Here is a 576,716-nt window from a genome sequence, read left to right as displayed (position 1 = left end):
ATATGCTTAGAGGTATTTTTCTCCATCAACCTTTATACCTGTTGAAGATTTTGCCCCTAACCCCAGGTCTTGTAACATATCCCCATGTTCAACATCAAAATAAACAAACTGTTCTGTTTGGCTCAGGTTAAGTGGAACTAGTCTAGGATCAAAAATCCTGGGCAGGTTTCTAGATTGAAGAACCATTGAGATTTTATTCGGCAAGGTCACTTTTAAATTTCAGAAGTGAAACCATAAAAATCAAGATGAAACATTTCAAGTCTCGGCGTTACTATATATAGGACCACCTTTGGCTTGCATGCTTAATGATTTTTGTCTACTTAGTCGTGATATACATAAGGCTATGATTGGTACAACAATGAATGCTATCTCTTGCTCAAAAAAAAAAAAACAACAACTACATAGGTGCTGTTATTATTGTCTCCATTTTACAGATGAGGAAATGAAGGATGAGGCACAGAAGGCTTGAGAAACTTGCTGAAGCTTCCATAGCTCAGAAGCCTGGTGGATCCAGGATTCAAACCAGAGTCCAAGCTCTTATCCTCTACATTCTTCTGCCGTTCTCAACTCTGTAAGATTAAAAGAATAATCATGTTTGCTTCGAAGGCTTAAAATGTTTTAAAATTATTTTTATTTCAGCTTTATTGAAGTATAATTGACAAGTAAAATTGTAAGATATTTAATTGTATGTCATGGTGATTTGATACACGTACACATTGGGAAAGGATTCCCTCATCTAGCTAATTAACTCATCCATCACTTCACATATTTATCTTTTTTTTTTTTCAGTGAGAACATTTAAGTTCTAAGTTTTCTAGATTCTACTGTCTTAGCAAATTTCAATTATAAAATACAGTGTTATCAACAATGGTCACCATGGTTTTTTTTTCAAATTGAAGTATAGTTGATTTATAGTGTTGTGTTAATTTCTGCTGTACAGCAAAGTGATTCAGTTATACGTGTATATAAATTCTTTTTTATATTCTTCTCCGTTATGGCTTATCATAGGATGTTGAATATAGTTCCCTGTGCTGTACAGTAGGACCTTGTTGTGTATCCATTCTATATATAATAGTTTACATGTGCTAACCCCAAACTCCCACTCCATCCCTTCCCCACTCCCTCTCCCCCTTGGCAACCACAAGTCTGTTCTCTATGTCTGTGTACGGTCACCATGTTTTACATTAGATCCTCAGACCTCATTCATTGCATAGCTGAAAGTTCATAGGCTTTTTGTGATGGGTGAACCACACACATGGTTAGCACACTCCCATGGATCGTCAGAGTGTTGGTTCAAAGTGAAAAAGGAACAAAAACTTCAAGAGGGTTCAGAATCCCTGGTGAGGGGAGAGCTAAGGCCTGTAAGGTCTCAAATGAACACTAACACCCACTATTTACCAACTGTGGGACGGAAGGTTCAGGCGGCCACAGCCTGCTCTGGGCTGTTGTGTAGAACCGTTGCTTCCCTGGGGTCCCTTAGAGACCATCTCACATCCCCATGTGCCTTTCCCTGGAAAGGAGCAAGTGATGAAGAGTTGCAGCTTCCTCTTCCTTTCTGCTTTGCATGGAGCATGCCAGCTCTGCTCAGAGAAGCAGCTCAGGGAAGGCTCTTTAGTGTCCTTTGCTCTTTTTTGAGTCTCCAAAACAGCACACTTTTTTTGTTTAACGATATGGCCAAATCTCAAAAAGAAGCACACGTAGACATATTGAGCAAGTGATCCAGGGTACTCTGGCTTCTATAGTGTCCTTTGCTGAGGGGGGAAGGATAAATTGGGAGTTTGGTATTGACGTATACACACTACTATATTTAAAATAGATAACCAACAAGGACCTATTGTATAGCACAGGAAACTCTACTAAATATTCTGTAATAACCTAAATGGGAAAATAATTTCAAAAAGAATAGATATATGTATTGATATATGTATAACTGAATCACTGTGCTGTATACCTGAAACTAACACAAGATTGTAAATCAACTATACTCCGATATAAAATAAAAATTTTTTTAAAAAGTGTTCTTTGATGCATTTTGAAACACAATTTGATTTAATTTGTTCTGGATTAGGTCGACGGAACCTCAGTTTGAGCTCTGGTCAACTCTGCTTTTTCCTGTCCAGACCTATCCTTGGGACCAAATAATAGAGAAGAACACATCTCCAGTTCACCGTAGACATCACTGAACAGGTTGGAACTATTTTCTTTTATGAAACTATTTGTTTGCATAGATACTTCTGTAAATTTTTTTCAAAATTAGGTTAGTATGAATGATACATTTATTCCTTAAAAGTTCCATTTATTATTTCTTATTACAAAAATAATGCATGATCCCCAGAGAATATTTAGAAAATGTAAGTAAATAAAAAGAAGGAAACAAAAATTACCAGTAAGGCTGCCAGCACACTTTAAATTTTGATGTATAGTTTCCCAGCATTTAAAAAATGTCTAGGGACTTTGCTGGTGGTGCAGTGGTTAAGAATCCGCCTGCCAATGCAGGGGACATGGGTTTGAGCCCTGGTCCGGGAAGATCCCACATGCCGCGGAGCAACTAAGCCCGTGCATCACAACTACTGAGGCTGCGTGCTGCAACTACTGAAGCCCACGTGCCTAGAGCCCGTGCTCTGCAACAAGAGAAGACACTGCAATGAGAAGCCTGCACACTGCAAAGAAGAGTAGCCCCTGCTCACCGCAACTAGAGAAAGCCCGCGCGCCGCAACAAAGACCCAGTGCAGCCAAAAATAAATAAAAATAAATTAATTAATTAAAAAAATAATGTCCATCTGATGAAAATGGGGTCACACTTCTAAAAATTGATGTATCGTGGCTGTCTTGCTCAGCCGTTGCTTGTTCTTCTGTAACATAAATTTTTGTGTGGCTCCATAATAAATGTATAGTAGGTTACATTTAATGCAAATTTGAACTACACAGTTAGAAATAGTAGGATATAAAATATTAATTAAAATTTGCTTTATGTGCAAAATTTGAAAGAATGTAAATCTTAGAATGAAAGAATGTAAATGCTTTACATTTATTTTTGGTAGGGAATTTAATCTTGCATAATGTGAGTCTTGCATTCTGCAATATCTCCAGCAAAACAGTCCCTTGCATAAAATGTGACTGTCTTCTAATACTGTTTATTTAGCCAGCCCCCTGTTGATGGTCACTTATTATTTCAATGAGCTTTCTTGAAGATAAATCTTTGCGCACACCCATGATGATCTCTTTGGGAAAAATTCTTAGACGTGGAATTGGTGGGTCAAAGCTTTTGATGCACATTTTCAAAATCCCATCCTTAAAGGTGGTGTCGACATTTTTTCAACAAATATCTACGTAGTGCTTACTACGTGCCAGGCACTATTCTACGAACATCCTCATGATGATGATATGCAGTAGGTACTATTATTATCATCCCCATTTTACAGATGATGAAGCTGAGTCAGCAGCAGTTGCCCAGGTCACTGAGCTAGTAAGTGCTAGGGCTGGTTTTGGAGTCCTAGCTCCTAACCACTGTGCCATGCATGCTGCTTCTCCAGCATTTTGAGCAGTATAATATGAGGTGGTCCTTTTCCTGTACCCTTGCCCACAATGGGCAATATCTATCTGCTCAAAGGGATTGTGAATATTCAGAAATACTATTTATGCTGGAAATCAATCCACCTGTTAGGGAACCGTTGACTGAAATCACCTGCCTTGGCCAGGCATGATGATAACCACTTGCCTGAGTTGTCTCACAACAGGAGGTCTCGATAAGGAACACGGTGCTGCCACCAAAAACTAAGTGGGAGAATTCGGGAGGGGCCAAAGGAGGGAGGAGACACCAGCCCATATGTCTTCCCACCTCCCAGAATCCTTTGCACTGGAATCCATCTTGGCTGAGAGGTGATGCTTGCACCACCAGGAAGGACCCTGAGTCAGACTATGGGCCAAGCAAGATGCTTGGCTAGAGACAACCTGGAAACTAACCCCATTACCACAAAATCTGAGACTACAAGCCACGTGGCAGAGCAGTTCTCCTGGGTTCGCTCACCCTGCTGCTCTCTGCCTGGGTGCGCCTTCCCAATACAGTCTTTTGCTTTGTCAGCATGTGTGTCTCCTCGGACAGTTCATTACTGAGTGTTAGACAAGAACCCACTCTTGGGCCCTGGAAGGGGTCCCCCTTCCTGCAATATGGCCAAAGGTATTTCTGAACACTGGTACTATGAGAGAGAGAAAGGAAGCTCTAGTCCTTAGCTATCAGTGAATTGCTAGCCTGTTTGATTTCTTTTTTAAGAAACCCCATCAAAGTATTTTCAGAAGCTTCCCCCAGGCAGAAGAGACATCTCATCTTTGGTCTTCACCTAACAGGTGTTTCTGGGGTCCACCTATTCTCCCCAAGGCTCTGTTCACAGCACCAGTATTTTAGGAACCTCTCCTAAGCTATGTGGCCCTCTTCTCTGCTCTCTGCAACAGGTGCTGGTTCCATGCTTTAAGTACTGTGCAGCCTGCTCTAGTCCCTGATCCAGTGCTCACTGCAGTGAGCATTCAGGCTGAAAGACTAACAGAGAGGCATGAAACTCTGTACCTTTTCACTGGCGGTAAAGAGCTGACTTTATTTACCCTACCTGAGCTCACCTGTGGGATGACTAGACCCTTTTCTTAGGGTACACACACTAAGCTGCTATAACAAAAATATCCAACAATACATGGCTTGAAGACTAAAGCAGTTTATTCTCTCTTATGTAACAGTTTTGAGGTGAGCACTTTCCATTGCTGGGGTGGTTCTAACCTGCATGGTCTGTCAGGGACCAAGGTTCCTTCCATCGTGTCACTTTGCCTTATAGGCTAAGTCATAAACTTCATCTGCATGGTCAAGGGGAAAGGGAAAGAACACAGAGGAGCCACTCCCACTGTTTAAGTACTAGGTGCAGGACACTTCCACTTGAATTCCATTGGCAGGAACGGAATCACGTGACCACTTCCCAGCAAGGGAGGCTGGGAAGTGTAGTTTGGCCACATATCTGAAAAGAAGGAGAGAATGGATTTGTGGGCAAGCTAATGGCTTCCAGTAGACTCTCCAAGCAGGAGACAAACCCAGCTGGGCATCTGTCTGCACATAGTGAGATTTTCGTGATATTTCTCTTTCTTGACCTTTTCCTGTATTATAGCAGAGGGGGAATTTGAGAATAAGATATATAGTGGGAATGCCCTGGTGGTCCAGTGGTTAGGACTCCACGCTTTCACTGCTGAGGGCCTGCATTCAATCCCTGGTAGGGGAACTAAGATCCCTCAAGTCGTGCAGTGAGGCAAAAAAAAAAAAGAATAAGCTATGTAAGCATGTGAAATTATTTAGTCTGAGTACACCAACCTCATGGGCTCTGGAAACTTACTCTTAAAAGCATGAGTTCAGGGACTTCCCTGGTGGCGCATTGGTTAAGAAGCTGCCTGCCAATGGAGGGGACACATGTTCGAGCCCTGATCTGGGAAGATCCCACATGCCGTGGAGCAGCTAAGCCTATGTGCTACAACTACTGAGCCTGTGCTCTAGAGCCCGTGAGCCACAACTCCTGAGCCCACGTGCCACAACTACCGAAGCCCACGCTCCTAGAGCCTGAGCTCCTCAACAAGAGAAGCCATTGCAATGAGAAGCCTGCGCACCGCAATGAAGAGTAGCCCCTGCTCGCCGCAACTAGAGAAAGCCCGCGCGCAGCAACAAAGACCCAAGGCAGCCAAGATTTAATTAATTAATTAAAAAAAAATAAAGCATGAGTTCATCTTGCTGTTTGCTCTGACTCAAAAATTAGCTCATAGTTTAAAGTCAGAGCAGGGTAAACTTTGGAGACAAAAAATTCTGAATGAGAAGGCCTGGCTCCACCTCTGACCTACTCCTGTGTGACTGTAGCCATGTTCCATAAATTCTCTTGAGTTTTCGTTTGCTGTGAGGATTATAGAGGCATGCAAAGAGAACCAGGTGCAAATCCTGGCTTCTGTGACACTAGGGAATTCTCTTAATTTATCTGAGCCCTGGGTTTCCTGGAGAAAAGGGGTAATACCCTATTTCTCACTGGGTTGGGTAAATGAAATATGTCCTGTGCGGGGAGGTCAGTATAGGCTCACAGTACTAAGAAGTTCCAGAAGTATTCTATTGATACATTCAGGCTCAATCAGTGCAAATATCCTGATTCTGTCTTCCTCTCTATGTCAGCTTCATCGTTAGTCAGCCTCTGCATGTTGACGAGATGGCTGTGACATACTGAGAGGAAGAGCAAAAGTTGCTTCTCTCCTAGACACACACCTTCAAGTCTCATGGGCTCTGCTGGGTTATGTGCCTGTCTGAACTGCGGTTTGGGGGATGAAATTAGCTGATTGGTTTAAATCCATGGGGTCCTGGAGCTAGGGATGAGGTCACCCCCCAAACAAGTTGATGGAAGCCATATAGTTCCTCTGAAGAGAAACTGGGCTGTAATTACTAGAAAGGCAGCCAAAACAACAGATGTCCACTACAGAGAATGTGTTTGAAGGATGAGTTAATTGGGCCTCATTATGGTCCAATTTTTATTTGTTTTTTGAATTATGAGCTGATTTCTTCTGCTGATAGATGAACTATTCATGGTCTCTGGCAGTTTTCCTTCATGACCCTCTTAGTTGCCTTCTAGAGTTTCCTTTTATTGCTTTGCCCACACCCATGAATGCTTTTCCCCCCATGGCATCTTCAACTTCTTTCTGACCCCACAGTTTCATCAGACACCCCCAAACCAATGGATTGAAGAGGAACCCAGTCGGAATCCATATATATATATTTATATATATATTTTTAAATTAATTAGTTTATTTATTTTTGGCTGCATTGGGTCTTTGTTGCTGTGCACGGGCTTTCTATAGTTGGAGCGAGCGGGGGCTACTCTTCGTTGCGGTGCACGGGCTTCTCATTGCGGTGGCTTCTCTTGTTGTGGAGCATGGGCTCTAGGTGCGTGGGCTTCAGTATTTGTGGCACATGGGCTCAGTAGTTGTGGCACACAGGCTCTAGAGCACAGGCTCAGTAGTTGTGGCGCATGGGCTTGGTTGCTCTGCGGCATCTTTCTGGACCAGGGATCGAACCCGTGTCCCCTGCACTGGCAGGCAGATTCTTTTTTTTTTTTTTTAATTTTTATATAAATTTATTTATTTCTGGCTGCATTGAGTCTTTGTTGCTGTGCACGGGCTTTCTCTAGTTGCGGCAAGCGGGGGCTGCTCTTCATTGAGGTGCGCAGGCTTCTCATTGCGGTGGCTTCTCTTGTTGCAGAGCACGGGCTCTAGGCACACGGGCTTCAGCAGTTGTGTCACGCGGGCTTCGTAGTTGTGGCTCTCGGGCTCTAGAGCGCAGGCTCAGTAGTTGTGGCTCACGGGCTGAGTTGTTCCACGGCATGTGGGATCTTCCCGGGCCAGGGCTCGAACCTGTGACCCCTGCATTGGCAGGCAGATTCCTAACCACTGCACCACTAGGGAAGCCCGGCAGGCAGATTCTTAACCACTGCGCCGCCAGGGAAGCCCAGAATCCATATATTTTTGAACTTGTCTTTGAAGGAACAATGAACTTTTTGTCTCCAAAGGCTGTGATATACATATGTATCATAGGTTTTTGGAGACAAAGATTTTACATATATATATATAATTATATATATGTATATACACATATATATGTTAATATGGATAAGTAAATTTTAAGGTCTCAGTTTCTCATTTGCAAAATTTTTTGCAGTAGAAACAGGTTCTAAGTTCTTTTTAGTATGAGGGCCCTTGGGAGATGCAGTACTATAATATAACAAGAAGAATAATAGCCAAAATTAACTATGGAGTACTCCCTGCATGCTGCCCTAAACTCTAATGTATATGGTATTTTATCTCATCCGATCTTTACAACATCCATATGAGGTAGGAACCTTTTAGAGATGAGAAAATTGGGGATTAAGGTGGTTTCATGACTTGTTCAAGGGCACACAATAATTGTCCACTTGGAACTGGAATCCAGGTTGGTCAGATTCCAACTCTTAACCCTGCTATACTGTCACCGCAGCTTCCACTGGGGAGGAAAGGACTCAGATTTGGGAGTCAGAAGACTTGGACTTAAATTCTGAATTCAGCACTGTGTGACTTTGGGAAAGTTACTTAACCTCTCTGAGCTTTAGTAAGATGTAAGATGGAAATGATAATTACTACCTTATGGGTAAGGGGTTAGAATTAAGGGTGTTGAATTAAGAGATGTAAAATATTGGGTGCATAGTAGGTGCTCAATAAGGGACATCTATCATAATATCCCACTAAACTAAGCTAATTAATAGAATACATTGCTACCAGGCAGACAAGAACTATGTGAATGGGTCCCTGGCTCCTGAGTCACTGCTCTAAATGCTCATCATAAATAAGTACGTTTGTGAAAGTGATTGTCTTTAACAAAACTTTGCCTGTTTCAAACTGAAACACATGCATTTGACATAAACAATTGGTAAGTGATGGAGCAGGGATAATATTTTAAAAATACACATAGCAACAAATGCTGTTTTGCAAGCAGAAGTGTTTTTCCTCTTTCAGTGATCTGAGTCATTTCTCCTCTTAAGGGGAACAGTTTTCGCTATTAAGGTTCATTCATGAGATTCATGTTCCCAGGAAAGAGGAGGGATGAAAACCCCTGCTGGCACAAGGGAAGTCATAGGATAGGGGAGAAGGAGGATGTGATGCATGAGGAGTTCTGAACAGGTAGGGAGAGGAGGAGCAAATGCCTTCTTTCCAGTCTGGAGGGGTGGACCTAAAAGTAGCGGAAAAGAGAAAGGACATGGGGTTAGATAAGTGTGTTCCATCTCCCTCCCTCTGGATCAAGACTCCTGTGTGCGGGATGTGGATTAGAAACAGCTAGAAGGCACTTGGAGGAAATACTAGAGCAGTGGTGGTTGGGCCACAATCCCCACTTGGCACTCTGGGGTGAAAAGTCATAGGGAGCCCTGCACCACAGTGGGGAGGCTGTATTTATACCGTTGGGGGTTTGGTGTACCTATGCCATGAGGGCCTGTGCTGGTGTCTTGAGACTTTAGTCAATTCCCTGGCGCTTGGGAATACCCAGCCATCCCTTCCACCATCACCAATAAGGACAAAGAAAGCAAGTGAATTTTTTTTTTTCCCTTTGGCCATGCCGCAGATCATGCGGGATCTTAGTTCCCTGACCTGGGATCGAACCCATGCCCCCTGCAGTGGAAGCACGGAGTCTTAACCACTGGACCGCCAGGGGAGTCCCCCCGCCACTTTTTTTTCTGGTAGTGAATTTGAACCTTAAATTGGATTAACGATTTATCCAAAAGAAATTGAGCCAACTTGAGAGAGCCTGTTCTGAACTAGAAGTGATCAAGTTACCTTAACTGGAAGTTAAGATTTTTCCACTTCTGCCATATCTCAAGAGCAAGATATTTACAGACAAATGAGAAAGCTTATGTTTTGCACACCAGGTTGTAGTGTACAGCACACACTGCTGGTTGCCCTGAGTTTAGGTGTCCTTCTTTCTGGACAGTCATTTGTTCCAGGAAAGTAGTTCTCTCCCCCACAACTCAGAAGCAAGTACCGATTAGTCCAAACTGGTCACTGTGCCCCATTCCCTTGTCAGTGATTTGTTTCAGCATGGGCTTGTGCAACACCTCTGTCCATGATATGTTGGGACATCTCCTGGGGGGCATCTGGGAAGATTTTCCTCATTGAAAAGGAGAGACACACAGGGGAGAAAGTCTCTGTTCTAATGTAGGTAATAACTGGAACCGTGGCAGGCAACTTGGGACCTGGAGAGGTGGCTAACTGAGGACTAACAGACACACTGTGATGGTAGGGTAGGAAGCTAGAAGGAAACTGGGTTCTTTTTTTTTTTTTTTGGTCATGCCACATGGGCATGGATTGAACCCATGCCCCCTGCAGTGGAAGCACAGAGTCTTAACCACTGGACAGCCAGGGAAGTCCTGGAAACTGGGTTCTTGATGATGCTGTTGGACTCCTGAAATGACCACCCTACCTCCACATTTCTTGGTATGTGAGAGGAATTCCCTAAGTTAAAGCTATTTGAGGGCTTCCCTGGTGGTGCAGTGGTTAAGAATCTGCCTGCCAATGCAGGGAACACAAGTTCGAGCCCTGGTCCGCGAAGATCCCACATGCCACAGAACAACTAAGCCCGTGCACCACAACTACTGAAACCCACACGCCTATACCTGTGCTGTGCAACAAGAGAAGCCACTGCAATGAGAAGCCCGCACACCGCAACAAAGAGTAGCCTCGCTTGTGTCAACTAGAGAAAGTCTGCATGCAGCAATGAAGACCCAATGCAACCAAAAAAAAAAAAAAAAAAAAACCATACGAGATGAATATCTATTACTTGCAGCCAAAAGCATCCTAAATGAGGCAGAATGTGGATAAATTTTCGACCTTGCAACTCCTGCTTCTTAAATGTATCCATGTGATTGTAAATAAAAAGGAAAATGGTGTTAAGTCATTACCATTGAAAACTGCCTGGATTACTTCCTCCAGGCAAGCTTTATTCCCAGACTGTTGAACCCTCTGGGTTTGACAGCAGGATCTACTTCACATGGTAACACCTACTCTTACTTGCCTTCAAAAACTTTCCTAAGGGAAGAGATGAAGCCATACTTGTTAATTCTTCTTGAACATAAAAAAAATGGATCCTTTTTGCCCTTTTAAAATGTATTATTAAAATTAAAAAAAATATGTTCTTCTAGAGTTGTCTGGAAAGTGAACTGGGAGCAGTTAAACATCAAGCTCATTGCCAATTTTCAGCTTTAACTGGAATCACCTTTGCCTTTTCCTATGGAAGAAAGAAAGTCTTAGAACATCAAAGTATTTCAGGAAGAACTGGATTTTAACTGCTGAGCTGACCAGAGACAGAAGGCTCACACTGATGGGAGCTGTATAATTTGGCTCTGTTTCTAACATTCAGAGTTCTCTCTGACTCTCCAAAATTTTATCTACTTTGGTTGAGCTTGTTTTTTCCCCAATCAAATGACATTTCTTGGAATTCATCATCACACATGCCTACTTACTTTGTGCAGATTATTTCAGAATAATTTACTAGCTGGGGAGAAAGAGGGTGGGCAGGAAGGATGGAAGGAAAGAGAGAGGACTGGAGGGAGAGAGAAAGAGGGGGGGAACTAATCCTTTCAAGGACTGTTTCCATTACAAAATGTCCCTAATTTCATATTCAATGGACCTGCAATCCTCAAGCCATGTCTTCCTTTTTGGAAATGCTGTTATGTTTAAAGTAATTTCAAGAAGTGAGTTGACGGCTGGGATAGACAGAAGATGTAAAATTGTCACTAGTTCAACACTGTTTCAATTTGAACAAGCTCAGATATTATTTGATTTATACTGGGGGCTTTGAAAAGGGCTTATTGGAAAAAACATTCCCATTACAAAACAAATTTTAAAAACAACAGTGTTATATAAGTACAAACAAATGCATACAATTCAAATATTATTATGTCCTGACCTTTATTGTCATGTGGGTCTCTCATACAAAGTAGTAGATAAGAATCAAATTTAATAATATTGTAATAGTTGTTATTCAGTGTAGCATAAACCCCAAATATTTAATGGCTTAATGCTCTAGACATTATGTATCACTGATTCAATTCCTGCATTCCTAGTCAGTGGTAGTTCTTGTAATCATTCAGGGACCCAGTTGTATTAGTTATCTATTGCTGTGTAACAAATTACCCAATGGAAACATTTGTTATGTCACATAGTTTCACAGGGTCAGGAATTTGAAACTGCCTTAGATGAATGGTTACAGATAGAGTCTCTCATGAATACTGTATCTTGTATTCAAGATACTGGCCAGGGTTGCAGTCATCTGAAACCTTGACTGGGACTATAGGATCTGCTTCCAAGATGGTGCACTCACGTGACTGTCAAGTTGATGCTGGTTGTTGGTAAGAAGCTTTAGCTCCTTATCACATGGACCTCTCCACAGGGCTGCTTGAGTGTCCTTACAGCATGGCATTGGCTTACCCCAGAGGAGTGATCCAAGATAAAGCAAGACAGAAACTACAATGTCTTTTATGATTTAATCTCAGAAGTCATCATTTCCATTAAATCCTATGGATTACATAACTCAGTCCTATTCAATTGAAGAGGTGAATATATGGGTACGAATACCTGGAGGTGAGGATCACTGGGAACCATATTGGAGGTTGGCTACCACACTAAGATCCTTCTCTTGTGGCTACCATTCCCTTGGGTTTTAGCACTTTTTGCTTCAAGGAAGAGGAAGAAGAAAGAGAACAAACGAGCCCCTCCCAAAAGTGGGAAGCTTTTATGGACCAGGAAAAGAAAAGGTGCACATGGCTTCCACTCACACTCCATGGCTAGAACTTGATTATTTGGTGCCTCTAACTATAACGGTGACTGGGAGATGTCCTACTTTGTTGGGAACAGCAACAGCCTTTAACAATGGAATGGAGAGCGTGAACATTTGGTGGAGATATAATGGTCTCTGCCATAGGAAGGGTAAGAAGAAAATATAGGCAGATGCTTAACATAATGGCATAGAGCAAATGCTCAATGAATGCTAATCATTATATAGAGTTCTTCTGACAATCTAGTGCCTACCCAAAACCTGGCATGTATGTGGGTAAAATAAATGTTTATTGTTCGAATGGATGAGTTAAGGTAATGGATGTACAATGGATGTACAAAATAGTACAAATGGTAGGGATTGTAATGATATTTCTGAGTTAGTAAGTTGGACTGGCTATCCTATTGAGGTACAGATCTTCCTCTGGAGATGGCTATTACTGTCCCCATTTCAGCCGGTCAAATAGAGACAGCAAATACTTAAGGCTTTGTGGGCCATAGGGGCATTGTTGCAACTACTCAACTCTGCCATTGTAGTGTGTGAGCAGCCATGGACAATTCCAATAAAACTTTATTTACAAAACAGGTGGTGGCCCAGATTTGGCCCAGGGGTCCTAGTCTTCTGAACCTTGCTCTACAGCATTGAGAAAGGGCATGACCACAAGCAACATCATGGATAAATCTTTAAAAAGTATTGAATGAAAGAAGACAGACAAACAGGAGTTCCCTGGTGGCCTAGTGGTTAGGATACAGCGCTTTCACTGCAGAGGACTGGGTTAGATCCCTGATTGGGGAACCAGCCTGCATGCCGCGTAGCCGAAATACAAAAAAAAAAAAAAAAAAAAAGACAGACACAAAGGAATCTTCCATTTGTATACAGTTCAAAAGCAGTAAAAATGAAACTATATTGTTTAAGGGTACATACTGAGGTGGTGAAACTATAAAGCAAAATGAGGAATTTATTATTTAAAAAGCCAGGATGGTTGTTACCTCTGGAGAGTAGGGAGGGGTTGGAATCATCAGGAGGGGCATAGGAAGGATTTCTGGGAATGCTGGCAATAATCACATTTCCTGACATGATAATCACATTTCCTGACATAGCTGTTCACTTTATCCAATTCGTTAAATTGTATATTTGTGTTATATGTACAAAGCGTGCATTCTATTTCTTGATACGTGTTGAAGAAAAATGAAGATTAAGAATCATGTACCAGGGCTTCCCTGGTGGCGCAGTGGTTAAAAATCTACCAGCCAATGCCGGGGACACGGGTTCGAGCCCTGGTCCAGGAAGATCCCACATGCTGCAGAGCAACTAAGCCCGGGAGCCACAACTACTGAGCCTGCATTCTGGAGCCTGTGAGCCGCAACTACTGAAGCCCGCGTGCCTAGAGCCTGTGCTCCGAAACAAAGAGAAGCCACCGCAATGAGAAGCCCACGCACCACATTGAAGAGTAGCCCCTGCTCGCTGCAACTAGAGAAAGCCCACATGCAGCAATGAAGACCCAACGCAGCCAAAAGTAAACTAAATAAATTATAATTAAAGAAAAAAAGAATCATGCACCATGCTGTTATTCTCCATAAATGAACTGAAATCCCTTTTCTTTGGTTAACAAATATTAACCTTTGTTTCTATATCATTTTTATTGGTCAGCTCATTGGTATTCAGCCCTGGCTGTGCATCAGAATCTCCAGGGGAGGGTTTCTTCCTCCCAAACACAGCTGCCTGGAGCCCATGCTCTTAAGATTTTTGATTCAGCAGATCCAAGCGGGACTTAGGCCTTGGTAGTTTGCAGACACTCCCCAAGCGACAATGATAGGCAGCTGGGGTGGAGAGCCTCTGCTTTAAACTCTGCTATCTCATTGCAAGTTCTGCATAGTATTCCCCTTAGTCACACACTTCACCCCCAATATTCATCCAAGCTGACAAGCTGAGCATTTTATTTTTAATTGCATTTGCCTTGAAGTTAGTTTGCCTTTGAGTAAAAAAGACTGGTCCTGTGTAAGGTGTTATCTCATCTGGCATTTATTCTAGCTTCCCATTCACCCCTTCCTAAACTCCAACACCTTGAAACAGCCTTTTTGATACATTCATTTCCTTATTTTAAGCCAAGGGCACATTCTTGGCTCCTTACAGCCAGTCCCACCACTCCTCCTTTCTCCTCAGTGCTGCAGTGGGTTTGCCACCCACCCCAGCGTAGATAAGTGCCTGTTTATCCCTCGCCTTTGTTTCTGGGCTCTAAGTCAGTTTCCTATCAAGAGGAAACATTCCTTCCATCCTCTGCTGACTCATCTTTATCAACATTTACTGGAGAACTTTATCAATAGCCTTTTGAACAACTACATAAATTAAATTTATCCCTCTTATCCTCCCTTTTTATTTACCTTTCCAAACATCTCTAGCAATTGCAAAATATTCCAGATTGACTTCCTCTTGGAGAAAGCACTGCACTTCTTCCCTGTAGATTTAAAATAAATGTTTGATCATTTGTTCATTGGAAGGTAATCTCCACTTCTGTTAAAGCCAGGGTAACCATGAGTCCCTATTTGCCTTGGACAGTTCTGCCTTATGCCTGGTAATTGTTAATGGTGCCCCCTTTTACTTTAAAAAAAAAAAAAAACAGTCTGTTTGATGCATTTTATGATTACTTTATTAAAGTCAATGCAGTATACTTGAAAGATAACTAGAGGAAGAGTCAGGAGAACTGGATCCTTACCCCAAGAGGCACAAACTAGCTGTGTGGCTTTGATCATTATAAACCCTCACTCTCAAAGTGTGGTCCCCAGACCAGCAACATCAGCATCACCTGGGAGCTTGTGAGAAATGCAGAATTTCAGGCCCCAGCCCAGACCTACGGAACCAGCATTTGCATTTGAATAACACTCCCAGGTGATTTGGACGCACATTACAGCTTTTGAAGCACTGTCCTAAACCTCACCGGGCCTCTGCACAGCCTCTGCACAGAGTTAAAAATTATATCAATGCATTCAACTCATTGCATTTTAATAACAAACCCACAGGAACAACAGAGAAGTACATTAAAAACATGTACTTGCATGCTGGATGACTTGCTTTTTTTTAAAAAAAGTGAATGAATGGACTCTAGTATCAAATTAAAGTGCTACAAGCATCATTTAGTTGTCATCGATAAGAATTGTACCTGGTTAAGGTGACTCTCATTGGAGGAGAGTAATCTACATAACGGGGCAGACTGGGCAGCTAATACTCACAGGAGCTGGGCGTGATGTTCACTGTTCAGGTAGATACTGTCTGGGTAGGGCACCAACAGCATCACATGCATATTTTACTAAATTTGACACATTCTTCTCTGGTCTCTCTAATTAGTATTAGAAGTATTTACTAATTAATTTTTGATAATGGTAATGTTAAAAATTCTGTATGAATGCTTTTCAGACATTTTCATGGATGTATCTCTAATGTCATAAGGGTGGGAATGGATACTGTGAAGCAGCCAAACTGCTCTCTAAAAGTCTGGCATTTCCTTGAACTTACGTGTTATATCTCTAAAATTAAAATAAATGTCATCTACTACTAAAAAGATGAAAGAAAGAAAGAAGAAAGAAAGGAAGAGAAAGTGAAAGAGAGAGAAAGAGAAAGAAAGGAAGGAAGGAAGGGAGGAAGGAAGGAAGGAAGGAAGGAAGGAAAGGAGGAAGGAAGGAAGGTACCAGTCTTAAAAATCCAAATGCTGGCATGGTCTAGAAAATACTTAACTGGTTTGTTTGTTTACTTATTTATTTATTTATAATAAACATTAAAAAAAATTTATTTGGCTGCACCAGGTCTTCATTGCAGTGTGCAGGATCTTCAGTTGTGGCATGCGGGATCTAGTTCCCCGACCAGGGATCAAACTCGGGCCCCCTGCATTGGGAGCACAGAGTCTTAACCACTGGACCACCAGGGAAGTCACTTAACTGGTTTATTTATGATTACTATAGACTTGTTCACCAAATATTTTGACTTGCATGAATGTTTTATTTCCCTGTTTTGCATTAAAAATTCTTACACAAATGAAAATAGAAACAACAAAAAAATACATGTCAATACCTATTTTTGTCTCCTATTTTTCCATTCTTTTTTTTTTTTTTTTTTTTTCGGTACGCAGGCCTCTAACTGTTGTGGCCTCTCCCGTTGCGGAGCACAGGCACAGGATGCACAGGCTCAGCGGCCATGGCTCACGGGCCCAGCCGCTCCGCGGCATGTGGGATCTTCCCGGACCGGGGCACGAACCCGCATCCCCTGCATCGGCAGGCGGACTCTCAACCACTGTGCCACCAGGGAAGCCCTCCATTCTTAATCATACACTTAGGATCACTTTTAACCACTCAAAGAAAGTATGATATTCAGGTTTCCAATAACAGCAAAAAAGGAAAACATATTTTTATTAACTTGAGGAAGAAATTTTTTTATTTAATTTTTTTTTTTAAATTTAGTTTTGGCTGCTTTGGGTCTTCGTTGCTGCATGCAGGCTTTCTCTAGTTGGGGCGAGTGGCACTCTTCATTGCAGTGTGCGGGCTTCTCATTGTGGTAGCTTCTCTTGTTGCAGAGCACGGGCTCCAGGTGTGCGGGCTTCAGTAGTTGTGGCACGCAGGCTCAGTAGTTGTGACTCACAGGCTCAGTAGTTGTGGCTCACGGGCTTAGTTGCTCCGTGGCATGTGGGATCTTCCCAGACCAGGGCTCAAACCCATGTCCCCTGCATTGGCAGGTGGATTCTTAACCACTGCACCACCAGGGAAGTCCTGGAAATGTTTCTTTTTATACTGGAACTTAAGGAGCACATGCAGCTTGCTCTCTGGGTGTTTGGGGCATGATAATTACTGTTATAGACAGAATAGTTGTGTGTCCCCCCCACCCCCAGATTGACGTGTTGAAAGTCTAACCCCCAACGTGATGGTAGGAAGTGAGGCCTTTGGGAGATGATTAGGTCATGGAGGTGGAACCTTCATCAAAGGGATTAGAGCTCTTTAAAAGAAACCCCAGAGAGCTCCCTTGCCCCTTCTGCCATGTGAGGACACAGGGAGAAGACAGCAGTTGTCTATGAACCAGGAAGGGAGTCTTCGCCAGACACGGAATGTGCAGGTTCCTTGATCTTGGACTCCCCAACCTCCCGAACTGTGAGAAATAAACTTTAGTTGTTTGTAAGCCACCCAGTCCATGGTATTTTGTTATAGCAGCCCACATGAACTTAGACAGTTACTCATTCAGCACAGGTGGCAGGAGGTTGTAATCTTCCAGTGGTAAGCCTGTAGGCCTCACTTGCCTCCCACAAAACACCAGTGTCAACTTTCTGGAGGCCCAGATCTGGTGTAAGGTCCAGGGTGATTGCTGGCACCGGACGCAGAAAAGAATGTCCATGTGACTTCATGGAGTGCCACTGCACCAAGCTTGTAGCAATAAGGTTTCACTGCCCTATTTAAAAAGGATGCGCTCCAGACATAGAAAACACACTTATGGTTACCAAAGGGGAAGTGGGGGAGGAGGGATAAGTTAGGAGTTTAGGATTAACAGATGCACACGACTGTGTATAAAATAAACAACAAAGACCTACTGTATAGCACAGGGAACTATATTCAATATCTTATAATAACCTATAATGGAAAAGAATGTGAAAAAAATATATATGAAACTGATTCCCTTTGCTGTACACCTGAAACTTACACAACATTGTAAATCAGCTATACTTCAATTAAAAATAAAATTTTTTTTAAAAAAGGATGTGCCTTACAAGTGACTTCCGTAGGGACTTGTTCCCTGGGTGTTTTTCCCCTGGTTGATTGGCAGGCAATCGCTTTATGGTCACCCAACAGTGGAGGGAAAACCTATTACCCCCCACTCTGTTGCGGGAGCTTGGTGAGCATGGCTATTGGTGGTAGCTGAACACGATTTATGATCCCCACAGCATGACATTCTCAAGAGGATAATACGCAGAGATGTGAAGTTTCAATTTGGGGATGCTGAGTCTGGCCAATGTACCCATCCTGTGGGCCCCAGAAGCTTCCAGTGTTTCACTCCCTGTATCCCACTTCCCATGTGCAGACTGATGACATTTCATAGGGGCTGTACATAGGCTAGAACTTTCGCATACACTCTACAAACACTCTTTATGCACCATGCTTGGAGGATGTAGACACTTGGGGAGTTCACAGTCCAGTGGGGGAGACAGTCTCCAAGATCACAAGACAGTTTAATGAGAGAAAGAAAGAGACTGCACCCTGTTTGTGGGGATGTGATATACCTTGCTTACCTGGGAAGGTCAAAGAACAAGTTTAGGCAGAGGTAAGGCTTGACCCCAATCTCAGAAGATAAGTAAGCATGAAATAGGCAGGTGACATCCGTAGGGGGAAAGTCACTGTAGGATAGTGGTTCTCATCAGGGGACTAACTCCTCCATCCCCCCCCCTCCAAGCCCCCCAGACATTAGGCAACGTCTAGAGACATTTTTGGTTGTTGCAACTTGCCAGGGGAGTGGGTGCTACTACGGGCATCTAGTAAGTAGAGGCCAGGGATGCTGCTAACATCCTGCAGTGCTCCGGACAGCCCCTACACCTGTCTAGGCCCAAATGTCAGTTGTGCCAAGGCTGAGAAACCCTGCACTAGGGGGAAGGAAAAGCATCTTTAAAGGACTTGAAGTGTCAGGGAGCATAAGTAGGTCAGAAAATGGATGCAGACGTATCTAGATGTGAGAGAAGTAAGGAGGGACTTCTGATGTGTGTTTTTCCCAACACCACCAAGCAGTTCTTCAATCCTCAGCGGACATTGACTGGGTTTCCTACAAATTTGATTAAATTCTTACACTGTCTTCCTGGAGATAGCATCAAATCCCACAAGTTAAGAGCTTATTCCCATAAGATTGCCCCCACTTCACACATCTGTCACAAGTCCAGGTTGTCACTTGTGCTTCTGATTGGTTATAAATTGGAGGTTCCCAGACCCCTTCCTCAGGTTTGATTATTTGCTAGAGTGGCTCACAGGACTCAGGAAACATTTACTGTGGTTTACCAGTATACTTATTTATTTTTTATTGAGGTGTAGTTGATTTATGATGTCATTTAAGTTGCAGGTGTACAACATAATGACTCACAATTTTTCAAGTTTGTACTCCATTTACAGTTATCATAAAATATTGGCTATATTCCCTGTGCTGACAATATATCCTTGTAGCTTATTTTATTGTTTACCAGTTTATTATAAAGGATATTATAAATAATACAGATGAGCAGCCAGGTGAAGAAGTACACAGAGCAAGGTCTGGAAGAGTCCTGATCTTCCCACAGCCAAATGTGGACGCATTTGCCAACCAGGAAGCTCTTCAAATCTCATTGTCCAAGAGTTTTTATAGTGTTTAATTTGCAGCCCCCCTCCGGCTCCCTTCCCAGAGGTCAGTGGGTGGGGCTGAAAGTCCCAGCCATCTAATCACTTGGTCTTTCAGGTAACCAACCCCACCCTGAGGCTATCTAGGGGCCACACCCTAAATCACCTTGTCAGTATAAACCAAGGTGTGCTTAAACAGGCTCCTTATGAATGACAAAAGCCATTCCTATCACTCAGGAAGTTCCAGAAGTTTTAGGAGCTTTGTGCTGGGACTGGGGACCAAGACCAGCTATATTTATATTTCTTTTTTTTTTTGGCTACGCTGTGTGCTGCCCAGCATGCAGGATCTTACCCTGACCAGGGATCAAATCCATGCCCCCTGCAGTGGAAGTGCAGAGTCTTAATCAATGGACCGCCAGGGAAGTCCAAATATATTTCTTACACAGGACCAAACTGAAGAAGGGCTTTGTCTATCAAAATAAAAATGTTGAACATTGGGATTTCCCTGGAGGTTCAGTGGTTAGGACTCCTAGCTTCTACTGCAGGGGGCTGGTGTTCAATCCCTGGTTGGGGAACTAAGTTCCTGCAAGTCACGGGGCATAGCCCCAAAAATTAATTAATTAAAAAAAAAAAGAATATTGAACATTAACATGGGGCGTTAAGAAGCCCCAAATGGATTATTTTAAAAGTTAATAGGGCTTCCCTGGTGGCGCAGTGGTTGAGAGTCCGCCTGCCAATGCAGGGGACACGGGTTCGTGCCCCGGTCCGGGAAGATCCCACATGCCGCGGAGCCTGCACGTCTGGAGCCTGTGCTCCGCATACGGGAGAGGCCAAAACAGTGAGAGGCCCGCGTACCACAAAAAAAAAAAAAAAAAAAAAAAAAAAAGTTAATATATGCACTTTAATAGAAAATGCTAAAGGAGTGTTTGAATAACCTCATGATTGGGGTCATATGCCATTTATATCTTTCCTAAATATCATATAATAGATATATATTATGTCACAGATATTATTTTTGTAATAAAATGTTATTCATCTTAATTTATTCAAGAAAAATTAATCATAAAATGAAATCACAAAAGAACTATGAGAAAATGTGTGTGATTATTTTATCAGACCCTAGGGAGGAGGAAAGGCTTTTTTGAGCATAACAGCAAGAAGAAAACCCGTAAAGGAGAATGCCCTTGGGTTTTACTACATAAAAATTCAAAACAGAGTTTAGAAAAATTACAAGGAAACAAGGATAACCTTGATAAACATAAAAATAATGGAAGAAATTGGGAAGGAAATGGTTGATTTCATTACATTATTCTTCAAGTATCTGTGAATCAAATATGTGTTAAACAAAATGAAAAGGCAGAAGGCACTGTAGGAAAAACACTTTAATATCAAAAATAGTCTTCCAATTCAAAGAAAATCTCAGTTATATCCAAATATGAAAAATCAGCAAAGGACATAGATTTCGTGGTGTGCACATAAATAGGTAACAAACAATGAAATAGTTTAACCCTGTGATGAAAGAAAATTCATATTTTATGGCTAGATGAAAAATTTAAACATAAATGTTTCTTTGCCCTTTTGGGCCTCCTCTCTCCCCTTTAGTGTGTGTCTGTATTAACCAGACCTCCTTAGGAGATAACATTCCTTTTTTTTTTTTTTGCGGTACGCGGGTCTCTCACTGTTATGGCCTCTCCCGCTGCGGAGCACAGGCTCGGGACGCGCAGGCTCAGTGACCATGGCTCACGGGCCCAGCCGCTCCGCGGCACGTGGGATCTTCCCGGACCGGGGCACGAACCCGCGTCCCCTGCAGCGGCAGGCGGACTCTCAACCACTGCGCCACGAGGGAAGCCCCCTACATCTTTTTAAAATGCCCTTGAGTAAGATTCTTAATGTATTCTGTGTCTTCATCCATTGCCCCATCAGCAGATCAAACAATCAAAGAATCCTCCCCTCCTTGGAAAATGGGGGTGGGTGTGGGTGGGAGATGGTAAACATTCATGACATGATTTGCCCTCATCACACCTCTTGGTCTCCATCATCTTTCTATCCTCCCAGGGCTTTTGGTCTCCATCATCTTTCTATCCTCCCAGGGCTTTTGTTCCCATCCCTCCCACAACAGCTATTCTTCTACCTTGGAGTGACTTCTGGGGCCTCATTCTCTCCAGTCCACCGGCCCCCGTCTGATGTCTCTTCATCCCTTCTCAGCTCTGACCCATCTCGGGGGTGGTCATCTGAATGATTATTTCCCTTGTACTTATCCATGTCTATCTTTTTATCATACCTGTCAAGCCAAACTCAATTCAAATCCCTCAGTGAGGCATTTCTGCATCTCCTCTGGAGAAAATCACACAACTTGAACACTGATGCCTTGCAAATCCATGGCAACAGATGCTGGGCCCCCAGAGCCGCTCATAAGTCCTTTCACTTGTCTGCAACCAGTTTCTTCTCTGGTTCCCCTCAACCTGCATCCAGTGGGCCTGAAGCAAAGTCATGTTTGGACTTTGCGGTTGCAAGAACAAATAATTCCTCTCCTGCCTAATTTGAGTGTTTATTGAATCTGAATTCGGTTTCTGCCACTTGAAATCAAAAGACTCCTTACAAATAGAATTAATGACCCTGATCTCAGAGAAGGTGCTGGGGGAAAGGGAGGGGAAAAAAAAACCCCTTCTGAATGGATATTATGTTGGGAGTAGCTATTGATTCATCTTGGTGTCTAGTCTCTGGAAATTCTGAGGACAAGTCTGGTTGTCTGGGAAGCACAGGCAGATCTCATAGAGAATATTCTGGAAGACAACTGACAAGAGCAGCTCTGCCCTCTTCCTGTTTTTGCTCCAAATCCTCCTTAGAAAAGCAGAACTGCCTGAGGTTTGAAATGGACAATCAGACACTGCTAACAGCTGCAGCCCAAGAACTTCGGTTCTTGGCAAAAGGATCCTGACACAAAAGTATTTCTTTGTGGAAAATTATGCATTCATCGGGCTCATTTGAAACAAAATATGATTTGCATCTTAACTTCCTGTAACAAGCTCCAGTTCTTCTGTGGATTTCATAATGTCTGATTTCGTTGGACCAGATTGGTGGGGCACATGCTTTACCAAACAGTTTAAATTCAAGCCCAGGTTTTTCTTATTTTAAATAGCAACAGCTGCTAAGCATGATAATTATTGTATTTCATCAAAATAAACTCACTAAGTTGCTTCTGACTCTTCCTTGGAGCTGCTCTGCTGGGGGCTGGGGGTCCTCAGGGCTGTCAACGATGGTGCATAGTTTTGATCTGAAAAACACAGGAGATGAGGCTGCAGGCTGGGAGGTGGGGGGCGTGGGAGATGGATGGACAATTCCAGAAGCAGAGAAAGGAAAAATTCTCTAGCTGGAGGCAGAGCCAGTGAGAGTCTTCTCTCTCAGTATCTGGTTGGGCTTTCTCTCTGCAGAGTTCAGCAATTCCAAGTTTCTAAAAGATAGAAAGGATATGAGAGGGAAGGAAGAAAACATCAGAGCACTGTCATGGGAGCGTTATATATTCATAAGTCAGCCAGCGTGATCTCTCTTAAAGAGAATTCAGACCATGTTACTCTCTTACTTGAAACTTTCCCCCAGTGGCTTCTTCATCCAGCAGGCTCCACCTTGGCTGCCCATTAGAATCACTGGAGAGCTTTAAAAAAAACCCCAACTGCCCAGGCTGCACCCCAGACAGATTATATCAGAATTAGTGGGGTGGGGCTCAGACATCAGCATTAGTTAAATTTCCTCGGTGGTTCCAATGTATAGTCAATGTTAAGGACCACTGCATTCGATTCTGAATAAATTCAAATATCTGACCATAACCAGGGAGGCCCTGACTGATCTGGTCTCTGCTGTCTTAATCCAGCTTAAGTTACTGGTCTTTTAGTTCTTTGGTCTGTGTGGATCAAAGAATTTTCTGTACTTTTCATCATGGAAAGATCATACTTTCTATGTCCTGGATAACCCTGTGTGATCTGGCCTCTGGCCACCTCTCCAGGCTCTCCTGGACCTCCTCTCATTCCTCCTACTGCCCTTCCTTCTGTTCTTTTCTGTTCAATAAATGCATGTCTCTTTCCAGAACCCCTGCACCTGCAGTTCCCTTTGCAAGCCTTCTATGACATCACACCTCTAACCCACCTCTTGTTTAGTTTCCATCTCATTACTGCATTTGTTTCCTGTGTAGCACATCATCGTCTGAAGTCATCTTGTTTGTCTACTTGTTCTTTTATTTATTTATTTATTTGTTTATTTGGTTATGCTGGGTCTAGTTGTGGCATGCAAACTCTTAGTTGCAACATGGGGGATCCAGTTCCCTGACCAGGGATTGAACTCGGGCCCCCGGCATCAGGAGCGTGCAGTCTTAACCACTGCGGCACCAGGGAAGTCCCTGCCTACTTGTTCTTGATCTCTCTCTGAGAAGGTAAACTGCAGCCTTCTAGATATTATTCAGTTGATATGTAGCAGGCGTTCAGTAAATATTTGCTAAATGAAAGAATGAATGTACAGTAGGTCACTCAATAAATATCGGCTGAATTAATGACCTCTCAGGATCCTTCTAACAACAGGTGTTGTTAACACCATCTTGTATCGATAGATAATTCATCAGGATCAGAGGTTTGGTAACTTTTCCAAAATTACAAATCATGGCATAATGCCACTGAAGGAAAGTGCGTTGGGGAAGCAGGGGAGAGGGATTATGGATTTGGGGGGACTCTGCCGTCACTGGAAATGGCGCCTCCTTCACTAATTGGCAAAGATATATAATTAGGTTTTAATTGTGGGCTTCTGAAGGGACTATATTGAAACCACATCTGTGGCAGCCTTTGGTGAAATCTGACTTTCTGACCTTCTAGAGGGTGATGGGAGGGCAATCACAATGACTTGGAAACCGAGGGAGAACCTCATTATTTGGGGGGTGACATGCTCTCAGCAGCCGCAAAAGAGCTGGGGGCTGGGGAGTGGAGCAGGTCTCCAAATCTCAGGGATTTCCCTGCCGTTGACTCATAGCAATCATTAGCTGGTCTATAGAGATCTGCACCCTGCACAGAAACCAGAGAAGGCCTGAGTCATACCGTGGTGGTCTCTGCAGCTGGTCAGTCCACGTGACAGGGCTGGAAGGAGTGTGGATTTTGGCTTCCTCAGCACAATTGGCCTGGGAGCCTTTATCAGTATGGAAAACCAAGGGCACCTTGCTTCTCAGCATCTGGATTTTAAAATAATAACAATAGGGGATGTATTAGTCTGCTCAGGCTGCCATAACAACATACCACAGGCTGGGTGGTTTAAACAATAGAAACTTTATTTCTCACAGTTCTGGAGGTGAGTGGTCCAAGATCAAGGTGTCAGCAGGTTTGGTTTCTCCTGAGGCCTCTCTCCTTGACTTGTAGATGGATGCCTACTTGCTGTGTCTTCACGTGGCCTTTCCTCTGTGCACAGACAGTTCTGGTGTCTGTGTATCCAAATTTCCTCTTCTTATAAGGACGCTAGTGAGATTGGATTAGGGCCAACCTAATGGTCTCATGTTAGCCTAATTACTTCATCAAAGGCCCAAATATAGTCATGCTGAGGGACTGGTTTAGAGCTTCAACACATGGGTTTGGGTGGGGGGGACATAATTCAGCCCATAGTGGGTGACATTTATTGACTGTTTATTGCATGTTAACTTCATGCTAATTATTTTGCAAACATCAATCACCTCACATAATTTTCCTACCACCCCTTAAAGTCCATACTATTATAACTCAATTTATTTAAAAAAGGAGAAAAAAACTGAAATAGGGAGTTTAAGAAAATTGTCCAAGTTTTTTTTTTTTTAAGGGGGGTGGTTAGAATGCAAGTTTTATTTTTGAATCCCCTTTGAAATAAATATGTTAATCTTTGAAAAATATGTGGTTATATGCCACTAAAATTATCCTTAGAGCCCCTAGTGATAGTCATGCCCCATTCTGGAAAAAACTACCATAGGGAATTACTGGAGGTCCCCTGGGGAGGTAGGATGAGGCCACTGTTTGTTGAGCAAGGGTCATCTGTGTCCCAAGTAAGCTGCTTGTTACTGTTCATAATTCTCTGAACCCCAGACCTACCAGCATATTTGATCTCATCTTTCCTGGCTGGCAACACTTTGGTGGCTCCCTATTCTCTTCTAGATAGAAGAGTGAATGCCTTAACATAACCTACAAGGTCTTTGGGGATCCTGGGATAATAGGCCTACCATGGCCCCATCAGGCTGGTGAAGAGAGGGAGACAGGAGACAGGGAGGATCCCCTGGAGGAAGTGGAAAATTGTCCAAGTTTACACAGTTAAAAATACCAGAGCTCAGATTCAAGCCTGGGTATCTCTGATTTTGAAGTCTGTTCTCATAAAATCTGTGCTAAATTGCTGAATGCTGCAATTCTGGTTTTTCTGTTCTCTCCATCTGAAATAGCTATTACATACATTTTGTGAATATCAAATATCTAGCTTTCATATCTCTTAATCTGTCCTTGAATAGTTTTTATCTCTTTATTCTAAAAAAGAAAAAAAGAGAGCTCCTAGGAGATTTTCTTGCATAAAAAAATCCACAAATGAGGTTTTCTCGCTTCCAGGTCATTTCCTATTCAAGGTATCCCTTTGCCATGGTTGCCTCTTCTTGCTTTTGCAAGAACACTAAGGAAGTGAGTATCAGCTGGGCACTATATATGAAATAGACATAACAGTCTTGCAGCCATCTCTTCTGAGAGGAAAGGAAGGCCATCTGCTTTAGAAATCATCTCATGTAAATAAACACACAAATAAACCAGGAGCTGCCTGGGGAAGCTGCCTGCCCGCCCACAGAAAACTTACCCAATATTCCGGGCAGGGCAGTGTTGGCCAACGAGGCCATCCTTGCTTCACTGCGTTCTCTGTACTGTTCACGAGCTCTCTCACTTTTATCCGTCTCTGATTTTCAATCTCCTGATATGAGACCAGAAATCTCCTCTAACCTACAGGAAACCCGAAGGGCGGTGGGTTAGGAACACTGTAGGGTTTGGCAGCATGGAGGTGGAAGAGAAGTTGAGCATCACTGTAGGGTTTAAGCCCCAAGGTTGAGAACTTAAAGCTCTGAATTACCTTGAACTTGAAGCACCAGTACAACAGCAAGGACCACTAAATTTTCCCTTCCTCTAAATGATCTCACGTCCTGTCTGATTTACTACAGAAGGAGGGGTTGCAGGCTCTCCTCCTGGGTAAAGAGAGCTGTCCTGTAGGGAGCTTTATTTGGCCTTCTCTGGAGTCCCAGACAGAAAAAAAGAGTGGTTTGGCTTATTTCCCTGCTGGAGAAGCAGAGGGTGGCTTGTTGAAGGTCTTTTCTTTTTTTTTTTTGCGTTACACGGGCCTCTCACTGTTGTGGCCTCTCCCGTTGCGGAGCACAGGCTCCGGACGCGCAGGCTCAGCGGCCATGGCTCACGGGCCCAGTCGCTCCGCGGCATGTGGGATCTTCCCGGATCAGGGCACGAACCCGTGTCTCCTGCATCGGCAGGCGGGCTCTCAACCCCTGCGCCACCAGGGAAGCTCAGGTGAAGGTCTTTGAGCGCTCTGACCCTTGCCAGGATCCCTTTCCTCCTCTGGTCCAGATGTCTTCCCTGTCAACCAAGCTCCCCCGGGAGGCATTTCCATTGCCTCTGGCTTTTCCCCCCATTCCCTGTGTGTTTGTTTAGATTCTAAAAAGGGATTTATTGCAGCAGCCTCTGGGCATATGTTCAAAAACACCCAAACCAGGAGGAGAAATTTGCCCAAATTCACATTATAACCATCCACGCAGAGCTGCCCCCAGCTATACCGGGGTGGGGGTGGGTGGATGGGGACTCTTCACAACAGCCTGGAGGACAGTAGAGTCTTCCTTTGCCAAATCTGAGCAGTTCAGGCCTCAGATCACTTTCTGAATATTCAGTGAGATGGGTTCAGAGAAACAATGCCAACGACCTCCATCCAACGGTGTGCACATGGCTGATGATAACACCGGGATGACTAGGAGGGGGCACCTCCGTCACCCGCAGGGGAGGTAGCCCACCCTCCAATTCTCCTTGATATTCTTCATGCTGGTCCTTTGCTTTTCCTTTCAGTCCCCTTCTCTGCTGCCAAATTTTGAGTACTCTATCTCAGTTATAAATTTTAGAAATCATCTGTTTTTATGAAGCTTTCCCCGTCATTGGCATTGTTTGCCCTGTTCTCAGAATTAACCTCTTTCTCGTCTATGTTCTGTTAGCATTGTGTATACACCTTTCACTCCTACACTTTTTTTTTTTTTTGTGGTACGCGGGCCTCTCACTGCTGTGGCCTCTCCCATTGCGGAGCACAGGCTCCGGACGTGCAGGCTCAGCGGCCATGGCTCACGGGCCCAGCCACTCCGTGGCATGTGGGATCTTCCCGGACCGGGGCACGAACCCGCGTCCCCTGCATCGGCAGGCGGACTCTCAACCACTGCGCCACCAGGGAAGCCCACACTCCTACACTTGATACATATTTATTCACCAGTTATTGGGTGCTGGTCTTTTGTTAGGCAATGGAGATATAGTGGTGTGTGACAATATATGAGAGTTTAGCCTTCATGGAGCTTACTTTCTAGGTTGTAGAGACAGACCAAAAAACTCTCATTAAATATTTATCTCCCTCACTAGATTATGAACTGCATCACCATGGTAGTGGGCATCCTCATCATCTTACCAAACCCTGTATACCACTTGCTGTGTGCCTGGCTCTTCAGACACCACATATTAGCTCCCGTAAGGCAGGCACCACGCCTTACTCACTCTGTGTACTGTCCCGCACTCCTGCCACGGCCCATCATGCCCAGCATCATGCCTGCCACATGGTAGACACTCAGTTCATCTCTGTTGAATTTGTGATTCATCTATATTGTCATGTTGACTAATTATAAAGAAGCCTGGGCAGGTGATGTTTATAACAGAAACCTTCAAATCCAAGGGGAGCCCATTAGGAACAGATGTTTCCTGTTTTCCTTAACCCTTATCTTTCAAGCACATTCAAACATACACACCAAGTCTAACTAGGGAAACTATAATGACTTCCAGTACTTATCACAGAGGAAATTTATGCAGGGGCTTGGTTATACAGGTGATGGAGAAGGTAACGGTAAGGCGTGGTTGATTTCAAAAATGGTTTTTTCTCTCCCATTTAGAAATGGAGTCTATTTCTTTACGTATTGAATCGAGGCAGGTCTCGCGACTTGCTTTGGGAAAAAGCAACATTGTGTAAGTTCCAAGCTTGGGCCTCAAGAGGTCTTTCCTATTTCCCTTCTCTTTCTTGGAACCAGCTGCCAACTGAATATATCTGGGCTAGGCTGTTGGATGATGAGAGGCACGTGGACCCACCATTGCCCCAGATGACAGCCAGCCAGCTCCCAAAGTGGAGCCCGCTGTTGATTTGGGCCGTGTGAGTGTGCCCAGCCAAGACCGGCGGAAGAATTGCCCAGCTGATCCCAGTCTAAATTGCTACCTCATGCTTTGTGAGCTACAAATAATGGTGGTTGTTTTAGCCATTACTTTTCTTTAAAATTTTTGGCTGCGTTGGGTCTTCGTTGCTGCGCGTGGGCTTTCTTTTTTAGTTGCGGCGAGCGGGGGCTACTCTTCATTGCGGTGCATGGGCTTCTCATTGCGCTGGCTTCTCTTGCTGCAGAGCACAGTGTGCTCTAGGCGTGCGGGCTTCAGTAGCTGTGGCGCCCAGGCTTAGTTGCTCCGCGGCTGTGGGATCTCCCAGGACCAGGGATCAAACCCGTGTCCCCTGCGTTGGCAGGCGGATTCTTAACCACTGTACCACCAGGGAAGTCCAGCCATTAAGTTTTGAAGCAGTTTGTTTCAGAACAAAAGCAAACTGGTACATGGAGTAATCCAGAGATTAGCAACAGCAGGGAGTCACTACTATCAGAGGCTGTAGAGACAAAGGGAGGAGGCCGTATAAATGGGGCCCAGGGTAACCAGATCACCCAATGGAAGAGGAATAAGGGCAGCAGTGTCCCATGGAGGCTTAGAGGCACAGAGCAGCTGGAGTTGATTGAGGCAGAGAGGGGGGGAAATACCCTGGCTTCTCTCTTCTCTCTGCCCTCCAATCTCCCACTAGGGCTGGACATCAGCTGAGCTCAGCTGGCAGCCAGGAGGAACAAGAGCCTGGAGATGCAGGCTTCAGGGGTCAGCCCTTCTGCAACGCAGAGGAGAGGAAGGGAAGGGCTGGGAATGGATCCAAGTGCAAATAGTCCCAAGACTGATCTTACACATCCTTTGGGAGAAAGAAAAAGAAGTGGGATTACTTCTTTTTTATTTTATTCCCTATTCAGGAATTTATCCCAAATTAAAAATGAATTCTAGCTGTTGGAAAATTGTCATTGCAAGTGTCTCAACTTTTTTTTTTTTTTTTTTTGCGGTACGCGGGCCTCTCACTGTTGTGGCCTCTCCCGTTGCGGAGCACAGGCTCTGGATGCACAGGCCCAGCGGCCATGGCTCACGGGCCCAGCCGCCCCGCGGCATGTGGAATCCTCCCGGACCGGGGCACGAACCCGTGTCTCCTGCATTGGCAGGTGGACTCTCAACCACTGCGCCACCAGGGAAGCCCAAGTGTCTCAACTTTTGACAAAATATTCCATCAAACTGTATTAGCTTATTTATAAAATGTTGTACCCACATTGGCCCATCAAAAACACATCATTAAAACATAGCCTGAACGATGCTTTTGTTAGGTCAAAAAACACAGATGATATAAAACACTAATTTGATTAATTTCAATTCATTCAACAAGCATTAAAAACTTTTTGTATGCCAATCAAGCACAGTGAAGGATGACACAACATATATGCACACACATATAGACACAGACAATTGCAATAAAGTACAAATGTTGTCACTGAGGTACAAACAGAGTGGGGTGGGGTCATTTAAGCTGGGTCTTGAAGAATGAGTAAGAGTTCACCAGGTGGAAAAGATAAAGAATAGTTTTTCAGGAGGAGTGTGCAGAGGTTCAGAGATAAGACACAGATGTCATATTTAAGAAACTCTAAGTAGTTAGTGTATTGTAGTTTGGTGTGGCTGAAACATTGACTGTGGAAGGGATATGGAGGGAGATGACGCCAAAGAAGTGGCAGGGGTTAGACCATGGAGGCCTTATACGTCAAGTTGAAGAGTTTGCCCTTTCAGGGTAATTGGGAGACATTTTAAATTTTATTAGATTTTTAAGAATTCAAATGATACATGCTTATTTTAAAGAGTTAATGATGTAAAAGAAAAAAAAGGTCACGATTTCGGTTCTCTCCTATATGGGAGGTAGCCAGGGCTAGTAATCAGGAGGGTATCCTGACATACCTTTCTGTATTTGAGGGTTGGTTGGTTTGCTTATTTGAGCTCACCTGGATTGCAAAAAAGGTATACAGTCATCCCTTAGTATGGGGGAATTTGTTCTAGGGCTCCTGTGGATAGCAAAATCCAAGGGTGTTCAAGTTCCTTATGTAAAATAGTGTAGTATTTGCATATAACCTATGCATATTCTCCCATATACTTTAAATCATCTCTAGATTACTTATAATACCTAAAACAATGTAAATGCTATGTAAATAGTTGCTTGTGCGAGGCAAATTCAAGTTTTGCTTTTTGGAACTTTCTGAAATTTTTTTCCCCCAAATATCTTCAGTTCAGGGTTGGTTGAATCTGCCAATGCAGAGCGCAAGGCTGCAGAAGGCCAGCTGCAACTTATCCTGCAACTTGCTTTTTTCCCTTAACAATATATGGACATCCCTCCAGATGAGTTAGATTTAACTCATTTATTTATTCAACCATTCTGTTACTGGTGGACACGTTGTTTTCCGTTTTCAGCAATTACAAAAATATTGCAGTATGCGTCCTCAAGATGAGTCTGGGTATACTGGGGCTTTCATTTCAGTAAAACAGATTCTCAAAAGCAGGATATCTGGGTCAATGGATGTTTGCATTTTTACTTATAATGGATGTGTCCAGATTATTTTTCTAATAGGTTGTAGAAATTCCTATTCCTCAATGCTGTCAGCCGGAACTGGACATTATCACTCTTCCACTTGTAAATTTTGGTAAATATAATGAGTGAAAAAAAGGCTGCATTGGTTTAATTTGCATTTCCTGGACTTCTACAGACGTTGAGCATCTTATGTTTGTCGACAATTTGTACATTCCCATATGTGAATTGCCTGCTTATTTTTCTATTCAGTTGTCTTTTTTTAAATCACTTGGTAAGAGCTCTTTGAATATTAGTAATTGTTAATCTTTATATGTACGTTTTACAAAGGTTCCCTTTTATCCCAGATTATCATTTGTATTTTTTTAAAGAAAACATTTTATTTGGAAATATTTAGAGACTAACATGAAGTTGTGAAAGGGTACAGAGTCCTATGTACCCTTCACCCCACTTCTGCCAAGGGTAGCATCTTATGTAACTATAGTACACTATCAAAACTCCATTTGTCTTTTGATGTAGTGTATGGTGCTATTTTGCATTCAATAATTTTCTTATAAATTTTAGTATCTGTTAAGGTAATTCCCACCACTTCATGCTTTTTCTTGGCTATTCTCAGATTCTTATTTTTTCCATTCAAAATTTAAAATAATTTTAGCTACTTACTCCCCTTGTCTTCCACCTAAAATTCTGATTACAACTCAAAATTATATATTAGTTGGTGAAAGATTGACAATCCTGATTGCAACTCCCTTAAAGTAATATATTAGTTTGTGAAGGATGGACATTTTAAGATATCAATACCAAGTTTTCCTACCCAGGAATGTAATATTTCTCTCCAGCTATTCAGGTCTATTCCCTTCAATAAGAATTTAGTTCTCTTCATGTAGATCATGTACTTTCTTTTTTATTTATTTATTTATTTGGCTGCGTTGGGTCTTCGTTGCTGCGCGCGGGCTTTCTCTAGTTGCAGCAAGCAGGGGCTACTCTTTTTTACGGTGCTCAGGCTTCTCATTGTGGTGGCTTCTCTTGTTGTGGAGCACGGGCTCTAGACGTATGGGCTTCATTAGTTGCAGCATGCGGGCTCAGTAGTTGCAGTTCGCGGGCTCTAGAGCACAGGCTCAGTAGTTGTGGCGCACGGGCTTAGTTGCTTCGTGGCATGTGGGATCTTCCCAGACCAGGGCTCAAACCCGTGTCCCCTGCATTGGCAGGCATATTCTTAACCACTGTGCCACCAGGGAAGCCCTAGATCATGTACTTTCTATGGATAATTTGTTCATAGGCATTTTACAATTCTTGTCACTGGTATAAATGATGTATTAGTTTTCTATTGCTGCTGTAACAAATTACCACAAATTTAGTGGCTTAAAACAACACAAATGTATTATCTTACAGTTCTGGAGGTCAGAAGTCATAAAATCTGCTGTCAGCAGAGCTGTGTTCCTTCTGGAAGCTCTAGGAGGGGGTCCATTTCCTTCCCTTTACCTGCTGTCAGAGGCCACCTGCATTCCTTGGCTCATGGCCCCTCTCTTGAGTCATTCCTATGTCTGCTTTCATCTTCAGATCGCCTACTCTTCCCTAACTCTTCTTGCCTCTTATAAGGGGCCATGATTACATTGGGCTCACCTGGATAATTGAATAATCACTTCATTTCCAGGTCCTTAACTTAATCACATCTGCAATGTTCCTTCTGTCATTTAATGCAACATATTCACACGTTTTGAAGATTAGCATGTGGACATCTTTGGGGGAGGATGTTATTCTATTCACCACAATTGAGGTTATGTTTCATGTCTTACTGTTTATTGCTGGCATGAAGAAAATTTTATTTATTTTTGTATTTTTAACTACTATCATTCACCTTACCAAAGTTTAATTACTTCAAATAGTTTTGGTAGAATCCTTTAGATTTCCTAAATATATAATTATATCACATGAAAATAATGTAATTTTTGTCTCTTTTTTCAATATTTATTTAAGAATTAATAATTGGTGTATCACATTAGTTAAGGTCTCCAAAGTAATGCCAAGAATGATGATTATGACAGAAATGACTTCAGCTTTATATTATAGTTGCTACTAGTTTTGGGTAAATAATTTTTATCATTTTAAAATAGCTTTCCTTTTTGTGTGTTGGTGGGAAATGAGCTCATAAATGCTCTTTCCTCCATAGGGGGTTCAGGAGGTGGTGGCTAGACTCTCAAACCTCTGGGTCCAAATGTTGTTTTTTGTTTTTTTTTTAATCACTCAAACTGAGATAAAATCAGAACAACTAGATATTTTCATTTCAGTCTACTGGGATCAGCAAGATGGGGCAATCCCACTAAGGACCTCCCAGGGCACCCCAGAGTCTATCATACATCTCTTCTCAGGGAGCCATAAAATCTTTCCCTCAGCCCAGGAAGGAGAACTCTCAGAACAACTCCTGGCCTCACACACTGTCCAGTTTCCATCAGAACTCTTATTTTGGTATTTATGCTGCTGCAAAAACAGATCGCAAAGGGGAGGGACTGGGGATGTTCACCCAGTTTGTCATCTTCCTAGAATCTCCATAATTACGTCACACTGAAGTTTTGAAGCAGAGTAACATGATTAGATTTCTGTTTTAAAAAGTATTTCTGGAAGAAGCTTAAGTGATTGCTTTGAACAGGATCCCAGTTTTAAAAAAAATATGACAAGGGGAACTGTTACATAAAATATGGTATATCCACAGAGGAGATTATACCAGGCTGTGAATACAAGGAAACAGGTCATCTTAGAGGGAGCCTGTCACACCATGGAACACTATGTAGCAGTCCCAATAAGGTGGTTCTGAATATACTGACATGGCAAATCTCCAAGACATATTAAGTGGAAGAAGGAAATAGCAAAACCGTTTATGGCACCCTTAATGCTTTTTAAAAAAACATACAAAAAATAGTAAAAAAAAATTTTTCTGGGTTGATATGCATAGAAAATATACAGAACACTCCCAGCTGATTACCATGGTTAAATTTTGAAGTTTTGATTATCTGTATTGTTCACATTTTTAAAAAATGATAATATATTCATGTTGTGTGCAATTAAAAATGTTTCAAAGAATAAATAAAACAGACTATTGTGAGTGCAGAAGAGAAATGAAGTAATATGAAGCTGGAAGTAATATGGTGTTAAGGGAGATGCAGAAAAATGGAGAAGGGAGAGGTATTTAGGAAGCAATAACCAAAATATTTTAAAGCATCTGATAGAGGGAATTCCCTGGCGGTCCAGTGGTTAGGACTCCACGCTTTCACTGCCGAGGGCGTGGGTTTGATCCCTGGTCAGGGAACTAAGATCATGCAAGCTGCACAGCGTGGCCAAAAACCCCCAAAAAACAAACAAACAAAAAACAAAACACAGCATCTGATGGAAAGGGAGGCATCTAGGATGACTTAAGGTTTTGAGCTTAGGTGATGGGGCGGATGAGATTTTGGGGGAGCTGGTGTCGGGGTAAATGTCCAAACTCTTAATTTCCTTAACAATCCCTTCCAAGCTTAAGGCATATAAGGCCACGGATACCTGTTGGTTCTGTATCTGGGGAGATGATTAAGAGAAAGCTGAGAAATAAACCTTCACCTAAATTCTTGCCTACAGTGCTAGATTAACCTTGCCACTCCCTAGAGGAAAATGCCAGGGCAATTAGTTATTATTACAATGACAGCTCTGGCCAAAGACTCCAATGTCATCCCCTTGTCGAGTTAGGCTGGTGGGCACCTGAGCCTAGAACGCATGACTTGCCTTGAGTGGTAAAGCCTAAATAAACAACTTCAATCTTCCTTTTCCCCCATCGCCCTCTGAAACCCCCTTGGTTCTTTACCTAGAAGAAGGCTTGGACCCTTTCCTACCCCACAGTGACCTGGGATCAAAGAGAAATGAACCAAGATTGGAACCCGTAAATAAGAATCCAAACAGACAAGCACCATGAGAATGCTAGAGCTTCTCGCCTCTCTCAGCTTCACGCTAAAATACACACACACACACACACACACACACACACACACACACACACACACACACACACACACACACACACACACACACACCCCATCTCCAACACCCTGGGGCTTGCACTACCCAGGTCTTAGTGCATAAAACTAATCCTCTTTAGATGTGTGTGTGTCCAAATGTCTCTTTGGCATTGGCCCCAGAAGCTGCTGAAAAATGTCAGAAAGGAAGTTAATAAATGAACCTCAAGGCCACACTCCACTGGACCTAGGAGCCTCTCTGGGTTAATTATCATCTCAGTGGTGTTCGGTTATAGCGTCCAGTCAGGCCCCCAAGTGTTTAACATACGAAACAAAGTCCAAACCATGCACCACTTGTGATGTAAAATCCTTAGACATGCCACTACTTCACATTTTTCACACTCCAAATCTTTCTTTATCAACTTAATCCCTTGTTTCCACAGAGTAATTAAAGCTCCTTTTCCACTTTTTCCACTTAAAAAAGCCAGCAGGGAATCCCCCCCTCTCCCCCTACCCCAGGTTCACTGGCTGGAACTTGGATTCTTCTGCAGTCACAGCAGGGACTTTCAGTCCAGGCCACACACTGGAATCACCTGGGAGCTTAAGAAGCCCCATTCCTAGAGACTTAGACTTAATTGCTTCAGGTAGGGCCCAGGCACCAGGATTTTGAAAACTTATCAGGTGATTCTAATGGGCAGTCAGGGTTGAGAATGACTCACCTCCAGCCCGGACATGCTGCTCATGGACTAAGCAAGCTACAGCTCTTCCAAGTGGATTTTCTCTAATTCCAAATCTCTCTTGGTTCCACTTTTCTAAAATTCTAATCTGATTGATAGAACATTCTGTGGTGCTGGTGTTAACCTAAAACAAGAAAATAGCCACTTATTTTACCAGCAAAACAAGTTTATTTGGGAACAGCAAAGAAATGAAATTTGGGACATGCAAATATGGTGAACCACATGCAAGTCTAGTAAAGCAAAGGACGGGAAACTCTTTTATAGAAGAAGGGGAAGTTGAGAGGGGCTGTTATGTCCACTGGAGGAAGCTGGGGGCTTGAAGTATAGTGGTTTTCCATTGGCTGAGTTGTGACAGTCTCTCATTGGCTGACCTCTTGCCAGGCAAGGAGATCTTTCTTCCTCCTGCTGGTGGTAGTAAAGTAGTGTCACTTCCTGCAGGGGATGCAAGGTAAGTGTCTTCCTGTTGGGATCTGTATTGATGTGGAATGGTACATGCATGAGAGCTCCCCCTTTGGTCTCCTGACTCCATTGTAATAGGTTTCTATTATTTATTTATTTTTATTGGAGTATACAATGTTGTGTTAGTTTCTGCTGTACAGCAAAGTGAATCAGTTATACGTTTACATATATCCACTCTTTTTTAGATTCTTTCCTCATACAGGTCATTACAGAGTATTGAATAGAGTTCCCTGTGCTATACAGTAGGTTATTATTAGTTATCTATTTTACATATAGTTGTGTGTATATGTCAATCCCAATCTCCCAATTTGTCCCTCCCCCTCTTTTCCCTTTGGTAACCATAAGTTTGTTCTCTACATCTGTGACTATTTCCATTTTGTAAATAAGTTCATTTGTTCCATTTTATTTTTAGATTCCACATGTAAGTGGTATCATATGATATTTGTCTTTCTCTGTCAGACTTACTTCACTCAGTATGACAATCTCTAGGTCCATCCATGTCGCTGCAAAAGACATTATTTCATTCCTTTTTATGGCCGAGTAATATTCCATTGTATATATGTACCACATCTTTATCCATTCATCCATCAATGGACATTTAGGTTGCTTCCATGTCCTGGCTATTGTAAACAGTGCTGCAGTGAACATTGAGGTGCATGTATCTTTTTGAATTACAGTTTTCTCCGGATATATTCCCAGGAGTGGGATTGCTGGATCATATGGTAGCTCTATTTTTAGTTTTTTAAGGAACATTCATACTGTTCTCCATAGTAGCTGAGGTTTCTCTTTATTAATTTTCACAAGGGAAATGCTCATATCAGGACTGGAACTAGAATGAGACAAGTGAGGCATGTAGGGTGCATGCTTTAAGGAAGCTCTTACTTTCAGATGCTGACCCTTCACTTGCACAATCCTGGGAGTGAGTGCTTCCTTAAATTTTGAACATGAAAATGTGCCTCACATTAGGTGCACATTAGGTGCCTCACCCTAATCTTGGCCCTGCTTCATATAGTACGTGCATTCTTTTTTTTTTGGATCACATTTTTTTTTTATACAGCAGTTGTTATTAGTCATCAATTTAATACACATCAGTGTATACATGTCAATCCCAATCGCCCAATTCATCACCCCCCCACCCCCACTCCCCTGCTGCTTTCCCCCCTTGGTGTCCATACGTTTGTTCTCCACATCTGTGTCTCAATTTCTGCCCTGCAAACCAGTTCGTCTGTACCATTTTTCTAGGTTCCACATATATGCGTTAATAAGCGATATTTGTTTTTCTCTTTCTGACTTACTTCACTCTGATGACAGTCTCTAGATCCATCCATGTCTCAACAAATGACCCAATTTCATTCCTTTTTATGGCTGAGTAATATTCCATTGTATATATGTACCACGTCTTCTTTATCCATTCGTCTGTCGATGGGCATTTAGGTTGCTTCCATGACCTGGCTATTGTAAATAGTGCTGCAGTGAACATTGGGGTGCATGTATCTTTTGGAATTGTGGTTTTCTCAGGGTATATGCCCAGTAGTGGGATTGCTGGATCATATGGTAATTCTATTTCTAGTTTTTTAAGGAACCTCCATACTGTTCTCCATAGTGGCTGTATCAATTTACATTCCCCCTAACAGTGCAAGAGGGTTCCCTTTTCTCCACACCCTCTCCAACATTTGTTGTTGGTAGATTTTCTGATGATGCCCATTCTAACTGGTGCGAGGTGATAACCTCATTGTAGTTTTGATTTGCATTTCTCTAATAATTAGTGATGTTGAGCAGCTTTTCATGTAGCATGTGCATTCTTGATGAGGGTGTTACTGCCTCCAAGGGGACAAAAATTGGTTCCTGGTTTGGTGGGGGGGGCAAAAAAATCTTGCTGATTTTATATATGAAACACATATATACATATATGTATTTTAAATACATATAATACATCTGTGTTATTAAAATTTCATGGGGGTGGCAACTAGGCAAAAAAAGTCTAAAAAGGCTTTTAGAGGAAGCAATAGTGAAAAAAAGGTGGGGAAACACTGATATAGAACATTGAGCATAATGCTGTTAAGTGCTTGAAATGAAGCTAGTGAGACTGAGAAACTGAATTTTAAATTACATTTAATTTTAATTCATTTCAATTTAAATACCTACCTATGGTTGCTGATTACCATGCTACACAGCTCAGATTGAGAGAATGGACAAGACAAATAAGACTGTTACAATCCTGCTCTGGTCCAAAGCACAAGCATCCTGGAAGCAAACAGGATCTCCCTGGCAGTTCACAATATAAGCACTGATCCACTCACTCACATAATATCTCAGAACCCAACACATATTACCAGCCATGCACCAGGGAGGGGCAGACAAGAAGCAGAGCAGAGGAAAAAGAAAGATCAAACTCAACAGGGATAAATGCACTATAAGAGGATAATGGGGGCAGTGTTTGGGAGGAAATGATCTCCAAGCCACATGACCGACCTCATTGAGCGGTGCTTGAAACATACCCCTCACCCTCTCTTACAACCAGAACACCTTGCGTTTATACTTTTGGGGTTTTTTTTGGCTGTGCTTTGCAGCTTGTGGGATTTTAGTTCCCCAACCAGGGATCAAACCCGGGCCCACGGCAGTGAAAAAGCACCGAGTCCTAACCACTGGACCGCCAGGGGATTCCCACGCTTTGCATTTGTAAAAGGTAATTTTTCCATAAAATGTCCTGGCTTTGTCCCTCCCCAAAGTCCCAGTCTTAAATTTGTATCCCTTTACTTGTCCATTATCACCAGGATCCCCAGTATACCTGATGCATCTGTTTCTTATTCTAGAACTCCCTGGGCCCACGCATTCTGCTCCAAAGGTGTGTCCTGTTCCCATAGTTGTCCAAACTGGAGACACCCCTCGCCGATTCTCCAGCCTAAATCTGCTCTGCCCTCAGGAGCCCAGGAAGAACAGTTTATCTTCCAACCGTACTTTTCCTTAGCTTTTAAAAAAAATTAACAGTAAACATTTGTATCTCAAAAGTGTCCGTGAGTCAAGAGTTCGAGATCAGATTAGCTGTGAGGTTCTGGTGTGGGGTCTCTTGTGAGGTTGCAGTTGAGATGTCAGCCGGAGGTGTTGTCATCTGAAGGTTCGATGGGGCTGGAGGGTCCACTTCCAAGATGGGTCACCTCATTCACACGGCCAGCAAGTTGGCACTGGCTGTTTGCAAGAGGCCTCGATTCCTTGCCACATGGACCTCTACCTAGGGCTGCTTGAGGGTCCTTCAACTTTTAACTCTTCAGTAAACTTTATCTATTCTGAAAGTACTAAAAGTATTTTCTTTTACCCACCATTATTCCTGCAGCAGAACTAAATGCTACTTCCTCTGGATTTCTAGCCCCCTTCCCCTCGGGTGCTTCCCTATGCTTTTTCAAGTGGATTGGTGAGGTGCATTTGTTCCTTTCTCTTTTACCAGAGTAGGGCTGATACTCTGCAGATCCAGGTGCCGTCTTCCCACTTCCTCTTCCAAGCCCAGGATTCCTGTCCTGACTGCGAGATTAAAACCTGTTTGTCAAGCTAATTCCATTCATCCTTGAATTTCTGATGTTCTCCTTTCAAATCCCAAGCAATCATTTGTTCTCCAGATACCAAAGTCTGGAGCCATCTTTCCTCTTGATAGATGATCCTGAGAAAACCTGAATTTTAGAACAAAATGGTCTTTTAAATCCCTAAAAGAAACTCGTGGGTGTGCAACAATTTTATTGAGTTTTCCTTTCACTTCACCTGAAGGAAATAGCACATCTCTTGTAGAGTAAGATCTCTCTGCTTCCTTATCTGTCATTGATGTTTGAACCCAGTCCGAGGGCCCCTAACCCCATGCCCATTATCTAGGCTTAGGAACGGCCAGCTCTGGGTGAGAAATAGAATGGAAAGAATATGGATATTGCAGACCATACAATTTACCAACCTCCAAATCTGCACTGTGGCTCTTAGCCTGCTTTGAGGTGAGCCTGCACTGGTCCTATAAGTGCATAAGATCTGGAGGCTCTCACTGTGTGAATGGGGTTTCCATCCCAGCGTTGAATCTGTCTGGTGTGCACTGGAGCTCAGAAGAGATGATGGTTAAATGTTCAGGATTTTTGCAAGCTGACTGTTAAGTACAGCCTTTATTAAAAATGAAGTTATACAAAGCAGTGGTTACCAGAGGAGAAAGGGCAGGGGGCAGGGAAGAAGGAGGGCAAAATGGATAAAGGGGATCAACTGTATGGTGACAGATGGAAACTAAACTTTTATTTTGATGAACACATGATACGTCATACAGAAGTAGAAATATCATGTTGTACACATGAAACTTACATAATGTTATAAACAAACGTTACCTCAATAAAAATCTAAAAAATTCAGTCACATAAACTTATGAGGAACTAAATTACATATTTTTTTTTTTTTAGTGGTACGCAGGCCCCTCACTGTTGTGCCGTCTCCCCTCGCGGAGCACAGGCTCCGGACGCACAGGCTCAGCGGCCATGGCCCACGGGCCCAGCCGCTCCGCGGCATGTGGGATCCTCCTGGACCGGGGCACGAACCCGTGTCCCCTGCATCAGCAGGCGGACTCTCAACCACTGCACCACCAGGGAAGCCCTAAATTACATCTTAAAAGGTAATAAGTATTCAAAACTCATTGCTTCCAGATAATTTTACATTTTACTATTTTCTATACTCTTGAAGTATATAAATGCATACATACGTATATGTATATCTATCTATAAGATATATGCTATACAGTACTTGGCATACGGTCACAGAAATACTGTGAAAATACTACATAACAGGCATCTCTTTCCAACTCCCAACTCTGTTCAGTGACATCATACTGATAGCTCGAAATCAGCTGCAGTTGAGTATTTGTACCATGGAAATCATCCAGTGCTTCAAATCAAGTATTGATTTGTTTTGTTGATTAGATGTCCATACTTTAGAAAGTGATAAAAATTTTAATAATGCAGATTAAACATAAAAGTGTGTCACATCTACAGTGGTTACGTTGTGAATACTACAAAATATTGTGAAATCGTGATTGAACTGTAGCCGTAAGTTGACTATAGATAACAAGATTTCGGCAAAATTCAACAAAAGCATTCCATAAGAATTAATTGCACAGTAAAGGAATCAATCAATAGAGTGAAAAGGTAACCTATGGAATGGGAGAAAATATTTGCAATCCATATATCTTTTAAGGGGTTAATATCCAAAATATATAAGGAACTCTTACAACCCAATAGAAAATAACTAATAACCCAATTAAAAAATGGGTTAAGAATTTGAATATACATTTTTTTCCGAAGAAGGCATACAGATGGCCAATAGGTATACGAAAAGATGCTCAATATCAATAATCATCTCCCTAAATGCAAATCACAACCACAAAAAATATTACCTCACTCCTGTTAGGGTGGTTATTATCAAAAAATCAGAAGACAGTTAAGTGTTTGTGAGGATGTGGAAAAATTGCAACCCTCATACACTGTTGGTGGGAATATAAATGGTTCAGCTGCTATGGAAAACAGCATGAAAATACCACAAAAAATTAAAAATAGAACTACCATATGATCCAGCAATCCCATTTCTAGTATTTATCCCAAAGAACTGAAATCAGGATCTCAAAGGGAAGATCACCCATGTTCACTGCAGTATTAGTCACAATAGCCAAGATGTGGAAACAGCCTAAATGTGCATCAATGGATGAATGGATAAAGAAAATGTGGTCTGTGTATATAACGGAATATTATTCAGCCTTAAAAAGGAAGCAAATCCTACCATATGCAGTAACATGGATAAACCTGGAGGACATTATGCTAAGTGAAATAAACAAGTCACAGAAGGACAAATACTGCATGATCTCACTTATAGGAGGCACCTAAAATAGTTAAAGTCATGCAAGCAAAGAATAGAACTGTGGTTGCCAGGGCCAGTGGGAAAGGAGATGGAGAGTTTTGTTTTTTTGTTTTTTTCTTTCAGATGGAGAGTTTTTAATCAACAACTATAAAATTTCAGTTTTGCAAGAGGAGTAAGTTCTAGAGATCAGCTGTACAACAGTTGTGCCCAGAAATAACAATGCTGTGTTGTACACTGAAAAATTTAAGAGGATACATCTCATGTTACGTGTTTTTTTTGTTTTGTTTTGTTTTGGTTTTTTTTTGCGGTACGCGGGCCTCTCACTGTTGTGGCCTCTCCCGTTGAGGAGGACAGGCTCCGGATGCGCAGGCTCAGCGGCCATGGCTCACGGGCCTAGCCGCTCCGCGGCATGTGGGATCTTCCCGGACCGGGGCACGAACCCGTGTCCTCTGCATCGGCAGGTGGACTCTCAACCACTGTGCCACCAGGGAAGCCCTCATGTTACGTGTTTTTAACTGCAATAAAATTTTGAGAAAGAATTAATCAGCTATGTGTAATTTATAGCAGAGTATTTTATATTTCATTATTATTTGCAAATTGTGGGATGCCCCTTCTTTATATCTGCAAAATGTATAATAAACTTATGTTTGTATAGACACGCATGCATTTTTTTCCCCCTCAGAGCTTGTTGTTAAACATTTACCAGCACTGCTGAACCTGGCTGTCCACTCAGGACTTTGGGAAAAGGAGTGCTGCTGTGCAGTGCCAGCTCAGTACCTGCCAAGTTCAGATTCCCGCTTCCTGACGGCTCTGTCCCATGGCAGGAACCGTGCTTCCTCCACCTGGGACTTTGCCCAGAAGTGCAGTTTGGCTCTGACAGTAAGGCGTCCTCCAAGGAGCTGGCCACCCACATCTCTGCCTTCTGCACACACTCGCTTCACTCTGCCAAATCACCAGATGTGAGACGTGTCTCAGCACAGGAAAGAAACAGGAAAGATGGCGGGGATCCTGAGCCCCTCAGTCCTCAGCCTCCTGCTCTCTACCCAGATGTCAAGGGACTTGTATACAGACAAAAACCAAGGTTTTCTTTCTCTAAGAAATGTTGCTTCACATGTGGCCTACAACTATCTCCTTTAGAACCGCCCGGTACACATGTACTTTCCTGGACCCTATCCAGGCCTCCTGAGTTATCATCTCTAGGGTAGAGTCTGAACTTTGAACTGCTCTACTCATTCATTCATCTATTGAGGGCCTGCTGTCTGCCAGGCACTGTTCTAGGCTCTGGATATACCAGGGAACAAAACAGACAAAACCCCTGTTTGCATGGAGGTTACACTAATGAAGAAACACCAAATAGACAAGACATGTATGGAAAATATATAGTATATTAGTTAGTAATAAGTGCTAGGGAGAAGAATAAAGCCAGGATAGGGGGTAGGAAGTATGAAGGGGAAATTTGAGGAAAGATCTGAAAGAAGATAGTGAGACATGTGGCTATCTGGGAGGAACAGTGCTCCAGGCAGAGGGAACAGCAAATACAACAGCCCCAAGGAAGGAGTTTGCTTGTGTAACAGGGAAGAACAAAATCTGACTCCATGTTGAATCGTTTCTTTTATTTTTAACCTTTGCTCTCCATTGCTTTTTATTACTATAATCACTAAAAAGATGTTGTCTATAGGTATTGGCATACATAATGGCCTCCCTCTGGGAACCCTGCCCCTCTGTGTAAATGTTAAAGTGCCTTTGTTCAGCTCACAGGGAAGCATCCTGACCCTGTTCACCTGTGAATGGCTGCAAGAAAGAAGAAATTAACACATCCCCTCCCCGAGGCTGGCCAAACCAGGAGATGTTTTGCAAGACTTATGGTCTTATTACTTTACTTCCTCACCTCCTCCCCTTCTCTGTTCTATAAAAGAAACTAGCATCCAGACCCCGATAAGATGGTACTCTAGGACATTAGTCTGTTGTCTTCTCGGACACCCGGCTTTCTGAATAAAGTCATGATTCCTTGCCTCAACACCTCATCTCCTGATTTATTGGCCTGTCATTCAGCGAGCAGAGTGAGCTTGGACTCAGTAACACTTGGAGTGATCAAGGAAAGGGAGGAGACCAGTATGGTTGAAGAATTCCCAGAGATTCTTCTGCACACAGAAATGGAGAACTCCTAGCAGAGCAAACGCCACTAACTTTTTCACGTAAAGTCTGTCATCCTCTGCACACTTGTGTTTCCAGACTGTTCCTCCAGTTCATTTGTTTCTTTCACCAAACATTTATTGAGCACTTACAAAGTGCCTGTATTATGAGGCTGAAAGTCCTTCACTTGTAAACATTTTCTGGCATCTTTGTCTGTCAATCCAACACCCTCTGATCCCAGCTGGATTTCATTCTTCAGTTTCTTGAACCTTAAGTTACGAGCCTACTGCCATCCCCCAAACTCTCTGCAGTTACCCTTTATTCTCTGCTTGTGGCCACAGGATAACATTAGTTCCCCAAACCTGGGTCCACTTCCCAGAACCTCCCTGTCCCAGCAAAAGGTTCAGGTCCTTCATTGGCCTGCAAGGGGCGTCAGGAGATTGAGTTTAGTGTTGGACATTGAGCCTGAGGCACCTGGGATGCACATAGGAGGCCATGCACAGCAGGTCATTGGGTTGGTAGCTGTATGGCTCAGAAGAGAGGGCAAGGATGGAAGTAGTGATTGAAGTCACCATAATCATTTGTTGAACTGCTTTCCATGTGCTAAGCTGGTGGTTCTCAACCCTGACTGTACATTCAAAGTGTCTGGAGAGCTTTAAAAATATATAGATACAAGGGTCCAACTGCAGACCAATGAACACCAAATCTCTGGGGGTGGGGCCCAGGCATCTGTACATTGTAAAAGTGTTCCAGGTGATTCTAACATGCAAGCAGAGTTGAGAACCAGTGGGATCAGTGATTCTTAACCTTGGCTATGCATTGGAATAAACCAGGGAGCTTTAAAAAGTATTGCTGCCTTGGTCCCATCCACAGAGGTACTGCTGTGTTAAGTGGTCTGGGTGCAGCTGGGCTTGGGGAGTTTAAGAAGCTCCCCCGGTAATGAAGTCCAGGTTGAGATAAACCTTGGATACTCTCTTCCTCCATCCACTGAGCTAGGTGATGGACACCTGGGATGAGAGGATTACAAAGATGAAGCAGAAATCTTTCCAATCCTCAAGAATCTCACTCTGTCATAGAAGGCACCTTAAACCAAAAGTTAACCATGGTACTTGGAAAACTCCCATCACCCTTTTTCTATGCACCTTGTTCTAGCTCTGAAAGTTCAAACTCCAATTGTCTATTTTGATGACATCCTCTGTCCTGCCACCCATTCTACCCAATCAATCCCAATATACATGCTGTTTGACCTATTTGACCTTTCCATCCTTCAGTCTTTCCCAAACAACTTCGCTTCCTACCTGGATCCCACAATCAGTCACTTAATGACACTCTCACCAGTCCTCAAGTCTTTTGTCTCCTTGGCTTTCTGTCACTGTAATTCACCACATCCTATTGAGTCTGGCTTCTTGCACTTGGCCTATTGCATTTGACATTCATTCAAATTGTTGTGTGTATCAGTAGTTCATTACATTTTATTGAGTAGTATTCCATGGTATGGATGTACCACAGTTTATTTAGCCATTCAACAGCTGAAGGACATTGGGTTGTTTTCAATTTTGGTTATTATGAACACATCTGCTATAAACATTTGTATACAGGTTTTTGTGTGGATATAAGATTTCATTTCTCTTGGGTAAATATATAGGAGTGGGATTTCTGGGTCCTATGGTAAGTATATGTTTAACTTTATAAGAACTGCCAAACTGTTTTCCAAAGTGGCTCCACCATTTTGCATTTCAATGTATGACAATTCCAGTTGCTCCACATCCTTGCCAATACTCACTATTGTCTGTAGTTTTAATTTCAGGTGGTCCAATAGGTGTATCTCAGTAGTATCTCATTTGCATAAATCATATATTTGATCATGTTCCTCCCCTGCTTAAAACTGTCTTCAACCCCCCATTGCTTTTGGATGAAGCCCTAATTTGTTAGCGTGACTTGGAAGAGCCAGTTGCAGGGTCCCTGCTAACTTCTGAGCCCAGCTGTTGCCATCCTGTTGCCCTCTTTGCATTTCATGCTCTAGCCACGTTGCACTATTTTTCATAACCTCGATGCTCCTCGCTTTTGCATCTCCCTGTATGCAATCATCTCTTCCTAGAACATTCCCCCCTCTTCTTTTATGTGGTCAATTTCTACTTACTCTCCTATCTTTAACTTAGAGGTCAGTTACTCCAGATGTCACCGACCAGTTCTCTCCACTCCTAGTCTCAGTCTTAACTTCATTTCCCCCTCCTACCACGTTTCACCACCTGCAACCTGATGCACCCCATTCTAGCTGTTTCCAACTGTGGTAGATTTCAAAATCAGCCACCATACTTTGCAGCTCTTCCCATCAAGGGATGGAGTTTCTCTCAGATCCCTTGAATACTTACATATAAGGTAAGTATACTATGCCCGTTTTATAAGGAAACTGAACCCAAGATCACGTAGTTTGTAAATAATATAGCTGTGTTCAAACCCAGGAGTTCTGGCTCTAGATCCTAAGTTCCTACCACCATGCTGGGGAATCTGGCTGCCATGGACATGCCCATCTGTAGCTTTGCTTGCCCTGGACTCCTTTCTCACTGGCAACATCACCTTCCTTCTTTAGGGGAACTCCTTCTACATCCATTCCAACAATATGGTTTTTAATGGGCATTGCCAACCGTGACCTGCCCTGTTCCTTTGGCTACAGAGCTGAGCCAGGAAAATCAGAACCCTCCTTGCAGTTTTCTGAATTAAAACTATGGGAAGTGGGGTGAAGCTGAGGAGATACAAGCTTGGCAACCACTGATTGCCACGCTTTCAGCTTCATGGAGAAAACAGGTCTGAAAAAGAGAAAGTACCACGCACCCAAAAGGGAGTTGTGTGTGTGTGGCGGGGATGTGAGGGTCGGTGGGCAGATCGCGTGCTACACAGGAGCAGGGAGTACCTGAGTTCCCAGTTTTATTGTCAATGAAGGCAGTTGCTTCCTCATCTTCCCAAGATTTAGTTACCTTGGTCAATAAATTTCCCACTTCGCCTCAGTTAGTTGAAACTAGGTCACATGAAACAATTTAAAGAACCCTCACAACACACAAGCCTTGGAGGAATTAATCGAGAAGGATTAAGGCATTAGGTAAAACCAACCCCTTTGACCTCAGGGGTGGAGTTGGGGGAGGATCTGTTGATGACACAGGTGAGGGTGTAGCCTTGGGCCCCCATCTAAAATGAAAGCCCTCAGTCAAAACCTCAACTGGATTGCAAAGGCATTTAGGACTTGGGGGAGAAATGAAAAGGTATTCTTCTATATCAGAGGGAAAAAAGTGTCTAACAGGTTGTGAATAATTCAGATTTAATTACTAGGAAAATGCCTTCCTTTTTTTTTTTTTTTTTTTTTTTTAATCCTTTCTCCTGTCTGATGCTTAGGCAGCAGGTTTAGGAGATATTTTTGTTCCAGAAATTCTCCTTGAGAACTAGTGAGCCAAGTCCTCAGCTTTCTTCTTCTTGTGTGTGAAAGCCGGAGTGTTTGGATGTGGGCAGGAAGGAGCTGCAGGTATCTTGTAGCTCTTCCTACTGAATGCTGCCTGGCGTGGTACCCACTCTGGGGGTCCCACTCCAATGCCTGGGACCTCTGAGCTTGTGGCTTATAAACTAGACGGTACAGGTGTGAAATTCTCCCAGCCATGTACATGGGTGCCATTACAGTTCTGTGGTATTTCATCTAAGACACGGCCTCATCACTGCTCAGCAATCCTATTACATACCTACTGCCGTCGATTTCAAACCGCATTACTCACTTGGAGCCCTCAATACTCTCTATTCCACGCCCACTCTCCCCTCCTCTCCAGAAGATGAATTTTTAAAATAACAGTTTTATTGAGATTTAATTCATATGCCATAAAATTCACCCCTTTAGAGTATACAATTCAGTGATTTTTAGTATATTCACAAAGTTGCACAACCATCACCACTAATTTTAGAATATTTTTATAACTCCCAAAAGAAGCCCCATACCCTTTAGCAATTAATCCCCATTGCCCTCCTCCCCACAACCCCTGGCAACCACTAATCTACTTTCTGTATCTACTGTCGCGGTAGGATTGCCTAATCTGGACATTTCATGTAAATGGAATCATATAATATGTGGTCTTTGTGTGTAGCTTCTTTCACTAGCCTGATGTTTTCAAGGTTCATTCGTGCTGTAGCTTGTATCAGTACTTCATTCCTTCTCATGAGTGAATAATATTCCTTTGTATGAATACATATTTGGCTTTTCCATTCATCAGTTGATGGACATTTGGGTTGTTTCCAATTTGGGGCTATTATGAATAATGCTGCTATGCACATTTGTGTACAAGTTTTTGTGTGGACATACTTCCAACTCTTTTGGGTGTATTTCTAAGAGTACCCTTGCTAAGTCGTATGGTAACTCAAAGGGATAACTTTGCTAGGTCATATGGTAACTTTCGAGAAACTACCAGACTGTTTTCCAAAGTGGCTGCACTGTTTTACAATCCTATCAGCAATGTATAAGGGTTCCAGTTTCTCCACATGGTTGCTAACATTTGTGATTGTCTGTCTTTTATATTTTAGTCATCCTAGCAGGTGTGAAGTGGTATCTCACTGTGGTTTTGATTTGCAAAACCTAATGATTAATCTTTTCCTATCAAACTTACACACTTTGTCCATTGTAAAATTAGGTTATTTTTTATTACTATTAAATTGTAATGATTCTTTATATAATCTGGATACAAGTCCCTTATTATATATATGATTTCCAAATATTTTCTCCCAGTCTGAGGGTTGTCTTTTTGCTTTTTGTCCTTTGAAGCACAAAATTTTAAATTTTGATGATGTCCAATTTATTTATTTTTTTCTTATCACTTTTGCTTTTAGTGTCATATATCTAAGAAACCACTGCCTAATCCAAGGTCTTGAAGATTTACTCCAGTGTTTTCTTTTGGAGGTTTTATAGTTTTATCTCTTACATTTAGGTATGATTCATCTTGAGTTTATTTTTGTATGTGGTGTGAGGTAGGGTCCAAATTTGTTCTTTTGCATGTGGAAATCCAGTTGTCCCAGTATCATTTGTTGAAAAACTATTCTTTCCTCATTGAATTGTCTTGGTAACCTTGTTGAAAATCAGTTGACTACAAATGTAAGCGTTTATCTCTATAGTCTCTCAATTCTATTGCATTCATCTGTTCACCCTCTTGACAGTACCACACTGTCTTCATAGTGTAACTGTAGTAGGTTCGAAATCAGGAGGTACGAGTCTTCCAACTTTGTTCTTCTTTTTCAAGATTGTTTTGGCTATTCTGAGTTCCTTGAATTTCTATATGAATTTTTAAGGTCAGCCTGTCAATTTCTGCAAAAAGATTGCTGAGATTTTATAGGGATTGTGCTGAATCTGTAGATCAGTTTGGGGACTATTGCCATCTTAACAATATTAAGTCTTCTGATCCATGAATGTAGGATGTCTTTCCTTTTCTTTAGGTCTTCTTTAATTCTTCCAACAACGTTCTGCAATGTACAAGTCTTGTACTTCTTTTGTTGAATTTATTTCTAAGTACTTTATTCTTGTTGAGGCTATTATAAGGGGAATGACTTCTTAATTTCATTTTTGTATTGTTCATTACTACTGTATAGAAATACAATTAATTTTTGTATATTACTCTTACATTGTACAATGTTGATGTATCTGTTTGTTAGTTCTAATAGTTTTTGTTTGTGTGTGTGTGTGTGTGTGTGTGTGTGTGTGTGTATTCCTAAGAATTTTCTATGTTTTCTGCAAATAAAAATAGTTGCACTTCCTTTCCAGTCTGGGTTCCTTTTATTTTTCTCTTGTCTAATTGCCTTAGCAGAAGAGTTTTGGAATGGTTGAATATAGTAGTTCTAGTGTGGTTCATGGACTTTGAAATCAGTCAGATATGGTTATGAATTCTAACTCCACCACTCCACTCACCTTCTGTGTGATTGTAGGCTGGTATCTTGACTTATTTGAACCTTGATATATTTTTTTAAATTTTTATTAGAGCATAGTTGGTTTACAATGTTGTGTTAGTTTCAGGTGTACAGCAAAGTGAATCAGTTATACATATATCATATATCCACTCTTTTTTAGATTCTTTTCCCATATAGTCCATTACAGAGTATTGAGTAGAGTTCCCTGTGCTATACAGTAGGTCCTTATTAGTTATCTATTTTATATATAGCAGAGTGTATATGTTAATCCCAATCTCCTAATTTATCCCTCCCCCACCTCCCCTCATCCCTGGTAGCCATAAGTTTGTTTTCTACATCTGTAACTCTGTTTCTGTTTTGTAGGTAAGTTTGTTGTACCCTTTTCTAGATTCCACATATGAGTGATATCATATGATATTTGTCTTTGTCTGACTTACTTCACTCAGTATAACAATCTCTATGTCCATCCATGTGGCTGAAAATGACACTATTTTGTTCTTTTCTATGGCTAAGTAAAGAGCCTTGATATTTTACCTGTAAACCCAACTTGCAGGGTTTTTTAAATTTTTTTTTTTTTTTTTTTTTTTGCGGTACGCGTGCCTCTCACTGTTGTGGCCTCTCCCGTTGCAGAGCACAGGCTCCGGACGCGCAGGCTTAGCGGCCATGGCCCACGGGCCCAGCCGCTCCTCGGCATGTGGGATCCTCCTGGACCGGGGCACGAACCCGTGTCCCCTGCATCGGCAGGTGGACTCTCCACCACTGCGCCACCAGGGAAGTCCCTAAAAATGTATTTTTTTAAAAAAAAATTTTTTTATTTGGCTGTGTCAAGTCTTAGTTGCAGCATGTGAGATCTTCGTTTTGGCTCACGGGCTCTCTAGTTGTGGCGTGCATGCTCTAGAGTGCGCGGGCTCAGTAGCTGTGGTGCGCAGGTTAGTTGCCTGGCAGCATGTGGGATCTTAGCTCCCCGACCAGGGATCGAACCTGCGTCCCCTGCATTGGAAGGCCGATTCTTAACCACTGGACCACCCAGGAAGTTCCTAAAAATATATTTTTTAATTAAAACATTATATATATATGTGTATATATAATAAAATGTACAGGTCTTAACTGTTCAGTTTGATGAATTTTGACTATTGTATACATTTGTGTAACAACCATCTGAAAATAAGAAATGAAACATTTCCATCACCCCAGAAAGTTCACTTGTACCCCCTTCTAGTCCATCTATTTCTTCCATCATCATAGATTCGTTTAGCCTGTTTCATGTAAGTACAACCATATAGTATGTTCTCTTTTGTGACTACCTTCTTTTACTCAGCATAATGTTTTTGAGATTCATCCATGCTGTTATGGGTATCAATGGTTTATTTCTTTATATTGTTGAGTAATATTCCATCGTGTGGACACACTACAATTTGTAATACATCCTCCACTTGATGGACATTTTGAATTGTTCCCAGTTTGGGACACTATTATGAATCAGGTTGCTATGAACAATTGTGTGCATGCCTTTTAATAGATATATGTTTTCATTTGTCTTGGGTAAATACCTAGGCACGGAATTGCTAGGTCATACAGTAGATGTATCTTTAACTTTATAAGAAACTTCCAAATAATTCAAAATGGTTGTACCACTCTGCATTCTCACAGAAATGTACGAGAATTCCAGTTGCTCCATATTCTTGTTGACATCTGATTTTAACCACTCTGATAGGTTTGAAGTGGTATCTTGCTGTGGTTTTCATTGGCATTGCCCTGATGGCTAAAGATGCTGAGCACCGTTTCACGTGCTTGTTGGTTAATGTATGTTTCCTTTTGTGAATTTTGTTCATGACTTTTACTGACTTAAAAAAGAATTGAGTTGTTTGATTTTTATTGTTAATTCATAAGTGTTTAAAATATATTTTGGATACTCTTCCTTTGATATACGCACTATGGTTTTCCCCAGTCTGTGTATGTAGGTTCGTTTTTTTTGGTTTGTTTTTTTGTTTTTGTTTTTGTTTTTGTTTCTTGTGGTACGCGGGCCTCTCACTGTTGTGGTCTCTCCCGTTGCGGAGCACAGGCTCCGGACGTGCAGGCTCAGCGGCCTTGGCTTACGGGCCCAGCCGCTCCACGGCACGTGGGATCCCCCCGGACCGGGGCACGAACCCACGTCCCCTGCATCGGCAGGCGGTCTCTCAACCGCTGCGCCACCAGGGAAGCCCTATAGGTTCCTTTTGAGATTCAAATGAGGAATGATATGTTAAGGACAGTGATTGGCACATGGTAATTATTCAAAATAGAAAGAACAGAGGCTACCAGGGCATGATCTCCCTCAATTTTCTGACCATCTACCCTGAAACTCAGCTGCATCTCTACCCATCCTTAGCGTTTTCTCCCTTGTTTTAGTGGAAGAGAAGAATTTCTCAACCTAATCCACCTCAGCAGAGATCTTGCTATATGAATTATGCCCTCCTATAACTTTTATATCTTTACCCTGTACTCATACATATTCAAAATCTAAAGTTTCTTCCTTTAAAAATAAAAACAGGTGGGAGGAAGATAAGGAACAATGATCTAACGTGACCTTTTTCTTCTTTCTGGAAATTTTTAGGATTTTCTCTTTATTCTTGATGTTTTGCATCCACGTATGAGACTTTCAGAATTCATCTTACTTTTCAGCGTTCTTACCTGGTTAGCTTCTCACAGGCCTGGCGTAGTTGTTCTATCTCCCCAGTTAATCACCTTGACAAGTACTCCTGGGCCTGCCCTTCCTTCCTGTATCCCTTGACTCTGAGCTTGGAGTCCCTCTCCATACATTCCTACCTTCTCTGGAGATTCTCCTGCAAATTTTGGGGTGATGGTTCCTTCTAGTTTTGTTTGTCTGTAGTGTGTATGTTGTCTGCTTCCCAGCTTCAGCTTTGACTTAAAATTTCTGACCATCTGATGACACTTTCTTGCTTTCCCATGCCTTTGTGAGTTTGTTTCATGGGTTTGGGGGTAACAGAGATATAGGTGCTCATATTCAGTTTGTCATAATAGCCAATCTCCAAAGGAGCTTTCTAACATGCTACTTGTATATTGAGCATGGTATTGGTTTATTGTGGGCAGTCAGCAAGTTATTTGCAGAATGAATCAAGGGACAGGTGTGTGGGAGAGAATCTTCCAGACACTGTAAAGCCCACTAGCCTCCCACTCCTGACCTCCATATATAGTGTTCAGGAATATGTACTGTAGAAATAGATGGACTAGTTTGGGGACTCTGAGCAAGTTATTTTGCCTCTCTAGGCCTCTCATTCCTCATTCATAAAATGGGGATGATAATAATTCCTACCCTGTGGGATTGCCATGAGGATTAATGCAGCAATGCACATAAAGTGCTTAGAATGGCATCTGGTGCATATTAATCAATAAGGATTGAGTTTCTTTTAAATTAACAATGAAACATTTCAGGTCTGAAAACATTTCTGAGTCACGTGGTCTATATTACTTGTACTTTTACCAGCAGCCTCCCTTCCCTGAATCTGTGTCCTCATTCACCTTCACCTTCCTCTGCTTTACACCCATCCCACCCCCCCAGCATCTATGTGCAGTCTCTCCTTTCCAAGCAACCCAGAAGCTTGTCACACAGTCTTCCCTTTAATGGCCCTTAGTAAAAACCCTTAACAAAGCCTGTCATCACTGTCAGTAGGAGGTGAGTAAACCATTAGCCTTCCTTACTTAATGGACCAGTATTTCTTTTGGGGGTGCCAGTACCAATTAAGAGATGGAAATAAAGTTTTAATCTTGTTTCCTGATGGACATAGTACAATGTGCGGTAAAACGCCTTCTCTTCAAGGCACCACACAGGTGAGTTTGAGAACACCTTTGTCTGGGGTGTCATCGGAGCAGTGACATAGAGGTAATCATCTTAAAAGTCAGACTTTAGAAATACAAATGCTTCCTGGGCTCAAAGAGTGGCCATACGGATCCATCTGGGCTAGGTTGAAAGGCATGAAGATATGATTCTAGAGAAAGTGCTGGATAAAAAGGAACACAGGGGATGCATCTCTGACAATTAAGACAGTACCACATACCAAGAGATGCTTAGAAATGTAGAGGATGTATTTCTGGTTGGATAAAAAAAAGCGCTCATTCATCTGGTGACTGTTTATTGAGCACCTACTACGTGCCAGTCACTCTTCTAAATGCCAGGGTTACAACAGGAAAGAAAACAGACCCAAATCTCTTCCCTCATGTTACTTACATTCCTGTTTGAGCGTAACGGGAGACCACGAGGCCAGAGGAAAAGGAGTTTGGTTGGCAGATTGGAGACTTTTCGAGATGATTGATGAGCATGATTAGAATTCTTTGAGGTAGAAATGCAGGGACAGATGAAAGACCTTGGACCTCTGATCTTCCTGGGAAGGGGAGTTCAGAAATTCCGAGAGCTCATTCTCAGGGAACATGTGGGGAGGGGCCTGGACAGGTCTGTGGAGGGCTGAGAGACAGCAAGAGGACTTGTCAGCTGGTTTGGTGTTTGGAAATAGTTCTGGAAGGAGACACGATAAAGTGTTGGTGGGAGGGGGTGGTGTGAACTCACAAGCAAGCTTGCCTTGCTGGGTGCTGATGGTGAGAGGAATCCAGGGCTTTGGGAATGAGAAAGACATGGAATAATGTATTGGTTATGGGCATGTGCCTTGAGTCAGGGTCTGCCACCTGCTGTGTACATGACCTTGGAAAGTTTTCTACTTTCTCCTTCAGTGAAGACCTTAGTTTCTTCATCTTTAATGGGAACAATGCTGTAGCTTGTTGTGTGGATTTAGCAGGCTAATGCGTATATATGTATATTAATATGTGCCTGGCATTATTATCCTGTTTGTAAAGTTGTGTCTCCACGAGCTGATTCATAGCCACGTCTGGAGGGTGACTGGAGGAAACATGTCTCTTTTTCCTGAGACTGTCACAACCATCGTGCGGGGGTGAGGGGCTCAGCCATGTAGGGTTACTCGGGGTCTACTCCAGCCGGGCAGGGGCTCCTGGCTGCCTCTCTGTGTCCTTGCACGTTGAGGCCTCTTTTCACTTTGTTTTAAAATATTTCCCGAAGCTCTAATTGCTACACTTCCTCAAATGTTTTTAATACAGGCAATCAGCAACTACTGCAATTAGGAGGACCTAATTACCATTGGCATTCTTTCTCTTCCCTCAGAAACCACCATTGGAACAGTCACAAATAAACCTTAATGAAGACCAAAGATCTTTCTTCAGTCTAAAGCCATTTGTAATCATGGTCTGTTATTGTCAGAGCCAGCAGGCAGAGGAGTCCTTAGAAGGACTGTTGCATATTCAGCAGTGGCTGCAGCCGCCGCAGCAGTAGAGAGAGATGTGCTGGGGCCTGGGAGGAGGTGAGCAGGCAGGCGTGGGGCTGGGGGTCTGTGGTCCAGGCCTGAATGGGTTGGCACTCAGTGTATTGCTGTGCTTTCACTGAACCTTAAGAATAAGGTTTGAGGGACTTCCCTGGTGGTCCAGTGGTTAGGACTTCGCCTTCCAATGCAGGGGTGCAGGTTCGATCCCTGATCGGGGGAGCTAAGATCCCACATGCCTCGCGGCCAAACTACCAAAACGTAAAACAGAGCGATATTGTAACAAATTCAATAAAGACTTGAAAACGGTCCACATCCAAAAAATCTTTAAAAAGAATAAGGTTTAACTATACTCCAATTAAAAAAAAAAGGAAAAGAATAAGGTTTGATTAATTAAAAAAATATATACATATAGTCCCTGTGTAATCACGGCCCAGATCAAGATATAGAACATTTCCAACATCCTGGAAGGCTCCCTCCTGCCCTTCTGCGGTGTGTCCATCAGGGTAGGATCAGAAAAGCAGAACCATGATGAATGTTAGGTTATGAGGGATTAAAAGAATTTGACCATACCCAACTGTGAGAGGAACTGGGAAATTAAAAGTTCAAAAAAAGGGCATAGAGGGATCAGAAAAGGTGCTCACTTGAAGCAAGGACACAGGTGAATGAGTCAGAGAGTCAGGAAGCCCGGCAGCTGGCCACGTCCAGTTGTAGGAGTGAGACCACAGAGGAGCTGGCGTAGAAACCCATGGGAAGCTGTTGGTTCTTTAGCTGCTGCCTCTGGGCATTTGCAGTGAAGCATCCCGTGGTGATTGTGTCACTGTGGGTCAGCAGAGCCAGCACTCAGGAGGAGGGCTGAAGGCGGCGTGCAGAGAGCAGAGCCAGGGCACACTGGAACCTAGTAGCATCTGTTTCTCACCGCCATGAACATTCAAGGGGGCTGTTTCACTCTGGTCAGCTCTAACCTGGAGCCACTCAGGGAAGGTGATTCTGGGAAGCATGGACCCCTGTACAATCAGGCTAATAGAACAATCTGGCACAATGGGAAAATGTTCACGTCCACTAAGTGGCTGGTGAGGTTGTGTCCTCCAGCTGCGAGGTTACAGGGCTTTTGAGGAAGAGTCTGTATGTTCCAGCTGCACGACACCTAGAACAGTACCTTCCCCAGAGCTGGTGAGAGGAGGAGGTCTCTGGCCCTCTTCCTTCCTGTCCCCATCTCTCTCCAAGAGAAGGCAATGCTGTTGGAGTGGGGTCAGATTCTTGGACAGTGGCCGAGGTCACTGTGCTTTAATGTGTGGCTGTGGCCTATGGCTGTAGGGCTAAGAATAGTGGTTCTCAACCTTGGCTGCCCAGTGGAATCAACTGGGGAGCTTTACAAAATGCTCATGCCTGGGCCACCCCCAGAGAGTCTGGAGTGCAGCCTGAGCATTGGGATTTTTCAAAGCTCCCCAGATGATTCCACTGGGCAGCCAAGGTTGGGAATCACTGGAGAGGCAAGCCCTGCAGCTTGGTAGGCTGGTTTTTCTCTTTTCAGTGCCTTTCTTCTTTCCCACGCAACAGAAAGGTTAAATGCCTCTGAGGCTGGCTTCCTGGGGGTAGGTCTCATCTGCCTTCATTGCTTTGCCTAAATGATTAGATTTGAAACACAGAGGAGTGAGACACCCTCCTTAGGCATTAAGGCCAAGTCGCCGGCTTCAGTCCAGTAGACCAGATTCCTGCATGGGCCAAAATGCTCCCCCCCTTCTCCCCATGATTGTAAGCGTTCTCCACAGGGTCAGAGAAAATCTATCTGAGCATAGGCCGACTTATATGGGTCAGAATTGTCAAAGCAGGCTGTGTATAAAATCCTCTGGTGTAATGTACAGTATGTCACTATGGTTAACAATACTGTATTGTCTATTTGAAAGTTGCTAAGAGAAAAGATCTTAAAAGTTCTTAAACACATACACACATGTTACCGAGTCCAAGTACGTACTGCTCGCTGCGTGACAGGCCAATAAATCGAGAGACGAGTTGTTGGGACAAGGAATAGCAACTTTATTCAGAAAGCCAGCAGACTGAGAAGATGGTGGACTAGTGTCCCAAAGAACCATTTGGCTGAGTTAGAATTCAGGCTTCTTTTATACTAAAAGGGGAGGGAGTAAAGTCAAACTTTTCCTGGTTCCAGTCAACTTCCAGATGGGATGTGCTAATTTCTTCCTGCCTGTAGTTGTTCACAGGTGGGCCTGGTCAAGATGTTTCCTGTGAGGTAAACAAAGGTATTTTAGCATAATGCTCATTACCTGGGAAGCAGGGTTCCCAGAGATGGGCCATTATGTAAATTGCCCATAGCTTATGGGCAACAAGTTAGTGATTAACTTGTAATAGTATACAAAGGTTATTCCCTATTACACAATTGTAACTGTATGAGGTGTTGGTGAAAAATTAATCTGTCGATCTTAGAAAGAAATGGAAAATTTTATTCAAGCCAAATTGAGGATTATAACCTGGGAAGAGCATCGCAGAAAGCTCTTTTCTGCCTGTTAGAGGTCAAAGCATGGTTATATAAGTCTTTTGAGACAGAGGGCTACATTAAATGACGTATTATTGACAATTTACACAATCCAGATCTAAGTGTCATGTGACCCCTTACAAGATCGAGAAGGAACGTTATCTTTTAAGGAGTTATCTTGTTGGTGCTAGGAGAATGCTGGTCTTTATTGTTGAGCAGGTATTTCTGCTGGTGGGAAGGTCTGATTAATGCATGATGCAGATACACAATGCTCAGTAAGGGGGAGAGAGGAGGCCAAAGGGCAGAGAACATTTTTTATGTTTCAATTTTTTTGTCTTGCCGTAAAATATGAATTTTATTTCACAAGTTGATGGATGTGTTAATTAACCTTATTGTGGTAATCATTTTGCAACATATACGTATATCAAATCATTACGTTGTAAGCTTTAAACTTATACAATATATATGTCAATTATATCCCAATAAAGCTGGGAAAATGATCCCCATGAGACTCTTAAAACACCCCCTTGTCTGAGTCCCCTTCAAAGCCAATTGAATCAGACTCTCAGGGAAGGAGGGTCCTGGCTTAGGTATTTTGTGTTTTATAAAGTTTTGCTTATTTTATGAAAATTTGTAGTGAGCTATAGTATATTACAGGAGATTACACATATCTTAAGATTTCAGGAGAATGAAATTTTACATAAATCTATACCCATGTACCAACATCCTGATGAAGCTATAGAACTTTCCAGCCCCTCCAGAAAACTCCTTCGTGCCTCTCCGAGGCAGTAACTCCTCCCACCTCCCCATGATAGGGTACTTCTATCACCGGAGATTCATTTTGACTGTTCTTGAACTTCACAGATAGAAATGGGGCCAGGCAGCGCGTGGTCTTTTGGATCTTTGCTTCTTTCCCTAAACACAGTGTCCGTGAGATTCATCCACGTTGTGGGAGTCAGCAGTTATTCATTCCATCAGATGAATGTGCCACAATGCATGCATCCTTTCTATTTCTGATAGAAATGTGGTTGTTTCCAGTTTTTGGCTAGCATAACAAACCTCCTATAAACCTTTTTTATGTGTCTTTTGGTGTACACACACTTGTCAGTGCACTCATCTTTCTTAGGCATATCATTAGAAGTGGAATTGTTGGGATATAGGGCAAATGTATGCTTAGCGTTTCTATATAGGGAATAGGTTTTTTGCTTTTTTTTTTAAGCTCCTAAGGTAGTTTTAATGTTTAGCCAGCATTGAGAATAACCGATCTGGAGGGTAAGTAGAGGCACTTTCCATAAACGTGTGGCTTCACTGTAATAAAACCCAAGTCAAAAGAGGGCTTGCTGTGCCTTTAACATAATAAGGCCTGATTTGTTATTTCTCAAGGGATAAGGTCAAGGTCAATTCTTTTTTAAAAATTAATTAATTAATTTTTGGCGGCCTTGGGTCTTCGTTGCTGCGCGTGGGCTTTCTTTAATCACGGCCAGTGGGAGCTACTCTTAATTGCGGTGTGCGGGCTTCTCATGGCGGTGGCTTCTCTTGTTGTGGAGCACAGGCTCTAGACACGCAGGCTCCAGTAGTTGTGGCACATGGGCTCATTAGTTGTGGCTCGTGAGCGCTAGAGCGCAGGGTCAGTAGTTGTGGCACACGGGCTTAGCTGCTCCGCAGCATGTGGGATCTTCCTGGACCAGGGCTCGAACCCTTGTCCCCTGCATTGGCAGGCGGATTCTTAACCATTGCCCCACTAGGGAAGTCCAAGGTCAATTCTTAAGAGACAAACACATTCTTCAGGTAGCCTAAATGGGAGTGGTTTACAAAAGGGAAATTAACCTCACATCTGATTTCAATTACCTTAGGAGATAACAAGCCATTGCCTAGGGTGGAAATACCCACTGCCCCCATCTTTCCCTGCACCCCTCATCCATGGGACCAGGACTCTTCCTTCTTACCACCTGAAAAAACTAGAAGAAAGTATCAAAGCTCAGCCTTTCCACCAGCATACAGAGCCGGGGAGAAATCTCTTCATATTCAGAAGGCACTTGAGATGGCACATTTTGTAACACATGAGACCAGCCTGGGTCTCGTGGGGCTTTATTATCATGGGGTGGGGGTAAGCTATGCTTGAGGAAGGGGCATGTGGTATATTGGACAGGCTCCAGGAAGAGAAGGAAAATAATACTATATAGTATTATAGCTAATAACTAATATAATTACAATTAATATAAATATAATTAGTATATAATAATACATAATATAATAATAAAATAAAGGGAGGGGCTTCCCTAGTGGCTCAGTGGTTGAGAGTCCGCCTGCCGATGTAGGGCACATGGGTTCGTGCCCTGGTCCGGGAAGATCCCACATGCCGCGGAGCAGCCGGGCCCGTGAGCCATGGCCGTTGAGCCTGCGTGTCCGGAGCCTGTGCTCCGCAATGGGAGAGGCCACAACAGTGAGAGGCTCGCGTACCACAAAAAAGAAAAATAAAAAAAATAATAAAGGGAGTATTAGTGGACAAAGGAGAGGAATGCTTTCTTGAGACTTAAGCATTTGTGCTTGGCCTGAGAAAGCATATATCTGTTCTCCCCTCCCAGTCTGGTTTCCACAGTAGTTGTTATCTCCCACTGGCAAGTGAAAGACCTGGTTTCTATCCTGTTGGAAGGGCACAGAGAGGGTGAAACCTATGGGGTAAATTCCCTGCCAGGCAACTGAAATCCTAACACACCCAAGGCTGTCTCTGAAGAGAACTCAGCTTTGGTGTATGTGGCAGATGCCATGCCAGAAATTAGGGTCATTTTCTCTGCCCTAGTGGGAGAGGTAACAGAAGGTCATGCTATCACTCTTGGGCCTTTGTATTGTGATGCTCTGGGCCCCTCTGGAGGAAATCAAGCTCTATTCTCTGGGAAGTGGAAGTAATCACAGTGTTTAAGGAGAAGCTTCCAGGTGACTGTGGGACCTTCTAGGAATAATCCAGGTACCTTTAAAGGGTGAATCGCCCCATCTTCCTGGAAGAGTGAAAGAAGAGCTCTTAAGGGCTCAAAGGAGGTAAACAACTCTTGGGTAAATCCCTGGGATAAAAACACAGAACTTCCTGGGTGCCTGGTAACTTGGGGGATGGATTGAGGGGACTCTAAGTGGAAGATCTCCCTTGGAACTGTCACTGCTCGAAGGGCTGCCTTGACTTTCAATTGTGACAGCTGAGGTCGGTAATGGACAGCAATGTGGGCTGTCAAGGAAGGGTGTCAACAATAGGTGGGTGGTACACCAGGACATGGACATTGTCTGTCCCCTAATCTTCTCCTATTTTCCTCCCCACTCTGAAGCCTGCTAATGTCACCAAATGTCCTTTCCTTAAAATTTGCTATCCCTCTATTAGGGAACCATTCATTGACTGAAACTGCCTGGTCCTGGCCAGGCAGGATAATAACCACTTGCACCAGTCATCTCACAACAGGAGGTCCCAATAAGGAACATGGAACTGACAAGCTACTGTCAGCCAAAAGAATGTGGGAGGGGCCAAAAGGAGGGAGGGAGATGCCAGGCCATAATATATCCTGCCCACCTCCCAGAAACCCTTGCACTGGAAACTTGACTGACCAAGAGAGCCACGCGCCATCAGGAAAGGCCTTAAATCGGACCAAATACGGGCGTGGGTGATGCTGAAACTTGGCCTCTGTGCACCAGTGTTGAATCAAATCTCAGAGACAGAGTTTTGGGTCAAGTAGAAAACAATAGCTTTATTGCTTTGCCAGGCAAAGGGGGACACAGCTAATACCCTCAAAACTGTGTGTCCCAAACCAGGGGGATTTGGTGAGGAGTTTTATAGCAGTGGTTCAAGGGCAGGGTTGCTGATAAGGATCTGGGTGTGTGCAGGGCCTACAATCCTTTAATCCGGCCTCAGGTGGTCTCCTGATGAGCTTCTGTTGTTCTCAAGGTTATCAAACTGTGACCTTGTCTCTGGGATGAAGAATGCTTCATTAGGTAGTTAACATCTTCCATTTGTTGGGGGATTTATTTATTTATTTATTTACTAGTTATTGGCTGCACTGCACAACATGGGATCTTAGTTCCCAGACCAGGGATTGAACCCATGCCCCCTGCATTGGAACTACAGAGTCCTAAGCACTGGACTGCCTGAGAAATCCCTGTTGGGGATTTTAATTCTGCAGAAGAGCTCAAAGATACTGTTTATGTATGTTCCTTGAGGTGAACCAGGACACTGCCCCAAGGCTGCACTATTGTTTCTAGGCTACTCCTCCCTCGTCTCTACATTCCCTCCTTTCCCTGATTAGCAACTGTTTGAAACTGCCCTTTGGAACTCAGGGAAGGTCATGGAGGCTGAAGCCTATTTCCTACAAACAAGAAATGGGGGACACAGAAAGACTTCCATGCCCAGGAGCCCCACAGGGTCCTGCTCAGTTTCACAGGCAAGAGGATTGTCCAGAGACAACCTAGAAAGCTAGCCCCACCACCGTAAACCCTGAGACTACAAGCCGCATGGCAGAGAGGTTCTCCTGGGTTCCTGTATCCTGCTGCTCTCTGCCCGGGCGCCCCATCCTAATAAAGTCTTTTGCTTTGTCAGTACATATGTTTCCTGTGACAATTCCTTTCCAGTGTTAGACAAGAGCCCACTCTCAGACCCTGGAAGGGGTCCCCCTTCTGGTAACACGTCTGCTGTCCTCTGCTCTCTTCTGCTGATGGGAGGGATGAGCTCTGATCTCCATTTCTCCTGGTTTCTCCACATGGAGAGAAAGAAGAGTGCTGGTCCCATGGAGGAAGGATGCAAGGGTAGAGGGGATATTTTCCAATTCCACTGTGCCTTTGAAATGGAGCAGGACCCTGTGGTGCCCTCCTGGGTATATATCCTTTCAGTGTTCCCCATTTCTTGTTTGTAGGAAATAGGCTTCATTCGGCCTCCTTGACCTTCCCTGAGTTCCAAAAGGGCAGATTCAAACAGTTGCTTATCAGGGAAGGGAGGGAATGCAGAAACTAAGGAGGAGAAGTCAAGAACAGTAGTGCAGGGGCTTCCCTGGTGGTCCAGCGGTTAAGACTCTGTGCTTCCACTGCAGGGGATATGGGTTCGATCCCGGGTCAGAGAACTAAGATTCCTGCATCCTGCATAGCAAGGCCAAAAATAAAATTAAAAAAAAAAAAAGCAGGGTCCTGGTTCCTCTTCAAGGAATATACATAACAAAATACCTTTGAGTTCTGCAGGAACTAAGCCCCCACCTAGGTGGAGGATGGTGACTTCAGCTGAGCGCAAGATTCCTGGAACACCACCCTGTTACCTCATCACCAATCAGAAGAAAGTCTGTACACAGTGAAGGATGTCGAAGACTCTGTCCCACTCCCCAAATGATTCTCCTTTTAAAAGCTTTCATGGTTGGGGCTTCCCTAGTGGCGCAGTGGTTGGAGTCCGCCTGCCGATGCAGGGGACGCGGGTTCGTGCCCCGGTCCAGGAGGATCCCACATTGCCGCGGAGCGGCTGGGCCCGTGAGCCATGGCCGCTGAGCCTGCGCGTCCGGAGCCTGTGCTCCGCAGCGGGAGAGGCCACAGCAGTGAGAGGCCCGCGTACTGCAAAAAAAAAAAAAAAGCTTTCATGGTTGAGCAGAATTTTTGGAGATGGTTTTTGGACACAAGTCTACCTTCTCCCTAGGTTGCCAGCCTCCTGAAAAAAAGCAACTTTCTTTTCCAGCCAACACTCAATACTCAAGTATTGGCTTTTGAATGGTGCCCTGAGCTCAGTAACACCTTGCTTTCTCCTCCTAAAGTAACTGAAATCAGAGAATGGATTCCTATCGAAGATCCCCTCCCCCCCATTTAGTAGCCCTCAAAAGACTGTATAGGGGAAACCTACAAAAAAAGAAGAGAGGTATGGGCTCATGCCAGTTTGAGTTATTTTGTAGAAATAGAAGATTGATGACTGTACTGACTCCTGCCCAGTTTTGTGAAATATTTAGAATCTAATAGCGTGAATACTAACATCGTTGCCGGGGAATATGAAAGTGTTAAAGTGTCGGAGCCCTGACGCTGCACAGGCCTAATATTAATCATGAGGAAGCTTAATATTTGAACAGAATTGGAATGAACTGGGCTGCTTTAAAAGCCTTCCTTTGTGTTCAAAGGGGACATTATCTTCTGAGGGATGGAATGGCCTCCATTTGCATAATGTCTTTCCTTTTGTTCCTTCTGTTGTCCCAACTAATTGCTTTAGAATATCCCCCCTCTGCTATTTCCCCTATCTTTCTTACCAATAATGATTTCCTCTTCCCTCTTTTTTTTTTCTTTTTTGCTGTACTTGGGTCTCTCACTGTTGTGGCCTCTCCCGTTGTGGAGCACGGGCTCCGGACGTGCAGGCTCAGTGGCCATGGCTCACGGGCCCAGCCGCTCCGCGGCATGTGGGATCTTCCCGGACCGGGGCACGAACCCGTGTCCCCTGCATCGGCAGGCGGACTCTCAACCACTGCGCCACCAGGGAAGCCCTCCTCTTCCCTCTTGATATGTAAAATGTAGGTAAGCTGGGACACTTCAAAGCACAAGACTTCTTGTGAATCTCCTAGAGCTGGGATGGCAGTATGGACACATTGACCACGGGGTGCCCGAGGGTGGCTCAGGCTTGGGAAATAGAAGCCAGCTCCCTGGGACTCCCTGCTAAAAGGAAGTGTCTTGGGAATTCCCTGGTGGTCCAGCGGTTAAGACTCAGGCTTTCACTGCCGTAGACCCGAGTTCACTCCCTGGTTGCAGAACAAGATCCCACAAGCCGCGCGGTGTGGCCGAAAAATAAAAAAAATAAAAAATAAAAAAAAATAAAAGGAAGTGTCTCGTTACGTGATGGGAGAGGGTAGGTTTGAAGAAAAGATGATCAGATTTAGGTTGTAGAAGTTCCCCTTCTTGAGAGGTATCTGGAGTGGAGATTGCCAGTGTGAAATAAAATTCGTATTTTATGGCAAGACAAGAAAAATTTAAATATGAGAAGTTTTCTCCGCCCTTTGGCCTCCTCTCTCCCCCTACTGTGTGTTGTGTACCTACATTATGCACTGAGCAAACCTCCCCCATCGGCAGAAACACCTGCTCAACCCTAAGGAGTCGCATTCTCATAGCACCAACAAGACAAGTCCTTAAAAGATAACAGTCCTTGTGGATTTTATAAGGAGCCGTAATGATGCTTACGTCTGGATTGTGTAAACTGTCAATAATATGTCATTTAATGTACAGCATTTTGTCTCAAAAAACTTACATAACTGTGCCTTGACTTTCAATGGGCAGAACAGTTCTTGGAGATTTCTAAGATGCTCTTCCCAGGTTATAATCCTCAATTTGGCGTGAATAAAATTTTCCATTTCTTTCTTAGATCCACTGATTAATCTTTTGTCGATACCAGCTTCCTCGTGGTTAATAAAATTGGTTAAGTTTCTGTGACTCAGCTGTTTTCCCTTCTCAAAATTGTCCTGGGACCTTAAGAGGCAAAGATACCAGGGCTGGGGATGGAGGTGCAGAGGGCTGATGATGAAATAAAATTCATGTTTTTTGGCAAGGTGAGAAAAATTTAAACATAAAATGTTTCTTTGCCCATTTGGGCTTCCTCCCTCCTGTTTGGTGTGTATTGTGCATCTGCATTAACCAGACCTCCTAAGAAGATCACATTCCTTCTTAATTTCATCAAGGGTCACAACTCCTTAGGAGATAACCTTTCTTTACCTTTTAAGGGGCCATGATGACCCAAGACCCACTACTTGCTTTGTATTATACGTGTAGATCTAGATTGCGTAAACCGTCAATAATACATCATTTAATGTACAGCGATCCCTTTGTCTCAAAAAGTTACATGACTGAGCTTGGATCCTCAGTTTGGCTGGAATACAATGTTCTATTTCTTTCTAGATTGACTGATTGATTTTTCATCAACAGTAGTATTGGTAATTATCTAACAAGTTCTCACTTAAGCACTGACTGTGAGCTGGTCATGTGTTAAGTGCTACGCAAGCATTTGCCTCGTTTAGTCCTTACTGTACCCAGTAAGGTGGATTCTATTGTGATTCGCATTTTGCAGTATAGGGGAGGAAAAAACTTTTCCTCTACCCTATTCGATTGAGTGGATGGGGCTATGCAAATTAAACCAACAAAATACAGGTAACAGAAGAAGAGGCTGTCAAGGAGCAATACATTTTTCTCTTCCCTTCTAGGTTCTTCTGGCTGGTCTAAGAATTAAACTGACATGAGACAGATTAATAGGAGAAAACCAAACAAAGGGAGAGACCCAGGAAAACTGAGTAATTTACTAAAATGACTGAAACCCTCACCTTAAATACAATCTTCAGTTTAAGACAGAAGAGGATGTTAGGGGTAGGGATCTGGGCCTTCAAAGGTAAGGAAGGCAATTCACATGGAGATGGAGAAGCTAAAGTTTGGTAAATAAATGTTTGCTGGTCCAGACAGAGGCAGTGGGACACAGATGAATTTTATCAGATGCTGTTATGTTCCTCCCTGTCTACACACCTAAGGTCTTACTATACTTATCTATGGTGATAGCTCCCTTCCTAGAACAGGTCCTCTATCTACATTCTTTAGGCAGCTAAGGGGGAGGTCAAAGTTTCTTCCTGAGTCTTCTGTTTCTTACAAATAATCAACCTAGGGAATTCCCCTGCAATCCAGCGGTTAGGACTCCGAGCTTTCACTGTTGAGGGCCTTAGCTCAATCCCTGGTTGGGGAACTAAGATCCCACAAGCTGCGTGGTGCAGCAAAAAACCCAAAAAACTAACAATCAATCATTAATCCTCATGCTGAAGAGACACATTTTGGGGTGGCAAATTTTGCTCCCCTACAAGACATACAAATTTTATCTGATGTTAATATTTTATTTTTTTTACGTGTACAAGGGAATCTCGCAGAAAGGAAGTAAAAACTCAAAGAGGTGGGTCGGTCTTATATACCATTTTAACAAAGTGCAATACATTTGTAGAGAGGCGACAAGACAAAGGAAAAAGGTTTGGGCTTCTAGGGGCAGTAGATCGTGGGAAGGTAAATGTGTGTGGGGGAACAATGAAAGATAAGGGTTATTTCAGTTCAGTTTCTTTATGCAAATTCAAGTTGGTGCCATCACCAGTGACAAGAGTTGGTTCCTCTTCCTGGTACAGGATGGAGGAGGGGGAAGGGAATTTCCCTTTCCTCCCCCTTACCTTCAAAGGGAAATTTATGCCTTGCCTTTAGGCAGGAAGGGGGAGGATAAAGAGCTTTCCCTGCATCTGCGGTTTCTTGATTGCCTTCAGCTCAAAATAATCCTTATGCCAAAGTGGCATATTTCGAGATGGTATATCCTGATCCCCTTCAGCAGCTGAGTAAACTGAAGCATAGAAAGCAACTTGCCTAAAGTCACAGAGCCTGAACTTGAACTGGGTCTGCTTTAAAGATAGGGAAGGCGGGGCCAGGGCGCAGACAGAACTCCACCTGGCAAGGCGGTCATGGTCATTGTCAGGGAGGGGGAAATTTATCCCTCTCCCCTTCTTGAGTTCTTGTGGCTGGACTAATAAAATGGACACAAAGATGAACAGGAGAAAAAGAAACAAGTTTTAATTTATGTGCACAAATTAAAGAGGCCTGGTAGAAATGGGACCTAAGAAGTGGCCAAAGCAAGCAGCTTTTATACTTTGTAGACAAAGAAATGATAAATGTATGAGGAATTGACAGGACAAAGAAAATTAGGCTTTGGGTTCTTAATTAGTGAAGAGTCAAAACAGAGTTTGAGCTTGGGGTAGCAAATTAAAGAAGTAACAATGTTTGTTTAGACAGTTTTCTCGCCCCAATTCCCTTTCTCTGATGATAAGGGTGTCCTTTTATCTCCAGATGCAGGGAGTGAATTTTCACGTGGGAAATTTAATGATTGATTGCTTTGCTTTGACTTGGGGATTCTCTGCTCTCTTCTTTCTTTTTTTAAAAAAGCTTTTCTTTCTTTATTTTTATTGAAGTATAGTTGATTTACAATGTTGTGTTAGTTTCAGATGTACAGCAAAGTGATTCAGCTATACATACATATATATCTATTTTTTTTTCAGATTCTTTTCCCTTTTAGGTTATTACAAAATATTGAGTATAGTTCCCTGAGCTATACAGTAGGTCCTTGTTGGTTATCTGTTTTATATATAGTAGTGTGTATCACATGGGAAATTTATTTTCTGCTTCCAGAGAGACACAGAGGAGGGTCAAACGGTCCTTCTTACATCAGCTGTTTCTTAACTTTAATTCAAAAATAATCAATATACGATTGAGGCCTCTTTGCGGGGACAGCCTGCCCTGGGCCCCAACATCATGTGGTTCAAAATTTGTGCTCTTTAGCCTTCAAGACACCCAACACAGGGGAAGAAGCTGCTAGACCTCTAAGGAGGTAAGTGGTAGCAGGAGACAGAAAGAACCAGGGCGATGAGGACAAACCCAGAAACTTCCACCAGGGAGGCTGGGGAGTCAGGACAAAGGGGTCAGAGACCAGAGATGAGTCATCACAGAAGTGGGGAATAAAACCTAAGACTAATGTCTTTTAACAAGGTGGTAGAAGAGGAGGGGAGGCGGGAGTGGGAAGATATTGAGGGGAAGGCTGTAAAGAGATGGCAAGGAATTGGTTTATGTGATTGTGGGGCAGGCTGGGCAAATCTAAGCTCTGTAGCACACGCTGTTAGGAAGGGCAGCTTGGAAACTCTTGGGCAGGAAGTGGTGCTACTGCCCACAGGCAGAATTTCTTCTTCTTCTTTTTTTTTTGGCCACGCCATGTGGCTTGTGGGATCTTAGTTCCCCAATCAGGGACTGAACCCCGTGAACCTGGGCCCCGGCAGTGAAAGCGCTGAGTCCTAACCACTGGACCGCCAGGGAATTCCCCAGAATTTCTTCTTCTTTAGGGAAGCAGAACCCTTCTACTCTTAAGACCCTTCAACTGATTGCATCAGGTCACCCAGATTGTTGAGAACAATTCCTTTTATTTAACGTCTACTGTAGATGTTAATCACATCTGCAAAATTCCTTCACAGCAATACCTAGATGAGTGTTTGATGGGACTACTAGGATATTGTTACTGAAACTCAGATCTCTGTGCAACAGTGCTGAATCGAATCTCGGAGACAGAGTTTTGGGTGAAGTAGAAAAGGATAGTTTTATTACGTTGCCAGGCAAAGGGGACCACAGCAGCCTCCTGCCTTGAAAAACTGTGTGTCCCAACCCCAGAGGCTTTGATGAAGGGTTTTATAACAGTGGTTCAAGGGTGGGGTTGCTGACAAGATTAGGGTGTGTGCAGGGTCTCAGGTGGTTGTCTCCTAATTATGGTGGGCTTCTCTGGTCCCTTTAATCTTGCCTCAGGTGGTTTCTTGGCCGCTTCTCCCTTGATTAGCAACTGTTGGAATCGCCCTTTGGAACTCAGGGTAGGTCATGGAGGCTGGAGTCTTGCCTACAAGAAAGGGAAGACAAAAAAGGCCTTCTATGCCCGGGAGCCCCACAGGGGCTCGGTTTCAATATTCACATAAAACTGACCATCACCGTGCTCAGTAAACACTGGCTGAATTAATCAGTAATAATAAGCCAATATTTATTGAGTAGTTAATAGATGCCAGACACTGTTCTGAGAACTTTGTATGTATTAATTTGTTTACTCTTCCCAATAAATTTACAAGGTCAGTGTCCAGCATTAGTGCTGTTTATCAATCAATATTTCCTCTTCTCCTTTCTCTGGGCACGTGACAGGTTTTCACTTTGCCATCCCCTTTAAATTCAGTATAGCCACGTGACTTGTTTTGATCAATGAATTATGAGCAGGAATGATTTCTATCATTTCCAGGTAGAAATGTTTACGAGCCAGTTTATTGCCTCTTTCTTTTCTCCTTGTCATGTTGACCAGCAATGTCCAGATGGGGGGCTCTCTACCAGCTTGGGTCCCCCAAAGTGGGCAACATGAGTGAAATCCTAGCTGACCACATTGGACACAGAGCGTGTATTTTAAGCCACTGATATTTGGGAGTTATTTGTTTCCACCTTATAACCCAATTTATCCTGATTATCTCCCTTTACAGATGAGGAAACTGAGGCATGGAGAGATTAAGTAACTTGCCCAAAGTCACACAAATAAAAGTGGTGGAGCCAGGATTCAAACTCAACCATCTATTAGTCCTTGCTGTCTAGAACGTTACAACGTCTCAGACTGATGCCAAAAACTCAGCCTCTGTGCACTGGTGCTGAATCGAATTTCAGAGACAGAGTTTTGGGTGAAGTAGAAAAGAATAGCTTTATTTCTTTGCCAGGCAAAGGGGGACACAGCAGGCTTGTGCCCTGAAAACCTGTGTGTCCCAACCCAGGAGGATCTGGTGAGGAGTTTTATAGCAATGGTTCAAGGGTGGGGTTGCTGATAAGGATTAGGGCGTGGGGAGGGCCTGCACTCCTTTAATCTGGCCTCAGGTGGTCTTGTCTGGAATGAAGAATGCTAACATCTTCCATTTGTTGGGGGCTTTAGTTCTGTAAAGACCTCAAAGATATTGTTATGTGTATCCCTTGAGGTGGAACCAGGACCCTGCCCCAAGGCTGCACTATTGTTTCTTGACTGTTCCTCCCTTGTCTCCGCATCCCCTCCCTTCCCTGATTAGCAGCGATTCAAATCTGCCCTTCGGAACTCAGTGAAGGTCTTGGAGACTGGAGTCTGTTCCCTGCAAACAAGGAACGGGGGACACAGAAAGGCTTGGTCATGCTGGGTTTCAAGATTTCCATCTTTTCTAAGGCTTAGTTCTTCAGCTTTCCATTGAGAGTGGCTTTTAATCCCTCCTTCCCCCACCCCAAACCTCTGGCAATGTCTGGAGACATTTTTGGTTGTCACAACTTGGGGGGGCAGGGCAGTTGTGCTACTGGCATCTGGTGGGTAGAAGCCAGGGCTGCTGCTAAACATCCTACCACGCACAGGACAGCTCCACAGCAAAGAGTTATCCAACCCCCAATGTCAATCGCACCGCTGTTGAGAAGCTCTGACTTACACGAAATTCCTCTGGTAACCAAAGTTAGCTTCTGTTGCTTGCCACTGGAGACTTGGTTGGGTTGTTATGAGTTAGTTAATTAATTAATTGAAAGCAGAAGGGTGTCAGCGCCGGGCCTGGTCTTCGTTGACATTTGCCTGACTGATCTGGAGGAGTAACTGGTGAGAGCGCTGCATGTGCCCATGACACTTAGCTATGCCAGGGAGTGAAATGCCAAGCCGCTGGCGATACATCGCAGGAAGAGCTCACCAGGCTGCGTGAGTGGGCAGCGCAGTTGCCAAGGACGAACTTCAGTGTGGGCAACTGCAAGGTGCTGTGTTTGGCAAAAAATAATCCAGGCTATACTTAGAGGTTGGAAGAGGATGGAACAGGATAGAAGAAGATGAATAGAAATGGAAAGAATTCCAGAGAGCGATTCCCGAGCCTGATTTTAAGACTCACCTGAGCTCCAGCTAACGACACTGGTGCCGAGGCCCTTGCCCTGGATGTACTTGTTGAGAGGTCTGGGCGCTACTATCGGATCAACTTTTTATCTTCTGCGGGAACATAGACCCTGTTTCCCCAGATTTTCTGATTTTCAAGAGAAGCCCCAAATCCTGGCTTTTATATGTAAGTTCCCATCCCGTCCCCCCTTTCTGGTAACTTTTTGGATATAACGTCCAGCCTATAGAAAAAATGTCAAGAATGAAGAAAGAGCTCCTTCCCATACCCTTTATCCAGATTCCCCAGTTGCTATCTCTTTGTCCCATTTGCTTTATCACTCGAAGTTCCCAATTTTTATCAGCAACCTATGGATCGAGCTAAACAATACTGTGAATGGACTTTGTTCCTTAAACTGTCGTTGGTGACTTGTGAAGCTCAGCCTCCCTTCTGACGAATTAAGTAAGAATCTCTGCTGGGTCCCCTGGACATTTATATGTAAAAAAACCTCCTCCAGATGGTGCCAATGTGCATCCAGGGCTGAGAACCACTGGTCTGGGTCCCTCATGGTAATTTTATTCCCCTTATTGGTGACTGGCTTAGTGGTAGACATGGAGCCTAATTCTGGCTGAAGAGAATAAGGGGAAAAATCGAATGGAGTAACTTCTAAGAAAGGTTTCTTCCCTCTTAAATACACGCAAGAGGGACTTCCTCGGTGGTCCAGTGGTAAAGAATCTGCCTTCCAATGCAGGGGATGCGGGTTTGATCCCTGGTCGGGGAACTAAGATCCCACGTGCCACGGGGCAACTAAGCCCGCGTGCGCCACAACTACTGAGCTTGCGTGGCTCAATGAGAGAGCCCGTGTGCTGCAAAGTACAGAGCCCACATGCCCTGGAGCCTGCGAACCACAACTACAGAGCCCATGTGCCCTGGAGCCGGGTGCCACAACTAGAGAGAGAAAATCCACACGCCACAACTAGAGAGAAGCCTGAGCACCACAATGAAGAGCCCCCACACCACAACAAAAAAGATCCTGCACGCCTCAACGAAGATCCTGCGTGCCGCAACTAAGACCCAACGCAGGCAAGAAAATAAATTAAAAAAAAAAAAGACACACAGGAAAGAGGCAGCTTTTGTGCTGGATGTTGCATTGGACATGATGGGATATTTTATCTTGGTATGATGGATACTGGCCCGAGGATGGAAGCGTGGAAGGATGGAAAGGCTTTGGGTCCTTGGATTTATCTTTGAGCTGCTGAATTAACTAACCTGTGAGCCCCTTTATCTTGAGATTTCTTTTTACAGAGGAAACATTTTTTCATGCTTAAATTGAATGGCAGAGATGACTCGTCACTTGCCAAATCAATGACTATCTTATATTATGTAGAGATATTACTAGGAAACAACTCTTCAGCCATGGACGATGTTTTCAGCGTCACCTCCCCTGGAATCTAGATGGAACCACGTGACTGCTCTGACTAATGGAATGAATGGGTTACTTCTGGGTCAAGGTAATTAAGTTTAGGGCATGGTCCTTCACTTCCTCATCACCACCCCTCACCTGTCCTCCTCCCCCCATCTACCAAGGTGGGTGATATCAGGACCGCCCTGAAGCCACAAGATGGCAGAACTACAAGATAGAAGCAGCTTGGTTCCCTGAGTTACAGCTTGGAGCAGAGCCATCCAGGAGTGTTACTCAGCCAGAAACACCTACGCTGGACTCTGTGTGAGCAAGAAATAAAGGTTTATTCGGTTAAGCCCCAGAAATTTGGGGGTTTGTTATGATAGCTTAATTTACCTGATAAATACAATCTAGTTAAGTTAGAATTGGGTGTTACTTTCAGACAAAAGGTTCTTACTTAAAGCGGGAAAGAAGGGCCCATGAAGTCCAGACCACCATCTTAAAACTGTTTTTTGTTTCTTTGGGTTTTTTTTATATTTACAAAGAGGGAATCAGCGTTCCACAAATGTAATCTAACCTCCAGGAGTTGCTTGCTTTCAGCCTAGTGACTTGGCCTTGCCGTCGCCTTTATGGTAGCTTTCATTTTAGGCTGATGATTCACTAGCCCTCAGGCACTGCCACCTGGTTTCTGGTCCCTGGTTCTTTCTCAGTCTTGATTCTTTCTGAACTGAACTGGCTTTGAGGTTCTGATCTCCCTTCTATAAACATCCTGACTAAATACCATTCTGGTCCAGCTGTCCTGCTGTCCCTAAGAGGGACTCTCAGCTGCTCCCATATGGCTGGGTGTTCCCCAGTTCTGGAAGCTTCAGAGGTTCTAGTCAATGTTCATTTGGTAACTAGGAACAGAGACTCACTCAGGCTTGCTCAAGGCAAGGAGAGATTGTTGAAGGAATTCGGAAAAAGTCTCCCAGAGATCTGAGGACTGCACCTGCAGTACAGCTGGGCCTGGAGGAAATGGGATAGGGAAGCTATTAGAACCCAAGGAAGCCACTCTCTTCCTCTCTTTGTGATATTTGTTTTCCCCTAAATAGTACTTAATGCATTCTCCTTCTCTCTTTCCTTCCTTTGGATAGCTGAGCACTTACCAGAGAAGTAGCTAGAACGAGACAGTCAAGTACACCGCTCTCACAGAACTTATCTCCTAGTAAGTAAACAAACAAGCAAAAGATAAAATATTACACCTTCCAAGCTATCAAGAGAATAAGTATGGACTATACTAAAGAATAACAGGGGATTTGCTTTTGAGAGTTGGTAAATGAAGAGGTGACTTGTCAGCTCAGACCTGAAGAATGAGAAGGGGACAGCCACATAAAGAGAAGAGAATTCAGGCAGTGGGAACAGCAGGTGTAAAGGCCCTGAGGCAGAAATATGTTTGGCTGGATCAAGGAACTGAAAAGGGAGGACATGTGACTGAAGTGTAGGCCACGAGATAAAAGGTGGCATGGAATAAAGATGGATAGGTTAGTATGATTTTTATTTTTAATTTAATTTTTTGGCCTAGCCACATGGCATACGGGATCTCAGTTCCCTGATCAGGGATTGAACCCATGCCCTCGGCAGTGAAAGCATGGAGTCCTAACCACCGGACTGCCAGGGAATTCCCGTTAGTATAATCTATAATCTTTATAATGCAAGACCTTGGAGACCAGGGCAAAAATTTGGATTTTATTTAAGTATAATGGGAGGGCTTTGCAGGGTTGTCTTCTTATGACCAAACAGTTTTTTTTTTTTTAATAACTTCAACTTGCATTTGGCCTATTGTTGCTGCCCTAGTCCCAAGGCTTCCTTATATCTTTTCTGTTTTGCTCCCCCTAGCCAACTAGCAACCGATTTCTCTGTCTCTTAGTTAAAGTTCCCAGCAGAGATCATCTGATTGTCTCAGTTTACCTTTTTCTTTTCTCAGTTTACCCCTTTAAGTCAAGTCGCAAGTCCCAGGCCACTGGCCACGCTATGAATGGGTTGGCTAGCCTTAGATGAGGTGCAATCTATGATCTAATCAGCTGTGCCTGGGGGCAAGGTCATGTCCAATTCATGATCATGTCCACCTACCAGAGACTGTGGATAAAGCAGGCAATGTACAAGCTCTTAAAGAAGTACTTCTAAAGATAATATTTATGAAACTAGTATTTCACTGGGTACCTATCATATACAATTTCTGTATCCCTCATTAAAACTCTTAAATGGCTTCTGAATGTACTTAGGATCAAAATTCAAGACCTTTAACATGCCTGTAATTTGACATCCTCTGGATCCAGCTTTTCTTTTAGTCTCATCTGATGCTACTCTTCCTGTATGTGCTCCAGCTTTACTGACTTTTTTGGAGGAGAGGTCTTTCCAGTCTCAGGGCCTTTGCACACGCTTGGGTTTTTTCTCCCTCCATGTGTCCCTCTTTTATTTGGATAATGTTAGCTCTACCTTTAGGTATAACTGTAAATGCCAACTCCTGTTCCTTGACTCTCCATCAAAATTAGAGCCCTCTGTTTACATGCCTGTGTACTTTTTACTCTCTACCTTCCCTTTATGACACAGATCGTAGTTGTAAATGATGTTGATGTGTGTGTTTACTTGTTTAGGACTTTAGTACTTGTTTAGTGCTGGACTGGGAGTTCCATGAGGGCAGTGGTCATATCTGTGGGGATTATGGTTGTTTCTGACACATAGTAGGTACTCAGTAATAAGTGCTAGATGAATGAATGAATGAATGAGTGAGTGAGTGAATGAATGAATGCCACGAAGTGAGAGATTGTGTGGCCCGAGAAATCACTACAGACTTCGTGGAAGGGATGAGGCTTAATCTTGGCCTTGAAGAATGGACAAGAATTTGGAGAGGACAAGGGAAAACATTGCAGGCAGGGATAATACTCATTGACAAAGTTAGAGAATTGGGAATAAGTATGTGGACACTGGCTTGATTAGAGCAGAAGAGTGTCAACACAATCTGGAAAACAAGGGGGAAAGGGCCCAGGAGGAAAAACATAAATCTGTGAACAGTATTAAATAATAATAGCTAACATTTATATGGTGAGTATAGTGTTTCAAGTACAGTTCCAAATGCTTTATGAAAATAAGCTCATTGAATCCTCACCACCAACCTATGGAGTGAGGACTATTTTTGTGTCCATTTTACAGCTGGGGAAGTTGAGGCACAGGGAGATTATCTTGTGAAAGTTCTCATGGCTGATAAATGCAAAGTTGGGATTCAAATCTGGGCAGTGCAGCTGCAGAGTTTGCCTGCTTGAATGTTATGCCCTCTCGAAAGGTAGAGAAGAACCTGACTAAAGATCAGCTCTCGGGGCCGCAGAATAGAGAAGTATAAAAGAGAAACCCCAAGGTTCTGGTCTTGAGATTGGCCATAGGACGCTGCTGGTCCAGAAATGAGTGGGCTGGGAAAGGGAGCTGCATTGTGGGGAGAAGGAGGTTGGAAACTCAGCGAGGGAGCAAGAGATTTGAGAAGTGTGACCAGAGATGATTAGTGAGTGGCTATTGCGTAGGCTTTGGAATTAGGTTGGAGGACCTGCTTTGCTTTCTCTTTGCAAGTTTCAACATCTATCCAATGGGTTAACAATAGTACCTACCTCGAATTTTAGGATTAATGAGACAAAATAAGAGAAGTTCCTGGCACATTGCTTGGCACACCCAGTGGGAGCCTAGTGCATGTGAATACTCTTCACAGGGGTTTGGATGACCAGGGTTGCCCAGGGTCCTGGCTGTGAACCAGGAGTGTTGATATGAATATTTATTTGATGTCAGCTAGCTGGGTCCAGCTGATCAGTCTTCAAGCAAAGGCACTCTGACGGCCCATGCACCAAAACCTTGCAGGGAGCAGACCTAGAGGTGCGGGGGTCCTTCCAGGCGTCAGGTGCCTGCTTTCCTCCTCCTGCTCTCTGGCCTTTGCAGAAGGCTCTGTACTAGGTCTCCAGAGCAGACACCCAGCTAGTTAAGCCCCTGGGACCTTTCTCCCCATCCCCGATCAACTCCCCAGATGCCTTGTTTTTGACAAACTCGTAGTTCCCAGGGCTGCAGGTTGCTCCTTCTTCCCCTTCAGAGTATTCATCACCTATTTACTCCATCTCCCAGATCCTTCCCTCTCCAAGGGTGCCTGGAGCCACTTTTCCCAAAGTGTGGGGTGAGATAACTTGATGTGACACACAGATGCAATATTAGAGAGAAGTATTAGTGAGAAGGTTTTCCCCTCTCTGGTTCTCCTGATTAAGCCAAAGCAAGCATCTTTGGTGCCAGCGTATCTTAACTAATCTTTCTAACGTTTTGGTTATATCCTTTTTACAAAGAGCAGGCAGCTGGCCTTCGGCTTAGAACAGGCAGCAGCTAGAGTATGGTGTGATTGTGTTGTTTTTACTGTATTTATTTTCCCAGTTACCATTTGCTTACGGCAAGCAATTCCAGTTTTCTTTTTTACAGTAGTGATATAAAGTTCACTTTCGAGATGTATTTATTGAAGTAAAAAATGAGTCAATTTAAAGAGAAACATCAAATAAATAATGGTTAACGTGGTATGTGGATGTGAAACACTTCGCAACGGTTGAACTCAGATGACTGAGATTTGGGAAATGCTGGCAGAGGGAGGAAATCAGTCAAATTAGGAAGCAGAGGCTTGCCTCTAAACGCTGGCTCTGTTCACCAGCCCCTAAGATACTCTTCTTGAGCCTCTATTTCCTCACCTGCCAAAATACGGATAATAATTTCTACTACATGTGGGGTTGTCTTAAGGATTCAATGAGGTAATTTGATGTATGGGTGTAATTTGCATACAATGACTCTCAAGTGTCAAACAAAACAAATTGTTACTAGTCTGCGCTTTACAATAAAATTCACCGAGGGTGTGAGTGCAGGCATCTGACTGGCTTCCCAGGACTTCAAGGTTGTAGCAGGGATGAAGTGTGGGCAATCACATACCCTCTCTGGCCTCAGTTTCCTCCTTGGTAAAATGGGGATATTTCTAGAGGATTAAATGGTACAATATGTGTAAGGTTGTAGAACACAACCAGGTACCAACAGTGTCAGGTAAGCATGAGCTCCTATGACCATAACTCTGCCCCCTTGAGTGACTGAACCCCAGAAGTGGGAAGCTCCTTGGAGGTGTGACGAGCTGGCGTGCACCACAAGCACCCCAAGAGTCACTGTGGGCAGAGGTGACATCCATTTCTCATGCTTTTATTTATTTATTCATTCATTCATTCATTCATTTTTGGCTGTGTTGGGTCTTCGTTGCACTGCGCGGGCTTTCTCTAGTTGCAATGAGCAGGGGCTACTCTTTGTTGCGGTGCACGGGCTTCTCACTGTCATGGCTTCTCTTGTTGCGGAGCACGGGCTCTAGGCACGCGGGCTTCAGTAGTTGTGACACGTGGGCTCAGTAGTTGTGGCTTGTGGGCTCTAGAGCTCAGGCTCAGTAGTTGTGGTACATGGACTTAGTTGCTCTGCAGAATGTGGGATCTTCCCAGGCCAGGGCACGAACCCGTGTCCCTTGCATTGGCAGGCAGATTCTTAACCACTGTGCCACTAGGGAAGCCCTTCTCATGCTTTCTGATATCAATTTTTCAAACTATTCAAATGTCCTTCCACTTTCTACCCCCCTGCCCCTGTGCCTCTCAGAGCCTGTGCAAAGTACACCCTTCCCCCCAAAAAAGAATAGCTCCCATTTGGCTTCTATCTTCCTGCAGTCATGCTTGCTGTGGACTGAATGGGGTCCCTCCCCACCATCCAAATTCACTTATCGAAGCCCTAACCCTTGATGTGGTGATATTTGGAGATGGGGCCTTTGGGAGGTAATTAGGTTAGATGAGGTCATGAGGGTGGGGCCCTCGTGATGGAGTTAGTGGCTCTGCCAAGTGAGGACACAGTGAGAAGGCAGCTGTCTGCAAGCCAGGAAGAGAGCCCTCACCAAGAACCAACTCTGCTGGCACCCTGATCTTAAACTTCCCAGCCTCCAGAACTGTGAGAAATAAATATCTATTGTTTAAGCCACCCTGATCTATAGTATTTGTTATGGCAGCCCAAACTCAGATAATGCTCACTCTACCCAGAATTCATCCAAAAATTAAAAAATATACATATTGATTATTTGCAGTGTGCTAATCATTTTACACATGAAGTTTTGTTTAAGTCTCACAACTCTGTGGAGGAGAATACTGTACCATGCTCCATTTTACAGACGAGGAGTCTGAGGTTTGAAGGTCGGGTGGGTTTTCCCAAGATCCTAGAGCTACTGGGTGCCAGAGCCAGATTTTTGAACACATGCTTGCCCCCAGTAGCTTCCCGGGATTTAGGTGAGAGACACACAGACTCTGACATTGGTAGGAGCACCCTGCTGGCCTCCAGAGGTAAAGGAGGATCCTTCCTAGTGGCTAGGATGTGGATGAGCAAAGCTCAGCTTCCAACACATACATGAGGCAGTTTGAGGGCAGGGCAAATGAGTTTGTAAATTTGTGCAGGAATTACCCAGAAGAAACAAAGCACCCCAGCTCTGTTGGTTACGACAAGGCAAAACCTTTAATACGTGAGTGCTTATTACAGTAGCTGCTTCAGGGCTCTGACATCTTTGATTTCTGGGCATGTTTTTCTAACACAGAAAGGTGAATGCCTCCCTCAGGGCCACTTGGGCCGTTGGTGTCCTGAGGATTTGGAGTGGACAATGGGGACAACTATGCACAAGTCTGGGGATTCGGAGATCCCCCCCGCCCCCCCCCCCCACCAGCCACCACCCGTGACTTTGAGTAAAGTCCTCTTCCAAGGAGGGAAGAATGTGGAGGTCCTTCCAGTAAAGAAGGAAGAAAGGAAAACATCTGGCACAGATACACAGAGAGAGACGTCATGGGATTGGCTTGAAAAGTCGGGGAGGGACAGAGGGGTTAGGACCTGGAGGGAGAGGGGCAAACTGTGGGAGAGGGCTGAGTCCATTTGGTTTCAGTCTTTGTAAAAAGTAATACCATCACGAGGACCATGCCATGCAACCTCAGAGACACCTCTGTCCACTTCCCACCGGGCTGTGCTGGGGTGGAGGGCAGAGGGCAGAAGTCAGTTCAGACGGGCGTGGTGCGCCTGTTGGCCGGATTATTATGCAACGACTCTTTGAACTCTTTGGGCGTGGAATTGTGGAACTGTAGAAAAGCATGGTCCCGGTCGGAGTTGAGGAGGGTCCCCATGGTGATCTTTGAGGGGTCCCGGGAAAGGGTGAACATTGAGATGTCAGTGGAGGGGATGGTGTGGAAGCCTTTGCTGATGGGGGACAGGTCTCGGGATCTGGGCTCTGTGGAGCGGGAACTTGACCGCCTCCGGAATCTATACCTGTAGGGTGGAAGGCGAGCAAAGGTAGATTTCTTCAGGAGCTCCGAGTGGGATTTGGCACGTAACTGCTGATGTTTTTCTATATAGATGTGCACAGCGACTACTCCTACAATTTCCGCGATGATAAAAGAGAAGGCTCCGAAATAAAAGGACCAGCCATAGGAGTAGCTCTTTTTGGAGTCACGCTGCCCGGGGTCTCCAGCATTGGCTGATATATAAACTATGATGCCGATGATGTTGCTTAACCCTAAGAGAAGGGGAAAGAAAAATACATCCTTTATAAACCTCAGAGGTAACTGTCACTTTTAGGCTGGAAATATCTATTTAAAAAAAAAATGTGGAGTCAACAGGGAGAGAGGAGAATGGATTTATGGCCAGGAAATCCAGCTGCTGAGCTCTTCTTGCAGGGTCTGTCTCTCGGGAAATGAAGAATTCTGCCGCTCCATTCTGGGTGGGAAGCGTTCAGCTAAAGAATTCACCTTACTCTTTCAGCAAGTGCAGTAGAATTCAGAATGTATGTACTTTCCCTTAGAAGCAATTCATTCCCTCAAAGCTTAATCTTCAGCAATAAGTCATGATGATGGTAAAATGAATGAGATGCAGATCCCTGCCCTTGAGTTCCTCACCATTAGCAGAAGAAACTGACATGTAGATGCAATTATAGCAAAATATAGTAAGGGTTCTTCCAGAGACACATATGAAATGGTTCAGGAGCAAAGAGAGAAAGAGAGAATGATTAAACCTCCTTGTTCTGAAGACAAGGTGACATTTAAGCTGGGTCCTGAACAACAGGAGATGAAAGGTGATTGACAGCGGGGTTGAGAGTGACTTACTAGTAGGGTTCTAGCTTGGATGAAGGCGAGGTTGTTGGTATCTTGAGCTAAAATAAGAGGCAGCAGAGAGAATAGGCTTAGAGAAGAGGAGGTGGGCTGGAAGTGCTTATTGGGAGTCGGAATGTGGTTGCTGAGTGGACATACATGGGTCTGGAGCTGCAGTTTGGGGAACGAATGGGGAAGGTGCAGTAGCTAAGTCTTTTTATCTGCACGGGATACGATAATGCTTTAGATTATCTGTTGTTCAAGAATTGGGGAACATGAAGCTGTCGTCCCCAGCAGACAAGGTCTGCTGACTTAGAGTCCCCTTGTGCCAACGGAATAGCCCTGGAAAGAGCTGCCTAGTCGCTTGGAGAGAAATTGATTCTCTAGGGAGTAGTAAGAAGAAACAGTAGAAACTGAGGGCCTGGGGGTTGCCCTCATCTGTGACTACTTCTCTCACATTATTGCTCCAAAGGTAGAATGTCTCTTTGTGTCCTTTGCTTTAAGGGTCTCATCCGGGCTTTGATACCAATAATGACTCAGGGAGGTTGGTACATCACCTGGTGTCTCCTTGCCTCCAAATCCGGGCCACCTGTAGGGTGCTTCTAAATGGATGCTGTTCCTCATTACAGTTCCCAGTACCAGTTGGTAAATAACCATTTCCAATGGCCTCCTGAGTATCCTCTCCATTCCTTGAAGACCCCATACTCTTTCTGGGCGTCCCCAAGATCTCCCCGGAGTCCAGCAACCAAAGGGTTAAAGCTTGGCATAGCAAGGGCCACCCCCACTCTGCTCCAGTGCTACAGTTCTGATTGGCTGGTGCTCACGCATTAAGGGGAATTCATATTTTGAATACAGTCTCTGGCCATATTCCATCTAGGACTTACCCCTTAGAGGGCAGGGCCAAGGTCTGTTTCTTCCCTGTCTCCTCTTGGCCTTCCCCAGCGCAGGCCCTCAGCAGGTAGGCAGCGAGTTCTAATCACTGAGCTATTTCTTAATATGGGGGTTGATGCAGCCAGCCCTGTGTCAGGCTGCAGGAAGCCACAGATTGAAAAACGGCTTCTCTTTCTGGAGTGTCAATTTGGCTTGAAGATGAGTAGGGAAGACACATTCTTTTAGATTAAAATGAACATGAATATAATGAGGAGAGAGCAGAATTCACATGAATTTTTAAGTCTAAATGGGAGACAGTCTTCAGAGACATTTCAGCTCACGGAAGGTGGCTTCTGGTGATGCCCCCTGACTTCCCAGGGCCCCGTTTTCGCTCTCCTCTGCCCACAGGTAAATTTTGGTGGCAGAGTTTGAGAAGCCCGGAAAGGAAGTCTTGCTGGGAAAAAAACAAAAGAAGCTCAAGGAGAGGCTCGGATGTCAGCCCAGGTTAAAGCAAGCGGCCAAGCCAGGTGAGTTGCCACTTATTTCTAGGCACTGATGATGTGCCAGGCACTGTGCAAAGTCTCTATGTGCATGATCTCAATTAATCATTGCAACAGACCTGCTTAAAAAAAAAAACACCCCTCTTTTACAGATGAGGGAACTGGGACACAGAGAAGATAAATAACTTTCCAAGTCAACACAGCTGGGAGATGGCAGAGGTGGGATTTGAACCCAGGACTGTCTCTTGGCCATGGGTGGATTTAGATTTCAGTAAAAAAGCTTAGGAAGAACTAGATGTTAAGTGGGTAATCACTTTCTCCCAACCATTAGACCGTAAGCTCCCTAAGGGCAGACCTAGGCTAGGTTTGTCCACTACTATGGCCTCCTCTCCTTGCCCAGAGCCTGACCCAAACAAGAGCACTGTGCATACTTGTTGAATTGCATCAGCATGAGAATTAAATTGTACAATGTATATAGTAGCAGTTATTATGCATCCAGCAGTTACTGCGGACTAGATGCAGTTCTAGGCTCTTTCCATATACCAACTATTTAATTCTCTGAACAGCCTTAAATGGTAGAGCCATTATTATCCCCATTTTTCAGATGAGGAAACTGGGGCACAGAGTGGTTAAGAGACTTGCCCGAGGTTACCCAGCTGGGAAGTGGTAGAGCCATGATTTTCACCAGGCAGCCTGGCTTCAGAGCCCATGGTCTTGAGCATAATGCCTAGTGCCTGGCACATAATAGGTACTCAATAAAGGGTTGTTGGCTGCTTGCCTGAAACCACAGAACCTTAGCATAACTGAGCATAAAAGAGCCTTAGGGAGTGCTGAATCCTCCCAAATTTTTACTTTGTAGGTGGAGAAACTGAGGCTCTTCAGGGTCCTCAGGAAGACCAGTGGTGGGGGGATAGCTAGGATGAGACCCCCAGCTTCTGGCTTCCCCTCAGGGCTTTGCTGCCGCCCCTCATGTTCCCCGGTTCCCATGTGTCTAATCTACCTGCCATCTCTCACAACACCCCTTGTGAGAAGAAGGTTGCTGGTGACACACTCTCCCTCAACAATCCCCTTGAGGGACAAAATAATGATCTTCTCCTGTTTAGGAAACCCTCATCCTCTGGGTCAGTCAGAGCTGGAGGTCTGGAGGGGGCCACCAGCAACTAGAACGTGCCTCAAAGCAACACAGGTCCCTGGGTTTACCAGCTGTTACCATCTGTCCACAACAGAGCATCGCCTTTGGGCTAATCTTATTCTCCTGACAAGATGGCGGCTTTCCCCCGGTCTGTTGCTTGAGTTGGTTCCCAGAGACTCAGAGCTGGATGCCATCCACTTTTCCCATTCCAAAGAAGGGAAAACAGTAGGGAAGAAACTTGAGCAATATCTTGGAGGAGGCCGGGATGCTGGGCTTCCAACTTTGGAACTATATTGTGTTGCTTTTCCAATGCTAGAAAATAATATTGTGATTTTTATGTTCAACCTCCTTCCAACAACCCTATAAAATAGGTACTATTATTATTTCCCATTTTACAGTCAAGGAAACCAAGTTATAGGGATTTGGTAACATTCCCAAGGCTCCACAGGTAGAGCCAGAATTCAAATCCAGGAGGGTAAGCCCCTCTCACCCACCATTTTATACTCTTCCCCACTGTTTCTACCCCAGTAAATATTCTGCCGTTATGGGTCAAAGTTTGGAGGTCATCACCAAAGAGTCAAGCTCCCCTCCCTCCCACCCCCACCTTGTTCTTTGCGTCTCTAAAGCACTTCATCCAGATGGCATTGATTGGGGGTTGGGGTGGGAAGAGATTGTAAAGCGATGGTGGAGTGGAAACCCAGAGGGAAGAGAGGACGATGAGGAGGGTGGAGGAGGGATGGAGATGAAGGGAGGAGAGAGGGTGCAGAAATAGGACCTCTTCCTGGGGACTGCCTCGTCCTCCTTGCCACCCTGTGCCACCTTCCGGTCAAGGCTACTATTGATGATAAGGTCTTCCCCGAGAGCATCTGGGGCTGCTGACTTTTACCTTGTTCCCAGAGATGCTTTGAGCAGTCTGAGGATTTGTGCGCTTGAAGAGCTGTGAGCAGCATTTAAACCAGCAAACACAGGTCTCAAAGGGCCAGGGATAGTGTATGACGATGTCCAAGCGAACAGAAAGATGGACCCCTTTAAAACACACTGAAGCCATCTCTCAGGTCACACATTACACACACCATGCTGCCTCCTGCCCACTATGTGCAGACGTATACCTGCACACTCTCATTAGCCATTCTCCGCCTCTCCAAGCTGACCTTCTCCTCATCTCCCCTCCGTGCATTCTCAGCTAGAATGTCAGCATCTTTGGTTCTAATTAAAGTCTTTGGTTCTCATTCTTAACACACAAGTTGAACGTTTTCTTGTTCCTTCCCTGGAGGGAACCCTGAATAGCATTGCTTTGTCCTGGTGGCCCTGCCTTGGGTCTGGTGTCTGTGATGCCCTCAGGACTGAGACCAGATGCTCACCTGCAGAGACAAAAAAGATGCCCGCACTGAGGATGACATTGTGTCTGCTGCGGTGGAACTCGCTGGCTGCCACACAGAGCCCGCCAAAGAACAGCAGCGTGACACTGAGGATGGGGAAGACGCTGGAGGCCCTCACAGCCCCTGCGGAGAGAAAGAGAGAGGGTTCCCCCTGCACCCGGTCAGCCCCGGGATCCCCCCCCTTCACAGGCATGGGGGTGCCTGGTTGGAGGACAGCCCGTGAGCAGAAGGACAGAGCCTGCGTCTAACGTGGGTGCGAGACCAGTTCGGTCGCTCAGGGCCCTGTGCTTGAGGTTAATGTTCTTTAGTCACCATCCTGAAATTCTTAATAGCTTTACCTTGAATGTGTGTTTTATAAGTAACTCTGATGGGTCGATGGAGCATGTGCCCTGGGCTTGGAGTCTCTACTCACGTGGCATCCCACCCCCCATCACCTCCCCACCTCCCGTTCTCCTTGGGATGGGTCCTCAGCTGCTCACTCCCCCACCCCAGCCAGAGACCACTGCTGGGCATGGACGCTGGGAGAACCAGTGTTGGCTGAAAGCCCTAGGCACCTGCGAGGGTATGCACTCACCCCTTGAGTGTTCCCGTGCCGGAGGGAGTGTGACATTTCATAGCAAATAAAAGACACCATGACAGATGGAGAGAGAGATGGCAGAAGAAAGGAGATAGCTTTTTTTGCCTGCGTTTTGAACCAGGAGCCCGGGATTTTCATTTTGCACTGGCCCCTGCAAATCATATAGCCGACAGGGCATCCTGGGACTCCCATTAGATCACAAGCTGTTCACCGAAACGCAGAGTCTGTCCCAGCACACGCCTACATTTGCATAGTACTGAGTCTGGCAATGCCCATTTGATACCCATTTAGTCACTGAATAAACAAATGAATTTAGTTATTCATCCAACAATATTTTTGGGCACCTACCAAATGCCAGGTGCTGTGCTGTGTCCTGGGGTACTGGTGGAAATGTTTAACCACCCCAAGGGTGCAGAGGCTGCCCTTCTAAGGGGAGGCAGGGGACGCTGGCTGAGGGCTGGAGCAGCAGTGTCCTAGAGACCCATGTGTTAACTCTTCAGCTGCTGGATCACAGAGAGGCCCTAAGGTTCTGGGGCAGAGGGACCTTCAGGTGGGGATCCCAGTATTTACCCAGCCAGCATAAGAGTATTTCCTGGAACACCTGGGCCGGAATAACAGTTGGATAAATTCTGCGTCCATTGAGGTACAAAAGAGCTAAAGTCCTGCCCTTATGGAGCTTACATTCTAATAGAGATGACGGGCAGGACCCACTACCTAATTTGCAGGGCCCTGTGCAGAATGAAAATGCAAGGCCTCTTGTTCCAAAAGTATTAAGAATTTCAAGATGGCATGGTAACTAGACTTATCCTGGTGATCATTTTGAAATGTAGAGAGGTACCAAATCACTATGTTGTGTAATGGAAACCAACGTAGTAGTGTTGTACATCAGATATACATCAAAAACAAACAAACAGACTCATAGAAAAAGAGATCAGATTTGCGGTTACCAGAGGTGGGGCTGTGGGGAGGGGGAATTAGAGGAAGGTGGTCAAAAGGCACAAACTTCCAGTTATAAGATGAATAAGTACTAGGGATATAATGTACCACATGATAAATATAATTAACACAGCTGGATGTTATATATGAAAATTAAGAGAGTAAATCCTGGGTCCTCATCACAAGGAAAAAACATTTTTTTCTATATCTTTAATGTTGTATCTGTACGAGGTGATGGATGTTCACTAAACTTACTGTGGTCATCATTTCATGATCTATGGACGTCAAACCATTATGCTGTACACCTTAAACTTATACAGTGCTGTATGTCACTTACATATCAATAAAACTGGAAGAAAAAATAAAATAAAGGGTGACCGTCAAAAGCAAATTAAAAAAAGAAGAAGAATTTTAAGCTAGTGAGAGCAGAGCATGGAGCCAGGTGTGGGGCTCTTGAAGGATGGTAAGAACCCAGGCCTGAGCTGACTGTGCCTTGGACTGGGGTGGCAGACAGGTGGGGAGAGGTGTCGGACTCAGGATAGATCTTGAAGGTAAAGCCAACAGAATTGGGGGTGGGATGTGAGAGAAAGCGTTGTTGAGCGCCATGCCTGGTCTTAGCCAGTGAGCCAGCAGTGGCGTCTTTATAATCCCGGCACGCCTGCAGGGTGAGCAGTGGGGCAGCAGGAAGGTGGTTGGTTCATCGTTGGTGTGGAAGTTCAAAGCTCAGTGTTCAGAGCTTTATGTCCCTGCATTTAGTGTGTGTTTTCCTGTGGGTTCAGCTGCAGCCCTTCCTATTGCTACTGCGTGGCGGTGCTCACGCTCTGAATGCAGAGGACTGGTTTCCACAACACCAGGACTGTTTTTGTCTGTTTGTTTGTTTTTCATTTTTATTTATTTATTTATATATATTTTTTTGGCTGCGTTGGGTCTTCGTTGCTGTGCGTGGGCTTTCTCTGGTTGTGGTGAGCGGGGGCTACTCTTCCTCGCGGTGCGTGGGCTTCTTATTGCAGTGGCTTCTCTTGTTGTGGAGCACGGGCTCTAGGCACGCGGGCCCTGTAGTTGTGGCACGTGGGCTCAGTAGTTGTGGCGCACGGGCTTAGTTGCTCCGAGGCGTGCGGGATCTTCCCAGACCAGGGCTCAAACCCGTGTCCTCTGCATTGGCAGGTGGATTCTTAACCACTGCACCACCAGGGAAGTCCTGTTTGTTTGTTTTTATGGGAAGAGTTTTCTGCAATTTTGGTAGCTGACTTAGCCTACTGGGATTGCCTGGGAGGGCCGATGGAGAACGGGGGTGAGGGGTTGACGAAAGCAGACAGGGGTGAGGTTCTCTTCATGAGGAGAAGAAAATGAAAGAGTTCTAGCTTTTGCTTAAGGATGGCCACCTCAAGTCCCCCACCATTGGGGCTGGGCAGACCGGGGTCCCAGTAACTGTCCCTGCTGCAATGGGGAAGTTTTGGAAGGGACTTCAAACTGCCTAGAAACCTTGATGGGAGAAGTGAGGTGTAGGGGGAGGGATCCTGGCTGCCCTGACCCCTCGGAGCGTGATCAAATCAGTCCCCATCCTAGCTTCAGGCCAGTCAGTCACAGTCCTGGCCCAGGCCCGGCTTGCTCTGTGCTTCCCTGCTCCCACACAGGCTTGCAGGAGGAAGGGCTGGCCCCCTGGTTCATTTAGCTCCCAGGTCAAGGGGGTGATCCCTGGGAAGTAGGCGCTGGGATCTTGGGTGGCCATAGCTTATTTATAACTTCTTAATATTTACACATATGACCTACAGGTTTCCATGTGAACCTTGGCCCTAGGACCCACAAATATTAGGGGTGGGTCTGGCCCCAGTGATTTCAAGCATGCACAAATCTTTAAAGCGATCATTTGCATTGTGTACTTGCTGGGAATTGCTCAAATATTCAATGTGATGAGTTAAATTGATTAATTTTTTCACCTTTAAAAATTTTTTTTTAGTTTCAAAGTATGATTAAATTATGATTATGCCCGAAGGAGATGATCTGAACATTGGAAGCTACTGAATTGTGTTGGTTGTGTATATTTGAAATGTGTGGCTATGAGATATGGGAATGTGATTGTTTCCCATGTGGTGGAGGAACCACTTGGCAACCAATTGGTGGCCAGATCCCACCTCTACCCCACAAGTGAGATAAGAGCAGGTTCTATAAACTGAGGCTACGGGTGTCGGTCTCACACAGGACATGCTCTGCTGCCATTTTCTCCTAACTTAGTTTACCCTGGATTGTGTTTTTTTTTTTTTTTTTTCTGGCTGTGCCACGGGGTTTGTGGGATCTTAGTTCCCCGACCAGGGATCGAACCCGGGCCCCCTGCAGTGGGACAACCAGGGAAGTCCCTGATTAAATCTTCTGCTATAGGTTTAAGCTTCAGCCTCCCTAACCACACATGAGAAAGAGGAAATAGCAGAATAATCAATGTGCAGAATCCCACCCGACCAGGGTGTGGTCGCAACAGGAAGTGGCAGCACGTGTGCTGGATGGGCCCGGAGACCCCTGCAGGAACGTGACCCTGGCGCCACGTGACTGGCTCGGGGATTCCAAAGTTCCCTGCAGGAAATTCGTGTGCTCAGGAAGGTCCCTCCTTAACTTGGTTCTGTGGCTGATGGTGAGGACCTCCACCTTCCCAGAGGGGAGAAATATATTTTGTCGGAAAAGCGATGGATCTCTTGGAAGAAATTAAAATCAGTTTTGCAAGTTGTGAAATAGAGGTCACAGTTCTGTTTAGTCCCCAACAGGGCAAACATCAAAATAGGAAAGAAAAACAAAAACTACAGTCACTCTGGTAAAACCCCACTGGAGATGACTTTAAAATCATCCTCAAAAGGAGGTTCAAGTAATCTACCCCAAACTTTGGTCAAGCTACCTCTCTAAACGTGGCCTCTATTCCCACATCAGATCCTTTTAAGCTGCTCATGTAAGTTCTAGTTGGCATTTGGGTAAATCCTAGTAGATGGATAAGGACTGAAAAAAGAGAAATAATATGTTTTAAAAATTAGCTTAGGGCTTCCCTGGTGGCGCAGTGGTTGGGAGTCCGCCTGCCGATGCAGGGGACACGGGTTCGTGCCCCGGTCCTGGGAAGATCCCACATGCCGCGGAGTGGCTGGGCCCGTGAGCCATGGCCTCTGGGCCTGTGCGTCCGGAGCCTGTGCTCCGCAGCGGGAGAGGCCACAACAGTGAGAGGCCCGCGTACCGCAAAAAAAAAAAAAAAAAAAAAAAAATTAGCTTAGAAATGACTTTCTTTCGTATGGACCCCTCGCACCACTTACATTGTTATGCAACTAAAGGCTCGTGTTTAGACCCACTGCCCATCTGTAGACTAGCAAGCGTGAGTAGAGCTAACAATGACTTTAATTGTAACAGCACTCTTCTTGAGCTACGAGTTACAAGCATAACCCGAATAGCACAATTTCTTGAAGTTTTTATGTATAACAGCAGTTTAAAAAAATGTTACATTTAACACTCTCTAATAGTAAATTAGTCAATGCCTTAGAACTTTTCTTTTGAGTGAACTTGACACACCTCCCTGTTGAAGAAATTCTATCTAAATTACATTAAATCCCCAATTCTCTGTGCCTGGATTAATGTCAGGCCTGTGGCTGCCACTGGGCCTTGACCATTGCTCATCCCATGCCCCAGAAGAGAGCCAACACGTATGGCTTCGTGAGTACATGTTGGCCCCAGGCGGAGCACAATGTGCACCAGCTTATTTAATTTTCATGACCCTGTCAGATGGATGACATTATCATCTTTATTGCTGACTATGAAGAAAGGTGAGAGATGAGAGGTAAAGCAGCCTGGCCCAGGTCCAGCCCAGCTAGTAGGGCGTCACCGGAGTAAAAGCCCGAGTCACCCAGGATCCAGAGCCCTTGCTCTAAGCCAGCACACTGTTGCCTCCTACGTGCTGCGTTTGTGACAGTTCCATGTCATATCCGGGTTACTGACCTTGGGACAATCTAGGGGGAGACACTGGTCCTGCCCCAATGAGATTGAAACTGAAGAGGGGTGAACCTTGGTTTGCTTTTATTCTCCCAGGCCTTGCCTCTTAGGACCTTGCCCATTAGCACCTCACCCATTAGCACTTAGCCCATTAGCACCTCAAATCAGCCCTCTGGGGAAGGTGAAAACTTGTATTCAGGTTGAAGAAAATCCTTAGATTTCCTCCTAAGCAGACTAAAAAGAACTTTTCAGTTTTGACACAGCTCCCTTTTTTTTTTTTTCCTATTTCTATTTCATTGAAATGAAAGAGATTCAGATGTCAGAACCACCTGAATGTCTCTGTCTAGTAGCAAAGACTTTCCTGAAGCTTCTTTGCACGTATCCATTTCTGGGGCTGGGTATTGGGGAGCCTCAAACTCAGAGGCAGCTGGACAACCTCAGGGCAGCCCTCCTCGCCCACCCCTCCCCGGGAGGACCCGCGAAGGGGGAACTTACGCAGGAGATACTCAGCCGTGTCCTGTTCGTAGTCAGCATCTTCGGGGAAGTGATCAATTTTCTTGCACACGCCTCGGAAAGCCCCTGTGGAAACAAACGTGGCCCTGAGCTGGCGGGGGAGGGGTGGAAAGAGCCCCTGGGGCCCAGCCTGCATCCTCACCCCCACAGTGAAGATGCCTGATGGGTGTTGCAGGCTCTGCCTCGGTTGGCCCATCAGCATCTTTCTTAGGGCACAAAAAGGAGATTGGTAGAGGAAAAAAATAAAAATAAAGCCGAAGATGGAAACTTTCTGCTTCCTAGATTTTGCATGATATTGGGATCTATTTAGAAGGGCAAAGAGCTATGAAGCATAAGGATTCATCATGAGAACTGTCTTGTCTTATCTTTTTCTTTTTTTCCCAATTAGTGAGGGGAAAGGGGAAAAGGAAGCGGAATATATATATACACACATATATTCATATATACTTATGTATATAATATATATATATATTATATATATATATATAAATTTATCTTCCCATTTTACAGATGAGGCAGCTGGCCATAGAATTTTGCTTGAAGTCATACGGGTAACTAGTAGAGCCAAAATTCCAATCAAGGTCTGCTGACTCCTTGGTGTGGATTCCAGGCATGGATTCTGGAGTAACCCACTCTCCCTGATTGGATAATGCTCATATCTGACACAGGACCGCCCCCTTCCCCGCTCCCCTCGCCCAGGACCACAGCTTGCTGTGCTCTGCGGTGTGGCTCACTCCTTCAGGGGGCACAGAATTGCGCAGGTGCACCCCGGGGAAACTGTCAGCATTTTCTTTCCTTTTCTTTCTTTGACATCAGCCTGACTTAACTTGTTGTGGGTGTTTGTTAACTAGCCAATTAACCAATCTCTGGGGCAGCTAATGGCTCTGCCAGTTCTCATAAATGACAAACTATTTCAGAACCTCTCACCACAACACAGCATGAAATTATGCCTTATTGTTCTTGTCGCTGCCGGCAGAGACGGCCTGGAGGTGAGGGGCAAGGTGGTGTCGTGGACAGTGGACAAGGTTTATGTTCACATGTAGCTGGGCTTATATTTTAGAGCAGTTACTATAAGAATTAAATAAGGCCATATATGAAGATGAGATAATTTTCGCAAAGCTCTAGGGACTTCATGATAATGGCCAGCACTTTTTAAGTGCTTCTAGCGGGCTAGGCACAGAGCTGAAACCTACATTCTTCTCTCATTTACTCTCATCCACTGCCTTAGGAGATAGGGACTATTCACACTGATATTTGATGAGAAGACAACGCAGGATCACAGAGGAAAGAGAGTTGTCACAGCTGGTGAAGGGAAGAATCAATATTTGAATGGGCTTTACCATTACAATATGAAGGTAGCCATTATTATTATGCCTATTATTAACTCATAATAATGAGTGCCATGTAGTTTTCAAAATTTATTTTATTGAAGCATAGTTGATTTACAATGTTGTGTTAGTTTCTGCTGTACAGCAACATGATTCAGTTATACATATATATACATAATTTTTCATATTCTTTTCTATTATGGTTTATTACAGGATATTGAATATAGTTCCCTGTGCTATACACTAGGACCTTGTTGTTTATTCATTCTGTATATAATAGTTTGCATCTGCTAATCCCAAACTCCCACTCCATCCCTCCCATACTGCCCCCCCCCCCACCCCTGGCAACCACAAGTCTGTTCTGTGAGTCTGTTTCTGTTTTGTGGAAGTTCACTGATGTCATATCTTAGATTCCACATATAAGTGATGTTATATGGTATTTGTCTTTCTCTTTCTGACTTACTTCACTTAGTATGATAATCTCTAGGTTCATCCATGTTGCTGCAAATGGCATTATTTCATTCTTTTTTATGGCTGAGTAATATTCCATTGTGTGTGTAAGTGTGTGTGTGTGTGTGTGTGTGTGTATCTCGCATCCTCTTCATCCATTCATCTGTCAATGGACATTTAGGTTGCTTCCATGTCTTAAAGAGTGCCGTGTATTTAACACATCCTATAAACAGGCTCCAAACCAGAGGCATTTCACAATAAATGATATGATATGAGCCCATCCTCTTGGTTCTGATTCTCTGCTTACCAGGCAAAGAATGGACTCAGAACCAAGAGGGCGGGGTCTTGGAGAGAAGGCTTGAAGACTCAAGGAAATTCTTGGAAGAAAAACAAACTCAGAACTCCTTCCCTAATATTGAAAGAAGGCCTTCATTTTTCTTGTTTGGATTTTAGAGTTTCATTCACAGATTCCTGTTTGCTTTTAAGCCCCATCGCCTTCCAGCTGGCTGGGTAACAAATCAGAATAAGTCACATACGTGAAGCACTTACCATCTACCACGTGCCATTCTAAACACTTTACATGTTTTATCCTCTCTAGCTCTCAAGACAGCCTGGGGAGGTACCTGGTATGATGAGCCCTATTTCACAGATGAGGAAATCTGAAGTGAGGGATTTCTGCAAGGACACAACTATAAGTGGCACACTCAAGGGTAAGTCTTCCAGACTCCAAAGCCAAGTTCATAGCCACTACTGTGAATTGCACTCTCTTCAACACATTTTAGAGTTGTAAGCAAAATCCTTTGCCAGATGGCTTTATGATAATTTCACGGTCCATCCACTGCTATGAACGGGACCAGTTGGTTTTTCCATCCACCGTGCTTTTTCCATGATGTGCATCAGGGGCCACAGAGCAGGACAAGGATGGTGGTTGTGGGACCACCTATCATTAGCTGTTTTACATTCTCCACGAAAGATTTCTTAGGAAGGAAATGTTCAGCTGAAGATTAAATGTGAAAGCTACTGAAACAGACCAGTCAGAACCACGTGGGGATAAGGAACTACACACGTGCTCGCATCTGCTTGTGAAATGGGCCTTACCTAAGGTGGCTTAAGGCAGCCTGAAACTAGGATGTGGAGCCAGCAAACACCAGTAGCTCCTGGAGAAACAGTCACGAATTTTAAATGGTCTAAAGTGTCCCACCACCTGTTTTATATAGCCCAGAAGCTAAGGCTGGTTTTTGCCTATGTAGATGATTAGAAAAAAATCAAAAGAAGAATACTGTTTCATGACAAGTAAAAAAATACATGAAATTCAACTTTCAGTGTCTATAAGTAAAATTGTATTGAAACACAACCATGCCCATTTGTTTATGGTTTTCGTGCCAAATGGCAGAGCTGAGTAGTTGTGGCAGAGACGGCAAAGCCAAAAATGTTGACCCTCTGGCTAAGGAAAATTTTGCTGATCACGGTCCTGGAGATTTCAGTCCTGGGAAGTAGCACAAACTCCGGGAGGGCAAAAGTGGAAAGCAAACAGGAACTTGGGCCTTCTTGGGACTGGAGGACGTACTCCAAGCTGGTGATTCTAAAGCAGATAATGCTCATCTATGGCAAATATGGGTTGCAGGATGGTTTGTTTAGTGTATTTGTTTTGTTCTGTTTTTTACTTGTAGTATTTTATTGTATTTTTTAAAAATTAAATATGCTGCCGCAATTTAAAATTCAGGGTATGTCACATGAATGCTGACTTGCAGCTTCTCTTGAAAAATGGGGCTCTCTGTCCCACATTTCCATGGGAAAACAATCCCTAGCAGCCGGGCCTCAGCAACCCCCCTCTTTGGACTGGGTGCCAGCTCTCTAGTTGGCCACAGTTGCCCCCACCACCCCAGGCCCTATGTCACTTGAGGAACCTATGGAAAATGACCTCTCCAAACCTCAGTTTCTTCTTCTTCTCCAGGATAAAGATAATAACAATAATAACTTCATGCAGTTGTCATGAGAATTAATTGAAGCTGTAATAGTAGTTACAGCACCTGGTGCTGTACTCAGCAGTTTCCACAGAACTCTGTTAAAATCAGGTAATGACGTAAGGCACTTAGTACAGTTCCTGGCACGTGGTAAGAACTCAATAAATTATAGCTATTCCTACCATTGGTGTTGGTAGGTATTTTAGGACCAGAAGAGACACATTGGTGCCATGGTGAGATTTTAAAAAGCAATATAAAAGGAAAGGGAGGGCTTCGCTGGTGCAGTGGTTGAGAGTCCGCCTGCCGATGCAGGGGACGCGGGTTCGTGCCCCGGTCCGGGAAGATCCCACATGCCACGGAGCGGCTGGGCCCGTGAGCCATGGCCGCTGAGCCTGCGCGTCCGGAGCCTGTGCTTCACAACGGGAGAGGCCACAACAGTGAGAGGCCCGCGTACCGCAAAAAAAAAAAAAAAAAGGAAAGGGAATCAAGACTTTCCCTGAGGAAGACTCCACACTGAAAATGAAGCTGCTGGCACAAGTCATACACTCATCAAACAGTGAACTTGGCCATTCATATAAGTAGCATATTGCCAGCTCCCAGAAATAACCACTATTTAGCATTTCTGTATGTTTCCTCCCAGGCTCCCCTCACATCCCCCACTGCTCCCCCTACCCCCAGGCTTCCACACACACATTGTTTTATAAAATCAGGATCTTGCTGGTCTTCTTTTCACTTACATTTTCTCATCAGTACTTCCCCACATCAGTAAATCTAAGAAAAAAAGGATGGGATTGGACTTGCCCATGAACTGCAGAGGCTGGAGCCAAAAGAGATGCTGAAAACAGGTACCCTGCAAGGATGAAGTTAGGATACAGAGATAAGCACCGTCCTAGCAGAGTTGAGGCTAAGGCACTGGGGCAGAGAGGAGCAGAAACCAGGAACGTGGTAAACCAGGAGAAGGATCAGTGGAGGTTGGTCTGGGGGACAGATCCAGTGGTGACTGGTGAAAGGTGATGGGAACCCACAGTAGAGCACATAGAAGAGCTAGGCTGTGAGAATCCACAGACTCCAGGACCCCAGGAAGAGGTTTGGAACGGCAGGTAGAGCCAGGAGAGATTTCCCAAAGTGTTGAGGTGTAATTACAGAGACTGGCTATGGGGTGACAACAAACTTCATCCTGGGCAGAGAAGATTGTGCTGACGGTTCTTCTCTGGCTCAGACAATGGAAGGATACTTCCTTCCTAGGAGGAAGGCACCTCCTTTAAACCAACAATCCTTCTCAAAGGTCAAACCCTAGAAATAGTCCCATTACAATCAAGAATGAGATATGAATACCCACTATTGCTTCTATGATGTACCATGATTCTACAAGCTCCAGTGCAAGAAGAAATAAAACAGAATTAAGAGTTATACGCAATAGAAAAAAAAATACGGTAAAGTTATCATTTTTCCAGGTGATAGAATAGTCTATTTGGGAAGCTGGAGGCAATTTGCTAGGGAAAAAATAGTAGAATGAATGAAAGAACTCAAGAAGTTGGCTTCTTCTAAGACATTAAACCATACCATAAAGCTGTAATAATTAAGTCATTGTGGCACTGACATTTAAAAGGAACATTTATTAGGATATTTTTTCAAAGAAGAAAAATATTACAAGGAAAATAAGAAACAGTCCATTATCCCGTATTCAGATAATCCCTGTTAAATTAAAAGAATATATGTATGTAGTTAGAAAATTCAAACAGTATATACAGAATGGCATAAGATTAAAGTAAAAGTACTTCCCTCATCACCAAAAATTCTCTCACTTGATAACTTCGTAGAGTGATTTTTGTTAACTGAATGTTGAATAAAATCATGTCTAAGCTGAGATCTGAAGGTTAATTAAAAGTTAATCAGAGTAAAGGAGGTGTGTGCCTTCAGGCAGAGTGGAATAGTGTGTGAGGTGATGAGAGGGAGTGAGTGAGGTGATGGGAGTGAGTGAGTCCCCATCTGGAGTGGGGGGTAGTAGTTCGGGGCTTTCAGAGAATCAGTGGTGGTTGGTCTGGGGGACAGATCCAGTGGTCACTGGTGACAGGTGATGGGTACCTGGGGTAGGGCAGATATGAGAACTGGGCTGTGAAGATTGATTGATTCAAACTTTTTCTCCTCCTTCCTTCCTTCCTTCCTTCCACCCTTCTCCCAAATTTATCAGACACCCACAGTGTACCAGAGTTGTTTTAAGTCCCAGGAATTGACTAGTGGCCAAGACAGAGAAGATTCTGGTCCTCAGAATTTACATTCTCACTGGAAAAGAGAGTCTATATAGTCAATAAAAGAACAAGATAACTGTGCTCTGAAGGAAGCCCACAAGATGATGTGATGGTGACTGTGCATTGGGTGGGGGAGATGGTGGGCAATTTGGGGCAAGGTGGTTCAGGGGGACAGGTGAGCTCAGACATGATGAAAAGAAACAGTCAGTTGTGTGAAGAGCCAGGGAAAGAGCTTTCTAGGCCAAGGGCACTGCAAGCACACAGGCTCTGGAGTTGGGAATGAGCTTGGTTAGTTTGGGGGACAGAAGGGAGGCCAGTGGGTGGAAGAGGGCCTACTGTGGTGGTGTTACCGGGTCCCTCAGCTGCCCTTCTAGCTGTCCCTTCAGCACTGAGGTCTCTGGAATGTCTAGGAGGTTGGGTTGCACAAGGACCAAAGTCAACTCCATCTCTTCCTTAGGATCAGCGTAACCTAAAGGACCTATGTGGTCCTGAGTGGCTTCCAGACATGCAAGGGAGGAAGCCAGGGTGGGGAGGGAGCCCCTAAAATAGGACATTTTTGTTTCTAACTGTTAAAGCCCTTGTTCCGTAGCTCCAGGGAAGGTGGTGCTTCCACATTCCGTGGCTCAGTCTCCATCCTGAGTATTTCCTTTCAGATCCGAGTACTGCGGGCACCCAGCCTGATCCTGGGAAATGGCCATCAACAGTCACAAAGTGGGGATTAGACTGTTTTGCTGTGAATTTTTACAAACAAGTCAGATTCTTGCAATCTGGAAAAACAGAGCCTGCCCGCTCTTCACCATGTACATATTTGACCCGGAGAGAGGTCATATGGTGCAGTGGTAGGAGCAAAGCTTGGAGCCCTCAGGCCTGAGTTCGAATCTCTATTCCACCACTTACTAACTCACTAGTTGGGCGACCTTGGGTGAGTTATTCATTCGCTTGAGCCTTTGTCTCCTCATCTGTTAAAATATCAGTAATCTGCAGATGTTAGGATTTCTCCAAGAAGTAGGTACATTATCTGCTGTTTGTTTAGATGTACTCTGGGCCAGGCACTGGGTTAAGGGATCTCTGGGTACTGCTTACCACCCCGTGGAGCAGGCACTCCTACTGGTCGTAGGCTGGGGTGAGGAGTAAGGATTCTGGAGCCAGACTGCCTGCATGTGAGTGCCAGCTGTGCCGTGTATTAGCTACAAGTTACTTAACTTATGTGTGTCTCAGTTTCCTCATCTGTAAACGGAGACTACTAACGGTATGTAGCTCGTGGATTTTTTTTTTTTTTTTTTGTGGTACGCGGGCCTCTCACTGTTGTGGCCTCTCCCGTTGCGGAGCACAGGCTCCGGATGCGCAGGCTCAGCGGCCATGGCTCACGGGCCCAGCCGCTCCGCGGCATGTGGGATCTTCCCGGACGAGGGCACGAACCCGCGTCCCCTGCATCGGCAGGCGGACTCTCAACCACTGCGCCACCTGGGAAACCCTGTGGGGTTTAATGAGGATTAGAAGAGTTAATATTTGTCAAGTGCTTTAGAGCGATGGTAAGTATTGTGTGTGTGTGTTAATTCAGTCAATCCATTTCTAGATGGGGAAACTGAGGCCTAAAACTAAGGTCTGTCTAACTAACCTCAGAGCCTGAGATCTTAGCAAAATCCCCTAAGTGGTACTAACACAGCGCTGGGCACCAAGAAGAGGGTTAACAGGGACAGCTCTTAATGTTATTTGCGAACTCTGTTCCGGGCGTAGGGGGAGAGGAAGCCAGGGGGAAGCTGGAGATCGTGTCTCCTCCCTGCCACCCTCACATGGACATATCTACACATGGGTAGACGTGTGTGTGTGTGCATGTGTGTGCGTGCGCGCGTGTGTGTGTGTGTGCGTGTGCGTGTGCACCCATACAGGGCTGGGCCAGGCAGGCAGCCCGAGGAGCTGGCGCACCCCAGCAGGAATAGGCCTAGAACACCTGCTGTACCAAGTTTGGGCGAGGGCCAGACAGAGCTTTTCTGGGTCAGCTAAAGACAGCTCTGCCTTTACGGGTTTGGGCCTCAAGTCAGGAAATACTAGACCCAGAGCAGAAAGACCTGGGGAAATGAGAGAGCCATCCAAGGCCCAAGCTTTTCAAGTTTGCGGTCCTGAAGGGAGACCCTGAACGGGGAGCAGCTGTCCCCAGGACGTCCCTCCTCTGATGGGAGGAGATCCCATTGGCAGCGCCTCTCAGTGGTCTTCAGGAGGAGCCCCATCCACCTCCCATGGGCGGTGAGTGGCCCACATTGACCGTCCTGGGCACAACTGGGTGGCTGTGGCACCACCCAACCTGACAAAGGATTACTTCTGAGCAGTTCTGGACCGTTACCATGTGCTCAGAGTGAGGGTGGATCCTCCTAACCAGCCCACCGAGCCCAGCATCAGTGCCCAGAACCTGGTCCAGCCCAGAAACACAGCCAAACCAGTGCCCAGAGCTTGGCCTCATCTCAGCCACGAGTCCAGCTGAAATGCCAGGCCCCTGAAATCCAGCTCAGAATCAAAACCAAGGCTCACTGGAGACCAGGGCTCTGGGTCCAGCGATACAGGTCTTTTAAGTCCCCATTCTGGTGAATCCGCCTTGAGGAATCAGGAAAGAAGAACAAACATCAAGTTTGTTTGTGCCCCGGACGTACTTGTGTTAAGAAAGCAAAAGTCACCACCTGATTGTAAGAATGTTTGGTTTCCTGGTGTTAAATATCCTGTTTATTACAGAGCATAAGTTACCTTAAAACGGTGGTTCTCAACATGGGCTGCAAATGGGAATTACGGGGGCTGGGGACACAGTAGGAAAATACCGATGCTCTGTTCTATCCCTGGAGATTCTTACTAATTAGTCAGGGCATCTGGAGTTTGCAGAGCTCCCCAGATGAGTCTAACTGTTCAGCTAAGGTTGAGACCCACAGCCTTTAGGGGAGTTCCCTCAAAAATAGGGACCATTATTTCATAGCAAATAATAAAGTTCAAAGATGTACTTCCAGCTTTATCTTGAAAATGAAAAGATCATTTATGAGAATATGTTTATTTTGTCTTATCTTTTCTTACTATGCACTAGGGTGAACCAAAAAGTAAGTTATGTGGATTTTTGGTGGGAGGGGGCATCCTTTGTCTGATAAAATCACATGATGGTCCAATATGAAATCTTTCACTTTCCCAGCTGGATTATAAAGTCTGACTTTCAGAGCAGGATCATAAAGTGGGTCATTTCTGCAAAAAATATTTGAGCATGTCATCATTTTCTCAAGGGCTTCTCTTAATCCTTTAACATTCAAATCACCGGATGCGCCTATCACATCATCACTCTTGTCGGTTTGCTCTTCTCGCCTTGTTAACCAGTGTCCCTCCGCCAAGCTCTCGGCCGCCCATGGCTGGCATGTCACACCACGCCAGCAGATCGTCAGCGCCCCTCACATCCATCTCATGAAGTCCTGTGCATTTTGAGAGATACGCAATCTCGCTTTGCAATCATTTCTGCCTCCTATTTGCATTGTACGGTCACATGCTGACAAGAGCTGGCAATCAGAGAGAGGCTGCCTGGCAAAGACCGTGAATTGTAGGGTATTAAACGGGAGTGGGGTGGGGTTGGAGGTGTGTTTGAGTAGAGACTGGCTTTATAAATGGTCAGGTGATGAATCACATATTCACATTAAGATGGAGTTCGCTGGCTTGTCTGGGCAACCGCACGTGTGCAGGGATTTGGATAATGAATTCACGGATAATGAGGACCCTGAACTAAACTTGGTCTCTCTGAGCAAGACGAAGCACTTGGGGTTTCAGCAATTAGGGCCCACGGCTCCTAATAAGAGCACCATTGGAGTGAGTGAGGTAAGGAGAAATAAACATCCTCTTCTGAGGTTCCTGAACTGCTGTCAGTGCACATCCTGAATTCAGTCTTGTTCAACAGATGTCTACTGGGGTGCCTGCTTTGCATTAAGCAGTGTCCTGGGCACGTCGGATTCATCAGTGAATGAAACAGTGTAGGTTCCGGATCTCAAGGCTGTTACATGCTAGTGGGGCAGAGACCGAGAGTGAACAAATAAATGAACAAAACAAAGGTTTCTGTAAAAAGGAAGAGGTAATTTCAAATAGTGATAAATGCCATGAAAATAATAAACCCCAGAGAGAGAGAGTGACCTGGGGGCAGTGGGGGGAAATTGTGAGATTGGGTGGACAGGGAAGGCCTCTCTGAGAAGGTGACCCGAGTGACAAGATGAAGCCACTCAAGGGAAGATTTGAGGGAAGAACTTTCTAGGAAGAGGGCGCCACAAGTGCAAAGGCCCCAGGGAAAGATAATACTTAGTGTGTTTCTGGAACCAAGGGGAGTGCAGGGAGCAGAGTGAGTGAGGGGGAGGCAGGATAAGACCAGTTCCACGAAGGAGCCAGACGATGGAGCCCCTTCCAGGCCAGGGCTGGAAGCTGGAAAGGCGTGTGGTCCATGCTTTTGGAGGGCTTTACACATGTGAGAAACACAATCTGATTTATAGTTTTAGAAGATCTCTTCGAAGATGGCAGGGGCTTGCAGAGGAGCAGGAAGGGAAGAGCATCTTCAGAGGAATCACTGAAAGCCATCCTGAACCTTCTGAAGAAGTAACTGCCGATGGCGGAAGAACGGCGGTCCAGCCAGAGTCCAGCCACATCCACCCAGAGAGAGATGCTCCGTCGAGAGAGTGTCCTGCCTTAGAACCAAGTGCAGGAAGTGGAGCTCAGAGCAGGGCACTGTGGGTGCTACCTGTCCTCTGCACCCAGTTCTAGGCCTGATTTATTTTGAAGAGCCTGGTGTTGGGCATTTTGCTTCATCAGCCCCTCCGCTCGGTTTGGGGTAAAATCTTTCCCTGGTCCTTAATTATTTGGTTGATTGCAGGCCCAACTGGAACACCAGCCTAGCCCAAAGCCCAGGTCCTAGCCGGTCCTGGATCACAGAGCCGACAGCCCGGCCCATCCTAGCCAGGACGGCAGTTCTATCCAGTTCTGTGTTCTAGATCCCCTTTGCAGCCTGGCACCCAGCCTGGCACCTGGAACTTCACAGGCGCTGGTGTAGGATTAACCAACTATGCAGAATAAGCCACGTGTTTGGGGTACCAGGAAAGCAGGGGTACAGAGAGAGAGAAAAAAAATGAGAATTGGAAATTAATTGATATTTGACTTTTACAAAAGATCATTAAAATAGCACAGAAAAAACTCCAGAAGTGCGTTGATCTTTCTTATGTAATAGTTTAGCATTATTATTTTAGTATCGGATTATCTATGAGGGTGGGGTGGCCACCTTAATCATTTTAGTGCTTCTAAAAATCATCTTAATCCTGCCTCGGCAAGCATTGGCAGGAATCGAGAGCCCATCCAGACCACACAGGTGGCCGTGGCCATGGCAGGGGCTCTGGGGAGAAGGCTGCGGCCCCCTCATCTCTGCTGCTTGTAAGTGGTGACATTTTTCCTCCAGAGGTGCCTGGAAACGTTGGACCCACCTGCATAAGAATCACCTGGGCTCTTAGGAAAAAAAGCACATTTATCGGCCCCCCACACGACTTAGTGATTTAGGGAGAGTCTGAGAAACTTCTTTTTAGCAAGCTCCTCCAGGATTCTGATGAGCACCGGAGTCTGAGAGCCACATTCTGCAGCCAGATGGACGCGTGGTCACTGTCACACACACAGACAACTCGGCCTCTGTGGGTATGTGAGACCCTGGCTGGGGAACAGGTCCAGACAGGGTTTTGGAGGGTTTGTGGAGAGCGATTCCCTCTTAGAAGATTGAGGTTGAGGCCATACAAGACTTTTCCTCAACTAGTGAGCATCACACAGTCCTGAGTCCCTGCCCCCGGCTGTGAGCTCAGAGCAGCCCATTCTTTGGACTTGGCCTTCACATTCCCAGGCGCTAGCAGTTCCCAAAGGCAGTGCCACACATGGTCACAGAGACACACTGACAGACCTGAGGGACATTCATTGTGTGACTTGGAATCTACTCCTCGTTACTGGACCCCTTCATTTGTTCTTTAACTGCTGTAAGCAGTGTGTAAATGGCACACTTACAGTGTAACAGGTGGAGGTATGAGGTTCAAAAGGTTATTGTTATTTTTTAATAGACTTTACTTTTAAGAGCAGTTTTAGGTTCACAGCAAAATTGAGGGGATGGTCCAGAGATTTCCCATATCCTCCTCCCCTGACACATGCGTAGCGTCCCCGTTATCTGCCTCCCCACAAGAGTGGTACCTTTGTTATAACTGATGAACTTACATTGATACACGGTTATCACTCAAATCCATAGTTTACATTATGGTTCATTCTTAGTGTTGTATATTCCATGGGTTTGGACAAACATGTAACAATGTGTATCCATCATGATAGTATCACACAGAGTAGTTTCACTGCCTTAAAAATATCCTCTGTGCTTCACCTATTCATCCATCCCTCCACGGAACCCCTGGCAATCACTGTTCCTTTTACTGTCTCCGTAGTTTTGCCTTTCCCAGAATGTCATATAGTTGGAACCACACAGTATGTGGCCTTTTGAGATTAGCTTCTTTCACTTAGTAAAACGCATTTAAGATTCCTCCATGTCTTTTCATGGCTTCATAACTCATTTTTTTTAGCACTGAATAATATTCCATTGGATTTGCTACAGTTTATTTATCCACTCACCTACTGAAGGACATCTTGGCTGCTTCCAGATCTTGGCAATTGTGAATATAGTTGCTATAAATATCCATGTGTAGGCTGTTGTGTAGATATAAATACCAAGGAGTATTTGGGTAAATACCAAGGTGTGTGATCCAGAGTACGGTGAGAGGGAGGGATGTGAGTAGGACAAGGTGGGACGGGAGAGATGAGAGGAGGTCAGATGGGCTTTACTCTGAGGGCCTGGTTTTACTCCAAGTGCAGCACAGGTACACATATACCAAAGCATCCTCCAAAGTGGCTGTTCCATTTTGCGTTCCCACCAGAAATGCATGAGAGTTCCTGCTGCTTCACATCCTCGCCAGCATTTGGTGTTGTCAGCGTTCTGGATTTTGGCCGTTCTAATAGGTACTTGTAGTATCTCATTGTTTTAATTTGAATTTGCCTGAAGACACGTGATGTGGAGCATATTTTCATATGCTTATTTGCCATCCGTATATCTTCTTTGATGACATGTCTGTTTTGGTCTTTGGCCCATTTTAAAACCAGGTTCTTTGTTTTCTTATTGTTGGTTTTTAAGAATTCTTTATATATTTTGGGTAACAGCCATTTATCACATGTATCTTTGGCAGATATTTTCTCCCAGCCTGTGGCTTATCTTCTCATTTTCTTGACATCGTCTTTACAAAAGGTTGTTTTTTCAACCCTAATTTGGCACTTTCTTCATTAAAAAAAAAATCCAGAAAAGTTTTGTTTTTTGTAAAGTGACATCTTTTAAATCGTGAGGGACCTGGGCTCAGTTTCTGCCCCACTGCAATCTCTGTGAACATGTTGCAGGATCAAACCCACAAACCTGGAGTCTATGTTGAAACTGTCCATATAGAAAGCCACACTTTCGAAATTTTGTGCCATTCTGACTCCACTAACCTGAGAAGGGGGAGAGAGATTCTCCTGTATCTGTTTCCAGCTACCTTGGACTGCTCATTTCAACCTTCACTGGGCAGCTCTGCCCACACAAACCGATTTGCTCCCAAGCAAATCCATCCTGGGCCCTGACATTTATCCAGCATCTTTAACTCTTTTCTATTCATTAAGCATGGGTGGTGGCCATGGCAACCATTAACTGCACCTGACATCCAGGAATAGTTCTGGCGTTTCGAGCAAACACCATCCTGGGATTTAGTTCTGCAAGATACAGAGCCTGGCTGCCTCCCTGTAACCTGTGCGGACGTCATCGTTTCTCCCCTGAATCTGAGGTGCCCTCCAGGCCTCTTGCCTGTCTGGGCAGGAGAAAGAATGTGGGACCTCTTCCTCCAAATCCCCCATTCTCACTGCCCACTCACCCACCAGAGTCCTTCTGAGTTGCAGTATGATGGGGGTGAGGCAGGGGGCATCTCTAGGTGGGATGAGTCTAAGGGCAGGTGTGTGTGTGTGTGTGTGTGTGTGTGTGTGAGAGAGAGAGAGAGAGAGAGAGAAATGGGGTAGGGATGCCCCCACCTACCCCCAGGGGAGCATCTGGAGTTATCAGAGGTGGATACAAATATATTTTAGAAAAGCAGAGAAGGTAAACGGGCCTGGTGCCCAGTGTGGATATGTCTGTTTGCCTGTGTGTGTGTTTTGGGGTGTGGTATATGTGTACCTGTGCCGTACTTGGAATAAAACCAGGCCCTTAGAGTAAAACCCATCTGACCTCCTCTCATCTCTCCCATCCCACCTTGTCCTACTCACACCCCTCCCTCTCACTATACTCTGGATCAGCTATTCTCAAACTTTAATATGGGCACCTTGTAAAAATGCAGATTTGAAACCCGCAGGTCTGGGAAAGGGGCTGAGATTCTGCCTCTTCTGGGATTTCCAACCAGCTCCTAGGTGGTGCAGATACTGCTGGTCTGTGGACCACACTTTGAGTAGCTAGGTCTGGCCCAGGGGCTCTCATTCCTGGCTGACCCCAGATCACCGAGAAGCTCTTAAATAGTACTGGTGCCTACGTCGACAGACGAATGGATACAGAAGATGAGGCACATATATACAATGGAATATTACTCAGCCATAAAAAGAAACGAAATTGAGTTATTTGCAGTGAGGTGAATGAACCTAGAGTCTGTCATACAGAGTGAAGTAAGTCAGAAAGAGAAAACCAAATACTGTATGCTAACGCACATATATGGAATCTAAAAAAACGGTACTGATGAACCTAGTGGCAGGGCAGGAATAAAGACGCAGATGTAGAGAACGGACTTGAGGACACGGTGGGGGCGGACGGGGGGAAGGGGAAGCTGGGATGAAGTGAGAGAGTAGCATCGACATATATACACTACCAAATGTAAAATAGATAGCTAGTGGGAAGCAGCCGCATAGCACAGGGAGATCAGCTCAGTGCTTTGTGACCACCTAGAGGTGTGGGATAGGGAGGGTGGGAGAGAAATGCAAGAGGGAGGGGATATGGGGATATATGTATACTTATAGCTGATTCACTTTGTTATACAGCAGAAACTAACATAACATTGTAAAGCAATTATACTCCAATAAAGATATTAAAAAAAAATAGTACTGGTGCCTAGACCCCAATGCAGACCAGCGGAATCAGAATTTCTGGATGTGAGGCTCAGTCTTTTTAGCTCCCCCAGGTGATTCTACTGTGCAGGAGGTTGAGGAACACAGCTTTTTGCCTGGACCACTCTCTCCCGGCCCTTCACGGAGCTGTCTTGTTCTTAGCGTTTAGATCTCCACCTGCCTCGAACACTTTCAGTCACTTCCTTCACAAAGCTTATGATTATATGTGAGTGCGCTTATTATCTTCTTTATATTTATTGCCTTGTTTAATTTCTGACTTCTTCACTAGAATATAAGCACCATTGTGTCTCAAACATCTTCTACAAGGCCTGCTACATAGTAGGTTATTCATAAGTATTTATCGAATGTCTGTTTGTTGTGTGTTGTATCTGAGGGAATTTTAGACAAGGTGGCTTTCTGTTGGATAAGGACAAAAGTGCTATGCAGTCCTCTGTGATCTGGACCTTGCCCATCTCCAGATTCTTCTCCTCACACTCCTCTTGCACTGGCTTTGCTTTTCTCACCTGCCTCAGGACCTTTGAATCTATACTCTGTCTGCCTCATACATGCTTCTCTATCCATTCCCCATTTGATTAATTCCTACTTTTCCTTAAGATCTTACCATCCACGCATCCTCAGGCTGATGCCATCTAATTATTTGCTCTCACAGCACCCCATGCTTTTCTTTTGGGAGACATATTATAAATAATTAATTATGGGTTTAATTACATGTCTGTTTATTCTATGCTACTATGAATTCCAAGAATGCATCTCCTTCTTTTTATTTATTTGTTTGTTTGTTTGTTTATTACTTTTGGCTGCGTTGGGTCTTCGTTGCTGCACATGGGCTTTCTCTAGCTGCGGTGAGCCGGGACTGCTCTTCATTGTGGTGTGTGAGCTTCTCATTGCAGTGGCTTCTCTTGTTGTGGAACATGGGCTCTAGGCGCGCGGGCTTAAGTAGTTGTGGTGCACGGGCTCAGCAGTTGTGGCTCACGGGCTCTAGAGCGCAAGCTTAGTAGTTGTGGCGCATGGGCTTAGCTGCTCCGCGGCATGTGGGATCTTCCCAAACCAGGGTTTGAACCTGTGTCCCCTGCATTGGCAGGCAGATTCTTAATCACTGCGCCACTGGGGAAACCCCATCCGTCTCCTTGTTTACTGCTGTCTTCCCAGTGCCTGGTGCACAGTAGGTCATTAAATAAACAAATAAGTAAATGAAGGGATGAGTATTAAGTATCTCCTCCAAGTCTGAAGTCTTCTCTAAGCTTCTTGTGTCAGCATCTCTTCACTGCCTGAGACCCTCTTATCCCAGAGCCTTTCGAAACCTGAGCCTTTGAATTGCCCACTTTCCTTTTCCCTCTTCCTAAGTCTGTGGCTTTTTCTCTTTGGGTCCTCAAGCCAAGCCCACTCCGTAACTACATCCATCTCTCTCCAACGGGGATGCTGAAGCTCACAGCACATTCACTGTGCCCCCTTCAGCTGGCAGTGCTGTCCCCTGGTTGTGGCCTGGAGCCTACAGTCAGTTGTCACTAGCTAGGCTGGTTCAGGATCCAGGGGCAGCGGGGGAGGGATCCTGGTGTGTCTCTCTGGGGATCAGGGAGGCTGAGGTCACTGATCTGTACCAGGACTCTGGAGGGGACATCTGTCCTACCTGCCTGAGGATTGTCCATTTTCCTATCTTCTGGTATCAGCATCCTGATTCCGTTGTAGGAGATCATTTCTCCCTCACTTCAGTCCATGTATCGGGGTTGCGGGGGGAGAAGGGTGACACCATTATTAGCTTAGAGGCGGACATGTGATGACCAATCAAAATTCTAAATTGGCCTGGCTGTTGTGGTTGGCTAAAGGGGGAGCCCATGACCTAGATGTGACCAGTCAACACATTCCACCTCCCTGATCAGAGGGACTGGCTCAGGGAAGGGCAAGTGACCAAGCTGGTCTATTGAGGATAGTCCTGGAGCCTTGGCTACAACTGTTAGGGAAGGAAAATGTTCTTTCTCACTGTGTTGCTAAGGTAGTAAGCTGGAACTGGAGCTTGGCAAGGACCCCTCTTGGAGAGGGCAAGCCTGAGGGTGAAACTGAGATGAAGACGTATTGCTGACAGGGGTTGAAGGTCTGAATCTTGATGACATCATTTGAACCCCTGGATGCAGCCATGCCTGAATTAGGTAAACCCTTGGGTGTTTCAGTTACATAAGCCAGTAGCTCCTCAGGCTGCTCATGATTATTGGAGATGGGTTTCTGTCATTTGCAATCAAAAGTGTTCACAAATATAAGATCACCTCCTTGGAAGCGTAGTCTCTACTATACATTATATATTAAAAATCCTGTTATTTGTCAATCCCAGTTCTAAGCACTTTTGATCTAACCCTATGTGATAGGTACTCATCTTATTTTTTTATTTTATTTTATTTTTTTGCGGTACGTGGGCCTCTCACTGCTGTGGTCTCTCCCATTGCGGAGCACAGGCTCCGGACGCGCAGGCTCGGCGGCCATGGCTCACGGGCCCAGCCGCTCCGCGGCTTGTGGGATCTTCACACACCGGGGCACGAATCCATGTCCCCTGCATCGGCAGGCAGACTCTCAACCACTGTGCCACCAAGGAAGCCCAGTACTCATCTTATTGATGAGGAAACTGAGTCATAGAGAAATATGTAACTTGCCCAAGATGACACATCCAATCTGTGGCAGACTCAGGATTCAAACCCAGAGTCCGGTTCCAGAGTCCATGCATGTACCCCTCTCCTGCCCTGCCTCTCTTTCCAAAACTGACTGTACTCAGTGTTCGCCACACATAATTTCACCCTCACACCACAGCACTCTTGTTATCACCCTATTACAATGTGTAAATTGAAGCTCAGAGAGGGTAAGTATCTTACCCAATTAACACAGCCCATGAGGGGCAGATTCAGAACTTAAATTCAGTTTCTTCTGACTCCAAAAATCTCAGTGTGCTCCCTCATGACTAACCAGAAAAGGACTCAGTAACCAGCCTTTTTCTAGGCTCTCATAGACCCTAATTCCTCCACAGAGCTTCCTCTGGGTGTGAGAGTTCTCAGTCATTTCACAGCCTCAGCCTGTGCCCCATTTGGACCCTTTTCTTTCATCAAGTATGAGTCTCACCCTTAGGAATCCAGATTCTGTTTCTTTCACTCAGTAAATATTTCTTGCATAAATGAATGAGTGTGCCTCCTGCTGAGAGGACTGGATTGACAATCAGCAGTGACTGAATTTCAACGGTTCCTGATACATCCAGGAGGTAAAGCTGATTCAGGCATGGCGGAATCCAGGGTCTCAGATGAGGTCATCAGGATTTGAACACTCATCACCCCTCTGTGGTTTCAACTTCCAGCAACTGTCTAAAAAGCTACCCATTGAAGAGAGTGGGTGACCCCAGAGCAAAACACATCTGTCTCCCAGCTTCAGGTTTGCCCCAAGCCCGCGTTGCAGACCTGGGCAACTCACGTAACCATTTCCGGTCTCGGTATCCACGTTTGTGAAATGAGGATCACCAGCCCTACCTTTCTTGCTTCTCAGGCTTGCTGTGAGAATCAGTGAGGTCACGGGCACAGGAAGAGTACTGAGCATCATTCCCCAAGAGCAGAGCTCGCTGGCGTGGACGAGGCTTGTGTGTCTCTGGGGTCCGGCAGCTGGGACTCAGGACAGGGAGAGCCCGGACTACTGAGTGTGCTGGATCTCCAGTGTGTGAAGCAGTGAAGTGGGACAAAGCTGTGTGGTCGCCGACTCTTCTGGTATATTAACTGATCTCCCCCCTCCGCCCCGCCGCCATCCCTTTTCCCCATCATACTTTCTTCTGCCCCAGGGAATGAGAAAACCTTAGCAGACGCCAGTATGCACGTAAGATGACTCAGACCAGACGTCCCCACTCCTTCTGCCCCTCTGAGCTTAGATGCCCTTCAAGGAAAGGGATTGGCTGAGATTAAACTCCTCCCCCAATGGAGCAGGGCTCATAACAAAAATTCATTCATGTTACTCAAGAAATAGCAATTAGCCACCTGCTAGGTTCCAGGCACCAGCCTAGGCACTGGGACTACTGTTCCATGACATAGCAAACACCCTGGGACCCTTCTGGGGGGAAAGGAGGACAATTGAACAGTTGATTTCAGACAGTGATCAGAGCTCTGAAGAATTTCAAGCAGGATGAGGGGCTCGGGAGTCACCGAGGGTGACGATCAATCAAGGGTGTCTCTGAGGGGCACGTGTGGCCTGAGGACTGAATGCAGGAGGAACCAGGCCCACCTTAGGCAGCGGGAAGAGGAAGCGCTGAGGTGGGAGTGAGCTGGGCTGTCGAGGGACGAGGAGGACCCCGTAGGGAACAAGAGAGTGTGGAGGGAGAAGGAGATGGAGGCTGCGGCCACGGGGCCGGCGGGAGCTGTGGGCCACAGAACAGCACTGGGGCCTTCTTGCAAGTATGGTGGGGCCTTGGGGACGGAGGGTAAGCGGGAGAGTGATATGACCCAATGGACATTTAAAAAATGACCCCTCAGGCTGCTGAGTGGAGAATGGTCTTGACAGGGAGAAGCTCGAAAGCTGGGACCCTGCAGTCCTGGGATGAGAGCGATGGATGATGGGGGCTTTAGTGAAGCAAGCAGGTCGGGAGGTGGGAGAAGTTTATGGTTGACTCTTTTTGAAGGCAGAGCTGACGAGATTTGGTTGTTGGATGTCGGGGGAGAAAAGAGGCATCAAGGTTGTCTAAGTTTTGGGCCTGTCCGAACAGGGTAAGTAGTGGTATCAGGAAACGAGATGGGAAAACTGGACAAGAAGCAGGTTTCAGAAAGAAATTAAGAAACTAAATTCACTCTCAGAAAAACACAGTTGTATTCATGCAGACTTGGGTTTGTGGGCTGAGATCTATACTCATTAGAAATACAAGCAGAGAAGTTGCGTTGGAATCGAGCTCCCCCACTTCCTGTGTGACCTTGGGCCTGAACTTCATTTTTCTATAAGTGAGGACACCAGTATGTTTCTAAAAGGCTTTACTGTTGTTGTTTGTCTTTGGGGGAATTCAATAAAATAATGTATATGAAGCATCCAGCAAGGTGCCGGACACACACTGGGTGCTAAATCAAAGTTAGTTTTAGCTTTCTTCCCTTTGCCTTTCTAGGTAGAGGTCAGGTCTCCGTTTGTGGATTGATCTTTATCAATAACAACCTTGTGGAGGTGATGACCTTGACCCATGCTCAGTATCAACTGCTCTACATAAACATGGAGTCAGAGTGACCTGGGATGGCATCCTGACTCTGCCACTAACTAGCTGTTCATCCTTGGACAAGTTATCCCATCTCTCTGAGCTTTAGTTTCCATAGTTTAAAATGGGTATAATGATGCCCTCCTCAGAGGGCTGCTATGAATATTAAAGGGACTATGTAAGAGCCAAAAAGTTTGGAAATATCTAGATGACTCTCAAGATGGGAAGGGTTGGATTCATTGAGGTGTAGCCATACTATGGACTACCAGGCAGCCTTTACTCTATGACTATATGGGTTGATCAGGAAAGATGTCCATAACGGATGCATTTTTTTAAAGTAGCAGTTTAATATGGAAGGTGTCCTCTCATTTTTGTAAGGCAAGAAATAAGTGTAAGTGAATTATAAGGCAGTTTATCTGAATAGTGGCTCTAGGATTTGAGCAGTGCACCACCTGAGCAACTGTATATAGATTATTTTGTGGATTGATAGCTAAATATGTACCTACTGATTTAGACATAGAACAGTCATGGATATAGATCGGGACATAGATATGTCTCAATAAGGATAGTAAAAGATTGAGATGGTTACTTTCAACAGCGGTTACGTCTGTGGGGTAGGGAGGGACAGAATTTGTGTGGCAGAATGGGGGGACAACTTCTGCCTCTTACTCTATTTCTTAAAGTGGATTATGAATGAGTTTTACATTTTTGGTTCCATTTCCCTATATTTTTCAGATTAAAAACGCTCCAAAAAACAGAGGTAGTATGTAAGAAAATGTTTAGCTGATCATTGTCTGGGGCTTGTGTGTTCAATAAAAATGGCAACCAAAGGGGGAAAAGAGGCAATCGAGAGTGTGTTTGATGAGGAGAGGCAGGTCTGAAGGCTAAAAGGAACTGTGGCCATGAAGCTCACAGCTTGTCTTGGCGGCAGGTACCCAAGAGTGACCAGGGTTCCTTCGAGGTGCTTATGAGGTCATAGAGCTGTTCTCAGGAGCTGGCTGGGCTTGTTTCTCCGGGGATTTGGAGACAGTGGCTCCTTTTTCTCACCGAGCTAAGGAGTGATGCTGTTGTGAGAGCTTCAGTCCTAGTAGGAGAGTGGGAGCCATCAGCAGGGCATGGGGTGACTGAGGGGGTGGATACATCTGAGTTCCAGGCCATTCTGCCCTCCTCCTCCAGCCAGTCTGGCTTCCAGTTCAGGTCCCACCATCACACTAGCTGTGTAACTTTGGCAAGTGAATTAACCACTCGAGGCCTCAGTTTCCTCATCTGGAAAATGGATATAATCATAGTCCTTAACTCTGAGGGTTGTCATGAGGATTAAATGAGATCACATAGGGGGAAGTATGTCACATGGTGAAATACTCATGAACCCCCAGCTAGAATTCGCATGAGTATTATTTCCAAGGTTTGCAATCCGTTTTCCAAAATTCTGAAATCCAAAAAAAAAAAGCAAAGTTCCTTGTTATTTATTTTGGAACAAAGCTGTGAGGTCATGACATGGACTCAGCTGATGGCAAAACCTGACCTGAGCTGACTTGAGAAAGTATCCGTGGTCTTTATGGATCTCGCCTGTTGGAACTATTTTGCAGTTTTGCTGCAGAGTGATGAATGCATCTGATAGCAGGGTGCTGCCCATAGGCGTAAAGCCATCTACGGTAAATGTACCCTAGTCCCTTTCTAAAATCCTAAACATTCTGATTCCTAAAATGCATCTGAGTACAGGTCTGTGGGTACAGCTACCGCAAAACATGTGTTCCCCAGCCTTCATGCCTTTCTCTGTATATTTATACCAGCTTTTAGTATTGGTCTGATAGGTCTCTTTAAACCAACTCGCTTTTTAAAAACCCAAATTTATTTAAAAGGAGACTTTATAACTTGACTGTAAACGGAAAGATAGTATCACTGGCCATAAATAGAAGGCCACTTAGAAAATAAACACAATAAAAACAAAGTGATGTTATTAAATTCCAGCTAGACACTGTGAATTGAAAAGTAAATAGCTTTCTCCGCATGTGGTGAGATGTTATTTAATACCATGTCGGGATTCCAGGCATTAGCCATGGTAGGTGCCCCCTGAGGCACGGGGGTGTGGGAGCCTCTGCTGGTGTGCTATAATGTAGCCTCCAGGTAGAAGGAAGGGGCTAGGTAACCCCCCTTCCATCTGGGTTGGGTGGCACTGATTTTTTTTTTTTTTTTTTTTTTTTTTTTTGCGGCACGCGGGCCTCTCACTGTTGTGGCCTCTCCCGTTGCGGAGCACAGGCACCGGACGTGCAGGCTCAGCGGCCATGGCTCACGGGCCCAGCCGCTCTGCGGCATGTGGGATCTTCCCGGACCGGGGCACGAACCCGTGTCCCCTGCATCGGCAGGCGGACTCTCAACCACTGCGCCACCAGGGAAGCCCCAGGCAGAACATTTTGATGGCTAATAAATCCTCAGAAAAGAACTGGGCTTTGGCTAACACCAAGGAAGAGTCTGTTCTCTAGATTCATCCATGAGGGCAGGGCTTCCTACCTTTTCCACATCATGGTGCCCTGGGGCAAAAGGTCAAGGCCACTCACAGCCCTGAGGCATCAAGTTTCAGCCAGGGCCACTGGGCTGCCCTGAGGGCCGAGGGGATCCAGGCCAGGGCCAGCTTCAGGAGTGGAGGAATGGAACGGTCTCACAGTGTCCCATGCTCAGAAGAGTCCTATGCTTGGTTGAATGCTCTGCTCTTACCGTCTTGAAATTCTTAACATTTTTGGAAAAATGAAAAAATTTTTCATTTCGCACTGGTTCCGTTAAATTAAGGATCTACTCCTGTTCTACACACCGGTAACCCAAGGCACATCTGGAGAGGAGCTCTGTTTTAGGGCATTGAGACATGCTAGATATACCTTTTTGGCCAGTTTCATCTTTTTTTAACTAATCCTGAAAGGTGTAGAAAAATGAAAGTTTTTAAAAAATAGATGTGCTAGAGAACAAAAGGAAACAAAAAACCCTCTTAGTGTGGTGTTCTGAGCTTTGACTCTGGAGCCAGAGTGCCTGGGTTCAAATCCTGATCCTGACATTTCAAGCTGTGTAACCTTGGGCAAAGTTGCTTAACTTCTCTGAGTCTCATTTTTCTCATCTGTAAATCAGAGATAATAACAGGATTTATCTCAAAAGGGAACCCTCCTACATTGTTGGTGGGAATGTAAGTTGGTACAGCCACTATGGAAAACAGTATGGAGGTTCCTCAGAAAACTAAAAATAGAATTACCATATGATCCAGCAATCCCACTACTGGGCATCTATCCAGACAAAAGTCAAATTCAAAAAGATACATGTACCCCTGTGTCCATAGCAGCACTATTCACAATAGCCAAGACACGGAAGCAACCTAAATGTCCATCAACAGATGAATGGATAAAGAAGATGTGGATATGCAATGGAATACTACTCAGCCATAAGAAGAACGAAATAATGCCATTTGCAGCAACATGGATGCAACCAGAGATTATCATACTAAGTGAAGTAAGTCAGAAAGAGAAAGACAAATACCATATGATATCACTTATATGTGGAATCTAAAATATGACACAACTTAACTTATCTACAAAACAGAGACAGAGTCATAGGCATAGAGAACAGACTTGTGGTTGCCAAGGGGGAGGGGGTGTGGGGGAGGGATGGAGTGGGAGGTTGGGATTTGCAGATGTAAGCTATTATATACAGAATGGATAAACAACAAGGTCCTACTGTATATCACAGATAACTATATTCAATATCCAATGATAGGGACTTCCCTGGTGGTCCAGTGGTTAAGAATCTGCCTTCCAATGCAAGGGACACAGGTTCGATCCCTGGTCGGGGAACTAAGATCCCACATGCTGCAGTACAACTAAGCCCGCACGCTGCAACTACTGAGCCCGCACGCTCTGGAGCCTGCATGCCACAACTAGAGAGAAGCCCGTGTGCCACAACAAAGAGCCCATGCACCGCAATGAAAGATCCCTTATGCCGCAATTAAGACCCGATGCAGCCAAATAAATAAATAAATATTATTTTAAAAATCCAATGATAAACCATAACAGAAAAGAATATTAAAAAAGAATGGATGAATATGTATAACTGAATCACTTTGCTGTACATCAGAAATTAACACAACACTGTAAATCAACTATATTTAATAAAAAAATAGGATTTATCTCAGAGGGTTATGATGAGAAATGAGTTCATATAAAGTTCTTAGAATAGCGAATGTTCTAGCTACTATTATTTTTAAAAAGACAAAACGTTATACACGCTGTGATTGCTATTTACTCAGGGCTTCCTGGGTGCTAGAAGCATCCTTTCATTCAATCCTCACTACAACACTGTAAGATACATATTATTATTATCACCCAAGTTTTTACAGATGAGAAAACTGAGGCACAGAGAAGGTAAGTGACTTGTGCAAGGCAACATTGCTAACAAGTGGCAGGGCTGGGCTTTGAACCAGTCTAGCTCTGGACTTGTACACTGTACTCCTCTTCGTTACACAACTCACCTAAGCTGGGGCGGGACATAGGTTGTTTCGATGGGAGGGAAGAGACACTGAGCTGGGTTCACACTCCAATCCGTTTTAGACCTGCAGCCTCCCGGCCAGGGGGTTGTGTTTCATCGTGTAAACCATATTTTCCTACTGCCTAATACAGTCCAGCCCAGCCATCAGTGTTTAGCTCCCTATTCCTTCTTGTTGACTTTGATTTCATATTTAGAGCAGATTGGTTGAAGGCTGACTTTAATATTTTTCCAAATCAACCCCCAAATATGTCAGTCCAGGGACAGACATGACGAGTGATCATCTAGGTCTGTGGACGATGGTCTTGGCTTAGAGAAGCATCACTTCTCCCCAGTGTGCCCTCACCCACTACCATTTTACTTCTTTAGCACACACTTAAAAAGCTCTTAAAATGTGCCAAGCACCTTTTAATAGAAATTTATATATATTAACTCATTATAACTTCATGGGATACTAACGTTGTCCCCATTTTACAGATGGGAAAATTTAGACACAGAGAAGTCAACTAATGTGCCTTGAGTCTCTGTGTAGAGTTTTTGCTCTTAACTTTTGCTCCATATTGTGGCTAAAGGAGACAACCCAAGTGTCCTGTGGCTGGCTTCCTGCTTCCCAGCATAGAAAAGGGAAACAGCCTGAAAATGCCCTAAGGACTGGGTCCTTTGTGTTTATGCTGGAGAGCTGGCCAGGAAGCAGAACCTGTGGAGTCCCTGGTTTTGTGCCTTGCCAGGACATCACCTGGAGTATATCTGGGAGGAGTGTCTGCTTCCATTTGAACTCTTAACAGCCCTAGAAGAATAGCTATTCATCTGTACGTACTGACAGCTCACAGCAGGACGTAGGGAGTTCAGAAAGTCCCCTGCTTTGTGAACATTCTTCTTTGAGGAGAAGAATACATGGTGAAATGTCAGTGCATGGATTCTGGAGCCAGACAGTCCAGGTTCAAATCCCAGCACTCCCATCTACTAGCTGTGTGACCTTAGCAAATCGCTTAAACTCTCTGTACCTCAGTTTTCCCCATCTGTAAATGGGGATAACATTACCTACCTCCTAGGGTTGTTGTGAAGCTGAAATGAGGTATTACCATATGGTAAGAGATTAGAACAGCACATAGTAAACACTGTCTAAGTGATAGCTATTTTCATTGTTGGGTCTTCCCTATCTCAGAATAGTCGACTTCTCGGTATCTTGCCCTCACTCTCAAATGTCCAATTTGTTAACGTCTGTCAACTCAATGTCCAAAGCATGTTACTGTTCGGAGCGCTTCTTCCTCACACTGGTCCAAGCCACCATCTCCTCTCACCTGAATGTCTCCTCCTAATGGTCTCCCTGCTTCCAGTCTCATTTATTTCTTTCCCACAGTGATATTTGACAAAGAAAACCACTTCATGTGACCCCTCTGCTTTAAAGCCCTCCAATAGTTTCGCACCACATTTAGAACTACATCTGAAGTCCCCACCACTTATGCCCTCCGTGATCTTGTCTCTGTCTACCTCCCAGCCCTCATCTCCTACCATGCTACTCCACTGGTCACTGTGCTCCGGTCACACCAGCTACAAACACACTGAGCTCTTTGCTGCCCCAGGGCCTTAACACACCATTAGCATGCCATTCCCTTTGCCTGGAATACATCTCCCCTGTATTTTACTTTTTAATATTTCTTTTTTCTTTTTTTAAGTTTATTTTTGGCTGCATTGGGTCTTCATTGCTGCACGCGGGCTTTCTCTAGTTGTGGCGAGCGGGGGCTACTCTTTGTTGCGGTGTGTGGGCTTCTCATTGTTGCGGAGCACGGGCTCTAGGTACGCGGGCTTCAGTAGTTGTGGCTCGCGGGCTCTAGAGCACAGGCTCAGTAGCTGTGGCGCACGGGCTTCGTTGCTCTGCGGCATGTGGGATCTTCCTGGACCAGGGTTCGAACCCGTGTCCCCTAGCATTAGCAGGTGGATTCTTAACCACTGCGCCACCAGGGAAGCCCTCCCCTGTATTCTTACATGGCTGGCTTCCTCTTCAGCTGAGATTCAGGTCTCGGCTCAAATGTCACCTCCTCAGAGAGGCTCTCTCTGCCATCCTGTGGTGGGAATGATCTGATTTACTCTTTAAGAAGATCATTCTCGCTGCTTTGTGGAGAAATCATTACTTATGCAGCATGTCCTTCCACTGTTTCTACCAAGCCCCATCAGGCACCAGGCACCCCTGTATGAAAGTACGTGAACTGTAATTCATCTGCTCATTCAACAGGCATTTTGCTAGGAAGTGTGTACAAAACCAAGACAAATGAGTAATATTCGTGCCCACCAGGAGGTCACAGCCCGAGCTAGAAGCTCATCTGCTGGGTTTTGCGTGCTGAAAACATTTCGTTTCTACAGAGTGAAGTTGCTCTAACAGGTGTCAGGAGGCCTGGGTTTGAACGCAGACTGACGCTTGCTGGGATGACCTTGGGCAAGTTACTTAAACTTTCTGAGCCTCTCCTAGCTCACTGTGCTGCGGTTTGGAGAAAAAGACAAAGTATGAGAAAGTACCTAGCACTAAATAGCATTTGTTTGCTGACTTTTTTTTTTTTTTACCCTACCTATCATTAGTCCTTTTTTCTTTGTCCAAATGCCCTAACTTTGTACGCATTGGAGAGATATAAAGTGGTACTTAAGCGCTTGCACTCAGAGCCTGACTCCACTGCTTGATTAGCTGTGTGGCCTCAGGCAGGTTGCTTGACATCTCTGTGCCTTAGCTTCTGCATCTGCAACATGAGAACAACTCATAGAGCTGTTGTGAAGGTTAAACGGGCTCATTCAGGAAAGGTAGTTAGGCCAGTGGCACCTAGTAAATGCTTCAAAACTGTTGACTTTTTACTACAGACAATATTAATCGATTAAGTGCTTACAATGAGTTCAGGCCTGGACAAGAAGATGCGGGAATCTAGACGGAGGTAAAACACAGGCCAGCTGCAAGGACAGCTGGTAGAGATGATGGATGGAGTGGAAGATACAAGGGCCCAGCCAGCGAAGTCGTACAGACCGTGCAGATTCTCAAGTGCAAAGGAAGGAAGTGGGCGTACCGCCTCTGCCCTGGCCGCTGCAGACACTGGCAGAGCAGATGGCTTCAGGAACAGCCACACCCAGGCACGAAGCAATGAGGCGAGGATCTGCGCCTGCTCCCGAGGGGCGGGGACTGTGATAACCGATGGTACGAGGACTGCATTGGGGCGATCCACCATCTACCCCCCAGCCTGTGAGGTCATTCCACCTTTATCGACCTTCCTCCTGGGTCCCTGGCTCATCTGTTCATTCAGGCGAAGTTTTCTGAGTGTCCACAAAGTCAAAGGCCCTGTCCGATACCCAGGAGTTTCAGATGCAAATAAGGCCAACTGGAGAGTTCAGCATGCAGCGGGGGAGGCAGATGCAGCAGCAAGATGCAGGTCAGAGAAGACAGGTCTCACACCCCTGGACCGACAAAAGGAGATCCTTCTATTGCAGGCCCGGGGCTGCTGGGGGGATCATGACCTCTCCACCCAACCCCCTATTTAGGGAGATGCCACCAACTGCCAGAAGCAGAGCCATGAGTCAGAAAGGCAGACAATGCAGTGAGTCCTCAGGGGTTGAGAGTCCCTTCCCATCACACACCAGACAGGATTTCTTCCCTGCTCACACGGTTCCCTACAACCATTTTGTTGAATGGGGGACCTCCAGTTCTTCTAAGAGGTGCGTGGAGAAGAGGCAGGCTTGGGTGGTCTTCCTGTCTCTGTCTGCTGGGTACCGGGCTGGGGAGACCGAGGGTACAGTTTACAGAAGAGTTCGGAGTTTAGTGTGTGACCTGAAGTTGTCTTAGCTTGTATTCCTAGGACACAGATCCTAGAGGTTTGCACGCCAGAGGTTTATTGGAATGGGCTCTTGGGAACAGTCCTCCGCGTGGTAGGGGAATGAGGGAAGCAGGACCGGCCAGAGGGCGAATGGAACTCTGACGCGGTTGTTATGTGGGCTCAGCCCGCGGGGACTCTGGAGCTGAGACGGCATTTAGAGATGTCCTGAATGACAGCAAGGGGGTGGGGCCTATGTACCTCTACCTTGAGCAGCCAGTGGATGTGGGATGCCCCTTGGGAAGGAAGTGAGCGCGGCTGAGGCAGGTCCTTATGCTGAGGGGAATTTCCAGGGGGCGCTCAGCTCTGAACCGCTGTGTCAGAAGGTGTAATCCAGCAGTTGGGAGATGAGGGGACCCCAGCATCTGTCAGTCAGGTCAAACAGACTGAGGTGACAGTCTTGGCTTTGCCACTTGCTAGCTGAGACACCTTGGGTAAGTCAACCTCCAGGAGCCTCATTTTTCCATTTGTAAAATGGGGATGAGGCCAGGAGGGGCTTCATAGAGCTGGGGTGAGGGTGAAGTTCTAGCAGGGGACTTGGCAGTGTTATGAGAGGTGTTGTTATGCCTGAGATAGTGCAGGATATCACATCTAATGCAAATTGTGGAATTTGTGTGTGTGGTTTTTTTGTGGGGGAGGGGCAGGAGTTGGGAGTGGGGAGGACTGTGTCCAGGAAAACCTCTCACAGTTGGGGACAATTGAATTTTTTTTTTTTTTTTTTTTTTTTGCGGTACGCCGGCCTCTCACCGTTGTGGCCTCTCCCGTTGCGGAGCACAGGCTCCGGACGCGCAGGCTCAGCGGCCATGGCTCACGGGCCCAGCCGCTCCGCGGCATGTGGGATCTTCCCGGACCGGGGCACGAACCCGTGTCCCCTTCATTGGCAGGTGGACTCTCAACCACTGCGCCACCAAGGGAAGCCCAGGGACGATTGAATTTTGAAGGCACTGTGGTACCTGGCCATATAGGCAAAGGTGTGGCGTGGAGGAGGGGGGCAGCAAATGGCTAGAAGGAATAGTTACTGGGCGCAGTGATGAGAAAGAGGCCACGGACTGCCGGTGGTTCCCGTCTTTTGGGGTCAGTGCCAGCGCCCTCCTCTCTTTGTCCCACATGCCTGCTGCCCAGGAGACCGTGGCTTAGTACGTCTCTGCTTCTGAAACGGCCATTCAACCTTTTTACCTTGCTCAGCACGGCTGCTTCACCAGCCAGAGGGAAAAAACGAAAAGCCCACAAGCAAGAAGAGGAGCCCCGAGCTTCCATGGGGCGAAATATAAGCCCTAGTCAAATGCAAAGAAACCCAAAGGGCAGTGACCACAGTGACTCCAAGAAAAGCCCGCCGGTGTGATAATTCCCACTCCTGCTGAGGGGAAGTGGTGCAGGCACCACCGGGAGGGAGGTACCAAAGCAAACCCGCCTCGCTGATTCCATCAAAAGACTCACACCAACCGGACCTGGGAAATGTGCCATCGATTGCCTGGTGTCCAAAAGGTGACTGAGGTCAGAGCTGAGCCTATCGCATTTTTTTTCGTTGTTCAGATTAGACCGTTCACCCTCTGAGAGCCACCCTCTCTGGCTTCCCCAGCAAGGGTGTGCATGGAGATGATAGGAGGAAGTGATTAATCAATGAACCGATTCGTTTATTCAGCGAACACTGATTGATCGTCCAATATGTTTGCCAGGCACTGCTCTAGTCGTGGGGCCACAGAGAGGACGATGTTGGATTACAACTTTCCAAAAACTCAGTCTATGCTGTTAGGAGTCAGGGCTGGCCGTGACCAGAAGGAGTATGAGAGAAGCTTCCAGAAGCAGATCAGGTGATGGTTACACAGGAGTGTTCAGTTTAAGAGATTTCATTGAGTTTAGGATGCATTTCTCTGTGTGCATGTTACACTTTAATTTTTCTAAGTTTAAAAATTTTAAAGCTCTAAGTACTAAAAAGATGATTGGTACCTTTTCCCACATGCAAATTTTTTTAAACTACCTTAAAATATGCATAAGGAAGTATAGCAGATTCTAATTTTATTTCCATGATGACTAACTTTGGTCAGTTTTTGAAATATCAAATCTCATTTAAAAAAAGCTTTTCTGGGCTTCCCTGGTGGCGCAGTGGTTGAGAGTCCGCCTGCCGATGCAGGGGACACGGGTTCGTGCCGTGGTCCGGGAAGATCCCACATGCCGCGGAGCGGCTGGGCCCGTGAGCCATGGCCGCTGAGCCTGCGCGTCCGGAGCCTGTGCTCCGCAACGGGAGAGGCCACAGCAGTGAGAGGCCCGCGTACCAAAAAAAAAAAAAAAGCTTTTCTCTCTCTCACATCCCCCCATCCAACATGTTCTTGCCCAAAGCACATGCTTAGTTTACCATGAATCCAGCCCTGATGGTAAATAAAACCTGCAAGGTCTCGGTCTTCCTGAAACTGAAATTCTAATGAACAAAAGCAGCCATTTCACAGGCAAATAAATATAGAAGCACAGTAACTGCAGATGGCGATAAATGCTATGAAGGCAATCGGACAGGACAGTGGGGTACGGATCCGGTGGGTGGTGGGACTAGCCAGGGAAGGGGACCTGAGACGTTGATGTTTAAGTAGAGGCTTAAACGGTAAGAAGAAGATGACCACGAGAAGAGCTTTCTAGGCAGCAGAAACATGAGGGCTAGGGACTGGGGCATTTGTTAGAGAATGAAAAAAAAAAAAAGATGGATGTGGCTGGGGGGTGTTGCAGGGATGAAGCTGGAGAGGCAAGGAAGGGTCGGAAGAGGCAAAGCAGTTTTTTTTACCTCCAGTTGTACCTTCTAACCACCTGGGGAGCTTTTAAAAAATACCAGAGCCTGGAACCCACCACACTGAGGTAGGACCCGGGCAGGGGTGCGTTTAAAAGCTCCCCAGGTGACTCAATGTGCAGCCAGGGTTGAGAACCACTAGCGTGGCACCTGGAAGCCCAGAGCTTCTTCAGCTTTGATGTGCAGCCCAATCATCAGAGAATCTTGTGAAAATGCAGACTGTGGTTCAGTAGATTGGGTTCAGCACCTGCATTTCTCACAAATTCCCGGATGACGCTGATGCTCTTGGTCCAAGGACCACACTTTGAGTGGCAAGGTTTGGGGCTGTGATTAGGAGGCTTCCTTTTAAAGAATCATAGAAGTTAGTGACGAATATTAAGCAGAAGGAGAGCTCGACCTTATGGGTGTTTTCAAAAGATTACTCAGGTGACAATGAAGAAAATAGACTGCAGGGAGAAAAGAGTGGAAGCCGGAAGATAAGAGATGAGGGAAAAACGGGGAAAGCTGGGTGCCTTCTCTTGCTTTCCGTGTTGCTTGAAGCCCTAGGGATTCTGGGCATCAGGAGAGCAGGAAAGAGATTCAAAATTTACAGTGTCCCATGCTTTAATCTAGAATCGCTCTCTATGTCATCTCGCTAAACACTCAGAACTATTCCATGAGGAATAACTTGCCCAAGTAATGACTTTCAAACCCAGATCTATGTCCCAAACACAGGGATCTCGGAGAGTAGAAAGGAGGTGCAGATTTAGGGAAGTACAGAGGACCAGAAGAACATGCAGTCGTTTGAAAATTTAAGAAAATGATCATGAGCATCTTCACTCTTTTGTTGCTAACTAAACGGGTCCTCTTGGGTGAAAGAACATAGTCTGCCTGCCAAGATGAACAAAAGATGTACGGTTTTCATTTGGAGGCTTAATCTTGCTGGATAGGTAATAATTCCCCCAGCCCCATTCCCTGCCGTGCGGGATGCTTTCAAACCAATCCCCATAGCCCTGAAAGAGTCATCAGTCAGAAAAGCAAAAGAAGCAATGAAGACCCCAGGGGACAGGGCATATACCTTTGCAGGGCGGGCAGATGTCCCTCCCAGCCCACACACTTGTTGTGACCGTGGTGGGCAGTGGGGTGCCACACTTCCTGCAACACTGCACGGAGAAGTTGACTTGGCTTGTCCTACCGCTGATGGTTTGCTACCTTCCAGTCTTAATCCCTCATCCTCCAGAGAATCTGGATTCTAACTTGTCTGGAAACTCATTGACCCAGGAAAGAAAGAAAAGTGAACGTTTTTTCAAGACACAGTAACCCAGCGTAATTCAAACTTTGTAGTATGCGGGACCCCTTTATAATATGAAAAGAGGGTCGTGGATTCCCATATAATTGAGTTGTTATGGTTTTCCTATGAACAGGAGAGTCCAATACCAAAGTCCCAAACATGATCCTGAAGGTCATGTTATGCCAGAGGACATATTTTGGTTGGCTCTGACAGCGTTTCGGAAAGATCGCCAATCATAGCCAATATTTTAAAACTGCAGGGGTTCGCACAAAAATCTAGATTTCTGGCTTCTTCAGAAAAATCAGAGGACCTGACAACCAGGGGCCCACATTTCTGCAACAGGCCATGAGTTTTCCAGTTTGCCAGTGCCCCTTCCCTCATGTGTAACCCACCTGGCTCTGTAGACACCTGAGTTATCGTGACCCTTTATGCAGATTCCATAGTCCATTGTTTGCCCCATGAGGTCTCAGGTCCACAAGTTAGGAATAAAAGACTAACTCTTTATCTGGACTTAAAAGCGGTTTGGAAGCCACTCAGATCAAAAGATCTTGGTCATGGCTCAAAAAAAGCACTCTACAAAGCGAGAAATAAGCGTAGAAATAACCACAGCTTTCCACCTGGAGTGCTTCTCTGATGTTAGTGATCACTGGTTCTCAAAGTGGGTGAGTTGTGCACACAAGTACGTTCAGATTTTGATCTCTTCAAGCAAAAAGGACTGCCAGTCCTTCACATAGCACAAGAAATGTCATCTTAGCATGCGTCATTCTATACTGTGTGTGTGTGCAATCAACTTTATTAAAACCTGATTGGCAGCAAAGAGGTTCAAGGCATACTTCTCTAACTCCTGTCCTCTCCCCCAGCCCTCGAAAAAGAAGTTCATGGAAGGCAGTATGGCAATATATATCAAAAGCCTTTAAAATATAGCTATCTTCAAAGGAAAAACACTAATTCCAAAGGATACATGCAGACCAATGTTCATTGCAACATTTTTTAAACTAGCCCAGATATGGAAGCAACCTAACTGTGCATCTACAGGTGAATGGATAAAGATGTGGCACATATATACAATGGAATATTACTCAGCCATAAAAAGAAATGAAATTGAGTTACCTGTAGTGAGGTGGATGGACCTAGAGTCTGTCATACAGAGTGAATTAAGTCAGAAAGAGAAAAACAAATACTGTATGCTAACACATATATATGGAATCTAAAAAAAAAATGGTCATGAAGAACCTAGGGGCAAGACGGGAATAAAGACGCAGACCTACTAGAGAATGGACTTGACGATACGGGGAGGGGGAGAGGTAAGCTGGGACAAAGTGAGAGAGTGGCATGGACATATATACACTGCCAAATGTAAAACAGATAGCTAGTGGGAAGCAGCCGCATAGCACAGGGAGATCAGCTCGGTGCTTTGTGACCACCTAGAGGGGTGGGATAGGGAGGGTGGGAGGGAGGGAGACACAAGAGGGAGGAGATATGGGAACATATGTATATGTATAACTGATTCACTTTGTTATAAAGCAGAAACTAACACACCATTGTAAAGCAATTATACTCCAATAAAGATGTTAAAAATAATAATAATAAAATAAATTTTAAAAAAGCTGTGGTACTACTCAGACATAAAAAAATGAAATCTTGCTATTTGTACGACATGGGTGGAATGGGTGGATCTAGAGGGTATTATGCTAAGTGAAATGGGTCAGATAGAGAAAGAAATACTATATGATCTCACTTATATGTGGTATCTTAAAAACAAACAAACAAACAAATAAATAGAACAAAACAAGAAACATTACAAATGAAATTAAAAAAAAACAAAAAACAAGAAACAGACTCATAGATACAGATGACAAATGGGTATTTTCCAGAGGAGAGGGGGTGTGGGTGTGGGCAAAATAGATGAAGGGGATACAAACCTCCAGTTATAAAATAAGCCACAGGGATGTAATATACAGCGTAAAGGGTATGATGAATAATATTGTACTAACTTTGTATGGGGACAGATGTACTAGACTGTGATTATTTCACAATGTATGCAAATGTCAAATCACGGTGTAGTACACCTGAAATCAACATAATATTGTATGTCAACTATATTTCAATTAAAAATATACATAGCTAATTTCAAAAAGGCAGAAGGCTAGAGCAAACCATGTCATACTGGATTAGAATTGGAGACATGATTATGAGCTCATGTTTAGCTTAATATAGATACAGATAGATAAATACAGAAATAATTACAGATATGTCCATACACATGGCTTAATATGTACACATACATTTCTAAGCTCTGTCTGCCGAGAGGGCCTAGAATAAACGGCAATGAGCGTAACCAACACCCAGTCTTGGTTTCTAATCCCATTCTCCGGTCAAAGGAATCAGCAATCCTTGGAAAAATGACTGCTTCTAGGTCAGGGAATATACAAGATGAGCCCGGAGGATCCTGTATGCCAGAAAATGAGGAAGTTCTCAGATACAAACGATGGGGGAACGTCAAAAGGACACAGGAGCCAAGTGAAAGAGCTCCCAATGGCCAAAGCTGGGACAATTGGAGGAACAAAATAAATAATGGCGTAATGGATTATAATCCAAAGTATAAAATGTCCATGAGTCCATATGGATATAAATGAATAAATGAATGAATGAATGGGGGAGAATGGACAGTTCTCTTATACAGAAGAAGTCCAAATAATTTATGAAGATACTGTCCCCTCAAGGAAGGGCAGCATAACCCCTCAGTCATTAAGTATGGGGTGTGCAGAGTAACTTTGTTCCAAATAGCACAGTACGGAAGGTGGGGGAACAACTCTACAGTGGAGGAAACTGATAAACACAACCTCAGCCTGGTGATCAAGGTCAACATCCAGTGATGTCATGTGGACAACATGTACCCTTGATGTGATGTGACGAGAATGGCACTTTTTGTGGTTTTCCTCTCAAAACTCTGTAATCCCTGATGTGATCATGAGAAAAACATCAGACAAAGCCAAATTGAGGGACATGCTACAGAATTAGCGCGTCACAAAACTTTCAAGATATCGAAAACAAGGAAAAACTGTCACAGCCTAGAGGAGCCTAAAGAGATGTGACGACTAAACATAATATGACATCCTGGATGGGATCCAGGAACAGAAAAGGGACACTAGGTAAAAACTAAGGAAATCAGAATAAAGTATGGGATTTAGTTAATAATATATCAATATTGGTTCATTAGTTGGAACAAATATAGTAATGTGAGATCTTAACCACAGGGGAAACTGAATGTGGGGTATACAGGAAATCTCAGTCCTGTCTTTGCAGCTTTTCTCTAAATCTAAAACAATTCTAAGTAAAAAGTGTATTTAAAAATATGCTCGTCTCTTGACCCAGTAATTTCCATTTTAGAAACTCTATCATAAGGAAATTATGATGAATGTGTGCAAGAATTTATTCATCACAATGTGTGTGTGTGTCTATTGCTTTTAATTGGAAGCAAACTAAATACCCAATAATAGGAGATTAACTAAATAAGTTATGGTACATCATACAATGAAATGCTAGCCAGTCATTAGATGATACAGGAAAACATTTGTCGATATAGAAAAGGTGATCATGATGTTTTAATGAATGAATAGTACATTACAAAAAATGTACAGTATAATCCCATTTGGGTTAAAAAAAAGGGATAACTACATAGAGTAGAAAATGTAAATATATATTCAATGGGGGTTATATCTGGTATGAGAATATGGGGATAATTATTGTGACTTTCAAACTAAATTTTATTTTCTAAGTTTTCTATAGTAAAAAAGAAAAGCCGTTATATATATAATACAATTATATATATTATATATATATATATAATATGTATAATTATATATGTAAAAAACTACAGGCTTCCAGGCCCAGGCCGTGGACTCCCATTCAGCCCATGGTGTCAGGCGGCTATGGGGTCAGATCCAGTCTTTCGCTTTCTCAACGCCACTAGAAAAACACAAGATCTTTTCAGTGCAAGAGTTTTGTGGTTGAATATGTCTGGGAAACAGGGCAAAATGGCCCAGGCAGGGTGGAGAGGCTCTAGAACCTTCCAAAGACCTTCCAACAGTCACTCCCTGTCCATCACTCTGGGCTCTTTTCTTGGACGACTCTCAAGAGCCCTTAGCCTCAGAGAGGTCTGCTCAGGCAGCCGAGTGCAGGGGACTCAGCAACCTGCCCCGTGCATAGTGGGTTCTCAATATACGCTTGTTGAGTGAACGGAAGACGTGTGCCTCCTCCCTCGATTACGGCTCGAATTGAGAGGATTGTCCCTTTGGCTTTTGGAGGACTTAACTCCCCTAGCACAGCAGTCCTCATCCCAGCTGCCCACTTCCATCCCCAGAGCAGCTTCCAAACAAGCAGGTGCTTAGGATTCTGGCTTAATCAGGTCTGGAGGAGCAGGCAGGCGTCAGTACTCTCAAGCACTTCCCAGGTAACTGCCCATGCATCCAGGACTGAGGATGCCACTGCTGGCTGTGCTCTCAGCTCCTGTCCCTGTCTGAAGTCCAAAGCCCATTTGCAGACCCCAAACGACGGGCAGCCTCTGGATGAAGGACACGAAGCCCTTTTTAGCCCAGGCGTCACCTCCTCGGGACTTTTGTGACTCACATAGGCACAAAGCAGCCTCTCTCTCCTCCCCTAATGGTATTCACAGAATTCTGGTTTTATAGCACAGTGGTAGTTGTCATATACATCAAGGAATGAGGGGGGTTAGTGCTTTAATACCTTCACTTAAGCGGGTTGGGGGGGGGAGAGAGAGAGAGAGAGAGAGAGAGAGACGTTACGGGGGAAACTGTAGATCTCGAAACATTCACCAGAATGAGCACACATCCCCAGCAAACCCAGCCTCCATTTCCAGAGAATCGTCGAGGAGTGTCTTCAGAGATAACAGCAGTATCACCACAGTCCCCTGAGCTTCTCCTTTGCAGCTCTTATCTCAAAAGTAATTGATTAATATTTTGTGCACAGCTGGGTGTCTGGTGAGGAAGAGGTTTAATTTTGTTTTCTGCAAGAGAAACAGTTGATCTGTAGTTCTGGAAGAGCTGCATGTTCAGAGGACAAATTCACAGAAGGAGACCAAGACGTGAAGTTGTGGAACCCTGTTCAGTGCAAACTGGCCCAGCTGATGGTGCAGGAGGGCAAGAGGACCCCTAGATGGAAGTGACCCCAGAGCAGGGTGGGGGCAGGGCAGGGGTGGTGGGGAGGAGACAGGACCAGGACTGAGGTCATCAAGCGGGAAAGAGTCAGGAATTGGTGGACATGGGGAGCACTCCTGACCTTGCCATCCTGAGGGCAGACTTGAACTTGAAACTAAGATCTGTATGTTTTATTTTGGTGTGATGCAAAATTCTCCTCCTTAGCTCCTCCAGTAGAGCTTGGTAGTTAGAGGTGACGGCTCTGGTTCAAATCCTGGCTCTGTCACTTAGAGCTGTGGCCTAGGAGGGTTACTTAGCCACTCCAAGCCTCAATTTCCTCCCCTGTAAAATGGGGTAATCCTTATTTCTCTCTTAGAGTTGTTTTAAGGATTCAAAGTGTTATTGTATGAAATATGCTCAGAATAATACCTAGTTCAAAACTGCTAAATCACTCAATAAAAGTCAGTTTTTTTTATTATTCACACCTTAAAGGATCACAGCAGCCTGGGTAGAAATTGCACCATCTCTGGAGACTCTGATCTAGCTGCTGTCAGTGCCAGGAGTAGCAAGTTGAGACTCTATAGGGGATTTCCCCCTCCCAGCAGCAGGCTGGGTGGCTTGGCGGCGAGGAGGTCCCCTTTGAAGCTGGCGTCTTGGGTGGCAGCTGTGAAACACCGTAGCCTCCAGGGAGCATATCTGGGCTCCAGTTCAGGCTGCAAGTCTGGAGAAAGCTGAGTGAACATTTGGAGCCCAGGAAGCAGCCTGGAGACTTAGGAAGAGACCCAAGGAAAGAAACTGGACTTCAGCTAACCTGGTAGGTGGAAGGCTAGGATTGGGCCTCTGGAGGGCGTTCCGGAGAAACCATTCCTCAGCTCAGTCTGCAATGTGGCACACCTGCCTTCCTCCACCTGCATGTGAGAGCAGGTACCACCTAGCGCCGCCCTATCCCCAGCTCCTGACGTCTAGTGAACATTCAGCGTCCATCATTTGAATGAATGAAGAAGTGCAATATATTTCCCCAAGTCCTTTAATACTTACTATCTCATTTAATTCTCATAACAGCCCTAGGAAATATGCAAGGCAAGAATCATTTATTTAATTCTGCCAGATAAACCTGCATAGGACTCATAACTGGCAAGATCCCAGGTCTCAGACCCCGCATTGTTCTCTCTACTAGAGCATGCTTCTTCTAAAATATCTTTTCACTTGTTTGTTTTGCCAGGAGTTAAGGACAATATGGTTTCATCACCATCATCCACCTAGACTTTGGGGTAGTGTATGAAGTCACTTGACCTCCTTGCCAAGCATCCCCTGGCTATAAAGACAATTATCTCCTCCAGTGCCCTGGAACCTGGACCTCCTGCCCGTCAGGGCAGACGGACTTGTCTTGCAGCCTGTGGGCAGCATTAATGAACAGCGGCTGGGAACCGCTTTGGCACAGGTGGCTCTGCTGCCAGCAGGGATGGTGTTACGTCCCTTCACACTGACTAATTCAGGGGATTGCTCGCTCCCAAGCCAAGTGGATGCTGACCCAGCTGCTTGGAGGGGAGATGTTCTGGTGTCTTCCTCCGATGTCCTTCCTCTCTGTTAAGAGTTTACAGGTAAGCCGAAGGAAGCAATTTTACTACTAGATTCACCTTCTTGCTCCCGCATCTACAATCAGGTGCACAACACTAAGCTTGTGGGAAGAATACATCTTTTCAGAGGCAGCAAATTTTCTCGGAAGAGAGATAAGGCAAGCGTAGTTTTCTATGAGAACACATTCCTGCAGCGGAAGACGAGGCTGTAGATCAGATGGATGGGAATAAGAAGCAGGAGGATTGGAAAGCTCTTGATTCAAGGGCTTTTGTTTTGTTTTTTTGCCCCCCACCCATAATATTTCCAGTACACACCCCAGAACCAGATGCAGGGTTTAGGAGTGAGAGAGGACTTCCCCTTTCTAGACCTCCCTCGGCACTTTGAGCAGGCACACAAAAACATCTGTTGGCTGACGCTGGGCAGATAGCTGTGCCTCTCTGGTCCTCAGCTTTCTCAAGCAGAAACTGAAATGGAACCAGATCAGAGAATCCACCAGATCTCGGCTGCAGAATATTTCCCTGTCAACTGTAGAGGGTATCACAAGAATCTTATTACCAATAACAGTGTAAGTTCTGAAATGTGCAAGTGATGTACTTTTTACTTTTATAAATCAGAGCAGGTTCTGTTCTCACTCAGTTGCTTTCTGATATGCTCTGTGGAGTGGAGTCGGGAAAAAAAGTGGAGTGAACAACCCTATTGTTATCCATTTTACAGATGAGGAAACTGAGGACTCAGAGTTCAAAGTAACTGGTACAGATTCACAGCTGCTAGGGATAAAGGCAAGATTCAAATGATGGCAATGTGGTTCCAAAGACCACACTCTTCACTGGCTGTCAAGTGGAGTGACAAGGTCAAAGAGAACCAAAGACTGAAGGTCGCAGTTGGAGTACCCTTGAGGTCATCTAGTCTAATCCTATCTTGTAAAGAAGGAAATAGGCCCCCAAAGGGCGTGGTTTATCCCGTAGCACAGAGCTGGGGGACAGAGCTGAGACTAGAGCTAAGTTTCTGACTTTTCCAACAGAGAAGACTTCAATATTTTCTTGACAGCTCCAGAATCTTTAAATCCAGTGGACAGGGACTTCTGGACATGGATGGGGTCCCACATCCAGAGCGGCCAAGATCTAAAAGTCAGGTCTACACAAGCAATCATCCAAACGTTTCCAAGAGCCGGACGTTTGACACAGGATGGACTTGACATCCAAATGACTGAATAGATGTTTTACTCTCTCCCTGCTGACTTTCAGGTCTTCTGGTCAAGCACCTTTGTTTGGTTGTCTCCAGCACACCAGGGTGCCATCCTCTCTGCCCTTCCCCGTTCCCCATCCTGTCTGGGGAGTTTAGGCTCTTTTCCCTAATCCAGTTCATTTTTCAGGATTATTGTTTGGTTCATCCTGGCTTAGCTTGTACCCAAATTTCTTAGGACTGACTCAAAGGAAAAACCATTTTGTTAAAATAGATGCGTTGCTTTTAAACAATTTGTCCTCCTACTCACTTTTTCTTTTTGGAAGACAGAAACTGAATATAGATTTGTGGGAGAGAGATAAAGAGGGAACTGGAGAAGAGGGGTAGAAAGGAAGAAGGGGAGAGGAGAGCGGCGGGGGAGGGGATGGGATGGAGGAGGGGCGGGAAGGACTGGGGGGTGAGCTCCAGGGATGATGCCAGGAAGTGAGCCAGGACCCTTCCCCATTTCTGGTTGTGTACAAGCTTCGACCCAAGACCAGGCCTCGTCTATGTCAAAAAGGAATCCATGCCCAGCTCCCTGCTGATCCACTGTCCCTAAACGCCTCGTTTCCTTGGACAAGGGGAAAGAAGGTCCCTCTCTGGTCTCCTAAAGGGGGCGGGAAGCCAGTGGCCTGAACCCGGGAGAAACCGGCACAGAAAGCCCTCCACACGGAGGTTCCTGCTGACTCTGTTTCCCCATTCATGACTCCGCAAGAAGGCTGATTGAAAAACCCAGCCGAAGGGCACCGCGGGAGGACAGTTCATGCATATTCAAATCCCTCCCTTCCAGCGCTAAACTTAGCAACCACCTTGCTCATTCTGAATGCCTTCCACCTCCGCGCACCCGATTATCCGCTCCACCTGTGCCCAGGAGCCCCGTCTGGTCTGTCGCCCCCATGTCCTTACCTCATCAATAGCCACCCCTCGTTTACCCGAGTCTCTCTGGCTGTCGGCTCACCCTGAAAGTCCACTCTGCCTCTCTTCGGAAATACAACCTCCTTAACCCTTTCCTCCACTCCCATACCGTCTTCAGGTTCTCACCTTCCGCTCACTCCATGATAAGAACAGCGAACACTTAGGCTGGTTTTACTGCGTGCCCCTGTTCAACACATCTTCTGGGTACCAATTCGCTTAATCCTATCACAATCATGTGGGGCTGGTGCTCTTATTGTCTCTCCCCTTTTGTTTAACAGATGAGGAAACCGAGGCACAGAGGGGTTAAGTAACTTGTCCCAGGTCACACAGCCAGTAAGTGATAGAAGCAGATCTTGAACCCAGAACAGTCTGACCCCCAAAGCCATGCTCCTAACCATGAAGCCATAATAACTCAACCCTGCGCAGCCGGCTTTCACCAACACGACTGGTCTAGGGAGGATACTGAAATGGCCTCTTATCCGGGCCCAGGACCTTAAAGGGCACCTTGTCTTCTCCTAAAGGATCCTTCTGCCCCTCACTTGATTATTTAAGCCTGTGTGGTTTGTCCTCAGTTGACAAGATAAAAGAGCTGAACGTTTGCCTGAAAAATGCAGTCTTTAAGTGCGTCATCACACAGAGGAGACTACCCAGCAAGGGCAGCAGGGTGTGCAGACCACCACCCACCTCCCGGGTATTCCGAGTGTCCATCTGGATGAAGCCAGACCAGCAGAGATGAATCACAGTGCTGTCAACATCAGCAACAAACAGCACGGCCACAGAATGCTACCTACATGCCCAAAGTATTCCAGATACCTTATCAATTATCATCTCATTTAATTTCCATAACAACCCTTTATAAGGGAGGTACTAGTGTTCTGCCCGTTTACAGATGTAGAACCCGACTCCCAGGAAAGTGAAGTGATGGGCCCAAGGTCCCACCACCAACAGTGGCAGAGCTGGAACTTGAATTTGTCCTTCCGTCGTGTTCCTCAGTGCCGTGCACTGTGGCTTTGGGGACTTTGCCATCTGCCCACGTTGAAGATACCATGTTAGGAAGGGAGATAGTCCTTTCTGATCTTGGTACCAAAGAGAGTGGTATGTATCTATATATTCTGAAATTTATTTATTTTGAAGAGTTACTAAGTGGCTGGCACTGTGATAAACGCTTTATGTCTAGTATTTCATTTTACCCTCAAAATAACCCCATGACTACAATTAGTATCCCATGACAGGTGAAGGAGCTCCAGCTCAGAGAGGTTAAATAATTTGCTCAGAGACAAGCCTTGGAGCCTGTCCCGGAGCCCAGGGAGACCTGACCAGAGGTCTGCCTAGGGTTTGCCTGCATCCTGAGTGCTGCAGCCGCACACTTGACCAAGCTTCCCCTAGTCCGGGGGCTTCAAGGAAGCCTGCTTTACAGGCAGCCTATGAACCTCCTTGGCAAGAACGTATTTCGTTATGAGATGCATTTTACTCTCATTCTTGGCTCGGTCCTGTCCCCATGTTTTCTTTCTTAGTCCAGTTAAAAAATTGGACCTATCTTTTCTTATTTTGTGTACCTAGAAACGGCCTTAAATTCTTTCTGGAAGACGATGAGTATAAATCGACAAATATGTTGAACATTAATTTTGAATCCCCGTAGAGCGTCTGACACACAGTAGGTCTCGATTATATCTATGATGATGTTTGTCATAATCTCACTCCTGACTGTCTAGATTCTAAACTTCTCTAATCCCCCAGCATCAGGCTTCCCACTGTTCTTGCCCCGATCCCAGATTTTTCTTTGTGGTTGAGTTTTCTCTGCTACATAATAGCCAGGATGATTTAATGTTTCCCACGTACTTGGTACTGTTCTAAGGCATTTTCAAGACATACTTCAGCCCCCACAGCAACCCCATGCGATAGATATTGTCCCCATTTTACAGATGAGGAAACTGAGGCACAGAGGAATCAAGTAACTTGAATAAGGTCCCACAGTTTATAGGTCATGGGATCAGTACTGCAAACCCAGGTGGTCTGGCTTCACAGCCTGAATCCTTAACCACTAGGTTGTGCTCCCAGTTGCTCCAAGGGCAGCGGGGCAGCCTTGGTGGACTGAGCCAAGAGAGCCCCTGAGAATGACTTCTGCAGGAAGCTGGAAGGGAGGCAAGGACCCAGGCACAAAGGGCTCCCTGCGAGTGGGTGGCCACCCATTGTGTTGATGGCTCAGGCCCACAGGCTTCATCAAATCCCTCTGAAATGCAAGGCTCCCACTCTTGTCAAATTGAACGGGCTTTGCAGATTTCAGTTTCAATCCTGCCAACTTGAAAGTTTTAGCATTTCAGCTGTTTCAGAATTATAAAAGCCTACAAATGCTAAGGCGCTTTTTTTAGAGTTTAAAAAAAAATGTGTCTTTTCCCCACCATCACATAACAATCTGAAGGGATTTTTTTCAGATTCTTGCCAAATGTGTATTTTTAAAGATTGCATTTGGCCAGTGACCAGAAGTGGAGACTCTGGGAGGAATGTTGAGGAAGTTCTGAGATGCGTTCAGAGGGGAGGCTCTTTCCTCTCTGCAGAGCCCCGGTTCTGCTGGGGTGGATGCTGTTGGTTTCAGCTTTCTCACTCCCTTTGGTGACAGAGTGTTTCCCTAGGACACTGACACTTCAGCTAGTCGGGTGGCCCAGAGGACATTTGGACTGCAGCCCTGGCCAGGGAAGACCACCATTGCTGCATGAAAATCTTCCAGCTCAGCAACTGTCACCAGGAGCCAGATGGCCCTCAGTGGACAAAGTTACTGCACCAGGTACCACTAGCTCAAGCCCCACTAATTAAGTGTCTCATGCCTGTGTGTGTATGTGTGTGTGTGTTTGTGTGTCACAGACTCTCCCCTGGTGTGAATCAGCTCAATCATCGTTTTGCAGTGTTTCAGCTTCAGATTGCAAACATCCAACAACAAGTAGGAGCCTTGCTGTCTAACGAGCTGGAGATGTGTGGAAAATAGAATCACTCACAGTAGTAGGGAGCCACAGATGTTCCAGGGAGGCAGCAGGCCGAGCCAAGCACAGATGGTACGTGTGGCCATGAGACAGGATGCAGAATCTTGTGATGAAAGTGATGCCCACACAACCCAGAAGATGGAGGGATGAAGACGGGTGGGATGGAATCTGGTTCCTTCTTCCAAAGGCCTGGCCTGCTGTACAGCAGCATGACACTACATTTGGAAATGGTCCAAGAAGCTGAATGTTTCAATCTGAATAACTTCACGACCAAAGGAAGGGCTTCTAAGGAATCTGAAAGACCTGGGTTCAAATCCCAGCACCCATGCTTACTAGTTGGGCACCCTTTAAAAGTCACTTAACCTTTTGGGGCCTCAGTTTTCTCATCTGTAGAAGGGGATAATCAAAGGATCTACCTGCTGGGTTGTTGTTAGGATGAAATGAGAGTACAAACCAAGCTCTTGACATAGGACCTACTCATAGCCGATGTTCAACAAACAGTAGCTGTCATCACCATCACCACCACCGCCACCACCATTTCTAGCTCTGCAATCCTAGCAAGATGATCCTGACTCTGCCAAGTTTCATTTTTCTCCTTTATACAATGGGAATAATGATGCCTGTTTCACAGAGTTGAGTTAGTGTTTATCAAGTTCCAAGACAGTGCTCAACACACAGGTCCTCAAAGTTGGATTCATTTTCCTTCTCCCCTTATTAGCCTTCAGCCTTACTATAAAACATCATTGTATTTAATTATCGAGAATCAATATCTGCCCAGCATAATGCAGGTTCCCTCAGGACCTGTAAACCAAGAGGCATGGGCATTGACCGGTCCCCAATGAGATGATGCTCTAACAGGTAAGACAAGATGCTGAGTGGGGGCTTCCCTGGTGACGCAGTGGTTAAGATTCAGCCTGCCAATGCAGGGGACACGGGTTAAAGCCCTGATCCGGGAAGATCCCACATGCCGCGGAGCAACTAAGCCCGTGCACCACAACTACTGAGCCTGTGCTCGAGAGCCCGCGTGCCACAACTACTGAGTCCGCGTGCCACAACTACCAAAGCCCACGTGCCCAGAGCCTGAGCTCCTCAAGAAGAGAAGCCATTGCAATGAGAAGTCCACGCACCACAATGAAGAGTGGCCCCTGCTCGCCGCAACTAGAGAAAGCTGCACGCAGCAACGCAGACCCAATGCAGCCAAAAATAAATAAATAAATTTATATATATAAAAATAGTGCTGAGTGGGATGGTTCTGCTGCCCGGGAGACCAGGAGACTTCGAGAGTCTCATAAAATTTGCTCAAGGGTAGATAGCAGGTTGGTTTCCAAACCAGGTCATTCTGACTCCAGAGGCTATACTTTTAACCATGACTATCTGTTGGCTATCGTGAGAGAATGGAGAGAGGTCAAAGTTTCCCAGTTTCTCTTAGTTGCTTCAGTTTTCTGTTTTGAGAAAGAAAAAGAAAGAGAGTGGGGATGGGAGGGTAGAAGAGAGAAGAGAGAGAGGAGGAACAGAAAGCTGGCTTTGGAGTTGTGTGCAGGGCAAACAAACGAGTCCACCTAGTATTCTGGGAGCCCACTTGCTCACTCAGCTCACTGCTGAATAGGAAGCCCTACCTGGATGTCGGGCTCACTGCTGTGTACCTCATCCCCACCAGGAGGCAGGGCTTGGCCTGTTCAAGGTGAACGTCAAAGCTCACTTTGTTTAACGTTTGCTCACAAACGTCATTTTGGGGCTCTGATGAAACAGTCTCAGCAATGGCTTGAAAGAAATCCCACATGGTTGAGAGCACAGATCTTGGAGCCATGCAGAACTAGAGTCAGATCCCAGCTACACCACCTACTAGATGTGTGACCTTGAGTCAGTGACTTCAACTTTCTAGGCCTCAGATTCCATTTCTGGAAATTGAGGATGGTAATGAACAGTATCTCTCTCTTCCATGGCAGCGAGAGTGAAATGAAAGATGTCCACTTAAGGCACTGGCTGATTACATGGAAAATGCTCAGTAAACGGCATTGTTGTTGTTTTGACTGGTCTCAGAGCAGTGCCCCCTGAAGGCCGGCATGGAGATGGCAACAGCCAGTGCTACAGACAACTCAGGGCTATTTGTGTATCCAGCCCAATCTAGAGAGTCTCCTTTCAAAGCCAAAGTCTTTGAATTTGTGTGTGTGGGTGGGCGGTCTTTTATTTTTAATAATTACCTGATAACCAATCCCCCCTTGCTAAAATCTATCAAGATAATAATCTGTCAATATCTATTAAGATTATAAAGCCCTATCTCTATTGATCCCAGCAATCTCACTTTTGGGTAATCTCAAGTAGAAATAAAAACACCAGTACATAAGGACATATGCATAAGAATGACCAAAACCAAAACCAAACAAAACTGGAATCAAGGTGAATGCCCATCAATGGGGAACTGGTCGAATACACTGAAGTGACTCCTTTCTGTGGAATATTGTTTAGCTATTGAAAAGATTGGGTTAGATCCGTGTCTATCGACCTGGAATGATATCCATAATACATTGAGGGAGAAAAGCAAGTGACAGCTAATATCTCCAGTGTGATTCAGTTTTTAAAATCAAGCAATGTCCCCTCCCTTGTGCATGTGTGTGTTTTGAGGGTGAGGAAGATGTGGAGAAAACACAGCTAGCTGTTAACATTGGCTACTTTGGAGCGGGGCGGCGTGGGGACAGGGTGGGAACTGAGCAGGGTATATTACTTCTTTTTCTGTTTTTGGATAGTTTCACTGGTTACGGTAAACACGTTACTCCTGTAATTTTTGAAGAGGGAACTTTGTGTTTGCAGATGTAAGAAAAAAAATAATGGTGTGAGGTAACCCTGTGAGATCACATAACTAAGAAAGTATTTTCTTCACAGCCTAAGTGCCTGAGGAAAGGGGCCACATCTTTTCAGCTTTGTACGTCTAAGACCAGGAAGGTGCCTTCCTTACCCAGAGAAAATACTGAGTGAGTGTGAAATATATGAGTGAATAACATTTACTCAGCCAGCATTAGGGACTCTAGCTTTTCAGTGAGCTCACTGAACTTGAAGTGAGTTTATACTCAGATGAATCTTCTGATGATGACTTTGCTTAGCTATTCTTTACCACAGAGCTACGTTCTTGAACTTTTCCTTTTCGAAGGTTTTATCCGTGACTCTGTGAGAATTGCAGTGGCAAGCTAGTCAATCACATGGGCAGGAACTTAGCTGGGAACTCTAGTGCCTTTGCTGGATGAGCGTTGGGTTCCCCAAAAGGACTTCTTCGCATTAAAACCTGCCAACCTGAACAAGAGGAAACTTTAAATCTGGGTTAAAAAGTCCCAAGAGCAAAAACATGTTGCTTGAAATGCATTTGGCTAGCTGCCTTCAAATAGCTTTTCCCAGCTTCTTAAAAAATACATAAAAAACCAGAAAGAGTTGAAAACTCAAAGCTTAAAAATTAAAGACAGAAAGACAACTCAATGGCACAGTCTTGGAAGAAACAACACCAACTATAAATGCAGTTGGAGACAAAATGATAAAATAGAGAAGAAAAAAGATAGACTTGGAAGAACATAATCTTTAAGCAATCACACCGTTCAACTCTATACCAAAACATTTATACGTTCCTGTGCAGTGAATGATTTTCGAGGAAACAAAAACGACTCCAGAAAAAGGCCTGTGATAGACAAATCATACATGAAAGAAGTTGTCAAATAACTATTTTCAAAAGGCCCCAGGCCCAGAGGGTTTTACACGAAAATTTCCATGTTGTTGAATCTATTTCAGAGCAGAGAAAATCATTTTTTCAAGCTACTCCGGCTCTGATATCAAAACAACACAAATAGCATATCGAAGGCAGACTACAGATAAATTTTATTGACAAAATATAGAGAAAAGTCCTAAATTACATAGTAGCAGACCTATATCAGCATTATATTATCAAAAATAAAATATAGCCCAAAAGGATTTATTACAAAAATGAAAGATACTTTGTACTATGAAAGGTATTAACACATCTTATCCTATTAACAAACCAAAGAAGAAAAAGCGTGAAATCTCGGTAGATATCCAAAAATGTAAACCTCCATACCCACTTAAGATTCTTAGTTAGCTAGACATTGATAGAAACCTTCCTAGCATGATAAAGAAAACCTTTCTAAACCAATAGCAAACACCATGCTTCTTGGTGAAATCCTGAAGAGGAGGATTAGGGGAGCAGGAATCACTCTAGGAGTTTGCTAAAATGCACATTACTGGGACTTCCCTGGTGGTCCAGTGGCTAAGACTTTCAATGCAGGGGGTCTGGGTTTGATCCCTGGTCAGGGAACTAGATCCCGCATGCCGCAACGAAGATCCCACATGCCACAACGAAGATCCCACGTGCCACAACTAAGACCCGGCGCAGCCAAATAAATAAATATATTTTCTTAAATGCAGATTACTGGGTTCGCATAAGTTCTGGGATTTATACCTAGGTCTGTAACCACACTTTGAGAAACACTGTCCATAGGCATCACAGTTATAGTGAGGAACAAGGCAAAGGTGGTCTTTAAGCACCACCACTGTTGACCACCATTCTCTAAGGCTCAGTCAAAGAAAAGAGAGTAGGAAGAAAATAAGTTCTGTCTATTATTTGCAGGTGATATGATTGTTTACCTGGAAAACCAAATGAAATTAATTACCACGCAACTGGCACCAATAAGAAAGTTCAAGCAGCTTATAAATAGATAATTACAGATCGATAGCTTCCTCACATACCAGTAATACGAAATATATAGAAAATATCCTGGAAAACATACCCATTAACATTAGCAACCAGGAATATAACAGCTACCTAAAAATAATACACCAAATCAATGCACAGGCTTGAATGAGGAAAATGGCACAACTTTTCCAAAAGACATAAAAGGAAACATTAATACACGGGAGGTTTATTATGTTTTTAAATGAGGAAGATTCAATATTCTGAAGATGTCTATTGTGCCCAAATAACTCTATTAATTAAACTTTTATTAATATTCCGTTTCTCTGGCAAGTTGCCAGAATGGTCGAAAATGCACTAGGAAGATCAAAAGAACTAAGAACATGTTGGTCAAGAAGCATATTAAGGAAGCACATAGTAAGGAAGCACTTCCGGTATTAAGAACCTTAAAACCTATGGTATTAATTCAAACAGGTATGACAGAACCTCAGAAGTAGAAGTATAGATTAAAGAATAGAAAGTCAGATACAGATCTATTATGTGTGTGTGTGAATTTAATCAAAGAAAAAGGTCATAATTCAATCCAATGTGGATGAACTATTTCATAAATAGCTTAATTTGTGGTTTAAATATTGAGGGCAACTTTGTGTCCAAGTTCTTGAGATTCTCATATCTGCCAACAATGAAAGACAGAAGGAAATTAACACGGTGGTAGCTGAGGGGTAAAGTGCACAGGACTAGCCTGCATTGGGCTCCATATGAGTCTCCAGGCCCATGTGGCTTCTTAAACATTTAATAAACTCATAGGCTACATTATTACAGGGTCAGAAAGGATGGAGGTAGGATTTTAGTCCCCATTCCATTATTTACTTGATGTTTGACCTACAGCAAATCACTCAATTAACCTGACCCTCAATTTTCTCATCAGAAAATGGGACTAATGCACACAGGTCCTGACTCATTCATAAAGCTGTGAGGGAAAATGAAATCATATACGAAAGCCTTCTGTAACTGTGAAATGTTGAGCAACAGTGGACATCTGGTAACCCTATTCTAATTTAGGCTGGTGTCACGGCACAGGGGTTAGGAGCCCAGGCTGTGGTGAGAAGCTGCCTGGGTTTGCTGCATTGTGGCTTCGTCATCTACCATCTGTGGGATTTGGAGAAGGTTCCTTCACCTTCCTGTACCTTGGTTTTGTCATTTACCAGCTGTGGATCCTCGGGCAATTTACTCAACCTCACTGTATTTTGGCTTTCCTCATCATTAAAAGGGTAATAACAATAGTACCTACCCCAAAGTTTGTTCCAGGTAGCAAATGAAGAAGCGTGCATACTGCTTAGACCAGTGCCTGACATGTAGTAATGGATGCTTGTTTATCATCATAATTATCTCTGGGGATCTATGCCTCTCCTACTCCAAAGGTGGAGCACATAGGCCAGTCTGCCCTTTGGGACCCCTCATCTACAGTGATTGGTTCGGTAATAGACATAGACCTAATCAGAGCCAGTGAAATACTATGAGACTTATACTTGCTGGGAAAGAAACTTATATTCTCCTGTTGAATTCAAGCAGAGAAGCATATAGCCCTGAGAGCTGCTGTTATGTATCTGTATCTCCGAGTCTCTCATCCATTACTCTGAAATGGAGTCAACAAGAGAGGAAGCAGGGGAAAGAATGGTGAGAGAAATAGTGTATTTGTGAATTCGATGCATCAAGTCATACCTTTACTGTCCAGGTTTGTGAGCCAATAGACTCAGTCTCTCTCTCGCTCGCTCATCTATCTCTATCTCTCTATCTCTTTTTCTCTCTTATTCTTTAAGTCAGTTAGAATTGGGTTTTCTGTCACTTGCAGTTGAATAAATTTTAGGTGATACAACAGTATTATTGTACTATTATGACATCAAACAAAATGTTCCCCAATTCTCCAGAACAGAACAGATTGGGTCTTGTTAACATAAACTCTGCACTTCATATATTTTTCATCCTCAGTGTGTGGTCACACAATTATGAATGACAATCCTTTATCCAAATGATGGGCCTTTAAAAGATAAAAACCACACTGCCTTTTTCCAATTCTGGTTGAGAGCACAGTGCTAGAGACAAGTCAAGAGCTTCAAGCTCATGACCTTCAAGCAGCAGCCCCAGGGCTGGAATGGAAATTAACCAGAAACCAGCATTTCAAATTTCAAAAGGTCACCATTTATGAAAATATTCTTTAATGTTCACCCCAAACCAGATGATAAGTCAGAAATGGAAGGAGGGGGGCTGAAACAATGGTTACGCACAACTTGCTTTCCACGACCCGGTAAACTCTATTTGTGCCCAATTAGACTGGCAGTGACCTCCTGAAGTTGCGTTCAGACTTTTAACATCAGTTAATCTGTCACACCAAACCTCATCTAATGACCTGTCACTAGGTGTCCCTATTAGAATTAACCGAGTTTGGAATGTACATGTTTGTTTTCTGATCAAAAAGCATAGCTACATATATGGGGAAGCAATTAGACAAGACATCTCTTACGAGTTCTGGATCAGTGTATCCAATGGCCCTCTTAACACCTGCACTTGAATATTAGATGAGAAGCTAGAAATTCAACATGTTCAAAACCAAACTCCCCAACTCCCCCTACAAACTTTCCATCAGTAAGAGGCATCACTGCCCATCCAAAGGTGAAGCCAGGAACACAAGAGTCCCCTGACTTTATTTTTCTTGACCCTTGACAAACAACAAACAGGAACTTCTCTGGATTCCAGCTTTTACACACCTCCCAAAGTGATGGCCAATGTCTCCATCAGCACGGCCATCTCCCTAACAAGGGAATCCATCATTGCTCCTGGATTATTGCATTAAAGCCTCTCAACTGGTCTTCAAATATTCCTCTTCTATTCCCCCATCCACAGTCCACACTCCATCTGCAATGAGCCTCAAAAATGAAAACTATCATGTCAGATTTTTTAACTACCATTTTAAACTTTCTAAAGGATTCCTGTTGCCCCCCGGGATAAAGTCTGACCTAACACACTTTCCACGGATCTGCATGACTTGGCCCCTGCCATTCTCTGAACTCACCCCACCTATGAATGTATACTTTTCTACAGCCATTACTGAGTGTTTTAGTTCCCCTATTACGCCATGCTCACTTCAGCCTCCAGACATCCATATGTGCTGTTCTCTCTTCCTGGAACACTCTCTCATCCCTTCATTTCTCTAACTCACATTCATCCTTCAGTTCTTGTGAGAGTTGTAGTTTTTATTTTGGAAAATTCTTAGTCCAGGGATGCAGCATGGTGGTTAAGGGGAAAGGCTATGTAATCATATCATTTGGCTTTACATTTTTGCAAATCTCTTTAGCGTCTGGCTTAATAAGAAGGCAGATAAATTCTCATATGTGCTTCTGCATTTGACCTGCTGCCAAATGTTTTGTTGAGATATGTGAAGAAAACCTAGCCTCATACAAATATGTGGTTGACAAAGATAGATGAATCTGAATAGCCTTTGAAGATAATTGTGGATAGTCTCCTTTGATATTACACCAAAACTCGACAAGCGATAGTTTCTTAACAGCCAGTTGCAATGTGGAGTTTGAAACCATATTCATTAACTTTTTATGCTCTAGTACATTAAAATACCTTGCTCTTTCTAATTCTGCATCTTGAATGAATCTTTTACCCAGGGATTATTTTTAACGTCATGCATCGGTCATTTGGAAAATATCAACTGAGTCATACAGATCTTCCAAACCTGGCACATTACACAGTAGAAAAAAAAATTACATTCACTCATGGGGGCAGATAGGAGCCAAATTGTAATTTTTACTTGAAACCTTGAATTTTCCCCTTGGCAATAAATACTGTCAGTTGTTCCGTTGAAATGACAGGCTCGCTTAGCTCATTTTCGAGGAAGTGTCTGCCAAATACCCAAGCCTGAATAATATTCAAGCCTGAATAATTTGCCTGTCAGTTGTCCTTTCAAGTAAATATGGTGTTTCATGGGGAAAAAGCAGCTAGTTCAGCTCGCAACTCGGTTGCACGCGTGCCTTTGCTGGAGACCCACGGTGGCCTTTGGTTTACGACGGAAGTGCTTTACGTGTCTTTCCCATCTTGTTACATACAAGGTTCAGGATTTCATAAAATTAATACCTTTTTGCTGCTTCACCAGGGATGTTCCAAAGTGAAGCTAGCGCTTTCTTTCACTGTGAGTGAGTGGTGGTGGTGATGAATACGACGAGAGCTGGAACCATTTGGTTCCATTGCTGTTATTCGTGCTCAGGCTCCAGGAGTGTGACCCACCATTGTTTTTGCATCATCTGTGCAAGTGTCAACTTAGTGAAAAAGGCAAATCACATCTTATTAACACTATGCAATAGTTTTGACTTTGCAGACCCCCATGAAATGGTGTTGGGAGGCTTCCCTTACTCCTGGGCTTAACAGAACACATTTTGAGAACACTGGGCTATGACATCAGCATTAAGGACATCAGTTTTCAGATTTAAAAGACCTGGGGTTGAATCTTCCCTCTACCACCACTCACTAGTTATGAGAATTTGGACAGTTACTTCTCTGAGTTCCATTTGCTCATCGGTAAAATGGGTATAATACCCCACAGGGCTCTTGAGAGGACCAAGTGAGATAACGCATACGAGCACTCAGTACGCTCTTGCTACAGTTATTTACTGAGTGCTAATCGTTCCCCAGTGTGGCTCAGCTGGGGGATATTCTAGAACACATATTCCCTAAGGTTTTGAGCACCTTCATCAACGAGTATGAAAGGAATCGGGCCGAAGATGTATCACCAAAGATCGTGAATCTTGTTTCCCGGTAAGGTCTCTATCAGCTATGTCACTGGCTTTGCCTCAGGGAAGCAAAGACTTGTGAAGCTTCTCGGGGACTCACAGAACAGTGGTATCCATGGCCGGGATGAATCCCTGCTGTTGGCAGATTCCGTCTGATCTGTTTATCACAGGAAGATGGTAAAAACCAACACCAAATTAGTACTTACATGTGCCAGGCACTGCTCTAAGTGCTGTGCAAAGAATAACTCATTAAATCCCTGTAACAACCTTATGAGTAATAATCCCCTTTTTATAGATGAGGAAATTGAGACACAAAGAGATTAGGTAATGCATCCAAAATCACACAACTGTATGTGGTTGACCTGGGATTTGAGGCCAAGCAATCTGACTGTATAGGCTGAGTTCTTAACTACTACACTGCACTGAGGAAGCAGGACAAAAAGGGAGGGAGGAGTGATTTTTCCAAGGTTCCTTTCCCCACCACAGGGTTTATGTTTAAAAAGCCTAATTTTGCTCTAAATGACCTGTTAAAAAACCCTTTGAATCAATCAGAAACACGAGGAAAAATGAAAACTGTACAAAGCAAATACATGGCATGATTTTGAACAACTAGTTAAGTGTTAGAAAGGAGACTCCATCTTTGAATGACTCAGAGATTTCAATGACGTTGAAACCAGAAAGGAAAACATGTAATCCTAGAAAACAACTTAGCTTTGCATCACACATCGTCTACATAATCATAATAATGTTCAGTGGTTTTCAAACTCCAGAGTCAATCTATAGCTCCAGCATGGAAGGCATTAGCGTATTTATAGAATAGAATGCAAAAGGAGTGAATCTTGACCATGAAGAAGTAAAAATATAACCAATAGACATGGGTAGGTGTGTGTGGTGGGGGAAGGTATGTGGACGTCCTCATTCTACAAAGTGGGAAGCTAAGACATTCTACCCAAGGTGGTTTGAAAAAGAAATGAAGATTAATGTTATTTTTAGAAATTGGAAAGGTAATCAATACAGAGGGTGGAGTGAGTTAGCTAAATCCTCACCTATTATGGCAGGAAGTCAATAGATTATAAATCAAGAAATAGAAGATAAACATATTATTTGGAGATGTGGATGTAACCACCAGAGGAAATGAATCAGAAATGGTTCTAAAAAAAAAAAAAGCTTGCCCTGAGGAGTAGGATTTGGAGCAGGGAAGGGTGAACCCCCTTGAGGTAGATGCTTGTCATTAAACGCCCTTCCATATGATTTGGTTTTTAAAAATAGTGTGCATGATTAAATGTCTTAATAAATTGTAAGATACTTTTTTAAAGCTTTTGAGTAAATTATGAGTAATTTGACCTGGAAGAGAAAAACATATCCTTCCTAATCTCCTTGACAGAGTAGAGCAGAAAAACAGGGAAATGATATATATTAGAGATTCACCAAACTGGGAGTAGCAGTGGTTCTGGGGGTTAGGGGATGAAACCTTGCCTTGTCTATTTTACTTTAAAAGTTGGTATTAAGAATATGTTTTTGTATTACTTTTATGTTAAAAGTGTTTTAATTACGAAAATACAGTAGGAAAAACATGCCACTCAAAAACATGACAAAAATCAAATATCCAGGATTGTCTGTAAAACAAAACAAAGAAACAGTTCAAAAACTTAAAAAAGAGAGAGAAATGTGTCATCACTCGGTTTGTCTCCATGGATCTCTAGAGGTAGGCTGTTTTCCTGTTCTCTTTCCCTTCTGCTTAAGGATGAGAAGCCAGGGGCTCTGAATTCATGTCCACTCCAGCCCCCAACACATGGGAGAGGTCAGTTCTCCTCTGTGTGCCCTACACAAGCCCTCCTCGTGCATTTGGCAAATGTGTTCTGAGCACCTATTGTAGGCCAGGCACCTTGGGGACACACAAGCCCTAAGAGAACATTTCTGTGATGATGAGTCCCCCTGACTAATCCAGGACCCCCTGCCTTATGCACCAGGAGCATTCTGCACTGTTCACCTGGGTGCACTCAGCTTCTTCCCTACATAACTGTGAACTTACCAAAGATGGGACCGTGTCTACTTTATTCTCTGCTGAATCCTTGGCACCTAGCACAGTGTCTGGCACACAGTAGGTGCGAAATAAGCCCTCATAGAGCAGGAGGACCAGGTTGGGGCACCCCTCAAGTGCAGACCACTTACTTCACAGCTCCTACTGCCTCTCCAGACTGAGAAGAGGGACCAGCATGGGAGAAGGTGCCAGCTTGAGAGGGAGAAGGGCGTGAATCTGTGAGTCAGGAAGAGGTTGCCCTACAGGAATGATGACTCCAAGAGCTTTGTAAGATCTGGTAAGTATTAGAAACTTCCACGTCATTGTCCTTTCGTTTAAACCCCATTTCCCCATGATGAGAAATACAATACTGAAGACAGTAAGGGCCCATGGCTTGTTTTCAGGGGAATAAGGAAGGCAATGCTGAAGAGATGCTATTCCACTGTGCCCAGTCTTAGAGAAGCATGAGGGCGAGGTGAGGCAAAATCTTTATCGATTAGGGCTGAAGTTCTTGCCCGGGGGAAGCAAGGAAGGTCACAGGACAAACTGCTCTTTCTATCAAGCAGCAAATAATGCAGGTGAGGAGAAGACTCAGACATGGCAAATTCAAGAACACATCATTCCTGGGATTAAACTCTTCCAAAGGCTTCCAGTTCACTCTAAGTCCAAGTTCTTACAGCTTCCTTTTGGCCTCAACACCCTCACCTATTCTCTTTTCCTCCTCACTCATCCTGTTCAACCTCACTGGCTTCCTTGCTCCTTAAACACCCCAGGCACCTCCCCACCTCAGGGCCTTTGTACTTGCTGTTCCTTCTGCCTGGAAGGAATGCTCTTCCCACCTGGCTTGGTTCTTTACCTCTTTCAGATTTGGGGTTAAATGTCACCTTCTCAGGGAAGCCAAACTTGACCACACTGTTTAAAATTTCATCCTCCTTCCCCTCCCCAGTACTTCTGCCTACTTTAAGAGAGTTTGGAGAAAGTCCATGGTCTTGGGCTAGGACTCTCCATTTCCTATGCTCAGCCCCAGGGACTCCAACTGGAAAATCATCGCCGGGGGTGGCCCAGATTGAATTTTCCTTGGTTCAGACCTTATTATCTCTTAGAATCCAACCCCTGCCATTTTCCCACTGCTCAGAGCTAAGCCATCACTCACCACAGAGTAAAACAGCAGAAAAGAGCAATTATTATGCTGTGCAGCAGACCTTTGACTCAGATTAACATCATTGCCTCTTGATTTGATCTTTTTATTTTTCTCTAAACACTTAGGGCATTTTGATTGCAAGCCAGATTCATCTTTGGTGAAGAGTAATATTTTGAAAAACCAGGACTTACTTGATAGTACATGTTTTAAGACATTTTAAGCTGACGAACAGCTAATTGGTTCTGCTGTCCTGTGATTTGCAAAGGGTCAAAATGATTTGTTGTAAATATGCATCTGTATTAACTGCTCAATGCCAAAATCAATTTCCACAGGTGACGGTAGAATTTTGTAATAGATGAGGTGATGGAAGGCACCTCAACAGTTACCCGTGAGCTTCTGAATCACTTTAATTTAGCAGGTAGGTGTTATTGTATTCCAAGGCAGCTATGCCTGATGCTGAATACCATATGCTGTGGAATACAGAGTGGTGGAAATTCCATTTCCTAAACATGCAGGTATCCAAATATACACAGAATCCGAAGCACAAAGAATAGAAACAGTGCCTGCCAGATCTGTGCACAATATATCCCACACAACATGTATTTTCTTTTTTCCTTCCCCAAGTTTGCACCCAGGGTATTGAGGGAATTTTTAACTGAGACTGTTAAACTACTCTGGATCATTTCTGAGGGGGAAAAAAATGGAAAAAAAGTGATGGACGAACAATGTTGAGATCTTCAAGTCATACTTGCTCAAAATACAGGCTGCTGAATTACCATCCACTGTGGCAGGGATTATAGGATAAATTATTTTAAAAGTAGTTTGTAAGCACATAATGGCAGAACAATGATGGTTAGGGATTAGCATGGATTCACTAAGAGAAACTCAAGGTAATTAAATTACCTACTCACAAGCAATAAATTCAACGTATGTTTATTAAGAATCGACTATGTGCCAGGCTCTTGTTCTAGATTAGTGGTTCAGGGAAATGTGGTGGATAAAGAGTATTTGGATGGCAAAACATATGTGATAATAGTTCTTACAACACGCAGGTTAAAACGTGGATAGATGGTGTGAAGTCATGCTGCCCCAAGCTCATCTCAGCTGCCCATTTCTAGCCTACTCAGGCCCAAGGTCACTAAGAACCAAACGTGGTGGTACACTCGTCTAGTCCATGTCTCGTGTGGGTTGGGGGCTCTTCCAAGATGTTTATGGCCTTGGCTGCTGCATGAGAATCAGGCTGCAGAACCCTAAGTATGAGAATTATCCAACCCAGAAAACTTGACTCCTGCCTGACACAGAGTATAAAGCTCAAAGAAGTCAAATGAATGATGTGCCCAAGTCTAGTCCTCAGGAAGTGGGACAGCCACGAACATAATGGCACCCTCAAGTTTGCAAACACCCCAAGTCCAATGTAGAAGATGCAAGAATCTCCAATAGTCTGCTCACCTGCGTCTAGTTAGACTCTGGAAAAGAAACACTGTTCTTCCAAATGATTGGTGTTGCCTTTTATTTTTTATTTACATTTGATCCAGAGGTGGTGTTTCTTCACAACCTACTGCTATAACATCTAAATCTTGCTAGCTTTACCATATCTTTTCCTTGATCTTGCTTTCTGGATGTGGAATAAAAATTGACAAAGGCTGGGTTAATTATTTTTCACAATAGTTCCAGTCGTTGGATGGTTCAGAGCCAGTGACTGACTCTCCTGGATATAGGAGTGGGCAGGTTGGAAAAACCCAGCCCACCAGCCCTGGGCAGTGCAGTGTGTGGTGATTAAGGTGAAGCTTCTGGTTCAAGTCCAGCCCTGCCACCACCTAGCAGGTGATCTTTAATTCTCTAAGCCTCAGTCTCCTTATTGGTGGAAGAGCCCTGCTAGTTGTACACTGGGCTATTATGAGAATCAGTTGCATCTCTTTATACTAGTGTTTATCCAAGCAAGTAGAGTACAGTAATGAAAGGTGGCATAAGGTAGGGTTGGAAACCCAGCTCTGCCTCTTACTAACCACATGCCCTCTGGGTCCCCATTCCTTCATCTGTAAAATGGGGATAATAATAATGTCTACCTTATGAATAAGGCACAAGGATTAAATGACGTTTGTCAAGTGCTCACGTAGAACAGTGCTTGGCATAGAGTATGTGTCTGTTAAATAAATAAATAAATGCTCAGGAGTTAGCCCAGAAATGAACGTGCAATCTGCCCCGGTAATTGTAGCATGGCACACAGAAGGTGTTCGCTAAGTGTCAGCTAGTTGTTATTTTACTATTTCCTCGGCACCTCTTCCTAGGGTTCTCATGACCCATTCTCTCTTTCTGCAGCTTCCTTAGATGCAACCCCCAGGATCCATATTATCATCTCACCTGCTTACCGATCCCAGGAGGAGGGGCAGATCTACCCTGGAAGCAGGCCCTCTTGTGCAAACCCAGGAAGTAGCCCACAGATGATGTCAGGAACTTACTTGTAAGGAACTGTCTTAGGCCAGAGAGCTTCTAGTGCCAGACATTTCTGTTCATCTGCATTATTTTAGAGCAAGCCTCAGTAGACCATCAAAATGGTATTTAAATCCTGGATTCTTTCTCCTCCTTCATCTCTGTTTTTGTTTCTAGTTTTCTTTTTTTTTTCTTTTCAGTTTCCACAGGTTCCTCTGTTCCTTGCCCCATAATGTTAATGTTACTTAGGGTTCTGTCAGTTTCCCTCTTTGTGGTCATTGGGGTTTCTGTGGCACTTCTTGTGTACTTCCACGTCTTCAGTTACCATCTATGCTTGGATCATCCTAAGTGTCAACCCAGGTTTCATCTCTGTCCTAAACTCTGTATTAGTGATTCTTAACACTTACGGAGGTTGAGACTCTTTCTATAAAAGTGCCCATTCACATCATATTTTTCGTGAAGTTTCATAATCATATGAACCTCATCTGTAGAACTATATGCATGAGTACCTCTGAGTAGACTCCCAATACCAGCCGCCTGTTGTGGACCTCAATTTCTTCACCCTCACCCACTCCGTAACCATGTCTGATAGAGTTTACCTTCAGTCTGTCTCTAGCATGTTTTTTTTTCATTGTCATCAGAACACAGGTTACCAAAGCTTTCTTCTTTTGCCTACCCCAGCAGATATTGTTCCCTGTGTACCTGGCCAGGGGCTTCCTTCCCTAGAGACCATCAGAGGGGAAGATCTCATTGACTTTCTTTCAACCTCTCCATGGCTCAGAAAGAGGACAAGGACTGTCTGGGCAAAGAACTATGTGAGAGTTCTTCGGGAAAGAAAAGAGAACCCAACAGAATACCTGATCTGAAGAGTCTATGATAAAGGCAAAAGGTATAAGAAAAAAAGAAAGCAATTCAACATTCTTGGGAAAACAAAGGGTACTTCTAGAAATAAAATGTTATCATCGATTCCTGCTATGAGATATAGCAGGGATTGGCTAACTTTACTTTTTCTGTAAAGGGCCAGACAGTAAATATTTTAGACTTTGCAGATCGAGTAGCAAAATCAAGGATGCTATGTAGATGTTAATACAACAGTAGAGAAAACAAATTTCCATAATTTTTAAATTGACAACATTCAGAATTATAGATGCTGAAATTTGAATTTATCATTTTTATGTGTCATGAAATATTCTGAGATGTTATTTCATTTTTTCTACCATTTGAAAACGTACAATATATTCTCAGCTTGTGGGTTGCACAAAAACCGGCAATGGGCCAAATCTGGCAATGGACTGTAGTTTGCCAACCCCTGAGAGGTAATTACATATCACAGTGCACATACATCATTAAATTTTCAACTTTTAGAATTTTAGAGACAAAGCATGATGACATATATCCGTTTATTGGTAAGTCTCAACTAAGTGGTATATAAACAGGTACTTGTTTTATTTTGGCTTTCAACTGTGTTATGGCCAATCCCTCATTTTCTTAATGATATTTTGGGCCGATTTCATAACCTTACAGTCACTTTTGGTTGTTAAAACTTCCAATTGCATATCTGACTGCAAAGCTGTATCCCTACTCCTCCCTCTTTTATTTTATTTTTCTCACTGTATTTATTTGTTTATTACTCCTCCCTCTTTTAGATGGGAATACCTTTAATATGTTGTGGCAGAGAACAAGAAGGAAAAAAAAGGCCAAAAGTGCCATTTCACTTAGCTGCGTGAGGTTGCAAACCATTACTGTTCATTGCTACTCTTCCTCCAGCTGACACTAATGGTCAGGTTCTCTGCACACAGGAGTCTATATGTTGACTTTCCGCCGGAGGCACATGCATTTGTTATTGGAGGGCCCTGTGGGGTCTTCCCACTGCAACTTCCTTCCTGATGTGAGGTGCCTGAGTCTGGTCAGTCTTTTCCATCCCACCTTGGCTCCCATCACTGGCAACCCACAGCCCCATGCTGCTGGGTCTGCAGTTGGCCCTGTGAACATTTTTACAGGCTCTCCTCCCTTTGGGTGGACTCAGTTCTGGACCAACATGCATGGTTTGGGAAGCGGAGCATGAGCTGATTCTCAGCCCCTGCTTGACCCCTAGGCCAGGTAGCTCTGTGCAAGACAACACCTTCATGGGCTTCCCTGGTGGCGCAGTGGTTGGGAGTCCGCCTGCCGATGCAGGGGACACGGGTTCGTGCCCCGGTCCGGGAGGATCCCACATGCCGCGGAGCGGCTGGGCCCGTGAGCCTTGGCCGCTGAGCCTGCGCGTCCGGAGCCTGTGCTCCGCGGCGGGAGAGGCCAGAACAGTGAGAGGCCCGCGTACCGCAAAAAAAAAAAAAAAAAAAAAAAAGACAACACCTTCATGAACATCATGTAGCCCTGTCTAGGGTCTTCTTGCCTAACAGGCTGCTCTCTTGGGTGGGATACTGACAAAATGGCTCAAGCTCTCAAGTATCCACCATAGATCCACTCAACTTAGAGATCTCTCCATTCTAAACAGGCAGACCTGCTGCCATTCCTTCTCTGAGCCCTGGTCTTGCCTCCCAGCTTCCTTGCTAAAATATGCACATGAGCAGATGAGCAGTTGTGCTGCCTAAGCTAATATCCAATCCAGGAATGAGATGCCAGTCTCTCTTTTTTCCAGCCACCCTCAATCTTTATGAGTGATTCTTCTTGGAGCCACAGGTAAACTCACTGAGGAACTAAAAGTAGTGGAAGAAAGGGTAGTGGTATAAGAAAGTGGACTTATCATTTGTCTTAGCAAATGGATCTTGTCTAAAATGCATGAATCAAGGACTACTGGTCAACATACTATTTAGAGGTGTGAAGGAATGAAGGAACCACAAGACACAACTAAGAACTAAGGCAGAAACAGATGAAAGTGCTTGCTACTTTTGCTTCCTCGTTATATAGGTAAGGAAACTCATGCTCAGAGGTTTAGCAATTTCCAAAGTCTTGTAGACGGTAAATGGCAGCTTCAGGTAAGAACCCAGTTCCACCTGACCTCAAAGCCCATCCTACAATCTGATATTCTTTGTGGCCACACATAAATTGTTAAAGGCCCATTTGCTCCTACACTGAAAAAGTAGACTCTGGCAGGGTCATGGGATGAAGGAAAAGGAAAACAACCTTGGAGTTTTGTAGGCTTTTTTTAACCTTAGAAACATTGGTTTTCATTGCAGATACTTCCACATGTCGGAGTATAATCAAATCGTTAAAAACATAATTCTCATAAAATACACAGTGAGCTTATGTCAAGTTTTATTCATCAGTGAGGGAACCAGCAGAATGACAAAGCTGGCTCAAAGGAAGATGTTATGCACTTTTTTTTCAAAGAAAAAAATCTGAGGGTCTTCCCTGGTGAGTCAGTGGTTAAGAATCCGTCTGCCAATGCAGGGGACTTGGGTTCGAGCCCTGGTCCGGAAAGATCCTACATGCCGCGGAGCAACTAAGCCCATGCACCACAACTAATGAGCCTGCGCTCTAGAGCCTGCAAGCCACAACTGCTGAGCCCGCGTGCCACAACTACTGAAGCCCACGCTCCTAGAACCCGTGCTCCGCAACAAGAGAAGCCTGAGAAGCCTGCGCACCGCAACGAAGAGTAGCCCCCACTCGCCACAGCTAGAGAAAGCCCACGCAACAAAGGCCTAACGTAGCCAAAGGTAAATAAAATTAAATCTTAAAAAAAACTGAAATAATATCGTTACGTTATATATAAAACTGATTAATGTACTAGAGGGTGAGCAATAGTCCACAACATTTGAGGTTATCTCCTCTAATGAACAGAAATCATTTGTACCTCTACTGAACTAAAAAATATACGTGCATCTTCCCAAGTTTTCGACAAGTAAACATCTAACTATACAACTGGGCCTGAATCTATAATAAAAGCTAAGTCAAACAAAGGTACATTCCCCCGGAGAATTAGGTGACCACTTAAGTAAGCTTGTTAGATACTGCTCTATGACATTAAACGTTAAAAGGACACACTCATCTTTTTGCCTGATTCTTGTTTTATTTTTTTCTTGATGTGTGCTGGTTACCCACACCAATCATCCATGCTAATAGCTTACATTAGTCACCCAGCCTTGGATTGCCCGTCATTTGCCTTTATTCCAATCCAGAAATAACATCTCAAATAATTAAGCAAAAAAAAAAAAAAGTATTTCCAAGCTATCTACTTTCTAAGATGGGTAGAATCCTAGGGTCAGAAGGCTGGATTTGAGGTAGAAAAAAGAGGAGTGCTTCCCATCAAGGATGACGCAACTAAGAGTAAGATTCAAAACTATTTAACCACAAGTAGGACACAGACGGGCCAATTAGAATGGGTGCTTCCATAGGGCTGGAACATGATCGTGATGGCCCTGCTGGGCCAGGTTTTAACCTCTTACTTGGTGGGTCTAGTGGATGTTTGAGAGGTTCCGTGAAGGGCTTAGGGCTAGTGGTGGGGGTTTGGTGAGGGACTTGGACCAGTTGTTGTTTATCAACAGGGAGGGAAGTATTTCAACATTTTAACAAACTGTATGGCTATACAAACATGTTCTGGCTGAATATTAGTCATGCTCACACCTCAACCTCTGCCACCTTCCCCATCCTGACTTGCCCCCAAACACAGTCATGGTCAGTCTCCCCCATCCTGTCTTAAGACTTCAGCCCATTTCTCTCTTCTATCTGCCTCATGGGCTTTAGGGTCAATGTAGAAGAGTGGAGAGAAAGGAATAAGGAGAAGGTCAGGAGTAGGGAAGAGAGGAAGAGTGTTCTAATGCATACTGCACCCACGTCCAAGGGAAGGTGCAGCATTAAATCTAGGACGGGGGAGCAGAAGTGACTACTTGGTACTGTTTCTAAGCTCTAGGGATATAGTAGTGCCCCAAACAGACAAGGATCCCTGTACTTATGGAGTTTATATTCTGCTGGCGGCAGATAGGAGATGTGAAAATTACGAGTTAATATATGTGAAAGCACCTAGCATGGGCTTGGCACATAGAAAATACTTATGTCCTTCTCCCAGCCTTGTCCTCAACTGTGCCTCTGAAGCTTCCCTGAAGGCTTCTGAACACATAAATAAAGCTGGAACCCCATCTGGCTGAAAAAGTCAACCATCTGGAGATTTGGAAATATGGGGGAATTTCTAATGACTGGCTAATTTATTTTTCAGTTTTTCAGCCAGATGTTTGATGTCATCCAGGCCCATCTGTAGCAGAAATAGCAGTTTATTGAACCTCTTTTTCATCATTTTAAGTTCCCTGTCCTAAAATCCTAAGTGGGCTTTCTTTTCTTAGTAGGCAATTTTTAAATGAATTGAATAAGTGATTATTGACTAATAAAGAGCAATTCAGGAATCAAAAATGAAAATGTCAGAAATTTGGATTTAAGGGGGCTTTGAGATAATTTTCAGGGCTCAAAAGGCGGCCCATGGGTCAAATTCAGCTGTAAAGTGAGTATGGCTTGGCTGGGACTGCATGTTTAAACAGTTAAACTAGTTGCCCACATTTTAAAAATCAGGAGATTTAACATCTAGCTTTTTAAAATTTGGAATATTGGGCCAAGTTTGGTATACATCTCCCCAGAGTAAAGATCGACTCAAGCCACACAGTAATTGTTTCCAATGTGCCACAGTCTGCACCACTCTCTGTTGCCCACACACTGAGACCAAGTTACAGTTACCTTATATCTTCTCAAACACACTCTTACTCCTTCCCCCACCCCGATATAACTGAGGTAAGAGGACTGTGAAATGTTTGTTTCACACTTTACATTACCTGCCAAGTCCACAGGGACCTTTGGATTTGTTACTTCCTAATCTTATCGGAAGCTCTCATTTTAGAACTGGGTAAACTGAGGTCCAAAGGAGGAAATAACGTACGCAATTCACATAGCTATCAGTGACAGAAATGTGATTAGCACCCAGGGTTCCTTGCTACTAGGCCAGTGGTCTTTCCATGATCTAAACACATCACTTTGATTATAACTAGGACTTCAAGAGGTTTCTTAATGAGAGAATCACATATTGAACATGTTCTCATTCAAATTCACACACCACCATCGAAAGCACGCAGCAGGTAGGGGCACTGCTTTGTGAATGCCTTGCGTGCTTTCCAGCTAACGAGTCAGGCATTCGTTCTGGCTTCTCATTGTGGGTGTCTCTACATAGGTCGATTGTTTTTTCATTCAAAGAGTGTCCTTTGCTGCCTCTGAGTTTTTGCCTGTCTGGTGGCTCCTGCCCCCCTGCAGAGGCTGCACAGGCATGCTGAGTGTTCTGGGATCTGGGGCTTCTGAATGGAAAAACCCATGTGTCAGGGCATTCTCACAAGCTAATATTTGTACCAGTAGCAACCTATCCACTAGTGCATGAATTAATGCTCCCTAGCAAGTGTTCAGTGAAGCAACATGGCTTAGGTGAAGTAGTGTCTGCTGAGTTTAGGTATGTGACCTTGGGCAAGTTATATAACTTCTCCTGGCCTCAGTTTTCTCATCTGTAAAATGAGGCTAATACTTTTACCTGCATCATTGAACGCCTTTGAAGGTGAAAGTTATTTTTTCAAAATTCTTAGCACAATCCTAGCACATAATAAGTGCTAAATATAAATGACTTTCTGGTGAGTTATAGAAATGAAAACTGGAAATATCTCTTCTCTCACTTGAGAGGCGTGATCCTTCCTAACACACAGGGTCATTCCCAGACCCATTGTAAATGCTCAGCATGTGTTGGCTTTAATATGGTAATTGCTTGGAGGAATTTTAGAAAATTAAGATTCCAAGTGATCCACCACAGACCCATGGAGGCAAAGAACCTAGCTGTGGGGGCCTGATAATCTATTTTTTAAATCGCCCCATATGATTCTGCTGACTAGTTAAGACTGGAAACAACTGATGTAGTTTTCTTACACTTGAATATCTTTGGTGGTAGACCACTCATAACTTCTGAAAGCTCCCCGTGCCATATTAGATAGTTACTTATATTGAGGTAAACACTGTTTTCTTCTAGCTCCTACTTCTAGCCCCTTGAGGCCACATAGAACATTTTGAATCTTTTTTCCGTATGACAGCCCTTCAGATATTTGCAGACAGCTGTCACGTCCCTTTGGGCCATTCTCTTCTTTTGTATGAAATAGCCACATTTTCTCATGACTCTTAAAAAAGTATGGTTGCCCGCCCCCACCGCCCCAGTTATCCTTTAACACTTAAAGGACCAGAAGAATGAGGATGCTGAGGCTTTGGGAGACAGGACATACTGAGCAGGAGATGGCTGTACACCTTCATTCCAGCAGAGGATGGGTGCTGCTGACTGCATGTGTCTTCCCATGCAGAAAGCAGAGGTTCCTGCAAATCCTGTGAACACTTGATATGTTCATTACATGAAGGAAAATCTTGGCTTCAGATTTCAGCCAGGCCTATCTAGGTGTTGAGTATATGGGTGTACACGTAGCTAAAATTTTATTGTGATTCATTAAAGTTTATGCATCTTACTGCATTAATACTTCAAAATGTAAAAAAAAAAAAAAAAAAAATAGCTGGGCCAAATTGCATGGAGACTGCAGGAAATTTTCTCAGAAGAATTCACCTGACCAAGAACATATCTTAGATTAATCTAATTTCTTCTTGATTCAAATTCTCACTTCTCCCACTAAGCCCACAGAATACCTGGGTGGGGTTCCAATTCCTTGTACAAACTGTGGGTGTAGGAGATGATGTTGGAGAAAAGAGAAACCATCAGTTGAGAAATTCTGAGCAAGGATTCAGGAATTTCAGGCCCTAAGAGGGGAGGTCAAAATTGGTGATTAGTTTTGAATTCCCAGATTTAGGTCAAGGGGGCAGAAGAATTGGGAATAACTGACACTTGGTCTACGTATGTGCCATTTCTGGATTGGGAGGCACCTCAGATTTTTTATGCCAACCCTGGAACCATGTAAGCATCAAAACATCCACCAAATCTCAACTTTATAAAAGATGACTCAATTCTTTATTGTTAACATAGGAAAGGGAATTATGATATTTCCTTAAGGTAAATGACTTCACCATATCTGAGCACAAAGAATCACAGATATTAGATTTTTGTCAATGTTTAGGAAAGAATTTCCATCAGTACCTTGGATACAATAAGAGCTTTGCTTAGTGCTAATTCATGACCACCTATTCCAAATTAATCATTTACCAGACTAATATACTGAGGGTTGGATGGGTAAATGTCTTAGCCAAGGTCACACAGATAGTTTGCAGCATTACCCACGTCTTCAGACATCAAATACAGTAATCCTTGTTGCATTTAAAGTAGTCCTTTCCTACCTGGGCTTCCCACCAGTTGCAAATTTACAATGGAAAGAGAATCAACTCTAGTAGTGCTACAGTCAGGAGAGCAGTTGTTCAGAGTGTCAGAACATGGGAGGAAGGCCAGGCAATGATGCAACATTACACTAGCAAGTGATGTAATAGCATGATTTCCTAAGCAATTTACATAAATGCAACTTCTCAAGAAGCCCTGACGAATGCCAGCCAGTAGGAATGCAGGCATGGAGAACCAATGGCAGGCAGGGGAGGAGAGCACATAGGAAACACAGATTTCCTTGCTCATCACTATGACAAGATTCACAGATTCCTCAGAAGCCTGAGAAAACTCCCTTCTGCCCCTCTAATCCAGTGCCTTCCCTCAGGCACATAGGCTCTAAAGAGATTTGGTTTCCTTCTCTATTTTTCTGTTTACTCCTACTGACATGCAGGCATTGCCCAATGATGCTGCGAGTGACTCCTGGTGTACTGAAAGCAAGTTTAGTAGTGAGACAGGCTACCTAAGAGCTTGACATTCTAAAATTGGTCTGTCCTCTTCATTATAATTTAGAATGAATCCTCAATTTTTTGAATTAGAAGTGGTATGCTGTGATTCTCAGAGAATCAATCTTATGCAAATGTCATAGAAATATATTTGTTGGGTTTGCCGATGCTTTAGGAAAGAAGACAGGTGGACACCAAATACCAAGACTTCAGTTTTGTTTTTTGATCCCAAATGGAGATGTATTAATAAGTGTGTGTGTGTGTGTGTGTGTGTGTGTGTGTGTTTAGAGGTTCATATATGTTAGTCTGGAACTTGTTGGCAATGGAAGTTCATGAAAATATCTAGTTAGACCAAACTCAGAAGAAACTGATAAGACTATGTTGAGAAATAAGGAAATAGCGCAGAGTGTGCCAGGCTAGGTCAGAATCTCTCTCTCTCTCTCTCTCTCTCTCCCCCTTCCCCCTTCCCTCCTTTTCTCTTCCTTCACCTCTCCTCCACTGAAATGCAACTTAAGCAGAGCCAAAGACCCCATCTCAAGCCAGAGATCAAAGCAAAGCAGTTCACAATATACCTAGAGATTTTAGATTTGAAGACATTTTCTCAACTGCAGAAGCTGCCTAGAGTGCCACAAAATCTCATCTCATGAAGCTTATACCAAAAACAATCAACAAGACCCAACCATTTTATCCCACACAGGATTAGTCTTGCTTGGAACAATCTGGACGTCTGCACATTCTCGGCAATAATTTGAACTATCTCTCTTTCCCCATCACTGCCTCCATCTCCCCAACGACACATTGGAATAGCAGAATATCAGAAACTGGATTATTTAGGGCCATTGAGAGGAATTTGTAAATACCTTCTAGGCAGCAGGTCCTCCACAGCCCTGAATGGGTCATTACTTCTTCATTCTTCCTGCTGGTTTCATTATCACTTGTAGATTTAGTCCTGCACACACCTCTGGAATATAACCAGTAGTCCGTGCCCACTGCAATGGTCATTAAACTAAAAGCTGCGAAGGCTCCCACAGTAGTGATCAACATCTGGATTCCTCTGTCACACATCCTCATACTTCTTCATGGTACTCTAGATGGCTGGGGGTTGGAGAGGGAGGTTCGATGCCAGAGGGGAAAATCACTCTGCAGCTGGGTAACCTAGGACAGGCCCTTCCAAAAATTCAGGTCTCCTTGTGTCAGCATCCACAGGGACTTTGGGAAAGCTGGGATTTCCTGTCTGGAGCTCTCTCCAGTTCCCTGGGTCGCCTATGGCCCTCGGAAGGGTGCAGGCTCCAGGAGGTTGGTCCACATCACTGCTGCCTTCTGAGGGTCCCTGGGTTCCTTTCATTCCTCAGGAGCTTGGTGAGCATGAGGGTCCGTGCAGGGCATGGCTCTGGAGCCTGGAGCTGCCAGCTCGGTTTGAGATGCGCCTGGTTCCTCACAGCCCCGGGAGACTCAAGGCAAAGAAATCCAGAGAGGTCTGTGTGCGTGTGTGTGTGTGCGTGCGTGCGTGTGTGTGCGAGCGCGTGTGCTGGGGGTGAGGGCGGATGGCAAAAAATAGCGCTGCTGGGAGGCGAGTCTCTGAGAAGAGTGTTCATTGCTTCCCCAGCCTCCCAGGAAAGCTCTCCGCCAGCTCCCGACACCCCCGCTCAAACTGGAGAAAAGACAGCCCCTGGGCGGGGGCCGAGAGGTTACATTGGAGGGCAAAGGTCTGCGGTGCTGAAGGGACAGCTCCCCGCCTGTTGCCCCGCCTCCGCCTTCTTAACGCCCAGTTTTAAGCCCGTGGTGCTGAAGGGACAGCTCCTCCGCTGCGGCTGCACCCTCCGCCTTTCCAGCGCCCGGGCTAGAGACCTGGGGTACTGAAGGGTCTGTCTTCTCCCCTCCCTTCCCAGGCCAGCCAGCCTGCTAGGCTCTGCCTAGTCAACCCACGCTCCGCGCAAAGTTTCGGGAGACCAGGGCAGTCAGCGCCCCGGCTCCGTAGCGCTGCAGCACGACCCTGATCCTCCTCTCCCGCTCCCGGAAGGGTTAAGGAAAGGGGAAAGGGAAAGGAGCCCGCAGCGCACTCTGGCGCTCTCGCCGCTCCCACCCGACGCGGCATTCCCCCCCACCCACCCCCACCCCCAAGGAGCCAGGCAAGTTTGCCTTTTGCTGCGGGCGCCGCTGGAGCCCATCGGGGAAGACCGAGTCTTCTTAAAGGGGCCGGCGATTCCGGGCGACGGTTCTATGGCTCACTTGGGCGGGCAAAGAGTGTTGTCATAGGCACATCTGTGGATAGTCTGTCTCAATTTGGTTCCCCAGAAAACAAACCAATATGTCTACCCTCCTTTCTCTGGAGCTCTGGTTTACACTGGAGACAACGTGCTCAGACCAGACCCGGAACTGTTCATATACATATGATCATGTATTACTAAAAGACAGAAGGAGCTAGACGTATGTAGACTCTCTTATATACATATTAGGGATTTGGGCCGAGGGGGTGTGAGAGTGTGGTCTCTGAAAACACATATATTTTAACAACCCTACATTTTGGGGGTGGCAGTGGTGATGGATTCAAGGAGGGAGAGTCGCTGAAAATGTCAGATTCTCTTCAAAGGTCCCTGGGATGTTCATTTGTTAACATCCTTGTCTAAGTTAGACCAGGAGGCAGGTGAAGTTGGGTTTGCTTTCCTTGTTAGTCCAAAGTGCAAATGTCAGTTCATACCTGAAAGCTAGTGAGATGCTTCCTTAGAAATAGCCAATGTTGCAATGTTGCAAAGGATCAGCATTTAATTTAACTAGCTTTTTGTTACTATGTATTCTGAGCACACTGAATACACTAAGGACAGTCCACAGAATGCCCTCATTATTTTCTTTCCTTTGGCATAATGGTACAGATACCCAGAGGTCAGGTGTTTGGAACTGAGGCTGCTTGGGTTGTTTCTGCCGTCCCCGAGATGTGTTCATAACCAACTGTCATATTTGAATGTTATTTAACTGGACAAAAAAGATAATGGTGCCATCTCTGGCTCTCCATCTGAGAGCTTCTATCTGGGTGAATGAGTTAGCAGCAATGCATGGAAGAGTTCTCAAATGCAGCTCACAACTGCTTGGTGACTCTGCTACTTTTTACTTTTTTTTTTTTTTTTTTGGTTTGTTTTTGGTCTCAAGTTCACTTAAAGGCTTGGTTCTTGGTGTTAGATATACCTGCGCAGGCATGTGTATGTTTGAATATATAATCATCATGTGACTGTGTTTGAGTGTTTACCTGTGCCATGTTCAATTTAGTTATGAGTTCTGAATGACTGGGAATTTGTTGTAGAAGTAAAGCAGATATGTAAAGATATGTCTGTACCTGCTTGCAGTTTGCTGCAAGCAAACTGCAGTAAGCCTATTTGCTGCAAATGCATAGCTGCATGCATTTGTGGGTGTACACGCTTAAGTATAGGTATAGTGTAGGTTTATGCACCTACATGCACTTAATTGCATATGCATGTGTCGTGGATCACAAACACTGATTTGTGGGCAGGAAATAGAAATACTGAAATTTTGCCACATAACCAAAATAGAACAGATAAACTTGGGGCCAAGACCACAGCTAGTCATATCCCAGAAGAACGATAGGAGGTAATGGGGGAAGATGTACAAGGCCTTCTATAAGTTACTTATTGTTTTTTCTTTCCTGAAAAGAAAAATTGCTTCTCAGTAAATGTCCTTTTTTTTTTTTTAAAGGAAAAAGCCATATGTAACATGGAGGTGAAGTTGGTCTTTCCTGAGAAGGGTTACTAAATTGGTGACATTTTCTTTCCCCATCTCTGAACCTTAAATAATATGAAGTAATTAATAATGACCAAAGCAGCTGTTCCAGGATCTGTTTGTTTCTTCTCTTCTTCTGATAAGAGTGAGCAAGGTCTTTTCCCAAAACAGGATCATGTGATTGGAAAGTCAATGGGCTTTGGGCTTTGGAAGAGTGTGCTCCAATCACTCCATTCACCAGACGCACAGTAAAACAAAAGCAGCCCCCGCTCTATCTCCTTGGTCTGTAATATAAGCCCAGGTTGACAAGGTATGGTTCCCAGAAGGTCCAGAAGAAAGGCATCAGGCATCCAGGTAGACAGTGTGGGGTTGGGGAGAAGGGTCAGGAACTCAGGCAGATGAAGGCGACAATCATGGGTCAGGATGTGGACAGTTTTTCTGAAGGAGAGAAAGGGATCAACATAACAAGAATGAAACTTTATACTGAGCCTCTGGTTTGGTTTGGCAGGATTATCCTTTACAACCCCTGCCCAGGGCCAAAGCTGATCACAGAGAAAGGGAAGACCTGAATCTGCATCTGGAGAGAGTCAGAACACCTGACTGGAGTGGGAATGCAGAGACAGGGAAGCCGTCAGTTAGTTCCTGATGATGCCTCCCCACTTACTAGGGGGTGACCTCATCCTTTCATTCAATTGAATGTGTGGGTGTGTGTACATGTGTGCGTAGAATAGGCGTCTAAGCCTAGATGTAATTGCTCATTTTCACCACTAGAGGGCTCTTTCACCAGATCCATAAGGGACCCAAGAGATTGAAAGCACATCTTTCCTTATAATGATGGAGCCAGGCTCTTTCTCTGTGTTTGCAGATGACCTTCTTTGATCCTACTAATGTGGCAGGAGACTGGGAGGCACTTAAGCAGTTTGAAACTGATGTTTGATTCTCTTATTAAGGCAACTTTCCACCCCTCCTCCATTGGATTCTTAGGTAGCAGAGTAGCTGGCAAGGTGGATTTGTGCTTTTTTCTGTTCATCCTCTCATAGGTCGGAACTACCCTCATGTCAGAAGGAGTCAGTGCCCCCGAAAGTGGCTGTGTCATTTAGGAAGGAGTACCAGCAGCTGATTCAATTCAATAAATGCTCTGTGTGAGTGCCTACTATGTACAAAGCATTCTGCTTAGCAGTTTGGAGAATACACAGATATAGTTCCTACCCCCCAAGGAGCCCATTACATAGTAGGGGTTATTTTGTTAGTACATTTTGGCTGTAAATAGTGGAAACTCACTGGAGCTAGTTTAAGAAATTGGGGGTTTGGTATAAGGATGTGGTGCTGTTTCAAGAAAACTTCAAGCAAAGTCCTCAGCAAGGAGCTGAAACCAGGGGGGGAAAAGCCATCAGGAGTCTTGACAGTCACTCTATTTTTCATCTCTGCCTTTTCCCGTATTTTTAGTTGAAAAAGATTGTTTTGCCTTCTCTACTCGTTGATCTTCAAGATGGAAGCTAGATTTTGAGGTTTTATGTCTCCTCTATCCAAGAGATCCACCCAGACTCAACTGGGCAGTTTTAGCCTCAATTTAAAATTTCCAGGGGAGACAAACTGATTGTGTCATGTGCCACTTCCTGGCCCATACTGCTGTGGTCATAGAGATAGGGTCGTGTAGTATAGACATGGCTATTGGGACCAGCCTCTGTGAGTTGAGGGAGGGAGAACAGTTCTCAAAGTAGGAGGAATTTTCAAGACATCTCAGAAGATTGCTATGAAAAGTCCATGTGATTCACTTTTGGAGCCACTCTGATGATGCCCAGGGACTCAGCAGTAAAACATGATCATGAATGAGAGACCACATGGGAGGGCTCTGAAGATACTGGAGTCTCTGCTAGAGGTAGAACTGGGCTGGGAACCAGCTTCACCTTTGTCTTGCTCTTCTTCCAAGGAACATAAGTTGAAACAGAAAAACTCTTCTGCTGTAAAGTCACCCACATGAGTGTAAGTTAAAGAGATGGTGAAGACCAAGCAGACACAGACCGAGGGTGTACTGTTTGCCATCCCGTAAGTCCCCCTTGACTGTGTTCTCACACAGTCTAGTTATTAGTTTTCTACTTTTAGACTCAACCTATAGAAAAAGCATTGAAAATGAAATATGGTTATAAAACATATCCTCATTTTATTACTTAAAATTTAGCCGTACTGAATTTCTTTCAGTAACCGAAATCCCCTATTCTCCCTGTCACACCCAAATACTTGAAAGTTAGGTCCCTACTGTCTACAACAGTGATAGGAGTTGGATGGTTGAAGGAGGGGAGGAATGGTAGGAATGCAACATCCCAATATTACAAAGACAACAGCCAAGAGATACTCTCTATAGTTGAGGGAAGCACTAGAGGCTTGTTATTGAAAGTTACAAAGATAACCAGTAGAGGAACCATAAATATTCAACAACTGTATTTGGAGTGAAATAAGTTAAACTAAGACAGAAATGGTTAACTGTGGTAACTTTTGGGGAGAGGAGCTGGAGTGGGACGAGGAACTGCTTTTCATGACAGCCCCTTTGATCCTATTTGATTTTTTAAAAATCTTGTGCATATATATTTTGATAAATGTTTAAAGTCAATTAAAAAATAAATGAAAACAGTAAGCAACATGCCACCTGTCCATCTTTCCAGCCACCTCCCGCCTTATCAGTATAGAAATGCCAGGTGTTTCCTGTGATTCATCCATCCATTCCCTGTGCCTGGAATGCTCTCCCCTGAGATATCCTTCTCATAAGAAAACATTTATTTTGAAATAATTTTGAATTTACCCAGATGTTCTTTTTCATGATTCAATCCCTCACTTCATTCATATCTCGGCTCAAATGTCGCCTTCTCAGAGAATCCTTCTTTAACTGCTCTAAAATAACACCTCGTACTTCCCTCTGTCCTCTCCCTCTTCTTTGCTTTTCTCCATAGCATTTATCAATATCTGACATCATCCTATGTACATATATACATATGTACCTATGTATGTATATGTGCCTGTGTGTTTATTGCCACCTCCCCAACTAGAGCAAGAGAATTCACATCTCAATTACAAGACATTGTTCTTGACCACTTGGAACTCTCAGTCTGATGGAGAGAACAGAGATCATTGAACCAATAAGAAAAACTGCAGTAGATGCTGCTAGTATCCCATAGATGCCTGGATCCCCTTTGCTAGGTTGGTGTATGTGCAGCACCAACCTTCCCCCCCACTCTGCCAGCCCTTGGTTGCCCCTTCTTGGGAGAATTGCTCTCAGCTGATAGGAGCTGCCTCACCCAAGGGATCCCTCCCCCAAGGGACAGCTACCGTCAATGAGCGCTGATACAGAGATGCAAAGTCTTCCCTCTTGCCAGAGGCAGGGACAATTCTGTGGTGCAATTTATGCTCCAGAGTCCTCCATGGATCAGGCCCAGGCTAGATTTTACCTGCGATCACATCCTTATTTGACTTTGGCCCCTTCCCGTGTGGTTCTCAAACTTAAGGGTACAGCACCATCACTTAAAGGGCTGGTTAAACAACAGCTTACTGGTTCCATTCCCAGAGTTTCTAGGCTGGTTCTGGGAGTTTCTCACTTCTAGCAAGGTCCCTGGCAAAGCTAATGCTGCTTGCTCCTCTGGGAGGTCACAGGTGGAGATGCACTGCCCTTCGTTATGCTTGTTCCCATACTCCCTTACAGGTTTTTCCTAAAGATCACTCCTTCTAGAAGTTACATGTACCTGACTCCCTGCCTCAGGCTCTGCTTCTAGGGAACGCTACCTAAAATGTCATGGAGGTCTGGTAAGTACTCTGCTAGGGAGGTGCAAGTGAGGGACAATTCATATCCGTGGGGGTCATCAAGAAGGGCTTCACAGAGGAAGTTCCATTTTAACTGAACCCTTAAGGACGAGTAGCCAAGTAAGGATGAGGGAAAACTGTGTTGCAGGCGGTTGGACCAGTACATGCAAAGCCCTGGTACGTGATGAGCTTGAGGGAATGACGGTAGCTTAGTATGGCTGGAGTGTGATGTGGGGTTAGTGTCGCAGATTTTCGTGCTTGCATATTATGTATAGATGAGATGCTTGTCCACGAATACTCTTCCAGAAAATATTCGAAGCTTATTAGATTTTGGAGGAACTATTTTGCCAAATATGACCCAAACTTGGGTAGCAACCTGTGACTATGACACCTCTAAACAGGTAAACCCCTGAAAGATTCTTGAGCCCAAGAGGAAGGCTGTTCTCCCCCAGTTCTACCTCAGATGGATCCAGGGAGAGAGATGGGCAAAGAAGAATCTTCCAGAGGGCAGAGAGAAGATGATGGAAAATAATAGATAAGGGAGTTCCTCCTTGCTAGCCAGGAAACTTCTTCCATTCCCAGGAAAGAGAAATTTTGTTATTCCTGCTCAGTTGGGTTGGATAATTTCTATGAACCTGTGGGTGCTCTGTGTAGCCCAGTCTCTGCATTCAAAAGAAGCTCTTAATGGTTATCTGGTTCCATCTGCCCAGTTGAATAATGGGTGTGCTGGTAGCAAGTATGTTATCTTTTAGTTTAGACCAAAAGAAGACACACCCAGACCTGATGAAGAGGACTACACATTGTTCAGAAAGCTTACCCTCTCAGGGGATGTCTTGGGATTGTTTCCTTTGGGAAAAGGTGAGTGTGTTCTACATATGGAAAGACTTTTGCTGGCAAAGGGGTGGACTGTTGCAGAGGCTGCTAGTTGCTTCCCTAATGACCTTTCTTCATTTCTTTTTAACTAATAAAACTCCAGTTGTATTTGGGGATGCTCTTTGTCTACTTGAAAGAAAATTACATCTTTCAGTTTTCCGTGAAGAGAATGGTGGCCCTGCCACAAAATTCTGACCAATAAAATGTAATTAAAAGTTGTTTTGTGGACAATAGCCAGAAGGTGCAAACAACCCAAGTGTCCGTCAACCGATGAACGGGTAAACTTAGTGTTCTATACATACAATGGAATATTTTTCCGTCAGAAAAAGAAATGAGGTTTGGATACATGCGACAACATGATTGAACCTTGAAGATATTTTGCTTAGTGAAATCAGCCAGACACAAAAGGACAAATATCATATCATTCCGCTTATAAGAAGGCTCTAGAATAGGCAGATTCATAGAGACAGAAAGTAGATTAGAAGTTGTCAGGGGCCGAGAGGAGAGGGGGATGGAGAGTTACTGCTTAATGGTTAAGGAACTGTTTTGTGTGATGAGAAGTTTTAGAAATAGAGAGTGGTGATGGTTACCTAACATTGTGGATGAAATTAAATTGTACCCTGAAAATGGCAAATTTTATGTTACATAAATTTTACCACAGTTTTTAAAGTGGGGAAAAAAGAGTTGTCTGTGGCGTGTAAAATCTCCTTCGACGGGGCTGGTGGTCAGACTTTGACAACCCACAGTGTGTTGCCCTTACCTTCTCCTTCTTCCTGCTAGGAACTGGAACTCTGCGCCAGAGGTCAACCGGCTGACTTGTTACCGTAACGTGGCAAGCACATTTTTAAGACAGCTGAAAATAAAATAAAATTGGAGAAGCCTGGGCCCCTACTAGCATTATGGAACCCCCATCCAAGGCCAGGATTGATTATCTCCAAAATCATTATTACATGACAAAAATAGACTCCTTAATTTAGTTCACCCCTTTTCAATTTTAGCAGATGAAAGCACACTTGACTCTCGGCCAATGGAGGGACTAGGGGCGCCACCACTCCGCTCAGTCAAAAATCCATGATTAACTTATAGTCTGCCCTCCTACACGTAGCTGCAGTTCCTCTGTATCCGGCGTTCTGGTTCTGCATCTGCAGATTCCACCAACTGCAGGTCGTATAGTACTGTAGCCTTTACTATTGAAAAACATCCCCACATAAGTGCAACAGTGCAGTTCAAACCCTGTTGCTCAAGAATCAATGGTAATTCCTAATTTGTACAGATGAAGAGAAGTGGAATTAGGTAGTCTATTGGTCATGAAGCTTCTTTTTAAAAAATATTTTATTGAAGTATAGTTGATTTACAATGTTATGTTAATTTCCACTGTATAGTAAAGTGACGCAGTTATATATATATATGTATATATATTCTTTTTCATATTCTTTTCCATTATGGTTTATCACAGGATATTGAATATAGGTCCCTGTGCTATACAGCAGGACCTTGTTGTTTATTCATCCTGTATATAATAGTTTGCATCTGCTAATCCCAAACTCCCAGTCCTTCCCTCTCCCTCCCCCCGGCCATGAAGCTTCTAGTCAGAGCTGACAGAAACCCAATTCAAATGGTATACAACAAGCAAAAGCAATCAATCAGTGCCTGTGATTTAAAAGTACAAAAGTAGACAAGCTCATGAGCAACTGGATCCAGGGCTTCCAACAATGGCATCCAGGATCTGCCTCTGCATCTCAGCCCTGACTCCGTCTCCACCAGCTCCATCTTCAGCCTGGCTCTCTTCTCAAGTACCAAGAACTCCTGTTCTGCATTCTACCAGCTGAGCCACCTTAGAAGAAAGAGGATACGTCTCCATCAAGAGTTACGACAAATGTCTTGGGGATGGTTTCTCATTGACCCATTTGGTTCAGACCTACCTGAGTCAATCGTGGTGGCCAGGAAATGGGATTCACTGACTTTCAGGTCTGTGCTATCATTCTGTCTCCAGACACAGAGGGAGGAAGATCAGCCTTACCTTAATCCGTGTGAACTGAGAGTGGGTAAAGGGCTGATTCTTTGAGGAATTTGAGGGTGATGTTACCAGAGGAAGGAAAAAGAAAATGAGATGTTCACTGTGCACTGCAGATAGGTCGATGCCATATGCCTCAGGGCCTTTTCGCCACGCTAGATCATTCAACAAATATCTATCAAGACCCACTTGTTTACCAGGCCCTGCTGTAGGCACTGAGGATGCAGTAATGAGCAACACAGATTCCCTGCACCTAAGGAACTTGGTGAGGGAGTTACCAAACAAACAAAAAAATGCAAGTAATGATGAATGCTGTGAAGAAAAGAAAATGAAATCAAGTAATTCGATAGGATAAGAGCAGTGTCGGCAATGGAAGAAGGACTGCTTTAGGGAGCGCAGTCAAGAGGGCATTCTGAGGAGGTGATTCTGAGCTGAAAAAATTCAAAGGTGGAGGAGGAGTTAGCCCGAAGAAGATCTAGGGAAAGTATTCCCAGCGGAAGGATCGTCAAGTGCAGAAGCCCTGAAATGAGAATGAATGTGTCCTTGTTGAAGGACGGAATGGATACTGTGGCAGGAGTCTCGTGAACAAGAGGAAAAATGACAGCCAAGGAGGTCAGGGCGGCAGGCTGGGGCTAGATTACATAGAGCGAGTGTGCCAGGGTAAACAGTTTGGGTATTCTTTAACAACGTAAAGCCATTGCACAAGTTAAGCAGCAGAGTAACATGACCTGACCTGGAAATTTCACTCTAGAAATAGACTCCACCAGGACAAGAGCAAAAAACCAGGAGAGGAATCAGGAGGCTATTGCATTTGCTTGGGCTAGAGATATGGACGTCCTAGACTAGGGTTGTTAGGAAATACGACTTTTTTCCTGAGGGTGGTGGGGAACAGTGAGAGCTTTTAGCAGGAAGTGAAGTGATCAGATTTGTATTTTTTTAGTGGTACATCAGAGCCTTGGTTCTGCTCCTCTAATTCTGAACAGATTTGTGGGACAGAAGCTTAAATCTACGGAAACACCAAAAACTGTACTTGGGGCATGGCTGAAAGTGTGGGGTTTGGAGTCAGTGAAACCTGGATTCAAGTCCTAATTGCACCACTTGCTGTGTGACCTTGAGAAAATTACCTAATCCTTCTTTGCCTCTCTTTCTTCATAAACAAAATAATAGGACCTATTTCTAAGGTCGATAGGACCTCCTTATCGTATAATGAGGATTACATATGATAATTCACACAAGTGCTTTACATAGTGCCTGACACATATGAAGTCCCCAATAAGTGTCAGCTGCAGCTATAAATAAAATGATGCCAAAGAAGCCAGCTCTCTTAATGAGATTTGTTTTAATCTGCCACCTTCAGAATAACAAACAGCTGACAATTACGTGGTCCATCACTTTCCGTAAGACTTGTGCACCAGGAAATCAAAATGACCCAAGAGGCAGTTAGAGATTCAAAAGGTGTCTTTATTGAGAGATGAGAGAAACACCTCAAGAGTCAACTAAGAGGCTTAAAACCACTTTGGAAACCTTCCTAAATTCAGTAGAACAGGATGTGGTTTAGGGCTTTACCTGTTGGCTTGGAATGTTGGCCAAAGCCCCAAAGCTAAAAACAATAAACATGAAATATTTCCACGTGCAGAGCTGAAGAGCTGCCAGATGAGTCCCCAGGGCTCCCCAGGGCTCCTGCAGTCCTCCCTCGGTTAACTTCTGTCCAGATTATATGGACTGAGGATTGGAGTTCAATGAGGTGGGGAAACAACGAGCCATGAGTCTGGGGGAGGGAGGTGCTTTGGCTCTGGGTGGCTCCTCCCCATCACGTCAAGTGAGGAGAGGTCCAATCCCCTCATTGGTGGGATGAGGGACCTACAAGAAGGGAGACTGACACCTCACTCCCTGGCTGGTGCTTGCTGAAGTGGCCGCTCTAGGCTGGCACCTGGAACAAAATGGTGGGCGGGACCCAAGCACCGAGAGGAGCACTTGAGAGAAACTAAGTGTCACCAGGTGTTTGGAGCATGCGTGAACCCATGAACATAGAGGCTGTGTCTGGTTCCTGCCTGGAGAACCTTGAAGGCAAGAGGCTGGCTAGAGCAGCCCTCGATTATAGGGTGAGGAGAGGGGGCACCAGGAAGGCAGCCTCGACTGCCAGCGTTTGGTGTTGCAAAGATGCGCACGCACAGTATCCGTGTGGATACGGAGGAAATTAGCTCAAACTCTCTCCATGGGACCATACTCACAAGAGAACAACATTTGAATGCCAGCAATGCAGAGGGCATCGGCAGCCGAAAGAGAACCACTGATGGCATCATCTAAGAGAAGTTTGACCTCTTACCCCTCTATCCACCCCACTTCCCCCTCCTCAACCCCAGAGGAGCCAGCAACAGGAGAGGAGGGGAAGCGGAGAAGGACATCCCAGTCACCTCCCCCTCCTACACGGAACCCCTCCACTCATGATTAGGCCGGGGCTGGAGAGAAGGAAAGACTTTGAATGCAAGGTTCATATTTTGATTTCAACTGAATTGGACTTTAAAAACCTTTTCATTATGAAAAATTTTCAAACATGTATAAAAGTGGGGAGGAAAGTGTAATGAAAGAATGAATGCCCTTGTACCCATCACCAACTGCAAGAGTCATTGACCCATGGCCAATCCTGTTTTATCTCTATGTCCTATTAACTGCCCCTCCCCACTGATTTATTTTGAAGCAAGTCCCAGATCTGATATTATTCCTAGATTGGGCTTTTTTTTTTTTTTTTTTTTTGCGTTACCCGGGCCTCTCACTGTTGTGGCCTCTCCTGTTGCGGAGCATAGGCTCCGGACACGCAGGCTCAGCGGCCATGGCTCACGGGCCCAGCCGCTCCGCGGCATGTGGGATCCTCCCAGACCAGGGCACGAACCCATGTCCCCTGCATCGGCAGGCGGACTCTCAACCACTGCGCCACCAGGGAAGCCCTAGTTTGGGCTTTTGAATGCCTGTGAGTCCTCATTACAAAACTAAAGTTCTTAACATTGAAATCGACCAGAAGACCCTGAGTTCTGCCCACTGTTTATTTTGTACAATCTCTAGAACATAAAGTTCACTGAGGGCAGAGAACTTTTCTATTTATTCACTGCTCTACCCCCATACTTGTAATAGCACATGACACACAGTAAGTGCATAATACGTATTTGTTGATTAAATGAATGAATAAATTATTTTTTCAGAATCGTCCAGTCTTCATTTATTATGGCCTGAGAGGTGCTCAGACTGAGGCAAAAGATGAAATTTTTATTCTATTTTATTCAATTGGCTTGCCTCGTGGTGACCCAAAGTTATTCAGTGAAATGTCCCACCTTGAAGGACTGACTGGGGTAATCACCTCTTCTGAAAAACAGGTGTTTTTTTTTTTTTGCGGTACGCGGGCCTCTCACTGTTGTGGCCTCTCTCGTTGTGGGGCACAGGCTCCGGACGCGCAGCCTCAGTGGCCATGGCTCACGGGCCCAGCCGCTCCGCGGCATGCGGGATCTTCCCGGACCAGGGCACGAACCCGTGTCCCCTGCATCGGCAGGCGGACTCTCAACCACTGCACCACCAGGGAAGCCCCCTGAAAAAGAGTTTTCAGAATGATTCCAGACAATGGTATAGAGGTCATCTCTTCCTAAATCCTATGTATTTGTACATTTCCAGGAGAAATTTGCAAACTGGTATGCCTCACCACCTGATTTTACAATTTGCATTGCACTGAATTAAATTGTGGGCCCACATTTCAGCCAGCCATTGGTTGGAGGAGAGTAGCATCTGCCCCCTTCAATGAGGCGAGCCTGCTTCATTTTACCGCAGTCTCCAGTCCTCCCTATGATCCTCCACCTGCGTCACTCCTAAGTCACCTGCCTGGCTCCAGTCAGACCTCTGGTTTAAAACAAAACAGAGACATGGAAGTATAGATTCTGCCAACTCCCTTCAGTTTTTTTAAACGTATGATCTCGTCCATGAAACCAGCTGGGCCCACTGTCACTCTTTGACTAAGTTTTCAATTTTTCCCATGGTTTTGTATCTTACTCAGATCTTTTAATTCTCCTTTCCAAATCAATGTTTTGGCCATATATGTTTTTCTATAATATAATCTATTTCATCCAAAATTTCTAATTTATCAGTATGAGGTTATGCATAATATCTTCTGCATTTTAAATTTATTTTCCTTAACTGTAATTCTGATTTCTCTTACTCCTAATGACACCTGTCTTTCTTCCTCTCCTTGATTAGATTAACTAAAAAAGTATTTCTTTTTTATTGATTCCCAACATCACCAAAGAGCCACTTTTAAATTTTGTCTCATCCATATCATATTGAGTATAAATATTTTAAAGTTTCAAATACATGGATGGCAGCCCTCCATAATTGTCAGCACAGATAAGGCTTTACCCCTCATCTTTAAAAACTAAAAAATACGACACAAATGAATTTATCTACGAAACAGAAACAGACTCATAGACATAGAGAACAGACTTGTGGCTGTCAAGACTTGGGGCAGGGGGTTGGGGGGCAGATGGATTGGGAGTTTAGGACTAGCAGATGAAAACTATTATATATAGAATAGATAAACAACAAGGCCCTATTGTATAGCACAGGAAACTATGTTCAATATCCTGTGATAAACCATAATGGAAAAGAATATGAAAAAGAATGTATATATATAACTGAATCACTTTGCTGTACAGCAGAAATTAACACAACTTTGTAAATCAACTATACTTCAATAAAATAAATTTTTTAAATACATAAATATATATAGCACATGTATGTATATACATATATATGTTTAAATATATATATATTTAAATATACATATAGGAGAAAGGAGGAGCAGATAAACATTAGATGCCTGTGACCAAGTGACCAAGTTGCCTTCTTAATCAGAACTTTGTCTAGATTTTTTATTAGTTTTAATTAACTTTTAAATTACGTTATACTCTTTAATCAATCTGGAATTTACATTGATGTATAGTGAGATGAAGATTTAGTTTTCCTTTGTTTACCTCCCAATATTAATCAATTGTCCCAGTGTCACTATTGAATATTTCTTCTTTCTCCATAATCTTGGAAGGCCACTTTTATTATCTAATAAAGTCAGGTACATGAAAGATTGCCTCAGAGCTATCTGCGCTATTCCATTGATCTATGTTTCAATATTTATGTACTATGCTATTTTAATCTTTGAAAATTTCTCGTCCATTTTGATATCTGTAGTCAGCACGTTCCCTAATTATTCTTCACTTTCAGGTTGTTCTGGGCTATTTTGCCCATTCATTCTTCAGGTTGAATTTTAGAGTCACTTCATCAAATTCTCCCCCTTCCCATCAAAGGAACACAAATATAACAAATATAAAAGTAATTGATTGGGGATGTTTATTAGAATTATATCAAACCATATGTTTATTTAAGAAGAACTGACATTATTAAGTAACAATACTTTGATTCCATTCATCTGATCTTGTTTTAAATTCCCTTGATGAACTTTTATTATTTCTTCACATACATTCTGCACACCCCTAGTTATATTTATTTCTAGGCAGGGACTGTTTTTATCCCCATTTTAGAAGTGAAGAACTCAGCCATAAAAAGAATGAAATAATGCCATTTGCAGCAACATGGATGGACCTAGAGATTATCATACTAAGTGAAGTAAGTCAGAAAGAGACAAATATCATATGATACCACTTATATATGAAATCTAAAAAACATGATACAAATGAACTTATTTACAAAACTGAAATAGATTCACAGACATAGAAAACAAACTTATGGTTACTAAGGGGGAATGGAAGGGAGGGAAAAATTGGGAATTTAAGATTAACAGATACACACTACTATATATAAAACAGATAAACAACAAGGACCTACTGTATAGCATAGGGAACTATATTCAATATCTTGTAATAACCTATAATGGAAAAGAATCTGAAAAAGAATAGATAGATGATAGATACATATATAGATACATAGATAGATGATAGATAGATAGATGTCTAACTGATATATACCTGCTGTACGCCTGAAACACTGTAAATCGACTATAGTTCAATTAAGAAAATTAAAGAAGTAAAAAAAAAAAAAGAGGGGAAAATAACAAGTGAAGAAACTGAGTGTTGCCTAAGGTCACACAGCTAGTAAATGGTGGAGACTGGATTTGAATCCAGATCGGTCTGAAAGCAGAGCCTCCACCCTAAATCACTATGCTACTTTATTTAAGATGATAAGATTTTAAGTATATTATAAAGATTATATTATACTTAAAATATAATATTCTGTTATATAAAGAGTTTTAGTAATTATTTTCCAGAAAAGCATCATCTTCATCAAGATTTTCCAGTTTGCTAACAAAGAATTGTACATTGTACTTTCGCTGTTTTTTCTAATTTCTTGAGTTGGATGCTTACTTCATTTAATTTCCTTTTTCTTTTTTTTTAATGAATAGAAATCATTACGGCGACCCTCTCCTTTCCACGCCCTCTCCCCACTCTCTCTTCCTGAATTCAGAACTTCGTTCTTTGGGTTCCTCTGCCTACTGTCTTATCCTCCAGTTGCTGGAGTGGAGAGATGGCCACTCTGGATGGATAAGGCTCTGGTCAGGCCAAGCAGGTCAAATCTTTGATCCCAGGGGTTGGGTGTTCAGTTTAGTTCCGGGTCATATGGCTCAGCTCTGTGTCCTCCGCCGAGACTGAGTAGCCTCTCCCAGTCCACCCAGCTCCTCCTTGCCTTAGTCCATGGAGCAGAAATGACACTTTTCGTGTGTGTGTGTGGTACGCGGGCCTCTCACTGTTGCGGCCCCACCCGTTGCAGAGCACAGGCTCCGGACGCGCAGGCTCAGCGGCCATGGCTCACGGGTCCAGCCGCTCCGCGGCATGTGGGATCCTCCCGGACTGGGGCTCGAACTCGTGACCCCTGCATCGGCAGGCGGACCCTCAGCCACAGCGCCACCAGGGAAGCCCCAGAAATGACACTTTTAAAACGTTAACCAGATCATGTCACTATACTGTTTTTTTTAAACTTCCAAATTTCTCATTTTTCTTAGAATAGACTCACATTCTTTACCTTGGCCAACAAGGCCATGTGTGGTCTGGCCTCCTTCCGTCTTTGCCCTCATCTCGTATTTTTTCTTGTTGACTTCAATGCTGGCCCTTTTTCGTGTTTGTTTCTTGACTGTGCCAAACCCTTCCCCTAATCCTGGCTTTCCTCTCAGTGTTTCTGCCACCCGGGTTGCACCTCCTCCAGAATCACGTGGCATAGATCTCACGTCTTGTCCCTCAAAGGCCACTTCCTCAGAGGGGACTGAGGGCAGTGCCTTCACTACTACCAGTCTCATCACCATTTTCCTTACAGCGTTGATCACCATCGGCAATGCTGTTATTTATTTCCTTGCTTGCTTGTCTGTTTTCTTATCACCTGTCTGCCGCATTGGAGTCTGGGGACAAGAACCATATCTGTCTTCTTGCGACGTCTCCGGGGCCCGGCACAGTGTGTGGCACAGAGTGGGAGCTCAATCAATACGGTACAAGTCAACTCAGTGAATCCACGAAAACCCAGCCTTGCTGCATCCTAGCTGGGCGACTTTGTACAATTCCACTCCTTGAGCTCAGTTCCAAACCTGAAAGAAAGGCAATACCATGGGGGTGTTTTGAGCAAAAAAAAATGAAATCATGTAGGTAAAGCCCTTTGCTCTCTGTGTGGCACATACAAAGCTCTCAAGGAGTAGCACAAATCATCATCATCATCATCGTCCCGATTGTTTAAATTTAAGAGCACTGTCAGAAAGGTCAGTGGAGAGTTGCCCAGACGTGATTTTGTGGGATTGGAGTCTATTCAGTTTGGAATCAAATCATACAAGTCAAGAAGCTCTTTTTTTATTTTATTTTATTTTTTTGCCAAAGTCCAAGAATTGATCATTTTTTTTACAGGAACTAATTCACACTAACTCTACCTAATGACAATCATTTATTATTATCTCTCACCGTTCTGGGAATTGACTGAATCAGCTATGTGGTTCTTGTTCAGGGTTCTTCTCTGGTTGCAGTTAGATGGTGGCTGGAGTTGGAATCATCTCAAAGTCTTCCCCCCCTGCACATCTGGTGGTTGATGCTGGCTGTGGCCTTGGACTTCAGAAGGAAATTTCACAGGGAGCACCTCCATGTGGCCTCTGAGTGGCCTAGGCTTCCACACAGCATGGCAGCTGGGTCCCAAGAGTGAGCATCTCAGGACACGGAGCCTGGCAGAAGCTCTATAGCTCTTTCTAAGCAAGCCTTGGAAACCACAAGGCATTAATTCCATCACATTATATTCGTTAGGAGCCAGCCCAGATTCAAGAGGAAGGGAATTAGTTCCATCTCTTGATGGGAGGGATGTCAAAGAATCTGTGGACATGTTTAAGACCATCAAACTAGTCATATTGAGAGGAAATTGATGTATGGATCAGATGAGTCTTTAATAATCAGCAAAAATAAATGCAGTTGTCAAAGGGCTCAGAACATTCATGTCAGCTCATCAATGCATTTTATCTCCTGGTTGGCATTTCAGTATGGTGATTAAGTTAAAGTGCTAGATTTATAGCCACTGAAGTTCAAATTCTGGCTCTGTCGCCTGTTAGCCTTGTGACTCTGGGCAAGTTTGTTAACCTCTCTGGGCTTCCTTCTCTGTAAAGCAAATGTGATAAAAGTATAACATCCGACAAATGCTGGTTCATGGGGAGCATTGACGGTATGGTGATGACAACCCTACGCCCCACCTCCTCCTCCAAGTCCTTTACTGTTACAGACGTTCCAACCAGACGCGAGGCATGCGCCTTGCAAAAGAGTGAGCCAGCGGAGGGCACCTTGCCCACACCCGGGTCACTTCTGGCACTTGAGTTACGCTCTCCTCACGGTTCATGCAGCTTTCAAGTGAGCCCCCCTAAAGGCTGGCTTCCCGGCTGCTAGGGTGGGTGGGCATGGCAACAGCCCCATCGCAGCCGGCGCGTGGCCAGGGACTCAGATCTGCCAGTGTGGGCGCAAACACTCCCTCCCCAGAAAAGCTGCTTGAAGGCATAGACGAGGGGAAGGGAAGGTTAAAAATAAAGAGTGGTCATGTTCGGTTTTGAAATTAAGGAGAGCCTGGACTCAAAGAGCCCTTCGACTCTCTTGCTTTGGGAGAGGCAGAGCGTTGAGGTGGGGGGCGTCATGGTGCTGAGACCCCGAATTCATAGGAACACCTTAGAATCGGCCAACCACCCCTCCTGGCTCGCAGCCACGGTCTTGTCTGGAACATTCATGTTTCAACTGTTTTCCGGGGCCTGGGGAAATAGTAGCACTTGTCCTTATTTTGCTTGTCCCTTACAGAGATTTTAAAATTTGAAGTTTGAATGTGTTGGAATCAGGCTTTCGCCCTCCCGGTATCCCCCAGCACCCCCTATTATCTGTGTCCAGCAAGCTCAGCTACATCAAATGCTTCCCTGGCTCTGACAGACACTCAATTTTAGTTTGCATCCCACTCATTTTGGCTTTTCCTGCTCTCCCAACAACAATAAAACTTACATGTGTGATGCAAACATGGTGTCCCCAGAACTGTGCTCAGTATTAATCAGTTATAACCTCAGTTACTATCCTGGAAACCCTGCAAGAAAGACATTTGCCCTCCATGGAAGGGGCAACTAAGGATCAGAGGGGTTAAGCGATTTACCCAAAGTGACATGGTTTGTAAAAATGGCAGGGCTGGTAGTAGCAATTAGTTAGGCACTTTTTAGTTGCCAGTGACAGAAAATCCACTTCAAATTGGTTTAATTCAAGAAAAAAAATGATGGTGATCGATTGACTCAAATAGAGTATGTCTGGGTCCTGGGGCTCAAATTCCATCTCTCAGCTCTGGTTTCTTCTATCATTTTTGGGCCAGCAATATCCTTGCAGTGGCAAGATGGCTTCTAGCTTCGCCCAGCCAACAACCTACCCTCTCACCAACCCCAGTCGAAAAGAAAGAGCTTTTCTTCCCCAGTAGTCTTTTTTTTTTTTTTTAACACCCAGGATATGATGACTCTGGTAAGAATCAAATCACACAGTCATCTCAGAACCAGTCATATGGCCAAAGGTATACGATGGGTTTAGGTTACAGCTTTATGCTTGAAGACTTGGGTGGGTGAGCCCCATTCTGAACCATAGTGACTGAGAATGAGGGATGGATAGAACCACAAGGAATATTGGCATGCTCTTTCCAGAAGGGGAAATGTCCACTACATATGATAGCAAAGAAGTTTATTGCCTTCCTTACAGGCTTCAGAGACACTGAGAACCTCCCATTAAGAGTGATAGGTAACACACATCTAGGGACTAGAGGGATCTATGCCTATAATCTTAGCATCCGAAAGTAGGTGACCCTATAGTCTGAGCTTTTAGGAGACACCTGTTATTATCTCCCAGACTCCCATTCCCCTTTCCTTTTAAAATTATATTACCATTTTCTTTTGGGAAACCATCCATCCCCATGTGATTCAAGAGGACTCTCTTACCTCCACCCTACTCCAGGGGCGAGCACGTGACCCAGCCTTGGCAAATCTATCCCTCTAGCTAAGATAATTAAGTTATAGATGGATATTCAAGCCAAGCCAGTAGAACTCAGTCTCATTTTTATTGGGACTATTAGAAAAATTAAATTCTCCTCCCACTAGTATTGCTAAGCCCTGGGGCTAGTGACTGGAGCTTCCGTGGGCCACCAAGAAAATGAAGCCATGGAGAACATTAGATGAAGTCAGAGAAGGACAGCTTTCGATATTGTATGAGTCCCTGGACACATCTGTACCTGAAGCCAGACAGCCCAAGGCTCTTTTAAATTTTTTTTTTTTTTTTTTTTTTTTTTTGGCGGTACGCGGGCCTCTCACTGTTGTGGCCTCTCCCGTTGCGGAGCACAGGCTCCGGACGCGCAGGCTCAGCGGCCATGGCTCACGGGCCCAGCCGCTCCGCGGCATGTGGGATCTTCCCGGACCGGGGCATGAACCCGCGTCCCCTGCATCAGCAGGCGGACTCTCAACCACTGCGCCACCAGGGAAGCTCCCAAGGCTCTTTTAATTATCTAAACAAACAAATGATTCTTATTCTTTTAATTACTGCAGTTTGAGGTAGGTTTTGCCACATGTAAACCTAAGAGGGTCCAACATGCAAGTTCAATGTGCAGCCAGGTTTTGGGTTCCAAGAGGCAACGAGGCAGAAGGATGCTCTTCACATTCAGCCAGAGGGAAGGGAAGGGTCTGCCGTCCTCTGGTTTCAGGGAGCAGGGTGTCTGTGGGCTGGGGCCTGTGGGGTGTCAGAGACACTCCTAGTGAGGCTCTATCCCAAACCCTCCCCCCTCAGGCACCGCCCGGTCATGTGGACTTTTTCTTTGGAAACTCCCTGGAAGTTACTCCCTGGCTGATTAGCAATTAGTCTTTATCCTAGTTTTTTCCACCTCCCTTAGCAGAAGCCATTCTGGGAGAAACAAGTGTCTGAGCATTTTAATGTGAGGCTTAAACACACAGGCTGTAGGGTCTGACAGACCTGTGTTCATGCCTTCATTTGACCACTTAGCAGCTATGTGACCTTATTCAAACCATCTCTGAGTCTCAGCTTTCTCATCTGTAAAATGGGTAGAATAATAACATCCAGCTCCTACAGCTTCTATGAGGCTAACGTGAACTTAACACTGGTGGAACCTAGGAATAATTCCCTCCCAGAGCTAGCTATTGTCATCATTATAAAGCAAACCATATCCCCCCAAACCCCCATCAATGTTCAGTTTTGTCTGCAACTTCATTTGAAATCTCTCTCTTTGCCATGTTCTTTCTTGCTCGTGGGCATTTCTGCAGTGGAACTCACCACAGGTAATTGACATTGTCAATTGATTTATGAACAAAATGTAGTAGCCAAGAGCATAGACTCGGGAACTGAACTGCCTGGATTCAAACTCTGCCCCAGTTCGTGGCTGTGTGGACTTGGACAAACGACTCCATCTCTCTGTGACTCAGCTTCCACATAAAATGGGGAAGATAGGAATAGTATCTGTCTCAATGAGATTAGGTAAATTAATATTTGTAGGGTGTTTAGAATAGGGACTAGCACATGGTAAGGGCTCTATAAAGGTTTGCCATCATCTATATGATTAATTTAGTGCCACGTCAACTACAAATACGGTTCAGTGGTCACGTGCTGACTTGCGGTGGGCGCAAGCAACTCTGCGTACGTGGCACGGCTCTGCTGAGCTCTGTTTGCTTGGGTTCTCTCGTGGTCCTGCTAATCCCAACATCACTCAGTGATACACACCTTTATAAATACACACTTTGGTGACAGCTCTGGTCGTGCCAACATTCTGTGTGGGTTTTAAAATTTTTTATGTGATCCATAACGTTTTTTTTTTTTTTCCGGTACGCGGGCCTCTCACTGTTGTGGCCCCTCCCATTGTGGAGCACAGGCTCCGGACGCGCAGGCTCAGCGGCCATGGCTCGTGGGCCCAGCCGCTCCGCGGCATGTGGGATCTTCCCGGACCGGGGCACGAACCCGTGTCCCCTGTATCGGCAGGCGGACCCTCAACCACTGCGCCACCAGGGAAGCCCCCATAACAAATTTTTAAAAGTCAGCTTGCATTAAAATCTGGCTCTACCACCTGCTCTTTTGTCTTGAGCAAGTTACCCTCTGAGCTTCAGTCTCTTCCACTGTAAAATGACAAAAGTAATAGTACCTACCTTATAGGGCTGTTGTGAGGATTGAATTATTATTATAAAGCCCTAGGATAGGGCTTGGCACATTATAAGTGCTAAATTATTATAAATAATAATGTCCAGTTAATAAGTTCTGCAGATGAAATGCTTTCTCCCCCAGATATCCTTAGAAGACTCTTAAAAGAGCTGAAAATATGTACCTGCTTATCTTGAAGCCTGCCTGACAAATGTATTAAATGGACATATTTTATTTGCATAGCCCAGAGTTTCAAAAGATTAGAATTAGTGGTCCATATTTTAAAATCAAGACATTTTATATAAAAATCTAGATTTCTAGCTTCTTTTGAGGAATGGAAAATACAGCACTGTTGGGCTGCATCTTTGCAGGTTGTCTCTTGGAGAGGATGCCACAGTGGCTGCTGACGTCAGACAGGAGGAGGCACTCTCCAGGTCAAAAACTCTTAGCTCACAACCCTCTTATTTTTCTACTCTTAGAATGCTTCATGCATTTGCCTTATCTGCCCAGCTCCTGTAATAAAGAAAATAATAGCTAACACATAAACGAAACAAACTATATTCCAGGCACTGTCTCATTCAATCTCCACAACAATTCTAAGGAAGAGTATTATTGTCCCCTCCCATCTTAAGGATGGGAAGACGTGGCTAAGTAACTTGCCAAGCTTATGCAGCTGGTACGTAGCAGAGCTGGGAGTTGAATGCTCTGAATGCAGAGTCTGGGTTTTCGCCACCCCACTATACTCTAGAGTAACCCCTTTATTCTAACCTAGGCAAAGTTTTCTGCAGTTGTATCAGTGAAATGGGAACGTGTTCCAGGGGGTCGATATTCAGTTCTCATGGTCATGTTGGCCAAGAGGGCTTAGTAATGGGTGCCTAGGGTCATGATTTGGGAATTAGCTGCCTAATTTCCATGATACCCAAGGACTTATTCTAAGTCCTTGATACTCAAGCTTCTACTGAGAAGCTCCTGCTGGAAGGTATTGAAGTTGGAGGGAGAGTCTCTTCCAACCTGAGTACCTCCCAACTCAGCCCCTGAACTGTAGGGCATGGAGGACAAAACTCATGCCCAGAAGTTGGTACATTCTGCTTATCCTTTACAACCACTGATGCACCCCTTCCTAGATGGCTGTACTCACTTTCCAAACATTCTGAGAATCAAGTCAAGGTGACATATCCTTCTACTGAAGGGGCTACATAGCATTTTTTTAAAAAATGTGTCCCTGGGGCTTCCCTGGCGACTCAGTGGTTGGGAGTCCGCCTGCCGATGCAGGGGACGCGGGTTCGTGCCCCGGTCCGGGAAGATCCCACATGCCGCGGAGAGGCTGGGCCCATGAGCCATGGCCGCTGAGCCTGCGCGTCCGGAGCCTGTGCTCCGCAACGGGAGAGGCTACAACAGTGAGAGGCCCGCGTATCGCTAAAGAAAAACAACAACAACAACAACAACAACAAAATGTGTCCCTTTTTGATAAACATAAAAATCTCACCATGGCCAGGAAATTCCAATAAACCTTCATCCCAGAGCCTGTGATTCTTGATTGAGAAATTCCTCCATTTTCTACACAGCTTTTCTAGCAAAATTTGGTCAAGCTTTCTTTCCTGAAGTCTGTATTATAGAAACAAGACATTTTCCCCTTTTCCGGTAATAAAGTTATATGATAATATTTGAAGTTGTTTCAAAATACAACTCATCCCTTATTCCAAACCCTGATCTATGAGTGATTCTCCTGGATTTTTAAAACAATGTCTTTACCCAAGTGGTATCTTTTAAGATAATGCCTGACAACTGCTATCAAATGCTTAACTTTGAAAATAAATTCGCAAAACACAGAAGATGAACAGATGGTGAGTTTTGTCCATTCTCTGTAGCTTTCCACCACTCTCTGCAGCGTCAGACATAGAGGCATTTGAGCCAACCCCAAGTGGGTGTATTGTGAGGGGGAGGCAAGCTGTCCACAGACCTGAACCATACAAAGCAATGGCTGGCTGTCTTCAGGGGTCCCACAGAAGGGCTGCACCACAGGCGGGGTTCTTGCTCCCGGTTTCAGTTGGTGAGGGCAGCACCAATGGGGAAGGGGATTAAAGTCATCAGGGTCCCCTGGCTGCCAGAGTGACATTAGTTTCTTCTCATCTTGTTTCCTGGGATGATTGGGACTGAGATTCCATCTCCAACTTCACTTGCCTGGTGGCACGCCCACATTCGAAGGGTTTGTTTCAGAATTCCAGTTTGGCCCATTTATCAGTAGTTGAGTCAAACTCTACACTATGATCTTGTCCACACCAGGTGTATTAGCTTCTTAGAGATGCTGTAACAAATGACCAGAACTGGATGGGTTAAAACAACAGAAATTGATACTTTCATGGTTCTGGAGGCCAAAATCAAGGTGCTGGCACAGTCTCACTCTCTTTGGAGGCTCCGGGGGAGAACCCATTCCTCACCTCTTCCAGCTTCCAGCATCTGTCGACATTCCTTGGCTTGTGGTCACATCCTTCTCTGTTCCTTCTTCATGCCGCCTTCTCTGTGTGTATGTGTTACTGCCCTTTGTGTCTCTTTTGTAAAGATACTTGTGATGGCATTTAGGGCCCACCCTGGTAATGCAGGGTAATCTCTTCATCTCAGGATCCTCACTGTAATTACATATGCAAAGACTCTTTTCCCAAAGAAGGTGAATTTTACAAATTCTAGGGTTAAGACTCAATACTTGGTGTGTGCGTATGGGGGGTCAGTCCTCAACTTACTACCCCAGGTTTTCCCCACCACTGCTGAAGCCCTTCCCCCACTCATCCCCAGTCTGGTTCTTTATTCCCCCCTAGCCCTTTAGCCCAAGCATCACCCTCCCACCCCAGACTGGGGACTAGCCCCACCCTGCTTATGTCACTGGAAGGGATGTTTCACTCCTTTCCAGTCCAGGCCTCTTCCCTTCCGAAAAGCCACACAGACCCAAGAGTTCTCTAAAGAGACTGATGCTGGACTAGTTGAGCTTATTCAGCTGGGAGTCAGCACACCTGTTTGGCTAGATAGTCCTTCTCTGTGTTTTTCTCTTTCATCTCTATGAGGACCACAGCGGTCCGGCACCTCTGCTTCCCCCTGCACTACCGCAATTGTCTCCGTTGAGCTTCCTTTCTCCCTCTCACCCTTACAAAACCATGTTCTCTAAGGTAAATCAGATCATGTCAGCCCGTTGCTTCATGTCTCTGCGGAAGACGGAATAAAGGCCGTCTAAAGGTGTCCCCTCCTAAACCCTGAAACCTATAAATATATTACCTGACGTGGCAAAAGGGATTTGCAAATGTGTTAAAGATCATGAGATGGGGAGATTATCCTGAATTATCTGGATGGGCCCCATGTAATCACAAGGAAGGCAGGAGAGTCACAGGTAAAAAAGATATGATGACAGAAGCAGAGGATGTAGTGATGCGCTTTGAAGATGACAGAGATCCACGAGCCAAGGAACCCAGGAGGACTCCAGAAGGTGGAAAAGACAAGGAAATCGATTCTCCCCTAGAGCCTCCAGGAGGAACCAGCTCTGTGGACAACTTGACTTTAGACCAGGGACACTGATTTTTGACTTCTGACATCCAGAGCGACAAGAGAATACACCTGCGTTGTTTTAAGCCACCCAGCTTGTGACAATTAGTTACAGCAGCAACAGGAAAGTAATACAGTGTCCAGGGGATTCTCCCTGAACTTAGAATAAAGTCAAACTTCCCATCAAGGTCTGCGAATGCTTACAAGATCTGGCCCCTGCTTTGCTCTCTGGCTTCACCTCCCCCACTTTGCCGAGTCTTGCCTTTCTCCAGTGACATGGGCTCCTTTCTGGTCTCTGGGAGGCCAGGTCTCACGCTCTGGAACTTGCTGTCCCTTCTGTCTGGAATGCTTTGCTCTGGCTCCTTATCACTGACCTCGAACTATCACCTTCTCAAGGAGGTCTTCCTTGAGCGTTTGGGTTAAGTGGCTGATGACCCAGCCATCCCCATCCCTGCCAGTACCTACCCACCACTCTGTTTTGTTTTCTTCTTAGCAGGTATTGCTATCTGTAATGTTATTCACTGTATTTCATATGTATCCCTCTCAGCACATCAGCTGCATGAGAAGAGGGCCCATGTTTTGTTCCCCATCTGGAATAGACATTAGTCCTAAAGAGAGATTTAATGAATGAATGAATGAAATCTATTCAATCATGTTCAGGTCTAATGATTTCTCTTTGCAGTGCAGTCATGGGCTGCCTGACACAGTTTCAGTCTCTGTAGCATAATAATGAGGAAGGTGGGATCTGGAGGCTTTTTCTGCTTGCTCCTCTCTTCAATCAGAGTTTCCTCCCCCTTTACATCATTTTAAAATATTTTCACCTTCTTTCCCTGTAAGTCCGCCCCTGGGCTCTGTTCACTTACAACTAGTAGAATTTCCTGACAATGATCTTGGGGTCATTGGAGCCCCCGCCTTGGGGGCTCCTCAACTAAAGTTCCATGGTTCCTTTCAGCTTTCTGTTGCTTAACTAGGGCAGAGATATGAATCTAATGCTGCTTGTGTTTAGGGGGGCGGTTCAAGGAAACTCCTCTGTTTTGAGACCAAGGGCCCTTCAATCTTGTGGGATTAAATAAATGCTGATTAATGTTCTATTTAGGAGAGGCTCAAATCTTTTGATGCAAGAAAAAAGTAATTTCCATTCAGATAAATGGTGTCAGTCTGGCCACCCACACCAGCTCGGAAACTCCCAGTCAGAAAAGGGATGATCACAGTGCCTCCTCCGCACCTTCACTTCGCCTCCGAGGAAGGGGTTGTCCTGGTTGATCAAAATTGAGCACATTCATTGAACACAGTGTTGAGACCCCCCTCGGTCTCCCATACCCCATCCCATACTATATCTCTTAGAGATATAATCTCCCATCTCATATAATCTCCCATATATATATATATATCCCAGATATATATATATCCCAATATATATATATCCCAGATATAATATATATATATTATATATATATATCCCAGATTATATATATATAATCTCCCATCTCATATAATCTCCCAGATATATCTCCCATCCCTTTACACCTATGTGGCAGGCAGCTTCTGATATGACTCCCCGTGGTCTCTGCCTCACTTATTTATGCCCTTGTATAATCCCTTCTCCTTAAGTGTGGGCTGGACCTAGTGACGATTCATTTACAAAAGAACGGCACTGCCCGCTTACTGGTATTCTCACTATATTGCCTTCTTAGCTTGTACACTTTGATGAAGCAAGCCGACATTCTGGAAAGACCCAAATGGCAAGCAACGGAGGGCAGCCTCCAGCCAAAAGCCAGCGAGGAACGGAGGTTCTCAGTCCAATAGCTCACAAGGAACTGAATCCTGCCAACCCCAATGTAAGCAAGCTTAGAAGCGGATGCTTCCCTAGTTGAACCTTCAGATAAGACCACGGCCCCTGCCAATACCTCGATTGAAGCTTATAAGGCACTGTGAAGCAGAAGACCCAGCTAAACTGTACCTGGACTCCCAGCCCACAGAGATTGTGAGCTAATATGCCTTGTCTTAAGCTGCTAAATTTTGGGGTAACTTGTTAACAGCGATAGATAAGTAATATAACGCACACGATATCTAGGAATTCTCCATGCAGTCTAACCCACCTTGGGGTTAGGATCCCACACTGGGATATAAAGTCAAATCTTCAAATACTGATCAGCTTTTCATTTACTAGGCACTGTCCTCTATGCATTTATTTCCTTCTTGCACCTCGTGAGGAAGTGCAAGAAGTACTTGAAAACAGATTGGTTGAAAACAGAACTGAATGTCCTTGCATCTTTTGTTTAAACACCACGGTAATCTCAACCCTGACATCTGGCCTGATATCAGCAGTCCATATGCCAGGGAAACTAGCATTCCATGGGACAAAATCCATAGTGGAGGGAGTGTGGTTCAGTCGTTTGGGCAAGAAGTCTAAAGTGCAAATCTTTATTGTTTTGGGAAATCAGGATTCACTTTTGAAGCCACCATTGCTTGTCTAGGAAGTGATGAGCAGCAGAATTCCATGTAGGTCAAAGCAGCTCCACATCAAAATCAGGAAAGATATAGGAGCTCAGCGATTTGGCTTTCGGGCTTTTAGAACCAGATATTGATAGGTGGTACTGGATTGGGTGTCCCAGATTTGGTTATTATTTATCTTGCTTTTCATTCCTCCCTGGCATCTCAGCTTGTATGTGCGGTGAGAAAAAAAACCATGGCAGGAGTAGCAGGTGAGGATTTCAGAACTTTGTCTTCATTGGTTTGAAGAACCTATAGCACCAGCTCTCAAGCTGACTCTTGTTATCCCACTGGCAAGCCTGAACTCTAGCACCGTATCTTTGTATGTTGAGATTGAAGAGACAAGTAGGGTGACTGACTTCTGGTGATCTATGAGGCCTGACCACGGGGCAGCCCAGGATGTTCCTGGAAGTTTCTTTCCCGCCTGTCTTATTTCTTTGATGTCCCCTAAGTTCACGAATGGTGCCCTTGTTGGACTCCATGGTAGATATAAAGTTGGTCACACATTTTTCCGTCCCTCTGTCCATTTGCCTTTGCAATGTGTTTTTACAGTGCCTCCCATCCAAAAGTAGAGGCCATTTCTCCACCCCTTGAATGTCTCTTATGGGAATGCAGCAACCATGACATAAGCTGAGGTTTGAAAAGCGCTCGTGCACTGGGGTTTGCTTCCCATTGCTGCTTTTTGTAGTCCTCAAAACCACCACACGAGGAAGCCTACGCTCTAGCCTGCTGGAATGTAATAGAGCACATGGAGTAAAACCACACCATCCCAGCTGAGCCTTCCCTAGACCAGTCAGTCTTGCAAACTCTGTACATGTGAATGAGGCCAGCCTAGACCATCCAGTCACCAGCTGCCCTTCCAGGTGACTGAAAGTACACAGGCAAGTCCATCAGAGAAGCTGGGATGGCCAAAGCAGAAAAACCATTGTGAGTTAAATAAATGGTTGTTTTTAAAAGACGCTAAGTTTTGAAGTGTCTTGTTACTCAGTATTAAATAATTGATGTAGACTTATGCGTATGTTTCTACCAACACATCTCTTTGGTGGATTTTGAGTCCCTGAAGGCAAAGGACTATAATTCCTCTGAACGTCAAATTCAGGCTCTTGCCTTTGGTGGTGAACTTGGCAATGAAACGATGGGGACTCTGTGGATCAAATGCAATGACAAGTGAGTCATTCCTTTAATTGCTTCTCAGTATTGACCTGTCTCTCAGCCTTAAGGAATCCTTGGGGTAACCCCAAATTCCCATCTTCAGAGAACCCACCATTGTGGTTTGCTTCCTCAACATACGTTCCCCTTGTTCCGAGAACAGCTTCCGATTTTTATTCAGAGCGTGGTCCCTCACCCAGTCTCAGTTAATGTAGTTTGGGTGGCACTCTACCCCTAGCTCCAGAGGTGCAGCTCCTGATGTGTGTAGTAAGCAGTCTCCAAGATGACACCTAGAGGCCCCCACTTCCTGGAACTCTCAGCTTGTATAATTCCCTCCCTTTGAGTATGGGCTGGATTTACTGACTTGCTTCTGAAGAACAGAAAACAGTAATATGATGGGATGTCACTTCTGAGACTGGGTTACTACTGAGATTATATGGCTTCCAGAGTAGACACTCTCACTTGATTCATCTTCCCCCAGGGAAGCCGTGTCCAAAGACAGTTCTATGGAGATACCTATCTTGCCGGGAACTGAGGCTGCCAACACCATGTGATTAAACTTGAAGTGAATCCCATCTCCCCCAGTCGAGCCTTCATGTGTGACCTCAACCCTGGCCAACAGCCTGATTGCAGTCTTATGAGAGGCATTAAACCAATGAAGCCACACCACCCAGATTCCTGCCCACAGACACTGAGAGGTAATAAATATTTGCTGTTTCCAAGTTTTAGAATAATTTGTTACACAGCAGTAGATAACTAATACAACTTAGGTCTGGCCAATCAAAGTGCCTCACCCACCATTCCTCTCCACCCCAGATACAGTGCTTGGTTCAGGGATGTACATGGGACCAGGCTGAGCCAGTCAGAGGAAACTACAGGGCTCTTACAGGAGCTCCCACTCTGTCTCACTGGACATGATCCCAGGAAGATAAGTGGCTGGGACTTCTGCAGTCTTCTTGTGCCTATGAGTAGAAAGTCCTGGATTGCCTTGTTGGTCTCTATATGCCCAGCACCCAGAACTATGCCTGGCTCAGAGCCGGTGCTCAATATTTACAAAATGAAACTGGTTTATATCCAGCAGAGGGAGAAAATATGTGGAGTTGGCATGAAAAAGGGAGGAATCAGAAGTAACAATAGCAACCTCTTTTCTATTATCATCTTAGATGGAACATGCCATCACACATCTAAAGAAATCCACATATTTTTGTTTTCTAAATGTGATGCATTGAATACACAGTCTTCTTTTAAGTTGGCTTTACCCAATTTTAACTGGCAGAGTTTCTAAAATTCTGCAGAGTACACTAAGACCAGTGGCTTCACTGTATCTGCCCAATGCCCATTTCCTGGGGGTCTTCCAAGGAGGGAGGAGATGAATAAATTCTGTGGAGTCATGATGTACTTGGTGTGACAGAACTGCTCTTTTCTGCTACCCTATGGCATTAGCAGCTACGAAGCCATGTGTTACCGATTGGACTACTACATCTTTCAAAAAGAAAAGAGAAGCATAATTTCATTCAGAGAAGGTGTCAGGCTCACACCCAGTGGTTCAGTAACGTGACACTCTGATCTCAGAGAGAATGGGGCTCCTTATCATGCCAACAGCTTTTAGCAGTGATCTCCCTTATTTTCCCTTCCTCTTCTGACCTCCTTGGACAAGCATGGCTGTTGAGGAAAGGGCAAACCCCTGTTTGTTTTGTTTTGTCTGTTGCAGATACTAAGTTAGGAGAAAATAGTAAAAGGTAAGTAGTTTTACAAATATGAGTGATATCCTCACGGAAGGGTTCTTTCTGTCCTGACTCCAGTCTCCTTGCTGACTTTTGCCATGGCAGCAATGAAATTATGTCCTGTACTTTGTGCTTGAAGATTTAATACACACAAACCACTCAAATGGATGACTGAGCACGTACCCTGATTACGGGCACAGGAAAATATGAAGGTCATTAAGCCTGTGACTGGCAAATGGCAGAGGTCTCAATCTCAAATGGCTAGAGAATCCAGAGAAGTGGGTGAGAGCATAGTACAATAGGGGGTGGTGGAGACTGTGGTATAATAGGAGGATGCACTGCTTTTAAAGGAGCTAGCCATTTTTCAGTTCTGTTGAATTATTTCCACATGGAAATGTAGGCCCAATGCTACCAGTCTTCTGATTTTTTTAAAAGTGAATCTGAAAGTCTAGAAATTTACATAAAACTTCCATTTTTTAATGTTGACAATGATTTCAATTAAATGAAATTCTGTGCAAGTGAAACGAAATTCATCTACGCATCAGCCTATGGTTCTCCAGTTTGTAACCTCTGCGCCAGACTCTATTTAAAAGCAGACATGTAGGGCTTCCCTGGTGGCGCAGTGGTTGAGAGTCCGCCTGCCGATGCAGGGTACATGGGTTCGTGCCCCGGTCCGGGAAGATCCCACATGCCGCGGAGCGGCTGGGCCCGTGAGCCGTGGCCGCTGAGCCTGCGCGTCCGGAGCCTGTGCTCCGCAGCGGGAGAGGCCTCAACGGTGAGAGGCCCGCGTACCGGAAAAAAAAAAAAAAAAAAGCAGACATGTAAACAAGAGTTTGCATATATTAACTCAGTTTAATCATATCAATTCTTAAACAAAAAATTTCCTCCAAGAGACAATAGTTCACAGTAACTGCAAAGCTTACTCACAATTTAAAAATACCAGTCATGCTTAGCATTCAAGGGGGATATCATAGAATAACTGTAAAAACTTTTACCATGAACATTAGCTTCTGACTTTAAAAATTACAAATGCTGAAGCATTTTGGTATCAGACATAGTAGTTCTGATATCGTCTGTTCATTTGATGAGTTTCTGGCAGTTTGGAAAATTGTACCTCTACAACTGGATAAAGCGCTTACTCTAAACTAAACATTTTCAGATGTAGAAAACAAACTAGCAAGCTACACATACAAAGAAAAGCCCTCTAGGACAAGCTCTCCACGTGTGGAATGCCAGCATATGCACCATGAATCCTGGAAGACTAGAATAGATACATACACTTGCCCTGAAGTCTTGTACTCCAGGCTTACAATGGAGTTTGCATTCACCTACACATTAATGACAAACTCTGGGTTAGTATAGGAGAAGCCAGCAAATTCATTTTGGTCCAAGTTCATGATGAAGAGTTTATCAGTAGGCGTGAGTTCCACAGGCTGTCTGGTGAACTCTTTGTCGAAATTGGAGGCGTCTCGCTTGTCTCTCTGCCAAATGGAAAGCAAACACATTAACACAGCATAAGAAGAAGGAAACGTGACCAAGACGTGCCAGTTATTGAGAAGCTGATGACGTCTCATGGGCAGAGTCAGGAGGAGCCCTGTGCTGACAGGGTTTAGCAGCGGCATTGCAATACTATCCCCTGGCTTTCACATTGTATGTTGGCTTCAGGAGAGAAAACTTGGTGGAAATTTTCTAAGAAAGGAAATGAGACCTTGACTTTCTTTAAGGATTGCCAGAAAGTGAGGGGGGTGTGTGTGTGTGTGTGTGTGTGTGTGTGTGTGTGTGTTGTTTTCCTTGGCTTTGAGATGAATTGAGTTGGAAACTTCCTCTGACCAGGTATGATGTCACAGAATTAGTCATGCAGTAGAGAGTCCAGGAGGACATGATCCAAGAGCGCCCCCTGTGGCTAGGAGGCTTCTTTCTTTAAAGAGGAGCAGAGCCACATGACCACTCAGCTCCCCAGAAGGCAGAGTGGCAAAATGGGGACATCAGATCACTGCTCAATGAAAGGAACAGATCACTATCCACCCCACATTCCCTGGTGCGATCTAGGCTTTGAAGGGATGCTCTGAAATCCACCCACAGACTAGAATTTGGGTCTTCAACAGCCAGAGTTTCTTCCAAGGATGTTTACAGCAATGTATCTAGTCAACAAACTCCTAGTCTGGAAGGGCAGCTTTAAAACATTCTATTCTCCTAGTTAGTCTGGCAGTTTCTTTTTTTTGCGGGGGGGTGGGCATCAATCCCAGTTTACTAATTGCAGTTTGGGGCAAGTTTCACCAGGGAATGTCAGAGCGTGGGTTCATAACAGGATCTCACATCTGGGGGATGCTCTCACCTCTTCAGGGTCCCTATCAGCCTATGATCTTCCCATCCTTACCACCCATCTAGGGGCAGGTAGAGGTCCTCGCCCCTGGTGCTTTGACATATGAGAAAACTGAGGCACAGGAAAGTAAAGTGACTTGCCCAAGATTGCACAGTGGGGTAGTGATTTTTACCCAACCACATCGCACCTAATTCTGCTTCATCTCAGCCTCTCTGACTGGGGGGAAAGCTTGATGGCTGGTTTATTGCAGGACAACCAAGGATAACGTATGGGTTTCACAGGTACCGGGCAGGTTACCTGGCTGAAGCCAGAGTGGTGTCAGATTGTCAAGAGGGAAGGGTCGGTGAGGATTGACTGATTTGCTAGAATTTGGTCAATGGCCATCCATGCTTTAGGTTTAACCCCTAAAGGGTACTGACTGACAAGGATTTCTCATTACTGGATTCATTTCCCTTTGCAAAATACTTCTCGCAAGAATGCCTTCTTTTTGGTTGCTCCCCTGAGACAGGTAAAATGTCCCTAAGAAGTACCCCAATTACTCTTCTGGTGTATATGTAGGGGTGAGGGGTGAGGGGGACATGAAGAATGCAGTTCAGTAAGTGTGGCCAGAGGGGAGTGGGCTGAAGATGCCGCTGGAGCTGTTTTCTGGACAGTGGACCGTCTCTTACCGTGCCCCACCTATTCTGCTTTGTCTGGTCCTGCCTGCTGTCAGCCTGTCTTGTGTTGTCCCAGGCACTGAATGTGTTATTTGCTGTGTTCAGAGAAAAGCTTGAATTCCACGCCATCTTTTCCTCTAATATTGCCTGTGCATCCCTCTCTGGACCCCACAAGTCATACTTTAGCATCTTTTTAATTGTCTTCGTTGCACTTGCTGCTGTCAGGAACTGTCGTTATTATTTATTGCCTCTTTCCAGGAGGGCAAGGTCCTTGTCTGTATATTTCCAGTGCCAAGACTTGGCACATGGCAGGCCTTCCACAATTATTTGTTGAATGAATGAGTCAATGAATGAAGACTTTATGAAAGATGAGCCTCTTTGCTTTCTCCAACTTACAGTTGCCCCCGGGGCTAGAGATCATACTCTACAGCAAAACAATGGAATTTGTTCCCATTGATCCTACGGGTCTCTCACATGGGCCCCTGTCCATTGTGAGCCCCAATATGGACAGAACTGTGTTAAGTTCCTTGGAGATCTGAGAGCTCCAGGGCTGGGTGTGGGCCCTGGGTATATCTGGGGCTAGAAGCAGGCAGCTGTCTCCTTTCAGGTCCCCCCGCCGTGGGCTTCCCTGCCTGTGGGCATCCAGAAGAGGTTCCCTTCCCACCAGCCCCAGTATTGAAGGCCCTTCCCCATGTGTTGTTCTGGTGATGACTCATGCTTCCATCGTTCACATGGTGTAAACAGGACTGGCCATTATGGGCAGATCCTCATAGAAAATAGCCCTGAATTCTACCCTAGCAATTGGGAAAGAACGGGCCTCTCTGTTGGGACAATTCCTTTCTGGGTTGATAGTATCTGAAGCCACATGAGAATAGTTTCACTCCTTCAAGGAGGGTTACTGATTCCACTGGCTTCCTATTAATTCCCCAAGAAGGTCACTGTGACCATGGCCCTGTGCTTTCTTAGAAGAGAAGCAGGTTAGTGAGAAGTCCAAGAAATGAAAAGAGGGATTCTAAGATCCTGGTAGGCAACTAGCCATGGCTGACCTGGACTGTGTTCTGGTTCCTTTGGATTATCTTTTTAGTCTCTTTTTAAAAACTTCTCCTCTGATTTAAGTTCTTTTGGAAAATATCAGCCTGTCTCATCTAGAAGAACCAGGTGGTGTTAAGCCAGGGGCGGTGTCTCCCTGAGGGCCAGAAAAGGTAATGCCTGCAGGAATCTGAGTGATGAACCCCAAAGGTGAGATTCAGGACTCGGAACCGAGCTCTGAAACCAGTTCCCTCTCTCCATACAGGCGTCTCTGCTCCAATCTTGGTGATTCTGTGAGCTGTTCAAGTATGGAGGCTGTGCCTTTGGTCTTCTGGAGGGAAACTCACCCCAGTTACCCTCCTGCCTCTCTTTCCCCACCATTGCACTATATGATTGTCCCACAAATCTGGGTCAAGAGAGCACTGCTGCATCTCCTCCTGTAGCCTCAAATGTGATCCCCAGAGAGAAAGCAGAGCCCCATAGACTTTTGATGACTTCTTCTTTCTTAAAAGAAGCCTTCCCTGATTAACCCAGAGACTAGTTATCTCTAGATTACATCATGCTCTTAATTACTTGTTTAATGACTGCCTTCTTGGACTGCATCTTCATGGTTCCCCACCACGCTCCTGGCACCCACAATAGAGCCTGGCACAGAGCCGGTGCTCAATAAATGCTGGTTGGGTGAATGAATGGAGGGTGGAATACATGGACGGTCGCAAAAATAAATTCAAAATCTTCCTTCTTGGATACCTTTGCAAAGTATTCCCTTGGGATTACACATGTCGAAAGCTCTGTTTCTCAGTCTCCTCTGCACTTGAAATGTTGATAGAAAAGGCAACTGCAGGAATTCTGACTAATGATCCCTCTTTTTCACAGAAGGCTTCCCTGACCAACCCTCAGCTCGGTGTGTTAGGGGAACAGAGACTTTGGCTCGAGTACCTATTTCTGCAAACTATTAAACTTTTGTAAAATAATGGCAGCAATTTGGAAAATGTAGAGTGCAGTGTGTGTGTGTGTGTGTGTGTGTGTGTGTGTGTGTGTATACACACACACACACAGGGTATATTCTATTTATCTCTATCTAGCTATCTAGTTCTATCGATCCATCCATCCATCCTACATTGTTCTCTAAAGTTGTCTGTAGTCTTTTATTGATGGGCCAATGTTTCTCCATCATTTTTAATCTTCCTGAGAGCATATCCAAGGAAAGGACTGGTGACCCAACAGCCAGGTGAAGGACCTCAAATAACTTGTCTGTTGGTGGGCACAGCTCAGAGATGGTAGTCACAGAGCAGAAAGAGGCCCGCACCGAGAATCAGGAAACTGGGTTTGCATCCCAGCTGGCTGACATTGGGCAAGTCACTTCCTCCCTCCAGATGCTGGTTTCCCAACAATAAAATGAGGTTGTGCCCCGATTTCCCTCCTTCTCTGGCCACCTGAGCTTGTCAGCCAGGACTTCACGTATGCTTCCCCTGACGTCCAGATTGCTACCACCACGGCGGTAGCAGGGCTGGTCCCAAAGCCCACAGCAGGGAGATGAGAGCGGGCAGAAAGCAGTGAACCGCAGGGGGCTTTGCTGAAGTGGAGATCAAATCATGGTTTTTTTAAAGATGAGAAGTCTCACTTCAAGGACATTTGTCAAGTTTTTCAAGTTCCCTTGATGGTCTCTTAGAAGCCCTGGCACTTCCAGAAATCACTGGACTTGTGACAAGAGTTGTCTTTGGGGCTGCTTGAGGATAGCAGGGGACAGGAGGCAGGGATGGGGGACCACCTGCTGTCCTCGTCTGCTCAGATGGAAATGGGATTTCTTCCACCCAAGGGGTTTCCTTGGGCTTCTGGGGGCTCATAAACCTACTTGCTAGAAAGGTTGAGTGTGAGCTGGGAGGAGTAGCAATTTTGACAAGAAAATCAAGAGCCCCAGCCCGGCTCCTAGCTGGACCCTAAACTTGCCTCTGGTGGGAATGTGGGCCTTGAGCTCCGATATTGCTGGAGGCCCCCCTCGCCAGCTCACCTCACCCCATCACAGGCCCCCAGGAGTCCCTGAATGGTCCACAGTCCCAGCCTCTCTGACCGGCTAAACACTGGGGCCAAGGTTAAGTTCTGGGTTTAGTTGTTTTCTGTCGTGAAGCCTCAGGAGGCCCCATTTTGTAGTTTGGGTCCACGGTTTTCAAAGAGAGCCATTTTCCTTGAAATAGTATTTCTTCTTTCTTGCTTTTTTTTTTTTTTTATTGTATCTCGATGCTAGAAGAAAAATGGCACATAACAGACATCCAGGTACGAACATTTCCACAAACATCTTGCAAAACAACATCAAAGTGAGGAATACAACTGTCTATGCTTTCACGAAATGGTCTTTCTCAGAGCACTTAATTAGCTTTCCGAAGCCAGCAACAAACCTAGACAAACCCCATCCACGCAGGCACGGGTCTGCCAGGCTCCAGAGCCGTCTTCTTGGTGAATCAAAGCAGGTCATTGTGGTTAATAACATTTGGACACGTATTTCAAAGCATGTGTAACAAGAGTAATTTTTTTTTTTTTTTGCATTTGGACAACAACGGAAATAAAACCCCAAAGCAAATAAACTTTGAAATGTAATGTAAAACCATGGCCCTTCAGGACCTTGCTAAAGTGACCATGTCTTTTCAGGGAGTGGGTCCAAATGTCCTTTTCAAGTAGTTTGGGGATGAAGGTGATTGGGGACACAGGGAATCAGAGCTTACAGCGTTGAGGTAGCACCCAAGTTGGTTGCCTTATGACTCCTTGAGGTGCCCTTAGATTGAAACTGTTTCAAGGCACACTCTTAGAATTTTAAAAGGGCTTAGATAATCTTCTGAACTTTGCGTTTTAAAAAATAACAAATAAAATTTTATTTTCAGCATGTTCTTTTCAAAGCTCCCAGTGCCTCCAAACCAGGCAGAATGGAGGAAACTCCCTCTAAGTCAAAGCAACCACCTACATGGATACAAGCCAAGCTCCAAGTCCAGAAGTGGAAGAATACTGCTAGCATCCGATTATCCACCCGTTTGGCAGGAAAAATCTAGATTGGATGGTTGGGATTGGAAAATGTGTGAAAATGGCAGCGCAGGAAAAAAGGAAAGAAAGCAGGCATGTTCTGTCCCCACTGGATCTACTTCGCTGACGTGCTGGGGAAAATAAGTGCTAAAAGGACTTTGATAATGTGCTAATTATGCAGCCACAGTTTCAACATGCCATCTGCATAATCCCATCTCACAGAGATGCGCCAAACTACCTGAGGACATTTGGGTCCTGAAACATGGTCACTCTAGTTTCATCAGCAAATAAAACATGGATGCAATTTTGCAATTAAAAAAAAAAAATGTCACCACAATAGCCGTTGAGCTTGAATGAAATGAAGGACGGAAATCTACATATCTACTTAGCTCTTGACTTCAGGTTTTAAAAATTCAGAGTTAACAAAGGAAAATCCTTCGAATTCTGATTGGTCAATATTCCTGATGACTTCCTGGTCAGGAGGTGTTAGGACTGGTGGATGGCGGGTGAAAAATCGGTCGAAGTTTTCAGCATTTCGCCCACACTATGAGAGGGGAAGAGAAGAATTTGTGGTGGGTGGAAAAAAAAAAAAACAACCAAAACAAAACAGAACGAAATAAAACTGGGTGCGGTTTTCTCCAAACCCTTCCCTTTCACTACCTCAGAGAGGTTGTTTTGATGATCAGAAATGAGAGCAACATAAAATGCAAAATTTTCACGACCGTTGATTGGCACATGACGCTGGGCTCCCAACCTTCAGTTCCTGTAGCTCGTGAGCTGCCTCTGGTATCCTTCTGGGCAGTCAGGAGCTGGATGGCAAAGGCATGGGATGGTGGGGCTGGTGGCATGTGGCATGTTCTCCCAACCCCACCCCAAGGAGTCAGCCAAGCTCATTTTGAAGGAGATGTGATTAAGGTGACTGAGATATTTCTTGGGCACAAGATGCAAAGTAATGACACATTTATACATCACCTTGGAGATCCCAATACTAAGCAGCAGGTCCCTCAAAGCACTGTCCTCTGGCTCTCAGTCATCTCTGGAGATGTTTTCTAGCTCCACAGATACAGGAGTTTGTTACAAACTCCAGTCAATGGAGAAAGAGATCAAGACCTGGATTTGGTGCCTGCAATGGCTGGGCAACCACCAGGCGTGATGTCACCGACCCTTAATTACAAGGTGCCAGGAGGTAAACTCAGCCATTCTCCCTCCAGGTGGGAACAAAGGGTGTGGGATGAAACCCAACCCAGTGCTTTGGTGAGGCAATCCGGCTCTAGAGGGAAAACCATCGTCATTTCTCACTCATCCTGCTGTCCTTCTCTATGAAAGGTCCTGGTCTGAGGCAGAGTGATGACACATGTGTGTGTATGTACATGTGTACACTCATGCGTGAGTGCACACACGTGCACACGCCAGTTCTCATCTAACGAGAAGCGATGAGTCAGTAAATCTGGCCTTCTTTGTTCTTCACCAGCAAACCCGTTTACATGAAATCTCTAAGTGTTTCAGCAACCACAGCCCAACAGCATAGTAGCAGCAGTAGTAATAATAATAATTATGACAGTTAATATTTATTATGCATTTGCTATGTTCCAGGCACCCTGGAATGCTCTTTCCTTGTAGTATCTTATTTCATCCTCCCAATGATCCTATGAAGTGGGTATTACTGTCATCCCTATTGTACAGATAAGGAGACTGAGGCCAAGGAGGTGATGTAATTTGTTCAGGGTCCCGCTGCTAATGAACAGGAGAGCTGCGCGTGAACCACTTCTGTCTGATGTCAGAGCCAATCTCCCGGCGCCATGTTGCAAGAATGGTCGTTAGCTGGTGACTGACCGCATGGAGTGGGGTAGGGGTGGGGGGCAGGGGGAGAAGCCAAGGATGGGGATCATGAGGTCTCTGGTTTGAATGACAGAGAATATGCTTATATCAATCACCAAGACAAAGAATGCGGGAGAATTCAGAAAGATGACTATTTCCGTTTTGGACATGATGACTTTGAGGGGCCACTGAGATTCTCAGAGATGATCTGGGGGAGTCAGAAGTATGGGTTCTGGAGCTCAGGACAGAGGTCTTGAAAAAGTTTTTTTAAAGGACAGACTATGGAGGGTAGAAAAAAAGATAATAACAATAGTAATTAAAACCACTGAGCACTTTCCAGACAACTGACATTTGCTAAGTGTGTGGCATACATTAGCTTTTTAATTCACATAACCACCCTGTGAGGTACGTATCTGATTGTCATTTGCCAAAGGGAATATTGCCCCTAACACTTAAAGCGGTAAGAAGAGAATCAGGAGAGAGCTGCAGCAGACAAGCTGAGGATGGAGAGGAATCCAAGGAGAGGGCACTGTTACAGCTGAAATATCTCCAAGAGGTCAAGCAAGAAAGTTACTGAAAATGGGCCATGGCATTTGGTAATTGGGAGGAGACTGATGAGAAAATGCAGGGCTGCCGCCGAACTTCAGTCCTTGGAAGAGGGAAGATAAGCTGCAAAGCCAAGCAGTACAAGCTCCTCTTTCAAGCTTACGATCAAGGGAAGCAGAGGTATTGGATATGTGCTCAGAGGACCGAGTTCTCAGAGAGCCTCAGCTCCTGCCCCCTTCCTATTGGGAGAGAAGGAAGCCCACGCATCTGCAGACATGGGTTCGAATTCTGCCATCACTGACCGCTAGTTGTGCAACTCCAGCCAAGTCCTTTCAAGTCTCAGTTTCCTCTTTTGTGCCCTGGGGACAATTCTGACTTATATTTAAGCAGCATCATTGGGGCTGTGTCCAAAATAGACCGATGGGTGGACGAGGGGAAAAGGTGGAAAAAGTGAGACCAGTCAGGAGGCTGTCGCATAATCCAGGCAAGAGATGATGGTGGCCTGGAGGAAGATGACTGGGGGAGATGGGAAGATGCATTTGTTTGTGGGGGGTCTACTTTGAATTTAGAGTTGACATGATTTGCTGATGGATCGGACATGGGGTATGAGAGGGCTTGTGGTCTGAGTTACTTGGTGAGTGGGGGACACGAGGGGTAAAGCATGTTTGTTGGAAGACATGGAGCACTTGGTTTCATTCATGATAAATTGGAGAGTCCAGTGGAGGAGTCAAGGGTCAAGGAGGGAGTCCCCTTGCTGCGGTGTGAGGACTGAAAAGGAAGCAGCGCTAGACTGATGGCAGAGGCGGCGGGGAGGGTAGAAGATGGTGGCGATCATCCAGAGGAGAGAGATGGTGGATGGGGCTGTGGAAAAGAGGGTGGAGCAGAAGGGATGGAGCTGGAAAAAACAAAGAGGTATTTGTGGCAGGGATGGAGGAGTGGGAAGGCGTGTTACGAGGCAGCCCGGCGGGTGTTTCTGGGTGTTGGGACCTCAGCCAGCCAGTGCAGGAAGCCTGTTAGCTGAGACACAGAGAGTCTTCAGGGGCCATTTTTCTTTAAAAACCATCCATTTCCTATCCACAACAGAAGGCTGTTGCTCTGCTGGGGCCTCCCCAGAGGCTGTGATGGGAGACAGAGAAACAGCTTCTGGAAGCTCCGCAGCCTCCTCTCCCATCACTCCCCCCACTGCCTGGAGAACAATGAAATCTTTAAGTGAGATAGCAGAGAGGAGATGCAGGAACAGGGGTTAACCAAGGGGGCACAATACAGCGGGAGCGTGATTTCCTTGCTAATAAGCAGCTTACGAGGCTGGCAGATCACAGCCTCCCTAAGTGTTTCCGTGTTTTTCAAATGGAGCTGTCACTGCCCATTAGCTTCAGGAGCGCTCCCTAAATGGAGACATCAGCCCTTGGGAGGCACGGCCCTGATCAGCTCTGCGCCCGCTGTGTCCTTGGAGAAGGGGCAGCTCAGCGGCTGGGATCTAATTGCAAACGCAGAGTGGACCACACCTGCTTCTCTGGCTGTCTTGGGTGGATGCTTCACCCTCACTCAGTGGCGAGAAGAAAATCCAACCCCCTTGTCATCACTGGGGCTCCTGGAACAGGAATGGGGGCCAAAGCCAACTAGGTTATTTAAAATCACAGGGAACCTCTTCCCGGGTTGGAGAGGGGAGTGAGGATTCTGACTTGTTTCCTTGTGCCCCCGAATTTAAGAGACAAGACCGTTTGAAAAGCTTATCTGTGAGCCGTTACATGTGAGCTCTTCTTTTCCTTTTCTTCTCTTCTTTCTAATTTCTGTTTCATTGCGCTAATAACACCTCCAAGTCTAGCTGTCTAATGTGGAGTTGGCTCGGTCACAGCAACCACAGGGAGCCTTCAGAGACGCCAACCTGGATATGTCACTTCCCTGCTCTAGTCTGCGATGGCGTCCCACTGCCCGAAGCCACACTCCTCAGCATGGCTTACAGGCTGTTTAGGACTCGGCCCTGGTCACCTGGTCAACAGCCTCTTCGCTGCCCACGGTCCCGCAGCCCAGCTCCTCCCACCACAACACACCCACCAGCTGTCCTGACATCCTCCCAGCTCCTAGAACCCTCATGCACTCTCACCTCCGAGCCTTAGCACAGGCTGTCTCTTCTGCCGGGAACACTTGCCTCCCACCCTGTTCCCCATCATTGTCTACGCGTCCTTCTCTGTCTCCAGACACTTCCTCCAGGAGCTTTTCCTGGACTCCTGCTCTATCTATACCCCTGGGTTTATCCCATCAAGATATAGGATGTTCATCAAAGAATTGTTAGAGGGAAAAAAAAAATTTTTAAATCAACTCTCGGCCAACAGGGAAGAGTTAAATAAATAATGATCCATCTATTTTATGTATTGCCATGCAAAATGCTTTTAAAAATTAAAATAAGATGTAGAAGAATATTAAATAACAGTTATATATAATTAATGACAGTGTGCACGATATGTTCCCATTCTATAAATTACAGACATAAATGTGTGCGTGCTACCTGCAGGCACATTATACACGTGCTTCTACAGATTGGGAGAGTTACAGATTGTTTGATTTTTCTATCTTTTATGCTTATTGTGTTTTTGAAAATTTAAATAATAGTCAAGTAGTATTATTTTGTGTATAATAAGGACAAAAACTACAAAAGCTATTTTAAATGAGGGAGCTATTACAGTGGAGGAAAGGGGGAAAATAGAAATAAAGGGAATGGGAAGATGTAGCCAAATTGCCGAAATCTGCCTGGTGCTGTTTAATGTACTTCATCTTAGTTAAAAACTCTAAGATCTCCCAAATGGCTGCCCTAGTGTGGATTTGGGGATGATGACAAAGGCTAATATTTAGGTTATCTAAATGGGCATCTTCTGTCCATCGGTGTGCTGGGCACCAAAAATATGATGACACATGAGACAGACCCTGTCCTTGCCATCGTTGAGTTTATAGTCTAGCAGAGGAGACAGGTGCACACACAGGCCATGGCATGGTGCCACGTGACAAGTGCTGCGATTGAGTACAGAGGTGAGGAACGCGAGAAGGGCCAGGGAGACTTTCCGAGGAGATGACATCTAAGTTGAGTGGGACTGGAAAGAAAGACACTGCTTCTTTGGAGGAGGGAAAGGAAGAGCCCAGGGAAGAAATGGAGGTGAAAAGAGGTCAGGGACAGAGCAAGATGCTGGAGAAGAGGTAAAGGTCCACCCCATACTTCTCACTGCTTAATCAAGTTTGATAACATGAGGCCAATGGCACAGGGGAGATTCCTACCCAGCCTCCATCAAGACACCAGAGACTAGGTCACAACGAACCGTGACTAGGTCACAATGAAAAGATACCCAAGCGATATGGTCTGGCTAAAAGACAAGGGAGTCTCTGTCTCTGTCTCTGTCTCTGTCTCTCTCTCTCTCTCTCTCTCTCTCTCTCTCTCTCTGTTTTTAATGTGCAAATTCAGTGAAATTCGGGATCCTTTTTATGCCTATGGTTCTATGCAGCAGGAGAACGCAGGAAGGACCCACCCAGGCAGAAGCAGCCAGCCATGTCAGGCACACGCATTTGATCATTTTTAAAAGTTGTCCGTGGACCAAGGTGTTTTTCTGGAGCAGAGTCTGACAATATTCTGCATGGTCTGGGCTTTGGCAAAGCAGGAAAGATTAAAGCCTCCTTTCCTAACAATGAAGGTCCCTTACAATCAGGAATATTTGATCTCTGTGTCTATTAAGGAGGAAGCTGGCAAGAGAGGGGGCCTTTTGTGCTTGATAGCAAGTTTCATTTTTAAAAAGATCTTCATTTAAAACAACATGCAATGTTTTCTTTTCTTCCAGATCTCAGGTTAAATGCTACCTCCTCAGAGAAGGTGAGGTGAGCCTCTGGATCGCCTCCAAGTAAAGCAGATTCACCCTTTCTCCTCCTGTTACTCTCTCAGAGCAATCTGTTCATTTCTTCCACAGGAAATAAAATACGTGAATATCCCAATCTACGATTACATGTTTATTTCTTTGCGTATCTGTATTGTCTATATTCCCATCTAGACTGTAAGCTCTATGAGAGCTGAAGCCACATCGGATTTGCCCACCCCTCAATTTCCAGGTCCCAGTACAGAGTAGGCACTCAGTGTTGTCAAAGGGATGAATAGTAGCATATATTAAGTGCTTATTATTAGCCAAATACTGTATAAGTGCTTTACAAGCATGATCTCATTTAATCCAACAGTTCTATGAAGTCTGCTCTACAATGAGGAATAGATTTAGAGCTTAAGTAACTGACTAGGATTTGATCCAAGATCTGACAACTGATCCGTTTATGCAGAAACAAATAACTTGTTCCCAAGCACCACGAAAAAGAAACAACAAAACCCTTTGTAATTCCCCCACCCCAGTACCTTTATTATGTTAACATTTTGGTCTGTGTCCTGGATGGCTGGAAGAATTGTCGGACGGATGCTTTTTACTCTAAAACCTGTAGACTCATCACTTTATTCTTTAGCCTGCTTTTTAAAAAACGACATGAAATATACTCTAAACTTTTCCCCATGTCAACAAAGTATCATATTGTTCGTATCTGTTCTTCACCTTCATCCTAAACCATGTTGCTGGCTTCGAATAAGCTGCCCTCAAATAGTAATGAACGCTTTTACTTGCTTGTGTTTTTATAGCTTTGATTCTCACAAGTTGGTAAGATAGGCAGGAAAAGGATTATCTCCACTTAGCAGAAAATGTGAAAAGTTAACCATTTGGTCAGGGTCCTACAAGGTAAAGGAGGAGAACCACGATTCAGAGCCCGCTTTGCTTGATTCCAAAGGCCACGGGGCAACAGCGACATCTCACTGCCTTACAGACTGTATCCGATCATGTGGTATGGACTTGAAAGCTGACTTGGGCGGCTTCCCTGGTGGCGCAGTGGTTGAGAGTCCGCCTGCTGATGCAGGGGACGAGGGTTCGTGCCCCGGTCCGGGAGGATCCCACGTGCCGCAGAGCGGCTGGGCCCGTGAGCCGTCGCCGCTGAGCCTGTGCGCGCCAACCCGAGAGGCCACAGTAGTGAGAGGCCCGCGTACCACAAAAAAAAAAAAAAAAAAGCTGACCTGGGTACCAATCTCAGCACCACCCATCCCCAGCCAGATAAATGGTAAGCAGGTTAGCTAAATTCCCTAAGCCAGGTTTCCTGTTATGTCAAATGGATCTGTCTCGCAGGATGCGGTGAGGTTGATTTGACAAAATGCACATAAAATCTCTGACACGGTAGCTGTAGCCGCTGTTGAGTGCTGACTTACCCAGTCCTGTCCAATGAGCTAATCTGATGGGCGTGGCTGTACCCTGGCAACCAGGGATCCTACAGGCCCTGCCACACCCAACCTATCCTAGCGAGGTAGAAGGTAGATGGGCCCCTGGGCTGGACAGCTGGAGTTTGTCCAGCGGAGTAAACCGGAGCTTTGTTTTCCCATGACATTCCAAGGACAAAGCTGGTGGCAGGGGCTGAGCTCTGCCAGAGTAAGGAGATAAGACAACCACATCTATCAGCTCCCCAGCTGCCAACGGCACATACACAGGAAGGCTTCTCGGGGGTCAATAAGGAGAGGACGCCACCCCGTAATAGGTGCTGTCAAACCTCCCACAGGCCTCTGTGCTGGAATCCATCTTGGCAAAAAACATGTGCACACGTATTGGGGAGGGCCCTAGGACAGGTCAGGTGTGGAAAACAAGTGAGATAATTGGCCAAAGGTAAGCAAAGACCCAGAAGAACTGCCCTATGTAAATGATTTAACCACCTCTTCATTGCACTTCTCCTCATTAGGGAGGACACCCACGCCCTTTCTCTCAGGGTGTGTATCTCTGCCTTGCTTCTGTCTTAAATAAACAAGCTGCTTTTTGTGTGCTCTCCCACACGTTATGCTGTGTCTCTGATAATAAACTTTGTACCTGTTCTTACAGTGTTTGCCTCTTTGAGAAATTCATTTTCCAAACAGGGCAAGAGCCAGGGCAACTTTGCTTCTAGCCTCTAGCCCCTGGAGGACCAGCAGCTAGGATTTCCGGTTTTCATCCACGCTACCCAGGTCTGATTCCTGGGCAGGGAGCTAAGATTTCTCTTCAGGACCGCTCACTGCTGTCTCTCTGAGATCACGAGGATATTACCATTAACAAGTTACAGACACTTAAAACACGAAATCTTTCCCACCAAGGCTGGCAAGATATGTGGGAAGCCACAAGGTGAAGCCAGGCCCTGGGGCTTTTGGTTAGAGAAAGTGAGGAAAACGTGGGCCCAGGCACAAAAGGGACACCTCCTCTCTCCCATCCAAGCCTCACTTCCTCGGAAAGACATTTCGAGCAGTTTCACACACCACTTCTGAGCTGCTGTTTTTCATACCCTAATTGGAGGGCACTTTGTGATTGCTTTTAAGAACTGCACTTGTAAATAAACAAAAAATACACTTTTGTTCTTTCCCTCTCTGGGTCATGGGCATGTCTTGATCCTCCAAGTTCAACTGTCATCAGAAGTCTTCATGCAGTATCTCTGCCGGGAGTGGTTATGGAGACAGGAGGAAAATCAGTCAGCTCAGTGCTGTAAGAACAAGGGAGAAGAGGGGCCTGAAAAGGAGGGAGAGACGCTGAGCTTATCCTACAGATAAACTCGCACATATAGGAAACTAGGAAGCTACTGAAAGAATGAAGTAGATTTAGACGTGCTGATAAAACCCTGAGAAAACCATAATTCAAGAAGAGTCATGTACCTAACTGTTCATTGCAGCTCTACGTACGAGAGCCAGGACATGGAAGCAACCTAAGTGTCCATCATCGGATGAATGGATAAAGAAGATGTGGCACATATATACGATGGAATATTACTCAGCCATAAAAAGAAACGAAACTGAGTTATTTGTAGTGAGGTGGATGGACCTAGAGACTGTCATACAGAGTGAAGTAAGTCAGAAAGAGAAAAACAAATACCGTATGCTAACACATACATATGGAATCTAAGAAAAAAAAAAAAGGTCATGAAGAACCTAGGGGTAAGACGGGAATAAAGACACAGACCTACTGGAGAATGGACTTCAGGATATGGGGAGGGGGAAGGGTAAGCTGTGACAAAGTGAGAGAGTGGCGTGGACATATATACACTACCAAACATGAAATAGCTAGCTAGTGGGAAGCAGCCTCATAGCACAGGGAGATCAGCTCGGTGCTTTGTGACCACCTAGAGGGGTAGGATAGGGAGGGTGGGAGGGAGGGAGACGCAAGAGGGAAGAGATATGGGAACATATGTATACGAATAGCAGATTCACTTTGTTATAAAGCAGAAACCAACACACCATTGTAAAGCAATTATACTCCAATAAAGATGTTAAAAAAAAAACCAGTGATATCACTTACACGGAATCTAAAAACAATGATACAAATGAACTTATTTACAAAACAGAAACAGACTCACAGACTTAGAGAAGGAACTTATGGTTACCAGCTGGGCGGGGGGCAGGGAGGGATAGTTAGGGAGTTTGGGATAGACATGTACACACTGCTATATTTAAAATGGATAACCAACGAGGACCTACTGTAGAGCACAGGGAACTCTGCTCAATGTTATGTAACAACCTAAGTGGGAGAAGAATTTGAAAAAGAATAGATACGTGTATATGTATAAATGAATCACTTTGCTGTACACCTGAAACTAACACAGCATTGTTAATCAACTACGCTCCAATCTAAAAGTTAAAAAAAAATAAAAAATAATCTCCAAGATGGAAGGCAGGAGTAGAGCCAGGCATGGGAATTGAACACGAGCACTAACATCCCTGTGTGTGATGTGGAGGACTTCTGTGCTGCACACAGCGTCTCCAGAAGGGCACCCAAGGAAGCCGGTCGCAGTGAGTGGCTCTGGGAAGGAGAGCCACGGAGCCTAGTTAGGGGTCTCTGGGGAGGTACTTAATTTCACTGCATAGCTTTTGATGCTGCTGGAAGTTGTTACTTTTTCAGATTTTTTCTTAAGGAAGGAAGATCAAAGTGCCCAATTTGATGAGGTCAAGAAAGATAAGTCCACGAGAGGAGACAATCTGGGGTCATTGCGGACTCAAGGAGAGAAATTTCAATAGAATGGTGGCGGCAGAAGCCAGATTGCACTGAACTGTAGAAAGAATGGAAGGTAATGAAGTGGAGACAGCAAGAACTCCTTCCAAAGTTTGTTTGTATGAGAAGATAGGGCAGGAGCCCTAGCGGTAGGATGGAGGGATCCAGGTTTGAGGCAAGGGATTTTTAAGATGAGAGACTTAGCATGTTTCTGTGTGAGGAGAATGAATCAGAATGGAGTCAGAGTGGATATCTGCTGGGCTTGCAGGCACCGTGGCTTTATTTTTCTTGGAGGACCCACTCCTTCCCCTCTGCAGGATGTCCGCTTTAGATAGGGGCAGACCCAGTCACTTGGCAGGTGACCCAGGCCTGGCCGATCAGAACATTCCATCTCCCCAACCCCCAGGCCCAGTGATTGCTTTAGAGATGACCATATGACCCAATACCTTCCGACAAGATTGAGTTCCAGGCTGCTGGGAAGTTTAGGAAAAGGAAGCTCTTTTTTTCGGCAGAAATTGCGAAAATAATGGGACGTACTAAGTCTGGAGTAGCTATGTGCCCAAGAAAGCCTTCAGGGAATGAAGAATGAAATCAACAGGCAGGAAAGCCATCCCAGGGAGACAGAGAAGTGGATGGCTTTTGATACTGTTGAGACCCTGGATCCAGCCACAGCTAAATACTTGAAAAAAATTTAGTCATTACGTCAGTTTGAATTGGGTTCCTATTTGTAACCATAGGAGCTTTGATTAATATATAGAGAAGCTGTAGGCACAGACTGGCCAGAGCAGATGCGCAAAGGACATGGGAGAACAGGGGTTCAGAGCAGAAGGGGAAAGTCTTCACGGGGGGCGGGGGGAGGCACCTGTTTGCTGACACACAGAGGGAAAGAGGTCAAGATGACTATACAGGAGCAGGAAAGCCACCCACCCACGGGCACCCATGGGCCTCAATTTCCCCCCGACTTAGGAGATGGGCTATCCATTGAGACCAAGGGGACTGGAACTTTAGTAGGGGGACCTTCAGAAAACAGAAGGTCTGGGGACTTGCCCGGGCAGGCTTAAGAGCCCGACTGAGATTGGAGAGCGTGCGATCGTGGAGACTCATCTTTACTCAGCTGCTGAATTGCAAGTCTGGTGGTTTTTGGGGGGTTTTCTGTTTTGTTTTGTTTTTTGGCCGTGCCACACGGTTTGTGGGATCTTAGTTCCCTGACCAGGGATTAAACTCGAGCCACAGCACTGAAAGCGCCAAGTCCTAACCACTGGACCGCCAGGGAAGTCTCAAGGCTGGTGTTTGAATCCTGGCTCTGTTGACTCTCTGTCCACATTCCTTCTGCTTGAGTCTCCCTGGATCCACGTGTTCATCTCCTGAAGTTCTCTCAACCTTTGGTCAACAGCTTTCTGGGGCACTGTGATAAGAATTACAACCTGGGCAGGGTTGACGGCAGAATCTTAGGAACTAAACTTCATGGACATTCATTCAGTGGAGCCCATCCCCCAGGAAAGTATTTAAACGCGGGACTGGACCAAGAGCAGTTCAAATCCCACATCTGTGCAGCTGAGTTTGGGAGATGAGAGAAGAAACATCATGGAGGCAAGAGTATGGGCTTCGGAGGTAAAGAAATAGGACTTCAGATTAAATTGGCTGTGTGACCACGGGCAAGTTACTTAACCTCTCTGAGCCTGTTTCCTCACGTGTACGGGGGAGGTAATAATACCATCTATTTCCTGGGGTGGTTGTGCAGATGACATGAGATCAATAAATTAGATAGAGTGCTCTGCTTTCTAGTAAAATTGAATAATTTCATAGAACATGCCTGACCCATTTTATTGTTACTGTTGTAAATAGTGTTATTAATAAAGTTCTTCATACATTAAATGGAGGGCGAGTTTTCTCGTCCTGGTTCTGTCATATTCCCTGTGTAAGTCACTTGGGGAAATCTCTGGGCCTCTGCTTCCTCATCTATAGAATGGAGGGGTTGAATTCCACTTCTAAGGTATCTTTCAATTCTTGACCTCTGTCACATTTCAGTGGTAATGGCCAGACATATCCTAACAGATTCATGCTCTCTCTCAGCATGTGACCTTCCCGCCTACCATTTCAATCAAACCATTGGCCCCTCTGCCAAGGGACAGCTCAAAGTCACGCACCTGGCAAATGATTTCGGAAACTCACTTGGTCCAGGAACCTGTCAATTTGAACCATCTTTCGAAGGGAGCCTGGCTGAATCCACAGTTTCAGTAGGTTCTCCATGGATGGATGGAAAGGGAGATAAACAGACACACAAACTCCAGGTTCCATGTCCTAAACAACCCCTGGCTATGTGTTAGTAAGTGTATGCATGAAGCCTAATATTTTGATTATGATCTCTGCAAACTCCACACTCTCTGGATAACCACGAGAACAAACAGAACCGGGTGGGAAAACGTCTACTTCTTGACGAGCCTGCCTTGAGTGCCTCACTTCAGATGCTGCCATGCCCTGCTTCCAGGGGTTAGTCAGTGTCTGCTGTCTTTGCCAGCCTCGAAATCAAAGCCTTAAGGAACAAGTGAGATTTGCATCTTTTAAAAATCCTGCCAGTGAATTGTAAAAGGTGTGAATACGCTACATGTTTGTTGCAATATTTTAAAATACATTTTAATTCATTTGAACTGTAAGAATACTTAGTCTTTTTCTATTATGTAACACACACCATTAGATGGTGTTATCACGGTCCGCTCCCATCAGTGCTATCACAGACCTTATTAAAAGGGGCTCCAGGTGCTTCTAAACATCTTTCCAAGATACTGAGCAGATAAAATTCATGGTTCAAGTCCTGGCTTGGCCACCTCCAAGCTGCTGGACCTTGAGCAAATGTCCTAACCTTTCCAAGTTTCATGCCCTCATCTGCAACACAGTGACAACGGCGCTTACCTCATAGGGTTGTGAGAATTAAATGAGGTAATGCCTGGAAGGCACTTAAAACAGTGCCTGGCACAGACAAGAGCTCAATATTTTTTCCAATGTATTTGAACAGTACAGGTTTTATGAGAATTATTTTAAATCCCAGTATTCAAAAAAATATTATCCTCTTGAGCATTTGGTACTTTGGAGGAGCTAGATTCTATTCTTAAATAAATCATATTAAGTAAAAGTTAGCTCCCTTTCTTAAGCCTTGAATTTTGAGTTTTAATAGCAAACATACAAAGGTTATGCTTTGTGGCTTCAATTCAGAAATGTCAGCACATCAAACACACGTTCAGACACACACACAGAGACACTTCCTCATACAGTGTAAAGGGCAATTGGGTTTGGAGGAGAATGTCACATGAACAGAATTGCAGCTCATTAAAGCAGTACTTGAAGCTTTTGACCTCAGCTACATAAACAATGTTTTCAGATGACAGAATTACCAAGACACCAAGTCCTGTGAGCAGTTCGGCATTTAGGCTTCCAGAGGATGCGAGTAATGGTATGGGATCAGTACCCTATGCAGTATTTTGGAAAAGATAATAAATGAGAGGCTGAATAGAGTAGAATGGGGAGAAGGGGCTCCGTTTTTTTAGTTTGCAAGATTCCAAGACTTTCCAGACGTGCAGATGCCTCAAAATTCTACGGGACTTTATGTAAAGTGATGAGAACAGAGAATAGGTAACCAGAGCAGAAATGACTGGCATCAGCCTATCATAGGGTGGGGCTGGAGTCTGTGAGCCTGACACCAAGGCTGGAAGGGAAGGAAGGAGGGGTGAGCACGCTGATCATGTCTAGACAGTGTCAGATGGCCGCCCTCGATGAAAGGATGTAGGGAAAGAGATGTTTCTTAATGACTATGTCCCGTCCAACTGCACTCAACCCCTGCCCAGAGCAAAATGACAATCAGATGATCATGTCTTAGGACAAGAATAGAGCCACGCTTACTAGTGGGCAGGTCTCTGTACACACACCCTAGTATTGCAGGCTCCGTAGACTGTAATGAAACAGGGCACCCTTGTCGCCTTGTTCCTTTTCTCTCACTCTTCAATTTGCTGCATCTATGCTGCCTGTTGGGTGAGTTGATCCAAGGGCTGCCTCCATGGGGCAACTGGAGCCTTGAGCCCAGGGTCTGTGTCCCTACCTCATTTTCAGGGCGAGCCCTGCGTCAGGTGTCATGGACACCACTGGACTTCACCGAGGCAGTTCATAATGATACACGAACGCCACTGAAATCTCAATCAGGCGTTTGATTTAAACACCTTACGCTGGCCTACCGTGCACTGCGACATTATAGCACCACATACCACAAATTCTCCTGTAAGACGTGCTCACCCACGGTGTGGCCTCAACACACCCTCCACGACAGCACAGCCACATTCCAAGCTGATCACCAGACAGCACCTCCCACCTGGATTAGCACAAGAGTCTCATAACCCATCTCCTGATTTCACCCCTCCCCCCACAACAGTCAGATCAAGATACTTCTCTGCCCACCTTAGCTGGAGTGAAAGCCGCAGATCCTCAATGGCCTGTACCATCTGCCCCTCCCGTGGCCTCTCTGATCTCATCTCCTTTCACTCTCTCCCTTGCCGGCTCAGCTCAGCCACCTGGACTCTCTGCTCTTCCCTGAACGTGCCAGGCCAGCTCCTGCCCCAGGGCCTTTGCACCTATTACTACCACCCAAACCACTCTCTCCCCCAGATATACACACGGCTCCCTCCTTCCCTCACCTTCTTCCCATCTTTGCTGAAATGTCACTTTCTCAGTGAGGCTTTCCAACGACCCTATTTAAAACTGACGTCTCTGTGACCCTGCTCTCCCAATCCCCAACCTTCCATAATGCTTATCAACTTCTGACATAGTCACGGATTTCTATGTTCATTATTTGCCCACTCCCTCTAGAATATACAGAGATTTTTATTTTTATTGCCATGTCTCCAGGGCCTAGAACAGCACCTAACATCAATAAACACCTGCTGAATGGATGACCCATAACGCCCCCACTAGAGGACGGAACCAGAACGCGCTGCTTCTCAACCCACCACTCCACCACATGCCCAGCCACATACTCCGCCCTTCAGCCACAAACCAGCACCTCCCATCCGCCGCACACTGACCTACAGCACCCTGCCACGCGTCCGAAGCCACATTCCAAGCACATTCTGTACTAAAACATATACACCCCTTCAGCATAGCCCTCACCATGCCACACTGCACACTGACTACAACAGGATCCACCAGTCAACTCACTGGCTGGTGGGACCCCACAGAACCATGAGGTAGCCCCTGCTACACCGTGGTCCAGCAGCATCCTCTCACCTGGGATCGTGTTAGAAATGCAGCATCTCAGGCCCTACCCCAGACTGGCTGAGTCAGAATCCACAGTTTAATCAGATGCCCAAGAGACTCCGTATGCACATTAAAGTTTAAGAAGCTCCGCTAGGCTGCTTCACGGCACCTGTAGCATTGGCTGGGCAATGACAGACTGCGGAAGTCACAGCCCCCTCCATCCAAAGTCCAACATTCATGCATTGCATCATCAGATCCTTCATCACACAACCAAACGATGCCATGACAGATACAACTCAGCACCCAAATTATAGCCCTTTTTAAATAGGGTAGCTTACACAACAACCAATTTATTTGAGACACACTGCTGTACATAAGAAAAACACCCTGTGCTCTACTATATATCCCTAAAAAATCCAGTATGTTTCTCAGCACAGTGCATTGCAGCATCCTATTTGACAGCCTTTCATTTAATCACTCATTTATTCAGTAAAAATGATTAAGCACATGTCATGTGCTCAACCTTATGCTAAGCACTGGGATCCAACCCTGAAAAAGACAGTCGCGATCTTTTAGGCTCGCCAAAAAGACAGACCTTACACTGAACAAGTAATTACGACAAAGTGTGATGAGTTTGTTGATGGGACACTAGCAGATGATCCCTACTCAGGAATCGACAAGAGCCTCCCTGCGTGGGTGATGGTCTACCGATTTGATGAGGAGGAAGGAGGGAGGCACCAGGAGGATGGGGGGTGCAGGGAGCACGGGAAGGCTTTGGGGTTTCCAGGTAGCTGGCTCCACGTGGGGAAAGCCAGGAAGGGAAGGGAAGGCACTGCATGTTTGAGGAACTGAACGACACTCAGAAATGCCAGTTCTTGAAGTAAGGAGTCTGGGGAGGCAGCAGAGACTGGACCTGGGGAGACTCTGAAAGCCATATATGCTAAGGAACAACAGACATTATCCCGGGGCTGGCAGAGAGCCATCGGGGGTCTTTAAGCAAGAGAGTGACACGATCAGATGCACGTTAAAAAAATTACTCTTGTACCCGAAACAATACATGAGGCTAATGTGTTTCAGTAGTTTCCAATGCTACTCTGCGAACAGCTCTTGCCACAATAAAAGAGAACGACTTTAAAAATCCATTTAAAATTATTTTAATGAACCTCCAATAATAGCACCCTTCACTGATGTTTGAATATAATCCTCTGTTATTGCCCCATGTTTTTTCTTTCTCTTGCTGCACTCTAATAGCATGCATGAATCAGGAACACTGACAGATACATGCATGCCTTTTAATATCCCACGAGGCATATGGGACTCTGCACACACTCACCGCGGGCCTTTCAGAAGGTGTGGGGAAGGAGAAATGTGAAATCCCTGGGGGGGGGGGGCGGGGGGAGGGGCTCTAAGGCTGGCACCTGCTGTGTGAAAGGCGTGTGCCCAGATTGAATCAGATGAGTGGGTGGTGTATTCATTATTATGTTTATTTCTAATTCACCCTAAGAAAATCAAGGGCAGTGCCTCTTCCCCTTAGAGCTGGTTGTAGAACATCTTGAAGTCTATAGCCCAGTCCAGTCACTGTACTTTGAAAGTCATTGTTAAACCCACATGAGGCATTTCAAGACATTGGCTGGCTGGAAACCATATCCAATATAGAACAGTTGACGGATCCTGTAGATCATCACTAACTATTGTAATCTTTTTGTATTATCAATGATAAGAACAGCTAATTTTTCCTGAGCACCTCCTTTGAGCCAGGTTAAATATTTCTAAGTATTTAACCAGTCAAAATGGGCTCTGGTTGTCAGTAACCAGTACTAACCGGCTAAACTTCAACCTGACTTTGAGTGATCACTATTCTAGAGGTTATAAACTGACAGCCACATACGGTTCATGGGTGTGTTTTATTTGACCTGATTTGTGTTTAATTTTTAAAACTTGTTGCTGACATATTTATAAAAATAGTGAGATTTCATATGAAAATCCCAATGAGGATGGAGCAATGCAGAGCCTGCATGCCCACAGGACCAATCTGGCTAGCCCGGTGCCCAGCTCGTAGAAGGTTCTTAGGAGAAGGTAGCTGTTATTATCATGGATAATATAAAAAGAATACAATAATTAGTAATGAGTCACAGGATCCTCCAACTGGTCCGCTGGAGATGAACACCCACCGAGCCCTTGAGAGCCACCAGCTCCCCTGTCTGCCCCTTTCCCCACTACTCCCACCTCCCTCACTGACATTACCTGCCTGGCCTCTGTAGCTACCTGTTCCTGGAAGGTACCACCCCTCACTCAGACTGTGTGAGAACCAGTGTCTTCCTCTTAAAGAGATTTCTCTCCTTGCCACATTCCTTTGGACTCTGTCTAGCTTCCCTGCCTGAGCTTTTGACCATGAACTCCACAGCAGTGATTCCCAGCCTGGAGTGTTTATCAGATTCACCTAGAGAGCCCCACCCCCCCAGGGTTTCTGATTCAGGAGGTCTGGGGCAGGGCCTGAGAATTTCACTCCTAAAGTTCCTAGGTGATACTGCTGGTCTGGGGACCACACTTTGAAAAACCACTGCTCTACACGTAAAGAATGAACCTCAAACGTCAGTGGCTCAATGCCGGTGGGGATGCGGGCATTTGCATCTTTCCTCTGGCCAAGTGAAGAGAGATTGGTCCACATTTTGAGACCTCATGAAGAGCCCCACAAAACCCAAGTGGTCTGTGTGTGCCACCTTCAGGTTCCCAGTTTCCTGAATGGAGAATCCACTCTTCTCTTCCAGATTGCTTTTTTTTTTTGCGGTACGCGGGCCTCTCACTGCTGTGGCCTCTCCCGCTGCGGAGCACAGGCTCCAGACGCGCAGGCTCAGCGGCCATGGCTCACGGGCCCAGCCGCTCCGTGGCATGTGGGATCTTCCCGGACTGGGGCAAGAACCCGTGTCCCCTGCATCGGCAGGCGGACTCTCAACCACTGCGCCACCAGGGAAGCCCCCAGATCGCTTTTTGATCGTTTTTTATATAACAAAAGTGATGATACTGCCTATGACATGCAGGTGTACACATGAACCCCAAGTGTACACATGGACATTATCTTAGGGACTAGCAGCAGGACTCAACACTGTTCTGCCCCCAAAGACTCTGCACCCAACACAACGACCAACGTGTGACACGCCGCTAACAAAAATCGTCAACTATCCCAGAGGGCCTCCTGCGTCCCGGGCACGTGCTGAGTGCTTTATGCATTATGAGCCTCCCCTGATGGAGAAACTGTCATCATCGCTGTACTGCAGACGATGCAGCAGAAGAGCAGAGAGGGGAAACGACTCGTCCAAGTTGTCCAGATGCAGAAAAATCAAGAGATGGTTCGTTGGACCCACTGCATTCACTGAGGGTCAGACACTATTAGGAATATTGTGCTCAATCCTGTGTCTGTATTTTAAGATGGATGTTGATTACCTGGAGGACATCAGGCACCCGGAGGTGATGTCACACGGGACATGCTTGCAAGTGGAGGAGGGGCGTGTTTAGCCTGAAAATCGCAGGATTCAGGAGTATAAGGATGTGCTACAGAGAAAGAGGCTCTGGTTGATAGAACAGGACCCAGTGGTGGCAATTCTGGGGAGGCTGAGTTGATATCAGTATACATGTTGGCAACAATTAGAAGGACCACAGTGTGGAACTGGCTGCCTCTAGAAGGACCCTGTATCTGCACACCAGGAAGTGTCCAGAGAGAAACAGAATTCATCAGGGATGCTGTGATCCTAAGCATTTGGGATGTGCAGGACTGGCGAGATGACAGAAGCAGAACTACATGTCCTTTGCCCCGGGCATCCTGGTACACCTCTAACGGAGTCAGACTCTGAATCCTCGCTTCCTCACACGCTGGCTGAGTGACCTTGGACAGAGCGCTTAACCCCTCTGTGCTTCCACTTCCTCTTCCATTACATGGAAGCACTTGCTTAATAGGTTGTTGTGAGGATTTAATCAGATGCTATGTGTGAAGTGTTTAATATGGCCAGATAAGTGGCCAAGAAATTCATAATAATGATATCAAAACAAGCACCGTTATCACTGTCATTTTCTTCATCTTAACATCTGAGACCCTCACAATTTCAGGTTTCGATGACAATGTTTATGCTCCCTTTTCAGCCTCAGTCGGTAGTTTTACAACCCATAATAAAGTCACCAGGTCTCCGCTGTACTGAATCTAACAAAGAAATATCCTCCTAGTAGAACCACGGTTCCGATTAATTCAGGGGCAAACTCCTCCTCCCTGTTGAGTCTTTGGGGATGGAAGCACTACCGTGTGCACACAACTGCAGGAAATGTGAGACCTTTACTATTCTAGTAACGGTTCTCTGAGAGCTATATCTACGCCCAGAGCCTCCAGGAGGGCTACCAGCACGTCACTCATTCTGGTTCGCCTTGGGTGGGAGCTGGCTGGTGGTTCTGTCTTCTTTACTGACTCAGATGGAGTGTATATTTCAGAATTAAACTTAAATGCTGTTGAGATAAACAGCATGACCTTTTCAACGTCAGTATGAAGAGAAAATGACACAGTCGAACCAAGGAAAGAACGAGGGCAAAATTAGATTCTTTATCACTGTCCAAGAATGGATCTGAACTCTGCTCACCCAAGAACCATTCCCCAGCTCAGACGGTTACAATAATTGAATCGATAAAACAAAAACTCGATGTCCATGGTCTTTCCCACATTCATAGAGGCCGTGTGGATGGAAAACTCCATTTTTGTACCCACTGCCTTTGAGTATAAATGTGAGCGCTCCTAGATCGAGGTCCACCCCTCAGAGGACACCAAGGGCACACGCACTGGAGAGAGAAAGAGAGTGTTATGATGTGGACCCAACAACCAGAGAGAACGGTTTACTTACGGCTTTCGGCTTATACGGGGGTTGAATCTCTTTGCGTTCAAGTTTCTCCCAGTCAATATACCGGAAAAATGCATGCTCTTTAATGTCACGTTCACCTTCAGGTCCACAACCCAGACGTTTGCCCGGGTGTTTGGTCATCAGCTTCAAGAGAAAGAGAAACGTGGAATTTAATGAATTTCAGGACAGGAAACGTGGGACTCTCAGAAATGATCACTCCTATGAATTAGGGAAGACAGCTTGAGGAAGAGTCCCAACTAATCTTTATTTTTTGCTTTTCATCCCAGCAGTAATTTCCTAGCCAGGTCTTTCTAATAGGAGGACCCGACAGTAGTGCCTGCTGCCCCCCCGTCCCAGAACAAGATCCCTTATGGTTAATCAAACCTCAGCCTGAATGTGGCCCTGAACTTCAAGTTAGAAATGTCACATGATTCATTTTGATTTATGAATGAGGTTTACGCAGTTACTGATGCATTTAATGAGAACAGTTTCAATATCTTCAAATTCCCCTCCTGCCACCACTAGGAAACTGGAGTCTGACCAAAGCAAAGGGCACGTTCATTCAGATAATATTTGCATTTCTCAGTAAAGCACTTGTGAAAATGACAAGTCAGAAGAAAAAATATTAGTCAAATGGACCCAAGTTTCAAGTAATTACTTTCCAAAAGCTCATTAAATAGTCAAAACCTAGCCCAGCTCATTTCTCTTGTATCACACATTACAGTAAACTCCGCTGAGGTTTCTTTGGTGTCCCATTTAAATTACTTAATTATCAAAACCCTCCATCTTTGGGTCTCTGAGCCAGTGCTAAATAACAAGATGAATAGCTGCTCCAAGATGAAACCAGACAGGCTTCCTCTTGTAAATGAACCCAAAGCAGCATGAAAATATCTCTGATCTCAAGTCTTCAGCAAATGCACAGAGAGTAAAGACGGAGGAGTTGATGATTAATTAAAAAAAAAAAAAAAAGATCGGCAAGAGGCCATCAAAAGAAGAAACAAAACAATTGGAACATACAAGACCAAGAAGCTTCCAGGAGCTGACCTGACCCCAAGCAGCCCAAGGCGGTAGATTCCTTAGATTTTTGCCCAGGGCTTCAGGATTATGGGGGAAGGGATGAATCCAGCAATTCACACCTACTCTGTGGGACATTTAGCTCAGCCTGATTCTTGCTACAGATAATTTGTCATCAGAAGCTACCCTCCTACACACACACACACACACACACACACACACACACACAAGCACATACTTTCCCTATATGCTTTACCTTCCAGGGGAAAAATAACTGGGCACTTATGTTCTAAGCTACTTCTTTATTTATATATTATATGCCTGGTCTTACCTGATTCTCACAATAACCCAATGAGTTGGGTGTATTACTTTTTACCATTTGAGTGACAAGGCAACTGACACAGAGATAGGAGATGGCAGAGCTGGGACTGGATCTCACCTCTGCTGACCTCTAAACCTTGAGTTTTTAGAGAAATAGATTACATGTGGTTCCCCAAGGATATCTGTGGCCTGGCTTGGTCAGGAAAAGTTTATGTAGGGCAAGGAAATTGGGCCAAGCCTTGACCTTTGTATAGGATTAGGATGGCAGGAAAGAAAGGGTTACGAGGTCTTGGTTAGCACAGCCAGTAACCCTATCGATAACGGCTTCCGTGTCCTGAGCACTCCCTGTGTGCCCAGGCTCTGTGCCAAAGGCTTCTCAGCTGTAACATATCACTCTTTCATCTCCACAACAACATTTTCAGGCCTCAGAAACTATTATCCTCATTTTCCACATAAAAAAACCAGGTCCTGAAAAGTAGTCACCTACTCAAGATTACACAGCTAATGAGCAGAACTATGCTTTGAACAGATCAGCCTGACCCAGAGTCTTGAAGCTCCATCTTACAGTTTCTTCTTGTTTTCACCCTAACGTGTGGCCAGTTGGGGCATCTGTCTGCTTTAAGTTTGTACAAAGTGGGAATGGTGATCTGAGCAAACGTATGCTAATTTTTTTTTACGGTGGAAAATAGGGTCTTTAATGGGATGGAAAATAGGACATTTTCAATTGGAATGGCACTGTTTTCAAAAACCTAGCTCACTTTCCATGTAGGCAGGAGAATGCCAGGCGGAGCAAAACCACTGCAGAAAACACCCAGCACTAATGCCCAGCTCTGCTCAGCTCCTGCACGCTGAACTCCTGTGCCCAAAGCCAGCCACGCAGACAGCTGGACTTAATCACTCTTCCGATCTCTGATCACCTCCCAGACAGACCCCCTGGGGCCCGCGGTTCAGGAGGAAGCATTTGGCTGTTCACTTGAGCATCACCCCTTCTCTGGAGCATCAACCTTGAAGAAAAAGCCTACACAGGCCTCAGCCGACACAACTCAGAAAGGTCCGCAAACACAATAGCAAGAAAGTCACCCTCGTTAATCCTGAAGGTTATGGGTCTGAAATTAATAGAAATCTGCTCTACCAGGGAAACTGCTAATTGGAGCTGAAGCTGAATGCAGCTGACCTGGAAAACCCTCTCCTCCATGACCCACTTAGAACCCCAGCTGTCTAAGCAGGCAGAGCTGTGAAGGGGAAGGTCTTGAACATGTATCGAGCACCTACTACTGTGCCAACACCATGCAAAACGCTTAGTTCTTCTGTTACCTCATTTAACACTCTCCAAAACTCTGTTTAATTAAGGATTAATATTCCATTTTCGGAGATAAACAGAAGCCCACAGATGCAAAGTAACGTGCTCAAGACCACGCACCTAGGAAGTGAAAGGGTTGAAATTTGCAAATGGTCTTGAGCTCCAAAATCTGCCACTTAAAAAATCCCCGTCTCGGGAGATGCAAGCTCAAAACACAAGAGGAGGCTAGCATGTAACACAGCAGTGCCAGCATTAGTAATAGTAGGAGTAATGACCCAAGGGTTTCAGAGCAGAGTGCCAGACTCTCTTCTACGTGATTTCCTCGTATTAACCCATCTAGTCATCAGAGAACCTTATGTGCAGTCCCATAGGTGTGTCCTCAATCTGTAGGTGGAGTTGAACAACTTCCCGGTTGTCATAGGGCTAATAATGCTGGGATTTGTGCTCACATGGGGATTTTTGCCCAGAAAAATCAGGATAGGAGAGGGCACATTCTACCTAAAGAGACAGTGGCTTCCAATTCAGCTGACTGATGCCTTACAGGAATGACGGACCAGCATGGACAGATCAGATTTTTCAAGAGAAACTGGACAGCTGAATGTTTATGGGAAATTCCCTGATCTTTAAATGTTGGCAATTTTTGCGGTACGTGGGCCTCTCACTGTCGTGGCCTCGCCCGTCGCGGAGCACAGGCTCCGGATGCGCAGGCTCAGCGGCCATGGCTCACGGGTCCAGCCGCTCCGCGGCATGTGGGATCTTCCCGGACCGGGGCACGAACCCGCGTCCCCTGCATCGGCAGGTGGACTCTCAACCACTGCGCCACCAGGTTAGCCCAAATGTTGGCAATTATTAAACAAACTGAGAGCTCATGTATGACCTCCTCCCTCTCCCCAACCCCGTATAATGTCTACAGGGGTTTGCCCTGGCCTTGTTCCATGCTCTCTCTTGGTGCCAAGGGGCCTCGCTTAAGCTCCTAATGAACCTCTCCATGCTCTGTTCCTCGTCTTCCCTCTCCCCGCCTCATAGCCTCAAAAACTATTTTCAACCTATAAAATTTTTTTTTTTTAAAGAAGATGTTGGGGGTAGGAGTTTATTAATTAATTAATTAACTTTTGCTGTGTTGGGTCTTCGTTTCTGTGTGCGGGCTTTCTCTAGTTGCGGCGAGCGGGGGCCACTCTTCATCACGGTGCGCGGGGCCTCTCACTATCGCGGCCTCTCTTGTGGCGGAGCACAGGCTCCAGACGCGCAGGCTCAGTAGTTGTGGCTCACGGGCCTACTTGCTCCGCGGCATGTGGGATCTCCCCAGACCAGGGCTCGAACCCATGTCCCCTGCATTGGCAGGCAGATTCTCAACCACTGTGCCACCAGGGAAGCCCCAACCTATAAATTTTAAGATGTTAGGGACTGAGACGAATTCACATATGTTTTCCCCAGGGATATTTGCATCCTAACCTATGCAGCTGACACACAAATCTTAGGTGACTCACTGAGAGTGGGAATTTAGGCAGCATGGCAAGGTGCTTCTAGATGGAGGGGCTGGCCCAGCTGTTATAAACCACCTGAGTCTTCAGCTTTCCTTCACCCAAGCCAGCTCACATGGTGTCTGATGGGTGAGGAAGGGCAGGGCTGGGTTGGGCAATGGGAAATCTGCAAACACTCCAAGAATCTAGGACTGGCAGCCCTGGTTTATCCAGACACACAGGTGGGCATGCTCTAACGCTGAGAATGCCCTGGTACTGCTGACTGGTGGGAGGGAAAACTTTATAAAGGCAGCATCCCTGGGCCCTGTTCTCTAGGGATCTCTCAGTGTTGCTTTCGTACTTTCATCAGTTGAAAAGTTACCACATTTGATTAAGATACTTAAAGGCAGTGGTTTTCAAGCGACCTTTTTTTTACAATACAGATGCCCAGACTTACTCTCTGGGGTGAGGCTGAGGTCTGCGCTTTCTGAAAAAGCACTTCAGGTCATCCTGATGGTACCAACGGGGAGGACCACTGGTCTCCAGGGACTCACCCAGGTCACTGTGAGCACATCCTGGCCGCACGCAAGATGCATAACAAGCAACCCTTACCCTAAAACATGTGTCCCGCTTTGTTCACAGGTGCACTCTGCATGCATCACAATGTATAAATGTGCGAATTTTTCAGCCATCTGTGGGTTGGCGAGGGAGTACGGGTTTGGGGACACTCGGTTTGGGTCAACTTATCTAGAGAGTTCCTTAAACTCAATACTGGTTGATATTTTCTTAGGACAAAAGTCACACGCTCCTAGTATTAACTAACCACGTAGGCCCCAGCGCAGAGTGAAGCTGACAGATTCGTGCCACAGAGCTCTTGTGTACCTTCCCCTGGGTTCTAGCTCTTTGGCAAAGTCTCTGTGCTTCCTACCTCATTCACTCCATTAGCATTCCCCTGTGCTGGCTTAGAGCCTGGAGCCCAGCCAGCAGCAAGATGCTATTGCAGGCAGTCCTCCACGGTGCTTCTGTGCAAATTAGAAAAAAGCTCCCTTTCCTCTGGGCGGTAGCAGCTCTGTACCAGGCTCACAGGCTGGCAAGTGGGTGAGGGGTGGAGTTCAGCCACCACTGCCCCTCCCCCACCCTGGGCAAAGCATCCTTGTGCAGGGCACAACCAGCACCCCTGTAGGTGGTGGTCCCGGCCGCAAGCTCTAAGGGGCTCACTCACCCCTTTGCAGATGGCCACAGCTTCCTTGGACATGGACTTTGGATAAGCCACGTTGTGTTCCATGATAGACTGGAAGAGTTCATCTTCATCCTCCCCTTCAAAGGGTGCCTGTGGGACAGAGGATAGGGTGGGAGAAGGAGTCCTGCCTGAACCTCTCCCAACTGCCCCAAAACAACAAGCGCAGCTCCCTGGGGTCCACAGCGAGGCCACACTTCCAGGGAGAAGATAAGGAAAACTGGTGAACAGACTAGGGTAATAACCCCAAGGTCACGGAAGTCATAGAGGTTCAGATCTGTGAGCTGGTATCAAGCTGACACTTTCTCCTAAAGAAACCATGAGGGTGGGGATGGGGGAGGACTTTCCTTACAAATCACTTAAAATTCAATTACCTGCCCAGCCAACATCTCATACAGCAGGACTCCGAATGCCCACCAATCCACGGACTTCCCATAGGGCTGATAAGCAATTATCTGGAAAACAGAAGGCATCTGTCAGGGAGACGGCAGGTTCTTGCAGCGGCTGAGACTGACTGAATAGGCAGTTCTTTTACAATAAGACTGGAGCATCCCTGGGGGCAGGGTGGTGGGGGGAGAGTTCTTCCTTTGCCTGTCACCTGCCTATTGTGAAAGATTAAATTGGCTGACACAGTCCCAGATGTGGGTCTCTGTCTAAAAGAGTCAACAGGGAGCCCAGTGTCCACCCAAGCTATTTCTTTACCTTAGGAAGATGGACATCCTTTTGCAGAGATACCCGCAGGCGGGGAAAACATCTGTGGATGTCACATTGCCTTTTTAAAGCACCTAGTGTGGTTGTGTTATTTTCAATTTTAATACAGTGAGCGTGGCATTTTAAAGAAGAAAACCCATCTTCGTTTCTCATTCCTAAAGTAATAACATTTACACAACAATGTGAATACATTTAAGGCTACTGAACTGTATGCTTAGAACTGGTTAAGATGGTAATGTGCTTTTTTGCCAAAATTAAAAAGACTTTTAAGTTAAAAAATGTAATAGCATTTATTCCTATTTTACTATTTATTTAAAGATATAGATAAGCTAAGAGAATGCAATTAAAATCACCCATAATCCTCTATCAAGAGAGAAATTATGATTGGTATTTGGTCTGTTTCCTTCTAGGTTTTTTTCTATTAATATATATTAAGCTCTGCATGTAGGCATGTGCTTTACATGAATACTTTAACGTGGAATTTTAGTACAGGATTTTATTCATTTAGAATTTCCATGCTAATATCTGTACATCAATATAACCAGCTTTTACCTCTGCACAATGTTCCATTGGATGGATATACCAAAATCTATTTCATCAATACCCAACTGACTGGGTTCCTTCCACGTAATTAGATATCTGGACATTTGTTCAATTTGTTTTTCCTTAAGATAAATTCCTAGGAGTAGAACGGGTGGATCAAATGGTACACATAGTTTTCAAGGTTTTGCTATTTATTACCAAATTCCCAGAGCATGGCAAAGTCTCGAACAGCTGTGTGACCATCCATCAGGATGTAGGGGTGTAAAACTCACTGTATCAGAGGGATTAGAAGGTGATACAGCAAAGGTTAAGGGCTGAGGATTGAGGGCCAGACAGTCCAGACTTGGAATCCTGACTGCCGTTTCCCAGCGTGTGACCCTGGGGGAAGTTACTTAACTTCTCTAAGTCTCAGTTTCCTCATCTACAAAATGAAGTTTATAATAATATCTCTGTCATAGGGTTTTCTGAGGATCAAAGAGAAATATGTGCCTCTCACTTATTATGCCCTCGAAATGTCAGCTATGACTCAAAAGTTCTCTAATGCGGTCATGGTTTGTTTTACTCAACACGTGTGTCTGAGCAACCTTGGCTATAAAGTAACTGTCCGTTTATCCAATTCCATCTCCCACCTCGGCTTCTGCCCTGAAATCAGAAGTGTCCTCTGAGGAGAACTGACCTCAAGGGATGAAGAGAAAGCTTTCTGGGAGAACACATATTGCAAGTGTTTTCACACTTTTTTTTTTTATAAAATCAATTTCATAAGTATATGCAGCACACATTTAACTGTTAGGCATCCTATTTTCTCCATTATTAGGAATAATGCAATACATACTCTTGTATGTCTTTTACTACACGCAGGCACTATCTGATTAAATACAAATTGAATAGAGAGGTGATCAGGTCGTTAAAAATACGAATCTTAAATTTAAGAAGAATTGTCAAATTAAACTCCCAAGTGGCTGTGCTCATTTATACTCTCAGCGCTTGTGTGTTAGAGGATCTGTTTCCCCCCACACACCCTCACCACTTTTAAAGTACTTCATGTCTCCTTCGATCCTCATGACAACCTAACAAGTTAATCCTTTTACAAAGGGAAATAGAGCCTGTGCGAGATGAAAGAAGTAGCCGGAGGCGATGGGGTTATTTAATGGCAAAGCAGGGGGACACCTGACCTGAGTTTATTCCCCTCCCCAGCGGGCTGCGGGCTGTGAGCTGGAGGAGGATGCAGCTTCCCCAGTAACACAAGTCGGGGCTCCTGCTTGCCGGCATCAAGAGCACCCAGGAACTTTTGAAAACCACAGATGTGGAGGCCCACCCTGCAGGGATTCTGATTCCATGCACCTAGGGTGACGCCTGGACATCCCCATTTTAAAAGCTCCCCAGGTGACTGTTAAGGGCAGCAGGACTTGTGAACCAGAGATCACTGAACTCGTGGCAGATCAAGGAATTGTGTCTGATGTCCTAATCAGCAAAATGATAATAAAGCAATGTATGTCACGTGGGGATAACTCCATTGGGTCCTAATAAAGGATTAAGTGCTTAAAGGATTACTTTCCAATTCCTCAAGTAATACACAAATACATTTACCTTGTGAAAAATTTAAACAGTACACAGATTAAGCTAAATTCCCCTCTACGACGGCCTTATCCTCAGAGGTAACCAATGTTGTAAAATCAGTCTGTAATCTTCCAGATTTTCTATACTGTTGCCTGCATATCTACATACTCATAAGAAACATATAGCAGTGTTCTGTGTATTAGTGTTATTTTCCAGAAATGGTATCATATTGTATTTATCATTCTGTAACTTGCTTTTTTTCTCTCAATGGTATTTCCACATCTGCATATACAGATGCCTAATAGTATTCCATACTATAAATCATTCAGTCTATTGCCCATCCCTTAATCAACAAACATTGTTCAAGGTAGTGCAGACAGGTGTGCTCTGATCTTTGTAAGGGCTGAACAAGATTTCTTAATATGCAATGTAGCACTGTTCCTTTATTGATCGTCTTTGAGGTTGCCTTCCGTTTTTCATTATTTCTTTGTTAAGATTTTTTTTGATGTGGACCACTTTTAAAGTCTTTACTGAATTTGTTACAATATTGCTTCTGTTTTATGTTTCAGTTTGTTTTTTTTTTTTGGCAGCCAGGTGTGTGGGATCTTAGCTCCCCGACCAGGGGGAGCTGCACCCCCTGCGTTGGAAGACAAAGTCTTAACCACTGGACCGCCAAGGAAGTCCCTATTTTTCATTATTAAAAATAGTGCTGCAATGAAGAAAGGACTTCAAACACATATCCTTCCACGTATGGAGTGTGTGTGTGTGTGAGTGTGTGTGTGAGTGTGTGTGTGTGTGTGTGTGTGTGTGTGTGTTTTGCAAACTAGATTCCTAGAAGAGGAACAGCTCTGGTAACAGAGTATGCAGGTTTTAAATTTAGTGCCGAGCTACTTAGTGACATGGGGCCTCCCATCACCATTGTTACATATGAAGCCTTAACAGTCAGGAGAAGAGGAATTCTAGAATGTCCATTTCCCAGACTCTCTGCCAAGCTCTCAGTTCCTTTCCATAAAAATCCAGTAACAGATTGCAGAATGCCACCTTTCTGAGCACCAATTCAGAGAAAAAGGAAGGCTATCATCTGGCACAAATTTTTGTACCATGACATGTTGGGGAAATCCATTCTGCAACTGACCGTTTCCTTTGGGAAGGAACGGGGAGGCACTAAAATAAATCTTCACACTTTCATTTATATCTTAATCATAGGAAGAAAAATTCTGAGGCTTTTAGGATTTAGCACAACTACTGCATACCTATTAGTACACAGACCCTGTGTCATAAGTCAGTCCAGAGAATCGATCTATCCCTTTCCCCTCCCCCTCCCTCCCTCCCTCCCCTGAACAAATGTTTCAGTGTCAAAATTAGGAGGTATCCTATGGCCGTGAGCCATAGCAGCTTGAGGAAGAATTTTACTGATGTGTGGTGGATGGTTCTTTTGAGTTTTATTTAAATTTTCTCCCAAACCTTGATGTATTTTGGGCCTGAGCTTCTGGATGTGTGCTAAGCTAATTTTCATGTGTGATCGCAAAGGAATAATTTAGAGGACAGAAGAAGGATCAGCCTGAGGTTTGCTTGTCAGGTACCCCCTGAACCTTTCCCAGCTCCTATGTGGCCACCTAGGGCCCCGGGGAGACATCAGTACATCAACACAACACAGACACGCCTTAGGGGTTGGCATCAGCTCACCTCAGGGGCGATGTAGTCTGGAGTGCCACAGAAGGTCTTGGTTGTCACTCCGTCCCAGATGTTTTCCTTACACATGCCGAAATCAGCGATCTTGATGTGACCCTCGGAATCCAGCATCACATTGTCAAGTTTCAGGTCTCTGTGCAGACAGAAGATTTAGAGATTTAATTAAATGCTATTTATTTCAAGTCAACCAACAGCCACTCATTATGCGCCAGACACTACAGCAGGGGTGTTGGGGGCACAGCCGTGGGTACAACGCAGCCCTTGCCCTCCAACAGCTTATAATCTGGCAGGGAGATACAAGGGTGCACAAACCCCTGTGCTTTGCTTTTCCTACAGAGCCAACTGTGCCAAGCGTCTCAGAAGGACACAGTGAGACGGCAGCTCTGAGAAGAGTGATCCACAGACAGCTATATAAAGGACAGAAGCTTCCACAGAAGCTTCCACAGAAGCTTCCTGTATCCAGGAGCATCTCCAGAGTTGACCTCTGCGACTTCAGGACCGCTTACATTTCGTAGGAAGATATGTTTTACACACATTTTTATTTTTAAAAAATCTCTGAAAATCATGGAGAAAAAAATGGATTGAGAGCATCTTATTTAACACCAAGTGCCCCAAGCTCTCCTAAGCCAGTTCCTAGGCCATGAACCCAGGAGTTTCTACTGATTCTTTCAACCAAAAAATATGTGTTGCACACCTACTATGTGACAGGCACTATGCGTTGAGTGAGGTATATACTATGAACAAGATAAACAAGCATCCTGCTCTTGTTAGGATTAAATTCTAGTGGAGGGGAAAAGACAATTACCAAGTATTCAAATCTATAAGCATGCTTATTATAGCTTCTGATGGATGGTACGAAGGAAATAAAAAGAATGATGAGATGGACAGGAACTGAAGGAGGTTACTGTAACAGAGTGTCAGGAAGGTGTCACCTCCATGGAGTGATGTCCTAAATGACACGGGCTACACTCCCATTCTTTTATTTCATCCATGTTGATGAGGAGAGTTTGACGTTTGTGGACCCTTGCACACTCCCAGTGTATCTGAAGACTCCGATATCATCACACTTTCCTCCTCCCTAAACAGTGACTCCAATGTCATCACTTGGTGTTTCAGCATCAGTGAGTAAGGACGATCTATGGGCCAGACTTCCTCAATCCCATGAGAAATCCAACTTCCTCAGAGGTAAAGGGATCTACTGTTCAGTTCAGATCTCTCCTTTAAATCATCTTCACTGGGTGGTGGACATCTGTGGCTTCTGCCTATTCTAGCATCCTGGGGTGAGAGCAACCTATTATTCCTTTGAAGAACCACCTTCCATGATTCTCAAGCCATTCTCAAGCATCCCAATATTCCTCTGAAGAACCATCTTGCCTGATTCTCAAGAACAACCTTCCCTGATTCTCATGGTTGGTGATGCGGCTCTTAACTTCTGGTTCCAGGAGTGGTCATGTGGTCCTGTCCTGGCCAGTGGAAATCCTGCTGGTCATAGTGACTGGTTCAGGAATGGCCATGTGACCCACTATGAGCTACTCAAAGCCTCTGAACATCAACATCAGCCCTGGCATTTTTACAGATACCATCAGGAAAGAGATGAGCTCTTTTTACACTGGGATGGCTCAGGTGGTAGAAAGTAAGTCTAGAAGTGCGAGGGTCACAGATGGAGAGAAGAAAGCTAGTATAGATAACGCAGAACCTAGAGAAAGAGAATAAATGCTCATAACATCATTTGAGCCACTGGATCCATCCAGGCCTGAAGTGAGATCTGCCTCCTGGACTTTTCAGTTGTGTCAACCAGAAAATGCCTCCTTTAATGTAAGTTAGTTTGAATGTAGTTGCTGTCATCATCTTCAACTAAACAAATACAACCTGAAAATATATCCTGGCATCTCCTATCTATGTCTGTGAGGTCTCTTCATCCAAGGGGAAGCTCACTTCCACCCCAGTGTTTACCAACAGCAACATTCCACGATCTCTGGTGCTGTCCATGGTGCTACCCATATCCAGCCTTCATGTTTCTCTACAAGCCACAGAGGTCTCTGAAGGCCAGCTTGGAACTTAGAAAAGCTGACTTTGCAGACACTTGTTTCACCTAAACATACCAGGTCTGCATGTGATTTGATTGACGGAGATCCATGACATTCCCCTCAGCTTGACCACATGCCCCCAAGGAGGCAGCTGGGGCAAGCAACTCTGGAAGTGAGGACATCTTCATCTATTATAGAAAAGGAGCTTGAGGTGCTAAGAGCCAGCAGGTCATGGGGCTGGAGCACGCCCTGGTCATATTCACTGTCACATAATAGTGTTTTGATAGCCCACTCCATTCTTTTGTTTAATGTAATAAATCTTCATTCCTGCTTTCTAAAGGGGGCTGGCCAGATGTTTCATGTTCACAAATCCATCAAGGGCAAAATCAACACACATTCCAGAGACGGTAATCTACAAATCAGACACTAAGTTTGGAAGGGTCGTTTGTCCTCCCCGCAACCAACATCTCCAGCCATGGTCCTCAGAGAGCGCAAGTCTAGCATGATTCCTCATCCTCTTTACTTAAGAACTGTCCAAATAACTAGAGATCCAAATGAAGAAGAGGGGCATTTATAACATTTAAAGACTTTACCAACATGAAACCAATCTCTATGAAGTTAGAAAACCATACATCTTCTGTCATGTAAATTTTTTTTACAGTTTTCACTTGATTATCAATTGCAAACACTGTCTCCACTGAAGTTCCTGATTGTGAGCAACAAAAACCAACTCTGACTATTTCAGCCAAAAAAGGAATTTTTTAAAAGGGAATTGGAGAGCTCAGAGAATCTCCAAAAAGGCGGAAGAATCAGATTTGCAGGCTACACAGCCAGGAACAATGCCTAATTGCAGCACAGAGATGCCCCAGCGAAGATGCCACTGATGTCACCACTGGGCACAGACATCATCCCTTGTTCCATGAAGCCCTAGCACTGGGCTCTGGATGCTGCTGCTAAGAACCGCTTCCCCTCATGCCTCTGGAAACCAGACGCAGCTGATGGACTATGGCCCCTCTCGATTCTACAGTCTCTGTTTTCTTGGTCACTAACTTCTGATTCAAGGTCTTCAGTGAGTGTGATGGGCATCAGAGCCTGAGTTGTGCATCTGCTCTTCCTACAGGGAGGCTGTGAAAGTATCTGGCACGTTAAATCTTTAGAGGAGGATATGGACTCCATTCCTACTCACAAATGAAAGGGGTTCAGATGTTGAGTGGCTTAAAAAAGTGATCAATATGCCCTAAATGTATAAATAATGGAGGAAGAAAGAGAGAATGTGTCGTGAGCAGAAAAAGCTTTGCATTTAGGCAGGTCTAGCACCTAGAATGCTAATCTTTGCATTTTATGACTTGGACCAAATGGACCCCAGCTCCCAATCCAGCTCCCTGCTAGACTGGAAACCTTGCCTTCAATCCCAACCCTGTTGGCAAGGACTCTAATCATTTCATCTCCTGTTTCCTCCACTGGGACTGGATTTTCTTCCAATAAACTTACAGTCCTCTGTTTAATCTTCTCGGCAACGCTTGAGTGCCTTGATTCTATTCTGGTGGAGGTCCATCTCGTATAGGAGTTAGGTTCAAATGTCAGCACGTAAGGTGAAAGCCATGTAGAGTGAACAATTACCCATGATCCCCGGTTTTTTGGGTAAGCACCAGCGAAAGTCACGGGCTTGAATTTGGGGTCATGTCGTATGGAAGATAATGTGTACCTTTCAACACCAGAATTGCATTCAGCACAAGATGCTCCCGCCATGACAGTCAAAGGAGAAACGGGGAATTAGAGGCTTCACAGGTCCCATCTCACGCATACGTGGTGACACATATTCATTGAGGACAAGCGTGGTCTGAATGACCACACAATTTACAGTTTAAATCATTATGGTTACTCTCTCTGTTTCTATTTCTTCACTGAGATCACACTGTGCCACGTAAAGCCACTTGGCTTCCTGACCTTCATTCCTCCATTCAGGAGCACACAGGCAGAGGGGGGACTCTATGCGTTCCAGATGTGCTACTTCACGGAGTGAAAAAAAGCCCCAGGACTCTGCAGGCTTCTGGCAAGGCCCTCGCCTTCCATCCCTCCATCCCACCAGGGCCCATAGCCTCACTTCCAGTTTCTGCCTTGAGATCACCAAGGCTGATCTCTTTATGCCTTTTAGTCCCATATCCTTCAATTGCTTTAGTAAGACCAGGCCTCTGAGGGTCTTCCCTAACTCTTCAGACCCTAATCTCATGCTCTGTACAGAATGACAGGCAACCCACCACCACCCAGCCCACACCAGACCCCTCCCCTGCTTGACTTTCCTCCATAGTACTTCTCACTACTCGACAGACTGTATTGGTATGATTTACGTATCTGTCTTCCACCACTGGAATATGAGTTCTACAAAGGTGGGGCTTTGTCTGTTTTCTTCACGCTGTATCCCCACCATCTAGACGAGAGGCCAGCACATGGTAGGCTTTCAATAAATGTTTGTCGAATGAATGAATGAACGAAACGGACTCTGATGACTCTTCAGGATCTTTTAAATAGACCCTCGCCCATGCCAAGTGCTCTTTGGAAGCCCCGTGCCACGCGCCAGCCTCCCTTGCATGACAAACCAACGCAAGCCTGCACTGTAATGCCATTTGCATCCGTGTAGTGTAAGGAGAACTGTACACCCTGGACTCACTGACAAACAGCAGCCCCAGGCTCCTTGCATGAGATATAAAATGGGCTGACTCATCCGGCTATGATCATACACTTGCTCCTGCAAAAACGGGCAAATGCCAAGTCCTGAGCTTAATCCTGTCTTTCAGGGCAAGCTACTCAGAGATCCATTTCCAAATTATAGTTACATAGCAAAAAAAAAAGGAGAAAAAAGGAAAGAAAGAAAGAAAGAAATTTGTTTCCTAATAATATGATCCAGCACATTCTGCCAGCCACGATTCTTTGCTTGCTCCCCAAATGTGGGATTCACGGGTGACAGAAAGAAGGGCTGGTCCCCAGGGGTGAGCCCCCTCCTCTGAGCAAATGATCTCACATTCGAGGCTCTGAACCATCACTGGAGGAAGATCTGTCATCGTATAGAGCTGCCCAAACTTTGCCAGGGCAGTGGGCAATGCTGCCTGGCAGAGCACATGCCCAAGTTAGCACTGGAGGATTCCTCCCCCACCGTGGATTCTAATTTTAAAAGCAGTTGAAGAAAGAGGCAGGGAAGGGAGGAGCTTAGGAACCAAGGAGACGGGAAGTACAGCAGGGTTCACTTACCGGTAAATGATGCCCTTGCTCTGTAAGAAGAACAGACCAATGGCAATTTCCGCAGCATAAAATCTGAAATTAAAAAAAAAAAAAAAGCAATGCAGAAATTCAAGGACACCATATGCTTGGCAACTCTCAGAACTCAATACAATATTGAACTGGGCATAGGGCATTAATGTTCCACCATGGACGGTCAACCATACATCTCATAAAACGAAGTATGAGAGTTTGGACGGATCAACAGGGTTTACAGAGCTTGAGGCTAAGGACAAAATGCGGTGGGCAGAGGTTCAGCACCTGCTTGGTGGGGAGGAGGCCACGGGATGCGATGAACTGGCTGGAGAATGATCATTTCAGACTCCAGCATGATAACGGCTAACATCTGCTGAAGGCGTACCATCAACCTTGCATCATTTCAGGTTATCATCTGATTAAATCTAAATAACAATCCTATAAGGTAGGTGACACTACTACTTCCCTGTTCCTCAAATGAGGAAACTGAGGCTTAGTGACATGAAATAACTTGACCAAGTTGTACAGCTAATGAATGGCTCAGTCAGTATTGGAAACAGCACCTGGCTAGAGCATAAGCTCTTCGTGAAGGCCCGGAAGGAAACAGATTTTTGAGAGAACCAGAAAGCCCCGTTACAAAGGTTAGGCAGGCCTTTGGGGAGCTCTGTAAAATGTCCTGACAATGCATCTTGTGTGATAATGGAGCGAAGGTCAGTGGTCAATTAGATGTCAGAACTACAAGAAGAGCCAACCCATTAGGACTGTGCCAAGACACACAAATGGCACGACCTGGAAGCAAGAGAATGCAAACCCTATCAGAATTAGTGCTCATGACCTGGGCAGGTGGGAGGAGGGGGGCAAGGCTGAGCTGAACAGGAGTCAGCAGGCCTCTGAGATGATGGGATGGTGCCCTAGATGAGCCTCCAGAGCCTTCTAGCGGGACGATAAGAGCCCGGCAAACTCCCTAGGAGAGGTTAGCTCTGCTGATCCTATGACTTGCCGTGCTCCTGTTCTCCAACAGCCGGGAGAAACAGGATGACATTTGTGTTCTAAAGAGAAGAGACCAGCTGCCTTGTGGACTGAAGGGGACAGCATGAGCTCAGCAGGGGAAACAGATTTCCAAAGACGCAGAGTCAGTCTCTCCACCCCAAGAGCCACAGAGCGTAGTCTCTACGCAGCTTGCGCCTTCACCTCCCCGGAACGAGGGCATCTCAGAGGGAGAGTGGTATCAGACAGAGAACGTGAGCAAAGAAGATCTGGGTCAGAATTCTGGATCTGCCTCACACTAGCTCTGTGACCTTGATCAAGTCTCTAAAAACTCTCTGGGCCTGGCACATAGTAAGCTCTCAATAAACATCAGCAAAGGAATACACAAAACCTACAATGACATTCCCCGAGGAAGCTATAGGGCTTTCTTCATGAGCCAGGGGCAAAACGTAGAGATAGGGACTTCCCTGGAAGTCCAGTGGTTAAGACTCCGCGCTTCCAATTCAAGGGGCGTGGGTTCGATCCCTCGTCAGGGAACTAAGATCCCACATGCCACGCAGCGCGGCCCCAAGAAACTTAGAGATAAAGAAATAGCTGTGGCTTTCAAGCTTCTTGTTCTTAGCTGGTGTCAAGAGAGAAAGAAGTATCCCATCGCAGCAGAACACCCTTTGCCCCGGCCATGTATTTCTCAGAAGCCCAAGATGTTTAAAGAAAAAGCTCAAGATGTTTAAAATCCCTATTCGACTAAGAACCCAAAAGAACTAACAACCTACCCATTTATCCCAAGGGAAAAGCACAGCACCAGTTCTCACTTACACAGCGTGAGGTTCCTTGAACCGGCCCACTTGTTGGATGTGGTACATGAGGTCGCCACCATTCACATACTCCATCACAAAGTACAGGCGGTCCTGGGAGAAGACAGCAAAGAGCAAAGTCAGCCTCTTACAGTTTCTTGGGGTCCAAATGGAGAGCAGGTAATAGCTGGGATTTATGATCAAAACCACCAGGACTCTATGACAGGTTGGGTGCACTGTTTCCCCAAGCGGAGTATTTGTGCCACTGGAAGTATGCAAGTGACCACAGGCAGTATGTGAATTGTTTTTTTAAGTTAATAATGCTAACTTTATACTTGTCGGTACTGGAAGATATAATTAGCACGTTAATCTTGTGACTTAGTGGCTATCATTGTTTAGTAAATCTTATTTTAATAAACAGTGGAGACTATTAAGTGAATCATATATAGGTAATAGGTAAGCTGTGGGAGCCAGCCTCCACCATGTCCCCTGTGATTTCCACTGCCCGGTGTTCACATCCTGGTGTAGTCCCTTCCCTCTGAGAATTGGACTGACTTGTGTAACCAATAGGATACTGTAAAAATGACAGTGTGTGGCTTCCGGGACTGGTCGCATTGTGAAATATGTGTTTCTGTTTTACTTACATATTAAGGTGGCTGGGTCACTGTGTAAAAGGGGGTTTGCTGTCAAAAGTCACCAAGCTGTTGTACGGGGCTGTAAGACCAGGAGGAGGGTAGCAGAGAAGTGATGTGTAGGGCAAAGGGTCCCTATGAAATCAATATAGGATTTGAAGTCTCTTTCCACTACTTACTAGCTGTGCAACAGCTGTTACTTAACCTCTCAGATCTCCAGCTTTCTCTCCACCTGTAAAGTGGACACGACCCACCTGCCCATAGAGTTAAGTACCAAGATGACGTATGTAAAGTGTTCTAACAATGACGGCGGCCATACAACAAAGGTTTAATCCACCACTAAAAAAAGTCTTCCTTACGGTGCACAGAACTTTATCTTACATATAACAGTCATGTGTGCATTGATCAAATGTGTATTGAGTGTATAATAATTAGAATAAAAACAACGAAACGAAGCTACCACCTTGCAAGCACGATGTGACTAAGCTGAGCGCTTTACATATTGTGTCTCATTTATCTCTGAACAACCCAACATGACAAACATTACCTTTTCCCCATGGCAGGATTTGAACCCCGGGCAGGTTGGTTTCAGAGTCTACACTTGTAACCTCGTATTATGCAGCTTCCCGTGTAAGGTTCTGACCCAGACATTGTATGGATGTGTGGGTGTGTCCTCCCTTCTGGGAGCTTCCAGTCCAGGGGAGAAGAGAAGGGACGTCAAAGAAAGCTGGCAGACCACAAGGGACGGGTACAGGTTAATCAATCATTTTTGAAATGTCGAAGGACTTTCTCAGCCCGATTCTACTTCACCCTCTCAACATCTCTAATGAGAGGCAGAACCCTCCACTCCAAGCCATATGAGGTTTGCAAAAAGGTCGCTTACAAGTTAGTGGCAGAGCGGAGACAGTCAGCCAGAACTGCCCACACCCTGCCCCTGGTTCTTTGGGGGTTTTCTGATAGAAAACAAGCCTAAAAATAGCATCTGTCTTTGCTGCACATTGAAGAGAACCAAAACACTTGCTTTTAAAAATTATTTTTAAAACTAGCAGATGGCATCGGCCACAGAGAGAGAAGAAAGTGAGGGAGAGATTTCAGTTGCTTGCTTTCTGCTTGGAAGAACTCAACTTGCCCCCCCAGACTCATTAGTCAGAATCCCCACATCAGGGAGAGAGCTCCACGGTGGGTAATGCCACGTTCTGTGGTCTGTTTCTACCACTCACTGTATTCGGGGCAACCCTGACATCTGTCATCTTCGAACTGTACTGAGTGTGGCGTTGGCACACCAGTTCTTCAGCTATTAAACATTATGGTTGGCATCTTGTTGTCCTTTCATTTTCCGAGCAAACACTTAATGATGCCCACTCTTCGCCAGGCTCTTCTACTGCCAGAGATGCTACTGGGAACGATCTGTGGTGCCCGATGTTAAGGATTCCCCCAGGCAAGTGGGGAGACCAGATAAACTTCCAAATGGCAATGTCTCCCAAAATGGGGTGGGAGATCATTTTAGGTGGGCTATGTTTTTACCTTTCGAGTTTTGTGTTTATCTTAATGCATATTATTAAAAATATAACTAGCACTGAAGCCCCTGCTTTGACGGCTATTATTCCTGTAGAGGGAGAGTAGAATGCCTGGAGTTACAAAAGAGGAGATGGGATCAAGACATGGGATCGGATTATGATGAACTGCATAAGGCCATCCACCCAAACGTCAGTCATCTCACTTACGTTAAGACCTTTACCACGTTGTTCTAAATCATCTGCTAAAATTTACTTATTTTATAATGTTTTTTATTAACTTACCTTATTTTTTTTTTTACTTAAACACAGTTATTTAAAAATTTTAAAACTTCATACCAAAGTCATAAATGGAGATTCATTGTCTCTGTAAAAAAATAAATGCCTCTCTGGAGTCTATTGACTCCATGCTATCACCAGTCTGGCTTTGGTACATCAATCCCTTAAATGACTTATTTTTAAAATAAATGTAATCTGCCCATGTACTTCATCTCCCACTCCAACGCAAGGAACATCAAAATTTGGAAAACACTGCCAATGGCAATCTAGAGCCCATCTTGAGCAGAGAAGTGAATTTTAGAACTTTTATTGAGCATTGATGTTTGCAATTCATGGTATTAGGTGTAAAAAAGGGCAAAAATGATAAGGTACAGGTCTTGCCGTCAGAAAATTCAGAATCTTGGTTAATTCCATAGGAATTCAGAATCATGGTTAATATACAACTAACTAAAGCCATCATCTAAAGTAGGATGTGTTCAGAGAAATTTCATGAGAGGGACTTCAGCTCACCCACTACCTCCAATTTTGACATAATTATTCCCCCCATAGTGCCCTGAAATCCGACTTTGTTCCCCACGCTTCCTATAAAATTATTCCAAGGCTTCACAGATCTTTCTCATAGTCACATGCAGTGGGTTTGGATCAGGACCTACTTGCTGGCCTCTCCTACATGGACATCGGAAAGTATGTATTGAATATGGACCCCAAGTCCAGCTTGGTTCCTGCTACTTGCTCTGTTTTCCAAAGAGGACTTGTCACAGCTCAAAACATCAACTCTCATCGCTCTAGGCTGATGAATCTCGACTTCAATTTCTATCCTCTCCCTTTCTCCTGAGCTCCAGTCAGCTCCAGCTGGCTACAGGACGTTTCTACGTGGGTGTTCCACTGTCAACTCCAATTAAAAGCTCCGAAAGGCGAGCTCACCATCTTTCTCTTCAAACTAGCCAGTCTGCTCAACTTTCAAAGTGTTTCTTCCAAATTATCATCGTTATTGCGGTTACTTTTCATTTACACACTTGCCCTTGTCTCTGAAGCGTGAAACGACTTCAGTTAATTTTAAATTTCCTTTCTCCGTGACCGCTCATATTCAATCAGTAAATAAATAAAATTAAATATCTGTCTGTCACCGTAGCGTGCAAAATGGTGGGATAGAATTTTTCAAATTTGGAGTGTGAATATGAGGGTAGTCTGATTTAAAACGCTGGCTGGATTGCATGTGCAGAATTCACCAGGGGAGGCCTTGGACAGGGCAGGGCATTTAAAGAGATAATCACTGTTCCTCCAAGACAGCTGAAAGTGGGATGTGACACAATGCCCATGTGACTGTCAGGAGGACACTTGCCACTTTTAATAAGATACCATGGACAGAGAAAATCAACAATGTGGGCAACTCTAAGCGCGTACCCTGCTCTAAGGTGAGTTGCATAAGCGTTAATCTATTTAATGATCTTTAGTGATTTTCCAAGCTGGTCAGTGAATCAATCCTGTCTGTAAACTGTTCCTCTTACTGCAAAGATCCATCTGTTTCTATCAAGAAGCTGTGCAGTTAAGAGCCTTAGCTGTGGCACGAGCTAGTACTGGGTTCAAGTGCCGGTTACCCCGCTTACTTACTCTGAGACCTTGCATCAGTTACTTAAACTTCCCCTGCCTTCCTAAAGGGGCAGGAATAGCTTCTCTTCCATATGGGTTTGCAAAGATGTAACAGATAATGCATGGGGTCCATGCAAACTCACAGAGGCTCACTCAAGTGAGTGTGTGGACACCTTCTTTCCTCTGTATTCTATAGCCTAAGAATCTCTATCAGAATCAAGCAACTTGATGCTCCTCTAACTGTATTTTCTGCTTTCTAAGCTTTGCCCTTCCACATAGAGAGCAAAGTTCTCAAGGGCTAGGGCCATCTCTCTTCTTCCTTGGAATTCTATGGACCTCTGATTATTGAATGAATATGCAAAAGCCACCATCAGAGGGCAGAGAGAACCAGGCTGTGTCTATTCCTCCCCACCCCGGCTCTATATGCCTGGGTTGCATTCCTGTGTCCTTTCCTGCACTCAAGATTCTTGGATGACTTTAGTTGCCTGAGGCCCAGACACCTATCAAGCTCTCTCCAGCTTCCTCTCCTTGGATGCATTGAATACCATGTTTGCATTGCTAGCAGCAGGCTATGTCCTGCTCCAACCCAGCTGGCCTCCTTGGATTCAAGGTGGCGTCTCCCACCTGACAAGAGCGCCAATTATTCCTTCCCTGTAGATACACCCCCTTCTTAAAGGTTCCTGCTGAATTAGTAGCCAATGACTAGGTGATTGGGCTAGGAATAAAACAACTGACCTATGCTGAATCAATCAGATTCTCTTTCCTGTGTATGAATTGGAATTCGGGGAATTTGGTGGATAGGCAAACTGCGAGGGACTAGGGAAGCCATGTTACCATGAGCGGGGGTGGGGGGGGGTGTGTGGGGGAAAACAAAGAAAGCAAGGAAAAAGAAACAGACATCCAGTCTAGAAAGCTTTGAAGTTACAGTTTCTAGATCTTCATGACGCTCAGGTACATCTTTGTCTTTGGGTTGTTTTTCTTCCAATAATTCTTTTTTTTTTTTTTTTTTTTTAACATCAGCTAGTTTGGAAGAGGTATTCTGTTTCCTGCAACTCAACCATGGCCAACTGAGACTACGGCCAAGAGTTTCCTACAGCAACGTCCTTACATTAAACTATATCCTTGGATACTGCTGCCAACCCAGAGTTGACCCCGAGTTACCAGGACCACTTGGACACTCTCGGTGCTCAATGGACATGTCGTCAGGGGCCACCTCTACAAGTGGAATCATCCTCATCCCCCTCCCTGTCCCTTTTTGCATTCTGGGTTGACGCCCCTCCCGGCATGCGTTGCAACTGAGTTCCTGCTGGGCTACAACAGCAAATTTGGGGAGGAAGTAATTCCTGTCCTTCAATGACTCATAAAATCTAATTCTATTTTTAAAAAAAAGAAAAAAGAAGTGCATATGTTCAATTGAAAAGAAAACATTTAAAATAGATGTTTTGCTTAGGAGACTTAACTGCCTGTGCCCACTGGCGGTTGGGAAACTGCATGAATGTGCTGGGCTGACAATTGTACCCGGGAAAAACTGCAAAAGGGCTGGAGGAAACATAATCCTTTTGTGCCCCTCCAGCCAGGTGCCCCTCCAGCCCAGCTCAAATAATGCGGGTAGCCTCCCTTTTTGTTTGTTCTGCACTTTGTACACCACCTCTTTTATTTTTTATTATTATTATTTTGCGGTACGCGGGGCTCTCACTGTTGCAGCCTCTCCCGTTGCAGAGCACAGGCTCCGGACACGCAGGCTCAGCAGCCATGGCTCACGGGCCCAGCTGCTCCACGGCATGTGGGATCTTCCCGGACAGGGGCACGAACCCGTGTCCCCTGCATCGGCAGGCGGACTCTCAACCACTGCGCCACCAGGGAAGCCCACACCACCTCTTATAATCCTCACTTCTTATGTCACTTTAAAGATGATGAAACGAATATGCAGATCTGTTAAGTGACTTCCTGGAGGTCACACAGCCAGTAATCACAGACCCAGATTTATCTGACTGAGAAGCTGGTGTTTATCCCTTTGTGCTTCTAGAACAACTGGCCTAAACCCCATTCTCTGAAGATCAGTTCCTCTAATGAGCAATTCTCTAAAAATTCAAGCCCCTTCTGATGGCTTTTGTATCTGTGTATTTGAGTATTAACTTTTGCCATCTTGTGGCACATTCAACACTTTTAACTTGTTTTATCATCGACTCTCCTGAAATAATATAAATTCAAAATGAAGACAATTATCCACTGGCCCCTCCCTAAATCAAATCAAAGTTTCGATTTATCTTATCTGTGTCTCTGATTCTTTTCCGTGTGCAGATTCAATTTTAAAACATTTAGAATAATCTCTTAAATAGAATGTAATATCTTACATTTTCTGTAAACATTGTGCCATGCATGCTTTTCAAGGGTCTTTAAAATCCAGTTGTCTAAGAATACTTCTGATGTAACTTTGCTTTTCTAAACAAGTTTTTAGAAATTAAACGTGTATCGTTTTAAGAATGACAAAAATTGTTTTGTATATTGGTAGGGTGTCTTTTTCCTTTTTATCTATTCTGACCACCTTCAAGATTTTTCTGTTTTATCAAGCATCTTTTATCTTCCAAATTCTAAGTCTCTAGCAAAAAAACCATATCAAATTTGCAGCATGTTATAATAAATTTGTCATTTTTTAAAGGTAGATGATTCATAAAAGAATTCTGGGTCACAAAATACAAAATGACGCTCCACTCAGGCTACACTGGCCTCCTTGCTGCTCCTCATATATGCCGAGCATGTCACTGCCTCAGGCGTTTACACTCACTCTCCCTGCTGTCTAGAACACTTTGCCCCTAGACATCCACGTGCCTCGCTCCCTCATTTGCTCTGGTCTCTGCTCAAATGTCATCCTTATCAGAAAGACCTTCCTTGATCATCCAATCAAAAATAGCATCTCTGTCTTCATCCATCCATCTCTCCCCCCTTTATTTTTTGTTATTATTGTTTATTATCTGTCTCCTCCATTCGAATGTAAATTCCAAAGGAACAGGGGACTTTATCTCTTTTGTTCACTGATGTACCCTCACAGGGATGCAGCTGGGTCCTGACATATTTATGTCAACAAATAAATATTTGTTGACAGAATCAATAAGCCTTAGTACCCCCTGTAGACTGGCAGTAATGATCTGACTTTCAGGGATGCTGGCTTTAGGGATACTGCCTATTCCAGCCAGGACGCCTCCACCTCTGGAGCACCAGTCTGGGGGTCAGAGGATATGCAACTCCAGAAGGTGAGCGTGAGACGATGACCGCCTTCATGGGCCTTCCTGCTCACCTGAGCCAGGTTAACAATGGTTTGTTTCACCTATAGGCAGGGCTCCCTAAATTTGAAAATCACTCCCACCACGAAATCTTTCCAATCATCGCAACATCCTTGTGGGGTAAGTAGGTGACTCTTTCATAGTGAAAAGAACACCTGAAGGGGCATGAGGACACCTGCCACTTACCGACAGTGTAACCTGAGGCATTTCAAATTTCTGAGGGTTGGTTTCCTTTGCAGAAGTGGGGACAGTAATACGTGCTTGTGGTGTTCTTGTTAAAATTAAATGTGATCATGACAATGAAGATAATTTCTAAACTAGAAAAAGGAATCTGGAAGTAAGGCAGAGGCAGGATAGCAAGGCTTCAGGGTTTGGGGTTCTAGAGTCTTACAGAACAAATGCCAGCGCCACCCCCCTCACTGTGTGTGGCATTGCTCAAGTTACCGAACTTCTCTGAATATCAGCGCCCTTATCTATACACTGGGGGTAGTCACAGGGCCCACCCAGTCGAAGTGTCAGCAGGATAAAATGAGAGGTTACCTGTAGAGCCCTGAGCACAGTGCCTGACACAGGCTGACACACTAAAGCTGCTGCTTTTTGTGGTTTTGATCATCCCTGTTGAGGCCACTTTGGTAGCCACTCAACATAATTTGCTAGCAAAAGCTTGGGCTCTGGGTTCAGTGGGCCTGTGACCCTGTGCTGTGTCCAGGGAAAACTACCCTACATCCCAGTTCCTCAATCCATTCACCTGCCAAGTCGGATGTCAGATAATCCCTTCCACCCAAGATGTTTTGTGAGGGTGGAACGAAACAGAGTTTTCAAAGGCCCACAGGATGGCAGATGCACAGACAGAAAGTCAGATCCACTCCAGGGATGGGAAAGCTGAAGGAGGAAGCACCAGGTGAAGGATGTGGCCGGGCCCCTGCTGGAGCCTGGAGACAGGTTGGCTGCTGGCGGTTCTGCCCCCACGTGTGTCAGGTAGAGTGGAAATCGGGTAACGTACACTCAAAAGACCTCATAGTGCAGTGATTAAGTGTAAAGGCCCTCGGAGCCAGGTTGCCTGGGTTCAAGTCCTGGCCCTGAAACGTACTAGCTGTATGGCCTCAGTGCCCGTCTGTGACATTGGGACGATGTCGGGACCCATGCAAGGGCTGCCACGGATGTGGCTTATGCCTCACATATAGTAGGCATTATTAGGTCTTTGAAATAAATTCATGTAAAATTAAAATATATGTGCTTAGCCAAAAGAAAAAGTAAATGAAAAACATTTTCAGTGGGGGCCTTTCACTCAATGAGCATCTGCTGCTGAGTGGACGTGAGATGGGAGGGTCTCTGCTCTCCCCTCAGCCAACCCCGCTCAGCCCCCCAAGGGCCTCGAGTTCAGCTGGCAGGGAGTGTATCTCCCCAAGCCAAGCGTAACTCTGCTATTTAAAGTTACATTTCCCCCCCAAACAATACAGCCCCTCAACATGAGTTCACGATTTCATCTGATCCTCACCAACAAGAAAGCAACCTGTTCCGTCCCTGGCCTTGCTGGAGTGGGAGACCGTGGGTCGGTCTTCAGTAGGAGGCCTCCATCCCCATACAAGACTCGAATTCACTCAATTCTTGTGTTTTATGTTCTCTCGGTTCTTAATCTCTATTTCCTGGCAGGTGACAACTCCTGGAGGGGACCCAGGGTGCTGCACAATTTCCATGCACATCCAGACCCTACTCTCCAATTCCAGAAAGCATAATGAAATCCAAGGCTCCATGTTAAAAGAAGAGCCTCAAATCCACTCTACTCTGTCGTGTTTAAAACAGTAAATTACAAATTAAGATACTGTACTTAATGAATATTAGTCACAAATGACCAAGTTCCCCCAATCTCAACACATCCAGCTAAAATTGAAAACTGATGCTCCAAGTCAGCCCGGCCTTGAGAACAAGATCTCCTTGTTTACCACTCAGTCTGTTTACCACTGAGACTGTCCTTTATGTGGTGATGTCCACGAGTCAGTTTGGGAACCACCAACGGAAAAAAAGAAAAGATGTGAGAATGAGAGAGTCTAGAGGTCTAAGAGTCTAGTCTAATCCCGTTTCTGTCACTATTTGAATACCTTTAGGCCTTAACTCCCCAAGGTAACACCAGGGATTTGGACTTGTAAGATGTATGCCCTTCCTGATCTTTGCCAAGTCCCATGTAATGTGAATTATTGCTCACTGAATATTTTTCTTTACAAGGACTCTATTCTCTCTCTCTTTTTTTTTTTCTGCAGTACGCGGGCCTCTCACTGTTCTGGCCTCTCCCGTTGCGGAGCACAGGCTCCGGACGCGCAGGCTCAGCGGCCATGGCTCACGGGCCCAGCCGCTCCGTGGCACGTGGGATCTTCCTGGACCGGGGCACCAACTCGCGTCCCCTGCATCAGCAGGTGGACTCTCAACCACTGCGCCACCAGGGAAGCCCAAGGACTCTATTCTTTTACTCAAAAATTTTATTTTAAAAGCAAACTTTTGTCACCTTTGGGGCGTAACAGTGAGCCAGTTCATGAAAACTGTCAAATAACAAAAAAAAGTGTCACGCATCTATCCTGCCTTTCCTATATGAACTGTATCACCAGGGGACCAAGCAACAGATGAGGGAAGTCTCTCTTTATAAAAGAATTCCAACTAATAAAGAAAAAGGAATGACAGAATTAGGATATCACCATCTCACAATCCTTAATGAATTCATGGACCTAGGCACAGAGCATCATTGGTTGCCAACACTTTACAAAAACAGAGACAACCGGACATTATGTGACTTTGGATGAAAAAACACACAGCCATCTATGGTCTTGCCAAAGGGGTCAAACCTGGGTCTGACCGAACCTCTAGGTCCAGCTACCAATTTGCAGAAAACACAGAGGACAGAGGAAACATGTGGAGGGGCCCCATGACTATGCACTCAGCAAAATCCAGACTGTGAAAACGCTGTGGCTCAAACAGCCCAGGATCTTTAGCAGATAAAAGAAAGGGATGGAAGGAATGGAGAGGGAAATCACCCTATTAAAAGACAAATCAAATTTCTACAAATGGGAAAGAGTAAACTATCTTATCAAGAGATGCTAAAACTTAAGTGATAAAACTATAGAGACTGGCAAGGAAGTCAACTCCCATTTGCGGGGAGATTGAGATTGGGACGTAGAGAGGCTTCTAGAGTGACTGCTAAAGTTCCTTCTCAACCTGGATGGTGGTAGGAGGAACGTAACCTTGTAATAACTCATTATTAAAGCATCAATTGTGTGTGGTTTCTCTATATTTGTCTTATAATATCTCAAAATTTAAAAATGAAAAGACTTTATATTGCCATAAATGAAAGAAATCTGTAAAAATATATAGAAAATAAAAGCAAAACAGCGACTTAGAAACTGCTCTTTGCCAAAGCTCAGAACCTGAAGCTTGGTCCTCTCTCTTCGTTAAAAAGTCAAGTGTTTGGGCTTCCCTGGTGGCGCAGTGGTTGAGAGTCCGCCTGCCGATGCAGGGGACGCGGGTTCGTGCCCCGGTCCGGGAAGATCCCACATGCCGCGGAGCGGCTGGGCCCGTGAGCCACAACTACTGAGCCTGCGCGTCCAGAGCCTGTGCTCCGCAACGGGAGAGGCCACAACAGTGAGAGGCCCGCGTACCGCAAAAAAAAAAAAAAAAAGTCAAGTGTTAAAAAGATGTTAATGGCCATGGTAGCACCAAACAGAAACATTCTCTTTGAGGTACTCAGAAGAACATAAAGTGAACTGAAAAGAATGTAATTTAAAATCCGTGCACCACCCAAAATCCCCCTTTGAGCTACCCAGGACCATTCTGCATGGCGGTGCCCGCTCTATACTTTCGCAAACACGATTTCAGCGCTTAGTCCTGCCTGCAGTGGAGTGAACAATGTTCTTGTAGCCCCTCGTCACCAGCAGACCCCAACAAGAGGCTGGTGGGCCAAAGCCACACAGAGGAATACTGTACACATTTGCCTAGAATGTTCCTTCCCTTGATGACCTGTGGTAGGGAGATTGTCTGGGATTCAGGGAATGGGCCCCAGCAGAAAATCATCCCTGCACCCAAAACATAGATGCCCCTGTGGCGATCAGGCAACAACCTCTCCAAGTTCTGCTATCACAGCCCCCCATTGCATTGTTTTGTAACTATCCCCACATCTGTTTACTTTGCTTTAAGAGCATGACCTTCTCAGGAACAGGACCCAGCTTACCCAGCACTATACCTCAGTACTTGGTCCAGGCCAAGGCCAATGCTAAATGCTTGTGAAGTGAAGAACCAGCATCTATGAGCGTTTACCAGGTACCAAGCACTGTGTTAAGTGTTTCTCATGTATAATCTCATTTCCTCCTCATAGCAACCTTGGACGTAGCTCATTCACAAATGAGGAGACTGATACCAAGAGGTTTTCTAATTTTCCCAAGGCCACTCGGCCAGAAAGTGACACAGCTGGGATCTTGACCCCAAATGTGTCAAGAGACTACTTAGAACAGGGACGGGGCTGGGCTCTGGCTCTACCCCTTTCACAACAGGTAGTTCTATGCCTGGCGTATGGTCTGCACTGAGAAAACCCACCCCAAACCCAGTTCTGCGTCTTCCTAGGCTGGAGGGACTCAGTCTAACTCAGCAGAGCACAGGACTTGGTGATGTTGGAGAAGAGAGCAAGCCCCAAGCTTTAAGGTACACGCAACTTGCAATCGTGTCCCATCTCGCACAGGGGTTGGGCTCTACAATCAGGATGTAGGGTGAGAACTGGAGAGAGTCAAAATAATCTTGAAAACTCCCTTAAAGCAGCTTCAAGACACTAGGCCTTTGGCCCTCAGAAGCTCCCAAAGCGAGAATTAACTTTGTATCTCTTTGCATTTACGCTCTGCCTCATCTCTCCCCTGCCCCCTGCCCCGCCCCGCCACAGTGCCTGGTACCTGGGAAAGGCTCACAGATGAGGTATAGAGCTGAGTAAGCTGGGTCCCGTTTCTGAGAAGGTCATACTCTTAAAGCAGAGGAGATAAGACATGTGGATATGGGCAATGGGGTCTGTCATAGCAGAACATGGAGAGGTGAATGGGTCCCCAAATTGTTGCCTGATCACCACAAGTACCCCCCTAGGTATGGAGACCAAGGTTTAGTCTGAACAGGGGAAAGGTAAGGAGATGCTTGAAGGGACATCTCTTATTCTCACAGATAGAGGTAGAACCACAGTCAATAGCAGACAGTGCACAGATGTCCCCTTCTTCTTAGGAGCCTGGTTCTGACCTCCCTAGTTCCTGCCCGGGCTGTGTCCCCTGCCCCGGGAGTCCTCTGAGAGGGCTGTGTTCTCAGGCAACCCCTCCTCCAAGAAGGTCCATGCAACCTGCAACGTGAACTCGTGCATTTATCTGAAGAGTCCACAGGGCCGACTGTGACCTTCTAGGGGCACATAGGAGGACCTTATCCCTCATCCCCATCTGTAAGTTCTGCTAGTACATCTCAGATTGTGAGTCCTGAGTTCCTGTCCGCAAGTCACCTCTTGCTGCCAGAGAAAGGCCCTGCTCCCTTGGTTATAAAACCAATTGCCTGAGTTCTTTATCTTTGTTGAAACAGCATCTGCCTCAGGGGAGAGTGCTTCTCAGCCGCAACCTCAGAAATTCTCCGCGGCCGGCTGTCCCTGGGCCCTGACAGCTTCCTGTCTCTAGGAGGGGAAGGGTCCGGGTGTCTGTTTGGGGTGGCCGCTGCCGGGACAGCTCTGGCCAAAGCCTGAAGGCTGGAGAGGGAGTGGCCCAGGCCCCCAGGCGGTTACCATGGTCTGGAAGCAGGAATGCAGCTGGGTCAGGAAGGGCGGCTTCCCGGGCAGGGCCAGCACCCGCTTCTCCACCATCGTGCATTCCACGTCATCGTCTTGAATCACCACGTCCTTCTTCAGGATCTTCACGGCGTACAGCTCATCTGTGCCCTTCCGCTCTGAGAGCATGACCTGCGAGAGAGCGGGCACGTCAGTGTAGTAGCGGAAGGGGCCCCGGGGAAGCCACAGGCGGCTGACGGTCACTCAGATCTGCTCCAAGCTTAGTCCACGTGCCCTCGGTGGATGCTGGTACGACACGTGAAGTTTCCCACAGACCTCGCACCTTGAATGGCTGAACCCAATAAACAGAGGATGGTTCCGAAACAGAGACAGACTCACAGACGTAGAAAACAAACTGATGGTGACTAAAGGGAAAAGTGGTGGGGGCAAGGAGGGATAAATTAGGAGTTTGGGGTTAACAGATACACGCTACTATAAATAAAATAGATCAACAAGGACCTGCTGTGTAGCACAGGGAATTCAGTGTCTTGTAATAACATATAATGGAAAAGAATCTGGAAAAGAATAAAGGTATATAAACGGAATCACTTTGCTGTACACCTGAAACGAACACAACATTGTACATCAATTATACTTCAAATATTTAAAAAGCGTATCACTAAAAATTTTTTTTTTAATTTTTTAAAAATAGAGGATGTTTCCAAGAGTGATGAGCAAGCATTCGGATATCCCTTTGGGATACGTATCAATGCCAGCCGAACATGACGAGAATACAAACCCCATGAGGGCAAGTATCTTTGCCTGCTTTGTTCACTGGTGTAACCCAAGAGTCTGGAACGGTGCCTGGCACACAGTAGGTGTTCAAGAAGTATTTGTTGAAGGAGGGAATGAGTGAATTCCTGAAAGAACTGAATTTGGGGCAACTGTTTCCGTATTCTTTCAGTTGTTTAATATTCATTAAGAGCCTTTTAAGCACCGGGGAAGCAGCATTAGACGAGCAGGCATGTTCTCTGACCCTGCATTCTAGGGAGGAAGGAAGACTTTGGACATTAATTACAGGGATGATTAATGTAATATTTTAACATCCTCTCCTGTTGTCCTGGGGCTTCCTTTCATGCAGCTGTGGTCACAATCAGAGCATGTTAATCAGTGTGGCTTGTGACACATCATTATTTGCACTGGCTGTGACCATGCCAGAGAGAACAGGGACCAGCAGGTACCATTCTCAAGAAGCCTCTTAGGGAGCATGGGGCGGGACCACACTGTACAAGACCTAACCTGGTCTGGGGGCTTCTGAGATGGCTTCCTGGAGGAAGAAGCAATCGGACTGAAGTAACTATATACTGTGTGTACTGTGTCAGACATTTCGCAGGCAATAATATCAGTCACCACAATATTCTGAGTGCTTACCAGGGTGCCAGACAATGGTTTTCATTTATTATGTCTCATTCACTTTGTCTAAGACCCTAGGAAGTCGGTACCATTAAGAACCCTATTTCAAGGGGGGAGGAGCAGTGGGGTGGGGGGTTAAGAGGTACAAACTATTAGGTATAAAATAAACTCCAAGGGCATATTGTACAACACAGGGAATATGGCCAATATTTTATAATAACTGTAAATGGAGTATAACCTTTAAAACTTGTGAATCACTATACTGTACACCGGGAACAGAATATTGTACATCAACTACACTTCAATAAGAAATAAATAAGTTAGTTTAAAAATTAATTAATTAAAAAGAAAAGAGCCCTATTTCATAGGAGCCCGGGGCTCAGGGAAGCTAAGTGACCTGTCACACCACAAATTCAGTTAGGGACAGAGCCAGGATTTGAACTCCGGTTTACCTGATCCCAAGGTCTCTGCCTTTATACACTCCACGTGTGAGAGTTCCAGAAGAATCCTCAAGGAGTTTAGGTGGCTGAGGAAATGAAATGCTCGTCCCTGACTCAGCTGGAGGATCAGAGAGAGCAACAGAGGCCTGGGACCAGAGGGAGTGACGCACAGAGGGAGCCCCGAGGCAGGAGGGCAGCTTGCACAGTCCGCTCAGCTCCTGCCCTGATGGTAAGAGGCCTGACTGGACTCCTGCACGGCAGCTCTGGGCTGCGCTCGCTGCCCCTCACAGAGGCCCGTCTCCTGCCCGCACCACTTTCTCTCTCATCACAGCCAGGGGTGGCCATGGGCGATTCAGGCCTAGGAATCTAGAGCACTTAGGGAGAAAGTCCCTGACGCACACCTCCGCACCAAGAGGACTTTTCCGACTGCTTTCTCCCCCAGCCTCACCATAGAAATACGAGCTGCCAGCTGGGCAGGTCCTCCCTGCCGGGCATCTACTCAGCCTCACAGCAGACCCACTCGCCCCCATGGCAGAGGAGGGTTCAAAGTGCTGGAGTGCGTGTCTTTAGCTCATTTCCCATCTCCCTCTGCTCCCTCATGGGTACCCAGAGCCGTTTTTCCTTCCCTAGTCCTCAACCAAGGCAGAACCAATGACTCCACTAAGATGTTAAGAGTAGGCTGGAGATAGGGGTTTTCTGCTCCCAGATTCCTGAGAAGGCAGGGCTGGGGCAAGGGCGGAGAGGTGACTTAGCCAGAGGCGAAAGGGTAGAGAGACTGAAGGAGGATGGAAGTAGAGTCATCAGCTGAGAGGATCCCCAAGTACACAGGAGGGGCTCAGCGCTGAGCTGGCTGTGAGTGTGGCAACCCCACTGCCCCGTCACCACTGGTCGACGTACCATCTAACAACCCAGAGTACTCGTAGACAACCCACCCCACCCCACCACCACCCAGGAACACAGGGGAGGGGCCCCGGACACCTTGAATGTCAGTGCAGTCCCCTGTCTGGAGGAGTAGCAGGACAGATGGCTGGGAATTTCCCCAGGCACCAGAGGCAGGGATGAACACCCTACGTCTGTTTCAATTACTCCCCTTCTACAGATGAACAAACTGAAGCTCAGAGAGATTAACCTGCTGGAGCTGATGATTGTTCTAAAAGTGCGGATCTGACCAGGCTACTCAAATGTTTCCAGTCCCTCAGTGACTCCCGCAAGTCAAACAATTTCTTGACCACATCCTGTTCTTTCTTCTCCTCTGGCTCTTCTATTGCCAGTGCCTGTACTGTCCTTCCACACGCTTTCACTGCTCAGAAAATCTGAGATTCAGCTCAGATGTTCCCTTCCTCTCTATCCCTCAATGATCCACGTAGACCAAACAGGTCACTCCCTCCTCTGGACACTGGGACTGCTTTGTATCTACGGCAGGTACTTTAGGGCGAGTGTTTCCAAACTTCAATCAATCATTCACGTGCCTTTTTCACATTTTTTCCCTACCACCTAAACTGGTATTTACTTAGTATTTTTTAAATCTAGTCACATCTTTACTTAACTACATTTATCTGAAAAGGAAATTTTATATCACCACCATTAATGGCAAGCCAGTATCACCAGCCATAAGTGGAAGATGAGCATAAAAGTAAATAAAAGTGAGGGCTTCCCTGGTGGCGCAATGGTTAAGAATCCGCCTGCCAATGCAGGGGACACGGGTTCGAGCCCTGGTCCCGGAAGATCCCACATGCCACAAAGCAACTAAGCCCGTACGTCACAACTACTGAGGCCCACATGCCTAGAGCCCGTGCTCCGCAACAAGAGAAGCCACTGCAAAGAGAGGCCCGTGCACTGCAACGAAGAGTAGCCCCCACTCGCCGCAACTAGAGAAAAAGCCCGCGCGCAGCAACAAAGACCCAACACAGCCAAAAAATAAATAATAAATTTATTTTTTAAAAAAAGTAAATAAAAGCAAAGCAGTGCTAGGAAATTCTAGCTGGATACTGCTGGCTGCGGAAGGTTCCAAGCCAGGCCTGTGTTTTCCTCTTGTTTAAGGAAAAAAGTGATATTAGCAAATGTTAGCTATTAATAGCACGTTGTCATCAAATGAGACTTTCTGATTCAAGTAATTAGAAAGACTAAGAGAAAACGTAAAAAGAGAAAAACCTTATCATTCATAGGGCACCTATGTACCACCTTAAAAAAACTCAACTACTCAACTAAAATCATCTTGCAAATCATCAATACTATGTGCTTCACACCTTAGATAACACTGTTGCATTTGTAGAGACATTTATCTTTCAGTCAATCAACAGGGATGTGTGAAGATTCTCAGTGCCTCGCCCTGCCCTAAGCCACAGGGGTAGAGGGGAGAATAGCCAGTACCAGAGGACACCCCCTCACATCCTGCAAGTGCTACACAAAGGGGCAAACTCTGGAAAATTCTCCTATAGCATCTGGAGGAAAACAGAGCTGACACACAAAAGCATTAATAACAATTTAGAGATAGAACTGAATCAAGTTCTAGAGCAGGGGCCAGCAAACTTTTTCTGTAAAAGGACAAAGAGTAAATATCATAGGCTTCAGGGGACAGTCTCTGTATCCACTACTCAACTTGCCACTGTAGTGGGAAAGCAGCCGTAGACCACACACAAGTGAATGGGTGTCACTGTGTCCCAATAAAACTTTATTTATAAAAATAGCTGGTGGGCCCAGCACCAGTAGTTTGCTGACCCCTGTTCTAGAACATGTATTTCAAAAAAGATTGGGAAAAAATAAGAGTGACTACATTATCAAAAGTGGCCACAGTTAAAAAAAATAGAACTACCAAAAGACCCAGCAATCCCTCTACTGAGCATATACCCTGAGAAAACCATAATTCAAAAAGAGTCATGTACCACAATGTTCATTGCAGCTCTATTTACAGTAGCCCAGACATGGAAGCAACCTAAGTGTCCATCGACAGATGAATGGATAAAGAAGATGTGGCACATATATACAACGGAATATTACTCAGCCATAAAAAGAAACGAAACTGAGTTATTTGTAGTGAGGTGGATGGACCTAGAGACTGTCATACAGAGTGAAGTAAGTCAGAAAGGGAAAAACAAATACCGTATCCTAACGCATATATATGGAATCTAAAAAAAAAGGTCTGAAGGACCTAGGGGCAGGACAGGAATAAAGACACAGACGTAGAGAATGGGCTTGAGGACACGGGGAGGGGGAAGGGTAAGCTGGGACGAAGTGAGATAGTAAAATAGTAAAATAGATAGCTAGTGGGAAGCAGCCGCATAGCACAGGGAGATCAGCTCGGTGCTTTGCGACCACCTAGAGGGGTGGGATAGGGAGGGAGGGAGGGAGGGAGACGCAAGAGGGAGGGGATATGATATATGTATACGTATAGCTGATTCACTTTGTTATACAGCAGCAACTAACACAACAATGTAAAGTAATTATACTCCAATAAAGATGTTAAAAATAAAAAAAAAGTGGTCACAGTTTAACTTGGATATGGACCCTAGCATGCTTTTCATTTCTTCCAACTCCTTCTTAGAGCCTTCTGATTGGGCAGGGGACTTATCTGGCCACAGCTGATTGGATTAGAGGTGGAGAACTGATCTACGTTGAACCAATCAGATTCTCTCATTGAAAGATGTGGAATTAGGATGCTCCACGTAGGCAGTCTAGGATCCTGAAAAGAAAAACACACAGATCTGCCTAGAGTGGTCCTTTCCTACCACATGCAGGCAAAGAAAAGTGACCCGGATGTGTGGGGGAAACAAGGAGGTCAGGGAGGGCTTCCCTGGTGGCGCAGTGGTTGGGAGTCCACCTGCCGATGCAGGGGACACGGGTTCGTGCCCCAGTCCGGGGGGATCCCACATGCTGTGGAGCAGCTGGGCCCGTAAGCCATGGCTGCTGAGCCTGCGCCTCCAGAGCCTCAGCTCCGCGGCGGGAGAGGCCGCGGCGGTGAGAGGCCCGCGTACCGCAAAAAAAAAAAAAAAAAAAAAATGAAGGTCAGGGAATGAGCAAAGGCCTTGCTTTCCAGCTCTTGGTTCCAGTCTCTCAGGAGGCTTGGCTGTTTCCATAGAAACCTCCATATCTCCCCAATAAAGTTATTATTTTATTTATACTAGCTTGAGTGAATGTCTACCTTTTAAAGATCTATAAGACAAAATTATAGCTTGAGGAGTACAAATGCTTAATAAAAATTAAAATGTCAGTAAGACAAATAGCATCAGGTTAGTACATGACCTAAAACAAGACAAATTCCATCATTTATAAATTCCATTCTTCAGGTGCCTCTTGCCTATATCAGAACCACGTGGGGTACCTGTTTACAAGGCAGATTCCAAGCGCCACCTCTCATCCAGAAGCTCTGACTGTGGCCTGGGAGGACGCATTTTAACAAGCGCCTCCCTTCCCCTTGATTCTCATCACTAAATTTGTTGCTCTGAGGAACTCTGAGGTAATATCAGAATTGATTCATTTAATATGAGGGATAGGAGGTGTCTAGAAGTAAAACAGGTAGAATCCTTTTATTTTGAGTGTCCCAACGCTCTCTCCGCAGTCGTTACCAGGGGTGAAAAGGGAACTTTGCTCCTTAATATTCGAATCAAGCTTTCCTTTCCATAGGAATCTCTCTGCCCTTGGAGAGCTTTTCGAGAGCTTCCTAGAGCTTTCCCGGTATCATGAAAGAAGTGATATTCTGTGGTGGTTTCAAAACATGTCTGTAAATATTTGACACTCTCAGTCAAGGGGCATAGTCTGTGCCCTCTGTTCTGGAACCTGGGCAGCCTATGCGACTGCTTCAATGAATGGAATACAGTGGAAGGGATCCTGTGTGACTTGGGAGATAGCAGCTTCTCTCAGTTTCTCTTGGGACGCCTGCCTTTGGAGCCCTAGGCCACCGTGCTAGTGAGGCCACAGCATGAGACCACGTGGAGAGGCCTGGAGACCACACAAAGAGCTTGCTGCCTAGACAGCACTGGGTGCTCCAGCCTCAGCTGCTCCAGCTCCAGCCACTGCAGGACAGAGCCCAAGCCACAAGCAACCCGTGAGACTTCCCAATCTCCTGACCCACATACACCATGAGAGATAATAATATACAAGTGTTGTCGTTTTTAAACCTCTGAGTTTGAGGATGATTTGTGATGCAGCAACAGGCAACTAGAACAGATTCATCTGAGTTCATATGTGCCCTAATGCAACCCAGCCTTGTCAGGTGTGGCCCCTGTTACCTTGCTTTATTTATTTCTTGTGTTTCGTTATGAACGCTCTTTTTAATCGAAAAACTTTTAAAGCTTCAATTGAGATGGGCAACAGGGATGGAATTCAGTCTGCCTTCCAAATGTATCACCTTTCCTAGTCTCACCCAGGACTTGGGAGGCTGGCCAATTCATTTATTCGTTCAGTAAACATGAATTAAGTGTCTGGGATGCGCCAGGCACTGGCGATGCAGAATGACAATCCCTTCAGGAGGCTTACACACCGGCACAAATGAGTCCAATTCAATGATGATTAAACTCCTGAAAGAGAAGTTCATGGTGCCCTGAGAGTATTCACATGGAGGACTTAACCTGGTTTGGTGGGCCGGCAAAAGATGCCCTGGGGAAGTGATGGTTAAGCTGAGACCTGAAGAATGACCAGGACTAGCACAGTGGACATGGGGGAGGCATATTCCAGCCAAAGGGAAGCCAACTGTGTTCCCTTAGGATTAAACTACCTGGATCCACAAACCTTGGTCTAGAATTACTGTAGGAAGTGAGCTCTTAAGCTCTAGAACTCAAAGTCCAGATGCCAACTCCCAGCCCTCTGAGATGTCTCCAGCAGGGAGAGCAGCAGTAGCACCAAGTCGGGTGGCTGGACAAAGAACGGGTGACATTCAAAGGGAATGGGCCAATGTGTGTGCCAGGGAGAAAGACGCTGGGATGACCAGCATGTGAGAGAAGGTGGCCAGTTTGGGGCTGATATGATAACCACCCCCATTTCTTACCTACTCTGTGCATTATTTCATTTAATTCCACACAGATGGGTAGTATAGGTACTGCTACCATCCCCATTTCACAGGAGAGGAAGCCAGGGCTTAGAGAAGTTAGGTGAGTGGTCCAAAGTCACTCTTACTAGGAAGTGACCCTTCTAGGTCACCTACCTCCAAAGTCCATGCTCTTAACCATCTGATTCTCTGAGCCCTGAGCACCAAGTGTTGGGTCATGAGGCTGTACTGTCTGCAAATTATTGCTGAAGTGTTTCAAATTCGACTCCAGATCCTGGCCCGGTTCTCCTTTTCCTACCCATCCTACCTGTTGAGACTTCAGCCCTTGTGGCCTAATTCATGGTCAAGAACAGAACACTTATGTCCTTTCTCCATTTCTTATACAACCACTAACAAACCACTCATCTACTTGTCAAGATGAGCTTGGTCTGAGTCAGTTCGTCCATCTAGTCCAAGAGCTCTATTGGGAATTGTGTGCCAGGCATGATGCTAGGCACTGGTGATGCGTCCACGAACAGGACAGACGTGGCCCTGCTTCCAAGCAGTAAGTGGCTTGAGAACATCTTACTCCCTCCATCTGTGCCCTGAAGTGTTGGTACGAGAGAGAAAAATGACAGAAAAGCAGCCACAGCACCAGCAATGGCGATGGCCATGATCTAAAATGCTCCTTTACGTAGACATGATTTTTTATTAATTGTCTCTCGCAGTTTCTGGAGCTTCCACTTCAGTTAATACCAACATCGAGGGCATGGGCTGTTTGTTCAGCTGTCCCTCCATCTCTAGGGTGAGGATTCCAAACAGATTGAAAGGCTGTCTCGAAGGGACGTTCTTATCAAATTCCAAGCCACATCTGTTCCCCAAGAATCTTCTGGGAGAGATGTGATCAGCAGCAGCAGCTCTGGCGACAGCAGATAAAAGCAAAGTAGCCCAGGGACTCCTAGCCAGAAAGTTGATGGAGATGAACTTAACTGGCAAATCCAAACGGCCAAATGTGCCTGGAACCTTGGTCCTTGACCGTGGGACAAGATGGCATCATGGTTGGGGCAGGGACTTTAGAATTAGGAGACCTGGTAAATATCCAAGTTCCACCCACATACTAGCTGCGTGACCTTGGGAAAGTCACTTAACTTTTCTGAACCTTAATTTCCTCGTCTATAAAACAGATACACTAGCAATGCTCAGCTTTGGGTGGTGCTAAGGGAACTTTGGGGGATAAAGTATGCAAACTGTACACCTTAATTCAGCTCTGTGCTGGGCAAATGATGAGTACTTAGGGACTTGTACTAGTTATAATAACAAAGAACCAGAAACTGTGTGGCGTAAAACAACAGAAATCTATTCTCTCACGGTTAAGGAGACCAGAAGTCTGAAATCAAGGTGTTGGCGGGGTTGGTTCCTTCTAGAGGCTCTGAGAGAGAATCTATTCCATGCCTCTCTCCCAGCTTATGTGGTTGCCAGCAATCGTTGGTTTATGGACACATCATTCCAATCTCTGCCTCTGTCTTCACACGGCGCTCCTCCCTGTCTCTGCCCCAATTTCCTCTTCTTATAAGGAGACCAGTCATTGGATCGGGGCCCACGTTAATCCCGTCTGAACTCTGAACTTGATGACATCTGCAAAGACCCTATCCCCAAATACGGTCAAATTCACAGTATCAGTAGTCAGAACTTGAAAATATATATTGAGGGGAGACAATTCTATCCACGACAGTGGTTATCATCAGCTTCATCTTTTCAGAGAAGGACCAAGGGGACCACTTGTGATTCCTGTACACAGCATCAATTTCCAGCTCTCAACTGGCTAAGGAGATTTGCCCCGAGGGACTTGTGTGTCCATGTGCTTACTAAGGGGAGAGGGCAGAGATAGTTAGGGACCAAGGCCCCGCTCCCCACTCCTCCAACTTCAACAGACACCTGCCGCAAGTCCAAAGCCAAACTGAGCCTCCCTTAATTCGTCTCTCTTACATCTCTCATCCAGGACATCAACAAGTTTTGTTAGCTCTGCATTCAAAGTACATGCCATACCCAACCTCCTTCCTGATCTAAGCCACCACGATCCCCACCCTGGTCTCCTGCAATTGCCTCCTAGATAATTGTTTCCACTCTACCTGCTCCCAACCTCCACGTACACTCTGTCCTGCCTGCAGGATCCTTCCCCCAGATACACCCAAGAGTTTGCTCCCTCACCTCGTTCAGTGCGACTTCCTTGCAGAGATCCTCCCTGACCACCTTCTCTAAAGTTGCAGCCCCTTTGTCACTCCCCATCCCCTTCCACTACTTTGTCTTTCTTCCCACACCTGGCATTCTATTAATCGCCATTTGTTTCTTTTCCTCCCTCCCTAGTACAGGAGAACAGCTGTTTTGTTTGACTGGTTTGCTGTCACATCCCCAACATCTAGACACTCAATAAATATTTCTTGAAAAAATGAATGAAAATATCTGAGTGAGGGTGAAGTAGTTTCAGAAAAAAACCCCTAGATCTAGGTCACTAAAGATCTTTCGTTACTTGGTTCTCAGCATTGTTTAATTTATCTATGGCTACATCCAACCTATAATTCACAATGAATTTGAGGTAGCATTCAACATTATATAATATTAAACAAGTAGATTTTATGATATGGAAATTATACCTTGATAAATCTGGTTAAAAATGAGTATATAGCACATAGCGTGTATGTGTGTGCCTATATTATAAATATAGTGTGTGTGTTTGTGTGTGTTGTACTATCAGCTTCCTAGAGGCCAAAGCAACCAGAGGTACATGAAATGATAACAGAAGTTCCTATTTTCTACAGGGAAAATCATTTTTTGAGGAGAAAAATAAGCTTTCCCTAGAACTTAGGCCTAAAGGAAATGTCTCACATGGATCCTGAACATGCGTTGCCGCCGTGGACAATGTTCTTAATAACATCCCTATGACAGGGTCAGAAGAGGAGAGACCATACCATCTAGCACTGTCGGAGCCTGCAAGCTTGACTAACACACGGGTGTCTGGAAAAGATGCTAACTTGATGAACTCAGATGGTGCATCTAAAATAGAGACAGAGAGAGACACATTTGGGGCTCACAGTGTCCCCGAACACTAATTTGAGAGGAGAGGATGGGTAAGGTGCAGGGAGCTGAGGGTGCACGGGAGAGGGATGGAGAAGCAAGTTAAGCCGGGTGTGTACAGTGCAGGCCTCCAGGGGGACCACGAGCCCCTCTCCCGGCCTCTCCCACACCCGCCACACTGGCTTGTGGACAAGGTGGGGTGCGGGTCTGATCTGGTGCAAGGTGTGTACCCTCCTCTATTTTAGGGTTCTGTCTCTTTGAGGGTCCCCCGCCCTCTGGTCCCCCACCCTCTGGGACTGTCTCCTGCTTGGGCTCCACCCAGTCCTCCGAAGACCTGCAGAGCAGAGAGTACTTTAGATCAGCTCAGTTCTAAGTCCTAAGGCAAATCCGGTCTCCTCCCCTCCCCTACCCTTTCCTTGGGTTTGCCTCGCCTGCTCGTACTGAGCTCCTCTTTCTCCAGGCTGCGCATGAGAATTCCCTGAGGGGCCTTTACCGGCTGATGCTTGGGCCCCACTCCAGACCAATTAAATCGGAACCTTCTAAATATCTGGGACCTTCCTGTGTGGCCTGCCCTGGGAGAGGACGAGGTGATGAGCTGGCTAGAGGCCATCAGGGTGGTATTGTAATCAGGGGCTGGAGCGCTGGGCAGACACTGGCCACTGTTCTTCCAAGGGCGTCTGCTCACTCGGGAGTAGGATTTTGAGAGAGACTTGGGTGCGGCCAGGTTACTAAATGAAGGTGAGCGTCCACACATCCTCATCTCTTTACAGCATGGCAGGTATCCTGACAAGCTGTTTAACATAAGAATGTGATTTTGACCTTGACAGAATCTGATAAGCTGGAAGTTCATATCTAATTAGAACTGTAAAATCGCAGTAGGTACAAGTTCATCTCTGGAATCACGAGTTCAAAGTTTAACTCTATCATGTGCTTGCTGTGTGATCTTGGGCAAGTTACTCAGCCTCTCTGAGTCTCAGTTCCCTCATATGTAAAAGGGGCATAATGATAGTTCCTCCCTCAGCAGGCTGTTGTCAGAGTGACATAACGCAGGTAAAACTCAGAGCCTGCACACAGAAAGCCATATGGTTAAAGTGAAAGAATAAATACAGAGAATAAGAGGAATGGTGGGTACAGTGGCTCTTTCCCACAGTCTCCAGGTGGCAGAAAGTGAATTAGAGCAATAGACCAAAATTTCTGCAAAATCTATCCCAGGAGATCCTTATGCGAAACCCAGAATGAAGGGCAAGGTCTTACTGTCTGTGTTTAGAGGTGGGGCTGGCACCAGCCCTCCGGGAGAGGCTAAGGGGACTCTCCTGCAGGGAGCTACATGCTCAGTCCAGACGGGACTTCCCTGAGGAATCAGCAGACCATCTGTCATCTTCTGAAATTCTGAATGGGGAAGCGACGATATACCCTGGATTCCAGGCCGTCACAGACTCATCTTCTCCAGCAGAGCCCTCCTTCAGACTGAGCCGGGGCTGAAGAGACGGCTTAAGCCACCCAAGCCCTGATAACCAGAGGCCTGGAATGAGGGGCAGAGCCATTCCTACCAGGAGACCTTGTAAGTAGATGTGGGGATAAATCTAGACAAGAGTCCACCCCCATGATGATGCTTCAACGATACGTGTCGTAAGAGCTTAACATATAGACAGAACTCAGTACACTACATTCATCAGAGTTGATGAATTCTTTACCTTTTGAGGTTCTCCTAACTTTCAACTTTCACCAGACATGTAGATGTCCTAACATGTTCTAGGTTATCTTAAGGCCCTAATTTTAATCCCCCAAAGTGTATTGTTACTGTTCAAACTTTGGGTCAGATTTTCTAAGCGTATGTATCCACACATATGTGTGTTTAAATTTTATATTTGATGGTGGACACGCTAATCGAATATGAAATCATGTGGTTTGGGGGAATCAAATGCATTCGCCTCTAGCAGCAAACTGGAAGTCAGCAGTCTAGAAACGGTTCCTGGCTTCTAATAGCTTGCTCTAGAGGAGCAACTGGGTGGACTTGCAAATTGAGGAAGTACTTCAGGAAAAATTGAAAAGTGGTATAGTGGGGAAAAGGTGCTAATTGGGAGTTAATAGTGTGGATCTGGGTAGGACTGAAGCACTTTTTGGATACAATCTTCAAGTTGGTAAGACAAAAATAAGAGCAGTGATAGTGTGCAGATCAACTGGGTTATTTCATGATTTATTATGTAAGGTTTTCCATATTTAAAATAAAATCTCTTTATATGGTTACGTACTGTATGATTCCAACTATATGACATTCTGGAAAAGGCAAAACCATGGAGACAGTAAAAAGATCAGTGGTTGCTAGGGGGTAGGGGGTGGGAGGGATGAATAGGCAGAGTGCAGAGGATTTTTAGGGCAGTGAAACTACTCTGTATGATACTATAATGGTTGATGCATGTCATTATACATCTGTCCAAACCCGCAGAACGTACACCACCAAGAATGAACCCTAATGTGAATTGCAGACTTTGGGTGATCATGATGTGTCAGTGTAGGCTTATTGACTGGAATGAATGTACCACTCTAGTGGGGATGTTGATAATGGGGGAGGCATGGAACTGGGTGGTAGATAAACTGAGTTTTCAGATCAGAGGTCAGGGTGACACGTGTCATTAAGATTTAAGCCTCTTAAAGTGATGCCATGTCACACATTAGATTTAATCAAGTTGAATTTTTGCCCACTAGCAGAGAAAGCCAGTGGAAGTGTGAAACGGAGTTTAGAATGGAGGTACTTTCCGCCGAGTCATCTCTGGCTCATGTGGACTTGCTATTGTTAAGCAAATGTCACTACACCCGTGGAAGGAATGACTCACAGTCACTGCTGGAAAGAGGGAGGAGAGGGAATAAGAAGGTTTAAACTTGAAACGCCGAGCCCTGAGTTTTAAATGAAGAGGCTTAGTTGGATTTAATAAGAAGTGTTTGATTGGGTTGTAATAAGAAATGCAAAAGAACTATTATTTCAAAACTCTGGGTTGTATCACTTCTAATTATTGATATCATAGAATTGATATGGTGGAATCGGTAGGTATCCATTCGAGTTATTGAAGTGTTCTCTTGAGCTCAAATCAATGCTGGTGTCCTGTAGGTTTGCTTAGTCAATTTTCTTTGAATCACATGTTATATCTGACAAAACTAGATGGTTAAAATAAAAGCAGATTTAATTTGACTCTTTTTTAAACAGTTCCTGGGAAAACAAACCAATAAATGATGCCTTTTACCAAAAGAAAACGCAATGAAACCCTTAAGGGTCTGTCATTCATTTCAACTATTAGGCGCACAAAGGAAGCCTGTTTCCCTATAATCTGATCTGCTCTGTGCACACAAGCCTCCCTTTATGATTGGTGTCACAGACTAATGAAGAATGGGTTTTCTCCAAGGCAGGAGTGGAGCATGTTGAGGCTGGGTGGCACAGTGGTCATGTGTTTGGGAGCCAGACTCTCTGGGTTTGGACCTGCATCCACCACTGCATGAATCTGGAAGTCTCTCAACTCTCTGAGCCTCCATTCCCTCATGTAAAATGGGGATAATGACAGCACCCACCCCAAAAGATCGTTGTGAAGATGAAACAAGCAATGCATATAAAACGCTTAGACGGGTTCTCAGCACTCAAAATACAATCTCTGCAGTGATTTTCAATGAGGTCAATACATAATAACAAACAGAGCTGAGGGGCAGGGAAGGATTGAAACAAACTATGGCATGTTTAATTATATTAACCATCTGTAGGTGTACATTCAAAATATTTACTATGGGTGTTGGATGATTAAAATCTATAGGTCTCTGCTATCACGTTTTTTGTAGAAAAGATTATGGGTAATGTTGTTAGTAAACAGGGCTTCAATATCTTAACAGGTCTAGAATTTCTGAAATAGCACATAAAGATGCAGTTGAGATGGATGTGTGGAGGGTGAACCATGACAGCACAATAATTGGACCAGAGGCTGTGAATTATTGCCCGAGACAGAGCTTCCCTGTTAATAGGCTCTATCTGGCCCTTCAGTAAGAGGACTAGATTTAACTTTGTATTATTTTTCCCAAAGAGCCAGACAACGTTTTGAAGAATATACAGACTTAAAGGAAACACTGGCCTGTGTGCCAGACGGACAATATTTTCTTCCTTCTCTTCGAGGAACTGCCCACATCACATTTGCTTTTCAGAGAGTCTGTTCCTGTTGTCCTTCCTGACAGATGGCTGGAGAAGTGACCTGTCCCTTTGGCCACAGCTAACTGGATCACATGATCACTGAGCCATACTGGTCCATCAGTCTCTTTCCTGGGGTTTTAAATTCTAGACTACTCTAGATTTGGGGATTAGACATTGAGAATTGAGAAGTGACATAAGGCTGAAGGAGGTAACACGGATGCACATCCACAGTGAGAGACGTCAGCAAGAAGCCAAGGTGACAGATTGGGGTCCCCAGGATGGAGACAATGAATGCTGGGTTCCTGGAACTTTCTGGTCCCAGCTGCACTTCCTGCCTTTGGATGTTGGAAGACACACAGGAACATGCCATGTCTGTCCAATAAATCCCCCTTTACTCCCTGTGGCTTGACAAGGAAACCTGAATTCCAGATGTTTCCCTTTCCTTGATATAATTCATTTTATTGGGAAAACAGACCCTTACGCTTTTTTGTTCTGTAATTTACTATCCTCTGAGGGGTGAATGTAGGGGCTACAGAGAAGCAGTAAGTCACTTCATTGATGAGAGGAATTCAGAGAGTGGAAGGGCCTCACCGTGACTGGGGGAAATGAGTTGGCAAAAAAACCCCACAGCAGTCAGAATTGCATACGAAAGACTAGGGGCCGGGACGAAGGTGCCGTAATTGGGACAGAACCAAAGAGAAGGCAGGAGTCCAAGATCAGACAGCAAGTGTCAACAGGTTCTCTGGAAGAGGATTAAGGGAACAGGTAGCGAAGCCTTTGAGCTCTCTGTGAACCACATGATACAGGACTCACCATATGGTGCAGGAAGATAGCAAAGCAGGTTGAAGTAAAGGGAAGAGCTTTTGTCTGTAGGATTATATAACCACCTCTAATGTATGGACGTATATGTGCGCAAGTGAAGCCACACTGCTAATGAGATTAAAATTAGGAATAGACTCCCACAGCGGGAGCGCTGGGACTTCAGAAAAGGCCTTTGTTACCGGTAGAAACGAAACTGCCTTTTCATCTCCTCAGGCACTTTCTTCCTGCGGTTAATTCAGTGCTGCACTTGGATGCAGCAGAAGACACTGGAGTCCGGGGCTTGGAGCTCTGTCTGGGTTGTCCTCTTGTGCCCAAACTCAAAGCACACACTAATTAAGGACCCCAGTGGCTTTGGGGGAGACAGCTTGGAGGTTGTGTGCTGTTGGGGAGCTAGTGTTAGCCACCAGGGCCAACTTCAAGCACACCAGGGACCACAATCTCTGTAGGGGCTCATGAAAGTGTTTTACTTTCTTTTAGAATCACAAGAAAAAAAAATGAACTTTTGGGCTGAAGAAACTGCTTTAACATGCAATATTAATACATTTGTCCTGATGCCAAAGCAGTCGTAAGATACAGGTTTTAACTTTTTTTCATGGTGTAAGGAAGAACCCGCAAAAGTCTCTGTAGCGGTTTTGAAACTGTTTCAAAAATGAAAAGACTAGCAGCTTGGTGGAGATGAGTGGACCCAAAAGTAGAGAAGAGTGCTGTTAGGGATGGAAAGAGGCAACTGGAATCACAACACCTGATTTCAAGTCCTGGTCCTGCCTATTCCCAGCTGTGTAGTCTCGGGGAGGTCACTCAATCTCTCTGACTTCCAATTTCCAAATAGGTGTAATAGGGTTAACATCAGTAACTACCTTGCATGACTGTGGTGAGAAATAATAGGATGTGTGATGCATATAAAGCCACAGCATGATCCCTGGCATTTAGTAGGAGCTCAAAAGTTGGAGGCAATGGAGATGGGCAAGTGGAATTGTAGAGGGTGGGGATGGGAGGTAGAGCTGGTGAGGGTTACAAGAAATGGACGGTGATGGTGGAAAGGAAACCAGCTGAGGAACCACACGCACTACAGGTGCCTCCAAGACTTGGAGGACCCCGTGAGCTGAAGCCTTAGAGGAGGTGAGAAGGGCAGGCTCTAGAAGAGAGTAGCCCATTCTCAGGAGCCCTCCCAGGAATCCCTGTTGATGGCTCACAGTGCCAACGGGTGTTTGCACATGCATAGGTAACTGACAAACACAGAGTGAGGAGGGAGAACAGAAAATCTGGAGGCTCCCATCACCATGCACGTGGCATTTGTCTAATGGCAAAGGCTCAGGATGAAAACAAGGCAGCAAACTCTGCTTACACTTATAGGCAAAGAGCAGAGAGGGGGAAATGAGAAAATAAGAGGGGAAAACGGTTAACCTTCTAGAATATGTTTGTGACATGGCAAGGCGACCACTGTTGAGACTAGAAATGCAAGTTTTAAGTATCAAGGCAATCAAGAGCCTAAGATCACACGCATCTAAACCAAACCTGGTCCGTTAAACGTCCCTGACGAGCTCTGTGACTTTACCAACTTATTTCAACTTCCCGCATCTCCTTTCCTCATCTGTAAAATGGGGATATAAGTAGCTACATCACAGCATAAACACGAGCCGAAACATACAAAGCACTTACAACAAAGCCTGGCCTACAGTAAGGAGAGTCAGGAGCTACGAGATCACTGATAACCTGGGAGACGGGCGGTTCAGAAGTAGCTGAGAGTAGAAGTCACAAGGCAAAAGGATAAGGCACAGGTGAGTGGGGAGGAAGTGTAGGCAGCAGATCTCAGAAGAGCAGTTTGATTCTCTGGATATAGTCAGTGAGTACAGGACAGCGAAGGGAGAGTCAAGGTCACAGAAAACATCTTTAAGGAGACAGGAAATGCTGAACATGCTTCTCATCTAAAGGAAAGGATATAGGGGAGAGGGAAGATTAGAGACGTTCTGTAGCTTCCAGATATACACAAAAAATGTAGCAAAAGACTTCATGTTCTTAGGAATACAGTGGTAATTGAAGTACCAGATTGTCATGTGAGTGTAAGATCTTGAACGCAGTTTTTCAAAAAATGTGGTACTTCTACCATCGGCAATACAAGGACAAAATTATTTTTCTTTTAATAAACTCTCCTAAGAATATATTAAAATAAATATATGACTGCTAGATCAAGCCCGTGATTTCGAATACATTATCACTTAGGGCAATGCTAAGAAGAAGAAAAGGCAGTCAATTAAATCAATTTAAAATATATATTTAAGGGGAATTCCCTGGCAGTCCAGAGTTCAGGACTGCGCTCTCACTGCCGAGGGCCCGGGGTTCAATCCCTGGTCAGGGAACTAAGATCCCACAGGCCACGCAACGCGGCCAAAAAAAAAGAGAGAGAGAAAATATTTAAGATAGTATAAAGGAGGTATGTACGTGCTTAAAAAAATAAACAGAAAATATAAAAACAAGTGCATAAATAGGTAATAGTTGGGAAACTTGGCCAAGGCTATACTCAACCCTTTTGTACGGTCTGAATCTGGAGCCAAGGGAGTTGGTGTCAGCACCTTGGAGAGTGGCACACAAATGCCGAGTCTCTGGGGTGCTATAGGAAAGGGGCCACTGGCTAACACTAAATGGCCTCCTTAGTGACACTCAAGCACTTAATATCATCAGCCTCTTGGGCATTATTCTAGGAAAGTCAAACACCAGAAGGGAGGCTTAATGGTTTTGCCTCTCACCTCTCAGCTTTTTATTTCTGATCATCTTCGATGTATACAGAGCAGCAGACCTGAATGGGACTTTTTGAAGAGATAAATGTAATACCCGGGCACTCAGTTTCTAAAGACTTGCCACTTTTCCTTTTAATTTTATAAGCTGCTGACTTCTTCCTACTTGATTTATTCCTGGCTTATGCTATGCTTCAGGAAAAGCAGCACTAACACCTGGCACGTTCCATGATTTGAACACAAGGAAATGTCATCGAGAAGAGAAGCTTAAAGTTTTTTGTTTGTGGGACATGAAAATTGGGAGTTCTAAAGATTAAAGTCAGAAGGTCTTTCATGTCACCAAGAATTCCAACCAGAGCTGAGAAGTAGGGCGTATGGCTGAGACCACTATCTTTCCATCAAAATTGTTCTCCCAGCGTCCCTTGCACTGAGTCATGTGACTAAATTCTCTGTAATAGCGTGTAGGCAGAAGTGATGGGTGCCACTTCCAAACCAAGGCTTTTATGAAGCAGCTTGTGCCTCCTCTGTACTCTTTCCCCGCCCCCGCACTCTGAGTATAGACAAAAACAAGGCTGTAGGGATTGATGGGGCTGTGTAAGATGGAAGGAACCTGGGTCACTTAATCACCATATGGAGAGCGTGGGTGAGGCCAGGAACACCCATCTTGGACTGTTACATGAATGAACATTAAACTTCTATTGCGGCGGCGCCAGTATACATGTAGGGGTCTTTTTGTTATGGCAGTTGGATCCACCCTAACTAATAAAGGAGGTTAGGTGTGTGGGGTCTGGAAGAAGAGATGTTCTTTTTTTTTTTTTTTTTTTTTTTGCCACGCTGCATGTGGGATCTTAGTTCCCCAACCAGGCATCAAAACCATGGCCCCTGCATTAGAAGCACAGAATCTTAACCACTGGACCGTCAGGGAAGTCCCAGAAGAGACATTCTGAGATTTCCACTTACTCCCTCCCCTCTTTGCACAGTTAACTTAGCTCATCCTTTAGATAAAGCTCAAGAGCCTCTTCCTCCCAGAAGCCTTCCCTGACTTTGGCCAGGGCCGATCCCACTCCCGCAGGCTCTCCCAGCACACGGCAAACATCACGGCTGTACTTTATATCTGTTAGTGTGATTTTTTTTTTTGATCAACGTTTATACTCCCACTGGGTTTTTAAGTATGCATTTTTCAAAATTCATAGAATGATACACTTCCTTGTGCATTTTGTTGTATGTAAATTTTATTACCTTAAAATGATCAAAAACAGATATTGAATTCTGGTTAAATGATATGCATGCTGAAGAGTTCAGGGGAGAAGCGTACCGCTATCTGCATCTTGGTTTGAAACGCATTAAAAAATGGGTTGACAAAGAGCTGGAGAGACATGTGATCGCGCATATACAGTCAAATGCTGGCTGCAGAACCTAGGTATTGGGTATTATGGGTGTTCATTGTATAATTCTTTTAACTTTTCTGTATTTTTAAAGTTTTTCCTAATAAAATGTTGGGGGGAATTTCAAAGAGAGTAGGAGCTATGAGTACGTTCCATAAATAGAATTATTCTGTGTTCAGTGTATTTTAGATTACTAATCATAATGTTCTGTGATTTGCTTCTATTTTTACTTGATACTGTGTCATGGACATCTGTCCATGATGACAGATAGACAGACAGACAGAGATACGAGAGACACAAAGACCTCATCCTTTTGAAGGTATCATGGAGACACCATTATATGTTTAACTTTCACACTACTGATAAACATTTGGGCTATTTTCATTTTTTTCTATTACTGATCTTTTCCTATGATAGCTCTTCTGTGCTGCTGGATTCGAGCTTCTTTATGTGAGCTCTAGGTCCACCACAACATGTTCCTGCCCTCCCCACACCACCAACCCCCCCAGCAGGCCAGTATCCTCCACAGGCAGGAGTCCACGAGTATAAGAAAATAATAAGAAAGCCCTCATTCGAACTTCCCGGCATGATTTTCTAAAAACATCTGGATCATACAAATCAGTACCACAAGCACATCTGAAGTCTCAGAAAGCAAGTGATACTAGTATTAATTAAATATCCAATGGATGTTTATTATGGTACTTTAGAATTAGGGGAATCAAGTCTGTAAGGTACAGAGCTGTATTTGTGCTGTGTATACACCTTATCAGAGACTTGCTGTGTTTATTTTATAAGCCCCACTTGTATAATCAGTCTGAACAGTGCACATCGGCCCAATTTATATATCCGGAGCACAGTTTTAACTGCAGAAATCACTCGACAACCACAGAGGTAAAATTCTTGAAAAGTGTAAAGGTTGGCAAAGCAGAAGTCAAAGGTTCAAGAAATCAGAAAAAAATAGAGAGGATAAAGCTATAAAAATAAACATTAAATAACAAATGAATAATACGCGCAATCGCTCTGCAACAAAAGTTCTAGAGGGCGTCTATCTCCGAGTAAGCCGGACACGCCAAGAGGCCCTGCCCTGGTGCGGTAACGCTCCCAGGGAAACACTTTCACGTGGTCAGGAAAGCAAACTCTCCAAATTTTTCTTCTTTTTAAAGTTTTTGAAACAGGGTTTACTCGTTTGGAACTCAACGGCCTTCACACTTGCTTTGCCCCTTGTTTCATTTTCATAGGTCTTAGCAAAATGCTTGTGTCTCTCCCTAGTTGCTCCACAAATTATTACTGTCTCTAAGAGCATGTTTTTCTGGGCCAGATCTGATACAGTGGGCCTGCGGGAGGGGAGGTGTGAACAGATTACCCAACGGTCCCTGTCTTTCATCTTTGGCGGGGGAGCAGTTACTGCTGCTGTGTTCTTCCATTTAAGGGGGTTGATGTATATATCCCACAAGACTGAAAAATGGTAAAAGTAGGCATTCAAATATAAAACCACATTAATTTAAAACCGCGACTGGCAAAACAAGAGTTGCAAAGGATTACTCTATGTTTTAAAGGACGGTAGAGGTTTTTGCTATTCTAGCTTGCTTTCATGACATACTGTTGTCTTCCTCTGTGATTTGATACCACATCCCCAGTCTGGAACAGAACTCTCAATTAGTATAACAGTTTCCATGGAAACATATGATCTATTCTCTCTCATTCCCTCACTGTTCCCCAAGACCCACTCTCCCACTTCTCTACCCACCCCCCAACCCCAATCCTTTCTGTAAGACCCTCCAGAACTTCCATTCCTCAATCAAAAACTCTCCAATCTGTACTGCGGAGTGATCAAGAAGGTGAAGAAATATGTGTGTGGTCTGCTAACTTTTGAGGCAACAAGGACAAGAATAAATATGCATATTTCTGTTCGTTAAATTAGCAGAGAGAAACTGGAAAGATGCAAATTAACAAAACAGCTTGTATACGGAGGGCAGTAGCAGCGAGGGGGCACAGAAGGATGTGAACCTGAGTGGGAGCAAAAGACTTCTCAGTGTTTATCCTTTTAATATAATGTTAATTATGAACCACGTGAAAACACTGCTTATTAAAAATATAATTTAATTTTTTTAAAACTCCCCGACAGCCTCAGCTTATTAGAACCTCCTCTTCATTTAGGCTTCATTCTTCCTTGTCATCAGGGAAATCCCCCCATCTTTGAAATCTAAATGCCTTTAGTCTTCCTAGCATTTTAAATCTCTTGGCCTCACCCACTTGTTTCTCATCCCTAGGCCTCTAGACTCCTTCTTCCTCCCCAAGGTTATAACCCTCTTTCTGCTTTGACTTCCTTCTAGTCTGGATGTCCTTTTTACTCATTTATTCAGGACACTTTTGCTGAGTACCTGCTAGGACAGGCTCTGTTGGATCTGCAGTGGGCATCCCTCTTCCCAGAAGCCTTGACTCCCTTATCGCTGGGATCTTCTAGGGCACCGATCCTGCTGATCGCCATCCTTAGCTCAAATCCACCATCTACTTCTCCATCTCCACCCCCAGGCTGCTCAGAGCTGCTGGCAAAAAGGACACAGCGGCATGGACCTCCACCATCACTACTGCTTGTTCTCTAGCCTTTTGGACCTCCAGGCTGCTCAGTAATCTTATTCCGTGTTCCTACTCTCTATTCTCACTCCCTGCCGAGGCTCTTCAAACTTTGGGCCACAACCTCAGATTCCTTAGTCCATCACAGCAGACGGATGGACCTTGTGGCCCATAGAGAAAATTCACGCACTCAGTCTAGACCCTGAATGAATTCATCCACAGGCACTGGAAGTACAGCGGTGAACATGACAGAGCTCCTGGCTCTGGTGGAGCTCAGATCTTAGAACAAGGAGACAAACCAACAAACAAGCAAGAGAAGTATCATCTGGTGATGGGTGCTAGGAGAGAGTTCAATATAATGGAGAATGAATGAGTGGCTCTTTCAGTGGTAGTTAGGGAAGACTTCTCAGAAGAGGTGATATCTAAGTAGAGATGGGAATTACAAGAGAGAGCCAGCTCTGCAAAGAATAAAGCGAACAGCATCACAAAAGCTCGAAGAGAGGAGGGAGCTCTGTATGTCTCAAAGAACCTCATGCGGCCCAAGCACAATGGGTGATGGGGAGAAGGAAAGGAGAAGAGGGTATCAAACAGAGAACAATTTAAACTGATCAGAATTTAAAGGGTCATGTAAGCCAAGGACACAGTATAGAATTTATTCTCCTTGTGAAGTCATTGGAGGGTTTTAAGCATGGGAGTGATTTGACCTAATGTAAGTTTTTAAAAATAACTATGGCTGCTGCATAGAAGTGTATTAATTATAGGTCACAAGAGTGGAAGCAGGGAAACCAGTTAGGAATGTCTGCAGTGGTCCAGACGGTATTGTATGGCATAGATTAGGGCTGCATCAGTGAAGATGGAGAGAACTCGGTAAATTCATGATATGCTTTGGAGGAGGACCTATCCAGACTAACTAATGGATCATGCACGGCTGGGGTAAGGGGAGGGCAAAGAGGAGGCAAGGATAACTCCCAGATTTTTGACTTAAGCTACAGAGATGGGGAAGAAATTTGATATTTTTGCACACCTCAGTTCATGGTCTGAGATTGATATGAGACATACTGGTGGCACACACAGGGATTAAAAGACTCACAACACTAAACACGTCAGGAATACTTATAACACAATCTCAACTTCAGTAAAACTGCATCTCCTAGTACCTATAATAGCATCCAGAATCACTCTACGAGTCCCAGGTCATCCTTCAACTGTGCTGCTGTTCGAAAAGAACCATCTCCATTCTCAGCTGCAAGAGTAATCTTTTCCCAAACCAAATCTGATCATGTCACTTCTCTGTTTAAGACTTTCAGTGGCTCCCCCCTGCGCTGTGAATAAAATCCAAACTTCTCATCACAGCTTCTAAGGCTTTGCATGATCAGGCCCCTCCCACCTCTGCAACCTCACGTCCTGCAACCTCCCCCTGCTGATGACATTTTGGCCCCAGCACCTTCTGATGGTGCCTAGAATGTGCCCAGCCCTTGCCTACCTCAGGGCCTTTGCACTTGCCGTTCTCGCCGCTGCAAACATTCCTTCCTAGCTCTTTGAATGTATGGCTGGTTCATTCTCATCCTTCAGGTCTCAGTTTCTACGTCACTTCCTCAATCTGAGTGGGTCCCTTCTTGATCTGTCTGTGACACAGCACTCCATTCATTTCCTTCACAGTATTCGTTACCAACTGTAGTGTAGCTCTATTTACTTTTCACTCACTGGAATGTAAGCCCCATATGAACAGCAAATGTGCCTGCCTTGTTAGCTGTTCCTTCTGGAGCAGGTGCTACCACCCAGCCATACTGTACCTTGCCGAAGCTGCCTTTTCCAAGCACCATCAGGAAGTTAAAATCGGTCAGTTTCATCCGGTCCCTGTTCCCGTTGTTGTCAAATTTGGATATGGTGTTAGTCGTCTTTTCTTCAGGAGCCTTGGTCCCCTGATTGATCTTGGCCCTCTGGAGGGAGAAGCACACAGAAAACATCATCAGAGTTTGAGGATGCCCTTGTACGTGCTAAAACTCACGTAAAGGCCGCAAGCTGAGTACCTGCTAGGACAGGCTCTGTTGGATCTGCAGTGGGCATGCCCCCAGCTTGGTGAAAAGCATGGCCCAGCCTCCACAGTGCAGACCCAAAACGTGGAGGCCAGCCTTGGCACCTCACTCCTCTTTCATCCCTCGTGTCTCATCCACCACCAGGAACAGGCACTGCTTCCTCCCAGCTGTCTCTAGAATGCCTTCGTCTTTCCATCTCCACCAATACCACCTGTCATCATCTCTCACCTGGACAACCCACCTTGGTTCCCTCCACACTGGGCTTTACATGTAGTCACAGTGAGCTTCCACTTCTTCATACTCAACCCAGTCACCACCGGCTTAAAATGCTTTGGTAGTGACCCATGATTTTTAGGATAAAGACTTCGGTGATTTCACTAGCCCAGATGGCCCAGTACGATCAGGCTCTACCTGCTTCTCCAACCTCTTCAACATTTTCTCGGCTCCTTCTTCCCTGAAACACAGCTTCATCCTCCTTTCACATCTTTGAGTCCCAGTTCCCTCCCACTTCAGGGCCTTTGCACCTACTGCTGCTCCTGTGTGGATGACTATTCTCTCCCTTTCGCCAACCTAGTTACCTCCCGCTCCACGTTTTCACTTCCTCGGGGAAGCCTTCCTTGATTCTCTCTGTCTGGATGGGCTGTGCCTATGTGCTCCCTTCATCCACCTCACTTCCCATTTACACTGCATGATAACTGTCTGTTCACTTGTCTTCCCCAACAGACTGGAAACCTGCCAGGGCAGGGAATATGTCTCATTCTCCGCAATTGCTCTGATAACTAGCATACTTTCTAGTTAAATATTTTGTTGGATAAATGGATGGATGAGGCCCATGTTTGTCCTCAGTGCAACGGGGTAGGGGCCTGCTGCTGTGAGCAGCAGAATGATGACTCAGAATGGCAGCAAACGCTGTGAAGGCAGGGGAGAATAGGAGGCCAGAATATTTGCGATTGGAGTCTAAAGTGGGGGATGTCTTGTAGGACTGAGCCCTTAACCTATGGGGTCTGCACTAACTCCAGGTAACTAGCGCTGAAACTGAATTAAATTGTAGAACACCTAGTTGGTGCCCACAGAGAACTGGAGAACTTCTTGGTGTGGAAAACCCACACACTTGGTATCGGAAGTATTGTGAGAGTGTCAAGTTTTCCTCTATAGGGTATGTAGTTTTTAGCATCCAGCTTCTTTCACTCATCCTAATGGCCTTGAAATTCACTCATGCTGTTGCTTGAATCAGTGATTTGTTCTTTGTACTGCTGAGTAGCGTTCACTGTTTACATTTATTCATTCTTTTGTTACGGGCATTTGTGTTGTCTCCACTTTTTGGCTGCTAACAAGGCTGCTGTGAGCATTCTTGGTCCAGTTATCTTGTAGTAAAGATATGTTAAGATTTAAACGTCTCTGGGACGATCAAGTGTAAATAAATACCCAGTAAACAGTTGTATTATGTGGTTTTCGGGTTAAGAAATGACATAAGAACTGGAGACAGGGACCTCCCTGGTGGCACAGTGGTTAAGAATCCGCCTGCCAATGCAGGAGACACGGGTTTGAGCCCTGGTCCGGGAAGATCCCACATGCCGTGGAGCACCTAAGCCTGTGCACCACAACTACTGAGTCTGCGCTCTAGAGTCTGCAAGCCAAACTACTGAAGTCCGCACACCCTAGAGCCCATGCACCGCAACTACTGAACCCGCGTGCTGCAACTACTGAAGCCTGCACGCCTAGAGCCTATGCTCTGCAAGAAGAGAAGCAACCACAATGAGAAGTCTGCACACTGCAACAAAGAGTAGCCCCCACTCGCTGTAACTAGAGAGAAAGCCTGCACGCAACAACAAAGACCTGACGCAGCCCAAAAAAAAATCATAAAAAAAACCCACCAAAAACTGGAGACAGATTTGGGGGTTAAAGCCTAGAGGAGGTAGTTAAAACCAGATCATTAGGGAAACTGCAAACAAGAAAAGAGCCTCAAACAGAAGTTGCATTGCTTTTTCAGGGCCATGTCCTCCCATAATCCCAAATTCTCACCCTCCAGCCCCCAGAGATTTTCCCAGGCTATCCCAATCCAAACATATCCCTCCCTCCCTCCCACCATCCCTGCTTTATTATGCTGTCTCCCATCTTCTCTGAGTCCCAACTCAGGACCCACCCACTTCACACAGTCCAATCTCCAGCCTGTGAAGATCCACATCCTGACTGTCCCTGGTCCCCAGGCTCCGTTCAGCCCTGAGGTTTGCTTCCATCCACCTGCAGGTCCCAGCACCCCCTGCCAGTGGAGCATGACTGAGGTGCACACACTTCCCCATTTCTCCATCTGACTGCTTAGAGGAAAATTTTTCCCGGTTCTTCAAGGAGCAGCAAGTGTCCATCAGCTTGATTCCTCAGTCCTTCAAGCAACCTTCTCTCCTCTGAATTCTACGCTCCATCTCAATTTGCTTGTTTGACTCTTCTCACAGTTACATGCTATAGACCGAGAATGTTTGTGTCTCCTGAAAGTTCCTATGTTGACATCCTAACCCTCAAACATGATGGTATTAGGAGGTGGGGCCTGTGGAAGAGATTAGGTCACGAGGGTGGAGTCCTCATGGGTGGGATTAGTGCCCTTATAGAAGAGACCCCAGAAGAGTCCCCTTGCCCCTTCTGCGACATGAGGACATAGTAAGAAGAGGGCCATGGGGACTTCCCTGGTGATCCAGTGGTTAGGACTCCGAGCTTCCACTGCAGGGGGCGTCTATCCCTGGTCAGGGAACTAAGATCCCACATGCTCTGGGCGTGGCCAAAACAAAACAAAACAAAAAGAGGGCCATGAAGCAGGAAGCAGCCCCTCACCAGACAACGATTCTGCTGGCACCTTGATCCTAGACTTTCCAGCCTCCAGAACTGTGAGAAATAAATGTTGTTTAAGCCACCCAGTCTATGGTATTTTTGTTATAAGAGTCTGAACTAAGACAGATGTTATCTCAGCCTCTAGATGCTGGATCAGAAGTCTAATAGCCTTATTGGTCTGGTCTGCACTAATATTTAAATTAGTTGAGATCTGTTCAAAATCAGGAGATGTCCTACAAAAACCCAAATCCCGGCTTCTTCTAAAGAAGCAGATCTGGCAAAACTGGGCCCCATCCATAAGGATGGGGCGTTTCGACGGGACAAGGGGTCTCCAGTTGACCGTCATCACCACCACACCCTGCTGTCTCACGCTAAGCTTTTCCCCCTTCTTGTTACCTTCTCAGTTCTAAAAACATTTGGGACAAGAACCCTGTCCTGTGTTCCTCCGAACGTCCCATGTCTCCCAGCGGCCTCGTGCCTAGCAGGTCCTCCATCAAAGAACAAACATTTTTAAATTGAGGCCCAAATTTAAATGATCCTCTATCTTGCTGCGTTGGATACGGCTTCAGAAACAGGAATACACTAATGGCTACCTTTTCATGTCTGTAATTTAGAGCCCTAGGACTTGGTGCTCAAAGATAAAGCAAAGAGACACGCTTCTGAGCAAAGAGCCCTGCCTGTTCCCAGACTGCGCTACAGGAGAGTGAAGGCGTCCCGGCTGCCTGGCTCCAGGGCCCCATCTCAGATGAGGAATGCCTTTCTTGGCTTAAACTAACCTCCACCCCTACAAGGAGCTCCAACAGCACTCCCATACCCAGCAGTGGCGGGAGGCACCTCTGTAGGCTAGCGGTCCACGTAGATGCTCCCCAGCCCCCAAGCAACCCTTCCAAAGACCGAAGGAGCAGGTCCTGAGCTTTATTTATTCCAGGCGGTGGTGAGGCAGGGAGAGGGCTGCTAAGGATAATAACCATCTGACATCTGAATGATATGACATGCCGGACACTGGTTTAAATGCCATCTCACTCACTCTTCACATAACCACAGGAGGCCAGAAGTGCCACGATACATACAGGTGGGGAATCAAAAGCTCAGAGAAATAAAGTCACCTGCCTTCAGCACCCAGCAAGGAAGGGACAGAGCTGGGATTCCAATCCAGGCAGGCTGGCTCTCGAACCACCTGAACAGAATAGGCTACGCGGCACGCGTGTGGCTCCAGGTTTCTGGCCGAGACCCCTGGGCCCTCTCCTCCCTATACCTGGGGCTGCTTGCCGCTTCCACCCGTGACTCTGCCTGCAGGCTCCTTTCCTGGTCGCAGGAACAAGCACAGCCCACAAGCAGGCCAAGTTGCAAGTGCCGGCAGGTTAATACCCCTGGAAGCAGCCTTCAGCCAGTGATGGGAGGGGAGCTCGTGGATAATACTTCAGCTGCCTGCCCCTTGACTGCAAACGCTGCGGCCCGGTTAATCCCCGGCAGGATTAAACCCCAGCTGCCCACAGTGGTAACTTGCTGGTCAGACATACTTTTCCAGCTCCCTTCCTTTCCCTGCCTCACTTTCCCACCGCTCCCGATGCTTCCTGGGCTCGCCTCCCGAAGAAACCACCTGCACTTGAATCCTTATAGTCTGTTTCTGGGGAAACTCAAAGTTAGACAATGACCAGCTGAGGGATATTAGAAAGTTGCTTAACCTCTCTGGGCCTCAGTTTCCTCATCTGTAAAAGATAAAGGGGGATGATAAAGGTACTGACCAGTCATGGTGGTTATAAGGACTGAATTAAATGACTTAATATTTCTAAAGCACTTAAAACAATAAATGGCACACAGTAAGCACTTTATTAAATTAAAAAATTCTAAGCTTGTCAGAAGACCCATTCTGAACCATGCAAAATGGAGTCTTCCCTTCCCTGGCCCATTGGCAAGGCCACAGCCAGACAAAAGCCCCCAGACAGAGCCTGCTCCAATGTTCTGAAGCATACCATGTGTGGTAACTTCACCAAGCTCACCCTACCATGAAATTCTATTACCCCAATTTCTGCAGCTCGATTTTACTGTCACTCAGAATTTCTCCAGATAAGAGGCTTGAAAGTAATTTCTGAGTCATTCTGGGGGCTAATTGGTTATTGCACAGGGATTACATTTCTCACGTCCAAGGTCAACTGAAATTCCTCTATGTGTCTGTGAACAATTTTCGGTCTCTTGGAAACATTTTTTTAATCAACAAACTATGGTGTGGAGCAATTACCACTCAGGCATAAGCAAGCATTTGCAGGCTCTTGCGGGAAATACAGGACACATTTTGTTGCACGCAGATAAAACAGTCCTTTCCTTCAAGCCAGTAACTGGCCCAGACAGATGCTCTGTTCATGTAGGAAATGTTTTCCTGGGTGTTCTGAAATGTCACCCTGGCTGCCCTAAGACAGAAGAAATCATTTTGCAAAACCGAGACTTCATTTTATACAAGAAAACACTGGTCTCGTTTTTTTCACCCACAAGAGGACATTTTTAACTCAGCAGCAAACGGACACCACTCCATCAGAAAGTTGAGGGAAGGAGAAGAAAAGGGTTCTCTGGAAGGCCTGCCCTCCTGTCCTAAAACGTTATCACTGTCCAGGTCTCGACTCTCCTGGGAGGGAAAGTCCTTTCATCAACTCATTTGGGCTTGAGCGAGCTGCTCTCTAAGGATGAACCTCAGTGATCAAGTACACTGGAGAATGACTGTTAAGTCCAAGGCTAACATGTTTATTCCACTTGTTTCCATGAAGGGAAGTCCCACTGGGTCAGAACCGTCACCAGGTTTTACGGAGGGCACAGGCTCAAGACAAGGGTCAGTACACAAGTATGAGTCCTATCACGTTGAGGGGACACTAAGATGGTTCTTGGAATAAATGCCAAAACCCTTGCTAGAGTCAGCAGTCCTTCTACTCTGACCCCACCCACCTCCCAGCCACACCGTGAACTCACCCTTTGCTCTCTCTTCTCTACCCACACTGGCCTTCTTTCAGTGTCACAGAGTTGCTATATAACTCCCCACCACAGGGCCTTTGCACCTGTTCGCCTTTCTGAATGGAATGCTCTTTTCCCCTCTCTACTTGGTTAACCTTCCTATTGTTTCCTCAATGACTCCTTCCCTGTCCTCTCAGACAAGGTTACATTTCCCTCTTATATCTTCTCAAAGCACCATGGGCCTCTCTTTCACAGAACCTCATCTCGTCATATTTTGCTTCTATTTGCTTGTGTGATTACTTGATGAATAACAATGACAGTAACCTACTTCATTTTAGCTATTTTATACATTTTTCAGAGTTAGTAGGCCATCATTGCTTATCTAGAATTGATGATTTCCCATCAGACTCAGTATAGTAAGTTTCTGTGAACAAAATAACGTGTTTTCCCTTACGAAACTACTTTAAAATCACTCAATACCCATATAATGAAGGGACTCAAACCCATTTTCCCCAAAACGTTTTCTTTGTAACACTGGGATGTGTCCTACATACCTGCTAGTCTCATATATGGAGTCTATTTGGCTCCACAGAAGGGAAGGGGCTTATCTGGGGTAGAAGCAGACCAGCGCTATGGCCCAAGGTCAGAGCCAAGGGCTCTTAATCTTCGAAAAATGCATCCATGGGTATTTCACGGAGTCACCGGCACTATCAATTCCATTTGTTAATACAGCACCATCCTGCCGACAGATCCAAATCCAGATTCTATCCCTCAGCAAGTCTACTTGTCTGAGCTTCCAAGATATCTCTACCCTGTCCACTGCTTTCATTCACCATTACTAACATCCCTGTCCAAGCCACCATCAAAATGACCTGGGTAGTGAATGAACACTCTCAAGGAAAAGTCTAAATCTGAATGAGGACAGGCAGGCAGAATGACTTTACAAGGCAGGGGACATTTAACTGGGGTCTTGAAGGATAAATAGGAGTTTTCTAGAAAGCAGAACAACATCGCAAAGGCACAGGGTCAGGAAAGGCCTTGGTAGAAACCACACCATAAACAAGAAAAACAGTACAGAGGCAGGCTCAACCGGTTCCCACTGATGCCGAAAGAAAGACATCTCACCTCAAATTTCTGCCGCAGTTCCTCATTGCCCTCACTGCCTTCCGGTGGCACAGGTACGTTGAAGTACTCGCCTTCCTCCTGGCTCAGTAACTTAAACCTAAAGGGAGCAAAGGAAAGACAAATTCCATGACTCTACTTAATATCATTTTGTTGATTAGGATAAGGGAGGGAAGTCTATAGAACGCTCTGCTTTAAAAACATGTGTTGAGGGCTTCCCTGGTGGTGCAGTGGTTGAGAGTCTGCCTGCTGATGCAGGGGACACGGGTTCATGCCCCGGTTCGGGAAGATCCCACATGCCGCGGAGCGGCTGGGCCCGTGAGCCATGGCCGCTGAGCCTGTGCGTCTGGAGCCTGTGCTCCGCAACGGGAGAGGCCACAACAGTGAGAGGCCCACATACCATAAAAAAAAAAAACAAAAAAAAAAAAACATGTGTTGAGGGTTTTATGTTTTGGGGTGTGTGTGTGTGTGTGTGTGTGTGTGTGTGTGTGTGTGTGTGTGTAGCCAGGGACACTATATATTTTTATAACCATCAGAAACACATCAGAAAAAAATGGGTTTATAGGATGCAAGGTTCTCTGTCTCTCTAAACACACACAGACACATACAATTTTCTTGATTATATCGTTCAATGTTTCTACCTACTTTTTTGGTCCATTATGTGCTTTCTGATTCTGAAAGAATGTTGAGGATCTCCCACTGTCAACGTATTCCTATCACGCTGTCCCAGCATTTCTATCCCCTTTCACTGTAACATGCTGCCACCCGGCCATCCCAGCACTTGGATGACTCTGGACTTGTCTCACTGACGCCATTTTTCTACGCAGAAACCTTCCCAAAGTGCTCGGTAGTCAAGCTCCTGAGAAAGTACACAAGCCCTGGAGTCAAACTATGCCTGGGTCCAAATCTCACCTCTTCCCTTGCCTCTTTGGATAACTGAAGCTAGGTAGGCCCTCTGAGCCTCGATTTTTCTCATCAATAAATAGGAATAAAAGTCTTTTTCATAGGGTGACTGTGAAGCTGAGACATGATGTTGCATGTAAAATGATAAGCCTGGTGCCTGGCATTTAGCAAGTGTTCAATAAAAGGTATCATCGTCATTGTTACTGATATTAATATTACTATAATAAACAAGATGGTTTCAGTTTGTTTCTAGACCACAAAGATGTTTCCATCTAGTCAGACTGAGATGAGTGTGAGGAAGGAAAAGGGACACTCCCAAGGCACTGGAGTCAGCAGGGGGAAAAAGAACCCAAAACTCCTCACCCCCAGAGACTTTCTAACCAGAATTTACAATTTTCATCACAATTTTTTTCTCCATTCACAAATCTTCCTAGGCAGCTTCTAAAAATAGAGAGATAGGTGACTCAAAGCAGAGATGACGATTTGAGCCTGGACACCTCCACATTTAATATTCAGTGCTCATCTTCCAAACTGCCAAAGAAATTACCAAAATAAATACAAAAGTAAGAGAACATCTGTATCTTTGCTGGGAATCAAGAAGGGTGTTATACACGCAGCAGGGACTTCCAGGAAGTTCTGCAAATTAAAGTATTAGTAAGAGAGCACGGAGCAGTGTTTGGCAAAATTCCTCCAGCTTTGTGGATTTTGCTAAATCTGGATGTTATTTTTGACAATGCTTTTCATTAAATCATCTCTTCAAATAATAACTTCACTTTAAAGAGACACTTTATATCTCTTCTTTGTAAAGAAAGCCAACACTTGTTACAAGCAGAAAGTATGTATCTGCAAAAAATGAAGCATACGCAAATCAAAGCTACTCAAAGCCAAGTAGATGGTGTTGCTTACCAAAGGCTCTGAGACTCATACCTGCCCCTTTTATTAAAATGGGGGATCAGCAAGCAGCAAGGGTTAAAGAGTATTAAGGATACACCAGCGCCCTCTGAGACTTTCTCTGCAGTAAACTCAAGAACTGAAGCAACACCAACAAAAGAATTGTTTTGGGACTTCCCTGGCGGTCTGGTGGTTAGGACTCCACGTTCCCAATGCAGGAGACACGGGTTTGATCCCTCGGGGAACTAAGATCCCGCATGCTGCATGGCGCGGCCAATAAATAAATAAATAAATAAGTAAACTAAATTAAAAGAAAAAAGAATAGCTTTGTCAGGATACAATTCAATATGGCTGATGCCCCAACCATGTACTACCTGAGCCATTTGGGGCCCCATACTTTGGAAAATACACATCGAAGAGGATTAACCAGCTGTGATCGGCCAGTGGGAACCTCAACAGGACCCCACTAACAACCCTGGAACAGACCAGCAGGGACTGGACGAGGGTCAAAAATTCTGATCCATATTCAGCAAGTACAGGACACGTCAGCACCTGGGGCATTGGTTAGAGCACGGCACCACCACCTCACGATTGCTGTGGCCAGGACGCTGTCACTATGGCCTCCAAATACGGACAACTGTGCCCATTAGAAAAGAAGAGCAGGAACCCCTTCCGACTTTGAGATGCACAAAACCAACAGGGGGAAGATGCCCCTCCATGGGGCAGTAGGGCTGCCTGCCGTGCAGCTGACTCCAGCCGTAGCCCTCTCCCCAATATCTACAGGACCAGCACCCTTGATCCAACAAAGAAGAACTCCAAAAAATACAAAAGGCTCCCTTCTCCCTTCATCTGGATGTGAAAGATTAGAACAGGGACACTCAACATTTCTGTGTTCATCCTTCTATAAGGAGGGCATGTGGAAAACTCATTAAATAAAACTCATTAAAATAACTCATTAAAATAAAGAGAAACGATGAGGAATCGGATTCCCATGAAATAGAACTGGTGCCAAAAGAAAGTTCCAGAAAATATCTAACTCGTATTTTCAGTGAGATCCAAGAGGTTGATGCATCTATGAAGCAGCAAGAATCTGAGCTTAGGAAAGACTACTTTCAGAAGAAAAATATAATTAGTGAATTTTAAAATCCATAGGAGACAGTAAACACCAGGATGGATGATTCAGAAAACAACTAGTGATCAGTGGACAAACTAGAGAACTTTTTCTGGCAGTTGGCTTGATATTTATTGTATTAATTAGAGTTGAATGGAATGCTTTATACACCACTAAGAAAAAATGCATATTACCAGAATTAACCTACCACATCAAAGAGGGGAATATTGCAACATATATTTCAGCAAAGATATAGTATTATCCTTCTTACATAAAAAGCTCTTCTAGGGCTTCCCTGGTGGCGCAGTGGTTGAGAGTCCGCCTGCCGATGCAGGGGACACGGGTTCGTGCCCCGGTCCGGGAAGATCCCACATGCCGCGGAGCGGCTGGGCCCGTGAGCCATGGCCGCTGAGCCTGCGCGTCCGGAGCCTGTGCTCCGCAATGGGAGAGGCCACAGCAGGGAGAGGCCCACGTACCGCGAAAAAAAAAAAAGTTCTTCTAAATTAATAAGAAAATGATAGGCAAAACACTGGAAATAGTCACTTATAAATACAAAAAAAAGGCAAGATACAAATGAAAACATTCAACATAATTAGTAACAAATGTATGTATAATAATAATAAATATTTATATTATAAAATGAAAGTATATATAAAAACATGTATCATATTATGTATGTATATTATGTAAATATGTATAATTAGTAACAAAATATGTATGGCCTTTGCATCATCTTTGAAATTTATAATACCAAATGTTGACAAGTGTGGGTGAAATGAAAAGTCTCACACAGCATTGGTGAGGATGTAAATTGACTGAAAAAAATTACAGAACATTATGGCAAATACTTGAATAATGCATATGGTCTCAAAGCCATTGATTCCAGGCTTACGAATTTATTAGGAAATAATTAAAGCCATGCCCAAAGGTTTCACTATAAGTATGTTTACTGTAGAATTATTTATATAGGTAAGCATTGCATATCTTATAATAAGAATATGATTATGTAAATTGAGGCTGATCTATAAGAACGGACTATATGAAGCTACTAAAAATGATGTTGCCTAAGATTACTGAATGATAGGGAAAAGGGTTCATAATGTATTGTTAGGTGAAAAATGCACACTGCCAAAGAGTGTGGACAGTAAGTTTTCATTTTTGTTTCATACACACACAGAAAAAAACTCTAAAAATGGTCAATAGTGATTATCTCTGGGCAATGGGATCCCGATAATATTTTGTTTGCTTATTTATATTTTTCTAATAATTATTCAATTAATAATAATGACTAACACTTACTGAGTGCTTACTATTTACCAGACACTGGGCACTTCACTTATTAACTAATTTAATGTCACAACAATCCTATGACTTAATTACCACTATTATTTCCAAATGAGGAAAGAAGGCACAGAAAGGCAAAGTAACGTGCCCAGGGGTACACAGCTAGGAAGTGGTAGGACAGAAATTCTAACCCACGAAGTCTGATTCCAAAGCTTTAGTTATTTTTTGTGTGTGATAAGACCAAAACATGACTATTAGTAATAACAAAAGAAAGCTTAAAGAAATATGACTTTAAGGTACAATGATTTAGGATAATCTGTTCAGCTGCAGAAAAAAAAGAATGAAATAGCAAAGGAAAAAAATAAAACCTTTAGAAACAGAAACACCATGACAAAAATGGAGAAATTAAGACCAAACGTGTTAAAACACTTCCGTATGGAAAAGAGGAAAACACTTTCAGAATAACGTTTTCTTTTTTCTTTTTTTTTTTTTTTTTAATCCAACAACATGTCACTTTTTACACAAAGCCAGAGGACTTGCAAAGACTGAACATGGAAGCTTGGAAAAGGATCGACTAGGCAAGAGGTCCCTACAATTCTGCAACCAAAGTGGACAGGTTAATTCTCTCTGTGTGGGACAGTTTCTCCCTATATCTTCACATGGTCCATTCCCTCACCCCCATCAGGTCTTGGCTGTATGTCACCTCTTCAGAGAGTCCCTTCCTGAGCACGCTATTAAACCAGAATGTCACCGTCCCCTGGCAGTCCCTTCCCCTGTTTCTTGCTTACTTTTCTCTATAGCATTCATCAGCATCAAACACTATTTTCTACTATTTTGTATCTCTAGTGACTAGAACGGAGTGGATACTCAATATATATTTGAATAAAAGCCTACAATAAATGTGGAGGAGAGACAAGGAAGTTGTAAGGAGGACGAGGGAAAGGATGTGAGGGCCCAGTGATCCATTCTCTTTCTTGCTAAACCAGTTTGATTTTGATTGTCTTTCACTTGTAACTGAAAAAGCCCTGAGCAGGGACCATTCAGAAATGAGACAATTTCTCTTAAAGAGATAGGAGCGCCCCTAATTACTACTTCTCCCAAAGTTCTAGTGCCAAGGTGGGTCATCTCTTCTGACTCGTTTACTCAGATAACTGGGAAGGAAACAGTTGCCAAAGAGGACTTATCCAGCCTCTCTGATGGGAATATTGGGGAAGGATTTTTTGCCATTAGAAGGGAATAAAGCAAAAATGTCAGAACAAAGGAGATTTTGCAGCTGACTATGCTAGCAACCTTCCAGCACTTTTGTGACCAGGCTTGGTAAGCAGTCCCAAAGAAGAAGCATCTTCTTAAGGAGTCAAAATCTGACAGTGGATGACACATATCTTCTGGGTAAAGCGTGAGAGCCCTTTTAGTGCCCATGGGGCCTGTCAAGCCATATAATTGTGTGAAGTGGGGCAGCTGTAAAACAACAGGGACTGGTGAGGACTGTGGCAAATAGAAAATCCACATCCTGTCTAAAGGGGGTATTAACTATTCAACTGTCCTCATTTTTGCCCTCTAGGTCCAGATTTTTATGGGAAATGTCCTGATTTTTGAAAATATTGGCAACTAATTCTTTTTTCTTTTCTTTTTCTGTTTTTCTTTTTCTTTTTCTTTTTTTTTTTTTTTTTTTGCATGAGGACTAAATAAAACTATCTATGAGGCAGAGCCAATCTACCAGCTTTCCCTTTGTGATTCTGCTTTAGTCTTTCACATTTAGGAGAAAAAGGGAAACATACTTGCTCCCACATTTTGATGGACCAAGTTGTACTGTTGCTTTCAAAGTGGAATTTCCCTTACCAGCCGTCAACACCAGCTTTCTGCAGCTCAGAAATCCCAAATGACAAAGATCCCATGAAGTCATTCCTGCTGGTCAGGTCCCAATCCCAAATCTCTACAGACAGTCTTCTGTCTTTGTCCGACTCTTTCAGCTGGCTGCAAGGAGAAAAAAAGAGAAGTCAGTGGAGGTTATGGTGAGTTCTCAAGCGGATGAAATGTACAAGAGGACAAAGCCTGAAGGTCGGAATTTTTAAGGATTACAAGCTGTTGTAAGAAACATATTCAGTTTCCATCCCAGGCAAGCTCCCCAGGGAGGTAGAGCTTTTCCTGTTTTACAGCGGTTTAAACAGGTGGAGGGCCAAGGCCAGCTCTGACAGGGACAGTTCTAACTACTTCTGCTGCCTTATGTCCTAATAGGATCCATGATGTTCAGGAAATCCTACTGACACAGTCACTGTAAGAACTATAGATGTCAATCATATAATTGTGTGAGTGTTTGCACACATGCGGGTTGAGGATGAGGCTGAGGAAATGTATGAAGGAAAGAGTCTTGATGCTCAGTCTAGGGGAAATTGTTCTAGGGCATGTCCTTGACTGAGGCTGAGATAGGCCCCCAGTTTTGCCCTGAGAGGGGAAAGAAGGAACGAGGCATCACAAGGAATCATGCTTTTGGCCCATGGCTCTTGAAGTCATACTGTCTGTCGCTGAATCCTGCTCCATTTGTTGTGGGACATTGGCCTGTGTTTTAATCGCTTTAAGCCCCATTGGTAAAATGGGGATGAAATGACCAATGAAGCTAGATCACTTAATACAGTGTTCGTTATACATAGTACATGCTCAATAAATATCGGCTGATATATGTCATATCTGTTGGCCCAGATGCATCAAGAAGTGAACCCACATTATTGGAGCACTAGCCACGTAAAATCCTCCATGGCAGCTGGCAGAGAGCTCCCGGCAAGCTACAGGCCCAGCATTATCCACGCACCCAGCCCTAGAGAGGTCATCCCCACACCCTATGGGTTATGTCCCATGTTTGCCAAGACCCAGAGCTTCTCCCACAATTTGCCTTCACCTAGCAACACATCACACTATTTTCCATCCCACCCACTCTCCCACACCAGAGACATTCTCAGCAGTGTACAAAAAAAAATTCCAATTTTTACTTGGCTTGCAATGCAAAAATGCAGATGGAGGGAGGAAGGAAAGGAAGGAAGGAAGGAGGGAGGCAGGGAAGGAGCGAAGGAAAGAGAAGCTGGGAGAGGACCTCCCCAACCTCAGGTGGCCCACACAACCCAACCTGCACCACCCAGGCTGGGCTGCAATGATTTTAACTTACAATCTAAATGTCTCGTTCCACTCCGGGTTGAGGGAGCACTTGATGGTTTTGGTCTTCTGCTTGCTCTCACTCTTGGGATCAGGAATCAGTTTCAGTTTCACGTAAGGATCTGACAAGCCATTAGGGTCCATAGGTACAAGGTTTTTAGCATCTCTTACTAAAAACAGAAAAAGCAGTTTTAGCATTAATAGCCCCAGACTATTTAAGCACCAGCTACTGATGGTTGTAGAACCTGTGAAAAGATCATTGGCATCACACTTACTTAACGGGAATTTTCATTTATTAACATCAACAGCTAAGAAGCGTACAAAGTGAGATAAACGGAACAGATGTAGACTCTGCTCTCTATTGGTTTAAAATTGAGTTCTGACTTTCATACTGCTCTCCCCACTCTGCCCCCTAGATTAACTGTAAGTTCTCTAATCTTATTTTCCAAAAAGTCTACAAGAAAGATTGGCTTCTTCCATCTAGCATAATGCTTTCAAGGTTCAAACACATTGTACTTCATTTATGACTGAATAATACCCGCTTGTATGGATGTATCAAGCTTTGTTTATCCATTCAACAGTGGATCAATATTTGGGCCATTCCCAGCTTTTGGCTATTGTGAATAGTGCTGCTATGAACATGTGTATACTCTGACACAAAAGGTCACATATTCTATGATTCCATTTATAGAAAACATCCAGAACAGGTAAATCCAAAGAGACAGCAGACTAGTGGCTGCCAGGAGCTGGTGGGAGGTGGGATGGGGAGTTACTACCTAATGGTTATGGGGTTTCCTTTACAGGTGACAAAATTCCTCGGAACTAGATAGAAATGATGGTAGCACAACACTGCTCATGTACTAAATGCCACTGAGTTGTACACTTTAAAATGGTTAATTTTATGTTATGTGCATTTTACCTGAATTCAAAAAGAAAAAGCTAAAAGGCAAAGAGTTGCCCTGTAAACCAAAGTGCAACTATTTTCCATGTAGCGCCCATAAGCAGTACCCAGACAGCCCACAGAGAGAAAAAGAGCAGCATTACCATCAGGCTCCACCCTCAACCAACAACACCCCGGGTAAAGGAGGCTTAGAGAGGGGAAAGGAAGCAGAGGTCAGCAGTGCAGATGCAACTGGGAATAGGGAGGATAAGGCAGAATAAGACATCAACCTGGAGAAATGGGAAGAAGTTAATTAGGAGTCAGTTCAAAACCAGTAATGCAGGCAGCCAAGGGAAGGAATGTATTAGCAGACTCAATCTGCTAATCAGACTGTCTGCGAGAAGGCTAGTAGATAATGACTCCTACCAGGAATGCAAAGACGGTTCAACCTTAGAAATCTATTATTAAGATATTCATCATGTTTATAGGCCAAAGGAGAAAACCATAGGATCACTGCAATTAGCTAGAAGTAACAGGAAATTTTCTTCACAGGATAAAGGATATCTGAAATAATAGACACCAAAGTTAATGATAAATGCAGTCCCATTAAAGTCAGGAATAAGACAAAGATACCCATTACCACAGCCATCATTCAACATCTTTTCTAAGTATTGCATACGTGTAATAAGATAACAGAAACAGAATTGTAGGGGTAAAGCCTCCCCCATTCCCTGCAACCTTTGCTTCCACCCCCATCACCTCCTACCTGCTGCTTATCATCCAGCAATTACACTACTTTCTCTTTTTTTTGTGGTACGCGGCCCTCTCACTGTTGTGGCCTCTCCCGTTGCGGAGCACAGGCTCCGGACGCGCAGGCTCAGCGGCCATGGCTCACGGGCCCAGCCGCTCCGCGGCATGTGGGATCCTCCCGGACCGGGGCACGAACCCGTGTCCCCTGCATCGGCAGGCGGACTCTCAACCACTGCGCCACCAGGGAAGCCCTACACTACTTTCTTAAACTCAGTTTCATGTACCCCACGATCTTATGCCACTTCCCATTTTCCAGCTCATTAACTCTAGTACCCCACTGCTACAGGCCTTTCATCACCAATCAGTCTACTGAGCACAATATGTTTTCTCTTTCTCCCCATTCCCTCTGGCCTTTACTCCATTCACCCCCAATTTAGAGTTTTGGGTGCATTATAATCACTCCCTGAAAGTACTGTCAACTCCCTTACTCCTCTTTCTTTCCATTTTATCTGACAAACACAGCCTTAGTTAAATTCAAATATTTTCCCTTTATTTTCCTACATGCAAGCAGCTAACCACTGCTAGGGATGGGAGTCAGGGGAGGCTCACTTGTCTAAGATCATATAGCTAGTAAAGGGTTGAGACTGAATAAATGAAATGAGGAAAGGGCTGGGTGGACCGTCTGAGGAGTGACGAGGGACCCCGGGACGCAAGTTGTAACTTATTCTGCCTTGACACTGTTCTGCACTCTAGTACATGGCCCTTTCTTCCATTTATCCACGGGTTGAATTCATGTTCCACCTCAGCTTGCAAGTTGTAACTCATTTTTGCACCAAAAGCAAGAATTTTTCCTCTTTGATTTGGTTAAGCTCAATAAGCAGGTCCCTGGGGCTTCCCTGGTGGCGCAGTGGTTGAGAATCTGCCTGCTAACGCAGGGGACACAGGTTCGAGCCCTGGTCTGGGAGGATCCCACATGCCGCAGAGTGGCTGGACCCGTGAGCCATAACTACTGAGCCTGCGCGTCTGGAGCCTGTGCTCCGCAACAGGAGAGGCCGCGATAGTGAGAGACCCGCGCACCGTGATGAAGAGTGGCCCCCGCTTGCCACAACTAGAGAAAGCCCTCGCACAGAATCGAAGGCGCAACACGGCAAAAATTAATTAATTAATAAACTCCTACCCCCAACATTTTATTTAAATAAATAAATAAGCAGGTCTCTAATGTGTTAGGCATTCTGCTAGGTACTGGTGACAGGGGGGCCAACATAAGATGTTGATCCTGTCCCCAAGGGATATATAAAACCAAATTTATTCAAAGTATAGTTGATTTCTAATGAGACAGTAGCCAGGTCATATAGTGTAGTGGATACAGGGCTATAAGGTGCCAGCGTCTGCATCTTGCCTAGCAGGTATTTCACATTTTTAAACCTCAAATTCTTGATCAGTGAAATGGAGATAATACATGCCTCATTGGGTTATTATAAGAGTACAGTCAGACAAGGAATATACATGTTTAGCACAGAACCTGGCACCTAGGGAAGAGTCAATAAATGCTAGCTATATTATTGCTACTTCACTGTTCTTAAAATTCATATGCAGTGCCCCTTGTGCCACATTTGTCTATTTTTATTATGAAGACTTAACCATTCCCAAGCAGACTGATATTAAACAGAACCACTTGTGGTTTTCCTTCTTGAGAATAATGCATCCGACTTTTCCATTTGAACCCTTCTAGAGGAACGCTCCTCAACCGTCAGCGTGGATAAGGGCCACCTGGAGGACTCGCGAGACACATATTCCCACAGATAGATTCTGATTCAGTAAGTCTGGAGTGACACCTGCTCATTTGTTTCTCTATCAAGTTCCCAGGCGATGCTGATGCGCTAGCCCACAGAGCACACATTAGGTAAAACTTTCCTAGAGGATATAATTTCTTAATATCCCCATGCATTTCCCCCATGGAATACAATCTCCAACTGTTACTTTCATTTCTTGAGCCTTCCAAGGAAGCACGTGCCAGTTTCTAGGCTGGGATCTTGGAATGACACATCTATCACTCTAGGGAGCTGCATAAAAACATGGTTTGAGATGCTCTGAAGTGCAAGAAACTTGTCTGTCTGGTTGATTGGCAACACATATGCAAGTGGAAACAGTGTCTTTCTTCAAAGACCACGCTCCCTCCCCTGTCTTATGAACTGACACCACAGGACAATCACCAGGACGTTCCTCTATTTAAATTTGCAACCTCACAGCTCTTTCAGAGTGCTCTTTGCAGGACAAGTGTATGTTGTATTCTTGAGCCAATCTCATAACTAATGGTTTAAGAATGACCTCTCCCTGGGCATCTACTTCCCCTGAACCGAACATTCCTAACTGAGGCATGACTCCATCTTTCCCCCAACGCTTATAGAACCCTTTCTTCTACTTCTGTCCTTTTGGGTCTCTCCTCTACCAAAGGGGCCAAAAATTTCTGTGGAAAGGTACGGAACAGAATTGATTCTGGGACTGTTCCTATCTCCAAGAGCTCTGGCTCCTAGAGCCACTGTATCATGAGCAGTTGACAGTAGCTGCAGGCTAAGATCCAAACGCCTGTCCCTCCTGAAGCTTTTCAAAGTACAGTCATGTTTCCCAGCAGCAAGAGAGCTGCATATGTATCGAGAAAGCAAATCTCTCTAGACCACACTTGGCGAGACTGACTTTGATTTTTCTTGATAAATGTTTCTTTACTATCTTTGTTGAAATTCAGCCAGCCCAGATGGTACAAAATGCTTCACACAAAGCAGAAATAGCAACCTTCCCCCCTGGTGGAAGTCTGCTAAGTGCACAGGAGAAAAGTGTCCCAATCAAGAGAACATTGCTTGCCTTGGAAGTGAAGCTGGCTGGGGGGTAAGATCTGGCTGTTTCCATCAAAGGGCCTTCAGAGCAAATGAGGCCTCTGCATCCTGGTGCAAGTTACCTAACACGGTGCTGAATCCATGAAAGACAGCACTACTGGTAACTATTTTCCTAAGAATCGTTCTTCACCAAGAACTTTCCTAGTCTTTTTTTTTCAACCAACTATTGGAAAGTCTGAATAACTGTGTTGCTTTATAGCCATTATCCTACACTGTGTGAACCAGGAGCTTCTCTTTATTAACTCCTTTTGAAGGTCCTTTCTTCAACATCACGAGTCCTCATTTGTCCTCACTACATGTCCTCAGAACAGTTATTCAAAGCAACACCAACATTAAGTTATGTTTGAGGATGTTGGCAATGACAAAAAGTAGGAAATAATCGGAGTGCCCATCCACAGGGGAAGGGGTAAAAAATCGACAGCATATTCACACTGTGAAATACAAGGTACATGTCAATAACACTGGGCTACCTACATGCACTAACACGTTGAAGAAAACAGCAAGATGAAGATAGACGATTACAGTCTAATGCTTCTTTATTTAAGAAAAAGGTCTGAGGACATCAGTGGTTCCATTGATGAACTCTGGATCGGGACTGTGAATTAGATAATAGCATTGGGTCAATGTTACATTTCCTGAGTTGGATAACTATACGTATGCAAGAGAATGTCCTTGTTCTTGGGAAACACACACTGAAGTATTTAGGGGCAAGTGAGAACCATGACTCCAACTATTCTCAGATGGCTGGGAAAAAATATACAAACACAGGGCTTCCCTGGTGGCGCAGTGGTTGAGAGCCCGCCTGCCGATGCAGGGGACATGGGTTCGTGCCCCGGTCCGGGAAGATCCCACGTGCCGCGGAGCGGCTGGGCCCATGAGACATGGCCGCTGAGCCTGCGCGTCCGGAGCCTGTGCTCCGCAACGGGAGAGGCCACAGCAGTGAGAGGCCCGCGTACCGCAAAAAAAAAAAAAAAAAAATATATATATATATATATATATATATATATATATATATATATACACACACACATATAAAAATATTTAACAGAGAGAATGATAAACCAAATGTAGCAAGATATGAACAAGTGGTAAATCAAATCACGTAAAGAGCATACAGATATTCCTTGTACTGTTCTTGCAACTTTTCTGTAACTTTGAGATTATGTCAAAAGAAAAAGTTTTAATAAACAAGGCCCTCCAAATCTTCAAGAGACAAGTATAATAAAATAAATTTTCTACAAGGTCATATATGAATGTAAATATATAGAAAAGAGTCTGGAAGGATAAACCCAAAATTGGCTTGAAGTAACGGTTACATCTGTGGAAGAGGCAAAGGAATCTGGTTTGGGGGCTGTGGGCAAAAGAGACGTCAGCCTTAACTGTCATATTCTGAATTTATTACAAAGAGAATGCATTCTTGTATTAACTGTGTTATTGAAACTTAGTTTAAAAAACAATTCAGTTGTGGTGCATCTGCAGCCTCCGAGAATCCACTGTTCTGGCCTTCAGAGACCCGCACCCTGTTCCCCAGAGACTTTTTAGAGCAACTAGGTCTGCAAAGATCATGGTTTGAATCCCTGAGCCCTTGGTGAACAATGCACAGACCCAGATCAGCTGGATGCCCCCAGCACATATCCCAGAATCAAAGCAGGGTTGGAGGAAAGAGGCTAAACAGGTGAAAAATTTCAGAACCATCCACCTATTCTAGCTCTCCTGCTCTGCATCCCCCTCCTTCCATTCCAGTGACCTCCAGATGGATGACAGTTCACTGGACCTTTGGTTAACCCCAAACCCCTCCACACTGCCCTGCTACACCTTCTTAAGTTGCAAGCTTCTTCAGCCCTCGACTCCTAGATCCGCATCCTTTTGATTCCTGTTCACTTATTACTTCTTCGAACCTCAGGGTTCTCTGATGCTACAGCTTTTGGGAGCCATGGATCCATCAGAATCCCCTTCCAGTCATCTTAACTGGCCATCCCTGGCCTCATCTGATGGAATCTGATTACAAAGTAAGCAAACCTGGGGTCTTTGGGCAGCCCACATGCAGCATCTAAGGCATCCCAAGCACATCGTGGCCAAAGGCTCCTAGAACAGCTGGCTTCCCATCACTGCTGGCAATGGTACAGTTATCACACATCCATTTATTTGTGTTGAGACAGACTTCCAGCTGGGACCGTCACAGTGTCTGTCTGGAAGACAGTCTGTCAAGCCAAGGCAAGTGAAACGATGATGGGGGAGCTAATGCAGGTGAATCAGGACCCAAATTAGCAACAGTTCGACTCTGGAGTCACACACACCTTCAGGTCTGAAACCTGCCTCTGCCTTTACTCTCACTAACTGGGTGCCCTTAAGTAAAAAGACTTCTCTGAGCCTGAGTTCCCCTGTCTTCAAAACGCTGATAAAGTCACATACAACTCAAAGGGATGTGTGATAATTATAGGATGGCCATCCATGCCAGTTTACCCAGAGCAGCCTCAGTCTCTATCTGTTGTCCTTTTACTCTCAAGAGAGTCCAGTTTGGACAATAAATTATATGGTTCCCCTAATTATAGAGGATAATGGTGTTGAAGTATAGTGTAAAGCACATGGCAGAGGTTCAACAAACGTTGATTTCCTTTCTCCTTTGAGAGAATTTAGATCAAATTATATAACTATTAAGATCCATTTCAAGGTTAAAAGAGCATCTCTCCAATGTGATTTTCATATAAATGAACCTAGAGGAGGTAGTCAGAGAATGATAGATGATCTGAAGCCAAATGTGATAGATTCCTTCCTTCTTCTTATATTATGGCTTCCTCTCCATCCCAATCCAGCCACCTGGAGTCTCACCTGGAATGGCTCTTCCTCTGAACTCCCTTTTATCCTTTTAATCCCCTGCTCCCTTTACACCAATATTTTTTTTATAACCTCATCAAACCCTCAGATCCCTCAACTCTTTCCTTTCCTCCGGTCCATCAGTGTGCGCCTGAGTTATTACTTTTTTCCTAACCCTACCAATATGGAAAGCCCTCCAATCACTTCTGGCCACAGGCTTAAATATTTTGTCTTTTCAACAACATCCTGTCTGCATACCTCAGACCATCAGTGATACATGGCTTAGAGAGTGCCCCTGGAGAAAGTGGGGGTTTGATGCATGACCCACTCAGGACCTCCAACCACACCTTGGCCCTCCACACCACCTGTCAACCCTACTGGGTGTGCCCAGTCAACCCCCCTCTCATTCTCGACAGAAGCAATTTCAAGACCTCATCATTTTAAGGCTCCCACCTGATTCCCGCTCCATCTTGTTCATCGGAGGATCTTCTGTATTATGTTTGTGTCATGAATTTCTAGTTCTATTATGTTTTCATCAGAAAATGTGGGCTGAGCCATTTCTGGGGCATTTTGTGAAGAATTTCATAAGGTTTGCATTGCAAGCTAACATATCCCCAATTTTGTGCATACTAGGGAAAAAGGTGTTTCTCTTATGGAAGGGTTCAGGCTTCAAGATAGAGGTATTGGACACTCACTTTAATTATATTATTTAAGTTATCTATATCCATGTTTTTTTATCTGTTTTATCTGTCAAAGACTGACAAAGTATGTTTTAAAACCCTCCTGTGATGGTATTTCTATAAATTTCTCCTTTCATTTCTAGCAGTTTTTGCTTTTATGTATTTTGACCCTGTGTTAGTTGAGACTCATGACTATTTTTTGGTCTTGGGTTTTGTGTTTCATTCTTAAAAATTTCTTTTTATGCAGGTTATTATTTGTTTGTCTGGAACTCTACTCTCAATATAGGTGTTTTTCCATTTAGCTGGTCTTTTCTCCAGGAACATCTGGTTCCATTTACCGGTGGATCAATGCTGTTTGTCCTCTACATCTTTTTTTTTTTTTTTTTCATGATTGTAGTCATTTCTTTGTCCCTTTTCCCTGCCACCTGGAAGTACTCCTTAAGCTTGTTTCCATATTACTGATAATATTTTCTGCAGTCGGCATTCCTCTATTTACTGTTTCTATGCATTTTAATTTACTTTATTTTTTACATTACTTTTTATTATCGTAACATGAGCTCCTTCTTGCTCACACCTTCCCCTGAGCCAGCTCCTCTTTCATCTCAGGCTATTGCCTTACCTTCTGTCCTCCCCTGCTCTCAGTGTCTCTCTCTCTTCCTCCCTCCCTCCCACCCTCCTTTCCTCTCCTTATCTTTTATCTGTTTATTTTCTGCCTATGGCATTTAATTTTTTTAATTAAATACAGCATACAGTAATACTGACTTTTTTATTTTGGTGTATAGTTTTCTGAATTTTGACACATGTATAGATTCATGTAACCACCACACTACCAGGATATAGAACAACTCTATCATTCCAGAAAAAACCCCTTGTGCTGCTGCTTCGTAGTTACAAACTGCCCCCTCCCTCAGCCCCTAGCAATCGATGATCTATTTCTCATTTACTACAGTTTTATCTTTTTAAGAATGGTATATCCATGGAATCATACAGTATGAAACCTTCTGAGATTGGCTTCTCTAACTCAACAAAATTCCTTTGAGAGTGAGCCAAGTTGTACGTATGAACAGTTAATTCCCTTCTATTGATGAGGAATATTCCACTGTATGGATGTACCACAGTTAGTTTATCCATTCACCTGTTCAAGGACATTTGAGTGGTCTCTAGTTTTTGTTGATTATGATAGAGCTGTGCAACTATTCGTGTTTTTGTATGAACAAAAAGTTTCATTTCTCTAGGGTAAATTCCTAGGAGTCAGATCATTAAGTCATATGGTAAGTGTATGTATACATACATACATACATATATACATGTCAAAAGGTTTTCCAGAGTGACTGTACCATTCTGCATTCCCACTAGCAATGAATGAAAGTTCCTCTCACTCTGCATCCTGCCAGCGCACTGTATTCACAGTATTTATCGTCGTTATCATTTTAGCCATTCTAATACATGTACAGTGGTATTTCATTGTGGCTTTAATTTGTATTTCCCTAATTCCTAGTGATACTGAATATCTTCTTGTGAATGAATTTGCCATGTTTATATCGTCTTTGGTGGTGTGTTGGTTTGAGTCTTTGGACCATCTTTTTCGTGGGGTTGTTTTCATACTTATGACTCTGAGAGTTCTTTACTCTGGATTCAGGTCCTTTGTCAGATGTGTGATTTGCAAATATTTTCTTCCAGTTTGTAGCTTGTCTTTTCATTCTATAACAGTGTCTTTTGCAGAGCATACTTTTTTTTAAATTTTAATAAGGTCCAAATAATCATTTTTTTCTTTTATGAGTCATGTTTTTAGTGCCATGTTTGAGAATTCTTTGTTTAACTCCAGGTCATAAAAATTTTCTCCTGTTTCTACCTTTATATTTTACATTCAGATCTATAATCCATTTTGAGTTCATTCTTATAGAAGGTACGAAGTGGAAGGTGAGGCTCATTTTGTTTGCATAGGGATGCCCAATCTTTCCAACATCACTTGCTGCAAGACTGGATAGTCTTTCCATTTCTTTGTTTTTATACTTAAAAAAAAAAAAAATCAATGGGCCATATTTGTGTGGGTATATATCTGGACTCTCTATTCTGTTCCAGTCATTTATATATCTATCCCTTTACCAAAATCACACTGCCTGATTACTGAAGCTTTACATAGTTAAGTCTTAAGATTGAGTACTATGATTCTGCCAACTTTATTCTTCACCTTAAAAATTGTTTTGGCCCTTCTAGTTCTTTGATCTTTCCATTAAATTTTAGAATCACCTTGTCCATATCAATAAAAAAAAATCCTGCTGAGATTTTGATTGGAAATTCATTAAGTCTGCAGATCAATCTGAAGAACTGACAACTTTACTGTACGCTGAGTCTTCAAACACGGTATGTCTTTTCATATATTTAGGTATTCTTTGATTTCATGCAGTGTTTTATAATTTTCAGCATACAGATCCTAGACATGTTTTGTTAGATTTATAACAAAATATTTCATTTGTTTTGAAGTTATTGTAAATGGTGTTTTTAAAATTTGAGTTTCTAATTGTTAACGGTTGATATATAAAAATACAAATTATTTTTATGTGTTCACCTTATATCTTGCAATTTAACTCATTAGTTCTTGGAGGTTTTTTGGTAGATTCTTTTGAATTTTCTACATAGACCATCATTTTCTATGTACAGAGACAGTTTTGTTTTTTCCCCTCCAATCTGTATTTCTCAACCTGTTTTTCCAATCTTTTGGTTTATTTTTATTCTCTTACTACACCAGCTAGATCTTCCAGTATGATGCTGAATAGAGTGGGTGAGGATGGACATCCTTGTCTTGTTTCATAGCTCAGGGGGAAAGCATGCTATCTTTCATTATTAAGAACCTTGTAGACTTTTCTCTAGATGTCCTTTATAACATCAAGAAAGCTTCCTTCCATTTCTACTCTGCTGAGAACTTTTATCATAAATGGATATTAAATCTTGTCAAGTGCTTCTTCTTTCTTTAGATTATGAACATAGTGGAATACATTAATTGATTTTTTAATTATTGAACCAGCCTTGCATTCCCAGGATAAAATTTACTTGGTTGGGGTGTATTATTCTTTTTACATATTTCTGGGTTTGATTTCCTAATATTTTGTTGAAGATTTTTGTAGTTATGGTCATAAGGGATAACTGTAGTTTTCTTGTACTGTTTTTGTCTGACTTTGGTATCGGGGTAATGCTATCCTCATAAAATAAGTTAGGGAGTGTTCCCTACTCTTCTGTTTTCTAGAAGAATCTGTGTCATTTCCTTTTTAAATGTCTGGTAGAATTCCACAATATAAATCTCATTCCAAGCACTTCTTTATCTGGACTCCACAAATTCTGATGTGTTGCATTTTCATTTTCTTTCATGGGTTCAAAATATTTTCTAATTTTCCTTGAGATTTCCTCTTTGAACCACAGAATAAGTAGAAGTTTGCTTTTTAATTTCCACATTTTTCCAGGGGCCCTACTCCCATGATTTTAATTTCTACCTAAAAGCTCTTTACTGAGCTTTATAACAGAACACACAACTGTCTACCATATATCTGGTACTGGATATCCCATAAGTACATCAACCCAAAGCATGCCCAAGAATACTCACTCTCATGAAATAAGTCAGAAAGAGAAAAATAAATACCGTATGCTAACACACATATATGGAATCTAAAAAAAAAAAAAATGGTTCTGAAGAACCTAGGGGCAGGACAGGAATAAAGACACAGACGTCGAGAATGGACTTGAGGACATGGGGAGGGGGAAGGGTAAGCTGGGACGAAGTGAGAGAGTGGCATGGACATATATATACTACCAAATGTAAAATAGCTAGCTAGCTTGTGGGAAGCAGCCACATAGCACAGGGAGATCAGCTCGGTGCTTTGTGTCTACCTAGAGGGGTGGGACAGGGAGGGTGGGAGGGAGATGCAAGAAGGAGGGGATATGGGGATATATGTATATGTATAGCTGATTTACTTTGTTATAAAGCAGAAACTAACACCCCACTGTAAAGCAATTATACTCCAATAAAGATGTTAAAAAAGAGAAAACTTTCATGTGAACCACTAAAAAGGAAGAAATGAAAATGAAGTTTTTTAAACATTCTTTTCTAAAAAAAAAAAAAAAAAATACTTCCTCCCTGTCATTATCCCCCATCCCCCACCCACCTACCAGCATACAGAGCAGAGCATACGTGCTGCCCCTCTCTCAATGCCATCCTTGATGAGTGCTTAACCATTCACCCAACTGTGGTGAGAAATCTGGAAATCACCTTGGTCGCCTCCCCTCGGTAAAATCTTTGACTGTGTACTATTCATTCTGCCTCTTCATCATTTTATGTACCTGAGCCCTTCTTACTATCCACACTGTTACCACCTTAACAATAATAATTGTGTCATAGGGTTATGTGATTACTAAGTTATATCTGAAGCCTGTAAAGTGCCTGGTATTGTCCTTGGCAGGTAATGAGTGATGGGTAAACAGCAATTGCACACGGTTGTTGTCTGCGCATTCCTTTTTTCTCTCCTAGCTGGTTTCTCCCCTACAGTCTCGCTCCTTTCTGCGCTTCCTCCACGCCCCTACATCAAAGAGATCTTTCAAAACCTCAAGTCTGATTACAAGCTCTCTAAACAAAACGCTTCATAGTTTTAGAAAATCTATTAACGTTATTCACTATAAAACTAGGTCAAAGGAGAAAAAACATGTAATTATCTCAAAAAATGACAAAAAAGACAAGTGACAAAATTTAATAAATCATTCTTTCTTTTAACCCTTAGAAAAATAGGAAGAGATACATGTTTTTCTTGGTGTGATAAATGTATCAAAGGCTTTCATCGCGCTTACTGGTGAAACTCTAGAGGCATTTCTAGTTCCCTTAAGGCCACAAGCAAATTAAAAATGCCTACCATCACCACTATAATTTAACATCATTCTGGAAGTACCAACCAATACAATTACATAAAAGAAAAATATTAAGAGGCTTAGATGTTGGAAAAGAGAAGACAAAATTAGCTTGTATTGTCTCAACTGTATCTTAGAGAAATTCTTCAGAAATTCTCAACTGTATCTTAGAGAAATTCTTCAGAATTTCTTAGAGAAATTCTACCAACCAATACAATTACATAAAAGAAAAATATTAAGAGGCTTAGATGTTGGAAAAGAGAAGACGAAATTAGCTTGTATTGTCTCAACTGTATCTTAGAGAAATTCTTCAGTGGTTCTGGCAAGCGAGTGACACTCTCTGGTTTGCAGCCCTGATAAATTTTTCCCTTTTTTAATCTCTTAGTCACTCAGTGGGAATTTGGAAGAAGGAGAAGTTAAATATATGGTCTCAGTTGAGCATGAATTACTTTTTTAATTTTAAAAAGTTACTCTAGGGCTTCCCTGGTGGTACAGTGGTTAAGAAGCCGCCTGCCAACTCAGGGGACACAGGTTCAAGCCCTGGTCTGGGAAGATCCCACATGCCGCGGAGCAACTAAGCCCATGCACCACAACCACTGAAGCCCGCGTGCCTAGAGCCCATGCTCTGAAACAAGAGAAGCCACCGCAATGAGAAGCCCGCGCACCGCAACGAAGAGTAGCCCCCGCTCGCCGCAACTAGAGAAAGCCCGCGTGTAGCAATGAAGACCCAACGCAGCCAAAAATAAATAAAAATAAAATAAATAAATTTATTTTTAAAAAATAATTTTAAAAAAATTAAAAAGTTACTCTAAATCTGGGAGAAAAAATTCTTTGCTTAATGGGAGGCCAGTCTTGTGCACAATTACGCTCAACAAACTTGAATTGGATACAACTTGGATGCCCCAAGACCCAGTCAGCTGATTCCCCCAAGCTCGGAGTCTGTCCATCACTGCCAAAACCATGCAACTTTCATGCTCTGTAACTGGTTTCTTCTTAGAGCCAGAAACGTGGAAAGCTGGGCATTCTATAATCCACTGAACCCAGTTTAGTGTCATCTTATTTTCTACAGAGGTTACCCTGGTCATTCAGGGTCTTGCAATTCCCAGGGCTGCTCTGCACCTGCTGTGACTCTATACAGCCTCAACCCCTAGAGGTCCAGAGACCACTCCACTCCCCAAAGAGGATCTGGGTTAGTCACCCTTGGAGATCTCACAAGCGCAGCCCTCTTAGTGCCTGGCACTCCCCAGTGGTGTGGGCGATGTCACCGGACCCCCCTGGCGACGCAGGGAGAGTGTGCAGGGATTCATGTAGATAGAGGAGGCGCTCTTCAGACCAGCTTGGAAAAACAAGAATAAACCCTGTCCCCATGAACACCTGTTCCCCTCAGGCTGGCCCTGGGGGTCTGTCCTATGCCTAGGACAGACGGTTTGTGAGTAAGGCACCCAATAAGCTAGCTTTATTTCTTGCTTGGAGACCAACTCATGCCTCAAGTTGAGAGAAAACAGACAGACGAGGCTTTCGGCTTCTTTGCCTGCATCCTCAGGACAGGAACCCTGATGGTGTGCCTGTGCCCAGCACCCCACCCCTCCACCAACCCGTGCTGAGCAAATGCAGCAGAGGCACCGGGAGGGTGGCGTCCAAACCCTGAGCTGCAGCGGCTGAGGACATGGCTTTGGGCGCTGCTTCACAATGTGATTATTTCTAAAGATGTGACATAAATACTAACATGGGGTCCCTGGAGCTGCAGAGTCACTACTTGGCAACTTAATTTCGACATTCAATCAAAACTGTCCGTCGGCGGCTTTGTGCAGCCCAAGTAGCAATGGCCAGAAGCCCCACAATCTGCTCTCTAAGTGATGGGTTTAATTTCCAGAGGCTCGGGACAAAAGCCTTCCAGCTCTGAGGAAGGCAGGCTTAACCTCCCTTCTCTAGAGAACCGGTGCATATTTTCTCATTTCTTCAATGGGCGCCCCGGTTTGATAGAAGAGTCCTATCTACATTAACCACATCACTGAATCATGGGACCCAACGGATTTTTTAAAACCCGACAGCCACATTCTCACGCCATGTTCCCCAGGCAGTCAGAGGAAAGGGCTGTCATTTGAAGATAAGTTTTCTGCTTCTTCTACTGTCATTTGGGGATGATGAGGGAAGAAAACATCTGTTCAGAGAAGTCCCAACAGAGGAATATTCCCCCTTATGTACTGTCAAACATCCTCAATGGCACAGAAGCACTAAAAGAGGGAGAATTTTCCTGCTGGACCCATTTATCCTAAATGGATGGATGGATGATTAAAGCAACGGGTCTTAACCAGCCTGTAGGAAAGAGGCATCCTTCCCACTTTCTTTTTATTTTAATTTTACCAAACTATTCATATCTCAAGGTCATTATAGCACCTACTAAATCCTCCCCACCTTCCCCCACTCTTCACCACTGTATGTAAACACACACACACACACACACACACACACACACACACATTATATTCAAAATACTCCCAAATGCCATAACCCAAGTGCCAACTAAACAGTACTGATGCCATCCTCAGAATTAGAACAGGGTCTTGAAGGCTCCTCAAGATGCCCAGGTGTGAACTTTAGTTGCTGGGCTGTGGGGAGGTCCAGGGAGGATCTGGAGAGCAGCTGGGACAGCAGGGAGAGCCACCTCAGGAGGGTCACAGCTACTTGTCAGCTGGTACGGAGCATAATCTGGAAGAATATCCTAGTTGCCCTCAGACACTCATTCATGCACATCCGATGACCATCTAGAAAAGGGCGCACAGCTGGCGTGGGGAGAATTTTCTTGTTTCTGGTCTATCACAGCCCCACCCCATGTCTCTGCCTGATACCCCAAGCTCAGCTCAGACTCAGGTGAACATTTCGGGGACCCTGCCCATCAGCAGGTGCTGTCCTCTGGCTGAGAACAAGCTCTATGATGTTTCTTTCTGCAGCTCAAACCACAAGTTTGAGGCACACTTGTGGCGGGTTTTAAGCTTCTCCCACTTCGCACTTCATTGAATTCTGTCCTTTATATCCCAAGGCCCTTTGCCCCAACCCAACCCAACCGTGCAGCTAGACTTGAGTCATTCATGCCTCAGGGAGAAAGTTGTCGGGTAGGACCCAGGGACAGAGGCAGCGCGTTCTCGGCTGTTCAGTTGTGAAAGCGTCTGTCTCTACTGTCCTCTCCATCAGACGTCAACAGTAGAGCTCCAGGAGGGGAGGCAGAGCACAGGAGGCAGCAGAGATCACTCTTCACTACTTGATCAGTCTCTCTGTTGTCCAGACTCCCAGTGAGCCCTACTTTCTCCTCCTTCAGCCAAGGCTCCTATACACCTCCCTTCACGAAACAGACCCCCAGGAGCACCGCCGCCTGCCTGTCTCCTGTCTCGGGAAGAGACAGAGTCCAAATCCCAAACAGGATTAGCTGGGACATATAAACAAGACTCGCAGGACTGTCAACAAGCTCAAAACAACTCCCCTTCTTCCCTCACACCAGGAACTGAAAAGCGGTGTTCCAGAGAGAGGGTTCTCCAAGGAGGAAAGCGAGGGTGTCCCAGACCAGAAGCATCAGCATCTCCTGGGGACTTGATGCAAATGCAAATTCCCAGGCCCACCCCCACCCCACCCCCACCCCCGACCTCCTGAGTCGGAAACTGATGGGAAGGGGAGGGGAGCCCAACAATCTGGACTCTAATGCGCCCTCTAGGTTATTCTGCTGCACATTCAGGTGTGAGAACCACTGCTCTCGACCAGCACCATCCAACAGAAATTCCTGGGAGGACAGAAGTGTTTGCTGTCCCACATAGCAGCCACTAGCCACATGCGGCCATTGAGTAGATTTCACTTAATTTTAATCAATTTAAATGTAAGTAGCCACGTGTGACTAGTGGCTGCCATGCTGTAAGCACAGCTCAGACTGCTGCGTCAGCCGCCCTTCACCCTCTCTTTCTTCCAGGTCAGCCTGTGAGCTGCAGACAAATTAATCTTCCTAAAGCAAAGATCTTATTGTGTCATTCCCACTCAGAAAAAATCCTCAGTGACTCACCATTGCCTACTGATTTTAAGTCCATGCTCTTTTTTTTCTTCTTTAGGAAGCCAAAAATGATTTATTCCAAAATATGACAGAAATCAAGATTAAATCCTAACAGCTAGTGGCAAACGAGCTCTTACTATGAGCCAAGCACTAAGTGCTGTTCGTGTTCTCTCTCATGTAATCCACATGGAAATCTTACGACGTGTGTATTACTGTTCTCCCCATTTTACTGATGTGGAAACTGAGAGCTGAGGAGGTTAAATGTCTTTTCCAAGGTCACATAGCTGGTTAACAGTAAAGGTGGGATTTGAACTCAGGCTGCCTGGCTCTAAAAACTGCACCCTTAACTGTGACATCACACTGCTGCTGAAAACCGAGGCAGGTCAGACCTTTCCCCTCTGAGTGTGCCTCTTCTTGAATCCACAACTGTGCTCATATGTTCTGTGGCAGCAGCTTCCAGGTCTGTCTTAAACATAGCGCTTGCCCTTCTATAATGAACGAGCAAAAGCCATCTTCAGATGTCTTGGGCTCCTTCAAGGGGAGATCAACATATTTCTCCCCAAGAGAGCATCCTTCCACCACCTCAGAAGGTGTATTGGGCACATTTTAGGTGCAGACAGCACATCATTCAGAAAAGTAGTTTAAAAATGATAGGGGGAAAATATTGAACTTCAGACTAAGACAGGTAAAAAATGGCAAACCGGTTGAAGGCAGGTAGGATGCAAAAAGGTGAGCAATGGAAAGCAGTCTTTGGGTTAGGAGAGGCTCTTGCATCTGGAAGCATTCCAATCCTACCCTCCACCACAGGGCTGACAGGCAAATACAGAGCAAGCAGTGCTACCCAGCAGAAAGGACATAGCCAAAGCCCTGGAGTGGATCTGAATTCTCCCCCCGCCGCCGGATCAGATGTTAGCCTTTTCACTGCTGGATCAGGTCCAAGGGGTCCTGGAGAGGAGACCAAGGAGGCCAAGGAGGCAAAGGGCACTCAGGTTACTGATTATTTGCAAACTGATATAGAAGTGTGTAGATGTTGTGACAACCAGCCTTGATCTAGATGACTGAGCATTACATGATTATCCTCTTCTTTAGAGTTAAAGATACTTGAGGTACCAAACAGTTGAGTTTTTAAACAGTCTTGAAAAGAGAGAGTTCAAGAAAGCAGATCGATGGTTGCCAGGGGCTGAGGGCAGAAGGGAATGGGGAATAACCGCTTCATGGGTATGCGGTTTCATTTTGGAGCGATGGGAATGTTTTGGAACTAGATAGAGGTGGTGGTTGTACACACTGTGAATGTGCGAAATGCCCGAGTTGCGCACTCTAAAACGGTCAAGTTAATGTTACGTGCGTTTCATCTCAATAAATTAAGAAAAAACAAAAGAGAGAGCTAGAGAGTGGGTTAACCTGGAGCCAAACTACTATCAGCCCAGAAGAGAGCAGCAAGCTGAACTGGGCACCTTCATGAAGATAACACCCCGGCGAGACCCTGGAGCAGGGCCCAAAGACGCCTACGATCCCTCCAGAATGCGTCCACTGTGGTCACCGGCTCCTTTCCCTACTGTAACTCTACAGCCTTTCCTGCCACTTCTTCCTCACATGTATCCCAAACTCCAGTCATACTCGACTGCTTGCTGCTCCCTGCAAGTTCCCGTCTCTGCAGGAGGAGACGGACACGATCTAGCGTCCAGAATCATGTCCCACAGCAACTTCCCAAGGGATACGTGCAGAGTGGCTGGGCCAGGCAGATAGTCACTCTACTACACTAGGACCTTCACCCCAAATCCCAAGTACAACCAACAGCCCTGGTGAGTTGGGCCCGACCAACAGTTCTTAACTCTAGATACAGATTAGAATCACTGGAAATTGGATGGGCTCTTTTTGCTTCCTTTCTCCTACTACTATTTGTTTTCCTGGTAACTCAGAGAGAGCAGTGTCCCAAGCAGGAGATAAGCCCAGAGTCCTCTCCACTCCAGCTATCTGGAGCTCTGAGAGGTCTGAAGACAGAGTAAGCCTCAAATAGAAGCCCAAGAAAGAATATTATGGGTGTATCATGATGATGAAGTCGTTAAGCTTCCCCTCATCTCTCTGAGCCCCACCAGCCCTCTAGCCAAGGCTCATGAACCAATAGCATCATCCAGGTCCTTAGCCTTGACCCACATCCCCACATCAGCCATGGCATAGAGAGGAGTTTCCAACTCCCCCTGGAGGCCACAGTGTGCACTACCCTCTACCCAGTGAGCTCCCTCCCTTGGCCCTTCGCTCATTCTGGCAGTTAGATCTCTAATGCCGCCTCTTCCCAGAAGCCTTTCTTGACTTCATCTGACCTACCAACAGGATTATTGCTTTCTTACGTTCAGCAGCACAATATATTTTAGGTATATGTTTGCTTGCCTTACTTGTTCTATTGTATTTCATAGAACTCTTTAAGGGAAGGAACTGTGACTTTCTAATATTTCTGGAAGGAGCACAGTACCATGGCTAAGAGCAGACCTGGATTTGAGTCCAAGTAATGCCATTTTCTAGTTGTGTGACCTTGGAAAGTTACTTAACCTCTGTGAGCCTCAGTTTCCTCATCTGTAATATGAGAACACTCACCATGCCACCTCACCAGCCTGGGAGGGTTTAGGAGCTATAATGCATGCTAAGGATCAAACCTATTATATACTCAAAAGCCTAGGCATTATTATTACTCTAACCCATCAAGTGCCCAGAAGTGGGACATGTATTTTGTAGGTGCTCAGTATCTGATGATTCAATCAGAATAATTCCCTGATTTCCTGCAAGGTTAAAAGCTTCTGCTTCTATTGTGGTCACTTTTGTATTTCCAGCCCCAGCACAGCATCTGACATGTAGCAGATGGTCAATCAATGAATGAATTGATAAGGGATGAGTGAGGTGTTCCCTTCTCTCCATGCCCTAAAACCACTGTAGAGCTCCAAGGGCAGCACGGGTCGGTGCCCCTCCTGTGGTTCCTCAGAACACCTTGTCCTGATGTCTGGCGCAGGACGTGTAACCCTTTACTGTGATTATCCATGTACCTGTCTTACTGATGGTGGTGACTCCAGAGCCCAGCACAGTGTGAGACACTCGCTGAAGGAGAGAATGACCATGAATCTTATCACCTTGGGAGGATCCCAAGGTCTCGAGCCCAGAGAGAATGTACAGGCTTTGTGATCTGGGTTGTTCTGGCCGAAGCTGCTGCCGACGCTGACAACATTCACTGAGCACATGTTATGTGCACTTGATAACACATCACGGTATTGCCCGTCCCCAGGGCCTGAGTTCTTCACTTCCGCACTTTGCCACCTCTCTCTGGGAGGCAGGAATCCAACCTGTTCAGAAAAAGCAAGTCTCGACTGATTTAAGGACAGACTGTTCTGGGAACTTCCGCTTCATTTGCCCCAAGATGTGGGGACTGGACTAAACTCTTCCTCCAGCACAGCGCCTCCTGCCTTTCGAGGACCTGTATCTGATCTAAAGCCACCGTCCTTACCAAATTAGTAGAGTTGGGTGGTGAGAAGCTCAGTCAGAAAGCGAGATCCTGGGTTTTAATATAAACCCTGCCACTCAGTGCTATGCGCCCTAAATGTCACCGAACTTCTCAGTGACTCAGTCCCCTTGTCTAAGATATGGGGCTAACAACAGTCTCATAAGGATGTTGTAATAATTAAATGAAGTCATGGAATGTCTGGCTCATGGTAAACATCCCGTATGTGCTAGGCTGTTATTATTGGCTACTGTTCTGTATCAGTACTCCCATGAGATACTTATTGACTTTAACTTCACTGTCTTCATTCCCCAGAGTTCTTAGGGTCCCCCTACCAGGACCTAGAAGAAATGGGCATTCTTCACTCTGTCACTGATGCTCTCCCCAACCCCTCTTTTTAAAAAAGTTTTTTAAACTTAACTGCAGATGTAATGGAACCCAAAGTACATATTATCTTTGATTTTATCCTAAAATTCAATAATGCTTTAATTTGTACATTCACCTTCTGGTCTTTACCCACATTAACATTCAATTTTTACATAATTATAAAACCATACATCTATTTTATACTTTGCATTTTCACTTAACATCATACCACTTGGGACGATGATGGAGTAGCTCACAGAAGCTCAGCACTCCAGCTGAGAACAACTATACCGGCCAGACAGATAAACAAACAAAATATTTTTTCAAGGAACTGGGATGTTAAAGGAATTGGAATTGAGATGAGCCCATTATTCTGTGTACCACTTTTTCCTTTGGGGCAGAAGTCATTCTCAGCACAGGGCAAGAGGCTGAGAAGCCAGGCAGGCGGCGGCTGCTAAGAAGCAGTTAGAAGCCTCAGGGCCAGGAATAGAACTGCCAGGGAAAGCAGGACTTGGGAGACCAAGATACCAGCGAGAAGAGAAGACCAAAGAAGCTAACTCGACCCTAAGCATCGGTTCTCCCTTGGGGCTTTGCCAATTCAAATACAGAGGTTGAGACACAAAACAGAAATCTGCTGACGGTTTCTGGCAGTCTCGTGGTGCTGGAGAAGCAAAATCTGGAGTGCAGGACCTTGCAAGGAGGAGGGCCCTAGGAAGTATTCAGCCTCACAATTGGAAACCTCTAGCGGCTCCATCATTGGACTGGGAATGAACCAGAGGAGGAAGATAACTTCATCCAAACCTCTTTGATTTGGCACATGAAATGACTGGAACTCAAACCAAAGTTCCAAATATGCCAAGAAATAGGACGAGAAGAAAAAACAGCCAATAGGACAGATCCACAGGTGACCCAGACACTGGATTTTAAAATAACTGTGATTGAGAGGGTTTAAAGAAAAAAAAAAAAAAAAAAAGGATGACAATATGGAGAACTTCCCTAGAGAGCTATAACCTATAAAAAAATGTGACATTTAGAATCTAAAATACAATAATTCCCAAACTGAGGGGAACTCTACAAACACCTGACCACTACTCCTCAAAACCGTCAAGATCATGAAAAACAAAGAAAGACTGAGAAATTGTCATGAACCAGAGCAATCTAAGAGGATATGACAACTAAATAAAACTTGGTATCTTGGATGGAAACCTGAAACAAATAAAGGATATTAATGAAAAATCTAGTTAACACCCAAATAAAGTCTGGAGTTTTGTTAACAGTAATGTACCGATCAATGTTAATTTCTGAGTTTTGACAAATGCACCATGATAAGGTAAGATGTTAACAACAGGGGAAACTGAGTGAAGGGTTTATGGGAACTCTGTACTATGTAACTTTTCCATATATCTAAAAGTATTCTAAAATAAAAAGGTTTAATTAAAAATACAATAATTAAAATTAAGAACTCAATATAAGGGTTTAGCAGCAGATTAGAAGCCACTGGAAGGCATATTAGTGACTGGAAAAATAGCTCATTTAGAACCATCAGACTAGGGAATTCCCTTGTGGGCCAGTGGTTAGGACTCTGAGCTTCCACTGCAGGTGGCATGGGTTCGATCCCTGCTCAGGGAACTGAGATCCCACAAGCTGTGTCTGGAGTGGCCAAAAAGGGAAAAAAAAAAGAAAGAAAGAAAGAAAAGGAAAAAAAATACAAAATAGAACCATCAGACTAAAGCACAGAGAGCAAAAAGGATGGAAAGTTTTGAAGACAGTGTCAGAGACCAGTGGAAAGGTCTAATCTATGTGTAATTGAAATCCAGGATGAAAAGAGAGAAGGAATAGGGCAGAGAGTGGCCAAGAATTTTCCAATACTGATGAAAGATGTCAAGCTAAAAAATTCAAGAACAGAATAAATACGTATGTATGTACACACACACACACACACACACACACACACACACACACACACACACATTCCTAAGAACATCATAATCAAACTGTTGAAAATCAAAGATAAAGAGAAAATCAAAAGCAGCCAAATGAAAATAAGGCACATTACCTTCAAAGGAGTAAGAAAATAAGAATATGAATAAGAATAAGAACAATGGGGTAACATCTTTAAAGTGCTGAAAGAAAACAACTCCCGATTTTGAATTCTATACGCAGCAAAAACATTCTTCAAAAGTGAATGTGAAATAAAGGTACTTTAAAATTTATTTCCAGCAGACCCCAATTAAAGTAAACGCTTAAAGGGGTTCTTTACAGAGAAAGATAATGATTCCAGATGGAAATGTGAATATGTAGGAAGAAACAAACAAACAAAAAAAACCAAAAGGATAAATATATTTGTAACTCTAAATTAATACTGATTGTACAAAGCAATAATAATAAAGTATAATTAAAATGACATGTAAAATTAAAACAGGGTGAGACAGGGTAAATGGAACTCAAATGTTTAAGGACCTAGGGTTATTTGGAAATATAATGGACTCTAAAAGGTCAAGGATGTATGTTGAAATCTGCAGAGCCAACATAAAAATAATAACAATATATGGCTAACAAGTTAATGGAAGTGAAATGATAAAATATACTCAAGTGATTCAAAACGAGGCAAAAATGAAGAGAAAAAGGAATATAAAACACATGGGACAAATAAAAATAAATAGGAAGATCACAGACATAAACTCAAATACATCAGCAATTACATTTAATGAAAATGGTCTAAATGGTCAAATTAAAAATCAAATAGACTGGATTTTTAAATTATGCTTATAAGAGACACATCCTGAATATAAGGATTGAAAGCAAAGGGAAAACAATATACATTTTTAAATGTTCTTCTTCCTTTCATTTTCAATCATTTTCTCTTTACATATTTTTTTCTTTTTCCTTTGTCTTTTGATCTTTCCACATCCTTATATTTAGGGGTTTTTTCCTTTTTACTTCCAGTCACTCACTGTCAACCACTTTCATGAGAGAGAGAGGCAGAGAGACAGAGAGACAGAGAGAGAGAGAGAGAGAGAGACAGTCTGGGAAAATCCCACATTGCCGCGGAGCAACAAAGCCCGTGCGCCGCAACTACTGAGCCTGTGCTCTGGAGCCTGCAAGCCACAACTACTGAAGCCCGCGCACCTAGAGCCCGTGCTCCGCAACAAGAGAAGCCAGCGCAATGAGAAGCCCACGCATCACAACTAAGAGTAGCCCCTGCTCAGCACAACTAGAGAAAGCCCACGTGCAAGAACGAACACCCAACGCAGCCAAAAATAAAAAATAAATAAATTAAATAAAATCATCTTAAAAAAATAAAAGAGGAAAATGCACAGTCATAATAGGAGGCTGGAACATAATTCCTTCAGTAACAGAACGAGCAAGCAAGATAAAAATCCACAAAGATACCGAAGACATGAACAGCACAATGACACAACCTTAACCTAATTTACCCACATGAATACTACAACAACTGCAGAATACATATTCTTTACAACTGCACAGAGAATATTTCCCAAAATTTCAAGAGGATGAAATGATGTGTGTTCTCTGACCACAGTGGAACCAAACTTAAAATCCATAACAAAAGATCATAAGAATATCCACAAATGTTTGAAAATTAAAGACACTTTTAAATAGCCCCTAGGAAAAATAAGAAATCATAATAGAAATTCAAAAGCTTCAAACCTTGTGAAAGTCAGCTACAGCTGTGCTTAGAGGAAAAAGTTCATCTGAAAATCCATGATCTAAGTATCGCAAAACGTGAGAAAAAGAAGAGCAAATTAAACCCGTGCACTTTCCCATTGTGCTAGTTTTTTCCTCAAGTTCTCCTCCCCCATCATCTCCTGCCCTACCTTCTCTTCCTCCCCACACCCAACACCCACCCCAGCAAACCCAGACTGACAACCTGGTGTTGACCCTTCCACACCTTTCCCCCTGCAGTGACAATCACTTGGAAAGGAAGGGATCGGGAGAGTTATTCTACAAAAATGGAATCACACTGTACCTGTTACCCAGCAAAGTACTTTTCCTACCTCACACTACATCTTGGCTATTTCTCCATGTCAGTCAATTGAGAACTAACTCATTCTTTTCAAACTGCCTATTATACCACCGCATGCACGGACCACAAACTATTCAGCCACTCATTCTTCCATCAACAGGTATTCAGGACGCTATTAGCTTTTTGCCACCACACAGATGCCATAAATACTCTTGGACGTCCTTCCCAGAGTCCTCAGAATTCCCTGAACAAAGCCTAGACAATGGGAACCCTCACACTCTAGCGCTGAAGTTCTCAAACATTCTTCCTGCCACATGAGCATTTCTGGAAGCTACACGCTCCTTTTCACGGGCATGCCCAGCATGAAACTCGGTGCCCCAAATCACAGGCTGCAAACTCTATTTCCTTCTTCCCTTATAAGCAAATGCAACCTAATGAAAGTATATCCAAGTAGGCTCGAGCAGGAAACAGAATTCAATGCAGATGGTTTAAGAGACTTTAATGAAGGAACTACTCAGAAATGTGAGGCCAGGGTTAAAGGAATCAAGAATGCACGGTGAGGCACCCAGAGACTAGCAATGGTGAATGTCACGGCCACTCTTAGGCTGAAAGGCAAAGGGAGGAAACAGTGTTACCAGAGCCCGGTGCACCCTGGAGCTGGGGCCCAGAGCAGGGGGATTGGGAAAGAACGCCTCACCTTCTCTCTCCTTCAATCCTCTGGCCAGTGCTTCTTACTGCATGCACTCAAGCAGAAGCTAGAGGGCCCAGGTGATGCCCTCCGCAGGGGTTAGTCTCCTGAGACTCGGGGAAGAGCAGAGAGTGGATGGGGACTGAGGAATGCAAGTACTCAGCACAGCAGGCAATTGTTACTACTAATTGGTAAAAGGAGGGCATCACTCCAAGGCTGAGTGAGGGGCCAACCAGTTAACAGAGGCCACAGGGAGCTGCCCTCCTGGATATCAGGGTGGTGGAGGGAATGAAGGAAGGGGAGGCAGCATGTGGCAGCACAGGGTGAGTTCACCCACAGGGGGCTGGTTACAGGGCGGGTTCTTGGCTTGCTGTGTGACCTCAGGCCAGTTGCTCAACCTCTCTGATTCCCAGCTTATTAGCTACAAAATGAGACTACTCGGTATCTTCCCTGCCTACATACTCCTATTTATGCCAGTGAAAGAATGAAAGTCTGTTTTTCCATTCTCTGAATGTAGACTTGGTCATGTGAATTGCTTTAGCCACTGGGACATTAGGCAGTGTGATATAAGCAGAGTCCTAAAAAAGTGCTTGTGAATTGAGGCTTGAGCTGAAATGCTCTCACTTACTGCTTTTGAGACGCCTATGACTACAACCACATGAACAAGCTAGAGCCAGCCTGCAGAATGGTGAGAAACACAAGGCTAGGTCAGCCCTGTCACTCCAGCTGACACTGAGCAAACCACCACGTGTGAGGCTGAGGCCATCCTAGACCTTTCAGCCCCAGACAAGCCAGCCCAGGTCAGAAGAACCTCCCAGCAGACTCACAAAATTGAGAGAAAGAATGTTTGTCCTTTTAAGCCCACTACATTCGGAGTGATTTGTTACACAGCAAAAACTTACTGATACAATTACTAATGAGATACTGGCAATACATCTCCTCCCCAATAGCAACACAGTGGTAGGTTGGAGTACCAGAGGTACAAACGGTGGGGCAATGCTGCAGAATGCCCCATGAAGCTTTCCATAGTGAACCTGCTCAGCAGCATGAGTGTTTTCAAAGTCCAGTAAGCCTCAAATTAAAACAAAAAAAAAGGAGGAGTGGGGGCTGCGGGGAGATACAATCTAAATCTTTAGATTGCTTTGTCCCTCCAGGCTTCCTTTTCTTCTCTTTTTTAACAAATTGCCTAGCGTAAAGAGTTCTTTTCTTTCTTCCCTCCCAGGAAGTTATTTACTTTTATGGGCTTCTTTTGGGAAATAAAAATCAATTTTGGCTTGCAAGTGATACATTTTACTCTCCCAATAATGAAAGCTAGAAAATTAAAGGCCCTAAGGAACAACCTCTCTGTACAAAAATGATGTTGAATGCAGCCCTAATATTCTTGTGTGAACATTTTATAAATTGTGACCACTGTTTGCTGACAGAAACCTGGAAATCACTCACAGAAGACACAGAGCTACTGTGAGCGATGGCTTCATACCGGGTGGGCCCAGGCAGGCTCACATGCCCACAGAAAGGCACTCGTGGAGAACTTGATCTGTAATTCACAATTCTAGAAATTTGTATATAACAGGGGACTCCTGTGTGTGTGTCTAGGAAATCAGTTCATTCATTTAGTCAACACATAATTAATGAGCATCTATTATGTGCCTAGACCTGGTGATACGATGAACAAGACAGACCAGAGTCAACGCCTTCAAGAAGCTTACAGTTCAGGGGAAAGATAAAGACATTAAACAGGGTGTCTTAAGTCAGGTTCCCTGAAAACAGACTGATGTGGAGACTTGTGTGTAGGGGTCTTGCTGGGTCTTACCCTTGGGAATAACCCCCGCAGGCAATGAGGGAAGCAGGACAGACAGAACAGAGGGAGGAGTGAAATGGCAACGCAGTCATAACAGACCTCACCCAATCTATTAGGGAGCTCTGAGGTCGGGATGTACTTCAGACATGTCCCCAGTGGACACGTCTGTACCCACCCCCCAACCAGAGACCAGTCCTTGGGTGTGGGCTGCGCCTGGACAATGCAGGTCTCTTCAGGGCAATTCCTGGAGGACTAAGCTGTGAGTCGTCAGCAGCCAGCGCTCCCCATGCCTGGGGCAGAAGTGCCTCAGTTATGAAAGGGGGATCTGGGTGGCGCCCCACACTACCCACTACAAGAGAATCATTGTAAGCGTGATGTGTGTCGTGAGTTCAGACTTTAGAGCAGGAGGCACCTGAAGTGGACCGAGGGTTAGCGGGTGTCACTGTGGTCTTTTCTAAGTGACATCTATAAAGGAGCTTGAGAAGAGTCCACTAACTCAAAGCTCTCCAGGTACGAGGCACTGTGAAGGTCCCAATACACACTCTCCTGGCACCCCTGCTGTGACTCTGTGAGGTGTGTGCTCTCGCTGTCGGGCAGTTGAGGAAGCAGAATCTAAGAGGGGCTGACTCACTTGCCCAGAGTCCCACAGCTGGCAGCTGGCAGAGCTGGGATTTGAACACCTAACTATGTGACGACAAAGGCCTAGAACCTCTTCTGCATACTTCCTGCCCCCTTTCCCAAGCATCCTGAGCCCTTCCTTCACGCATTCTTCCATTCCCACTACAGAAATGATTGAGTTTTTCTCATAAATGACTTTCTCTCAAGCTTCCTCTCCTGACCCCTTCCTTTTACAACCCACATTCTCTTAAGAGCTGTCTACACTTCTCTTCCCACCTCCCCTTCCTAACACCCAGCATCCTGGCTTTTCCTCCCACCATGCCACTGAACAAGCACTGTCCAAATCCCTAAGTTAAATGACCAAATTGGGAGGCTGTCTCCACGCTCAGCCTGTTCTCTCTACCGTTTCCTGTTGGCAGCACCTAACAGGCTGGCCACGTTCACTTTCTTTCTTTTTTATGTGCACCTTTTTTTTTTAAGTCTTTATTGAATTTGTTACACTATTGCTTCTGTTTTATGTTTTTTGGTTTTTTTGGACACAAGGCATGTGGGATCTTAGCTCCCTGGCCAAGGATCGAAACTGCACTCCCTGAATTGGAAGGCAAAGTCTTAACCAATGGACCTCCAGGGAAGTCCCCGCTTCACTTTCTTGAGCTCTCTCTTGTTTTGGTTCCCGGGACCCTCCACTCTCCTGGCTCCCCTTCCTTCTTTCTGAGCGCCATTTTTTTTCTCTCCTTCACTGGTTCCTTGAAGTGGTTCCATTTCCCAGGGTCCCACCCACACTGTTCTTCCAACTCCCCGCCTTCTAATACCTGGCACACCCAACAGCTCTGGCTCCACTGTTAGGCTACTGACGCCTGAACCTCTGCTCTCGGCTCTAATTGCTCAATTGGGTGTCTGGATATATAGATCCACCTACTGGACGTAGTCACCCACGTGAGCCCAAAACGTCGCAGACCCAGCTTGCACAAACCCAAGAGCATCACCTTTCCCTCCGAGTGAGCTTCTTTGACTTCTAACCCTGACTGCTTATCGCTATGCATGCACCTTCCCGAGCCACAAATCTCAATTCATCCTTGATTCCTCCATCCTCTCCTTGACTCTCCACATCACCTGACTCTCATCTGTCCCTTTCTGCTGTCACTTCCTTAACTCAAGTGTGCATCTCCTCATCGATCCTCCTGAGATCCTTCTCCTTCACTGCCACCAGTGGTATCTAGATTAGGTAATTACCACCCCAAATGGCTCATCAACTACCGAATAACGTCCAAAATCCCTAGGATGCGTGAACAATTCTTCTGTGATATGGCATCGATCTGTCTTCACAGACACACTCTGTAGTCTCAACACCCCAGAAATCCAATGGCCCTTCAGGCCCAGGGTCTTCACGCATGCAGTCACTTCATCCTGACAGCCCACCATTTAACCCACTTTTCCACCTGTTTAATCACTTGTTCAGTAAACATTCACTGTGCGTCTGTACGTGTCAGTTGCACACGAGGCACTAGCACACAGTGGTATGAAAAATAAGACTGGCTCTTCCCCGCATCCAGTGGAGGGAAACAGGTAAGAAGCAAAGAAACAAATAAACAACATAATAACAACACGGGACAAATATCAAGACAGTGTTAGACAGGGTAACGGGGTACAGGGACTGGGAGGGGATTCATTCTTTGGATAAGGCTCTGGGGTGCCCTTTCTGAGAAGGTAACATTTGAGTGGACAACTGAGGGGTGACCGGAGGCCACCACATGTAGAGCTCAAGGAAGAACAATCCAACTGAGGGAAGAGCAGGTGCGAGAAGGAAGGACACTCTTTTGGGGGAGCAGCGAGGAGGCTATCACGGCAGGAGGACAAAGGAAGAAGATGAGGTTGGAGGGAGAGGCTCAGAGAGAGAAGCAGCCCCTGCAGGCTCTCGGAGCAGGGCCAGGGGTCTGGATTTCAGTGGAAAGCTCTGCGAAGCCTTAGAACAGTTTAAGTAGGGGAAGGGCACTGTCTGATTTATATTTTAGAACGCTCCCTCTGGCTGGGTGTGAACAGTAGATTTCAGAGGGCCAAAGCCCATGAAAGTGTCTATTCATCTTTCAATGTATGAAACAGACGAAGCTCCCAGCTGAGTCCTAGCAGGGGTTAGTCCTTCCCCTCCAGAGCGAACTCCACTGCCTTTGCCTCTGTGCAGCCTTTCCCAGCCCCACTGGGTGGAATACTTCTCTCCTCAGCAGTCACCTCCCACAGCACTTGTCTTCAAGCTGGGTTATCACTTCACCCATGGCCCCTGATAGAGTCGCTTCTCTCTCCCTTGCTCTCTTAGTAAGTTGTGAAATACTCTGTGCAGAAGGGGTCATACTCATTCCCAGAGCCCTCTGGGTGTCTGGCAAATGGCCTCCCACACCGGAGAGACTCAAAGAACAATGGAAGGAGGGAAGGAAGTGGGGTGGGGGGAGGGAGGGAGAGAGGCTCAAAGAAAATATCTTTGTGTTCCCCAGGAATGCTGCACATTAAGAGCCTAGGTTTACAATCAGTCACATCTATATTTTAATTCAAGCCCCGCTGCTCACTAGCTGTGGGACTTTGGGCAAGTAAATTCACCTCTCTGAGCTGCACTTTCCTCGTCTGTAACATCAGAATAATAGTAGGAAAGGGATAGGTATTATCTCATAGGGTTGTGATGAGGATCTAATGGGACCAAAGAACACCAATGTCCCTCCCCTTCTCAAAAGTATACCTGTTTGGGACGGGCAGGGGTAGAGCAATCCAAAATGTGGCCCCATGGCTATAGGACACTGTTGACAAGGTTCTATCTTCTTCAGATTTTCATTTTTAACAAACGTCTGTTGAGTGCCGACCATGAACACCAATGCAACCATCACCCCCATTATATCTGCTATAAACAGCTGGGGAAAGACACATCCCATGTGCTCGTGGATGAGGGTTGAGTCTGGCCCCTGTCAATGTGCCGTGGACCCAAGAAACTCCTGAAACGAGGCCATGGAAACAGGCCTTTCACATTAACTTTCAGACCCCAAGCCTCAGTGAACAACCCACTCCCTGGAGACCTGGCAGGCAGCATCCCTGCTAAAGTGATCTGAAGACAAGGCATTTCAAGCCCAGGATCTGCCTACCCATCCATCACCCCCATCTAGGGGAACCTGTAGCCCACAAGCCCCAGGAGCTGCCTCTTGAGCTAATGATGAGCAGAGACAGTGATCAGCCCAGGTCGGTCTGACAACAGGAAGGCTGGATGGGAAGGCTGGGGAAATAATGAAAGCTCACTCGTCCCTCAGCTGAAGTCACCATTTCAATTCCTAAATCTTCAGTTTGTCACAGTGGTTAAGGACTTCAGGGATCCAACGTCAGTTCTGCCACCTCCTAGCCAAATGACCTTGGGCAAGTCAGTTAAGCTCCCTGGGTCTCAGTTTCTCCACCTGTGAACGGAGATTAAATAAGTGTACTAATACAGGTAAAGAATTCTGCACCGTGCCTGGCACTTAGGAGGTCCTTGCTTTGTGCATTTTATATTTAGAGAGATGGTAATGATTTTGTCAAGGGAACTGCACTGTACAAGCCGCTGCAAAACTAGGAGAAATAAGCAGAAAGATACCAGGGAGCAGCCTTTGGGTCTACTGGCTCTTTGTGAATATACCCATGTGTCTTTCTCCACTGTTTCCTAATTTCTTGCGGTTTTGTTCACTTTTCTTTCCTTGCTTCAAAAGGCTGCTTGGATTGGGATTTCTTAAGCTACAAGCGAAGACAGTGGGTTAGACCGGAAGAAGAAATAAAATCAAAGGGTCATTGATCCTCAACTTTGGGGGGCAGGCTCTTAGCTCTTTTTCCAAGTCCCTGGGGAGGCCCATGTTCTGAGCCGAGGCAGGCACCCAGCGAGGACCACGGAAGCTGGCGTGAGAGCCCAAATCCAGCCATCCAAGACTGCGTCACGCAGCTCCACAGGGGGAGGAGGAACAGACAACAGCAGTCTGTTACCGCCATTTCCCTTTCCTGCCCCAGCCCTTCTCAGAGCCCAGCAGGCAGCTGATGGTAACTCGGAGTCTGACAGCCCGTGCAAAGCGCTCAGTCTCTCCTGCTTCCAATCACCAGGTGTCTGAAGGGGTTGCAGGAGTAGTCAGCTTCTGCCCTCATTAAAAGCCCTTTGGTGGGCCAAAAAGATGATTGTTAAAGGAACTGCCAGGTTCATCAGCCTACTGACGAGGAGGCGGGCAGAAGTCCCCAGAGCTCTGACATCCCCACCCAGCCAAGGCGGTCCCCTCATTTGCATCTCATTTGCATGGCATACTTAACAGGACTCCAGCTTACACTGTCGCTCGCTGAAAAGAGGCTCTGCCGTCTTGTTTGTGCAAATGAACAAACAGGGGGGTCCACAAAGCAAGCCCACACGACGGTCTCGGCCCTCCAGGAAAACAAGACCTCAATCGGACCACAGTGATGCGGGCAGATGTAGATGGCACTATTCTGGGACGGATGACCCACTAAATAAAGCCATGGTTACATCATGCACAAGGCCAGACAGGGAAAATTCCAAATGTTTTCAAGAAACTGTGTTAGAACGATTCAGGCTAATTGCATGCAAGTCTTGTACTATGAATGTCAAACTACACCAGCATCACATAAATGAGCTGTCAGAGATTTGGTCAGAGTTCCCACAGAAAAGAACATTTCCCCTCTCTCAGAATAGTTCCTGTTTTGTTTGACAGATGCACACACATCCCTCCTTGGCAAAGGTTTTCCATTTTATTGTCCAAAACCCACAGTTCCCCCCAGTACCTCTGAAGGATTACAGCATTGCCTCTCAGGATAATGTGGGTGCTAACATCTCTAATAAAGGCAGACCTGGGTTCAAATCCAAGCTCTGGCACTTACTAGCTGTGTGGCCTTAGCCAAGTCACTTAACCTTTCTTGAGCTTCAGTTTCCTCCTCTACAGAATGGAGAAAATATTAGTCTCTGTCTCACAGGAATTAAATGATGTATTGCATGTAAAAGTGCTTGGTACAATGCCTGGTACCTCTTACAAAACAGAAAGTCAAGAGGTACTTATAACTGAGGAAACAAGAAATGGAGCTGTAAATATACAATCGGCTGTCTGTATTTCCAGACACAGGGGTGGGGGAGGGGAGCCGACTCTAAGGGATTTGAGCATCGGTGGACTTTGGCATCCACCAGGGGTCCTGGAACCAATCTCCGCAAATACCAAAGAACGATTAAAACTACTAGAGCCACAATACACCCCTGGAATCCATTATTGTGGCTCAAATTCCTTACAAGGGATTACAAAGACTTCTGCAGCTGCCTTCACGTTACCTCTGTCTTCCTCTCCTGCTCTTCCCACCTTGGCTCACTCCACTCAGACTCAGGAGCCTCCTTGCTGCTTCCTCAACCTTGTTGAGCACGCTAATGCCACAGGGCCTTTGCACGGACTGTTCCTCTGCCTGGAATGCTCTTCCTCCAGGGAGCTGCATGACTCCCTCCTTCATCTTCAAAAGTCTTTACTCAAAGGTCCCCATCTCAGTGACACTTTCCCTGCCACCATTATCTAAATTTGCAAGTCCTGTCCCCTCGCCCATACTCCCAATCCTCCTTTTCTGCTTTATATTTCTCCTTAACACTTACCATCTGACATACTGTATATTCTACTTCTTTACCTACTTTATCATCTGTCACACACACTACAGCAGAGGTCCAACGGCAGCCTGCAGGCCAAATCCAACCCATCACCTGTTTTTGTAAGAAAGTTTTAGTAGAACACAGCCATGCCCATTCATTTACGTATGGTCTGTGGTCACTTTCATGCTGCAATGGCAATGTTGAGTAGCTGTGACAGCAACAATATGGCTGCAAAGTCTATCTGGTCCTTAACAGGGAAAGCCTGTGGAGCCTTTGCACTAGAATATAAGCTCCATGAGGGCTGGGTTGTCTCGTTCTCAGGCAAATCTCAATGAGCAGTCAGTGCCTGACACCTACAAGATGCTCAATAATATGACCCTTTTGCTGAATGAGAGAACCAGAAGTGGCAGTACACCTGTGCTGCAGGTATGTGGAGGAGGGCACCAGAGGGACGGTGTCAGCGAGCTAAGTCCGGCTCAGGAAGTTGGAGCCATGAAGCAGTGAAGTGAAATAGTGACAGAGTATGTCATTAAAACATAGAGCTCAGGCTTCCCTGGGGGCGCAGTGGTTGAGAGTCCGCCTGCTGATGCTGGGGACACGGGTTCGTGCCCTGGTCCAGGAACATCCCACATGCCGTGGAGCGGCTGGGCCCATGAGCCATGGCCGCTGAGCCTGTGCATCCGGAGCCTGTGCTCCGCAACGGGAGAGGCCACAGCAGTGAGAGGCCCGCGTACCGCAAAAACAAAAAAACAAAAACATAGAGCTCAAGTACAAGAAGAAAGAATTTCAAATGGTGTCCTCCAAGGCAGTAGTGCTCAGAGCATGGTCCCCTGGAGGGATGATACATCGGCATCTCCTGGGAACTTGCTAGAAATTCAAATTCTCAGGTGTACCCCCGATCTGCTGAAGCAGAATCCCTGGGGTAGGACACTCTGTCGGTGATTCTGGTCTCAGAAGCACCACTCTGAAGAGAGGAACTGGGGGTGGGAGAGGGGACGCTGCTTTCCATCAGAGGCTCTTTAATGCACACGGGGTTTTTAAACTCTGTACCTAAACGAGTTTGATAATACCATTAAATAAAAAGTTTTAAATGTATTAATCACAGCTTTTTACTTTCTGTGTTTCTGATGCTTTGACATCCGGGGCCTTGCTGACCCCAGAAAGACCGCCCTTCCCAAGGCTGGCCAATTCCTAGAGATACTAAAATCAGCTGCGAGTGTATCTTTCAGAAGCAAAGCAGCCAATCCAGAGCCCATGCCTCCAACCATCTCCTTTATGGAGCTCTTGCACTCCAGGCCACTATTCCCCTGCACTAATCACACCAGGGCTGGACACCCACAGACAGTCCCTTCTCTCTAGAACCCGCTGATGTTCGTGAGGGGACACACAGCTCTGTCATGTGGTGTTTGAAACTGTGGTTTGTGGCTTAGGGATTAGATAGCAAATGGCTGAGGGAGTTGGCACACCTGTACTGGGTGTCGGCACACCTGTACTGGGTGACCCAAGAGATGACACTAGCAGAAGCTTCACGAGGTTAATTAATAAACCCTTTGGTAGCCCGACATGTCTGGCTTACTGGATTCCCAACCAATGGCACCCTGCCTGCCTGGACCACTCACTGCTCCTCCTCTGACCTCCCAGCACACCGTTCCCATCCCCGGCTTCTCCAAACCTGTGTAAGGTCAAATTCCTCCAGTAAATCCCTTGTTCCTTTGTCTGCGTGGTGACTTTGATTCTCTGAATGATACGGGAGGCTTGCAAGGCCCAGCACCCATCCAGGTGGGAAGCTGGTTTTCCCATGAAGACCTGTTCCTCCCAGAAGCTCAAACCACCTTGTATCTTGATGTTTCCCTGTGTAACCTGAACACCTTTTTATTTTTAAGTGAAAACGCTTTCTCAAGATACTGCTATGAACTCTATTCTATCCCTCTCCCTCTCACCTTCTGGATGCCCTCAGTTCCACCAACTTGAGCACCCAGGGAGACAGGATGGGGTAGAGGTTAGGCGCACAGGCTCTGGAATCAGCCCGGCTGTGAACCGTAGATCTGCCACTTCATGACTGTGCAACTTTCAATGAATTACTTAACCTCTCCAAGCTGCAGCGTCTTCACCTGAACAATGGGGGTGAAACCTCAAAGGCTGGAGGTGAGCACGACATGCGATGCTTCCCTTAAAGCACCTGGCACACAGTAAGTGCTTAGTACATGTTGGCTGCATATATAAGCGGAACAGTGTCTTAAAGTGGCAGGCTTAGCAACCAGGTCCTCTGAACTCCTCAGCTGGGCAGGTACCCCCTCTCGGGCCATTTCAGGGGAGCCAAATGCCTCACTTCCTCATCAAAGAGGCAGCTTAAGTGTTGTAAGTTTTCCAAGACATATGGTACCCAGGAGGGTAGTAACAAGACAGAAAACAACAGCTGACATTTATCCGGGGTGCCTCTGACCCCTCTCTCTGCCTGCCCATTACAGTCTCCAAGACACTGGACTTCTCACCCAAGAAACCATGTCCTGAAAACATGCCACTTTGGGAGGAAATAAAAAGCTCACTAAACAGGAAACTCCAAATTTGGCAAATCCAGCAAAAATCAGCCAGGGGACTTGGAAAGGGTTGGGTAAACCACGCCGACCAGACTAGCGGCAAATACGTATGGCGTCCCGAGCCTGTCCCAGGTGGTGTTCTAAACGCTTGTACGCACAGCCTGTGGGATTCCCACAGCCACATGGCTCTGAGGTGGTTACTTCCACCACCTTCACCTTGTCCTCCTGAGCCATCCAGGTATTCCTTACCTTCCAAGCAGGAAGGGAGAGCCCCTGGCCCTACCACAGTGAGGTCTGAAGAGAAGGCTTTCCCCATTGGTCCACCTCTCACAACCTAGGAACTCAGCCAGCCTCTTGCGCAGGTCGTGGCCAACGAAGCCAGGCTTTCTGCAAACAGGCAGGCTGACCTGAAGGACTGGCATCATCTCAGCCTCGCAGCCCAGCAAATACTGGCTCGAACGCTCCTGGAGGAGAAAAATGGGCGAGCGGGGGGCACTGGGAAAACGGAGCCCTGGGAAGCAACGTCTCCATCAGCGCAGGGCAGCCGGGCCCTGTACCCACTTCCTCCTCGGTGGCCTGGGGAGAATCACTCTAACAGCGGAAGTGGTGCTTGTGCGTCCGCGGCACGGCCGGAACACAGGAAGTGTTTCAGAAAAGGGAGCTGCTGCTGGTGTTACCCCCACCCCCAAGGAGGGACAGAGGTGGTGTTCAAGAGCCTCGTGCTCTGGGACCGACATGGGTTCACGTCCCAGCTCCACCCCTTCGGAGCTGTGGCACTGGAGAAAGTCATAAACCTCCCTCTCTGTGCCTCAGTGTTGTCACCTGTAAAATGGATGTGATATTAGTAACTCTCCCACAGGGCTATTGATAGGATTACATGAGAACACTAGGAAAGTGCTAGCCCTCGGCCTTATTTTATTTCCTTCATAACGTTTATCACATAAAAAAGGATTCTGTTTGCTCAGTGGTCGTCTCCCATCATCAGAAAGAACACAGATGTTCATTGCAGCTCTATTTACAATAGCCAGGACATGGAAGCAACCTAAGTGTCCATCAACAGATGAATGGATGAAGAAGATGTGGCACAAATATACAATGGAATATTACTCAGCCATAAAAAGAAATGAAAGTGAGTTATTTGTAGTGAGGTGGATGGACCTAGAGTCTGTCATACAGAGTGAAGTAAGTCAGAAAGAGAAAAACAAATACCGTATGCTAACACATATACATGTAATCTAAGAAAAAAAAAAAGGTCATGAAGAACCTAGGGGCAGGACAAGAATAAAGACACAGACCTGCTAGAGAATGGACTTGAGAACATGGGGAGGGGGAAGGGTAAACTGGGATGAAGTGAGAGAGAGGCATGGACATATAGACACTACCAAACGTAAGGTAGATAGCTAGTGGGAAGCAGCCGCATAGCACAGGGAGATCAGCTCGGTGCTTTGTGACCACCCAAAGGGGTGGGATAGGGAGGGAGGGAGGGAGATGCAAGAGGGAGGAGATATGGCGATGATATATGTATATGTATAGCTGATTCACTTTGTTATAAAGCAGAAACTAACCCACCATTGTAAAGCAATTATACTCCAATAAAGATGTTAAAAAAAAAAAAAGAAAGAAAGAAAGAACACAGGACACAAGAGCAGGCGCGGTCTTGTTCATGATGGTAAGGTGCCGGCACACAGGACACACCTGACGAGTGTTTGCTGAAGAAGTAGAGGAAGCAGGATTCGAACCCAGGCCTGACCCCAAAGCCCTTGCACAAGCTCTGGGATCTCAGACTATATTGGCCTGTATATTGGACTACACTGTACAGACTTGCCTCAAGTCAGTGAGAAAAGCAGGTGGAGCTAGTGACTGAAAAGCAAGGTGTGCCTTCTCCCCCTGCGGCAGGAGACAAAGGCACAGCAGAGAAGGGCTCTGGTCATTTTCCACGAGCCAGGGGCTCCGTGCTGCGTGAGGACTATTTCAGGGGACGTGGGGAGGTTCAGGCGGTCGACAAAAGGGGATTCTGGCCCCTGAGATACTAACACCAAAGCTTCACGACAGGCGAAATGTCATGGCCAAGGTGGGCTGGGAGGCACACACCACCCAGCCTCCACCTGTGGCCGTCCCTGCAGAAGCAGAGCAGGTAAAGCCTGCCATCTAGTGGACGAGGCGCATCCTGTTTCACTGAGATTGTCCGCCAGCAAGGGGTATGGGATTTTAAAGCGCACACAGAGAGAGACCTTCAAGACGTGGAGATCACCTTCCTCCCCACAAATACATCAGAAATACATCTACACGTGGAACAACTCCTACAGAACACCTACTGAACGCTGGCAGAAGACCTCAGACCTCCCAAAAGGCAAGGAACTCCCCACGTACCTGCGTAGGGTACACAGAAGCCCCCACACCCAATTTGATTCACTGTTTTCAACAACTGCATAATACCTCATAAAATGGATATTAGCCCAATTAGGCTGATTCCAATTCTTTGCCACTGCAAAGAAAACATCAATAAACATGCTTATTCCGGATGTTATTTCCTTTGATGCTAGTGATTTATTTCAATAGGATAGATTCCCAAAAGGGAAATTTGAGAATCAAAGTGTGTATATGTATATAGTTTTTAATAGATATTGTCGGACCACTTCCCCCAAAGGCGGTAACAAGTCACAGCCCTGCAGGTCCTGGCAGGGCCCCCACCAGTGCCATTCAACAGGCATTTAGGAACAACGACTGCGTACCCAGCACATCTCGAGGTTTGGGTGCCTCAGACAGCGGTCTGGGCTTGACAGTTCTCACAAGACTTAAACACTCAGGGAACAAGAAAAGGAAAACTGGGTAGAAAGACTTTAGCTCCCTCCATCTTCTCAAGTCAACTCCACCTCCTTCAGTGTCCACACACCAACTACCACCTCCCAAGTCAAAAGGCTTCCCGTGAAGGGTGGGCAGGGGATTCTTGCCCTGGCCTCAGCGGTGTGCAGACAACTATCTATAATGCATTGAGAAAGATGGTTAGAGTTCCATAGGTAGAGATAGGATTTAACTCAACTTCATTACAAAAACACTAAAGAGAAGCAAAATAACATGGGTGCCTTGCTAAGGTTAAGGGGATGTGCTCTCCAGTGAGTACACAAGGAAGTGGTTTGAACAAATCTATTTTACTACGTTACAATTTACACCCCCCCCCAAATTTAACAACTATCAAGCGTAATATAATCTAAAAGATCTTAGGTTCCCTGGCGCCCTAATTCCCAGAGTCCGCGGAGGTGCGGGGCATGCGTGTCGGCATACACGGGGATTGCTCTGAGAATGGTGTTCACAGCTTTCACCAGATCCTCAACGGCAGCTGTGACATCAGAAAAAGAGGGTTGGGCTCTCCTGGTGGCGCAGTGGTTGAGAGTCCACCTGCCGATGCAGGGGACACGGGTTCGTGCCCCGGTCCGGGAAGATCCCACATGCCGCGGAGCGGCTGGGCCCGTGAGCCATGGCCGCTGAGCCTGCGCGTCCGGAGCCTGTGCTCCGCAACGGGAGAGGCCACAACAGTGAGAGGCCCACGTACGGAAAAAAAAAAAAAAAAAAAAAAAAAAAAAGAAGGTTAACATGATAGGAGATAGGGTAATACACCTGTCAAAACTTAGCCATTGTACACTGAAGATGTGTGCATTTCATGGTATGTAAATTTGACCTCACAAGTTTAAAGAAATTGTAAATACGTTTTGAATTCTTGTTGATGATGTGCAGGCTGAAGTGTTTCGGGGGAACTGAATTGATGTCTTCAACCTACTTTGAAATGTGTCAAAAATAAGACAAACTGATGGATGGAGAGCGAGATGGATGGACACGTGATTAAGCAAATGTTAATGGCAGGATCTAGGTGGCAGATAAATGATTGTTCACTGCAAAATTCTTTCCACTTTGCTGTATGCTGGACATTTTTCATAATAAAATGTTGGGGGGAAAATACTAACCAGTAGTATAATAAAGGAGTGGGAAATCCACAAGAACTGTGCCCTATCCCCACTCCAGGATGTGTGGCCTTGAGAAGTTATTCCTTTTTCTGAGCCCCCGTGACTCACCTGTTTAACGGGGGGGAGAAGGGGATAACTGTTGCTGTGATACCTTCCATTACGGACAGCGATGGTGTTGTGGTTTCACTTTGTTCTGCAAGATCTGGGCATCTCGTGAAAGAGATTCTTATACATAAAATAGATAACTGATAAGGACCTACAGTAGAGCACAGAGAATACTCCGTAATGACCTACATGAGAAAAGAATCTTAAAAAGCAGATATATGTATATGCATAACTGATTCACTATGCTGTACAGCAGAAACTAACAAAACATTGTAAATCGACTATACTCCAATAAAAAAAATTTTAAAAAAACAAAAGATTTTGGGGGGAGGAATGGCTTTGAATGCAAAGCCTGCCCCCTAGTGGACCCTAGTGGCCTAGCTTGTCTTTTTTTTTTTTTAATTGAAGTATTGTTGATTATCTTTTTGAATTATAGTTTTGTCCTGATATACACCCAGGAGTGGGATTGCTGGATAGCTTGTGGTCATTTTATATCCCTGCAACTGATGCATGGCTGGGTAGTATTTTGAGATATTCATCCGTCTGGGTTTTTCTTCATTACATTTCCTTTTTCTTCCCTTCTTCCCTTTCCCCTTAAATCAGAGAGCTAAGCAATTATACCCCAGTAAAGATGTTAAAAAAAAAAAAAATCAGAGAGCTATAGCTCGGGGAAGGTTGTGACAGGCCAAAAAGCAGAAATAGCCTTCAGGTCACTCTGGCTCTGTGTCCCAAATTCCCAAACCTCTGAGGTTTTAAAGAGGAAATGGACAGAGCGTGTCTGAAAAAAAACTCGAAGGGCAGTGAATGTAACCTGACAAGAAGGAAATTCTCCATGGCAAACAAAAGGAAGAAAGATGAGAAAAAATTCCAAGAGTCCTAGGGAATTGCCAAGACCCTAGGTTGTGATGTTTGTTCAGGAAAAGAGATTTGTCTTGCCCCCTGTTGTATCCCAATGGTCTAGAACATGCCTGACAAACAATGGAAATTCAATACCTGTTGTTGAATGAATAAGTGAATGATTGGCAGAGTGAGCGAACAGATTCTACAGGAGCTTATAACTAGAACGTAGGGAAGGGAAGTCACACTCAACAGCTAACAGCCTCCCTCAACCCCTGCCATTTTTCCAGCCTCCAGGCTTTTGTGCACCATTTTCCCTCTGCCTGGAATGCAGCATCATGGTGAGACTGAGGGCCATCGAGCTGAACTGCCTGGGCTTAGATACGAGACTCACCACTTACTGTGCAATTCTGGGAAAGTTAGTTAACCAACTCTGTGCCTCAGTTTCCTCACAGGTAAAATGGGGATGATAGTAATACCTACGACAGGGGGTTGTTCTGAAGATTAATGAGTTGATCTGTGTAAAGCTCCTGGCGTGTAATAAGAACTCAATAAACAGAGCGGATACTTTCTTATGTACCCTGACACAAAGCTTGCTCCACCCAGATAACACCTATACATCTTACAGACTCAACTCTGCCATGGCTTCCTTCAGGAAGCTTCAGGTGCCCCTCTGAGGGTTCCCATGGTACCATCTCACCATCTGCCACATTGCAATATAATTATCTATGTCTATCCCTCCCACTAAGCTGTGAGCTCCCCGAGGGCAAAGATGAGATCTCATTTGTCAATGGATACAACCTGGTAGTCAGGCCTTTCCTGAATGAATGAATGAATGAATGAATGAACGAACATCTGTGCTTACGGAGCCCATCTCACCTTCCTACCTATAACGTGCCACCTTTCTCACACTGTAAACGCCTAAACACCAAACTACCCCCACCTCCCACCTCATCCCTCAGGTACACCATACCTGGGCCTGCCCTCTGCTCTTCTGGTCTTGTCCTGCCCTATTGGTCATGGAAGGAAGATACCCAAGTAGAAGGGCCCTCATTGGTTTCCTTGAACTCTTCCCCCCCTTGTTAGGGTCTCCGTGATGGGCAGAACCTTTTCTACCTTGAAACAGTTCTTTACATAACAAGAGGGGCTTCTCTGAGCCTTCAACATCAGTTTCCTTTCTCCTAAGAATGCTTTTAAAACTTCTTTTGGAACCTGGTGTACAGGTGGATGCAATCCTCAGCCTTTCCCAATAGCCCGTCAAGGATTTATGTTCCTCTGGTGCTCTTCTTTTGATGTGTGGATGTCAGATCTTGGGAAGGATTTAAATACAAAGTATTGGGAGTTCCTCAGTCTTTCTGGGAGATGCTTCAGTCTGAGAAGGTTGTGTACAACATGATACATTGTAAGAACACTGAATGGGTGTCCCAAAGAGAAACATTCAAAACATTGCTCCTCTGCTATTTTTAAGAACAGCCCCAGTTTTTGTGAGATAGAACTATGCATATGGTTAAGGATTTGCAGACTGCTGCAATGTAGATGGAAATGTTAATAATGGGATATTAGTTGCTATGTTAATAGGGAGATACTGAATTGAAAAGGGGTATTTTATATACAAGGACATGGGCTTCATAACCTCCAGGAGCATTTTACAACTTTGATCAGGGCTTCTGATTGTACTGCCTCCCCTCCACGGTAACACAGGGCATCATGATGTCCACATGATTTCCTGTGATTCTACAAGTCCCACTGTTCTGTGTCTTTTCTACATTATCCAGGGAATGAGGGTAGTTATGGCTCCAAAGGGTGAGTCCCAGTCTCAGTAATACCTGCTGTTGACCTTGGACCTGGTCCTTGGAATTTTCTGCATGGTCTCCTTCTTTAAGGATGATGGTGTGAATTGGATTATCTGCTGAACTTTAGCTCCTCACTGTGGAAGGCACTGATTTGGGGACCATCTGTGAGTTCTGGTATCCATCAGGATCCTCTAGGGGCATCTCCTTCACACATATATCCACTGATTCCACAAATATTTAGTGATGTCATCACACTAGGTGCTGGGATACAGTGGTGAGTCAAGACAGACACAGCCCTGCCCTCACCAAGCTTAAAGCCCAGAGGGAGATGCAGACACTCATCAACCCAACATAAAACCACAACTGACACAAGTTCAAGTTCAGGATACCATGAATGTCCACAACAAAGGGAGGTCCAGGGAAGCTTCCCTGATTGTAAGAATGAGCTGAGACCTACAGGAAGAGGAAGAGTAAACTGCTGAAAGAAGACAAAAGGGCAAACACTCCAGATGGAAGGAAGAGAGTATGCAGATGTCCTATGGTGGGTGGCAGCCTGGAGGGGATGAAGGATTAAAGAAAAGCAAGGAGACAGAGAATAGATAATGAGATTACCATGTCACAGTTAGTCTGTCCTAAGGGCAATGAGAAACCTGTGATGAGCTTTTTAAAGAAAGAGAACTGATTGGATTTCCCTTCTGAGTTTGACCTGCAAGACCCCTGACAGCAGATATAAAGCCAGGATTTCATGAGCCAGAGATGAGGAAACCTTCAGATCTTTCAGAAGCACCGGTAGCCTGGTGCCTCTGGAGATGGTGGGATTTCAAAGAGCATGTGGCAAGTACCAACACTGGACGTGCCTCTACGGTCTGAATGAAGTGGGGCGATTCAACACCACAGGTCACGTTTGGCCTCACACTGCTGGGAAGGGCTCTCTTCTCTCTGATCTGTCTGGCTGAGATCAAGGAGGAGGGCCTGGAGTCCCAACAATGAAACCAGAAGGATGCTTGGGAGATCAGAGTATACCCAGGAGACCCAGACCCTGCCAGCTCCCCTCCACTCGGGCCAAGGCCCCCAGCTCCCGGCTACCGTGAGTGTTGGCTGTTAATGGCTCACAGTTGCCCCATGTCCAGATAGCTGCCCTCAGTCTCACAGAAGCCATGGATTCTGGGAGGTACCGTCCCACTTTCAATCCCAGTAGCCTGGAGCAAAGACTGACCGTCTTAGCCAGCCCAGGCTGCGGAAATAAAATACCTCAGACTGGGTTACTTAAACAACAGATGTTTATTTCTCACAGCTCTGGAGGCAGGAAGTCCAATATCAAGGTGCAGGCCAATTCGGTTCCTGGTGAGAGCCCTCTTCCTGGCTTGCAGGTGGCCACCTTCTTGCTGTGCCCTCATGCGGCCATAAAGCCACCAAGCCCATCATAAGAACCCCACCTTCATCTAACTCTAATTAGCTCCCAAAGGCCCCACCCCCAAACACCATTTCATTGGGTTAGGGCTTCCACATGTGAATTTTAAGGGGACACAATTCAGCCCATAGCAGTGTCTAACCCTAACAGAACAGCCCTCTTGCCTCGAGGAGGGACTGACCCTGTGCTATAATCTGTGGTCCAGGACTCCATGGGATCCAGCTATAGCTGGTCTTCAATGGAGACCACACTCTCACTCAGCTTTTCCCTGCTCTATCCTCACTCCTTATCTTATGAGCAGCCCCAGTAAATCACTTGAACAAAAATCTCCATCTCGGCTCTGTCTTTAGAGAACTGCAGTCAAAGCATCAGGGTCTTCTATCATCAGTCAATCAACGATCCCACACCAGGTACTGACCGTGCCTGGAATGGTGAGAAGGCAATAGCAGGGCACAGTGACCTGCAGACAGGAGGCCCAGGGGCTCATCCTGCTCTGCACGAGACATCAGGCAAGTTGTCCAACCTCACCGAGTCTTAGTTTCCCCTTCTGTATGTTGGCAACACCACTATCTCCGTTGGATGAGTCAGTACCAAAGCACTTGGAAAACCACAAAGTGCTCTTAGTGTACCGGTAGCTATTCAGTTAGTGCTAGCAGAACCCTGAACATGCAGATATTCTGTCCTTAACTTTAAGGGAGTCCTAACTTTTCTTCCTTCCCCTTGCTATGGGTTGAATTGTATCCCCTAAAAGAGGTGTTCAAGTCCTAATCCCAATACATATGAATGGGACCTTGTTTGGAGATAAGGTCTTTGCAGATGTAACCAAGTCAAGATGAGGTCATACCAGATTAGGGTGGCCCTGATCCAATGCCTGGAGTCCTTAGAAGAAGAGGAAATTTGGATGCCGAGACACACAGGGAAGAACGCCATGTGATGATGGAAGCAGAGATTGGAGGGACGCAGCCACAAGCCAAGGAGCCCCAAAGACTGACGGCAACTACCAGAAACTAAGAGAGAGGCATGGAACTGACTCTCCCTCAGAGCCCTCCTGAAGGAACCACTTTGCCCGCACTTTGATTTCAGACTTCTAGACTCCAGCCTCCAGAACTGTGACTGAATAAATATCTGTTGTTTGAAGCCACTCAGTTTGTGGTACTTTGTTACAGTAGCTCTAGGAAGCAAATATACCACACCCTCATTGGGATTGCCTGAAAATCGTCAGCTTGTGATCAAGATATAAGACAGTGTATCTGTGATTGAGGGGGAAGACTTTGACCTCAAATTGGAAGAGACGTTGTATTGTACCACGTGAAACAAAGTGCCCAGGAAACACACATAAGAGGTAATGCAGCTAAACCACGGAGGGAATAAATAAGGTATTGGGGGGAGAGTTAGCGCAGGGAACTAAACCAAAAAGTAACCTAGTATATCACGATAGTGAACAGACCTAGGTGATGCCGTGTGTGACTCTCTAAGCCTGTTTTCCGATAGAACGATAATACTACTTAGCTTATTAGAGATACTGAAAATTTTTAAACAAGATATTGCCATAAGTGCTTTGCAGAGTGATTAACACACTTAAAAACTCAAATGTTAGCTACTTCTGATGTAGCTGACTGGATGACGATGATGATTACAAATGGTGTGAGCTCTCAGAAGCACAACTCCTCTGAGCCTCAGTATCTTCATTCATAAAACAAGTATAATAGATATTTCACAATGCTGTTTTGAGCAGTGAAAGAGATAACATGTAAGTCTTTTCTATTTAATTGAAATATCATTGACATATAACACTGTGTAAGTTTAAGGTGTACGGATGTGTTGATTTGATACATTTGTATATTACAATATGATTACATCCCTGGCATTAGCTAACACCTCTATCACCTCAAATAATTATTTCTTTTTTGTGGTGGGAACAATGGATGGACCTTGAGAGCATTATGCTGTGGTTTGGTTTTGAGCGCTGTGCATTGAAGGCTGGCTGGCCCTAGCAACATCTGAGCCAGTGTAGTTCCTAGAGAATAACAGTAGAGGGCAGCAGGGTCTCATTTTTGCCCCTCCAGCCCAGGAAGCTTAGACAGTGGGGAAACCAGCTTTTCGTGAGGCTTTTCCTCCTTGGGGGACCCTCAAGCATTTCACTGGGAAGAAGTCATGTCAGCCATTACCTTCCTTTCAGAGGAAAAAACAATTCAACGGAATACACGTTCCATAAGAGCCCACTGGGTGTCATGAACCTCAGTTTAAAACGGGGATTACATTTTACAGGGCTATCTTTCAACTTTTATGTGGTATAGGCTCAGTGCTTCAGAGCTGCTGAACCATTCCAGGGCCTCAGACCAATTTTTGCAAAATCAATCCCTTCTATGATCAATTTCCTAAGATATCAAGTCAAAAAACCTTGTTTAAATTAACAAATTGTAAATTCTAAGAAGTTTGACACAAGCCTCTGGGGGAGAATTCCTTCAAAGTTCTAGTCCCATTCTGGGGACTTCCCTGGCGGTCCAGGGATTGAGATTCCGTGCTTCCAATGCAGGGGGTGAGGGTTTGGTCCCCGGTCAGGGAACTAGGATCCCACATGTCGCACGGCGTGGCCAAAAAATATATAAAAAATAAAATAATAAAATAAGATAAATTAAAAAAAACAAAGTTTTAGTCCCATTCTGGTCCAGTTCAGTGCCGCATTGACCGTAGCTTTATATAAGTCTGAGCAGTTACCCATCCAGCACAGCCAGGTTTCCATTTTGTCTGAGCTGCTCATGTCAGAGCCAAGGGACAGACACCATGCTGCACTTCTCATAAGAGGCGGTATTATCCCTGTTTCTTATTACTATGAAGTATTTCAGAAGTGCGAAAAATAGGGAGAATCACAGAACAGGGACCAGTGAGGCCGCCGTCAGGCTTAAGAAAGAAATACTTCAAATACATGGAAAGCCCCCAGGGACGCACAGTGCCATAAAATTAAGGCGTTCAGCATTTTGTCTGCTCTACTGGCTCCTCTGAGGTCTTCGAGAAAAGTAATGTACTGCTGGTGTCCCAGCTCTAAGCTCCAGCGCACCAGAGGTGCTGAGAGCTTCACCCTTTGGGGATGCAGTCTCTAAGGATGCCTACAGCGGAGATGGGCTGTAATGGGGGCCGGCGGCGCGGGGAGAGGGGAGGAAGGCACTGTGTCACCTCACCTCTCGCCCCGCCCCTGCACCGCCCATCCCTCCACCAACCTCCCCTCCCCTAACTCAGCGGTCCAGCCAGGTCCGAACCTAGCGGAACCGGAGCGGGAGCCCAGCGCCACCTACCGACAACGATAAGGACCTCCCTCTCGATGTGGGCCTGGATGTAGATGCGGCCGCGGCGCTCCGTGTGGTCTGTGCCGCAGAGGCTGGGGACGTTCATCACGCAGCGCTTGTGGACGTTCATCATGCAGGCTGCGGGGACAGAGGGAGGGTGCGCGGCTCAGGCTGGTCCAGGCTGGACCCCTCCTGTTCCCCTCCTTCCCTCCGAAGCTGGCGGAGACCAGCCAGCCGTGCCCGCCCTGCCCGGGTCTCATCAGAAGGGCTTCTCCAACTCTCCCGCGGCCCCCGCCCCCCACCCCAGGCCCTGATGGACAAAGGAGGAGGAACATGTCCGTCCTCCCGAAAGGCTGAGGCACCTCGCGCATCCCCGACGGCTCTGAAGCCAGAGGCACCAAGCTCAGTGGCACGGGCAGCAGGTAACGCAGCGAGAGAAGCTGCGGGTGTGGCGGGACCTGACCGGCCAGGGAGCGCAGTGTCCCCACTCAGGAGCCGCCATGCAGGGTGCATGCCCCAAATTGCTGAGATCGCCCCATTTTTCAAGATTAAGCAGGAATCCTGACTTGTATGTGACATCTCCCGATTTTTAAATATTGACGGCCCATAGGTTGGTCTCCGTGGAAAGCGTCTGAGAATGGGAGTTGTGAGCCAGCAGGTTTACCGCAAGGGCTCCTGGGAGGGAGGAGCTCGCCCACGAGGATGCACTGAGGCTGACAGTAAAGAGAGCTCTGGACCTCCAGGGACCCTTCAGAGTTGTCCCAAATGGATACAAGAGGACCAGGCCTCTGCACCCTTGCACCTGCCAGGAACCACCCCCTGGGAGGGGCATCATCTTGGGACCTGAGCAAAGCCCGCACAGTATCCACCGAAACTAACTGCAAGAAAAAGGATTAGACGCAGGGTAAGACGAATGGAATAGGTCTGCGAACTGAATCGGACCTTCATGTCTCTTACGTGATACGATAAATACAGGCTCCCTTCCCACAATCCTGTAGTACATCTGTGCTTCCTTCAGTGGGTGGCTGGTTTCCCCTAAGTTCCACGACTGCTCCAGGGAGGTGTGCCTGGAGTCCAGTGTTCTCTAGGGGACCCTCGTTCCAGTTCGAGAAGCCAGGAGGAGAGTCTAGATCACCCCATGGGGCCTGCATTTCAGGAGATTCCCTGGGGAACTGGGGGCACGGCATCCCCAGGGGCAGGGGGTGCTCAGGACACCCCCTTCGCAGCCCGCCCAAGCTCCAGGAGGCAGCAGGCAGATTCCAAAACTGGAAATGAATCGTGGGGAGAAAAGGATGGTGGGGAGGAAGGGAGAGCCCCCTGGAACCTGAGTGCCCACGTTCAGGGCTCTGCGTCAGCCCAAGCTGCCTCCCACCCACCCCTCTCTGTCCTTGAGGCCCACCTGGGGCCCCACGTGCGCTAAGAGGAATCAGTGTCCCACAGGCAGAAGGCAGCTGCGCCGCTCTCTCCCCGCCTCTGTTATGTGTCTGCCTGGGAGCCCCATTCACCACGCATGTCTCTGTGGCTCTTGCCCTGTTTGTTTCTGTCTGCCTCTCGGTACCCATATCGGTGTACGTCTCTTTCCTGGTCTCTGCTCCTCTGCTTCAGCATGTGTCTCTCGCTGCCTCGGCTGCATCTGTGAATAGGTCTGTTTCATGCTCTGGGCCTGTGTCACACCTCTTTGTCTCCGTCTCTTTCTGTGTCTCTCCATGTGTGTGTTTCTGCCTGTCTCTGCTCTCTCTCCATCTCAGTATCTCTGCAGGAGCCTGACTGAGGGCATCTCTCTCTGTGTCACTTCCAATCATTGTGTCTGTTGGTTCGTCTGTCTGTCCCTCCTGCTTGAGTCTCTCTCTAGCTGGGCCCCTCTGTAGCCTCACCCATCGCTCCCTATACCTGGGCGCACGTGTCATTTGCCCCCTGAATCCGTCCCTGTCTGTGATTGTGTGTTTCTCTCTGTCTCTTGCCCCCTTCCTCCCCATCCACACCCATACTCCTCTCTGTCACTCTCTGCCCTTGAGAGTTTCTCTCTCTGTCCTCTGGGCCTCAGGACCCCTGTGACAGGGACAGTCCGGCCTCATGACTGCTCAATATGCGGGGGTCAACAGGCCTCTGGGAGCCAGCAGCACTGAGCCCCCCACCTCCACCCCGTCCCCTTTGCAGCTGCAGCTCTCAAAGCCTGCTGGCTCCCCCACCCCTCGGGCCATTCAGTCCTTCACTTAATAAAGAGAAGTCCTGCCCCCTCCTGCCTCTTCCCACCCCAGCCTGGTCAGAGAATCACATGCCTGCCCCCCTTCTAGCATAAACTGTAGGTGCTAAAGGGAGGCAGATTTTCTCTCTGCAGAGAAAGGCATCAGCCCCGCATATCGGTGCTGGCAACAGCTGTGTGCGTGGCTGCAGGAATGGCCCCGATTTGACCACGCCTCCCTGTGTCCACACCTGTGGACTGTCCCCTCCCACACAGACTGTGAACCTTGCCATGTGACTTGCTTTGATCAGTGGGACTTGCCCTCTTAAAGCACTTGGGACCTCCGTGTGAGCAAGCCCAGGCTAGCCTGCTCAGGACGGAAGACATGTGGTCTCCCAACCCCCGTCATTCCCATCACCCAGGTGACAGCCAGCCATCCTTGCGGACAGGTGGGTGAGGCCCTCCAGGCCCAGACAGCCCCTCACCAACCTGCTAACCCACCACGTAGGCATGCGTAAGCCCAGCCCAGACCTAAAGGACAGCCTTGCAGAATCATGAGCTCTATAAATGGTTATTGTTACTCAGCAACAAACACGTGGTACCCAGGCCACCCAGGACTTGGGAGAATGTTTTGTAGACCATGAGGAAGCAGCCCAGTCAGCAGAGGCTGCAGAGAGCAAACGTACTTACTGTCACATTTCATCCCCTGGTGGATGAGTCCATACAGCAGCGACCCACAGTGGTCACAAAACGTGGGGCTGGAGTACGTGTGGATCTTGAACTTGTGTTTGCTCCGGGGGTCCTAAGGTCAAAAGAAACAAACAAAAGAGGTTGGCATCAGTGTGGCATGCCCCCGTTTCCCGCTGCACTGTGCATCACTGGAGAACTCCTAGAGAACTGAACTTGGCCCCCAGCATTCATCATACTTGCTGGGACCATCACCGGAGCTCTGTGCCCAAACATGGTGCTTGATAAGTAACCACTGAATGAATGAATGCCTAAGACAGCTGATGGCTCCCATCCTGCCCCAGCACACTCACTGTGCCTGCAAGTCCTCCATCTGGGAACCCAACCTACTGACTCTTATCTGCAGCAAGGACTCCACAGATGGCAAACAAAACACCAGACAGATCAGGTAAACAGGTCGCCTTGCTCCTACTTTTCTCTCCTTTATCAGCCAAGCAACTTCTGGATGATCTAAAACCCAAGTCTGGGCATGAAACCTCCCCAACAGGACCTCATCATCTACGGGACAGAGTTCAAAGTCCAATGAATCGTCTACAGGTTGTGGCAGAGACTACTGGCTTTCCACCAATACCCATTCTTCCTTTCAATAACAGAACCCTTGAGTCTTAGCAGAGACCGTGGCTGCCCAACTATAGACCACATTTCCCAGTCTCCCTTGCAGCTTGGTGTGTCCATGTGATTGAGTTCTGGCCAATGGGATGTACGTGTTTCAGTCATTCCTTTAAAAGGAAGGTGTGCAGCCTCCAGGGCCCCTTTTTCCCTTCCCATTGTCTGGAAGATGGTGAGAAGTGGAAGTGACCGCCTTGGACCCAAACTTGGACCCACTAGCCCTGGACTTTGTACTTCTGGACAGACATCTGAGAGAAAACCTACCTTCTGTCTTGTTCAAGTCACTATATTGGGGGGCTATTTGTTACAGCAGCTTACACCATTCCTTAACTAACTAACATGCCCTTCCTAACCTGGCAATGTAATGCAGTAGTTAAAGGTCCAAACTGCCTGGGCTCTTCTTTGATGCATAATTTGGGGCAAGTTATTTAATTTCTTTGTGCTTCATTTTCCTTGTCCGTATGATGGAAAGAATGATATAAGCTATATGACCACTGGGAAGAATAAATGAATTAACCTATGTAGAGATCTTAGAACAGCCTGGCACACAGTAAGGAGTATAAGCTTTTGCATTATTATTACTAGATCCCCCATGTGATCCCAGCTATGCCCCCAAACACACACTGTGTTTTCAGTACACAGGACTTGCTCGTACTCCCAGATATGCCATGCCCTTCATGACTCTCTGGCTCTGCATGATGTCTTTCTCCTTCAAGAGCTACTCTAACCAAAAAGTTCCTTCTTCTCTTTCCCATCCCAGCCTGAAAGCTGCCTTCTCTGTGAAAGAGAAAAGTTAAAATCGTGGGCCCTAGGTTCCAACCCAGGGCTGATCTGATGTTCTAGCCTTTGCTATATGCTACCCATCTCCTAATTCATTCACTCATTCATTCATTCATCCATTCACATTTATTTATTGATGCAGGTGCCTTTAAAAACATATTCTAATAGAGACAGGAGATGAACAAGTGAGCAAATAAATGGACAGAATAAGTAGAAATTATTTTATGTGCTATTAAAATGATGAGCATTTCTCCTTAGGAAACTGTTATTTACCAAATTTAAAAATAATCCTTATATCTTCCAGAATGGCTACAATTTTAGAAAATTGATACTGACGATACCAAGTGCTGATGTGGGGAGAACACTATTGGAACTCTCCTACGACGCTGGGGAGAATGCAAAGTGGTAGCACCTCTTTGGAAAACTGTGTGGCAGTTTCTTATAAACATACCCTTATAATATATGACCCAGTAGTCCCACTCCTAGGTGTGAAAGGAATACATCTATCCACAGAAAAACCTGCAAGTTTATAGCTACTTTACTTACAATAGCCAAAGTCTGGAACCAACCAAGTATTCAACATTCAACGGATAAACAAAGTGTGGTACGTCCACACAATGGAATACTTCTCAGCAGTAAGAAGGAATGAACTACTGATACAGGTAACATTCATGAATCTCAGAAGAATTTGGGTAAGATAAAGCTGTCAAACACATGCTGTTGGATTCTGTTTAAATCAAAGGCTACACGCTATATGATTCCACTTAAATGACATCCTAGAAAAGGCAAAACTATGGGGACAGAAAACAGATCAGTGGTTAAGAAGGATTGGGGGTGGAAAGGGGATTGACAACAAAGGGACAGCATGTGGGAACTTTTACGGGCTGACTGGAATGTGCTATATATCAACTGCAGTGAATTTTACTATATGTAAAGAAAGTGAATTTTGCTGCATGAAAACTCTGTCTCAGTAAGCCTCTGCCTAAAACCCTGTCCATCCCTGAAGGCTTTTGCTGGCCTGCATCTTCTCAATGAGCTACAAAGTTTCTTTCATGACATTCCAAGCCTCTGCGGTCAGGCAGATGAAGTGTTGGCCCTTGCACAGCTCTGAACCGCCAAGTTTTAGAGGCTGGGTCAGCTCTGCTCTGGCTGTGGGACCCTGCAGGGCTCCCAGGATGCAGAAGGACCCCAGGACCCCCTTGTCCTGCTCAAGGACTGAAGTGCTACCCTAGTAACCATTTTTTGGAAATCAAAAAAGGAAACTAAAGGCTCCCCGTTGATGGCTTAACCAGCCATGTTTCCTTTCTTAGGCAATGAGATGCAGAAAATACATCTGGTTCCCGGAAATAGTCCCAGTGCTCTGTGCCATAAAACACTTCCCTGGCCTTTGAGAATTCACCTTAAAGTCGAGAAATGAGTGTCTCAAATCTGCCTAAAAAGAAACACCTGTTCACCACTGGTATTGGCCTGAAGGGGGAGCTCAAGGCTTCTCTCACTCCCCTACTCAGCCTCAAAGGCGCAGAACCTATCTGGTTGGTCAGAGTCCAAGACACTGATTGGCCTAGCCTTGGTGTGTGGAGCCTTCACAGCCTTTAAAAGCTGCACCACCATCTTTCTCTTTCTCTCCCTCTCCCAGGAGGCTGATGGGGGGCCGTGGCCTCACCCTAAGAAGGTTGGGCATGAATGGTCTGGACCAGCTCCACTCCAAGCCCTAGGACAAGTTCTCTCTCTCCTCTTGGTTTTGTATTTCCTTCTGGGTTCCCTGATATGTTAACCTATAGGAGCCAAGAATTAGTTTTGAGTATGTTTTAAATGTCCTTAGGTCCCCAAGGGCCTCATGAGCTCTACTTCGAGATTTGAAGCAAAACCCCAACTAACAATAAAGTTGCTCTTTGCTGGCTTTGCACTTTCCTCCACGGATGAATCTTAGTGAGGAATCTCAGGGAGAAGGATTCGAGCATTTCTGACCACATACTATTGAAACAAGCAGGACCCTGTGGGGCTCCTGGGCACGGGAGCCGTTCTGTTCAGCCTCCATGACCTTCCCTGAGTTCCAAAGGGTAGGTTCAAACGGTTGCTAATCAGGGTAGAGAGGGGATGCAGAGACAAGGGAGGAGCAGTCAGAAACAATAGTGCAGGAGGGAGAGTCAAGATGGCATTGTGGGAAGACGAGGAGTTGGCTTCTCCCCACAACTAGGGTTCCTGCCGGCCGCTGGTGGGGGATTCTGACACCCAAGGAGATGGGAGGAACCCCATAGTGAACCGGTAGGATGTAGGGGGACTGAAGGGGGGAGGAGAAGTGGAGGCCAGAGAGGATAGGCGCCCCTGAGGCTGGGGAGATCAGGAGAGGCAGGTGGGAGGGACTCTCCAGGGGGAGCAGAGGGCGACTGCCCTGCCCACGCGGGCCTGAGGAGCCTGCTGAGCTCCCGCACTGATCCCCTGCCGTCCAAAGCCCCCTCCAGGCCACGTGGGTCCTTGGGGGCGTAAGAGGGAGGCCAGGGAGATCAGGAGAGGCAGGCAGGAGGGGCCCTCCGAGACCAGAGGGGCAGGAGAGGACAGGAGGGCGTTTGCCCCGCCCACTAGAGCTCAGGAAGCCTGTTGGGCTCCCAGGTGAGGTCCCCTGCCCCCTGAGACCAGGGGTGGGGGGCACGCCTGGGCCCCTTCTGTTCCTTGAGCCTAAGCCCCACCCCCCACAGCCCCCAGGGCCTTTTCCTGCCCTGTGGGTCCTGAGCATAGGCCCCACCCACCACCTAAACCTCGCCCTTGCTTAGGTCCCACTCTCCACAGCCAAGGCCTTTCCCCCCGTTTGTTTTTTCTTTTCCCTCCTCTTTTTTACTATTGTGATACTGACATACCTTTCAGTTGTTGATTCATCTATATTTTTATTTTTCTATTCTTTCTAACATATCTGTTAGTTTCCTAGTCTAATCTTACTTTTTTACTTTGGTATTGTTTTTTTGCCACCCCACGTGGCTTGTGGGATCTTGGTTCACGAGCCCGGGGTCGGGCTGAAGCTCCTGCGGTGGGAGCTCCGAGTCCGAACCACTGGACTAACAGAGAACCTCAGACCCCAGGGAATATTCATCGGAGTGAGATATCACAGAGTTCCTCATCTCAGCACCAAGACCCAGCTCCACCCAATAGCCTACAAACTCCAGTGTTGGAAGCCTCAGGCCAAACAACCAGTAAGACAGGAACACAATCTCATTCATTAAAAAAAAAAAAAAAGAGAGAGAGAGAGAGAGACAGCAAAAAAATATGTCACAGATGAAGAAGCAAGGTAAAAACCTACAAAGCCAAATAAATGAAGAGGAAATAGGCAATCTACCTGAAAAAGAATTCAGAGTAATGATAGTAAAGATGATCCAGAATCTTGGAAATAGAATGGAGGCATGGATTGAGAAAATACAAGAAATCCTTAACAAAGATCTAGAAGAACTAAAGAACAAACAGAGATGAAAAACACAATAACTGAAATGAAAAATAAAAATACACTAGAAGGAATCAATAACAGAGTAACTGAGGCAGAAGAATGAATAAATGAGCTAGAAGACAAAATGGCGGAATAACTGTCAAGGAGCAGAAATAAAGAAAAAAGAATGAAAAGAATTGAATACAATCTCAGAGACCTCTGGGACAATACTAAATGCAGCAACATTCAAATTATAAGGGTCCCAGAAGAAGAAGAGAAAAAGAAAGGTTCTGAGAAAATATTTCAAGAGATTATAGTTGAAAACTTCCCTAACATAGAAAAGGAAATAGTCACCCAAGTCCAGGAAGCACAGAGAGTCCCATACAGGATAAACCTTAGGAAAAACACACCAAGAAACATATTAAACTAACCAAAATTAAGTTCAAAGAAAAAATACTAAAAGCAGCAAGGGAAAAACAAAAAATAACATACAAAGGAATCCCCATAAGGTTATCAGCTGATTTTTCAGCAGAAACTCTGCAGGCCAGAAGGGAGTGGCAGGATATACTTAAAGTCATGAAAGAGAAAAACCTACAGCCGAGATTACTCTACCCAGCAAGGATCTCATTCAGATTTGATGGAGAAGTCAAAAGCTTTTCAGACAAGCAAAAGCTAAGAGAATTCAGCACCACCAAACCAGCTTTACAACAAATGCAAAAGAAACTTCTCTAAGCAGGAAACACAGTAGAAGAAAAAGACCCACAAAAACAAACTCAAAACAATTAAGAAAATGGTAATAGGAACATACATATCGATAATAACCTTGAATGTAAATGGATTAAATGCCCCAACCAAAAGACACAGACTGGCTGAATGGATACAAAAACAAGACCCATATATATGCTGTCTACAAGAGACCCACTTAAGACCTAGGAACACATACAGACTGAAACTGAAGGTATGGAAAAAGATATTCCATGCAAATGGAAATCAAAAGAAAGCTGAAGTAGCAATACTCACATCAGATAAAATAGACTTTAAAATAAAGAATGTTACAAGAGATAAGGAGAGACACTACACTGATTGACTGATCAAAGAATCAATCGAAGAAGAATATAACAATTATAAATGTTTATGCACCCAACGTAGGAGCACCTCAATACAAAAGGCAAATGATAACTGCCATGAAAGGAGAAATCAACAGTAACACAATAATAGTAGGGGACTTCAACACCCCACTTACATCAATGGACAGATCATCCAAACAAAATAAATAACAAAACACAACCTTTAAATGACACAATGGACCAGATAGATCTAATTCATATTTATAGAACATTCCACCCAAATGTGGCAGAATACACTTTCTTCTCAAGTGCACACTGAACAGTCTCCAGGATAGATCACATCATGGGTCACAAATCAAGCCTCAGTAAATTTAAGAAAACTGAAATCGTTTCAAGCATCTTTTCTGAACACAACACGATGAGATTAGAAATCAATTACAGGGAAAAAAACGTAAAAAACACAAACACATGGAGGCTAAACAATGCATTACTAAATAACCAAGAGATCACTGAAGAAATCAAAGAGGAAATCAAAAAATACCCAGAGACAAATGACAACGAAAACATGATGATCCAAAACCTATGGGATGCAGCAAAAGCAGTTCTAAGAGGGAAGTTTATAGCGATACAAGCCCATCTCAAGAAACAAGAAAAATCTGAAATAATCTAACCTTACACCTAAAGGAACTAGAGAAAAAAGAACAAACAAAACCCAAAGTTAGCAGAAGGAAAGAAATCATAAAGATCAGATCAGAAATAAATGAAATAGAAACAAAGAAAACAATAGTAAAGATCAATAAAACTAAAAGCTGGTTCTTTGAGAAGATAAACAAAATTGATAAACCATTAGCCAGACTCATCAAGAGGGAGAGGACTCAAATCAATAAAATTAGAAATTAAAAAGGAGAAGTTACAACAGACACCGTAGAAATACAAAGCATCCTAAGAGACGACTACAAGTAACTCTATGCCAATAAAATGGACAACCTGGAAGAAATGAACAAATTCTTAGAAAGGTATAACCTTCAAAGACTGAACCAGGAAGAAATAGAAAATATGAACAGACCAATCACAAGTAATGAAATTGAAACTGTGATTAAAAATCTTCCAACAAAAGTCCAGGACCAGATGGCCTCACAGGTGAATTCCATCAAACATTTAGAGGAGAGCTAACACCCATCCTTCTCAAACTCTTCCAAAAACATTGCAGAGGAAGGAACACTCCCAAACTTATTCTATGAGGCCACCATTACCCTGATACCAAAACCAGACAAAGATACTACAAAAAAAGAAAATTACAGACCAATATCACTGATGAATATAGATGAAAAAATCCTCAACAAAATACTAGCAAACAGAATCCAACAACACATTAAAAGGATCATACGCCATGATCGAGTGGGATTTATCCCAGGGATGCAAGGATTCTTCAATATACACATATCAATAAATGTGACACACCATAATAACAAATTGAAGAATAAAAACCATATGATCATCTCAATAGATGCAGAAAAAGCTTTTGACAAAATTCAACACCCATTTATGGTAAAAACTCTCCAGAAATTGGGCATAGAGGGAACCTACCTCAACATAATAAAGGCCATATATGACAAACCCACAGCAAACATCATTCTCAATGGTGAAAAACTGAAAGCATTTCCTCTAAGATCAGGAACAAGACAAGGATGTCCACTCTCACCTCTAGTATTCAACATAGTTTTGGAAGTCCTAGCCACGGCAATCAGAGAAGAAAAAGAAATAAAAGGAATACAAATTGGAAAAGAAGAAGTAAAACTGTCACTGTTTGCAGATGACATGATACTAAACATAAAGAATCCTAAAAATGCCACCAGAAAACTACTAGAGCTAATCAATGAATTTGGTAAAGTTGCAAGATACAAAATTAATGCACAGAAATCTCTTGCATTCCTATACACTAATGATGAAAAATCTGAAAGAGAAATTAAGGAAACACTCCCATTTACCATTGCAACAAAAAGAATAAAATACCTAGGAATAAACCTACCTAGGGAGACAGAAGACCTGTATGCAGAAAACTATAAGACACTGATGAAAGAAATTAAAGATGATACCAACAGATGGAGAGATATACCATGTTCTTGGATTGGAAGAATCAATATTGTGAAAATGACTATACTACCCAAAGCAATCTACAGATTCAATGCAATCCCTATCAAATTACCAATGGCATTTTTTACGGAACTAGAACAAAAAATCTTAAAATTTGTATGGAGACACAAAAGACCCCAAATAGCCAAAGCAGTCTTGAGGGAAAAAAACGGAGCAAGAGAAATCAGACTCCCTGACTTCAGATTATACTACAAAGCTACAGTAATCAAGACAATATGGTACTGGCACAAAAACAGAAACATAGGTCAATGGAACAAGATAAAAAGCCGAGAGATAAACTCACGCACCTATGGTCAACTAATCTATGACAAAGAAGGCAAGGATATACAATGGAGAAAAGACAGTCTCTTCAAATAGTGGTGCTGGGAAAACTGGACAGCTACATGTAAAAGAATGAAATAAGAACACTCCCTAGCACCATACACAAAAATAAACTCAAAATGTATTCGAGGCCTAAATGTAAGACCGGACAGTATAAAACTCTTAGAGGAAAACATAGGAAGAACACTCTTTGACATAAATCACAGTAACATCTTTTTTCATCCACCTCCTAGAGTAATGGAAATAAAAACAAAAATAAACAAATGGGACCTAATGAAACTTCAAAGCTTTTGCACAGCAAAGGAAACCATAAACAAGACGAAAAGACAACCCTCAGAATGGGAGAAAATATTTGCAAACGAATCAACGGACAAAGGATTAATCTCCAAAGTATATAAATAGCTCATGCAGCTCAATATTAAAGAAACAAACAACCCAATCCAAAAATGAGCAGAAGATCTAAATAGACATTTCTCCAAAGCAGACATACAGATTGCCAAGAAGCACATGAAAAACTGCTCAACATCACTAATTATTAGAGAAATGCAAATCAAAACTACAATGAGGTTATCACCTCATACCAGTTAGAATGGGCATCATCAGAAAATCTACAAACAACAAATGCTGGAGAGGGTGTGGAGAAAAGGGAACCCTCTTGCACTGTTGGTGGGAATGTAAATTGATACAGCCACTATGGAGAACAGTATGGAGGTTCCTTAAAAAGCCAAAAATAGAATTACCCTATGACCCAGCAATCCCACTACTGGTCATATACCCAGAGAAAACCATAATTCAAAAAGACACATGCACCCCAATGTTCAGTGCAGCACTATTTACAATAGCCAGGTCGTGGAAGCAACCTAAATGCCCATCGACAGATGAATGGATAAAGAAGTTGTGGTATATATATACAATAGAATATTACTCAGCCATAAAAAGGAATGAAATTGGGTCATTTGTTGAGAAGTGGCTGGATCTAGAGACTGTCATACAGAGTGAAGCAAGTCATAAAGAGAAAAACAAATAACGTATATTAACGCATGTATGTGCAACCTAGAAAAATGGTACAGATGAACCGGTTTGCAGGGCAGAAGTTGAGACACAGATGTAGAGAACAGACATATGGACACCAAGGTGGGAAAGCCGCGGGGGGTTGGGGATGGTGGTGTGATGAATTGGGCGATTGGGATTGACCTGTATACACTGATGTGTATAAAATTTATGACTGGGCTTCCCTGGTGGCGCAGTGGTTGAGAGTCCACCTGCTGATGCAGGGGACACGGGTTCGTGCCCCAGTCCAGGAGGATCCCACATGCCGCGGAGCGGCTGGTCCCGTGAGCCATGGCCGCTGAGCATGCGCATCCAGAGCCTGTGCTCCGCAACGGGAGAGGCCACAACAGTGAGAGGCCCACATACCACAAAAAAAAAAGAAAAAAATGATGACTAATAAGAACCTGCTGTATAAAAAAATAAATAAAAATTAAAAACTAAAAAAAAAGAAATGGGTTAGAAACTGTCATATCCCTACCCCAGCATCACCACTTGATTTCCAGTGTCCCTGGTCATCTCTCCCACCCTTAGGAACCAGGTTCCCACAGGGTCCTGGCATGATTCTTCTACCCACTGTTTCATGGGGTTGAGCTCCATCATGCTTTGTACTAGGCAAACTTGGATTCCAAGTTTTCTTCCACTTCTGATTTTGATCCAAGAGATTGCCAAATAACAACAACAAAATGCTAATCAACTACTGTGACTCTTACTGCCACCATGAATTCAGCAGACTCTCTGCCAAGCACTGTGCTAAGGGTTCCATATAACATCATTAAAGCTTCATAATGGCCAATGAGGGAGGAGTTATTATCCCGGTATTCCAGATGACTAAACTGAGGCTTAGAGAAATGACTTGTCCAAGGTCACAAAGTAAGGAAGTGGGAGAGAAGAAGTGGAATCAAGTTTGTCAGGCTCCAAAGATGCAGGCAACAGAGTGGGGACGCCTAAGTGTCACCTGGCTGCCTCCCTGCTCCTCAGCCTTCCCAGAGGGTCTCCCACCCAACAGGGGGTTATAGATAATGACACCCTTCATCCCACACAAATGCAGCACCAGCCAGAGTCAGGTCACTCGGAGCTCCCCACCCCCACCCCCAAACCAGAGTCTTCACTGTGAACAGATACTCCCCAGGACCAAAGGACAGGCCGAACCCAGCTCAGCATCTTCAGTTCATCACCTGACTCCAGGTACATGCAACTAAGGAAGAAGGAAGCAGAGATGAGAAACCAAAAAAAAAAAAAAAAAAAAAAACTTTAAACCTCTAAATCAAAACCTAAAATAGCCTTTCTCCACCTGAATGGGCTGTGTGGCTTTGTGCACAGGTGGGCTGAAATCCGGCTGAGCTGAGGCAAAGCTGCAGGAATACAGAAGCTGTGTTGAAACACCAAGGTCATGAAAGCCCACACCAACAGCATCAGTCAGAGTAGGAAGTCAGAGCAACCTGTAAATTCAGACTGTGTCATCCCTGGACCTTTACCGACTACAAAAGCCTGGAAGGTATGCTTCCTGGAAGGTCGACAGCAAGGCGAACCTGGAGATCGCGTTTGAAAATACTGTCAGAACAGGAGGAAGTTTACAAACACGGGCTCTGGAGTTAACTGTGTGGCCTCAGGCAAGTGACTTAACCACTCTGAGTCTCTGGTTCCTTGTCCATAAAATGGAGATGAAAACAGTACCCACCTCATAGATCGGTTGTGATGGTTAAAGCTCCCAGCACAGTGCCCTGTACACAGGAAGTACAGGCTCCTGATTTGAGAAAATATAATCATGGTAACACTTCCCAAACTTCAGTCTTGAGTTGTCATATTTTTGCACGTCTACATACTACCTATAATATTATTTATTACTTGGTGCTTTTCTTTAACTCGGCTTGCCACTTTTACTTAAACCTATTTTAAAATAAAACTCTCTAAGAGTGTGAACTTGTGGGATTGATGTGCAAATTATGTTTTTTCTAATACACCTTAAAAATGAAATAGACAACTTTTAAAATAAAATTTTAAGATGTTCATCCCAACGGTCTCCATTAACAAGCTGTGGGAACACAGATACACATATGCCTGGTAGGTCGGCCGACTGGTATTACCCTTGGGGGCAACTGGGCACGTCTATCAAAATTCCAAATGCATCTCCCCTTCTGACCCAGTCGTTCCACTTCTGCGAACTGATCCTATCTATCTACATAGGAAATTATATACGTAGACGGTTGTTCACTGCAGCATCATTTCTAATAGCAAAAGACTTTAAATGAGCCAAGTGTCATAGGTAGGGAGGTGCTTAAATAAATCATAGTGCAGTTACACAATGGTCTACTCTTCAGGTATAAAAATGAAGAGTTCTCTGCACTAATATGGAAAAATCTTAAGGGTTTATTTTTAAGTGAAATCGAAAAAGGAAAAAAGCCAAACCGAAGATGCAGAAGAGTGTGTGTCGCATACTACCTTTTGGGTGAGAAACTAAGGCGGGATAAGAAGTATACTCTAAATTACTCACACCTGCATAAACAAATTCTAGAAGGAGAGGCTGCAAGAGAAGGTAATAAGTGTTTCTCTAGGAAGGCAGGAGGGAACAAAGTACAAGGGAGTACGACTTCTCCATATATACCCCTGTAAAGTTTTGATGAAAGTAGAATATTTTCGTGTTTATCACGAAACTCCCACAGCACGTACCAGCACACTGGGTAACCCGACAGCACCACCATGCCCCAGACTGCAAACAGAACGCCAAGAATTCCCGAGAGACAAAGACGCAAGGAAACCTTAATCGGGATGATGTGGACTGAGATTCTGTGAACATGAAATGTGTAGAATGTTAGAAGCTGTAATTACACAGTTGAAAGGGGGACACTATAATTTGGTGAAGATCTTTCATTACGTTGCCGGAGAAGAGACTGAATAGCACTGATAACGCTGTGCAGATGCTCGGGTGCCTGAGGAATGTTTTTGATACACCATGCCTGCTGCTACCCCCACCCCTTGGGCAAATAAGTAATTGTTCCATTTAAGGACAAGCTTCTGTTGTGTCAACTTTGGTAGAATTTTTTTTTAATTAATTAATTTACTTATTTTTATGTTTGGCTGTGTTGGGTTTCGTTTCTTTGCGAGGGCTTTCTCTAGTTGCGGCAAGCGGGGGCCACTCTTCATCGCGGTGCGCGGGCCTCTCACTATCGCAGCCTCTCTTGTTGCGGAGCACAGGCTCCAGACGCGCAGGCTCAGTAGTTGTGGCTCACGGGCCTACTTGCTCCGCGGCATGTGGGATCTTCCCAGACCAGGCCTCGAACCCGTGTCCCCTGCACTGGCAGGCAGATTCTCAACCGCTGTGCCACCAGGGAAGCCCAACTTTGGTAAAATTTTAAATATGATTTCCTGGGTTACAATCTGTACTGGAGTCAACGTCTGTATTAGGGGTTCATTAATAGCCATGTTCAAACTTAAGGCCCAGCTCTCACAGTTATTACAATAGCTTTTGGACTCTGAGGCCAATTACTTAACCCTTTTAAGTCTTAGTTTCTTCATCTAAAAATGGGATAATAATAATATCTAATTCCTAACTTGATGGGAGGGTTCAATGCACTACTGCATGAAAACTGCCTAATAGTCACTAGTAGAAGTAAATATTTTTAAATGTTCACTGTTATTGTTAATTTTCTGTCCATATTCTTTGTCCATGTTTAAATTCAAGTTGGTTTCTTTCTAAATTATTTGTAACACGTTTCCTATACAATTTTAAAAAGAATATTAACCACTTATCTATGATCTATACAGTAAATATTTTCCCAGTTTTTCATTTGCCTTTTTTTTTTTTTTCTTTGCGGTACGCGGGCCTCTCACTGTTGCGGCCTCTCCCGTTGCGGAGCACAGGCTCTGGATGTGCAGGCTCAGCGGCCACGGCTCACGGGCCCAGCCGCTCCGCGGCATGTGGGATCCTCCCGGACCGGGGCACGAACCCGTGTCCCCTGCATCGGCAGGCGGACTCTCAACCACTGCGCCACCAGGGAAGCCCTCATTTGCCTTTCAATTTTGTTGATGTTCTTTCTTTCAACATCTAACACTGAAAATGTATTTGTTTGTGTGTGTTTAAATAAAGTGCAATTTCTCCCTTTTCCTTATGGTCTCTGTCCCTGCATATAACATATTTAGAAAGTCCTTCCCAGTATTTTCATTCTCTTACAGTTTCACTTTCTACACTGAAATCATTATGTCCCTTGGAATTCATTTTAGCAGGAGCTTCTTGAAGAAAGGCCTTTATTTTTTCTTACTGTTTAGCAAGTTGTAACAACAAATGTGTGGAATGCATCTTCTTGTGCTGATTTAAAATGCCTCTTTTATCATACACTAATTTCTCTTATATCCTTTGTTCATTTTAAAGTTTCCTCTTATGCTCCACTGATCTGTCTCCTAACTGAGAGATGTGCCTCAGTACCATACTATTTTAATATACCATAGGTTTATAATATCTTAGTACCTAAAAACATCCATTGTATACCCACCCACCCCTACCCCAGCATCACCATCCACTTTCAAAATTTTCTTGGTTATTCCCACCCACATATTCTTCCAGATTGTATTGGAAATGCCAATCTTTGTCAACCCTGCTTATTGCCCCTTCTACAAAAATTCCCACCTACAGCACCAGCTCAGTGGGCAATAGAGCATCTGACCTCATGCTTCCAGCCAGTGCTGAATGGACCAAGGTCTGGTCAGTGACATGTAATTTATGAAGGAAGAACTAGGCCAATCAGAATTTAGAACAAGGAACAGTGCAGTGGCTGCGAGCTGAAGCTCAGTTAAAGGGGTGGGGTGGGGGGATGGAGAGAGAAAGAGAAAGGGGGGAAGGAAGTCACATGTAATTTGAGCCTTCCTTTATGTGCTTCCTGAAAAGTGTTGTGTTTTCTACCCCCTAAACTCTTCTTGGTTGTCACTAATGTTAAGCTGGTCTTCTCCTTTCCAGGATTTATATGTTATTTAGACGAGTGATTTCAATTCATTAGCTAAGTCAGCGGTTTTTAACCTGGTTCTTATGCCATCCTTCAGGGCATACATGCAAATCTGTTGCAGAGAGGTACTTCCAGGCCTCGGGGTGGGACTCACAGCCACGGAGCCACAATTTTACAGGGGTATTGTATCCCTCAGATTTACACAGAACGTTGGCAAAGAGCTCAGAGCTGGCAACACTGGGCCAGCTCTCCTGAGGGCAGCCCTGGGCTGGAGCCGAGTCCTGGCCACACCCTTTGGGTGGGGGACAATGGTCCCCACCCAGCCCACTTGCAACTGGCGGGTCCCTGCAGGCATCTGAGTTCGTAACTCCTGCCAGATCCCCACTCCAACTAGTATAACCCGCCGACTAGTATAACAGAGGGAGACCATAGGAAACAGCAACTGTGTGCGTTCATGGAGCCTCAGGGAGAAGCGTAGACCCAGCCTCAGGTAAAAGTGGGAGTCCTCATTCTCCCAGCAAACAGGGGTTGTCTTCCTTCTTTTGGAAGGCTGTGTGTGTGGACAAGCTCGCCCCAACTCTAAGTGGCTTCAAGGCGTCAGGCATTAGACATGCAGATTCAGCTCCAGTTTGGTGTCTGAGCAGGGAATGAGAAGCTACATCCCTTCCAGCAGGTGAGGCCTAGACCTGGTTGGGTGACCCTCAGCCTGGTATAGGGTGCAGTTCACCATGAAGAGGAGGTTTAGTGGGGTATTTAAAAGGTGAGGCTCCAGGGATGTCCCTGGGGGTCCAGTGGTTAAGACTCCACGCTTCTACTGCAGGGAGCATGGGTTCGATCCCTGGGCAGGGAGAACTGAGATCCTGCACGCTGTGCGGCGCAGCCAGAAAACTAAAAAAATAAAATAAGACAAGAGGTGAGGCTCCATGTCCAGTTGCCTGGATTAAAGCCAGCTCCACCATTTACACACTTCAGTTTCCTCATCCGTTAATCAGGGACAATAATGATAGTTATTTCCTGGGATCGTTATGGGGAGTGAATTACTTAAAACTTTAACAGCTGCCTGACACAAAATCTCATAGGATTATGAGATTTTAATGAGTTAATATTTGTAAAGAGCTCAGCACAGTGCCTGGTACTCAGTAAACACTGTGCGTGTGGAATAATAAATAAATAAATGTTTCTGCTTTCTAGATTTGTGAAGGTTCATGAAATCATTTTTATATTGTGTTTAGCACAGGGACTGGCAGGTAGTACGCACTTGATCGATGTTAGCTTAAAATAAAAACTACATCTATGATCTTGGCCAAGTCACTTCCATGCTCTGGTCTCAGTTCCCCCTGCAGAAAATAAGGGGGTTAAGCCGGGTATTCCCCAGGGGCCTTTCAAGCTCTGACACCCTCTGCCATCCAGGCTGTTCACACGGCTCTGTCCCGCCTCTTCCTGTGAATTCACTGCTCAGAACGTACAGCAGCCTCTGAGGGAACAGACACACGGATCACACCGTTGCTTTATAAATAAACCCTCCATCAGCCACAAAACACACATACCCATCCTCTCCTCTCACTGCCCCTCCTCCCCCCACAGTGCCATCAGCCAACAGAAGGAGGGGCACCTCCTCCCCCCGGTGAGTGCAGGTCGACCAAAGGCAGGACCGGGACACGGGGCTGTTTAACTTGCAAAGATGCTGTCAGCTTGATTCCTAGGCTCAGAGCCCCGTGCTCAGCTTCCTGACTGCTCCCTCTGCCACAGAAGCCCTCGGCACTCCCAAGCCTGCATTTCAGAAGAGCAGAAAGAGCCCTTATGTAGAAGGACACGCAGAACACTGCTGAAGCGAATGCCTGTCAGGCCACCATTGGCACCTGGGAAACCACAAGCCCACGTAGGTTCTGATCCTATCCCCACCTTCAGGGATTTCTAGATTCCAATGGGGGATGATAATTATTACTATTACTATTACTATTATTACTATTATTATTACAGTACAGTTAAGTCCCCAACATATGAACGAGTTCCATTCCGAGAGCGCGTTCGTTAAGGGCAATTTGTTCGTATGTCCAACGAAGTTAGCCTAGGTACCCAACTAACACAATCGGCTGTATAGTACTGTACTGTAATAGGTTTATAATACCTGTCACACAAATAATACATAAAAAACAAACAAAAAATAAAGAAAACATTTTAAATCTTACAGTACAGTACCTTGAAAAGTACAGTAGTGCAGTACAACAGCTGGTATAGAGGGGCTGGCCTCAAGTGAACAGGCAAGAAGAGTTACTGACTGGAGGAGGGAGAGGAGGTGGGAGACGGTAGAGCTGAAGGATCGTCAGCAATAGGAGATGGAGAGCAGGCTGCAATGTCACTCATGCCTGACGCTGATGGCACAGGGTCTGGCTCCTTGCTGGATCCAATTCTATCTACCCTCCTGAAAAACCGATCCAGGGATGTCTGGGTAGCAGCTCCTTTTTTCTCATCACAGATGACATCGTAGCACTGGATTGCACGCTGAACGGCTGCTGCAACCTTCGTGTACCGTTCTACGTCTGGGTCCTGTGCCTCAAAAACTAACAGTGCCTCCTCAAAGAAAGAAAACCCCCTTGCCACTCCCTGCATCGTGAATCTCTTCGGTTCTTCAGTTACTTCTTCTTCCTCTTGTGTCTCTTTTCGTCCTTTCTTGGCGCTTGGCGCTTCTTAGCAGTACCAGCTACACCACTGCTGCTTTTACGCTAGCTTCCGGACATCCTGGGCTTGAAATAAAGATACTGTACTCCTGTACTCTATACAGTACTGTACAGTAAAGGACACAAAAGCACAACCACTTGTAGAGGATGCACGCACGTGACAATGTACGCCAGACACGTGAACTAAGTTAGTGATTGGACGTGCGAACACACATTCGAATCTTTGACAGTTCACAACTTGAAGGTTCATATGTAGGGGACTTACTGTAACAGCTAACATATGCCAGGCACTCTTATAAGAGCTTTACATATAATTAACTCATTTGACCCTCACTGACCCTGTACAATAGGTTTATTATCCTCATTTTACAGGGGAGAAAACTGAGGCACAGAGAAGTTAAGTAACTTGTTCAAGGTCACACAGCTGGTGACTTGGACCCAGATTCTAGGCTCTCTGTCGTCCCATAAATAAATGTTAAGTGACCCTATGATGTGTGATAGCAAGGAGAGGTATGTGGGGCTATAAGAGTGAAAAATAGGAGGAACAGACCTGGTCAGGGAGGTCAGGGAGGGCTTCCCTGAGGAGGTGAGCTGTGGCCTAGAGGATGAGTACAAGTCAACCAGGGTTTTTAACCTTAACACACATTAAAATCAACTAGGAGACTTTGAATCAACGAGATTCTAACTTCATTTGTCTGCAGTGGGCCCAGGCACCAGTATTCAGTTATAAAGCTCTGCAGATGATTCAAACATGCAACCAGGCCTGAGACTCACTGAGTGCAAGGGCAAGAAGAGACAAGAAGTAGCTGGTAGAGGTAAGAGTAAGGCAAATGCCTAGTGGTGGGAAAGCTGATAGGGAGGACAAGAGGCTGAAGGAAGGAAGCTCAGGGGTGAGGAGTGAGGGGTCAGGAAGAGGCTGGAGGGACGGACGGGGCCACAGCATATGCAGGGCCTATGAGTAGGGCGGCCATATCATATGTCTTCCAAAGGGGACTCTTGTGAGAATGGCGGGAATGGCAGGGGCCACAGATCCTTTGAGATTCCAATGCAACAGAATAAGCAGGTGTGTTTATGAGTAAGCTTGACAAAGGAAGATGTATGAGGACCCTGTTAATAGGCCACATCAGAGAATCAACTTTGCCTCAAAAACAATGGGAAGCCACTGACGTGTTTTCAGCAAGGATGATGACAAGATCACATCTGGTCTTTGGAAAAATGACTCCACAGCAATACGGAAATGACAGGCTGATGAGACAGAGAGGAATCAGGGAATCAGGACAAGATACTACTTACTGGTCCAGGGAGGGTGGGTGGAGCCTGGACTAAGGTCCTGGCTGTGGGGATGGAGAGGACTGGGTCACGCGTGTCATTTTGAAGAGCAGACTCTAGAGCCAGACCAAGTTCAAATCCATGTTCAGATCTGCTTATTCGTCATGTGACCTGGCAAGTCAGAAGACTTCTCTGCCTCAGGTTCCCCCTCTATAAAATGGGCATACAAATAGTATCTTTCTCATGGGGTGAGGACTCAATGAGTTAGTGTATGTAAATCACTTAGAACAGAACCTGACATATGACAGGTGCTAGTGCGGGCACACATCGTTCTATTGCGCTTCGCTTTATCACACCGAAAAAGTCTTGAGTTTCTTACAAATCGAAGGTTTGTGGTAACTCTGTGTCAACCAAGTCTATCCGTGCCATTTTTCCAACAGCATTTGCTCACTTCCTGTCTTTATGTCACATTTTGGTAATTCTTGAGATATTTCAAACCCTCCACCAACAAAAAGATTATGACTCACTGAAGGCTCACATGATAGCTAGCGTTTTTTAGCAATAACATATTCTAAAATTAAGATATGTACATTGTTTTTTAGACATAATGCTACTGCATACTTAATAGAATACAGTATAGTGTGAACATAATTTCTATATTCAGTGGGAAATCAAAAAATCCATGTGGGGACTTCCCTGGTGGTCCAGTGGTAAAGAATCCGCCTTCCAGTGCAGGGGACGCAGGTTCGATCCCTGGTCAGGGAACTAAGATCCCACGTGCCGCGAGGCAACTAAGCCCGTGCGCCACAACTACTGAGCCTGCATGCCTCAACAAGAGAGGCCGTGTGCCGCAAACTACAGAGCCCACGCACCCTGGAGCCTGTGCACCACAACTAGAGAAGAGAAAACCTGCATGCCACAACTAGAGAGAAGCCCGCGCGCCACAACAAAGAGCCTGCATGCCTCAACGAAGATCCTGCATGCCACAACTAAGACCCAACACAGCCAAAAATAAATAAATAAATCTTTAAAAAAAAAATCCGTGTGATATTCGCATTATTGCAGTGGTTTGGAACCTAACCTACAATATCTCCAAGGTACACCTGTAAATGTTAGCTATAATTATTTAGGAGGTACAACAGGAGTCGGCAATGGAGAGAATATTAAGGTGGGGAAAGTCTGGGAACACAGGAGAGGTCCCAAGAATTGACCTGTGCTCAGTAGAATTTTGGAGATTCACAGTTAAGGGGTAAAGAGGATCAAAGACAGACAGTTGCTCGAGGAAGGGCTGAGATGCAGAATTAAGGAGCAGAGCCAGAACCTAAAGGCTGAGTTTGAAGGCAATAACACGTCCAAGATTCTGAGTCAAACACATAACACGCAAGACACTGTTTTTGTTTTTGTTTTCGTTTTGCGGTACGCGGGCCTCTCACTGTTGCAGCCTCTCCCACCGCGGAGCACAGGCTCCAGACGTGCAGGCTCAGCGGCCATGGCTCACGGGCCCAGCCGCTCCGCGGCATGTGGGATCTTCCCGGACCGGGGCACGAACCCGTGTCCCCTGCATCGGCAGGCGGACTCTCAACCACTGTGCCACCAGGGAAGCCCAAGACACTGTTTTAAGCTCTTTGCATAAACTAGCTTATTTCATACAACATCCCTAGAAAGTAGATAGAGTGTCATCCTCATCTTGAAAATGAAGAAACTGGGGCACAAAGAGGTTAACTGACTTATCCAAAGTCGCGCAGCCAGTAAGTAGCAGAGCCAAGATTTGAACCCAGGCAGGCCGGCTCCAGAGTCCATACTTTTAATCAACAAGTAAGACCAGGCACCTGAGCCTGAACATTTCACTCTGCCCTCACCTCCAAACTACCACTGAAAGTACCAGAAGGAATTGTTTAAAAATAGGAGAATCTATTTCAGCCCAGAAATCAGGGAAAGGTGCCAAGTAAGTGACAAAACCTCTTGAAATGTTTTTCAATATATAGCAAAGGTGAGACTTGAATTGAGAGAAGGGCAGCCTGGCCTGGTTCTCCTTATTTAAAAGAATGAAGAATGGCAAGGTCTGATGGGGGGTGGGGGGCAACTGAGCAAACATAGAAAAGTCGAGTTGAATCCTCACCTTGCTGTCCCTGGCAGCAGCAGGCACTTGAAAAACATGTGGAATAATGAATGACCCCCTTGAAGACTGCAGGTGAAGCAAGTGACTACCGGACCCCCTGCAGTTCCCACTAGACACAGAGAGTGCAAGGACAGCAGGGGGCGCTGCAGCAACTGCTTCCTAATCAGGGGTCTGCCCCTGTCAATTTACAGCTCAACCACATGGCCAGGGAAAAGGGCCCTCTGCATACTTTTGAAACTCCCTGCCTTGGACTGTTGCTCCCTCCATACTCCCCAAAGAAGGCTGATTTGACTAAATCTGTATTTTCCCTCTCCCTTCATTGGCCGGGGCGGCAGTGGGAGTGAGAGCACGGGGCGGAGACACGACCTTCCACTGACAGTTCCCACCTACAGAGGTTATAAACTGGTGGTACACAGAATAAATCCAGTGCAAAAATATTTTTTTAAATATACCACACATGTAATTCTCAAATTATCTGTCAGCATCCACATTTGGGGGATTCAGGCATCTCCTGAAAAATTGGAAAATCTGGATCTTGGTCCTTTAAAGAACAGGAGATTTTTTTAAATAGAAAGCTGAGTAATGGCTGCCCCTTTCGGACAGCGTGCACACACCCCAGATGGATGTTCCCTGTTAGCACTCATTTACTGCCTGGTCCTGGCTGGCTTTGAAGTCAGACCTCCTGATAAATGGAATACCACGCATCCTTTCAAAGTCAGGTGGCCACAAACAAAACATTGAGGAAAGCAGCCAGACACTAGGGAGGGTCTCCTGTACAATTCCATTTGCATAGCGTCCAAAGCAGGCACTCTCTTTTCTATAGTGGCTGCACTATTTTGCATTCCCACCAAGGGTGAGCAAGGGCTTCTCTACATCCTCACCAACATTTGTTGTCACTGGACTTTGTTTTGATAATAGCCAGCCTGCCAGGTGTGAGGTCTCACTGTGGGTTTGATTTGCATTTTCTGATGATTACTGAGCATTTTTTCATACACATGTTGCTCACTTGTATGTCTTCGGATGAGTGTCTACCCAAGTCCTTAGATCATTTGGAGGTTCCTCAAAAAGTAAAAAATAGAACTACTATATGATCCAGCAATTCCACTTCTGGGTATTTATCCAAAATAATTGAAATTAGGATCTTTGAGAGACTTTAGCTCTCCTATGTTCACTGCAGCATTATTCACAATGGTGAGGAAACAACCTCAATGTCCACCAGCAGAGGAATGGATAAAGAAAACGTGGTATATACATACAATGGACTATTATTCAGGCTTAATAAAGAAAGAAATTCTGCAACATGGGATGAAATAAGCCAGACACAGAAAGACAAATATTGCATAATTCCAATCATATGAGGTATCTAAAATAGTCATATCATAGAATCAAAGAGTGGAATGATGAGTGCTAAAAGCTGGGGTGAGGAGGGGAACGGGGAGTTACTAATCAATGGGCATAAAGTTCAGTTTCAAGATGAGTAAGTTCTAGGGACTTCCTTGGTGGTCCAGCGCTTAAGACTCCGCACTTCCACTGCAGGGGGCGCAGGTTCAATCCCTGGTCGGGAACTAAGATCCTACATGCCATGCAGTGCAGCCAAAAGAAACATTAAAAAAAAAAAAAAAAAAAGGATGAGTGAGCTCTAGAGATCTGTACAACTTTGCATCTGCAATCAACAATACTGTATCATACCCTTAAAAGTGTATTAAGAGGGTAGATCTCATGTTAAGTGTTCTTTCCAAAATAAAATAAAATAGTTCAGTAAAATAAAGCAAGCAAATGGCTGTTGGCCTGGGTAGTTGTTACCTTGATGAAAGGGTTTGGAGGTGTAGGGATTACAAGGGAGTATAGAAGGGCTTCTGGGGTTCTGGTTACAGAGAAATGTTTGCTGTGTGAGAATTCATCAAGATGGACACTTTTCATGTATAATAAACGGTTTTCAAAAACTATATGACCAGCCCAGACTAAAGGCAGCACCTTTGAACCCAAATTCTAAATTCTTAGAAGAGGGAGTCTGACTGGTCCAGTTTGGGGCAGATGTCCACATGTATCTGGACCCAGCGGAGCCGAGGCCATGGGTTCAGACAGCCTCTGGGAGCACAGATCTGGGGAGGCAGTTCTCAGAGAAAAGGGTTGTCTGCTTCAGTTAGATTTTCCAGGTGAACAGGGTTGAAGTAACAAAGCAGTTTGGGGTGCTGGATAAGCGCACAGACCCAGGCCAGAGTGCCTGGGTGTGAATCCTGGCTCAACCACTCACTGGTCATGGAAACCTGGGCAGGTCCCTCAGTCTCTGAGAGCCTCAGTTCCCTTATCTGTAAAATGAGATTGATAACAACAGTAATCACCTCATAGAGTGTAATGTAGAATAAAGAGATATTACATGTAAAGTGCTTAAAACAGTATCATATCTATGAATGCTGGTTCTTAGATATTATTATTTAAGTAAAATACTTGGACATCCTAAAATCCCAGACCACTGAAGTTGGGGGAGGACGGGCCTTCTGACTCCAGGACCAGCTCCTTTCACATCCCTCCAGGCTGCCTTTCTCCAGGGTCATCTGCCTTTGATTTCTCTATTTCCCCCAAGTCTGCAGCCTCCACAGGCTGAGGTCTTCTGGGAAATTCCCTTTATCAGGCTCTGAGGCTGGTCCCACCCCACAACCAGGAGAAGCCAAAATAACTCATAAGACAGGACATCCCCACCTCATTTAGTCCCACCACCTGTCCTCTTTGTGCACGGGAGAAACAGCTGGTTTCCATTCCCCAGATGCTGCACACCGTGGATTTGCTTCTTCCTCCACAGCATGAAGCTCTGTGTCTTTGTGACAGTGAGGGACAGAGGGCCGTTGAGAAGCAATTCATTCTGACCTTTACATGTTCATTCTGACCTTTACATGTTCATTCTGCACTGTGGATGCCATCAGTGGCACATGGCAAATGGGGGCAGAAGAATCCAGTGGAGTTCATTTCAGAGTCAAAGAATTGCATTTTACCGCATTACCATCATTTTTATTAGACTTTTGCCCTGACCAGCCCATGGGAGGTGCCTTTGTATTTCCATTTTGTGACAAGCAAGATGGCATGCCAAAAATAAGGCTAGACTTTTGAAACTCACCCTCTAAGATTCGGAAGAACCATTGGTGGTAACAATATTAATTAGCACTTACTATGTGCCAGGCACAGCAAGAAGCCCTTAACATGGATTAACTCATTTAATCCTCACCTGAACCCTGTTAGGAGGGTGCTATTTTATCCTCTTCTTACAGAAGAGGAAACTGAGGCAGAGAGGTTGGGTAACTCGCCCAAGATTATTCAGCTAGTTAGTGGCAAACCTGGAATTCAAACCCCACCATTCTGGTTTCAGAACCACCCTACTATAGAACCTTTTGTTGGTTTCCAAACCTGGCTCCCCTGCAGAATTACCCAAAGGACTTCAAAATACAGACCCCCAGACCCTCGTCTGTAGCTCTTCAGGTGAGGTCTGTTCTTAACAGGCTATCAAAATAACCCTTAATCATTCAACCTGTCTGTACTCTGCAACGTAGCATTTAGAAATGGTAGTGGACATGTGTTGTTTTGATCTGCAAATATCTCTGCCTCCTTTTGGGGTTAGCAGAGCCTCAATTCTCCATCAAAAAGCCATCCCACCCCCACTGTATTTAGTTCCCTAAAGAGGGAACACTTTCAAGTCCCAACCAAGGGCTGGTTAGGTAACTTAAGCTTCACCACATAATGTCCCTCCTTCCGGAATTTGAATTTAGGGCCAAAACAACACAAGAACCAAAATCAAATACAACTGGTCTGGTCGTTTGGGAAGGTTTCTTCCAATTCTCTAAAGTACATTATACCCTTTTCAATAAATTTCTTTATAACAAGCTAACTAACCCAAGGTGGTTTCTGTTGCATGCAACCAAACAACACTAATTAGTAAAAGAATAACCAACTTGGGAGGAAACCCACACCTACCACAGATATCACCTCTACAGCATCCGTGACAACTGGTCTTTGCTCTACTGAGAGGGGAGCTAATATCCGTATACAGGAACCAGGCGGTCAGTTTGGGCTGTTCTTCCTTAGCCTGCACAGATGGTCCTCAGTCCTGATTCTGTCCTTTGAAGCTACCAAAAATCTATACAGTAGCTCTTTAAATGTTTAATGACAGCCTAGCCTCTGAGCTATCCAGGCCAACCCTCAGAGGGCGTCCAGCCCCCTTGTAAGGTGTCCTTTTGCCCTTTGGAACATACACCTGGTTCTTGAGCACTTTTGTTGTGAATGTAGAAGTTATAGACTGCAGTGTTTAGTAGTAAATAATAGTCCTGGCGCACTGCCAGATTTAGATAGGTAATAGATAAATGAGAGACTGTGTGCGTGTGTGCATGTGCGTGCGTGTGCGTGTGTGTGTGTGTGTATCTGTACTGTTTAGGCTGATTTGCCCCTAATATTATTATTTACCCTTGAGAGTTTTGCCCTCTGGTGATGATGAGATCTTACCATGATGCCAAGACGATATTCAACCTTAACTGTTGCTTCACCTCCTGGAAGGAGCCAGATAGTCTTCGAGCATCATCAGAACTGAACTGTGGGGTGTCCCCGCTTGGGGTTATGAAAGACTAAACAACCCAGGCTTTGAGAAGAGTGCAGTTGACTGTTATGTTGCTTTTTCTGAGCCAAGGAGACCAGACAATGCCATGTAAGAGGAGGGGGGCCCTTTCTCTGATGATAGGGATGTCCTACTGCCACTAGTGCTCAGGCAGGAAATGGGTGGGGCCTGGATTGGCAGAGCTAGGACTTCCCTGCTCTGGGACCAAAGGTGAACTGGCCAACAGGAGCCAGAATCTTACCAAGAACACCTGAAGATTCCCATTTGGAGTACTAAGCTGGTTCCCAGCTGATGGAATATATTAACAGTAACCACATCTAGGGACTTCCCTGGCGGCCCAATGGTTAAGACTCTGCACTTCCACTGCAGGGGGTGCGGGTTCTATCTCTGCTTGGGGAACTAAGATCCCGCATGCTTTGTGGCCAAAAAAAAAAGAGTAACCACATCTAGAAGCAACTATAATTGCTTACAGTTATACCCAAGCCTTCGCTCAGGTCTGATTTTAACCAAATTAAGCGGGAAGGCTGACTCCATGCTGGAGGTGAAGTGGCACGAAAAACAAGACTGTCTTGTAGAAACCAGTTACAGAAGCTCCCAAAGTGACCTTCACAGTTCTGCAGGCAGCAATCTGGGATAAAACACTGAGCAGAACTGACAAGTGGCCACCAAAATGTGTTTAGGAAATGTGGTCTTGTGTTTTTCTACATGTGTGTGTTTTTTGTATCTCTCTTGATATATCATACCATACATGTCCTCTGTTGTCTGCTTTCTTCATTCATAATGACTGTATAGTCCCATGTCAATAACATTTGAATCACTGTGACTTTTTACTGAAGTATAATTGACATACAGTAATGTACAGATTTTAAGCAGACCGTTTCATGAGTTTTGAAACATGTGTGCACCTGGCTAGGCACCATCCCAGTCAAGACATAGGACATTTCCGTTACCCCAGACACTGTGACATTTTAATCACTGTACAGCATCCCATCACATGGATATATTTTACTTACAAAAACCCTAACTGGCAGTCATTCAGGTTGTTTCCAATTTTTCATTAGTATTAAATACTGAGACAATGAATATCAATTTAGCTAAATATATACACATATTCTTAAATAATTCCTTAGTAAAAATTCTTAAGCCAAAAAGTTCATTAACACTTTTGGTACATATTGGTAATATTCTCTGGAGAAAGATTAGACTAATTTACACACACTGGTGAGTGTGTAAATTAGTCTAATCTTTTCCCCTCTTCCTCCTGTTTATGCTTTTTACTTTGAGTCCTATTTCTTTTGATATTGTTATTAAGGCCCTGTTTTATATGCATGTGTGTTTTGGGGGTATATCTTTGCCTCTTCTATTTATTTTCTTTTTTGCAGTATGCGGGCCTCTCACTGTTGTGGCCTCTCCCATTACGGAGCACAGGCTCCGGACGCACAGGCTCAGCGGCCATGGCTCACGGGCCCAGCCACTCTGCAGCATGTGGGATCTTCCCGGACCGGGGCACGAACCCGTGTCCCCTGAATCGGCAGGCAGACTCTCAACCACTGTGCCACCAGGGAAGCCCTGCCTCTTTTATTTTTAACCTAATAAGTTTCTCTTGTACAATGCCTAGAATTATACATTTATCCAGTCTGATAAGTCTTTTCCTTTTAGTAGAGAATTTCAATCCATTTACATTGGGTTAGGTAACTGAAATAAACTGAAATGTATACTTTCTAGATTCCACAGTTCCTTGCTGGCTAATTTTTATCTTTGTCTTTATATTTTGTTATATTGACCAAAATGTTCTTTGTTATTTTTATCTCTAGATTGCTTCTTTCACACTAAAAGAAGTCTATCTGAACCAATATGTCTATGCCAAGAATTAAATAGTATTAAATATTTTATTTAGGATCTTTAAATTTAGACTCTAAGTTTACTATAGTTTAGTTTTGTTTTAATTAATTAATTAATTAATTTGGCTGTGCTGGGTCCTAGTGGCCGCACGCAGGATCTGCGTTGCGGCCTGTTTAGTTGCAGCATGCGAACTCTTAGTTGCAGCATGTGGGATCTAGTTCCCCGACCAGGGATCAAACCTGGGCCCCCTGCATTGGGAGCACAGAGGCTTACCCACTGGACCACCAGGGAAGTCCCTAGTTTAGTTTTTTATGCCAACTTTATTGGGTTATGCTGGTTACCATGGTGAAGGTGGCTTATAATAATAAACTGTGAGAGCTATTGATTTTGTCTGCTCCTCAAAGTTTCCCATCCCCTCTTCTTATAACATACATTGCTCTCTGAGCCGTAGGGATGCCACGTGATCCAGGCTTGATAAACTGTAAAGAGTTCATTCCCTTAACAACTGAGGACCAATCAATCAGAACCCTTTCCTGAGACTGATTATGAATGCAGGAAGAAAGAAGGCCACTTCTTCCTCTAGGGTTTCCATCTTTCCCTGGGGTCAACTACAACCAGGCTGACAGACATATTTACAGACATGTCCTGTCTACAGTAGGCACAAATGAGACAAGGACAAATCAGTCAGGGTCCCAGCAGGAAACAAATGGCATATTGAAATTAGAGAGTTTAAGGCAGGTTTCATGAAAGGACTATTTAGAAAGGTGTGGGCATGGTGTTGGGAAACCATGAGGGAGAATGTAGTAACTGGGGGCAATTAAGAGCAAAGGGACAAGGGAAGAGAGTAGTTCCTGGAACCCAAAAGGAGAGAATTGTGTAGAGATGGCTGCCTTTAGAGGAGCAGCGACCTTCAAAGAGTAAAGCGAAGAAGACCTCATGATAAATACCCTGGGCTCACCCTCCAATCTCCTATCAGTCCCTCCCCTTGAGCCAGAGGGTAAGGGAACCCCAACGGATGCAGCCCTTACAGGTCAGTCTCTCAGGGAGAAAGCAAAGAGGATCTGGAAGGACAAATGAGACAGCTGGCACAGCAGGCAAGGGCCAGTGTGGTAGACTACAAAATGGCCACAAATCTCCCCTTCCTGTACGCATCTCTGCGACTTTGCAGGCCCTCCTATCCAGAGGTGAAGTCTATTTCTCCACCTCTGAGTCTGTTCTTGGCCATAACCACTGTGACACAAATAAAAGCTTGAAAAACACCTGTGCTTTGGGGATTTCCCTCTCTTGCGGCGCTTGGAACCCTGAGACCAGTGTGTGAAAGAGCCTAAACCTGCCTACTGGGAGGAAAAGAGACCACGTGGAGGAGGAATGAAGAGTACCAGACAACAGGCTGCCAAGTGGCAGTCGCGTTCCTGAAGCTATCCAAGGTGATCCTGCACCAGCCAAGGCACTAGCTGACCAAACACAGGAGAGAGCTCAGCAGTGATCAGCTGAAGAGACCCAGATCAGAAGAATGGCCAAAGCAGCCCACAGAATCACGAGAAATAATAAATGACTATTGTTTGAAGCCACTAAACTTTGGAATGGTTTGTTACACAGCAAAGCTAACTGATACAGCTGATAATGAGAAAACATCTTGCAAGTATTGGATCCTCAGTTCCAGTGTCTGAGGCCCTTGTCCCTGAAGCTCTTACTCCTTCTCAATGTCCTTCCCATGAGCTGATCTCTTTTCCTAGTGCTGATTTGAGTTGGATTTATCTCATTTTCAATTTTTAAAATTGTGAAGGTTTACTTTTTCTCTGTAATTTGATACAATTTAAAATGAACAGATTAGGTATAAAATAAGCCACAAGGATATATTGTACAACAAGGGGAATATAGTCAATATTTTATAATAACTATAAATGGAGCATAACCTTTAAAATTGTGAAGCACTATATTATATACCTGTAACTTACATAATATTGTACATCAAAATATACTTCAATAAAAAAGTAAAGCATGTCAAAAATAAAGAAACATAAAGATATTTTAAGGCTCACTGTTATGAAAATCAAAATAAAATAAAATAAAATGAAGAGAAATCCTTCATTCTTCTAAAGTTTAAAATAATTTACCCATGAAGCCTATTATTCTGGAGCTCTGGGAGAAGAAAAGCTTCTTGGGCAATGTTCTCATTTCTCTCTTGATTATTCTCCTGTTATGGTTTTCAATTTCTTCTTGAGACAAAATTGCCAATTTAAAATTTCCTAGAAAATCATCCATTGCAACCAGATTTTCAAGCCCATTAGCATTTATATGCATATTCTTTTTAATGTATAAATCTAACATTCTTTTAAAATTTTCTTTTATTTCCCTTTTATTAAATCTTCAACATCTAACACATGATTTATCATTTTTAATATATTTCTTCATAAAATAAGACTTGATTAAGAAACACAAAAGGATACACTCAACATTACTGCCAGTGTCTTTCACTGACTGATTTAGTGATGGAATCAGGAGGACACAGGGCATAACAGTGAGTTTTATTCAGTACCTTGATATGCATGATAAGAAATTATTATTTCTAAAACCATAAAATGTTGAAGACATTATCTTCAGACAAACCAGCTCAAGAGTCCTTTCGTACTTTTGTACTGCCTGGCACAGAGCCTCTGCTCAGCAAAGTCAGCTATTATTATTACCTATTATTCCTTGGCAGGTCCTGCATCCCCCTTCTTGAGTAGGAGAGACTCCTCCAAGGATTAATAATAATTTAGAAACCAATTACTGAGTGCCTTCTTTGTGCCAGACACTATTCTGGACGTGGTTCAAGCAGACTCTCATTGAATGCTCACCAAAAAAAAAACTATGGCATACGTACTATTTTCCCCATTTTAAAGATATAAACTAAGGGTCACAGAACTGAAATTATTTTACCAAGATCAATGGAGCTGTAAGCGTCAGCACTGGATCTTGACACTGAGTTTTTTCTGGCTCCAAAGTCTAGGTTCTTTTCTCAGCATTGCACCACAGAATTTGAGGTTTTGTATAAAGTAATGGAAATGGAAACAGTCATTACGTCCTAAGGGAATGATCTGGGTGGAGGCATGGACAGAATTATCAGTATATTCCTGACTAGGGAGGTAAGTAGAGTAATGGAAATGCCCTCAGCTACCTGCACCAGGGGCTTACAAGGACCCTTGTGCTTAACACTTTCATGCAATGACTCTTTAATCCATTTGCTGTTAATCCTTTTGTTGTGGTTGTAGTTAACTCTTATTCATTTTAAGGATTTCTTAAAACTTATTACAACAAATCTATGTGGTTGGTACTAATATCCCAGTTTATGGATAAGGAAACTGAGCCACAGAGAAGGAAAATGACACACCCAAGGTCACCTCATGAGTAACTGGCAGAGTCAGGACCTGAACTCAGGTATGACTGACTTCAGAATCCACACTCTTAACCACCATTGTCTCTGGGCATGATCCTTAAATTGCCCAAGTCCCATTTGTAGCTGGAGGGCACTAAGTCAGCCAGGGACCTGGGGCAGGCAATAAATGAGGTCTGTTCTCCTACTGAGGTCATCTGTGACTCTGAACTACAGTGAGACCCACAGGTCTTTTCTGAAGTCCAGTGTGATGGCCTCCAGGGATGCTGTTCCACAGTGGTCCCCTGGGTCAACAGGACCTTCAGTAGTTTGACCAGAGATTCTTTCCCCTCAATGAAGAGTGAAGTCTATTTCTTTACCACTTGAATTTGGGCTTGACCAGGGGACTACTTGATCCAGTGGTACATTATCAAACATGATGCACAGGCTGAAAAAGCACTGCTGCACTGGGACTCTTGGAACCCTGAAACCTCATGTGAACAAGGCAGAGCTGGCCAGCTGGAGGATGAGAGGCCATGTGGAGGAGAGCCAAGGCACCCAGGCCACCAACTGGCTCACTGACAGTCATGTGAATGGGGCCATCCTAGATCAACCAGCCACCAGACATCCACAGACACAAGCAAGAATCCCTTAAATTTTGTGCCCAAGACAAGTACCTCACTTGACTCATCCTAGTCCCAGCCCTCAGAGACAAGTCCTCTCTTTCTTGTTCTGAGAAGATCTCTCAGGACACTGTGTATGTGGTCAGTATTCTAAGTGCTGAGTAACTGTAATGTCCATATGTAATGCTTACGGCAATGCCAGAGACTTGGTCTCCCTGAGAGGTCGAAGAGACAGCAGGATTGAGCGTTTCCAAGCAGATGAGACCAAGAACAAGGAAGATGCCTACAGATGACCAGAAGTACCACCCAGGAACTCTGCTGTGTTTTGAGGTCCCCCAGTGGTGGGTGCCCATATGTATTGCCTGTTCCCATGGGCACTGAATGGTTGGGTCAGTAGCTGGGTTCACTGGGACAAAGCCTGATTCATAAAATTCCCTCAGGTAGCCTAATATGCCATGATGGAGACCTAGAAGGATGCCAACCACACAAAGATCTACTAATATCCAGAATATTCCCTGACTCAGACTGGACTTGGAATAGCAGAACGTAGAGGACAAAACCTAGCACATTCCTTGTTCACGGATGGAGACCGTGCTTTTCTACTCCATGAGCTTGCTGCACGCCAGCTCCTCCAAGGTCACAAAGGAGGAAGGCACTCCTCCATACCTCAGAGAGCCTGGCCAGGTTGGCAAGTAGGTGTGGCCAGATCTCTAATCATGTCTCCACCCCTGGACAGAAAAAGGTCAATGAACCAAGTCAAGTCAGTTCAGGAGTCTGGACCAATTCATCATCCTCAGTGCCAACCGGCCTCCTTGGAACTGTGTCCAGAGATAGAATCATTTCAGGTAGGCTGCCAAATCCTATGCATGCTGGCTGCAGGCAGTACTGCCTGCTCTCCCCATGCCCGAGGCAATGAACGGCTGCATGGCTCCATTCACAAAGAGCAGGGTCTCCTACAACTTACGGCGCCTACACACTCCTAGGAAGGACAACTGCCAGGTGGCAGGCAGAGGACCCATTCATTCTTCAGACATATTTGGTAGACATCTGTCCTTGCTGTCTGCCCAGCATGTATTCACTGTAATTCATTAGCACTGTCATTATCATCTTCACATACGTACCAGACACTGTCTTATATGTATACAGTGGATACTCGTAGCAAAGTTATATGGTAGGGTTTTATTCATTTTCAGCTGAGGAATACAAAGCACAAGGGAGTTAAGTACTCTGCCCAAGGTTACACATGTCTAGGCTCCATCCATAGCCTACGATTTTAACCAGTACACAATACTGCTTCTCTAGTTCTCCTCTGAGGGACCACCTCTCCCCCACTCTCAAATCATGGGGTAGGCACACCGGCCCTCCTCGCCAGGAGTAAGCACATAACCAGGCCTGCCAATCAGCATAACCATCCTCTGGTTCCATATGACCCAGGGTCCAATGAGACTTTAGCTCTTGTCACTGGAACTGCAGCACTGATAAGACATTATGACTAAAGGTACCACAGCCATCATGCTGTCGTTAGGAGAAAAATCTTCTTGAAACAGAAACCAGGATAGAGGAAGGCTGGGCCAAGACGTGGAGAAAGAGATTCCTGAAGACCTCATTTCGGCCCCTTGATTCACTGTGTCTGAAGCCAGTCTACCCTTGGAGATTTTCAGTTTCAGGGACCAAAATTTCCCTTTTCACATAAAACAGTTTGAGCTCTTTCTATCTTAGGCAACATAAAAAGTCAATGAATAAAGACAGGATATGGGAAACATCATCCTCTTGGCTGCTCTTTGAGTACCAAGCCTTGGTCTGCATGAACATTCAGAGCTTGCATAATGGAGCCATGCTGTCCCCCCAATCTTCCCTGCCTGCTTTCCTGGGGACAAGAGATGGAATTGCACTAAAAGGGTCAGGGAGTGTGATCTGAGAGAACATGAAGAATGGTCCCATCTTTGTCTCTGCAAACGAGCCTGTGAAGGCTTTGGTTGTTCTCTGTTGCCTGGAGTTTTTAAACCCAAGTACCACAGTCTCCAAGCAAAGCAACTTCAGTATTAGCTCTAGAGTGTGCGTGGTACACCCCTGATTTGCAGCCAAATGGCAGATGACCACTTACAGAAGGCCAGCAAGAACATATGCAATAACAGAGGTAGTTATCACCACCCACTTCACGCAACCTCAGGTCAGCTGGCAAGTCCAAGGGACCAGGACAGGACCAGTGGGAGACAAAGCCAATGGGGAAAATTCCAGGAAGGTGAACCAAAGCAGGAACAAAATAAGAGAACCAGGGGTGACAGCTGCACACAGGGTACGCTGAACGCAGTTCATGACTGGGCCAATGGAAGAGTGTGCATGGTGGAAGGTCCAGGACAGTTTCAGCTCCATGGAAAAGAATAACGCAAACAATGAGACTTTACCAATAAGAGGTGCTTCTTATCTCACATACAGAGTCTGGGCATAAGAGAACTCAGCGTTGGCTCAGCAGCTCACCAATGTCATCGATGACCGAGATCCCTTCAACTCTTCCACCCTGCCATGCTCACGATGTCAGCCGTGTCTCCCTCATTGACTCAAACGGTTGCCACAACTCTGTGCATTACATCCTCCCACAAAAATGTCCAACAGAACAAAGTAAGGAGTGTCTTCCTTTATCAGAAAGGAAAGTCTTCCTAGAAGCCCTGCCCAGACTTCCCTGCAGTTCCCACTGAGCAGAATTGGGTCACATGCTCGCTCACTAGCTACAAGGGAGCCTGGGAAAACAAGTATCAGGCATCTTCAGCTTTTAGCATGAGAGGTGGCCTCTGCCAGAAAAAGAGTGGGGGTTAGGAATGGCTGTTGGGTAGGCAATCCACATGGTACCCCAAACTTTTGGTAAACTTGCACAAAGACTTTGCCATATCCTTAGAGCACTCACGCTGCCATTCACTTAATATTTTCCTTGAGTCTCTTTATTTTTTATTTACCCTAACTACCTTTACCTAGATAGGAAATTTTATATCCCCACCATAAATGCAAAACCATTACTAGACACATTTTCCAGTCCATATTAAAATAAATCCATAATGATCAAAACAAAAATTGCCAGGTTTACCCAGAAGCATCCCTTGTCCCACCAGCAGTAATCATACTCTGGGGTACACAGTAGCAGGATAAGCTCACTTCTTCCTAATTCTTGGGCCCTAGAACAAAACATTCCCTACCAAAGGGCTAAAAAGTACACTGTAAGGTACCATCCTAACTACCTTTTTATAGTAGCCATAAAAATTTAGCCGCTGCCCACCACTCTCATGCCTCAGCCATAAACATGAAGACATTTTGCAGAATCTCAGTAGGGAAACTAGCTGGTTTCTTGAAGTCACACACCCCTCTCAAAATGTTTTGTTGTTTTGTTCTTTCCCATTAAAACGAAAATCGTCTCAGAGGCTATAGGACCATGACATCCTGACTTTTCTGTCTCAGTGTACTCACAGATACCCAAAAGGATGCATTGACTGTGGGCAGAGAGAGGTGACCGGGGCCCGTTACTTACATCGGAGGCTGGACCCTTGTCAGCACCTGGGCAGGAGAAAGTGACAAACTCATGGCACCGCTTGTGCACGACAAAACAGCAGACTGCAAAAGAGAAAATAAGGGTAGGAGTGGGGGAAAAGGCAAGTGGAGAGTAGGGAAGGAGGGGAAGAGAGGAAGAAATCGTTAAACCTGGACTTCCCGACCAGTAAAGGCTTTATACCAAAATAAACAATGCCTTCAGCTTCTGCACCTTGTCTTTTATTGAAGTCAAACTCTTGGGTACACGGATGTTACAACTTGCAAATTACTTCGCTTGTAATGTTAACTAGGGTTCAAAAGATCACATATGCTCAAAATTACACTTGAGTGAAGATCGCTTAAGTTGTATGATCTTCCACTACTTTTGGAACAGAATGTTGTTTTTCACATCGGGCACCACAGGAAGCTAGCTGTTGGCTTGTGTTTAGGTCCATAACGCTTATGAAGTATGTACATTTAATCACTAGAATCACACTTAGAGAGATGCATAATGTGAAGGGCATGTAGAAAAAGAGTGAGCAGGAACGGCGGACCCACACCTGCATCTCACCCAGGAGCAACCATCAACTAAGTGGAAGAAACAGGCTACATGTTTACATGGTTACTTTAGCAGTTTGAAACCAAATGTGTACATACATATGTTTGAATTTGTATGCGTTAAACGCTCCACTATTTGGGGACTATATTACTTAGGGGGAGGGACAATTAGAGAATACATACAAAATAAAACTATTTTTTGTTGTTGTTCAAATCTATTTTTATAAACTCTAGACTGTGGACTCCTGGAGGATGGGCACCATGCTCAGAATCTCTCTAAAGGACATTCTCAGTAAATGAAAACAGGACAGGAAACCTCAAGGTTACCACTAGTGATATAATGGACCTGGGCAACAATCATCAATGCTGCCAACATCAGAAAAAGACACTACCTGCCTGCTGATGAAAGTGCGATGAAGAATCCTACCACCTGTGAAGTATTCTTGCCAAAATAATCACACCTGAATCAGTTCAAGAATCTTCATCCAACTACCAATTTACCGCAACTACAAGTGACAGACGCATTTTAAATGACACCATAGAGAGGCAATGAGAAAAAACAAAATTTTAATACACAAGAATGTGGTAAGCTACAAGATGTTTTTTCAACAAATAAACTGGAAGAGGAGAGGAGAGCATCTGTCCTCTTCTGGACGATACTGTAGCGACGGCTGCATTTAGAGAATATATAAAACAAAAAGTAAACCCTAGTATAAACAATGCCTTTTAATTAATAACAATGTATCACTATTGGCTCATCAATTGTAACAAATGTACCACACTAATGCAAGATTCTTTACAAGCACTGTACATATATTAATTCATTTAATACTCCTAACGATTCTAAGGCACGCCATTTCATTTTTTTTACATTCTTTTTTGTTAATATTCTTTTCCATTATGGTTTGCCATAGGATATTGAATATAGATGTCTTTATTTTTTTAATTGAGATATAATTGATATAACATTATATTAGTTTCAGGTGTACAACATAATGATCCTATATATATATATGTATACATACATATATATATATATATATATATATATATAATGACCATAGCAAAATGATCATCACTGTAAGTCAACATCCATCCATCACCAAAAATAGTTATAATTTTTTTCTTGTAATAAGATCTTTTATCTACTCTCTTAGCAACTTTCAAATATACACTACAGTACTATTAACTATAATCAACTCTCTATATATTACATCCCCAGAACTTTTATTTTGACCACTTTCACCCATTTCACTCACTCCCCACCCCCACCTCTGGCAACCACCAATCTGTTCTCTGTATCTACAAGTTCGCTTTTTAGTTTTGGTTTGGCTTGGTTTTTGTTTTAGATTCCAGATATAAGTGAGTTCATATGGTATTTCTCTTTCTCTTTTTGATTTATTTCACTTGCAAATGTTAATAATAGGGGGAACTAGGGTGGAAATGGGGTTGAGGGAGTATACAGAAACTCTGTATTTTCCAATCAATTTTTCTATATGCCTAAAACTGCTCAAAACAACAACAAACAAACAAACAAAAATGGAAAACTGCAAGAGGAAAGTAGCAGGGCAGAGGAGAAACATACATTCAAAGAGATTTAAGAAACATATCAACTAAATGCAATATGTAGACCTCGTTTGGATCCTAATTTAAACAAACTAATAGTTTTTTAAAATTATGAGACAATCAGAAGATATATTCACTTTTTGATGGTATGAGAGAATCATTGATATTAGGGAATTATAATTTTTGATGTAATAATGGTATTATGATTATTTTTGTTAAAGAATACTTACCTCTAAGAATACATCCTATAATCTTTATGGATAAGATGATTCTATTCAAAATAATTCAGTGTGACATAAAGGAGATAGAAAGGGGAGGGTTATAGATGGGAAAAAAAAATGAGTCTCGACTGGTCATTACTGACCCTGGCTGATGGACACAGAAGGATTCATTATACTAATCTCTCTACTTTTACGTATATTTTCTGTAATAAAAACATTTTAAACGCTCGTGGTCTAAAACAAGAGTTCCAAAGGGGCCAATTGCTTTCTCCTTTGCTTTCTCCCCTTTCTGTTTTAGTATTTACTGTATTTTATAAATAATATATGCTTTGTCTGAAGACATTTGTGTCAAACAGTGTGTGCTGTGTGTGTGTGGGGGGGGGGGTGGTCCCTCTCTGTGCCTGTATATCTGTGACTGCTGAGAGAAATACATGAGCAGTGGCCAAAAAATGCCACTGATGGTAATCTCTGGGCAGACTACAGATTATTTTTACTTACAATCTTACATCTGTATTGTTTGAAATGTTGACAATGAGTATTAATTATATAATCAGGGAAAATAAGCCCACTTTCATTTTGAAACAAAACGAAGAGTCGAAGAAAAACAAAGGTCAGGAAATGAAAAATATGACTGCCCAAATTGGAAACTCAGTGGTTGGGCTGATACAGAATGGAGACAGCTAAAGAGGAACTTAGCAAACTGGAGTCTAAATTGAGTGATTTTCCCTGAATTCTGCAAAAAAGCAAGAAAAAAATAAAAGAAACGATACAAAACTGTAGGATAGATCCCAAAATTCTAACAACCATATAGAAGGATACTCAGGAAAGAACAGAGAGAACGGTAAAGAATGTGTAATTAAAGAAAATAGAAGGAAGTCCTCTAAAGATTAAGAAGAATTTGAGTCATTAAATTGAAAGAAACTATCAAGTGTCAATAGATATGAATGAAAAGAACAACTAATGGTGAGGATTTTCAAGGCTCTGAGATCATTGTGAGGACGTGTCCAGCAGTGGCAGGAGGAGAAGAGGAGAAAGATTACTGACAAAGGAACAAAAATAATTTTAACACCAGATTTCTTGTCTGCAACTTTGAATTCTAGAATACAATGGAGCAATGTCTTCAAAGGTTTAGAAAAAGTCATTTGAACCTAAAACCCCATACATAGCCAACCTAGCATTCAAGTGAAAGTACAAAATAAATACATTTCCAGAATATAAGAACTTGGAAAATTTACTTCCCACAAAAGAAGTAATAGAGAATATACACTCCGCAAAACAACAACAAAATGAATGAATGGGGCATAACAAACAGTGGTGAAAGAGAGAACAAAAAGAAGAGCGGGGCAGGGGAAGAGAGACTTAAGTCATAAGAGATGGGGTTGGGAAAAAGACTATAAAATTGCGATATGCTAAGAGTCTTGTCTTATTCCTCAGGAGTTTATAGGTATTGAGAAACCGCATTTAGGACATTATAAGTTTGAATATGTGTGTTAACAATTAGGAATAAAAATAAGAATAGAAGTATTATATATAACTTGCAGACCACTAAAAGAAAAAAATGGACAAAGAAAACTTAATCCAACTACACTTCAAAAGGCCTTCCCATATGACCCAAATTCCTATAAATAGAATTTTTTTTAACTTTTATATGGCATGATTTGCACTTTAAACTCTTTTATCAGCTGTAATTTCTTGGTTATCTTTAATGACATGGGAATCTAATTTGCCATTTTTTCCAAATAGGTAATCCATTGTGCCAGCATCTTTTACTGAATAATTCATCCCCTCTCCACTGATCTCAAATGCCAACTTTATTATATGCTAAATAATTATATACACTGGGGTCTGTCTTTGGGCCTTCTGTTCTGTTCCACTGATCTGTCTTATAATAAAGCAATATGGGATTTAATTATAGTACCTTTATAACATGTTATATCTTGGTTGGGCAAGTTCTCCCTCATTATCCTTATTTTCAACATTTTCTTGGCAGTCACGGAGAGTTCCAAGTGAACTTTAGAATCGGTTTATCAAGCTTTTAAAAATACCGACGGAGGGACTTCCCTGCTGGTGCAGGGGTTAAGAATCCACCTGCCAATGCAGGAGACACAGGTTCAAGCCCTGGTCCGGGAAGATTCCATAGGCCACGGAGCAACTAAGCCCGTGCGCCACCACTACTGAGCCTGTGCTCTAGAGCCCGCGAGCCACAACTACAGAGCCCACATGCCACAAATACTGAAGCCCACGCACCTAGAGCCCGTGCTCCGCAACAAGAGAAGCCACCGCCAAGAGAAGTCCCTTGCACCACAATGAAGAGTAGCCCCCACTCGCTGCAACTATAGAAAGCCTGCACGCAGCAACGAAGACCCAACACAGCCATAAATAAACAAACAAATAAATAAACCGATGTAATTTTTATTGGAATTATATTTAGTAAATTTCCCACCCCCAGAAAAAAAAATTTATTGGGACTTTGGTAATTAACACTTTCATAACAATGAGTCTTTCTAGCAGGAATAGGGTGTCCCTTTGTTAAAATTTTATTTTATGTCTCCCAATAAAGTCTTAATTTTCTCTATAGTTCTACAAATTCCTCACTTAGTATTATCTGAGAGGTCCTTTTTCTACGCTATTATGATTTTTGAAATCTTTTCGCATTTTGTTTTCCAAGTGGTTATCGTTTACAAATAGGAAAGAAATAAACTTTCAGTGTATTTATTTTGTAAGTATTTTTTAAATCTGTAATAGTTTTTGTGGGTTTTCAGTTGCTTCCATTGAGTTTTCCATGTAGAGAATGATATTATCCCCAATAATAACATTTTTCTCTTCTCCTCCCTGATAGATATGCCTCTTTTTTTCCCCCTTATATTTCCATGTCAAGAATTTCCAGAACAATGTGGAATAAAAGGGATGACAGCAGACAGTCCTGTCCCATTTGGAGCTTTTACCAGCTTCACCTCTCCCTCACTGTCTCCTCAAACTAACTTTTGGAGTTTATATTTTCCTTTGGAATTATCCATAGTGTTCTTCTCAGTGTGTTTCAACTGCATCATCTTATCTGAGATGGTGCTGTGCCCTTTCTCATGCTTTCTTCACATTGTATTGTTAGGGAATCTCTCTTTTTATTTTTTCCAGAGGTTCATCTTCCTTGTTGTCTATTTTATTATTCTTTCATTTTAAAGAAGCAAATCATGGACATATTTCTCAATTCTATTGTTTTTTTCCTACTTGATTGTTAGTTTTACTCTCACTTGTCCTACTTCTTTTATTTGTATTTGTACTTTTATTCCTTATTAGTGGGGAGTATCTGGAGTCAAATGGCCAGGTTTGGATGCATTCATCATTTGTAAACTATAGTACTTGGGCACATTACCTTAGCTCCCTGTGTTTCAGTTTTCTCTCTGAAAAATGACGGTGATAATAATAATACCCATATTACAGTGGTGTTGTCAGAATTAAACAAGCTAGTCCATGCTCAGAACTGTGCCTAGCGTATCATGAGTATTCAACAAATGTCTGCTGCTTTTTTTCATTATTCTTTTTAAAGCTTCTTGAATTGACTGTTCAGTTAATTTCTTCCCATTCTTCTTCATTAAAAGTTTTAAGATTTTAAAGCTAAAAACTTTCCTTTCAAGCACAGCTTTGGCTGCATCCTATGTTTTATATTTAGTGCCATCACTGTTTTAAGTTTCTAAGTGGCCTATTACTGTGGTTTTCATTTCTTCCTTAGCCCAGAGATGTCTAGGAAAGTTCTCCTCCCCCCGCCCACCATTCACCATTTATAAGCAACTACTTTAGTCTAGAACCTTTCTTCAAAATATCCAAAATATCAGTTATGATCTTATTCATCCATACTCTCTTTGACGGAAGGAGGGGGGCTCACCTCTAGTTTCCTAGTGTCTACCACAATTCCTGGTACATAACTGATATGTAAATAAATGTTTGGTGAATGAATGAACAAAAGAATGAATATCATCAGCCACAGAAAAAGAAGAACGCCCAATCAACTTTACGGTAGCTGTAGCTCCTGGCTGGCTTTCCACATTCTACCACCATAGACAGGGGTAGGAAGACACCAGTCATCAACTAGGTCTCTTTAGGCAGCCTTCCAATTAGCCACACAATAAACAATCCATCCCTACCAAGGTAGACTCAATATGCCAAGGGACTAGGCTATACTCCAGCATACTCTACAGAGAAGCTGGGAACAGACTGGAAAGTTGATGACCTTCCAGTGCAGGTACTTACTTCATACAACGTGCTTCTGAAAAGTTCTGCAAATCACATTTCCCACTAACTAAAACACTTCACAGAAAAGTAGTAGGGCTGTCTATTTAAAGAAACAAACTAAACCCTTTTGTGATACAAACAAACACCCCCACATTTCTGTTTGGCAAATTCAGGATAAAACTAGCTTTTCTTAAATAAGAGCCAACATTCAATGAGCTGCTGAAACACGTACCAGGTCCTACTTTCAAACAGGTACCTCGTAAGAGCCAAGGATTCCTAGATGCTTCACAGTTTATTCAATAACTCCTTGCTCTGTAGAGGTTAAAAGCCTGCAGCCTACAGCCCTCTGAATCCAACCCGTAGCCATGCTTTCTTAGGACTACACAAGGCGGTCTCAAACTCAAATGCCTAAGGGACAGATAAGCAATGAAAATGGCTGAGGGTCAGATGGGAGAATGCATGCAGGACCTGTTTAAAAGGGGAAACTGCTACTTGGCTCCAGCAGAGAATGAGATTAAGGTCCCAAGTACTATCGTCCTCCACTCCTCCTGTATTACATGTAAAATCACAAAGGTCACAGGCCTGTAGGTAGAATAACATCTTTCCCCAACCTCACCAAAGATGTCCACGTCCTAATCCCTGGAATTTGTGATTATGTTACTTTACATGGCACAATAGACTCTGCAGATGTGATTACATTAAGGATCTTGAGAATGGGAATTATACTGGATTATGCAGATGGGCCCAATTAATTGTAATTACAAGGGTCCTTATTAGAGGGAGGCAGGAGACTCAAGAGTCAGAGAAGGAGGTGTGACTATAAAAGCAGAGGCTGGAGTGATGTCATTGCTGGAAAGGAACACAAGTCAAGGAATGTGGACGGCTTCTAGAAGCTAGAAAAGGCAAGGAACAGATTGTCCCCTAGAGCCTCCAGAAGGAATGAAGCCCTGCAGACATCCTGATTTTAGCCTCATGAGACCCATTTTCAGACTTTTGACCTCCAGAACTATAAGGTAATAAATCTGTGTCATTTTAAGGCATTAAGTTCATGGTAATTTGTTATACCAGCAATAATAAACTGATATACCAGCCAAGGATCAGAAACAGCTCATTGATCCCAGGAGACCTCTCTGGAGTATCTGGCCCCAGAAAGCAATGGGACCCCAACTCTACCTCATACTGCACCCACTCCCAAATGCTCAACTCTAGCCATTATAATTTATTTGTTGCATCCAAAGAGAACTAGATGAAGTCATTAAATTTTTATTTTCTCTTTTTGGAGTGGATCCATCTCTTGTACCCTATTCTCACCAGGGTCTAAAATGGAAAACTGACATCTTTGGGAAGCAATCTTTGTCCCCGAATCCATAATTACCTGAGATAGATATCCCAGCACTAGCTACAGATGTCTGTGTTGGGAGAAGAAAGAGAAGGACCCTCAACACTCTCCTCAGCTCTCATCTCTCTCAGGAGGCCTCCAAACAGCCGTTTCTCGAGAGAGAAATCCACAATCTGCAAGAGCTACAGGCCAGGCCTCTGGATCAGATGGACCTCAGGTTGAACCCTCATTTTACGAGTCATAAACTGAAGGACATTAGCTCAATTACTATGCCAATACTAACCCAATTACTATTACTATGCCTCTCTGAGCCTCCATCTCCTTCTCCAACATGGGAATGATAGCAGTACCTACTCTGAGAAGGCTGTTGTGAAGCTCAAATGAGACAACACACACAAAGCGCTTGGTGGAAAGAGGCAGTTGAGTTGGAGGCACCAGCATGGCAAGTTTGCTTTGCGATGGCCGGGGAGGACCCCTCTTTCCTCCCAGGTCAAAGCTGACTCACTGGCACGAAATTCTGCCTAGTGTCCAAAATGAGCTGGGGCTCCCCCACATGCTTTCTGGAAACATCTCCATGATCGAAGGCAGAAAGGCCTGGTAACCATCTCCACCTAACACCTTGCCTCACTGACATTCAGAAGAGTGACTCACATGGCCATGGACTTGAGTCTGGAAGGGCTTTCACATCCATTCACCTGAGCCACATCACGGCCCTGTGAGGAAGGTGTTTTGATCCACGTTATAACGACAGGGATGCTGACACTCAAAGAGCCATGACTTGCCCAAGGGTGTCCAGCTAGTCGGTGGCAATGCTTGTATTTGAAACCAGGTTTGTCTTTCTCTTGAGCCCACACTCTCAACTCACATGGCGTGGCTGCATTTGTGTTTGTCATTCATCTCACTGTTCCAGAAGAAATCCTCCCCCACTTTCCTCACCCCAGCCATCCAATCAATTGCTAAATCCTACTGATTCTTCCTTCGCAACATCTTTCATACCATATCCTCCTGTATACTCCCCACTGATTCCACCCTAACCGCCCTCAGTAACTCAGATGTGGAATTTTGCAATGAAACCTTAACGGGTCTCCCCAGAAATTGATGAGCCAAAGTTTCCATAACCACAGAGGAGATAAGACCACCAATGTTATGTGATTGCCATGATATCTAAATGAGACGTGGTGTACAGAGGCACAGCATCAGGGCACAAAGGAAGCTCTCAATGAAGGTTTATTTACTTCCTTCCAGGTTAGAGGCTTACAGTCCAAGTTCTGCAGCCAAGCTGCCCGGACGCTACACCAGGCACCACTATTTGTTAGCTCTGTGACCTGGAATAAGTCCATTGACCTTGCTGTGTCTTGGTTTCCTAGTCTATAAAATAGAAATAATAACAGTGCTTTTCTCATAGAGTTGTTGTGAGGATTAAATGAGGTCATCTTAGTGCAGTGTGTGGACACAGTAAGAGCCTAACATATAGTAAATACTGTCAATATTATTCCTACCTACTTCCCTCCACCCCCTGCAGCCTACACACTCCTGGAAATTCATCCTGTGAAAACTCAGCTTGATATTATTTCCCTGCCCCAACACATTCACTGGCTGCCTATCATCTAAAGTTGCACTGTCCAATATGGTAGCCACAGGTGACATGGGGCTACGCCAATTGCACTTAATTAAATGAAATTTAAAATTCAGTTCTTCGTTCACACTAACCACATTTCAAGTGCTTAATAGTCACATGTGGCTAGAAGCTACCACACTGGGCACTCATCGTAGAAAGTATTATTGGACAGCACTGGCCTAAAGAATAAAGTTCAAATACCGCAGGCTGACATCCATCCATCCACATATAGCCACCGTCTAACTTTACTCTTATCTCCTCTCACTCCATTACCCCACACTCCTGCCAGTCTGGATGACTGTCCCTTTCTACCATAAATATATCACTACCAACAGCCCATCCCATGATGGCCACAAGGAAATTCAAGGCACAGAGCTCAGTTCTCCAGCGAACAGACTGAAGGCCAGATTGGAGTAGAAATGACACATTCCACAGGATAATTCAGCTCAGGAGCCCCATGGGACAGATAATGGTTGGCTCATCCTACCTACTTTATTGCAGGGGTTACAAACTTAAATGCCTACAAAGGCCAGGCCTTGTGACTAAGTGAAGCCAGCCTGGTGTAATACAGCAGGGATGGGTGGATGGGATGAACTAGAGAGCACACGTCCATCCCTGGGATACTCAATTCCATTCAACAGTGGCCCTGTGAGCGCTAGTCCGGTGTTGCCGGATGGGAATTTTTTTAAGCTCTGTGCAGAACATCCAAAAACATCTGAGTCCCGCCGGTTTACAAGCTCTGTTTTAGCTGGTCTTCCTGACTCAAATACTTTCACCTTGATTACTTCTTATCTCTGAGCTAAAATATCCCCAACCACAGAATGGGGATAAGATCACCTACTTCACATGTAGTTGTGAGGATGAGACCAGATTCACGTGCTTGGCAGGTACCTGCCCCATATCTAATTCTTAATAAAAATATGAATGAGTGCATTAACAATGAATGAATAAATGAATGATTGGACTTTTTTGGTCACCCCCTCACTCAGAAATCACCCACCACGGCTGAGTCAAGAGGAAGGCAGCTGTGGCCGGGGCGGTGGGTGGTACGTGTGCATCTGTGGGCGGCTGGCCCCAGCACAGCCAAGCTGCGTGAGCTCAGAATCATCTCACAGCCCTGCCTGGCCGGCCTTGGGTGTGCAGTGAGGATTTCTTTTTAAAACTATATACCATGCTTATGGCTTAAAATTCAAACATTACAGATGAGCATATGGTTGAGAATCACTGCTCTACTCCATTATTGGAGGGAACTATTTCTTGTCTGTCCTTCTAGAGATATTCTCTGCACGTGTGTCAGCACATGTGAGTCTCTACCTATATATGTAGTATAATTCTCTATTTCCTTCTTGTTTTTTATCTATGTTCTTTTTGTTTCAACCATATGATACAATTCTATACCCCTGGTTCTCAGCCCTGGCTGCACACTGAGTCATTTGGACTTTTCAAAACATATCAGGGCTCAAGTCCCACCTCAAGAGATTGAGTTATTGGGGGGATGCTGGGAACAGATGACTCAAACGTTGAAGAGCATTGCTGATCTGCACACTCTACCCATGCTTTTTCCCCAACTAGCACAGCTGGAGGCCCACTCTATCTCAGTATGTAGAGAATGACCTCATCCTGTTTCCATAACTGCATCTTATTCCATCATATGGGGCTACCATTTATTTACCCAGCCTTAAAGGGAATTTGCAAAATTGTGATGATGATGATGATTGCCTCCTGTAAAAGAGGAGGAAGCAGGAACAAACTTCATTTGTTTAGCAACAGCCCAGCGCTACAGAGAGAACTCAAAAGCAAAAGCAAGAGCCTTGCAGCGGTCAGCAAATGCAGGAAAGGAGTGTTTTCATTTATAATGTTACCAAATTTATTTAACTGAACCAGATAAAGCAGTGGAGCCAACGAGAGGTAAAGGACAGGCCTCAGAAGTAAACAAACCCATGAGAAGACAGCTGCCCCACACCACCACCTTCTGCTATACCAACCCTGGGGAGAAGGGCCTGGGCAGGACAGCTGCTGGGAATATCCTGCTTGTCTGGATAACACATGGAGACTGCTCTTGACCCCTTGGCCTCCCCATTTTGATCAGGCCCCAAAGGCGGGGGCAGTAAGACAAAATGCCATGGCCTGAGGGGAAACATCAACATCCCTTCATTCACCAGCTACACCCCACCCTAGAGCTCTCAGACCAGGAGAAGAGCTGGTCCCGAAACCAAGTGTGGTGAACACGCCCAACCAGCATCCATCCTCTCTGCTTCTATTTGGGGCATCTGATCCCCAGTTCCTGTGAGCTGGCTAAGGATGCCCTCACGCCCAGTTCCCAGGGTGGACATAGGACCCAGGCCACAGTGTGGATTCAGGGATGGGCATGTGACTCAAGGCGCCCAATGAGAATCAACTTCAGGACTCTTGCTGGAATTTATTAGGAAAGAAGATTTATTTTCCAGCAGTACTGCTAAGCTGGTGGGGAATGAGTCTGCATCTGCCATCTTTATTATCACTAAGGAAAAGCTTTCCTGAGAATGAAGCCAACGAAGAGAAAAGCAGAGCCAACAGGGATCTGATAACCACATACGAGCACCTGGATTCGACCAAGCCTGAAGGGAGAACCCCTTGACTTTTCTGTATAAGTCAACAAATCCCTCCTTGTCTAAAGCAACTTGAATTGGGTTTTTGTTTCCTGAGACCAAAGAACGTATGACTAATAAAGCAAAGGTGAGAAGTTAGAGGATGGGCAGGGAGGGCCCCTCTTTTCTCCGGTGTCTCATGGGTTCCTGTAAATAGACCTCTTTTCTTTTTTATTTAGGGGCTTGATATTAAGAACATTCAATTCGATCAGTCCGTGTTGGTGGATTGAGGAAAGACGGGATACAGTGTCTCACCCTACCCTTATTCCTGTAAATATCGTAGTCCTATGAGGATGGCTGCACCTAGGAGTTTGCTCAGGTAAGAGAAAATACCAGGAGGTATAAGATTTGACAGGTCTCCTTTACCCACAGGCGACTGTCACTTGGGCTTCTTTTCAGTAAGTGCCTGTAGGATGGGCACACCCACCTCGCTGATGCAACAGAGATTTATACCATCTGTCTACTACCAGCTCCTACCCTTGCTCATGAAGGAGGGGCCACATAGCCACAAGGCCAAGTCTTTTCTTGACTGTCATGTCAAGAAATAACATGAGTCATATCTGCCAAATTGTGCCTCCAGAGCTAGTGGCTTGAAGCCCAGAGACAAATTCATGTCAATCCCAGTCCCCTAACTCACTCTAAAAAGCAAACAGAGAAACTTAATCCTCCAACAGGCAAAACACTAGCAACAGCTCCGCAAGGAGGGGTGGGCTGTTATGTGAACATTGCAAGTATCACCCAATCGAAGACAGGGCCATGGAGATTATAGTGGGCATCTGTTGGTTTTGCCTGCACAGCATGCATTCTCCATTCTGGTAAGTGGCATGTTGATTTTCCTTTGGGAAACCAGCCTTGCTCCATGATGTGCAGTCTTGGTGGTGCTGTCAATCAAGGTGCCCAGCTCTGCCCTGGCCAAGGGGGTGGGGGGTGGGGGGGCATGTGACCCAAGATCAGCCAATCAAACTCTTGCTTGAATTTGATTCTTGAATCAGTAGTGTTGCCACGTGAAGGTAGCCCGTTAGTTCCTGCCACCTAGATCCAAGAGCCACTGTCCTGGACCCTGTTCCAGGGTCCACTGTTCAGGGTCCATTCTTCTGGACCCTGTTCTTTCTAAGGCCTGGCACTGCGTGAATGTAGAAACCCACACCTTTCCACTTGCTTTTTAAGACACCTACAGTCAATTTTGATTGCTTACAAAGAACCGAACAACTCCGGCCAATTCAAAGACATCTGATATCACCCACTTCTACAACATCCCTGAGGGCTGGTCACCAAGCTTCTCATTGCACACCTCCAGGACAAGGATTGCTCCACCTCCTAAGAACAACTCTAACACTAGAAAGTTCTTTAGACTGCACGGAACTCAGCCTCCCTGTAACTTCCCGACCCTGCCCTCCGTGGCCCCTTCCCCTTTTCCTGGCTCCTCCTCCTGTTCTCCCTACCCCTTAACCTACTGGAATTCCTTAAAGGTCTGTCCCAGGTGCTGGTCTCTTCCCTGTGGACACTCTCTCCCCAGGCCATCTTGTCAACCTACAGACTTAAAAATCTGTTCATGCTGGTGACTCCCAAATTTGCACCTCTCGGCCAAGAGCCCTCCCCTACTTGCTCAGCACCACGATTTGGATCTCAAACTGAAGCTGCCCCAAACCAAGTCCTTGTTCTTCTGCCTCATTTCTGTTGTTGCTGCTTTTATAAAACAATTTATTAAATATGATAAGATATATACTTTAGAGGAAATGATGGTTACATTCAAAAGGTCTTTGAAAAAATCATGTAGTATTCAATTTTTTTAATTAATAACATTTACATTCCTTCTCCTTCGCCCTGTTATTAGACAAGTTTAAATTCACATAAAGTAACCTGATATCTGTAAAGCTGAAAATTTTCCAAGCATATTGATATATTTTTCTTCACCACAACCTTAGCACAGGTAACAGTGAAGATATATACACAAAAAATGAAGTCCCTTGTTTCCATCCCTACTTTTATTTATGCTTCCCAGACTCTACAAAAAGGGATTTGAATATTCAAATAATAGCATCATAAATCATCAAAGATCATAAAGGGAAGTAAAAAGGGAATTTTAGGAAAATGCTTGGTGTTTCAACTAATTTAGTCTCCATCTGAATCCACCTTATATTCAGTTCAACCCTGGAAACGAGTGTGTTGAGGAAACAAGGTTGTTATTGTTCTATTTCAGGGACACACTTGTGTTCTTTACATTAGACGTCTGTAGCACCTCACCTCTGAACCCAAACTTAAAGAATTAACTAAAGGTAATAGAGTCAAGGTTTTTCCGGTTTTCAGAGGAAAAAAATCGGTGTTCACAGGAAAAAAATAAGGATTATGTTGACATTAACCCTCTGAATGCAGCATTTGTATTTTTGACAGAGGGGGGAAAATAATCAAGATCTCTGGTGAGAATCTAAATGCTACTTAGTTTAAACTTCTGCCTCACTTCTGATGTTTCCGCTTATTCATCCTGGGAGCCACCCTTGGCTTCTCCCTCACTACTCACTTTCAGTCACCAATTCTGTCACACCTGACCCCAAATTATCACTCAAAACAGCCTACTTCCCTCAGTGCAAAAATAGCCCCTGTCTGTGTTCTCCGAAGCTGTCATCTTGTTTCTCTAATGCCTGTCATCCCTCAGATCTCAGATGAGATGCCATTTCCTCCAGTTCTCCTGACCCACCAGCCTAGGTTTAACCTGCTTATTGTGCAATCCCACTGGCCTGAAACTTTCTAATCCACTTTATTATTTCCAATCATATAATGGGGATAAAAAGAGTACCTACTCATAGAGTGCTGGGAGATTAAACAGAACGACATATTAAAAACTTGAACAGAAAAAACAAGCCTTAATACCTGGCACATAGTGGGTTCATCATAAATATTAGTGACTGCCATTGCCATTGTTGTTATTACTATTAAGAATAACACCCTTCCCTCTCAGACTAACTCCAAGCAGAAGAACCACATGCTGTGTTCACTACCATACTACTAGTGCTGGCACATGAAAGAAGTTCAATAATATTTAATTGACTGACTGACTGACTGATAGAGATTTGAAGCCAACGACCGTATCCCGCCCCAACCCAACCCATCTCCCCTTCTGCAGACTAAACATTTTCATTTCCTCCCAATATATTTGGGATGAAGGATACAACCTCCTCACCATTATGCTAGGTGCCCTGAGGCAAGTAAAGTCATAACAAAAAGGCCCTCACGATGGAGACTTTGCACTTGCTTTCTTTTTTATTTGAATAAGTCTGCTGAGGGTAGAAAATCTAAGTACAGAAGAAGAAGAAAAAAAAAAAACTGGAAGGAAACACATAACACCTGAAATGTTGATGGGGGGAGTGATGTCTGGTTTTAAGGACTTTGGGGTCTTGTTCTTCTTTTTATAATTCTTTATTCCTCTAATATTTTAAAATAATAAAGCAAATGTAGAAATTAATAAGCTTCATGAAGTTGGGGTTTTTTTCACTAGACAAAGAATTAAGCAAACTTTCACTGAAGCTTAAATTATAGTATGGAAATACATTTCAACTGATTTAAGTCCAACACCATAAAGAGAGAAATTATGGTACTCAAATTTCCCCTCCTTTGTCATACATACTAGGATGAATTAGATTACTATTCAATCTATAGTTTTCATTTTTCTGGGCTTTATTCCATACAAATTTGTGCAGTTTTTCAACATTATATAGAAATCTTAAATCAATGAGAAAAAATATATACTATAAAATATACCGTTCTAGATGTACAGTTTGATGTGTTCTGGCAGATGCGTTACACCCGTGTAACCATCCACAATCAAGAGCACATTTGCATCACCCCAAAAGTTCCCCTGCACCGTTTTACAGTCAAATCCGCTCACCCCAGCCCCAGCCTTCAGCAGCCATTGATCTGCTTTCTGTTCGCACAGATTAACAGAAGCACACAGTATGTACTATTCTGTGTCTGCCTTCTTTCACTCAGAATGTTTTGATTATTAATGATTAATAATGCAGTTGTCAACATCAGTAGTTAGTTCATTTTCATTGCTGAGTAGTATTCCATTATATAGTTATTCCCAGGTTTGTTTATACATTCATCTGTTGATTGACATTTGAGGATTTTTCCCCCAGTCTTTGGCTATTATGAATAAAGCTGCTATCAATATTCATTTATGTCTTTGTGTGGGCATATAATTTAACTTATCTCGGTACATACCTAATAATGGTATACAGTAATTCTATGTTTAACTGTGTAAGAAACGGCCACTTTTTTCCAAAATGGTTGTAGCACTTTATTTTTTTAGAATGAAAACAATCCAATACATTATTTTTTAATAGGTGTATAGGTCTCTTGGGGTCTCAGCAAGAACTGGGATTCACTCTAGATGTTCAATTAAAAAACACTAGCAACTGTGGAAAACTGTTACCACACCTAGGGCTACAGGTATCATCTAATGAAAAAGAATAACAAGAGCCTAGTGAGAGGTGAAACCAAGGAAGAGGGACCGCTGGCCAGGAGCTGTCACTGCAGAAGGAGGCCAGAGATGGAGGGAGGGAGCAGAGGGTGGAAATAACCCCGAACTCTCTTTCCTCCTGCCCTCTAGTCTCTGGCTGCCACCTCCCATTGGCCCAACTCAGGACAAAAGCCATCAGCAGGCGAGTCCAGGAGATGCAGTCCACTGGGGTTTACCTCCCCAGACACAGGGCAGGGCAGAGAAGGGTGGAGAATGGTGGCCCTAGAGAAAGGATCTCATGGAGAGTAGCTAGACACTGTCCTCAGAGGAGGGGAGAAAAAGGGCAAAGATTTGCAATGCGGCCAGAGGTCAACACTCACAAACCAGCGGAACCGTACCATCACTATTGCTACCGCTACTACGACTGCAACAACTACTACTGCTACTATTACTGCACCACCAGTAATACTACGAGCAATAACAACAGCAACTTTATTGAGCGCTTACTATCCCACAAGCACACGCTAAGTGCTTGTAAGGTTATCTTGTGTAACCCTCACGACAACTATAGAAAGCAAGTCGATGACTATCCCCCACTTCACAGGGAGAAAAAGTGAGACTTACGGAGGTTTAGAAAACCTGCCAAGGGACTCCAGACAGTGGGTGAGCCCTAACCACTACTCCATACTGCCTCCCTCAGAGGAAGACCTGGAGACTCAGGCCCCAGTGCTCACCCTGTGCAGTGTGCACATGTCACTCTGCACCTAAGTCTCCCCATTTGTGGAAGCAGGTCTACTTATCCTCCCTTTGGGACTATTTGAGCGTTTAATACAACAGGGCAGTTCCACAAACGTTTTCTGAATCCCAGGGACCGTGCGACACCATGATCTCTAATCCCATAAGGGCTGCAACAATTCCTTTCAAATGAAGAAACAGTGGTTCAGAAAGATTCCCGGAATCTTAAAGCTACTTGCCCAAGATTAAAGAGCTAGTAAGAGGCAGAGGAGGGACTGGGACTCAGGTCTACCTGTCCCCAAGGTCATTCTCTGCCCTTCAGGGAAGAACAGGAAGGGTAAATAAAATATTACGTTTGTAATAAAATGTACCAACGGTGAGGGTTTGGTGCCTTCACGCTCAGATCCACATGCTGGCCCGCACGCTGTGAGACTCCAGCGTGGGGCTTTGCATCAGCAGCAAAGCTCCAGGGCAGCCAGCGCTGATGTGCTTCCCTCCATCGCCAGCTATTTCACCTGCAGAACCCTGTGGCCCAGAGTCCAGGAGTTGCCCGGGCAACCACCCACTCACTCAGGCATCCTTTACTGATCTTCCGGAGTGTGTTTACCGCGGGGGAGGGTCACGGGGTGTTTCTACCCTTTGGTGCCTTCTTAGAGATGACGTGAGCCTTTGGCACCTCCACTGATTTCCCAAGAAATCCAACAAGATCTAAATACAAACGCACAAGCTGCTGCAGTCTCGAAACTCAGCATTCTTGTCACGTCTTAATACCCTGTCATTTGAGCAACACTCATCCTCCATGCACTTTGAAATCTCTTTTGCTTTATACTCTGCCAAAAGGTTCTGATGTTTCTGTACTGGCATTGACATGACGGAGAAAGGAACATGTGAGCCATGAGGGCTTCAAAAATAGCCCGGAACTTTTCAAGGAAGGGGCTCGTAGTGGGATGACAGGCAAGCTATTCTGCATAACAAAGCACTGTGTCCCCGGAGTCAGGCACAAGCCCACCCCTCCCCACGTACACTCACACACACCCATCAATCACTCCCTGAAATATCATATCTGTGGGAGGATGAGAGCATAATGGTATGATCAATGAAGCTCCCGAGAGGGCTGGTGGATGGACTCCATCCAGTGGGAAATTCTCTATTGACAACAGGTCAGTTTTGCTTGGAGTTAACCCATACTGATGATGATGATGATGATGATGATAATGATGACGATGAAGAAGAAGAAGGTGGGGGGAGAAGGAAGGGGGAGATGGAAACAGCAACAGTAGTTAATATCTATTGATTGTCTACTATGTGCCAGGCACTGTTCTAAGCTCTTTACATAGATTAACTCATTTAATCCTCACAACCCAAAGAGATAGGAATTACTAACAGCCCCATTTTACAGGTGAAAAAAATGAGGCTTGAGAAGTTAAGTAACTTGACAGTCAGGCTGGAACCCAGATTATCTGGCTCCAGAGTCTTAATGCTTAACTGCTACCCTCCACCTGTACTCCCCCCAAAAGAAGCCATTACCCCAGGTCCCCATTACAGGGGATGGAGAGGAAGGTTCCTTCATCTGAAAATTTTATGGAGAGACAGCACACAGAACCCTTGTCTCTGGACCCTCAGCCCCTAGGAATGCCTTGAGACCCACACTGAGTCTCAGCATTTACTGGGCAGGCACGTCCCTGAGTGAGGACTTTCACCTCAAGAACGTTTTGGGGCAGGCTGCCGTATTATCCTCCACTTTCAAGATTAGGAAACCAAGGATCAGTGTGCCCGTTTTCCCTGCTCACCCCCAGATCCATTCTTCACCGGACTCTGCTATGATCTGAGCCCTGGAGGGCTAACCCCTGCAGAATTAATCACCTAGTCCCCCTGCCTCCTGGTTTCCAGCTGGGCTCAGCCAATGGGTGGGACAAACAGGTGACTGGAGAGGATAGAGGCTGGGGTACTTCCTCCCCTTCCTCCTTGCCTTGATGCTGCCATTCGGGAAGCAGTTACATCCCTCCAGGGCCACCGTTCATGCTGGCAAGCCTTTCTTCCTTAGCTCCACAGTCCCCACGCTACTTCCTCCACTTGCTTCTTCCTCCCTAGAGGTGTTAAATAATCCCTTCATTAAACTTGCTTCATTGAAGCTGCCTGAGGGATTTCTGTTTCCTGCTGGGATCCTGACAGGTACAATCACAAAGGTAGAAAAACTTGTCCAGAGACACACAGCTAATAAGAGGCAGATGAGGCTGGTTTTGAGCCTTGAGTCCACCATCTCAAGCACTCTGCCATATGGCTTCCTCAGAGCAGAGGCCACTAGCTCTAAGACCTAAGAAGGTAAGGCTAGTGGCAGAAATGAGTTAAGCAAGTGGCTGAAGTACAATAGGGGGTGGTGGAGACTGAGGCAAACCAGGGAGCACACGCCCCACTTACAGGTAACCACATGTAAAAGCGAGCACTGAAGCACCGTGCACACCGAACACAAAGTACCTCCAGGACCTTTTCTCACATTTTCCCCGGAATCTCACCACTCCCTCTCCAAAAACCTCTTGCTGTCAGAATTACTCCTGATAGCATCCTAAAGTTCTTTTCTCCTCACACCTATTCCCAATCCTCCCCACACAGGCTTTTAAATCAGTTCTCCACTTTTAAAAGATGCAGGCAACAAAGATAATTAATTCTTTGGCTTCAAAGGCTGCTTCCCGGACCCACTGCATTTTCTGAACGTCACCACTGCCACCACCACCAGCCTCTTGCCCCCATGGGTAACTATGTGCACTGCTTCTGTCCTTCTGATATATGCTGTATGGGGCCTGGGAACCCAGCCACAGCTGCTGTCCGAAGGAAGGATGAGAGAAGGAATATTCGATCTCGCAGCCTGCAGTCTGCAACATAGCAGTGTCATCTGCACTGTGGGCAGAAAAGGCACGGGAACCTCCCCGGGGGAGAGAGAGGAGGTGCCCTCTGCACCAATGACCTTGACATCGGCCCAGCTGCTGGCGTCCAGAGCAGAGACTCCCCTCCTCCCAGAGCTATTGGTAAAGCATCTCACAGTGGGAAGCTGCAAACTGGCGGCCTCGGGGCTCCCTGGGTTTGGTCCGCACTTGTTTTTTATCATAAAACGATATAATACCATTGCCAATAAATGCTGGAGAAGGTGTGGAGAGAAGGGAACCCTCCAGTACTGTTAGTGGGAATGTAAATTGATACAGCCACTATGGTGAACAGCATGGAGGTTCCTTAAGAAACTAAAAATAGAACTACCATATAATCCAGCAATCCCACTACTGGGCATATACCTTGAGAAAACCATAATTCAAAAAGAGTCATGTACCACAATGTTCATTGCAACACTATTTACAATAGCCAGGACATGGAAGCAACCTAAATACCCATCAACAGATGAATGGATAAAGAAGATGTGACACGTATATACAATGGGATATTAGCCGTAAAAAGGAACAAAATTGAGCTATTTGTAGTGAGGTGGATGTACCTAGCGTCTGTCATACAGAGTGAAGTAAGCCAGAAAGAGAAAAACAAATACCATATGCTAACGTATATACGTGGAATCTAAAAAAATGGTACTGATGAACCTAGGGGCAGGGCAGGAACAAACACGCAGCCGTAGAGAATGGACTTGAGGACACGGAGGGAAGGGGAAGCTGGGACGAAGTGAGAGAGTGGCATGGACATATATACACTACCTGCATAGCACAGGGAGATCGGCTCAGTGCTTTGTGATGACCTAGAGGGGTGGGATAGGGAGGGTGGGAGGGAGGCTCAAGAAGGAGGGGATATGGGGGTATGTGTATACATAGAGCTGATTCACTTTGTTGTACAGCAGAAACTAACACAACATTGTAAAGCAATTATACTCCAATAAAGATGTTAAAAAGAAAAACATTGCCAATACTTAAATAGGAGAGTTCATGGGGTTTTTTTTCATGTTATCGAAGTACAGTTGATTAACAATGGTGTGTTAATTTCTGCTGTACAGCAAAGTGACTCAGTTATACATATATATACTCTTTCATATTCTTTCCCATTATGGTTTATCACAGGATATTGAATACAGTTCTTTGTGCTATACAGTAGGACATGCTACATATACTAGTTTGCATCAGCTAATCTCCAACTCTCTCATGGTTTTTAAAAATCCGCTGCTGGCTTTCCTTTCCAAAAATCGAAGTTATGGCAACAATGGGCCCATATTCTTGCGTGGTGACAAAGCAGTTAAACCCGAGTCCTCTAACACGGAAACTCCAAGAGGGCCGGGAGTTTTGTCCGGTTCCTTCACTGCTCTATCTCCACGCCTAGAACAATGCTTGGCACATGGGAGATACTCAATAAACATGTGTTGACTGTAGGAATAAGTGCTCCCCCTCTCCAGACCACCTTGTATTCTCCACTTCACAGCAGTCCCCATTTGGCTCAACTTACCCAATTAAGTTCTCTTCCAGGCCCCTGCAGACAGTTGAGTTTGAGACCCCCAACTTACAGTGCGGAATTTAAAGGCAGGCAAGACACAGTCCCTGCTCGTCGGAAATGAAAGATGAGAGGAGAGAATCACCATTACCCCTTATAGAACGGGTACTACGTGCCAAGTATATACTGGCTCCTTTAATCCTCACAACAGCCACGTAGGAGGTCCTGTTATTATCCCTCCCAGGCAGAAAAGGAAGGTGAGTGAGCACAGGGAGAGAAAGTAACTTGACCAAGGAGATTACACAGCAGCAGGTAGGGAAGGCAGGATTCATATCCAGGTAGGCGACCTCCAGAGCACATGAAAAATAACCCTATAATGATGAAAGAGGGAAGAGCTAGGCCACAGAGACCCCTTGGCTTTAGTCCTCCGAGCCCTAATGCAGCTACTCCTCAGCAGAGACGGAATTCTGGGACTCCATGGCTTGAAGCAGTGATGCTCTGGATTCATTTAATGCATCTTCAACTCAGTTCAACAGGAAGCCACTGTGAGCAGATGCTCCATGAGGAGCCATCTGAGAAGGTGCTTAAGGAGTTTCGCTTGGCCTCTAGCTTCTCAGCTAAAGATACCCCCATGGTCCTCTTAGTTTTGCTCTAACAAAAATGTCAACTCACAGATGGTCTTTCCTCAAACCACATGAGTTGCAGTGGCCAAGAGAGAGATCATTCAAACTTGGCCAACCTACTTGGACCCAAGTGCCTCAGCAGCAGAAAGGAAGCTTCCAGCCCAAGAGTGCCACAGAGCAGCTAAAGCTGGCAGCTGGAGATGAGGACAAACAGTGCAAGACAAACGTCTGTCTGCAGCAGGGGTAGGGGAGGCCCCGCTCTGCATTTGGGCAGCTTCCGGAGCGGGCGGAGAGGTGGAGTGGAAGGTTTAGGAAACACACAGACTATTTCAGCTAAAATCCCAGCTCTACACATCCAGTCGCCTGCTGATGAGGCAACTCCCCTCTGAAGGGCCTCTGTTTCCTCATCTGTACAATGGAGCTGATCAGATTTTTATATTTGTTCATAAAGTCATTTATTCAATTTATTTATCCATTCGTTGTTCACCAAACACGTACTGAATGTCTATTGTGTGCCAGGCACTGCCCCAAATATAAGAGTAAATGTATATGTTATACATCATTAAAAGTTTATATATCTTAAAAAAAAAAAAAGTAAATGAGATGGGTGAGGTGTCTGCCCTCCTGGAAGTTATTGTAAAGAACTCTAATTCAAGTTTTCCCGTCTCTGGGATGGAGAGAATACTGACTTCGAAAGGTTATTTAGAGAACTAACGTTATTTTTTTTATAAATAAAAAACAGCAAGCATTTAATTATCGAGCGCCAGGCAATGTTCTAGACCAGAGGTCAGGAGACCTTTTCTTCAAGGCTAAGGGAGTAAAGGGACTTCCCTCGCCGTCCAGTGGTTAAGACTCCATGCTTCCAATACAGGGGACACGGGTTCAATCCCTGGCTGGGAAAGTCAGATCTCACATGTCACGCAGCATGGCCGAAATAAATAAATAAATAAAATTACTAAAAGGTTAAAGGAGTACATTTTTTTTTTTTTGCGGTACATGGGCCTCTCATTGTTGTGGCCTCTCCCATTGCAGAGCACAGGCTCCGGACGCGCAGGCTCAGCGGCCACGGCTCACGGGCCCAGCCGCTCCGCGGTATGTGGGATCTTCCCGGACCGGGGCACGAACCCGTGTTCCCTGCATCGGCAGGCGGACTCTCAACCACTGCGCCACCAGGGAAGCCCTAAAGGAGTAAATATTTTAGGCTGCACAGGCTGCCCAGTCTCTGTCGATACTACTCAAATCTTCCTTGTAGCAGAAAAGCAGCCACAGACAACATGTAAACAGGGAGACACAGCTGTGTTCCCCTAAAATTCTGCTTACAAATTCAACCAGTGGATTCATGAACCATAGTTTACCGACTCCAGTTCTAGACCAGCCCTGTCCAGGAGATCTTTCTGCGATGAGAGAAACATTCTATATCTGCACTGTCCACTTGGAATGTGGATATTGTGACTGAGAAACTGGATTTTTTTTTTCATTTCATTTAACCTTCATTAATTTAAATTTAAGGGCTTCCTTGGTGGCGCAGTGGTTAAGAATCCACCTGCCAATGCGCGGGACACGGGTTCGAGCCCTGGCCTGGGAAGATCCCACATGCCGCAGAGGAACAAAGCCCACGTGCCACAACTACTGAGCTGCGCTCTAGAGCCCACAAGCCATAACTACTGAGCCCGTGTGCCGCAACTACTGAAGCCCGCATGCCTAGAGCCCGTGCTCCACAACAAAGAGAAGCCACCGCAATGAGAAGGCTGTGCACTGCAACGAAGAGTAGCCCCCGCTCACCGCAACTAGAGAAAGCCCGCGTGCAGCAACAAAGACCCAAAGCAGCCAAAAATAAATAAATAAATTTCTACACACACACACACACACACACACACACACACACACAAATAAATAAATAAATTTAAGTAGCCACATGTGGCTTGTGGCTACCATATCTCACAGGAAGGAGAGAGATGCCTTCTGACGCGTTTAATCCCCCCAGCCCTAAAGTATACAAAATGCTAGCATACTGTCACAAGCAGATCCTCAAAAAACCCAAGTGAGGGTTTATTGTGATGTTGCCGGTGGTGATGGTGATGATGGTGGTGATGCCAGCAGTTCTCAAGCCAAGAGCCACGCCCTAGGATTACCCATTCCCAAGGCTAGCCAGAGGGAGGAAGATCGTGTAGAGATCAACAACAACTAATTGAGACAAAATGAGAAAAGAGGACCACCTCACGCAGCGCCCCAGGCAGCCCTTGGAAGACCTCGGAAACACACCCCTCACTAACCTTAATGAGCCTCTTCCCCAGGAGGCGCAAGGCCACCTGCTTAGATCAAACCCGCCAACAAGTGCCGGCAACAGTCCACTGGGCAGCCCAGTGACATCAGAGAAGACGGCCTCCCACCAGAAAGGGGATAGCCTCCAGCCCCCAACTGAAACTGCCCTTCCCTCATCGATCATGACTCCTAACTGATGTGCAGCAAACGCGGCATCACAGCCTCTTTCATCCCCGCCCCCCGAATTTTCGAAATGCAAGTTTCAACTGTCCAATGAGCCTGCTATGTTTCAGGTTCTGTTCCAGGCTAAAAAGAGCTATTATTTGTTGAGAGTGTATGATGTGCTGGACAGTGGATAAAGTAAAATAATTTGTAAGTAGAAATAACCACAGTTTGCAAGGATTCCACGTTGACCACGTGCCAGCCACCATGCTGGGCACTTCCTATGTGAGATGACCACTCACTCCACACAGTGGCTCAGTGAGGAAGGGACTATTTTATTTTATTTTATTTTATTTTTTAGCCGCACTGCACGGCTTAGTTCCCCAACCAGGGATCAAACCCGTGCCCCCTGCAATGAAAGCTCACAGTCCTAACCATGGGACCACCAGGGAATTCCTCATTATCTCCATTTTAGACAAGAGAAAACTGAGGCTTGAAGAGGTGAAGGAATTTGGCTACGTTCGAGGGATGCAACCTGAATTCAAACCCGGGTTCATCAGACACAAGCCCAGACTCGAAATCCTAAGTCTGGACCACTGAAGATAGAATGATGAACCAGATAGATGTGGCCCTGCCCTGGTGGGGAAGACAGACGATGGCACAGGTCACTAGAGGCTGAGTCAGAAGCCCAGTGGCGGAGGAGGAAAAAGCCCAGTGGAGCGCCGGGGATCTAACCAAGACTTGGCAGAAAAGGGTGATCAGGGTGGAGGTCCCACAAGGAGTGACTTCCGAACTGAGGTCCAAATGGTGGGTAGGGGTTCACCAACCAAAGAGTAGGCCAAAGTGGGCTCCACAATTAGGAGAATCACGTGCAAAGTCCAGAGAGTGTGTGGCACATTCAAGGAACCCAAAGAAACACAACGTGGCTGGAAACCCCAACGTGGGGGTAGGAAGGAGGGAGAGACGGAAACCTGAGTGGTCCCAGAGGTAAATAGAGATGTTAGGAATAGGAGCCAGTGGGAGGTGGCCAGGGTTGGGGCATGCCGAGTTTCACGTCTAGGTGGCACAACCAAATGGAAATCCCTAACTCTAGAGGGTGGGGAAATGAAGGTCTCACCTCAGAAGTGAAGTCAAGACTGGAGATAAACAGCAAGCAAGCTTGTGTCTATTTGTGTGCAAAAGTCCTCTATTTGGCAAGAAGGCTTTCCTGCTAGGCACTGCCTTTCCACCCATCCCTTTGTAAACCACCAGTCACTCCCACTACTGGAGATAGGAGGTCAGAATCCTGCCCAGGCAGGCAAGAGCAGAAATAAGGAGAGGATTCACAGAGACAGAGGAGAACAAGGCACTGAGCCCAGAGACGTGGTGTATGGACATCTGTTGTTTCTTGCTGTCCAGAATCCATTCCATCCTGTAACAGCACTTTGGTCTGCCTTTGGGAAACCACCTCTCCTCACTCTCAGTCCTTGTGGTTCAGGTGGAACTAACTCTAACCTTGGCTCCAAGGGTGATTATGTGACCCAGCCTGGCCAGTGAGAATACTGCATCCTCCTGGCCACTGGAGTCGGCTTGGGGACATATACATGATCCAACACAGGCCAATGAGAATGACACTGAAAACTTCTGCAGGAACTCTCAGGACCGAGGCACTTTTGTTCCACTGATGGAGCTAAGCTGATGGAGATAAATCTGGACCTACCAGTTGCCACTGACTCATTAGCAAAGAACACACCTGAGAATAAAGCAATGCAGAGGAAAGCAGAGTAATGATGTGGACAGAGTCAGACGGCCGATCATCACCTGAATACCTGGATCACACCTTCTCTGAAGCCAGTGTATCCCGAGACTCCCAATTATGGGATCCAATAATTTACTTTTTTACTTAAACCAGTTTGAGTTGGATTTTTCTGTCATTTACAACTGAAATACTGAGACACTTGGAGGTGCCTAAAATTGGGTAATCAAAGAAAGAAGAACCAGTGAACAAGAAAGAAGAGGAGGCATCAGAAGTAGAAAGAGAATTGTACCAGGCGTCACAGAAACCGAAAAGGGGAAGAGTTTTAAGAAGGGACGGCCATCCGTTGTGTCAAATGCCACAGGAAGATGAAGACATAAAAGGCTATTGAAGTTAGGATCCTGGGCGACTGTTTGGGACACCTCAGAAGCAGATCCTAAGATGCTGCTTGAAGTACAAGCAGTTCATCTGAGAGGTGATTCCCGGGAGCACCAGTAAGGAATGGGGAAGTGAGACAGGGGAACGAAGACAGCCTAGAAAGGGTGCGTTTTCAACCTCATGACCACTCTGGGCAACTGGATCTAAGTCCTGCTCCAGGAATCACACGCCTCAGAAGTATTTCTCCCTAAAGCCCATCAGTTAGTGGTTGGGGGCTGCTCCTGGAAAGGGGCCATCAAATGCCCCACTCCTCGCATGCCCAGTCTAACACGCATGTAGACAGGATGAGCCAATGGCCAGAGCAAGCTCACAGGCAAACACATGCGGGTGCTGCCAGGTGGGAGTCAGGCCAGAAGGAGAAGGGACATGAGCGGGGACCCCCAGCAGTGTCTGCACAGCATGTTGCCAGTTTCTCTGCACCTCAGTATCCTCATCTGTAAAATGGGGGAAATCACCCAGAACTGCTGTGAAGATTAAATGAGGATAAATCCATACTTAGCTCGGCGCCTGGGAGATGGTCCTAATAAACACATGCTAATTATTTTTTACTTTGGGTGACCTTTCGGGGAGTGATTTCTATACAGGGTTATGGAAAGCGGGACCACAAGTGGCAGCAGAGAATGCAGACTGCTAATTTGAGGCAGCAGCAAACCCAGGAGACTCCGGCTGGATAAATAATAATCGCTAATATTCTATTTAAACAGCAAGCAAGCTTGTGTCTATTTGTGTGCAAAAGTCCTCTATTTAGCAAGAAGGCTTTCCTGCTAGGCACTGCCTTTCCACCCAGCCCTTTGTAAACCACCAGTCACTCCCACTACTGGAAGCAAAACAGCAACAGTGCATTCACTCAGTTTTCTTTGGTCCTATCCCAAAGTTGCATTAGCGAAAGGTTTAGGAAGATCAAATAGAGAGACGAAGAGACTCAGAAATTGCCCCCGTGGTGTCAGCTTCTCAACAGTCAGGGCTCCTTTTTTGGCCAAGGTTGATTCTAAAATAAACAGATGGAAAGTGGCCAGGCACACAATGATGAATCACCATAACACCTCTCACATGCACACAGCTCACCAGGGTTTTCGGCACACTGTTTCCTTCATCCTTGACATGATCCACAGGGGTAAGTAATGTATCTAAGTGTTTATTTTGTAATTATTTTGGCATTTACATAACACTTACAATGAGCCGGACACTCTTTATCTGTTTTATAAATATTAATTCATTTAATCCTGGTAAGAACTATGTTCCATTATTACCCTCATTTTACAAATAAAGAAAATAAGGCACAGAGATGTTAAGTAAATTGCCCAAGGTGCACACAGTAATAAGTGGCAAAACCAGGATTTGAATGAAGGCAGTCTGGGTCTAGTACCTGGCTCTGAACTACACTGCTACCTCTAAGGTAATGAGTGAACTTGAGCTTTCCTAAACCCTGGCACTAGATCAATCTATTTCTGCAGGCGTTGGTAAGGAGGCATTTAAAGTAACAAAGAAAGAGAAGGAGAAGAAATAACAGTTGCCAACAATAGCTAACATTCACTGAGCATTTCCTAAATGCCAAGTGTTGTGCTCAGCAATAATAATGACAACAACAATCTTCAGAGCAATGCTAGGAGGTAGGACCATTTTATCCCCATTTTGTAGATGAGAAAATTGAGACTTAGATCTTGTGTAAGGTCACTCATCCCAAAAGTGGGAGAGCTAGTAATTGAAGTCACGTCTGCCTGCCTACTACTAAATGTACTGCTAACTTTAAGACCAGTGACCCCTGCAGGTAGAGAATAATGGAGCTTTGAATTTAAGGACAGTTGGGACCACATGCTCAGTTCCATAGACCACAGTTCCCTGGTGATGGCCAGACAACAGGAAAAGTACAAGGAGGTGCCTTCAGGGCTGATTCAGAGGGTGGTACAAATACTGAGGTGAAGGGTTGGGAAAGAGGTTTTGCTAAAACTGCCCAGGAACAGCCTGAGAGACCCAGACTTCAAGAAGGCCAGGAGGGCGTAGGCTTCACGTAGGACCAGACACAGAGGAAACGAGCGCTGTGCCCTGCTGAGTACTAGAACATGTGGCTGAAGCTTTGTTTTGATGGAGTGTTTTTGTCTCCTCTCTCCTGGGATACCTGAGGCTTTGGGTGGGTACTCAACTTTTTCAAAACAATAAAAAATAAAAGAAACAGAAAACAACATTTCCTTCCCTTTTCTTTACTCTTTCAGAGCTTACCGGGTTCAGGGGCCATACAATTACTAGTTTATCATTCAACTCTACTTAGAATAAAAGTCATAGAATTCCAGTCCCTGACCATAATCTCTCGGACACATGTATGTCCTAAAACTTTTTCCTTTTTTTAAAAATATGCAAATGTTTACAGCACCTTTTTTTTTTTTTTTTGAGGTATAGTTGATTTACAATATTATAGCAGTTTTGGATGTGCAACATAGTGATTCAAAATTTTTATAGATTATTCTCCATTTAAAGTTATTATAAAATATTGTCTATCTCCCCTGCTTATTGATTTCATACATAGCAATTTGTACCTCTTAATCTCCTCCCCCTCCCCCTTTCCCTATCCCAACTGGTAACCACTAGTTTGTTCTCCATATCTGTGAGTCTGCTGCTTCTTTGCTATATTCACTAGTTTGTTGTATTTTTTAGATTCCACATATAAGGGATAACATCCAGTATTTGTCTTTCTCTGTCTGACTTATTTCACTAAGCACAGTATCCTCCAGATCCACCCACATTGTTGTAAATGGCAAAATTTCATTCTTTTTATGGCTGAGTAGTATTCCATTGTGTATGTATACCACATCTTCTTTATCCATTCGTCTGCTGATGGACACTTATGTTGCTTCCATATCTTGGCAATTGTAAATAATGCTGCTATGAACATTGGGGTGCAGGTATCTTTTCCAATTAGTGTCTAAAGTTTTTTCTTTATTAACTTCAACTTTATTCATATTGGACACCACTGTAGATTATCTATTGGGTCTATTTTTAGTAGTATTTCTTAATTTGATAGGCAATTCATGAATACATTCTTCTTTTAAAAGGTTGAATTATTTTTACATAATCAAAAAATGTCTAATCTTTTCCTTTATGGCTTCTGGGTTTCCCTCACTCAAGGTTATAGGTATACGCTCCTAAAATTTCCTCTAATATTCTTGATTATTTTACTTTAAAATCGTTACTCTGTCTGTAAATTTACTCCATTCGTAATTTCTTCTTTTATAATATGTGAGTTAGGAGTCAAATTTCGCATCCTTCCATGTGGCCACCCAATTATGCCAGTACCATTTATTAAATAAACCATTCTTTTCCCATTGATCCAAAATGTCACCTTTTAATACATTAAGTTCCCATGTTTCCCAAGACCCTTCAGTCCTCTTTGGGACTGTAGCTTCTTATGCCACAGCTGGAAGAATTTTCAGCAATCATTTGAAGCGTGTTTCATGGCTTAACAATAGGTATTTTATCTTTTAAAAGACATTTCTTAGAGGCACTTTCACGCACTGCTGGTGGGTGCATAAATTGGTACAACCTTTTGGAGAGCAATTCAGCAATATCTACTATAACTGAAAATGTTCCCTTCACTTCTTTTGCCCTAAAAACCCTCCTTCTAAGAATATTCTACAGAAATAGTTACTGAAGTGCCCAAGAATATGCACAGATGCATTGCTCAACAAGAGAAAAAACTGGAAACAATCCAAATGCCCATCAATAGGGTATTGGTCAAATAAACATAAATATAATATAAATAAATATGGCGGTCACCATATTATGGAATACAATGTAGCCATTTAAAAAAATATGGTAGATGTAATTAAGGCATTGATATAGGAAAAAGTCTAAGAGGTAACAAGTCAAAACACTGTAGGCTGTAATATATAGGATATGCTTTCATTTTTGTTAATTAGTAATATCTGTTTATATTTACAAGTAAAAAATTTCAAAGGATAATACAGTTAATGTTGTCTGTAGTCTCTATAAGATAGAAACTTTCTATCTAGATTACATAGTTATACATTGTTACATTCTTTTATAATAAGTGTTTTTTTTGGTGACCAAAAATACAAAAATATTTGGTAATTAAAAAACACAAAAATAGAAATGCAGACAGCCTGTGAATGAGCGAGTATGAAGTAGTCCCATTTGATGAATGAGGACCCCGTGGCACCGGAAGTCAGTGTAGGAACAAAACTCAAATTCAAAGGAAAGTTCCTTTCAGCCCTGTGGTGCCACCCCAACCCATGGCATGCCATCCCCTCGGGAGCAGTCAACCTCTCTCTGTCCTGGCTCCAGCCGCTTGGCCTTGGTCATCCACAACTACCGTCTTCCCCTCCATCAGAACCCCCTGGCCACTTGCTCAGGGCAGAGGCAACACTTCCAAGGTCTTACCCATGGTGGGAGAAGTAAATGCCTCATTGGCACCTGCTAAGAGTCATCAGTGGCATCCAGTGCAGTAAGTAGACAGGCTGAGTCCAATACTTCTTGGTAACCAACACTGGAGAGCCAGGAGCCTGCACCTTGTCTCTCCATGTGCTTTTGTGATGTTCTAGGCCATCTTAAGCATTAGTGCTGTTACTCCCCAGAGAACACCTCCACCTGCCCTAATGCACACATATCCCCAGATACAGAACACTGGGCCAGGCTGAGACACTGTTCTGTGCTGGGGATGGGGGCAAGAATGGGGCCTCAGAGTCAGTGAAGAACCTGCCTGGGAACAGGAATGAACTGAAGTACGCAGATAGGAAGGCTGGATATATCATAAATGTGGCACGAAAGGACACAGGTATAGTCCACCAAAGAAAGAGCTGTCAAAAGTAGGCAAGACTGGCTGACACCATATAATAATCATGATACTCAAACTAATGACTAGCATTTCTTAAGCGCCTACTTTTACCCTGTGCCTGGCATTGTTCTAAGTGCCTTACATCAATTCATTGAATCTTCACTATAACCCTATGACGTGGGTATTTTATTCACAATTTACAGATGAGGAAACTGAGGCAGGAAACCACAACGTCACATAATGATAGGCAGTGCAGCTGAGTTGAACCAGGTGTTCTGGCTGTAGTGCCCATGCTATACTGTCAGTTCAGAATGCGTGTGCTCATCACTGACCACTCCCAAACGCTTTCATCACTCTTTACTCCATCGTCTACACTGACTCTCATAAAAGGGTAAAAGTTACCCCCACTGGAGAAAATGTCTAGCCACGGGTCTTGATATAAGACACCTCCCAGAGGTATTGAACAGGCCAGGAAGTGCACAGAGCCTGCAGAGCCCACCACCGCTTCTGAGGAATTTCCCCCTGGAAGGGTCTTCTGCAAGAGCCCCTGAGGCTCCTGTTCATGTGAAACTAACAGAGCTCCCCTGGTCACAAAAATTAGCCTAGGAAGATTTCCCTAACACCTCCTTCTGTCCACCCGCTTACATCCCTCTTATAAGTCTTAGATTTATGTATTTCCTTAGTTCTTTTATAGCATTCATCACATTTAATATCTGACTGCCCTCTGACTGTATACTCTTTGAGAACAGTGACTGTATCTGTCTTATTCATTACTGTAAGCCTGGAATTCAGCATAGTGTTTGACACTTGAGTAGGTGCTAAATTAACATCTGTTATGGAATCAGATGGATGGATGGATGGATGGATGGATGGATGGATGGATGGGTGGATGGACGGATGGACGGGTGGTTGGATAAATGGATCATGTGGCCTGGCATAAATTTTCCATACCAGACAGTGTCAAATTTCAACCAACCAGGGTCTCTCTGGGGTGGAGAGATAAGAAACACAGCAGATAGCTTTGGTGAGCTAGAACGTACATGGAGAGAAGCCCACAATCCCAGCTCTCTAAGAGAGGTGAGAAAGCATCCTGTCTTGGTATAACCATGCAGCTGATGAGACCGTTTCCCCCTCCATCCTATTTCCCCATACACACCTGCAGTTAACCTTCACTCTACCTAAGGTATTCTAGACAAGCCTTTCCTTTGCAACCTGAAGAATCCACCCAGCGCTCCGGGATATTTCACTGCGTTCTAACTTCAGACCAAGCTTAAAGCCAAAGGAATAACTCCAAGGGGCAGAATTTCAAGCAAAGGGGAGCCAAGTAGGGGAGCCTTTCTAAAAGTCCTCACATCACACAAGGAGAGATGTGACCTACCAAGCCAAACCTAATAAAGCTGGCCTTGTCTGTAAAAGGATCTCTAGAGCCCCTAATGCTGCTCCCAGATTTAGTTCTCCTGCACCCTGGGGTGCTGTATCCCCACCAACCTGACAGCCCTGTGCCCAACAGAACTTGGACCAGGAGATATGAGTGACTGTGTGATTTTACTCATAGATTGAGTACCCCCAAACACACACACACACACACACACACACACACACACACTGCTCCAGCCATACTGAACTCTCAGGCATTCTCCACATGCGTCATGCTCTCTCCTTTCCATCAGCCTGAAATGTTCTTCCCCTAATTATTCTTTACTTGGCTAACTGTATCCACCCATATTTGATTATCAACAGATATTACCTCTTCTTGGAAGGCCTCCCTGACCTATCCCCAAGATCTGAACAGATGTCCTCTTGTACACTGTCAGAATTGCACGTGTGCACCCCAATCATGGCATCTCTGAATTGTTTTGTAATGCCAGCTTACACCTCTCCCAGTTAGAAGGTGAGCTCCTTGAAGGCAAGACTATCATTTATTGTAACTGCAGCGCCTAACACTCACTGAACATGTTGAATGAATATACGAATGAGTGAATGAATGCGTGAATGAATGCACTAACACATCACATCTCCACCTGAAGCCCTTTCTTTCTTGCCATGAAGAGCTTCACTCAACCACCCACGCATTCTTGAGACCACAGGAAGAAAATCAAATAATCCCCAAAGCTCTGATTGGCAAATGAAAACAACAGCTAAAAGGAAACGTAATTTCTAACAGGATGAAAGCTCTCAGCAGAAAATTCTCAATTAATTCCAACAGCCCCTGAGTGTGATGCCCAGAGCTCTCTCCCAGCTGCAACAGGGGGTTGCCCAGTACCGGCTGGAGAGCGGAGGCCCCAGCTGAACCGGCTGGGAAGCAGCCCCCAGTCAGCAGCCAGGTCGTCTACACTGACAAGAGAAGCTGGAAATTGTCTATGGTTTCTGAATGTTGGCAACAAATCCAGTGCTGAAAACTAAAACCCCCGTGGACGGCTAGTTAGCTTTCTCTGGAGTAAATCATGGAGAAAAGAACAGCTAGGTGGTGAAGGCTCGGGCTCTGGAGAGCCACAGTCATGGGGCTCTGCCATTCACTGACGAGTCCCTTCCAGCAAGCTCTTCAAGCTCTGTGCCCCAGGAAACCAGGAGGATAATGCCATCTCACAGGGCTGGCATGAAGATTAAATGCAATAAGGCACACAGAAGGCTCAGCACAGTACCCACAGTACCCTGCACGTGGTTAGCAGTAAACAAATGCCCTCTCTCTACAGACCACCCGAGACCAAGGTTTGCAGCCTCCCCCAACTGCACTGCGATTCCACACCCACAGCGCTCACTCCTGAATCTGCCAATTCCGGCCTCATCGCATCCAGAAGCTCCCACAGCTCCTGAGCCAGCTTCCCTCCATCACTCAGGTCTGCGTGCAGAGCATTTCCATGGCAATAACCTGCTCCACAAAAGGTACAGTAAATATTTACTATTTTTTCACACATTTCTGTTTATTTGGGTCTAACAATCTAACTGGCATGCTCCACGGCTTCGGAAAACGACAATGGAGAAGCCAAGCCTCTGGGAGCTAAACAGAAGCACCTTCTGCATCAGGGACAGCAGCCAGCCACGTGGATGAGGAAGAACATCACGTAGCTGCAGATTCAGAGACTTGAGGAAGCTCGGCTCCAGGATGCCTCCCAGACCGCTTAACCTCCTCCCGCCACCCCAGCCTCCCAGCATCAAATGCGCTGCGTGGCAAAGATTCTTAACATGCTCTCCGCCCTCTCTCTCCCTCTCTACTCAGACCTCCGACACCCACACACAGGCAGAGGTCCTCTCAGAGAATTTTCAGCCTCGTTCACACATACACGGAACACGATACCTACTCAGAGTTTTAAATGATAAACGCCCGAACGTGTTCACGTACACGAACACACACACACACACACACACACACACACACACACACACACACACACACACACGAGTCTGATAACCAGCAGGACCCCACTGTGCCTGCTCAGGAAGGGGAAGGCTTCCTGGAATGAGGGGAGCACTTCTCTGCTCGGGGCTTTTGAAATGTCAGCTGAGCCAGGAAAGAGGTTGTGATTCACTCCCTGACTCACTCCCTTCTCTGCAGCAGACCCCATCTCTGGAAGGGAGGGCAGCACACAGCTTCGTCATTCACTCCCTCATTCAGGCCTAAAACCTGTTTGCAGCAAAAAAAAGCAAACGCATTCAGGCACAAAACTCTGTGCACGGCCTTGCACTAGTCCCTGAAGAGACAGACATGAATAAAATGTAGTCCCTGCCATCAAGTTTCTCACTGTCCGACAGATGGAAAACAAACAAGTCAGCACAAATCAAAGGACTATCAGAGGGGAGATGAACCCAGAAGCCATTCAGAAGACTGAAACATTTGACCATAAAAGTATGATAGGTCCACATGGCAAAACAATTTGTAAACAAAAAGGAAAGACACAGGACAGAGCAGGGGGATTTATTTCCAACATATAGCACAGATAAGAGATAGGTCTCCACCATATATAAAGACAGTATCAATCAATAAGAAAAAGCCCACTAGAAAACGGACAAAGTAATATGAAGAGGGAATTCCCAGAGAAAGCAATACAAATGGGCAACAGGCACAGGAAGATAGCCCCAACTGCATGAATATCTGGGAAATGCAAATGAATCCAAGATACTTTTTCACCCATTAGACTGGCAAAAATGGAAAAGAACGATAGTTCCCAGTGTTGACACCCATGTGGGTTGAATGAATGGTGAATGGATGAGTGAAAGTATCGTCAAGCCCCTTACAGGTGGAGGATGGGCGTTCCATTGGTTTTGCTACTTGCTTCCCTCCTCCCATGCGCTTTGCACGTGACAGACATTCAGCAGTCCTCTGCAGAATCCAGCGAAACAGGGAAGGTATTCCTACCTATCGGAGCTGCAGAGGCTTTTAATTATTCAAACACCCCTCCCCATGGCTCTTCTGGGATCGGGGTTGATTCAAGTAGGCTAACGGATCTGGGAGCAGGAGCGAGGGACAAGGAAGAACAGGGCTTTTTACCCAGAGACCGAAGTGCTCCTTCGACAATGGCCACTCGTCCGTCCTCCCCAGAGGCGACCCAGGGTGCTCGGCGTGCCTCTCGCTCACAGACAGAAACAGGGACCAGAAAAAAAGGGTTTGTATGTGATTGTTCACCGTGGAGAGGAAATAGACCAAGAGGCAGAAGGCAAAGTAGAGAGCAAGGAGAGGCCTTTGCTAAAGTGAAACTGCAGAGAGGCACCGCCCTGCAAGGCAGCACCAAGCCTTAGAAATGGGGGCACCAGGCCCGAGGGGCCCACAGCAGAAGACCCCTTCTGTTCCACCCAGTAACGGAAATAGCCAACACTTACCGTTTACTGCATGCGGGGCACTGAGCTAAGACCTTCAGGTGCCTTATCCCTGGAGGTCCCTACAGCCCTCTGATGTAGGTACTCTCATGCTTATGTGACAAAGGAACTCAGAGAGGTTAATCCACTTGTTTGAGGCTACACAGCTTGTCAATGGCAGCACTGGGATTTGAACCTAGGTCTGTCCAACCCCAGAACCCACTACGCTTAACCACACTGCTTGACTTTGAGCTGGTGTAATACTAGGAAGTCAGGTCTCAAGAAGGAAGTCCTGCCCAACAATGGGTTGGGACCGGAAGGAGGTTTATCCACCACAGGAAAAGCAGGAGCACAACGGGGGGTGGAGGGTTGGGACATCCAGTGAGTCAGGCATCTCAGAAGGGAGTCACTGTCACCATTCGGGGCACAGAAAGCCTGGAACCTGGGTTACTTCCGGGCTTAGGTGAGTGTGGGCGTGCCCCACCATCCTCCCCACCCACATCTGTTTCCCCTAGGGGGATCAACAGGAAAAAAAAAAAGAAAATTTTCACATCAGAAGGGCTGAAGCTGCTATTGGCAGAGGCAGCAAGGAAGTGGGCCACTGGGGGGACCACATCCGCCCCACAGCCAGGCTCCTTGGGACATAATGGGTGTGGCACCGGGGAGGGTAAAGGAGGCTGGTCCTTCGGCCCAAGTGAAGAAGGATAAAGAGGGTCTGAGTCCCATCCCAGACTGAGATGCAATCTGGAGTCAAGTTTATCTGGACTCATGTGGCTCTGACAGATCTCACAGAGATCTGGTCTAACTGTGAGACCTTGAGCAGTTGACTCAAACTCTCCAGCCTCCGTTTCCTCCTCCGTGAAATAAGGATGAGAATGGTATATTCCTAGGGAGCAGGGTTAAGACTGGGAGTGGAGATACCACCACTCAAATCAGCTTGTACCTGCTGGCTTTTGTGCCCACCAAACCACCTCCTCTGCCGCTAAATTAGAAACTATGAGAGTCTGTCTGCCTATTTCACTGCTGTGTCTCCAACACCTACAACCACGTGTGGCATACAGTATGCACACAATAAATATTGATTGAATCAGTAAATGCCAGGTGCTAAAAAGGAGGTAAAGAAAGAGAGGAGAAGGGAGGAAGTTGAACCCCCAGGAGGTTCCCAGCCCATGAGAAGCAGCTGAGGTCGACCAGTTAGCCAATCCGCCTCTTTTGGAGCACTGCCCACAAGAATATTAACTGCTGTGTCACAGTAAACAGGACTCGGTACTGCTGATCAGTAGGCGGTAGCCAGGCTTACTTTCTAACCGGTCTCTGGGCTTAAGCGAAGACTTCCTTTCCCTTTCTTTTCTAAGAAAGCCCCAGAGGACAGTTCTTTCTTTCTCCTCTGAGCTTCAATCTCCTTCTTTGACCCCAGCATCCACCTGTGGACTCTGGAAGAGTATGAACATCCTAATGTTCATCTGTGGTCTCACATAGTGCGAGCTCCAGGCCAAGGTCAAGGGTTTATGCCTGAATCACTGTCACGAGAACAGTTGCCTCTATTACGACTCCTCGCATTGTCAGTGAAAACCCAACAGGCGTGCCCAGTCCTGGCCTCGATCTGATGAACGCTGTACCACTGACGGGTGATCTACAAAGGCCTTTCCACACCCACGAATCTCTTACAAAAGACGGGTAGTGGTTTAAAACAGTGGTCCCCAACCTTTTTGGCACAAGGGACAAGTTTCGTAGAAGACAATTTTTCCACGGACGGGGGTGAGGGGGGGTTCAGGTGGTAATGTGAGCGATGGGGAGCGGCAGATGAAGCTTCGCTTGCTCGCCCACTGCTCACCTCCTGCTGTGTAGCCCGGTTCCTAACAGGCCGCAGACCGCTACCAGGGGTTGGTGACCCCTGATTTAAAATATGCGCTTTGGGGCTTCCCTGGTGGCGCAGTGGTTAAGAATCCACCTGCCAATGCAGGGGACACGGGTTCGAGCCCTGGTCCGGGAAGATCCCACATGCCGTGGAACAACTAAGCCCGTGTGCCACAACTACTGAGCCTGCACTCTACAGCCCGTGAGCCACAACTACTGAGCCCACGTGCCACAGCTACTGGAACCCACACGCCTAGAGCCCGTGCTCCACAACAAGAGAAGCCACAGCAATGAGAAGCCTGTGCACCACAACGAAGAGCAGCCCCCACTCGCTGCAACTAGAGACCCCCACGCACAGCAATGAAGACCCAATGCAGCCAAAAATAATAAATAAATGAAATAAACAAATTTATTTTTTAAATAATAATAAATAAATTAAATTAAATACGCACTTTGGGGCCAGATGACCTGGACTCAAATCCTGGCTCCTCCACTTACCAGCTGTGTGACCTTGGGCAAGTTAGTTCACCTCTTCATGCCTCAGTTTCTTCAGTTGTAAGAAGAGGGTAATAATGCTACATCACTGGGTTACCATGAGACTTCAATCAGATAATGCACATTAAAGTGTTGTCAACAGTCAAGATTCTTATTTACAAACAACAGAAAGTCACTATAACCAGTTTAGGCGGGAAAGGCATTTAATCTCTGGGAGGCCTAGAGAATCTGACTGGAAGCCACACAGCCCGGAGGAACACCTACACCACAGCACAGAACCCGTCCGTCGGTAGAGGAATCACTGCCGCCACCCTAGAGTCTGCACCACGGAATATTCGACATTCACGTGCGATGGATCCTGCTAGAAGCCTTTCCACAACTGCCTGCATAGTCTGGATACATCTACCAACTCTCTCTCCAGAATGGATTGCCCAGTGTCTGCTCTTTCTCTTCACTAGCAGCCAATTCAAAGCCCAGCCAGGATGCAACCAATCGGCAGATCACAGGTCACATGTCCGTGCACTAGCTGCAAGAGAGGCTGGGAAGGTGAGTTTCTGAATTCTACATTAAGAGGGCAGAGGTTTCTAAGGTAAGGAATTTCCCAACATAAAAATTGATGTTTAAGAGGCCAGAAAGCATGACAAATGTCCCCTATTAGTTCTTGGCACACCACCTGGCACATACATGCTCAATAATTAGTAGCCATCCCCTGGAAATGTATTTGAGGAAATGTGTTTTATGCCCCAAAGCAAGGAGGTTCCTGTGCCCCAGCCTTTCCTTGTCACTTCTCGGCCCATGTGTTATCTTTCCAGAAGGTCTAGATTAAATCCTTACCCTTCCTCCTCCTAAGTCCTAACTCTACTCCTCTAAATGTCTTTGGAGATCCTACCAGAAACCTAGAGCCCCAAAATGGAGTCAAGCTCTCCTATGACCTAGAGGCAGAATGCATCAACCAGCTGGAATCACAGATTCACAGAACTTCAGAAGCCCCGACTGGAAGGTCACTCTGTACTACTGTCTTATTTTGCAAATTTAGAAATTAAATCCTAAAGAAGAGAAGGGATTTGGCAAAGATTGCACCGCAAAGTCCTGGCAGAAACAAAATTAAGCTCAAGGAAAATGAAAAAGAGGGGAAATGAGTTTCCAGATTCCCCACAGCAAGCTGGCGCTACAGCTCAGAAGATGTGCGTGGCAGGGCTGAGCAGGGGCCTGCTCCAAAGGAACCAGTCGGAATGAAAAGGATCCTGCCCTGTGAAGAGCAATCCTGGAGGTCATGAGGAGAGAAAGGAGAGCGTTTTAGCAGCAGGACACCAAAATGCTCTGTCAGGGTGTCCTAGCCCCTGGCTACGCAAAGTGTGATCTGTGAACCACAGCATCAGCATCACCGGGGAGCCCGTCAGAAATGCCGAATCCCAGGTCCCGCCCCAGCCCTGCTGAATCAGAATCTGCGTCTTAACTAGATCCCCAGGTGATTCACATGCACGTTAAAGTCTGGCAAACGCTGAAGAGGAATTCCAGAAGAAAAGGTCAGGCTGCTGAGAATCAGCATTTCTGTGAAGCTACCACGTGGCAGGCATGATGCTAAGTGCTTTATGTACTTATCGCATTTAATCCTCGTAACAAGCCTTTGAAGTAGACTTTCAGGCTCCCATTTTACATATGGGGAAACTGAGGTTAGACAGGAGATGTAACTCACCCTTCACCACTATGTCCACCTGGTCACCCACCTCTACGCCGTCTCTGGGTGGCCTCTTAGGTCACCTCTTCAGCAAAGCCATCCCTGAATGGAGCCTCTCTCCAATACTGTCTTGGAAGAATTAGCCAGCCCTGTTAGTCTCTGGTATTCAAAGGTGCCTTATGAAACGCTTTCCTTGACCTTGACCTTGAGCCTTGACAGCCCAGTGAGGTGAGTAGAGAGGACACAGCCCTTAGAATCCACTCCGCTGCTGATTACAATAACAGATACATTATCTAACCCCTCTGAGCCTCAGTTGCCCCATCTATAAGAGGGGGAGATAAATACTAGGTTCCAGAGTCCACAGCTGTGCTGGGAGAGATCAGAGTGAGCTTTTTACTGCCGTTCGTGTTGCCCCATTCACACTCCCTCCTCTGGGGGTACGCTAGAACCAGTTCATGCATCTCTTCTCAACTCCGTTTTCAGGCATGTCACATGAGAACGACATGGGGTATTTACACCATGGGAATTGGCCATCAGCAAGTCTTACATACCAGGGTTGTGTTTTTGTTTTTTAACCAGAGAGCCAATTATTGAACATTTATGAGCACACCACTGCTTCCTCCATTCCTCCCTGAGCCCCAGATCAGTAGGAACTGCCAGCACTAAGATTCTATGGCTCCCGGTCTGTGACTTCCAGGAAGCCAAGAGGTCCCTCAGTAGACTTCTCATTTACTCACTCAACCGATACTTATTGGACACATATTATGTGCAGGTACAGCCTATCATCCCTCCAGGAGGGCTGGCTGGTGCCCTGCCATCTGTCATCCATCGAATAAGAAGATGGGTTTTCACAGCTGTGACAAGTGGGGGGGAGGAAATTAACAATAAGTCCCAAAGGTGGCAGGGGAAGGATCACACACATCATTTCCGGATCATCCCCCACCAATGGTAAATTACCTTCCCCCAGACTCACCCACACTCACCACACACAGCAGGAATTGAGTGAAATAAAGAAAGACCTAGCCGTTCATGTTCCCACTGCCAGAATCGCCAAGGTGCCCCTGGAGTGCCTGGAAAGTCCAAAAACTTGGATCTCTAGTCACTAAAATGAGGGAGCTGCTGTCCCATACCGCTCAGAACCCTGCTCTCTGCCCCTCAATCCTGCCATGTCCCCTCTGCCCCTCATCTCCCTCGATAGCCTCCTCTCTGCCCTCTAGCCCCTTCTCTTTTTGCTCATCAGCACCTCTTCTTGACCCTCAGTCCCCTCCTCTCTCTGTCCTTCATTATCCCCTCTCATTGCTTCTTAGCCTGCAACAACAGGGAACAGGGATGGAGACAAATCAGGCGTTCCCTAAAATGCTGATATAAAGCGAGTCCAAAAAAAAAAAAAAAAAAAAAGCTAGTCAATTTGAATTAATTTCAGCAAACTGGTTTTTGGAAGGTTGACCTAGAGCTGCACCATGAACTAGACCCCATGAGAGTTTATGAACAGATGATGGAGGAAAATTACTCAACTCTCGGAATCCAGTCCATCAAGAACTGTCTCTGACCCCTGAACACTGTCACCCTTTGTAGCACTCCCTCCAGCCACCCAAGGACAGTTGTCAGCAGGCAAGGGACCTGGCTTAAGTAAGGCATACATATTGGAGTCCACCTGCACCCCTAAGCCCTGCCAATAAAAAATGTTGGCCAAACAGAACCATCTGAGACCATGGAGATCTTGGCTTCCCCAGGACGACCAGAGTACCCTAACATTTGACTTGGATGACTCAAGCAAGCGTGTGTCATTCCAACTCGCCCACAGCAGGGCGAATAAAAAAATCTAAAGATTTAACTTAAAAAAAGTTTAACAAGTTAATTTTCTAAATTTAAAATGTTTCAGAAAGAAACACAACCTACAGAAGGATAATTTTAAGCTATATTAAAGCTCAGAGATGACATCATGGAATTCTAATTATACAGACTCTGAGGCAATAGAGTCAGGCAACCTTTCCGGATACAGTTAGAAATTTTTCACAACTTGCCGACACTATGCTGGTATCCCATCTTCTGGATACACCAGAAGTCTCTCTTGTAGGGTATTTGGAAAAGTGGAAGTAATGGCACCCTTCTGAGACCACAGGCAAGACTGGGACTCTCCACTTTCAGTGTTTTCTCCAAATTTTTCTCTTAAGATAAGATTATTTCTACGAGCATATAGGAAGATGAGAGTTGAGACCAGACCAAAACAATCATGAGTTTATAGATCCGTATGGAACCAAGCTGTTACCTCTCTGGAAAATAGTGCCAGCAGTGACCTGGGGCAAAATCTGGGGATCCAACGCCATCCCCCTGTCATCTCTTTCCCTCCATGTTATAAGGAAACAATGAATTAATTCATTAACAAGATCCCAGAACAGCACCTGACATGTAGGATACCCACAATAAATGTTAGGTTTGATGATACTGATGACGAGGATGAAGACAGGAAAGATGATATAACCAAGCGGGGGAGGAAGAACTGCACTCCTAGCTGCCTGTGGGGTTCATGCCCGTTGCTATTTCATGCAAGCGTTGTGTGGCAGGGTGGAAAAAATTTACATCACTCCATTCAATAACTTTTCCTATAAAAATACATTCCCTGTTCCTGAGATGTCTTAGGCAGCTCAGAAAGCTTTACATTTTTAAAGGCACGTAGTGTGTATATTACATGAGCTATTAATCTACGGGATTTATGTGTATGTAACACAGTTAAATAAAACACATTCACACGTGTGTAGCCTTTACAGCAATGTCCTAAAGTAGATGATACCATTTCCTCATTTTACAATCCAGAACACTCTCAAGCTTCAGAGTGGTTTAATGGAGTTTCCCAAGCGACAAAGCTGGCAGATTGTAGACTAAGGACTTGAAAGGCCAACACTCAAGACAACTGAGTCCATGATCTTTCCCCATCACCATAACGTCTCCAGTTTCTGCTGTTCCTCTTTGCCTAACTTTATCTCTACATTCCTATCCTCAGAATTGCCCTGAGTGCTCCAGGGGAAACAAGAGGATGGAAGAGGTAGTCACTGCCCCCAAGAAATGATAATTGTGAATAATTTCTTTTTCTCCTTTCCTGAAATGAGAGCAAAGTTCAGAAACAGGAAGCAGTTACACCAGACAAGGAGAGGTTAAGATGCCTCAAACTCTCGAATCCATGCTTAGTTTCCAAAAAGGAGTTTAAGGCCAGGCTTCCTGGTGTTTTTAAAGGGCCAAGGGAATTAGCCAATCCGAGGAAGGCAGCAGAAAGGGAATTAACTTTAAATGAGCAGTTGTTGAGGTGCCACCTCTTACCAAAAAAAAAAAAAATCATAGTTAATGCTACTCTACCCTAGGAGAGAGGTTTGATTACCTTCATACGCAGGCAATGCAGCGGACACAAGGCAGAGGTGGGTTAACATGGGTTAACATTCAAGTTTCCCACATGTCCTTCTGTTATAGAGGGTTCCAGCACTCTTCTCTGACCTTCTGTCAAGTGTGCAGATGTGGAAAAGGAGCTGGTGGGCAGGGTGGTGGCACTGGAGATCAGAAGGGATTATTCTTCCATTATGTCATGCATCCAACGACTTAGGAAGCCATTGATTTTGGTTGATATGTTTTGTAACTAGCCCCTTACCTGTAACTCTCTTATTAGTACTAATAGTTTTTCAAGTGATTCCTTTAGAGTTTCTAAAATAAATACTAATGTAACCTGTGAAAAATGTTAATTTGGCATTCTTTTTTCCGGTATATAATTACCACTTATATCTGTTTCTTGTTTCATTGACTAGAACATCCAAAATGACAAATAACAGAGTTGATCCTTCAACCACCCTTCCTTTATTCTTGACTTTAATGGGAAGGCCTCAAATATCACAAAATTAAGCACATTTTTGGCTATTGGTTGGCCATAGACAGTCTGTATCATGCTGAGAAAGTACATTTTTATTCTTAGTTCTTTCTCCAAGAGGTTTCACCCAAAATTAATAATGAAATTTTAACAAATTCTTTTTTGGCATCTATAAAGATGATCACGCTTTTTCCTCTGAGTTACTGATGGGATTTATTAATAGACTTCCTAATAATAAACCATAATGTACTTCTAGAATGTACTTCTAGAATGAACCTTCCTTAATCATAATCTTTTAATATTCAAAAAATTCAACTTGTCCAGGTTTAATTCAGGATTTCCCGTGTTTATAAGTGAGATTATACTATGCTTTATTTTTTGTGTTATCTTCATCAGGTTTTTGTGTCTGTATAATGCTAGGTCAGAGGAAAGAACCGAGATAGTTTTCTGTTTTTCTATGGTTTAGAGAAATTTTTTTGAAAACCAAAAGGATCACTTGTCCTGGAGGTTTTGCTAATGGATTTGAAAACTTTCATCATTTCCTTCCTTGCTCTTGGTCTAGACCAGGCGCCAGTAAACTTCAGCTTGCAGGTCTGCCGCGTGTTTTTATAAATAAAGTTTTATTGGAATACAGTCATGTCCACTTTTTTACAAATTGTCTACGCTGCCTTCATGCTACAATGGCAGATTTGAGTTGTTGCTACAGAATGCCTCACAAACCTAAAATATTTACTATCTGTCCCTTTAAGAAAAACTTTTCCAACCCCTAGTCTAGACAGGCTGTCTTTTATGGTAGATAATTAGGACATTTCTGTTTTCTTAGATTTTCAAATTTAATACCAAAAATTAACAACAGCTAACCATCTGAATTCTACAAAGTGCCTAGCAATGGGTTCAGCTATTTACATGTATTGGGTTGGCCAAAAAGTTCGTTCGGGTTTTCCGACCGCTGTTACGGAAAACCCGAACGAACTTCCAGCCCAGTATTATTTCACTGAATCCACACAAACACTGCATTATTATCCCCATTTTACAGTGGAAGAGATTGATCTTAGGGAGAGTAAATAGCTTGCCCAAGATCAGAAGGGTGTAGTGGAAAAGCTATGACATAAATCCATGTATACCTGTGCTGGACACCATTATAGTATTATGTCATAATTTTTTCTATCCCTGTATTCACGTCCTTTTTCATTCCCATCTGCAATATTGTGGATATATATATATTCATTATATGTATTATATATTCATTGTATATATTCATTTTATATATATGATTCGTTAAAAGTAGATCTATTTTATTGGCTTTTGTTTGTTTTGCTTTGTCCTGTTTTCCAGGGCTAATTCTTCGAGTTATCAACACAATGCTTCTTATACATTTTAATGCTCTATTTCAACAGAATATAAAATTTTATACATTCCAATGCTATGTCTAATTCTGCATTCTTACTCCTGCTTTCCTTAGGTTTCTCTTGTGGAGTTTTTCTCCCTTACCTCTTGAGTGGAATGCTTAATTTATGGTTTGTTAATATTTTAAAAAGCATTTATGACTATGAATTTGGGATATTGATTTTACACTATCTATAGTTTATAAACTATACTAAATAGCCTAAATTTTTAACCGATTTTTTTATTTTGAGACAATTGTAGGTTTCCATGAAGTTATAAAAAATAATAGAGAGATCCCATACAACCTTTACACAGTTTCTCCCAAAGGTAACATCTTGCAAAACTATAATATGACTATACCACAACCAGGATATTGACATTCGTATAGTGAAGATACAGAACACTTCACAAGGATGCTTCATGTTGTCCTTTTATAGTCACACCCACCTCTCTCTGCTCCCACCCTCTCCTCACTCCTGGAAATCACTAATCTGTTTTCCATTTCTATATTTCTATAATTTTGACATTTCAAGAATGTTATATAATTGCAAGCATACAGTATAGTATTGAGCTTTTTTAACTTGGCATAATTCTCTGGTGATTCATCAGGTCGTTGAGTGTATCAACAGTTTGTTCCTTTATACTGCTGACTAATAGTACATGGTGTGGACATACGACAGTTTGTTTAGCCATTTACTTATTGAAGGACACTTGGCTTGTTTCCAGCTTTTGGCTATTATGAACGAAGATGCTATAAACACTTGCACGGAGGTTTTTGTGTGAGCATACATTTTCATTGCTTGGGGATAAATAAATTAGAGTTTAATTCCTGGGTCATATCACAGTTGCGTGTTTCACTTTTTAAGAAACTGCCGAACTATTCTCCAGAGTGGCTCTCCCATTTTACATCCCACCAAAAATATAAGAGTGATGCAGATGCTGCGTATCCTCACCAGCATTTGGTGTTGTCATTATTTTTTTATTTTAGCCATTCTGATACGTGTGCAGTAGTATCTCATTGTGGGAGGTGTGTGTGTGTGTGTGTGTGTGTGTGTGTGTGTGTGTGTGTGTGAGAGAGAGAGAGGGAGAGAGAGAGAGAGAGAGAGAGAGAGAGAGAGAGAGAGAGAGAGAGACTGAATATCTTTTTATGTGCTTATTTACCATCTGTATCTCCTATTCACTGAAATGTCTGTTTATATCTTTCGCCCATTTTCTAATTAGGTTGTTTAGTTGAGTTTGGAGGGTTCTTTATACATTCCAGATAATAGTACTTTGCAGATAAGTGGTTTGCAAATATTTGGTCCCAGTCTATAGTTTGTCTTTTCATCCTCTTTTTTTTTTTTTTTTTTTTTTTTTTAAATTATTTATTTATAGCTGTGTTGGGTCTTCATTTCTGTGCGAGGGCTTTCTCTAGTTGCAGCGAGCGGGAACCACTCTTCATCACGGTGCGCGGGCCTCTCACTATCGCGGAGCACAGGCTCCAGATGCGCAGGCTCAGTAGTTGTGGCACACGGGCCTAGCCGCTCCGCGGCATGTGGGATCTTCCCAGACCAGGGCTCGAACCCGTGTCCCCTGCATTGGCAGGCAGATTCTCAACCACTGCGCCACCAGGGAAGCCCCTTTTCATCCTCTTAATAGGATCTTTCACAAAGCAACGGTTTTAAATTTCGATGAGGTTCAACTTACCGATTTTTCTGTTTATAGTTCACGCTTCTGGTGTCAAGTCTAAGAACTCTTGGCCTGGCCCCAGATTCCAAAGATTTTCTGCTATGTTTTCTTCTACAAGTTTTACAGTTTTATGTTTTATGCGTAAGTCCATGATCTACTTTGAGCTAATTTGTGTAGGAGGTGTGAGACGTATAGGCCAAAAGGTTCATTTCTTTGCCCATTGGTGTACAGCTGCGCCAACACTACTTATTGAAAATCTATTTCCTGCACGGAACTGTTTTTGTGCCTTTGTCAAAAATCAATTGTCTGCACTTGTGTGGGTCTATTTCTGGGTCCTCTATTCTGTTCCAGCAATCTATGTGTCTATCCTTCCACCAGTACCACAAAGTCTTGATTACTGTAGCTATATAATAAGACTGATTCCTCCCGTTTTATTCTTCTTTTTCAAAACTGATTTAGCTATTCTAGCTCCTTTGCCTTTTCATATAAATTATATAATAATCTTGTTTATATCCACAAAATAATTTTGTTGGGATTTTGATAGGAATTGCATCAAATCTGTATATAAATTTAGGGAGAACTGACGTTTTTATTGTTTTGAGTCTTTCATGTTCTTTGCTACTATATAAAAATACAATTGATTTTTTGGTATGTTTATCCTGTACCCTGCAACCTTGCCAAACTCATTTATTTGTTGTAGTAGGGTTTTTTGGTCTTGCTGTTTCATAGATTCCTTGGGATTTTCTGCACAATCATGTCATCTACAAATAAGGACTGTTGTATTTCTTCCTTTCTTATATGTATGCCTTTTCTTGCCTTATTACACTGCTTAGAACTGACTAGAACATCCAGCACCATGTTGCATATGTCCCAGGGATATTAAGGAAAGTGGTTTTTTTTAAGTCCTTGAGTTTTATAACTGTTTTTCTTAACTTCTAGTTTTACTTCATTTCGATCAGAGAAAGTTGACGGCATATTTTCTGATTAAGTCTTCCATATAAAAGACAGTAAATTAAGTAAATTTTCCTTATCCTCACTCCCCTGCTGTCTACTTTGCAGTCTTCATTAACATAAACTAGGATTTTAGACTCAATCTTCATAAAAGATTATGAAGTTATTTTTATATCATATTGCCTTTCATTCACAAATATTTTTGACATCTAACATCTATTTTATTTTAAGACTTTACTTTTTAGAGCAGTTTAACGTTCATAGCAAAATTGAGGGGATGGTACAGAGATTTCCCATATCCTCCCATACATGCATGGCCTCTCTTATTATCAACATCCCCCCACCAGAGTGGTACATTTGTTACAACTGATAAACCTTCTGCCATCTATTTTAATGTGAGACTTAAAGTGATTATTTGGACTCAATATTATGTTCACTTACTTGAAGGATTCATCCCAGTTCCTCTATACTGTAACTCCATCCTTAAGTTCTCAGTATCAGACCTTCTGTCAATCAGATAGAGGACATCTTCAAATAACTCTTTCATGGGTGGTATATTTCCAGTCTTTTTTTTTTAAATTACTTTATTTATTTATTTTTATTTTTGCCTGCCTTGGGTCCTTGTTGCTACATGCAAGCTTTCTCTAGTTGTGGTGAGCCGGGGCTACTCTTCGTTGCCGTGCATGGGTTTCTTATTGCGGTGGCTTCTCTTGTTGCAGAGCACGGGCTCTAGGAGTGAGAACTTCAGTGGTTGTGGCTTGTGGGCTCAGTAGTTATGGCTCGTGGGCTCTAGAGCACAGGCTCAGTAGTTGTGGCTCACGGGCTTAGTTGCTCCACGGCATATGGGATCTTCCCGCACCAGGGATCGAACCCGTGTACCTTACACTGGCAGGCGGATTCTTAACCACTGCGCCACCAGCGAAGTCCCTCCAGTCTTTTTATATCTGAAAACTGGCTTTCCATTGCAGTCACACATTAATGACAGCTTGACTGAGATTCAAATATGTAGATGATAACATTCCCCCTCAAAATTCTGTAGACATAGCTGCATAGTCTTAAATTCTGTGTTACTCATTGCAAATATACATCCAGGCCCTGTATTTGCCAAAAAATAGTTTGTGTCGATTATCTTTGGTCCTGCTCTCTGCCCACTTTGGTGATGGCTGAATCCCCTTCTCAAGCCAAACTGGAGGGCAGGCTAATGTACACAGCACCAGGTTTTTAGCAAGCACTCATCCACTGCAGCTTTGTTGTCCTGAAACAGACTCTTCTCCCTCCTCTGCTACTTGGTTCTCTGATCCCAGGATGCACTCACACCATAGTTCCTTTGGTCTCTCTTACGCACCTTAACCAATGCAAGCCTCACCACTCAAGGTTCAGTTTGCCACCAACAGTACCCTACACACACCAGTGCACAAGTAAACTGCCTCCTTCACCTTCTTGACTTCTCTGAATGAATGTAGGAAGATTAGGGGTTGTAAGGAGCCTCTGGTTATTTCAACAAGTGATTATTGAGCAGAAGAGGGACTTCTTACTTGGGTCTCTTAGTCTAGGAATAGGACAGTGGAAGAGAGACAAAGGGTTTTTCTACTGCTTCCCGTTGGTCTCAGTTTCTGGAGGTGATGCCTGGAATGAGTTGGACCCAATTCAGCCCCATGTGTCTTACCATTAATGAAGATTTCACGGAGATTCCAACAACTCGTTGTTTATTTTTAAGCTGTCAGTAATGTTGCCCCTATTCTATGTTACCTTAGTCACGCAAGAGCCAAGAGGGACTGACAGTCAAGTGTTACTTTCAGCCTATGCCACGGCCAAGCCTTTACTTGGAATTATAGAGCTTTCAATGTTCATGCCAGTTACAGATCCTGTCCAGGATGAGCCAGAGTGGCCTGACTGTGTAATCACATGAGAGGGTTTCCTCCCAGGGCACTGCTCCACAACAAATTCCCTAGAACAGTGGTTCTCAAAGTCTAGTGGACAGAAGCATCAGCCGGGGAGCCTATTAAAACTTGATCAGGCTCCACCCAAAAGTTCTAGTGGAGTCTTGGGTCTGCATCCTTAACAAATGCTAGGGGATGCTGCCGACGGGCCAAGAACAGGCCTTGGAGAACTGAAGTACCAGAAGCATCTCCTCTAAAACCACCAGATGGGAAATATTCAGCTGTCCCTTCTTTTTTTTTTTTTTTAGCATTTTTAGCAACAAAGTTTTGTTTTGTTTTTTTGCCTTGCTGGACTTTTTTTTTTTAACATCTTTATTGGAGTATAATTGCTTTACAGTGGTGTGTTAGTTTCTGCTTTAAAATAAGGTGAATCAGCTATACATATACATATATCCCCGTATCTCCTCCCTCTTGCGTCTCCCTTCATCCTCCCTACCCAACCCCTCTAGGTGGTCACAAAGCACCAAGCTGATCTCCCTGTGCTATGCATCACCTGCCCCTTCTGATATTTCTTCAGAGACAATGGAAAGAAGCAAATATAACTCTTCACCTACTACAGTTCTGAAGCAGAGCGGCCTGGCCCAGCAACACTGGATAACGTGGTACCTTCTCAACATTCTTCATTGCTAGTTCGACTCCAGCAACTGCCCTTTCACCAATACATAGAGGAATTCTACTGATGAATTTCTACACATCTGAAATGGTACATTTACCACATTATTCTTAACGGCATCGTTTGTAATAGCCCCAAATTGGAAATAACCTAAAGTCCACCACCCCAGGGCTGGTTAAATAAATTATGAATCATCCATACAATGGAAAGCCTGGTATCTAATTTTTTTAAGTTTAAGGAACCTCTCTTTGTCCTGATATAGAAAGTTCTCCAAGATGCAAGGTTGGGGAGGTAGGCGGGACTAATTCAAATATGTAAAGACTGGCATGGCATGAGCCCCTGCCAATCAGTGAGGACACCCAACCAATCAGAACAAAGGCCAGCCATTCCAGCACACTGGAGCATACTAACCAAATATTAGCAGAAAGAGCAAAGTGGAGGATATAGGTCGTAGTATGCCATCTTTTCCTGTGAAAACAAGGGAGTAGAAGAAAACACTTCTGGAAGGATACCCAAAGAAGGGGTGGGCAGGGGGTGGATGGAGGACAGACATGAATGAGAGACTTTACAACTGTACACTCTCTTGTATTTTTTGAACCATGTAAATATATTATCCAAAAATTACATTTTAAAAAAGCCTATTTTTTAACTTAAGAGATTTTTCATGTGGAGAAGGGATATGGGTGCCCAAGGCTGATATGATATAAGTTTCATTTTATATTCCTTTTGGGTTCCTGTGGTTTGCTATTTCTCCACTGTGCCCATTAGTAAGCAGTTTGCTACAGTCGTGAAGGTGGGGTGAGCCTGCCTTGTCTATACTGGTAAGTGGCTATGGTCCAATCAGTGATGCTCAAAAGATTGACTGCATCAGGCTTTATAAAAAGTACAGATCATCTTGCCCAGTGGCTCTCAAACCTGGCTGCCCCTTTTAGTCACCTGGGGAACCTTCAGTAAAGGCTACTGCTCCAGCCCCACCCCCAGATATTCTGACTTAATAGGTTCGAGGAGGGCCAGGGCACTGGGACTTTTAAAAGCTCCCCAGGTAAACCTAACACACAACCACAGTGACAGCCTCCTGACTGGGCAGATCTGAGGTGAGGTTCCGAATCTGTATGTACGAACACGTCCTCCAGGTGACCGGTGTTCAGCCAGGTTTGTGACCAGCGGTTCCAGATGTTCCTGCTGCCCAAAACAACATCCTCTTACCCAGCCATCACTGCACTCACGCAAGGACTCAAGCATTAGCAAAGGCCAGGTTCAGAAAAGAAAAGCCCACTTTGCTCAAGAAGAACTCTGTTTTCTAAACGAAATCACATTCGGTTATTCCTGAGTGTGTGGTTCACATTCCTATCACCCTGGGTTTCTTCCCCCTTCTCTTTCCTCGCGAAGGACTTACAACCCCAAGGACCTCAATCAGAAATCACTGGACATGCTAGCAGTGCTGGCATCCCAGCCTCAAGGACCCCCATCACCCCCACTCCAGTAAAAGCCAGGCCGAGAGGGGGTAGGCACACATACAAACACGTTCCATTCTAACCTGAAGTGGACAAGAGTCCAAGATGGGTGGACTCTGTTTTTATAAACAGAAAATATTTTATGGAATTGATTTTTGTAACAAAAGCCAGTGCACCCACTTGACCAAGCACAATTCCTAAGAATCAAAAATTAAGGGCTTCCCTGGTGGTGCAGTGGTTGGGAGTCCACCTGCCGATGCAGGGGACACGGGTTCGTGCCCTGGTCTGGGAAGATCCCACACGCCGTGGAGCGGCTGGGCCCGTGAGCCATGGCCGCTGAGCCTGCGCGTCCGGAGCCTGTGCTACGCAACGGGAGAGGCCACAACATTGGGAGGCCCAGGCACCGCAAAAAAAAAAATTAAAGAATATCTTCCCCTTAAAATTACTATGAAAATAGTAATTACTCCCTGAAGGAAGCACTCCTGAGGCAATCCCACACCATTTTTCTGCAGACATACCCTGGCGCTTTCCAGCCAACAGAGCCAGACCTAAAGCTGACGGTGCTTGAATGCCTTTGAGGAAGCCACAGGGAGTGAAATAAGGGGAAGTGGGAGTTTTTAATGTCCTAAAAACAGAAGAAACACTTTTTCCCCAACATCTAAAAATCAACATTTCTCTTAAAATTCCAGACATCCTGCAAGACAAGGTGTCCCTAGAGAGGTTGCAGCAGAATCTCCTTCACACCCTGCTATGACCACCTAATCTCATTTCTCTAAATGTGACTTAATTGGAGAAAGAAAAACATTTATACCAAAATGACAACAGACAGAATCAAGCAAGGTCAGGAAGGAAATCCTCCACTGTTCAAAGGGAAAGTTTCATAAAAAGAAAGTCAGATAGAGAGGCGGACAGATGAATGGATGGACAGATGTTGGATGCCTGCGTGCATGCATGCATGATGTATGGATGGGTTGATGGACAGATATCAGTTCACACAACTCTCAAAGTCAGGGCTTTACAAACCAGCCTTTAATACCAGACCTAAAGGTCTTCATGTGTGAAAGCATTAATTTTCTGCTTAAAAAGATTATTGTACATGCTCTTTCACCTTGTTTTCCTCCCAGATCTCCAAATCATGAAGTGTAACTGTATCAATTAAGATGCTCTGGGCCTCAATTAACATAACAGCCAAGTAAATGCTGCTTAAACAAAAGGGGCTTATCAAAAAATATCACACACAGGGCTTCCCTGGTGGCACAGTGGTTAAGAATCCGCCTGCCAATGCAGGGGACATGGGTTCAAGCCCTGGTCCGGGAAGATCCCACATGCTGCGGAGCAACTAAGCCCGTGCGCCACAACTACTGAGCCTGCGCTCTAGAGCCCGCGAGCCACAACTACAGAGCCCACATGCCACAAATACTGAAGCCCGCACACCTAGAGCCCATGCTCGGCAACAAGAGAAGCCACTGCAATGAGAAACCCACACGCAGCAACGAAGAGTAGCCCCCTGCTCGCTGCAACTAGAGAAAGCCCACGCACAGCAACGAAGACCCAACACAGCCAAAAATAAATAAATAAATAAATTTTTTAAAAAAATATCACATACAGAAAACACTTGAAGCAGGAGGTTTCTGGGGCTATGAGTGGCTCAAGGCTCTCAGCACTGCAATTCTAGGGATCCATTTATAGTCACAAGGTGGTTGCCATGGCTCCAACCATTGTTTTCATATTTGACAACCTCCAAGGCAGGAAGAAGGGCTGAGACAAAAAAAGAGTTCTTTTCTCTTTTACACTGGCCAGAACTGGGTCCCATGCCCACCTTTAGACCAATCACTGAGAGCGGAAATAGAACTATCTTGCATCACTCATACTTTGTCCCTTGGGCACATTTTCACTAAACAACACCAGGAACCATTGGGGAATGGCTGTTGAATGGACCAACATCATCTGCTATAGCATCTGTTCCCACTTTTCAATCCCCAGATACCTACAAGACCCCCTCCAATCAGAAATGCACTCTAATAATTCCCAAAATGTGCCCTCCGGAGAGATTCCAATAACCCCATTCCCTTTATGGACAAGTTTTCCACCTTCATCTTGTCAGCCTCTTCCTCAGGGCACTTAGGATTCCAAGTGTCAGAATCCCACTAAAACTAGTTCAAGCAAAGAAAGAAGTTTTGTTGTAAGGAGACAAAGTAACTCACAGAAACCAGGGGCAGCGACGGTGGTCTGGCTTCAGTGCAGGATGGTCAAGAAGCAAGGCAGCCACGTCCACCTCTCTGTCCACACAACCTCTGAGCCTGCTCCGGAAGCAGTGAGGCTTTGCTTTTCGGTACACATCGCACAGTCCCTGACACCACACAGCCTTCCAGTCTGGCGTTGACAGAGGCTAGCTGGTGTCTCTCAATGCAAAGTCCAAGTCCCAGAGAAAGAATCAGGTGAAGCCATACCTGGTCCATCAGCAGTGGGCAGGAATCCCAGTGACATGGTTCAAAGGCAGATGCCAGGGGCCACCCCTTGGGGCCTGTTTGCCAAAAAGTAGGGAATGCACAGACCTCAAAGGCACCCTAAAGGGGTCTGTACGAGCTCACTTTGCAGGAAATTCACCCTTCTCCTGGGACATCAGCCTCTAAGACCCAGCAGGCCAGAAGGATGGGAAGGAAAAAACAGCAGTCATCCCAGTACGACCACCTGACCCTCCCCTCTCTCGGGAGCACAGCTGGTGGGCACAGCTGGAGAGGAGGGAGGAAGCCATGCAAATGCTCACCACACTTCGCCCGGCAGCCACCCTCTGCCTTCCCTCCTCCCTGCTCTGTCTCTCGTTGGCTCCCGCCCAAGGCCCTTCTCACACTCTCACACCCACCTAACTACACTCACCCTCACGTTCAACGCTCCACTCTGGGCCCCTTTCTGCCAAAATGCTTTCCCACACAGGGGTCCCTGTCTTCCAGCTCACTCTCCACGCACATGTCTACCTCAGAAGTGAGCTCGGTCTATTTTAAACTCCTATAGCTGTCTGCCATCTGTCTCGTCTGGGGGCCTCGTGGTCTACTGAAAGAACAGAACTGAATTTGGAAACATGGAAACTGAAGTCTGGTTCCGGTCCCACCATTAGCTCCAGGACCTCGGGACAATCATGGCCCCCTTCCCATAGCTGATAAAGAAAACTCTCCCTTGGTTAGTTCCTGGGGCTGTGGGGAGTATCAGAGGAATGAAAGATAAAACGCTTGGACAGTGAGGTGAGAGTGGACAGAAAGGTCTTTGAGGGCGTCTTCACCGACCCCCAGCCATGGCAGGCACTGTTCAGGAATTACTGGCTTCCTTTACTTCTCTGACCAGACACTCCCAGTGTTCTGGGGGACCAGCCAATGCCAGACTGGGAATCCTCAGGTCCATCCTGGCGCACTGATGCTTGGAAATGGTTACCACGGCAATCAGCTCTGCCACTTGCTTCGTGAGTGATCCTGAGCGAGTCATCAACCTCCGGGAGCTTCAGATTCCTTCAAACATGACCACGCATCTGTTCAGTCACAAGGTACGACCACAATATTGTCAAGGTGTGTCTCTAACATTGACCCCGTAATAGAACTGACCACACAATGTTGTTGCATGCATTAAGTGGACGCAGGGCTTAATGCTTGCAATTAATAACAATAATAATATAAAATGCCGTCTATGTTCCGGGTCCTGCACGAAGAGCTTTGTATGTATTAATTCATAACCCTATGAAGCCCATAATAAGTACCAAATGCTCTTTGTCTGGAGACATAACAACCACTATGAGTTAGAAGGAAGAAATCTAGAAAGACAGACACTGAAAACCACATTTAACTTCTTTCCTAGAATCTGCAGACAAGTCATTTAAATGTTCTTCAAAAGAGCAACTCCATAAACTCAGGTGGAAAAAAAAACATCCACCTCGAGCACCTGCCCATCCACACCAAGTGAGGCTGCCTCGCGGGCCCATCATTATCCCTCCCCACACGCTTCCTGCCATCTTTCCTCAAGCTGTTCTCCTCCCCCAGATGCAAGCTTCCCACATCCAGAAGACACCAGCTGGCAGGGAGACAGCTGCCTTTCCACGGAAGCAGAGTTACTAGGAGGTCTGGTAGTCACATGAATCTCTACAAATCCCATACCAACCACGGCAGATGGCAGATAGAAGCATTACAGATGCAAAACATTACAGAAGGTTTTTAGGGGGTTGCATGTGGGGAGTCACATTTCACAAGACACTGTCTCCTACCCCCTCACCAGTCCCCCTGCTCACTGTCTCCCTCCCCATGGGCTCAGGAACCCCCAAAACCTTCCCCGTCTATTCTGCAGAAAGGTCGACCTCTCCTCTCTGAAACCCAGGCACCAGAAGAAAGGGAATTTCACCTTCTCCCAAAGGCTTTATCAAAGTATTTTCCCACATAAAATAAGATCCCTTCCAAAACAAAACTGGCGTAATTGATCTTTTATCCAAGGAACATTTGTTGAGCATCTATTATATGCCAGACACAATCCTAGGCCCTGAGGCTACCAAAGTATATAAGTTAAGAGGACAGCCTCCGTGCTTTTGTGGGTATGATCATGTATAAAGTGTTATTACGGTAACACGTGTTGAGGGACTGCTGTATCCCAGACACTGCCGACTGCTTTCTATACGTTAGTTTACTTCATTCCCCACAACCTCCTCTGAGGTATTTCATTCCTGTTTGACAGATGAGAAAACCGAGGCTCAGAGAGGTAAATACACTGCCCAAGACCACACAGCTAGGAAGCAAAAGAGTTTAAATGCAACCCCAGTTCTGTCTGATTCAAAGTTCACACTTTTAGCCAGGGTGTTCTGGAGGCTACATCGGCCTCTAGTTTCTAATTACTCAATAGCTCCCCTCTGCCTCCATGATGGACCCCAAACTCTGCAGCAAACCTTCCTACAATTTTCTATTATGATTTCCCAAAATGCTTTTCAGCCACTTGGATTCCTGCCATGAGGAGGGACTCACGTATCCTGAAAACATCCATCACGCTTTCTCTCTCTCATGCAGCGCCCACTCACTCACCTGTCCTCCCCAGTTCTCCATTCCGAAACTCCAGCTCCACCTGACAAAAATCTCCTTAAACAAAAGTTTAATACAAAAGGCAACTTCTTACTTTTTGCTTATGAGAAAAGAGCAACTACTCTATTATTCATATCCAATGCCAGGCCAGAGTACAAAATTAAAATCATGTATCGAGGTTATTTTTCCAGGTTAAAAAAAAGTCACCGGGCTTCCCTGGTGGCTCAGTGGTTGAGAGTCTGCCTGCCGATGCAGGGGACACGGGTTCGTGCCCCAGTCCGGGAAGATCCCACATGCCGCGGAGCGGCTGGGCCCGTGAGCCATGGCCGCTAAGCCTGCGTGTCCGGAGCTCTGCAACAGGGGAGGCCACAACAGTGAGAGACCCGCGTACCGCAAAAAAAAAAAAAGTCACCTTCTCCAGGAAGCCCTCCAGTCCCCCTACAGAAGTGTGTTTTCCAGCCTATATTGCCCACTGCCCTCTTCTTCTACCTTGCTGCCAGTCCTTATCACCATCTCTTGCACACTATGGTCATCTATAGAAAGCTCTCTGCCCCTAATAGCGATCACTTCCTTTCACGATGCCGAGCTCCATCCATTAGAGGCCCCCCTAAAACATATGTGCCTCTGTGCCTTGCACAAGCTCTTGCTCAATAAATGTCTGCTGAAATAACTCTGTAAGTGCTTTCATTTCAACGGTATTTCCAAAGCCAGTGTCCCCCGCCTGGGGCCCGCTTCTCCTCTCACCAGAGTCAACGTGAGCTCTCGGGGAAAGCTCATCACACTCCGTGACTGCAATTACCATTGGGAGGCAACTGGGTCCCAACTCTCTGTCTCGAGCCCAGATCGAGGCCCAAAGCCCCAGGTCTGAAGATCACATGCCAACTGATCTGTGCCACTTGGACACCAACTAGGCATCTACAAGGGAAACTCCAAGCTCCTTCGAAACATGTCCCTCTTCCCATGGTCCCCATCTCTGTGAACTGCACCAGCAACCCACCCCGCACCCAAGCCGGAAGCCTGGGAGCCGCCCCTGACTCCTCTCACTCCCAGTCGATCACCAAGGTCTCTCAACAGCACTCCCTAAACATCCCTCCAAGCCTCCATCCAGCTCTCCTTCCTCACCGCGATCCAGGCATCCTCAAGCGCCTGGATCACTACACCTGCCTCCTCCCACCAAGTCCCCTCCTCCAGCCTTGCCACCTGGAAACTCACCTTTCAGCTGCAGCCAGAGTGGTATCTAAAAGGCAAATCTAAACATGGAATACTTTATTTAAAAAAAAAGACATCTGTACCCTCAGAATAAAATCTACACTCTTCCGTTGGACATATGAGCCACTTATAATCAGGCTCCTGCCTTCCTTTTCCCTAACCACATCCCCACCTTATAAATACACAAGGACAGATGCTCTGTGCCGGCCAAGCCAAACTGAATCCTCCTGTGCCCTTGCATACGCTATTCCCTCTGCCTAGAACCCCCTTCTCCTTCTTTCCACGCCCTCCATTACTGAATTAAATCTATCATCCTGAAAGCTAGACTCCGAGATCATTTGGCCATGGAAGCCTCCCTGATGTCTTCAGTTAGGTGCCCCAACTCTGCATACCTCAGAATCCCACACTTACAGCAACCATAGCACCAAGGCCCTGTATGGGCGCCTGCCTGTTGATGAGTCTGTATTCTCTACTAGACAACGCTTCTGTCATGGCAGGGACTTGCCAACTGTGGTCACTGTTTCACTGTTGGACATCCCCCCACCACCACCTGACACAGCAGGTATTCAATTAATACCTCAGTGGATAAATAAATCAGGTAGCGTGCACATCAACGCTTTTGAGAAAACTCTTGACTAAAATAATCTTGCAGGGCAGTATTTTGAAGCCTGGGAGCTGCCTGGCAGACTGAGATGCTTTATTCAAGTTTTTAAGACGTCTTCTTGTTTGGAAAAAGACAGGACCATCTCAGGCAGGGTTACTAGGGTTTAGCATTGCAGAGCTGACAGGACAGTGTCGAGAACAGAGTCCCTGGTACTCTGCTAGAAACTGTGGGAATACGAGCTCTCTTTCCAACCTTAAGAACACACGCGTCATGGTTAATGGGGGAGAGTCAAGGAGTGACTAGGATGGAATGAGCACCCATGGCCACAGATACCCAATGACCAGCCAGGCCTGAGAGTACCCCAGAGGCATGTCCTGCAGAATGAAAAGGGAAAGGGATGCCTCTTCCTGGGTAGTAATGCACTGAGATATTCCCAGAGCAAAGGACAGGGATCCCAATGGAAGGCACCCCAGGCAGAGATGTTATAAGGAGAAATAGCCCCCAAAGGGATAATGTCAGTGTTTTCCTACTTGGGGCACTTTCTGTCTCTTTCCCTCCTCTCAGCATCCTTCTAGAAGCTGTTTTCCCTTCTTCCTCCATTGAGTGCTTAGGATTTGAGGTAAATTAGAAAGTGGTTAAATAACTGTATCCAAAATATACTCATAGTCAGATGCTGACCTAGAAGGCTTTGTCTAAGAGACTGCAAAAAGGTCCAAGGAAATAGCCAACCTCAATAGCCTGTTAACTATTGATAGTTTTACCCAGATCCGGAATGAAGCTATATGGGGTCTACTCTCTAAGTGTGCAGATGATGTGCAACTAGGTGGGCCTAGGGAGGCTTTGAATTTTAAAATCAGGATCCAGAGATATCACAGTCTATTAGGAAGTAATGAAACACAGGTGACTATTAGAGTCTTGTGTTGGGTCTTGAAAAATTATTTATACATGTCCCTAGAAGAAACAGAAATGGGTTAGCAGAAGGAGCACAGGAATATAGAAGGTCAGCTGGAGAGTGGACACGAAGTCAAAGATTCTGATTCTCCCTCCTTCCAAGCATAGAGCAGTATGGAACCCACGCACCTGCTTTGAGGTTAGGTATAGCCATGTGACTCACTTTGGTCAATGATATGTGTTTGGCAGTGATGGGTACTGCCAGGGAGAGCTTCAAGAACTACAAGACTTGCCAAGGTCCCCTTTCCTTCCTCAGTGATTATGGAAGCATACTTCAAGTTCGAGTGTCTGTTGGCCAGGTCCCTTTTGTGAGCACAACAAGAAACCTCTCCCCTCCCACCCTAGCCAAACCATGTTGATCGTGGTTGGGACTAGAAAGAATGCCAGGAACTAGAGTGATGCCAACATCAGCTCAGTACTAGGAGAGACTCTATGATGACTAGAGCTGTCCAAACATACCACTTCGAGAGAAGTATGTTAGTAACTCAAGACTGGATGGTCACCACGGTGTGCTGTGAAGCATTAGATGGTACAGTGAGTACTTACTTAACCTTCTTTTAAAAACAATACCACATATCCTTCTGAAGAACTGTCCCTTCCCCACTCTAAGCCCACATAATTCAAATAGTGTTAATTCTACTCTGAATTCCAAGCGTGCACAAGGCTGGCCAATCACAGCATTACTTTCTCATTGGCCCTGGTGGCCAATTCAGAAGCAGTGAGATGCAAGAGAGATGAAGCTACTCTTCCACACGTGAACTTGAACCTAGAGGAAATGTGAGGAGAGCTTCCACTGCCATCCTGCGATAGTGAGGGGAGGCTCTTCTCTTTGAGAGTGGAGCCAATGAAGAAGAAGTAGAGATGAAATGAGAGAAACCATGTCCCGGTTAACATAACGAGCCCCTAGATCAAACTATACCGGAGCAGATACCTTTAGATTTTTCAGTTACATAAAGCAACGAATTTCCTTCTGAATTAAGATAGGCAACTGGTACCCCTTTTAATAAGGCGCCCACTCTCCAGCTCAACACAAGCCCGACCACCATCATTGTTTTACACCCAACCCACTTCACTCATTTATGCTTCCTGCCTGGATCCTGTAGGATTTGATTTCAATCCTTTTACATTTACATATGTGTCCACAGGTATATATGAACATGTTATTTTAATCGGCCAACATCTTTTTTGAACGTTGAATTTCAATGTTTTCATGATCTTACATTAGTGTTCCATGTACCCTAACACTAAACATCTCAGTTGGTAATTAACCATGAACTATCATGGCCGCAACCTTTGCCCTGCCTGCACTGCCCTTTCCCTAAGCTTTGCGGATGAGAACTCAACTGAGCCTGCAAGAGTCAACTCAAATGCCTTCTTCTTGTGAAGCCCACCTTAATGACTGCCCTCCAAGAAGTATGATTCAGAAGTAAACGTTCATTCCCCAGCATTCTTGTAACCTGAGAGCGTATCAAGTCTTAGCCCTTATTTCTTCCCACTCTGCATTACACTTTTGTAGGAATGAGGCTGTCTCTTCATGAGACCAGCGGATTTCCAAGGGCAAAGATTTAAGTCTCTAGCACCTTCATAACAACTTACTTAATCACTCACTAGGTGCCAGCACATTACCCACCTTTTCTTGTTTAAACCGTATCACAACCCCTATGAGGTGGGTCGTATTAATGTCCCCATTTGAAAGATGAGGAAACTGAGGCCTAGAGAGACTCAATGTCCAAGAGCAGTTTTCTTAGCCACCACACCACCAGGGCACACTGCTTCCATTACCCTGTACTTAGAAGGAAGTGGAATCTGTAGGATGAAACAACATGTCCACCAAATTCCGCAGGACTCTTGAAGGATTGCCTTTCCCCTCTTCCATCCCCCTTCCCCAGACTCTGCTCCAAGCCCTGGGGGGCCTGCAATGGGCTGTCTCACCCACTCCTCTCCCTTAGAGACTGCAGAGAACACTACTCTCTGCTCCCACACGTCACCTGACAGCGGAGCTGGGTAACCTTCCCTCATCACACAAGCCTTTCCAGCAGCTCTGCTTCCCTCTGAAATTATATTAAATTGTTCCATTAGTGTCAAAAAAGGAAGATGCATGATACTTTTATGAATTTCCTTTTCTAAAAAAGTTATCTTCAGAACTGTGCTCGTGCTGACTGCTTCCAGAAAGTTGGAGGTTATTTGGGGGTAGAATTTATTTGCAGAAAACCACAAAATCGGTCTAAATGCCAGAGTTTACTCTAGTTGACTGGCCTGAAACAATACAGATGTGATAATGCAAAGTCATGGAAATCGACTTGAACAGACATTTCTCCAAAGATGATAAGATGTTCAACATCACTCATCAGTAGGGAAATGCAAATCAAAACCACAATGAGATACCACCTCACATCCATTAAAATCTATCAAAAAAAAAAAAAAAAAAAAAGGGACTTCCCTGGCAGGCCAGTGGTTAAGACTCTGCAGAGGCCAGTGGTTAAGACTCTGCAGAGGGCGTCGGTTTGATCCCTGGTCAGGGAACTAAGGTCCCGCATGCCACACGGCACAGCCAAAAACACAAACAGGGACTTCCCTGGGGGTGCAGTAGTTAAGAATCCGCCTGCCAATGCAGGGGACATGGGTTCGAGCCCTGGTCCGGGAAGATCCCACATGCTGCAGAGCAACTAAACCCGTGCGCCACAACGACTGAGCCTGTGCTCTAGAGCCCACGAGCCACAACTACTGAGCCCACATGCCACAACTACTGAAGCCTGCGCACCTAGAGCCTGTGCTCCACAGCAAGAGAAGCCACTGCAATGAGAAGCCCATGCACCTCAACGAAGAGTAGCCCTCGCTCACCGCAACTAGAGAAAGCCCGTGGGCAGCAACGAAGACCCAACGCAGCCAAAAATAAATACATAAATAAATAAATAAATTTATTTTAAAAAACAAACAAGAAAAAAAAACAGAAAATAACAAGTGTTGGTGAGCATGTGGAGAAATTGAAACCCTTATGGACTGTTGATGGGAATGCAAAACAGTGCAGCCACTATGGAAAACAGTATGGGGACTCCTTCAAAAAATTGAAAATAAAATTACCATATGATACAGCAATTCCACTTCTGGGTATATAGCCAAAAGAATAAAAGCACAGCTTGAAGAGGTATCTGTCCGTCCATTATTCCATTATTCACAATAGCCAATCCATTATTCACAATAGCCAAAAGGTTTCAGAAGCAATCCAAGTGTCCAGCAATGAATGAATAGCTAAACAAATCGTGGTATACATATTCAATAGAAAGAACACGGATGAACCTTGAAGACATGGTGCTAAATAAAATAAGTCAGCCACAGAATACAAATAAGGAACCTGGAGTAATCAAAATCATAGAGACAGAAAGTAGACCAGTGGTTGCCAGGGGCTGGGAGGAGAGAGGAATAAACAGTTGTTTAATGCATATAGTTTCAGTTTTGCAGGATGAAAAGAGTCCTCTACACTTAGAAATGGTTAAGAAGGTCAATTTTATGTTGTGGGTATTTTACTACAAGTTTTAAAAATCATGGAAATCAGTAAGTATTCTCTCTTTATGATAAAATGGTACAGCCCAGAAAGGACCTCGGGAGTGCTGCATCGATGCTCTGTGCAGTAGAGGGGTTTGGGTTTATGTTGTCGGGGGGGGGGGGGTTGGAGACAAGTTGTTGGGAGCAAATTGCTGTTCCCAATGAGCCTCCATCCCAAATCCCAAAGACTATGAGGCTCAGAAATCTCGCGGGAGTCCCTGCAGCTCCCCACACACGGCACACGTGGTGGAGGAGAGATGCTGAGTGGAACAGAGGCACAGCCAAGAAACATCATGGCGGCAGGAGAGGGGCTGCGTGCTCCAGCGCCTTTGAGCTGCAGAGGCAGAGAAGGAGGGATGGCTTAAGGGAGACTGATGAAGGAAAGCACGAGGATAAGTCTGTACCCCTCCATCTCTGCTCCCTCTACCCCCTGCCACCTCCAGGTATCTAAGCTGACAAAGAGATTTCTAGAGATCTAAACTTTCCCTTCTCCTTTAATCAGAGACTGAAAATGGTGAAAAGAGAAATGCCCAAACTCTTGCAAAACCCATCTCAACGGTCAATATTGGACCAATGTAGACCAATTCTGCATAGAACCGGAAACAGAAAAGCCCCTTTGCCTCTTGTTGCATTCATTCACTCAGAAGTATTATCTCCAATTACAAATCAGAAATGATCTTGGTCCAATGAAGAAAACAGACAAAAATCAGTCATTTTTTTCTGGTAAAAATGAATAATTATAAAACCACAATGTACAGAAAATGCTATGAAGGAAACAAATTTGTCACATTAACGAAGACTACAGGCTGGCTCAGACTCCTCCTGTGGCAGATCTGCTCGGTGCACACCTCATGTCCATCTCCCCTTCCCTCTCGCTAACAGAACCCTGGTATTGCTCAATCTTCCCAAATAAAGATATTCTAACTTAACAGCTTTCCCTTCAGTCTTGGCCAATAAAGATATACATGGATTCCCTGGGAAGAGTATCATTATCCCTTCTGAAGTGAAAAAGACAAAGCCTTGCAAGGAGAAGACTTGTGGCCATTCCATATTCTGCATACCTAGAATGTAGACTGAATGCTGGGAGGTTCTGCAGCCATTCTGTGACCATGTGAAAGAAAACTACCTGCTAAGGCTGGTGGAGCAGGAAGAACAAAGAAACCTGAGTCCTTAAAGACATCATCCAGCTGCTACACAAGTTCTGGTTATCTACATTCTTACCTGCCTTTTTTTTCTTTTTGCTTGATCCTATTTTTTTTTTAATTTTATTTATTTATTTTTGTCTGCATTGGGTCTTCATTGCCATGTGCCGGCTTTCTCTAGTTGTGGTGAGCGGGAGCTACTCTTTGTTGTGGTGCGCGTGCTTCTCATTGCGGCGGCTTCTCTCGTTATGGAGCACGGGCTCTAGGCACGCGGGCTTCAGTAGTTGTGGCTCGCGGGCTCAGTAGTTGTGGCGCACAGGCTTAGTTGCTCCGCAGCATGTGGGATCCTCCCGGCCCAGGGCTCAAACCCGTGTCCCCTGCATTGGCAGGCAGATTCTTAACCACTGCGCCACCAGGGAAGCCCAATCCTATATTCTTATTACTGCAATGGTGATATGTTGCTTTCGTGTGATAAGAAAAACTAAGTGAGGCTTAGAAATATATTTGATGGATAATATAGTTACATGACTCTCTAAACACGTGTTAATGTAAACAACAAAATGAATGTTTCACATTCAAAATATTCACCTTAGAAGGTGTAATAAAGAAAACTGGGTCTACATGAAATTCCTAAAGAGGTATACCAGAAACATTTTCAAGCCATGACAGGTGCATCAGAATAAGTGAGTAGCCAAATTATGTTCAAACCACAGCATCACGCAGATCTTTAATCATAAAAGTGTTAAGGCTATAAACTTCTCTCTAAGCACAGTATTGGCTAATCTCCTAAGTTTTTTCATATAGCACTCTATTCTTCTTCATTTATAGCCTCTTTGCAATTATAGTTTTGAGTCCTATTTAATCCAAATATTAAATATTTATGCTATTTAAGAATGTAAATTTTAATTGTTTGATGGTTAAGTTTGGTTGGATATTTGTTTCACTCCATCCCTCACAAAATAGGTACCATAATAAAGAATGAGTCTTTATTCTCGACTTGATTCCTTTTTCACTCAATAATGAAAACTTGGTCACGTGGAATTGACTGAAATTCAGGGGGAAAGTAATAGAGCAAGTCTCTCCTGGTGGATCTAGCTTAATTCATCAGTGACAGATCATTACTCCCTGGGTTTTCCCATAGAAATCCTCTCAGCTTCTCCATCACCACCATCCCAGTTTCCTTTACATCCTTGTGGGCTCCCTCCCATCCCTCCAAGTGTGGGAAATGCCCCATTCCCAAGTCAAATCACCCCTCCTGTTTAGACAGTCATGAGGTTCATTTACTTATACAAAATGGCCCCCACCATCTCTAGGAGGTGTTCACTGTCCTTGCTAACAAACCTCACTCAGTAAGACCCCCATATTTTCCTCTGATCATACTAACTTGAAGTGTCTCCTCGATCTATTCAAAACATTCTGGGCTAGCAATGTAAGACCACGAGGAGAGTCAAAGATGTCAAATGTGAAATGCTTTGATTAGTCCATCACATGCCTTCAGTTTGGAGGCAAGTGGATGTTTCTAAAGCAGACACAGAATTCTTTCTCATTTTGAATCAGCTCTATGAGATGACTTGCCCTCTGACACTCCTCAACCACTTGCCAGAAAGTGTAAGAAACACCTGATCCTCTCTCTGGGCCTCTGCTGAAACATTTTCTCAACCAAGCATAAATGAAGGTCAGTGCCTCTGTTTTAAGTGTGGTCCATCTGGAGAATGGCAGATAGGTCACAAATGGCCTTTTGCCGGTGACCGCCACCTGGCGTGCGGCTCTCCAGCTCTGTTCTTTGCCTTTGTCACTCAGATCTGTCCAGGCCAATCCCATTCATAATCTGGACCTGCAGTCCCTCCTAATCTCTGAATGGGCATCCTTCCTTTAGCTGCCCCTGGCCAGGCCATATGGACAATGAACTTGGCCAAAACCACAGGAAAGGTTTCTCTGAGTCAATACACACCAATTTTTAAAACACTCCAGGGATATCTGTACCATGGACCATGATGCAGTCATAAAATAGAATAAGGACATTCTTTATGTACCAATATGGAACAAACTCTAAGATATATAAAGTTTAAAAAGCAAGGTAAACTAACATTTGAGTGTGTGTGTTTTGGGGACAGAAAATAAATATATATGATTTGCATGTATATTATGGGCTACTTCCAGAAGTATACACAAGAGATTGGTAATATTGGTTGCTATAGGGAGATAAATTGAGTGGCCAATGACGAAGTGTAGGAGAGACTTTTCAAGGTAAACCCTATTGCACATTTTTAATTTTGAACCTGTGAGTGTATATAACTATTTGAAATTTAATTTAATTTAAACTTTCTCGAAAAGTGATCAGCCATGTAGTAGGAGACAATGATGCCTGATAAAAGATGCCACTGATCTGTATTTCTTGCCTTGGAAAGATGTTATATTACGTTAATTGCGGGGGATGAAAAGCAGATTTCAGAATAATGTGTTTTAGTTTTGGTTTCTAACTTTAATTTATTTTTTTATCTTTATTTTTTTTTGGTGGTACGCGGGCCTCTCACTGCTGTGGCCTCTCCCGTTGCGGAGCACAGGCTCTGGACGCACAGGCTCAGCGGCCATAGCTCATGGGCCCAGCCGCTCCGCGGCATGTGGGATCCTCCCAGACCGGGGCACGAACCCGCATCCCCTGCATTGGCAGGCGGACTCTCAACCACTACGCCACCAGGGAAGCCCTGTAACTTTAATTTAAAATGCATATAAATGTTGATTAAAATCTGCAAAAATATAAACCAAAATGTTAATAGTCGGTTTTTTCCTGAGTAGTGGAATTACAGGTGGTTTTTACTTTCTCCTCTTGGTACATCTTCATTTTCTAATTGAGAATTTTTTTAATATTTTTAAATTCTTTAAAATGAAGAATCCACCTTTAAGCTTTTGTCCTACACACACGTGCCACTCCTTCCTAGGCAAGGCAAGGGTTCCTACACCACAGGACCTCGCAGGGAATACCTTATTTGGAGGGGTGACAGAAGGCCGCCAGGAAAGAGCTCCTTGGCCAGAAGCCGAGGGAGGAAGGCAGGAGTTTTCAAGGCAGAGCCATAAACCTCAGCATCAAATAAGCAGCCAGGCTCTCATTTCAGCCATGTAAACAGTAATGTGTATTCATTAAAACTGCATTAGTCTAAGGAGTCCCCAGAGATCGGGGCTAACAGGCCAGAGGTGGGGAAAGAGGCTGCGAAGTGCACCTGCTGTTTCCTAAGGCAATGCAAACAAGCTGAAAACAGCCAGGGCAGGGCCACCCAGAGGGGCTTCCTGGCTCGCCTCAGTTTTGTTAAAGGTAAACAAAGATTGAGAAAAGGAAGCATCCAGGACCCCAAACATCTGGCTTGCCTGGCCCGAACCTTTCCCGTTAAATGGTTCTTGAGGAAAATGTAGGCCTGGTGGGCATCCCTAGCACGGTCCACTGCACAGCTGGACCGGACCACGAAGACGGCATCACAGGCAGGCTACTTCCCCTTCCCCTAGAGGCCAGGCATCACCTGAATGCGTGAAACCAGCCAGGCAGAAGAGTCGTGGCCAACATGTGTTGAGGCTTACTCTTCAAAGGTCTGTACATGTCTTAACTCATTTAAACCTCCCCAAAAGTGTCCACTCTGTGAGGTGGGTCCTAGTACCATCCCCATGTATAGGTTAAAAAAACGAAGCATAGAGAAGTTAAATAATCTGCCCAAGGATACCCAGCTACATGGCTGTGTCTGGACTTGGAAGCATATCTCACTCCCGAGCTCATAACCTTGGTCACAACACCATTCTGCTACTTCCAAATCTCGCCAAGCATCCAATTCAAAGCAAATCTTTAAAATGATGAGCCACGACCCTGTGCCAAGGATCTTCTGAGTAGCTAATGAGAGTAGGAACCACAGTTATCAAATCCACAAGTGCGACTGGTGAGCTACATTTGCCCCATTGTATAGATTAAGTAACTAAAGCTTAAAGGCTTGGGTGTATTTCCAGGTACTGGGGAGTACTCTCAGCCCCTCAACAGGAATGGAGAGTGAGCCAACCTCTGCGCCCAGGAGGGTGGCACGACAGGGGCACAACTTAAGCTAAGGAAACCCAGAAGAGTGGCAGTAGCTCCCAGATGCCGGGAACAAAGATCCCCTCTCATTCCCGGTACACAAAGCCAAAAATCACCTGAGCGGGAATTCTGAGATGCTGCAAACCTTCCCCCACGGAGCCAGAAAAATGAGAAGAGCTTCGTGCCCCAGCAGTGGGAGCCAACCAGCAGCTTCATGCTTGCCTCTCCCTCCACTAAGACATCTCTATCTAGAGCTTTCGAGGTTAGCAAGTCTGACATTAACTGTTTTTGTCACATCCCGCTCTGCTCCCACACTCCCAAATGACTCCCCCTAAAGCCTTGGGAAGGAGAAGCTGAGGCTCACAGCTCCAGAGCTGCTCCTTGCCCAATAATGAACATCGCCGAGGGCTCAGCTCCAGGGACCCCACCTTGACTGCCTCTCTGCCCCACAGAACTGCTGTTATATGACCCCGCCTGTCACCCCAGTTCACCAGCCACCAGATCTAAGCTGGGACAATCAGATTCTTTTGGAGACTTTAGAATGGAGGCTGAGATTCAAGGGGAAGGACACCAGGCAGCTATGGGACGTCATCCTCCATCTAACACGTAGAGTAAAAGACAAGGAAAGCAAGGAGGCGAGAATGGTGAAAACAGATAAGGAGAAGTGGAGATGAGAGATGGAGGCCCCAACAGTCTTCCAGTTCCCAATTCTGTTCCCTCCCTTCAACCAGCTGACCTTTCTCTTGGACCCAAGCAATGTCCCTACATTCTTAAGCTAGATTTCCCTTCTAGGGGTAGCTGACTCGAGTTGGTTTCTGTTTCTTACAACCAAAAAAGGTTAACACACACACCTCTCTCTCTCCTGGGACCTCTGGCCGATGCACCCAAACAGCTGGAAATAAATTAACCGAAGGAAAAACCGCAAGCTAAAAGTAACACAAACAGAGCGAAAGCCAACCCTGGGGCTGGTTCCAGCCTGAAGGGAGGCTCCGAGGAAGATCAACTCACCAAGTATCTATTAAGCACCTATTAAGTAAGGCTGCACTGTGAGGGGAACAACGGACCACTCAAATACAACCCTGTCGTCAAGAGCTTATAGTGGAGGGAAAAGGTTCACCAACAAAGCCATTAGTAAGAAATAAGAGGAAACATGCAATTAAGGGTTAAACTGTAGATTCTAAGCAAAAGGTGAGTTCTGAGAAGTCTAGTTCTCTGGAGGATGCAAAGGGATGGATCACATCCCAGGTCAGGGCAAAAGGCAGCATCTTTGAGGAAGGAGCGCTTCTTAGGGACAATGAGAAATCTACTTTGGCTGCACTGAGGCTCCAGGGAGTGGAAGGACATAAGGCTGGAGAGACATGTGGGAAACAGTGTGAGGAGGGGGTCACGTCCAGGTTATTCTCCCATCACTATACCCCACTGTCCTGATACCTGCCATATCCGCAAACCGTTTGCAATACGATTCATATTTTTCTTTAAATTGACTTACTCTTTAAAGCATTTTTAAAATGGAAATTGTCTGGAAAAGTTAAACATAGAACATAACTCATATGGCCCAGCAATTCCACTCCTAGGTAAATACCCAAGAGAGTTGAAAACATGTTCACACAAAAATTGTATGTGAATGTTCATAGCAGCATTAGTTATAGCCAAAAGGTGGAAATAACCCAAATGTCATCAGTTGATGAAGGGATAAACAAGATGTGATATATTCTGATGCGATATTTTTTCAGCCATAAAAAGGAATACTGATACACCTATAGCATGGATGAACCTTGAAAACATTAAGCTAAGTGAAAGAAACCAGTCACAAAGGACCGCATATGGCATGATTCCATTGATATGAAATGTCAGAATAGACAAATCTAGAGACTAAAGTAGATTAGTGGTTGCCGGTAGCTGGGGGAGGGAGAAATAGGGAGGAAGAAACGGGGAGTGACTGCTAATGTGTCTGGGTTTCCTACTGGGGTGATGAAAATGTTCTGGAATTTAGATAGTGGTGATGACTGCACAACACTGTAAATATAAAAACAACAGAATTTTACATGGTTAAAATGGGGAATTTTATGTTACGTGAATATTTATAAATTTTAATAAAATTTAATAATTTTAATAATAATAATAATTTTTTAAAGGAAACAGAATGAAAAACCAGCATCTCTTAACATAACTAGAAGCCAACCATAAACATAAACACAAAGAAAACAAAACAATGTTAGTTTCATTCTGCCTTAACATGATTCCATGAATGGGATTAGTACCCTTATAAGAAGAGACCCCAGAGAGTTTGCCTCCTCTCTCTCTGCTCTCATCAAGTGAGAATATGATGGGAAGACAGCTGTCTGCAACCCAGCAAGAGAGCCCTCACCACACTGGCACCCTGATATCAGACTTCCAGCCTCCAGAACTATGAGAAACAAACTGTTGTCGTTTAACCACCCAGTCTGTGGTATTCTGATACAGAAGCCCGAATGGACTAACGCATTTGTGATAGAGAAACGTGGAAAAAAACTCAAAGAGCAGGAGGACTTGGTCAAGCAAAATAGGGCCACCGGCACAGCACAAGAGTCTTGCACCATGGGGGCTTCCCTGGTGGCACAGTGGAATCCACCTGCCAACGCAGGGGACACGGGTTCGAGCCCTGGTCCGGGAAGATCCCACATGCCATGGAGCAACTAAGCCCGTGCGCCACAACTACTGAGCCTGCGTGCCACAGCTACTGAAGACCGCGCATCTGGAGCCTATTATCCGCAACAAGAGAAGCCACCGCAATGAGAAGCCCGCACACTGCAACGAAGAGTAGCCCCTGCCCACCACAACTAGAGAGAGTCCGTGCACAGCAACAAAGACCCAATGCAGCCATAAATAAATAAATAAATATTTTTTTTTAAAAAAAGAGTCTGCACCATGAAAGACTTGTGTCACGGAAAGGTATCTACAGACACGGAAAGTGGATCATGAACCATGAAGTAAAAAGGATAAGTGACATCAGGTTTGCAGTCTGGATTTGTTCATCCCCCAAATAGGTATTAAGAGTCAGCTCTATGCCAGGCACTGTTCTAGGCACTGTGTACAAAACGAAACAAACTCCTGTCCTCTGGGGACGTACATTCTAGTGGTGCGAGGTGACAGCACCCTAATGACATGCAGGAGGAATGCGGATGGTCCCTGGCGGGGCAGGGGGGTGACAGTGGGCTGTTCTTCATCATCTTCTAGTTACACAACTTCCTCCTATGTTTTCTCTATATTGAGTACATGAGGGGTGCTTTGAAATAAAAGAAAACCCAAACCCCTCAGCAAGGCATCCTGAGTCTGGCTCTCTGTCTCCCATCAGAAGCTGCATCCCGTGTTGGAGCCACACCTGGGGAGGATGTGTGTTGGTTCAAGGTGCCCCACACAGGTGCCTCTGCAAAAGCTGTTCCCCTGCCGGAGCTGCCCTCCCCACACTGCCTGGCCCATCAAACTCCAATGGGACCCCCTTCTTCAGGTCAGTCTTACATCTCTACCGCACACGATAACGATCATCCCTCCTCTGCAGTTGTCAACAGTAATCCAGGCCCCACCTCTAACTGGCTAATCCTTGGAGCCACTGTTCCCCTCTGCGTTTCTTCCTTCTCCCAGGCCCCAGGGACTTCCCCCACCTCTCTTTCCTCTTCCCTCTCACTCCCACACCTGCCTATTCAATATGGAATTTCTCTCCCCACCTGCCACCCCCAATCTCCCAAACACATGACCCTTTTACTCCTAAAACAGTAAACTGACACACCCTCAAATCACAAACCTTCTGCCACCTCAGGTTTCAGAGTCACTGCTCCGGGATGCATGGCCAGGTGAGGCCCTTTGCTTGGCGGTGCACTTGGCAGGGGGAAAGGCTCAGGCCGGGCCCAAGGGAGTTCTGGGAGATTCTCTGCAGGGCCTGGGGGGAACTGGGGGTCTCTGGTCTGTGAGATAGAAAGGCATCTCCCTTCCTGGCTCCCAGATGTCTGGCACCCTTGAGATTGTGGATGACGGAATCTTAGAATAAGAAAGGGCTTGACACGCATCTAATCAAGAGTCTGCTCAACCCAGGTGTGATAAAGCAGTGGTTCTCAACTGGAGACAATCTGGGGCCCTGAAGACATTTTGGTATGCCTGGAGATGTTTTCGATTGTCATAACTCAGGGAAAGGGTTATTAATACTGGCATCAAGTGGGTAGAGGTCAAGGACGCTGCTAAATATCCTACAATACACAGGACAGCCTCCAATAAAGACTTATTCAGCCCAAAATGTCGGTAATGCGGAGGGTGAGAAATCTTGCTCTAACTAAACCCCTCCTACCACTGGGAACTCACTTTCCCCTCCCACGGCCCAGGCAACCCACTGCTGCTGTTCACGGTATCTCTGGCTGAACCTGAAACAGGCGGGCCTTGGTTCCACGTCTTTGCTGTCTAAAATCCTTGCTGTCTAGCTGACTCCGGAGGCTCTCAGAAAATGAGTACAAAATCCCTCCTCCCTAATTTAATATATGATAAAGGCGGCATTTCAATTCTGTGGGAAGCGATGGATTATTCAATAAATGGTATTGGGACAACTGGCTGGCCATCTGGTAGAAAATAAAGCTAGATCCTCACCTCCCTCCTAAAACCAAAATAAATGCCAGATGGATTAAAGATTTAAATGCAAAAAAAAAAACAGTTAAAGTAGTAAAAGAAAATGTGGGAGAACCGCTCCATAATCTCATTGAGGGGGAGGCCTTTGTAAGCAAGACACAAAATGTAGAATACATGAAAGAAAAGATTCATAAATCTGACTAATTAAGCATGTTTAAATATCTACAGAGTAAAAAGAATTCCATTATAAACCAATTTTTTCAAAGTTAGAAGAACAATTTTATATACTATAGTATTATATCACATTATATATGAAACATATGTCAAGGCTAACATGTTAGCCAACATAAATAAAAACCTCTTAAAAATCAATAAGAAAGTAGGAAAAAAACAGGCAAAACACAAGAGGCAATTAGTTCACAGAAAGAGAAATACGAAGAGTTTTCAAAGATATAAAGGTTCTCATAAGCAAACAAAGGCAAATTAAGGAGAAAGTGAGATACCCATTTTCCATTGATCAGGTTGGCAAAATGAAAAAATCTGATACTAGTTTGTGCTGGTAAGGATCTAGGGAGAAGCTGTCTGATGCAAGTGCAAACAGATCTGCTATGGAAAGAAATTCAGAAGCATCAATCCACATTTTAAAGCACATACCCTGGGCTTCCCTGGTGGCGCAATGGTTAAGAATCTGCCTGCCAATGCAAGGTAAACGGGTTCGAGCCCTGGTCTGGGAAGATCCAACATGCCGCGGAGCAACTAAGCCTGTGCGCCACGACTACTGAGCCTGTGCTCTAGAGCCCGTGAGCCACAACTACTGAGCCCGTGCTCTAGAGCCCGTGAGCCACAACTACTGAGCCCACGTGCCACAACTACTGAAGCCCACGTGCCTAGAGCCCGTGTTCCGCACCAAGAGAAGCCACCGCAATGAGAAGCCCGCGCACAGCAAGGAAGAGTTGCCCCCGCTCACAGCAACTGGAGAATGCCCGTGCGCAGAAACGGAGACGCAACGCAGCCAAAAAGAAATAAATAAATTTTTTTTAAAAAATTAATAAATAAAGTACATACCCTTTGCTCAAGTGATCCCAATGCTATATCTATCCTTGCATAGTATCCAACACACACAGGTAAATACAGAGAGGAATGTTCGTTACCGTATTGTTTGTAATAGCAGGAGACTGTCAACCATGCCAATGCCCATTGTCAAGGGACCATAGTATTCATCAAAGAGAATACTATGAAACACCTAGAAATAACTGAGGCAGCTCTATCTATCAATCCCATGAGATTGCAATACCAGGAGGAAAAGCAATATATGAAATGGTGTTATATTTTCAATTGTGTAAAGAAAAATGGGTGAGTGCATTCAGTCATTCATTCAACCAATATTTATTAAGCACCTACAACATGCCAGGTACTGTTCTGGATGCTGGGGATTCCCCCAGGAGTGAGTCCATCAAAGTCTGTGTGGGTTGCACAAGGTTGGAAAATTATTAAAAAGAAACACAGGAAACTGATAACAGGGGAGGCTCTGGGATGTCAAACTGGGCAAATCAAAAGTTTGTCCTATGCAATATTGGGGACGTACTTATACAAAGTTATTCTTTGTTTATCCAAACTTTAGATTTCACTGGGCATCCTGCTAACTGGGCAACTCTACTTTGGAGGTGCGGGGAGGGGGAATGAGGCATCCAGGATAGAAGGGAGATTGCCTTCATGCTCCTGTACGTGGAAATGTATTGCACTGTTTGGAATAATAATCAGGCGTATGTATTGCTTTTATTTATTTATTTATTTTAACCTGACATGACTGAATAAGAAAAGAGGAGAAGTTCCATAGATGTGAGGCCCAACTTTGCGTAAGTTGCAAAGTGCATTCCTGGGCAGCCCTCGGAGCAGTCTGGCTGCCCCACAACCGCATTCCAGGGCCAGCTGCTTCTCTAAATGGAAGCGCTCTGCTCTGTCCCACACCCAGGCAGCAAGTTAGCAAGCAGGATTCCGAGCTGCGCTATTTAAAAAAAAAAAAAAAAGCCCAATGCAAAGAAACAAATGTAGAAAACAGTGGGGGAAAGAAACACCAGGCAAGCCAGAAACTAGCTTTTTCCAAGAGAACAGAGAGAAATAAAATGTCACCTTTCTTAAACAGCCTGGCTTTAAGGATCTTTTGGCCCTCTCAGATCGTCTCCATCTGTCCTTACCTCTTTCTTAGGACAGATTTTATCACTCAAAGAGGGAAAGTGCATTTTATGTAAAGATCTCCCAACCTTCACCTCCCAAACATATTTTGAGCACTAACAACAATAACTGATGTTTATGAAACACTCACTATATGCCAGGCACTCTTCTAAGTATTTTAACCAATATTAACTCATTTAATTATCTCAGCAACCCCATGAGACAGATGCTATTATTATCCCTTTTGTACACATGTGGAAATTGAGGCAAAGAGGGGCTCAGTAACTAATGAAGATCACACAGTGGATAAGCAGAAGATTTGAACCCAGACAATCTGACCCCAGAGCCCACACCCTTCACCACAGGCCAGGCCTGTCGTAGGCACTGGGTAGTGAACAAGATAGACACACTCCTGCCCTCGGGCTTACGGTTTGTGAGGGCATCTGATCCTCCACAGGAAACAGACAAGCTAGTGGCAGAAGTGCCAAGTTCTAGGACAGATAGGACTGGGAATATACCACCATTCATTTAGTCAACAAATATGTAACAAGGGCCTAATATGCACCTAGCATTGCTCTAGGCACTAGAAGACGCAGCCTCAAACAAGACAAGCAGATCCTCGACATCGTGAAGCTTATGGTTCAGTGAACGTGCAGGAGGAATTGTAGACACCACGTCCGCAAAGGCCTGTCTGGGGAGGGGCCGTTTGAGCTGGGGGGACAGTGAAAGCTAAGACTGCACAGCAAGGGCTCAGCATTTGAAAACTATTCTAGGCAGAGGGACCTGCATGCCACAAAGACCCTGGGTGGAAAATGAGTTCAGGTTGATCTCCATCCCCAGCCTCAAGAACGCTTCCACTGCCTCCTTGGCCCCTCAGCCTTCTCCTCCTCCCAAGCCTAAACCCATGGGCCGCACTTTGCTTTCATACTGATTTCCCCTGCCAGCTATCTGCAAGATCTAAGGCAGAAACAACTTAGCCGCTTACAGTCCCAAGGCATGTGCTTGCTGATGAATTCAAGTGTTGTGTTTTTTAACTCCCCAAATAAAGGCACTCTGACTGTTCGTGTTCTGACCAAGCTTTGAGAATCTTTGCCGCTGATGAGAGAGGAAGGAAGTGGCAATACCAGTGGCCAGATGTACAGAGCAGACCTGTCCAAATACACAGGGAAAAAACCAGGACTGAAAGCAGCAGAATCCATCTCTCTCCCACTCCACCTCTCTCACTCAACAATCTCTCTCTCTCCCCACCAGATCTCTCTCCCTCCCAGACACACACACACACACACACACACACACACACACACACACACACACACAGCTAAGGTGTTCTTCCTGCCCCTACTCACAAAATCTTGGGGCCCTGTATCTTTCTCCTAAGCAGGAAAACAAAATCAGCACTCTTCACCACAGCCTTCTGAGTGAGAGGAAGAGTTTAGAAATAATACCTGTCAAACTTCGAGTCCAGTTCCTGAGCACAGACACATCAAAAGATGACAGCTATTATTGTTATTGTGCAGAAAATAACGGTGGAGAGTGGAAGTCTAGAGCCAGACAACTTCAGTTTTAGTCCTAGCCAGAAGATAGCTGCGTGAGCTGTCTGTCCAACTGCTCTGCCTCAGCCTCCCCATCTGTAAAATGGGTACCTTTATAGTAGTGCCTGTACCTCACAGGATAATGAGTTACTGCAGGGGAAAAGGCTTAGAACAGTGTTTGGCACTGAAAAAGTACTGTCTTAATTGCTAACTTCCACTACTGCCATTACTATTATTACCATTTCATCATTCTTATTATTAAAATCCAAATCGAAGTCACTGGTGAATTCTCAAAGGATTTCTGATTAACTACAAAATAGCAGCGGCAAATATGCCATAGTTATGCAAGATTAGCATCAGGGGAAACTGCGTGAGGGGTGTATACAGGCACTCTTCTGTATTAACTCGGCAACTTTTTTGAAATCTAAAAGTATTCCAAAATAACAAGGTTCTTTTTTTAAAAAAAGGCAGAGGCAAACATTTTCTCACTGCCTCCTCAGGTCTTCTCCCTCATCAGCAGAGAAGTCCAAGTTTCAGAAAGGACAGAACGTCATCCACACAGATACACACAGACACACACACACACACACACACACACATATACACACACCCCGCCCCACCCCCACCCCACAGCAGCCCGCCCTCTGCTCTGCAAAGCCATTTATCAACTGGCTGTGAGTTAAAATCAGGTCTCTCCGCAGGGGTAAAAATCCCAACAGGCTCAGACCTCTACTCGCCATCAGGTTTTCTCCTTTTTCAATGAATATTTATTGAGCGCCTACTGTGTACCGGGTACCCCTCCAGGAGCTGGGAAATACAATGAGCAAGACACACACGCAACCGAGGTATCTTTCTGCACCAGCGACAGGGGCTTAGAGAACGTATTTGCAGGCCAGCGTCCTGTGGCCTCCAATGCTGGGAAACGGTCACTGCAGGGTTTCTTTTTGGCCCCTTGAACCTGTGGGACCTCAGAGCAGGTGCTGCTACCGGCCAATTCCTGCAAGAGAGACTCCGGAGGTGGCAGGGTCGAGGGGGACCCTTGCAAGCTCGGACAACAGTACGCAGCCTGGGAACCCAACCAGGCTGACTCCTGGGCAGGTCTGGCAGAAGCGACACAACGTCTCATTTCACTCCTAATTCACATTCCAAAGAGATGGGCAGAGATGTCTTTAAAAGAAGACACTTTTCTCCCACGGCTTCCTCCTCTTCTAATTCCCTCATCTATCCTTCTCTCTCTCCCCTTCCGCTGCTAGCTGTTTCCTGCAGATAAAAACACCCCACAACTTCCAGTCTGCATAGCGAGATTGCAGCCAGCAGGCTCTAAATGCCGACGCTCCCAATCAAACAGCAGGCACCTCCGTGGAGTTAACGATATTTTTTTTAACCAACAGAACCCATGCCTTCTACTTACCCTTAGGAGAGAGTCCACTGGGGAAGGGGGTGGGTGCGATCGGTCAGGATGGATTGGCTGCAGAGAGGCTCTTGCTGCGCTGTATGAACCGTGCTCAATTTGAAAAAATTATATCCCAAACCATCACAAAAGCTCAGAATGACAGACACAGTTTATATTTCCAAACCATCCTGGGCATTGCATTTTGATTAGGGAAAAAAGTTCATCTTACAGATTAGAGAAATCAGTTCCAAAGCGGGGAGAGGTAGAGGTTCCACTTTCAGCTCAGAAACCCACAGGAGAAGGGGAGAGTCAAGGACCAGAAATAGGGCCCATGAAGAAGTACACACGGAGTCAGATCCCATTGTTATCAGAACTCTCTGGCCAAGTTTAAAACACACATGCCTTTTTGGCCAGCAATTCCATTTGCAAGACTTTGGATTAGAGATGCACTAACACATGTGTGTCCACAGTTGGGTACCAGGATATGCACTACAGCCTTGTTTGTTAAGGCAAAAGACTGGAAATAGCCCAATGCCCATCACCAGGAGACCAGGAGACATGGAACATCCGTAGAAGGGAACACTGTGCAGCTATTAAAATGAATGAGGCGGGGGCTTCCCTGGTGGCGCAGTGGTTGAGAGTCCGCCTGCCGATGCAGGGGACACGGGTTTGTGCCCCGGTCCGGGAAGATCCCACATGCCGTGGAGCGGCTGGGCCCGTGAGCCATGGCCGCTGAGCCTGCGCGTCCAGAGCGTGTGCTCCGCAACGGGAGAGGCCACAACAGTGAGAGGCCTGCGTACCACAAAAAAAAAAAAAAAAAAATGAATGAGGCAGCCCTGTGTGTGCCCAGAGATCTCTAAGATACACTGTCAAGTAAAAAAAGGCAACAAGCAAAAAACAATGTGCATAAGGCGCTGCTAAGGGTATAAAAAAATTCATATGCGTAATATCGCTTTACTGATACATGCAAAACTAGCAACAGTGCTGTCCTTCCAGAGAAAGGAATTGGGGACTTGGGGACAGGGGTGGAGGGGAGATTTTTTGCTCCTGTATACCTTTGTTGTACCTATAGGATTTCAAACTTTGCATTATATACTCAAAATAAACTGTTTTAATGGATAGTAGATAAGTAAAAATACCTAGGAAAAGAAGATAAAGGAAGTTATATAATTAAGGTCAAGAGATGCATACACACACACACACACACACACACACACACACACACACACACACACACACACGATTCCCTAGAAACGGTGATAATTGATACCCGCCTCCCTCCGTTGGTTTTACAAAATTGGTACTTCATAGGATGAGATCAGGGTTTCTCAACCCTGGCACATGGACATTTTGGACTCTAAATTCTTTGTTGTGAAGCTGTCCTGTGCATTGTAGCACGTTTAGCGGTATAATCTGGCCTCTGCTTACTAGATTCCAGCAGCAACCCTCCAGCTGTGACAAACCAGACACAACCAACTGTCCCCTGGGGACAAATCACCTGAGTTAGGTGATGGGCTCCCAAGGAACAATAACTGTGTCTTCTTTATTTCCTTCTCTCTCCACACTTAATGATGTACCAAGAGTTCTTACAGATAAATAATTACAAATGAACAAAAGTAATTTACGAGGCTTTTTGCAAATTTTTACTTACACATACATGTGCGCACACACGCACACACACACACACACAGAGTTTGGCACTGGGGCTGTCTGAATGCTGAAAAGGGCACATCCATCATTCTGTTTACACCACTAAGTTGATATTTGATGTTTGTAACCAGGGAAATGGCCCTGGTTCTCAGCAGAGAGATTTAGGGGAAATGTCTTCCCATCAGTGAAAGAACAGGGAATGTATTGGTCTCACCAATAGATAAGGAATGGAATGTGCTGTTTGCCCGAAGCTGTCTGTTCTTTGATAATTACTATCCCTGACCTTCCATGCCCTCTGCAATGCCGACCAATGTTACAAATGCCAACAGCCAACCCCTGATGTCCCTGGTGCCTGAAGGCCACCACCTCCACCCCCTCCTTCCTTCGGAGCAGATGGAGAAGCAGTTGTTTCACATGCTTGGCTGCGCTGAGTGGCGGACTTCCTCTTCTGCAGAAACTCCAAGAGTGACCCCAACAAAGAGGTCATCAAGAGGACAAGTCCTGAGCTCCAGTGAGAACTACCTCTCACCCAACACTCTCCATAAAAGAATAGTAACAACGACTGTCTTTGGGGCACTTACTATGGCCCAGGCGTGGTGCTGAGAACTTCACAGACATTACTTCATCGGATCCTCAAAACAACCCAACGAAGTAAGTACAATCATCCTCACCCCACTTTAGAGATACACAAGTTAAGACACAAGGAGGTAAAACGGCTTGATCGAGATCACACAGTTAAGGATTGCATAGTGCCTGGCAGACAGCAGGTTCTCATAAAGTAGTTGTATTGTTATTTTGTTAATGTTGCCACACTCCTTCCTATCTCAGGGCCTTTGCACAGGCTATGCCCTCTGCCTGGAACGCTTTTCTGCCAATCTTCATCTGGTTTTTGTTTAAACTTCCCTTTGTCAAGAAAGATTCTCTGACCCCCAAAATAAGACAGATCACCTTGAGACACATTCCCACCCACTCTATTCTTCTTAGCACCTAGCACAGTGCCTGGCACAGAGCAGGCACTCAATTAAATACTGGATGGACGTAAAAATAGAAGGAAGGGACAGAGGGAGGGACAGAAGAAGGAAGGGAGGGAGGGAGGGAAGGAGGGAGGAAGGGAGGGAGGGAGGGAGGGTAAGTGAATAAACAAATGACTAAACTTTAAAGATAAGCACAGTTGGGAACTCCCTGGCGGACTCTGCACTTTCACTGCTGAGGGCCTGGGTTCGGTCCCTGGTTGGGAAACTAAGATCCCATAAGCTGCAGTGGCCAAAAAAGAATAAAAATAAAAATAAATAAATAAAGATCAGCAGGGTCTTAAGAGATCAAGTAATCCAATCCCCTCCTCATCTTACAGGTGAAGACAGTAAGGTTCATGCAGGTTAGGGTCAAATCAGACAGGATCCAGTATTAGGATCTGGTCAGTTGCAGGAAAATTGGTCAGTTCCAGGAACAAGAGCTTCCAGGTGACAGGTGGATGCACCAATAGCAGGTGCATAGGAGAACCCTCAACAGGTAATATCTGCATTCGATTAGGGCTCCACCCAATACAATGGGTGCATTTAAATTCACCCCAAGTACCTTCTTCCAGGCTTATAAAATCAGTCTGATTATCCCTTCACAAAGTCTAAAAAAGAAAAAAAAAATTTCTTTCACACATCAACAAGCTGTAGTCTTTAGATTCAAAATGCCCTTGCAAACCCACAGGAAACGCTGTTCTTGTGTATCATATCACAGCACGAAGTCCCCACTTCCTTCGGGGGAAGAATGAAGCCATCTGGCAGGAGTTGCTCTCAGCTCTTTCCCGCCACCCCCCTCCTGCTCAGGGCTCTGCAGAGCTCGCACATGCCTCCCCACCCCCTGGTCCATCCCACTCCAACAGAAGCACCGAGCTTTATCCTCATGGGCCCTGCAGCCTGTTTATACAACTAGGTTCTACACTCTAAGGGGTGCATATTTTATATGGTCAACACCTCTCACAGAGCCTGGCACATAGTAGACACTCAATAAATGGTTATTGGATGGATGGATGGATGGATGGATGGATGAATGAACACTCCATCTGGCTTGCGGATGCCCTCTCCAACTCTTCATTTGATAACCTACAAGAAATTAACTGTGCTTCTGTGTATTCCTTTAATTCAAAAGCTAATTGTTGAATATAAAAAAAAGAATTTAATCTCTCAGGGCCTTTGCACATGCTGGTCCTTATGCCTGGAACACCCATCCTCCTCTCTTCATTCACACAGCTAATTCCACCTCTTCCTTAAGGTGCCAGCATTGCTAAACAGGTATCCCCACACATGCTCACTATTCTCTCCTCAAGCCCCTTATCTGTTTCCTTTATAATTGTTTTTAACTTTCAGTCTGTTTTTCTGTTTACTCTTTTTTTTTTTTTTTTTTTTTGCGGTACGCAGGCCTCTCACTGTTGTGGCCTCTCCCGTTGCGGAGCACAGGCTCCGGACACGCAGGCTCAGCGGCCATGGCTCACGGGCCCAGCCGCTCCGCGGCATGTGGGATCTTCCCGGACCGGGGCACGAACCCGTGTCCCCTGCATCGGCAGGCGGACTCTCAACCACTGCGCCACCAGGGAAGCAGTAGTTGTGGCTTTTTACTGTTTATTCTTTTTTTACTCTTTTTTACTGTTTACTGTTTTTTGTTTACTGTTTGTTGTTTGTTTACTGTTTGTTGTTTGTTTACTGTTTGTTGTTTTGTTTACTGTTTGTTTACTGTTTGTTTACTGTTTACTCTTTTTTGTCTCTCTCATCCTCTAAGGAGGTCTGATGAAGTCACAGACTAGCTCTATATGACACACTTTTTTCCCCAGCACCTAGCACAGTGCCTGTATATAGTATGTGTTCAATATCTGTTGATTGCATTAATGAATCAATCAGTTAACTCATTAAGAGGGAAATGGATCCCCCCAAAATAAAGAGTGAATAATAAAACAAGTAAATTTTAGGAGTCACATCTCAAAAAGTCTTCTTGAATCATATGAAATAATGCAAATATCAATAACAATTCATGTGAAATCAAATACATTCCAATTTTTTCATAAAATTCTGGCTGTTAAATCTTCAAAGGCAGGAGAGTAGATTGAGAGAGGGAAGTAGAAACTTGCAAAATCCCTTGTCTTGCAAATATGTGAATGGGTTGAATTATCCCACTTAAAGACAAAGATTTATAATTTGGAGAAAAAAATCAAAATTCAAATATATACGGTTCACGAGAGACTTGCTGAAGATAAAATGATATAAAATGAAAATGAAAAAATGAGAAAGCTGTCATGAGTAGAAATATTAATATCAGACAAAGAAAATTTGAAGCATGAAAATACTACATAGGACAAAGCTAGGTGTTTTGTATTCATAAAAAGTATATCAGTAATAACAAAACCAATAGTGATATGGATTCCACGTGCCCAGCATTACGTTAAGCACATTATATTGACTACATCATTTAAATATACAAAAAAAAAAAGTTACACTGGCATCATTATTACCAGCAAGCTTTTAGGAGAATATAAAACTGGCCCATCATTTGCTAAGAACAGCCAAGAAGGATTTAACAGTGAAGACTGGAGAACCATGAAGCTCTGACTCCTACAACACAGAAATAAATTCAAAATACATAAAGCAAAATTTGTTTTAAAAAATCACTATCAGGGACTTCCCTGGTGGTGCAGTGGTTAAGAATCTGCCTGCCAATGCAGGGGGCATGGTTTCGAGCCCTGGTCCAGGAAGATCCCACATGCCGCGGAGCAACTAAGCCCGTGTGCCACAACTACTGAGGCTGTTCTCTGGAGCCCGCGAGCCACAACTACTGAACCCACATGCCACAACTACTGAAGCCTGCACGCCTAGAGCCTGTGCTCCGCAACAAGAGAAGCCACTGCAATGAGAAGCCCGCACTCGCCGCAACTAGAGAACGCCGGTGCACAGCAGCAAAGACCCAACGCAGCCATAAATAAATAATTAAATAATATTTTTTAAAAATCACTATCATAGTGGGAGACTAGCATACTATCCACTCTTTGACAAATCAGCAGACATTATTAAAATCATATAAGGGCATTTAGCTCAAGAAACTAGGGAAAAGTCATAAAACTGAGAAAAGGGTGAGGAGGAAAACAGGAATTAAAATATCAGGAAACAACTGGAAGATAAATTTAAAGGGTGGTTATTTGAAAGGGAAAATAAAACTAACATTCTGGCAAAGCTCATCAAGAAAAATTTCAAAAATCAAAAATAAGAACTTGTCAGTAAAAATGAGAAAAGAGACAGAACTGCAGGTGGCAAGGAGATTTTTCAAATCACTACAGAACAACATATACAGTCCCACACTTCAATTAAATAATCATTCCTGGGAGAACACAACAAATTTGAAAGCATATCAACAATGATCATGGAATAAATTATAAAATTTGTCAAATAAGTAATTCCAAGAAAGGGCACTAGGCCCAAAAAGTTGTCTTATTTGGAGGTACTATAGAAAATTAAAGAACATTATAAACACTTTGCAATTTAGACTCTATCTAAGTAGAAAGAAAGAAAAGACAGAGAGAAGAGAAGATAGACCGTAATAGCGAACCAAAAAAAGTAAACTACAGACCAATTTCACTGATGAATATAAGCTCAAAGATCTTATATATAATGTAAGTAAATTTAACCCAATACCATAGTAGAAGAATAATACCAGAATGAATCAAGTACTGGGGAGACAGTAACAATAAAGGTCATACAGTGCTTTGGTGTTTTACAATGAGCATGTACTTTTCAAAAGCAACAATGTGCTTTTCTGTGAGAAAATTAAAGCAATGATTATATCCAGTGATCAAGAAAATTTGGAAATGCATGTACTCTAGGTGAGGGTATAAATTACTTGCAGCCTCTCTGGAGAGCAATCTGGCAACAAAAGCCTTTAAAATGGCCATACCCTTTGACTCAGAAATGCCAATTTTGGGAACTGTGATGGGCTGACTGCAATAAAGGTCCCATTTTTTTATGCCTATGGTAGCCATGCCCTTTGGCAATGCCCTCTGAAACTAGCTCTGAGTTTGGTCACGTCACGTGCTTTGGCCTATAGGACAGAAGCAAACTTGTCACAAGCACAAACTTGAAAATAGTTTGTGCACTGGGGACTTCCTGCTGCTCTTGCAGCTCTGTGACTGCTATGTAAACAAGGCTGGCCAGTTGGAAGATGATACCCTCACCATACAGAGCAATCCACCAGCTGATTACAAATGCACGCACGAGCCTAACTGATTCCAGCACAGACCTAAAGAACTGCCTGGCCCAAAGTGCAGACCTGCAGAGCTAAACAAATAGTTGTTGTTTTACACCACTAAGTTGTGGGATTATTTGTTACACAGCAAAATCTAACTAATACATGAACTTATCCTTTGGAAATATTCAGAAGTAGCCATCTATAAAGATAAATATGCAAAGATGTTATTTATAACTGGTTAAATAATGTTAAATAATAGAGGCTGCTTAGGTAATTGAATATTTATTCAATGAAAATCTGTGCAGCTATTAAAAATCTTTTATAGCAAAATTTGAGGTGGCAAAATATTTATAAGATAGTAAATATTCTTAGTGCAAAAGAAGGTTATAAAATCTATAAAATAATATTATGGTATGAGACTATTCTTGTAAAAAATGAAAATAAGTATATGTCTTTATATGCATGGAAAAATACTGGAATGACAAAAATGTTACCTACCAGTCTTCAAACATGTTGACTTTTTTCCTTTGTTTTTTTTCCTACACTCTTCATATTTTCTGCATTGATCCTAAGTCAGGGCTTTTTTTTTTTTAATTCATTTATTCATTTATTTCTGGCTGCACTGGGTCTTCGTAGCTACATGCAGGCTTTCTCCAGTTGAGGCGAGTGGGGGCTACTCTTCACTGTGGTGCACAGGCTTCTCATTGCGGTGGCTTCTCTTGTTGCGGAGCACACGCTCTAGGCGCGTGGGCTTCAGTAGTTGTGGCACATGGGCTCAGTAGTTGTGGCACGGGGGCTCAGTAGTTGTGGCTCACGGGCTCTAGAGCACAGGCTCAGTAGTTGTGGCACACAGGCTTAGTTGCTCCGCAGCATACAGGATCTTCCCGGACCAGGGCTCAAACCCATGTCCCCTGCACTGGCAGGCAGATTCTTAATCACTGAGCCACCAGGGAAGCTCATAAATCAGGGCTTTTAAACAGTCACTGGGCTGCTCTGGGAGCTGAACCTGGAACACTCTGAGCCCACCAAAGGCCACTGCTGAGAAATCAGATAAGGGGTAATCCATGCATGGATGTTAGAAAATCCTCCTAGTATAATCCCTATTCAAGCACCCTAAGCATAGTGCTTGTCAGCATAGCTGGGAAAAGCAAAAGGAAAAGGAGCTGGAACAGGCCACCATGTTGCTGGCAAAGGCCTTCACCACGGCCAATTTACTGAGTCCAAGTCCAGCAAGGTTACCTGGCTTCTTCCTTCTACTCAAGTCTCATTCTCTCTTCCAGCTTCTCCCTGTCATGTTCCCTTCTTACTTTTCCCTTTATTTACTCTTCATTTGGATTTTCTCAGAGTCCCTTTGGGAGAAAGAGAAAGGATTCAGGCAGGGGGCTGGAGGAGAGGTATCCAAAGATGAAGCACATCCAGGGTCTTAGCATGGCTTCCATTACACTCCATCAGGCCATCCCTAGAATTCAAGAATTCTCTAGAATTCTTGACTAAGTGACCAAGGGAGGTAGATTTCCAATCCTGCTAAAAGGATGATGATTTATTTATCCCCACACTAATAAGCTGATTCCATTCACATGCTGTTGTGGAGATAGGACCTGGGTCAGATGATAGGCTGAGATCAGAAGACTTGGATAAGAGTCTAGTTCTGATGCTAACTTGATATCAAACCTAAGAATTCACTTCACCTCTCTGGGCCATCTTTTCCTCCTCTGCAAAATGGGCCTAATACACCCCCTTAGACTGTGTTAAGCTCCCATAAGCACTGATGTTTGTCCCATTTGTTCGGTGCTAGATACGAACAGGTACTCAATACATATCTGTTGAACAAAAGAAATAAAACACCGATCTGTTCACTCACACAGGGCTTCATATGAAGAACAGATAAATGGGAATACGAGTGCTTTGGCTGTATAAATCACATTACAAAGACAATGTATGTTTTAATATTTTTTTACTAATATAAAATAGAAGTAACATTGTCTTGGAAATAACATGCTCATCCCTTGAGGTAAAAGCTCTTGGGCTTTGCAAAACAAGGTTTGAGAATCACTGAAGTAAGAATTAGAGCTCATGACCTTAAAACGATTTAATCCACCAAATCAGCCAACACTGCATCCTGAAGCAACGGAGGTTTTTTTTTTTTAACCAACCATGTTGTCAGCCTTTAAAGTCCAGGGCATAAAGCACAGAAGGGCAAAGGGGGTGCTATTTCACAACATTCTTACTGAAACAGTTGCGGGGAAAAGTAAGCTTTCCCAACACATCTGTCTACCACCAATTAAAATGTGGAATATTGAGGCCCTCACCAACGACTTCCTCTCAAGGGCTCCCAGTAACAGGTACATCTTTATCATCGAGACCAAGGGAGCCATGCCACTTATTAACAGGCATTTGTTTCAGCAAATGTCACAAGGAGATGTGGGATCCAGCCATCTCCCAATTTGCACACACTTGAAAGCTGTTGGTGTTACAGCTCTTGGAGCGCGTGGGCAGGGGGCCTATGGTTTTTCACACATTACACTGGAAAGGATTTTAACTGCACAAGAAGGTAGGTTGTGGGATGCCAGCCAAGCTAAACACTGACAAATTCCCTTCTGGTCAGAGCCTGCAAAATTTCTGTGCTGTCTTGGGTGAAAGCGCCTTTCCTGGGTCAATGTGATGGGCAGACACGTGGCATCCTCATTCACAAACTGCTTCCCTTAGATGCTCATCAGCCTCCCCAGGTCATCCACACAGCCCCCTGCAACTGGGCGTTGGATCTAGAGCCAAAATCACCACAACTGACCAGTTCTTCTAATTAAAAATTCATGCTGCTCTTTTGTTGAACTGGAGATTCTAGAAATAATAGTAATAATAAACCCTGACAAACTCCTGGAGACATACCCAATACAGGAAACTGGGCAATGTACCTTAGGAAATACCCAAGAGAGCCCCCTGTCCCTCAGTTATGATTTTTATTATTTAAAAATATATATATTTATTAGCACATGTTCAAAGGGAAAACTATGGAGAACATAGATGCATGCACCTGAAAACATATATATATATATATATACACACACACACACATGCACACATACATACACATATACACATACATACACATACACACACATACGCAAACAACAGGACTCACAACCTTACCACTCAACAATAAGCACGTATAAAAACATACAAGAACAGGGCTTCCCTGGTGGCGCAGTGGTTGAGAGTCCCCCTGCCGATGCAGGGGACACGGGTTCGTGCCCCGGTCCGGGAAGATCCCACATGCCGCGGAGCGGCTGGGCCCGTGAGCCATGGCCGCTGAGCCTGCGCGTCCGGAGCCTGTGCTCCGCAACGGGAGAGGCCACAACAGCGAGAGGCCCGCGTACCGCAAAAAACAAACAAACATACAAGAACATCTTATGACCCTTTGTTTTTTCCCTAAGCGTACACATAAAAATAAACATCCTATTTCATAACCTGATTTTTTCCTACCTAGCCACGTGTCATGACCATTTTTCCAAGGAAGGCAACAAGTATTTTTTCTAACAGTCTAATAATCTACCATAGGCTTTAGCTTTATTTACATATTGGATAGTTTCGATATTTACAATTATTCTCTGCTACAAACAGCAGCACACATCTTTATACCTCTCTGTTTCCTAACTGGGCTCAGGGAGTGAAGATAATTTAAGTAAGGAAGTACAAAAACGATAAAGCTAGATATGCCTTCATGGATATTAAAATATCCTAAGATTACGGTAGGAATTGCTGTGGGAAGAAAGATCATGGATCAGGTCCCAGCGTCTTCAATAAATGCGAGGAGAGACTGGCGGTCTATAGATGAAAGAGGGGAAGAAGCAGGAGGGTAGAATGGTCACTGAATATGAGGCTTAGAGGTGAGCTCCTGAATGAGAGTAGGATCTTCAGGAAGCAACAACAAAGAACCAGAGGAAGGCAAACTTCTGACTCCAGAAAGCTTGCTGTTCCTGAATGGAATGACATCCCCAGGAGGTAGTCAGGATCCTCTCCAGGCAGGAGGAAGGGAAAGCATTCTACAGAGTCAAGTCCAGAAGGCAAAGTGGAAAGAGTCAACAAAGGGGTCAAGAGAACAAGGAACCAGGTAAGAATGAGGTGATGACACGGGGACTGGAGCTGGCCTCTCCGCCCATAAATGAGAATTACAAAGATGGGAAGCGTGGTTGGAGGTGACCAGCCTCCTAAGTCCTCAGTGGGGCACAGGTCATTTTGCTTCTAGAAATAGCTAAGGGTCCTGGGTAGTGTTTCTCCTAGTTTCAGAGAAGTGGCCAAAGATATGTTAGGCTTAAAAGACATTCTTCTCTGGGTGACAGCTGTCACAGAGAGGACAAAGCCCCCTACAAGGTTCAGAGGAAGACAACATAGCCTTAATGTGGGCAAGGACAGTCTCATAGAGTTCCGGGTAGCTTCTTGCAATAGACTAAGGACATGAGGAGGCTTGCAGAGAGACAAAGAGATCTATCTTGGGGATTTTTTTCTTAATTCAGGCAATAAAAGTGGAGAATGAAAGGTCAGTGTGTTCCTTCTCAAATATTAGCTACCTCAGTAAGGATTTTCAAGGGAGCTGTAGAATATAGAATTCAGTAGAACTTCCTAAAAGTTAAATAGATCTATTCATTAATTGCCTTATTTAAAGAATATGTATTGGGCATCTACTATGTGCAAAGCTCCATTCTAAATACTAGAACAAGAGAAGTGAACAGACGAGAGTACATTGTATATAGTTAACAACAAATGAATAAACATATAATAAAATGCCAGCTAGTAACAGGTGCTGTAAAGTAAAGGGAAAGGAAGTAAAAAGACTGTGGTGTTATTGTACACAGACAGATGAGAGGTGAGAGAGGACCAGTCAGGAGAGCTGGGTTATATTGTGGTAGTTAACAACCCCAAACAGGCACAGGTTTCTCTTCCTCTCACACTACATGGTCATGCTAGATCGGCTAAGGGACATGTTCTATGTCTCCAGGATCAGGTTGATAGAGAAGCCTTTAACTCAAAGATTGCTCTGGACAGTCTAGAACCAGCAATGAAATGCTTCAGCATAAAGTGACATACAACCACTTTGGAATACAGCTCATTGTCCAGAACAACTCATATGGCCCTACTCACCCACAAGGGAGCCAGAAAGCGCAATCCTACCATTGGTCTGTGAAGCCAAAACCCAGAAATATTTAGTGAAGGGCATGAGTGCTTATGAAAGATGATAGTTAAAAGGATGGATAGATGTAATAATAGTAATCGTTAGCACATAGCACTGCTATGAGGCAGGTACTATGGAAAGCACCTTACACATACTGACTTATACAACCCTCATAACAATACTATGAGGTAGGCTCTATTATTATTTTCAACATCATCTCATTTTTGAGATTGGATGGATGGATGGATAGGTGGGTGGATAGATGGATGGATGGATAGGTGGATGGATGGATGGCCATTCATGTTGACTGGCAATAACAATGTCAACTAGGAAAATATAAGAGCTTGACTCGTGCCACCAGTAGAAAAGGACTCATACACCTGCAGGTCTCACATTCATTTCACCAGTCTTGGTCATCCAACTCTGTCACCACTTACATTCTCAACAGAAAAAAAAAAACAGCTGTCATAGTCTTCCAGGCAGAAGGCCAGAGGCCCATGTAAACATACTGCATGCTTGCCAGTGAAACCCTTCCAGCCGTCCTGGAACCACAAGCCTGGTACCCAGTCCCCACACAGAAGCTCCTTCTTGGCAGGTGGGGAGGAATAACTCCTCACAAAGACGGGGACGACTCAAACAGGCTGCTGTTGAGAACAAGCAGACGTGACTAGGGCGGTGGAGGGAGGGGGGACAAACTGGCCGTTATGGCAAAACCAGTGTTGCCTGAGTCAAAAGCAGTGGGTTTTGAGGACTTCCCCTGCTCTGGCCCCAGCACACACTTAAAATGGGAAACAGTTACTGAGCAGCATTTTGCTTGCTAACAACATTCAGCTTCCTGGATAAAGAGAATACAGAAAGGCAGCAGGGAAGATAGCTTTGAATGTTCTACCCCAAAAACATGGGCCCTGCTACGGCCCACGAGGGCCCATCATCTCCCAGGGGGGGAGGGCTTGTCTGCCAACTCATGAAGCCACCAGGCCCACCCAAATAGCTTTTACGGAGCTTCCTCTAGCTGAGCCGAGCTGTGCTTTCCACCGCTCAGCCCAAGCGTCTCACCAGCTCCGCAACTTCAAAAGCCACCCAGGTTCAGCATCTGCCCTAGCAGGCAGGCTGAGTCAAGACAGGGGATCAATGTACCGCTGAGGTCGCAGCAGCCCATCAAGGAGAAGAGACTTGCCTAAAGTTCTCTAGCCAGGCCCTGCTATAACCAGGCTAGGAAAATGGAAAGTGGGGCGGGGGGGGGACCTGATGCCCTAAAGGAAAAGGGGGAAAGCAGAGTAAAGCATGTCAGATTCTTGTAGTTAGCTGCAGGAGCTAGGAGCGCCCAAGAAAAAAGCAGACCTGGGAAGATGCCTGGAACCCAGCTGGGGAGAAAAGAGCTAAAGCCACACGACGGCTAGCCATAGGGGCCGGCACCCCCAACTCGAGCATCATTCAAGGGTACTTGAATGACGGGGTCCTCAGGATGCAGTGCTCAAACAGAAAGGCAAAGAGAATGTTCACATTTTTCTAATGAGGTAATCTTTGCAAAGAGGAGCTTGGGCCGAGGGAAGGAACTTGGGGTTGATCTCCTTTGTAAAGGAAAATGTAAACATATGACAAATGTAAGTTCCTGGGTCCACACGTATACTATATGGCGGAAGTCTACGGAACTTCTGATGAGGTTTGCTTACATCGAGAAGGCCTTAGCCAATGGTGATGGACACGGTGCCGCAAGTTCAGTATGGGTGTGAGAGTCAAGTTAGGGTCCAAATGCCAATTCTGTAACTTGGAGTAAGTAACCTATACTCTCTGAGCCTCTGTTTCCTCACGTACAGATGCTGCCAATACAGTAGCCATGAGCAACATGTGGCTAGTGAATACCTAAAATGTGGTTAGTTTGAATTGAGGCGTAAGTGTAAAGTACATACCAACATCTGAGACGTAGTCTTTAAAAAAAGTTAAATATTCCATTAATCATTTTATATTGATTACATGTTGATATGAGAATATTTGGGATATAATGAGTTAAAGAAAACATTAATTTTTATGTTTCTTTTTAATGTGGTTACTTAGAAAATTTTACATTACATTGTGTGGCTCATGTTATATTCCTATTGGACAGCAGTGACCTACAAAATGTTAGGAGGTTGATATGAAGTTCAAAGAAGATGTCATATGTTAAGAGTTCTAGGCGTCCAGTATTGTGTTCACTTCCCTCCCCCACCTACATCTGATCCAGAAGGTCCTTTCAACTCCCCAATCTGCCAATGTCTCTCCAAACATATCATGTCTCTCTCATCATCTCTCACCTGGATATCTGCAGTGGACTCCTAACTCATCTTCTACTTCCACCCCAGCCACCAAGAATCTATTCTCCATTCAACAGCCAATAGGAGATGTTTTAAATACAAATCCAGTCCTTTCCATCCCCTACGTAATACCCTCCAGTGGCCTCCCACTGCACTCAGCACAGAAGCTTATCCCAGCATAAGAAGCCCCATGTGATATGGCCGCTGCCCACCTCCCCACCTGCTTCTCCATCCACGCCCACTAGAACCCAGATACAAGATCATGCTGAGCTGGTTTCCTCCTCATGGCCTTGACACTGCTCATCCCAAGGGCCCAGAACAATATTTTCCCCCATTCTGCATGGCTGTCTCCTTCTTATCTTGTGGGTCTCAGGTCACACGTCACTTGGTCAGGATGGTCTTCCCTACCTAAAGAAGACACTCACCACACCACTCTGTTGCCTTCTCCTGGTTCAATCTCTTCATGACATTCACCACACACTGAACTCATTGTGTTTTCAATTCGTTTACTTGAATATCATCTGTCTTCTTGCTGGAATATCAGCTCAGTGAGGGCAGGGACCTGTCTTAGCTATTCTAGCTCCACAGCCTAGACTGGTGACTAGAACATGGCTGGTGCCCAATAAATGCCAAGTGAGCAAGTGGCTGTGCCAGCTGGAGCTGTGGAGGAATTAGAGGCCAGGTCCCCAGAACAGTCTGCCAGAGACGCTTCCACTCCAGCCATGCCACGTCTGGGTATAATATCCAAAAGAACTGAAAGCAGGGTCTCAAAGAGATATTCATACACCCACGTTCACAGCAGCATAATTCACAGTAGCCAAAAGGTGGAAGCAACCCGAGTGTCCATCGACAGATGAATGGATGAGCAAAATGTAGTGTATACGTAACACGGAATATTATTTAGCCTTTAAAAGGAAGGAAATTGACACCTGCTACAACATGGATGAACCTTGAGGACATCATGCTAAGTGAAATAAGCCAGCCACAAAAAGACAACTACCGTATGATGCCATTACACGCCACGTCTAGCGTAGTCAAAATCATAGAAACAGAAAGTAGAATGGTGGTTTCCAGGGACTGGCGGGAGGGGTTCATGGGGACTTGTTTACAATGGGGACAGAGTTTCAGATTTGCAAGATGAAAAAGCTCTGGAGCTCTGCTGCACTGTAACATGAATATGCTTAACACAAGTGTCCTGTACATTTAAACATGGTTCAGATGGTAAGTTTTATGTTTTTTACCATGAGTTTAAATTTTTTTAATATTTTTTAAAACAATAAAACTTCCACCTATCTCAGGGAACAAAATAGAAAGCTATACCTAAGTCAGCTAAAAGGAGAGGAAAAAAGAACAAAAATTGGGGAAAGAGCCAGAAGAAAAAAAGTTAACACAGAGCCCCAAAAACTGTCCTGTCCATTTTTTGACATTCGCCTTTGGAAGATGGACACAGAGACCCGTGGATCTGGGCCCCCATGAGCATCAGGGGAATTCAAGAGGAGGCAAACACTCCTACTGGCATCACTACTAAAGACTTCCTAGAAATCTGCTCTGAGGATCTAATTAGGGATGCAGGCGCGGGATGTGCTTATAATAGTGAGAAATGGAAACACCTCCATGACCATCTTGGGGCACCTTTTAAATGAAGTATGGTCAAGCCATGCAATAGAGACTACGGAGTCACATGAAAAAAACAATGATGAAATCTGACTTGACAAACGAGCAGTCTCGAGTGTCATCATGACCCCGTTTGTGTGAGAGAGACAGAGACAGAGACAGAGAGGGATATATACCTAGGTATTGACATTTGGGGGAAGGGTGAGATAATTTGCTTTCTGTGTATTTTGTAATGCTCCGTAACGAAGATATATTGCTTCGGCAGTGAGAAGGCATTATCTTTAAGAAGAAAACACGGCAGAAAAAAAATGTTTACAAGAAAACACTGCGGATCCCAAAGAAAATTCTAGTACCCTGAGAGTCAAATTATAGCACAGCAAGAACGCCCAGCAAGGAACAGAAAACACAAAACTACAGTTACGTAATTCAGGAAGGCCCGCAGAAGCTCCCGGACACCCGCAGAGACCCAAACAGACCTTTTGGAACTCAAACCAGGGCAGAGAAAACACACAAAAAAGTAACAGGACCCATCCAGAGATGAAAGATTAGGTGCGCAGAATCACAGGGACAAAAGTGAGTGTAAGAGAGAGGAGGCAGGAAACAACATTCAGGCTTCTTTCGGGGGCCGTGGGGGCTTGCGGGGGGATGGGAGGGTTGGGAAGCAACTACAGGGCCTGGGAGCCCCTATAGTTAAGCTAAGGCTAAGAGGAAAGAGCCCTTCTCTTCAGCCGTCATCTGCGTGAGCACAGCAGGTGAGTCAGGCAGCCCCTCTAGCAGAGTGGAAGAGCCGCAGGCGCCTGCCAGCTGACCTAGCTTCCACGGTGATTTCTGAACTGGGTGGGGATACACACAACAATGTTTAATAGTGTGACTCTCAGAGCTGGGGACAAATAAAAATAGTAGTAAACACTTTCACAGCGTGTGTTCTGGGCCAAGCATTGTTCTAAATTTTATATATATACATGTACCCTCATTTCATCTTCTCAACGGCTCTATGAGAGAGTTATCACTCTCATCCCCATTTTACAGATGAGAAAACTGAGGCACAGAGAGGTCAAGTAACTTGCCCAGGGTCATACAGTTAATTAATGGCAGAGCCAGGATTCAAACCCAGGAAGCTGTGGCTCCAGGGTCTATGCTGTGAACCATAGGCTGTTCTCTCTTAGCTATCCAAAAGACCACCAACAAGTGCTTTTCGCAGACTACTCTGACATCTGTTTGTAGGAAATTCACCTCAAGGAGAAATTACACGGAAAACCTCAGGGTTGAGTATCGTTGCACCTCATCACAGGCTATGAAAACAGCCCAAGCTTACCCTACGAAACCACTCTCCCACTCCCATCTCCCCTCCTTCTTCAGACCATGGCCCTCAGTATTCTCTGCTTCCTAGGTGCCCACAAAACATGAAAACCAGCTCTCCGCAGGAGCCACGCTGCACTCACCACTCTACTCCACTGTCTTAACACATGCTCTGCAAACAGAGTAAGTCAGACCCTGCTGTACACTCCCCGGCTACATTACCTGAGGAGAGCTAATTAATTAGCTCCCCCACCTCCATTCCATTCCTAGAACAGGAAAAACAGTATTAAAGTCTGTACTCATTACTCACAGATTCCATATTTGCAAATTTTCCTACTTGCTAAAATTTATTTATAACCCCCAAATCAACACTCACAGTATTTTCATGATCGTTCTCAGACACATGCAGAGTGATGAAAGATTTGAGTCACCCGACGCACACATTCCCAGCTGAGGTTGAACAAGGCTATGCTCTGCCTCCTTGTTTCAGTTTTCACGTTATAAACAAGTATTCTTTTTGCGGGAAATCAGTACCGCGTGTTTCGCATTTTTATGCTTTTTGTTGGAAACTTAGCTGTTAAAAATGGCCCAAAGGGTGTGTTCCTAAGGGCAAGAAGGCTGTTATGTGTCTTTCGAAGAAAATACGTGTGTTAGATAAGTTTCATTCAGTTGTGGTCCTGCTGGCCACAAGTTCAATGTTAAAAAGTCAACAATAAAGTGACTTTAAACAGAAACACACATAAAACAATGTTACGTATCGATCGGTTGACAAAAACGTCATGGCCAGAGGCTCACAGGAACCTGACCCCATATTTCCCCTAGGAGCAATAGCTCAGTATTCACTAATTCGGCGTTTGCTGCAACTTTATAGGACATACCAACCGCAAGTAACGAGAATTGACTGTACCTCATAGTACTGTCAGTCTTAAATGAGCTGATATCACTAAGGCACTTAGAATAACACTCGGACCATCCAACGGGCTAGCTAGGCATCTTCCTTTATCACTTATACACATTCTTAGCTTGAAGACTGAGGTGAAATAAAAGAGAACTAGGGCCCCACCCAGAACAAGTGTTCTTGACTTGAGTTGAATGGGACGAATTAGTGGGCCAAATATTAAGAAGCTTTGACCATGTGGCACACCACTGGTGATGAGCTCAGAGCTGACAGTGGTTTTACGTTGAGGAAAGAAGACTCCAGGGAGCATCCACGGGGTTCACCCACCTAAGATCCACTCCCCTTGGTTTTCCTCCTTGTTCTCCCTTGAGGAGTATTACCTGGGGTCTTGGTGGGGGTCAGCAATTCTGGGATGGTCATGTGACTTCAGGTAGGCCAATCAGAAGCTCACTCCCTGGATTTTGCATCTAGAACAAAGTTATTCATCCTGCCTATGGTGTTTTGAAGGAATGAACCATTAAGTCCTGCTTTCTAGATCCCCAGAACGTCTCTGGTTCCAGGACTTTCCAAAGCCTACATCTTCATCTTTTCCTTCACATCTCCGATTTCTCTCATATCCTGCTAATAAATTCATTTCTGCTTAAATTAATCAGAGTCAGTTTATGTTACTCACAACCAAGGATCCTAACCAAGACAGGAATTTCAAGGGATAGCCTTTTTTCCATCCCCCTTCCCTTAGACTTACACCTCAGAATAAAGGAAATTCCAGCTATTCATGCACACAGAGGTCTCATAGAAATGGGACCTGGGCTTCCCTGGTGGCGCAGGGGTTAGGAGTCCGCCTGCCGGTGCAGGGGACGCGGGTTCGTGACCTGGTCCGGGAAGATTCCACATGCCGCGGAGCGGCTGAGCCCATGAGCCATGGCCGCTGAGCCGGCGCGTCCGGAGCCTGTGCTCCGCAACGGGAGAGGCCACAGCAGTGAGAGGCCTGCGTACCGCAAAAAAAAAAAAAAAGAAAGAAACGGGACCTAAGAAGTGGCCAAAGCAGGCAGCTTTTATACTTTTTAGGCAAAGAAATAATAAATTTGTAAGGAATTGACAGGACAAAGAAACTTAGGTTTTGGACTCTAAATTAGTGAAGAGTTTGGGCTTGGGGCAGCAAATTAAAGAAGTCATAGGTTTGTTTATACAGGCTCTCAGCCTAATTCCCCATCTCTGGTGATATAACTGAGTGTCTTCTACCTCCAGATGCAGGGAGGGTACCTTTCACAGGAGAGATTTATTTCCTGCTTTCAGGGAGACAGAGAGAAGGGTCAGAGTGTCCTTCTTGTGTTGGTCATTTCTTAAGTAACTTTAATTCAAAATAATCAGTATACCATTGAGGCACATTTCAGGGCAGCCTGCCCTGGGCCCCAGCAAAGCAAAACATATGCAGGGCCACTGGTGAGCTCTGCTAAAGGGGGACCTCGGCTGCTGGGCCTCGGTCCTGTCTCTTGCACTATTTTCGTGATACGACTTGAAGAAAGGATCAAATGAGTCGGAAGACAGAAGTAGCATCTTAAACACATGTGACAGAATGGAATTAGTACAAGCAATCAGAAGGTCCAGAAACCCAGTTTCCGAGTCCAGGAATGCAAGTTGGATTAAGAGGGTTTTAGATTAAGCACTTTTGAATCACTTAAGGATTTCATCAGACAAAAAGCTAGTGAGTCAGCAGAATGAGAGGGCTGCCAAAAAACAGTTAACGATTTTAGACAAATTGAAGTATATTATCTACATCAGTGATTGCAAATCGGTGGCCCACATATTGTTTGGCCTACAAAAATTGTTTTCTAGTTTTAAAAAAGTAAATAAATTACCAGTACTCCTAAATTAGAAGTCTTCCCATAAATATTCTGATTTCCTGTCTCTGCTGAAAAAAAAAAAAAGAATCTGGCAATGCTAGGCCTGTGCTTCCATACTGGCAACAATTGGCTGGAGCTAAGTGGCCACTCCTCTGAGATGGGGCACACTCCCTTTATTTTGCCATTGTCCCTACCCCTCCCTGTGGTCTCCCCATTTCCAAGACTTGCCAGTCGCCAAGTCTCATCACACTTGGATGGTTATTTTCCCTATGGTACAATTAAAAATATATATTCTTCTGTACCCACATAATAAAGGCTGTATTTTAAAAAAAAAAGGGGGTATGTTTCCAAAAATTACATACTTCTTTGTAGAAGTGAAGAAAATTCTTATGGTTTAATATACAGGTATTTCTTAAATCTAGGCTGTTTCATGTGATTAAGTTATCTGCCTGTGCTCCTGTAGGAATCTGAATTTGTGAACCCCAATTATAACATGAGATGTCATGGTTCCTCTCTATTCAGGGATAGGCAGACTCTTGCTGAAGTGTTACACAGGATTTCAGAATCCATTATTGATAAAGTACATGGACAAGCTGGAAATTTGAGGACAGGTTCAAGAACTCTTAGCTCACACATACAATGAAATTCACACATATGCTGCCCATTCCTTTTTTTTTGCCCATTCCTTTTTTTTTTTTTTTTTTTTTTGCCCATTCCTTTTAATGCCTATATGTTGACATGGAAAGATTGACATTTTTGGTAAAATCAGAAACTTGTGGAAATGAATGTTTAGCCTAATACTATTTTAGTTAAGTATATGAATATGTGGGTGTAGGTATGTCTTTCTTATAGGCATAGAAGAGCAGTTTTCCCATCCAACCTTGAAATTCAGAGATTCTGTGACATTTCCGTATTCGTGACAGCCAAATATAAGATCAGGAAATGAGCAAGTGATTTACAGAGGCAGAAGGCAAGAGTCTAGTGTAATTAGAGGTTAAGAGTGCTGGGGAATACTTTAAAAATAATGATTTTTATGAGATTGAGTGGGAATACATGCTTGAGAGCCTCAACAGTAGGCAGAAAAGCAGCCTTGAAGAAGATGTACTGATACTAGCTGCCTCTAGCTGACATCTTTTGGGTTTCTTCCCATCCCTGACTTCTCTAAAACCTATAGAGGGGGGATCCCAGCTATAGTGTCTTCCACATCCAAACCCTCCTACACGCACACGCACGCACACGCAGCTAAATGGCCTGAGTGTGGGCAACCGACCCAGCGGGGGCCATCAGATTATCCCAAGAAACTTGGAATTAGACCTAAGAGATGCTACCTGTCCCAGTTGGGAAATACTGTGAATATGGCCAGAAAGAGCACAGTTGATCCAGCGTAAACATAAGCCAAGAAAGCCAGAGAAGGGAGAACAAGGCAGACGCGTAGGAAGAACCCAGGGCCCGGAGACAAAGAGAGGCTGAAAGGGCACAGCTGCCTATGCTCTTGATGGCTGGTTTTCCAATTCTTCTATCCAGTCACTCATGAAGCCTAGGCTGAACTTCCTGCCCTTCGATCACAAAAGAGAACCTCCAATACTAATAGTAACAACATAGGCAGCGGCCCACGTTCAAAGATGCTTACCATCTGCTCAACAGTAAGTGCTCCACATATATGGACTCATTTAATTTTCCTGAAAACCCTATGAGACAGCTAATAGTACCCTTCCTTTTAACCCCCCCCCCATTTTTTATAGGTGAGGAACCTGAGGTGCAGAGAGTTTAAGTAACTCCCCAAAGAGCACCCAGCTAGGAAGTGGCAGAACCAGAACCGGAATCCAAACAGTACAGCCGCAGAGGCCTTGCATTTAACCATTAACTATTCTACCTCTTGGCCTCAGTTTGCTTGAGTGAATTTCCATCACTTGTGACCCAAAAAGCCCCGCCTGAGACACAGAGAAGCCTCATGGACTTGGGAGAAAGCAGCCACCTGGAAGGCACTGTCACGGGAACCCTGCCAGTTCTTCTTGCTAAGTTGGCCGGCAAAGGACTCTTTCCTGCATCAAGGTGGTTGCTGGACCAGGGCCTTCGGACACAAGCAGAGCCGTGGGGAAGCCACTCAGGCACTGATATAGCATCCCTTGGACCAATCTGTGTTGGGTACCCACTCTGTGCCAGCTTTTATTCTAGGAGCCAGAAAATTAGCAGAGAATAAGACAGGCAAGGGCCCTGTTTTCCCAAAGCTTACTTTCTAGAAGAGGGAGATACACGAATGATTCTACATGGTGACAGATGCCATGAAAGGAAAATAGGAGGGTGATGTAATAAGAATATTGAAAGGGATACTTTTAGGTAGGGTAGTTGGAGAAGGCTTCTCAGACAGGCAATGACTGAGCTGACATGGAGATGGTGAGAAGCAGAAGATTCAGAGAGGCACTGCGGTGGGAAGAAGCGTGCGAACTCAAGGAACAGAAGTGGGCACGGTGGCTGGAGCACACGTCCGTTCCACCCCTCAGTGGGCCGGGCATATGGAGAGAGAGGCAACCCTGCTCCAGAGCCCTGAGAAGGAGCGAGTGCGGTAGGCTGCCAGGATGGCCGGGTCTTTATTCCCCCCACCCGTGTCCACGCCCTTCGCAACGTGGCTTTGCAGCTCCTCTCCTCCACTCCCCACTTCTCGAATCTGGGATGGCCTGTGACTGGTTTGGGGCCAGTGGAAGCAGCAGAAGTGACGGTGTGCCAACTCTGAAGCATTTCTCAAGAGTCCTTGCATGCTTGCGTCCTTAGAACCGTGGAACCTTGCCCAACTGCCCAGGAACAAGCCCGAGTAGCCCACTGGATGGGGAGACACACAGGATCCATTCTCTCTCTGCCGCTCCAAGAAACACACATCCCAGTGCTGGACACATGCGTGAAGCCGTCCTAGACCTTCCAGGCCCCAGGTAACCTGCCAGCTGACCGCAGACACACGAGCAAGCCCAGCCAACACCAGCAGAACTGCCCACTTTTGTGCAGTTTGGGGGTAGTCTGTAATAAAGAAATAGCTAATTCATACACCCAGGGTGATGCCCGGACAGAGAGAAGCACTGTAGGGACAGTCAGAAACTGCCCACGAGAGGCTGCTCTGTGGCTGTGCTTGGCAGCCCTGCCAGGGTCCTGACAACAGCACTGCTGCAGGGAGGCTCTGCCACAGCCCCAGGCTGATGCTTGACACCAGGAAACAGCAACACCCAGTGGCTTCATTCGCTGAAACTCTGCAGTGAGAATCAGACACACCTGGCTTTAAATCCCAACCCTGCCTCTTACCAGCTGGGATGAGTAGCTTAACCTCTCCCACCTCTGTTTCCTCACTTGATAATGGAGTAAATATATAAAGCACATTAGAGAGTACCTGTCACATAGACATAGCACTTTTGTGTTGTGTAAGTTTACAATTATCACATATAAACAAAAGGGAGGGAAAGTCCCCATGTGAGGCCCACACTGGCGGTATGTGAAAGAATTTTAGGTGGAACATAGACGTGGCATTCAATCATGGCAAACTATAATAAGTAGTGGTTGTTCCCTTTTCAATTTTTTTTCAATCCTCGTGATTCTATCAAAGGAGAAAGTCTCAGTTTGGTGCTTATATGTTTTGAACCCCACTCTATATTTGCTAAATTCCCTTTCAGAACAAAGCGGGGGGGGATTTCAAATTCAGATCCTTGTCAGCCAATAGTACCTTGCTAGAATTTCACATTGTTTATTTATATTCATTTTATAGTTACTAGTTCTTTATGATGTTATTGTTTTTCCATTTATATAAAGTTTCCTTTAAAATAAATGTGTTGAAATGAAAAAGCAGACCATTAAAAAATATTTTTTAAAAGACAGAGTGCACACAGAGCAAATATTATGAAGAGCAGAATATTAAGGAAGACTGAAATAAGGAAAAGAACATGGGTAGAATATGGAATTCAACCTGGTTCAAAGTTCAGCTTACCCAAGTTAGTAGCTATAAAACTGTATTAGTCAGCTTCGGCTAGGTAAGGCTACAGTAACAAGCAACCCCAAAATTCCATGGCTTTCGACATGCAAAGTTTAGTTCTTGCTCATGCTACATGTCACTGCAGTTGTCTGTGGCTCTGTGGCTTTGCTCCATGTGTCTTTCATATGGCAGGATATAAGCCAAAGAAACAGCCCTTGCTTGGTCCTGGGGCAGAGGAGAAAAGAGTAACGGCCAAACCATGCAATGGCTCTTAAAGCTTCTGCTTAGATCTACAGTATGTGAAGTCTGCTCAATTCCACTGGCCAATGTGTGTCACATGGTCAAGCTCCACATCAACAGGAACAGGAAAGTTCATCCCTCCTGTAAGTAGATACTATACCTCACATAGCAATGGATGGGGATATATAATCCTCTTAAGTGGAGAAAGCAAATAACTGACTCAATAATATAATCCACCATAATGACCCTGCGCAAGTCATCTCATTTTTACTTCTCCATTTTTAAAAATTTTTTTTTTTTGCGGTATGCGGGCCTCTCACCATTGCGGCCTCTCCTGTTGCGGAGCACAGGCTCCGGATGCACAGGCTCAGCGGCCATGGCTCACAGGCCTAGCCGCTCCACGGCATGTGGGATCTTCCCGGACCGGGTCACGACCCCGTGTCCCCTGCATCAGCAGGCGGACTCTTAACCACTGCGCCACCAGGGAAGCCCACTTCTCCATTTTTGAAATGAGAATACCTACTTCAGAATGAAGCTCAATAAATATGAATTCCCTTCCCCTTTCCCATCTTCTGAGATTCATTCAGAGCAGCTCAAACCAAATTTAGAAAGACCTTGGTAGACCAGCTGTATTCAAATGTTTAGTCCAAGACCTGTAAACAGCTAAAAACAAACCCAGTGATTATTCATGTGAGATGAATGTACTCCCCTCCTAAGCAAGGACTTAGGGGACTGTCCCTCTATGCCACTCATGTCGCCACCTTATGAAAATCTTACTGGAAAAACACCAGTTCCAGAACTAAAGAGAAAATGGAGAGGAAATGGTTATATTAATTGACATCATAATATTAGTACAGTAATTAAAAGCATACATTTTGGAATTGGAATCATGGCTCTGTCATTTGTATGTGACCTTGAGAAAGTTAAGTAACTGAGCCTCAGATTTTCCATAAAATGGGACAATAAACTATTTAAGTCATAGATTACTATATTGAGATAATTCATATGTATGGCTCATTACTGTGCCAGGTCCAACTAAATGCTCAATAAATAGAAACCCTTATTAACGCTGGTACATGTCCCAAAGTATAGATATTCAAGCATTTCAAATCAACGTTTGGCATCCAGTATATCCAGTACCCTTGCCTATACCAGTTGTATAAGTCTGAATTCAATTTTTATTTCTCATTCTTTGATATGGGAGACCGCACAGCTCCCTGGAAACCCTGTAGAAATTCCCTGACCTTGCCTCTCTATCTATAAAGGATTTTCAATTCTTTTGAAAGAACCTGAAGAAACAAAAGGTACAAAAGTCATTTCTGAAAGTGATAAATGGATGTGGACCATGGCAACATCGGTTTCCCCAGCCTTCTGTTCACAGGGCATTTCAGCAAAAGGCTGCTGTCAGTATACAAGGAGACCCTCACAAAAAAGATCCTCAAGGACAGGATCTCCATTTACTCTTTTTTGGAGCTGGATTCCCTGTCTTATGTGTGGTGGACATTTTTAGCAACGAAGCTTATTCCATCTCCCAGCTGGAGGACTTGTCACTAATTACTTGGAAAAGAGATGAATAATTAAACAGACTTTTCTCTCAAGATACTAAGTGGAGGGCTTCCCTGGTGGCGCAGTGGTTGAGAATCTGCCTGCTAATGCAGGGGACATGGGTTCGAGCCCTGGTCTGGGAGGATCCCACATGCCACGGAGCAACTAAGCCTGTGAGCCACAACTACTGAGCCTGCGCGTCTGGAGCCTGTGCTCCGCAACAAGAGAGGCCGCGATAGTGAGAGGCCGGCGCACCACGATGAAGAGGGGCCCCCGCTTGCCACAACTAGAGAAAGCCCTTGCACAGAAACGAAGACCCAACACAGCAAAAATAAATTAATTAATTAATAATAAACTCCTACCCCTAACATCTTCAAAAAAAGAAGAAAAAAAAAAAAGAAAATTTCGAAAAAAAAAAAAAGATACTAAGTGGAAGTGTCTGGGTAAGAGTGAAAGGTTAGAGATAATAATCTCCCTGTGGCTCACAGCAGTTTGGTCTATTTCTTTTTTTTTTTTAATTTATTTTGGCCACACCCCGTGGCCTCCAGGATCTTAGCTCCCCGACCAGGGATCGAGCCCAGGCCATGGCAGTGAAAGCTCTGAGTCCTAACCACTGGACCACCAGGTAATTCCCAGTTTGGTCTATTTCTAAGTCTGCTCAAGCTTTCAAAGTTTCCTTCCTTGTCTGCACAAGTTATGACCCTGAGTTAATCACATAAGCTCTTTGAGCCTCAGTTTTCTCACCTTTAAAGTGGGAATGATAGATTGCTTGGAAACACTTTGTTAGACTTCTAGAGCCAAATCAAGATAAGGGAGTCTCTCACCTGGACATTAGAGTGACACAGGAGTCAGGATTTGATGAAAATAGACCTGAACAAACACAAACACAAATAACTAGTGTAAAACAAAGAATGTGGTTCACCAACCAGTTCTACAAATATGGAGCCATCAGCCACTGCAGTCGCCTAACAGCGCACCCGGAGAGGAATTCAGGATGAGAGACAGGACGAGGCACTCAGCCTTGAAAAAACGGCCCCTTAGATAGTCAGGTGTGCACCTCAGGAAGAATTTTCATGACCCCAGAATCTTGCATCTGCCCATACATAGCAAAGCACTAAAATCATTAACTTGAGATACCTGTTCCTTGTGACTACAGTAATCTTTTACTGAGATGTGTGCTTGACAGCAACTACTCCCTAGCCAAAAATCATATATACAACTGGCTTCTCCCCCTACCTCTGCAGAGCTGGTCCTCAGAGCTGCCAAGAGGCTGTCTCCCAGGCTGCAGTCCCCAGTAAGATCCCTGAATAAAACTTAAACTCACAACTCTTAAGTTGTGCATTTTCTTTCAATCAACACTAGTGAAGGACTGGTGTTTAGCAGATTAAAGTAAGAATTCGTACAAATCAACAAGAAAATGTAAAAGGGGGGGGCATTTATAGAAGACGAAATGCACTGTCCAAGAAATACGTAAAAAGAAACCTCACTAGTAATCAAGAAAATGTCTATTAAAATGAAATGTCATTTTTCTCCCCTCAGACTGGCAAAAGTGTTAAAGCTTGGCAATATCACAATTTAAGGAAGATGTAGTAAAACAGAAACACACACTGCTGGTGGGAATGACACCAGTCACTCTGGAGAACATTTGGCAGTATCTATTAAAATCCAAATCGTGTACCCCATTACCATGCCATTCTACTTCTCGGTAACTAGAGAAACACATGCATGTGTGTGAGACATGTACAAGGCTGCTTATTGCAGTACTGTTTGTAATAGACACCACCCCTAAAAAAATAGAATCTAAATGTTCCTCAACAGGGAGTGGCCATAAAAATGGGAGAAAGGTCATACTGTGGAACACTAGGGAGTATGTAGTTAAAAGCATAACAACAGAGATTGCTCTTCAAAACACTGTGAAGTGAAAAATCAAGTTGCAGGATGATGAGTGACGTATGACACCATTTAGCAAGCCGTATACACACACACACATAAACGCTACCATATAATCTGTGTGGATACAAATATGAACAAAGAAAAGGTTCTAAAAAGAGACACCAATGGTGACCTCTGGGGAAGGGAGAGAGGACCTGGATTGGAATGTCAAAAAAGCCAAAAAGGTCTTTAATACCTTATCTATGATATTTAATTCATCTTAATGAGATTATACTTATGCATTTCTTATGAATTTAACGTTTTCCTTTAACACAGCAGGAGGATCTCACTGCATCATCCGTGGTGGGTCACAAGGTCTAGTTGACTCCAGAATCAACAGAAGAGATATGCTTATGGGGATAAATGTGGCCATAATTATTACCACATGACTGAGGCTTCTGTCTCCCCAGATGCTTTCTCTACTCTGAGAAACAGGAAGCCAAGGCACACCTAGCTTTTTGCTATTCCAATAGCCTAAAGACCTACAGGCTTAATCCCTTCCCAGGGGCGATAATTAACATTTTTAATGCAGGCACTTTTACTATCAATAGAGTTAACAACTGCTGCTCTTATCTACTTAGGTGTGAAAAAGAAGAGGAGATGCTTTAAGGGTGGAGGATAAGCAGAAAGGATAGAATTCAAGAGGAATTCACAGAGCCTGGGGGCAATCTGGCGAGGTAGAGGTTCTGAACCCTGGAAGAGGTGGGTGAAGAGTGAAGACAAAGTTGAAAAAACAGATTCTTTAGCATGACATCCACAGCCTTTCATATTCTGGGCTTAAGTCTACCTTTCCAGAACCTTCTCTCAGTTCCATCTAGCCCAAGGGGGTGCCAAGTGTGAAGGGTAAGACCTCTGACAATGGAAGGGGGTAACCGACCCGCCCAGAGGCATCAGCTGAGACACAGGGACAAGCCCAAGAAGTGCATTCAGGGACTTCCCTGGTGGTCCAGTGGTTAAGACTCCACGCTTCCAATGCAGGGTCCATGGGGTTAGATCCCTGGTCGGGGGAACTAAGATTCCACATGCTGCATGGCGCAACCAAAAAAACAAAGCGCATTCATCCACAGTCCCTTGCATTAAGCGACCTCATGGGATAAGAACTATCCTATCTCCACTGAAGGGACTAAAGGGTGGGCAAATGGAGAGAAAGGCACTACCTTATGTTTCCCATTTGATCACAGCACCCCTCAAAAATACGTGTCTGCTTTAAGACGTCTCTAAGTTTTTCTCTTTCCCAGCACTTACTACAATCTATAATGATCTTTTTTCCTTGTTTACTTGTTTATAAACAAGGAAATGTAAGTTACATGAGCAGCAAGGACTTTCTCTGTCTTGTTCACCACTGTATCCCCAGTATCTGGCATACAGTAGGTGCTCAGTAAGTTGTTTTTTGTTTTCTTTTCATCTTGAAGGTGGAGATACTTCCAGAAATACAGCAAGAGGCTTGAAACATAGTACCTGAGAGTGACATAGATTGCTGAACAGAAAGAATGGCTAAGAGCACTGGAAATAACCATTTTGGAGGGGACTTTTTTTTTTTTTTTTTTGCGGTACACGGGCCTCTCACTGTTGTGGCCTCTCACTGTTGTGGCCTCTCCCGTTGCAGAGCACAGGCTCCAGACGCGCAGGCCCAGTGGCCATGGCTCACGGGCCCAGCTGCTCCGCGGCATGTGGGATCTTCCCGGACCGGAACACGAACCCGTGTCCCCCGCATCGGCAGGCGGACTCTCAACCACAGCGCCACCAGGGAAGCCTTGGAGGGGACTTTTTTGTTCCTAAAGTAAAGGGCATAATATCACAAGATTTTATGAGGATTCTTTTCTGTGACTCTGTAGGTTGTTTAAAAGTTGGAAACACCATGCCAGCAGTTCCACGGAGGAGAAAAGGAGATCCTTATGACAAACTTTCAAAGCTTGACCTCAGCTTAGCTAAGATTTTATTCCATATCCATTAGTGACAAGGCTGGTAGAAAAATAAGAGCAGTCACTTCCTCTTTTACGTTTTAAACAGAAAGAGAGGAGGAAAAAAAAACTTACTGAACTCTGAACTTCCTCTCCTCTAACCACAACTTACTACTGGCTTACTTTGGTAAAATAATTGCCAAATAAATAATAATTAGGTATCTTACTGGCGCTGCAACGTTTCTATCCGAAACTCTGCCTGGAACATTGCCTACTGATTCCAAACCTTTTCAAGGAGCCCATCCAGGGATCCTGACTGAAAGGGGACAAAACTGTCCCAAGGCTGCCAAGAAACTGCTGAGCTCAGCTCTGTGGCTGCTGCAGCTCTACTCACAGGACAGACATCTGCCACGCCAAAATGAAACTGAGCCCAAACTGGCAGACTACTCCAAGGCACAAGTCCACAGCCAGATACCCTGGAGGGACCTTGGACGTAGGGTGCAGCAGCCTGAGTCTGGGCCCTGGCTCTACCACTTACTTACCAGCTCTGTGATGTTGGGGAAGTGGCTTAACCTCTCTGGGCATCCGTTTTCTCATATGTTAGAAAGAAAAAAGGCTTCTGTTTCTGATATGGTCAAGTAAACTCCAAATGGACCCAAGCTTCCTGCAGATAACAAGTTTAACTCTGGACCAAAAAACAAAAAAAATTTCTTTTATTTAAAAAAATTTTTTAACCTGAAAGCACTGGAGAGTGAACAAAAGAAGGCAGATTCTGGAGTAAGGGAGCTGAAATCTGAAAGAAGAGAATACCATTTCGCAGCTTTTACCCTGAGAACAGACTGCATCAAGTGGCAGCTAAAACTCCAATATAAAACCTTAAGTCTTCCTGGCTTGCAGAGCCAGAGGACCAATTTCAGGTCAACCACAGCTACTGGAAAGTGAGGAGCGAATCCAAGGATAGAGAGAGCCCACAGAGGAGCCCCAGCTTCTGAGTACAGGCAGGCCTGGGAGATACTGCGGGATTGGTTCCAGACCACCGCACTAAAGTAAATAATGCAATAAAGTGAGTCACACAAATGTTTTGGTTTCCCAGTGCATATTAAAGTTATGTTTACACTATACTGTAGTGTATTAAGTGTGCGATAACACTATGTCTATAAAAACAATGGACATACCTCAATTGAAAAATACTTTATTGCTGAAAAATACCAACACAATCACAGTAGGAACATCAAAGATTACTGATCACAGGTCACCATAACAAATATAATGAAAATGAAAACATTAGAAATATTATGAGAATTACCAAAACGTAACCCAGGGACGCAAAGTGAGCAAATGCTCTTGGAAAAATGGTGCCAACAGACTTGCTCAGCGCAGGGTTGCTGCAAACCTTCAATTTGTAAAAATCGCAGTGAGAATTCCCTGGCGCTCCAGCGGTTAGGACTCTGCACTCTCACTGCCAAGGGCCCGGATTCAATCCCTGGTTGGGGAACTCAGATCCCACAGGCCACACAGTGCAGCCAAAAGAAAAGAAAAAGAAAAAACAGTATCTGAGAAGCACAATAAAGGAAGGTATGCCTGTATAAACTCTTTCCAAGTGCCTGGCTGACTCTTGAACCATGCACACATGGGGCAGCCTCAAAGATAAAATAAAAAACAGAACTGACATCTGAACTAATGTCCAAGAGACAGTTTACTGTCCAACCAAGTCAATAGCTTACTAAGATGAAAACTTCAACATTCCTCAGAGAAATACAACTGAATCCAGAATCTCCACAACATAATACAATGTCCAGGATACGATCTGAAATTACTCGACATATGAAAAACCAGGAAAATATGACCCAATCTCAAGAGAAAATACAACCAACCAAGGAAAACAGGGAGGAACAATTCCTACTAGGTTAGGGCAATAATCTGAAATTGTATGAGATACAATGCCTTCAGCTGCAAGTAACAGAAAACCCATCTGAAATGGTTTAAGCAGTAAGAGAATTTATTGTCTAACAAGAACAAATTTCCAGAGATAGGGCTACATCAAGGTTAGTTAATTCAGTGGCTCAACGACATCATGAAGGACACAATTCTTCTCCATCTTTCCGCACTGCCATTCACAGCATGTCAGCCCTGTCCCTCATGGTCAAAAGACAGCTGCCACAGTTCCAAGCCATGACATGAGGTACTTGAAGAAAAATCCTTTATCCTGGGTCCCCTTCCTTCCTGATTTGTATGCTGTCCTGTGAGAATATGACTCTTGGTACTTACCACAGTCTTCTTGGGACCAAGAGGGGAGATACTGATCTTGAAGGATGGCAGAGCAAATAACTGGGAGAATCCCCAGTCTTTCACGGCCCTGTTAAGCCTCTGATTAAACAAACACTTGAATCACCTACCTCCAGACAGCTTAAGGGTTCTACTATTAACAACCAAAGTGTCCTATCTAAAACCACCACCAGAATTGGAAAGCCAGTAACATTTGCTCTAAATAGAAGGCAAGCATGAAAAACACAATGAAAATTATAATTATTAAATCCCAGCAGCCACATAGCTCTGAGCCTGAGGTTGCCTCATTTATTTTTTTTTTAAAGAGAAATTAGCATGAATTCAAAAGATGTCTGAGACATGGTAGCACCACACTGAGAAATCCTCCTTAACAACCAGAAGAATTAAAAGATAATTGAAGAGGTAAAAAATATATATACATACACACACAGAGACATATTTCCAAGATGTTTAATGTCACACACAATTAAAATCTTTGAGTACCACCAGTCATATGATTTAGGTATTTTGAAAAATACAGCCCTGTATTAATAACTCCCAAATTTTTACCACCATGCCTGACTTCTCATTATTCCCAATTGCCTTTTGGACACCTACACCTGGATATAGCGCAGGTATCACAAACTCAACATAGCCAACGCAGAATTCACTATCTTCACCCCCAAGCCTTCTCCTCTTCTTGAATTTTCTACTGCTCTTTATGGTACCCCTATTCATCAAGTACCCAAATGAGAACTCCCTTAACAGCTGACAATTTTTCATACACTTTTATTGTTCGATGTGCCAGGTAAAGTGCTGCTCTGCCCCACACAGACATCATATCTGATCCTGAGAAATCTTTGTAGAAGGTACACTTACCCTATCATGTACCCCTTTTTAAAAACTAGGAAGCTAAGGATAAGAAATCTGCCTGGGGTCACAGGATCTGAATCCAGATCTAATCCTCTTTTTTCCTACTTCACAAAGCAAACAGAGACCATCAAGCAAGAATTCCTCAACTGGCCTTAAACTTATTTTATTTCCCACTCATTTTCCGTTCTTTTCTCATTTCCACCTGTGCTCTCCGCTCTCATCTCCTGGGAAGCTATCTTCCTCGGAGACACCTTACTTCACTGCGCTCTCGTCAGCACTTAGCGCTTTGAACCTCACCAGGCTGAGGAATCCTGGAGAGCTTTCTCTCTACTTTCAACGTTCTCCTGCCTTCTCTCGGCCTCTCCAAATCTTCTCTTCTCCAAGCTTACCATTCCGAGTCCTTTAACTACTGCCTCTTAACCAGTGTCCCTTCTTTCTCTCGCTTCTCCTCCACCCTCGCTGACACTCTTCTTCACTCTCTCACCGCTTCCGCGGCCTCAAAACTCAACTTAGAACTTGAGCTCCTCCGTGCAGCCTCCCAGGACTCTGGGACTCGAGCTGATCCCAGAATCCCCGCCTCTATCACCATTATAGTGCATATCACACTGTGTTATAAATGTTTGATTTATGGACTTTCCTATGAGACTGGGGGCTGCTGGAGGGGAGAGACATGCCTTATTGCTCTGTATTATCCCCTGCACATGAGGGGATGGCCGAATATGCCAGCTGGACCACACTGTGCTATTATTCCTTTTATATTACTCTCCTCTATGTGGATTTTGGAAAATACACAGGAATGTAAATGTCAAGTGAAAAAAAATGCACAACTTAAAAGTTGAGAATTATGTTTTATTTGGCAGACAAAACTGAGTACTTAAGCCCGGAAGACAGCCTCTCAGATGGGTCTGAGGGAAGGCTCCAAAGAGATAAGGGATCCTGAGCTCTTCGCAACAAAATGCAGGTGCAGACTGCCGCCCTCCACCCAATCAGGAGCTCCACAGGATGGGCTGCCCTTTGGTTTTCAGAAGCTGCCAGTGGGTTCCAGTGTGTTGTGTTATGATATCAATGATTTTTTTATTATATTGTTTTTCTTCTTGGTTTTTTCTGTCTTTTTTTTGCAGTACGCGGGCCTCTCACCGTTGTGGCCTCTCCCGTTGCGGAGCACAGGCTCCGGACGCGCAGGCTCAGCGGCCATGGCTCACGGGCCCAGCCGCTCCGCGGCATGTGGGATCCTCCCGGACCGGGGCACGAACCCGTGTCCCCTGAATCGGCAGGCGGACTCTCAACCACGGCGCCACCAGGGAAACCCTCTTCTTGTTTTTTTTTATATTACATATTTAAAAGGCAGTATCTTTTGTACTGTGAATTTGCAGAAGATGCATAATACACTTTTTTTTTTTTTTACATCTGTTGGTGTGTATGGTCTGTGTGCTTCTTGTGATGAAAATAAAACCTTTTCTTTATAAATGCAAAAAAAAAAAAAAAAGACGTCAGGGAGGAGCCAGGATATATAGGGGTCTTTGCAACAAAGACCAGGTAGTGGAACATCAAAAGATTACTGTTGGAGCCTGTGCTCCGCAACGGGAGAGGCCACAACAGTGAGAGGTCCGCGACAGCAAAAAAAAAAAAAAAAAATTACTGTTAATTAAAGAAAACCAGATATCTCGAGTTAATGAATTTAGTGCTTTTCTATGTATGGGAAGATGCAAGAGTCGGGGCTCACTGCAATCATTCCTTTGATATGCACCTTAGCTGTCTAGGGCCATCATCCTGTGCTTTCCCATCCCAAGTCCCCTCAGGGTGCACCTTTGGGGGCGGCTGCAGTGGCTGAGGGCTTGGCAGCGGGCAGCCCATTCTCCTCCATCCTGAGTTATGTGGCTGACGGCTCGATGGCTGCAGCATCCTTTGTTTGCTGATAAGTCAGGCAACATTTTTCACTCACACAAACCACACCTTGATATGTCACTATGCCCTGGCCAAAGGCTGATTAAGGGTCCTGGCAGAATCCTTGAACCACAAGCTTCATAATCAGATGGACTGGGTTTGTCGCCCTCTTCAAATACTTCTTAGCGTCAAGTCCTGGGTCAAGTTACTTAGTATCGCTGAGCCTCCGTTTCCTCATGGAGGGAAAATGAGACTTATCTCCTAGGGTGCTGCAGACTTTAAACGTGATCACGTGTGAAGCATTAAGCTCGGTGCCTCAAAAATGAGAACAGCTCTTCGGGGAAGTTCTATCATTTCATGGCCATGTCTGCTGTATGTGAACCCTTCCTTCCAAATGATACAAGGACTTCATGCTTTTCAGCCAGTCCTCCCAGCCCAGCAACTCATGCGCACCAAGAAATCAGCTGACTGCAGTCATATGACAACCAAAAAGCCCTCAGAGCGGAAGCCACTTTCTGAATTCCTTATTCAGGGCCATAGCTAAAAATCTACAGATGTGCTAACTCCCTCACTGAACAAAAACAATTTATTGAAAATATTTTCTCCCACTAGGGAATTTCCTCGTCCTGTCAAGTCTTGCCAGTTTCACCCACTGCTGTAGCAAGCACGCTTTCCCAGCTCTGAGGGATGAGCCAGACCACCATCAGGCACCGCAAACCTGCCTGACCGCTGTTCCCCCTCACTCTGCCAGGGGCCCTCCCCCCCAACCACCCCTGCACCAATGCTCTCTCCCACCCCGAGCACTTCACCTTAGTGACTGGGAACTCAGAATCTGACTCAGACAGTCCTGAATTCAATCTGGGCTCTGCAGTTCTCAGGAAAACTCTTTATCCTTACTAAGCCTGTTTCCTCACCTGTGAATGGGGATAATAATAACAGCAAATCTTAGCGGAGGATGAAGATTCAAAGGGATGAAGTTTGTGAAATCCCCAGCTCATTGCAAGCCCTCAAATATTAGCTGTCACTGTCATCACTGTCACAAGCACCATCTCAACATTCCTTTTACACAATCCTAAACTCAAATCTATGTTTGAATCCTAACTCTATGTAACCTTGGAAAAATTTCTTAACTCTTTGTGCCTCAGTTTTCTCAGCATAAAATGGGAATAATGACAGTAGCAACCTCATGGGGCTGTCACGAGGATTAAAAGAGTTAATACATGTAAAACATTTAGAATAGTGCCAGGCACATAGTAAGTACTAAATAAACGTCAGCTCGAGTCAGCGGCCTTTGAAAGCCTTATTTGAAGACGTCCACGAAATGGAAATTTCCCTGGCCTGTCTCCCCAGCGAAAAGAGACCGTGCTGGGGACACATACACTCAAGCAGGAACAGGTCTAGCCCAGATTTCATTTTTCTCTTGAACCTGACTTTTTTTGGTCCCATCTGGAGTGCCCCGGCCTTAGACCCCAAATCAGAGAAGGCCAAAAGGGAAACACAATGAGGCCAACTGTCATTTCAGCCCCCACCTATCGAGGACACCGGAGAATAGAAACACATCCTGAACCCCAGCCCTTGGAAGGCCCAGCTGGAAGCTGACCTCAGCAGACTGCCACCCAGGCTACACGGCCCACCTCCATGCCTGCACCTGAACACCTCCTCCTCCCTCCCTCTGTGCTGATTCTGTTCGTAAAACGCTTCTTTCTCAACCCACATGATCCCCCAGGAAAACCAGTTCTTTGTCTGCACAAGAGGGACAGCTCTCTGCCAGCACTTGACACAGCGCTGGAACACTGCACCCAAGTGACAGGCCAGGCCAGGCAGCTCCATTTGAACCAATAATTCCATTTTAAAAAACTCTTATCCCACACTTAGAATTCTATTTGGAAAAATAACTCTTATCAGTGATAATGTTTAAGGCTCAAAGATGATCATCAAAATAATCTTGGGATAGTGTGATGGGGTGAGAATAAAACATCTAATTATAAAGAATTCAAAACAATGCATTTATATCATCTCTAAAAATAAATAAAGCCTCAACAGTCCATGGACCTCAGAAGTCAACTTCATGAGCCTCCAGCACCTCTTGTCTATACTTTTCACAATGACTTTCAAACCGTGTTGACCATCACCCACGGTGAGAAACACATTTTACATCTGACCCAGTTCACACATGCCTGTATATGTACACATGAAATAGAAGTTTTAGGCAACAATACTTATGAGTGTCATGCCTTCTATTTTCAAGTTTATTTTTTCATGGTGTTCATGACCTACGAAACTGACTTCATGACCCTCAAATGAGCGATGATCCACAGTTTGAAAAACAATTTAAAGGAATTCAAGAAAACTCTCTCCAGAGCGGAGCTGCAAGGAGGTGTAAAGGTGAAGGTCAAGGCACCTCACGGAGTCCAGGCTTAGAAGAAAGAGGGAATCTCCTGTGACTCAGGAGAGCAAGGTAGAGGGAAAGGGGAGGTATGTGAATCCAGGTCTCCTCCCAGGTAGCTAAGTGACCTTGGGCGAGCCATTCCCGTGTCCTACTTGGATTAAGGCTCTCTGTAAATGGTATTTCAGTGCTGGAAGATACGGGCTATGAATCTACATAGCAACTAAATCAGTTCTGGGAAGAGGCCAAGGATGCAGGCCCACAGGGTTACTAAGAGTCAAGAAGACATAGTTTGGAATGTTCAACCTCTAAGAGAGAACCGGAAGCATGTTGTGGACCCCATAGAGCATCCCCTAGACCCTACTCACACCTGTAGGACCAGGACACCCCCTGCTGGGAGTGCTGAAGGCCGATGATCCCCAGACGCATCCTCCCTGGGACTCTTCCCTTAAAGAAGCTGCCTTGCCCAGGGTAATGCCAGCTCCCCAGAGCAGCCCACAGCCAGTGCCCACTTGCTGTGGGTCCCCACTGTTCCAGTTCTGAAGGGCCATCCCAGCTCCAGCCATGGATTGGCTTCGGCCTCTATTACAACTATTGCACTGCAGTTTAACTTCTCTCTTCCCTGCCTCCCTCCATCCCTTACAGGTGTCGTTCCCAAGAGCTCCTCCTCCCATAAGCCACCTGTTTGTAAACTTCATCTTTGAAGACAAAGCAGCAATGACATTGGCCAGAGTCACAGGAGGAGACTGAAGGAAAATGGTGCCTTTAAGACACTTCTCAAAGGTATTTTTGAGAATTGTTTTTCAGAACTAACATTTAACAAGCAATCCTATGTTCCTTGCATGCCAGGTCTCATTCAATCCACACGGCATCCTAGGAGGTGGGCTCTGTGCTGTCACCTGCATTTCACAGATGAGGAAACCAGAGATTAAAGAGGTTAAGAAAGGCACCCAAGCCCTCGAATGTGCAGCAATGGAGCTGAGGTCTGAACCCGTGCCCTCGACCTCATCCCACTCCACTGCAGCTCTGTGATCACACGTGCCACACTGGATGACACGGATTCACTCACATCTGTTTCTTTCTCAGATCTCTCCCTCCTCAAGGGCAGGGGCCTCATGTTATGAATCTTAAGCACTTAGTGTAGTGCCAAGTCCACAGCAGGACCCGGGTGGTAGTAATGACAATACTTGGTGGTGTATTCAGTAGTGATGGTGGTGTATTCGGTAGTGATGGTGGTGGTATTCGATAGTGATGGTGGTAGTAGTCAGTGTTTCATGTGCACTAAGCCTGGGCTGTGCCCTTTACGTAAAGCATTTGGCCCTTTCACTTCCCTATGACTTGAGTCCTGTTATTAGGTGTAAGCGGTGAGCGCTCACTCGGGACCTACCGCAGATTCAAGGTCAGTCCAGCAGATGCACACTGTACTGGAACTAAGCAGTCATGAGGGCCACGTTGAAACTGGTCTATTAGGTCCCCAAAAATGCCACATGGTATATGCAGCTTCTCCCATCAAGAGGAAGAGTCTCTTCCCCCCTCTCTTTCCTCCTTTATTTCTGGGATGGGCTTGTGTTTCCCTTTCACTCATAGAATATGGGAGCAATGACACTGTGCAAGTTCTGAGCTTAGAGTTCAAGAGGCTGGGCCCCTGCTTATGCACTGGGAATGCACCCACCACCACGTGACCAAGCTTGGGCCAGCCCACTGAAGATGAGAGACCACCTGGAGAAAGGCTCCAGGTGGCCCAGGTGTCCTAGCTGAGGCCCCAGACACGGGTGAGCCCAGCCACGAACAGCCAGTCCTTGCCTAGACCAGAAGGACCACGCAGCTGAGCCCAGCCCAAATGACTGACCCACAGAAACAGGAGCAAAATAAAATGGTGGTGATTTGAAGCCACTAAAGGTTTGAGGTGGTTTGTTAAACACCAGATAATTGTGTCCAGTCAAATTAGGTGTTCAGTCAAACATCCAAAAGTAGAACTACCGAAAGATTCTTCCGTAGGAGAGATGACAAATAAGCAAAAGACTTTCCCAAAAGAAGTAACCGGGTGAGCTTATTCCTGACTCAAATCAAAGCGTTTGTGATGTCCACTGACAACTAGAAGCAGCAAGAATTCTGAATGGCTGGAAAACTGGAAATTCTGACAAGAACCAGATTGTTCTACCAGCTAAAAGTAAGAAGAGTGTCTCTTTATTTCACTCTAAGCAACACAAATAGACTGTGTTCTCCCCCTAACATCCCCTCCTATGTTTGATAAGATAAAGAGGTCTAGAGTTTCACCTCTCAGGTTTAAAGAAGTCAAGCTAGAGGTAAAATTGGATACACCAGCTCCAAGGAAGTCAGAGGAAACCATGGCTTTGCGGACTAGAGTAGGGTTTGCTGTTCTCAACACTTACCTGTTTTCTTTTGCTCCCAAGCTGGTCAACACGCAGTTGACGCAGCCCTGCGCCCAAGCTCCGGCCACGAGAATGTGAGTAGAAGTGTTATGTGTCCCTTCCTGGCTGAAGTGGCTCTGAAATGAATGTGCTTTCTTGTGTTCCTTCTCCCCACCCACCTGCCCAGTGGAGAGTTACCTGGAGCCCTGGATGACTGGGCGGGAGGCTGCCTGACCAGCATCGCCTGCAGTGGTCTGTGCCGTGAGTGAGAAATAAATCCCTTCCTCTCAAGCCAGAGGTTTCAAGGCTTATCTGTTATAGTAGCTTTCATAGATTCTGACTAATACCTTAGCAGATAGAGAATGTTTTAAATGCAAGCCCTAAAAGCAGTTTACGAGCTCAAGTTTTCCTGGTATTAACAGAGCTACATCACTGGCTGGGAAAACTGTCAGAATGTCCTGGCTTCGTTGTTCTACAGTTTGCAACCGACGGGCAACACTGAAATGCGAAGCAGATGTCCCCCCAAAAAGGCAAACAGCACCATCCCTCAATGAGTGACTGCAGAAGGTGCTCGTCTCCTGTACAGACTTCACTTCTGTGTGCAAAACTGAAAAAGTCCCCACTAACATTTCTCAGATTCCCAGTGACTTAAAACTATGTACTTTTTTTTTTTTGGCCACACCGTGTGGCTTGTGGGATCTTAGTTCCGCGAGCACGGCTTGAACCTGGGGCCTCGGCAGTGAAAGCTCAGAGTCCTGACCGCTGGACCGCTAAGGAATTCCCAAAACTCTGTGCTTTTTAGCTCTTTCTGTTAAAGTGGGATATATGTTAACAGAAAAGTGGGTACATGTCTATAGCTCAATGGATGGTCACAATCTGAATCCACCATGTAACCAGCACCCAGATCAAGAAACAACATCGCCAGCGCCCTAGGAGCCCCTCTCAGTCCCCACCAGTCCCCCTGTGGGTAATCACCGTCCTAACTGCTATCGCCTATGATTACTTTCACCTGTCCCTGAACTTTAGCGCATGGAATCATACAGAACGTACTGGCATTTTAGCTCACAGGTTGTGAGAGTCATCTATGCTGTGTATAGCTGGAGTCTGTCCATTTTCGTTGCTGTATAGTATTCCATTATGTACCCACTATTCTACTCAGATGGCCATTTCAGTAGCCTCCAGTTTATATTACGTCAAAGGTAATTATCCTCACTCCAGTCCACCAGGGTCCCAAAGAAGGGACTTCAGTGGAGAAACTCTTTATCTTCACCGTGAAACATGGCCAAAGCCTGAGGCTGTGCCCAAAGTTAAGGCTGCAGCATTCGCGTACTTCTGAAAATCACTTCTCAACAGGCTTTAATGAGGGCAATTTTTTTTTTTGGTTCAAACAAAAATGACCAGAGCTTGTAAACTAGCAAGTGATAACACTCTTTATAAAAATCACAGATCAAGCTATACCAAAACTAGCACCAAAAGCCAAATCCAATGACTCCCTCAATGGAGTTATCCTCCCCCATACCATTCACTCATTTAAAAAGTATCTACGAGCACATACCGTGTGCCAGGTAGGGAGCCAGGTACTCCAGAAACAACAGGAAATGAGACAGATGTGGTCCCTACGCTCACAAAACTTACATTCTTGTGGGCAAGACAAACACCAAACACTCAAATAAATATACAATTAGGAAATGTAAAAGTGACAAGGGGTTATGAGACTACAAGGGGGAACGTGATTTGGAAGATCAGGGAAGGCTTCTCTGAAAAAGTGACATTTGAGCTAACTTCTGAAGGAGAAGTAGGAGGCGAGTGGGGGAAGAGGAAAGGGAAGAGCGATTCAAGCTGAAGACAGAGCAGGTGCAAAAGCCCTATGCTGGGCAGGGCTGTGTCCTACTGAGAAAGACCACCAGTTGGGTCTTCAGCCAGAAAGTGAAATGCAAGTGGAAGCGTGGTACAAGGGGAGGATTGTGAGGGCCCAGATCAGGCAACCTTGTAACTGGTGTTAAGGATTCTGGACTTAACCCTGGGAAAAAGAGAGCCAGCCACCAAAACATAGACCTCTAACCAAAATAGAAAACGGTCCCTCACCACCCTATATGCCAATCCTGCATCCCTAAGTGTACTGGTGGCCCAGATAGACTTATTAATGCCCTCAACCATACATTTTGCCACACACACAAAAAAATCCAGATAACTATCAAAATTCTCAGTTGCCACTTTGCCTAAACTGTAAAGAATGATCCCCCCCGCCTTTAGGGAGAGAAGGTCTTCAAAATAGGGCTATTCCATAAAACTCCATCACAACAAGAGACAGTCCTGCAGAGCTCACCCTCTACCTTCACCCACATTATTAGCTAGCTTCTTCAACCCAAAAGAGCACATGAACATCCCACACAGAGGCTGAGGGGACCCCCAAATTTTAAAGGTGAGCTGGTCAGAAATCTATTTGAAGTTGAAAGGCCATCAACACGTTTCCAAAATGAGGCAGCAGGTGGGGCAATCACAGATTTCAATTCAGCTTCTGAGGTTTCCCACAAAATTAAAGCATCAAAACCCAGGAAACTGAAGCACAGAAAGCACCGCGCTCACCCACGTTCAAATCACGTCTCTGACGGCAGCTGAGCCCTCCTCCCTCAGATCCATTGTCAGTTTCCCTGCGTGCTCTTGGCCACGGCATGTAAGCACATTCATTCTTGCATCATGTCCTTGACTCGGGAGCATTCATCCTGCCTCCCAAGACTATAAACTCAGTAAGGACAAGACAGTGCCCAGCCCTAGAAATCATGGAAACGGCCCTGTTTATCAAGTACTCACTGTATGTCAGGCAAGGTGCTCAGGAAACACCTGCCGTGTGCCCTGTAAACTAGGTTCTGTCACTGCCTTTGTCCTCTGGAAGAACCCCAAGTTCAAAGAGTTTAAGTAACATGTTCGAGGTCCCATAGCAAGAAGCCAAGACTTATACCCATGCCTTTCTGTCTCCAAAGCACAAATTCGTCACCACCGGTGCAGCATGTGCTCAATAAACACGAGCTGGGTGCATGATAGCAGGAGAGAAGGAGAAAAGGAGTGGGAGGATTCCTTCTAGAGAAAAAAATCGCTTCTGTGGCCCTCTACGATGAAGGATGCAGTGAAGAGCAATATCCCTATTGTCAGAACCATAAAAATAACCCAGTAACCATCTCCCAAAATAGGACAATCAACAGTATGACTGACACAAAAGTCCAAACGTCTCTTTAGGATGTGAAAAATGGCAGCAGCCCCTAGATGCTCTGGGAACGCTCCCCCGCTGCTTCTAAGTGGTCACTTCCGCTCCTCTTACCTGACTTCCAACCCTACCAGCCTGGAATTTCAGGATCTGAGTCACGGCAATTATGGCTTCAGAATGCATCTCATGCTCTTTTTCAAACATTTGGCCATTTCACTCACCCACACACATCCCGCGCGACAGCAGTGACAACAGCCACTTCCTAGTCACTACGCTGCCTTCACGAGGTCCAGACCCCCAACAGGACGTTCCCCTCCCACCAGCTCATCCCTCACACACCCTCCTTCCTGTTCCCCGCATGAGCCCCTTTCTCTCCTCCCGGGCTCCACTTGTGCTGTCCTCTGCCTGAAACACCCTCCCCGGCCCCCGCCCCCATGTCAATCTTGGAACTCCTACTCCTGCTGGAAGATTGTTCCCAAATGTCAGCTCCTCTGTGGAATCTTCCCCACCCCTCCTAGGAGTAAGGATGTCATTCAAAGCTTTTTCACACCCTCGGTGTAACACTTCTCATTTATGTACCAGAAGTAATTGGCCATGTGCTGTTCTCCCCTCAAAAGACGAGGGAGATTTTCAAGGGCAAGCATGGTGTCTTATGCCTCTCCAAAGCCCATATTGGAACCTGACATTATACAATATATTTCTTCTAAGTTACTTGTTAATTGCTATTCTTCCACTAAAATGTATTAATTGCTATTCTTCTACCAAACGTCTCTGAGGGCAGGGATTCTGTCTTGTTCACCGCTCTAGTTCCAGTGCTTAGAACAGTACCTGATACGTGGTAGGCACTCAGTAAATATTTACTGAATGAATGGACAGATGGACAGATGGCTAGATGGATGTGGAAATGGATGGATGGATGGATGGATGGATGAATAGATGGATGATGGATGGAAAAACAACTGGGTGGATAGAGGAATGGATTGGTGGGTGAGTGGGAAGATGGATGGATAGATGGATGGGTGGATAAAGGCAGAATCATGTTTCACCAGCCCAGGGTCACAAAGCCATGGAGAAACAAAGCCAGGATAGGAAATCAGGTCTGTTTGATATTTGAACCTTCATTCTCAAGCCCCATTTTTACTGCCTATCTAGAAGCCCAAAGTCTGGTCACTGGCCAGTGGCAAGGTAAAGGAAGAGTCTAGAATTCACCCCAGGAACATGGTTATTGTTGAGCAAAGTTAATTTCCATTTACTTAGCAAATGCCAAGACTCAATAAGGGGGATCAGAACCCTCCTAGTCTGGGTCTGAGTTCCCCTTCTGACCGGGTAGGGCAAATTTCTGCATGTGGGCTGAGGGAAAAAGAGACCTCCAAGAGATACAAATAACCAGGCCAAGGACAATGAAAAGGTAACAACAACAGCAACGATAACAACGGTAATATTAAAAGACTGACACTCGTGAATAAAGGCTACCGTCTCTTCCAGAGCCTGCAGTTGCTGTGCTTTTCAACCCTCTGCAACACAGAGCTTCCTTCCAACACCAAACATTTCCAGGGAAGACACTGAACTCCCCTTCCCTACTCACAAGGAGGAAACGCCAGTAAGAAACCAGGCCCAGAGGTAGAAGAGCATGAGCTCAACAGTTAGGTAAAAGTGGGTTACTGGTAGAAACGAACACATCTTTATGTTCCCATAATTCCCTGTAGTCCCTTTATAATCAAAACAATAAAGAACATTTACGAAGTACCCAGATTTGCATTAGAGAGACTGAGACTTTCTCCTTGAAGGAATCAGAAAAATGGAAAGAGAATTGACAAAGGATCTTTTTCTACGTGTGAGTCAATGCTGCTCACTGTGAAACTACTTAAAAATTATCTTCCAAATAAAAGAAGACACACTGCCTAAACCAATGGAATGAATGGTTGTAGAAAATCAGACATGGACCCAGGATGAGGAAGGTATTCAGGAGAAAATGCAAGTAATCCTGTGCCCCTGTAAACTGGCTTTCAGCTCACAAATGCCTTTCCCTGATGGATTTTGCTCTCTCTCTTTTTTTAATTGAAGTAGAGTTGATTTATAATGTTGTGTTAGTTTCTGGCGTACAGCAGAGTGACTCAGTTATACACTTTAATATCTTGTAATAAACTATAATGGAAAAGAATCTGTGTGTGTATACACATATATAACTGCTCTCTCTTTTTATTTATTCTCAATCTATTGCCTCAGGCTTGCCCCTCCACCTCTGAAATGATCTGATTTTTCTCCTGTAGAGCAGCCACCTCGAACTGCAACCCCTGAACAAAAAGGAAGTCAGCTCATTACGAGTTATTAGCTAAGAGGAGATGACGTTCTCTGTCTGTCAAACTGAGAAAGAAGCCATCTTAACGTAACTGTCTAATTCTACTAAATATTCATCTTACTTGCAACCATGGCACGAATAAAGATTCAGGGCTTCTCCACAGAATGTCACAGAGATAAGACCTCCTGCGCATCTTTATCCAGGTTATAAGCAGCTTCACAATGCAGATTTTTAGCTCTGGCTCCTTGACAACTCAGACTTTCTCCAATTACCTCAAAGAATAAGAAGTTGTCTGTTTTTTGTTTTTTGTTTTTGTTTCTGTGCGGCATGTGGGATCTTAGTTCCCTGACCAGGGGTCGAACCCGAGCCCCCTGCATTGGAAGCGCAGAGTCTTCACCACTGGACTGGCAGGGAAGTCCCTGGTTTTTGTTTTTAATTCCCAGGCCAAAGAATTCCCTGACTCCACCCCAACCCTTACATAGGCTAGCATCCCCTACACATTCCCATAGCACCCTGTACATTTCCTTCTAAGTACTTAACAAGAGTGAAATTAAATATCGGTGCAATGCTTTGTAGCCTGTCTCATCTCCCCCATTACACTGTAAGCTCCGCGACAATAAGGATCCTCTCAATCTCATTCACCCTTGTATTCCTGCCGTCTAACATCACTCCTGACACAGAGAGCTTAATGAGTGAATATTCTTTGGAAGGACGGATGGATGGATGGACGAATGGAGGTATGTGGTAAATATACAAATTTCCTACCAGATTGTCAAGGAGCCATCACACCTCCAAATACCACATGTAAACATTGTGATTTTTATATACTCTATAAAAAAGCTATCACACAATTTCAATGGAGAGATAGGATGAGTGAAGTCAAAGAATCCTTGAGATTAGATCAAATGCCAAGAATGAGGGACCAAGCTTTTGAACACATCAGCCAGAGATGATGAACTGTTCAGCTGATCCCCCTCCCCACCCAAGAATTAACTGGACTGCAAAGACAAAAGACCAGAGGATTAAACATTGTACTTAATAATTGAACGACCTGTAGCTGAAAAGCATCAAAAGGAGATGCATAATCTCAAAATTGTGACGTACTGATCTATTTGCGTGTGTGTGCACGTGTGTGTGTACGTGTGTGCATGTGTGGAGAAAGAAAGAGACAGACAGAGGAAAGAGGACCCCAACAGCAAGAACGTGTACAATTTATTTTCAAACCTTTGGTTTACCTTTTGACCAGTTAACTTCTCTATATCTTTTTCTTTATTGACCCAGATACACTATAAACATGCTATATCTGGTTCTGGGCAGTACCTGAAGTATCACTGGTACTCAGAAATAATATCTTTTTTAATGAGTTTCTAATAACTGGTATATCATATCAACTAGATTTTCAAAGGTCATATTTTCCATATTTACTTGGAAAGGCATTCTGTTGCCCAGTGACAAAGCTTCAAGCTTTCTCTGAGTGTTCTACAGCTCAAAAGGAATTGGCTGCTGCCTCTTCAACAAATCAACCCTCCTTCTTGCTAAGACCCAGCATTAACCTATCCTTCAAATTTTTTATTTCATTTGGGACTTTGAGCCCCAAATCCCACTTCAGGTGGAAAAAATTAAAAAGTCAAACCAACAAACACAAATTCAAAAAGCCTCTGCCTTTTATCCACATGGAACCCCCAGGACACATTAAGAAGAGCCAAGAGATAAGTGGAGCCTCACTCACAGGCCTCTGGGATCTGCTTCCGAGAAGGGAGGGAAGTGGAAGAATAGAGGCTTGACTGCACACAAAAAAGGCCCTATTTATGATTCTACTGAGAAAGTTCAACCTGAAATTCAGGATATCATAGTTCCTAGGGAAAAATATGCCAAAAATAAAATGAACCTTCGATTCATCTTTGACTACTGTTTTTAAAAAGTACATATTCTAATCTCAAAGTGTTAACTGAAGACTAAAATAAACTTGTATCCTGTAAAGTCATGTTGATGAAACTAGCAATGGTTGTATTCATGCAATACTTTGGGGATTTTTAAGAATAATGTCTATTGGGCTTCCCTGGTGGCGCAGTGGTTGAGAGTCCGCCTGCCGATGCAGGAGACACGGGTTCGTGCCCCGGTCCGGGAAGATCCCACGTGCCGCGGAGCGGCTGGGCTCGTGAGCCATGGCCGCTGAGCCTGCGCGTCCGGAGCCTGTGCTCCGCAACGGGAGATGCCACAACAGTGAGAAGCCCGCGTACCGCAAAAAAAAAAAAAAAAAAGAATAATGTCTATTAGAAGGCTTAAGAAAGCACAGGGAACTATATTCAATATCCTGGGATAAACCATAATGGAAAAGAATGTGTAAAACAAGAATGTCTCTACGTGTGTAACTGAGTCACTTTGCTGTACAGCAGAGATTGGCACAGCATTGTCAATCAACTCTACTTCAATTAAAAAAATAAAATTTAAAAAAAGAAGGCTTAAAAACTTGTTTTCTAATCTATACAAGAAAGGAAAGAGCTGGTTTACTCATCATAGTCATCAATGCTAGGTCTACATAGTCAGAAAATTAGTGCACTGGGGTTCTTCTAGAGGGTCCATGGCAAGTTTAGATTTTTCTCACAAGAAGGGTGAAAAAAGACAATCTAAACAAGCTGGCTATCTGGGGCTAGACTCACTGGTGTCACCTGAAGTCTATGAAGAAACATACCAAAGAAGAAACCCATCTAAATACACGAAAGAGACATAGTCATTTAATGAGTTCCCAAATTAACTCTCTTCCTCTTTTGACACAGTTTCCTACAGCTAATCAAGTAATAATGATCATCTCACTTAGAGTTATCGATAGTGGATATTTCTCTTGTACCACCTCATTACTACTCACCACAACCCTATGAGGTAGGTACTATTAGCCCATTTCACAGATGAGAAGACCGAGGCCACTACAAATGGATGACTTGCCCAAGTTCACACAGTAAGTAGGTGGCAGAGCACAGATTCAAACGCAGTTCTGACTCCAATCCCATGCTAGGAATTCTGAATCCCTATATTTTATTGCCTCCCTATTTCTAATTAAGTGACTTCCTTAAAAAATTTTTTTTTCTCTCTGCCCAACTGTAGAAGTTTCTTTGGGCAAGAGCCTAATTCCACCCAAAGCCTTGTCTTAATTACAATGACAGCACAAATGTTGGTCCGTGGCTCCTCTAAAGAATGCCACAGGGCTTCCCTGGTGGCGCAGTGGTTGAGAGTCCGCCTGCCGATGCAGAGGACACACGTTCGTGTCCCGGTCTGGGAAAGATCCCACATGCCATGGAGTGGCTGGGCCCGTGAGCCGTGGCCGCTGAGCCTGCGCGTCCAGAGCCTGTGCTCCACAACAGGAGAGGCCACAGCAGTGAGAGGCCCGCGTGCCGCAAAAAAAAAAAAAAAAAAAGAATACCACAGAGAGAAGTCTGCCTTGCTTATCTGAGCAGTCCTATTTCTAATCCAGAATTTAGGGGGTTTCATAATAGAGATTCTCAGCTCCAGTCCCCTGTCACCAGAGACATTCTTAAACTACCTCACAGAGAATGGTTTTATAGAAAATACAGAGTGGAAACAAAAAGGGAGAAATTATGTAGCAGTCAATCTAGAGTTCTATACAAAAGCAAGAAAGTCTATTCTTAAACTCCCCTGAGCACACAGAAATCCACAATCTCCCATGGCTTACGGGCTTCCCATCCTTCCTCTCTCAAGCCATCTCAGCACCGCCAATTTCCATGGCAGCACCATGGAGCGCGGGGCTCAGTGGTTTCTTTGCCTTATGATCATCCTACACAACTCCTACCCAAGAAAGGCAGGGACTAGATCCTCTTTCCACTTCTACTTTTTTTTTTTTTTTTTTTTTTTTGTGGTACGCGGGCCTCTCACTGCCGTGGCCTCTCCCGTTGCGGAGCACAGGCTCCGGACACACAGGCTCAGCGGCCATGGCTCACAGGCCCAGCAGCTCCACGGCACGTGGGATCCTCCCGGACCGGGGCACGAACCCGTGTCCCCTGCATCAGCAAGCGGACTCTCAACCACTGCACCACCAGGGAAGCCCTCCACTTCTACTTTTGAAATGGAAAACCTCCCACCATAGCTTTTATCTGGGAACATGGCTACCTGAAATTAACCTTATATTTCCCGCATACTCCTTTGCAGCAAGGTGTGGGTATGTGATTAAGTTCTAGCTAATAGCATATAGGCAGAAGTATCAGAGGCAACTTCCAGGACAGTGAGCATGTGTCCTTCACCTTTCTGTACCTTTCCTCCTCCTGCTGGCTGAAATAAGGCTGTGATGACTGGGGAGTCCAGCATCCTTCTTGGACTCTGAAATAATTTTCACTCCTGGGATAGTAGAGCAGAAAACTGAAAGGAACATAGCACCTTGGGCTCTGAACTTCTGACTTTGGTGAGAGAATAAAACCGTATGTATTTTCTATAACATACTGATCCCATTTTAATTAGATTCACTTTAAGAGGAAAAATGTGGTACAAAAATGCTCAGATAAGGAACTCCTCTCTGATTTCAAAACTAGTCCCAGGTATCTCTGAGCACATCTGAGGATAATCTGTCACCTTCCGGGATATCCCTAAGCATGAGATCCTAAGCATCTCAATTTCAAGGGCTGTCAATTTGCCCCTTCCCCTCTCTTGCTCCTTCCCACTCCAGCCCAAATGGAATTTACTACCAAAGCAGTGACACAGGGCGACCAGACGTTCACAGCTGGATTTAGACTCTCACCTGGCAGCCAGTTCCGTAGCAAAGCAACCCTGCAGAGCCAGTCTCCTCTCACACTAGCTGCCCCACCACTGGGTTACTTTGGAGACAATCATAGGAGCTGATACTTTCTGAGTGCTTAGTCTGTGCTGAACTCTGTGCAAGCACCTTATATACTTGGAGCCGCTCAGCAATTTTTTAAGGTAGGTATTGTTACATGGACCCATTTTATACACAAGGAGCCTGAGGTACAGAGAGGCTAAGTAAAATGGCTGGGAAGTCTCAAGCCAAGATTCAAACTCACAGTGGTAGCCTGATAGCCTGTGCACATGTTCACTACCCTACACTGCCTCTCAGGAAGAGGAGAAAAAGAAAGGCAATAAAAAAAAAAAAATTTAAACATGCCTACCTCTAAAGCTGCCATATTTCATTAGAAACTTTAAGTCTGCTTTACTCACTGCACCAGAAAATGCCTACCATTTTCCTGGCTTTGAAAAAACAGATCTGCTGTTTCAGATGTGTCATTACCTGCACACTGAGAAGTTAACTTTCCCAACCGTTAATAACTGCAGAGCAGATGGGACAGGAAAGCAGCAATAAAAATGTTCAAAAATCACCCCTGACCTCAGCAAGAGACAAAGACAGAAACCGATTCATGGAAGTGAGAGGTAACCTCAAAGACCTTCTACGTGTCCCCACACTAAGGCACCCCTGGCATTCTGCTTAAGGGGTCAAAGTTCTAGAAAACAATCCAACCGTGTGCACCAAGGCTGAAATGATTGCCATTTAAAGGAACGTGGGAAGTCCTCTGGTGCAGTGCGTGAAATTGGGGCTCCAAACCTTGGTAAAAGAGGGCAGGGGTTGGGGGTCTACGAGGCTCACTGGCTGAGCGGGCTCTGCCCAGATCTCAGGTGAGAGGTCATATAAGTCTCCGAAGAAACCAGTGCCACACTGCCAGCACTCTACATAACTGACAATGCCACTCACTCTCATCAGGGATCACTTTACTTTTCTCTGGAGGGTGGAGGTGCTACCACAGAACTGTCAGTCAGTGCTAAGTCACATCTCAGACTCTTTAACATTCAAATGTTTTCTTCCCCTGATCTAAACCCAGATGGCCAGGGCAATCAACTTGCCCCTAAGACACTCCCCAGAAATGTGATATTTCTCACCAAACTCAACCACGTGGACCTGGTCTAAAATGGGGGAAAGGGGGGACCTTCCAGACCAGAGGTTGCAAACTCAAATGCCTTACAGGGGCCAAAAATGGGTGAAGCAGGCCTGGTTGGGATCGACTGAGACAAAATGGTGCAGCATGTGCACCCTGTCCACAAAAACTGCTGCTCTCAGCTCCAAATGATGGTTCTAAAAAGAAAGTGGGACCAATGCTCAGCAAACTTGAAGCTGCAAAGTCAGATACTTCGTGAAATCTCCCAGTTCTAAAATGTTGGCATCAAATTCAAAACATGTTTGACACCCTAAGGGCTAAACAAAACTACAGATGATTTGGCATCTGGAGAGCAAATCTGCAACCAGAGACGGCCGAGTCACCACTAGGTTGGGCATCCCTGGCTAGGGTCAAGGATCTCAAACCCGATGCAAAGACCCAGGTAACCAGTCACTTGGAGTCCTTCCTGTATCTAGCCAGAAGAGAGAAAGGGCAATTTAAACCAGGATCTGAGAAGCACCCCAACTGGAACCACTTCTTTCAGAGAGGCAGGAGGCCCAGGGGACAACCACAGTCACCTTCCTAGGGGATACACCATCTGCAGAGGCAGGGGCCACCTGTAGAGACCTCTATGAGGCAGGGGAAGTGGAAGGACACATGAACAGGAATTGAGGGGGGGAGGGTATCTCAAGAAGAAGTGGCCAGGCAGGATAGGTTCAAGAGAACCTATTTTGACTCTTCTGGTGCCGGTTAGGGAGAAAGGATGGATGTACTTCCTTGGCCAGCTGAGCCTCCCAGCTCCACTGGTCCTTCCTGGATGGAGCATCTCTGCCCCATGTACACACACGACTTTTAAAGACCTTTCTATGGTGAACTCCTAGTTTGGGAGGTCACTCTGACAAATGTAATTCCTTCACTCTCTGCCTATCTCAGTCACTTCCAGAAAGTCTTTTTCACCTTCTCCTCCGGCAAACAGCATCCTTAGAACCCCACAGCCTACCTTGGCACTGGAATCCTTGCTTCCCGAAGCCCCTGCAAAAGCAGAAGGAGACATGTCAGGCAGCCCGAGGGGCCCAGCCACCAGTTAGTTCCCCCCAGAGTCACCCCACTTCCCCCTGCTCCCCTAGCCCAGGTGCAACCTCCCAGCCACAGGCGGGTGCCCAAGAGTCTTCCGCCTCTGGGGGGGAGGGGGTAGGTGGGAGCTCAGCGGTAACCTCCACCTCCCCTCAAAAGGCAGAAGAGAGGAGGCTGCGACCACCAGGTGGCGGGGTGGGGGGAGCGTTTCCGTCTTGGTGGAAGGTGGCGGACAGGCGGGAGTTCTGCCCACAGAGATGCCCGAGTGCCCTCGGGGAAAGAGAAAAAGACGCATTGAGTGGGAGGATGGGAGAGCCCCCGCGGCGATGGCATTCCCTGGGGGACTGGAAGGGAGAGAGGACTCCCCATGCCTAGAGGGACCGGGGAGCGGAGAGTCCCCGCAGTGATGTGAAGGGGGGAAACTGAAGAGTGGAAAGGGGAACCCAGGCCCTTAGGGAGAAGCAAGAGATAACACGGGGCGCTGCCCCCGGAGACACTGAGGAGGAGGAAAGAATGCCCCATGCCCGCAGGGAGACAGAGAAAGGACACCCAGGGCGCTGCCCCCAGAAAGGAGGGAAGGGGTGAGGGTGCCTCGAGCCCGGAAGGAGACAGAGAGATAGGGAACCCCGCACGAGAGGGCACTCGAGGCGCTGCCCTCCCGGGGAGGGACAGCCGAGCCCTGAGCCCTGTGGAGAAGCGACCCCTTCTCCCCTTCCGAAGCGGAGCGGACCCCTAGGCGCTCCGAGGCAGCTGGGAGGAAGAGAGGGCACGAGGCACCGCGCGATCGGCTGTCTGGGACCCCGGGGAGCGGGAAGCCGCAGGACTGCCCACGGGGGAGTCCGGGACAGAAGGGTCCGGAGCGGGAGCCCGGGATCTGGGGCCGCGGCGGGGCTTAACCTCCCTCGGAGGCGCGGGGGGCGCGGAGGACGCGAAGAGGGGGTCCCCGCGCGCGGCGCTACCCTCGGAGCCCCGGGAAGGTGCCCTGAGCCGGCGCGTTCTCACCAGATGAAGTCGGTGCAGTGGCTGCAGAAGGTGGGCTGCTTGAAGAAGCGGGCTGTGAATTTGTGGTTCTTCACCTCGTGCACGTTCTTCTGCCGGAGGGCGCCTTTGCGGGCGAAGCGCACCGTGCTCTCCTCGCCCTCGCTCGGCGGCGGCCCCGCAGCCGGGTCAGCCATCTTGCGCGCGGGTAGCGGGAGCCCGAGAGGTGCCGGCCAGGGGCCGCGGTAGCGCGGGCTGCGGGCCCGGGAGGCGCGGGAGAAGGCGGCCGCTCTGCCGCCCGGGGCCGCGGACGCTTCCCCTGCGCCGGCTCTGGCGGCCGCGGCGCGCGGAGCTGGGGCTGTCACTCGCCCAGCTGCAGCCACTCGACCAGCTGCGCTTGGCACCGCTGGCCCCAGCTGCGGGGGAGGGAGGCGGAGCCGCGGGCAGACCCCGCCTCCCTCATTTGCATCGCCCCCAGGCTCCGCCCAGAGCCGCCAGCTGCTTTACATACCGGCACCCCGAGGCTGCCGGCCTCCCAGAGAAGCGTTCTCAGCCGCAGCGCTGCGACGCGGGGACCGCAGCCAGGGACCGCCAGACCTGAGCCTCGCCCGCTACCTCGTCCTCGGCCTGGGTTGCATGAAGGCGATGAGCACCTTAGGTGCGCCCCGGGGGAAACGAGAACGGGGGCTGAGGCCTGCGGGGGTAGAGGGTGGAAAGGGTGGGTGCGACGGTTTCCACCCAGGCCTCTGCAGAGACTGGTGCCCATCCACCCCGTATCCGTGCCATTTGTCATTCTGCACGCGTCTCCTGGAGGGATGGGCTACCGCTGTCACTCATTCGGAAAGGCCTGTGGCTCCACACACTTACACACACATACGCACACACTACTGCAGAGGGAGGGGAGGGGCAATCCTTACTTTATATACACACATCTAACTCCACCACAAAGACAATTCTTGGCTTTGCTTGCCTGACCATTTAGAAGAAAACTCCCTACCTTCGTCCATCCCCTCCACAAAGAGACTCAGTTTCCTCAGCTGTGATATGGGGTCATTAAAGCGCGTGGGGAGAAATTTAAGAGGCCAGTATTTCCTCAACTTTCATTCATTCTTGACCCATCTTCACAAATGCTGGTAATATTTGTGCAACATCTAGAAAAAAATCTCTATCTGGTTTCCGAGTTCAAATAGCAAGATGTAACCTTACTGTGAAAATCTCTCCAGATGCTGCCACTTGCCCAAAACACCAGCATCTGAGGCCTTCTTTTGTTTGTTAAGGGAGATTTACAAATTTTAGAGAGATGTTAAAGACATTAACATCCAACTGGGACTCTCTCCTGAATCTGAAGGATGGAAAGGTAACCGAAAGAGTAATAATTGTCTACGTAAACAATGCTGTGATTTAGTGTCCCGTCCACACACTGCATCTAAACGTCCCCCCACCATGCCCCACACTCTGGGAACACATTGCTGCATTAGACTATGAACTCCTGCACTAGACCTAGGCTCTGAGAGCAGGCTCTGCTCACCATTGTGTCACCTTGCGCCTTGCTCTGTACCTGACACCTTCTCAGAGCTCAATAAATATTGGTTGAATAAGTGAGTAATTGTGTGAACAAGTGAATGAATGAAAACTTAAAGGACGTTACCCCCTACCCCCAACCCGTGTCCAGTAGGTGTTCAATAATAATAAACATCAGGTGCTATGTGGGTGTCACAGGTACTTGCAGTGTCTTATTTAGACCTCCCAACAACCTGTGTAGGTCTAGTAACTTTCATGATGGATAAAGACAAGGAAGCTCAGAGTGTTTAAGATAGACCCCCGAAGTCACATTGTTGTTGAGTGGTGGTTAAACCTGCCTAAGTACAAAGCATACTGGTGACAAAAGGGTGAAGGAAGACAGGATGGAATTGAACCAGCTACACTGAACTTCTGCCTAATGAAGCTCAGGTCCTACTAGGATGATTTTACCTGGAAGCTGCTGAGTCTAAGTCGTTATTAAGTGGCATGTGGAGAGCAATGGCTGTCATAATAGAATGTCCTTTTCCTACGTAGTAACTCAAAGGAAACAAGGAAAAAATAGCATTCACTTTTAAGGTTGACTTGTTTGGGAAACTGGACGTGCCTGTCTATTATTAGTCCTTTAAGAGGCCCCATCATCTCCCAGGGAAGCTTGTGAAAACATCCCAGGAGACATTGCTGCTGAAGTAGATTTTCTTTGAACTGATGAGCTGGAAGCTTGAAGCCCACATCCTGCCTTTTGAACCAAGAGCTCTGGATGACTTTGGTCTGTAACAACAAACAGTACCTCATGGGGCCTGGGCCTAAAGATGCAAGGGCTGGTAGATCCTGAAGAACCACTCAATTCCTGGAGGGGCTGCACCATCTGAATATGAGGAACACAGTTCCCATTGGACCCAGATTCTATAGGGCAGGGGTCTCAAACTTGTGGCCCTTGGACACATTCTTTTAGCCAGCCCAGTGAACATTTATTTTTTGGTTCACCTTGGTAGAATTTCACCTAAATATCCAGATTCTGACTTCTCTAGGAAAAAAAAGTTATGATTACATGGAGCCTGCATTCCTCTACTTCCTCATTCATTTGTTTACTCATTCAGGATTGAATTTCTTGAGCACCTGTTACGTGCTGTTCCACACACTGTTAAATAAAACAGACAAAAGTCCCTGCCTTCATAGAACTAATGGGGAAGATGGACACTAACCTAATAAACTAACAAATCTATACTAGGTGGCATGGAGATTCATGCTGTAAAGAAACACAAAGCATAGTAAAGGAATGAAGAGTGACAGCCACCAGGGAAATCCTTTATGAAAAGCAAAGACCTGAATGAAGTGAGAGGATGAGCCATTGGGCTATCAGGGTAGAGAGAGTTCCAGAAAGAGAAAGGAGCAAATGCAGAGGACCTGGAGAAGTAGTGTGCTTAGCGTGTTGCAGAAGCAGCAAGGAGGTCTCTGTGGTTGGAGTGGAGGGAACAGGTACAAGACAAGGTCCATAAAAGAGCAGGGCCTTGTAGATGTGATAAGGAGTTTGGACTTCACTCCAGAGAATGGGAAGCCACCAGAAGATTGAGAGCAGAGAAGTGGCCTGATATAATTTGTGGTTGGTTTTTTTTTTAAGATTACCCTGGATACTATGCATAAGATAGACTGAAGATAGAAAGAGTAGAAGCAGAGAGAGCATTTGAGGTCATTTGAATAGAGGAGACAAGAGATGATGACAATGGCATGGTGCCCCTTGGAGAGAAAGGGCAGTGGTTCTCTGTACAATGGGCATGGGCCCTCTAGGTCATTAGAGCCCTCACATGGTCCACTCTGCTTATAAAAGAATGAATGCTGGCCACTTGAAAGATTTCAGAGGCAATGAGAAGGCAGGTTGCTCTGGCTGGGAATGGAGTCCAAGGGCTCTTAAGCTTAGGCTTCAAACTTGCTGTATACATTAGTTTCCTGTGGCTGCCATAACAAATTATTGGAAAACTAGACGGCTAAAATAACAGAAATTTATTCTCTCACAATGCCAAAGGTCAGAAGGCTGAAATGAAGATGTCTGCAGACCCTACTCCCTCTGGAGGCTTTAGAGAAGAATCCTTCCTTAACTCTTCCAAGTTCTGGCGTCTGTCAGCTTTCCTTGGTTTTCTTGGTTTGTGGCCACATCACTCCCATCTCTGCCTTCCTCTTCACATCAACTTCTCTCTGTGTGTGAGTCTTCTCCTTTTCTGTCTAATCTCCCCGGTGTATCTCTTACAAGGACACTGGTCATCGGATTTAGGGCATGCCCAGATAATCTGTAATAATGTCTTCATCTCAAGATCATTAACTTAATTACATTTGCAAAGACCTTTTTACCACAGGAGTTAAGACATGGACATGTCTTTTGGAGGGGCTACGATTCAATCCACTATAGTGCATAACCTTGGGCAAGTCACTTCTTCCCTCTGGGTCTCACTTTCCTCCATTGTAAAATAGGGGCAGAGATGTAGTTTGCCTTCCAACTCTTTCATTATAAGGCAACCTTCTCACCAATACAGTAGTCACTAGCCACGTGTGGCCACTGAGCATTTGGAATGTAGCTAGTCTCAACTGAGATGTGACTGTAAGTGTAAAATATATCCCAAAACATCAAGTACTTAGTGTGAACAGAATGTAAAATATCTCATAAATAATTTTTATCTTCAGTGCATGTTAAAAATATATTTTGGGGGCTTCCCTGGTGGCGCAGTGGTTGAGAGTCCGCCTGCCGATGCAGAGGACACGGGTTCGTGCCCCTGTCCGGGAGGATCCCACGTGCCGCGGAGTGGCTGGGCCCGTGAGCCATGGCCGCTGAGCTTGCGCTTCCGGAGCCTGTGCTCCGCAACGGGAGAGGCCACGGCAGTGAGAGGCCCGCGTACCGCAAAAAAAAAAAAAAAATATATATATATATATATTTTGGATATATTGGGCTAAATAAAATTTCTCTCTAAAATTAATTTTACCTGCTTCTTCTTACTTTTTTAATGTGGCTACTAAAAAACATAAAATTACATATATGACTTACATTATATTTCTTTGGACAGCTCTATTCTAAAGAGTAGATTTAAAAATAAATTAAAAGTTGTAAGTAGATAATATAAATAAAAATTCATCTCTATTCTATGTAGAATCAGTAGTGGTACCTTGACTAGAGGCTGAAGAATCTGCTTTCAAGATGCTCACTCACATGGCTGATAAGTTGATGCTGTTAGTTGAGAGCTCACCCAGGGCTTTGAGCCAGGGACCTTGGTTCCTCTTTAGGTGAGCCTCTCCACTGGCACCTTGAGCTTCCTCAGAACATGGTGGTTGAATTCCAAGAGTGAGTGTCCCAAGAGATAGAAAGTGGAAGATGATAGTTCCTTAAAGCCTGATCTGAAAACTGACGCAGTGTCATTTCTGATATATGCTATTCGTCAAATAGCCACAGAGCCTATATTCAAGGGGAGACTCCATGCCTCAACGAAACGACTGACAAAGAAATTGGGGGTCTCCTAGGAAGAGCTCAGTAAATAGGAGGAAGAGCTCAGTAAATATTTATTGCATTAATAAAATTATTCAAATTAATGAAATGTAACAATTCCCATCTGACATACAAGGAAACAGAAATTTGAAAAAATTAAGTCACAGTCATTCTAGGACTGCTACTATTAATAATTAAAAGCTAACATTAAGAAACAAGAAACTGTGGCCCAATCAAAAGAAAAAAATGAACCAACAGAAACAGTCCCAGTGAAAGACAACACAGAGAACCTACTAGACAAACACTTTAAAACAACCATTTTAACATAATCAAAGAACTAAAGGAAGACATAAAGTCAAGAAAATGGTGGATGAACAAAATGTAAATATCAAGAAAGAGAGAGAAAACCTCAAAAGAAACCAGAAAGAGATTCTAGAGCTGAAAAGTATAGAAACTGAAATGAAAAATTCACTAGAGGGACTCAAAGGCAGATTTGAGTAGACAGACAAAAGAACCAGTGAACTTGAAGATAGGACTATTGAAACTATTGGAGAACATTTCTCCAAAGAAGCCATACAGATGGCTAAAAAGCACATGAAGAAATGCTCAACATCATTAATTATTAGAGAAATGCAGATCAAAACTACAATGAGGTATCACTTCCTACCAGTCAGAATAGCCATCATCAAAAAGTCTACAGAGAAGACCTCAGACTTCCCAAAAGGTAAGAAACTACCCACATACCTGGCAATGTGGCTGACAGGGTCTTGGTGCTTCGGCTGGGTGTCAGGCCTGAGCCTCTGAGGTGGGAAAGCTGAGCTCAGGACATTGGACCACCAGAGACTTCCTGGCCCAATGTAATATCAATCGGCAAGAGCTCTCCAAGAGATCTCCATCTCAATGCTAAACCCAGCTCCACTCAGTGACCAGCAAGCTCCAGTGCTGGAAACCCCATGCAAAACAACTAGCAAGACAGGAACACAACCCCCATTATCAGAGAGGTTGCCTAAAATCATAATAAGTTCAGAGACACCCCAAAACACACCACAGGACGCAGTCCTGCCCACCAGCACACAGGCACTAGTCACCTCCACCAGGAAGCCTACACAAGCCACTGAACCAACCATACCCACTGGGGGCAGACGCCAAAAACAATGGGGACTATGAACTTGCAGCCTGCGAAAAAGAAACCCCAAAAACAGTAAGTTAAGCAAATTGAGAATACAGAGAAATATGCAGCAGATGAAGGAGCAAGGTAAAAACCCACCAGACCAAACAAATGAAGAAGAAAGAGGCAGTCTACCTGAAAAAGAATTCAGAGGAATAATAGTAAAGATGATCCAAAATCTTGGAAATAGAATGGAGAAAATACAAGAAACATTTAACAAGGACCTAGAAGAACTAAAGAGCAAACAAACAGTGATGAACACAATAAATGAAATTAAAAATTCTCTAGAAGGAATCAATAGCAGAATAACGGAGGCAGAAGAATGGATAAGGGACCTGGAAGATAAAATAGTGGAAATAACTACCACAGAGCAGAATAAGGGAAAAAGAATGAAAAGAATTGAGGACACTCTCAGAGACTTCTGAGACAACATTATGTGCACCAACATTCGAATTATAGGGGTCCCAGAAGAAAAAGAGAAAAAGAAAGGGACTGAGAAAATATTTCAAGAGATTATAGTTGAAAACTTCCCTAATATGGGAAAGGAAATAGTCAATCAAGTCCAGGAAGTGCAGAGAGTCCCATACAGGATAAATCCAAGGAGAAACACACCAAGACACATATTAATCAAACTATCAAAAATTAAATACAAAGAAAAAATATTAAAAGCATCAAAGGAAAAGCAACAAATAACATACAAGGGAATCCCCATAAGGTTAACAGCTGACCTTTCAGCAGAAGCTCTGCAAGCCAGAAGGGAGTGGCAGGACATATTTAAAGTGATGAAAGGTAAAAACCTACTCAACAAGGATCTCATTCAGATTCGACGGAGAAATCAAAAGCTTTACAGACAAGCAAAAGCTAAGAGAATTCAGCACCACCAAACCAGCTCTACAACAAATGCTAAAGGAACTTGTCTAAGTGGGAAACACAAGAGAAGAAAAGGACCTACAAAAACAAACCCAGGGCTTCCCTGCTGGTGCAGTCGTTGAGAGTCCGTCTGCTGATGCAGGGGACACGGGTTCGTGCCCCGGTCTGGGAAGATCCCACATGCCGCAGTGTGGCTGGGCCCGTGAGCCATGGCTTCTGGGCCTGTGCGTCTGGAACCTGTGCTCCGCAACAGGAGAGGCCGCAGCAACGAGAGGCCCGTGTACAGCAAAAAAAAAAAAAAATTAAGAAAATGATAATAGGAACATACATATTGATAATTACCTTAAATGTGAATGGATTAAATGCTCCAACCAAAAGACACAGGCTCGCTGAATGGATACAAAAACAAGACCTATATATATGCTGGCTACAAGACACCCACTTCAGACCTAGGGACACACACAGACTGAAAGTGAGGGGATGGAAAAAGATATTCCATGCAAATGGAAATCAAAAGAAAGCTGGAATAGCAATACTCATATCAGATAAAATAGACTTTAAAATAAAGGCTGTTACAAGAGATAAGGAGGAACCCTACATAATGATTTAAGGATCAATCAAAGAAGAATATAACAATTATAAATATTTATGCACCCAACATAGGAGCACTTCAATACATCAGGCAACTGCTAACAGCTATAAAAGAAGAAATCAACAGTAACACAATAATAGTGGGGGACTTTAACCCCTCACTTAAACCAATGGAAAGATCATCCAGACAGAAAATTAATAAGGAAACACAAGCTTTAAATGACACAATAGACCAGATAGATTTAATTGATATTTATAGGACATTCCATCCAAAAACTGCAGATTACACTTTCTTCTCAAGTGCGCACGGAACATTCTCCAGGATAGATCACATCTTGGGTCACAAATCAAGCCTCAGTAAATTTAAGTAAACTGAAATCATATCAAACATCTTTTCTGACCACAACACTATGAGATTAGAAATCAATTACAGGGAAAAAAATGTAAAAAACACAAACACATGGAGGTTAAACAATATGTTACTAACTAACCACTGAAGAAATCAAAGAGGAAATCAAAAAATACCTAGAGACAAATGACAAAGAAAACACGACGATCCAAAACCTATGGGATGCAGCAAAAGCAGTTCTAAGAGAGAAGTTTATAGCAATACAAGGCTACCTCACAAAACAAGAAAAGGGCTTCCCTGGTGGCGCAGTGGTTGGGAGTCCGCCTGCCAATGCAGGGGAAACGGGTTCGAGCCCTGGTCTGGGAAGATCCCACATGCCGTGGAGCAACTAAGCCCGTGGGCCACAACTACTGAGCTTGCGCATCTGGAGCCTGTGGTCCGCAACAGGAGAGGCCGCGACAGTGAGAGGCCCATGCACCGTGATGAAGAGTGGCCCCCACTCGCCGCAACTGGAGAAAGCCCTCGCACAGAAACGAAGACCCAACACAGCCAAAAATAAATTAATTAATTAATTAAAATTTAAAAAAAAAAAAACAAGAAAAATCTGAAATAAACAATCTAACCTTACACCTAAAGGAACTAGAGAAAGAAGAACAAACAAAACCCAAAGTAGCAGAAGGAAAGAAATCATAAAGATCAGATCAGAAATAAATGAAATAGAAACAAAGAAAACAATAGCAAAGATCAATAAAACTAAAAGCTGGTTCTTTGAGAAGATAAATAAAATTGATAAACCATTAGCCAGACTCAACAAGAAAACGAGGGAGAGGATTCAAATCAATAAAATTAGAAATAAAAAAGAGGTTACAACAGACACCACAGAAATACAAAGCATCCTAACAGACTACTACAAGCAACTCTATGCCAATGAAATGGACAACCTGGTAGAAATGGACAAATTCTTAGAAAGGTATAACCTTCCAAGACTGAACCAGGAAGAAATAGAAAATATGAACAGACCAATTACAGGTAATGAAACTGAAACTGTGATTAAAAATCTTCTAACAAACAAAAGTCCAGGACCAGATGACTTCACAGGTGAATTCTATCAAACATTTAAAGAAGACCTAACACCCATCCTTCTCAAACTCTTCCAAAAAATTGCAGAGGAAGGAACACTCCCAAACTCATTCTATGAGGCCACCATCACCCTGATACCAAAACCAGACAAAGATACTACAAAAAAAGAAAATTACAGACCAATATCACTGATGAATATAGATGAAAAAATCCTCAACAAAATACTAGCAAACAGAATCCAACAACACATTAAAAGGATCATACACCACGATCAAGTGGGATTTATCCCAGAGATGCAAGGATTCTTCAATATACACAAATCAACCAATGTGATACACCATATTAACAAATTGAAGAACAAAAACCATATGATCATCTCAATAGATGCAGAAAAAGCTTCTGACAAATTCAACACCCATTTATGATAAAAACTCTCCAGAAATTGGGCATAGAGGGAACCTATCTCAACATAATAAAGGCCATATGTGACAAACCCACAACAAACATCATTCTCAATGGTGAAAAACTGAAAGCATTTCCTCTAAGATCAGGAACAAGACAAGGATGCCCACTCTCACCACTATTATTCAACAAAGTTTTGGAAGTCCTAGCCATGGCAATCAGAGAAGAAAAAGCAATAAAAGGAATACAAACTGGAAAGAAGAAGTAAAACTGTCACTGTTGGCAGATGACATGACACTATACATAGGGAATCCTAAAGATGCCACCAGAAAACTACTAGAGCTAATCAATGAATCTGGTAAAGTTGCAGGATACAAAGTTAATGTACAGAAGTCTCTTGCATTTCTATACACTAATGGTGAAAAATCTGAAAGAGAAATTAAGGAAACACTCCCATTTACAATGGCAACCAGAAGAATAAAATACCGAGGAATAAACCTACCTAGGGAGACAAAAGACCTGTATGCAGAAAACTATAAGACACTGATGAAAGAAATTAAAGATGATACAAAGAGATGGAGACATATACCATGTTCTTGAATAGGAAGAATCAATACTGTGAAAATGACTATACTACCCAAAGCAATCTACAGATTTAGTGCAATCCCTATCAAACTACCAATAGTATTTTTTACGGAACTAGAACAAAAAATCTTAAAATTTGTATGGAGACACAAAAGACCCCAAATAGCCAAAGCAGTCCTGTGGGAAGAAAATGGAGCTGGAGGAATCAGACTCCATGACTTCAGAGTATACTACAAAGCTACAGTAATCAAGACAATATGGTACTGGCACAGAAACAGAAATATAGGTCAATGGAACAGGATAGAAAGCCCAGAGATAAACCCATGCACCTATGGTCAACTAATCTATGACAAAGGAGGCAAGTATATACAATGGAGAAAAGACAGTCTCTTCAACAAGTGGTTCTGGGAAAACTGGATAGCTACATGTAAAAGAATGAAATTAGAACACTCCCTAACACCATACACAAAAATAAACTCAAAATGGATTAAAAACCTAAATGTAAAGCCAGACACTATAAAACTCTTAGAGGAAAACATAGGCAGAACAGTCTATGACATACATCACAGCAAGATCCTTTTTGACCCACCTCCTAGAGAAATGGAAATAAAAACAAAAATAAACAAATGGGATCTAATGAAACTTAAAAGCTTTTGCAAAGCATAGGAAGCTACAAACAACACGAAAAGACAACCCTCAGAATGGGAGAAAATAGTTGCAAACGAAGCAACTGACAGAGGATTAATCTCCAAAATATACAAGCAGCTCATGCAGCTCAATATCAAAAAAAAACAAACAACCCAATCCAAAAATGGGCAGAAGACCTAAATAGACATTTCTCCAAAGAATATATACACATTGCCAACAAACACATGAAAGGATGCTCAAGATCACTAATCATTAGAGAAATGCAAATCAAACTACAATGAGTTAACACCTCACACCAATCAGAATGGCCATCATCAAAAACTATACAAACAATAAATACTGGAGAGGATGTGGAGAAAAGGGAACCCTCTTGCACTGTTGGTGGGAATGTAAATTGATACAGCCACTATGGAGAACAGTAAGTTTCCTTAAAAAGCTAAAAATAGAACTACCATATGACCCAGCAATCCCACTACTGGGCATATACCTTGAGAAAACCATAATTCCAAACAAGTCATGTACCACAATGTTCATTGCAGCACTATTTACAATAGCCAGGGCATGGAAGCAACCTAAATGTCCATTAACAGAGGAATGGATAAAGAAAATGTAGTATGTATATACAATGGAATTTTTTTTTTTTCGGTACACAGGCCTCTCACTGTTGTGGCCTCTCCCGTTGTGGCGCACAGGCTCCGGACGCGCAGGCTCAGCGGCCATGGCTCACGGGCCCAGCCCCTCCGCGGCATGTGGGATCTTCCCGGACCGGGGCACAAACCCGTGTCCCCTGCATTGGCAGGCAGACTCTCAACCACTGCGCCATCAGGGAAGCCCATACAATGGAATATTAGTCAGCCATAAAAAAGAACAAAATAACACCATTTACAACAACATGGATGGACCTAGAGATTGTCATACTGAGTGAAATAAATTAGACAGAGAAAGACAAATATCATACGATACCACTTATTTGTGGAATATAAAAAGAAAAGGGTAGAAGTAAACTTACCTACAAAACAGAAATAGAGTTACAGATGTAGAAAACACCATATGGTTACCAGAGGGTAAGGGGGGGAGAGATAATTGGGAGATTGGGGTTGACATATACACACTACTATATATAAAATAGGTAACTAATAAGGATTTACTGTATAGCACAGAGAACTCAACTCAATACTCTGTAATGGCCTATATGAGAAAAGAATCTTAAAAAGAGTGGATATATATATGTATAACTGATTCACTTTGCTGTACACCTGAAACTAACACAGCATTGTAAATCAGCTATACTTCAATAAAAAAAATTTTTTTTAAGAAATTATTGAAGAACAGAAAGAAAAAAGATAAAAGAAAAGTGAACAGAGCCTAAAAGATACCATCAAGAAATCAAGATATATATTGTGGGAGCCCAGAAGGAGAATAGAGACAGAAAGGGCAGAAAGAATATTTAAAGAAATAATGGACAAAACATCCCAAGTTTGATGAAAGACATGAATATAAACATCCAAGCAGTTCAAATAACACTAAGTAGGATAAACTCAAAGAGATTCAAACTGACTTAGGTTATAATCAAATTGTCAGAAAACAAAGAGAAAATCTTGAAAGCAGCAAAAGAGAAGCGACTCATCACATACACGAGATCCTCAACAATATTATGATCAGATTTCTCATCAGAAAACTTTGGAAGCCAGAAGACAGTAGACTATGTTCAAAGTGCTAAAAGGAAAAAAAAAAATAACTGTCAACCAAGAATCCTAACTGGCAAAATTGTCCTTCAATTTTGAGGGAAAAATTAACACATTCCTAGACAAACAAAAGTTTAGGGACATTTTTTTACTAGATGTACCCTGCAAGAAATACTAAAAGGAGTCATACAGATTGGAATGAAAGGACACTAAACAGTAATTCAAAGCCATATGAAGAAATAAAGATCTCAGTAAAGGTAGATAAATGACTATTATAAAAGCTAGTGTTATTGTAGAAATGGTTTGTAACTTCACTTTTTGTTTTCTACACAATTTAAGAGGCTAATACACTATTTTACAAAAGAAAAAATATTAGCCTAAAGCTAGTATTATTGTAACAGTGGTTTGTAACTCCACATTTTATCTTCTACATAATTTAAGAGACTAATGCATCATAAAAAAAACCTTATGAGTTTATGTTTTTGAACACACAATGTATACAGATGTCATTTTGTGGCGTCCACAACTAAAAGAGCTGGGGCCACAAATGTATAACAGCAGAGTTTTGTATATTGTTGAAGTTAAGCTAGTACAAATTAAAATTAGAGTGTTTTAACTTTAGGATGTTAAATGGAATCTCTATAGTTAGCACAAAGAAAATAGTTATAGAATATACACAAAAGGAAATAAGAATAAAACTTAAATGATTCACTACAAAAAGTTAGCTAAACACAAAAAGGACAGTAATACAGGAAATGAGGAATAAAAAAACTATAAGACATATAGAAAAAAATAGCAAAATGACAGAAGTAAGTCCCCCTTTATCAGTAACTAATTTAATTGGAGAATACCCAATCAAAAGTCAGATATTGGCAGAATGGATCAAAAACTATATGACCCAACTCTATGCTGTCTACGAGAGAACCAATTTAGATCCAAAGACACACATAGGTTAAAAATGAAAAGATGGTGAAAGCAGGATCTTGAAGAGATATTTGTACGCTGATATCATAGCAGCATTACTCACAGTAGCCAAAGTGTGTAAGCAACCCAAGTGCCCATCAATGGTTAAGAAAATGTGGTATATACATACAATGGAATATTATTCATCCTTAAAAAGAAACGAAATTCTAACATACGCTACAACATGGATAAACTTTGAGAACATTATGCTGAGTGAAATAAGCCAGTTACAAAAAGACAATTGAATGATTCAAATGAGGTAACTAGAGCAGTCAAAATCATAGAGACAGAAAGTAGAACAGTAAAGTTGGGAAGAATGGGGATTTACAGTTTAATGGGATATTGAGTTTCAGTTTTGCAAGATGAAAAGAATTCTGGAGATGGATGGTGATGATAGCTGCACAATAATATGAATGTACTTTATATCGCTGAACTATACACTTAAAACGGTTAAGATGTTAAAATTCATGTTACATGTTATTTACCACAATAAAGAAAATGGGGAGAAGGACTTCCCTGGTGGTGCAGTGGTTAAGAATCCACCTGCCAGTGCAGGGGACACAGGTTCAAGCCCCGGTCCGGGAAGATCTCACATGCTGCAGAGCAGCTAAGCCTGTGCGCCACAACTACTAAGCCTGCACTCTAGAGCCCGCGAGCCACAACTCCTGAGCCCAAGCACCACAACTCCTGAAGCCCACACACCTAGAACCCGTGCTCTGCAACAAGAGAAGCCACCGCAATAAGAAGCCTCGCAATATAACAAAGAGTTGCCCCCACTTGCCGCAAGTAGAGAAAGCCCTCATGCAGCAGCAAAGACCCAACGCAGCCAAAACTAAATTTAAAAAATAAAATAAACTTATAAAAAGAAAAGAAAAGAAAAGAAAATGGGGAGAAAAGTAAATAGATTACTGGATACAGAATTTCATTTTGAAAAGATGAAAAAGTTCTGGAGCTGGATGGTGATGATGGCTGTACAGCAATGTGAATGTGCTTAGTGCCACTGAACTGTACACCTCCAACGGGGGTTAATATTGTACATTTTATCTTTTATATTCTTTACCACAATAAAAAAGTGAATGGAAAAAGAGCCTAATATTGATTAGACACTTACATTGAACCAGATCCTGTGCTAAATGCTTTACATGCATTGGTGTCTCCACTCCATGCTTCCTACATTGTGTACAGATGAGAAAATTAAGTCATAAAGCTGTTAAAGCAATTTTTCTAAATTGTGTGCTAGGTCCTCTGAATATTAACTATTTGTTTCATTATTTATTTACGGTTACTTTTTTTTTTTTTTTTTTTGCGGTACGCGGGCCTCTCACTGTTGTGGCCTCTCCCGTTGCGGAGCACAGGCTCCGGACGCGCAGGCTCAGCGGCCATGGCTCATGGGTCCAGCCGCTCCGCGGCATGTGGGATCTTCCTGGACCGGGGCACGAACCCGTGTCCCCTGAATCGGCAGGCAGACTCGCAACAACTGTGCCACCAGGGAAGCCCAAGATACATTAATTTTAAGCCTACAGCAGAATATGTTTTTATATACCTCGACACTTATGTAAAATCCACCACCAAAATACAGAAAAGTTCCAGCTCCCCAGAAAACTTTCCTGCTTTTCCCAGGAAATATCCCCTCCAGAAAGAGCCACTGTCTGACTTCTATTGTCATAGATTAGGTTTATTTACTTTTAAGAATTTTTAAAATTGTGGTATAGTATGTAACATAACATTTAGCATCTTAACCATTTCTTTTTTCCCAGTTTTACTGAGATATAATTGACATAAAATTGTATTATTTTAAGGTGTATAACATAATTATTTGATATACAAATATATTATAAAATGATTTTCACAGTAAGTTTAGTTAAAATCATTCACCTCACATAGTTGCAACTTTTTTCCTTGTGATAAGAGCTTTTAAGATCTACTCTCTTAGCAACTTTCAAATATACAGTACTGTATTGTTAACTACTATAATAGTTAACTTTCAAATATACAGTACTGTATTGTTAACTAATGTACACCTTGGTGTACATTACATCCCCTGAACTTATTTGTCTTTTAACTGAAACTTTGTGCCTTTTGACAACTTCACCTATTTTGCCCACCCTCATCCCTACTTCTGGCAACCACCAATCCGTTCTCTGTTTCTATGAGTTTAGTTGTGTTCTTTTTAGATTCTACACAAAGGTGAGCTCATACACTATTTGTTTTTCTCTCTCTGACATTTCATTTACCCTAATGCCTTTGAGATTCATCCATGTTGTCACAAACAGCAGGATTTCCTTCTTTTTGTGGCTGAATAATATTCCACTGTATATACACCACATTTTCTTTACCCATTCATCCATTGAAGGACACTTAGGTTGTTTCCATGTCTTGTCTATCATAAATGATGCTTCAATGAACTTGGGAGTGCAGATATCTCTTTGAGATAGTGATGTCTTTTCCTTTAGATATATGCCCAGTAGTGGAATTGTTGGATCATACAGTAGTTCTACTTTTAATTTTTTGAGGAACCTCCATACTATTTTCCATAGTAGCTGCACCAATTTACATTCCCACCAACAGTGCACAAGTGTCCCCTTTTCTCCACATCCTCACCAATACTTGCTATCTCTTGTCTTTTTGATGACAGTCATTCTAGCAGGTGTGAGGTGATATCTCATTGTGGTTTTAATAAACCATTTCTAAGTGTAAAGTTCAGTAGTGTTAAGTTCATTCACTTTGTTGTGCAACCTGTCTCCAGAACTCTTTTCATCTTGCAAAACTGAAACTCTTCCCATTAAACCACACCCCATCCCCCTCCCCTCAGCCACTGGCAAACACCTTCTTACTTTCTGTCCCTATGAATTTGACTATTCAAGGTAGTTCAGGTAAGTTGAATCATATATGTTTATCTTTTCATGACTGGCGATCTTAGTTCAAGATACTATGACAAGTTACCCTAGACTGGGTGGCTTAAAGAAACATATATTTCTCATGATTCTGGAGGCTAGAAATTTAAGATTAGGATGCCAGCATGATCAGGTTGTTGTGGGAGCTGTCTTCTTGGTTATGTCCCCATGTGCCCTTTCCTTGGTGCATGCATGGAGACAGAGAGAGAGAGAGAAGAAGAAAAAAGGAAGGAGAAGGAGGGGGGGAAGAAGAAGGAGGAGGAGGAGGAGGAGGAGGAGGAGGAGGAGGAGGAGGAGGGGAAAAAGAAGAAGGAGAAGAAGAAGGAGAGGAAGGAAGAGAAGAGGAAGAGGAAGGAGAAGAAAGAGGGGGAGGAGGGGGAGGAGGAGGAGGAGAAGAAGAAGAGGGAGAAGGGGAGGAAGACGAAAAGAGAAAGTCTCATGTCTCTTTTTCTTTTTATAAGGGCATTAGTCTCATCATAGGGCCTCCACCCTCATGACCTCACCTAAACCCAATTACCTCCCAAAGGCCTCATCTCCATCTACCACCACATTGGGAATTAGGGCTTCAACAGATAAATTTAGTACAAGGGAGACACAAATGTTCAGTTTGTTGTACTGGCTAATTTCACTTAGCGTAATGTTCTCAAGTTTCATCCATGCTGTAGCGTGTATTAGTCTTTTCTGTTCTTGAATTTCATATAAATGGGAATCATACTGTTTCTGGATTTTTTTCACTGTACATAATATCTGTGAGATTCATCCATTTTTTGGTGCGTGTCAGTTTTCATTCTTTTTTTTCTTTTTTTTCTTGCTCTGCATGAATACAGACAATGTGCTTATCTAATCAATGTCAATGGCCATCTGGATTATTTCCAGCTGGGGACAACTTTGGAAAACTCTACTAAGAACGTTCTTGTATGTGTCTTTTTGAATGAATACGTATTCATTTCTCTTGGATAAATAATCAGAAGTGGAATTTCTACAACCAGCTATTCTAAATCCTTTGGCCTGACTCCAAACGGCTGGGGCTGGTTGCAGCTCTGATGTCATATGGTCCTGTACGTACCCCACTCCTTTCACTGAGGACTCCTCCTGGGAGGAGGCTGTCTCCAGCTTCCCCTTCACTCCTTTCAGGGCCTCCAGTGCCTAGGTGGGTTCTCCAAGCACAGCAGCAAACAAGAACTTGAACAGGAAGTAACTGTGGATAAACACTGAGTAATAATGAATGCAGCACAATTAAACCCAATATTAGATCAGGGAAAGTTCTTGTTTGGTTTACTAAATTCTAGAAGAAGAAACTGAAAACATGAAGCCATGAGGGCACAAACGAAGAGTTCAAAGATCCAGACTGGAACATTGTTCCCATTACGGCCCTCCAGTCCTCCCAGGAGTAATAGCACAGTAATGGTAACTCAGCTCCCAGGGCAGACTTGCTGTTGTAAGCTTCCAGCTCTGCTACCCTCCTCATTCAAGGGCTGCAGGAAGAAAGCCAGAGGCCTGCTCATTCTTTGTTAGAAGAGGGTTAGCAAATGTTGGAGAGGTGTTGAAAACCCACTAGCACCAATCTGAGATTTTCTCCTCAATGTTTCCAGAACAACTGAAACCTAGTTAAATCAGGAATGACTCTCATTTTGAGATCCGGTGCCATGTGAAAGCAATACGAAAAGTCATGGCAGGGTCCCCAATTTGGAATCAAGATGCAAAGGGATGACTTAAGTCTGAATAGGAAGTACTTTCTCTTTCTCTTTCCTCCCATGCTGCCTCCTGGAAAGAAGGAACTGGGAGTGCCTTCTGCACAGAGAACTTGAATTGGGTGGAATAGATAGCTCTGCCCTAAGGCTTCCTTACTCAGCATTTCTCTGCAGGGCCAGGACTAGGGTGAGGAGAGTGAGGCACTCGACTTGAGTCCCAAATTTAAGGGGCACCGAGAAATCAGTAAGAAAAATCAATAATAGTTCAATGTAATGTATTTAAAAAGCAAAACTAATGCAAAAAAAAAAAAACAAACATGATGAAGGAAACAACAACTTTTTAAACCAAGGTAGGATCTCATTGCCAGGATTAAGGTGAGGTAAGTGAGGCTGAGTCATGTAGGTTCAGAGTAGACCTACAAAGAAATTGTTAGGATTATATGAGCTAAAGCTTGTAAAACGCTTGGAACAAGCTATAAATGTTTTAATTATTATCATTATTATTATTTCATATTAATCATAATTTCCTATTATCAGAAATATTATTATTTAGTTATTATCACTATTATTACTTGGAGAGAGAGGGTTGTTTCATCACTTGGGATAGTGGGGAGCGGCTGATCCCATCCCTGCCTCTAAGCAGTCTTTCCTAATTCCTTGAATTTAAATTCGTTGCCCCTCACCTGTGCCCCTCTGGCATCCTCAATTGACCTGATCTTTGCACTTACCCTGCATTGTGTCGTCTGTTTATTCATCCATCTCCCCAGGCAGCCTAGGACTTTTGGGAGGGTAGAGGCAGCCCTATCTTGTTTATCAATTTATCCTCCTCAGAGCAGAGCCCAGTGCCTGCCACATACTAGCCCCTGGAACTATATTTATGGTCTTAGATAACTGAGAATTGGTGTCCAGAGACCTCTCCTCAATCCTTCTTCAATAAAATTGTACCAGATTGGTCGGGAGTCTGGGGTGGGGGAATGGGAACCTGCCAACTCTCTTATTTAGCCTGAAGTCAAAGAATAATAAAATTATATAATATAATTTTATTATATTATAAATTATATTTTATTTTATTAATTAAAATATAATTAAATTTAAATATATTTAATTTTAAATATATTTAAATTTAAAATATAATTAAAATTATATTTTATTAAATTATAAATTATATTATATTATATAAAATTATATAATAATAAAATTATCACTATTGTTTCTTTTAGTGTTAACATTTATCAGGAACTTCATATATGTGCTAAGCATTGTTCTAAACTTTTTTCATGGATTAACTCATTTAATCCTCATGATAATCACAGAGATAGATAATTTTTTTTCCCATTTAACTGAAACAGGCACAGAGAAGTCGAGTGTGTGTCCAGGATCACTCAGTCACCAAGTGGGAGAGCTGTGCTCAAACTCCTCAATCTGACCCCAGAGTCTGTGCTACCAGGCACTAAATGAGACTTGGCTCCCCAGGTTCACAGAACCCGCCACCCACCTTTGTAAGAAGATGCCAGCTTAATACCTGCCACCCCAAGCAATCTTTACTTAGTCCCTCTTATAACAAGAGAGTGCTTAATAGCAAGGACATACGAGGAAAAGAAAATAGATTTTATCATTTCTCTAAGAGGCCACCTGATCCCTGCATGTTAAAAAGAAATCTTTAATATAACATGTCTCTTTGTCCTGCAATTCTTTCATATGCTTGGCTGGTCAGCTTAATCTTCAGCTGGCCCAGAAGAACACCCATCCATAAAACTGCACTTCTAGATGCAGTGCAGCCTGAAGACGGGAGACTTTAGCAAGCAGTCACAGTGCCAAATGTAGAAAGCAGCAGAGAAACCATCTGGTGAAAGGGATATTTCTTGCACACCTTGTATGTTTTTGGATTTTCGTCAGTACATTCCAGGTTTAGGTGTTTTTATAAACAAGTGGCAAGGTATCAACCTAGCATGTTTTCTTTGTACCACCCTGAATTCTTCAGACAACAGGATTTGCAAAAATCAGACTGATATCAAATGATTGTCATTGGGAAGTGAACTCCCACTCCAGCCATGCTTTCCACCCACTAGAAATAACCATGTTTATTCATTTCTTAGTTTCTTGTTCATCTTTCCATACTTTCTTTAACAAATTTACCCATCTAAATATTGAAAAATGAGAATAAATTTTCTTATATATTCTTCTTTCCCTTCTTTCTGACACAAAAGATATCAATAGTATGTACAATATTGTGCACTTTGTTTGTTTTATTTAACAATCTATCTGGAGACCTTTCCATATTAGAGCATAGAGAATTTCATTAATTTTTACAGCTGCATTGCATTCATGTAAGGATGTACCTGAATAGTTTAAATAGTCCCTAGTGGGTGAATACTTTGGTATTTCCAAACTTTTACGATTGCAAATCATCATGTTCTCCCCACCACAGTGCCTCTGTAGAATAAATCCCAGAGCCAGGATCACTAGGTCAAAGGGTAAGAGCATTTTCAAGGTTGATGGATGGTGCCAACTTGCCCTCCACGGGGGCTACAACCTTTTGCACTCACACCAGTCATGATAACAGTGCCTATTTCCCCACATCCTTACCAATAAAGTCTTTAGAACATTCTCTTTTTGCCAATCTGCTAAGTGTTAAATGGTATCTGAGTGTAATTTCCATTTGCATTTATCTTATCATGAGTAAGGTTTGGCATCTTTTCATAAGGACAGTGAGTTAAAAACACTTTTACTGGGGACTTCCCTGGTGGCGCAGTGGTTAAGAATCCACCTGCCAATGCAGGGGACATGGGTTCGATCCGTGGTCCAGGAAGATCCCACATGCCACAGAGCAACTAAGCCCATGCGTGGCCACAACTACTGAGCCTGCACTCTAGAGCCCGCAAGTCACAGCTACGGAGCCCACGTGCCACAACTACTGAAGCCTGCACGCCTAAAACCCGAGCTCTGCAACAAGAGACACCACTGCAATGAGAAGCCCGTGCACCACAATGAAGAGTAGCCCCCACTCCATGCAACTAGAGAAAGCCTGCGTGCAGCAACAAAGACCCAATGCAACCAAATTAAAATAAAATAAACACTTTAATTGTGAGCGACAGAAGCTCATTAGGGCTAGCCCAAGCAAATGAAGGGGAAATTAGTATTAAAGAATGACAGAAGTGTTTCATGAAGCCAAGAGCAGAAAGCTAGCCAAGCCCCAGGAGAGACTGGATCTAGAAAATGGAAAAACATTAACTAGATTCCCTGTCTCTGTCTCTCTCTCTCCATTCATGGCATAAAACCTCCTCACAGCCCCCTAAAGTACTTGATACATTTCCCATCCCCCACAGGCACTATCACATAGTCTAAATTCCAAATACACAGTTTCTGCCCCAGTGCATCCCTAGTCCAATGAGCCATAGTTGGAGATGGGGATGATGAGGAGAATCAGAAAACACACAATTTCCGGGGCCCACCTATAGTAGATGCCTATTGCATGCCTACGGAAAACCCACTGCCCCTTCACTAATTGTCCATCCTCCATGGAGCATTCTGCCAAAAAGACAGAAGGCTTCTTTTTTTTTTTTTGGCAGAGCTCCACTTGGAGGATAGTCTACTCCTCTCTGCATGACTCCAGTGTTTTTCCAAGGCAATCATGGTAATTCTATTCCCTTTGCAAGGGATGGTTTTAGGAATAGAAGGATGCAGCTCTAGCCAATGATACATAAGGAAACATCCTTCACTAAAAACAGGTACAGTGTCAAGATGGGCACTCTCCTGTTAATGTATGCTGTTGTGTCTGTATGTGATTGTATCGATTAGCTTGTGCTACGTAACAAACCACCCCCAAATCTAGTGACTTAATATAGAATCATTCATTATTTCTTATGATTCTGTGGGTTGGCCAGGTGGTTCTTGTGGCCTGGGCTTCCTCAGCTGGGGCTGGATGGTCCAGGACAGCCTCACTCACATGTCTGACAATTGACAAGCTGGTTGGTCTAGAGGGAGTCAGCTGGGGGGTGGGGGAAGTGGCTCATTTCTATGCTATCAGCAAGCTGGTCACGAAATAGTGTCTCAGGTCCCAAGTGCAACAAGAGAAAACAACAACAACAACTCCAATGTGCAAAGCACTTTTCAAGTGTCTTCATGTGTCTCCTTACTATTGTCCCATTGGCCAAAGCAAGTCACGTGACTAAGCCCTAATGAGATGGAGAAGTAGACTATATCTCTTGATGGGAGTAGCTACAAAATAGTGTAGCTATTTTTGCAACCTATCACAGTGATGCCTAGAACGCTAGTCATCTTGGGACCATGAGAGGTACCAGCCGGAGGATGGCAAATGAGAAGATGAAAACGATTCTCAATGACGATGTTGAACCAATGACTTTGTTAATCCTGCAGAGATGCTTCCTTGAAAGTTCTGGTGTTGTAAGATAATTAATTTTCCTTTCTGTTTAAGATAGTTGAGTTGGTATTACATTATCTTTGCATATCAGTTGAGGAGTTGGGGGTGATATTTCCCAGACAACAAAAAATGGTTTGCCCACAGCCAGACATCCCAGGTTGGCTGGAAATTAAAAAATTTCTGTGAAGAAACCCTGGCTGACTGCACGCCTAATACGAGCCAACTGTGATGGGTAGTTACCCAAAAATCAAACTTTAACATCCTTAAGATTATGTAGAGTCCAGAAAATTACATGCAAAGTCCAGTTCTGGGGTCCAAAAATCCAAATACACACGTAACTAGTAAAGGAGAGGGTGTAAAATGCAGAGGATGTGAAAGGATGTGGGGAGGTTTAAGCTCCGTGTAAAGATATAACTTGTGTGATGATGTCTGTCATGGTCTCCGATGGGTAGGACCTAAAGAAAAAGGAGAAAGACATTATAGGAATATTAGGAAGCAAGTAAATTGGACATTGACTTAATGTCAAATATGGCAAAGAGGTTAAGAACAGAGACTGTAACATTTTTGTCACTGGTCACCTTAGCAAGAGCACTTTCAGGGGCATGATATGGTGAAAAACAGACTATCAATTAAAGTGTAAAATAAAGAAGAGAAAAGAGGAATAATAAATATAGAATGCTATATTACCTAGGACTCTTTTGATTATGTACCACATAAACCCAATTTAAACCAGTTTGGTGGGAGAGGGGAGACTTGGTGGCCCTTATAATTGATCTGGTGGCTCTTCAATCATAGAAGCATCAAAAGGTAGCTAGCTTCAGGCACACCAGGGTTCAGAGGTTTAAACTACATAACTGAAACACTGTCTTCTTTTCTCTCCATTTCTTGGTTCTGCTTGTCTTCTTCTCAGAAAAATCTTTTTCCACATGGAGAAGTAGAGGGCATCCTTCCCAATGGCTCTTGTGAAAGTCTCAAGAGAGACTTTGAATGGTCGAGCTTGAGAGACCTGACCATCTCTGGGCAAGGAGATGGAGTGTGTTCTCATTGGCCATACACTTGTTAGCTTCCATTTCACCAAACCACACAGATTAAACATTTTTATGGAATAAGGAGAGTGATGATTCTCTAAAAGAAGAAAGAATGGGGGAGTGTATAACAGAGTTTTTAGACATGACACCAAAAGCAAGGAAAAATTGATAAATCGGAGATTAAATCATGAAAATTAAAAAAGTTTTCTCTGTAAAAGACCTCGTTAAGAGGATGAAAAGATAAGCTACAGACTGGAGAAAATATTTGTAACCCATAAAGGATGAGTATCTAGAATATATTAAAAACTGAAAACTTAACAATAAAAAAAAAAATTAGAAAGTGGGCAAAAGACATGAACAGCCATTTCACATCACAAATAAGCCCATGAAAATATGTTCAACATCATTAACCATCAGGAAAATGCAAATTAAAACCACAAAAATATATTACCACACACTCATCAGAATGACTAAAATTGAAAAATAGTGCTACTACCAAACGCTGTTAAGAATTCAGAGAAACAAGATCACCCATACATTGTTGCTGGGAATGTAAAATGGTGCAGTCACTCTGGAAAAGACTATGGTAGTTTCCTACGAAACAAAATGTACTTGGGACTACATCATATTTGAAAAATTTTGTGCATCAAAGGGCACAACCAACAGAATAAAAAGGCAATGTACAGAGTAAGAGAAGTTATTTGCAAATCATATATTTGACAAGGGATTAATATCCAGAAAATATTTTTAAAAACACTGCAACTCTACCACAGAAAACAAAACAAACAAACAAAAAAACACTGCAACTCTACAACAAATAATAAAATAACCCTATTTTAAAATGGGCAAAGGACTTGAATACACATTTCTCCAAAGATGATATACAAATGTCCAATAGGCATATGAAAAAACGCTCACATCGCAGAAAAATGCAAATCAAAACCACAATGAGTTGTTACCTCACACCCATTAGGATGGCTGCTATTAAAACACACACACACACAGAAAATAACAAGTGTTGGTGGTGATGTGAAGAAATTGGAAACCTTGTACATTGTTGTTCGGATTGTAAAATAGTGCAGCTGCTGTGGAAAACAACATGGAGTTTCCCAAAACAATTAAAAATAGAATTACCTTATGATCCAGCAATCCCACTTCTAAGTATATACCCAATAGAAGTGAAAGCAGAGTCTCAAAGAGATATTTGCACACTCACATTAATAACATCAGTATTCACAAAAGCCAGGAAGTGGAAGCAACACAACTGTCCATCAGTGGATGAGTGGATAAACAAAATGTGGTAGATACATACAATGGAGTATTATTCAGCCTTAAAAAGGAAGGAAATTCTGACACATGCTACAAAAAAGGATGAAACTTGAGGACATTATGCTAAGTGAAATGAGCCAGTCAGGAAAAGACAAGTACTGTATGATTCCGCTTATATGAGGTACCCAGAAGTAGTCAAATTCATGGAAATAGAAAGTAGATAGTAGTTACCAGGAACTGGAGGGAGGGAGAAAGTGGAGTTGTTGTTTAAGGGGTATAGTTTCAGATTTGCAAGATGAAAAAGTTCTGGAGAACAAATGCTGCACAACAAATGTGAACATACTTAGCACTACTGAACTACACATGTAAAAATAGTTAAGATGATAAATTTTATGTACTGGTTTTTTTTACCACAATAAGACAGATGATTGATAGGTAGATAGATAGATAGATAGATAGATAGATAGATAGATAGATAGGTAGATAGATTAGATAGGTAGATAGATAGGTAGGTAGATTAGATAGGTAGATAGATAGATAGATAGATAGATAGATAGATAGATAGATAGATAGATAAAAGTAAATAGATGCTTGCCATATGGGCTTAGCAGCTGCACTGCACTCTTAGATATTTGTCCTAGATAAATAAAACCTCATGTTCACACAAAAACCTGTACACAAATATTCATAGAAACTTTATAATAGCCCCAAAATAGAGACAATCAAATGTGGGCAAATGGTTAAAAAAACTACAGTACATCTATATGGAATAAGAATACTACTAAAAAAAATTTTAATAATGAAATATTGATATACACAACTTGGATGGATCTCAAGAAAATTATTCTGAGGGAAAAAAAATCCAATCCCCAAAATTACATACTGTATGTTCCCATTTATACAACATTCTTGAAATGACAAAATTATAGAAATGGAAAACATGTTAGTTGTTTCCAAGAGGAAGGGAGAAGGAGGAAGGGAGGTGGTGTGGCCATAAAAAGATAGCATGAGAGATCCTTGTAGTGATGAGATTGTCCTTTATCTTGACTATGGTGGTGGTCACAAAACCTAAACATGTGACATATCACATGACACTAAACACACACACACACGCGAGTACATGTAACATTGGTGAAATCGGAATAGGTCGGTTGATTATACGTGCTATTGTGCTACAGTTATACAGGGTGTTTCCACTGAAGGAAACTGGGCAAAGGCATATGGGATCTCTCTGTATTATTTCTTACATCTGCACGTCCATTTACAATTACCTCAAAATAAAAACAACTTTAAAATGTATACCATATGTACTTTTCTAGACGTTTGAATGGAGAGTGATACAATCATGATTTGCGGCAAAGGTAGTGCTAAGAAAAGGAGTTTTATTTTTCGATGATAAAGACGTCATCAGATGGGGAGAAAGAAGGCAATGGCAGGGAAAGGATGAAAGTTCAGAGGACAGAGAATTAATTGCTGGAGCGAGGCTCCTGGGGAGAAGAGAGGAAATACAATGGATGAAGAGATGAAGCACTTACCCTTGAAAACTAGAGAGGATCCTTGTCCTGGAGGAACACAGTGACAGTGGTAAGGACTGGGAAAATATATATGTTTCAAAAGGGAGGAGGGAGAAGTTGAGGTTGTTTTAGCTTGTTGGCCTATGTATTTTCTAGAAGTAAAGTCAAAACTTGGGAATAAAGAGACACAATCAGGTGGGGGCTTGAGGAAAGTGGTAAAGCCTTGTGTTGTGGAAAAGAGAACAACTAAAGATTTATAAAAAGATTTTGACCAGCATAAAAGTCAAGCTAAGGATGGTGTGTTAGGGTTCTCTAGAGAAACAGAAATAATAAGGTGTATATGTATATATATATATGTGTGTGTGTGTGTGTGTGTGTGTGTGTGTGTGTATGTATATGTATATGTATATGTATGTATGTGTATATATATATATATATATAGAGAGAGAGAGAGAGAGAGAGAGAGATTTACTGTAAGGAATTGGCTCATGTGATTATGGAGGCTGGAAAGTCCCAGAATTTGCAGGCTGAGTAGGCAAGCTAGACACCCAGTAGAGATGATGGTGTAGCCCCATTCTGAATCTGAAGGCCTGAGAACCAGGAGAGCCGGTGATGTAAGTTCCAGTCCAAAGGCTGGCAGACTCTACACTCAGAGAGAGCCAATGTTTCAGTTAAAGTCTGAAGGTGGGGAAAATCCAATGTCCCAGCTCAAAGTCCATCAGGCAGGAGGAGTTCCCTCTTACTCAGGTGAGAATCAGGCTTTTTGCTCTATTCGGGCCTTCAACTGATGAGACAAGACCCACACAACTGGGGAGGGCAATCTGCTTTACTCAGTCTACTGATTCAAATGTGAATCTCATCCAAACACATCTTCACAGACACATCCATAATAATGTTTGACCAAATATCCGGGCACTCTGTAGCCCAGCCAAGTGGGCACATAAAATTAACCACAACAGATGGAAACTAAGAATTTTTCATGAAGCCAGAGAGTATGATGCTATGATTCCTCTCCAGTCATGCTGAAAAGCCTGAGAATAGGAACTGAGAAAATGGATGGCCAGAAAGACAGAGGTGTGGAAGAATTGGGATTATTGACCTGAGAGGTGTTCATTGGACTGACCACAGTCTTGCAGCTGGGGAAAAAAGTGAAGCCAGAAGAGGTTGAGGGACCAGTGGCATTGATGAGATTGAAAAATAGGTTAAGTGGAAATGAAGGTGTGGAAGAGGTGGGAAGATGGGAAGTTATGATCAGTAGGTGGAAGCGTCCCTTTTAACACTTTTCCAATAGAGCCGTTCTGGCTGATGCCCAAGTCCTGGTGTGGCCACGAGAGAGTAGAGGAGAAGATCGTTGGTTGAGAAGATCACAGAACAGTCATCCAAAGTGTTGGGAAAGTGATCTGTAAGGACACTAATATTGCTCACAGTGGTAATGGAGAGGGGAAGAAGAAATTACCTCCTTAGAGAGCCAGGTTTCAATTAAGGCAAAGTGTAGAGCTGGCTTCTCGTGGGGAAGATTCTACAACATGCTGGTTACGAGTGCAGGCGATAGATGTTAGATAGATAGATAGATAGATAGATAGATAGATAGATAGATAGACAGATAGATGTATGATAGATAGATAAGTACACATATAGGTACATGTTTTCTGACTACCCAGATACTTAGAACCTCCCTGATTCCTGGCCTCAAAGACTGACCTTTAGTTTTACCTGCAGCTATTTAAAAATCTAATAATTTTTTTCTAAGGTTAGCCAGAGTCCATTTACGTTGTTTACAATGAAAGTATCCTGAATGATGCACTAATGCAATTGACTCTTGCTGCCATGATGTGGAGATAGTTATCACAGGCATGCTCAGTTTCACGAGCCACACTTCAAGGACTCTGACAGAAGAAAGCAACACTGGAGACTTTTATTTCTTTCCATGAGAAGAGCCTAGGAACAAAAGATGTGAGTTACCATGAGATTTTCAATTCTCTGTAAGGAAGACCTTCCTGTACATTAGAGGTGCTCAGCAATTTGATGGAATGAATGGAAGGAAGGAGGGAATGAGATAAGTTAAGATTTTTTTTTAAATTTATTTATTTTTGGCTGTGTTGGGTCTTCGTTGCAGCACGCGGGCTTTCTCTAGTTGCGGCGAGCAGGGACTACTCTTTGTTGCGGTGTGCAGGCTTCTCATTGTGGTGGCTTCTCTTGTTGTGGAGCACGGGCTCTAGGTGTGCGGGCTTAAGTAGCTGTGGCACACGGGCTCAGCAGTTGTGCTTCATGGGCTCTAGAGCGCAGGCTCAGTAGTTGTGGTGCACGGGCTCTGTTGCTCCGCGGCATGTGGGATCTTCCTGGACCAGGAATCGAACCTGTGTCCCCTGCATTAGCAGGCGGACTCCTAACCACTGCACCACCAGGGAAGTCCAAGTTAAGATCTTTTGATGTCATTGCCTTTGCTTCTTCTTAGTTTGGAAACCATGCCATGCATGGGAACCCCAGGCCTCTAGATCCTCTGGAAGACAGAAGGCAAGCTCCAGATTTAAGAGTTTCTCCTTGTGTTGAGCTAAATCCGGCTCCCTCCAACTTCCATATAATATTCTTCACTCCGAGAATAAATCTACTGCCTCTGCCATATGACAACCCTTCGCACATTGGAAAACAGCTCTCATACCCCCCCCCCTCTCCTAGCAGTTCTACAGGTAAAACCTTCCTACCTCCTTCTGCATTATAGTAACAAGTCCCTGAATATCTAGTTGACCTTTTATCTAAACGTGCCATAGTTCCATTGCCTTTATCAAAGTGGAGGGCCCGGAAGTGAGACACAGTGCTCCAAACATGGTCTGTTCCACGAAGGATGGGGAATTTTTCCTGCTTTATTTCTAATGTTATTCTCCTCGTAACGTGTCCTAACTCTGCCACACTCACGGTTGGCCTGTCTGCTCATTTCCCTCCATCCTGTCTGCATATTTCTTACTAGGCCTCAACCTCATTCTGCTTTCTCCCTGCCCTGTTTATCATGGTTCCTGGGCCTATCTTTCTTCCTGTCTTCTTGAAGCACCTTGGTGAATAGCGGCATCAGTGACTCCGGGACATTAAGATAGTCACGGAAGAACAAAAACTTTGGTGGAATTCCTTACATCTACTTATTGGTTTGTAAATTGATGCCCATACACGGAGGGCAAGGAGAGGCGGAAGAAAGAGGCAGCCACTCCAGATTGGTAGGTGGCCAGGGTAATAAGCAAACAAACTTACATACGAGGCTTGTCTTAGGCAGTAGCAAGATGAGTAGATCTCTGCACCCACCTGCTAGAACCTGAAAAGTTTATGTAGCGGCCTTAGCAGGGTTCAGTCACATATCCAGCCCAGACAGTGTTGACAACACACTGCTCTGTCAAGGCTGCGTCCTTGGAACAGCTCTCAGTGTGGGAACAGTGGGCCGAATGTGCACATTCCAAGGATGGGGTGGGGGTGAGGAGTCTCCCGCTGCCCGGGTCAACCGCCACTCGCGTCCTCTCCATGACCTTCTCCGACACTATTGTTTCAGCCTCCGTTCCTCAAAAGAGCAGAGCCTGAAAGAGGGGTTTAACTTGGAAAGTGATTCCAAAGAGGTGGAGGATGAAGAAAAGTGACACAGAGGAGTGAGAGCCACCTAGGCATGAGCTATTCAGCTGGTTACCACTATGGGCAGCTAGGGCTCAGTCCTGCAGGGGTCCCTGGCAGGAGCCATGGGGGATGCTCTTCAGAATATGTGACTCAAGAGGAGAGTGATTCATCCGTGGCTCCCATCCTTCATTTGTCAAGGGTTGTTCTGTGGCTGGTCAGCCCCTTGCACATCCAGGTGTGTGACTGAGTCAGAATAGTTGCGCAGGTCCTTACATTTGCACCATCTGGAGGTGGCAGAAGAGCCCTGGGACAGAGAGTGACACGTACAGTATCACTAAAGTGAGATGCTCTCTGTTTACAACTGGGCACAGCTAGGTGCCACAGTGCTGGCTGTAGTAAAAAAGTGAACCTAAGAGGATGTGAGGGGGGCTTCCCTGGTGGTGCAGTGGTTGAGAGTCCGCCTGCCGATGCAGGGGACACGGGTTCGTGCCCCTGTCCGGGAAGACCCCACATGCCGCGGAGCGGCTGGGCCCGTGAGCCATGGCCACTGAACCTAAGCGTCCAGATCCTGTGCTCCGCAACGGGAGAGGCCACAACAGTGAGAGGCCCGCGTACCGCAAAAATAAATAAATAAATAAATAAATAAAAGAGGATGTGAGGGAGAGCAAAAATGTGTCCTAGGCATTTTTGTGGTTTAGTGCTGCGGGTTTTATTATATATGGGGTTAGTGACTTATGACTAAATATCTCAATCCAGTCCTGATAGTAACACAGAAGATTCCAAAGAAGCATCTCTCCCTGTCCATTCTGTTCCATGCCAGTTCCTCCCCAGGCTCTGGAACCCATGCCCAGCTCCTGGGGGACTTTGCTCAACAAATACTCCCTAACACCATGAATCTTCAACTAGACTTCCACAATGCTCCAGAGCAGTGTGGGTCTTTCCCTTTCCTCCATCCACACAACAGCACCAGGGGCCTTCCCCTCCCTTGTCATTCTTCATGCTGTGACATAACCATGGAGCTCTCCTCGTGGTCCTTGGCTGTTCATAGCTTCAGCTCTGAGACTGCTTTAGAATTTCCTGTTAGCAATTCACGCCCTGCCTCATCCCTATCGTTGGTAGCATGTCCTTCTTTCCATCTTTCAGACACACCCTCTAAAATCTATCGTCACTGGAGGGCTCTTTTTGTAGACACACTCCTTCATTGGGTGCCCTCTCCTCCTCTTTATTCTAATCTACTATTGTGAGCATTTCCCAATTCTCTTAATCTAGCTTCCTCTCCAAGCCTCTTTCTCTTTCAGATTTTTCATCATTAGTGTATAGGAATGCAAGAGATTTCTGTGCATTAATTTTGTATCCTGCAACTTTACCAAATTCATTGATTAGCTCTAGTAGTTTTCTGGTGGCATCTTTAGGATTCTCTATGTATAGTATCACGTCATCTGTGAACAGTGACAGTTTTACTGCTTCTTTTCCAATTTGTATTCCTTTTATTTCTTTTTCTTCTCTGATTGGCGTGGCTAAAACTTCCAAAACTATGTTGAATAATAGTGGTGAGAGTGGATATCCTTGTCTTGTTCCTGATCTTAGAGGAAATGCTTTCACTTTTTCACCATTGAGAATGATGTTTGCTGTGGGTTTGTCACATATGGCCTTTATTATGTTGAGGTAGGTTCCCTCTATGCCCACTTTCTGGAGAGTTTTTACCATAAATGGGTGTTGAATTTTGTCAAAAGCTTTTTCTGCATCTATTGAGATGGTCATATTGTTTTTGTTCTTCAATTTGTTAATATGGTGTAGCACATTGATTGATTCGCGTATATTGAAGAATCCTTGCATCCCTGGGATAAATCCCACTTGATCATGGTGTATGATTCTTTTAATGTGTTGTTGGATTCTGTTTGCTAGTATTTTGTTGAGGATTTTTGCATCTATATTCTTCAGTGATATTGGTCTGTAATTTTCTTTTTTTGTAGTATCTTTGTCTGGTTTCAGTATCAGGGTGATGGTGGCCTCATAGAATGAGTTTGGGAGTGTTCCTTCCTCTGCAATTTTTTGGAAGAGTTTGAGAAGGATGGGTGTTAGCTCTTCTTAAAATGTTTGATAGAATTCACGTGTGAAGCCATCTGGTCCTGAACTTTTGTTTGTTGGAAGATTTTTAATCACAGTTTCATTACTTGTGATTGGTCTGTTCATATTTTCCATTTCTTCCTGGTACAGTCTTGGATGGTTATACCTTCCTAAAAATTGGACAAGGGAAGACCTTTTTAAGAAAGACACAACCTGAGAAGTGATAAGAGAAAAGACTGGTAAATTTTAATAGGTAAAAAATTTTCATTTCCATGGGGCAAAAAAATACATATACTAAACAAAATCAAAAGACAAACTGCAAATTAGGAAAAATATTCACAACATATATAACAGAGTGTGGGCTAATTTCTATTATCAAAAGATCTTTTAAAAATTAATATGAGGGGCTTCCCTGGTGGCGTAGTGGTTAAGACTCCGCCTGCCAATGCAGGGGACATGGGTTTGAGCCCTGGTCCGGGAAGATCCCACGTGCCGCGGAGCAACTAAGCCCTGCACCACAACTACTGAGCATGCGCTCTAGAGCCCACGAGCCACAACTACTGAATCCCGTGCGCCTAGAGGCTGTGCTTTGCAACAAGAGAAGCCACTGCAATGAGAAGTCCACGCACCGCAACGAAGAGTAGCCCCCGCTCGCTGCAACTAGAGAAAGCCCGCGCAGCAACGAAGACCCAACGCAGCCAAAATTTAATTATTTTTTAAAAAATAAAAGGAAGTATAAACACAGACACTTTCACACATTGTTGGTGTGAGCACATGTTGGTACAACTTCTTTGAAAGGAAATTATTGGATAACTATCAAAAATTTTAAATGTGGGGGAAACCTTTGACCCAGGAACTCTAGTTTGAGGAATTTATCCTAGACATACTCTCAAATCTAAGATGTCTGCTCAAGGTTATTTTTTCGGTCCTTGTTTGTAGTAGCAAAAAATGGGAAATAATCTTTCCCAATTAATGGGAAAAGAGTTTGTTATATTACAGAACTCCCATATAAGAATACTACAAAGCCATTTTTTTAATGAGGTGGATTTTTATGGGCTCTGATACTAAACAACTGCCAAGATATTCTGGTGGTGGCATGAAAGTCTGTATGTGATACACCCACTAGTGGAAAAAGAGTCAAGGATGAGGAGAGAAAGAAAGAGATCAGAGACAGAGACAGAGAGATACAGACAGACAGACAGACCGACTATACACAGAACAAGTCTGAAAACTTACATAAGAAAGTGATAATAGTAATTGCTCCCCGGGATTCAGATAAAAGAGAAACTTCATTTTCATTATATACACTTTGTTACTCTTTGAATGTTACCATTTTATTATTTTTTTTCTATAAAATATTTCAATGAAAACTACTAAGGTTGGAAATGCTGGAGAGGAGGAAAAGGAAAAAGTCCCATAAGCCTAGTTAAAAAAATTTTTTTTCTACAAAGAAAGACGATCCCGTCCCCTAAGTTAACCACTAACAAGTATTGGGTTCAGGTTCTTGCATAACTGTTTCTGTTTATAAAAACATGGTGGAATGATATTTTGCTTTCATTTACAGATTTTTCTACACTTTCCCTCTCCCCACTGTCTTTCCTGCACCCAAGCAGGCAGAAAGCCAGCTTTGAAAGTCCTTGGCCCAGAGGAGGTTCAGGACAGGTCCAAAAAGCAGAACACCGCCAAGATTTCTTGGCTTTGCTCCAAAAATCCAAGCCCTTAGGAGAGTGTAGAGGGTTTGCAGAAGATCTAGAAGGGAGAGAAAAGTTTTCAGGAATAAAAGGAACTGGAGGAGACAAAGATGGTGACTTTATGCTTTACATGGATAGAAGGTCGTTGCTATCACAGTTGTGTCTGATTCACCTCTCAGGGGCAGAAAACAAAGCATGAGTGCTAGGAGGCATCTACACATTCAAACAGGAGGAAGAGGGCAGTAGGGGAGCATGAGGAAGAGGAAAGGAGAACTTAGAGCAGCTCGAGTGTGCCAAAAATAAACCAGAGGAAGCAGCTGAGTAATAGTGTGATCAGATAAGAAAAAGAAAGTACTGCACGGAGGAGAAAGAATTTCCATTAGGGTTTAGGACATGAAAAGGCAATTCACAGAAAAGGAAATACAAATGGCGTATAAACATAGGAGAAAACCTTCGATCTCACACACAATTAAGGGAGTGCAAATTAAAACAATAATGAGATACCATTTTCCTCTGTCGAACTGGCAAACACAAGGTAGACGCCAGCCGGTAAGTGCCTCTGCACAAGTTAGAAAATGGCGCCCCCTTCTGGGAAGATGCGTCTAGTGACGGGGGACTGGGCGCGTCCTGGATTTCAGTGCCACTTGCCCCCAGCCTGGACCTTTTGCAAACAGACTTGTATCCCTCAGCAAAACAGAAAGAAGGTTGAGAATACACAGTGTTTAGAAAGATGCTGAAAAACAAACACTCTCCCACTCCTGAAATAACATTTTCTTGTTTTAACGCTATAATTCTAAATAATATGATTATACCTGTATGTCTTAAATTACCAACTGGAAGCTACACTATCTCCGTTGCTAAGAAAGAAGTGAAATTTAGCTCAGCTTCATTCTCCTTTCCTGCTTTCCCAGTTTTTGTATGATAGTATTTTTAGTGAATTCCTACAGTCAGTCAAGAAATATGTATTAAGAATCTAAACACAGTAGGTTCTTTTCTAGGTGCTTAGTTGTTCTTGTGACTTTATTGTTTTTATCTTTTTCTTGCCTTTATGATTTTAAGTAATACATTTAATCCTTTATTTTTCCGATCCACAGAAGCCATCCTAATTCACATGAATTCAGGTTTTTGCTTTTGCGCTTTTGCAAATATAGAAACTAGCTCTGACTAGAGCTTTAAAAGGAGTGGGGACTTGCAACAAGAAAAGGGTGCTAGCTGGATACCGGGGTGCTCTACAGAATCCAAGGAAGGGCTGAACAACCAGGGCTCAGCAGGGTCAACAGCCAGGACAGCTTCTGAGCCGGAGCAGCAGGAATGTGCCGAATTCCTCCAGCTCCACATGGGTCCAGGGGTGTTAGGGTCGTGTGGTATAGACATGGCTGCCAAGACAGTTGTAGAGAAAGGGGACCTGTTGCACCACAATCCCCAGACCTGGCGCCTATCACACAAACATTAACCTGTCTATGCATCAGAATGTTGCTCAGTGAGAATGGACTCAGGATCTTTTTGGAGGAAAAATAGATAATATGTCCCCTATATCCCTTGACAGAACAACCTAGAGACCAGACTGCCCATGCCCACAGGGGCCTTGTTCTCTCCCCGCCGAGAGAATCCCCAAATATTTTTGCGCCCACTCTTCTTGGCCAATCACTCCCCTTCTTTGGATGCGAACCTTGCTTTGGTGGACTGAGTTTATAAGCAATCTGGGCAGAGGGACCTGACTTCTGTGTTCTTTTCCTTTCTGAACGCAAAGGTGCTGGCCTGTCCCCTGACGGAAGCTGCCAGATAACCTCAAGGAAGGAATGACTGAACCACATTGGGGTTGGAAGATGCCTACTGCAGGGAAATCCATGTGAAATGCTTAGAACAGAGCCTGGCACTGGCTAAGTACCATATAGGTGTGTGCTCAAAAAAACAAAACATGCTGTTAGCCTTGGGGTCACACCTCCCTGAGTTCAGATTCCAGCCCCGCCACATGCTAGTTTTGAAGCTTTGAGCTGTGTATTCGTTTCCTAGGGCTGCTGTAACAAACTGATGGCTTTATAAAAATACGTACATACATAAATGTGTTGTCTCACAGTTCTCCAGGCTAGAAGTTTGAAATCATGAAGTCTGTAGAAATCCTTATTTGCTTCTTCCTAATTTTTTTTTTTTTTTTGCCACGTAGCGTGTGGGATCTTAGTTCCCCAGACCAAATATTGAACCTGTGCACCCTGCAGTGGAAGTGCGGAGTCTTAACCACTGGACCGTTAGGGCAGTCCGGCTTCTTCCTCCTTTCTAATGGTTTTCCAGTTGCTTCGGTGTTCCTCGGCTTGTAGGTGCATCACCGCAATTCTCCATCTTCACATGGTGGCCTTCCTGTGTCTCTGCATTTAGTTTTCCTTCTGCAAATGCCTGTGTCCACATGTCCCCTTTTTATAAGGATACCAGTCATGTTGGATTAGTGCTCTCCCTACTTCTGTATGGCCTCATCTTAACTAATCACATTAGCAATGACCCTACTTCCAAATGAGGTCACATTCTGAGGTCCCGGGGTAGGACTTCACCATATCTTTTGGAGGGATTACACAGTTCAACCCATAAAAACATGTTTCTTCACCTCCTAGGCCTCAATTTCTCCAAGTGTAAAGTAAAAATAACTGTGGCTGTCTCATAGATCAATATATCTAAACATAGAAAGACGTTTGAGATAGTTTGCTCAGACAAATAGGAAGTTTCAGAGTAAAATATATGCCATGATTTCTGTGTTTGGAGGTGAACAGAAAATTTCTGGAAGGATGCATAAGAAATACACCAGTGTTATTTCTGGGAAGGGGGATTGGTGAGCTTGGAGGGCAAAGGGAGGAGGAGTTGAACCTTCCCATTTAGGTCCCTTTAGTTCTGCTTGACTTGCTTTATTTTGTTTTTATAATTTAATAATAAAAAAGTGGAATAAACCACAGTGGCTTCTGCCCGGTTGTGTTGTTGTGAGGTTCAAATAAATGTGGATTGTAAACCATTTGGCCCGGTAAGTGCTCGCTGAACGGTGACTGACTATGGGTATTCTCACTGCAGTTTTCACCAAAGCATCCATTTAATAGACAAAAACTGGAAACAAGCTAAATTGTCCAACTAATGGGAAAGATTTATTCAGGAAATTACCGTTCAGCTACTTGATTTATTATTAAGCAGCATTAAAAATTACATTGACCAGAAGTCCATAATAACAAGGAAAACTATTCACAATATAATGGAAAGGGAAAAATTAAAAGCAGGATACCAATTTCAAACTTTGTAGCATTTAAACAAAATAATGTAAAATCATGTAACCAATATACAAGAGTAGCTTTGCCAGTGTAGCAGGATTATGAGTATTTTTTTTTAATCCTTCTTTTTTTTTTTGTCATCTTGTTAATAGTTTCCTTTTTTTTTTTTTTTTTAAGGAACATGCCCTATTTTTACAACAGGGGAATAAAATCATTGGAAGTAAAAAGAGACTGAGAGATCAAATGACATTTAAGTGATCTTATTTCCCCTTTAGAAGGATTTCATATCCAGGCAAATGATCACCCTCCCCACTTTACAGAAATCCTCATTTTCCAGAGAGAGAGAACCAGCTCCAACATCATCACTGAGAAGCTGATACCGAGCAGGACCCTGTGGAACTCCTGGGCACAAAAGCCTTTCTGTGTCCCCCATTTCTTTGATTACAGGAAATAGGCTTCATTCAAGCCTCCTTGAGTTCCAGCAGGCAGGTTCAAGCAGTTGTTAATTATGGAAGGGGGGGGATGTAAGACAAGGTAGGAACAGTCAAAATAAACAATAGTGCAGCCTTGGGGCAAGGTCCTGGTTCCCCATCAAGGGATACACATGGACTTCCCTGGCAGTCCAGTGGTTAAGACTCCGGGCTCCCAATGCAGGGGGCACAAGTCTGATCCCTGGTCAGGAAACTAAGATCCCACATGGCTCATGGTGCAGCTTTAAAAAGAGAAAAGGGGGAGGGATACACACAACAGTATCCTTGAGTTGTTTTGCAGACATCGAAACCACCACCAGGTGGGAGAAGTTAACTGTCCAACCAATCAGAAGAACGTCCACAAGCTGCACACCCTCTTGGAACCATTACTGTAAATCTCCTCACTGACCCCTCCAGGTCAGGACACAGAGTTTTGAGGGCACTAGCCCGCTGTGGCCCCCTTTACCTGGCAAAGCAATAAAGCTATTCTTTTCTACTTCACCCAAAACTCTGTCTCCAAGATTTAATTCAGTGTCAGGGTACAGAGGCTGGATTTGGCTTCAAAGCTACATTTTCGGGCTTCCCTGGTGGCGCAGTGGTTGAGAGTCTGCCGGCCGATGCAGGGGACACGGGTTCGTGCCCCTGTCCGGGAAGATCCCACATGCAGCGGAGCGGCTGCGCCTGTGAGCCATGGCCGCTGAGCCTGAGCGTCCGGAGCCTGTGCTCCGCAGCGGGAGAGGCCACAACAGTGAGAGGCCCGCGTACCGCAAAAAAAAAAAAAAACCTACATTTTCAAATTTGCAATGATGATCTTTCAAGTTGCTATATCTTTCCTAACATTTCCTTCTTCCCTCTAGTTCCACCAGCCCTTTTTAAACTTTTAAGTTTTCCTTTCCAAATGTTCCAGTCTCTCCTGTCTTTCTTTGATCTGGGAACGCCTGTATTGAGCGAATATGAGAAACAGAGTCCATGTTCCCATGTTCAATTTTCCACCTTAACACTCGGCAACTGGCCAAGCAACCTTGATAGTCTCGATGGTCTGTCTTCTCTGAACAGACCCAGAGCTGTCTACTTCCATAATTCTTCTTATTTGAGATCGTAAATCTCCTTATTGTTGAGTGGTGAGGGGAGCAGCCAGCTCTTCTCTTGGGGGTTTTCCCAATCCTGCAGAGTTTAGGTCCTGCCTCAGCCCCCCTGCCACCTTTTCCCATCTTCTTGGCTGTTGCCAGGAGATGGTTCTCCCACGGGTATTTTTCCTTAACCCTCTCATATGGGAGCTTTCACTAGGGATAATTTCCAATTCTGGGTCATGAGGGCCAGGGCGGGGGGACTCAAATGCCTTCTTTCACTCCACTCTCCCTTTCCACCCTGCATTCCTAGCTCACATTCATTATTATAAAAACATATCATTTATTAAATGATATTATCCAACACCTGAGCTCCAGCGTCCTCCTGTCTTCTCATCTTCCTCTGAAATATTTGAGTAAGATCTCAAGACCTTGTCAAGAGGAGGTAAAGACAGACTATAGACTGAGAGAAAATATTGGCAAACACACATCCAACAAAAGATTAGTATCTAAAATACATAAAGAACTCTCAAAACTCAACAATAACTAAACCCACAAACAATCCAGTTAGAAAATGGGCAAAAGATATGAAGAGACATTTTACTGAAGAGGAGATAACAGATGGCAAACAAGCACATGGAAAGAGAGAAATGCCAACTAAAACCGTGGTAAGACATCACCTCACACCTATCAAAATAACGAAAATAAAAAATAATGACAATACCAAATGTTGGCAAGGATGCAAAGAAACCTACGTCACTAGTGAGAATGTAAAATGTTATAGCCATTCTGGAAAACAATTTGTCAGTTTCTTTAAAAGACTAAAAATGCAACTGCTATACGACCCCAGCAATTGTGGTCCTGGGCATTCATCCCAGAGAAATGAAAATTTATGTTCATACAAACATCGCCCCATGAACGTTTACAGCAGCTTTATTCGTGATAGCCGCAAACTGGAAACAACCCAAATGTCCTTCACTGGATAAATGGCTAAACAAACCATGGAATATCCACACCATGGAATACCATTCAGCAGTAAAAAGGAACAAACTACTGATACACACAACAACCGGTATAAATCTCCAGAGAACTAGGCTGAGTGCAAAAAAAAAGCCAAACCCCAAAGGCTACATCCTGTATGATTCCATTTATATAACATTCTTAAAATGACAAAATCAAAGAAATGGAGAACAGATTAGTGGTTGCTGGGGATTAAGGAGGGGGTGAAGGTAGGAGAAAGTGGGTGTGGCTATAAAATGGCACAAGAGAAATCCTTGTTGTGATGGGAATATTCTGCATCCTCACTGTAGTTATGTCAAGATTCTGATTCTGATTTTGGACAAGAGTGTTGCAAAATGTTACCATTGGGAGAAATAGGGTACATGGTACATGGGATCTCTCTGTATTTTTACTTACAAGTGCATATAAACCTATAATTATCTCAAGATAAAGAGTTTATTTTTTTTACAAAGGGGAATTACAACATGTAAAGGAAAACTGATTGTTAAATATTACTCACCTCATAGTTAATATTTATGTAGTACTTACCATGGGCTAGGTACTGCCTGGTACTTCAGGTTACTAATTTAACCTTCTCAAATCATATTATATAGTACTATTATGATCCTGTTTTATAGATGAGAAAACTGAGGTTAAGTAACTTGCCCAAGGTGACATAGTCAGTTAAGTGATGGACTTGGACTTTGAACTCAGGCACTCATTCCAGAGTCCTCGATTTTAGCCACTAGGCTGTGGTAAAGGTCAGGCCACTCCTCACCACTCTCCTTAGAGATACAGTCTAGTTCCTAGACTTGCTGTTCCGGCCTCAGGTTCTTCCCTTCATCAGTGTTTCCTTTCTCAGGCCTCCAGAGTGTACATCTCCATCTCTCTTTTTAGAGAAACTTTCAGCCGCAAGAAACAGAACCTACCAATGCATCTGTCTTTAGACTTTGAGGAAATATTATCTCACATAATAAAATGATGGTTTCAGAGTTGGTTGATTCAGCAGCTCTGTTATATCAGTAAATCCCAGCTTCCTTCTGCTGTTCTGTTCTGCCGCCTTTGACCTAGCAGCCTCCTCATGACCACAAGGTGGCTGCCCAAGCTCCAGGTGGTACTTTCTCACAACAGTATCCAGAGTCAGTAGAGGGATTGCTTCTTCCCTCTTTGTGTCCTCTCAATCAACAAGGAAAACCTCTGCCAGAAGCCCCAGCACAGGCTCCACTCGCGTCTCCTTGGCCAGAATCACCTCATGTCCCCATGCCTAAGCCCATCATTAAACAAAGGGGATACGAAAATATGGTTTGTTTAGACCAATTATGCCACTTCCTGGGAGCAGAGACCACTTCCCCTGAAGAATAAGATCACATGGAGGACAGATGGTAGCTGAAAAATAGAAAACAAAAAAAAGGAAGTTCTATTACAAAAAAGGAAGAGGAAACGCTTGTTTTCTAGGAAAAACTAAATTTTCATTATGCTCTGCTCACAGGAGTGGGCTTCACCTTGGGATTCATCCTCCTCCCTCCTCAAATACAATCTCCTAGGGTCCAGCATGAATTATCAGAACAGGACAGGCCAGATCAGCAGTTCTCAAACATTAACGTGCCCAAGAATCACCCTAGGAGACTGGTGGAAAGGCTGGAACTTGAACGTAAGTCCATGTAATTCTAACACTTGGGCTGGCAACCACTGTGCTGTTTAGCTCCTGTGTGCCAGCTGTTGTCCTAGGGGCTCCCTTAATGCCCACAGCAGAGTTAGGCCTAAGAAGTTTCCCTTTACAGTGAGCCCCTGTGACCTGGTGAATCTCTCAGCACGTTTCTGTTACCCAATCAGGTCCAGGTGCTCACGGCTCGAAAACCAGAGAGTCAGAGACAGAGAGGAAAGTTGGTGGAAAGGAAAGTTACTTTTAATCTGAATGCCAGTAGTCTGGGGAGATGGTGGACTTAGCGTCCCCAAAAACCATCTCCATGGATTCTGCTCAGCCTTGAAAGCTTTTAAAAGGAAAAAGGGAGGTAATCTCAGTGAATCATGGAGATAGGGGGTCAGAGTCATCGCCATCCCCCACTGTGTGCAGGCTTGTCAGCTTCTGGTGATTTTGTTAGGGGAACCACTGACTGAAACTGCCTACCTTGGCGAGGCCCGATAGTAACCACTTGCATGAGTTATCTTACAACAGGAGGTCCTGGTAAGGAACGCGGAACTAACAAGCTACCAGAAATGTAAGAATTTGGGTAAGGTCAAAAGGAGAGAGGAGATGCCAGTCTATGTCCTGCCAACCTCCCAGAATCCTTCTCCCTGGAATCCATCTTGGCTGAGCGATGCGCATGGCACCAGGAAGGACCCTGAGTCAGAATGATTGGCCAGAGACCACCCCGGAAATTAACCCCATCACCATAAAACCCGAGACCGCAAGTCACGTGGCAGAGCAGTTCTCCTGGATTCCCTGCTGCTCTCCTCCCGGGCGCCCCTTCCCAATCAAGTCTCTTGCTTTTTCAGCACGTGTGTCTCCTCGGACAGTTCATTACCGAGTGTTAGACAAGAGCCCACTCTTGGGCCCTGGAAGGGGTCCCCCTTCCTGCAACAATTGTTTTAGATGCTATCTTGTTCACACAGTTTGTTCCCAAGATTACTGAAGGGGGAGCTAGGGAAGAGACCTGGTCGTCACTTAGTTACTTATTCTTCATTTCTACTTCTTTGATATATGGAAAGAACCAACAGATTGGGCAAGGTAGTGTGTGGTCAAAAGATGTGAAAGGTGTGCTAGGGTCAGAGATGAGTAGAGCATGGGGGTGCCTGGTTTCAGGTTAGTGACAGGACAAGGGGGCCTCCTGCAGAGAACTCTTTGCTGCCAAAAGCTGCTTGCATTTCTTCCAGCCGAAAGTTGTGCCTGGGGCTTCCCTGGTGGCGCAGTGGTTGAGAGTCCGCCTGCCGATGCAGGGGACACGGGTTCGTGCCCCGGTCCGGGAAGATCCCACATGCCGCGGAGCGGCTGGGCCCGTGAGCCATGGCCACTGAACCTAAGCATCCGGATCCTGTGCTCCGCAACAGGAGAGGCCACGACAGTGAGAGGCCTGCGTACCACACAAAAAACCAAAAAACAAAGTTGTGCCTGGCCCCAGGTCTCCAGTCCTTCAGGCAGAGAGGTCTGCTCTCCTTTGCAAGTCTCATCCAGGGATTTCCACAAAGTGGTCGCCCCATTGTGTGTTTCCATTCTTCCTTCAACCCATGGAGTGTCCTTCCTTTCAATGAAGAAAGGGAGTGTGTGTAATAAACAGATTCTTTCCTGACTTCTCAGATGACCAGTTTGTTACTACTCTCTTGGGACTACAATTTCCTCCTAAGTAATGTCCTGACCAAGAAATGCCTACAGTCCTTCCAAGTTTTGACATCCTATAACCCTGGGAGTACAGAGGAGCCCAGAGCCATGTGTGAGTGAGAAAGGAGGGAAAGGAGAATACAATTATTCCTGCAGAACGTTGCCTTGCCCTGGGGAGAAAAGTGGGAAATCATAGATGCCATTGGATCTCATCAGACACGGGAGCATCCGGATCACCTGTTAGTTACTTATTTGAATCTAGGAAACTAATGAGCAGTTGCCAAAGCTACCTTCCTGCTAATGGTGTGCATTGTATTCCTGCTAATAAGCATTGATTGGCACAGCATTTAAATGCAAATCTAGGTCGCTGTTTCTTACAAATAACTTTTTTGTTCTTTTAAAGGTAAGCCCTGGGGGACTGAAGAGTTTCAGCTTGATTGCAAATCTAAACTGGGGTTTGGAGATTTTATTCCTTCAATCCTTACCCCAAATTTGCATGCTCACCCCATTTTCCCAGAGTCATCAAAAAATGTCTTTTTGGAGTAGACCTTAAATTTAAAAGGAGACGGTGGTCTCAGATCTCGTTAGAAGTTGGTACAGGTTCTAACAACCTAATAAGAGGCTGTCTGCACTAGCAGTATTATGAAAAGACGCCCTGCTTTTCCCACCTCTCTTGAATCTCAAGGTCTTACTATCTTGTAGTTTCCAAGTCTAAGAGTCTTTTATCTTATTCTTGATATCCATTGTTAAAAAACAAAATTCAACCCAATAAATCATGAATCAAGCAGTATCCAATCTAGCAGACAGAGAGGAGCTCAGAAGAGCTATACAAGGCATGAAATTTTGTGAACAGAAGGGAGCAGGAACAAGGAAGTTGTACTAGGCAAAAAGTGGATTGGTTATTGCAAGATCATTTCCTTACAGGGGAGGGCAGGGATCTATCAGGCATGTTACTTAACTAAGGCTGACCAGTCAATTTCTTTTTTTTTTTTTAAATAGATCTTTATCAGAGTATAATTGCTTCACAATACTGTGTTAGTTTCTGTTGCACAAAAAAGCGAATCAGTCATATGCATATACATGTCCCCATATCCCCTCCCTCTGGAGCCTCCCTCCCATCCTCCCTATCCCACCCTTCTAAGTCCTGGCAAAGCACCGAGCTGATCTCCCTGTGCCATGCTGCTGCTTCCCACCAGCCAACTATTTTACATTCTGACCAGGCAATTTCTGATTGACTGGTTTAAGATTCCATTTCTGGGAGAGCTGAACCTGTAATTAAGTCTTGGTTTGGTGATACGGGGCTTAGCATAAGTGACTTCATTTGGAGACTCTTTACCTTAACACACATTATTGAAATCAATGCTTCAGAGAATAACCGTTCCCCTGCCTGCACTTCTCCTGAGCAATCAGGATCTAGCTCAGACACAGTGGGTGTTTAATGGTTGCCCATTGAGCACTTAATACATTTATGTGCAGCATAATGGCCCATTTCTGCTGCCATCTTTTATTCTTTCCATCCATTTCCTACATTCTACGGAATGTGACCTCCCAAGACTAATCCAAGTGCACAGAATCCAGTGCAATAGCTGAACTATTGGTCAGATTCATGAGGATATTTTTTCTTCAGAGCTGCAGAGGCTGCTAAGCCTGGCTGGCGATATAGGCAACTGCCAGGCTCTACAATGGAGTGGCCCCTGGGGGGAGGCTGGTTAAGTGAGTTCATCTCTCCTCTCCAGAACTGGTGCACTGGGACACAAGGGCTCAGGTCTGAGGAAGGAGGCAATATAAATAGGGCTTAAGGCACAGACTTAGCCACCAGATAGACCTGGATTTGAGGCTGAGCTCTGTCCAATAGCGGCTGTGTGACCTGGAGCTAGTTACTTAACTTCTCTGAGCATCAGTTTCCTCCTCAGTAAAATGGGGGTAATAAGAGTCTGTAGTGGATTGTTTACCATACCTTGAGTAGGTCACTTCCATAATCTAATTTTAGCTGTGTGCCTTGCTTTGACAAATGTGACACCAGCAAATGTGATGCAAGAAGAAGCTGGAGTTGTGCTTGCATACTAGGGCTTACTCTCTCTTGCTGTTGAGAACATTTTCACCACCACGTGAACAAGCATGGGCTGGCTGATGAGAGGCATGTGGCTGTCACCCCAGCTAATGGCAGGCCAACTGCCAGATATGTGAGTGAGGCCATCCTAGACTATCCAGCTACAGCCAAGCCAGCCCAAGTCAAAATAAACTCCCAGCAAACCTGTAGAACTGTGAGAAATAATAAGTGTTTCTTATTTTAAGACACTACCTTTGGGGAAGTTTTGTTACACAGCAGAAGCTGACATACACATTTTCTCACCCAGAGTGATGTTTGAACCTTGAATACATATACATAAAAAGTGCGTCAACCAGTGTCTGACACCTAATAAGTATTCAATCAGTATTCATCACATCATCTCTGAAGCCAGGATACTGAGAGCTTCTTGGAGGTGATCTTCACTGAAACAGAGGGGGCAAGGAAAGAAAGTCTGCTTTATTTAGCCAATGGACCAGAACCAGGACCAGACCTGGTTCTCTGGCACAGGGCGGCTCTTCTAGACCCTGCAAGATCACCACCAGTCATTGCTGATCTGCACATATATGAGTATTTCATTCCAGTGCCATCTTGATGAGCTACATCTGCTGCAGGGTCAGTCAGAGGGAAGGAGGCAGGCCCTTCTACTCCAATGCCACCCACAAAATCCTGCCATCACCTATCCCAGACCCAATGAGTAACACACCCACCCACCCAGGTGGTCAACAAGAGCCGCTTCCCCACTAGTCAACAGGTCTGGGGAAAATCTTGGCTACAGCGGATTCACACATGGAATATTTACACTTATACCCAAACTACAATACCTCCGAGCCTCCTGCCTGCACCCCGTTCCTGTGTCCAAGGAGCAACCTCACCTGCACTCACACACCAGTCTGAAAACACAAAAGTTGCCAAGTTCTTTCTCTCTCTGTTTCAGACTGAGATGCAGGAAGCCACATAAAGGAACGACTAGCTGACAGTGTCCCTCGTGAGAATGTCTGTGCTGGCACTGAGGTGCCACCTCCCAACGCTCACAAAGCAAAGAGGTCTCGGAACTCCACACAGGGTAGATTCTGCACAGAACTGGCCCCTTCCCATCGCTGCATCACTGCAACTGCTTGTTTCCCCAACAGTAGCAAAGGCTCTCAGGAAAAACAGTTCTGCAGACAGCATCTTTGTAAAAGCCAAACATTGGAAACAACCCGATTGTCCCTCAACAGTAAAATGAGCTTAAAAAAAAAAAAGTGGGGCTTCCCTGGTGGCGCAGTGGTTGAGAGTCCGCCTGCCGATGCAGATGCAGGGGATACGGGTTCGTGCCCCGGTCCGGGAAGGTCCCACATGCCGAGGAGCGGCTGGGCCCGTGAGCCATGGCCGCTGAGCCTGTGCATCCGGAGCCTGTGCTCTGCAACAGGAGAGGCCACAACAGTGAGAGGCCCGCGTACCGCAAAAAAAAAAAAAAAAAAAAGTGCCGTTAATTCACACAATGGATGGAATGCCAAGGAACATTAAGAATGCACAAACGGGGGCTTCCCTGGTGGCGCAGTGGTTGAGCGTTTGCCTGCCGATGCAGGGGACACGGGTTCGTGCCCCGGTCCGGGAAGATCCCACATGCCGCGGAGCGGCTGGGCCCGTGAGCCATGGCTGCTGAGCCTGCGCGTCCGGAGCCTGTGCTCCACAACAGGAGAGGCCACAGCGGTGGGAGGCCCGTGTACTGCAAAAAAAAAAAAAAAAAAAAAAAAAGAATGCACAAACGCTCCGTACAAGAGCTTGCACGCATTTCACAAATATGAAGTTAAGTGAAAGAAAACACTCACAAGAAAGTACTTTCAATAAATCTATGTAACGTTCAAAAACAAGTAAAATCAAGTGGCATGATTCAGGGATGAATTCTAAGGTGATAAAATAACAAAGAAAAGCAAGGGGCTGATTACCAAAAACCCAGGAACATTGTTTCCTTTTGGGGGTGGGGAGGAAGTTTTCAAAAGTGAAGAAGTATGTGCAGGCTCTTGGGGGCTGTTGTTCTAGTTGTTGATCTGGGTGGTGGTTACTTATATGGGTGTTTGTTATGTAGCAATTCCTCATGCTGTCCACTTACATTTTATGAATCTTTCTATATGTGTGTTATATACCCCACCCACCCCCTAAAAAAAGATTTTGAAAAACAATTCTATAGCACATGTTCTTTACAATTCTCATGACAGAGGTTCAAACTTATGCCACGGAGTCCAGCAGATACAGATGCCATGTCATCCTTTCCTCACTCCCACTGTTCCTGCCTTGCCTCATGGGCTCAGATCCAGGATCCTAATACCTCCTTCCTAAGCCAGTTATACAGTAGGTTATACACTAATAGCTCCCATGACCATCAATGGATGCAAAGGGATATTGGTCATGATGGTGATGGGAGTGGAAGGAGTTTATTTCTACCATAAGGTCTGGGCTCCTCTTCAGCCAACCAAAATGCCAGCAGTAGTTGCAGCAGGGTAATCGAGCAGGACCCTATAGGGTCTTCCCGAGACAGACCCCTCCCCCACACCCTTTGCTTTAGTTCCTCTCTGAAGTACCTAGATAAAAGTACCTGATGCGCACTTCCTGAGCTGTTTTACAGATGCTAAAACCCCCCCCAAATGGAAGAAATTAACTACTTGATGACCACGTGCACCTAGCTCCCAGACCTACTGGCACCTAAAGATTGATAATGTGAATCTCTGTGACACCGCCCTGTTCCCTCACCATCAACCAATCAGAGAATTGTGTATGAGCTGGTTACAAACCCTGAGATGCCCCTCCCTCACCTGGCCTTGCTGAAACCTATCAGGGAGTTTGAGCTTTCTGGGCACTAGCAGTCTCAGACTTCTTGTATGGCAGCCTGCAATAAACACTGCATTTTCCTTCACACAACGGGGTGTCAGTAGATTGGCTTTATTGCCGAAGGGCGAGCGGACCCAAGTGTGGTTCAGTAACAGCAGCGGTAGCAATAATAGTAGCAATCTTCCGTGAGGATATGGACCCCACTTGGAACAAGGCTAGAACTTGCTTGTACATCCTAAGTTGGACTGCCAGCCACAGTTGGTCCCCACTCAGCTTTCCCTCGGCACATACTTCAACAGCGGGTGTGTGTTTGCAGGTCTGAAGAAGAGAGTATATGTTCTGTGCCCCATCGACCTAAAGAGAGGAGAACAGAGCCCAGAAGGACGCCAGACTTTAGGGGAGGGCAGAGGAGAGAAGACCTCAGAGGAAATGAGAACAGCCAAGGTGTGGTGGCCAGGAAGCCCAGGAGGAGACAAGTATTGACACGTGGAGTCAGGTTCAAATGCTGCAAGTCCTAGAAGACAGGTGGAGTCAGCCCAGACCCCAGGGCTGCGATTCCCTTTGATCTGCGGTGGCCTTGGCCTGCAGCGGCTTTAAGCTGGATTTTGGTTTCCCGGCCAGAGATTGAAGTCAGGCCACGCCAGTGAGAACCCTGAATCCTAACCACTAGACCACGAGGGCCAGTGGCCAGTGACAAGGCCCTGGCCCCGTCGGCTTTGTAGAAATGAATTTCCACAAAGAGATGGAAAGTAGTGAAACCAGTAAAGTATTTATTATTGAGGAAAAAGTGTGTGTGAATAGACACACACAGGCGGGTTCAGGAGAGAGTCGTGCCCTCGTGGTAGTTTGAATCACTTTTACGGGGCATTTCTTCTGGGTTTCCTCTGGCCAATCATCTTGCTTTGCCTGGCTCTGAGTCCATGTCTGGTTTAACTCAGGGTCCTCCCCTATGTGTGTTCGCATCTCTTAGCCAAGATGGATTCTAGGGAAGAGGCCTATGGGTAGGTTGACATCACCTACTATGGGGTGACACCCCCTCCCTTTTTGACCCCCAAGGAGTCTTTCTGCGCATGTGTAGTCGGGAAGGTCTCCTTGACCTCAAGAATGGGATACGTGGTCTCTTTATCTCTTATCTGGGCAGGGCTCAGCTCCTCTCTGCCCCTGCCATTATTGTTATCTTAAAGTGTCCACTGGAGGCAAAGTCCAGCTATTTACCCTTTTCCTGTTGTTATTTCTGTCTGGAAGTGTAAACAGGAGGCTGCCTGCAAATGTCTAACCTGGAGCCCATCTACCTCCTGCCTCACCTTCATCCACTATTTTCTATAAATTGTGCACATCTGTCCTAAAACTCCATGAGTCTAAATTACATTCTGAAAAATAGTTCTGGAAGGAGGAACACAAAACTACTCACCGTGGTTAACTTTGGGGACCAGGATGAGTCCAGTGAGGGAAGGACTCTCACCTTTTTACTTTCTATGCTTCTCAATTATTTTAATTTTTACAAGGAGCGTTCATGCATTTGAAATTTTAAATGAAGAAAAGAAAATAGCTACATGTTAACTAATACTAGCCTAATGATGTTGGAAGAAGGGACCGGTAGCACCTGGCAACAGAAGAGGAAAGAAAATCAACTGGGGGTTGTTGATGGCAGATTGGGGATTCGACAGGTCAGGACTGAGGTGAGAGGTGGCCAAAGAGCACGTGGTGTGAGGTGACCTGGTCCAGGAACTGTACAGGTGGTGTGCTCTGCCCCCTGCTGGAAATACAACAGCAGGAGCAATTCCTGGTTAGGTGTTTTTAGCAGGCTCCCCCAGCTATCAATGATCTTGTAAAGATGGGCAGGAAATGAAGACAAAGGAAGAGGGTGATGATATTTGGGTTCTCATTAGTCCCTGGGGGCTCGGGACGTATGCCTGATGGCAGCTCACTTTGCAGGCAGCCTTCCCCCAGAGGCAACTGGAAATGAGGAGGAAACTGCTCTCCACCCACCCACACCCACCCCCAAGGCAAGACAAACACGTCCAAGAAAGAACCCAGAGCAGAGAACAGAGGCGGGATGGAGGTAACAGCAGAAGGTTAATTTAGTCTGGGCTTCTCTGGTGGCGCAGTGGTTGCGAGTCTACCTGCCGAGGCAGGGGATACGGGTTCGTGCCCCGGTCCGGGAGGATCCCACATGCCGCGGAGCGGCTGGGCCCATGAGCTATGGCCGCTGAGCCTGCGTGTTCTGCAACTGGAGAGGCCACAACAGTGAGAGGCCCACAAAAAAAACAAACAAAAAACCCTCTGCATTGGCACCTTCTCCAAGAAAAGGTATAACTTTGCTTAAGCAAGCACAAAACCCTTAATCTTCCCAAATGTATTGCTCCTGTAGAATCTCCCTGCTCCGTAAAGGGCACCATTCTCTGACCAGATGCTCACGTCAAAAGCCTGCGAGCCATCTTTGATCCTTCTTTTACCTTACGTTCCAGCCATGAGCATGTTTTGTGGACACCCCCTCCAGGATATGTCCCCTACCTTTCTAAATCTAACCGCCACTGTCACCATCCTAGTCCAAGTCCCCCTCTTCCTGTCTGGTCTTCCTGCTTCCACTCTTTTTTTTTTTTTTTTTTCAGTGGCAGGTCCCTAGGATTCCCCAGACCTGCAGAATCATGATTTCTAAAGAAAAGCCCCCAGCAACTCTACTCCAATAAAAGTTAATTTTTAAAAAAAGAAAGAAAATCCCCCAAGAAGCTGCATTTTAAATAAATCCTTGGGTAATTCTTTTATTATGATGATTAAATACAATAACATAAAATGTACCATTTTACGGTTTACAGTTCAGTGGCATTAGATGGCTTTCACAATGTTGTACAAACTTCACCACCATCTATTTTCAGCACTTTTTTCATCACCCCAGTGGAAACCTCATACCCGTCACGCAGTCAGAATCCCTTCTTCCTGTCCCCAGACACAAGTCTGCTTTCTGTCTCTATGGATTTAGCTACTCTGGACTTTTCATACAAATGGAATTATACAATATGTGGCCTTTTCTGTATGGCTTCTTTCACTTAGCATAATGCTGTCAAGATTCATCCATGTGGTAGCATGTGTCAGTACTTCACTTCCTTTTATGGCTGATATGTGGAAATATCACATGTTGTATATTCATCTTTTGGTAGACATTTGGGTTGCTTCTACTTTTTGGCTATTGTGAATAATGCTGCTAGGAACATTTGAGTACAAGTTGTTGTTTTGTTCTGTTTTTTTTTAATTAATTAATTTATTTTTGGCTGCATTGGGTCTTCATTGATGCACACGGACTTTCTCTAGTTGCAACGAGCAGGGGCTACTCTTCGTTGCAGTGCACGAGCTTCTCACTGCAGTGGCTTTTGTTGCGGAGCACGGGCTCTAGGTGCACGGGCTTCAGTAGTTGTGGCACGTGGGCTCAGTAGTTGTGGCTCATGGGCTCAAGAGCACAGGCTCAGTAGTTGTGGCACACGGGCTTAGGTGCTCTGCGGCATGTGGGATCTTCCCAGACCAGGGATCGAACTGGTGTCTCCTGCATTGGCAGGCAGATTCTTAACCACTGCGCCACCAGGGAAGTCCCTGAGTACAAGTTTTTGTTTGAACATGTTTTCAGTTCTTTTGCGTATACACCTAGAAGCGGAATTACAGGGCCATATGGCAATTCCATGTTCAAGTCATGGAGGAACTGCCAAACCCTGCTTCCATTCTGCCCCCTTATTTATTTTCCACACAGCACCCAAAGTGACTTCTTTAAAATTTAAAACAGATCATGTTACAATCCCACTTAAAACTCTCCAAATGGCTTCCCATTTCTCTTGGAATAAAATCCAAGCTCGTTATACTGACCTATATACTATGGTCCCTGCCCCTCTTTCCAATGCATCTCTTAACTCTGTCTTCACTTCTAAACGCTTTCTGTTCCTGCCTCAGGACCTTTGCACTTGCTTTACCCTCTGGCTGGAGTGCTCTTCCTCCTAATCTTTCCATGGGAAACTTGCTCTCAGCCTTGAGGCCCCTCCTCGAGCATCACCTCCTTAGAGAGGCCTTCACTTACCACCTTATCTGAACTAGCCGCACCCCACCCTCAATTGCTGCCTATAGAATCACTCCGGTTTACTTTCTTTACAGCACTGACCCCTATCTGAACTTAACTCTTTAATATATGTTTGGTTGTATTGTCTGCCTCCCTCTCTAGAATATGAGCTCCATGACAGTGGAACTGTTTTGCTAATCCCTATAACACCTGCTTTCAGCTCAGTGCCTGGCAAGCCAGAATGTTAATGAATATTAGTAATTAATTAAGGAATCATTCTCTCAAAACTGAGTCTGAAAATTTTGCTCGGAGTTAGGAAAGAGATTGGTGGGGGTTTCAATGAGAAATGGATGATCCGATTATTAAATTAAATAATTTTGTGAATTACAGTTGTGCTGGGAAGTGACAAGCAGACCTCTTGAATATCAACTTAGTATTCACTGAAGTATAATTATGAGAATTCATATATAAAATTGAAGGAAAATCAGGAAGAGTGTTTAATTAAAAGAAACACTTATGTGATTGGAAACCAGCAATTTCCCAACAGACAGAATAGCTTAATAATTAAGAGTAAGCACCATGGACTTCACCACTTAGTAGCTCCATGACCTTGAGAACATTACTTCACATTCATACATAATTAAATGTGGGCTTAATTAAAAAATACCTAACTCCAGGTTTATTGGAAGAATTAAATGAGGTAATGCTTGGGACTTCCCTGGTGGCGCAGTGGTTGGAAATCTACCTGCCAATGGAAGGGACACGGGTTCGAGCCCTGGTCTGGGAAGATCCCACGTGCCACGGAGCAACTAAGCCCGAGTGCCACAACTACTGAGCCTGCGCTCTAGAGCCCGTGAGCCACTACTGAGCCTGCGTACCACAACTACTGAAGTCCGCGTTCCTAGAGCCCGTGCTCCACAAGAGAAGCCACTGCAGTGAGAAGCCTGCACACTGCAACGAAGAGTAGCCCCTGCTTGCCGCAATTAGAGAAAGCCCACGCGCAGCAACGAAGACCCAACGCAGCCTAAATAAATAAATCCCCAAAACTAAATAAATAATAAATGAGGTAATGCTTGTGAAAGGTTTAGCTCATTAAGTAGCCATTATTATAATTATGCCTTTATAGCTACAATTTAGTAAAAATATAACAATTCAAATGGCATAGTTTAGAGTGATGTAACCATTAGAAAACTTTGGTAATCACTGAAAAAGAAACTGTAAACTCTATATTATGACCATAGGATATGTGAACTCACCATTCAATTCCTTTGAACACTTGTCTTTATATGTTTATACACATTTTTACAAATGGGGTTATAATGTATATATTGTTGTCTTTTAATGACAGTAAATATTCATCTATAGCATCATTTTTAAATTTTATTTATTTATTTATTGGCTGTGCTGTGCGGCTTGCAAGATCTTAGTTCCCTGACCAGGGATTGAACCTGTGCCCCCTGCAGTGCAAGCGTGGAGTCCTAACCACTGGACCCCCGGGGAATTCCCTATAGCACCATTTTAAATAGATAAATACCACCTCATTTTATGAATATGTATTATTTTTAACCAGTCCCATTATAGTGGCTTCATTCTTCTTCAGTTTAGCTAAGCTGGAACTACATTTCCAAGAGTTGCCTTCCCTATAGTCTGGGTTACAGTTGGCCATGAGAAAAATGTATGCAGGATTGGGCAGGCAGAAGTGAAGGAGATGTCTTTACGCTCTGAAGGTCAGAGTACGGCACTGTTGCCCCTCACACACGTTGCGGCTGATCTGCTGTTTCACCTTGTCCATGTGGAGCAGCAGCCAGGCCTGCGGCTCCTCCAGCAACTCTGGGTCTCCTTTGGCTTCTCCAAATCCTGGGAGATGCATGTGATGGGTGCCTGCCCATTACCCACATCATCAAGGCTGCAGGTGGTAACAGGTTCCACGCTGTCCTCACCGGCTCCTGTTCATCTTTGCATTCGCCGACTTCATGTATATTTTTCCTTCCCAACTGTTGACATCAGGCCCAACACCAGAATTCAGAAAAGCCACCCCCTTACATACTGACTACTGGACCACTGATGACCTGTTCCCGCAGATGTGCAGGGTCTAATCTCTATACTAAGTTCCTTAGTCCCTTTCACCCTTCGTGGTTCTGCTTCTCTGACCAAACTCTAACTGAATCCTGTCTCTGTTCATCGGGTTCTCTGGGAAGCAGACACTGATACGGACTTAGGAGTGCAGTTGGGAGTAACACCTGGGAAGATAAAACAATGAAGAAGCAGGATTGGCCAGAGAGAGCCTCAGATCGCAATGCAGACTTGGCACAGGTTCAGCCAGGTCAGCAGGGAGCTCTGGAGCAGAGTTTCCGGCTAGAGGAGTCCCGTGGATGAGCAAAACTCGCCAGCCTCTTGCACCTTGCTCAGTCCTCAGCCAGGGCTGTCTCAGAAGAACGTGGCCTCTGCGTGAGAGTACAGCGGATCCTGAACAGGTCAAAGGTGGAATCTGCCAGCTCCAGCACTCCTTGCAGGGAAGGACAAGTGCATTCTTGAAGGGACACCCCAGAGGCTGCCCCGCCCACAATCACACAGTTAATTGACTCCGGTTTTTCACGTTGTTATAAACAATACTTAGGTAAATAATCTAGCAGGTCGATCTTTTTGCACATCCATACGTATTTACTTAGGATTAATTCCCAGGAATGAGAGTTCTGGGTCAAAGCGTAGGCCCAGTTTTGAGGCTTTTGATTTATAAAACCAGAGTGATCTTCAGAAGAATCAGGGTTTTAATTAGAATTTAATCAACATTGAGGCTGAACATTTTTATATGACTTTGTATTTCTTTAAAAAAATTTCTTGTTCATATCTTTGCCTATATGATATTCATCCTTTTTAAAGGATTTGAAAGAGCTATTTATATGTGAAAGATTCTGACCCCTTGTCTGATATGTATAACGCAAATGATCCTTCTGTTTGTCCTTTGTCTTTAACTTTTTTCATGTTTTTTGGATATACAGAATTTTTTATATATTTAATACTATTAATAGTTTCCTTGGTGATTATTCTTAGAAAAGCCTTGGCCACTCAAGATTACATTAATATTCAATTATATCCTTTTTTAGACCATGATATTTTATTTTGTGATCTGATTTGGTGGGGTCTAATATATAAATATATAATGTTTTATCATACTGTATAAACTATGTGTGTGTGTGTGTATGTGTGTGTGTGGGGGCGTATAGCTGTCCTTTCTTTTTTTGTACCTTGATCTTTCTGTAGCAATAGCCCAACTGTTTGAATTATTTTGGTTTCATAATAAATATTAACTAACATATAGTTAAGCATACACAAATATATTAAGCATCACGTGTGTGAAGTATTTAACAACTTTGTTTTAATTATTTCGGTTTCATGATAAATATTAACTATGTAACATAACAATGTTTTGATAATTTTTATTTCATGATAAATGCTAACTGGTAAGGTAAGACCCATCTTAAAATTTATTTTTTTTTAAATGTCTACTTCTCTTCCCTGTAAGGTTATGCATCTGTTCCTATATCCACGTGTGGCAAGTAAAAGACGGCCATAAATTCTCCTCCCCTCCAGAGAGAGAATCTGTCTCCCCTCCTCTTGTGGGCTCTGTGACTGGTTTGTCCTGACACATTATGGCAGAAGTGATGTTGGGCCAGTTTCCCCGGCCTGGGCTTTTCCACTTCCTGTCTCTTAGGACACTGTCTCTCAAGCCCTGAGCTGCCATGGAGGAAGTCCACAACCTTCACATTGCCATGCCAGAGAGCCCAGACTTCAAAGCATCCCTACGAAGGTGCCACACCTGTGAGTAAAGCCAGTTGGACCGTCCAGACCAGCCCGTGTGCCAGCTGAATACCAGAGTGGATTCAGTCAACACCATGTGCTGCAGAAGCGTTGCCCAGCTGAGCCCTGCCTGAATCCCTGAACCACAAAATCATCAGGTATAATAAAATGGTGGTTGTTTTAAGCTAAGTTTTCAGGTGATTTGCTACACAGCAATAGAACATCATATGATAGAACATCATGACTCCCTATGGGAGGAGTAGACTTTCCTGCTCTGTTGACTTCAAGTTAGACTGTGACTTGCTTTGGCCAATGGTATCCAAGTAGACAAGACATATGTCAGGTCTGCACAGAAACTTAGCCACGTTTCCTGCAGCTCTTTTGCTGTCCCTCTGCCATGTGGCTGCTCCTTCAGCCTGGGTCCTGCAGCACGAAGGCATGTGGGGCAGAGGACAGCTGACACACAGCTAACAACATACAGTGTAAGCAAGGAATAAACTCTTGCTGTCTTAAGTCATCAAGATTTAGGTGTTGTCCACTATCACAGTCACACTTAGAATAATATACTACACAGCTGTTATTTCTCTCCCCTTTCATCATTATTGGGAAAGACCATTTCCCATGATGAAGTCTGAAGATGTCAGATATTCATTTTCCCAGCCTCCCTTACAGCTAGAGGTGTTCTTGTTCTGACCAATGACAAGTAAAGGGCACTCTATGAGTGGGATATAGTTTGGGGAAATATTTTCCTCAGCAATCAAGGTAGACAGACACAAAAGGCATTATCTTTAGCTGCCCTGGCCACCCACCTGTTCTAGACACTATTCCTGTGAGGGTGTGTTGGCTAGAGCCACAGCAGCCATCTTGTAACCATGAGTCAACAAACCTGAGAATTAAAAGCCAATATGCTGAGGAATGGAGGGTTAACAAGATCTTGGATCTTTAATAAAATTGTTGAGCCACTCAACATCTCTAGGACTGCCTACCACCAAAAACATCTTATAATATGAGACAATTGTCTCAATCGTGTAAGCCACTGTTAGTTGGTAATTCTGTTTTTTGTAGCCCAAAACAAAACCAAAACAAAACACTTAACTAGTGTACAGTTCTCTGTTGATTTTGCCTTCCCAGAACCAGCATGCAGCCTTTTTCTTCTGGCAACAGCATTCTGATTTTCTTTTAAGGAAGCGATACCACACACACACACACACACACACACACACACACACATTTTACACAGGATTTGGTACAAGTGAGATTGCAATCTCCAGCTCCTGGGGTGAGCATGTCACCAGTCTGGCCAATCAGAGTGGCACATCCACCCAGCTATAGCGAGGTTTACTTCTTTAAGCTGAGGTTCACTTCTGTGTCTTTTGGCAAAGCTATTGGGAAAGAGAGGCTCCCTTTTCATTGGGATTGCTGCTGGGGAATGAAACCAACACAGAGAAAAGCAGAGTGCAGAGTGAAAAGACGGATTTCTGATGACATCAATGAGCCTTTGGAACTGTCCTTTGCCAGGTCTACCTTTGGACTTTCCGTTCAGTTATATGAACCAACAAACTCTTCTTTCATAAGCTGGTTACAACAGAAAGATTCCTGACTGATACAGACCAGAGTCCTGGTTTACAGGTAGGGCCAAGGGGCCTCAGCTGAAGTAAAGCAGGTTGGGCGGCAGGGTGACATAGGGGAAGGACAAGACATAATAACTCTACGAGGTACTGCTGTTATCTGTCTCTTTCATGGATGTTGGAGGCTGACGCATTGAAGGGTAAAGTTCCTTACCCAAGGGCATTCAGTGAGTAATTAAAAGGGTCCAGGTTCAATCTCAGGCTTAATAGAACCCCAAAACTCAACTTAGTTTTATTGAACCACACTGATTCTCAGGGTAGCTCTATAACCAAGAATCAAGTCTATATAATGCCTCGTAAACATCAAGAAGAGTTTTATTGGTGTTGGCTGGGTGGGGCAGAGGACAACTCATAGTCTCCTTCTATTGTATTGGAGAGTCAAGTTCAGCATTCTTCATTATTTTCCTGATTAGCCATAATTACGTTTATACAACATTACTACTTAAGTGCTACTCCCCAGGGGTCCTACACAGGCTGTCTCAGGTGCAGTCACCTTGGCAAGGAAAGGGGCTTCTGGAATTCCCATCTTATTTTCAGGATATGTAGATGGGTTCTTCCAGAAAACCCCAGGTCAGCAAAAGACCTTCGCAGCAGCCCTGGTGGAACAAGTGGGGGCAGTGCCAGTGCCTGCCCCACACCTCTCTGGGAATCGCCTCTCAAGTGAGGATCCCAAACACCAGGCCTTCAGCCCCTCCCTTGACGACTCTTGCCATCTGAGCCCAGCAGGTAGGCAAGTTCACAGGCCCCGTTTCCAAGCTCACAGTCTTACCAGGTCTGGACACAAATGTCAGCAAAGGGCTGTTGCTCTTAACATTTCCAGCTCTGTAATAAATCGTCTGTTGTAACGCCTTGCTGCTTGTCCCTGGACCTGCCCTGGTGAGTGGACTCCATTTCAGTGCCCAACCTTTACCAAGCCCAAGGCGACCAGCAGCCGGCCCGAGAAGCGGGATGCCCAGCCCACCGATGGCCGCCTCCAAGATGGTCCCTGGATCCAGGACTACTGCCTTCCAGTTCCCCCAGCCAGCGGATCCCAAAGTGTAGGAAACACAACGCTCGTGTACCCAAGATGATTTTCAGAGGTAACCCCACAGTTCTAAATAACCCCAAATCACACAACGAAAAGGTGGTTCTCTATCCTTCAGATCACCACAGAGGAGCTGTGTTTCAGGCAGGTTTGTCTTTGACAACACTTGCTAATCTCTCGTTTTGACATTTGTTTGTTTCTTTGTATGTATTTTGTTTACGGCAGTTTCTAATTTACAGGAGTGAGATTCAGTTCCTTTGTGAGCTCAAATACATAAATTTTTAAACAAGTCGATTCAGACAAATAATAAGTAAATAATGGCACAGCTCGTAGAGACCGTACGGCAACAACGACGAGGGCGGTAGACAAATCGCTGCATCTGGCAACTGCTAACGACAGCACAGGGCTCCCCACCGGTGTCATCAGAGCCCCCCACCCCCAGAACAAATCCATAGGCAACTCTGTCGGGGTCGATATCAAGAGGGTGAGGTTCAGACGGTTTATACCACAGCAGCCAGACGGATGCCTCGCCCTCTTGCCTGACAAAGGTCTCCAACCTCCTAAGCTCGGTGGGATCCTGAGTATTTCATGCTGAGAAAAAGTGGGGGCAGTGCGCTCCCTCACCCACCAGAACAGCAAGTAGAGGCTGGGGGATCCCCCAGGCCCTCCAGGGACCCTTATTCGGTCAGAAGCGCTACTCACTGGCACAGAGCAGGTGTGGACCCAGAGCCTATGGGCCAGTGTTATGCCGGTGCCTTGTGGTTGTGGGAGAACATCTCACTGGTAGCTGTCACTGGGAGCCTGGCCGGAAGCTTTTTTTTTTTTAATATTTATTTATTTAATTAGTTAGTTGCACCTGGTCTTAGTTGTGGCTCGCCAGCTCCTTAGTTGTGGCATGTGAACTCTTAGTTGCGGCATGCATGTGGGATCTAGTTCCCTGACCAGGGCTCGAACCCAGGCCCCCTGCAATGGGAGCGCGGAGTTTTATCCACTGCGCCAACAGGGAAGTCCTGGCCAGAAGCTTTAGGTCAGCGTTTCTAGAAGTTTAGTCTTTGGACCTCTAACATCAGAATCACATATTAAAAATATAGATTTCCCTGGAGACTCAGGAGCTCTCAAATGGGGCCAAAGCGTCTGAACTTTTTAATCAGATGATATTTACTGTCAGGAAAATTTGAGAAACACTGTAATGGGGAAAAGACCACGGATAAAGATTCATTCCCTCTCTCCCTCTCCCTCTCCTCTATTTCTCTCTGTACACAAATCTTCCTCCACAGTGCCTGGAAAACATAGCTACTCAGTGAGATTTACACCTTCCTCCCACCTTTACTTGGAGCCAAAAACTAAACAAACATCTCTCAATCAAAAAGTCTCTGCTCATGTAAAAATCCTGACAAAAACTCAAAATTTCATAAGCAATCCAATATCCTCCTTGCCCCCTCCCTTCAACTGCGAGCCTCACCTGTCAGAGTCATATGATCAAAATGCAAAAGTCGGAGTGGGGCTAATGTGTCACCCCAGACAACTTCATGTTCCTAGAGCCCCAAAGGTGCACAGTCTTTACATGGCCTCAAACTCCCTGGACTTGGAAAACACCAGGAGCTGCACAGTCACCTAACACGGTGCTCCCTCTGAGTGTCCCACTGCGGACCCGCAACCACAGAGGACTGTGAGCTTGTGTTCTGGAAGGTCTAGCACGTCTCAGGTTGAGTTTCTCCAGAGCGTCCTGAGACAACGCTTTGACAGCTAGCTGTTTACATGTGAGGTGATGCAGGAAGCACTGACAGGGGAAAAGGGAGACAGGATAGAAGGAGCCAATCAGGGTACCATACCAAGCAGGTTAAAACCGTAGGCAGCTGGGTCTCAGACCTGCTGGAGATTTCTGAGAATGAAGAGAACTTGCCCCTCTTGTCCCACCTGAGGGGTGAGGAAGCAAGTATTTATCCTCCAGTTTCCATCTGTCATTGGTTGAGAGCTGCTTCCACGGACATTGACTCCCTGGCACTTGCACCTGCCCCTCACAAAGGCTGAGCACATGCCTACGGCAGGCAAAGCCCTTGGGCAGTGTCACCCATGCTTGCAGGAAGAAGCCGTCGAGGTTGCTCAAAAAATTAAAAATAGAACTACCGTATGATCCAGCAGTCCCACTTCTGGGTGCATGTCCAAAGGAAATGAAATCACTATCTTGACGAGATATCTGCGCTCCCATGTTCTTTGCAGCCTTATTCACAATAATCAACCCAAACGCCATCAACAGATGAGTACATAAAGAAAGTGTGGTATACGCATAAATGGAATATTATTCAGTCTTTAAAAAGAAGGAAATCCTACCCTTTGTGACAACATGGATGGACCTGGGAGACATTATGCTGCATGAAATTAGTCACAGAAAGACAAGTGCTGCATGATTCCTCTTCTACGAGGCATCTAAAATAGTCAAGTGTGCAGAAGTAGTCAATGGAATGGTGATTCCCAGGGGATGGGGGGAAGGGGATATGAGAACCTGTTGTTCAATGGGTAAAAGTTACAGTTATACAAGATGAGTAAGTTCCAGAGATCTGCCATACGACAGAGTGCCTAGTCAACAGTAATACTGTGTACTTAAACATACGTTAAGCATGTTAGGTCTCATGTTACATGGTCCTACTACACATGATAAAATAAACCTAGAAAACAAAGGGACACAGGAAAGTTTTGGAGATGATGGATATGTTTATTACCTTAATCATGGTAATGGTAATACAAGTGTATACACATGTCCGAACTCACCAAATTGGATACATTAATTATGTGCAGTTTTTTGTATACCAATTATATCTCAATAAAGCTGGGGGAAAAGTCATTGACATATACAGTAATGGTGAATGCCGAGCAGCTGATGTGCTGATAAATGTTTAAAAACAGGCTCTCCTAAGCAGAAAAGTGCTGGACTATTGCCTGCCAATGTCTATGGTGTAAATATTCCCACCGCAGCAATTTCAACCTACCAAGCCTGACATCACTGAAAGCAGACTTAGGAAGATAGAAGCACAATTGGCTCCCGATGTGTCTTGTATCAATGTGTTGATACAAGACAACTCCAGCACAGGCCTTGGAAGGGATATGAGCAGGGTACCGACAGCATCTCCTTTACGTATAGCCAGAGTGCTTTGCTACAGACATAGAATCTCATGATTTTATGTGACTTTTATACTCTCTTCTGTGATATGCCAATGCTTGAACATCTTACCGTGAAACAAAATGGAAGTACTCTCCAAACCTTTTAATTATTTCATACTCTAGGAAGGTATGTCTTCTTTATTATTTTTCCATCACCTCTTCCCCCACTACCCACCTTCATCAGTGAAAACCCACTTAAGAAGCCAGACTTCAAGGATCCCTCCATTTGGTCAACCTAACACTAATGGATATCTTGTTTTGCCTGACCAGCATCATTTCCCCTTCTGATACTAGCCCTGCATTTTCCTTTAAGCAACCATCCCTTACCCCATCTTGAGTCCTCCTCAGGCCTTATTTCCTGGCTCTAGCATTTAGCACATGACACAGTCCTGGCCAAATAGAAAGTTCCATTCCCCTGGAGAAAGGACAAGGTTCCGGGGGGACTAATGAGACTCTTTGCTTGGAATTATTGAACAAGAAAATCTCTTCCCTCTGCATTACTAGGCTAGTAGGATGCAAGCCTGGAACTGCTGGTGGCCATCCTCCACTACAAGGAAAGAGCCCATCTGAGAAAGAATACAACACAAAAGAAAGCTGAGATGAGAGACAGAGAATAACTGAGTCCTGATAGCATCATTTTGGTCCTTGGATTCAGCTGTGCCTGAGACACTTCCAGACCTTCCCAGTTTTCTGGATACTTCCCCACTTTTTCAATACATGAGCCCATAAAATTCTTTTTTAACTGAAATCCCTTTGATTTGGGTTTTCAGTCGCTTGCAACCAAACATTTTCTGGCTGATTCACAGATCTGAGATCAAATGAGTTGGTAAACACCCCTCCAAGCTTTTCTCCTTGGTCCTAGTTAGAGCTCAGTGTTCAAGTAAGAATACAGTTCACTGGGGCTGGGCCTCCATGAGGAGGAGTCCCAGGCAGAACTGGTCCATGTAAGCTACCCATGGCACAAAGGGCGTCACTTCAGGATCCGGATGCTCATTTTCTGCTCGATGTTCATCTTCTCTAAGGACTGCGGGGAGACGGGTGGTAGTCAAGAGGCTTGAATTCCAAACCTCTATGCTTCCAGCCTCCTCTCCCATCCCCCAGGCCCCATGATTCCCTGGGGGACCCCCTCTCTTTCTGCCATCCTCCTTCCAACTTCATTTCCCATGTCCACCTGTCCTAGGGACTCCTGGTCTCAACTTCCCAGGCCTGAGGGCATCCTGACCTTGGCGAACTCCAGGAAGGACACAGCGCCATCCCCATCTTCGTCGGCTTCCTGCACTGTGCGGTCGGCAATGCTCTCCAGCTGCTCTTCTGTCACCTGTACCCCAACCATCAGCCGGAGTACCTGGGTGGTGGAGGAAGAGACAGAGACAGCCATAAGGAGGAGGCACAGAGACTACTGACACCATCCCCCAAACCTTGTCCGCATCACCCCAAATGTCAGTGCCAATTTTGTAATCCATCCCTCATTCATTTTCCCCCGATTCCAGTCACTTCCCACCACAGCCCCCAATAATTCCCCCATTGCTTCTCCATCCAACCCCCCCATCTGTCATTCACTATCCCACTCTCATCTCAATAATGTGCCCAAGTTCATTACTCAAGCCCCACCTTAGAACCCAATCTCTGCCTATCCTCCACCCCATCCCCCATCTCATCCTCCAACTAGTCCCAAATCCATCCCCCACCTCATCACATCTATCCCAGAGTTCCTCAGTCTCAGCACTATTGACATTTGGGGCCAGATAACTCCTTTCGGTGGGGGGAGGGGTATTGTACCCCTGGTACCCAGGGTACCACCCTGGGTATTGTAAAATGTTTAGCAGTGTTCCTGACCTCTACCCACTAGGTCCCAGGAGCACCACCCCGTCAAACAAAAAGGTCTCTACATATTGCCAGTGTCATTCAGGGGGCAAAATCACCCCCAGTTGAGAGCTACTGATCTATTTCCAACCTCATACCCAAATGTTCCCCATCCCATCTCCCAACTAACCCACACTCCAACCCCACCCACTCCTATTCCCCGCCCAACACCCCAGTCATCTGCATCTCCCACCCACCAATCATCCCTCCATCGCCCACAGCCGTTCCGTTCTACCACACCCCCCTTCCCTTGGGTTCTTCCAACCTGGAGCATCTCATGCCTGGAGATCTTTCCATCTCGATCCAGGTCATAGAGCTGGAATGCAACTGGGAAGAGAGTGGAGGGGGAAAAGGAAGGTGGGTTTTCCCTGCTTCTCTTCCCTCCCAAGTTCACCTTGGAGGAGTGGGGGGTGCGGGGGGCACCAATGGGCCCACACAGGGAGTGGAAGGTGCCTGGACCCTCTCAACGGGTATGGTCAATCTGGGGTCTCACTCGGGTAGGGGGCACAGACTCACAGCGAAGTTTGTTCATTCTGCTGTTGAGGGGCTCGGGTTCCTGGGGGTCCCGGTTTCTGAGGTCCTCAACATCTACAGGTCGAAAGTGAGCCAGGACTCTGACAAAGCCTGGGAAGTCCAGTTGCAGACTCCTGGGGGGTGGGGGGAGGCAGGCAATGGTGCAGGCGCGGTGGTCGCCGTGGCCCTGCCTCTGCCTCAGTTGCTAACCTCACCCGACAAGCTCTCACCCCCACCTCCCCACCCGCGGCGAGGCTCACCCGTCAGGGAAGAAGCTGTCTATAATGCGGTCTCCCAGAGGGTTCACGGCCAGCGCCCCGATCTCCTGCAGATCTACGCGGCTGGAAAGTCAAAGTTTAAGGGGGGGGTGAGGCAAAGACGGAACGTGGTCAAGGAGGGGACGGGGTCTGAGAGGCAGAGGTGAGAGGTCAGAAGGCCAGCTCCGGCTCACCTGAGGTAGCCCTTCTCATTCTTGTCAAGCGCTCGGAACCGGTGGTAGAGGCGGAGCAGACTGGCCTGCGAGACTGCGGGGGCGGAGGCGGACGGTGACTCCCCGAGGACTCTGGGGACGCGGCCGAACCCCGGGGCGCGCTCCATGCCCAAGGCGGCCGCGGGGGTTGAGCGGGTGGCGGGGGGCTGGCTGGAGGGAGGCTCCACCCGGGCTCTGGGGCCGAGCGGGCGGGGTGCGACCCGGGAGATCCGGGAGACCCAAAGAGACCAAAGCCACCCCTCCATCCGCCTCCGGTCCTGCAGGCTGCCTCGACCCCGGCTGGAGGCTACCTGGGTGCCCGCAAGCCCGGAGCCGGGACCCCTGAGTGAACGCGCCCCACGCCCGCGAGCCCGGCCGCTAGGATCTTCTAGGTTCGCCCGGCCCCGGGACCCTCCCCCGGAGCCGCCCGGAACCCTACCGGGTCCCCGGGCGCTATGCGCCGCACTCACAGCCGGTCTCCCGCTGGATGCAGTCCACGTCGGGGATCCTGGCGGCGCGGGAGCTGCAGGAGCCCATGGCCGAGCTGCGCCGGGGCCGGCGTCCTCCCCTCCCGCCTCGCAGGCGCGGCCGCCTGGTGGCCCCTGGGCCGAAGGCCACAGCCCTGGCGGGGAGCCAGGCTCCTGAACCCCGCCGTTCCTCGCCTCCCACCCGCGACCCGGGCGAATAGAAAACCGTGCCAGTGTGGCGGGGTCAGCGGGGCGGGAGCGAAGAACGCGCAGTTGCATCCCGAGACTCTGAGGTCGGGCGGGGAGGGGAGGGGAGGGGCTGGGCTGGGCCGGGCCGGGTCCGCCGGCCGCGTGTCCCCGTTCCCACTCTGGCCCCGGCACCGACCCGCCTCCTCCCGCCCGGCCCAGCCCTCCCTCCCGGGTGCCACCGAGCAAGGCTCGAGCGAGGTCCGCCCTTCTTCATCTGGAGACAGAATCCAAGCCCTTCTGGGAAGTGGGTGACGGGTGGGCAGGGGAGCTAGACGCATTCGTCCCAATCCGGGATGGCCCCAGCCTGGGGCCCCCTCGGGCCTGGAGGCAGAGGCCTTGAAAGAGTCCCAAACGGGGCTGAAGCGAGGAGGGTTGGGAGGCAGAGAGCAAGGGCTGGTTTAAGTGGAAGGAGCGCCGGGTTTGAAAGACTTGGATTGGAATCCCAGCTATGCTTCTCTCTCTGGACAAGTCAGCGTATCTTGGTTTCATCTCTTTCGTTCGGTCCACACAGCCTTGTTGTTTAATTGAGTCAATGCTTAAAAATCTGGATGTTTAACCCCAAATCCCAAATTCCTGGCTTCTGAAAAATCAGATCTGACACCACTAGGCCCGCAGTCCTGCCTGGCGCCGCTTGGGGGCAGCTGGGAACAGCTGCCATGTGTAGAGGGGGCATCCTGAGGGGTCCTCTTGCTATAGTCCCCAGCCAGCCCGGCTGCTCCCTTATGAGCCCTATTGGGCCCTGGTAGAAGCTCCAGCTAAGGAACTGACAGCCCTGCGACCAGCCCTCAAGCACCAGGGGAATCCACATACAGCCTGAGGGAGCGTTACAAACCTCACTGTCACCAACCTCTACATAATAATGACAACCACAGCAAGGGCTCTCATTTTTCTGAGCACTCACCATGGGCCCTGCACTTTGCTATGCCTTTTAAGTGCACTAACTCACATGCTTGCTACACTGCCCTCTTCCCACTTTTCTGTGGTGGAGGCTTGCCATCGCTTGAAATAGCTGTGGACTGTCATGAAGCATGTATTCTCCATGGGGGCCACATCACCCCCAAGGGGCAAAAATCTCTTCTTTTTATGTATGAAACACAGACACACGTATAACACATAAATAGATATATATCTGTAGTATTAAAATTTCATGGGAGGGACTTCCCTGGTTAAGTGGTTAAGAATACGCCTGCCAATGCAGGGGACACGGGTTCGAGCCCTGGTCCGGGATGATCTCACATTCCACGGAGCAACTAAGCCCGTGCGCCACAACTACTGAGCCTGCGATCTAGAGCCCGCGAGCCACAACTACTGAGCCCATGCGCCACAACTACTGAAGCCCGTGCGCCTAGAGCCCCTGCTCCCCAACAAGAGCAGCCACCGCAATGAGAAGCCCGCGCACCACCATAAAGAGTAGCCCCCTCTCGCCGCAACTAGAGAAAGCCCGCGCCCAGCAACGAAGACCCAACGCAGCCAAAAAAAAAAAAAAAAAAGATTTCATGGGAGAGGGGTGGTTAAGGAAAAAAAAAGTCTAACAATGCTCCTTAAGTGGGAGGTGATAATTTTTTAAAAGTTGAGAAACTCAGTTGTAAAGGAACAAGCACCACAGGTGTCCAGCTTTGCATGTATAATTACCCTCTCTTCCCCCATCATAATCACATAGATACACAAATTTCCCAAGGGGAAAAAAAGGCAAGCTGTTCATTACAAGGGTTCAAGTTCATACCCGCCTTGGAGAGAGAGAGAAACTGGAGAAACAATCAAGCCTCCACCCCCAGGCAGAGTCTCACATCGGATAAGCCTTGAAAATATTGATCTAAGAAGTGCATGCTTCTCTTTTCAGGTACCCCAAGGGTTAGGCAACTGTCATAAAGAATGCTTGATTCCCTTTCAGTTGCCCCACAAGGACTAAAGCATGCGGGAAACTACACTGCTCCCTAATGAAGCCAAGCAGTCACTCCGGCGCCACCCTGGGAGTGTAGGACGGGTTAGGTTCTGAACCCAGGAGGGGGTAAGAGCCCCTGGGAGGCTGCAATAATCATCTCAGTCCAGCTTGGGCTGCTGATCTTGGAAAGAGCTCCTCCAGCCTTAATCTCTGAGTCAGTGCTGCACTAAAGTAAATCAGGCCAGAGAGCAATTTACAACCCCAATCCACATGCCATCACAAGCTTACAGGAGAACACTGTGCTAGCATTGATTCCTGCTTCACGCACACAAGTAGTGTTTAAATCAACTTCACAATTTACATGGCCACATCTTTTCAGGGCATTTAAAGGGGAAATGTTTTGGGGAGAATTTCATCTGAAGAATCTGTTGAATAGGATTCAGGCTAAACGTTTGTCATTTGCTTTTAAGCTGCATAAAAGTTGCTAGCCATTCTTGATGAAGCAATACTGAGGTTCAACTGGAAAAATGCAGATGCGAGAATAGTTGGGAAAATATAGAACACTTACAACTCAATAACAGAAAGACAGCTCAGTTGTTTTTACAACGTTCTCAATGAGTTTCACATTTTAATATATGTTAGAGCTCCTTTTCCCCATAACATTGCAGGTTCCATAAGAGTGGAGGGCATATAAGAAATTATATAACAAGGCCAGATACCTGGGAAGTCCAAATATCTGTGTCCTCATGCTGAGAGCTCAGGACAAGAAGGCTTGACCAAGCCCCCCTTTCTGCCTCCTACTGCAAGGGGAATTTGGTTAGTTTTTCAAATTAAGCTTTTAAATTTGTCAGCTTAACAGGGGACTTACACGTTCCAGACATCTTTCTAGCAAGAGTCAAGTTACACCACACACAAGGTGGCCTGTTTCCTGAGTTATTTAATTAGAATCTACAGATATCCACAGGGAAAGCATATTTCAAAACAGGCTGCCTCTTTGGGAGAGAGTGGGGGTGGGTGCACAAGTGTGGGAGGAAAGAATAAGACAATACCCCTGGAAGATATTAGCTCCAGGCTTGTTTAGTTGGGAGCAATGATCTTCACACATTAGATTTCCAAAGATGCGCCTGGAAAGGAGAGTGGGCTGGAGCTGAGCTTGGCTCACGTGGAAGAGGGAGCTGAGAATTTCAGACAGCTGTGGTTCTTGGAGCAACCCGACCCAAAGGAACCACACAGAAAAGTCCCCTCCAAGACAGCTGTCCTGGTTAGGATAATGTTCAGCTGTTGTAACGAAGAACCTCCACATAAGAGTCGCAGGTAGAAGTTGGCATCTCTCTCATGTTTGGGTCTGGAGGCAGACAGTCCAGGGCTGGCCTGGCAGGGCTGCTCCAGGAAGCTCCTCTCCCTTGATGCTCTATCATCCCGGGGACATTGCCCTCATCCAGGATGGACGCAGGCCAGTATGGACCTCCAGCCTCAGAGCTCACGTTCCCACCAGCAGGACAGAGGGAGAAGCAGAGAAAAGAGCCTGCCTCTCCCTCCTAGGAAGTATCCTAGAAGTCATGCAAATTGCTTCCCATTCCATTCTGGAGGGAGAGCTTAGTCACATAACCAGCCTAGCTGCAGAGGAGGATGGGCACTTCTGTAGTACTGGGTGGCCATGTGCCCAGCTAAAATTTGGGGTTTCCAAATAATCCAATTTTTAAGTGAGCCAAAAAAGTCTTAAATTGACATTTCTCCAAAGATATGCAAATGACCAAGAAGCACATAAAAAGATGCTCAATATCATTAGTCATTAGGGAAATACAAATAAAACGACAATGAGATTTCATTTCACACCCACTAGACTGGCTAGAATTTAAAACAAAACAAAACAATGGAAAATAACAAGTTTTGGCCATGATGTGGAGAAATTGGAACCCTCATACATTGCTAGTAGAAATGTAAAATGGTGCAGCTGCTATGGAAAACAGTTTGGAGATTTCTCAGCAAGTTAAACAGAATTACCATATGAGCAATTCCACTGCTAGGTATATACCCAAAAGAATTGAAGACAGGTGTTAAAACAAAAACTTGTGCATGAATGTTGATAGCAGCATTATTCACAATAGCTACTATGTGGAAAGAATCCAAATGTCCACTGATTAATGAGTCAATAAAATGTGATATATCCATTACAATGGAATACTATGCAGCCATAAGGAGGAAAGAAGTACTAAACATGCCACAATACGGATGAACTCTGTAAAGTAAAATAAACCAGCCACAAAAGACCACATAGAATGTTATAACATGAAATGTCAAGAATAGGAAATCTGTAGAGACAGAAAGTAAATTAGTGGTTGCTTAAGACTAGGGGAGCCAGTGGGACAGGGAGTTGTAGATAAAGGGTACAAAGTTTATTTTTGAGGTGATGAAAACATTCTAAAATTGTGGTGATGGTTACACATCTATGTGAATATATCTATCTCTTGAATTGTACACTGTAAACAGTGAATTATATGCTATGTGAATTATAGCTCAGTAAAGCTGTTTAAAGACAAAAGCCAAGAATAGCCTGAAAAACTCTGGAAAGTAAAAAGTAACGAGGGCAAACTAATTCTAACAGATTTTTAAATGTATTATAAAGTTACAATGAGCTATGACGTAATAGGGCAGGAATAGACAGAAAAGAAACAGACAAGAAAGTCAGAAACAGACCCAAATACATGTGGGAATTTGACATGTGATAAAAGTGACATCTCAAATCAATGGGGGAAATGTGAATTACTCAGTAAATGTCATTAGGGACATCTGTCTTTTGGGGGAAAAAATAAAGCTGTATCCCTACCTTCACATACCAAAATTAATACCAGATAGATTAAAGGTTTAAATGCAAAGTGAAACTATACAATACTAGAAGAAATTTTAAATGTTGTTATAGTCTTGAACTTGAAGGCCTTTGTAAACATGAAACAAAGCACAGGAAGCATAGAGAAAAGATTGGCTAATTTGACTGTGAAAATTAAAATCTCTGTATGGCGATACATAGAGAGATACAGATCTCAAAGTCAAAAAGACTAGCGGGGGCGCTTCCCTGGTGGCGCAGTGGTTGAGAGTCCGCCTGCCTATGCAGGGGACACGGGTTCGTGCCCCGGTCTGGGAAGATCCCACATGCCGCGGAGCGGCTGGGCCCATGAGCCATGGCCGCTGAGCCTGCGCGTCCGGAGCCTGTGCTCCGCAGCGGGAGAGGCCACAACAGTGAGAGGCCCGCCTACCGCAAAAAAAAAAAAAAAAAAAAAAAAAAAAAAAAAAAAGACTAGCTGGGGAAATATTCAGTCTATATAAAAGACTAAAGATAATTTCCTTAGGATACAAAGATATCTTAAAAATCAAAAGGAAAACGATAAGACAACAAAAAGGACAAACCAAAAATCCCCACACCTCTCATTAGAAAAAATGGGATAAGATGTGAAATAGAAATGGTAAATAGCATAAGAAGATGACCAACCTCACTAAGTTTAAAAGTACATATTGTCTCTAGAAAAAAAGAAAAAGAAAAAAAGAAAAGTATGCATTAAAACAAGAGACTATTTGTACCTTTGATGTGGTCAAGATGGCAAGGATACAGGTCAGGAACCTCAAGTAGGCAAGAGTCATGTCTTACAGGGTCTTGCAGAGTCTTTTAGGTCACAAGTTTTATTTTAAGTGTGAGGGGACATCATGGTAAGGTTTAAGATGGAGAATGAGGGGGGCTTCCCTGGTGGTGCAGTGGTTAAGAATCTGCCTGCCAATGCAGGGGACACGAGTTTGAGCCCTGGTCCGGGAAGATCCCGCATGCCGCAGGGCAACTAAGCCCATGCGCCACAACTACTGAGCCTGCACTCTAGAACCTGCAAGCCACAACTACTGAGCCCACATGCAACAATGACTGAAGCCTGGGCACGTACAGCCCATGCTCTGCAACAAGAGAAGCCACCACAATGAGAAGCCCGCGCACCGCAACAAAGAGTAACCCCCTCTCGTGGCAACTAGAGAAAGCCCGCTCACAGCAACAAAGATCCAATGCAGCCAAAAATAAATAAATAAATAAATAAGAAATCAACTCCAAAAAAAAAAAAGATGGAGAATCACTCTGGCTGTTATGAGTAGACTTAACTAGGGCAAAGTGGAAGCTGGGAGACTACTGCAATAATTCAGGCAGAAGACAATGGTGAATCAGTGTGCCACAAGTGGAAGTGGTGAGAAGGGGTCAAATTTGGGTCCTATTTCGAAAGAAGAGTCCACAATATTTGCTTATGTATTGGATGTAAAGTGTGAGAGAAAGAGAGGAGTCAAGGATAATTCCAAGGATTTGGTAGTAAACAACTGGAAGCCATTAGCCGAGATGGTGAATGGAGGGAAAAGAGTACAGATCAACGGGAGAAAATTTTAAAGTCCTTGAGCTGCTGGTTATACATCCTAGTAAAGATGTTAAGTAGTTTACTGGGTATGGGAGTTTGGATTTCAGAATAGAAGTTGGGACAAGTGTTAGATACTTGCTATCCTGTGTTTTTATTTTCATTCATCTCAAAGTATTTTCTAATTTCCTCTGCGATGTATTTGACCTATTGGTTGTTTTGAGTGTGTTGTTTAACTTCCACATATTTGTTAATTTTCCAGTTTTCTTCTCTTATTGATTTCTAGTTTCATTCCATGGCAGTCAGAAAGGATACTTTGCACAATTTCAATATTTTTAAATTGACTGAGACTCTTCTTTTGTGGACTAAGGTTCCCTGTGCATTTGAGAAGAAGGTGTATTCTGCTGTTGTTGGGTAGAGCGTTCTATATATGACTGTTTGATCTAGTTGGTTTATAGTGTCTTTCAAGTCGTCTATTTCCTTATTCATCTTCTGTCTAGATGTTCTATCCAATATTGAAAGTGAGATATTGAAGTCTCACATTATTATAGAACTGTCTATTTCTTCCTTCAAGTCTGTCAACGTTTGCTTCATATATTTGGGAGCTCTGTTGTTCGGTGCATATGCATTTATCATTCTTATATTTCCTTGAGGAATTGACAGGACTATACATGTGGGAATTATCAGTGTATAGATGGTATTAAAACTATGAAACTGGATAAGATCATCTGTGATGTGAATGAAGGAAGGAGAGAAGAAGGCCCAGGGCTAATCGCTGGGGATCCTCCAACATTTAGAACTTGGGAAGAGAAAAAGAATTGGTAAAGGGGATTGAGAAGGAGTGGCGAGTGAAGTTGAAGGAAAATCAGGAGTGTGGTTTTCCAGCTAAGTGAAGAGCATGAGTCTGGTAATAAGGGTCAGTATAATATGCATAAACTGGAGTTCCTGGTTCAAATGTGGATAGTCATAGGTAAACTTGGGGATTGCGTGTATGGAGTGCTTTTCAAAATGAGGACTGAAAACACCCATCTCCCCTTTTGCTTACTAATGCCAGGCTGGGTGCTACAGGGCAGTGCAGGGTCTTGGCTGCATCAAGGGTTGGCACACTTCTTCTGTAAAGGGCTTGATAGTAAATATTTTAGGCTTTGTGTATCCTTCAGTCTCTGTCACAACTACACAGTTCTGCTGGTGTAGTGCAAAAGCAGCCGTAGACAATGCTTAAACAAATGGACATGTTTGTGTTCCAATAAAACTACCTATGGACACTAAAATTTGAAATTCATTTCATTTCCTTGCATCAAAAAATATTATTCCTTTCTTTTCAATGATCTCAAAATGTATAATCTACTCTTAGCTGTGGCTCATACCAAAAGAGGCAACAGGCTGGGTTTAGCCCACAGGCCATTGTTTGCTAATCTGCTCTAGATTTTAACTTCTGCGTTCTTTACAGACTGTGCTCAGTAAAAGACTGATATGCTCTCTCTTCAGAGTTCTCCAGGAAAACTAGAATTTTGCATGAAGACTGAAACAAACCAGAACTGAGTGGGGGC

At 44.7% G+C, this 576,716-nt stretch overlaps 3 protein-coding genes and 1 long non-coding RNA gene across 10 annotated transcripts; 1 reads left to right on the top strand and 3 right to left on the bottom strand.

The window, feature by feature from the left end:
* The first annotated feature begins 2,075 nt into the window (after positions 1-2,075).
* LOC132438806 (uncharacterized) lies at positions 2,076-94,282 on the top strand. Its single transcript, XR_009522225.1, has 3 exons — positions 2,076-2,187; positions 41,224-41,432; positions 93,760-94,282. It is a non-coding gene; the product is annotated as an uncharacterized lncRNA (long non-coding RNA).
* Positions 79,896-161,668, bottom strand: CACNG3 (calcium voltage-gated channel auxiliary subunit gamma 3). Of its 4 annotated transcripts, XM_060033077.1 has the most exons (5): positions 160,700-161,600; positions 158,715-158,825; positions 91,366-91,449; positions 85,386-85,526; positions 79,896-80,951 (listed from the first exon to the last, which is right to left on the bottom strand). In XM_060033077.1, exons 1-5 carry the CDS (start codon positions 160,908-160,910, stop codon positions 80,440-80,442), a joined length of 1,059 nt encoding a protein of 352 aa, XP_059889060.1. In that variant the 5' UTR covers positions 160,911-161,600; the 3' UTR covers positions 79,896-80,439. The 4 variants fall into 4 exon arrangements, with proteins under 4 accessions (XP_059889060.1, XP_059889062.1, XP_059889061.1 ...); XM_060033079.1 differs by lacking the exon at positions 85,386-85,526 and having other exon boundaries at positions 160,700-161,668; XM_060033078.1 differs by lacking the exon at positions 158,715-158,825 and having other exon boundaries at positions 160,700-161,509.
* Positions 161,669-192,665: 30,997 nt separating this feature from the next.
* PRKCB (protein kinase C beta) lies at positions 192,666-504,642 on the bottom strand. Of its 4 annotated transcripts, none has more exons than XM_060031926.1 (17): positions 504,297-504,642; positions 503,221-503,252; positions 372,822-372,904; positions 338,438-338,549; positions 335,575-335,703; positions 288,153-288,309; positions 286,835-286,969; positions 280,810-280,906; positions 273,682-273,828; positions 249,345-249,518; positions 236,295-236,386; positions 234,489-234,551; positions 229,210-229,348; positions 225,087-225,167; positions 224,698-224,805; positions 219,384-219,524; positions 192,666-193,314 (listed from the first exon to the last, which is right to left on the bottom strand). In XM_060031926.1, the coding sequence occupies exons 1-17, from the start codon at positions 504,467-504,469 to the stop codon at positions 193,162-193,164; spliced, it is 2,016 nt and encodes a 671-aa protein (XP_059887909.1). In that variant the 5' UTR covers positions 504,470-504,642; the 3' UTR covers positions 192,666-193,161. The 4 variants fall into 4 exon arrangements, with proteins under 4 accessions (XP_059887909.1, XP_059887905.1, XP_059887908.1 ...); XM_060031922.1 differs by lacking the exon at positions 192,666-193,314 and adding an exon at positions 197,940-199,397; XM_060031925.1 differs by lacking the exons at positions 192,666-193,314; positions 372,822-372,904 and adding an exon at positions 197,940-199,397 and having other exon boundaries at positions 504,297-504,355.
* A 60,244-nt stretch (positions 504,643-564,886) lies between these two features.
* CHP2 (calcineurin like EF-hand protein 2) lies at positions 564,887-568,902 on the bottom strand. Its single transcript, XM_060033076.1, has 7 exons — positions 568,663-568,902; positions 568,175-568,247; positions 567,984-568,064; positions 567,727-567,857; positions 567,476-567,537; positions 566,570-566,692; positions 564,887-566,371 (listed from the first exon to the last, which is right to left on the bottom strand). Exons 1-7 carry the CDS (start codon positions 568,727-568,729, stop codon positions 566,318-566,320), a joined length of 591 nt encoding a protein of 196 aa, XP_059889059.1. The 5' UTR covers positions 568,730-568,902; the 3' UTR covers positions 564,887-566,317.
* Between the last annotated feature and the right edge of the window lie 7,814 nt (positions 568,903-576,716).

The sequence above is a fragment of the Delphinus delphis genome, chromosome 15 (assembly GCF_949987515.2).
Source record: "Delphinus delphis chromosome 15, mDelDel1.2, whole genome shotgun sequence".
NCBI lineage: Eukaryota > Metazoa > Chordata > Mammalia > Artiodactyla > Delphinidae > Delphinus > Delphinus delphis.
Note: the sequence above shows the minus strand (reverse complement) of the source record. Positions and strands in the feature narration are given on the sequence as shown.

Excerpts from the sequence above, each read along its gene's own strand:
- CACNG3 (XM_060033077.1), bottom strand. The coding sequence starts at position 160,910 with ATGAGGATGTGTGACAGAGGAATCCAGATGTTGATCACTACTGTGGGA. Across the intron at positions 91,450-158,714 it reads GGAATTGGAACCCCACCCAG|GGGCTTTCCGAGGCGTGTGC; the intron begins GTATTCTGTGGG and ends TTGTTTCCACAG. Across the intron at positions 80,952-85,385 it reads CATCTTTTTTGTCTCTGCAG|GGTTAAGCAACATCATCGGC; the intron begins GTGAGCATCTGG and ends CCCTTCTCTTAG.
- PRKCB (XM_060031922.1), bottom strand. The coding sequence starts at position 504,469 with ATGGCTGACCCGGCTGCGGGGCCGCCGCCGAGCGAGGGCGAGGAGAGC. Across the intron at positions 288,310-335,574 it reads GGAGGTCCTTATCGTTGTCG|TAAGAGATGCTAAAAACCTT; the intron begins GTAGGTGGCGCT and ends TTCTGTTTTTAG. Across the intron at positions 236,387-249,344 it reads ATTCCTGCTTCCAGACCATG|GACCGCCTGTACTTTGTGAT; the intron begins GTAACCGCCTGG and ends GTCTTCTCCCAG.
- CHP2 (XM_060033076.1), bottom strand. The coding sequence starts at position 568,729 with ATGGGCTCCTGCAGCTCCCGCGCCGCCAGGATCCCCGACGTGGACTGC. Across the intron at positions 567,538-567,726 it reads CAGAATGAACAAACTTCGCT|TTGCATTCCAGCTCTATGAC; the intron begins GTGAGTCTGTGC and ends CTCTCTTCCCAG. Across the intron at positions 566,372-566,569 it reads CCTTCCTGGAGTTCGCCAAG|TCCTTAGAGAAGATGAACAT; the intron begins GTCAGGATGCCC and ends GTCTCCCCGCAG.